Source organism: Culicoides brevitarsis, chromosome 2 (genome assembly GCF_036172545.1).
Source record: "Culicoides brevitarsis isolate CSIRO-B50_1 chromosome 2, AGI_CSIRO_Cbre_v1, whole genome shotgun sequence".
Taxonomy (NCBI): domain Eukaryota; kingdom Metazoa; phylum Arthropoda; class Insecta; order Diptera; family Ceratopogonidae; genus Culicoides; species Culicoides brevitarsis.
Genome location: NC_087086.1, coordinates 15,083,586 through 15,643,171, shown reverse-complemented (window position 1 = coordinate 15,643,171; position 559,586 = coordinate 15,083,586). Strand labels below are relative to the sequence as shown.

At 30.7% G+C, this 559,586-nt stretch overlaps 79 protein-coding genes and 1 long non-coding RNA gene across 104 annotated transcripts; 39 read left to right on the top strand and 41 right to left on the bottom strand.

Annotated features, from left to right (window-relative positions):
• Positions 1–891: 891 nt before the first annotated feature.
• LOC134831350 (uncharacterized) lies at positions 892–1,766 on the bottom strand. The gene is made up of 2 exons (XM_063845066.1): positions 1,431–1,766; positions 892–1,371 (listed from the first exon to the last, which is right to left on the bottom strand). Exons 1-2 carry the CDS (start codon positions 1,764–1,766, stop codon positions 892–894), a joined length of 816 nt encoding a protein of 271 aa, XP_063701136.1.
• A 125-nt stretch (positions 1,767–1,891) lies between these two features.
• LOC134831349 (cysteine desulfurase, mitochondrial) lies at positions 1,892–3,419 on the bottom strand. Its single transcript, XM_063845065.1, has 2 exons — positions 3,266–3,419; positions 1,892–3,201 (listed from the first exon to the last, which is right to left on the bottom strand). The coding sequence occupies exons 1-2, from the start codon at positions 3,375–3,377 to the stop codon at positions 1,958–1,960; spliced, it is 1,356 nt and encodes a 451-aa protein (XP_063701135.1). The 5' UTR covers positions 3,378–3,419; the 3' UTR covers positions 1,892–1,957.
• A 1,017-nt stretch (positions 3,420–4,436) lies between these two features.
• On the top strand, positions 4,437–5,820 carry LOC134830694 (endoplasmic reticulum-Golgi intermediate compartment protein 2). Its single transcript, XM_063844250.1, has one exon. It carries the CDS (start codon positions 4,530–4,532, stop codon positions 5,754–5,756), a length of 1,227 nt encoding a protein of 408 aa, XP_063700320.1. The 5' UTR covers positions 4,437–4,529; the 3' UTR covers positions 5,757–5,820.
• Positions 5,743–7,680, bottom strand: LOC134828574 (caspase-like). The gene is made up of 2 exons (XM_063841551.1): positions 7,598–7,680; positions 5,743–6,614 (listed from the first exon to the last, which is right to left on the bottom strand). Exons 1-2 carry the CDS (start codon positions 7,678–7,680, stop codon positions 5,813–5,815), a joined length of 885 nt encoding a protein of 294 aa, XP_063697621.1. The 3' UTR covers positions 5,743–5,812.
• Positions 7,681–8,028: 348 nt separating this feature from the next.
• Positions 8,029–9,678, bottom strand: LOC134828573 (SET and MYND domain-containing protein 4-like). The gene has a single exon (XM_063841550.1). The coding sequence runs from the start codon at positions 9,676–9,678 to the stop codon at positions 8,029–8,031; it is 1,650 nt and encodes a 549-aa protein (XP_063697620.1).
• Positions 9,679–10,920: 1,242 nt separating this feature from the next.
• On the top strand, positions 10,921–16,015 carry LOC134828572 (glucose dehydrogenase [FAD, quinone]). The gene is made up of 2 exons (XM_063841548.1): positions 10,921–10,959; positions 14,084–16,015. The coding sequence occupies exons 1-2, from the start codon at positions 10,921–10,923 to the stop codon at positions 16,013–16,015; spliced, it is 1,971 nt and encodes a 656-aa protein (XP_063697618.1).
• Positions 16,016–18,456: 2,441 nt separating this feature from the next.
• Positions 18,457–19,933, top strand: LOC134830553 (dolichyl-phosphate beta-glucosyltransferase). The gene is made up of 3 exons (XM_063844070.1): positions 18,457–18,650; positions 18,711–18,885; positions 18,943–19,933. Exons 1-3 carry the CDS (start codon positions 18,579–18,581, stop codon positions 19,674–19,676), a joined length of 981 nt encoding a protein of 326 aa, XP_063700140.1. The 5' UTR covers positions 18,457–18,578; the 3' UTR covers positions 19,677–19,933.
• A 711-nt stretch (positions 19,934–20,644) lies between these two features.
• Positions 20,645–21,291, bottom strand: LOC134829481 (small ribosomal subunit protein uS11). Its single transcript, XM_063842559.1, has one exon. It carries the CDS (start codon positions 21,211–21,213, stop codon positions 20,758–20,760), a length of 456 nt encoding a protein of 151 aa, XP_063698629.1. The 5' UTR covers positions 21,214–21,291; the 3' UTR covers positions 20,645–20,757.
• A 244-nt stretch (positions 21,292–21,535) lies between these two features.
• LOC134832682 (tyrosine-protein kinase Btk) lies at positions 21,536–33,449 on the top strand. Of its 2 annotated transcripts, XM_063846791.1 has the most exons (15): positions 21,536–21,663; positions 22,189–22,468; positions 25,099–25,191; positions 25,249–25,384; positions 26,354–26,497; positions 30,214–30,428; positions 30,488–30,568; positions 31,093–31,223; positions 31,290–31,418; positions 31,486–31,679; positions 32,125–32,296; positions 32,360–32,528; positions 32,598–32,835; positions 32,896–33,029; positions 33,091–33,449. In XM_063846791.1, exons 2-15 carry the CDS (start codon positions 22,238–22,240, stop codon positions 33,187–33,189), a joined length of 2,166 nt encoding a protein of 721 aa, XP_063702861.1. In that variant the 5' UTR covers positions 21,536–21,663; positions 22,189–22,237; the 3' UTR covers positions 33,190–33,449. The 2 variants fall into 2 exon arrangements, with proteins under 2 accessions (XP_063702861.1, XP_063702862.1); XM_063846792.1 differs by lacking the exons at positions 21,536–21,663; positions 22,189–22,468; positions 25,099–25,191; positions 25,249–25,384; positions 26,354–26,497 and adding an exon at positions 29,388–29,584 and having other exon boundaries at positions 33,091–33,444.
• Positions 33,450–34,862: 1,413 nt separating this feature from the next.
• LOC134829518 (tyrosine-protein kinase Btk-like) lies at positions 34,863–36,728 on the top strand. The gene is made up of 6 exons (XM_063842608.1): positions 34,863–35,021; positions 35,191–35,319; positions 35,380–35,754; positions 35,818–35,986; positions 36,055–36,426; positions 36,548–36,728. The coding sequence occupies exons 1-6, from the start codon at positions 34,999–35,001 to the stop codon at positions 36,617–36,619; spliced, it is 1,140 nt and encodes a 379-aa protein (XP_063698678.1). The 5' UTR covers positions 34,863–34,998; the 3' UTR covers positions 36,620–36,728.
• A 368-nt stretch (positions 36,729–37,096) lies between these two features.
• Positions 37,097–38,690, bottom strand: LOC134831076 (uncharacterized). Its single transcript, XM_063844719.1, has one exon. The coding sequence runs from the start codon at positions 38,619–38,621 to the stop codon at positions 37,251–37,253; it is 1,371 nt and encodes a 456-aa protein (XP_063700789.1). The 5' UTR covers positions 38,622–38,690; the 3' UTR covers positions 37,097–37,250.
• Positions 38,691–39,265: 575 nt separating this feature from the next.
• On the top strand, positions 39,266–41,006 carry LOC134830291 (DNA polymerase delta subunit 2). Its single transcript, XM_063843719.1, has 3 exons — positions 39,266–39,787; positions 40,085–40,209; positions 40,266–41,006. The coding sequence occupies exons 1-3, from the start codon at positions 39,364–39,366 to the stop codon at positions 40,986–40,988; spliced, it is 1,272 nt and encodes a 423-aa protein (XP_063699789.1). The 5' UTR covers positions 39,266–39,363; the 3' UTR covers positions 40,989–41,006.
• Positions 41,007–41,291: 285 nt separating this feature from the next.
• LOC134828571 (uncharacterized) lies at positions 41,292–49,510 on the top strand. The gene is made up of 12 exons (XM_063841547.1): positions 41,292–41,768; positions 44,827–44,896; positions 44,953–45,131; positions 45,185–45,400; positions 45,980–46,177; positions 46,261–48,240; positions 48,345–48,608; positions 48,674–48,761; positions 48,892–48,920; positions 48,988–49,113; positions 49,175–49,305; positions 49,370–49,510. The coding sequence occupies exons 2-12, from the start codon at positions 44,847–44,849 to the stop codon at positions 49,454–49,456; spliced, it is 3,348 nt and encodes a 1,115-aa protein (XP_063697617.1). The 5' UTR covers positions 41,292–41,768; positions 44,827–44,846; the 3' UTR covers positions 49,457–49,510.
• A 128-nt stretch (positions 49,511–49,638) lies between these two features.
• LOC134832928 (uncharacterized) lies at positions 49,639–50,610 on the bottom strand. Its single transcript, XM_063847161.1, has 4 exons — positions 50,497–50,610; positions 50,142–50,438; positions 49,839–49,949; positions 49,639–49,778 (listed from the first exon to the last, which is right to left on the bottom strand). Exons 1-4 carry the CDS (start codon positions 50,566–50,568, stop codon positions 49,737–49,739), a joined length of 522 nt encoding a protein of 173 aa, XP_063703231.1. The 5' UTR covers positions 50,569–50,610; the 3' UTR covers positions 49,639–49,736.
• Positions 50,611–59,389: 8,779 nt separating this feature from the next.
• On the top strand, positions 59,390–60,537 carry LOC134830803 (uncharacterized). Its single transcript, XM_063844385.1, has 2 exons — positions 59,390–59,647; positions 59,699–60,537. The coding sequence occupies exons 1-2, from the start codon at positions 59,414–59,416 to the stop codon at positions 60,164–60,166; spliced, it is 702 nt and encodes a 233-aa protein (XP_063700455.1). The 5' UTR covers positions 59,390–59,413; the 3' UTR covers positions 60,167–60,537.
• A 693-nt stretch (positions 60,538–61,230) lies between these two features.
• Positions 61,231–70,395, top strand: LOC134830797 (dnaJ homolog subfamily C member 7). Its single transcript, XM_063844381.1, has 3 exons — positions 61,231–61,550; positions 67,893–69,196; positions 70,258–70,395. The coding sequence occupies exons 1-3, from the start codon at positions 61,405–61,407 to the stop codon at positions 70,368–70,370; spliced, it is 1,563 nt and encodes a 520-aa protein (XP_063700451.1). The 5' UTR covers positions 61,231–61,404; the 3' UTR covers positions 70,371–70,395.
• Positions 63,335–67,830, bottom strand: LOC134830796 (zinc finger protein 569-like). 2 transcript variants are annotated; one of them, XM_063844379.1, is made up of 4 exons: positions 67,751–67,830; positions 66,339–67,396; positions 66,107–66,284; positions 63,335–65,255 (listed from the first exon to the last, which is right to left on the bottom strand). In XM_063844379.1, exons 2-4 carry the CDS (start codon positions 67,347–67,349, stop codon positions 63,415–63,417), a joined length of 3,030 nt encoding a protein of 1,009 aa, XP_063700449.1. In that variant the 5' UTR covers positions 67,350–67,396; positions 67,751–67,830; the 3' UTR covers positions 63,335–63,414. The 2 variants fall into 2 exon arrangements, with proteins under 2 accessions (XP_063700449.1, XP_063700450.1); XM_063844380.1 differs by having other exon boundaries at positions 66,339–67,770.
• Positions 70,396–70,644: 249 nt separating the features above from the next.
• Positions 70,645–72,188, bottom strand: LOC134830801 (probable cytosolic Fe-S cluster assembly factor GJ13047). The gene is made up of 2 exons (XM_063844383.1): positions 71,913–72,188; positions 70,645–71,852 (listed from the first exon to the last, which is right to left on the bottom strand). The coding sequence occupies exons 1-2, from the start codon at positions 72,142–72,144 to the stop codon at positions 70,645–70,647; spliced, it is 1,440 nt and encodes a 479-aa protein (XP_063700453.1). The 5' UTR covers positions 72,145–72,188.
• A 56-nt stretch (positions 72,189–72,244) lies between these two features.
• Positions 72,245–76,154, top strand: LOC134830798 (U4/U6 small nuclear ribonucleoprotein Prp4). The gene is made up of 5 exons (XM_063844382.1): positions 72,245–72,529; positions 72,591–72,770; positions 72,829–73,557; positions 74,199–74,475; positions 75,987–76,154. Exons 1-5 carry the CDS (start codon positions 72,336–72,338, stop codon positions 76,125–76,127), a joined length of 1,521 nt encoding a protein of 506 aa, XP_063700452.1. The 5' UTR covers positions 72,245–72,335; the 3' UTR covers positions 76,128–76,154.
• On the bottom strand, positions 74,477–75,889 carry LOC134830802 (DNA-directed RNA polymerase I subunit RPA43). Its single transcript, XM_063844384.1, has one exon. It carries the CDS (start codon positions 75,805–75,807, stop codon positions 74,524–74,526), a length of 1,284 nt encoding a protein of 427 aa, XP_063700454.1. The 5' UTR covers positions 75,808–75,889; the 3' UTR covers positions 74,477–74,523.
• Positions 76,155–76,166: 12 nt separating the features above from the next.
• LOC134830795 (zinc finger protein 62 homolog) lies at positions 76,167–78,446 on the bottom strand. Its single transcript, XM_063844378.1, has 4 exons — positions 77,653–78,446; positions 77,449–77,590; positions 77,099–77,385; positions 76,167–76,573 (listed from the first exon to the last, which is right to left on the bottom strand). Exons 1-4 carry the CDS (start codon positions 78,255–78,257, stop codon positions 76,168–76,170), a joined length of 1,440 nt encoding a protein of 479 aa, XP_063700448.1. The 5' UTR covers positions 78,258–78,446; the 3' UTR covers position 76,167.
• Positions 78,447–78,702: 256 nt separating this feature from the next.
• LOC134828570 (O-acyltransferase like protein-like) lies at positions 78,703–81,305 on the bottom strand. Its single transcript, XM_063841546.1, has 8 exons — positions 81,185–81,305; positions 80,784–81,115; positions 79,866–80,201; positions 79,613–79,809; positions 79,210–79,553; positions 79,011–79,153; positions 78,839–78,950; positions 78,703–78,779 (listed from the first exon to the last, which is right to left on the bottom strand). The coding sequence occupies exons 1-8, from the start codon at positions 81,303–81,305 to the stop codon at positions 78,703–78,705; spliced, it is 1,662 nt and encodes a 553-aa protein (XP_063697616.1).
• Positions 81,306–81,397: 92 nt separating this feature from the next.
• LOC134828568 (uncharacterized) lies at positions 81,398–85,538 on the bottom strand. Its single transcript, XM_063841545.1, has 7 exons — positions 85,466–85,538; positions 85,117–85,409; positions 84,886–85,054; positions 84,494–84,825; positions 84,110–84,445; positions 82,581–82,692; positions 81,398–81,711 (listed from the first exon to the last, which is right to left on the bottom strand). Exons 1-7 carry the CDS (start codon positions 85,536–85,538, stop codon positions 81,398–81,400), a joined length of 1,629 nt encoding a protein of 542 aa, XP_063697615.1.
• Positions 85,539–99,091: 13,553 nt separating this feature from the next.
• LOC134830138 (elongation factor Ts, mitochondrial) lies at positions 99,092–100,469 on the bottom strand. Its single transcript, XM_063843524.1, has 3 exons — positions 100,359–100,469; positions 99,970–100,138; positions 99,092–99,915 (listed from the first exon to the last, which is right to left on the bottom strand). Exons 2-3 carry the CDS (start codon positions 100,123–100,125, stop codon positions 99,151–99,153), a joined length of 921 nt encoding a protein of 306 aa, XP_063699594.1. The 5' UTR covers positions 100,126–100,138; positions 100,359–100,469; the 3' UTR covers positions 99,092–99,150.
• A 150-nt stretch (positions 100,470–100,619) lies between these two features.
• LOC134828567 (dynein axonemal heavy chain 7) lies at positions 100,620–119,511 on the top strand. Its single transcript, XM_063841544.1, has 13 exons — positions 100,620–102,428; positions 102,490–102,779; positions 102,829–103,123; positions 103,185–103,597; positions 103,653–105,044; positions 105,840–110,031; positions 111,822–112,291; positions 112,352–112,639; positions 112,698–114,663; positions 114,944–115,178; positions 118,599–118,750; positions 118,960–119,241; positions 119,299–119,511. The coding sequence occupies exons 1-13, from the start codon at positions 100,620–100,622 to the stop codon at positions 119,509–119,511; spliced, it is 11,997 nt and encodes a 3,998-aa protein (XP_063697614.1).
• LOC134832286 (cilia- and flagella-associated protein 91-like) lies at positions 115,869–118,576 on the bottom strand. Its single transcript, XM_063846270.1, has 2 exons — positions 117,419–118,576; positions 115,869–117,362 (listed from the first exon to the last, which is right to left on the bottom strand). The coding sequence occupies exons 1-2, from the start codon at positions 118,574–118,576 to the stop codon at positions 115,869–115,871; spliced, it is 2,652 nt and encodes an 883-aa protein (XP_063702340.1).
• A 40,253-nt stretch (positions 119,512–159,764) lies between the features above and the next one.
• Positions 159,765–161,966, bottom strand: LOC134830732 (uncharacterized). The gene is made up of 5 exons (XM_063844300.1): positions 161,781–161,966; positions 160,902–161,727; positions 160,542–160,845; positions 160,303–160,487; positions 159,765–160,243 (listed from the first exon to the last, which is right to left on the bottom strand). The coding sequence occupies exons 1-5, from the start codon at positions 161,873–161,875 to the stop codon at positions 159,863–159,865; spliced, it is 1,791 nt and encodes a 596-aa protein (XP_063700370.1). The 5' UTR covers positions 161,876–161,966; the 3' UTR covers positions 159,765–159,862.
• An 8,786-nt stretch (positions 161,967–170,752) lies between these two features.
• LOC134828566 (class E basic helix-loop-helix protein 22) lies at positions 170,753–172,223 on the top strand. The gene is made up of 2 exons (XM_063841543.1): positions 170,753–170,795; positions 171,585–172,223. Exons 1-2 carry the CDS (start codon positions 170,753–170,755, stop codon positions 172,217–172,219), a joined length of 678 nt encoding a protein of 225 aa, XP_063697613.1. The 3' UTR covers positions 172,220–172,223.
• A 310-nt stretch (positions 172,224–172,533) lies between these two features.
• Positions 172,534–175,264, top strand: LOC134829997 (coiled-coil domain-containing protein 6). The gene is made up of 5 exons (XM_063843325.1): positions 172,534–172,722; positions 172,801–172,891; positions 172,995–173,428; positions 173,697–174,073; positions 174,398–175,264. The coding sequence occupies exons 1-5, from the start codon at positions 172,598–172,600 to the stop codon at positions 174,643–174,645; spliced, it is 1,275 nt and encodes a 424-aa protein (XP_063699395.1). The 5' UTR covers positions 172,534–172,597; the 3' UTR covers positions 174,646–175,264.
• Positions 175,265–177,530: 2,266 nt separating this feature from the next.
• On the bottom strand, positions 177,531–181,023 carry LOC134831762 (uncharacterized). The gene is made up of 8 exons (XM_063845573.1): positions 180,924–181,023; positions 180,770–180,827; positions 180,454–180,688; positions 180,200–180,397; positions 179,747–180,136; positions 179,394–179,682; positions 178,090–178,292; positions 177,531–178,020 (listed from the first exon to the last, which is right to left on the bottom strand). Exons 1-8 carry the CDS (start codon positions 181,012–181,014, stop codon positions 177,826–177,828), a joined length of 1,659 nt encoding a protein of 552 aa, XP_063701643.1. The 5' UTR covers positions 181,015–181,023; the 3' UTR covers positions 177,531–177,825.
• Positions 181,024–182,463: 1,440 nt separating this feature from the next.
• LOC134830574 (phosphorylated adapter RNA export protein) lies at positions 182,464–184,343 on the bottom strand. The gene is made up of 3 exons (XM_063844105.1): positions 184,185–184,343; positions 182,958–184,041; positions 182,464–182,892 (listed from the first exon to the last, which is right to left on the bottom strand). The coding sequence occupies exons 1-3, from the start codon at positions 184,233–184,235 to the stop codon at positions 182,690–182,692; spliced, it is 1,338 nt and encodes a 445-aa protein (XP_063700175.1). The 5' UTR covers positions 184,236–184,343; the 3' UTR covers positions 182,464–182,689.
• A 21,567-nt stretch (positions 184,344–205,910) lies between these two features.
• LOC134831286 (uncharacterized) lies at positions 205,911–207,700 on the top strand. Its single transcript, XM_063844981.1, has 2 exons — positions 205,911–206,023; positions 206,084–207,700. The coding sequence occupies exons 1-2, from the start codon at positions 206,017–206,019 to the stop codon at positions 206,944–206,946; spliced, it is 870 nt and encodes a 289-aa protein (XP_063701051.1). The 5' UTR covers positions 205,911–206,016; the 3' UTR covers positions 206,947–207,700.
• A 970-nt stretch (positions 207,701–208,670) lies between these two features.
• Positions 208,671–210,730, bottom strand: LOC134830407 (uncharacterized). Its single transcript, XM_063843883.1, has 3 exons — positions 210,641–210,730; positions 209,561–210,582; positions 208,671–209,507 (listed from the first exon to the last, which is right to left on the bottom strand). Exons 2-3 carry the CDS (start codon positions 210,240–210,242, stop codon positions 208,897–208,899), a joined length of 1,293 nt encoding a protein of 430 aa, XP_063699953.1. The 5' UTR covers positions 210,243–210,582; positions 210,641–210,730; the 3' UTR covers positions 208,671–208,896.
• A 1,591-nt stretch (positions 210,731–212,321) lies between these two features.
• Positions 212,322–215,083, top strand: LOC134829956 (engulfment and cell motility protein 1). Its single transcript, XM_063843276.1, has 3 exons — positions 212,322–213,747; positions 213,801–213,997; positions 214,054–215,083. The coding sequence occupies exons 1-3, from the start codon at positions 212,505–212,507 to the stop codon at positions 214,795–214,797; spliced, it is 2,184 nt and encodes a 727-aa protein (XP_063699346.1). The 5' UTR covers positions 212,322–212,504; the 3' UTR covers positions 214,798–215,083.
• LOC134829957 (protein sly1 homolog) lies at positions 214,990–220,010 on the bottom strand. Its single transcript, XM_063843277.1, has 6 exons — positions 219,871–220,010; positions 219,618–219,777; positions 218,316–219,563; positions 218,119–218,254; positions 217,847–218,050; positions 214,990–215,308 (listed from the first exon to the last, which is right to left on the bottom strand). Exons 1-6 carry the CDS (start codon positions 219,896–219,898, stop codon positions 215,192–215,194), a joined length of 1,893 nt encoding a protein of 630 aa, XP_063699347.1. The 5' UTR covers positions 219,899–220,010; the 3' UTR covers positions 214,990–215,191.
• A 207-nt stretch (positions 220,011–220,217) lies between these two features.
• On the top strand, positions 220,218–226,479 carry LOC134831772 (titin). Its single transcript, XM_063845586.1, has 5 exons — positions 220,218–221,311; positions 221,373–221,685; positions 221,744–224,970; positions 225,024–226,111; positions 226,171–226,479. Exons 1-5 carry the CDS (start codon positions 220,280–220,282, stop codon positions 226,364–226,366), a joined length of 5,856 nt encoding a protein of 1,951 aa, XP_063701656.1. The 5' UTR covers positions 220,218–220,279; the 3' UTR covers positions 226,367–226,479.
• A 20,446-nt stretch (positions 226,480–246,925) lies between these two features.
• On the bottom strand, positions 246,926–271,668 carry LOC134831289 (protein decapentaplegic). Of its 2 annotated transcripts, none has more exons than XM_063844986.1 (3): positions 271,626–271,668; positions 250,143–250,949; positions 246,926–248,004 (listed from the first exon to the last, which is right to left on the bottom strand). In XM_063844986.1, exons 2-3 carry the CDS (start codon positions 250,924–250,926, stop codon positions 247,118–247,120), a joined length of 1,671 nt encoding a protein of 556 aa, XP_063701056.1. In that variant the 5' UTR covers positions 250,927–250,949; positions 271,626–271,668; the 3' UTR covers positions 246,926–247,117. The 2 variants fall into 2 exon arrangements, with proteins under 2 accessions (XP_063701056.1, XP_063701055.1); XM_063844985.1 differs by lacking the exon at positions 271,626–271,668 and adding an exon at positions 256,484–256,603.
• Positions 271,669–281,679: 10,011 nt separating this feature from the next.
• LOC134830054 (glycerate kinase) lies at positions 281,680–283,306 on the bottom strand. The gene is made up of 2 exons (XM_063843409.1): positions 282,967–283,306; positions 281,680–282,910 (listed from the first exon to the last, which is right to left on the bottom strand). Exons 1-2 carry the CDS (start codon positions 283,289–283,291, stop codon positions 281,781–281,783), a joined length of 1,455 nt encoding a protein of 484 aa, XP_063699479.1. The 5' UTR covers positions 283,292–283,306; the 3' UTR covers positions 281,680–281,780.
• A 512-nt stretch (positions 283,307–283,818) lies between these two features.
• On the bottom strand, positions 283,819–285,514 carry LOC134828565 (pancreatic triacylglycerol lipase-like). Its single transcript, XM_063841541.1, has 2 exons — positions 284,640–285,514; positions 283,819–283,990 (listed from the first exon to the last, which is right to left on the bottom strand). Exons 1-2 carry the CDS (start codon positions 285,512–285,514, stop codon positions 283,819–283,821), a joined length of 1,047 nt encoding a protein of 348 aa, XP_063697611.1.
• A 2,445-nt stretch (positions 285,515–287,959) lies between these two features.
• On the bottom strand, positions 287,960–295,907 carry LOC134828564 (pancreatic lipase-related protein 2). The gene is made up of 6 exons (XM_063841540.1): positions 295,862–295,907; positions 292,878–292,897; positions 288,575–289,143; positions 288,391–288,506; positions 288,156–288,324; positions 287,960–288,095 (listed from the first exon to the last, which is right to left on the bottom strand). The coding sequence occupies exons 1-6, from the start codon at positions 295,905–295,907 to the stop codon at positions 287,960–287,962; spliced, it is 1,056 nt and encodes a 351-aa protein (XP_063697610.1).
• A 3,908-nt stretch (positions 295,908–299,815) lies between these two features.
• LOC134830859 (vesicular glutamate transporter 1) lies at positions 299,816–326,307 on the bottom strand. Of its 2 annotated transcripts, XM_063844461.1 has the most exons (9): positions 326,105–326,307; positions 325,818–325,898; positions 324,979–325,348; positions 303,420–303,708; positions 301,360–301,593; positions 300,657–301,307; positions 300,412–300,597; positions 300,145–300,336; positions 299,816–300,081 (listed from the first exon to the last, which is right to left on the bottom strand). In XM_063844461.1, exons 3-9 carry the CDS (start codon positions 325,026–325,028, stop codon positions 299,911–299,913), a joined length of 1,773 nt encoding a protein of 590 aa, XP_063700531.1. In that variant the 5' UTR covers positions 325,029–325,348; positions 325,818–325,898; positions 326,105–326,307; the 3' UTR covers positions 299,816–299,910. The 2 variants fall into 2 exon arrangements, with proteins under 2 accessions (XP_063700531.1, XP_063700530.1); XM_063844460.1 differs by lacking the exon at positions 326,105–326,307 and having other exon boundaries at positions 325,818–326,072.
• A 7,113-nt stretch (positions 326,308–333,420) lies between these two features.
• Positions 333,421–342,434, bottom strand: LOC134830328 (gremlin-1-like). Its single transcript, XM_063843771.1, has 2 exons — positions 342,417–342,434; positions 333,421–334,374 (listed from the first exon to the last, which is right to left on the bottom strand). The coding sequence occupies exon 2, from the start codon at positions 334,355–334,357 to the stop codon at positions 333,536–333,538; it is 822 nt and encodes a 273-aa protein (XP_063699841.1). The 5' UTR covers positions 334,358–334,374; positions 342,417–342,434; the 3' UTR covers positions 333,421–333,535.
• An 8,116-nt stretch (positions 342,435–350,550) lies between these two features.
• On the bottom strand, positions 350,551–353,380 carry LOC134830327 (menin). Its single transcript, XM_063843770.1, has 5 exons — positions 352,840–353,380; positions 352,507–352,772; positions 352,217–352,450; positions 351,913–352,062; positions 350,551–351,851 (listed from the first exon to the last, which is right to left on the bottom strand). Exons 1-5 carry the CDS (start codon positions 353,338–353,340, stop codon positions 351,173–351,175), a joined length of 1,830 nt encoding a protein of 609 aa, XP_063699840.1. The 5' UTR covers positions 353,341–353,380; the 3' UTR covers positions 350,551–351,172.
• A 103-nt stretch (positions 353,381–353,483) lies between these two features.
• LOC134831869 (WD repeat domain-containing protein 83) lies at positions 353,484–354,845 on the top strand. Its single transcript, XM_063845694.1, has 3 exons — positions 353,484–353,811; positions 353,956–354,237; positions 354,295–354,845. Exons 1-3 carry the CDS (start codon positions 353,742–353,744, stop codon positions 354,831–354,833), a joined length of 891 nt encoding a protein of 296 aa, XP_063701764.1. The 5' UTR covers positions 353,484–353,741; the 3' UTR covers positions 354,834–354,845.
• A 25-nt stretch (positions 354,846–354,870) lies between these two features.
• On the bottom strand, positions 354,871–359,018 carry LOC134829299 (UDP-N-acetylglucosamine--dolichyl-phosphate N-acetylglucosaminephosphotransferase). The gene is made up of 5 exons (XM_063842328.1): positions 358,835–359,018; positions 358,651–358,768; positions 358,380–358,593; positions 358,094–358,328; positions 354,871–355,444 (listed from the first exon to the last, which is right to left on the bottom strand). The coding sequence occupies exons 1-5, from the start codon at positions 358,975–358,977 to the stop codon at positions 354,952–354,954; spliced, it is 1,203 nt and encodes a 400-aa protein (XP_063698398.1). The 5' UTR covers positions 358,978–359,018; the 3' UTR covers positions 354,871–354,951.
• Positions 355,539–357,420, top strand: LOC134830829 (beta-1,4-mannosyl-glycoprotein 4-beta-N-acetylglucosaminyltransferase). The gene has a single exon (XM_063844415.1). The coding sequence runs from the start codon at positions 355,696–355,698 to the stop codon at positions 357,019–357,021; it is 1,326 nt and encodes a 441-aa protein (XP_063700485.1). The 5' UTR covers positions 355,539–355,695; the 3' UTR covers positions 357,022–357,420.
• A 1,606-nt stretch (positions 359,019–360,624) lies between the features above and the next one.
• LOC134829813 (uncharacterized) lies at positions 360,625–363,006 on the bottom strand. The gene is made up of 4 exons (XM_063843083.1): positions 362,895–363,006; positions 362,118–362,833; positions 361,495–362,060; positions 360,625–361,435 (listed from the first exon to the last, which is right to left on the bottom strand). Exons 1-4 carry the CDS (start codon positions 362,905–362,907, stop codon positions 360,766–360,768), a joined length of 1,965 nt encoding a protein of 654 aa, XP_063699153.1. The 5' UTR covers positions 362,908–363,006; the 3' UTR covers positions 360,625–360,765.
• LOC134829814 (uncharacterized) lies at positions 362,980–364,049 on the top strand. 2 transcript variants are annotated; one of them, XR_010161938.1, is made up of 6 exons: positions 362,980–363,012; positions 363,072–363,172; positions 363,236–363,291; positions 363,408–363,484; positions 363,601–363,740; positions 363,892–364,049. It is a non-coding gene; the product is annotated as an uncharacterized LOC134829814 (long non-coding RNA). The 2 variants fall into 2 exon arrangements; XR_010161939.1 differs by having other exon boundaries at positions 363,601–363,768.
• Positions 364,050–364,185: 136 nt separating this feature from the next.
• LOC134830824 (E3 SUMO-protein ligase PIAS2-like) lies at positions 364,186–369,658 on the bottom strand. 2 transcript variants are annotated; one of them, XM_063844408.1, is made up of 7 exons: positions 369,339–369,658; positions 368,068–369,061; positions 366,800–367,198; positions 366,650–366,741; positions 366,484–366,592; positions 364,575–364,743; positions 364,186–364,512 (listed from the first exon to the last, which is right to left on the bottom strand). In XM_063844408.1, exons 1-7 carry the CDS (start codon positions 369,390–369,392, stop codon positions 364,368–364,370), a joined length of 1,962 nt encoding a protein of 653 aa, XP_063700478.1. In that variant the 5' UTR covers positions 369,393–369,658; the 3' UTR covers positions 364,186–364,367. The 2 variants fall into 2 exon arrangements, with proteins under 2 accessions (XP_063700478.1, XP_063700480.1); XM_063844410.1 differs by lacking the exons at positions 364,186–364,512; positions 364,575–364,743 and adding an exon at positions 366,124–366,327.
• A 199-nt stretch (positions 369,659–369,857) lies between these two features.
• Positions 369,858–374,364, bottom strand: LOC134829669 (E3 SUMO-protein ligase PIAS1-like). Of its 2 annotated transcripts, XM_063842874.1 has the most exons (7): positions 373,571–374,364; positions 373,267–373,507; positions 372,814–373,206; positions 372,580–372,752; positions 372,212–372,515; positions 370,332–370,442; positions 369,858–370,270 (listed from the first exon to the last, which is right to left on the bottom strand). In XM_063842874.1, the coding sequence occupies exons 1-7, from the start codon at positions 373,976–373,978 to the stop codon at positions 370,128–370,130; spliced, it is 1,773 nt and encodes a 590-aa protein (XP_063698944.1). In that variant the 5' UTR covers positions 373,979–374,364; the 3' UTR covers positions 369,858–370,127. The 2 variants fall into 2 exon arrangements, with proteins under 2 accessions (XP_063698944.1, XP_063698945.1); XM_063842875.1 differs by lacking the exons at positions 369,858–370,270; positions 370,332–370,442 and adding an exon at positions 370,734–371,134.
• Positions 374,365–374,552: 188 nt separating this feature from the next.
• LOC134831364 (gastrula zinc finger protein XlCGF26.1-like) lies at positions 374,553–376,313 on the top strand. Its single transcript, XM_063845083.1, has one exon. The coding sequence runs from the start codon at positions 374,694–374,696 to the stop codon at positions 376,173–376,175; it is 1,482 nt and encodes a 493-aa protein (XP_063701153.1). The 5' UTR covers positions 374,553–374,693; the 3' UTR covers positions 376,176–376,313.
• Positions 376,314–377,523: 1,210 nt separating this feature from the next.
• On the bottom strand, positions 377,524–379,717 carry LOC134830057 (syntaxin-5). The gene is made up of 2 exons (XM_063843416.1): positions 378,865–379,717; positions 377,524–378,300 (listed from the first exon to the last, which is right to left on the bottom strand). The coding sequence occupies exons 1-2, from the start codon at positions 379,442–379,444 to the stop codon at positions 377,582–377,584; spliced, it is 1,299 nt and encodes a 432-aa protein (XP_063699486.1). The 5' UTR covers positions 379,445–379,717; the 3' UTR covers positions 377,524–377,581.
• A 78-nt stretch (positions 379,718–379,795) lies between these two features.
• Positions 379,796–381,366, top strand: LOC134830235 (26S proteasome non-ATPase regulatory subunit 11). Its single transcript, XM_063843650.1, has one exon. It carries the CDS (start codon positions 379,938–379,940, stop codon positions 381,198–381,200), a length of 1,263 nt encoding a protein of 420 aa, XP_063699720.1. The 5' UTR covers positions 379,796–379,937; the 3' UTR covers positions 381,201–381,366.
• Positions 381,367–382,949: 1,583 nt separating this feature from the next.
• Positions 382,950–384,123, top strand: LOC134831716 (uncharacterized). Of its 2 annotated transcripts, none has more exons than XM_063845523.1 (2): positions 382,950–383,495; positions 383,625–384,123. In XM_063845523.1, the coding sequence occupies exons 1-2, from the start codon at positions 383,006–383,008 to the stop codon at positions 384,014–384,016; spliced, it is 882 nt and encodes a 293-aa protein (XP_063701593.1). In that variant the 5' UTR covers positions 382,950–383,005; the 3' UTR covers positions 384,017–384,123. The 2 variants fall into 2 exon arrangements, with proteins under 2 accessions (XP_063701593.1, XP_063701592.1); XM_063845522.1 differs by having other exon boundaries at positions 383,622–384,123.
• A 4,795-nt stretch (positions 384,124–388,918) lies between these two features.
• LOC134830564 (dyslexia-associated protein KIAA0319-like protein) lies at positions 388,919–393,214 on the top strand. Its single transcript, XM_063844090.1, has 7 exons — positions 388,919–389,269; positions 389,328–390,427; positions 390,908–392,215; positions 392,280–392,418; positions 392,477–392,575; positions 392,641–392,826; positions 392,885–393,214. Exons 1-7 carry the CDS (start codon positions 389,140–389,142, stop codon positions 393,049–393,051), a joined length of 3,129 nt encoding a protein of 1,042 aa, XP_063700160.1. The 5' UTR covers positions 388,919–389,139; the 3' UTR covers positions 393,052–393,214.
• A 78-nt stretch (positions 393,215–393,292) lies between these two features.
• LOC134828563 (protein disks lost) lies at positions 393,293–433,514 on the top strand. Its single transcript, XM_063841539.1, is given in 8 exon segments — positions 393,293–393,464; positions 428,848–428,927; positions 428,983–429,974; positions 429,977–430,319; positions 431,007–431,163; positions 431,222–431,551; positions 431,611–432,450; positions 432,513–433,514. Coding segments are annotated over 8 exon segments (3,825 nt in total). The 5' UTR covers positions 393,293–393,383.
• LOC134830901 (brain tumor protein) lies at positions 393,725–416,573 on the top strand. Of its 2 annotated transcripts, none has more exons than XM_063844512.1 (5): positions 393,725–393,855; positions 410,437–410,901; positions 411,101–411,206; positions 412,309–415,052; positions 415,932–416,573. In XM_063844512.1, exons 3-4 carry the CDS (start codon positions 411,167–411,169, stop codon positions 415,020–415,022), a joined length of 2,754 nt encoding a protein of 917 aa, XP_063700582.1. In that variant the 5' UTR covers positions 393,725–393,855; positions 410,437–410,901; positions 411,101–411,166; the 3' UTR covers positions 415,023–415,052; positions 415,932–416,573. The 2 variants fall into 2 exon arrangements, with proteins under 2 accessions (XP_063700582.1, XP_063700584.1); XM_063844514.1 differs by lacking the exon at positions 393,725–393,855 and adding an exon at positions 394,657–394,728.
• Positions 433,515–436,341: 2,827 nt separating the features above from the next.
• LOC134830314 (uncharacterized) lies at positions 436,342–438,199 on the top strand. Its single transcript, XM_063843751.1, has one exon. It carries the CDS (start codon positions 436,428–436,430, stop codon positions 438,135–438,137), a length of 1,710 nt encoding a protein of 569 aa, XP_063699821.1. The 5' UTR covers positions 436,342–436,427; the 3' UTR covers positions 438,138–438,199.
• On the bottom strand, positions 438,176–438,728 carry LOC134830315 (dolichyl-diphosphooligosaccharide--protein glycosyltransferase subunit DAD1). The gene is made up of 2 exons (XM_063843752.1): positions 438,451–438,728; positions 438,176–438,391 (listed from the first exon to the last, which is right to left on the bottom strand). Exons 1-2 carry the CDS (start codon positions 438,656–438,658, stop codon positions 438,261–438,263), a joined length of 339 nt encoding a protein of 112 aa, XP_063699822.1. The 5' UTR covers positions 438,659–438,728; the 3' UTR covers positions 438,176–438,260.
• A 133-nt stretch (positions 438,729–438,861) lies between these two features.
• On the top strand, positions 438,862–442,375 carry LOC134829688 (V-type proton ATPase subunit H). Of its 3 annotated transcripts, none has more exons than XM_063842903.1 (7): positions 438,862–438,999; positions 439,098–439,179; positions 439,241–439,421; positions 439,477–439,695; positions 440,033–440,275; positions 440,601–441,246; positions 441,801–442,375. In XM_063842903.1, the coding sequence occupies exons 1-7, from the start codon at positions 438,948–438,950 to the stop codon at positions 442,043–442,045; spliced, it is 1,668 nt and encodes a 555-aa protein (XP_063698973.1). In that variant the 5' UTR covers positions 438,862–438,947; the 3' UTR covers positions 442,046–442,375. The 3 variants fall into 3 exon arrangements, with proteins under 3 accessions (XP_063698973.1, XP_063698971.1, XP_063698974.1); XM_063842901.1 differs by having other exon boundaries at positions 440,033–440,305; XM_063842904.1 differs by lacking the exon at positions 440,033–440,275.
• Positions 442,376–445,848: 3,473 nt separating this feature from the next.
• Positions 445,849–447,159, top strand: LOC134831741 (uncharacterized). The gene is made up of 2 exons (XM_063845548.1): positions 445,849–446,004; positions 446,062–447,159. The coding sequence occupies exons 1-2, from the start codon at positions 445,897–445,899 to the stop codon at positions 446,872–446,874; spliced, it is 921 nt and encodes a 306-aa protein (XP_063701618.1). The 5' UTR covers positions 445,849–445,896; the 3' UTR covers positions 446,875–447,159.
• A 1,649-nt stretch (positions 447,160–448,808) lies between these two features.
• Positions 448,809–450,189, top strand: LOC134831895 (uncharacterized). The gene is made up of 2 exons (XM_063845728.1): positions 448,809–448,934; positions 448,996–450,189. The coding sequence occupies exons 1-2, from the start codon at positions 448,875–448,877 to the stop codon at positions 450,130–450,132; spliced, it is 1,197 nt and encodes a 398-aa protein (XP_063701798.1). The 5' UTR covers positions 448,809–448,874; the 3' UTR covers positions 450,133–450,189.
• A 1,720-nt stretch (positions 450,190–451,909) lies between these two features.
• On the bottom strand, positions 451,910–453,309 carry LOC134830965 (uncharacterized). The gene is made up of 2 exons (XM_063844586.1): positions 453,155–453,309; positions 451,910–453,095 (listed from the first exon to the last, which is right to left on the bottom strand). The coding sequence occupies exons 1-2, from the start codon at positions 453,212–453,214 to the stop codon at positions 451,959–451,961; spliced, it is 1,197 nt and encodes a 398-aa protein (XP_063700656.1). The 5' UTR covers positions 453,215–453,309; the 3' UTR covers positions 451,910–451,958.
• Positions 453,310–453,437: 128 nt separating this feature from the next.
• On the bottom strand, positions 453,438–454,777 carry LOC134831719 (uncharacterized). Its single transcript, XM_063845526.1, has 2 exons — positions 454,598–454,777; positions 453,438–454,535 (listed from the first exon to the last, which is right to left on the bottom strand). Exons 1-2 carry the CDS (start codon positions 454,706–454,708, stop codon positions 453,465–453,467), a joined length of 1,182 nt encoding a protein of 393 aa, XP_063701596.1. The 5' UTR covers positions 454,709–454,777; the 3' UTR covers positions 453,438–453,464.
• Positions 454,778–456,361: 1,584 nt separating this feature from the next.
• LOC134832248 (cGMP-dependent 3',5'-cyclic phosphodiesterase-like) lies at positions 456,362–463,446 on the top strand. Of its 2 annotated transcripts, XM_063846226.1 has the most exons (12): positions 456,362–456,874; positions 456,998–457,275; positions 457,386–457,460; positions 459,898–459,939; positions 460,257–460,531; positions 461,244–461,481; positions 461,542–461,652; positions 461,711–461,815; positions 461,881–462,347; positions 462,411–462,689; positions 462,742–462,880; positions 462,937–463,446. In XM_063846226.1, exons 2-12 carry the CDS (start codon positions 457,162–457,164, stop codon positions 463,204–463,206), a joined length of 2,115 nt encoding a protein of 704 aa, XP_063702296.1. In that variant the 5' UTR covers positions 456,362–456,874; positions 456,998–457,161; the 3' UTR covers positions 463,207–463,446. The 2 variants fall into 2 exon arrangements, with proteins under 2 accessions (XP_063702296.1, XP_063702295.1); XM_063846225.1 differs by having other exon boundaries at positions 456,362–457,275.
• A 1,179-nt stretch (positions 463,447–464,625) lies between these two features.
• Positions 464,626–471,636, top strand: LOC134832250 (activating transcription factor of chaperone-like). Its single transcript, XM_063846228.1, has 2 exons — positions 464,626–465,502; positions 470,828–471,636. The coding sequence occupies exons 1-2, from the start codon at positions 465,481–465,483 to the stop codon at positions 471,568–471,570; spliced, it is 765 nt and encodes a 254-aa protein (XP_063702298.1). The 5' UTR covers positions 464,626–465,480; the 3' UTR covers positions 471,571–471,636.
• Positions 471,637–471,871: 235 nt separating this feature from the next.
• Positions 471,872–492,078, bottom strand: LOC134832249 (phosphopentomutase). Its single transcript, XM_063846227.1, has 6 exons — positions 491,799–492,078; positions 475,432–475,609; positions 475,111–475,373; positions 473,125–474,360; positions 472,233–472,436; positions 471,872–472,168 (listed from the first exon to the last, which is right to left on the bottom strand). Exons 2-6 carry the CDS (start codon positions 475,495–475,497, stop codon positions 472,066–472,068), a joined length of 1,872 nt encoding a protein of 623 aa, XP_063702297.1. The 5' UTR covers positions 475,498–475,609; positions 491,799–492,078; the 3' UTR covers positions 471,872–472,065.
• On the top strand, positions 475,752–478,716 carry LOC134831760 (START domain-containing protein 10-like). The gene is made up of 4 exons (XM_063845571.1): positions 475,752–476,474; positions 476,537–476,669; positions 477,444–477,714; positions 477,773–478,716. The coding sequence occupies exons 1-4, from the start codon at positions 476,177–476,179 to the stop codon at positions 477,914–477,916; spliced, it is 846 nt and encodes a 281-aa protein (XP_063701641.1). The 5' UTR covers positions 475,752–476,176; the 3' UTR covers positions 477,917–478,716.
• On the top strand, positions 484,641–487,254 carry LOC134831710 (uncharacterized). The gene is made up of 5 exons (XM_063845516.1): positions 484,641–485,634; positions 485,701–485,894; positions 485,973–486,125; positions 486,393–486,576; positions 486,681–487,254. The coding sequence occupies exons 1-5, from the start codon at positions 485,289–485,291 to the stop codon at positions 487,115–487,117; spliced, it is 1,314 nt and encodes a 437-aa protein (XP_063701586.1). The 5' UTR covers positions 484,641–485,288; the 3' UTR covers positions 487,118–487,254.
• LOC134830573 (acylphosphatase-2) lies at positions 490,660–491,762 on the top strand. Its single transcript, XM_063844104.1, has 3 exons — positions 490,660–491,002; positions 491,124–491,250; positions 491,311–491,762. Exons 1-3 carry the CDS (start codon positions 490,891–490,893, stop codon positions 491,423–491,425), a joined length of 354 nt encoding a protein of 117 aa, XP_063700174.1. The 5' UTR covers positions 490,660–490,890; the 3' UTR covers positions 491,426–491,762.
• Positions 492,075–494,199, bottom strand: LOC134828562 (zinc finger protein 845-like). Its single transcript, XM_063841538.1, has 3 exons — positions 493,487–494,199; positions 492,371–492,880; positions 492,075–492,312 (listed from the first exon to the last, which is right to left on the bottom strand). The coding sequence occupies exons 1-3, from the start codon at positions 494,197–494,199 to the stop codon at positions 492,075–492,077; spliced, it is 1,461 nt and encodes a 486-aa protein (XP_063697608.1).
• A 122-nt stretch (positions 494,200–494,321) lies between these two features.
• On the top strand, positions 494,322–499,555 carry LOC134832706 (DENN domain-containing protein 1A). Of its 10 annotated transcripts, XR_010162075.1 has the most exons (10): positions 494,322–494,496; positions 494,558–494,716; positions 494,772–495,523; positions 496,275–496,549; positions 496,685–496,717; positions 496,799–497,098; positions 497,231–497,611; positions 497,786–498,417; positions 498,533–498,637; positions 499,115–499,419. XR_010162075.1 is itself a non-coding variant. In XM_063846825.1 (9 exons), exons 1-8 carry the CDS (start codon positions 494,483–494,485, stop codon positions 498,188–498,190), a joined length of 2,319 nt encoding a protein of 772 aa, XP_063702895.1. In that variant the 5' UTR covers positions 494,322–494,482; the 3' UTR covers positions 498,191–498,218; positions 499,426–499,555. The 10 variants fall into 10 exon arrangements, 3 of the variants coding, with proteins under 3 accessions (XP_063702895.1, XP_063702894.1, XP_063702896.1); XR_010162076.1 differs by lacking the exons at positions 498,533–498,637; positions 499,115–499,419 and adding an exon at positions 499,426–499,545 and having other exon boundaries at positions 497,786–498,283; XR_010162074.1 differs by having other exon boundaries at positions 498,533–499,419.
• Positions 499,449–501,728, bottom strand: LOC134832708 (small ribosomal subunit protein mS39). Its single transcript, XM_063846827.1, has 2 exons — positions 501,322–501,728; positions 499,449–501,267 (listed from the first exon to the last, which is right to left on the bottom strand). Exons 1-2 carry the CDS (start codon positions 501,649–501,651, stop codon positions 499,633–499,635), a joined length of 1,965 nt encoding a protein of 654 aa, XP_063702897.1. The 5' UTR covers positions 501,652–501,728; the 3' UTR covers positions 499,449–499,632.
• Positions 501,729–501,764: 36 nt separating this feature from the next.
• Positions 501,765–504,365, top strand: LOC134830770 (zinc finger protein 728-like). Its single transcript, XM_063844347.1, has 5 exons — positions 501,765–502,602; positions 502,664–502,870; positions 502,927–503,049; positions 503,103–503,285; positions 504,065–504,365. Exons 1-5 carry the CDS (start codon positions 501,809–501,811, stop codon positions 504,363–504,365), a joined length of 1,608 nt encoding a protein of 535 aa, XP_063700417.1. The 5' UTR covers positions 501,765–501,808.
• A 56-nt stretch (positions 504,366–504,421) lies between these two features.
• LOC134828561 (kinetochore protein NDC80 homolog) lies at positions 504,422–506,449 on the bottom strand. Its single transcript, XM_063841536.1, has 2 exons — positions 506,344–506,449; positions 504,422–506,291 (listed from the first exon to the last, which is right to left on the bottom strand). The coding sequence occupies exons 1-2, from the start codon at positions 506,400–506,402 to the stop codon at positions 504,422–504,424; spliced, it is 1,929 nt and encodes a 642-aa protein (XP_063697606.1). The 5' UTR covers positions 506,403–506,449.
• Positions 506,450–524,894: 18,445 nt separating this feature from the next.
• LOC134829536 (tudor and KH domain-containing protein homolog) lies at positions 524,895–527,195 on the bottom strand. The gene is made up of 3 exons (XM_063842637.1): positions 527,108–527,195; positions 526,208–526,746; positions 524,895–526,150 (listed from the first exon to the last, which is right to left on the bottom strand). Exons 2-3 carry the CDS (start codon positions 526,739–526,741, stop codon positions 525,044–525,046), a joined length of 1,641 nt encoding a protein of 546 aa, XP_063698707.1. The 5' UTR covers positions 526,742–526,746; positions 527,108–527,195; the 3' UTR covers positions 524,895–525,043.
• Positions 527,196–528,614: 1,419 nt separating this feature from the next.
• On the top strand, positions 528,615–532,453 carry LOC134832289 (ras-related protein Rab5-like). The gene is made up of 6 exons (XM_063846274.1): positions 528,615–528,721; positions 530,035–530,312; positions 530,377–530,497; positions 530,573–530,741; positions 531,987–532,109; positions 532,177–532,453. The coding sequence occupies exons 2-5, from the start codon at positions 530,056–530,058 to the stop codon at positions 532,088–532,090; spliced, it is 651 nt and encodes a 216-aa protein (XP_063702344.1). The 5' UTR covers positions 528,615–528,721; positions 530,035–530,055; the 3' UTR covers positions 532,091–532,109; positions 532,177–532,453.
• Positions 532,454–534,853: 2,400 nt separating this feature from the next.
• LOC134831437 (polycomb protein Sfmbt) lies at positions 534,854–540,606 on the bottom strand. Of its 3 annotated transcripts, none has more exons than XM_063845167.1 (10): positions 540,468–540,606; positions 539,847–540,043; positions 539,031–539,613; positions 537,698–538,828; positions 536,776–537,016; positions 536,533–536,722; positions 536,361–536,476; positions 536,241–536,302; positions 536,065–536,178; positions 534,854–536,000 (listed from the first exon to the last, which is right to left on the bottom strand). In XM_063845167.1, exons 2-10 carry the CDS (start codon positions 539,976–539,978, stop codon positions 535,294–535,296), a joined length of 3,276 nt encoding a protein of 1,091 aa, XP_063701237.1. In that variant the 5' UTR covers positions 539,979–540,043; positions 540,468–540,606; the 3' UTR covers positions 534,854–535,293. The 3 variants fall into 3 exon arrangements, with proteins under 3 accessions (XP_063701237.1, XP_063701235.1, XP_063701236.1); XM_063845165.1 differs by having other exon boundaries at positions 539,847–539,998; XM_063845166.1 differs by having other exon boundaries at positions 539,847–539,986; positions 540,468–540,510.
• Positions 540,607–542,102: 1,496 nt separating this feature from the next.
• On the top strand, positions 542,103–549,137 carry LOC134832287 (DDB1- and CUL4-associated factor 11). 2 transcript variants are annotated; one of them, XM_063846272.1, is made up of 5 exons: positions 542,103–542,317; positions 542,385–543,550; positions 543,628–543,669; positions 544,789–544,877; positions 548,601–549,137. In XM_063846272.1, exons 1-5 carry the CDS (start codon positions 542,190–542,192, stop codon positions 548,787–548,789), a joined length of 1,614 nt encoding a protein of 537 aa, XP_063702342.1. In that variant the 5' UTR covers positions 542,103–542,189; the 3' UTR covers positions 548,790–549,137. The 2 variants fall into 2 exon arrangements, with proteins under 2 accessions (XP_063702342.1, XP_063702341.1); XM_063846271.1 differs by having other exon boundaries at positions 542,103–542,320.
• Positions 545,125–547,012, top strand: LOC134832288 (acetylcholine receptor subunit beta-like 1). Its single transcript, XM_063846273.1, has one exon. It carries the CDS (start codon positions 545,241–545,243, stop codon positions 546,816–546,818), a length of 1,578 nt encoding a protein of 525 aa, XP_063702343.1. The 5' UTR covers positions 545,125–545,240; the 3' UTR covers positions 546,819–547,012.
• Positions 549,138–559,586: the final 10,449 nt, after the last annotated feature.

Genomic DNA, 559,586 nt, shown 5'->3' with positions numbered 1-559,586 from the left:
TTCATTCAACATTTGATCCTGTGACATATCGTTCGGCGGTTGCTGTGTTTGGTAAGAAAAAAATGTTTTGATGTCGAATTTGTTTTTATTTTAATAAATGGAATTATTATAAAAATTGCGTGAAAATTAATCTTAAATTCATTATTTTTAATTAAAATTATTTTTGTATTTTTTTTTTTGTTCAAAAATGTTTTGACATTGACTTATAAAAAAATAATCAATTGAATTATATTAAAATTATTAATTAATTAAATGTTAGATTATTTAATTTTTTTCAGAAAATTTTTAAAGATAAAAATAATTAATTTCAAAAAATATTTAAATTTTTAAAATAAAATAATATTAATTTAATAAATTATTTATTTTATTTTTTTTTCTTTTTGTTTAAATATTTTAAATTAATTTTTAATAATTTGAATTAAATTTTTAATTTTTTTAGGAGAATTTTTTAAAATAATTAACTTTTAATAAAGTCAAAAAATAAGTTTATATTTTTTTTAATTTTCAGATTTTTTTTGTGTTTGTTTAAAAACGAAAATTTTCTTGTTTTGTAAAAAATATAATTATTATAGTATTATTTAAAAATAATTATTTATATTAATCTAATTATTATTAACATATTTAATTTAATTGATTATTTTTAAATTTTAAGTTGAATTTTAAAAATTTTCCTAATTTTTAAATTAAATTTCACACTTTTTAAATTTTAATTAATTTTTTCATATTAAACCTTCCATTAAAGAAAAAATAATTAACTAAACAAAAATCATGAAATTATTTTTAATTTTTTTTTAGAAAACTTTTAAAAATAATTAATTTGCCTTCATTCTTTTATAATTAATTCAAAAAATATTCAAACAATTTTTTATTAATTTTTAGATTTTTGTTTATTTAATCAAACAACATCACATCATCGGGAACATCTTCAACTTCTTCCTTAATTTCCGGCTCCAGAGGCTCCAACTTGATAAATTCTGGTTCAATCAACGGCATTTCCGCAACTTCTGAATTCACGATTTCATCAACGGCATCTCTTTCTATTTTATATTTTTCAATGTCTAATTTTCCCTCTTTTATCGCTTGCAACGCCGTTTCCAGACTTTTTTTCAAATAAGCATCATTCTTCCTTGCACTCATCCTGCCCTCATAGATTTGCGTCGTCATTTGTGTTTCGCAACTCTTACACATCATATCGGAAAGTCCATTTTGAGCTGGCACAAAATCCGCGACAATCTTAAAAATGTCGAAAAGTTTCGTGGATTTGTAGGTCGCTTCGTAAATATTGCTCAGGGAATCACTTTCGAGGTAACAGAAACGACAATAAATTTGACTGAAGACTTTTGACTTGAGTTGGGAGACTTTTTCCGCTTTCTACGAGAAAAAAATCATTAAATAATAAAAATTTATGAAAAATTTTAACGAAAAATTACCTCTGGATCACTCGCATCGTCAGTTTCCTCAAAATTTTGGATTTTATTGAGAATGTGATTCAAAAATTCATTCGATTCTCTCACAGCTTTCCGAAAATTGAAGGCTATTATCATCGCGGTTTCGCATTTTGTGCAGCAATAAGGGGATATATCTTGATTATGAACTAATGGAATCCCCGTGTAGTCGAGGTACAATTGGACAAAAGTGACACTCGTTAATTTGTCGTCCTGCTCGTTGCATTTTATGGAAAAATTGAACATATTTTTCAAGTTGCTGACCTTGTCTTCCGTCAAACAAAGGCGACACACACAATAAATATTCTCAGATTCGCTCATAATTCGTAAATTTATTAAAAATTTTTATTTTTTGTTTACTAATAATTTTTGTTTATGTTTCATTTACAGCTAAATTTATGCAGAAAATGGGACACCGGTACTGAACCACGTGAAATTCGGTACGTTTTTTGTCAAAAAAAAATTATTTTTTTATTCAAAGCCCCTCGTATACATACTACGTAACAAAAAATTTAATGTTGAGACCATTTTATGGATTTCAGATCGATGCCCTCTTGCACCATCTCCCACAACGGTGACATTTCTCTCAGTCTTTGCACATGTTTGATGCATTTCTCTGCCGTATAATCCACTTCTTCGACTGTCGTGAATCGTCCGAGCCCGAAACGGATGGAACTATGTGCGAGATCTTCTTCTGTTCCGATAGCCCGAAGTACGTAAGACGGTTCTAACGATGCTGAGGTGCATGCTGAACCACTACTTAAGGCAATATCCTTCAATGCCATCAACAACGACTCTCCCTCGACAAAGGCAAACGACAAATTCACGCAACCCGGATACGATTGTTCGGGATCTCCGTTCCGAATGACCTGCGGAAGGGCTGTCATGATTTTATCAATGAGTCTTTTCGATAAAAATTCCATCCAGGCATGATCGTAAGCCATTTCTTGCTGCGCAATTTCACAAGCGGCACCTAAACCAACGACAAGGGGTGTGGGAACAGTTCCCGAACGAATTCCGCGTTCTTGTCCGCCGCCACTTTGAATTGCTTCGACACGAACGCGGGGGCGACGACGAACAAAAAGTGCCCCCACACCTTTGGGTCCATAAATTTTATGCCCGGAAATCGACATTAAATCGATATTCATCTCATTCACGTTCAAAGGAATTTTTCCGACTGCTTGAGCGGCATCTGTATGAAAAAACACCTTTTTAGCACGACACATCTTCCCAATGTCCGAAAGTGGTTGTTTTACGCCAATTTCGTTGTTGACAGCCATCACAGAGACCAAAGACGTCTTCGGGGTGATCGCTTTCTCCAATTCGTTCAAGTCGACAATTCCATTTTGCTTCACTGGCAAGTAAGTAACGTCAAATCCCTCGCCTTCCAGAGCTCGACATGAATCCAAAACACATTTATGCTCCGTTTGCAGCGTGATAACGTGATTTTTCTTCTCTTTGTAGAACCTAGCAACACCTTTAACCGAAATATTGTTTGATTCCGTGGCACCTGACGTGAAAATAATTTCTTTTGGATCGGCGCCAATGATGCCGGCCACTTGTGATCTTGCTTTTTCCATCGCTTGTTCGGATTCCCAGCCATAGGCGTGTGTTCGGGAATGCGGATTGCCGTAATAACTCGTGAGATAGGGCAACATTGCGTCTAAAACGCGCGGATCCATGGGCGTTGTCGCTTGTGCATCCAAATACAAAGGACGTCCTTCGAATTTTTCATCTTTGATACTGAATTTGTTATCTGCCAAAGATAAAACCGGCATAAAAAATGCATTTTTTCATCGATGACGAAGGAAAAAACTCACCTTTTGAGTACTTTCGTGTTATTAATACGACGCAACTTTGACTTTGTCGTGCAACTGAAGGACTTTTTGCGATTTGGAGACCATTTTTAAGCAATTTCGATATTTTCAACATTTTATTTTTGATTATTTTGATGATTTACAGTCGTGAATGTTGTGAAATGGCAACAAAAACAAAGCAAGACGTCAAATGAGAATTGTCAAATTTAAATAATTCACAGTTAAGTTGATAACGGCATGAAATTAGGGACTGAAATGCATCAAAATCAAAGATTTTTAATTAAAATGGGAATATTTCCCACAGTTTGACCTAAAAACAGTACAATTGAATTCCATTACAGACTGAATTCAAAAATTTTTAATGCCGACATCAAATAATTCCGGTCCAAATAAAAATTTTAATGTATTCAGGAGCACGTTTCAGTCTGATTTGGCGGCTTTCAACATTTACCGTGACTAATTGAAAGATCAACATAAATTTTTTCAACGAAATTAGACATGAGTATGTCAATTCAACATTCAAAAATTTTTAAAAAGGTAAAAATTAATTTAAAAAAATTTTTTTTTTAAAGATTTTCTATGAAATTTATTGAAATTTTAAATATTTCCTTTACTTTTCTGCTCATTTTCGAACACAATGTTAGCCAAAGCCTCATTTCTTTCGAATTTTCTCCGTTTCAGGTGAGGTTGAACGATGTTTTTATTCACAAGCATCATCACCGTCATGCCAATCATTACGCCGAAACATGCTCCGATGGGACTTTTGATCACCGCCTTCAGCATGGCGTACTTGTCTGGCGGCGCAGTATTCATGATTGCTTCGTTTGTTGTGCTGTCGCTGCAATTTTCTCAGCTTCCTCTCTAAGTCTTTTCTGATGAGCCTTTTTTTGCTCTACGAAGTACGGCTGGTAGATGTATGCACCAGAAGCTACTCCAACGACAATTCCCACGGCAATTTGAACAGTTGTGAGATATCTTGGTCGACGAATTCTTATTGGCATTGGGACCCTGGCAACGAGTTTTTAAGGAAATTTTGTGAAAAAATGGATTGTTACGTAAATTTTTGTCCAATTAGAAAATGTGTATCAACAAAAAACATCTGATTTTGACACCCGGCACAAGGAATGGATAAGAAACGGAACGAGAATCCGTCTCCAAAAGGGTTTCAATTTCACCTGTGTTTGCATTCAAGTCTTAAAAATTAATTTTTGACGTCAATTTTTTGCTAAAATTAAGTTTTTTTGTAATTTTAAGGACAAAATCTTCCATGGCGGATACTTTGAGACAGCGGAAGGTTCAACAGGAGCCCGAAAAAACCACAAATAGTGCAATAGAAGCGGTAAAAAAGCTCGATGCATTCCCCAAGATTGCCGAAGATTACGTGGAATACACGACAGTTGGTGGTGGCATCTCCATTCTCAGTCGCATCATCATTCTCATCCTAATTTACACCGAAACGCGATATTATCTCGAGAAAAAGTTGCTTTTCAAGTTCGAACCGGACACGGACTACCTCTCAAAGCTCAAAATTAACATAGATCTGACGGTGGCGATGCCTTGCAAGTCCATCGGCGCCGATATTTTGGACTCTACGAACCAGAATGTCTTCTCGTTTGGCATTTTGGAGGAAGAAGATACCTGGTTCGAGTTGTGTCCGAACCAACAAATGTACTTTGACTACATCCAGCATCTCAATAGTTACCTGCGGGAGGAATATCACTCCATTGCTGACGTTTTGTACAAAGGCGAGCAACAAGAAACGATTTACACGATGCCAAAACGCACCCGAGTGCCTGACAAGCCATTCGATGCGTGTCGCGTTCATGGCTCGCTAACGCTCAACAAGGTTTCCGGGAATTTTCACATCACCGCCGGACGAAGTTTGCACTTCCCGAATGGGCATATTCATTTAAATTTGGTTTTCGACTCTCCGGCGCTGTCGAATTTCTCGCATCGGATTCATAGGTTCTCGTTTGGAACGCATACCTCGGGAATTGTTCATCCGCTGGAAGGAGAGGAAAAAATCTTGACTGATCCGTCGACGATGATGCAATATTACCTGGAAGTCGTACCAACGGATATTCAATCGACTTTTAGCAAAGTCCAGACATTCCAGTATTCCGTGAAGGAAAATGCGCGTGTGGTTGACCATTATGGCGGATCGCATGGCATCCCGGGACTTTATTTTAAATACGATATGTCAGCGCTGAAGGTCATTGTTCACTTGGATCGCGATAATTTGGTGCAATTTAGTGTGAGATTGTGTTCGATCATCGCGGGAATTGTCGTAATTTCGGGTTTAGTCAACAGTTTTATTCAATTTACGTTCCGGAAATTCCTAAAAACGATTTCGCCGCAACTGGTACAACACATCCAAGACGCACAAAGACACAATTTGAAAGTTAATCCCGTCCCACAGCCAAGTATGAAGCCTCAAAGCAATCTCCTGATCGATGTCGGCAATGCAGCTATGAAATCTCCGCTACTGCAATAAATTTTTAAATAATTTTATTAAGATTTTAAGAAAAAAAAAACGTAAAAAATTGATTTTTATTTCTCATTGAAGCGCAAAATTCGCGTCATCATCGTCGTTATGCAGGGAATTTGTTTCTGCTGATGCATTTTTGGTCTATCGGGAGCATTACTCTCAAAGTCGATCGCGACACGACGACAAACAAACGTCAAAATCGTCAATAAATCATATTTTGTGCCATGTTCGTTGAGTTCCTGACACAAAGATTGCATAAACCACGATCCCTTTGTCGTATTTCGCCACGAATAAAATCCCGGAATTGTCGAGTAGGCAATCAAAAAATCCGCGTGATTCGGAATTTTGTAGCTCAAACCGCCCGTGCTGCTGCTATCTGTTTCCGTGCGATCGTTAAGCAACGTAATTCCTCCATCCAATTGGTCTCCTTGGCATGCCTGAATGAAAAAGAGTTTTGGTTTGCCAGCGAGCGTCGGGCAACGATCTGCCGTGAAGTAAGTCCAAATGCTCTCCAACTTGTATTGACCGTCGCGGGCGTAAATGTAGCCAAGTTCACCATGAGACAATATGCAAATGGCAATGCAATCGTTATCGGAGTGATCTAAACGGGAAACTGCTTCGATTTCTCGCAGAATTTCGCGATATTTTAGGTCGTTGAAGACGCAAACCGTGAAATCGAGACGTTGAAAGGATTTTACGAGATTTTCGCAATCGGCGGCGGTGCCTGAACGGGAATTTAATGATGGCAAGTCAAAGTATTCGTGATTAAAGATGAGAGCAAAGCCACGATTACGATGATTCATGTTGTATTCGGAGCCGAAACGCTCGACGGGCATGCGGGCGATTCTGTGAACGCGAGATGGTCTGAAAATAAAAATAATGAGAAAAAATATTTTTTTTATTTATTTCAAACTTTTTTGTTCCTTTAAAAGTCAATTTTAAAAAATTATTAAATATTTAGTACAACTAAAAATTAAAATTTTAACGAATATTTCGAATATGTTTTAATTAATTTTATAATTTTTTAAATTAATTTTAGAAAATAATTATTTGATGAAATAATATTTTTTATGAATTAAAAATTAATTATTTGATGCATTTATTTTTTCAATTTAAATAAAAATTTATTTTCCAAATTTAACTATGCACAAAAAATTTTTTTTTAAGTAATTAATTAATTTATTTACTTTTTTTAATTAATTGAATTAAATTTTTTTTATATTAACTTTTATTAATTTTGTCGAATTTACTAATTTTTAAAAATTATTTTAAATTAATTAATTTTTTTTTAAATTAATTTTTATTAATTTTTGAATGAATTAATTTTATTAAATTAATTATTTGATGCATTTATTTTTTATGTTAAATAAAAATTTATTTTCCTAAATTTAACTAATTATTTTTTTTCCTAATAAATTAAATTAGTAAATTTTATTGATTATTTATTTAATTTATTTAAAAAATTATTTTATTTTAAATTAATAAATGTTTTTTTTTTAATTTATCAATAATTATTTTTTTTTATAAATTTTTATTTTGATGAAACAGAAACTTGAATTTAATTCAGTGTATGTCAATATAAATATTTATTCTGAAATAAATCCTTTAATTCGAATTTTTGTTCTCAAAAATTTTGTAACTTATTATTAAATTTATTAATAATTAATTTTTTTTCATATTTGTTCTGATTTTAAATTTTGTAAAAAGTTATTATTTTTATGAACAAAAATTATTAAAATTTATCTATTATTTAATTTTTTTTTTAAATTTTGTCCAAATTCAATAAAATTATTTTTTTGACAAAAAGTTTGAAATAAATTTACAAAAAATATAAATTGAAAACTTACTTTCCGAGACCCCAAGCATCTCCAACGTCATTTCCTTGACCAGAATCCACAGAATCTGTTAAATTTTTCGAATTTTCCTCCATTATTCACAAACAAAAATCCTACTTTTGTGAAAATTGACTTGATCACAACACGAGAAAAAACACTCTGATCATCGATTTTCGAAAAAGCATCTCAAACAGCAACAAAAATCCCGTTAACATCAAGGGCAACATTACACAAACTGCATTTTATAAAAAAATTGCAATATTCACGCTTGCCCTTGAAAAATCGTCACATAAAAGGGCATTTAATGTTCCAAATTTGGCACGATATGACTTCTAATTGTCATTTTGTTATCAATTTTGTGCATTTTTGCAATTGTTGCGTGTTGCTTGACGAGGAAATAAATAAAAAATCGAATATTTTAAGTCATTTATTTGTCGCAACTTTTACGATTCGTACGAAAATGGTCGGTTTCGGTACAAAAGTAAGATGCAATGATCCAGCAGGAGTTCCACTTGATTCAAATCCAAACACGGATATTGCTTTTCGTACTTTACCAATATTTTTCCGTACATTTTGAGGGCTTTCTTGCACGCTTTTGCCACATTATCCGGTTTATCGTCCAACATTTGAACATTTTCCTTCACAAATTCCTTCTCCTCGTTCGACATGAGGCACATATGTTTCAATTTCGAAGCAACTGCGTAATTATTGACGCATGCCACACACCCACAAACGAACCCAAATTCACTTAAAATCGTTTCGCGACGCTTTTCCAACGGCGTTTCCAGATAATTCATCTCTTTTTGGTACGTGATGAAAATTTGTTTGCCCGCTGCGATCGGTCGATTCACGTAAATCATGAAATTTGTACTGCCCTCGCCCACGAAAAGTGCCTTGACGTTGGAAACGCACGCGTGATTGATCAGTGTCGTGAACGGGAAGATCGCTAAGGCGAATGACTCGTTGCGCATGGCTTCGCTGCGATCCCACCACTCGGGCGTCGATACAAGACTGTAGACATTCGTTAAATTTACGTAGAAAAATCTTATAAGGACACGTGTCATCACTTCTCGATACTTTGAGGAGCTAAAGGTGGCATCGTGGAGCTTGTATTGCCGAATATCCTCGCGAAGGGGTGATTTTTTGGTCAAAACATCGATCATTTTATCACAAAGTTCCGAAATTTCGATGAATTCTTCGTCTATTTGGGGTTTTGTGGTCAGACTGAGGATGTATTCCATGTAATTCTTTTGCACAGAAGTCTCAAAGTTGAAACGTTGGAAGTGAAAATTGCCACTTTCGGCATCGACGAGCAATTTAAGCAAATCCTGGAAGCGCCAATACCACCGAAGAGTCAGCAAAAGTTGTCGCAATGCCATCCACGGAAGCGATCCGTGATCCGTATCACAGAAAACGTTGTAAATGACGCCCATTATCGCACATTCGTACTTGTGGTACGTCTCCGAGTAGTCCAAACACTTTTCCGAACAGAACATCGCCATCGAGCATTTTGTGCAGGGAAACAAATTAAAATGACACGACTTCAAGCAATGCGTGCATTTTTTGTAGATAAATTTCCGATCAAGTACTCGACAATAAGCTGGTTCAATCGATAAAATTTGTCCCGGCACCAAATCCTTGGTTGTCCTCAAATAACGTCCAAAAACCGAACTTTCCGCTACTTCCAAGCAATCCGACGCAAAAGGCACCTTTTTGTGGAAATTATGTGTGATTTGCGGCTCATCCAAGACTCGTCGGAAGGATTTCAGCGCGGAATCATCGCCCAATTTATCGACACATTTTTCCCGTTGTTGGTACAGCTGCACTCGAATCTCCTCGTCATTCGTCTCTGTTTGCATCGCGAACTCTAGACTTCGTAAAGCCTCTTTGTGCAAGCCCAATTTCGTGTAGATTTTGGCACGTTTCATGTAACCAGTTGGCAGTTGCGATGAAAAAGGCAGGGCATAGCAAATGGCAGCGTTATATGACTCGATGGCTTTTACGTAGTCGTAATTGTCGAGAAAACGATCGCCTTTTAGCAGGTAGCTCCGGGAACGGTCGTCGTCTTTGCGGGAATCTAATTTGAATTCCATTTAAGTGAAAATTTGTTAAATAAAAAACTTGTTGCAGGAAAAGTTTCGGCAGTGAATGAACCTTTTGCAATGAAATTTCGATTATTACTGAACAAACAATGAATGAGAAATTGGCAATAAAGACAAGTAATTTTGAGAACAACAAGAGAAAATCTCTCGGTGCGAGTGTCTTGCAAACATAATAAAAAATTATTTTATGAGGATGGGGTGTCTGGCATTTTACGGTGAGTATTAGGAAGAGCATTTATCGAATATTATAAAAAAATAAATTATTTACATATTTAATTAATTAATTATTCAATAAATTAATTAATTAATTAATTTTTTCAAAACATTTTTTTGTTAAAAATTTTAATGTTTTTATTGAAAAATTATTTTTTTTACCATTATTTATTTAAAACTTCTAAAAAATACGAATTTCATATCAAAAACTTTCGAAATATTTTTTTGTAGATTTTATTTTTTTTAATTTTTTTTTTTTCAAAAAAATTGTAGATTTTATTTTTTTTTAAATATAATTTGAAAAAATGAATAAAAATCCAAAAAAATTTTTTCGAAAGTTTTTGATATGAAATTCGTATTTTTTTTAAGAATTTTTGAATAATAACAAAAAAAAAATAAATTTTCAATTTTTGAATGAAAAACAATAAAATTTATTAAAGTATCAAAAAGAAAGTTATATTTGCAAAAATGAAAACTAAATTCGAGTTTTCACATAATTCTCTCAGAAAATTTGAGGGAAAAATAATTAATCATAATTTTCAGTTCTTTTATCAGTTTTCTTTTATTTTTTTTGCTTCTTTTAATTAAATTTATCTCATTAAGTTAAAAAAAAATCTTAAATTTATTATATTTAGGTATAAATTTAAATTTTATAATTTTGATTTTTTTATAAATTATTTTACCTATTTAAAAATAAAATTTATTTTAAATTAAAAATATTTTAAAATTTTTTAATTAAAAAAAATATTTTTATTTAATTGATTTAAATTAATTAGTTAGTATTCAACAACATATTAATTAATTATTTTTTTAAATTTAAAAAAATTAAAATTCTCTTGTAACGATGTCCATCCATCTCACACAGGTACGCAATTACGCCAAAAAAATTATGTTTATCTTTTTTTTTTGCTCTTCACAGATATTTAAATTAAAAACAACAAATTCTACAACTGAGCCGATTACTCACGTCAACGAGAAAAGAGATGTTGTTGAACTATATTGGCATTTTTCCATCGAGTAATGTTTTTGGCTGAACGTCTCTTACACACAAACATAATAGTAAGTATTCGTAATCAAATGGATCTTTTTAAATTTAGCATGAATTTATGAATTGTTTAATACTAACGAAAGTTTTGTGTTATTTTTAGATCGCGCGAGACACAATTGTGTCTAAAATTAAGTCAGGATTTCCTACAAAATAGTTTTTTACGTCATCACTTTGTTGCACGAAAATTGCATTTTTTTTTTGGCTTCGTGAATGGTTTTGCCCTTCGCCTTGTTTTTTTTTTAAAGAAATGTGTGTCAAAACCATTTTCATTTCTTAATTAAATTCTGAACCGTTCTTTCATTCTATAAACACGAAAAAAAAAAACGAAATGTGTGTCACACTCGATTGTCGTAATATAAAAGAAAAAACAATGTCTGCCTGTTTATTAAGTAATTGTTGATCGGTATTTTTTTTTTACATACTTGGTACCTGTATGAAAGAATGTCGGGCGGCGGTTGTAACTGTATCGAAGCTATGCGGCAATGCGCGTGTTACATTAAACCAAAAATAAATAAAAATTTCTATATTCAAATCAAGTTCCTTTGAAAGTGATGACACAAAATGCAAAAATGTTGCAACACTGCCTTATGCGATGAATATTAAAAAAAGAAGTTTGACGAATGGAAGAGTTGACTCAGTTTAGCAAAAATTAAAAAATTTTTAATATGCTGAAAAAAGTAAAAGGCTTTCTTTGTTATTTGATTTAAAAAGTTTAATCACACCAGCAGTACTTTACATCGATTTAACATCAAAATACCTTTTCCTGAACAAATAAAACATAATTAAATGTTGTAATACGGCAAATTTCTCTGTAAAAACATTTACTTTTATATTACAACATTATTAGACAATTACATCGCTTTTTCTAACGTAATGTAATAACCTCTTATCTCAAAATGAGCGATGCAATAATAAATATAAGTGCATTACAAGATAAGTTTATTCATACGGTGATTTCGATGTAATTGGCTGCCAATTGAAAGATGTGTGCGACGTTTAGTTTGAGATGGTGATCAAAGATTTAAAAGTTTATGTCAATGTAAATTTTGTCTAAAGCGCATTTTTAAGATTTAAAAAAAATTATAGGTATAAAATTAAAAAAAAAAGTACTAAAAATAAAAAAAAAACAGGTAAGAATATCTTGAGAAATACTATAAATTTAAATATTTTTTTTTATTTTCAGATTCTTCAAAGTTTGACATCATATATAAGACGAAAAAAAGGTAGCTTGAAATTGAACATTGGCTATTTTTATCTCTGTTACAATTATATAAAGTTAAGGCTAAGAAGCCCATGATATCAAAAAACAATAAATCAAACTGGGAGGAAGAAAAAATCCTATAAAATCGAACACGAGCAATCGAGAAGAAAGTATTCTCAACAAATGAAAAATCAAAGACTTGAAAACCTAAATGCAACGCAAATCATTTTTGAAGAACATATCTCAACATATTGAGCTTTTTATCGAGTCAGAAGAATATCCAGATTTTAAAGAATACTCCAGACAATTTCATATTCACAATCCAACTTAAATGGTACTCTTACTTATATTATCCATTGGACTCTAACCACAGTAAACACATTTCTAATGCTCCGCTCAGCTTTAACTGCAAAATCTATGGAATTACTGTGCAGCCATCCACATCAGCAGCAGAATAGTAATGAATTAATACGAAATATCTGCCTTGAACCATTCTGTCATAAAATCTCCATTGACACACTGCAATTATAAATATTTTTTTGCTTCTTTCGCATTAATGAATTAATTAAACATTGTCGGTCAAAGAGCAAAAAAAAATAAAAACATTTATTTTTAATTAATAGAAACAAGTGAAAGTAAATTTCTTAGTCCTTTCTTCTGTACTAGTTATTAATTGTTTTTGTTTTTACTTTCGAATTCTGACCGACTCTAAACCAGATCAAAAGAGCTAAAATTTCCCAAAACTCATAACTTGTTTCAAATGAACAAGCCGGTTATGTTATGTCAAGTTCAAGGCAAAATCGTTGCTATTTTACTTTTTTCAAGAGATGTGAATTTTCTGATGCACACCGGTAAATTGAAATGTGCACAAAAAGAAAGATTTAAGAGTGCTAAACAGTTATTCATAAGTAAATATTTAACAAAAAACTTTTTCATGCTCAACCACTTTCAGTTTCAATCGATGTTGAAACATTGAATGAAGAATCACATAAAATTGAAAAAAAAAATCAAGTTTTTGTCAACTCTTTCGTGAAAATGTCATAAAAATAAAAGTAATTAATGGCGTACGTGCTGAAGTGCATGTCAAAGTCATTGATGTTCAAAACACGATCGACCAATTTTTCGAAGCACGTAAATATTTTGAACATGAATAAATATCAACAACAAGAGAGAATTTCACTTTGAAATGAGTAAATTTTATTTGATATTAATTTTTTCCGTTGAAGCAGAACATTCTCTTTTAACAATTTAATGGCTTATCAAAATCTACTCTCTTCATTGTGAAATTCTCTTTTCGCACATCAACACTTTCCGCAAAACCAACAAATACCATCAAACAGCACTTTCATTCGTACAGCTGTTTTTGCTGCTTTTTTTCGTCTTTGTGTGTTTAATGAGTAAATATTATTTTTATTTTCGTATGGCGAGTATTTACAATGCCAATGCTAAATACCGTCGTCATACAGTAACATGTGTGAATGAGCAACAACGGTACTCTTGGATATGTTTAAAAATTCTTTCACTTTGACGTCGTGTGTCGATACCGGCTCGGTACTCGCTCGACATGTAATAGAAGACACAAGGCAAGGCAACTGTAATGATAATATCAACAAAAAGAGTTTAAACAACAGCAAAGCTGAGCATTTACTTCAGTCTTGTTAAAGCTGCCGTAATGAGCATACCGAAGAAAGCGCGCATAATTCATTGAATTTAAATTTTTAAAGGAACAAAGCCTCAAAAAAATAATTTGCATAACAAAAAAATTAAATGACATAAAGAATATTATCGAAAAGAAAGTGTTTCAATATGAACATTTCTAGAAATTGCATTTAGAAAGTAACGCATTTTTTTTAATTTATGAAAAAAAATATCATCAAGTGAAGTAATAAACAATTAAAATCGATCAATAGATACAAAAAAAAACAGTTTAAAAGAGTGAAATGGAATCGGCAATTGGGGCTGCTGCTTCGGCAGCCAGTAGCATAGGTTGGTTCGTGCCAATGCTCGTTGCTGCAATCGCGTACTTTCAATACGAAGACATCATCGATGCCGACGCGAAACTCATAAATATCGAATCGGACATGTTATTTGCGGAATATGACTTTATCGTAGTTGGTGCGGGCTCCGCAGGTGCTGTTGTTGCCTCACGTCTCTCTGAAAATGAAAATTGGAAAGTTTTATTGCTCGAAGCGGGCGGCGACGAAACGGAAATTAGCGATGTACCTTTGATGGCGGGATATTTGCAACTCAGCAAGCTGGATTGGAAGTACAAAACGGAACCAACGGGCAAGGCATGTCTCGCCATGAAGGGTGGGCGTTGCAATTGGCCACGAGGAAAAGTCATGGGAGGTAGCAGTGTCTTGAATTACATGTTGTACTTGCGTGGCAACAAGAAGGATTACGATAATTGGGAAGCTTTGGGCAATCCCGGATGGAGTTATCAAGATATTTTGTATTATTTCAAGAAAAGTGAGGATCAGCAGAACCCCTATTTAGCTGAAAGTCCCTATCATGGCACTGGAGGACCCTTAACTGTTGGAGAAGCACCGTACCATACCCCATTAGCAGCTGCTTTCGTCGAAGCTGGTGTCGAATTGGGATACGATAACCGCGATTTAAATGGCGAAAAGCAAACTGGCTTCATGGTAGCTCAGGGAACTGTTCGTAAAGGTAGTCGCTGTAGTACTTCCAAAGCTTTTCTTCGTCCTGCACGATTGAGACCGAATTTACACATCGCCATGCATGCTCACGTAACAAAAGTCTTAATTGATTCTCAAACAAAAACCGCATTTGGTGTCGAATTCGTTCGTGACAAAAGAATTCATTACGTTCGAGCGACAAAAGAAGTTATACTCTCAGGCGGCTCGATAAATTCGCCTCAGCTATTGATGTTATCTGGCGTTGGACCACGTGACGAGCTCGCGAAACACCGAATCCCGGTAATAAGTGACTTGGCTGTCGGTGAAAACCTTCAGGATCACATCGCGTTGGGCGGATTGACGTTTATGGTGAACAAACCGGTGTCTGTTGTTGAAAAACGTTTCCATACGATGTCAACAGTGCTTGAATATGCGATTTTTGGACAAGGACCGCTGACGATAATGGGCGGCGTGGAAGGTTTAGCCTTTGTGAATACGAAATTCGTTAATGCCTCACAAGATTTCCCCGATATTGAGTTTCATTTTGTCTCGGGATCGACAAATTCTGACGGAGGAAATCAATTGAAGAAGGCTCATGGCTTGAAGGAGTCTTTTTATCAAGCAGTTTTCGAGCCAATTAGTAACAAAGACTCTTATTCGATATTTCCCATGTTACTGCGTCCCAAAAGTATTGGATCCATCAAGTTACGAAGCGCAAATCCCTTCGACTATCCATATATCTATCCAAATTACTTCGCCGACGATCACGATATCAAAACTCTGATCGAAGGAACAAAAATCGCAATTGCTCTTTCGCGCACAAAATCCATGCAACGCTTCGGCAGCGAGTTAAATACCAATAAATTCCCCGATTGCGCTCATTTGCCGATGTACAGCGATGCCTATTGGGAATGCATGATTCGTTATTACTCGGCGACGATCTATCATCCGGTCGGAACGTGCAAAATGGGTCCGTATTGGGACCAAAAAGCTGTCGTCGATCCCCAATTACGGGTTTATGGCGTGCATCGTTTGCGTGTCATCGATGCCAGTATCATGCCAGAAATGGTGAGTGCGAACACGAATGCGCCCGTTATCATGATCGCCGAAAAGGGAGCCGACATGATCAAAGAACACTGGAGCGAGAACCGGATAAATCGCTTTAAAAGACTTTATCGAGGACGAAGGAGTTACGAAGAGACACAAAACAGCACTGTTAGCTTGTAATTGAATTTTTGTGATGTAAGATGGGTCGATGTCGCAGTTACCAACTGAAACACTCGCCAAATAGACAAAAAAATTAAAGTTAGTAATTTACGATCGCCCACAAAAAAAAATTGAAAAAAAAGACAAATAACGAAGAAAATTGGTCAAATGAAAGTTTTATCACGATTTTAATTGTTAATAATGTCGTTCGTCGTACACATTTTGTTAAGTTGCACCGATATCGCCGTATGTGCATCGCCGCAAAAAAGCAACAAGTGGAAAATTTCCACATACTTTGTGTGTAAATTGTTCCACTTTGGTTATTATTTTCTTTGGTATTGAACGGTGATTTTTGGCGAATTTTAGTTCACGAAAGAAATTTCTAGAAAAGAATTTCATTCGTGCCCGAAAAAAGTAATGAAGACCGGAAATACCAGATTTGTCAAAAAAAAAGTTCAAAATTGACCTGTTTACTATTATTTATTGTTGTTAAAATAAATATTAACTTAAACATGACTCATAGATTAGAAATTAAGAAAGAGAGTTAGTCACTTTACAAATTTTATGTAATAAGGAATAATTAGTTAGTTTAGTTTTTTTTTTGATATGCGAAATATTGAAAATAAAAATAAAATTGGAAGAAAAAATATAAATATATTTTTTTTATTTAATTTTAAATTTTTATTTTATTTAAAGATTTTCTTTTAAGGCCATTAAATTTAATTATTTCACTTTATGTCGCCCCCCCCTCCGATTTTGCCGAAAAAATTCAGGGGGAAAAATAAAAATAATAAAAAAATAAGGAAAAATTTTGACATTTTTTGGTACTTTTTGATTAAAAAACGATAATAATGTCCAGCAAAAATTAAAATTACATTAGATATGAACTTAACTTGCTTTAAAAATGCATTATCTATCGAAAATTTGATGAAAAAATTTTTTAGTCATGTGACCAATTTTTTTATTTGTTCTAAAATTTTTATTTTGTGAAATTTTATTAAATTTTTGACTTAAAAACTCAAAATAATAAAAGTAAAAATTATTTTAATGTCTTCAATCAACGATTAACGTTCAAAAACGTCAAAAAAGTAGTAAAAAAAATTAATTTTTTTTTAATTTTTTTAATTTTGCGAATAAAGTGAAATAATTAAATTTTTTTAATTTGAAATTTTTTTATTAAAAAAAATAAAATAAAAATTAAATACCTATCTCAATAATTTTTTTCGTTCAAATATTTTTTAATTAAAGTTTTTAGTTTTTTTTTTAATTTTATTTTTTTTTATTTTTTTTTCAATTGAAATATTTTAATTTTAATTTAATTAATTTTTTTAATTTAATTTTTATTTTTTTTATAATGATTTTACATGAAAAAAAAAATGAGAAAAAAATGTTAATTAATTTTAATTTCATAATTAAAAAAATTTAAATTAAGGCAAGTACCTTAAAACCTTAAAAAGTAAGGAGATGGGAGTAATGAATAATGATAATGGAAAACAATAATTTTAATGATTTTTCCATCTTTTTCACTATTTTTAAAGAGTTTTAATATTCAATTGTGTGCTTTAAAGACATTTTAAATCTTTTATTTTAACATTTGGACAATTTTCGAAACAAAAAATTTTTTTTAAATTTTAAAAAAATTTTTAACGACTTTTTTGAAATTTAAAATTTTTTGGCAAATTCCAAATTATAAATTTTTTAATTTTTTTCTGTGAAAATTAGTCTAACCCTTTGAAAAATTGCAAAATATAACAAAATTTATAGATTTCAACCGATTTTTGATGATTTTTCGTATGTTTTGAAGGTTAAAATATTTCAAAACCATTATCATTATTCCATTATTCCCTCCTTATATTTTCGGAAAAAGTTAGGAGGGAAGACATGTGAGACATTTTTTGAAATTGCACTTGCCTAATTGTGAAAAATTGTAAAAATATAATTTTTTCATCAAATTTTTTGTCATAATTTAATAATTTTCAAACTTTTTTTTTACCTTTTCGCTTACGAAAAATTACGTTTTAAAATATTTCTGTTTAGAAATATATTTTGTATTTCTTAAAAGAAAAAAGTATTTTGTATTTCTTTAAAGAAAAAATTTGAATTCGAATAAGCATTTTTAGATTCAAAAATCGTCAAAAATTATTTAAAAAACTTTTAGTTTATGAGCGACTTTGCAATATACGTTCCTTCAGTTTCATTATATATAGTTTGGATGAACGAACATGTTTGATTTTTGATGGCAGTTTATTGAAGATGATGAGTTCTTTATGAAGAAATCCATTTCGAGAAGAATAAAGGCTTTAACACTCAATAACGGCTCAAAAATCCCGTTAAATACTCGAAAATGATTTGCGCCGAAATTTCATTACTTCAAATTTTCACCGCATTTCCGGATCGGAGGTGCTTTAACACCCGGAAATCGAAGTACAGTGCGCCCCCAAACCGGAAATACAGAACTAAAATTCAAAACAAAACACGTATTCCACTGAGTTGGCGATTTGAATTGAATTTCCACGAAAAATCTACATTCCTTCGACGCCGGCTTGGGCTAATTATGAGAAAATAGTGACTGCCACACTCGAAAATGGATCTTTTGGAGTTTCTGCAATTTGCCTTTATTTTTGGTTCCTTATTTTTAGTTTTTGTCTTTATCACAGTAAGATTTTTTTTTTTAATTTTCCTTCACTTGACAATAAAACTCTAAATTTTCTTGCAGTTGGTGATTATTTTGAGACTGGTTTCCGTTCCGTATCCCATCATCAAAAGACACGAAGAGGAAAAGTACTTTACTGATCCCGTAACTGGCACAAAAGAGCCTTTCGCGAAAATCGAAGATGAGCCCACCGTTGATCTGAGTGTCATTGTTCCAGCTTATGACGAGGAAAAAAGATGTAAAAATTTCAATTTTCATTCAGAATTTTTGTTAAAATTTAATTTTTCCTTTTTAGTGCCAGTCATGCTGGTTGAATGTCTCGAATTTCTCGAAGACAGATGCAAAAAAGACACGTCCTTCAAATACGAGATAATTATCGTGAGTGACGGCAGCAAAGACAAAACTGTCGAAGTTGGCTTGAAATACAGCAAAACTTACGGGACACAAAAAGTTCGCGTCTTGAATCTCATCGAAAATCGCGGAAAAGGCGGCGCAGTTCGTCTTGGAATTTTAAGTTCGCGTGGCAAGTACTTACTTTTCGCCGATGCTGATGGCGCTACAAAATTCGCTGATTATACGAAACTCGAGGCCAGCATGAAGGAACTCGTACCTGATTGGCGGAACGATGCTGTCGTAATTGGATCTCGGGCGCATTTAGAGGAAGAAGCAATTGCGACACGAAGTTTCTTTCGGACAATTTTAATGCATGGATTTCACTTGTTGGTATGGATTTTTGCCGTGCGGAAGGTCCGGGATACACAATGCGGGTTTAAATTGCTGACACGGACCGCGGCACGATCAATTTTCTACATTATGCATGTCGAGAGATGGGCTTTTGACGTGGAAATGTTGCATATTGCGCAAACTTATAGAATGCCGTTGGAAGAAGTCGCCGTGAGATGGACCGAAATTGATGGTTCGAAAGTTACGCCGTTTTGGTCGTGGCTTCAAATGGGCAGAGATTTGATTCTGATATGGCTCAAATATACCACGGGCGCGTGGAAAATAGAACTGCCAAAGAATGAGTAGAAAAAATGCAAGAAGAATTGAGAACATACATGCCTAAATAGTAGATTTTTCTATTTTTTTTAGTATTTAGCTTAGCACATTTACACAATTAGGTCGCTCCAAATTTATTTTTATAAAGTTTGTCCCAGTAAAAAGTTCAAAAATCCCATTAAAAAGTTTAAAAATGGGCTAAAATAAAAAAGAAAATGTTAAAAATTTCATCAAAAATTATTATTTTTTTGTCGAATTTTTCAAGATTTTTTTAAAATTAAATTTTAAAATAAAATTTTATTTTTAATGGAATCAAAACATAATTTCAAGCCTTTAAGTTTTTCACAAAATTACTGAAATTTTTTTTTTTTTGCAAATATTTCTCAGTTAAGCTTTAAATTTAATTTAAAATAAAATTTTAGTTAAAAATTATTATTTTTTTTTTAAATTAAAATTTAAAAATTTTTTAATTTAAACTTTTATTGAAAATTAAATTAAAATTTAAAATTAAAATTTAAAAATTTTTTAATTTAAACTTTTATTGAAAATGTTTAAAAATTATTTGAAATTTAATTTTAAATATTTAAAAATTATTAAAACTCAATTTAAAATAATTTTTAAAAATTAATTGAAATTTAAATTGTAGGTATTAATTTTTAAAAAAAATAAATTAAAAATTAAATTAATAATTAAAAAAAAATAAAAAGTTCATTTAAATTAAAATCAACTATTAAAAAAACCATAAACTTTATAAAAAATTAATTAAAAATTTATAAATTAATTTTTAAAAAAATTACTTTTAATTAAAATTTAATTGAACATCAAAGATTTCGATAAAAATTGTTATTTATCAGTAATTTTACGTGAAAAACTATTGCAAAAACTTTCTTTAATTTTGACCCATTTAAAAAAATACATTTTTTGGGACGAAACTTTGTACAAATAAATTCGGAGCGACCTTGAACTGTATTTTTAATAATAAAAATTAATAAACATGATTGAAGTAACTTCCTTTATTTCATTTGCATCCAAAGTAAATTGTTGCAAAATTGAAAATCAGATGACAATGAATTGAATTGAATATCGGAAATTCGCAAATTGTTGTTGTTGTTTACAAACGGCGACCACGACGACCTCCCTTTCTGCGAGTGGAATCCGATGGAATTGGAGTGACATCCTCAATACGTCCAATCTTCATGGATGAACGAGACAATGCACGCAATGCCGACTGAGCTCCTGGTCCGGGGGTCTTGGTTCTATTTCCGCCAGTGGCACGCAATTTGATGTGCAATGCGGTGATTCCGAGCGTTTTGCACTTTTCGGCGACATCTTGGGCAGCCAACATAGCAGCGTAGGGTGAGGCCTCGTCACGATCTGCCTTCACTTTCATGCCACCCGTGACACGGGAAATTGTTTCGCGTCCCGACAAATCAGTGACATGGACAAAAGTGTCATTGAAACTGGCGTAAATGTGTGCGACTCCGAACACTATTTCGCCTTCGCGCACTTGCGGGCCGAGGGAAACTTGAACCTCCTCCTTTTGAACTTTATTCTTACGCGGGGCCATCGTTTAAATGTTTATTTTTTGGCGAAAAACTACAAGCACATGTGCTGTCGTGCAGAAATTCAATTGAAAAAGAAAGATGTCAGAGCTTTGACGTTCAGGCATCAATTTTGGATCACTCCAAAACTGCTGATTTATCATTTCCATTCGTCTCAAAACTAATTTCCGGCTTGAATCAGAAAAATGGCGAAATGTTTTATCACTTTCATACGACTCAATTTAGTTCCAACTTCTGCCGCATCCGCTTTGGTGGCTCCAAACAGGATATTGACATGCTGACTGCAGCGCCACCTGACAGTGATTTTTCTGCGCAAAGTACTTAAGTTCTCGTCGTGTTTTTAGTCTAAAATTCTCCTAAAATCGGCATTTAATTAGTGTTCAAAGGCTTTAAAGGCCAAAAATCATACTCAGTAGTGTCAAAATCCGACGTGAGATGCGAATTTAACGCCAGAGGTAACGCAACTTCGATCAAAATCCAGACACCAACTCGAAGAACAATTGATTTATTTTTGGAATCCAAAGTTTTTTGGTATTTTTTTAGTGTTTATTTACATTAGATGCACATTTTTCCGATTGTAAAGCAAAATTATTTATTAGTTTTTTAAAAATTTCCCGAGCATTGTAAAAATTCCAAAATTTTTTCTGTACTGTGGATTGGTAGTTTGTACATTTTTAGTCAAATTAAGCTATTAAATGTCCCAAAAATGATACACTTGCTGCTCTGCAATGTTATATAAAGCACTCAATATTCGATGATTTCACCTTCTTTTCTTCGCTACCTTCATTTTTTTGTACGTGGAGTATTTTTAAGAAGTACCAAAAATAACAATATGAACGTACAAAAAAAAATAAATAAATAACTGGAAGAAGAGAATAAGAAAAAATTTCAATTCAGTGACTCATATTTCTTCTACACACTTTTCTCGTCGTCTCGCCTCTATTCAAGGCAGCAAAAAAAATTAATTCAATTTATTTCAGTAGAGCAATTCAAAAAAAAAAAAAATTGATATGTAAAGTCTTATCAAAGATGTTGACGCTTAATAGTAGTAACAATAATGACAATAGTAGTAATAGCAATGCAAACGGTGGCGAAAAACGACCGAACGACTACACCAACGATGTAAATAAATTAATAAAATGCGGATTTATGATTAAGCGATCGCAAAATAAAAAGCGATTCACCTCTGTGAATTACAAAAGGCGATGGTTTGAATTGAACCTTGTCTATTTGCACTATTATGATGTTCAAAATGATCAGGTAAGCGAATTATTCTCAATCCGCATGAATGTAACGCCGTGCATGTTTGGTACCTAATAATGCGATGAATAATAACAATTAGTTAATTTTCACACTACTAACAAGATAAATGTAATTAAAAGCGATAATTGGTGAGGTCCGGCCATTGTTTATGTGGCGATTCGTTTTATTTATGTAGATCTATCGATGTAGTTGTTTGTTTGTTTACCATTGTAATTAAGTAATTTGTGTTCTTTGGAGGAGTTATCTGATGAGGAAGTTTTTAAGTGCATAACTTTCGTGAGATGAGAATTTTTTCTTTTGAGAAAATTAGAGATTTTTTTTTAACTTTAACGTTACGAAAGGAGGTTTCAGTGCATTTTGAAGTTAATACTCAATTTAGAAGACAAAAAATTAAGCTTAGTAAAATTTTACGAATTTAATTTAAAAATAGAAAATTTTCATTTATAAAAATAATAATTTAATTTCTATTTAATTTTTAATTTTTTGTAAAATATTTAAGAATTTTATCCAAAATTTAATAATAATTTAATTAATTAATTAATGTTTTATAGCATCGCAGATTTTAAATTAATAAAAAAAATAAACAAAAAATATATAAATTTAAAAATAAATTTAAATAAATAGTTTAAATAAATTTATAAGTAAATAAATTTTTTTATTTTATTTTTTTTTAAATTTCATTTAACGATTAAAATTTCTGTTAAAATGAGTTCAAAATTAAAATTTTTCTTTATTTTTAGAAAAAATTTTCAATTTTATAAAAAAAAATTAATTCTCTAAAAATTTTACTAAATTGATGTACGAAAATATGAAAAATCTAAAGAAATTTTGAAGAAAACTAATAAAAAAATCGCTCAAAAATATTTAAAAAATTAAATTAATTTCTCTGGTTATTATTTTTTTTATTACTTTTCATTAAATCCAGTAAAAATTATTTTAATTTGCTTTAAAACTGTAATTTCTTAGAGCTTTCTACTTTATCTTGAGTATGATTGGATTCTTCGAAAAGTATTCCAAATAAATTTTTAACTTAAATTTTTTTAATAAAAATTTTTTGAATAGAAATTTATAAATTTTCAATTTTTTTTTATAGAAAAATTAATTTCTTAAAATAAAATTCTAATTTTTGAGCAAAAAATCTCCGAATGTATATTACATGCGGAAATATTTTGAGATTTATAAAATATTCTACATTTTAAAAATTTTTTTAAAGCATTCCTCTGTAAACCAGCATTTTAATCTAATTTTTGGTAAAAAAAAAAGTTCAAAATTAAAAATTTTTGCCTATTTTTATTTTTTAAACGAACTCCAAAATGCATTATTCTAAAAATTCAATCAAATTTTGACATTAAAAAATAAATTTCAACGAAAAATCTCAAAAATCTTCATTCAAATCCACCCTCTAACTGCGCAATCGTTCTTTTCCTCCAATTTCCTCTCAAAACTTCTCTCTCAATAAAGTTCTTCGGCCTCTCGATACATTTTCCGTCGTCACCCCCTAAATGAAAATTGCACTGCACGTACGAAACATCTCTTTTCGTATGGCACATAATCCATCTTCCTCACTAAACAAACAACCGAGCCGACCCCATAGGGAAAAACGGCAAGACTGAAATGCATGCAGAGAATCAAAATAGACCGAATTGCATCCAAAAAGTCGTACTGCGAGAGAGTAAGAGAGAGAGGAAAGTTCCCCTCGTTTCACAAATAAATTTTTTCCAAGTCGCGTTTCGTGTTCGTGCAACTTACAATAATATTAGAATTCAGGTGCCACCCTTTTGAACATTGAAAGACTAATCAAATTTATTAAAAACCGATAAAATAAAACAATTTTAAAGAAAAAAAAAATAACAAAAGAACTTCAGCAATTTACAGGTTTATAAAAAAAAAATAATAAAAAAAATATTTTAAGGAGTGAGTGCGAAAAAGGCAAAAAAAGTGCAACGTTACAAGTGAAAAGAACAAAAAAAAATAATAAATCGAAGACTTTTTTGTACATTTTGATATTGATTAGAATAAGGCACGTAAAAAAATAAGGTGTGTATTGTTCTTCAGTTGCTAGTAGAGCTATTTTTTGTATTTTTATTTGTTTTGTTTTTTCGTCGCACGACAAGAAAGTTCAATTTTTTTTCGCTAAAATAGTAGTTTAAAGCGATTTTTAATCAATTCGCGTCCGAAATTAATCAAAAGTTGTGTAGAACGGCAGAAAATATGTTAGCAAAACAAAAGTTAATCAATTTTGCGGCATCTTTGTTAAATTCAATTGTACGTAGTTTGTGAAAAAATCGATAATTTCTTTCATAATAACACACAAATCTAGAGAAGTACTTGTAGATGATGATGATGATGTAGGCAGTACAACACGCAGCACTTTCGCAGTGTTCAATGCAGATGTTATTTCATTTGAACACAAAATTTAGGGCGATATATCATGCTTGCTGGTCGTTGTCGTTGTTGCCGCGTTGTTCTTTTCTTCATTTTTTTATTTAAATGTTAAATAACACTAGATAGCACTAACATTTCTTTGCAAAGTCTAATTTATTCTCGACTTTTTTTTTACTGTGGTACGAGGGAATTGTTGCCGAATAAGCAAATTTTAATTTAATTTTTTTCAATTTTTTTTACAGAAACGCAAGGAACGAGGAAGAATTGATCTGCGAGGAATCCGAGTTGTGGAAGCGGCGATTTTAAACAACGGTGGAGATGTAATTGCTCCTGAAGTAAGTTTTTATTTCAGAAATTTTGATTTTTTTTTTTAATTATTTTTTGAATTTTAGGGATTTCCATTTCAAATAGGATATTGCGAGACAAGTGGATCGATCTCAGGAAATAGTACATTACCTCAATACACGCTTTATGTTCTGGCAACAACAGAAAAAGAGCGCACCGAGTGGATACGGGTCATAAGAAAAGGTGTGTAATGAACTTAACGGCATTGATTGGTGAAGATTTTAAGCGAATCATGAAAAAATTCATAAAATTTTAAAGAAATTATGAAAAAATTTAATTTTTTGAGGGAAAATATTTGAATTTACTTAAAAGTTCTCATTGAAAATGTAAAAATTTGCAATAATTTGTTCAATCATTTGACAAAGGCAACTGAATTTAATTTTTATTTCAATTTTTATCATAATAATATTTGAAATTTTAACTCAAAATTGAAGAAAAATTATTTTCTAAAATAGAAATTTATTTTAAAAATCGATTTTGGTCACGTGATTAAATATTTAATTCATCTAAATAATTTTAATTTTTAAAAAATGTTTTATTTGAGCAAATTTATTTAATTTTTTGTTTTAATTTTATTTTTTTAGCCAAAAATATCAAAATAAATTTTTTTTATATTTTTTTCTTCAGAATTTTTCCAAAAAAATTAACAAAAAAATAATTTGAACTTCTAAATTAAGTTAAAAAGCTCATTCTATAATTTTTAAGTCAAAAATTTCTACAAATGTTAAAAAAATTTATTTAAAAAAAATTGAATTTTTAAAAAAATTAAATTTAGTCGCCTAAAATAAGTTTAAAAAAAATGTAAAAATTAATTTACCGAAACTCCGAGAAAAAAATCTTTCCAACTTCCGATTCCTTGTTGACTTTAAATATTTTAATTCAATAATTTGAACATAACTCAAGGTTTTTGCTCACCGCAACCGCCCTTCACCTTCCGCCTGTTCAATTTTTTTATGTTTAAATTTGAATTCAATTGAATGCACGATGTACAATGGGTTTTGTTGTTAATTTTTTTTTTGTTTACGTAAAGTTGTAAACATCCACCCTTCATCATCATGTAAAGGTCATCATCTCATTTTTAAAATTATTAAAGACGATTTAGCAAAAATTTTTTATTAAAATTCTAATTTTTTCTTTTTAAATTTTTTTCAGCTTGTGAAGAATTCAGTCCAAAATCCTTCCGATTCCATCCTGGCATTTGGCTAATCAAAAAGTGGTCTTGCTGCAAAAGTCTGAGTCGCACTGCACTGGGTTGCCAAGTGACAACAGCATGGCCCGAAACTAACAATAATCCAAGTAAGTTGATTGATAGCAAAAATTCTGATAAAAAAGTGTAGGCACTTTCGAGACAAAAAAGGAAGTCATTAAAAAAAAAACAAAACGATTAAAAAAAACGGTACGATGAAGTGGCGAATTAGTTATAAAATTTAATCTTCAAAAAAAAAGAGAAGAAGAACATTAAAAGGCATTTAAGAACATTTCCGTCAGTTTTCACGTAAAATTTCTGTGTAGACACAGAAATGATAAATATCTATAAAATAAAGGCACACAAGGGTTTTGACCATCGCTCGCTCGCATTATGTTACATGATGTGTGTTTGAATCAGGTTTTTCAACAATTTCTTTTGTGTGTGTGTCTAATTCTTTTTTTTCTGCTTCTTGTAGACATCAAGAGTATCTCTCTCTCTTGTCGCGTTGTGTGATGTATTCATTTAGAGCCGAACATTAATATCTCAATGTGCATATCATGTGTGCGAGAAGAAGTACGAGAAGGAACAACAAACAACATCTTTGAATGAATTTCGTGTCTATGGACGGCAGTTGTGTAGAAAACGCAAGATAGTTGTAGTAAATATCGCTCTTCGACGAAATATTAGTGTTTCTTATAGCGATTCGATGTCTTTGTGTTGAGTTATGTTGTTTATTGCACACTCGACACACCGACTTCTATGCAAAGTGTGTAAGAAAATGTTAAAAGTCGACGTCGTTGTGGGTTTAAAGTGTATTTTAAAGCAATTTTTGGACAAAATTTACAATTTTAGATCATTAAACCCTCTTTGAACGGATGTTTGAACCACAAAAAGATGGAATTTTACTGATAAAATCAACTTGAGATGATACTTGTTTCAACAAGTCTGTTCAGGTCAATGCAATTCTCGATCGATATGTGAATTTTTACACATTTGTGAGAGATCCGGAAGATGTTTTGACTTGCCACAGGTAGATTTTAACGAAAAAATCTTATTGGACACAAGTTTGAACTATTTTAAATGACTTTCAATGTAATTGTCTTGTCTCATGATCGCTTTTAAAAATAATTTTTAATTAAATTTGAGCCTTAGAATATTTTTTGGGGACCAATTTTTTACTTTTATGAATTTTTAAATTTAATTTTCGATAAATTTCATAAGAAATAATTTAATAAAGCTCAAAAAATTAATTTTTTAATTAAATTTGAACAAAAAAAGCATCAATTTTCAAATATTTTGAATTTTATTATTTTTTAAAAATTTTATTTTATTTAATTTCCAGTAATTTTATAAGAAATATGTAGTTCAGTAAAGCTCAAAAAAATTATATTTTTAATTGAACTTGAGCCAAAAAGCACTTTTGAGGTAATTTTTTTGACCATTCTGAATATCATTATATTTTTTAAATTTAATTTAAATTATTTTTCGATTAATTTTCTAAGAAATCAGTTCAATAAAGCACAAAAAAAAATTTTTTTAATTGAATTTGAACCAAAATGATCTTTTGAAGAGCAATTTTTAAATATTTTAGATTATTATAATTTTTTAAAAAATTAATTTATTTTAATTTCCGGTAATTTTTATAAGAAACATTAAAAATTACAACAAATTATACAAAATTTAGCAAAAAAAAATTTATATGCTTTTAAAACATTTTTTGCTCTAAAACTGAAAAAAATTGTCAAAAAATTCACAAAAATAATCAAAAATTCGAAACTTTTTGACCTTTTAAAAAATTTTAAAGTTAAAAATTCACGTCAAAACAACACAAAACGTGTCGAAACGCCCAAACAGAGCCAAATTCCGCATAAAATACAACACAACTTTTAAATAAATAAACAAAAAAAAAGGAAAAGCCGTAGACAGTCGTGAATGGAATACACCGATAGAGAACTAACACATGAAACCCATGAAACGTATGTTGTTGTGACTGTTTGTGGTCCTCATAATTGTAAAACGAACCTCAGTCTTCAGTATTTGAGTGTGTCGTGAATGCATCGTTTCTAATTATTTTGTCGTCTAAGAAGATTTTTAATTTAATTTTTTTTTATTTGTATGAAGCATCCAGCAATGCATGCATATAAAATAATAACATATGTGCAATAAAAAAAAAGTTAAATAAATGTCGACAAGTGTTGGTGTCAAACAAAAGTGTTACAAGAAAAAACATTTCTTATCAGAAAATAATTTTTAATAAAAGACTTGAAGCGTGAAGTTCTCAAGAAAGGTCACTGTCACACACAAAAAAAAGATAATAATAAATAAAAGCCAAGACAGGAAGTCGCTTATTTCTTCACAAGAAATGCATAAATAAATAATTATCACTTTGGTGGACTTTCTCACGGTGCTAAAAAATAAGAATTTTAGTGGAATTTTTGCTTTTTTGGCAAAATGTGGCAAGTTAATGATTGAAACGAAATTGCATGACGACCTAAAAGTAGCAAAAGAACAAAAATGATGAATCTCTTTAATAATAATAAAATGTAAAAAGAGTTCGAAGACATCGAATACATCTTTTATAGACGCACGGAACACATCTTGTGCATACAAATTTGAACAGTGCTTGTTTATTGTTGCATATTATGGTCGTTGTCGTATATTTAAATGAAAAAAAAAAATAAAATAAAAGAGTTTAAAGAAACTTCAATGTAGAGAGAGAGAAGTACCTACCTAAGGTGTGTGGTGTTACTATATACAAACAACACTAAAAGTAAATTAAATAAGAAAAAAAAATACAAAACCAGTTAGCTGCGTTGTTGCTGCCGTACAGTGAATTACATTTGAGGACCAAAAACTGGTTGTTGTTGCCTCTCTATTATTATATATGCGTCAATTGAAGGAAAACACATCAGAGGAGTGCTGTACTTCTAAAAGTGCTTATTAATAGTTACGTCGAGAACTCATCATCATCTCTCTCTCTCTGTGAAAAAACGCAAAGAAAAAAATTTTTCAAATGATTCCGTGTGTCAGTTTGACGGAAACAAGTGTCTTGGGGAACATGAAGGAGCGCGTCAAAGACATGCGGGTGTTTGGATGTCGTCTCAACTTTTGGCACAGCAACGACAAGGACTTGCAGGCGAGCAAACAGCAGCAGCAGCAGGAACAGCAAAAAATCGAGGCAGAACCCGAAACAGGTAAAAACGTCGAAATGTCGGTCGATCGCGATCGTGCACGTTCATTCATGGATGTCGTTGTTCGTGTGTGTCGAGCAAAGTATGTGCAAATATGTTGAAAAGATATATGGAAAAAAAAGAAACAAAAGCCTCAAAACACCAACAACAACAACAAACAAGTGTAAAGACATTCAATCGAGGTTTATCTATACTCGATTGTGCATTTAACGGTGTGTTAGTGAGTGGTTTTTACTCAAAGTGCTGGAAAAGTAAAATGTCGGATCGATTTTTTTTAGTTTATTTATTTATTTTTGCCCAGAAACGACTCGATAAACATTTATTAGGTTAAATATTCATAAGAAAAAAATAAAAAATTATGAAAATGGGACAAAAATAAAGAAAAAGTAAGAATTCGTGAGTAAAGAATGAAATCCGCATCGAAAAAAATATGAAAGTTGATCCATTATGGAAAACAAAAAAAAAGACAAACAACAAAAAAAAAGTGAATTTTAATTATTTTTATTATTATTAAAAAAAAATAATAATAACAACATGAATGTTTTTAAATGAGCACTAATAATCAATTTTTTCTTACGTTCACTTGTCACAATCGAATTTTTTATTAATTTTATTTTTTTTTTGTCTTTCAGGTACAGCTAGTTCTCCCGCACAAACGTCATTGAGAAGCATAAGTCCGAGTTTAAATACAGCCACAAATTTATTCGCACAAAATTCGAGGCAGCAGCATCACAATAGTTCAAGTAGTTTAGGAAATACGACTCCAACAGCTCCTCCACAGCAGTCTGTGTTATTGACAAACATGCCTGGCGGAACGGCACCCGGGACGCCCATCTCGAAGACAAAAGTGAGGAGTTTTTGAGTGATTTTTTTGAGAGATTTTTAATGAAAATTGTTGTTTTGCAGGATGGATTACCGCATATAAAGGTCGTCGTTGCCCTTTATCCCTTTAAAGCAATAGAAAATGGAGATTTATCTTTAGAGAAGGTGAGATTTTTAGCGATTTTTCTTTAAATTTGTGTCATTAAATTAAATTAAATTTAATAAAAAAAATTAAAATTTTTTTATAAAATTAAATTAAATTAAATCCCAAAAAATTTTTAAAAATAAAAAAATAAAATCGTTAATTACCGGGTTCATTAAATTTTTAAATACCTAAATATCATTATTAATTTAATTTTTTTAAAAATTTTTGATAATTTAAAATATTTTTTTTTAAATATAATTAATTTTTCAACAAAAATTTTTCATAAAAAAAAATTAAAAATTTTAATTTTAATTTAATTTAATTTTTAATTTGAAAAATTTTTTAATTTCAATTTAATTTCAAAAAATTTAACTTTTTTTTTATTTTTAATTTTTTTATTTAATTAATTAAGTAAATTTAAAATAAAAAATTAAAATTAAATTAAATTAATTTTTATTTTAAATTTAATTTTTTTTTATTAATTGTTTTAATTTAATTAACAAATTTAATCAAATCATTAAAATAATTTTTTTTTATTTTTTAGAATGCTGAATACGAAGTGATAGACGATTCGCAGGAACATTGGTGGAAAGTTAAGGATCAGCACGGCAATATTGGTTACATTCCAAGTAATTATGTCAAGGAAAAGGAATTATTAGGTTTATCAAAATACGAGTGAGTGTGAAAAAAAAAACAAAAAAAAAGAAAACTTTTTACTAACTTTGTCACTCACATTTTCAGTTGGTATGTTGGAGACATGTCACGACAACGTGCTGAATCCCTATTGAAACAAAATGACAAGGAAGGATGTTTTGTCGTTCGGAAGTCTTCCACAAAAGGACTATACACTTTATCACTCCACACCAAAGTGTAAGTTTTTCTCGTGTTTTTTTTTTATATTTTGTTGTTTGTTCATGTAAACTTTTCCAATTTACAGTCCACAATCTCACGTTAAACATTATCATATAAAGCAAAATGCCAGAGGCGATTTTTATCTGTCGGAAAAACATTGCTGTGAAACAATACCAGATCTTATCAACTATCATAAACATAATTCCGGAGGTCTTGCGTGTCGCTTAAAGGTCTCGCCGTGTGATCGTCCTGTTCCTCCAACTGCGGGCTTGTCGCATGGTAAGATTTCAGACTGAAATAAGAATCAAAAATTTTACGATTTTCAATTTTTTTGAGAAATTCTTGCTAATTTTATCAAATCTGAGTTCAAATATGAGAAAAGTTTAAAATTTTGGAATTTTTATTGAAATTTTTAAACAAAATATTTAATTTTTGACCTAAAATATTTTTAAAAATCCAATAATTTTATTTAAATTAATTCAAAAGTCAATATTTATCAAAATTTTATTGAAAAATTATCAATTTTATAAAGAAAATATTTCAACTTACGGAATTATTTTAAAGATCTAAACTCAATTAGTTCAAAATTTCCTTATTTTTTCAAATTCTTTATGAAATTTGAATGAATTTTTGAAAGAAAAAAAAGAAAATGTATGAAATCGAAACATTTTTGATTTATAAAAATTAATTTTTGACCAAAATCTGATTTATATTCAATTTTTAGACAAATGGGAAATTCATCCATCCGAATTGATGCTTTTGGAAGAATTAGGCTCAGGTCAGTTTGGTGTCGTTCGTCGTGGAAAATGGCGCGGATCAACAGATGTCGCCGTAAAAATGATGAAAGTCGGAACCATGTCTGAGGATGATTTCATTGAAGAAGCAAAAGTTATGACGTAAGAACAAAAAAAAATCATTTTTTCAGAATTTTTATTTAATTTCTTGAATTTTCTTTGCAGTAAATTGCAACATTCAAATTTAGTGCAATTGTACGGTGTCTGTTCCAAGCATCGCCCAATTTATATCGTCACCGAATACATGAAACATGGATCCTTATTGAATTACTTGCGACGCCACGAACAATCCTTAATCGGTAATATGGGATTATTACTCGATATGTGCATACAGGTGCGTTTTTTCAAAGATTTTCATTGAAATTTAAATAAATTAATTGAATTTTTCATGAAAAATGTTCAGGTATGCAAAGGCATGTCCTATTTGGAGCGCCACAACTACATTCATCGTGATCTCGCAGCAAGAAATTGCCTCGTTGGATCTGAAAATACGGTAAAAGTTGCTGATTTCGGTCTCGCTCGTTATGTGCTCGATGACCAATACACAAGTTCCGGTGGCACAAAGTTTCCTATAAAATGGGCACCGCCCGAGGTTCTCAACTACACGAGATTCTCCTCGAAAAGTGATATTTGGGCGTATGGTAAGTCCTTTTTTTAGAAGATTTTTGTCAAATTCCTTAATTTTTTAAATATTTTTTCAGGTGTTTTGATGTGGGAAGTATTCACATGCGGAAAAATGCCATATGGACGCCTTAAAAATACGGAAGTAGTTGAACGGGTACAACGTGGAATTATCTTAGAGAAACCAAAGGCGTGTGCTAAAGAGATATATGATGTAAGTTGACATCAAAAAAAAAAATTTTTTTTAAAATTTCTAATGAAAAATTTCTTTTTAGGTCATGAAAAAATGTTGGTCTCACAGTCCCGAAGACAGACCAGGATTCCGGATACTAAAAGACCAATTAGCATTAGTCGCACAAGGGCTAACAGACTAAAAAAAGCAACTTTTTTTTATATTTGACTAAAAAAATATATTTTAAGACAATGTTGATATTTGTGCAAGTAAGGAATAAACATTTTCATATCTCTAAAAAATTATCCAATACTCATATTACAAGAGAAATTTACCAAGTTTGAAAAAAAAAGAAAAAAAAATCAAAACATTGCCACTTATAAGAGCCATCATTTTTATTTGTTTGTTTTTATGTTAAAAAAAAAATACTGATAATAGTAAGTACAGTGACTGAGATTAACTTTAATGACATGAATGATAAATAATAATAATAAAAAATACAATAAAATGTTTCTTACTATAATCGAATATCGCTTTAGCCATTGAAGCTTAATTGAAAATAAAAACAACAAAATATTAACAAACATTTCTATCTAGATTAAAATTGATATGGTAATTTTTTTATAAGTAACGCAAGTGTAAGGAAAGAAAAAAAATATCATAAATACAATCACACTCACTGTAAATCTAATTCGAATGCAATTTTTAAAACAAAATATATTAGAAAATATTTGAGCCTAAATGAAGCAAAAGGAAACAGGAATAAAAAAAACTTTTTTTTAAATAAAAATAAGTTTTATGGTTGTCGAAAAAAAAAATAATAATAAATAAATTCTAAATTTCCCTTCGTTTTAATGTAATCCAACCAATCAACCAATGAGTCTCGCACACTCGAAATACTCTCAAAAATAAAAATTAATCACCTTAATATGTTGACTTGTTTATAAAAATAAATAAAAAAGTAATTAAACCTACTATCAATATATAGAAGAAAAAAATGTAACATCCAATATCCTCCATAAAAAATATTATTTTAATTTTCCAACTAAAATTAAAAATAATAATTAAAAAATAATTAATTCGTTGAGTCATTTTGTATAACGAATACATACAGTAAGTAGACATAATTATACCTATAGTAACAATTAATATTTGTATTTCGTATACATAATATAGGAAATAAATAAATAAATATGGTACTGATATACCTAATAAAAATTTAAAATTAAATTTCAAGTGTTTTATTAATTGACTAATTTGATTCGAAAAGTGATAAACATTTTTTGTTTCAAATTATTTTTAAAAAAAAAAAGTGTTTAACTGAGAGTTTTGAATATATTTTTATTTAAAATTGTCATTTTAGAAAATCCAATGTGGCAAAATAAAAAAAAAATCAAAATTTCACCAAAAATGACCGTTTTCGGTATATTTTCATATTTTGTTTTTTAAATTAAAAAAAAAATGATTTTTTTAACTTTTGTACTGAAAATAAAAATTTTAGAAAAAAAAACCACAAAAATATTGATTAGAGACCGAAAACTGTAAATATAAATTTTATCATTTTATCTGAAAAATAATTCAAATCTTTTTTTTCCTCTATTTTAAAAAAAGTTTTTGGGACAAAAAGTTCGAATCAAACTTGAAGCGGCTAAAAAAAACAATTTAAATAACAAAAACTTAAAAAGCCTTCTCTTCTCTTCTTATATTTTTCCGTTTCATTTGAATGTCAACGGATTCATCTCGTAGTATTCTTCACAACGGTAATTAAAACGTGCGATTAATGACTTCTGTATAGATTTACAATTTTTACGTGCCTGATCGACTACCCCTTGTAAACTAAGTGGTTGTGAAAAGAAAGCGGTCCACTTACACATTGACAAATTTAGAGTCGTGTGCAATTTAATCTGTTCCTAAATTTAGTTCTAATATTGTACTCGTCTGGTGTGCATTGCGCTTTTTTGGGTTTTTTTAAACTAATTTTCGAGTTGTGTAAATTATTTCTTTAATATTAATGGGTATAATTCAGAGTAACAGGTAAATATTACCCTTTTAAATAAAACAAGAAAAAAATTTCATTAAAAACGTAAAAATTTTGATAAACAATGAATACCACGTGTTTTTTCTTATCAGAAGTTAAATTGAAAAAAGTTTAATTTTATTAAAGTTTTGACCACTTTAATATATGTATTTTTTATTGCTACAGTTGGTTCGTGGGAGACATGTCACCACAACATGCTGAATCTCTTTTATATCAAAATAACCAAGCGGGATGCTTTGTTGTACGGAACTCGAAGACAAAAGGACTGTACTCTTTATCACTCCATACAGGAATGTAAGTTTCTTTCATATTTTTCTTAAGTCGACAGATTAAGTGAATCAAACGACTTTCCAGTTGTGTCAAACATTATCATATAAAGCAAAGTCTGACTAAGCGCAAAGGCTATTATTATTTGTTCGATGGAAATTATCATCAAACTGTGCCCCATCTTATCCACTATCATATGCAGCATGCTGGAGGTCTTCCGTGTCGCTTGAAATCCACATTAAGCACATCGCCTGATAACATTGGTATAAATTTAGGCAATCAAGAAATTTCCAATTGGGAAATTCATGCATCAGAATTAGAAATTTTAGAAAAATTGGGATCCGGTGCCTTTGGTGTCGTTCATCGAGGAAGATGGCGCAAATCAACGATTGTCGCCGTAAAAACAATAAATCCCGGTGCCATGTCTGAGGATGAACTGAGAAAAGAAGCTAAAATTATGACGTAAGTTATTCCAATTTCTTCATTGCATAGGTTTTTATCTCATTTCAATTCATTTTCTCATAGTAAATTGCAACACCCTAATGTAGTGCAGTTGTACGGTGTTTGTTTTACACAACGTCCAATTAAAATAGTCATCGAATTCATGAAGCATGGATCCTTATTGAGTTACTTGTCACGATACAAACAATCATTTCTTGAAAGTACGAGATTATTACTTGATATGTGCATACAGGTAAGTAAAAGGCTTTTTGTTCAAATTAAAAATGTTGAAGTACTTTTTTTCATCTTAAAAATCTTCAGGTTTGCAAAGGCATGTACTACTTGGAAAGCAATAATTTTATTCATCGTGATCTCGCAGCAAGAAATTGTCTGGTTGGATCTGCAAATACGATAAAAGTGGCTGATTTCGGTCTCGCTCGTTTTGTGCTCGACAATGAATATAGAAGTTCGCGTGGCTCCCTGTTTCCCATTAGGTGGTCACCGCCAGAGGTCATAAGAAGTGCAGTATTTTCCTCAAAGAGTGATGTTTGGTCGTTCGGAGTTTTGATGTTTGAAATATTCACCTGTGGTAAAGTGCCATATGAAGGGTACAACAATTCGCAGGTTATGGCAAATGTACAACGGGGAAAAATTCTAGAGAAACCAATGGCTTGTTCTAAAGAAATATATGATGTATGTATGTTTAGGCTGTTCCCATTTTTTTTTAATCAAGTTGGAAATTTAAAAAAATAATCCTATGAAATTATAGTTTACTTTTCACAATTATTAAACATAAACAAACCTTTCTCAACAGATCATGAAACAGTGTTGGTCATACAATCCCGAAGATAGACCAGGATTCGGAAAACTACTGGAGAAATTATGATCTTAATGATTGGCAATTCACCATCTTTTATTATTTTATTTAAAAAAAATAATTAAATTAATTAAATAAATAAATTAAATAAATAAATTAAATAACTATATTAATAATAATTATAATTAATAAAAAAAATAATTAAAACTCTTGTTTTTCTGAATTTTTTTTTTTTGTTTTTTGTATGATTTTAAACAGTAATTTTTCATGATTTTTCAATATAAAATTTCAAAAAAATGTCAAAAATATTTCCATTTTTAATTTAATTTTTGTTTTTCTCCCTAAATTTTTTCGACAAAATCGGAGAAAGGCGACCAAAAATTTTTTCGTCTTACTGAGTGTAAACTACTTATGAGACTTCTTAACTAATTTAATGATATTTTTTATTTTTAACTTGAAACTATTTTTAAATAAGCTCTAAAACGAACTTATAAAAAATAAGTCATATTGATCAAAAATGGTTTAAATTTAAATTTATTACCTATTTACTATTTTTTGCCTATCAAAAATTTAAAATAAACGCTGTTTAGTCTGAATATCATTTAATTACTTTTACAATTACTTTCAATAATAATTAATAGAGAAAAATATTTACAAATCTTACTTTTTGTCAAACGGAAAACTTTTTCAAGGTCATCTCTCAAATTCTAAATCTTTCTAATTCAATTTCTTCTAGAAACGGATTTGTGACGGAATGTTCGAAGAAATCTTCTACAAAACTCTCATCCAAGAACGGATTCGTTTTGTTCGGAAATATTTTCGAGCCCATTTCCGTTTCAGATTCTTCAAAATAGGAACTCATGCTTTTGTTTTGAAATTTTTTCCCATCTTCCGTGTTCGAGTCCGAAGTCCATTCAAACGTTTCAACGTCACTTTCCTCCAAAAAGGGATTTGTGTTTTTACTGAAATGCGGTTTCTCGTCTATTTCTGTTTCAGTCATCGACGCAATCACTTCTTCCAAAGTTTTGCACCGCATCTCGACGATATTTCCCGTTTCAGCAAAGCAATCGTCGAATGGGTTCGAATAAACAGTTCGCCATTTGCGTTTGTAACTTTTGTGACTTTCGCTGTAAAATGCCGCCGTTTTTTCATGTCGCCAGTAAATTTCCGGCTTTGTGGCTTTGACAAGTTGCGTGTACGTTGGAAATTTATGATTTTCGAGCATGTCGAATGTCGGGTAAAGTTCATCGATGCAAGGCCATTCTTCGGAAGTGCTTGTGAAAAGTCGACAATCTGTCGCCAAAGCGAGTTGCTCATTGATACTTGTGTTATCGACACCGCATTCGATGGGTTTCTCATACAAAATCAGGTGAGACACATTTTCATCTTCTTCTTGGGCATACAAAATCGCATATAACTTCTTCGAGAACACCAAATCGATGAATTTTTCCGTGGCGTCGTTTTGATATTCGCGTGCCCAGTGATCCGATCGCGGCGCAACGAGCGCTAAACGTCCTCGCATCAACAAATACGGCATTTTTGCGAATTTTTCTGTCAAAAATTGAATTTCGTCGATGGATGCGGTTGAAATTGTCCCGTAATCCAAATGCATGACTTGAACTTTGTTCTTGATGGGAGCCCGAACGATGATCGCGCGATGCCAGACAAAGTCGAAAAGAGCGACGCAAAGCCTTCCTTCGATTGCGTCCTTTGCTGACATTCGGTACGTGTCGTCTTTGTTTTCTTGCAGTTGCCGGTAGTAAGTGTGCATCTCGTCCATGAAGGCGTTCGATTTTGGGGCATCGTTGGCGTTGATGAACCAAAATTTGGTCGGCGAATGGGCGTCAGTGATGAATATTTGGAACGACGGATGCGTTTGAACGTAACTGACGGTCGGAATGCTCTCGAGATTTGTCACCACATCCATCGGTAAGTTGGTTGGAATTGAATTTGGAGGAAGCGCAAAGTCAGAATCGAGCGGAATATCTTTGAATTTACGCTGAGTTTCTTCTTTTTTCGGTGGTTGAAGCTTCCGTGGAGGAATTTTGTTCGTTTTTCCTTTTTTAAACATTTTGACGACGAATATTCTTACAAAATAAATGAGAAAAATCAACAACAAGAAATTTCTCGTCCCGTTTTATCAATTTTTACCGTTCGTTTTCAAACGTGCTTGAGGCTGATCCAAATTTGTTTCGAAGCATCATTTTAAAAGTAGAGAGTTTAATTATAAATAAGTTAAAATTTCATTAAAATTACCGTACTTTTTATCAATTTTCATAACTTTTTAAGAAATTTTCAAAATAAAAATTTTTGACTTTTCAATTTTGAGTAATTTTTTGTATTGAAATTCTCTGAAAATGCGTTTAAATTCCTTACTAAATTTGATTTTCAAATTATTATTTATTTAATTCTTTTTTTTCTGATTTTCAACTTAAAATGGTATAAAATCAAATTTAAATTTAAAAATTTTAAAATATTTTTTTTTAAATATTGATCAACGGTCAAACATTTTTCAAATTTTGCAAGAAAATTAATAAAATTAAAATTAATAATAATTTAAAATAATTTAATTATTAAATATTTTTTAAATTTTAATTAAAATAATAAAAATAGGGGGTAGAGGTCCCCCATTTTATTTTAAAAAAAATTTTACCTACCTGATTTTTAAATTTAATTTGAAACGGCCTTACTGTCAAATCTGTCACTGAAGGTAAACAAAAACAATTGCCCGCCAATAATTCCGTGAAATCTCAATTAATCGTCTTATTTATTCCCAATTTCTGTTAAAAATCAGCAAAAACCCACAAAAAATCATGGAATCCGTTGACCGCATTATAATTCCGTACGAAAATCGATCGGAAATGTTCCATCACAGCAAAAAAGAGTACAAACAATATGCTCACGTCTATTCCGCTCGATTGAAAATCCTCGGGGATCTCGTAAAAGAGAAGGCGAGCAAAAAATGGAGCTCTCATCCCTTCAAACAACTCTTCGAACTGCGAGAAGAGCAACAGGAGACATGCATTATCATCGGAACTTTGTTCAAACATCAAGCTTTGAAGCCAAATATCTTGAAAGAAGTTGCCGAAGAGGAAGAATTAATTGAACAACCGCTCCTCTCGAACTATGTTGATGAACAGGACAAATTAATTCTGGAGGATGACTTACAAAGAATCCGCTTGACGGGCAAAATTGAGGTTCATAAGGTAGTAACAGGGGTAGTATGTGCCGTTTTAGGTAAGAAATTTAAATTTTTACATAATTTTATGAAAAATTAAAGGCATGAATCGCTTTGGTAAACTGGTGAAGGAATTTTTTAACATTTTATATCTCTTGCATGCTTCAATTTTATCAAATAAACGCCTGAACTGGCTCTTGTTGGCATATGAAGGAATCGACAGTAAGTCTATTGTGTTGATTTTAACCTTCATGATGATTTTTTTAGTACAATTGGGATTTGCTTTCAAAATTTAGTAGGAAAAGTTTTGATTTTTTTCAAATTTTTCATCAAAAAATCGTTTTTGGCATGTTTAGGTTACGTAGAAGGCGATGGAAAATTCATCGTTGAAGATGTCATCTACAATGAATCAGGTCCTCAAGCTCCTCTTAAGACTTTGGAAGATGATTTGTTTGTTATTTTGATCTCTGGGATCAGTTTGGTAAGAAATTTTTCATAAAATTTCTTTTTTAAAGTCTAATTTTTACTTTTTTTTAGTCAAATAACTCTACAATCGCCGAACATTTGGATCTCCTCAAATACTGGCTTTACGGATGCTTCGGCTCATCTGAAGTTATGGACCCAAAATCCATTGTTCGTGTAATTATAGCCGGAAATTCCATCAACGCCATCGAACAAAGTGATCAAAACGACTTTTCCGACACTTTATCGTCCGTTCAACAATTGGACACGTTCATATCGGATTTGACACTTTCCATTCCCGTCGATTTGATGCCCGGCGAAACAGATCCCACGAATTTGATGTTGCCGCAACAACCGTTGCATGCTTGTATGCTCCCCAAATCTCGTGCTCGTGACACTTTTTGCAGCGTTTCCAATCCTTATCGGTTCAAGGGGCACGACAGACTGATTCTTGGTACTTCGGGACAAAATGTTGCAGATATCTTGCGTTTTTCAACGATTTCTGATGAGATAAGTGCCTTGAAAGCCACGCTTGAGTGGAGTCACATCGCTCCAACGGCACCTGATACCCTACCATCGTACCCGTACTACAACGAAGACCCGTTTATCTTGAATGAAATGCCTCATGTCTACTTTGCTGGCAACTGTAAGAAGTTTGAGACACAAGAAGTGGCTTTGGGAGACGGAAAAACACGAATTATTTGTGTGCCAAGCTTCGCGGAGACAAAACAAGTGGTTTTATTGAACCTAAAAAGTCTGGAATGTAAACCGATGTCCATTAATTTCGATGAAAAGTAAAATTTTTGTACAAATTTCGTAAAAAAAATTCTTTAAATGTTAGATTTTTGACCTTATAACAACAAGTTGAGTCATTTTTACTCGAATCTTACGTTTTTTGTGACATTTATGACCGAAAACAACCAATTATCGCTAAAATTTACGCGATTTGTTAAATTTATGATCATTATCTCGCTCATTTACATTTTTATGAGACACCTTTTTTTGCTTGGTCACCTATATTTTTGCTAATTTTTTAAAATTTCTAATCGAAAAAAAATTCTAAATTCGATTTTTTTAATTTTTATTCAAATCCGAGTAATTAATGACGTTAATTAATCACGAACAGCGATGAAAAACTCGATCACCGTTCATTTTGCTGCTTTGTTTATTTATTTATTTACTAAACAAACCAACAAACAACAAAATACCTATTTAAATGCGCCGTACAGCTACAACAAAAGAGCTACACTACCGAACTTCGGCAAGCAACCCGACCAAAAAGCAGTTCATTCATTCAACTTGGCGAGCCATATATAAACGAGTAGCTACCGCGCCATACACAATCATTTTAAATCGAACCGTCAATCGAATAAGTAATAAGTTTTAAGTAGTGCCGAGTTATTTTTTTCCGTTAAACATTCTTTGTTGATCTATTGTGTTAAAAAATTATTCAAGCAATTAAAAAAAATAATAAATAAAAAAATTCTAAACTATCCTGAAAAGAAAAAAAATTAAAAAAAAAGCGAATAAAACGAGAAAAATCCAATCGAAAAAACGAGAAAATATTTATTTAAGAAGGTTTGTTTGACCATAAGGTGGCTAAAATTGAAAAAATTATTATTATTTATTTACCGAATTACACAGACAGCATTCTAGAAATGTAAAATTTTTGTGTCAACTCATAGAAAAAAATAATTTCAGTGTCCTTGTAGAAAAAAAAACGTTTAAAAAAATTATTATTATTAAAATCATTGTCAGTTTTTTGATTCGTGATGTGTGAATCGATGTGTGGGTGGCTTGAGAGACTTCATACGAAAATTTCACACAACAAGTTCGTTCCCAAGGAACATTTATCGATTGAAAAGTGCAAATTTATTGAAATATGGATTACCAGCTGTTTCCTGTTCACTGAAGACATTTTAATTGTTTTCCAATATTTTGCCAAATCCGATGATATAATTAATTAAAACATCAATAACAATAGAAAGAGCTCACGAGCTTCAAGTTTTTGTTCAATAATAAAAAAAAATTATACTTTGATATTTTATATCTTTATATGGTCAGACGTCTCAAACTGCCTACTGACTATATTTAGTATGAATCATTTTTATTTTTTGAAGATTTGACTAAAAAAAAAATATTACTGGATACAAAAAAGTTTTTTTAATTTGATAAAGTGGGTGGAAGAATGAAACATTTGCATTTATAATTATTAAAGAGTCATGCGAAAGTTAAAAACGTTTTGTTTTTTGTTATTTTTTTGGTAAAAACAACGTGAATAGAAATTTTATTTCGTTGGTGTAAAGTTATTTATTTTTCATTCCTCTACTCATATATTTTATTCTACTGTTGTTATGTACAAAATGCAAAGCTATTATAAACAGAAACACATGTAGAACAGAACAATTGTGGAAAAAAAAGTAGGATAATGCGTTATGGAGATACATGGTGTTTTATCGATAAATCACTTTTTTGATAGATTTTTTCTCGAATTTTCCTGTTTTTACGATTTTTATAGTAACAGAGTTACGAATTAACTAGAAAATTCTATTTATTCGCGAACGATGAGCAAAGAACAAAAACGTTTGAAAAAAAATAAAAATAGGATTAGGTCATTGTATGACAAAAGAAAATTTTATAATCCATAAAGCACTTGTCTGTTTCCTTTTTCTTTCAAGCTTTTTTGTTCATATTACTGACCTCACTTTCCTTTTCACCAATAATAATAATAATGACAACTGCGTCTATAAATAGCAACCGCGCTAAAAAAGTAGTAAATATGGGCGTTGCGAATTTTCGTTGCAACTACTTTTTTGTGGGACAGTTTAAAATTATTAGTTGGAAATGGGTTCACAGACATTTTTTTTTGGGGAAATAAATAAATGAAGAGGGTGTTGAAGAAGGAAGTTTTGAATTTCCTAGACAGACATTAATGCGGTATTCGCGTGAAATTTTGTGAATTTAATAATTAGGAAAAAGTTTTGCAATGAAATTATTTCGTTAAAGTTTTACCGAAAATTACTTGGTTGAGGAAATCAAGCCTCACCCCTGACATTAAAGAGATTTGCTAAAAATGGTATTTTGAACTGTCGATAAATTCCGTAAAAAAATAAGATGTTTAGGTTCATTAGCACTTATTCTATTTATGAATAGAAGTTTTTTTTTAATCCCTGACTAAATCTATGACACAATTTTTAGTGATTCTATGTTCGATAGTGGGTTGAATTCACGAAATGTGTCAGTCATGTTTTTTTGCTGTTTTTGGCTTGATTTTACTCGAAAGTCATTTTGTGTTTGGCGAAATCGAATTTCATAGAAATTTGTAGAAAAAAATAAAAACTGATGTTAATCAAAGATCTCATTTCGTTCGAAGTTTCAAGTTCAAGAAATCGATTTTAGGAAATTCAAGATACGTTTTTTTGGTTTTTATAGGCTGTTTTCGGTATTTTTTAACATTTATTGCTATCAATAGCAGATTTACTTACCCTTAAATAGTGAGTTAAGAAGCATTGGCAGATTCTTCATTCAGTGGCTGATTTAAACTCTGGCTGAAGTTTATAAATCCGAGCATTCTTTTGATTTTTTGAAGTTTTTCCATGTTAGTAGATGAATTGAGTGAACTTAACTCAAATCCTTCAGTTGATTTGTCGGCTACTTCAATTTTTTGTCATAATCTTGTTAAAATTTTTGAAAGCTCCAAAATCCATAATGATCCAAACAATAATTTTCTTTATTTTGTAATCATTCCAATTTAGAAAATGCTCTTTCTATTTGTTCAAATCTCTCTTTTGAAAAATGTACTCTGAGCTCATCGATGATGTGATTCGACAAAATTAATTGAACTCGTTGTCCTTCTAAGGCGAATTTGCTATTAAATTGTAGGCAATTATTGTAAAGTAGCATGAATAGTGTTACATCCTTCTTTCTTCGCAAAACGCTTCATTGCCATATTTTAATTGTTTGCGTTTGTTGAACTTTTCATTTGAAACCCACACTTTAACTTTTGACTTCATCGAAAGTTCGTTAAAAACAAAATTTCGCGAAACAAAGTTGCAAATATAATTTGTAACTTTATTACCGGTAGTTGAAACTTTTTATGGAAAATCTAATGAAAAGTTATTACAAATACTTTAATTGTTAATAAAAAGGCAATAAAAGTTGCGGCGAGTTAAAACCTCATGATGTTTTGTTAAATGGCAAAAAAAAACTTTAAAAAATGTTCTGAAGTCATCAATGATGTACACATTGACCAAAATTATACAATTATTGGACAACAACGACATATGGTTAATATTGATTCAGTTTTTTTTTTGTGACTTGCTTTATAATAGGTTATGGCTCGAAATAATTGTACAAGTTGTTACATACATGCGCCACACACACGTGAATGAAATGAATGATATAGTTTAGTTGGCTGCAAAAATAAATGAAGTTTATACTTTATATGGGAAACATTGAAATTGTGAAGGTCGTCTTTTCAGTCGTGTATGCGTATTTTAAATCGGTACAAAAGCTCTTTTTGAACAATCAGGAAATCCTTGGTATTGATGAAAATTTTTGTATGAAAGATGATTGACCTCAGCATAGCAGCGCATAAATTGTCAACCACTTTAATTGTACTTTTTTATGCTTTTAGTAACGAACTAATCAAAAAAGATGAGGAAAGACGCAGGAGGATATATCATTCTTGGTGGCTTTGAACAAAGGTAAGATACTTACTTCCGCTACTTTATTTATCACTAATAACTTGATTTTCTTTCAGACCATGGACGCCCACAAAACGACGAGGACCAATATCTGCAGAATTAGCATCTCCTGGTCCAGCTTGTGTGCAACTGCCACAGCTCTTGGGAACAAAAGTCGTTGATTCGAAACGTCATGCTGCTCCGGCATTCTCTCTGGGTCAAAAGCCAAAAGTTAAAGTTGAAACATTTGGTCCAGGTAAGCTTTTTATAAGTTAAAAGATACATTATTTTAAAATTTTGTATTTAAAGGTCCCGCTGAATACCATATTGGAGGCTTAGGTGCCAAAGGAAAAGATACGCCGCCACAAATTTCCTTAGCTGCCCGTGCTAAGGCAAAACAAATTTGTCCAACTCCAGCTCCGGGCGATTATAACGTCGAAAAGGCGGAAAAGTTGTTGGGAGAAGCTGCACCAAAATTCACGTTTGGTGTCAAAAAAGTCATTGATGGATCCACGGAGACTCCAGGTAAAAATTCGAACAACTCAGAAACCTACGAAAAAAATCTTTTAACAAAATCATGAGAACTTACAGCTTAATGATTAATACATCGGAAGTAATTATTTACTATGTAGAAGTAGAGTAGGTGGTAGATTGTAATTACTGCTTCTGACCAAATTAACTTATTTTTAAATGAATGACTTAATTTCTACATTTAACAGCTCCTAACAGATATAACCCTCATTTCGATTCAAGAACTACGAAAAAGTACAAAATTGGAAAGCGATTTCCGCTTTATCGAAAGAAATTCAAAACGCCAGGTGAGATTCTACAGAAGACATTCCTGTTCACTGGTTTTGTTTTCAATTCAAAATTTTACACACGGAAATTCATTGTTATGACACACTTTGCTTTCAACTAATTTGACTTTTCTCTAAATCAGCTTTTGTGAATAATAAACAGAGCTTGCTGTTTGCTTTACTAAACATAACATAAAATAGGTAAGTATTCATCTGAGTTATTAACACACATATTTTCATGGCACAGAATTTATTTCGTGAAACGTTTAGTAGAAACTGAAATTAATACAACTTTGTTTTACATTAGCGCCATTGGATTATTTCCCTGAAAAATGCAAGCTGGATTCAAGTCCTGCATATACAATGAGTGGCAGACTCAATATTGCGAAAACAGACACTATTCCTGCGCCAAATGCCTATGACGTGGATAAACATAAGATTGTGGATACGCCTGCATACACATTTGCTGGAAAAGGATATCAACCGAAAAAAGATGAGACACCTGGTAAGTGAAATAATGAAATATTTTTGCACAAATTTTTCACACACGATATATTGCATGTTTCACAATAATTTCACACATTACAGCACCGTTTGCTTATCACCCTGAAGATTGCAAATTAGATAGTGCACCTGCTTATACTATGAGACCAAAAACGAACATAGAAAAGCCTAACATGGTCCCAGCTCCCAACGCGTATGAAACAGAAAAAGTCAATCTCGATCATTCTCCAGCTTATACAATGAGACCCAAAACAGGCGTAGAAAAGCCTAACATGGTCCCAGCACCCAACGCGTATGAAACAGAAAAGGTCAATCTCGATCATTCTCCAGCTTATACAATGAGACCCAAAACAGGCGTTGAGAAGCCAAATAACGTTCCCGCTCCAAATGCCTATGCTGTTGATAAGTTAGATCTCAACGATTCTCCGGCGTATACAATGAGACCAAAAACAGGCGTAGAGAAGCCAAACATGGTTCCCGCTCCAAACGCTTATGGAGTTGAAAAAGTTAATCTCGATCATTCTCCAGCTTATACAATGAGACCCAAAACAGGCGTTGAGAAGCCAAATAACGTTCCCGCTCCAAATGCATATGCTGTTGATAAGTTAGATCTTAACGATTCTCCTGCTTACACAATGAGACCCAAAACAGGCGTAGAGAAGCCAAACATGGTTCCCGCTCCAAACGCTTATGGAGTTGAAAAAGTTAATCTCGATCATTCTCCAGCTTACACAATGAGACCCAAAACAGGCGTTGAAAAACCGAACATGGTTCCTGCTCCAAACGCCTATGATGTTGATAAGTTAGATCTCAACGATTCTCCCGCTTACACAATGAGACCCAAGACAGGCGTTGAAAAACCGAACGTGGTACCCGCTCCAAACGCTTATGAAGTTGAAAAAGTTAATCTTGATCACTCTCCAGCTTATACAATGAGACCCAAAACAGGCGTTGAGAAGCCAAATAACGTTCCCGCTCCAAATGCATATGCTGTTGATAAGTTAGATCTTAACGATTCTCCTGCTTACACAATGAGACCCAAAACAGGCGTAGAGAAGCCAAACATGGTTCCCGCTCCAAACGCTTATGGAGTTGAAAAAGTTAATCTCGATCATTCTCCAGCTTATACAATGAGACCCAAAACAGGAGTTGAAAAGCCCAATAACGTTCCCGCTCCAAATGCCTATGCTGTTGATAAATTAGATCTTAACGATTCTCCAGCTTATACAATGAGACCCAAAACGGGAGTTGAAAAACCGAACATGGTTCCTGCTCCAAACGCCTATGATGTTGATAAATTAGATCTCAACGATTCTCCCGCTTACACAATGAGACCCAAGACAGGCATTGAGAAACCAAACATGGTACCCGCTCCAAACGCTTATGAAGTAGAAAAAGTTAATCTTGATCACTCTCCAGCTTATACAATGAGACCCAAAACAGGAGTTGAGAAGCCAAATAACGTTCCCGCTCCAAATGCCTATGCTGTTGATAAGTTAGATCTCAACGATTCTCCGGCTTACACAATGAGACCCAAGACAGGCGTAGAGAAGCCAAACATGGTTCCCGCTCCAAACGCTTATGAAGTAGAAAAAGTTAATCTTGATCACTCTCCAGCTTATACAATGAGACCCAAAACAGGAGTAGAGAAACCGAACATGGTTCCTGCTCCAAACGCATATGAAACAGAAAAGGTTTGTCTTGATCATTCTCCGGCTTACACAATGAGACCCAAAACAGGCGTAGAGAAGCCAAACATGGTACCCGCTCCAAACGCATATGAAACAGAAAAGGTTTGTCTTGATCATTCTCCGGCTTACACAATGAGACCCAAAACAGGAGTTGAGAAACCAAACATGGTACCCGCTCCAAACGCTTATGAAGTTGAAAAAGTTAATCTGGAGCATTCTCCAGCTTACACAATGAGACCCAAAACAGGAGTTGAGAAACCCAACACAGTTCCCGCCCCTAACGCATACGCAGTTGAAAAAGTACAGTTAGATAGTGCGCCTGCCTTCACAATGAGACCTAAGCCTAAAATGGAAAGACCCGTTATTGTTCCAGGTAAGTCAGTTATGAAAAAAGTTAAATATTCACGCACCAAATCACAACTTTCTAACATAAAAACATTTTACGATTGACAAATTAATCAAATCTTTCATTTTCAGCGCCAAATGCTTATCGTCCCGAAATCATCAAGGAAAAAGTTGGACCTGCATGGACTTTTGGTTACAAACCTGAAGATGACAATGCATGGGTCAACCTTAGTCGTCACATCACATTCAACTATCGTGATAACAGACGTGGCAGTAATGCGTCTCAAGGTACTTACGACATTCCAGATGAGCCAGCTCCACAAACTCAAATTGTTACAAATGGTCACTCTAACGGTTACTCAAATTCTACTGAAACAAAATCATCAAGCAGTACAGGTAACTTTTCAACAAAGGTTAAATGAGTTTCTTTTCAATATTTTAATAAAATATTTAATCTTTAGTTAAAACCTCTCAGAAGCAAAGTAGTACAAGTAGTACTTGTGTAGTAACCACGAATATCATTAAAGAACAACAACATCACCTTAGAACGTAAAAAAAGTAAATGGTAGCTGCTTCTATTTTGTCTTCCTTTCCTCTCTGTTTAAAGTATAAGCACTAAAAGTAGTTTCACACATTTTTTGTACAACACTTTCATTTAAAAATATTTAATCCTGTTAATTTGTCGCTTGTACTTCCATCAATTCAACGGTAAGGTTCTCATGATGAATCTGAAAAAAAATGTCACAAGCTCAAAATCTATTCTTTTTCACAATAGCTCCTAATATTTACAAAATCCCAAGCGTTTTGGGGTCCTCACGCGAGGGTCCAATCAGATCAGCGCCAGCATTCTCCATGACATCGCGTGCAAAACAAAAACTTCCAATGTGTGCCCAATTTCCAGGTAAAACTTCAACTTTTAGTTCTAAAAATTTACAGTTTTTGAAATATTTTTTCAAAATTAGGTCCTGGTACGTATGAATCAAACTTTGAGCCGCTTGTTCGAAAACAACCAACATATTCAATGGCAACACGTTTCAAAATACCAACTGATGAGAATCAAAAACCGGGACCTGCTCAACATCATCACGAACGGGTAAGACAAAAAAAGTTCAAACAACAGAAAAAAATATTAATTTTGATAAATTTTTGTTTTTCAGATCAATTTGAGCCATATTCCATGTTATTCGTTCGGTATCAAACACTCGCCATATTTAGGAAGATTCAAAGAAAGTGTTGCCTACTAAATGCCGTAGTTTTTATGTATCGAGGTGCTTGTCTGCAAAACGTCTCTTGCTGATGTTTTTAATTTTTAAGAAATTTTTACTAAATGTTTTACTCATATTAATGTCCTTTACTCATAAATATGATATGACTACTAACGGAAATGAAGTGTTGTAACTTTTAATGTATTCGAGAAAAATCACTTTTCTGAAAAATATACACGTTATTACCATGAACGATAGTTTTTTGCTTGAATTTTATTGACTTCATAAAGTTATCTTTGGTAAAATCTGTCACTTCCGTTTATTTTTTGACAGTTATTTCAGCTTCGAAGCACGATTTTCCCTGAAAATGTACGAAAATTCATCATTTTTTTAATTCAACTGAGATTTTTATCGAGCTTACAGTGTCATGAACAACGTCAGTATGAATTGAAATTTTGCCCATTGCCATCGACAAAAATTGCTTGTTTTTCTTAATGTTGACTTTTTGGCCAGAAGAGCTGCAAAGGTCGGTCTGAAATGATTTTGCAAGAGAAATATCGCATTTATTTTGAATTAATTTAAGAAAAATATTTTTTAAATTTTTTTTTTCAACTTTTTTCGCTAAATTTCTTCATAAAAAAATTATTTTTCGCAAAATGCGGCAATTTTTCTTAAATTTTAGGTTAAAAATCCTTAAGAAATTCGTTTAGAGAACATTTCATACCTTCTCAATGGGACAAGCCGTTGGCAATCCAAACATCTCCAACATGCCTTTTACGTCATCTCCCGATTTTGCCATTTCGCCACACAAATCTGCCTTGCCATTCATCACGGGAATCCCATTTTTCGAAATGCGATAAGTGGCTTGAGCCGTTTTAAAGCCTTCGGACTTGACACAGGCGTTACTTGGAATAACGTCACACTCCTTCGTGAGCTTCAAAGTGGTATTTTCGGAGACTTTCACTACTTGTTTGGCTCCTCCACAGTTTTTGATGCTGTTCAATTTGATCTTGTACCCATCCTAAATAATTAAAAAAAAAAATTAAAAATATTTTTTCCTTTAAAAAAATTTAACTCACACAACACAAGGATAATCCAATGAAGCATGAAAGAAAGAAAATAGCAAGAAAAGCACTTTTTTGAAAATTCATTTTTTAAAGTTTAAAACAATGCGACTTATCGAACGACTATTGGTGAACTAGATACAAAAGAGCTTTTCCCATTTATACTTATCGATTCAGATCGCGCAGTTAATAACAACCGCAATAACATTAAACTTAGTATTACTGCCGAACACCATTGTCATTAGTCTCTTATCATCTCGCGCATCCGTCATCGATATAATTATTACTCGGTAGCCATTTGTTTCGCAAACAGTTTGATCTCACTGAAAAATGGAACAAAAAAAGCTACATGAGCATTAATTAACCAAACGTGATGATCAATAGCAAGGACACGAAGAAGCAATAAAACGAATCGCTTCCATTAAAACAAAATAAATTAAATGAAAATTTTGCATGTCTTTTAGATTAGACGAGTAAAAAGTTGTTTGTTTGATTTTTCTAGATTTTTTTTTGTTATGTAACGATAACGAGATATCAATAAAAGTTTTCCATGTTAACAGAAAAGATAAGAATCTCTGATAAATTACTTATTTACGGTTTTAATAAAAAAAAATCAAATCAGGGGAAAAGGTAAATAGATAACGGAAATCTGAAATAAATATATTAAGCATGTAATTTCCGTCAAGTTGTGTGGTCAATGACTTTTGTTGCTGAAAAATTCAGTCCAGATAAATGAAGTAAATAATATCAATAATAAAGTTATTACGCCTCATATAATATTTAACACATTTTCATTTAACAATTTAAAATATCTTTTTACGTCATTATACTTATTTTTTGAAGCTCGAAAAATATTCTTTCAATTATTTTTTGACAAAAATAAATATGTACTAAAAAAAAATTTAAATAATTTAATGTGATTGTGAATGTTTAAAATAAATCAAAAAGTTTTCTTTTTGTCTAAAAAAAGTCTTAATTTTACGGGGTAAATAAATAAAGCAGCATTATATGGATTAGAAGAAAATCTCACAAATATAAAATTATTTAAAAAAAAATTTTTTTTTTCGTATTCTTAATTTTTTATATAATTTTTATTATTATTATTCAGTAATAAGTTTAGTAATTTTATTTTTTTTTTGTGATTTTCGTTTGCCTAAATATTTAATTTTTAAAACTTGTAATTTTAAACAATTTTTTCTCTATAATATAAATCCCCCTGAAGTTTCAATTATTTTAAATATGAAAAAAAAATAATTATTCAAGCGACTTACGAAAAAATAACAAAAATTTTTTTGAAAAAGCGTTTTTTCAAAAGCTTGTTTTTAGCCTAAATATTTCTCTGTTTTGCAAAAAATATTTTTTAATTTTGCCGCTAATTTTTTTATTAAATTATTAGTAATAAGTTTGTCCAAAATTTTATTTTTTTTTTTGTGATTTTCGTTTGCCCAAATATTTAATTATTTAAAAAGAATAATTGAAATTACATTAGAGCGAAAAATTCTTGTAATTTTTTTTTAATTTTGAAATAAAATAAATTTTAAGAAATTTTTTTTTTATTTTATAATTAGTAAAAAAAATTTTTGATTAAAAAAAAATAGAAAAAAAAATAATTATTAGCTGAGCCTTACTTAAAGAAATTTTATAAAAATTAAATTTAAATAAGTTTAAATCGTAATCGTTTAAAATTTCAACTTAAATCCTTTTTAATAAATTTTATAATATTTTTTTTAACGAGAAACTGTTATTTATTTTAAATCTGTATAGTTACCATAATTAATTTGATCCTCAAAAAAAAAAAGTCAATTTAATTTGAGTTTTATAATTATATTTTATTTCAGGGCTTAAACTAAAGCAAAAGCAAAAAAAAGCAATATAAAAGCACATTATTTTCTAAAAGTTTTTATGGTTTTTTATATAAAAAATGAAAAAAAAAATCTAAAATAATTTACTTTATTCACATTTAAGGATATTAAACAAAAATTGGGCAAAAAATTGGGCAAGCAAAAGCAAAAGTCGAAAGCAGTTTAAGCCCTGGAAAAAACCTTCGTGTCCAAAATATTCCAATTATTGATTTTTTAGCAGATCCAAATAAGTTGTGACGGCACGATAATGATTGATAACATCTTTTAATGGACCCCTTGGAAGCTGCAACTTGTTGACAGATAAGTTATGAAACTGCAGCGAATAAATACTTGCGTAGAAGGAACCCAAAAACGCATGAAAACCTTTGATTAACAACGCAAAATGATGATATAATGCTTTAAACATGTTACTGCCGCTTGAGCCTTGAAAAAACTTGACGATAAGGGAAACACGTTTGATAAGTGTCTGAAGATCATTTTTGAGCATGGAAAACATGCAGTTATGTACTCCATAGTCATTCGTCGGAACTTTGAGGCGAATGGCAAGTGAAACGGAGTGCAACAGTAGTGACTCGTAGTCACGAGTAAATGCCTCGATGAGTTTTTGAACGAGTGTTGACGATTCAAGATCCATTGATATTTGATGTTTCTATTAAAGATAAAAAAAAATTAAATTAATTTAAAAAGAATTAATTTTTATTTAGTTTTGATTTTTAAATTAAATTAAAATGTTTTTCTCAAATTGGGCACTTTTAAAAAAATTCAACTTTTTTTTAAAAAATTTTTAAATGAAGGCCAGTTTTACTAAAGTTTTCAAAAATACTAATTTTCTTTAAAAAAAATTTTTAAAAATTCTTTAAACTTATAAAAAACTTTAAATTTTTGCAGTCTTTTATTTCAGTGTCCTTACTTTAGGCAATTTTACTGTATTAATTGAATTTTGAAAATTTTTTTTTTCACTTTTAATTTTCATTTCGGTCAAATTTTATATTTTCTTAAATATATTTAGTGTTTTAAAAAAATCTTCTTTGCTTAAATTTTATTGAAATTAATATGCTTTAACAAGGACGACTTTTCGTCCCAAAAGTAAGCAACAAACTGAATAAGGAACTCGATTTCTTTTGTTTTTTATGCTTCTTGCACCCTTTGACCTACAAAGTCATCCTTGCAAATATATAATTAATTATTTTCAATATATCCCCTTTTTTTGCAATTATGTTTTAATTTTATTTTTTAACAGCTGTTGTTTTTGTTTCCCACGAAATTCCCACGCATTCAAAAACTACTCATAAAAATTTAAAATAAGAATTTTGTATGAATTTTTTTATGCGGTCTACAGAAATCCTAAAACATTTTAATATTAGTTTATTAACTGTACAGCTTTAAATCTGGATAAACCAATTATTTAAATAAATGAGACATTTTATTCTGCAATTTGTGATTTTTTGAGCGTAATGACAAATAAATTCGCATTCAATTTGAACTAAAACACTTTTTATTGCTTTTTTTAGTTTTTATCGAAGATTTTAGTTTTGATGTTGGTTCAAATCAGTCGAGATGAAAATTTTTTTTTGCTTCTTAATAATTATTGGATTTTATGGAAAATTTTTTGTTGAAGCTGATGTAATTTTTAACTTATTTCAATATTTTTTTTTATTTTTCACATTTTTTTCTTTTTAGATCATAAAAACAATCAAAATCGACAAAGTCAAGGAATGTCCGAGCGAGCAATTGATCGATCAAAGTAACGTTACCGCATTTGTCGATGATCGTTTTCTTCGTTTCAAGGGAAATATGGTCGTTAAAAAGGATTTGCATAAAACGTTTTATGTAAGAATTATTTTTTTTATAAATTTTAAAAAATAAAAATTTTTTTTTTCAGATAAAACTTTTTGCTCGTCGTTGCAAGGACAACAACCAAAACATTTGCGAGACATTTTTGAACATGACCATCACGGATTTCTGTCAACGCATGGAAAAGCCAGACATGATGGGATATCGTTATCTCTCAAAAATCGAGCCGAAATTGAAATGTCCCGTCAAAAATGGCACTTACAACATGGACAAGATGGACATGTTTTTTGGGAGTTTACTCGATATGCCAGTAGAAGGTTATCGTTGGCTTTTTAAATTGTTCCTCATGGGAAAACCACTTTCTTCGACGAAATCTGGCGTCGCGAATATCGGATGTTTTTCCGTGAATGCGAGAATAATTGCATCGTCGACACGGAAAAAGGTCACAAAATCGCAGGATGTTCTATTGACATTGTCGTGAAAGTCATGGAAAGAGCAATAAAGCTTTTAATCAATCAATTTTGAATTGAAAACCGGAAATTTTGTTTTAATCATTTTGGTTTTGCATGAAAATTAAAAAGAACTAAATTTTCAGTGCAAAATGAACTTCAGAAGCATTTGGACGTTGTTTCTATTGTTGACGATTAATTTCAAAGGCTTAAATGGACAAATCAAAAAGTCTTTTCATATCGACAAGTTCTACCAATGCAAGGATCGTGAAGCGTCGAAATATATTTTAGACTTTCGCAACTCTGAGTTGATCTCGAAAAATGCGATTGTTTATATGAGCGGCAATTTTTCCATCAAAGAAGACGTTTCTGGTCCAATTCAGGTAATTTTTTTAATTTTTTGTTAATCATAGGTATGGCTAACTATAAAAGTTAGAGGAAATTAAAGAAAATCGACAGGAATTTCTTGTTTTTGATTTTTTTGTTGGAAAAAAAGTAAATTTTCAAACTTTGACAGTAGGCAATTTATTTTTCGTGCCAAAAGTAAAAAAATAATCAAATAACCCAAAAAATTTGAAAATAAAATTTTTTTATGGCATTTTCAGTCAAGTTTTTCTTACTTTCAAAAATATTGCACATTGCCTTCTGATTTTTATAAAAAAAAAAAAAAAAAAAAAAAAAAATCAATTTTTCGAAAAATCGAAAACTGACTTTAAATACGTGAAAATTTGTAACGTGAAAATAGTAACATTTTGCGGCAAAATTTGATTCAAAAAATTAAAAAATATTTGGTAAAGGATTTTCAAAAAATGTAAAATCTTAAGAAAAATTGTTTAAAAATTAAAAAAAAAAGTTTAAAAATAAAAAAAAAATTATTGTAATAAAAAAATGAAAAAATTATTAAATTTTTTAAAATATAAAAAAAGATTAAATTTTTATCAAACTTTTTTGTTTGAAACCCAAAATAAAATTTTTTTCACTTAAAAAATTTCTTTTTAGCTTTTTTTGTACGTCACTAGATGCTCTTTAACCAACATAAATGACTGTGAAAGCTTCGTAAACCATACAATAAAGAACATTTGTCCAATAATGGTGACTCCCCGAATGCTTGGTCACCGTTGGATATCAAAATTCAAACCAGCACCCACTTGCCCATTGAAACGAGGCTTAATTGACATTTCTGATGCCGACATGATCCTCGACACAATCCTTCAATTACCTTTCGAAGGCTCCCAATGGAAGCTAAAAGGAGTATTTATGGCGAAAAAAGCAAAAAATCCAAAATTCCAAACGATTGGCTGCGTCATGGGTCACTTTCGAGTAACGCGAGTCACTGGACCAAAGCAAGATTTTATACTTCCTTCGTAAAATGCTTTCTAAAATTTTTATTTTATCACAAACTACTCTTAAAATATTTAAAAATTAACTTTCGTTGCGTTCCTTTAGCGCCCTTGCTTCGGCAATGTAACTCGCAACTGTGAAATTCTCCTCGACGTCACTCCGTTTGTTGATTTCCGTTATCGCTTGTTGCAATGCCAGCGGAAAGCATTTACACATTTCAGCCAATTCGATAGTTTCTTCGTGCGAAATTAGTTTCGCTTTTACCTGATTTTTGATATTTTGCACTGCTTCGAGTAACGTGAAGACACTGAGCTCCAAAGCGACCATTTTTCCCTTGAAAACTTGCTGTTGCGACAAGATGATGGTGTGCGGTTTCGAATGTGTGTCAAGCAAAGGTGAGCAAAAAAGTTTAAAATAATGTTCTAAGACATGCGTGGATGCTTCAGTTGGCAACGGGACGTCATCGAACACGATTAACGTCTTGTGATGTGATAATCGGTCGTAAATTTCTTTGGTCAACGCTTCAACAGATGGTTTTTCGTCGGTTTGCGCATCGTCCGTATTAATGATGCCGAGCTTCTCTGCTGTCTTGAAGACATTTTCAGTAAATCTTTTGCCGTTCCGCACGTTAATCCACACTATCGTCTCGTATTTTTCCTGTTTCCGGTATGTGTCGATGTACATGTTGGCGAGTTCAGTCTTTCCAATGCCCTCAGCTCCGATAACGTTGATGATTCCATAGTCTCGTAGTGTATTGTGCATCACTTCTAACTCAGCACAGCGTTCAATTCGGGCATGAGGAGCTGTTTTGGGGACTCGCACGAAGCGACAAGGCTTGTTAAGAGCGATTTCCTCGTCACACCGCTTCACTTCGTCATATTCCGTCGTTTGGTGACTCGAAGTTTTGTCGACAAACATACAGTTTCCCATGATTATCAAAAAATTTTAATGTTTTTATTTATTTTTTTGCTTTTTTTTAGCGATTCTTCCACGTTGCTGATTCACGAAGACGCAGACGAAAGGTGTACCAAATATGTGGATCGTGCGACTTCTCTTTTGAAACTGATCGCGAATGGATGTGTGAAGCAAAACGACGCGTAGGTAGCCGAATTTTGATAGTGTACAGGGAATTAAACGGAGTAGTACGTGCAAGTATGTGAGTGACGACGAAAAAGTGTGTTTACACAAATGTGTGAGAGGACAACATGTTTTTTCGGTGATAACAGAGAAGGTCAATAAAGTAATTCTCTCACATTTTTTGACTAAGAATCGATCAGACGATGGAATGAATGGAGAAAAGAAGTTCTAAGCAAGTTACGTCACATTTCGGCATAAAATATTCAAATTACAAAAACAAACAATTTTTGTATTGTATTTACAGTAGAATTATTTATTTATTATTATTTTTTTTGAAAAATATTTATTAAATTAAATTTTATTTAAATTTATTACGTAATCTAAAAAAAATTATTTTAAAGGTTTTTTTTTACTTATAATTTATTTATTAATTTAAAATAGATTTTTTGTTTTTTTTTTATTCATTTTGAATTGCTGACTTTAAATTAATTAAATTTAAATTCTTCTTTAAACTTTATTCAAAAATTTTACACAATTTTAAATTTAATTTTTTTTTAAAAATTACCGGAAAAGCCCTTGTGAAAAAATTATATTTTTTAATGAAAAATTAAACAAAAAAAAATTGAGTGCTTAAAAAAATGTCCCACAATAAAATTTTTTGAAAAAAATAATTTTTATAATTTTATAATATTTTTTTATAATTTTAATGAAGACTAATTTTTCATGTTTTTATAATCAAAAATTGCAAAAAATATCAAAAATATTCCCATTTTATATTTAAAATTTTGTTTTCTGAATTTTTTCAACAAACTCGGAAACGGGACGACAATAAATTAAAATATTAAATTTTATTTTTTTTTATTATTTTAATAAAATTCATTGTAGATATGAAAATTATTATTTTATTTTTTGAAATTTTAAATAATTCGCAATTATGTAAAGCTATTAAAAATAGACAAAAATTTGCAGTTAAAAAAAAAAAAATGCGCGCTTTTAAGAAGCATTTTTATCAATCATTGACCTGTTAGACTCCTATTTTTGTACTATATAGGTCACACTGCCTATTAACTTTTTTGCAGATAAAGACAGATTGCCGCCATAAAAATGTTATCTTAATCACCGTTTCATTCAATCGTCAACTTTTATTGATTATCAAAAACAAAAAATAAAAATAGGTAGTAGACAGATAAGGAAAAATCTTAGCATCCGCCACCGCAAGAAGATGATCCAAAACGATCGCCTGAAGTGTAAACGGGACGACGATTATCCGAATATGACGAATAAGCAGGACGAGATCCGCCATAGCTTCCATAGTTGTTTGCGATAATAACTGGACGAGATCCGTGACTGTGATGATGATTATCATGCTCGAGATAATAACTTCCAACGCCAGCGAGATGCCCGATTTCTTCTCCCGTTCCTATTACCGAGAAGGGACCATGTCTATCGTGAGGAGAAGCTAAAAACCAGAAATTTGTTAATTTTTTGAAGAATTTTTTTAAATTTTTAGGTACTTACGAGCTGCTTCGATGCCACTTGTGAAATAACAAACGCCTGCAAGAACAAGGATTGCATTAAAAGTCTTCATCGTGAACAGAAAAAAATTAACGGATTATTTCTTGGAATTGAAAAAAAAGTTGATTGTTTGTGAAGCTGATTTACAACTGATGCCCTTTAGAGAGAATTTGGTCGTTTATATAGGAATGAAACACTCCTTTGCGGTGAATTATGAAATTTAACAAGATTTATCTTACTTTTTGGCACTTGCATCAATTAATTATTTAAATTGCATAAAGATGCGACACTTTCTCTTTCATTTGTATTTTTTATTGTAAATTCGCGTTCTTTTGTGCTCAATTTTTATTGTGATTTATTGATGTCTGGATTATGTTTAATTTTTATCAATAACAATTATTTTTTTATTTGATAAGAATTTTCTTTGGAAAAAAGATAATTAAAAAAAAAATTTATTTTTCATTTGAAATCAAAATTCAAAAATTAATAAATTTAATATTTTTCAAAATTAATAAAAAAAAATTAATCGCAAAAATTTTGAAAAATTAAGTCAAAAATGAAAATTATTTAAAAAAAAATAAATTTTATAGAAAATTTCGAAAATTTATTGAAAAATGCCCAAAATGTACAAAATTTTCTAATTATTATAAAAATTAGAAAAAAATCGTGTCTCAAATAATGACAATTTTTTAGAAAAAAATCATGGAAATTTTTGAAAATTTATAAAAGTATGCCCAAAAAATACAAAACTTTTCACCTTTCCATGAAAATTAAAGAAAAATCGCATCTAACGACTTTTCACTTCAATATTTTTCAAATTCAGCCCGCCATTTATGTCGCACATTGTCGCCAATCGAACCAAAACAAAAACAAATTTTCACCAACAGAAGCAGAATGGAACGAAATAAACCGATTTTCCTCGAATTCATCAAAATCTACAAAAATAATCCCTGTTTGTGGGATCCCAAGGACCCAAATTACAAAAGTCGAGAAGGAAAAAAATCGGCATACGAACAACTTTTGGCTGTGATGAAAAAATTCGACCCTACAAATCCCGAAAATAACATTGAAGCAGTTAAACGAAAAATTAACAGCATGAGAGCTTGTTTCAGAAGGGATTATCGAAAGGTAAGAATTGAAAATTTTCTAATCAAAAAATAATTTAAAAAAATTTTTTAGGTTCTCAACTCAGGCAACAAATACAAGCCAAATTTATGGTATTACGACCAACTGCTTTTTGTGAAAAATTACTGCATGAAAGACGATTTTAGGGCACTTTACGCCAAAAGACGAGCTCTTTTAGAGGGAACATCAGATACGGACTGTAGTTACATCGAACAAGACGAAAATTCACAAAGCATGGAAGATGCAGATGACGAAGAGGAAATTTATGAAGTCACCGAAATCGAAGAACATCTCGACGAATCGACTGAAGTTGATACAAAAAATGATAAAAATGAAAATTCGAATGAAAAAGAAGATGATTGCACTACTTTTGGCAAACACATTGGCATCGAATTACAATTAATGACTGAGCGACAACGAATTATCGCAAAAAAGCTCCTTTCTGACGTCGCCTACTACGGCAGACTCGAACGCCTGACTGAATTTACCGAAATTACGAGTACAAAAAAGCCATTAGATTAAAAATTAATTTAATTTATTTTTTTATGAACGTTTTTTATGTGTCGCGATTTGTTTCCTGTGTTCCGGAATTTTTTCTCGCAAAAGTCACAATGATACAAAAAGACTCCAGAATGAGTAGCGAGGTGATTTTTCAAAGAAATTTTTGATGAAAACGATTTTTCGCACGTTGGACACTCGAAAAGTCTTTTAATTTCCGAATGCATTCGTTTCATGTGAATTTCAAGACATTTTTTGTTGGAAATATTTTTATCACAGATGTTGCAAGTTAAATTCAGGCTTCGTTCTTCATGTCTTTGAAGATGGGCTTTCATATCGAAAACGGAAATCCCGCATTGAGGACATTTTTCTTTCAGTCTTTTGTGATTTGAATGATCAGATTTCAGGTGAAAACGCAAATCGCTCCTGTATTTGTACGTTTTTGGGCATTTAGGACAAGAAAATCTCGTATTTAGATGAGAAGCGTTGATATGATGGAGTAAAGTGACTTTTTTGGTGAAACTTTTGGAGCAATGATGGCAAATAAAGCGATTTTTGTGGATGATATCTTCTTCGTTTTCATCTGAAGAGCAATTATTGACGTCATCTAAAGGAATTTCAGCATTTTCCGGTATTTTGGGGGATGAAAGTTGCTCTAACTTTTGTTGGTTATCCAAAACAATCCTTGAAAACGTCCAAAAATCCTCCAATTTGTTGTAGCAGAAGAGACAAATAGCTGTTGGAAGGTCCAAATTTTCAATTATCTACAAGAAATTTTGTCAAAAGGTAAGTTTTCATTCATAAAATTTGAAAAAAATAAAAATTTTTACTTACTTCAACACGAAAAACGTCAAAAATCTTCAATGACAACTGTTTTAATCTTCCATTTTCACCAAAAATCTCAATTAAATCGAATTTTGTTTGTATTTTCAGACATAATCTGCACATTAATTCCATTTTCTTGCCACAAAAGCTCCGGTTCCCAATTTTGATGGAAAATTTCTCAAAGGGTTTGTTATTGTTTTGGTTTTTGGCCAATAAGTGCGACACTTGACTGACATCGGCGACTCCGTTTTCCACTCTGCTGTTTTTCATTTCCATTCTCGTCGTTCGCGAAAAATTGTGCGAAAAAAAGATTTTCGGGTGCAAAGCAAAAAATGCACAAAAATTAATCCACAACGTCAATTCTTCCGTGAAAAATCGAGTAAATTTGCGAATTTATTAGAGACGAAAAGAGTGAATTCAAAGAAAATTTACCGAGAATGGACAGTGGTGAGGTAATTGTGGTCGATTCGGATTCCGAGACTACTTCGACGGAGGAAAAACAAAAAAAGTCGGAGCCCAAAAAGTCGAGTTCAACGGAGAAAATGGATACGGACGAGTTGCTGAACATCAAAAATAACGCAACGTAAGTACCTGACCCAGTAACCTAAAATCCGAAATGATTTCTGGACATCCTCGAAAGGATACCCACAGCAGGTGTATTGTTATGAAAGTACACTTGTCACGTTAATTTTGCTCTACTTGCATATCATTAGCTAACGAATGATCGTGAAATATTTTTTTTTTGTGTGTGAAGGAACTTTGAGCTTGAATATTCTGTTATTCGTGATTAATTGACAAAAAAAAATTCAAGGCGCAGTTTTTTTGGGTCACTTTCACTTGACGCGATTATTGCGTGCAAATAGTTACAAGTCCAGCATCTCTTGTCCTTGAATTTTTCATGTTTTTTCCATGTTTATTTATATTTGCGATGTGTTTGGAAGAAATTTGTGGATAAATTTACTCCCACGTGTCTCTCAAAATATCTCATTTGTCGAAATTTCTATCGTTTGTGTGATTTTGCGACTCTTTTGGGGGGGAAAACAAACTGTAACGACGCTCGTTCGAGCAGTAAATGATGGAATTTTCTATCGAAATAGGGGATAGTTTTTCAAAAAATTCTCCTGCATCGACAAATCGGTTACTAGTCATAAAAATCAATTTCCTCGTTCATGACCTTTGATGCAGTTTTTCTATAAATTATTTGGGAAAAATGCACTTTTGAGCGGTTTTTTGTCTGTTTCATTAACGGTTTTTAATTTTCAAAATAAATTTTTGCAAAATTTTGAAAATTTTTTATTATTTTTTTTAAAATTTGACGAGTTAAAAATAAAAAAAAAGTTTAAAAATTAAAGCAATTTTTTGAAAAAAAAAAGTAATTTTTAACATATTTTTCTAAGTTTTCCAAACTAAAAGTTTGAAATATTTAATGAAATTAAATCAAAATAAAATTAATTAAATTAAAATAAATTAAATTAAGTGAACAATTTAAAAATTTACCGGTACTTTTTCAAAAACTTAAAATATTTTTTGCCAAGAAAAATAAAAAGAAACGCCGCTTCAAATGATTTAATTTAATTTTTTTTATTAAAAAAATTTATAAAATTTTAAAATTTAAAAAATTTTTTTTAAATTTTTGCAAAAAGAAAAAAAAAAAAAATTAAAATGTTAAAATTTTTAACTTGAAAAATTTTCACCTAAAATATTGAAACACCTCTTAAAAATATTTTTTGCCATTTTCGCATTCAACTTTTGTAAAAAAAAAATTTTATTTAATTTTTAAAAATTTTATTTTATTTTAACTTGAAGTTTTTTTTAATATTTAAAAATTTTATTTTAATTTTATTTTTTTTTTTATTTTTTTTTATTTTAATTATTTTAAATTATTTTTGATACAAAAAAAATTTTTTTTTTCGAAAATCTATAAAAAAAATCTTAAAAATTAAAAATGCGCTTTCACAAAAATTTCCCGTTGACTTTTTTCACCTAAAACTTTGATGTAACAGAATTCGTAACAATTTTTCGTGCATTTTTTTGTTTGTTGCTATTTATTAAATAAATAACACTGCCAGCATTGTTTGTTTGTTTTTTCGGTTGATCGTCGCAATGGTTACTCACATTCACGAACTTTTGCCCGGTTTCTGTTCCCACGACGATGTCATTAGTTTGTTGCGCTTCCTTGGGGAAACTTTCAAGAACAACTTTTTTCTCATAAAATTACTTTTTTTTAATTAAAAATGTTGTGCAAATGCAATAACCATCGTTTAGTGCGAAAATGGCAGGAATTCGATTTGCAATATCAGGGAAGCAATATTAAGACAAACAGGTGAATATTTCAAAAGAAAATTTTTTAACTTTATTAAACTCAATTTTCGCGTTGGAAACATAACATTAAACTCTCTCTTATGAACTAATGATTTTTTTTATTTAAAAATATTTTTTTTTTAAATCTACATATGAATTTGGGCATGTGCTAACAACAATCCCTTTGACGGGAAACTATCTCCGCACATTTCGCAGTCGTGTTGCTCGTCTTCCAGATCAACTTCTTGTTTGATTTCTACCTCTTTGCGTGGTTGGATGCGAATGCGACTGCTATAAGACGTGCGAATGGAGGGAGATTCCATTGCTTTTAACGTTGGTTTGATAGAACGACGCGAACGTCTCGTTGTTCCTGGACTTTCTTCCTCTTCTACTTCGACTTTTGGAACTTTCGCGGGCGACTGAAGGATCTCTTTCAAGTCATTGACGACGTCACTGTTGAAATTTTTCGTGGATTTGCCGATTTCTCGCAGAAGTTCTTCATCCACAGTTAATGGCGCATCGACAGTCAAGGGTTTTCCGTCGTCCAGCAAGGGAAACGATTCGTCATCGGGCTTCAATTTCGACGGAGGCGGTGCCAAAGTCAAATAATCCACGTCTTTGGTTGTCTTGCTGATGAACGAACGTGTTTTCCTCTTACTCCCATCATTAGTAGCGACTCGCGTTTTTTCTGTGTGGATCATCTTTGGTCTTGATGTCTTGGAGTTATTGCTAAAAACGGCTTTGGGACGCTCATTTTCCGGCACAAACTGTTCCGGAAGACGGAAATCCTCGAGAATCGGTTTTAATGGCACTAATGTACGAAAACTGTAGGCGGCGTAGTCCTCGATCGACATTTCTTGCGACGTCGTGGTTTCGTCATCCAAGTTGTCGTCGTCGAAATCCATGGAGGAACTTTTGCGAACGGGATTTGCGCGTTTTCCGACGAAAGTTTCCAAATTTCGACGTCTTTTGTATTTGCGGGGACCTTGTAGGGGTTGTCGCTTCGCTTGGGTATTGGCATCGCTGTGTTCAATGAGATGCTTGATGAGGTCTTGCGAATTGGTGAAGGAATCACAACAAACGGGACAGAAATAGGGCGCCACAGAAGTCCCTAGTTTCAGGTCAGGAGCTGAATGATGCGAGCGGATGTGTTCGCGCAAGACAACACGTTGATTAAAGGCACGTGGGCACACGGGACATGCATAGGGTTTCTCGCCCGTGTGAATTCTCTCGTGTTTTCGCAATGTTCCGCCATCCGCAAAGGCCTTTTCGCAATAACGACACCCATAGGGCTTCTCTCCGGTGTGAATTCGCATGTGAATTTGCTGCGAACTGCGACTTCCGAACGTTTTGCCGCATTCCGTGCAGTGAAATTGGTTGCTTTTCGTGTGCAAATGCTTGTGATTCATCAAACTTCGCCCATCTTGCAGCTCCTTGCCGCACGTATCACACATCACGGTTTTGTTTTTATGCGAAGTCATGTGTCGCTTGAGACGGGCTTTGTTGTGAAACGTTTTCGCACATCGAGCACACGAAAAATTCCCGTCGCCCGTTGAATGATCCCACGAATGACGCATCAAGGTTCGACCATCTTTGCATAGCTTTCCGCATAAGCGACACGTGTTTTCAGTCAATTCTGCGCGATGCATCTCGTTTATGTGCATTTTTATTTCGGACTCGACGTTGAATTGCTCGCCGCACAAAAGGCACTTGAGCGGTTGGAATCTCGCGTGAACTTCTGCGTGTGCCAATAAATCCAGGGCTTCTTCGAATTGATCGCCGCAAACGTTGCAAAAGTGACCTTCGCGGGAAACGTCTAACGAAGAGTTGCTAAAGTCGTGAGATTTTTTGATGAGAGCGGAAGTTTCGTGAGCCATCATGTGTTTTTCGAATAAATCGGCGCGATGGAAGGAAATTAGGCACATTTGACATTCGAATAGTGTGTCTTCGTAGTTTCCGCCGACTTCTCGTTCGGATTCAGTTGCTTCTGAAAATTAAAAAAAAAATAAAAAAATTAAAAAAATTTTGAAAAATTATGAGAATAAGTTTGATTTAAGATAAAGTTCTTAATTTTTTATAATTAAAGAAAAAAAAAAATAAATAGAACTGGAAATTTAATTTTTAATTCAAAAATCTTAATTTTTATCATTTTGTTTGTAAAATTGGTTAAATTTTAAAAAAATAATTAAAAAAAATTGATTTAAAATTTAAAAAATTCATAATTTTTTGTAACTAATTTTTTTCAGAAAAAATTCGTATACATCATTGAAAATTTTAATTTTTAGAAAAAAATTTAATTTTGTTCGTTTTGTTGTCAAAATTTTATAAATTATTTTTAAAAATAATAATTTTTTTTTTATTTTTTTTAAAGTCGAAAAATTGATGAGGCGTAACCGAATATTATTTTTCGAAAAAAAAATTGTAGAAAAAATTTAAATTTTTACCAAAAAATTTAAAATTTTAATTTAATTTATTTTTTTTTATTTAGAATATCAGCTTAATTAAAATAATTAAAAAATAAACAAAATTTGCTTTAAAAAAATTTTTGTTTTTTGTGAAAATTGGGATATTTAAAAAAAAATATATTTCACGTGATGAAAATCGAAATTTGATAACAAAATTTCCCATTATGACAAACTTTTCTTTAATTTTGACTTCAAATCTTAAAATAAAATTATTTTATTGTAAAAAAAATCATCAAAAGCCGACGCTCTTAAATTAAAAAAAAAAATAAAAATAAATAAAAATAAAAATTTCTTTAATTAAAATTTGTAAGCATCAAAAACTGAATTAAATTAAATCGAAATAATTGAAAATATAAAAAAAATTTGAACAAACCTTCATCATATTCGTCTTTCACGACAACAGGTTGCTCTTTGAACGTCGATAACGAATCTAGATCCGGCGGATCGATTGTTTCGTCAAAATGCTTCGCATGATGCTTCTGATAAAGCACTTTATCGTAAAATTGTTGCCCACAAACGGTGCATTCGTGCAAAATATCACCTGTATGGAACTAAAAATACTCAATTAGCGCACTTTCTAAAAATAATCAAGCGACTTTACTCACTCTCATATGCGACGTGAGTGCCTTGGATCGCGCAAATGCCACTCCACACTTTTGACAAACGAACGGTTTTGACGGATTTGTAACGGGAAACTTCGTAGGTGCCTCTTCAGCCTCATCGTTACTCACATTCAGCTTTGTTGGCATCCGCATTGTGTGCGTTTTGGGTTTTGGTCTCTTTTTTTGTACTTTTGTACTGTGCAGGGGCAATTGTCTTGCCTTCGTGATCGGACGACTCATGGGTTTTTTCATGCGATTTGCGTTACTGGAGCGCTGTTGGTGCGAAAAAGAGTTGATTGAACTGTTAAAAGTGCCTGGACTAAGCAAAAGTTCTTCCAAATCGATGTTCATCTTGCCGCTATGCGAATTTCTGTTGGCACTGTCGTTCAATTCTTCGTCCAAAAAGTTCACCAGATCCTGATCTTCTTGGTTGTAACCGTCTTCGGTGTAGGCATGGGTCTTCAAGTGGTTCAATAAGTCACTTTTTCGGATATATCGGGCTCCGCACAAGTTACATCCGTGCGGACGATCATTTTGATGGGCAATCATGTGATTCATTAAATTTGCTTTCTTGCGAAAACGACGGGAACAAAAGTCACAGGGGTAAGGGCGTGACGCTGTGTACTCGTCTTGTGCTTCGGGCAAGGGAATTATATCGGAAGCGTTTAAATTCTGCTCTACGGGGTCGATTTGATCGATTACCGTGACTTCTTGGACACAATCGTCGCCTTGAACCCAATCCTGGGTGACTACTTCTTCCGTAATTTCGCATTCCTCTTGCGTATATGTGTCAACGGAAGTGCCATCTTCCTGCGGACTGCCTTGTTCCTCCTCGATAAGGTCATCCATGCCGATCCGTTGCCCGTCTTCCGTCATGTAAATCAAGTGATTCGGGTCAATTTCATTCAAATTTCCCGTTTCCACGATATAACTCCCGGAATTTGCTTGTCCTTCGTGCGGAACTTCCTCCGTGGTCCACTCCAACGTTGTGTAACACTCGATATTTTGTTCCATTTTTGCCTTTTGTCATTTATTTACTCCTTTTTCTGCGTGCCCTGTATCTACGGAAGACACGTACATCAGTATCATCGCATATTTTCACCGCAAAAATAGAATTCGCAAGGCTCCGTTTGCCATTCGAGCTGCTTCAGCAACAATGTCATCGTGCCAAACCCCATGCTAAAGTTTCGCCACAGCGGATTTCTAATTTTGCCAAATGTTACGTATGAAAACGCCATTGTTTGACGTTGAAAAAAAAATTCGTGCGAAAAAATTCCGACTCTTTCACTTTGGCTTGGCACTTTTAGTTGAGGTTAGACGACATTATTTGGGCCCCGAGCTGCGAATGCTATTTTTGTTCGATGACGCATGCCGAATTTTACAGATTTGAACATAATTTACCCGGAAATACTCACCATTTATTGCCAATTTTCAATAAAATATCGCTGTAGCTATCAAAATTCACTAAAATACGCGTCAGAGATGTCGCCAATGGTGTCGCTGACAGGCATTTATGTCGAAATTCAAACTGACCGTTGCGTTTTTTTGTCTTTTCAGAATTGCCGAGGAACGAAAAAACGAAGGAAACAACCAGTACAAGGCGCAAAATTACAAACTTGCGTTAAAATGTTACTCGGATGCCATTCAACTTGCCCCGGAAAATCCGCAATATCTCGGAAATCGTGCCGCTTGTTACATGATGATGTCGGAATACACGGCGGCGCTTCAGGATGCCCGAGAATCCGTGCGTTTGGATCCGAAATTCGAAAAGGGATACATTCGGATGGCAAAATGCTGTCTTGCGATGGGCGATTTGATCGGAACGGAACAAGCGATTAAGAAATTTCTCGAGTTAGATGCCACGAATCAAGCACTCAAGGGGGAAATTCAAGCGTTACGTCAAGTACGCGGGTTACAGGAATCTGCTCAGCAGTGCTATGAGAAGCAAGATTACCGAACTTGCGTTTATCACATGGATGGCGCATTGAAAATTTCACCGGCATGTCGCAAATTTCAGCTACTTAAAGCGGAATGTCTCGCCTTGTTGGGTCGCTTAACGGAAGCTGGGGACATCGCCATTACAATTATGCAGAAGGAAATTTCGAATGCTGATGCGATTTTCGTGCGTGGACTGACTTTGTATTACGGCGACAACTTGGATAAGGGCATCTTGCACTTTGAACGCACTTTGGCTCTCGATCCGGATCACAAAAAAGCCAAAATCTGGCGTCAAAAATCCAAGTCCCTGAAGGAGAAGAAGGAAAAAGGCAATGAATTGTTCAAAAATTTGAAATATGATGAAGCTCTTGCCATGTACAATGAAGCTTTGACCATCGATCCGTTGAACAAGGACACCAACTCGAAACTTTATTACAACCGGGCCCTCGTGAACACCAAATTAGGCAATTTGAATGAAGCAGTAACAGATTGCACAGAAGCCCTCAAGATAAACGACAAATATTTGAAAGCAATTTTGAAACGAGCCAAATGTTATTATGACCTTGAGAATTACGAGGAGTGCGTCAAGGACTACGAAACGGCTTTTAAGATGGAAAAAACGATGGAAATCAAGAATGCGTTGCGTGATGCCAAGTTGCAACTGAAGAAATCAAAGCGAAAGGATTACTACAAGATTCTGGGAATCAGCAAGAATGCAAGTGATATGGAGATAAAGAAGGCTTATCGTAAAAGGGCTTTGGTACATCATCCAGATCGACATGCAAATGCAAGCGAACAGGAAAAGAAGGAACAGGAAATCAAATTTAAGGAAGTTGGGGAGGCTTATGCTATTTTATCGGATCCGACGAAGAAGTCACGTTACGATAGTGGACAAGATTTGGATGATAATGGAATGGGAGAAGGTAAGAAATGTTAATTTTTGTTAAATTTCTTAATTTTTTTGTCCAATTTCCTTTTTTAATCAAAATTTGAATTAATGAGCAAACAAAAAATTATTTTATATGAACTTAAGAATCTTAAGTTAACTTAAGTCGAGTTAAGTGAATAAAATTATCAGATTTTTATACGAAAATTTTCATTCATTAACGGAATTTTAAGCTTTTACAATTTCCATTTTTGATTTTTTGAACAAACTTTAGTAATAAAATCTTAAGTTTCATTAACTTAACATGACTTAAGCTGACTTAAGATTTTTATGTTAATATAAAAAAAGCAAAGTTCACTGAATTATCTATTTTTTAATGAAAATTTTCATTAATTGACCAAATTTTCAGCATTTTAAATTTTCCTTTTAGTTTTTTGAACAAAATTTAGCAAATTTCATTGACTTAACATGACTTAAGCTGACTTAAGATAATTATATTTATAGAAAAAAAATTAAGCTAACTGAATTATTTATTTTTTTATTAAAATGTTTATTATTTGACCAAATATTAAGCTTTTTAAAATTCTATTTTTGATTTTTTGAACAAACTTTAGCAAAAAAATCTTAAGTTTCAATAACTTTACATGATTTCGACATGACTTAAGATTTTTATATTGATAGACAAAAAAGTTAGGTCATAATTTTTTCAATATTTAAGTTGTTTTAAGACTGAAAATAAAAAATTTGCCATTTTTGGAACACTTTAAATAAAATGAAAAAAAAAAATTAATTAAAAAAAAAATATTTATAGTGCTAATTTAAAAATTTGAATCAAAAAAGTAATTTTTTTAATTTTAAAAAAATAAAAAAAAAAAAAAAAATAATTTTGAAATTTTAAAGAAAAATTGTCAAAATATGAAATTATAAAAAATTTAAAAAATTTTTTAATTTTTTTTTGAAAAAATAAGGGAAATGAAAAATTTTTAGTTTTTTGAAAAATTTTTTTTTTTTATTTTAAAAAGGGGGAAAAAGCTCATAAATTTGGAATAAAAATCAATCCAATCGTTCAATTCTTAAATTATTATTTTTTCTTTTCAGGATTCGATCCAACTCAACTCTACCGACAATTCTTCTTCGCCGATGGCGGATCACCCTTCGGAGGCGGAGGCTTTGGCGGCGGCGGAAGTTCATTCACTTTCAACTTTGGTTAAAGCGGAAATCGTAAAAAAAAAATTGGAGATCCTGAAGGATTGCTCATTCGTACTATTTTATTTTTTTGTTCTTTTTTGAAAAAAAGATCACATTATCGCGCCTTATTTATTATAATTGACCAAACAAGTGTTAATTTTGTCTTCTCAAACACTAATTTTAGCATAAAAACTCCAACCAAGTCAACTGTAGTCCCTCTGCAATAACTTGAAATAAATTATTCAGGGTTAAAAATATCCAACATTTATTTTTTCTTTAACTATTTACACCGTTTTTCTACCATTTTATGTTAAGAGCTGTGTTCATTTTCTCCACGGCGTGATAACTCGTGTGCAATAAAGCTTTTGCCTTGTCACTATTCACGCCTCCGAGGAATGTGTTGTAAATTTGTCGTGTTTCGTCGTTATCTGGCGTGGATTTTGGCAGATTTCGGTACAGCTCTTCGAGTGCTTGGACCATTTCACGCGGGGCAATTCCCGTTGTCGGTCGATTTTGTGCGCCGCCATTCAAACAACCCGACGGACATGCCATTACTTCGACAAAATGGTACTGCGATTTGCCTCGTTTGAGTTTTTGCACCAAATTTTGGATGTTTCGGAAGCCATTTGCGATTGCAAAGCGTAACAAAACTTGTCCATCTCGCTCTAAAACTACTTCTTTAAAGTCTGGGTTCCGTAACGGCTTGAAATCTACTTGAACGATGTCTTCATCGAACAATCTCTTTGCCGCATATTTGAAAATGTGTTCAGCATATCCGCCGCTGCCAGATAATTCGTGTCCAAAAACTTGCTTTTCCAAGCGTTTCTCGGACCAGGGCCAATCAAAGGGCGTTTCTTGCATCGTTGTGAGGTCCTGTCCCGCCTTTTCGAGCATTTGTTCGATCTCAATCGCCGTTATCACGCAATCGACATCACGTGACTCAAGGACTTCGTTGAAAAAATCCGCTCGAGATGCCTCCAATTTTTTGTCATAGCACGGCATGATGGTAACGTGATAGATTTTGTTCGATGCCAAGCCTCGACGTTGCGCGAAAAGTTGTTTTACGAGAACTCCCATGATTTGTTGCGGCGAACGGGCTGTCGAGATGTACGGTAACATGAAATTTCCGTGAGTTTTTTCCGCGTAACAGACCCAACCGGGGCACGAAGACGAGAGCATGGGAAGATTTTTGCTGCCTTCGATGGCTTCGGAGTTAAAACGATCAAGAAATTCGTTACGAGCTTCGATTAAAGCGAAATCATCGGCGATTTTGGTGCCAAGTACGACATCAGCTCCGAGACTTTTGAAATAAGCGGATAGTTTGCTGGCACAGGTTTCGACATCGAGTCCGTAGCGATTAGCCAGCGATAGAATCGGCTGTTGGGAGACTGTAAAAACGATGGTTTTGATGTTTTCAACGTCTCCCGAGTCTTTGGCTTTTTGATTTTCGTCTAAAACTCGCAGTAATTCCTCCTGACTTTGTTGTGTGATTAAAACGCCTTCAGCTGTAAAGGAAAAAAATCATTAAAAATCAAAAATAAATTCAAAAAAGGTAAAAAATTAACCTGAAGTAATGCATCCCGAGCATGCCAAGCAGTCAGCAAGTGTAATTTCTACTTTTTCCAACTTTTGTGTTCCTGCCACATAACTCCCGTCTTCCATAATTGTGATTTTTGAGCCGGTACGCGACTTGGGATTCGGCGTTTTTTGCACCTGAACCGGCTTGATGCACTCCTGCGATGGCGTAATGAAGTCATCGAGGTCCGTTAGCTGCAAGGCACCACTAAAATGGGACATTTTTCACTCTTCAAGAGAAATTTCGTGTGTGGAAAAGTACTTTTGTTGTGTCGCACACACTGTCGCCAATAACCTAAAAGTGACGGATTTGTTAGTAAACACTCCGCGAAACTGGCTCGAAACGTTTAAAACAGGATTCGCGTTGTTTGAGGTCCTTGTGCTACGAAAATTGATTTAATTCTGTGAAAAAAATGTCGGATGACGAGGAAATTCAGTACGTGAAGAAACAAAAGACGATTCATTATGGCTCGTTGGAGGCTGCGGAACGAGCGAAACTCGTCAAAAGTGAGTCCGGGACCAATGGATCCGAATCGATTGCTGATATTGTGAAGGAAACGCCGCAAATTCACACATCGAATGACTATTTCGACATTGAAGAGGAAGTGTAAGTGCCTTTTTATGATTTTTTAACATGGAAATCAATTTTTTTCCTTTTTTATTTTTAGTCAAAAAGACAAATTAGCTCTTTTGGAGGAATTTGAGCGGAAAAAGAAAGCGAGACATGTTCAAGTTAGCACAGATGACTCGGAAATTAAGCGAAAATTAAGAGAATTAGGTGAACCGATTTGTCTTTTTGGTGAAGGTCCGTTCGAAAGACGTGTGCGATTGAAGGAACTTTTGTCGGCGTAAGTTTTATTTCCCATTTTCATTGAATTTTCCTCAAAAAAAATATATTTTTTTCAGTATCGGCGAGTCAGGTACAAAACGAACACAGGAAGACGAGCCAAAAAGTCGTTCAGGGCAAGAACAAGAATCAACTTGGTATCACGAAGGTCCCGAAGCTTTACGAATCGCGCGTCTCTGGATCGCCAATTATTCACTGCCTCGCGCCAGAGATCGTCTCAAATACGCTCGCGAACTAAAAGAACTTCCGAGTGCCGTAAAAGCCGGGCGTACAGTCGAATTACAGAAGAAAATTCAATCGCTTCAACTTCAATGCAGTCAAGTTGGCGACACTCGTCCCGTCAATTGTTGTAATTTCAACGAAGATTCGAGTCTCCTTCTTACGGGCAGCTGGACAGGCGTTTCCAAAGTTTGGTCTGTGCCGGATTGTGATCTCGTACAAACGCTCAAGGGGCATTCGCTTAACATTGGAGGTGCGGTTTTTCGGCCTGGCGTTAAAAAAGACGAGGAAAATGTCGTGGCGATGGCTTCGAGTTGTGCGGATGGCATGGTGAAGTTGTGGGCGTTCAAAAATGAGGAATCAATCGCTGATATTACGGGACATTGTCCGCATCGCGTGTCAAAGTTGGCGTTTCATCCGTCGGGGAGATTTTTGGGAACCGCTTGTTACGATGCTTCGTGGAGATTTTGGGATTTGGAACAGAAACAAGAAGTGTTGCATCAAGAGGGGCATGCAAAAGCAGTTCATTGCATCGCTTTTCAGGGAGATGGAAGTGTGTCAGTCACGGGGTATGTTTTTTTTCGAATCAACTTTTAAGTTTTGTGAAAAAAAGTGGAAAAAAATTGATTGAAAATTTTGGTCAAAAAATATTTAAATTTAAAACTTTGATTGAAAAAGTCTTTGATAAAAAAATTTAAAAAAAAATTTAATCCATCAAATGATTTATAAAAAATTGTTAAAAATTATTAAAAATATTGGTACCTAAAAATTAAAAAAAAAAATATTAAAAATATAAATATTTATTTAAAAATTTAATATTAACATTCGACTGAAAATTTTTGAGAAAATTGAGAAAATTTTTTAAAAATTAATTTAATTTTTTTTTCTAAAAAAATTAAATATAGACCAAAATTTTATTATTCTTCATTAAAAAAATCGAAAAAAAAATATAAAAAAATTATAAAAATTTTTTTTTAAATATTTTCATATTTTCTTTAGAAATTTTTCCAAATATTTTTTTTCCAAAAAAATTTTTTTTATAAAAAAAAAATTAAAACGAATTCACGAAATATTTCTACAATTTAATAATTTATGAAATTAAGAAAAAATGGACTAAAAATATTTTTCAAAAATATTTTGGGCATAATTTTGATTTTTTTTTTACTTTTTAAGCATTAAATCAATAAAAAATTGTTTTTTTTTCAAACAGGGGTCTCGACACCTTTGGCAGAGTTTGGGATTTGCGAACAGGTCGTTGCATTATGTTCCTCGAGGGCCACTTGGGAGCTGTCTACGGAACTGATTTCTCGCCCAATGGCTTTCACATTATCACAGGAAGTGCTGACAATACAATTAAAATTTGGGATTTGAGACGAAGACAAGCCGTTTACACAATTCCCGCTCACACAAATATCATTTCCGACGTAAAATATCAGAAAAATGGAGGACAATTTCTCGTGTCGACGAGTTATGATAACACAGCAAAGGTAAGAATTATTAAAATTTTATTTAATTTTTACAATTTGAGCTTTTTCCTAAACTTTTTCTTTCTTAATTTTTGGCACTTTGTGGCGTTTCGCGCGTTTTTGAGTAGAACTGCTGCTGCTACTCACTTCCGCCTCGTCCAAAATCGATTCTAGCGTCGTGTGGAAAGAGTTATTTTTGTGTTTGTCCTTCTTTTTGGACTTTTTAGAGTCTGATTGTGAGCTACTTTCGTCGTCTTTTTCCTTCTTGATGGTAACTCTGGTTGCGGGTTCTTCTTTTATTTTCTTTTTCTTGATAACTTGTGTTTCTTCTACCGCTTCGGCGTCATCTTCGGTATCACGTTTCCTCTTTTTGCTCTTTTTCGTGGGACTTTTTTCCGTTTTTATCGTCACACTTGTGTCTAAGGATCCAATTATCGTGCTTTGCAAGTCTTTTTCGATGAGTTCTTCAAACGCGTTGAATCCCGTTTCATCCAGCTTTGGGGGAGGACTTGGAGATTTGAGTCGTTTATCCTTTTTTTTCTTCGGCGTTTGCTCCTTGTCGACTTCCGTTTTGACAGGTACTTGGGTGTCACTAAAAGAAACGTGTTTTGGCAACGTTGATCTTCGAGACGTTTCGTTATTTACTAAAATTGACCGTCGTTTCTTCAGTTTTGCGAATGATTCAATGTCGTCCTCATCCACGGCGGTACCATTTTTCTTGTTTTTCTTACTTGGACCGGCATCCGAGTCTTTTTCTTGCTTAATTTTTAGTGTTGTGGCGACATCTTCGGTACTTATTCCGCTATCGCCGTCATTTTCTGTCTCCGTTTTGGGATTTGCCACAAGTTCTCCTTGAATTTCGGGTACTCTGTTGTCCAAATCGAAATCTAAAACCCGTATTTTAATCTCTTGATTCACCTTGACGTTCCGCATGCCCGTCGTGAACTTTACTGCCACATTAAAGACACGATAAATGATCACCCCGATATTCGATTGACTAATGTGCTTGACGACGCCCGTCACAATAGCGCCAATTCGTGGCTGGAACACGTAAAAATCCGATTCAATGTCCAAATGCAAGTCGGCGCTGTCATGCCGGATTTGCGATGGCGTATCGAGCACTTTTGTGTTTCGGATGTCCAAGATGATGCCGTTGCGATTTCGATCAAAACGCCCAATTTTGCTATCGAGAATGCGGGAAATGGTTTCCCGGAGATTTTGCAGACCCGCCATCGAGATGCCCAGGTGTTCGCGAGCGTGAATCTTTTGAACGCATGACGACTCGTCTGACGTGTAGCGTTCGAGCTCGGCACGCGTGTATTTTATGTACTTGGCTTTTGTGAGAAATTTCATGATTTTTACCAATTTTTTTGTCTTTGGTAACTTTAAAAATTCCCTTTTGAATCAAAAACTAAAAATTCCAAAGCACATTGTTTTCGTTTTTAAACGTCAAAAGCTCATTGAGTGTCGCCAATAGAAATTTCAAGGATAAAAATTCAAAAAAATTACGTTTTACTTTTAATTTCTTTCAGATTTGGAGCAACAAAACGTGGCAGCCCCTCAAAACCCTCACCATGGATGGAAAAATCATGTCTGTCGATGTTTCCAATGACAATTTGTACATCGCCACAACCTCATACGATCGGACTTTTAAACTTTGGACACCTGAATAAACAATATTTTGCGTTAATTTTTAATAATTTCAACTCCAATTTATTTAAAAACTCTTATACACGCCTTTGAAGCCTCTTCTTTCGTGTAATTCAAGCCATGATCTTCCTCAAAGTGTTGCTGAATGCGCCCAAGATACTCAAAACCTTGCGCACAAATGTGGCAATTGTAGATTTTTCGACCGGCATGTCGCATTTTGTGAATATTGAGATTTTTCTGCAAGTTGCAAGCGTAGTCGCATTGATCACATTTGAAATTTCGAGCATTTACGTGAACTGTTTTGAAGTGCATGTGAATTGAGCTCTTTTTGAGTGTTACTTTGCATAATTGGCAAGAAACGTAATCTCGAGCGACGATAGCCTTATCTAAATGTGTGAGGATTTTGTGTTGCATGAGATCAGCTTTTAAGTCGAACTGCATGTCGCATTCGTCGCAACTTCGGATTGTCCTGAAAATGCAAAAAAATATTTAAAAAATCGAGAAATATTTAATTGTAAGTATGAAAAATTTAACAAAAATGTGTCTATTTTACTGCTTTTAATTATTTTGTGAAATATTCAGGAGGACTTTTTAATCGAGTAGTATAAAAAAGAACAGTTTTTGTTCAGAATGAACAGAATTTCAAAAAAAAAAAAAATATTTTTTTGTACAATATTTTTGAAAATTTAAAGTGTTAAATGTGAAAATTTTTATGTTTTCCTCTCAGAATTGGAAAATTAAAAAAAAAATTAAAATTTTGACACATTTTTTACCATAAATTTTTAGAAAATGATGAAAAACTCAGTTTAAACATGTCAAAAATTTCCAATTTTGTTAAATAAAATATCAAAATTTTTTAAAAATAATATACAAAAAAATCTTATTCTATAGAAATTTAGGAAAATTTAAACAAAAACTGCACTTTTCTATTCAAATCGATGTCAACTTTCCTTTTAATCTCACGAAAATATTTTTTTAGATCAGTTTTTCTTACCTTTTTAATACTTTTGGAACTCCACTCGCGTCAACTATTCTCTTCCTTGGAGTCCTTAATTTCACAGTATTTTTTTCATGCGCTTTCATATGAATTTCCAGATTTTTCTTATTAATACTTTTGTGCGGACAAATTGTGCATTCATAACTTCGGATGTTCTTATGCACAAATCTTATGTGATTTCTTAAATGTGGAGTTCGGACTTTTTTGTGACAAATTTCGCATTCACTATATCCTTTATCTTCGTCCTTCGGATGATAATCTCTTATGTGAAGTTTCAAGTTGTACTAAAAAAATACGAAAAAAAATTATTTTATGAAATTTTGATAAAAATTTATTAAAATTCTCACTTGGAATGCGAATTTTTTGCCACATTCAGCGCATGTGAGACGCTTTTCCATGTGATTTTCCATGAAATGTTGCTTAAAATGAGCCCGAAGTTTGTAAGTTTTGCCACAAGCATCACAAATTAGATGTGGTTGATCTGGAGAGCTGTAAATTTTTTATTAAAAAGTTAAAATTTTTTAATTTTTTGTAAAAAATTTAAAACTTACTGATATAAAGAGATGTGTTTCTGAAGAGCCTGCTTCCATCGTGAGGTATAACCACATTCGTGACAGCAATGTAGCATTTGTTCTTGCTTTTTATTTTGATTTTTGAGCTCTTCTTGTTGCATGTGTTGCTCAAACGCTTCCTGATCAATGAAAACTTGTCGACAATATTTGCACTTTGATGCTCCGAAATGTTTCGTCATCATATGTCGTTGCAACTCCATGGTTTTCACGTAGGAACACTCACATTTATCACAATAATAGCGTTTGTCAGTTGCGTTTCGCATATTTTTACGGATATGTTGCAGTGTGATGCCCAATTTTTTGCATTCTTCTTCGGTTTTGATATCTGTGACTTTTGAAACAACTTTTGGCTCTTCCATTTTCACGATAGGAATGAATTTTGATGCATTTTTCGAGGTACTTGGAGCGTAATCTTCATCATCATAATGGTCTGGCTCATCGAAATGCTCGTATTTTGTGTCTTCGTAGTCAGAATCTATTCGTTCCTCTTTGATAATTACCATTTCTGGACCGATATTGAATTGAAGTTTCAGATTTTCGAGCGATTTGACGCATTGCTGTTGGAATTTCAGAATGTTATTCATACTCTTGAGGCAAATGCTGCAAAAGGGCAGAGTAGCGAATCCAAATTCGTTGATTTCCTCATTTACGAGCGTTTTGTAGAGTTCTTTTGTGGCTGGCCCGACGCTGTGTTGCAATTTGGCATTATTTTCATCTTTTAAGCAAGCCACGCAGCAATTAAGAGGTTTTAATTCAGGATTTTCGTAAGTTTCCATTTTTTTTGCGTTCGCCGATTTGTTTGTTTTGATTTTGCATCGGCGACAACCGGCGACAATATTATTACGGGGTTGCCATTAAATTGAGTTATTTAGAAATTTGATTTTAATTTCGAAAAAAAAAAATCCGCGAAACCAGTTTTTTCATAGATTCTCAGATTTCTTTCATTATCATTAATTTATTTTTCAAGTTTTTTTTAAGAAAATTAAATACAATTAATACTAAAAATTAATTTAAGCATTATCTATTGACTTAAATACGACTTGTGAATTTCTTTAGTTCAGCAGCGTGTCCATTAATTTCGTCTTTAATAAATTTCCGCTCTTTTTCTGAAATTATTTCACCAAAATTTAAAGAAAAACATAAAAATATTCTAATTAATTCTTACTGTTTTTCCGTAATAGAATTTTGCTCAAGGCAGTCAATGGAAATTCAATACAGAGTCCCAATATGAGAGCAGCAAAATTCGAAAGAACGAACAATGCCACGGATTCGGTTAACTAAAATTTAAAAAAAATGTAAAAAAAAATTAATTAAATTATTGGAATCATAAAACTTACGAATGACCATCCCATAAAGTACGAAATGATTGAAGATTGTGCAAATACTATGCTAGCAATTGTCACGTGGACTAAATAAATTCCATATGTCAGTCTCGATAATGGAGTAAATACGGGCCAATTGAAAAAGTTCTTGATTGGAGCTGAAATTTTGCAAAATTTAGTACTTCAAACGTAAATAAAGGCTTAAATTTCTTACATCGGAAACTTGCAATGAATCCTAAAACTAATATAATGCCGAAAATTCCCCAAATTTGTCGTGTAAACATCGAAAGAATCGTCAAACCAATTGAAGGTACTTCAAAATAATTATGGAAAAATGTGTAACCATGCACGACAACTGTGAAAAATCCAATCACTGGAGTAATATACCAAAGTACTATGAACCACTTGTACTTCGACATATCAATTTTGTTTTCTTTGAAGTGAAAGTACGTCATTGCCAAGCAAATACCGATGAGGAAGTTTCCTGCATTCATATGGGATGCAAAATAATCTTTTTCAAGTTCTTTGTTCTCATTGTCATAAAGGAATCTTTTTGTTCTAAAAGGAAAATTAACTGAATGAAATTTGGATTAATCTTAAAGAAACGAAAATCGTACTCTGGACTGAAAACATGTTGACCCCCATCGAATTTGTTCAGATACGTTACAAGGAATTGTGTGACACAGCTCGCCAAAATAGCTAATCCCATTACAATTTTCTTCAGTTTTGGATATTTGAAGATGATTAAAAGGAGACACAGACTGAACAGGAAAAGATGTGTGTCGGCTGATAAGTACCAAGTTGTTGGGATGCACTGAGAAAAGAAGATTCATAAAACTCAAATTCAATAAAACCAAAGAAAGATCTTACCATTTGATTTGAATTCACATAGTTATTAATGTATAGCAGGTTGGTCCACCAATTTCTCCGGCAATAAGTTTGCGACGTCTCTCCAACGAATTTCCAGTATCCCCCAGATCCCGAATGGAAAAGATATGTGGCATGATAAAGTATCAAGTAAGCAAGTGTTGGTGTCAGTCGAATGTATCGGTAAATAAAGGCAGTTGCAGCATTGCCAATATTTAGAACTCCTTCTTTGAAAAATTCATGAATTGATATGTAAAGAAGTACTCCGCTTGCAACAAAGAAAGTTTGGACGATATTTGTCGCACAATTGGCAAAAATATAGATGATACTGTAATAAGACTATAAAAGAAATAATAGAATTTTAATAATAGAACATTAGGCCGCTCCAAATTTTTTTCGAACTTTTTGTCCCAAAAAGTTTTTTTCAAAATGGGGGGGGGGGCAAAATAAAAAAAAAAGTTTTGAAATACTTTTTCATACAAAATGACAACATTTAAACAGTTTTTTCTCAATAATCAATATTTTAGTTGATTTTAAGGTTGAATATTTATGTAAAATTGATTTCAGAGCAATTCAACTAAAAAATTGAAAAAAAAAATTTTTTCATAAAAAAAAATCTCAAAAAAAATTTTGAAAACATAAGTTCAATGATTTTCGAAAAAAATTTTTAGAGAAGAAAATTCTTGTAAAAATATCATTTTCAATACAAAAGTTAAAAAAAATTAATAAAAAAACAAAAATTTCTAAAAATTTCTTCAAAAATTATGAAAATAGACCAAAAAACGGTAATTTTTGATAGAATTTTTAACTTTTTTTTTTATTTTGCCCCATTGGATTTTCGGGGTTTGAAATGGGGCATGGGACAAAAAGTTCAAAAAAAATTTGGAGCGGCCTTATAAGATAAGTTTTTAAAGCACTTACACTTTCAACGAACTCTGTATTTTTGGCGGGTGTCATACTATAAGCAATCCATACATGTCCCATAACTACGATGAGTGTTGTCAAATATCGAATCGTCAAAACAAAACGTAAATCTCTTCCAACTTCAGTTTTTGGCGGAGCAACAAGGCGATACCAATTTCTCACCAAAGAGAAACATAAGAGACATTGCTGACTTTTCGGCAAATCTCGTCTCTCAACTTTGTAATAATCAAGACTATCTTCGTTATTTTGCTTAATATCAAGTGCTGTAGCTATTGTGACGATACCCAAAATAAGGAAAGTGACAATCCAAAATAATGTGTGAAGATAATCTAAAAATATGGAAGTTTGCTGACGTATATTTGGCATGAATCAGCTAAAAAAATATGAAAATATCTAACCTGTTTCATAATAATCGTATTCTTGATTCGTAGTGCACCACAAAATCGTAGAATATCCAGATAAGTTATAGTTCTCGCGTAACCACAAATTTTCGCATTGATTGACTATCTTATCATACATCTTTCGGTACATTGTACCATTTTTGTATGCCGTTATGTCATATGTAAACTAGACAAACAAGAAAAAAAAGGTTAGTCAATGATCAAAAAGATTTACAAAACAACCGTTACTTTTCGTGTGTGTGGGAACTCTTCAACATAAAGTTGTTCGCGTTCTTCATCAGATAATTTGCTGAGGGTTTTTTGACATTCCAATATGCATGAACCACTAAAAAGGACATCGTGTGCAAAGTGAATCTTCGTTTTACTCGAAAACTCTTCAATTTGGTTCCAAATAGCGTTTGATGGATCTGGCTTTATAAGTGTTGAAATTGTGCAAATTGTGGCTAATTCTTTTTTTGACGACCATAAACATCGTTCGAAATCAGAATTTCGATGAAGAGGAGGCATTTTGTAGTATTCCTCATCTAATTAAAAAAAAATTATATTTTTGGTTTCAAATAATTTTTTTATACTTACAGTCTATGTCACATGTTGCATTATCAAAATATCCAAAAAGGATAAAAATTAATATGGTAAGTTTAAACCACATTTTAGATAAAACGATTATTTTTTTTTTTAATTCACTAAGGGAAGATGTTCAACGATCTTTCACCTTCGAAACTTAAAATATGACTAAAGTTAGTGTAATACTATACCAAATTCCTTTATTTTTGTGCGAAATTTGAACAAACTGGTTTAGTCAAATAAACAAAAGTGCGTCATAGAAGACTTCATGTCTTAAAGAGCACATACGTATCTACAGCGAAAATATTTTTTGAACATTTTATTTAGGTTTCCATACGATCTTCTGTGTTTAAAAATATTTTGTTATTTTGATTCAAATTTTTGTTTATGACAATGTTCCTCTTGAAATGACGCGAATTATAATGGTTATCCAAAGGTCATCCACATTAAGTAAAAATATGATAGACACCTTTTTTGATTCGTTTAACTTTACAGTTTGCTTTAATAATTCAGCTTTCAGTTATAATATTTCCGTTAATTTTGAAACACCGGGTATTCAATGTCTAGTTTAATTTTTTTTTGGCTACGTTTGAAGAATTAAAGAATTAATAAACAATTCTTCTAAGATTTGAAAAAATCATTTGCTATTTTAGTTTTTTTTTTTTATTTGTACTTATCCGAAAAAAAATGTATCTTCAAAGGTTGGAAGAAAATCTTGTAAGTTCAGTTGCGTTTCCATTGTGGTCTTGTAGAATTATTTGTTGTTTTTCTGTTCATAAAAAAAATATTTTATTATAAAACAAAAAAAATAATTCAGTATAATTCTTACTTTTAGGACGCAATAAGGTCTTGCTAAGAGCAGTTAATGGAAATTCAATCAAAAGCCCGAGTACAAGAGCAACACAGTTCGACAAAACAAATAGTGCTAAAGATTCTGTCAACTGAAAAAGAAAATTATATTATTGTTGTTTCATGATGGGGTTGAAAAACATACAAATGACCACCCCATGATGTATATATTTTTAGCAGATTGTGCAAAAATTATGCCTGCTATTGATATATGAACCAAATAAACTCCGTATGTCAGTCTTGATAATGGAGTAAAAACGGGCCAATTGAAAAAGTTCTTAATGGGAGCTGAAATATTGAAAAATTTAATACTTAAAACCAATATTTAAATTAAATTAACTTTCTTACATCGGAAACTCGCAAGGAATCCTAAACCCATTATGATACTAAATATTCCCCAAATTTGCCTAGTAAAAATCGAGATTATCGCCAATCCAATTGAGGGTACTTCAAAATAATTATGGAAGAAGGTATATCCATGGGCGCAAACTATACAAAATCCAATCACTGGCATAATATACCAAAGAGTTACAAACGACTTGTATTTTGACATATCGATTTTGTTTTCTTTGAAATGTAAGTAAGTCATTCCTAAGCCGATACCAATGATGAAATTTCCTGCATTCATATGGGATGCAATATAGTCGTTCTCAAATTCTTTGCTTGCATTGTCAAAAAGGAATCGTTTAACTCTAAAAGAAAAAAAAATTAATTTGAATTAAGGCCGCTCCAAATTTTTTTTGAACTTTTTGTCCCATGCCCCATTTCAAAAGTCGAAAATCCAATAGGGCAAAATAAAAAAAAAGTTGAAAAAATCATCAAAATTGACCATTTTTTGGTCTATTTTCATAGTTTTTCAAAAATTTTTTTTTAAATTTTAATTTTTAAGAATTTTTGTATTAAAAAACGAAATTTAACATGAATTTTCTTCTCTAAAATTTTTTTCAAAAAAATTATTTCTCAAAATTTTTGACAGTTTTTTTTATGAAATTTTTTTGATGAAATTTTTAACTTGAAATTAGCTTGAAATACTCTTATATCAATTTTAAATTATCAAATCTCAATATAGACCATAAAAACAACTAAAATATTAATTAATGATCAAAAATTGTTTGAATTTTGTCATTTTGTATGAAAAAGTATTTCAAATTTTTTTTTTATTTTTTTGCCCCCCCCCATTTTGAAAAATAGTTTTTGGGACATAAAGTTCGAAAAAATTTTGGAGCGGCCTAAATGTGAAAAAAACAGAAAAACGTACTCTGGACTAAAAACATGTTGACCACCATCGAATTTGCTGAAATACGTCACAAGAAATTGTGTGACGCAACTTGCACAAAAAGCAAATATCAGAATGACTTTCTTATATTTCGGGTATTTGAACATGAAAAGGAAGAGAAGTAATGCGAACAGGAAAAGATGTGTGTCTGCAGCCAAGTACCAAGATGTAATGACACACTGAAAAAAAAATTTATCAGATAAAATATTTTTAAATTCTTAAAAGGATCTTACCATCTGATTTGCATTGACATAATTGTTGATATACAGAAGATTTGTCCACCAATTTCTTCGACAGTAAGTCTGTTGTGTTTCCGTATAAAACTTCCAATATGCTCCAGATCCCGAATGGAATAAGTAAGTCGCTTGATAAAGTATCAAATATGCATAGGTTGGCGTTAATCGGATGTACCGATAAAGAAATGCGCTTACAGCATAACCGACATTTACAACTCCTTTTTTAAAAACTTCATTGATGGAAATATAAAGAAGTACACCACTTACAACGAAGAATGTTTGAACAATATTCGTCGCACAATTGACAAAAATATAAACGAAGCTGTCATAGGACTAAAGAATTCTTTAATATTGCATGATTTTCAAAAAGGACATACTTACTTTTTCAACAAATTCTGGATTTATTGAAGGCGTAAAACTATATCCGATCCATACATGTCCTATAACTGCCATGAATGTTGTCAAGTATCGAATAGTCATAACAAAACGTAGATCTCTTCCAACTTCAGTTTTTGGCGGAGCAACAAGGCGATACCAATTTCTCACCAAAGAGAAACATAAGAGACATTGCTGACTTTTTGGCAAATCTCGCCTCTCAACTTTGTAATAATTCAAACTGTCTTCGTTATTTTGTATTATATCAAGTCCCGTAGCTGCTGCAACGATAGCCACAATAAAGATAGTGACAACCCAGAATAATGTGTGCAGATAATCTGAAATCAAAATTTTTAGTTTACTGACCTTGTTACCTTGAATCATTTTTATGGTCTAACCTGTCTCATAGTGATCAAATTCTTGATTCGTAGTGCACCACAAAACCGTAGAATAGCCAGTCAAATTCCAGTTTTTGCGAAGCCACAAATTTTCGCATTGATTAAAAATTTTATCGTACATCTTTCGATACAACGTTCCGTTTTTGTACGCCGTTATATCATATGTGAACTGAAAATTTGCATAAACAAAATTTGACCTTGACAAAAATTTTCAAAAATTGTTAAAGCTACCTTACGAGTGTGCGGAAATGCATCAACATAAAGTTCCTCACGTTCATCTTCCGACAATTCACTGAGCATTTTTTGGCATTCTGACAAACATTGACCACTAAAAAGTACATCGTGAGCGAAGTGTATTTTAGTTTTTTTAGAATATTCTTCAATTTGATTCCAAATGGCGTTTGAAGGATCTGGTTTGATGATAGTTGAAACAGTACAATATGTTGAGAGCTCTTCCGTCGACCAAAGACAACGTTCATAATCATCCTGCCGATGTAAAGGCGGCATCTTATAGTACTCAACCACTGCAATTAAGAATAAAGTTATTAAGTTAAATACTTTAAAAAACTAAGGCACTCACTGTTTATATCGGAAGCTACATTTTCAAAAGATCCTATGAGAATGAAACTCAAAATTGTGAGTTTTATCCACATTTTGACTTAAAATTCTAATATATTTTGCGAAGATGCTCCAACACCTGATTCCGTTGAAGTTTAAACCGTAACTAATTTATTTTCGGTGACTAAAAAAGAAATCCTGTTTTAATATTTTTTTGCAAATTTTGAAAACTAGTTTGGAAGAAAAATGACAGTTAATATTCCTTTTATCGTGTCTGCTTCATATACATAGCTAATCAATCAAAAAATGCAAATTTTTCAAATGTTGTAATTTTGTATTTGACATTTTTTAAACAGACAGAAAAATGAATGAACTGAAAGAGACGGATATTCTTTTTATTTAACGATGCAACATAATAAATTTAATATACCGTAATGTAGATAATTCTTATGGAAAAAAATAATCCATTCTTTTAAAAATTAAAAATTCGTTCTATTAACATTTTTACGTTAAACTTTCGAATTTTTAACGAAATTTTGAATTTTTCAATATTTTTAACAAAATTTTTGAGATTTTATAATTTTGATTAATATTAATTAGGCAGCTCTAAATTTTTTTCGAACTTTTTGTCCCAAAAACTTTTTTTCAAAATGGGGGGGGGGGGCAAAAAAATAAAAAAAAAAGTTTTGAAATACTTTTTCATACAAAATGAAAAAAATTAAACAATTTTTGGCCATTAATTAATATTTTAGTTCTTTTTGTGAAATCTACATTGAGATTTTTTAATTTTAAATTGAACTGAAGTAAAAAATGTAAATAAAAAAATTTCATAAAAATAACTGTCAAAAAGTTTTGAAAAATAAGTTTTTTGAAAAAAATTTCAGAGAAGAAAATTCATGTTAAATTGCGTTTTTTAATACAAAAATTCTTAAAAATTGAAATATTTTTAAAAAAATTTTAAAAATTTCTTGAAAAAATATGAAAAAAGTCCAAAAAACGGACAATTTTGATGATATTTTCAACTTTTTTTTTTTATTTTGCCCCATTGGATTTTTGACTTTTGAAATGGGGCATGGGACAAAAAGTTCAAAAAAAATTTGGAGCGGCCTTAATTTATTTTTTAATTTTATGAGAAATGATTTAATTTTTTTCTAAATATTTTTTTAAAAAAATCAAAAAATTTATTTTTCATTGTTGTTGTTCTATCAACTTCAAATTTGATGTTCCATTAATTATTAGCATTTTTTGAATTTGTAACGGATTTTTTCCATAAGAATTATCTACATTACGGTACTTATTAAATAAAAATCAGGGGCGTAACATAACAAGAATATTTGGGGGTTGAAAGAAAATATTTATCATATATGTTCTTAATTTATTTTTTATTTTATTTTTAAAATACATTATTTTTATTAATTGAAAATTACAGAAGTTTTCAGAGATGAGAAGAATGTTTAATCATTTGTGTCACAACTTCAATGTTTTCTGGTTGTTGTCGTTCTTTTTCTGAAATAATTTGAGCAAAATTAAAACTAAAAATACAAATAAAATTAAATCAATTCATACTGTTTTGACGTAATAAAGTCTTGCTTAAAGCAGTTAACGGAAACTCGATTGAAAGTCCTAACACAAGAGCTGCACAGTTTGAAAGGACAAACAATGCCACGGATTCTGTCAACTGAAATAATTATAAGGTAAATAATTTATTTTTGAGTAATTTTAAACTTCATCAAACTCACAAAGGACCATCCCATCATATAAAGATTTTGTGCAGATTGTGCAAATATTACACTAGCTACTGTTACGTGGACCAAATAAATGCCATATGTCAGTCTCGATAATGGAGTAAATACGGGCCAATTGAAAAAGTTCTTGATTGGAGCTGAAATTTTGCAAAATTTAGTACTTCAAACTTAAATAAAGGCTAAAATTTCTTACATCGGAAACTTGCAATGAATCCTAAAACTAATATGATGCCGAATATTCCCCAAATTTGTCGTGTAAAAATCGAAAGTAAGGCCAATCCAATCGAAGGTACTTCAAAATAATTATGGAAGAAAATATAGCCATGTATGCAAATCGTGAAAAAGCCAATCACTGGAGTAATGTACCAAAGTGTTATAAACGACTTGTATTTCGACATATCGATTTTGTTTTCTTTGAAATGTAAGTAAATCATTCCTAAGCCGATACCGATGAGAAAATTTCCTGCATTCATATGGGATGCAATGTAGTCCTTTTCAAATTCCTTGTTATCTGTATCATAGAAGAAACGTTTGACTCTGAAAAATATATAAGTTCATTTATAAATTGATATTTTCAAATGGTGATGAGATTACTCTGGACTCATGATGTGTTGACCACCGTCGAATTCGTTTATATAAGTTACAAGAAATTGTGTGACACAGCTTGCACAAAAAGCTAATATAAGAATGATTTTCTTATATTTCGGGTATCTAAACATAAAAATAAAAAGAAGCAACGCAAACAGGAAAAGATGTGTATCGGCTGATAAGTACCAAGTAGTAGGGATACACTGAGAAAAATAAATTCATGTTATTCAAATTTCCTTAAATCCAAAGAGAGATCTTACCATTCGATTTGAATTGACATAATTGTTGATGTACAGCAGGTTAGTCCACCAATTTCTTCGACAGTAAGACTGTTGTGTTTCCGTGTAAAACTTCCAATATCCTCCAGATCCTGAACGGAAAAAGTATGTAGTGTAAAAGAGTATCAAGTAAGCATACGTGGGCGTTAGACGAATGTATCGATAAAGAATGGCCACTCCAGCGTAAGCGAAATTCATTACTCCTTCTTTGAAAAACTCATGAATTGATATATAGAGAAGTAATCCACTTGCAACAAAGAAAGTTTGAACGATGTTTGTCGCACAATTGACAAAAATATAGATGATGCTATAGTAAGACTATGCAAATTTTGTTAAATTGATGAATGTTCTACAAAAAGTTTAAATTCTCACCTTTTCATTATATTCTGGGTTAAGAGAAGGTGTAAAGCTGTATGCAATCCACACGTGTCCGATGACTATCATGAAAGTTGTTAAATATCGAATAGTTAAAACAAATCGTAGATCTCTTCCAACTTCAGTTTTTGGCGGAGCAACAAGGCGATACCAATTTCTCACCAAAGAGAAACATAAGAGACATTGCTGACTTTTTGGCAAATCTCGTCTCTCAACTTTGTAATAATTCAAACTATCTTCGTTATTTTGCTTTATATCAAGTCCTGTAGCTACTACAACGATAGCTACAATCAGAAAAGTTACAACCCAAAACAAAACATGAAGAAAATCTGGAAAACATGCAATTTTATAGGTTATTAACCTCTTTGTCGTGGAACAACTTATTCTCACCTGTTTCATAGTAATCAAATTCTTGATTTGTCGTACACCACAAAATCGTAGAATAACCAGACAAATTCCAGTTTTTGCGAAGCCACAAATTTTCGCATTGATTCAATATTTTATCGTACATCTTTCGATACAACGTTCCGTTTTTATATGCCGTTATATCATAGGTAAACTAAAAATTAACATAAACAAATTTAACCTTGACAATAACTTTCAAAAAATATAAAATTTTACCTTACGAGTATGCGGAAAAGCATCAACATAAAGTTCCTCACGCTCTTCTTCCGACAATGGACTAAGCATTTTTTCACATTCTGGTAAACAGTGACCGCTAAAAAGCACATCGTGTGCAAAATGAATTTTTGATTTGTTGGAAAATTCTTCAATTTGATTCCAAATGGCGTTAGAAGGATCTGGTTTGATCAAAGTTGAAACAGTACAATATGTTATAGGTTCTTCCGTTGACCAGAGACAACGTTCATATTCATCCTGCCGATGTAAAGGCGGCATCTTATAGTATTCCAACACTAAGGATGTAGATTATGAATTAGACCATTTCAAACTATATATTGCATTTCTTATTCAAAATGCTTGTAAATAATGCACTTACTGTTTATATTGCATGTCACATTTTCAAAATAGAAGATCAAGCTCAAAACTATAAGTTTTAACCACATTTTAATCCAAAGTACTATATTATTTCCGCGAATATGTTCAACGACCTAACACCGCCGAAAATTAAACTTAAACTAATATTTTTTTGGCCTGCCAAAATTCCTGTTTCGATGTTTTTGCGAAATTTGAATAACAGGTTTAGTCAGCTACGTCATTGACATCTTTAATTTATGACGCAGTGTCTGATAACACACATATAAATACATTTTGCATAAAGTTAAAAAGAATAGAAGAATTAAGAAAACCATTTTCGAGTACAAGTAAGTATTTATTTAATTTAAATTTATTATACATTAGAACGAAGATAATTTGGGATGCAGGAATGATAGTTATACCTCCTAGTTAATGCGAATTGTTGTTTACACATTTCCTTTAAGTTTTAAAATATTTATAAAAGATATCCCTGGTCGTGAAAATACTTATTGCCTTATGTTCAAGTTAAGTAACAAGAGCAATCAAGCCTCTGGAAACTCAATGCAAAGACACAGATTTAACGCAGCAACTGTGAAACCATCATGCCAGTGCGTAAAAAGTGTACAAAAAACACACACTTACTTAACAGAAAAAAAAGCAAAAAAGAAAAAAAAAATTTAAGAAGCCTAAAAACTAAAAAGATAAAATAAACAAGGACTTGAGGAGTTCCATTGCTTATATCAAATCCTTAATGGAATAAAAAGGATGTTTTCGATGAATGCACATTATGGCAAAAATTGAATGTGCGGGTTCTCATGAGCAATGATTCCGTTAAAAACTTTAGAGTGAAATTTTCGCAAAAATTAAAATCTTCCATCTCTGTCATTTCGTGTACAGTTGCAAGTATTTATTTAATTTAAATTTATTATACATTAGAACGAAGATATTTTGGGATGCAGGAATGATGATTATACCTCCTTGTTAATGCGAATTGTTGTTTACACGTTTCCTTTAAGTTTTAAAATATTTATAAAGTATATTTGTAGAAAAGAAAACTAAACTTACTGTCTTTGTTCAATAAGTTTTTGCTCAAACCCGTCACTGGAAATTCAATGCAAAGACACAGAACTAAGGCAGCAACGTGTGAAACCACCAGCAGTGCAATGGATTGTGTTACCTAAGGGATAAGTCAATACTCAAATTTTGTCGAATTGGCCAGTATAAGATCGGAAAACTTACATATACCCAAGTAGAAAGGAAGAGACTTTGGGTTTGAGACGCATGCATTACACGAAGCACTGCCACATGACACAAGTAAATGCAGTATGTAAGTCTAGATAATGGAGTAAATACGGGCCAGTGGAAAACGTTCTTAAGAGGAGCTAAAATTTTACAAAAATTAATTTTAAAAGTTCGAAACAGATCGAAAAACTTACATCGGAATCTGGAAAAGAATCCTACTGCTAAAATAATACTCGATATTCCATAACTTTGTCTTGCAATTAGTGAAAATAATGCTATGCTGATAGATGGTTTCTCAATGTTATTGTGAGAAATATATCTTCCGGTTGCGATAATGCCATACATTACAGCCGGAGGTACTAAATGCCAGAAAACTATGAATGACTTGTACTTTGAAAAATCGTATTTGTTCTTTTTGAAACTCATATAAATGATTGCCAAAAATATTCCAATGATGAAATTTACTCCATTTGTGTGCGAAGTAATGTAATCTTTTAAAAACTCTTCGCTTTCGTTATCATTCACAAATCTTTTAACCCTAAAAAAATAGAAATTTATGTTGAAAAAATACGTTTTGTTTTATAGAATACTTACTCTGGAGACATCAAAAACATGGCATCGAATCCGTTCAAATAATTCACTGTAAATTGTGCGGCACAACTAATACCAAACGCAAGCACCAACACTAAATACTTATACTTTGGATACTTCCACATAATCATGAAAAGAAAAAGTGCGAATAGGAAGAGTTGCGTGTCAGCTGATAAATACCAAGATGTGACAATGCACTAAAATAAAAGAAACAAAAAGGTTTTAAATAGAATATTTGTACTTTTTTGTACCAAAATAAAACTACCTCTTGATTAGCATTCACATAGTTGTTGATATACAAAAGGTTCGTCCACCAATTTCGTCGACAATATGTGTACTCAGTTTCTAAATAAAACTTTGAAAATAATCCAGATCCAGAATATAAGAAATATGTTGAATGAAAAAGGATTAAGTAAGCATACGGCGGCGTAAGTCGAATATAGCGATAAATCACTGCAATTCCAAGATACTTCAAATTAAAAGAACCTTCTCTTAAGACATCCCTGAATGAAAAATAGAGTAAGGCTCCACTGATAATGAAGAATGTTTGCACTATATTATATCCGCTGTTGAAAATCCCATAATATACACTGTAATAAGACTATTCTAGTTTTGTATCAGTCAAGAGTAAATTGACCAAGATTAAACGTATGCACTCACATTTTCAATGAAATTTGGATTAATGCTGGGTGTGATGCTACCTGCTATTAACACATGACCAGCAACAATGCATAAAGTTGTCAAATATCGAATAGTTAAAACGAAACGAAGATCTCTCCCAGCTTCAGTTTTTGGCGGAGCAACAAGGCGATACCAATTTCTCACCAAAGAGAAACATAAGAGACATTGCTGACTTTTCGGTAAATCCCGTCTATCAACTTTGTAATATTGTAGACTATCTTTCTTATTTTGTTGAATGTCAAGGCCAGTTGCTGTTGCGACGATAGCCACAATAATAAAAGTGACAACCAGAAATAATGTGTAAAGATAATCTGAAAAAAAAAACAGAAGTTTACTGACCTCACGTTTGTTTTGAATCATCTTTAATGTCTAACCTGTCTCATAGTGATCAAATTCTTGATTCGTAGTGCACCACAAAACCGTAGAATAACCAGATAAATTCCAGTTTTTACGAAGCCACAAATTTTCGCATTGATTAAAAATTTTATCGTACATCTTTCGATACAACGTTCCGTTTTTGTAGGCGGTTATATCATATGTGAACTGAAAATTTACATAAACAAAGTTAACCTTGACAGAAATTTTATTACTTTTACCTTTCGGGTGTGCGGAAATGCTGCAACATAAAGTTCTTCGCGCTCTTCTTCCGACAATTCACTAAGAATTTTTTGACATTCTGATAGACAGAACCCAGTAAAAAGAACATCATGAGCAAAATGAACTTTTGTTTGGTTGGAAAACTCTTCAATTTGATTCCAAATGGCGTTTGAAGGATCTGGTTTGATTAAAGTTGAAACAGTACAATATGTTGAAAGTTCTTCCGTCGACCAAAGACAACGTTCATAATCATCCTGCCGATGCAAAGGCGGCATTTTGTAGTATTCAATCACTACGTCAAAAAAAAATTAATTAAAATTAAAATTTAATTTTGTACAGTATCGAAAACTCACTATCAATTTCACATGTTGCAATTTTAAAGCATCCTAAAAGGATACTAAATAACAGGTAAAAACTAATCCACATGATAATTTTTTACAGCTTTCAGAGATAATAAAAACACAAGTCTTCTTTCCAACCATCTAAACTTCAACTGACGAAATTTTTGGCTAAAGATGGGCCAAAGATTGTTTTACTCATTTGTCAAACTTTTCAGAACAGGCCAAACATGTTTCACTAAACCATTAACTAAAACGATTTTCGAATATCAGAACTTGATCAATTTCTGCAAATATATATAACTTCAAGAGTTCTCAGGTGTATAGAAGAGAGTAGCACGAATGCGTTGTACTAACTGGTTTGATAATTCTGTATCTGGTTTTTTTTATTTCATTAAAAAAATCTTTTTAGAATATATCCCACCGAAGAAAAAAATGGCCTGAAACTTAAAAAAATAGCCGGCTTTTGAGAACATTTGGTGTTTAGAGTTGCTTGTCCTTAATTATAAATTCAAATTGAAATAGAAAGGAAACACCCAAATATTCATTTCTAAATTTTTGTTTATCATTTTGTCTAGTTTTTGATATAAATATGTACATATTTTCATTGATTGAATTAAAATATTCAATCTTTATCCGAATCCAAATCCTTTCATATTTTAGCTTCTTTAAATGTTTCCAATTCTTCCATATTATTGTTCTGTTCATGCTTTATGTTCAACCGTTCAGCATCTATTTGAAGTAAAAATTATTTCAATAATAAATATTTTTTTTTAATTTTAGGAAATAATTACAATTGTTTCTCAGTAAAGTTTTCATAAGAGCCGTCACAGGAAATTCGATGCAGAGACACAATATCAGAGCAACAAAATTTGCAACAACAAAAAGTGATATAAAATGCGTTATCTAAGATGCAAAAAAAAAAATTTACAATTATTTTTAAGTTTTTATTATTTATGACTATAGGAAAAAAACTTACGAAAACCCATCCATTTAGATAGACAAGTTGCACATGACTCCCATATATTAGGGATACAGATGTATGACACAAATAGATACCGTATGTGAGCCTTGATAATGGAGTAAATACGGGCCAATTGAAAAAGTTCTTAATAGGAGCTGAAATTTTTGTGGAAATAAGCATCGAAAAGTATTTATGAATGACCCAGAAACTTACATCGAAATTTCGAAATGAATCCCAGACCAAATATGATACTCAATATTCCCCAAATTTGTCTGAAAAATACTGAAAGCAAGGAAATGCTAATAGATGGTTTCTCAAAGTCGTTATGGAAAATGATGTAACCCATTCCAACAATTAAGAAAAAGGTTGCCACTGGTAGAATGTACCAAACTGCTATAAATGACTTGTATTTGGACAAATCTCTCTTGTTTTTTCTGAAACTTAAGTAAATCATCGCCAAAAATATACCGATGAGGAAATTCCCAGCATTTGTGTGTGTTGCTATATAATCTTTTGACACTTCTTCGTTTTCGTTATCGTATCCAAATCGCTTAACCCTATAAAAATAATATTGAAAAGAATATCAAGCAACTTAAATTAACTTACTCTGGAGACATCAAGAACATGGCATCGAATCCGTTCAAATAAGTCACGAGAAATTGTATTACGCAACTAATACCAAATGCGAATGCCAATACTGCTTTCTTATACTTTGGATACTTCCACATAACCATAAAAAGTAAAAGTGCGAATAGGAAGAGATGCATATCTGCAGCTAGATACCATGAAACCCGCATACACTGAGGATTAAAAATTTTAGTTTAAGGTTGATGGCTAAGTAATTATTTTCATACCCCTTGATTTGAATTCACGTAGTTATTGATGTACAAAAGATTTGTCCACCAATTTCGTCGACAATATGTGTACTCAGTTTCACCATAAAATTTCCAATATACTCCGGATCCCGAAAAAAAGAAGTACGTAGCGTGAAAGAGGATTAAATAGGCATAAGTTGGCGTAAGTCGAATATATCGATAAATCACAGAGATTCCAAAAAACTTCAAGTTAAGAGAATCCTTCTTGAGTACTTCATTAAATGACAAATAAAGTAATGCGCCACTTGCGAGGAAAAACGTTTGTAGAATATTAATGCCGCAGTTTCCGAACATCAAAACCAAATCATAGTAAAACTGTAATTTTAAAATTTAGTTATATAGCAAAGAATAAGATAATTTCTTACCTTTTCAACAAATTGCGGATTGAGAATTGGTGTAAAGGAATAAGCGAATAAAACATGCCCCATGATAATGAGCAATGTTGTCAAATATCGAGTTGTTAAGACAAAACGTAAATCTCTTCCTAACTCAGTTTTTGGCGGTGCAACAAGGCGATACCAATTTCTCATCAAGGAGAAGCATAAAAGACATTGCTGACTTTTTGGCAAATCTCGTCTCTCAACTTTGTAATAATTCAAACTATCTTCGTTATTTTGCTTTATATCAAGTGCTGTAGCTATTGTGACGATACCCAAAATAAGGAAAGTGACAACCCAAAATAATGTGTGAAGATAATCTGAAATCAAAATTTTTAGTTTACTGACCTCGTTACCTTGAATCATTTTTATGATCTAACCTGTCTCGTAATGATCGTATTCTTGATTTGTAGTGCACCATAAAACCGTAGAATAGCCAGACAAATTCCAATTTTTGCGGAGCCATAAATTTTCGCATTGATTAAAAGTTTTATCATACATCTTTCGGTACAACGTTCCGTTTTTGTAGGCCGTTATATCGTATGTAAACTACAAAAATTCACATAAACAAAGTTAACCTTGACCAAAATTTACAAAAATATTAAAATTTTACCTTACGAGTATGCGGAAAGGCATCAACATAAAGTTCCTCGCGCTCATCTTCCGACAATTCACTGAGCATTTTTTGACATTCTGACAAACACTGACCACTAAAAAGTACATCGTGAGCAAAGTGAATTTTTGTTTTGTTGGAATACTCTTCAATTTGATTCCAAACAACATTTGAATGGTCTGGCTTGACTAAAGTTGAGACAGTACAAAATGTTGATAACTCTCTCGTCGACCAAAGACATTTTTCGTAATCATCTTGTCGATGTAGCGGCGGCATTTTGTAGTATTCTACCACTGAATAAGAAATCAGTTTTTTATATCTTTATGACTTTCAGTATTAAGAACTTACTGTCGAATTGACATGATGCGATGTGAAAACATCCTGAAAGGATACTAAAAATTATAAATTTACACCACATCTAACTGACTGAGAAAAATCACTATTCAGAGTATCAAAAATTAAAAAAAAGACAATCTGCGTGAACAACAAAATTAACACTGACCCTAAATTTTGTAAATGGATTAGTTTGCAAAATGTTTTTGAACAACTGGTTTAGCAAACGCACAATATGCAGATGAGAAACATAATAATTTTGAACTCATTGGATGATGTCTTTATGCAAAATTAAACATGGGATACAGAGATTCAGCAGAGTGCAGTGTTTTAAATGGAAGACAACAGAAAAAGTTCTAAATCTTTATCGAGAACAACTCAGTGATGATTAGTTTTGGTATTCTTTTAAATATTGAAAATGCATTTTTATACACAAATCTTGTAATATTCTCTTGAAAAATTTTTTTTCTTGAAATTTTAAGTATCCGGAACTTTGCGACAAGCTCAAACGACATGTACTGACACGTTAACTGAGAAACATGGATTCTTCGAACTTGAATGCCATCAAAGTATGTTTGCTGCCTCAAAAATTTTTAAACAGATTCGCACTGTCGTTCAACAACGTTTTTCACCTTTTTGACGAGAATGATTCTAAGAAAATTTTAAGAATAAAGTAATTTTTGAAGAATAGAATTTTGACGAAAAGATAATTTTATTACAAGCGTTTATATACCCGAAACAGAATTAAGAACTATAAAACTATAAAATTAATTGTAATTTATTTCTCAAACACTCAACAGGCAAGAGCCCTTGGCAGTCACATATTTTTTTGGGGTAAAAAAAGCCATTGTACAACGTTCTCCGGCATAAAAAACCCATCTTTTCAAATAAAATACAATACAATACAATAAATCAATAAATTCTCGGAGTTCAGGAGTTCTGCTTCTTTGGCCCAGTTTGGTGTTGCGATTTGAGTTACAGTTGACATGACATGAATTCAATTTTAATTTTTCAGCATTTAAAGTTTTTATTTTTTGACGTTGCCTTAAAGTTCAAAACTATCTGCTCATTCGAGTTAAAGATAAATTTCGTTCAAATTCAATTATCGTTTTTTTTAAATATTCAAAAATCTTTGAAATTAACCGAAAATCAAAAATATTTTTTTCGATTTAATTTTACGTCAAAAATAAATAAATAAAAAATCTTTAAAATTCAACTTTTCCACAAATATTTCGCACATCTTCCAGCGTGTAATTCAAATCATGTTCCTTTTCAAAATGTTTCCTCAGTTGCTCCGTTTGCCAATGCCCACTCGAGCAAATGTTGCAATTGTACGGTCGTTTGCCTTTATGAATCATCTGATGTTTTCGCAGATTGATGTGTCGATTAAAAGCGAATCCGCATTCGTCACACTTGAAAGGCTTGGCGTTGATGTGAACTAATTTCACGTGCATCTGAATCGAGTTGCGTTTTATCTTGAGAGGACAAAATTTGCATTCGACATAGTCTCGTTCGAGTGTTTCCTTGTCGAGATGAGTGTTGAGATGGTGTTGGGTGAGATCTACTTTCATGTTGAATGTTAAGTTGCATTCGAGGCATTTGTTGATTTTTCTAAAAATATTAGAAAATTAGGAAAATTTATAAGAAATGAGCAAAAATTAACTTACTTTACTGAGTTATTCAAGATTTTTTTCCGTATCTTCGATTCTTTTGTCGATTTTTGTAGTTTTTCTTCGAATTTTTTGTGTGACGCCAAATGTCGCGAAAGAACAGCTTTTGTTTTGAAACTTTTGTAACAAATGGAACAATTATGCGTTCGAATATCCAAATGAACGCTCCTTACATGATATCGCATTGAACGAGCTTTCATTGATTTATCACAAAATTTGCAATTTACAAGAGCTTCAGGACCTTCTGCTTCTCCTTCAATGGAATGTTGACCTTTGATGTGATGTTCCAAGTCAATCTTTGCATAAAAAATGAAAAATTAACATAAAAACTTTAAAAAAATTATTAATTTCTCACTTTAAATGAAAATGTTTTTCCACATTCCGTGCATTGAAATTGCTTTTCCATGTGATTCGCGATGAAATGTTGTTTGAATTGCGCCCTCAGCACGTAACTTTTGCCACAAATATCACAAATTAGCTTTGGTTGATCTGGAGTACTGCAAAAAATCGATCAAATAATGCAAAAAAGTCAAAAAATCTCAAAACTTACTGATACAAAGTGATGTGTTTCCTTAAACCAGCCTTCCATTTCGAAGTGTAGCCACATTCATGACAACAAAACTCCGTTTCAGGTCGTTTTTTGGCTTCTTCTTCCTTCATATGTAGTTCATACTCCGTTTTATCTAAAAATACATGACGGCAATATTTGCATTTCAATCCGCCTTGATGCATTTTCAGAATGTGCCTCCGTAGTTCGATCGGTTTCACGTAAGATGCCTCACATTGATCGCAATAATAGCGTTTATCATCAGGATTTCGTGCATTTTTGCAGATATTTCGTAATTTTTTAATGTTTTTATTCGAGTCAGCTCCCAATTTTTGAAATTTTTCGTCTTCTGAAGTCGATTCTCGTTCATTTTCATAAGTTCGATCAACAATTTCCTCCTTGATGATTACTATTTCGGGGCTGATGATGAGTTTGCTTCTTAGAACATCGAACGAATTTCGGCATTGTTGCTTAAAAGAGTCGATTAGCAACAGATTTTCTTTACATTTCAAACAAATCGCGAGTGGCAAGGACTCTATTTGACTTATTTCATCGTTTATGAGAGTGTTGTAAGTTTCTTTCAAGCCAGCGTCGCAAAAAGGCTCGAGAGTGACCTGATTTTCATCTTTCAAACAAGCAACACAACATGAAAGGTCTTTAATTTTGGGATTTTCTACAACTTTGGTTTGCATAATATTTTGATTTTGAACTAAAATTTAGCTTTTTGCTCATTCAGAGACGAAATTCGGCATGACAGGTATTTAAAAATTATCGTTGAATTTTTTTTGACTCTGAATCAAAAATTTTTTGTTCTATAAAAAATTAAAAAATGAATAATTTTAGTGAAAAAACACGAAAATTGACTAATTTATGAATTTTTTTAATAATTTTTTTTAGATTCTAATCAATTTTCAACATTTACTTTGACGTCTCTTGATTACTTTGACTTGCATCATTCTCTCCGCATGCAAATCTTTGGAAGTCGAGCACCTCAAGTCCATTTTCTTCAAGCAAATCACCCACAACGACATCCGGATCCAGCAAATATTCCTGATAAATGAGACACGTTTCGTCATCTTTGCTGGGATTTGGCTCGTCTTGCTCCTTATTTCCCACTTTTTGTGGATTCATGCCGACAATGTGTTGCAAAATCTTCTTTTGGAGTTCCTGCTTTTCCGCATCGACTGGCGCCTGTGACTTAAATGCTGCAATTGCTCCGTATTTGCCAAAAAGTTGTCCGTCGTCGTTGTTTTGCACTTGTTCGCTCGTAGAGTGCGCATAACCAACGAGATTCACACTTTCCGGCGTTTTGTAGCAAATTGCCCGTTTAAGCGTCGCATTTTCGCCCACAGTGCCGATCAAAAGTGCTAAATGGTCACCGAGAGATTTGTCATCTGTGAATTTGATGTTTTTCAGGGCATCACTGCCAATTCCGATTTTTGTGACATTTTTCGAATCGACTGCCGACATGTAGTTGATGCACGATTGCGACGCTTTTCCGATGAAATTTTGGAATTCTTTGTTGCGCGCGACGAAATCTGTCTCGCAATTCACCTCGACAAGGGCTCCAATGTTGTTTTTGATGAGGACACCGACGAGACCTTGTGCTGTTGTTCGTCCCTCGACCTTTTGCGCTTTGGTCCATCCCATTTTTTGGGCTTCGGCACGCAACCATTTTTCGGCCTACAAAGAAAAATCAGGTAAATCCGAAATTTTGTCATTTTTTTCATTACTTACTTCTTTCACGTCATTATTATGTAACTCCAGTGCTTTTTTACAATTGGCAAACGTGTATCCCGTCGACTTCCGAAGATGAGCTAATGCACTTTTTTCTGCGGAATAACATGCTCGACCAACATGGAGCATCCGAACAGACATCAAAGAGCTCAGCATCCTTCCAACAGACCTGAAAATGATCAAAAAGAGGGGAAAATTAGCAACAAGTCGTCTCAGCTGATGCCAAAAAGGCTTCCGGAGTCAAGGAGATTCGAGAAAATTGTTTAGTCGATATCGCGAACGCTTCAAAAACGAAACTTCTATCGAAATATTCCGAATTAAAATTAAAATTTTAATGAAAAACTGATTTTACGGCGTAAAAAAAGTGTCAAAGATCGAATTTAACTCACTTTTGACAAGAATCACCCCGAAATTCACAGAAAAATTCAAGAAAAAAGGTGAAATTTCACAGAAATTGCTCTGTGAGATTTGAATGGTTATGAAATGAATGTCAAAATTTGAAGGGCATCGGATAACAAATCAACGTGGAATCGTTTTGGAATCACATGTTGCATTCAAAACGTGAATTGAACGACCAACCGTTGATTTTTGTGTCATAAAAGACTGGTTTTTAACAAAAATTTTTATATTTTATACAAAAAACGACCAAAATGAGTGGCGGAAAGCCTCCCACAGCGGGCGGCAATAAAAGAAAACTCGGATTGGATCTTCCGGGACCTTCTCGTTTCATTCGAACTGAATTAAAGAAACGCGCAAACACGGATTTCAACGCGAAAAAGATTTGGGCAGAGCTGAATCGTCCCTTGGGGTGTCAGAACTTCTTAAGCCCGAACGTTTTCTCGTTGCCGGAGAAGGTTTTGCGTCATTCGTCGAAAATGTTGCCAGATTCGGCAGCGAGAGCACGCAAAAAAGCCCTGGCAGACAAGAAAAAGAAGCGAAAATCGTACACGGAGGTCCGAAAAGAGCGCGAAGAGTTCCGAAAACGTCTCATTGACTTGATAATTAGCAAAGATGAGGAATACACGATGGACGATGATACTTTTCCAAATGCTCATGAACGGGAAACGATGCGATATTACTATTATATCAAGCATGGGATTGACACAGCTCATGTGGCGCCCATCGATAAGAAGGTTTTGAACAGAATTTTGACGTTAATCCCAAAAAATCTCCAAAAATACCAAGAAATGTTGAAAAATATCACGGAAGAGATGAAACTCGATTACAATTTAGCGGTCAAAAAAGCCGTTATCGACTTCGTGCTTGGAGACGCTCTCTTCCGTTACGTAAAAAAAGATGAAATGACCCATGCCAGAGTTGAAGTTAAGGATATGACACTCAAATGGAAGCATCGTTACGACGAAAATCGCCGTCAACTCAAACGAAATCTCTTCGCGATCAATCGTTGTCTTGCTCAAATCCTCGAAATTTGGCATACGAGCTTCAAGGGCATCGAATTTGTTGATTTAGAATCGCTAATTAGCAAAGGAGCTGCTTATGATTTGTCTGAATTCACCTCTACGGTCTCTCGAATGATCGAAGATGCGAAAAATATGCTGACTGAAAAGTGGTATGGAGCGATCCAGAGCATTTTGGTCAAAGGAGTGAAGCGAAAAATTGTCCCGGATCAGACAAAACCGCGACTTTTGAAGCGATTTCATAATTCTGTGTCAGCTTTGATGACGCAACAGCTTCAGGACATGTGCATACGGAGCCTTTACACGTACACGGATTATATTTGTGACATTGGGAACAAAAACCAAGGATTTCGTTTGACGATTTTGCTCGAAAATGAAGACACACTGACTTTTATTCCGAGTTTTTCGAAGTTTAGCACCGAAATTATCCGAATGATAGACACAATTGTACGAGCAAGTCGCATTTTTCCGCGAATTGAGACAAAAATGTACCCGGATGGCGTCAATGACCTTGAGAATAACATGCTGAAGCCCGATATTCCTGCACAAATTATCGCGGAATGCAAGGAAAAGATCCATTTGATGCTCGAGGAGCAACGAATTGGACCGGAATTGCGCATGCAGGACTTTGACAAGTACATGTCGTTGATGAATGGCGAAGATATCGAAGTAATTACGAGTTTCATGCGACAAAAAGCGAGTTTTGAGGAATATTGTGACCTCATACAAAAGTATAAAGAGATTGAAAATGAAATTTCACGCGAGGTATATGGCGTGATTTCCATGCAATTTTACGATTTTCACCGTGAAGGACTCATTGAGACGCTGGAAGGCTTGGCAAAGTTCATGCAACAGGAATTACTGCAAAAAATGATCACCGAACAGCAGAATAGTTGCGTAAAATTAGCTCAAGAGTACGAAGGGATCTCCGCAAAAATCTTAAGTATACCAAAAGACACGGCAGAATTGATGGAATTGAAGGCCTATGCGGCAAAAACTGAGGATAAAACAATTCCCGAGATGGAAGAACGACTCAGAGTGGTAAGAATTTTCAAAATTTTTAATAAATGTTTCCAAAATTCTCATAAAAAATATTTTTTAGAACTTAAAACATCTTCTTTATCTAACGGATCATACAATTTTTACCCCGCTTGAGCTAAAACAGAACACAAATACGTTCACTTGGTACCTGAAAATGCCAACTGTGTTCCAAAAACATAAGGAAATCGTCATTGACAAGACTGCGGAGTATCAGGAAGCCCTCAAGAAACGCATTGAAGCCTTTATCCGTGACTTGGAAGTCTTTTGGGATCAAGTTAAGGAGTACGAAGGATGGGGTGACATCAAACTCCTGTCAAGATATCGCAAAAAAGCGACCATTTTGGATAATAAGTGAGAAATTCCTTAAAAATTTAACTTTTTTTCATTAAATTTTCCGTAGATTGGTAGCGGCAATGGAAAAAATCGACCAAATTAACGAAGAAGAAGCCGCTTATGGATGGGAATTGTCCCAATATCCGCTCCGGAAGCAATGTCACGATAAATTAATCCCTTATAAGAAGCTGTATGATGCGGGACAAGAGTTTTTGGACAAGCACAATACTTGGATCAACTCCCAAATTGGTACTCATGACCCCGAAGTTATTGAGGATACAGTAGGAAACCTCTATAGAATCGTTACGAAGCTTGAAAAGCAATTTCAGTTGCAGCCAAATACGTTTCGTTTAACTCAAGATGCAAGTTTTAAACTTTTTTTTTTAATTTTTAATCAAATTTTCTAAAAAAAAAATTTTTTAGATCAAAAATCGTATCGACGACTTCAAGAAACACTCGTTACTCCTCCAAACTCTTGGAAATCCGGGCATGAAAGACCGTCATTGGGAAAAGGTCTCGGAAATTATTGGATTTCCTATTAAAGTTTCCACGGAATTGACTTTGTCGCGCGTCATCGACTACAATCTCGACGAATATCTGCCGAAATTCGTGCCAATTTCGGATAGCGCCACTAAAGAAAATAACTTGGAGAAGCAAATGAACAGCATGATCAACGAATGGAGTGACATGGCATTCACTGTTAACCCCTATCGTGATTCTGGAACGTACATTTTATCAGCAGTCGATGATATTCAGGTGTTACTCGATGATCACATCATAAAAACGCAGACTATGAAGGGATCGCCTTACATCAAACCGTTCGAGGAAGACATTTTGTAAGTTTTTTAATTAATTTTTGGTGAAATTTTTACTAAAACTGATAAATTTCAGGGCTTGGGAGAAAAAACTCATGCTTTTGCAGGAAATTTTGGATGACTGGCTTCGTGTGCAGGCGAATTGGATGTATTTAGAGCCAATTTTCTCCAGTCCTGACATCCAATCTCAAATGCCCGAGGAAGGAAGACGTTTCAGTGCTGTCGATAAAATTTGGCGCGACTTGATGAAAGCCGTTAATTTAGACACGCGCGTCTTAACTGTCATCGAAATCGATAAAATGTCGGAAAAACTCAAAAAATCCTTCAATCTCTTGGAAGTTATTCAAAAAGGACTTAATGAATACCTCGAAAAGAAACGTCTCTTCTTCCCACGCTTCTTTTTCCTCTCAAACGAGGAGCTTTTAGAGATTTTATCGGAAACCAAAGATCCAACTCGGGTCCAGCCACACTTGAAAAAGTGTTTCGAAGGCATTGCGTCGTTATTTTTCACCGAAGCACTCGAAGTTACGATCATGCGTTCGAGCGAAGGCGAGGAAATTGAACTTGTGGACATCATTAACACCGCAAAAGCTCGTGGGCAGGTCGAAAAATGGCTTTTGGAGCTGGAAACTGACATGAAAAAGAGTATTCACAAGAAAATCAAGCAATGTGTCGAGGCTTACGTGACAAATGTGCGACATGAATGGGTGTTGATGTGGCCCGGACAATGCATTCAATCCATTTCCATGACTTATTGGACGACGGAGGTCACGGAATGCTTCTTTTCGGGCAATCCAGTAGCAGCGATGGCGGATTATCTCGAGCAATGTCGAACCCAAATCGGGCATATTGTGGATTTAGTTCGTGGAGCACTTTCAATACAAAATCGAATCACATTGGGAGCTCTTGTCGTGCTGGATGTTCATTCTCGTGACGTTTTAATCGAGTTAATTGACAAACAAACGACCAAAGCGAACGATTTCAACTGGCTCGCACAGTTACGGTACTATTGGGAGAAGGAAAATCTCGCAACTCGCATGATAAATTCAACGCTGATGTATGGATACGAATATCTCGGCAACACACCACGTTTGGTAATCACTCCGTTGACTGATCGTTGTTACCGAACGCTTTTTGGTGCGTTACATTTGCATCTGGGAGGCGCTCCAGAAGGTCCTGCAGGCACAGGAAAAACGGAAACGACAAAGGATTTGGCAAAAGCAGTTGCGAAGCAGTGTGTTGTCTTCAATTGCTCAGATGGATTGGATTATATCGCGCTCGGGAAGTTTTTCAAGGGATTAGCTTCGTGCGGTGCGTGGTCTTGTTTTGATGAGTTTAACAGAATTGACTTGGAAGTGTTATCGGTTGTGGCGCAACAGATTTTGACGATTCAAAGAGGAATAAATTCAGGAAATGACTCGTTGATGTTTGAGGGAACGCAGTTGAAGTTGGATCCAACGTGCGCTGTGTAAGTTTTTTTAACGTATTTTTTTTAAATTTTGACAGATAAAAATATGACAGTTGTCAAATTTTGTTTGGTTGAATTGTCATATTGAGTTTTTTTTTTATTTTTTATTATTGACGACATAAATATCAAAAAAATTATAAAAACCACAAAATTTTAGAAAAATTACATTTGACAGGTGTCAAAATTTTTGATGTATGTCAGTTTTAAAACTTTTTTAGACAAATTTTTTAATCTAAAATGACACAAAATCGATTAAAAATGGAAATTTATTGTAAAAATGGCATTTAATAAAATGACAGCTGTCAAAATTTTTAATAAATTGTTAGTTTTAGAACTTTTTCAATCAAAAATTGAATCTTATATGCCACAAAATTGATTTAAAAAGATTGAAATTTAATAAAAACCAGAAATTTTTAGAAAATTGACATTTGTCAAATAATGACATGTGTCAAATTTGTATCTGAAATTTAATTTTTTTGTACCAAGAATGAAAAAAAGAGACATTAAAAGTACTTTTTGAAGAATGTATTCAACAAAATTCGTGAAAGTTGTCATTTTATTTTTGAAAGATGACAGTTGAAATTATGACAGATGTCAAAAAAATACTTTAAAATTAAATTTAACCAATTTGTTCATTTTTTTTTATCAAATTTTACCTTTTAAGACTTATAAATATCATTCAAAGCTTTATTTTTTTTTTAATTTTTTGACACCTGTCAAAATCTTATCTGTCAAAATTTTCATATTTTTCATCAAAAATCAACTTTTTAACAAATTTTCACCAATTTTTTTTAGTTTCATCACAATGAATCCCGGTTACGCTGGTCGTTCCGAACTTCCTGACAACTTGAAAGCTCTTTTCCGTTCCGTCGCTATGATGGTTCCTGATTACGTGCTCATCTCCGAAATCGAGCTTTATGCCTTTGGATTCCTCGAAGCAAAGCCCTTAGCAGTCAAAATCGTCGCAACTTATCGTTTGTGCTCCGAACAACTTTCGTCGCAGCCTCATTACGATTATGGCATGCGAGCTGTAAAATCTGTGTTGAAAGCTGCGGGCAACTTGAAACTCCGATACCCTCACGAATCTGAAGATATTTTGGTCCTGCGTTCGATAAAAGATGTCAATTTAGCGAAATTCTTGAATCATGACGTCCCGTTATTCCAAGGCATCACTTCCGATCTCTTTCCTGGTATAATAATGCCTGATCCCGATTACGTCGTGTTCAATGAAGCTGTTCGAAAGGCTTGTGAGAACCAGAACAAACAAATGACGCCGTATTTCTTAGAGAAGATTCAACAACTCTACGAAATGATTGTCGTTCGGCATGGCTTGATGATTGTTGGACTTCCGTTTGGCGGCAAGACATCCGCGTATCGTGTTTTAGCCGAAGCCTTGGGCCTTATCGAGGATTTGGGCGAAATGAATGAGCATCGGGTCGAATTTAAAGTTATTAATCCGAAATCTATCACGATGGGGCAACTTTATGGACAATTTGATCCCGTTTCGCACGAATGGAGCGATGGAATTTTAGCTGTTTCGTATCGTCAATTCGCCCAAAGTACCACCACAGACCGGAAATGGCTCATTTTCGATGGGCCCGTTGACGCAATATGGATTGAGAACATGAACACCGTGCTGGATGACAACAAAAAATTGTGTCTCATGTCGGGCGAGATCATTCAACTCGCGCCAACGACAAATTTGGTGTTTGAGCCGATGGATTTGGAAGCTGCTTCGCCAGCGACGGTGTCTCGTTGCGGCATGATCTACATGGAACCCGACACTTTGGGCTGGGAACCGTTGCTGGAGTCGTGGAAGAACACGTTGCCCGAACGATTGAACGAAGTGAACAAACAAAGTATTCATCAAATGTTTTCCCGTTTCTGTCCCGTGCTCCTTTGGTTCATCCGGAAGGGCGGATTGCAAGAAATGGCGTCAACTTTGAATTCAACTCTCGTTGTTTCGATTATGAACTTATTTGACAGCTTCATGGACGACTTTAACGATGAAGAATACGTCAAAGGACTCAGTGACTTGGATGTTCGTGCGCAACTCGAGGGAGTTTTCTTCTTTTCCTGCATCTGGGGTCTCGGAGGACCCTTGAACAACGCATCACGTCTCAAATTTTCCGAACTTTTCCGCGGATTGACGGAAAAAGTGTTCCCGCAAGAGCTTAACGAGAAACTTCGCATCCCGAAAGACTTCCGTCCGGCAAATTTAACGAAGCCTTTCATCTTTCAAATACCGAAACAGGGCTCCGTCTTCGATTATCGCTTCATTAAAGAAGGTAAAGGCAAATGGAAACCCTGGGCAGATGAAATTGCAAGTGCTCCTCCGATCCCGCGTGACATGCCAGTGAACCAAATAATCGTTACAACATCGGAAACGATCAGAATGTGCGCTTTGATGGAACTTTTGGTGCAACATTCGAAGCATGTGATGCTCGTAGGACCAACGGGCACCGGAAAAAGCGTTTATATCATCGATTTTTTGCTCAAAAAGAACGACACGAGCAAATACAAGCCACTTTTGATGAATTTTTCGGCACAAACAACCGCAAATCAGACGCAAGACGTGATAATGTCAAAGCTGGACAAACGTCGAAAGGGTGTTTATGGACCGCCGTTGGGGAAAAAATGCGTTATTTTCATCGACGATGTTTCCATGCCGCTGAAGGAGACTTATGGAGCTCAACCTGCTATTGAAATCCTTCGAATGTGGTTGGACCATGGGATTTGGTACGATAAAAAGGATAACGTCGTGTTGAAACTCATCGATATGCAAATGATGTGTGCGATGGGGCTTCCAACGTCAGGAAATACCGTAACTCCTCGTTTTGCGAGACATTTCAACCTGTTTGCGATCGATGAATTCGACGATCAAGCTCTAATAACGATTTTTAGCAAGATTGTGTTGTGGCATCTCGACACCCGGGGATTTTCCAAAGAGTTTGATCCAAGTATCGATGAAATTGTGCTCTCAACGTTGAATATTTACAACAATTGTCGTCAAAATTTGAGACCAACTCCTGCGAAATGTCATTATTTGTTCAATTTACGGGACTTTTCGCGCGTCGTGCAAGGAGTTTTGATGTCCGTGCCCGAAGGAACTGAAACAATTAACTCGATGAGACGATTATGGGCTCACGAAGTACTTCGTGTGTACGGAGATCGACTCGTAGATGAGCATGACAGGGTCTGGTTGTTCAATGTGCTGCGAGATACGATCAACTCGAAGATGTCTGAACCGGCGGATGTGCTTTTTGAACGTTTAATCGAAAAGGGAAAGCCTTTAACGGAACAAAATTTACGAAATTTGATGTTTTGTGACTTTACCAACCCCAAAGCAGATACAAAGTTGTACCTGGAGGTGCAAGAAATCGAACATTTACGCTTCACAGTTGAAGGATATTTAAGTGAATTTAACAATGTATCGAAAAAACCGATGAATTTGGTGCTTTTTGTCTTCGCCGTTGAGCATCTTTCGAGAATTTGTCGCGTTATTAAGCAACCACGTGGTCATTGCTTGCTCGTGGGTGTCGGAGGATCAGGAAGACAGTCACTTTCGCGATTGGCAAGTCACGTATGCGATTGTGAAATGTTCCAGATCGAGTTAACTCGAACTTATGGGGCAAACGAATGGCATGAGGACCTTAAACAGATCCTGCGGAAAGTGGCGACGAGCGAACAGCATGGCGCGTTTCTCTTTACGGACACTCAAATTAAGGAAGAGGGATTTTTGGAAGACATTAACAACTTGTTGAACTCTGGCGAAGTCCCGAATCTCTTCAATAACGAAGAAAAAGTCGAAATTTTGGAGAAAATGCGGCAAATGGATCGTCAAAAAGATAAAAGTCTTCAAACGGATGGCAGTCCCGTGGCGTTATTCAATCTTTTTGTGACAATTATCAAGGAGCAGCTTCACGTGATACTTTCAATGTCGCCCATTGGTGACGCCTTTCGTAATCGGGTGCGAAAATTCCCTTCAATCGTGAATTGTTGCACTATTGATTGGTTCGCAGCGTGGCCCAAAGACGCTCTATTGGCTGTTGCTACGAAATTCTTGGGAGATATCGAGATGAAAGGCAACGAACGAAGCGTTTGCATTGACATGTGCATGCAATTCCATACTTCGACCCAAAAATTGACGGAAGAGTTCTACACAAGGCTCAACCGCAAAAATTACGTGACCCCGACTTCGTATTTGGAGTTGATCAGCACATTCCAAACGTTGCTCGAGAAGAAAAGAACTGAAACAGCGGGTGCTAAACAGCGTTACCTCACAGGTTTGGACCAACTGAAAATCGCCGCCGAACAAATCGTCGTAATGCAGAAAAATTTGGAGATTTTACAACCTCAACTGAAGGCAATTAACGAAACTGTCGCGATTCAACTTGAAAAAGTCGCTGCCGAAAGTGATGAAGCCGCAAAAACGCGAGAAATAGTGAAGCGGGATGAAGTAAATGCGGAAGCGACAGCAACTGCAGCTCAATCTATCAAGAAGGAATGTGATGAACGACTGGAAGAAGCGATGCCCGCATTGAATGCTGCTCTGGAAGCATTAAATACGATCAACGCGAGCGATATTTCCAACATCAAAAAGATTGGAAGACCTCCGCCGGCGTTAAAATTACTCTTGGAGGCAATTGCAATCTTGAAAGACATCAAACCAGACAAAGTTCCGAATCCAGCAGGTACGGGACAGATCGATGATTGGGATAAACCCATACAAAGGATGTTGGCAGCGACGAATTTCTTGGATAGCTTGAAGAGTTTCGACAAAGACAACATTGATCCGAAGACGATTCAACGACTGCACGAGAGAATTTTGAGTAACGAGATGTTTACGGAGGAAAATGTCGAAAAAAATTTCCAAAAAGCTGTTGGATTGTTCCTGTGGGTGCACGCGATGATCGATTATGAGAAAGTTGCTCGTCAAATTGCTCCGAAAAGAGCTGCATTGAAGGAAGCTGAAGATACGTACAATGTAAGTTTAATTTTTTTTATTAAATACTTGTTTCGTCAAAAATTGACCCAATATGATCAGAAATCATCTTTAGAATGAATATTTATTCAATTTTAGACTTAAAAGTGATCAAAAAATGACTTGCAAAAAAAATCAGAGTTTGAACCTCCAAACTCTGATTTTTTTGTTTCATCAAATATCGACCCAATATGATCAGAAATCATCTGTAGAATGAATATTTATTCAATTTTAGGCTTAAAAGTGATCAAAAACTGACTTGCAAAAAAAATCAGAGTTCGACCCAATATGGACAGAAATCAACTTTAGAATGAATATTTATTCAATTTTAGGCTTAAAAGTGATCAAAAAATGACTTGCAAAAAAAATCAGAGTTTGAACCTCCAAACTCTGATTTTTTTGTTTCATCAAATATCGACCCAATATGATCAGAAATCAACTTTAGAATGAATATTTATTCAATTTTAGGCTTAAAAGTGATCAAAAAATGACTTGCAAAAAAAATCAGAGTTTGAACCTCCAAACTCTGATTTTTTTGTTTCATCAAATATCGACCCAATATGATCAGAAATCAACTTTAGAATGAATATTTATTCAATTTTAGGCTTAAAAGTGATCAAAAAATGACTTGCAAAAAAAATCAGAGTTTGAACCTCCAAACTCTGATTTTTTTGTTTCATGAATATTTAAATATCGACCCAATATGATCAGAAATCTTTAGAATGAATATTTATTCAATTTTAGGCTTAAAAGTGATCAAAAAATGACTTGCAAAAAAAATCAGAGTTTGAACCTCCAAACTCTGATTTTTTTGTTACGTCAAATATCGACCCAATATGAACAGAAATCAGCTTTAGAATGAATATTTATTCAATTTTAGGCTTAAAAGTGATCAAAAAATGACTTGCAAAAAAAATCAGAGTTTGAACCTCCAAACTCTGATTTTTTTGTTTCATCAAATATCGACCCAATATGCATCTCTAGAATGAGTATTTATTCAATTTTAGGCTTAAAAGTGATCAAAAAAACTTATCGACCCAATATGATCAGAAATCATCTTTAGAATGAATATTTATTCAATTTTAGGCTTAAAAGTGATCAAAAAATGACTTGCAAAAAAAATCAGAGTTTGAACCTCCAAACTCTGATTTTTTTGTTTCGTCAAATATCGACCCAATATGATCAGAAATCAACTTTAGAATGAATATTTATTCAATTTTAGGCTTAAAAGTGATCAAAAATGACTTGCAAAAAATCAGAGTTTGAACCTCCAAACTCTGATTTTTTTGTTTCATCAAATATCGACCCAATATGATCAGAAATCAACTTTAGAATGAATATTTATTCAATTTTAGGCTTAAAAGTGATCAAAAAATGACTTGCAAAAAAAATCAGAGTTTGAACCTCCAAACTCTGATTTTTTTGTTTCGTCAAATATCGACCCAATATGAACAAAAATCATCTTTAGAATGAATATTTATTCAATTTTAGGCTTAAAAGTGATCAAAAAATGACTTGCAAAAAAAATCAGCGTTTGAACTTCCAAACGCTGATTTTTTTGTTTCGTCAAATATCGACCCAATATGAACAGAAAATCTTTAGAATGAATATTTATTCAATTTTTGCTTTGAAATCCATCAAAAATTTTGATTTTTTTGTTTCGTCAAATATCGACCCAGTATGAACAAAAATCATCTTTAGAATGAATATTTATTCAATTTTAGGCTTAAAAGTGATCAAAAAATGACTTGCAAAAAAATTTTCTTCTCATTTTTTCTCGTTTCATTTTTTAGACCGCCATGACAGAGTTAAACTACAAAAAATCCGAGCTCCAAAACGTTGAAGACAAATTAGCGGACCTCCAAAAGAAACTCGACGCTCAAATCGCCAATTTCAAGAAGCAAGAAGCCAATATGCAACTTTGTCAGAAGAAACTTGAGCGAGCCACTGAACTCATTAACGGCTTGGGAGGCGAAAAAGATCGTTGGACCGAAGCTGCCGAGCAATTGGGAGAAATTTACGAGACAATTACGGGTGACGTGCTCATCTCATCGGGAATTGTGGCGTATTTGGGTCCCTTTACGACGGAATTTCGCACAAAACAAGTCGCGGAATGGGCTACCATGTGTCGCATGAAAGGCGTTGTGTGTGCTCCAGACTTTCAGCTCATCACAGTACTTGGCGATCCGGTTTCGATACGTGCTTGGAATATTTTTGGATTGCCCAGTGATGCGTTTTCCATCGAAAGTGCGATTATTATAACGTAAGTTTTGATTAAAAATGAAAGTTTTGTCAACATCAATAATTTTTTGATATTTTTAAGGAACGCTCGTCGCTGGCCTTTGATGATTGATCCTCAAGGACAAGCAAATAAATGGATTCGTAACATGGAAAAGGCAAATAGACTGTCAATTATTCGTCTAAATCAACCAGATTACACTCGAGTGTTGGAAAATTCAATCCAATTTGGACTTCCCGTGTTACTGGAGAACGTTGGAGAAGAAATCGAGCCGATTTTGGAGCCGGTATTGCTTAAACAGACATTTAAACAAGGCGGTATTAAGTGTATTAAGCTTGGAGATGCCATTATTGAGTACAATGACTCCTTTAAGTAAGATTTTTATAAAAAAATTTAAGTTTTTATCTCAAAATTTCAATTTTTCTTGTAGACTTTACATCACAACGAAGCTCCGAAACCCTCATTACTTACCAGAAATCGCTGTCAAGGTCACTCTCTTGAACTTTATGATCACCGAAGCTGGTCTACAGGATCAATTACTCGCAATTACCGTCGCCAAAGAACGTCCTGACCTCGAAACGGAACGAAATCAGCTTATCGTGCAAGGAGCCGACAACAAACGTCAACTCAAAGAGATCGAAGACAAAATTTTGCACATTTTATCAACTTCGGAGAATTTATTGGAAGACGAAACCGCGGTAAATGTCTTGAGTTCGTCAAAAACGTTAGCTAACGACATCGTGGAGAAACAAGCGATTGCCGATATCACCGAGAAACAAATTGACGCAGCCCGTTTGGTTTATACGCCAATTGCGGTTCACTCGACTACCTTATTTTTCACCATCATTGACTTGGCTAACATCGATCCCATGTATCAATACAGTTTGGTGTGGTTCGTGAATTTATTTACAGCAGCAATTGATAATACCGAAAAAATTGACGATGTCCCGTTGCGACTTACGGATTTGAAGCAATATTTCACGAAAAGTCTTTATGAAAATATTTGTCGCAGTTTGTTCGAAAAAGACAAACTTTTGTTCTCGTTACTTTTGTGCGTCAATTTGCGGCGTGACGAGCTCGAAGTGACTCCCACGGAATGGATGTTTTTCCTCACGGGCGGTGTGAGTCTCGGGAACCCCATTGCCAAGCCAGCTGATTGGCTTTCGACGAAATGTTGGGACGAGCTATGCCGTCTTTCGGATTTCGACTCTTTCCGGGGATTGCATGAACATGTGAAGGAAAATTTGGATAAATGGCGCGCTTTGTACGAAAGTGAGATGCCTCAAGATGAAAATTTGCCTGAACCGTGGCACACTAAACTCACCTTATTCCGTAAATTGATGATTTTGCGATGCATTCGTGCCGACAAACTCGTTCCGGCGGTGCAAAATTTCGTCGCGACGATCATGGGACAGGAATTTATCGAGCCGCCACCTTTTAACATCGCCGCATCGTACGAAGATTCGAATTGTTGCACCCCACTGATTTTTGTTTTGACGCCGGGAGCTGATCCAACGGTGACTTTGCTGAAATTTGCTGATGATCAAGGTTACGGAGCCCAAAGACTTTTCTCGTTGTCACTTGGGCAAGGTCAAGGCCCCATCGCAGCGCGATTAGTGGATGAGGGCACCAAATTCGGTAACTGGGTCATTTTACAAAATTGTCACTTGGCGAAAAGTTGGATGCCAACCTTGGAGAAAATTTGCGAAAATTTGATGCCGGACTCGACGCACCCTGATTTCCGTTTGTGGTTGACTTCGTACCCGGCAGAGCACTTTCCGACGGTTGTTTTGCAAAATGGCGTCAAAATCACGAATGAACCTCCGAAGGGATTACGTGCGAATATTCAAAGGTCGTACTTGGCAGATCCAATTAACGATCCGGAATGGTTTGAATCGTGCAGTCAGCCGAAAATTTTCAAAAAATTACTTTATTCGTTGTGTTTCTTCCACGCAATTGTGCAAGAAAGACGTCAATTTGGCCCGATCGGATGGAATATACCGTATGAATTTAACGAAACGGATCTCAGTATCTCCTTGACGCAGTTGATGATGTTCCTCAATGAATACGAAGAGGTTCAATTTGTGGCTTTGCGATATCTCACAGGCGAATGTAACTACGGAGGACGAGTTACCGATGATTGGGATCGAAGAACTTTGAATACAATTCTTCGAAAATTTTATACTCCGACACTTTTGAGCGATTCTGGGTACAAATTTGATCCAACAGGCACGTATTACGCCCCGGAAGAGAACGAATACGAAGCTTATATGAACTACACGAAGGAATTGCCGATGTTGACGAAGCCAGCAGTGTTTGGATTGCATGACAACGCGGAAATTATCAAGGATCAGCAGGAAACTAACGTTCTTTTGGCTAATACGTTGCTGACACAGGTGAAAAATTTACTTAAAAATTATTTTTTCTTCATTTTTTTAATATTTTTCTTCCAATTGCCTTCATTTCATGAGTAGGATCGATGGGTAAAGTATAAATTTTTCTCTTTTTCTGCAGTTTTTCACATTTTTCTTGTTCCTTAACATTTTTTGATCTCTTAACGACCATCAACTACAGGATTTATGGGAGCAAAGGGTAAGTTTTTATTAATTTTCATTCTATTTGAGTCAAAATTATTCATGAAATCGATAAAAATTGATAAAAATATTTCGTTTTTAGAACACCCAAGGCACAGGAGATGCCGAAAAAGCAACCGAAGAATTGGTTGTCGGGGTTTCGACTGAAATTTTGAATAAATTGCCGCCGTTGTTTGATAGAGATGAAGCTTTGGACAAATATCCGACGAGTTATCATCAGAGCATGAACACGGTTCTTGTGCAAGAGATGGGAAGATTTAATACTTTGCTTCTGTGTATCAAAAATAGCTTGGAAACTGTCAGAAAAGCTGTTAAAGGTGAGTTTTTTTTATTAATTTTCACATTTCTGAAAGAAATTTTTAACATGTTTGGATGAAATTTCACAAATTGACTCAATTTTTGTGTCAGAACTTGAAAATATCAATCAAAATTTCTCAATTTTTACGAAAATTTTTGTATTTTTTGATAAACTTTCAGAGCTCAAATAATTTTTTTTGTCAAAACTTTTGAAATTTATTCAAATTTTCTCAATTTCGGAATTTTTCTTTGATAATTTTTGGATAAATTTAAAATTTTTGAGTAAGTTTTTATCGGAAAGCTTTAAAATTATATCCAAATCTCTCAATTTTGAGATTTTTTTCGTTAATTTTGGAATTTTCCAAAAAAATTTTAAATTTTATGTCTTTTTTATGTTAAAACTTTTTAATTTTTAATCAATTTTTTTCAGTTTTAGAATTTTTTGAGTAAAATTTTAAAGTCAAACACTTTTGTTATATCGAAAATTCTAAAATTATATCAATTTTTTAATTTTCTCAGATTTTACTTTAAAAATTCGACATCTCAAGTCAAAATTTCTGAATTTATTTTCAAAGTTCTTCAGTTTTTACATTTTTTTGATAAAATTTTGCATTTTTTTGATAAAATTTCAAAGTTTCAGTCAATTTTTGTGTCAAATCTTCTAAATTTTATTCAAATTTTCTAAATTTTCATCAATTTTTTAGGTAAATCTACGTTTCCGCTTCCTCGTCAGTTCCTTCGTCATCACCGCGTTGCAAATAAATGTCAATTGAAGCCCTCGACGACGATCTACGTCTCTTCAAATCCTCCTCTTCCAACTGTTTCTTCAATTTTTCGTTCAAATTATTCACAATTCTATTCAGCAGTTCCTTCTGGAAGTTCAGCTTAGCAGACGACGTTTCACTATCCTGCTCCGATCCCTCTTGCGATTGACTTCCCGAGCATTTCATCACGTGCATCAACGTTTTGCTGATACAATCGTTAATTACATGCATCGATTCATACTGCGCGACATCCGCATTCGATTCCAACGAAGAAACTTGCGATAAAGTTGCTGAATTTCCATCTTTTTCCAAAATTTGATCAACACTTTCAACTTTTTCCTGCGGAATTTCTTCGATACTCTTCCAAATCGCGTCATGCGCTGCCAACAAATGTACCTGGCGTTCGCGTTTTTGTCGATCGCGCGTCATAATCTTCAAAATTTCGGGCGCTATGAACTCTTGGATGAGATCCGAAGCAATTTTCATGTTTTTGGTTTGCGTTTCGTTCCACATGTTGTGATCGGCGGCTTTTTCAATGAGTTCCGGGACAATGCACTCTTGGATGAAAGTAGCGGAGGACTGCAAATCATCGGTTTGCGTTTCAGCAAGGCGTTGAATCAAGTCCGTGTGAGACAGGAAATCGTCTAAAATGTCGCTGATCATGTTGATGTTCGGTTCGGGGACTTTTGACATGATTTCCGGGAAAATTTGCGTTTTCAAGGTCATTCGAAGGTCTTGTTCTTTAGTTCGTTTGATGGGGACATCACGACTTGTCATCGCCGCTTCGTCAATTTTCTTCGCTTTTTCGCGGATATATTGACGCGCCTCTTCCTCCGTCATCTCGGTGATGCCTTCCATCAAGACATTTTCCAAATATGTCGCGACAACGTCATGTTCCGCTTTGAAAATGTTCCGATAAATTTCCTCGCTGTGTTTTTTCTTCTCCGCATCCACTTCGGACTTGGTTTTATTCCATTGTTCACGTCTGTCGCGCTCACGTTCTGCCAGCAAAACCATCGCATGAGCTTTTCTTTCTTCCTGCAGCCGTTCCAGTTCGCTCGAAAGGAATTTCAGCATGAAACCAACATCACCACTGACTTCAGCACGAACTTTTTCCCCGACAACGTCATCTCCTTCAACCGTAACTGACGATTTTTCGGTCTCAATTTCAGGAAAAAGAGCTCGAACCGAATCCAACATCTTTCCGGACTGCAATTCGTCGATCAATTCGCGACATTGTTCCTTTCCGCGATGAATTAAGTTCTGAATGGCGCGTCCTTTGATGTAACGTTGTACCAAAAGTGCATTTTGGTATTCAGCTTCGTCATGTTCCGGCTCCTGAGCGTCAAGGGGAGACGTTTCGTCGCTATCTGTGGGCGAGGAGACATAAACCATGCATTTTGGAAGCGGATGTTTTGCTTCGTTTTGTTGCCGGAATGACTACAAAATTAAAAAAAATATTAAAATTGATTTTTTTGATGATTTTTAGGTCATACCTTCAGCGAATCGTAAAGTTGTCCCAAAAATTTATCAGTCCAAAGTCCTTTTTGGGTCTCTTTTATCTCTTCTTTCGGTTTCCACAGCGGCGTTTTCGGTTTCAAATACTTTTGGATGCTCGTAGTTTTCAATTCAGGTCCCGGTTCGGAGAGATAAGTCGTTTCAAATTGCTTCGTAAATGCGTTGCTTGTGCGTCTCTTGGGCGGCAAAGGTACCGTTATTGTCTCAATGTAATCCGCAAAGTCACTTTCCTTCCGGGGTCTTGCCCGCATGCTCGCTTTGTGTTTTTTATCCAATTTTCTCAAGTTTCGCTGGTATTTTAGTCGTAATTTTTCCAATTTTTCATCTCGTGCCTTCGTCAAACGCTTCATGCTGTTTGCTAATTTCGCATCTGCCACTTGTCGATTGTTTTCTTCGCGCTCATGAAGCATTTGGAGCACCATCTGGTACCGCAGCTGTTGACAACGATCGATTTCCTGCTCTCGCTGTGTCCATTGATCCCATTCAAAGGCTTCCAAAACGACTTTTCGCTCTTCCGGCGTTCGTGTTGGCGGTAATTGTTGCTCCCAATCACGTTTAAAACGAGTTCTTTCGATAATTTCGATTTCTTTGAGTCCCGGATAGTCAAAACCTTCGACCATTTGGGCATATTGCACGATTTCTGGGAGTCCTTCGCTACCATCTCGTACATAGGCATCCGGTAACCAAGGCAAAGTTTGCGCCGATGACTCGCGAAACATCGTTTGACACCCCTGCGAACGAGATTTCTTCGTCGTAATGGGAAACATTTCCTTTGGCACTTCCGCTAACTGCACATTTAACGTCTGAAAGTTCGTCAATGGATGCGAAAAGTACTTTGGACGATCTCTTCCGTCGAAATTTACACAATTCATTTGATTTCGCGCCTCAGCCATGTACAATTCGGGTTCCGGATCGACCGGTAAGTCATTTTGGATGAGGTGAAATTGGTTTCGGGTGTCATACGAGAGCTCCGAGAACATATTTTGATACACGGGATAACATTGAACCGGAGCTGACTTCCGTAGCGCTTCGAAATTCTTCTTCCAAATGTCACGCGGACAGGAAATCGTGTAGATCGGATCGTATAAATGGTCAAAACAGCGCGTTGGAGCAACAACATGACTCTTAAAAGCCATTTTAATTGATTTTTCTTCGTAGGTGAGGTCGTTCTATCGCCTGAAATCGAAGAAGTGGTCAACGCCATCAAGACAGGACGCATTCCCGACATGTGGATGAAAAAATCTTACCCGAGCTTGAAACCGTTGGGCAGTTATGTGAATGATTTCCTTGCGAGACTCGACTTTTTACAGGTAAATTTTGCTTATTTTGCTGCTGCAACGCAATTTTACGTTTTAATGGCTAAAAATTCTTCAACATCGATTGATGTAACAACAACAATGCTCCTTAGCGATCGTTGTCATGTCAATTTTTTGTTGATTTCATGCAACTAGTGTTTGTTGTGTGTTATGGAATCCTATAAAAAAATAACTTTACATATAAAAATTTTTTTTTTTTACAGAAATGGTTTGATAACGGACCTCCAGCTACTTATTGGATCTCCGGATTTTACTTTACCCAAGCTTTTTTGACGGGAGCCCAACAGAATTACGCCCGAAAATACAAAATTCCGATAGATTTACTCTCATTCGACTTTGAAGTGCAAACGGAAAGTATCTTTGGGGAGCCTCCCGATGACGGCGTTTACGTTTACGGACTTTTTGTGGAGGGCGCTCGATGGGATCGAACCAAAAAGTGCTTGGAGGAGATGTATCCACGGATTCTTTTTGATGAAATGCCTCACGTAAAATATTTTTTGAATACTTTTTTGAAAAATTTAAAATTTTTAATTTTTTTTTAGATCTGGTTCCGTCCCATGAAACGTTCCGAAGTCAAAGAACGCCATTCCTACCTGTGCCCCGTGTATAAAACTGCCGAACGACGAGGAATTCTGTCAACTACGGGCCACAGTACGAACTTTGTTGTGTCAATTACTCTTGATTGTGCACCAGAAACCGATCCAGATCATTGGGTGATGCGTGGTTGTGCCTTACTCTGCCAATTGAGCCAATAATTTAAATCACCTAGAACCTATTTTGTAACTTTTTTGCACTTTTTTACTACTGAAATAGAAATTTGCGTGAAAAACGGTTTTTTGTTCCTCGTCAAATTCAAATTTTGAACTTTTTCGATGTTTTTTGCCGTACAAAGAAAAACATCGCACAGTTAATGACTACATTTTCCACGCTTTTTTGGCAATTTTTATTGTTGAATTGCGATATGATTGGATGCTGCGTTAACTTTTGAGCTGCTCCAGCTGCTGTGCCCATAAATTTCAAGCCGTAAACCCACAAATTTTACGACGCCTTTAAATTTTTAATTATTCACACAAAAAAAATTTATGACAATTTTACGATGAATTTTTTTTTGTTCGCAAAAAATGCGTCTCACCCCCTTGGTGGCATGAAAAAAAAATCGGAATCAATGAAAAATAGCCAAAAATAAATCAGAATAATGACACAGTCATTAATAACGTTTAAATATCCATGAAATATGAAATGAAGTGATGTGGAAATATCAAAAGAACATAAAAATCGTTCGATTTTCCTCTTTTTTCCTTTGAATATTTTCCTTTTCTTCGGTTTTGTGCCTGATGCCGCTCTGTTATTGTAATTCAATCTCTTTTCGGTAATTTATTGTTTGTCATTTACGGGCGACCGGCGAACAAAGGGAAGTCAAGGCGTTCAATTCTGGATGAAAATCTAAAATTTCCTTTGATCTGCGGGATTTTTCCTTTTTTTACTCGCTAAAAGGATTTCGGTGTCTCGGATTTTCGAGTCATTTTGAACTTTTCTTCAGAAAAAAAAGATATTATTTCATCCTCCTCGTAAAATAACAGAACACATCGCCTGCCTGTAGTATTTTTTGCCTGGTTTCCTCGCGTTTCCATGGTTACTGTCGCTCGTCGTTGTCGTCGTCGTCGGTGTGCGTCTATGGCAGCATATTTATCATTCAATTCACGGAATGTGCCGTACACCTCCGCAAATATAATCTTTTTGCCGTACACGCAGCAGCAGCAGCATCGGCAACAATGAGAGGGAAGTGAATGTACATGCAAAGAGACAAGAGGGCACAATTTTACTGTGTTATTTTCTCGTTTAATTATTGATCGTGTTTTTCCCTTTTTTTCTCTACGCTACGTACAGCGGCAGGCAGGGATGCTACAAATATATATTTTTAGAGGCTTAAAGCAATCGTGTATCAAATCTTTTTGAAATGCGAATTGCCATTGACGATGATGATGATGATGATGCTTCAAAAAGGTATTTAAATGCATTTTTTGTGCTCTTCTTTACCTTTTTAATCGGATTCAATTTTATTTCTATTTGTATTGGCAATCCGCCGCTGCCGCCGCTCTTAGTCAAATAGAGGTCACACAGCGCGCACAAACGTTGAATTCATGATGATAAATAAACAGCGAATTCAATTTCCAATAAAAGTTGCGAGCAAAGCTACTGCGAGAAGGATCGTGAATACATAATTAAATTGCTACAAATGACTTTTAATGAGATTCGCTTCATCCGTCGTCCTGGCACGGTGCTCTATAAAATGAAAAATAAATTTTTTTTTGAACTTTTTGTCCCATGCCCCATTTTAAAAGTCGAAAATCAAAAAAATAAAATAAAAAAAAATAAAAATTTCATCAAAAATTACCATTTTTAGTCAATTTTCATCATTTTCTAAAAAATATCAAAAATTTTCAATTAATTTAATTTTTTTTATTAAAAACATGAATTTTTATTGTTCAAAATATTTTTTCCAGAAATTACTAAAATATTTTTTTCAGATTTTTTAATATTTTTAAAATGATATTAAAATTTTCAATTTAAAATGCTCTAAAATCAATTTTGAATTAGAAATTCTTAATTTAATTTTTTTTTCTGTACGACAAAAAATTTAAAATAAATTAGGAGTGACCTAAATGACAAAATTCACATTAAAACGACTGAATCTCAACTTCATGTCTTTCGATTTCAATGAAAATTTTAATATTTAACCTTTAAAAATATAAAAATTTACGTTTTTAAGATTTTCCCCTCCTTTCGGGGGCGGGGGTAAATTTTAGTTTCTTCGTTTTACTGCCAAAACTTCTTATGAAAATTTATTAGTTTGGCAGAAAAACGAAAAAAACAAAAATTTCTCCCCATTTTGGAGTCTAAAAACGCAAAAATTGTTATTTTTGTGGGTCTTTCATTAAAATCGGAAGACATGAATTCAAGATTCAGTGGTTTTAATATAAAATTCGTAAATGAAAATCAATACCAATTATTCCAAATCAAGCAAATATTGAATCTTATTCAAAACTAAACTGGTTCTAATATATAAAAGCTCAAAATCGGCATTTTCGTAGAAATTCATCGACTCAACTCGAGCCTACTGTGCCTCGTCGATGACTTTGTGTGTGTTTGTTCCTCCATTTTCTACTTTAATTCAATTTAGAGTGGTATACTATTATCATATATTTTATTTGCCGAGATAGATAGATGATGATGATGCGAAGAGAGGTGCTTCACCGCACACTCCGCACACACCGCACCATCACCATCGCCGAAAAAGCAAAAGAGAGGGAAAAACAAGCAAAAACTTTTACATTCAATTTAAGAGGTTTTGCAATCACATCGTCGTCGTAGTTGTTCGTTGTCGACGACAATGATGAGGAACGTCTACAACAACAGCAGCAGCAGCCACTTTTAAGTGGAACGATGAACATACGAACGAACCACTTACCAACAGAGAAGAAAAAAAAAATTGTAGAAGCAAAACCAATGAACGTAATTATTCTGGAAATTAATTGAAATTTTGTGTTTATTTTATTTTAACTTTAACTTTGTACAGCAAAAGAGCGAATGTGGATGTAAGAGACAGCGAATGTGGAATGTCTTTGCCTCCCGTTTATGGTTGAAGTGGTTCAATTAGGTTAAACAATTGTTTTTCTATCGCAATCCGCTTGAATAGGAAATAGTTCGAATGGAGATGAAACAACTAAAGCGCCTTTTTTGGCCAAAAACAAGCTTTAATTGTAGGTTTAAAAAGTTTTCAAAATAGAAAATTCAATTTTTGGAACTAAAAAGTTTTCTACATTCCAAATTTTTTTCGATGTTTTTGTCCCAAAAGATTTTTTTTCAAAAGGGGGGGAGGGGTAAAATAAAAAAAAAGTTTTGAAATACTTTTTCATACAAAATGACAAAATTTTAACAAATTTGGGCCCTTAATAAATATTTTAGTAGTTTTTGAGGGATTTAAATTGAGATTTTATAATTTTAAATTGATCTCAAAGTATTTCAAGTTAAAAATTTACCAAAAAAAATTTCATGAAAATAACTGTCAAAAAATTTTTAAAAATAATTTTTTTGAAAATATTTTTAGAGAAGAAAATTAATGTTAAATTTCGTTTTTCAATACAAAAATTCTTGAAAATTGAAAATATTTTAAAAAATTTTTGAAAATTTCTTGAAAAAATATGGAAAAAGGCTAAAAAATGGTCAATTTTGATGAAATTTTTAACTTTTTTTTTTATTTTGCCCCATTGGATTTTCGACTTTCAAAATGGGGCAGGGGACAAAAACATAGAAAAAAATTTGGAGCGGCCTAAATGTAATTAAAAAGTTTAAAAAATCATAAAATATGACCTTCAAATATCCTTGAAGACAACTTTTTCGTAAAACATAGGCTAATAATCACTAATTTCTTAAATTTAATAAGAAAAAGTTCTTTAAAACTGCAATTTCAATCATCTTTTAACTCAAACGTACAAAAAGGTCTCAAAAGTGCCCTTAAACACCTTTCACTTAACTGAAAATTAAGACATTTTGAGTGATTTACTGCTATCCAAGTCTAACCGCTCTCAATTCTCTGAGGACACCAAAACTCGTTACGTTACATTCCGCTATCAAACCCTTTTGATCTCCCATTTTTCTTCAGGAAATGCCATTAAAAAGGTAAATATTTGCCCGTATACCAAAAGGGAACCGTTTCTTTCCAACATCTCTGGTTATGCAGAAAATTTTAATCCGATTAAAGTTCAAAAAGTTGGGAGAGAGTTGGGAGGATGGCGTATACGAAGTAAATTGTTGTAAGCAATTTGCATTGTATTTTAATTAGATTTTATGGAAATATTTTACGTACTTTGTGCCTTTTTTTGTGCTGTTGTAAAAGTAAGCAATAATTTGGCCTGCATTCGTTCTTCCCACTTTTCTGTGAGAAATTTTCATCAAACCAACAGTTGAAAATTAAGACTTGATAAATATTTTAAATGAGACGCAAACAACTTGTTTTTGTGGTTTTAATGCTACAATTTTAATTCAAATTTATTGACATCAAACTTTCAGCTCGTTCGTTCGTTCGTTCATTCGAACATTTACAAAAATACATTTTTATCGAGAAAAGCAGCATCATCAGACGAACGCAGAGGAAAAACAAAAATGGAATCGTCCAAAAAAAGAAAGAATAAAAATCGTTCGATAAATTGGCAAAAACTACTCTACTCTGACAGTTAGTTAACACAAGCAGAAATAATTCGCTGTGATTCTCTAAATATTTATTTACCGAGAAAGAAGAAAATTTCTTCGGAACACGGAGTTCTTCTGCAAGACATGACATGATCAAGTTGCCATTCAACAACGGCATCAGGTGATATATTGGATTTAGTTGTTGTTGTTGTTGTTGTGCTTCTGTTTGCAAACTTGTCATTCGGGGCAATATTCGGAGGATATCTCAATTCTACGAATTTTATTAAATATATTTTTGGATTAAGCTCGTGTCGTCCGTGTGTCACGAAAAGCAAACTAACGCAAAAATTGCTGTATGTGTGCGAGATTTTATTGATTTTCATCTCGAAAAACGACGAACAGCGAGCTGACATGACAAAATACTGCATTAATATATCGTGTGAATGAAGTTGATTGAAAGATCCTATTAAATGTTAAATGAATGTCTGACAAGCGACTAAAAGTTTTCATTTTGGGAAATTTACTTTTTTTTTCTCAAATGTTTCCCCGAATGAACGCTGATTATTATTACTTGCTTTGAAGTTAGTCGTTTAGAAATGAAAAAAAAAATACCGAAGAGAAAATCCAAATAAAAAAAAAGTTTTTCCTGCCTTGTAATCAACGAATGTCGTCACACAGTTTGTGCGCTGGATCGGATCTCTGATTAAGCTTTATGTTTTTCCATTCATATTATTTGTTTTTTATTGTGTTTTATGTGTAGATTTTTCCTCCGTTTTTATTGTCATCAAATGAAGGGATTTGCGGGATTTGAGTGAACCGGAAAACGGCAATCAAATGTATGAGTGCGAAGTAAGTGAAAATTCCATTTTCTTTTGTGACATGTCGTAACTTTGATTGGTTCGGAATTTAGTGGAAACTTTTTCCTGTTGAATAAGCCAACCGGTGAGTCGATAAAACCTTTTGTGTTTGCAGCACTCTGTGTCGCAATTTTTACCAAATATTAAAGCTTATGTACGTAACTCTAATGGCAAAGGTACAGGGAGGTCTCGATATGCACGACGACAATTTATGGTTAGATTTCTCACCTTCACTTTTTAATTCTCAGTCAAAACGAGTTATTATGATCTCCAAACATAACTATCAAATTTTTTTTTATAATTTTTGCTATTTATCGAGTTCTATAGATTCTATAGATTTCATAAAAAAATATATTCTGAGTCCAATATTTAGTTTCTTTTAGTCCATGGTCTCAAACTTCGGTTCAATTTAATAACATAATCTTGAATTGATAATTGTACAATGGATGTTATAATAGACACGAAACTTCCTTATTTCTTATAAAAATCTTATTTACCTGGTCTTTCATGGTAGTTAATGCTTTTTATTATAGTGTTATTCATATATTAGCAAAACTTTTTTGAATTAGGTATGTTTTTTAACTTACTTAGAAACATGAGAGTTTTGCAGCAAATTTCTATATAAATTTGAGTTAATTTTTAACATAATTTTTCTTGAAAAAGGGAGGGTATTTCTTTAAAAAAGTAATCGTAAATGTCCAGTTGCGGGTTCTTTGTTTGCTTTTTTATTCATCATTATTTTTTTTAACTTTATGAAAATTTTAGCTGCTCTAGTATGGATCGCCATAAGAAATCTAAATATTTTGAAATTTGTACAATGGATGATATGTATATTAGACACTTCCTTATTTCTTATAAAAATCTTATTCTATAAAGTCTTTCATTGATAAATGTTAAAAGGGTGTTTACAATTTTATTTTACTGTGGCGATTTTTCTTTTAAATCTAGGGAAAATACAAATTCAGTTTTGCCGCATGGATCAGATTATTGAATCTAAGTGCAGAGCGCTTGATATGAGTTGCTCACCCACCAGATCTTATGCAGCATAATTGTTGATATTAACCTTAGGACGAGAATTTGTCTTTTAAAGCTGTAAAAATGATCTAATAATAATGTTGTCCAGTTGCGGGTTCTTTGTTTGCTTTTTTATTTAACTTATTTTGCTTTAATTTTAGCCGGTTAAGTATTTAATCTCAAAGAGAAACCTTTCTAAATATTTTGAATATTTGATCTGACGACATGTACTCATCTTCTTTAAAGCTTGGATTCTATAAAGTTAACTTGGTAAATGTTTAAAGGGCTTGAAATTTTTTCATCGTAAGTAAGGATGTAAGTAACTTATTCTGTTTTCACTGGTTTTAATATAAACAGTTTAGTCAGGTCCAAATTTTTAGCACACTGTTCATTATCGCATCTGTAATTATTCTTAAAATTGAAGGCTTCAATCTCCATTATTAACATTTGAATACCTGAAATTGAAAAAAATTAGATATATCTTACCTGAAATGTTCTTCAAATCTTCATAGACTGACAAGTGCTGCACTTATCGAAATCCACCTGTACTTCAGGGTAATAAAAAGGTTGCTCCTGCTCTTAAATAACAACAACAACAACGCACACGACACAGGGAGAGGAAAAAAAATATACATTTAATATGTTTATATTGTTCTTGTATTTTATTTGGCACACAGCTTATTTTTTCATGTCTAATAATATCCGATATACTGTGTGCCAGAATTTTGCCCTCTTTGTTTCCTCGCATTGTGTGGCATTATGTACGTTTGCAAAAACATAATAAAAACGAAAGGAAACAGAGAAAAATCGAGAAAAAAAAGGTAGCTAATACGACGCACACACATAGATCAATTTTATATTTATTTGCTAAATAAATTCCGAGCACGCTGCTACCTTTTACCTCACCTGACATGAAATGTGTGTGTGCGTTTGAGCTCATTTATGTGAGATCCGGTGTTTGTACAAGAAAGACATAAAAAATAAGTTTCGTTTCGAGAGAGTGCACGAAATAAAGAAAAAAAGGTTTTTGGAACATAATCCTATTTTGGTGCGTTTGTATTTGATGATGAAGCGAAGATGATGATGATGAATAGGATGAACGGATTTACGGGTGACGGAGCTACAAGAGACACACCGAGTTTTCGACAAACCCCAGAAATTAAATTAAACAACACGCAGAAAAAGGTTGCCTCATCATTAAAAAAAAATTTGCTTTGCTGATTAAAAATGTAATAAAAAAAAACACAAGAAAGAAAGAAAAAAGATAAAAGTAGTCTAATCAAGATAATTTGATTTAAAAATTCTCTTTTTTCTTTCATTTGTTTTTCCGTTCGTTTCCTTTTGAGATTTAAATGTGTCGTCATTGCACAAGCCATGCCAAAGGGAAAAATAAAACAGAGAGAGAAAACGAACGGAACCCAGCTGAAACGAGATAAGAGTTTAATACATTTTATTTCACATTATTTATATTAATGTAATCAAGCGTAAATGTTGACGACGACGACGAGAAAAGACAAAGAAAACTCGTTAAATTTGTGAAATGGTCTATTATTCCGCTTTTAATGGCCGCTTTTTATCATTTATTCAACTTCTTCTCCTTAAAAAAAAAAGTTTAATTGTATTGCCTCATACCCCAAATGGGATCTCGAGCGACCAAAAAACGCAAAATCAATTACGGGAATTGATCAGCATCATCATTTACTGAATTCTGACCGACGAAGAACATCGCACCCTTTTTTGTTTGTGATACAAAAGTACATGCCGAGAGTTCAAGAGTATGAAAACGGAGAAAAAATCGATGCTGATGATGCGATTATTATAATACAACAATGGACTCGGTCTCATGCTTCTTTCATTATTCAGAAAAATCTACTACTATTTGTACTACTAGAGCATCCCTCGAGCTGGCACGAGTGAAGCGTCCATTTTTTTCCTGCACGTTTGTTTCGGCATCGAGGAAAAATCAGAAAGCGCAGACTCCCTTTTTTCAGACACGAACGCGGTTGTTGGTTGCTTCTTTCTGCCGCCGTACCGTACCCGCCATACGGGTTATTTGCGTCGTTGTGGCAGTGACTTTTGCTGTACCCTGCACTCCTACAACGCCTTGCTTTTGCTGTGTGTCGACGATATAATTTCCCATTGAAAAGCAAATTTTTCCCATACCTTTATGCGTTCCCTTTACGAATTTTTATATTATTTTTATGATTATTCCGGCATGCTGGAGCATCTCTCTCGTGTGTGTGTACGGGCAAGAAGTGAGTGTTACGTTATTTATTCGCATTCAGAAATGCCGTTGCCTTAATTCAACACTCAGGAACAATAAATAAATTGGATGTTTTGAAGCGTTTGATCAATGAAAATGATTTCCTCCGTGCTCCGCGTTCTTCACTCCGGCTTGCCTTGATGTTGTGATGATGATAATAACTTGTACATTTTTCGGTATACAACAACAAGGTGTCGGCGCAAACTGGAATCCATTTTGAATAATTTCATCGCTGGCGTGTGTTTTGTGCTGAATTTGCCGTAAAAGCGAAGCGAGAACAAAAAATCGGCAGGTGTAAAAGATAATTTTTAATGGTAAGTGGATGGCGAGGGCAAAGTCAGCGGAGATTTTCCGAGGATAACTTTTAACTACACCACTGCGTCAGCCATTATGACTTTATGAGCCCACATAAATATCAGAACAATACCTCAGAGCACAAAAGATAAATTAAATTTTCATTTGTATGCAAATATGATGTGTTGTATGTTTGAGTGAAGAGCGCGTGTTTGAATGCCGTTTTTTCTCGGTGCTGCTGATGTTTTTGTCGCTGTTGAAGAGTGTGAAGAGCGTGTCAGGAAAAATGATATAAGGGCCATTTAATTTTATGTTAAATTTAAAATATCAAAAGATTCTTTAAATTTACACATTTTTAACAGGATTTTCACTTTTTTGAATAAGAAATGTCTAAATTAGGTTTAAAAATGTTATTTGTAACAGAAAAATTAGATTAATTTTTTTTTTAATTAAAAGTGAAAAAATTAAGTGTTTTACTTTGACAAAAGTCATTAAAAATTAAATTTTAATTGATTTTTTTTTTAATTTAATTTTTTTTGAATTTTAATTTGAATTTGAATTTGAATTTTAATTTTAATTTAAATTAATTAATTAATTTTATTTTTAATTTAAATTAATTTTAAAATTTTAATTTTTTTTAATTTTAATTTTAATTTTAAAATTTTTTAATTTTGTAATTTTAATTAATAATTTTAATTTTAATTTTAATTTTAATTTTAATTTTAATTTTAATTTTAATTTTAATTTTAATTTTAATTTTAATTTTAATTTTAATTTTAATTTTAATTTTAATTTTAATTTTAATTTTAATTTTAATTTTAATTTTAATTTTAATTTTAATTTTAATTTTAATTTTAATTTTAATTTTAATTTTAATTTTAATTTTAATTTTAATTTTAATTTTAATTTTAATTTTAATTTTAATTTTAATTTTAATTTTAATTTTAATTTCAACAAAAATACGAGAGACTTAAATAAAATTTCTCATTTTTTTTTATTTCGCTGAAAACATTTTTTTCGTATTATTTGACAATTTTTCCCACTCGGCAAATCATGCCAAACGATTGCTAAAAATGTTCGCGCCGAAAGTGGGTAAAATGGTCAAATAACACGAAAAACATGTTTTCTGCAAAATAAAAAAAAATGTGGCACATTTAGTTGAGTTTTTCGTATTTTCATAATTATGGTTTAAAATTTAAAAGAAGACAAATTTTAAATTAAATTAAATGATATTTAGCAAAAAAAAAAAAAATTAGGTTTAAAAAAGTCAAAAATTTAAATTTTCTTGTTTTTAATAAAAAAAAATAATTTTCGTAACTTTGTGATCATATTTGAAATTTTCATCTAAAAAAAGGCTTCTTTAGAAGAATCCAATTTCGCTCTCATAAAATTTGAAAAAGATAAAACAAGAAATTTCAATTACCATCCCTTGAAAAATCTCAAATTTCCTTCAAATCGTTTGTCTCATTGTCCTTTGATGCGTAAATTTCATCAATTTCCACCATTCAAATTGCATCACCCTGTCATTTTATTCCTTTTTTTTGACAGAAATAAAAAAATAATCCACATTCCATCTACCTCTGCTCGTTTTTCATTCAATATCGACAACGAGCAAAAGGTCGACCTTCCATAAAAAATCACACAAAAGGAATGGGAATTTAATCCAATTTTTTTAGCTGATGTTAGCTTTCGATTTCACTTATCATCGAGCACACATTTTTCTTCCAGCACGTTGAGCTTCTTTTGCCACGACGACACAATCCCCACACAGTCATTTTATTATTTAATCTTTAATCAAAGTGAAGCACAACGAGAGAAATTTTACTTTCAAAATCCATAAAAAACGGTTATAGTCTCTTTGGTCCATAAAGCAGCATTTGGTGTCGTTGTCATCGACGACTTCGTTGTGCAACGCGCGCGACAATAAAAATTTCTCCTTTTTTTATGTGACATTAAAGGCATATGGATCGATAACTTTTAGCTATAAGTACGTGAGTGAGTGTGCAGCAGCAGCAGCAATTTCCGAAGCATCAAACACAGATGAGACAAAGTATTTATTTACTTTTGTGCCTATGACGAGAAACGGGGGGGACGACGACGATGGGGAATCATAAAAGGCATCGTTTTTCGCGCGTGATGAAATCTCTTTTATTTTTTTCACGAGAGGATGTAGTTGTAATTGGTTGAAATAACGAGTCCAAAACTTACATTTATCATGACATGGCAGTTGGAAAGGTGGAAAAAACGCTTTGCATTCATTATGATGATGATGATGACGACACGCACACACAGCATCCATCACAATTCACATACATAACTAGCGTGCATGGAGCAAAAATGAGGCTCAAGCAGGCATAAAACATTTTCATTCCATCATTTTTGTGCTCACATAAAAGATTTTAGAAAGTTTTCATTGGAAGAACAAACATAAAATCGTATTTTGACTTTTTTCATCACTTGACCCAATGCACATTTTGAAAATTCTGCCCAATGAATCTTTAAATTTACAACTCATGTCAAAATTTTTATTCCAATAGGCTTTTGAAATGTTTTATATTGACATTTTTGGCAAATACCTAATGCACATTTTCAATTTTGATCCCAATGCATGTTTTGACTTTTCTTTAACTATTTTTAAAGATTTTCCCAATGCACATTTTTAGTTCTATTATGATTTTTTTTCTGAAATTTATTCATATTCGAATTTGGAATTTTCATCTCAGACTTTTATCTTTGTCCCAATGCAAATTGTATTTTTTTTTTCATCTAAAATTTCTTTCTTTGAAATTTTTCTCTAATTCTAATTCGATTTTCAAAAATAAGAAAATTTTTTTCCCAAAATTTATTTTTGTGTGAAATTTTTGTCCTAATGCACATTTTAATTTTTTATCCCATTAAACATTTTGAATTTTCTCCCGAGAAAAAAATTTACCCAGTGTACATTTTGAGATCTATTTTGATTTTTTTCTCTGATTTTTAGTTTCAGTTTCGAACTTTTGCCCAATAATATATAGAATTTTTGCCCAGAAAAATTAATCCCAGTGTACATTTTGAAAATTTTCAATAAAAAGACGTTACTTTCTGCATAAAACCGCTTTTTTTTCTTCGAAATGCGGTAAAAAAGAAATGAACAAGCATTTTCTTCCTCTGGCTTGCTGCATGTTTGTTGTTGTTGTAAATAGCGCTCGCATAAAAAAATAATGGCCAGTTATAAAAATGTTCGACATAGTTGTGAAGCAGAAAAGTCCCTTTGTGTGTGTGTGTGCAGTTAAATTTTTTATATCCATATTTTTTTCTCGCTTTCTTTGTCTTTTTTTTCTTTCTTCGTTGATGCTGCTGCGAAGGAATTTCGTAATAATAATTGCCACGAACGTTGACGATATTTGCGAAAAAATTTCTTCTTTGTCTTACTGTGTGGCGTAGCAGCAAAAATTTCTTTTATCGTTTTGATGAAGGGTCATTTGGGGAGTCTGTTTATGACGGCAATTCAAACAATTCCTTCTTCGTCGTCGTCTTTCGTTCCTTCTTTCGCAGCAGCAGCAGCTTTTCAGTGAAAGTGTCTGATGTGTGTGTGCAGAAAAATACTTTCGTGAGAGTAATTGTGTGGAAAAATCAGAAATGATAAAAATGAGTGTTTTTGTTCTGATGACGCGATTTTATTTTATTTTATTTTTTTTTTGTTTTTAAGACAAACAAAGAAAAAGGGAAAAGTGGAGAGTGAAAATTAATCCAAAGAAGATTTATTTATAGTTAAGAGTTTTTTCTACTTTGTAAAAGTCTTTTTTTCTTTGGAAAATTGAATTTTTTTCTTTTGAAGCTTATCTTTCTTAATTCCTTCTGTTAAAATATCGGATTTTTAGTTTTAAAAGTTTTCTTTGCTTTCAACAGAATTGTTAGCAGAAGAGAAAAAGTTTGAAATAATGACCAATGAAAGAGTAAAAAATAAAAATTTAAGCGCATTTTATAAAGAAAAAATATTTTTGACAGCTGTCATTGATTTTTGATGGAATTTTGACAGCTGTCATTGAATTTTTATAGATTTTTTGACAGATGTCATTAATTTTGACATTAAAAAGAGACCTCAAATCGCCAAAAGATCTTTTAAAGCCAATTTAAAGCATTTTTAAAGTAAAATGTCAAAAAAGGCAAAATTTTGACAGATGTCAAAAATCTGTCATTGAAAAACTGACAATTTTATAGATTTGATGATTTTTAATGATTAAATAACTAAAAATGCAGAAAAAAACTTTTTTGACTTTCATTAAACCCAAAAAAATCAAGTTAAAAAGTGACAGATGACACTGACATTTATAAAAATTTGACAGCTGTCACTCAAAAATTTTAAAAATTCTTACAATCACTTTTAAAGCTCAAAATCATAAAAAATTGCATAAAATCTGTCATTTTAAATATGACAGTTGACAACCAATTTTTTTTTGACAGTTCTCCCCTAAATTTCATAAAAATTGCAAAAAAATTATTAAAATCGAATAAAATCTAATTTGAAGCTGAAAAAAATACCGACACGTGTCAAAATTCCATCAAATGACTGTCAGTAATGCCACATCTTCTCCTTTCGAAAAAATGCCTTTTCCGCACGTTAATAACGACAAACTTTACAGAAATCTTACAGAAATAATTTTCCTTCTTTTTTCTTTATTTCCACTTCTTTTTGCGTTTTTTTTTTCTGTGTGTGTACTTTACTTTTATCTCCGAGGCAATTTTTACTTACTTTTCCCCGAGAAAAATAATGCAATAAAATAAAATGAAAGACAAGAATTGAATCGAAAAGTTCGTATTTTCGTGATTTTATTTTATTTTTGCCTGCTCTCAAGCACAAAAGTTTCCTCCTTTCTTGTTATAATTCTTCCCCGAATGGATTTCCAAAACAAGCAAAAATCTATTTTTTCGTATTTTTTTTTTTTGCTCGTTGGATATCTTTTTCTCTTCTGGTTCAGTTGTTTCTAGTTGCATACACACAAAAAATTGAAAAACTTTTTATATTTAAAGGAGAAGTTAAGTTGTAATGGATTTATAAATTTTCTGTGTTTCTCCGACTTTTTTTTTTTGTTTTTTCTTCCTCTGGCTTCGTTGCAGCTCGAGCTATAATTGTATTTGTCAAAGTCGATAATAAACAACAGAAGTTTTGTGCCTAGATTCCCAGGGATATGTAAAGGAACTTTTTATGTGCGAGATTTTTTTGCTTGCTGGCTCGGTCATGGAAGGGTCAAATTGATATAAATCACCCAATCTGACGTTTCGAACGCCGCACATGACCGAAAATAATTTATCACAAAACCCTTTTTATTTTACGATTGAGATAATTTGAGCTCGTTTTTTTTCTGTTTTCTCGTTGCTGCTCAAATTCCCTTTGCTCATAATTCCATTTTAAATTTGTTTGCGAAAGCAAAAGCCGCGCACCATCCTCGAGGTCTGTCATTCATCGACCAACGATGAAAATTTGTTTTCCTCTTTTTTGAATATTTTTCCAATGAATTGAATTGGCAATAACAACAACGCACTGCGAGATAACCAGAACGGGTGTGCAACATTAAGCAAACAGAAGCCGGAGCACATAAAACACAATATGTAATTAAGATAAACACACCATCGAATCATCATCGTCAGGGATAATTCCCATTTGGATTTACGTTCGAACGAATTGAATTGTGAACTAACAACAACAACAACGCCAGAGAGAGAATACCGAACAAAAGGAGGAAAATGAGGACAGAAGTGAAATGAAAATGGTTCGATAATAAAAGCAACAACAGCAAAAAAAAATATCAGACAATTAAAGTAAAAGTTTGTGCTGAAGATAAGTTTGTGGTTGAGTGTGTGTGTGTTTTCTGATATGAATGACGCAAATTGCTTGTTTTATGCTATATGATTTTTATGAGACACGTACCGATTAGGTTCGCCCCCCTCAGTTATTATCCTTTTTTAGCAGAGACGGATTTGGATTAACAATCGGCTCCTAATTGTACCAAAAAAATTATTGCTTCTTACTGAATTTAAGAAAACTTATGGGTTATGCAATGAACATTACATTCAATTTTTCGAGATTTTCATGGGTTTCCAATGACTTTTTCTAATTTGTTCAGTACAGAAACCTTCTTATAAGTGATACGAACAATTTATAAAAAATCCTAATGAGATTCTTTAAGAAAAATTTGAGTTATTGCGTTACAAAGTTTGTATGAAAAATTTTAAAATTCGATTCAAAAATTAATACGAATTTTGTAACGCTATAACTACAGTTTAGTTTTACGAATCTCTTTAGAATTTTTTATAAATTCTTCGTATTAGCTATCAGAAGGTTTCTGTACTGAAAAAAATTAAAAAGATCCGTGAAAACCCATGGAAATTGCGAAAAATTGAATGTAATGTTCATTGCATACCCTATAGAAGCTATTAACTTCAATATTCAATTTCATTTTTTTTTGTATTAAAAAATTGTCATATTTTAGATCGAAATTCAATGAAAACATCCGCCACTGTAAACTTTTCTAACTAATTTGTAAAATCGTATCAAATTGCATTCAAACGTCGATTCGGCTCCATCATTTTCTTCGCTCAAAAAGGGGATTCACATCTGAGTGAACAAAAGATTATATTTAGTTTTTGTTTCATCTTTGTTCAATATTTGCCTTTCTTGGTCTCGGCACCGTAGATAGATTTAATAATCAATATTTCCTGAGGCATGCAAATTAAAATTTTGATTTTTATGAGTTCATGCTTTATAAATAAAACATTAGATTAGGGCCGGAGGAGAGACGGTTTTTTGTTTGAACATTTATGGCACGTTTGCTCGTTAATTTGTGTGTGCTTATGCCTAACTAACATTAAGTGCCAAAGGATGAGGAGGAAATGAGAAAATGTGTTTGAAAATGGCTTCAAGAAGAACAGAAGAAGAAGAAGAGAAAGTGGTTAGAAATTTATATGAAAGTTTTTGGAAAAGTTTTTACTTTAATTAAAAGGCTTTTTGAGTGGTTTGAGGATGAATTTTTAATAATTTCTGGGAGAAGTTTCTGAGAGATTTTTGTGGCGATGACAGCTTTATGAAGGAAATTTATCAAGTTTTACTTTCTTAGACGTTTTAATCATAAGTTTTTGATGGGATTTTCGATTAAAATATTTCTGAGAAGTCTTTTATTGTTTTTCCATCCTATAATAAGAATATTTTTTAAACCATAAAAGTGATTTTTTTCTCTGCAAATTATTAAGTTTGCAATAAATTTGAATGGAATTAACAAAATCAAAAGTTTAAAATAAACAAGAAATATTAAATAAATATTTTTTTTTCAAAGATTGTTCTAAACTTCTTCTAAATATTTTTTGAAATTAAAAAAAATATATATAAACTTTTGAAATTTTTTCACTACAATTTTTTTTTACTCAGTAGGAACTTTGTTTCATTTAAAAGACTTGAAATTAAAATATTTTCGACCAATTTTTCATTTTTTTTTTAAATTAAGGCCACTCCAAATAAAACTCAATAGTTTTGTCCGATGCCCCATTTTAAATTCGAAAATTCAATTACCGATTTTTGGTGTATTTCCATAATTTTTCATTAAACTTTCAAGAAAATTTTTCAATTTTTAGTAATTTTTGTCTTAAAAATCGTATTTAAACATAAAATTTTCTTTTCAAAATAATTTTTATAAAAGTTATTGGTTTTTTTTTTTCAAAAAAAATTTTGACAGTTATTTTTCTGATATTCATTTTTTTCAATTTTAATTAAAATGTTTTTAAATCAATTTTTAATACAAAAATATCAATCTAAAGAACTCAAAATAGCAAAAAAAATTGATAAACGATCAAAAGTTTTTAAAAAATTTGGCATTTTGTATGAAAAAAAATATTTCAATTTTTTTTTATTTTTTTTGTCCTCCCCCCATTTTTATTTCAAAAAATTTGGACAAAACTATTGAGTTTCATTTGGAGCGGCCTAATGTAAAAAAAAGATAATTTTCAAAAAAATTTAAAAATTTTTGATTTTAAAGTTTAAAAAAATTTAATTTATTAAATTTAAAAAAAAATAAAAAATCAAATAAAATAAATTTGTTAAACACAAGTCATAAAATTTTTTGAAATTGTAATTTATTTTAATAAAATTTTCTAAAAAAAAAAAAAAAAATCAATATTTAAAAAAACTTATAAAGAAAAAATTTAAGGGTCTTATTTTCAGCTCTTTTAGGCTATAAAAAGAGCAAAAACTCCTATTTGGTACTCACAATATCAAATTTAAATTAAAAATGTTTTTCTCGTGTGCATTTTCAACAAATAATGCAACTTCTTTTCAGACAAAATACCAAAGAAACACTTGAAAATGTCTCAAAATCCCTTCTTAAACTACTTCACTTTCAAATTCCAAACCATATTTCGTGACAATTTATCACCAAGTGTCCTTTTTATCCATTCAAATGTTATTTCAAACACTTTCACATGTAATTTAATACGAAATTCTCAGCCAATTCCTTGAATTACCTCACGTTACTTCCATTTTCTCTGTTGTTTCTTCATTTTTTTTTGTGCTTCATATTTTCCAAATTAATCACGATGACGCACAGATGATCAACAAACCATAAATAATCGCACACAAACAGACAGCCACCGAACAAAAAAAAAACGAGAAAAATATCCAGAAATATCATAGTTTTCCTCTATTTTAAAAATGCATTCGTGTATTCATCTGGATTAAATGGACGTGAGATACATTTTCAATTTTGCCAGCTTCTGTGTTTTTTTTTTCGTCTATTCGGTCGAGCACCGCACACAGATGAGATCATTAAAATCCATATTTATATCCGAGTTAGTTGGAAAGTAGCATTTTTCCGCACACATGTGTCGGCAGCAGGGAAGATGATTAAAACCGAACAACAGCTTCGTGCTGCAACATTTTTGCATGTGCGGCATTCGTGTCGTGAAATATTCAGTTGATGATGAAATTTTATTGATTTTCTCTCATCCGTACGATGTTGAAATGTTTTTGCTCGTCACTCAAAAGCGAAACTTTTAGACAGTTACTTTCAAAGATATTTCAATTTGACTTCCTTTTCGCTCGTTTTTCCTTCATTTTATTATTAACTGACTCGTGTCATCAACATCCACGATGGAGTTCGCTAACAGCCGTTGGGGAATTTTCCGTATTTTTTGCGATGCTGCGATGAAGAAATGAACCCAAAACCCATAAATCAAGCAAATTTCGTGTTTTTTTTTTGTGTGTGCCATGCGAAAATATATTGACACGAGGAACGTACGAGGAAAAAATTCATGTAGGATATTAATAATGTATTGTGGGAAAACCATTTTTCATCTCTGCTCGCATCTCTCGGTGGAACGTTTTTCCCCACATAACACAACAAAGACACGACGACGAACTTTTTTTTTGTGCAAATTCATGCCGGGTCCACATTTATTATTGAAAGATGTTGAACGAGAGACCTTGTCGAGTAATAAGTGCCTTAAAAATCGATTTTTATTCTGTCGTTTTGCACAACTCGCTCGTACGATGTTGAAAAATGAACAAAAAAATTGCCGCGAGAGAAGCCTTTTGTTAAGCATGCATGTAAGTGGGAGGCGGCGTGCTTCTCTTCTCCACAAAACCACATATTTCTAGAACAGAAATGCTTTTTTTTAATAAAAATGAAATAATACGAGCAAAAGTGACGGCAAAGTATGCAGTTACTTTATGGGAGAAAAGTCATTGCAGTGCCACGAGGAGGTTTTTCAAGCCGTGGGGAGTAAAAAAAACTTTTACCTTTTTACTCTTTTTTTGTTGTTTAGCTTTTAGCATGAACTTCCGTTAATTGATTCTTTCACAACTCCCTTGACATTTTAAATAACTTTTAGATTTTATGTGTGTTTTCATATAGTATACTTACTTGCCTGCCTTCTAGCTGCCTCGCTACCACACTTTATGTTGTCATGTTAAGCTATGATGCGGACGATGCTGCAAGTGCTTCTTCTCATGTAAAAGAGTACATATACAAGGCATTATTATTATTATTTGTGTTGTGAAATGTAAGCAACTGAGTTTCTTTCTTCTTTACTTTTCCAATTTAAACAACGTTTTTTATGTTGTGCGTTTGCGGATGGGAAATGGCGCTTCTTGGCGATGAATGACCGTCTTTATTGGAAAAACATTTAACAAAATTTAAATTTTCAAGTAGATTTGTTGACATAATTGAAAATTTCAAAAGCTGAGAAAGTTAGTGGTTATAATTAGAAGTTCATTATTGAGAGCTAACTTTTATAATTTTTAATAAGAAATACAAATTTTGACCTATTATGAGTTCGTAAGAACCTAATTTGATTAAAAATTAAAAATCTAACAGTTTTAGGGAGGAAATTTTAAAAGTTAGCTCTCAAAAATCTGAAATCTATGACTAAATTTCAGATTTTCGATTTTTAAAAAAATATATGTTTAAAATTTTTCAGTAAAATATCTTCTCAGGTCTAAATTTATCTAAGAATTTAAAACCTAACATTTTTGCAATAAAAATTCTAAAAGTTAGCTCTCCAAAATCTTAAAACTGGGAATTAAGCCTAAGCTTATTTAATTAAAAAAAAGTGAGAAATTAAGATTTTTAAGTATTAAGTACTTAATATTTTTCATTAAAATATTTTTTCAGATCTAAATTTTTCTAAAAATTTGAAAACTAACAATTTCGTAATAGATATCTAAAAAGTTAGCTCTAAAAAATTTTAAAATCAGCTGAATTTACCTATAACGTTATGGTTTAAATCCTTATAAATATATGAAAAATTATAAAATAGATGCAAAGTTTAGCTTCTTAATTTTTTGAGCCTTTAATTTGATTTAAAATCAAAAACCTAAGCACTTTTAATGTAGATTTAAAAAGTTAGCTCTTTAAAAAACCTGAAAAAAAGCTCAGAACTCTTCAGTTTTTAAATTTTTTAAAGCTTAAGCTTTTAGTTTAACATAAATTTTAAGAATTTCAAAAAACTAACAAACTTTTAATGAAAATTTTGAAACTTAGCTCTCTTAGGTTTTTAAAATCTAGCGTTAGATGTGAAATTTCTCGACGATTTTTAACAAAAAACTGAATCAAATCAGAAAATAAGTTAAGAGATTTAATTAAAGATAAATTTATGAGATTTTTTTACCAGAAAAATTAAAATCTAAGATTTTCTGAAGAGCTAAAACATAAATCTGAAACTCAAATTTTCAACAAAAGAAGCAAAATACGCTCTCAGCTTTTTCAGCAACCTTAGAAAATTTTCTTACAAACAAACTTTCCACTCACATCTCGTGACAGAAGGACACAAAACTTTACTCTGAAACGGATCTGTCAACACAATACGATAAAAATACTCATTTGATTTGGATTCTCGCAGGACACAACGACGCAGACAGAATCCTCACCTTCCTTTTATATCAATATTTTTCTTCCTTTTACGATAAAAACCATTTCCCTCTTTTCATATTTTTTCCTTTAAATATCGGTCGATGTCCTTTATGCAGTTGGTTCCTTATGGAATTGGATTCGCGTTCACATTCGAGACAACCCACTTGTAACCAACTGACGCGAAGGAAAAGAAGCTGAAAAGTGTTCTGGTAGACATTTGAAAGGCTATTATTATCATTTTTCTTTTCCTTTTTTTTGAAAAATGTCTTTCGAAAAGTAAGTATTGTTCGTGTGTGTGTGTGTCATTGTTGGTTACTTGCCTGCCTCCATTTCATTTCAGAAAAACATGTGCCTCCTGCATCTGTTCTTTATCTGAATTTCTTCATCATCGCACACACTGCAATCCGATTTTCGGTCCGTTATTGCCAACCAGCGAGCTTTGTGCCTGCGAAAAGTCGTCTGCAGTGCAAAATTGAATAAGAAGCGAAAGAGGAAAAAAAATGAATAGATATAAATTGCTTTTCCCGTTTTTCCTCTTGTCCATTATTCTGAAGTGTTGTATGGCGAAAAACATATTTTTTTATTTTATTTTGTTAACAAAAGAGGGAAAATCCAATTGTACAATTTTTTTCACTCAGTTCGTGAATTGTGACGGATTTCAAAGAGGATGATATCGGGCGAGATAGCACGAAAAAAGCAGGCGAAAGGCAGATGGGTCTCGCATGTCACGCGAAAAGGGACCAAAATGCGAGGAAACTGTCAAATTAAGTGTCAATATGTCGAGTCGAGACAACTTTTCAGGCATAATCTCTGCCCTGCTACGACAAAAAGTCGATAAAAATAATGAAAATTTTTCATATTTTTCTTTTTTTTTTCGGTGCAATAATAATTTTATTGTTCGTTGAGTGTCTGAAAACCGACTACGAAACGAGAAAGAAATATCTAATTTATGAAATTCTTCTTCTTTTCTTGATCCTTTCTACACGTTGCTGCTGCAATGTATCAATATAATGCAACTTGATACGTTTTCTTTTCATTTTTATTTTTCAGTTCGTGCATCCAGGCAACGAGACAACACACAACGCCATAATAAATAAAATATAATAATAAGAGAAGAGATTGTTTGAAGAGATGAGTTGCTCGGTCTTCGTCTTGTTCGTCTTCGATACTTCACATGATGAAGGGATTTATTTTCATCTTGCTTTGTGTGTGTTGTGCGCCAAATTGAATTTAAAGTGTTTCACATGATATTTTCGAGTATCCTTTAGAACGAGACGTCATCTTTTTTGACCTTTTTCGTTGAGCGAAACGTGTTCAGGACTGAAAAAAAATTAATTTTAATTTTAAGTCAGATTAAGTTAGACAAAAAAATTGATTATTGAGAGCTAAGTTCTATAATTTAGAAGAAAAATAGAAATTTTGACCTTAAAAAAGTTTGTGAGGTCTAAATTTGACTTAAAATTAAAAATCTAACAATTTTTGGGAGGAAATTTTAAAAGTTAGCTCTCAAAAATATGAAATTTGAAAACTAAAAAACTTAATTATTGAGGGCTAAGTTCCAAAATTTAAAACAAAAATACAAATTTTAATCTGTGAAAGACTCTGAACTCTAAATTTGACTAAAAATTAAAAATCTAACAATTTTTGGGAGGAAATTTTAAAAGTTAGCTTTTAAAATTAAAAATATGTGTTTCCTGAAAATTTCTTCAATTCGCGAACAACTTTTTAAGAAGCTAAGAACTAAATCTAAGATTGATTAACTAAAAATGTAAGAAATTTCGATTTTCCCTTTTTAAATCTTCATAATGTTTATTAAAATGCGCCTTGTGCGCCTTAAATTTGATAAAAAATTATTATTAATAATAAATTTAAATTTTTCAATCAATAAATTTTTAATTAATTTTAAATTAATTATTTTTTTAATTTTAATTATTTTTTTTTAATTTACCTAATTTTTTCTTTAAACTTTAAAATTCACTAAAAGTTGTAAAAAAAAACTAAACTTAACTCAAAATAATTTCAAAACTTAAAAATTTAAAGCCAAATTTCTTTAAATTTAACTTTAAAACAATTTTTTCGTCCCTGCCCGTCATGCCTAATCAAATCAGAGCTCGAGGCAATTATTGCTTGTTTTTATTGCGTCTTTAATTTTCTCGTAATTCGATGGAAACAACGAACGGTACCTAATGACTGTTACTTAATCTACTAAATTGGGTGTGTTTCCTTTTCTTATCTCGAACAATTTTCTTTCATTGCTTTCTTGAGACAATGCAGGATTTTAATATCGTAATTAAAGAAAACAAGTTTTGTAAAAGTTTCTTGTGAAAAGGATTCGACATGAAAAAGGTAAAAAAAAAATGAAATTTATTGAAATTGATAACGAAAAAAAAAAGAATGAAAGCTTGTGTTTTTTTCTGATTGTAATCGAAATTCAATCGAATCGTTGTCAGTAATGATCAAATTTCATTAATGTAACGATATAAAATACGTGAATCACTTTGGGCAATTTATTGTTATAATGAAAAGTTGCAAAAAAGACACGACTTTTGGCGTTTTTAAAGTAATGTAATCGCTTTTTTGCATTTTTTTTTTAATGAAAAATCTTTTGATTCTAGATTTTAATTCAATTAAATTTCAAATTTTTGTATATTTTGAGCTAAAAAACTATTTAGAAAAATATTTTTAAAAATTGAAGGTTTTAAAAATTTAAATTTTTTATAAAAAAAAAAATTAAAGTTTTTTTAAAGATTTTTCATTAAAAATTAATAAATTTTTTAAAATTTCCCTCAAGTTTTGAAGATTTTCTGAATAAAATTTTTACATTTGTTTATTAATAATTTGTTAATTTTTTTTTAATTTATAAATTTTACATATTTTTTTAATTAAAATCCAAAAAAAATGCATTTAAAAATTCTGAAATTAAAAAAAAAACTTTTGTTTTGTAAACAAATTTTTGTCAGATAATAAATTTTAAAAAATAATTTTTATTTATAAAAAATTTAATTTAATTATTAAAAAATAATTAATAATAAAATATTTTATTAAATTAAATTAAATAATAATTAATTGTAATTTAATAATAAATAATTAATTTTCGTCAAAATTTACTATTTTTTTTGCAAAATAAAGCAAAATATAAATTTGTACAAAAAATCTGAAAAACTTGAGAAATTTTTTAAAAATATTTCTTTAAAAACAAAAAAATCATGAAAATTTTCTTCAATTAACGCGGACAAACTTTCACTAAGAAGCAAATTTTTCACTTGAAAACCTCCGAGCAAAGTTTTAATTTATCTCCTTTTGTTCTTATCAACATTTAATAGCCTTCGAACAATTTGATTACCCTTATCTGCCGTGTACCTTTCGCCATAAAAAGGGAAACATAATGACTCACCTTGTTCGCTCCTTGTTTAATAATCCCGTATTTGCTCGCAAATATCCTCATAAAAATCCGGGGATAAAAATTGTTAATTTCACCTTTCCATTACGTACCTTTTCATTTCTTTATTATTACTTTCTCGTGCTCTTAATTCGGAATGAAAAGTGCTTTAATTAAAATCTGTTACCCATCTGTCTTTCTCTCGCCTTTACACAATGCCCGATTTTTTTTTTCAGGGAAAAAAAGTGAAAATAAGAAACATGGCCCATTATCTTGCGCTCGATTTTGACGATGACGACGATGATGATACAATAAAGATTAGTCGTTTATGCGAACGAACGAACGGACAAAACATAAAATGATGATAATAAAAAATTTTCCCGGTACTGCAGGCAAACAACGAGCAAAAAATGAAGCCATTTAATGACAAAAAAGGTAAGGATGTTGCTTTTTTTATGTCGATGTGAGTTATTTGAAGATATTATCATAATTTTACAGGCAAACATGCCGCGTGGGCAAACTCACTCTCGTGCGGTCCTTTTTGTGTATCCGAAAAAGTTTTGTTTTTCTCCGGCACAACATGCTCTCTCGTTAAACATTTTCCGTGAATGGCACCCCGATTCATCATCATATTTGCATTGAAAATTAAATTAAATCTCTTCAAAACCGACATTTTAGCACAAAAAAGTGTTTCGCATTAAAATTCAAGGAGGAGGAGGGAACGAGGGTGTTTTCGGCGTGAAAAACGGAGGTAGGGAAGATTATCGATCAGCATGTGTGACGCTCGCTGTGAGACGATGATACTTAATAATGACATCGAATCGCCTGCCGGCCGACATCAAACGCAACCGAAACACCTTCATTAAGACTAATGCCCTGCTTTAATGTCTCCTAATGTCTTCACTTGTGTCATTAAAACGAATCTTTTCTCCTCCTTCTTAGGTAGATGGATGCCAAGAATAACGTGACACGGTCCTGTGATTGTCTTCGTCGTCTTCGCCAACGAGAAATACGAAAGTTTGTGCACACGAAACTTGAAAAAGGGATAAATGTCTATTAGATACACATTATAGTTACGTGGAATTTTGAAAAGCAAAGTTTTAAAATGTACCTTTTTTGTGAGTGGGTGACAAGGAACGTCTTTTTGCATACAAATTATTGCTTTTGAATCACTCAGAGATAAAATTCACATCGTTTGAAGGTAAATTACGTCTTTTTCCAGCTTTTTTCAAATTTGAGGGACTAAATTTTCATCATTTTTAGGATTTTTTGGACTTTCATGACCTGTAAAACTGAAAAAATTAAAATTTTTATTAAAAAATTGTTCTAAAAACTTACGAATTGGATCTAAAATGAGTCAAAATATGTTAAATTAATTCCTCAAGACACTAATTTAGCTCTTCAAATGATGATTTTAGGCCCTTAAGCAGTTGCAAAGTCATTTTCAGGCTGAAATTTTGAGTCCCGACCCTTTTATGGAACCAATGTCATCAAAACTAGGCCTTCTTAAGCCTAATTTTCTTTAAATTTAATCCAAACCAAGCAAAAAAATTAACTAATTCTTGATTTTCGGATGCCCGATGGACTTAAATTCCAAAAAAATTAAGCTGTTCACTGCCTCAGGATGTAAATTGAGCTCCTAAACTTACTTATTTAGACCTTAAAATGCCAAAATTAATGATCTGAGGAACAAAAATTCAATTCAAGGTACTTCATTTAATGTTAAATTTATAATTTTTTCATTCCAGGTGATGAAAATCTCAAAATTTTCCTTGAAAACACGTTCCTTGTTAACATTTCCATCCATCTCTCTACCGATAGGCAAGAAGTTTTGTGACCCACGTTCTCTTTTTCCTTGCAGGCAGGCAGGCAACGATAAGCTAAAGAAGAAAAATTTACCTTGTTAGATATGATAAGACCATAAGAAGCTTATGTAAGTTACGTACCTATGCATCCCTTTCAGAAAAAAACTTTTTTTTTTCCTTTTAAGATGAAAGTCCGTTTTGTATGCTGCTGTTGCCCGATGATTGATCACTTTTGAGGATAACTAACATGAAAAGATGAAACGTATATCGGTATCGGTGTAAACAGGATATCCCAAAAGGAGAAGATTTTCGGTTAAAGTTAATGAAAATTGATAGGTAAATGGAGGAAGGAAATGAGGTCAGGTCAGGACTTTATCAGTAATTTATTAGATTTAAAGGCAATTTTCAACACGTTTTATTTTTTTTTAGGTGTTGGGGAACTTTGACCTGTTGTTCGTTTGAATTTTGATGAGAAATTTGTTATGAAATTCGCTAATTTGGTATTTTTTGACAACTGAAGGATATTGAATTGCTTTGTAATTGGCTTTGAATCGTAATTTTTCATCTCTTGGAACTAAAAATTGACTTAAATGATTTTTTGGAGCTAAAAATTGAAACTTTTGTGAAAAAAAAATTACGTTTGGATAACCAAAATGACCTAATTTGAGACTTTTTAATGCAATTTTCAATCGATTTTTCATCTATTATTACTAAAAAATGTCATTTCATGAACAGAAATTTAAATGAAAGACAAATTTTCCGGAAATTTTAGTAAAAAAATTTTTGAAATCTGATACAATTTGATCAAATTCTTGGAAAAAAATTAACAATTTAGGCAAGGAATCAACCGTACGTGGTACTTTTGTGAGTATAAGCTTAAAAATCTACTTCAAGTCACAAAATATTTACTTTTTTTCTTCCACAGGACTTTTAAAAATCAATTTTAAGAGCTCGTTCATGGACTTACAGGTTTTATCCAGGCAAGTTAGTGCTTCTAACAAAAAATTTCTTTGATGAAGACGTCTAAAAACTTAATTTTTATTGTTAATAACTTAAGTTTTCAGACATTTCTGCTTCGAACATATCAAAAAATCTTCAAAAACTTGCTGAGAATGAGCTGGAAAGACAAACTTCGTTCAAAATCTCATATTTTTGGAAAAAAAAATCGAATATTTTGGGAAAAAATCGAATATTTTTGATCAAAAATTGAATATTTTGGATGAAAAAAGCCCTAAAATTGAAGATTCAAGCCACTAAAGACCAAAAACTCCAAAAAGAGCTCTTTTTTCAACACAACCAGGTAAGTTACTTCTCCTCTAAAGGGTTCCAATTACTTTCTTGTCTTCTTTATTTCTCTGTCTTGCTGTTAGATTGTTAGTCGTCGTATCCATCATCATTTAAATAGGATTTATTTCCTCTTTTTCTCTCTCTTTGTATCAAAGCTCGAACAACTAACGTCATCATTTTCCGTGTCAAGCCGGAGACCGAACCACGAACCAGTTTTCTTGAAAGGCACACACAGCAAGAAAAGTGCAAAAATAATAAATTCGGTTTACAATCTCATTTATTTATGTGTTGTGTGCCAGTGTGGGCCCGATTTTCGGTGTTTGTTTGACAAAAGGACCTGCATATTATAGTAGCCGGAGAGCAGCAAGCAAAGGAAAAAGGTAAATCATCCCCCCTGTTGATGATGCCTTTTCCGATTGCTGTACTTTGTGTGTGTGTTTGCGGCGTTCGAGAAAAAGGAAAAGCAAAGTACATTCATCAAATTTATGGCGTCAAACAAACGAAACTTCGGTTTCCTCCTCGATTCTCGGAAAAAAGAACGAGAAATAATAATCATAAAAAAGAGATTTTTATGCAATGAAAAGGGTCTCTCGTTCTCTGATGTCGTCATTCCCTTTTTTTGTTGTTGTTTGGGCAAAGAAAGAAAAACATTTTTCTTTTTGAGACACTTTTTTTTTTGAATGTTATTAAAAAATGTTCGCACAGCACGTGCAAGAAGTTGAGTAGTTATGGAGATAAAAATAAGCACAAGGCAAAATAAATGGAAACCACTGCGATGTTTTGCATACATAATTAAGAAAAGGCAGAAGCAGCATCAACAACAGCAGCAGCAGCGGGTACAACAACAACAACAATAAACGCCGAAAGATTAAAATCAAGGCATTCGCGTGTACAGAATGAGCTTATTCAGGATGTAACCCTCGTTGTTTTTATTTGAAAAGTTTTGCTTCCTTTTCTTTTTCTAACGATTTTCTTCCTATTTTTATTATTTTTCAACAAAATTGCCAAAAATATCTTTCGGGCTTGCGATTTTTGCAAAAGCTCGAACTCGAGTAGAGAAATTTTTGCTCAAAATTGAACTTTAATGGAAAATTTTTGATGAAATTTGATAATTTTTAGTACATAAAGAATTCATAAAGAAATTTTTGTTAAAATATTTTGATGAAATCAGGTAATTTTTAATATTTAAAGTTTTTATGAAGCGAATTTTTGACAAAATTTTAATAAATTTTCACAATTTTCAGCACTTTACTTCATCGATAGACGATTTTTTGGAAGAAATTTTGTGAAACACGCTAATTTTTAATTTTTTATATCTTATTGATGTAAATTTTTAGTAAATTTTTGATTAATTTTGGTTATTTTTAGAAATTTCAATTATTTTTAGAATTTCTGAAGAACGAAAAGCAAGTTTCTGGTAAGATTTTTTTAAAAAAAATTATAATCTTTAGTTCTTTAAGCTTTAATGCCGTAAACGTTCAGTAGTTAAAGTCACTTTAATGCAAATTTTTGGTTAATTTAAAATTAATTTTTGTAATTTTTATTGTTTAACACACCGAAAAGCAAATTTTTAGAAAAATTTGATGAAATCCGATAATTTTTTAATAAATTTTCTTATTTTCAGTTCCAAAACTCACCGAAAATCAAAAGCTCGAGACCGAAATCCGACCGTGACATGCCAAACCCCTTCAAAATTGAACGAAAAATCCCCATTAAAGCCATTTAGGAACCAAATTCTGTCATTCCGGTCACACATCACCACTCTAATGATGATTGTATCGCCAGAAATTGGGTCCAAAAACGACCTTTTTTCCGCATTTCCCATCACAAGCCATAACAATTTATCATCCATTCGCAGTGAAAATCATTCTCAATTTAATTAGTTTTTTTTTCTCGCGCGCGCCTTTTCTGAAGTGATGTTGCAAAAAAAAACGTGCAAATAAAGAAAGTTTAATTAGTTTGCAATTAGCTCCATTCACTCTCGCATCATTTTCTTGTTTCGCTGCTTCTTCAAGTAATAATTATGAAAATCACCTTTGCCATGTTTATTACTTTTTTTTATTCGTTATTCGCCGAGCAACATCCGGAATATCCGGAAAGAAAGTTGCTCAAGAGTTGCATTTATTTTAATTTTTTAAATGAAATCCCATCGTGACATCGCAAAGTGTCCCTGAGCGCGAAGAAAGCAAGTGATGCGAGAACATTTTTCTGCATATTTTATTAAACGGGATGAAAATCCGCAAGAAACGAACGAAGACACGGAGAAAAAGGGGGGAAATTATTAATATTATAATTTTAAATGAGGCAGATTTGATAAAGTTTTGCTCTGAAAGGAAAAAAAACTGATAAAAAAAGTTTATTTTTTTTTAGTTTTAATGATGACAGATAAGGTCGCTTCAATTTTTTTTTAAATTTTCATCCGATGCATCATTTCAAAAGTTAAAAATCTAATAATAAAAAAAAATATATAAAAAAAAATAAAATAAAAAAAATTAAAAAAAGTATGAATTTCCTGCTTAAAATTTCCATATAAGTTTTTAAGAAAAAGTTTTTATTTTTTTGAACTTTTTGCCTCAAACTTCATTTCAAAGGTTAAAAATTATAAAAATAAAAAAAATTGAAAAAAAAAAAAATATTTTCAATTTTTTTAAATTTTCGTAATGAAAAAAAAATTTTAGCATGAATTTTCTGCTTAAAATTCCTTAAATATTACCTAATGAATTTTTTTTTCAAAATTTTTTGAGAATTATTTTGTATAAAATTCTTATTTTTTGAATTTTAATTTAAAATGCTTTGAAACAACAAAATTTTTAATTTTTTTTTTAACTTTTTGCCCCAAATTTCATTTCAAGAATCAAAAATTCTAAAAATTAAAACAATTAAAAAAAATTTAATAAATAAAATAAAAGAAAAAAAAATAAAATAAAATTTAAAAAAAATTACCTTCAAAAACTTTTAAAAAAATTTTAATTTTTGTGCTGAAAAAATTTTATTAGCAAAATAATTTAAATTTTATTAAAATAATTTTTAAAAAATTTTTTTTATAAAAATTTTTTTTTTTTTAAATTTTTTACTTTAAATGCTCTGAGATCAATCTTTAATTATAAAATTTCACATTAAAAACAACAAATATATTAATTAATGATTAAAAGTTGTTTAAAATTGTGTCATTTTGTATGAAAAAATCCTAAAAAAAATAAGATACAAAAAGATCGAAATAAATTTGGAGCGTCCTTATCGAAGTTCTAATGATGACAAGTAACTTTGACATTTTTTAACATTTTTTTTGATTTTTAGCTGCGAGTAATTGCTGGCGAGCAAATGAATGGAATTGTCAGACCTTTCAACAATTCATTTTTATTATTCAATAAAGGACAATAAACAATCAAAAATTAGGAAATTTCCAATAATAAAGCGGCGAATGAGCGTTTGTCGTCACTGCGATGCCAAATTCGTTCCCCGATGAACTCTCGAGCAGAGCAAAATTACATTTTTACAACAACAACAAATAATGAGATTTTACAAAAGGGGATGAGTTATGCAATATCATGATCGTCACAACTACACGTTCAATACTAACAACAACAACAGCAGCAGCAGCAGCCAGCACATTTGTACAGGGTGTGTACGTGGAAAAGAAGTAAAATCGAATTGAATAAAGTAAAAGCGATCGTACAGCATCCGTCGAGAGTAGCAGAGCTGCGCGTGTGTAGCAAGGCAAAACGTCGCATAGCGTCGTGCAGCGCGTGAATTTGGGGATAGATGTGCCTATATATGGCAAAAGCAAAAGTATCTGGCATTTGAGGCGTTCCATCCTTGTTCCGTGCACGGCGCTAATGTGCCATTTGGTGTGTTGGTGCGCACAGGATGCCAGATCCATTTGCGGTGCGGCAGCAGGAACGAGACGAACGTATATTTCCACGGCAGGGAATCGCACGAAAGAGATGGCACGAGAATCGACGGCGTCAGCTCGCTAGGACAGGGGTTGCACAGTACCGATGTTGATTCATAGTAGACGTTTAGGCGTCAGCTAGAAAGCTTGAAGCTTTGTGGTGGTGCTAAATATATAAAATACAAGAAAATTTATAATATTAAAGAAAATATCAGAATATTTTATTATAACAGACAAGAGAAAATAGTTGCTAGTTGGAGGACACACACTCGCATCTCGGCGCGCTTCAAGTCTCAGGAAGAAGAAAAAAATAAATAAAATATCAGTTTTAAATAATTTTTCCTCTTTTCACACACTTCTCTATATATATTTCTATATGTTTAAAATTACCAAATAAAAAAGCGAAAAATGTTAAAGTTAAAACTAAAATCAGAACAGAAACAGTTAGTTCATCAATATCACCATCATCATCGTCTCTCTACTTCTAACTACTACTAATACTACTAAGTTCATCAATTCACACATTTTTAGTGACTATCCTATTTTTTTATTTATTTTTTTTTTAACTTAAATTTTTATTTCTCAACAAAAAAAAATATTCGAAGTGCAGGACTCGTTTTAAAAAATAAAAATCAGGTGAGTAAAAATTAATTTTAAAAAAATATAAAAATTAATTTTAAAAAATTAAAAAAAAAATCTAAAAATAATTTTTTGTCATTTTTGACATAAAGTCTTGACAAAAAAGACATGCCATGCCAAAGAAAAGGCGGCGACCCAAAAATAATAATTTTATTATTGAATCAACATAAAGAAAAAAAAAATAAAATAATGGCAAACATTTATTCAAATATTGATATTTTCCTTTCTTCTTTTGTGTCGTCGTTCGTTTTGTCTTTGCGTCGTCTGTGCTATTTAAATAGCTTGTTTTTTCACACAGAACACAGAACGAAGCTTGATTTAAAACGAAACGACAAAGTCAATATTTTTCCCCTAGCTTTCTTCTTTGTAATTTTTCACTTTCATTGTCAAGCAAAAAAAAAAAAAAATCCCGCAGGCGAGTAATTACCTATTGGCTGAAAAATTGCTGCAAAATCATAAAATATTTTTCAAAACAAGTTTGAGCTTATCATGCGAATTTTTGCATAAAATCGATTTAGATAGACTGGTATTGCTTTAAAGTACAGGTGGTTTGCCCTTTTGGATTTTTAAAGCGTCTTTTAATGAAAAACAATTTTCAAAAAAAAAAAAAAAAAAATTAAATTAATAAAAATTGCATACTTTAAGGATAAATTCTTACCGTATTTCGTAGAAAAAATGCGGTAATATTTTTTTTTAATTTTTTTGAGAAGTAATGAAAATTGCATACTTTAAGGATAAATTCTTACCGTATTTCGAAGAAAAAATGCGGTAATATTTTTTTTATAATTTTTTTAAAGAAGTAATGAAAATTGCATACTTTAAGGATAAATTCTTACCGTATTTCGAAGAAAAAATGCGGTAATATTTTTTTAAAATTTTTTTTGAGAAGTAATGAAAATTGCATACTTTAAGGATAAATTCTTACCGTATTTCGTAGAAAAAATGCGGTAATATTTTTTTTTATAATTTTTTTTAAAGAAATAATGAAAATTGCATACTTTAAGGATAAATTCTTACCATATTTCGTAGAAAAAATGCGGTAATATTTATTTTTCGACGTTCAAATCAAACAAAAATATTTCAAAAGGTCCCGTTTTCATGCGAAAATAATTAAAGTTCCTTTTGTTTCCATTTTGTGTCAGTCAGTTTACTATCTTTTTACTTTTACGATACACAAGCTATGTATAGGTACAAAAGGGTTGTAAATCACGGTACTTAAAAATCGTTTACAGAACAAACACGCAAACACCATTTATTTGCCTCACATGACTTGTTTTACCTTACCTGCCATCCTTTTTACTACTCAGCAGCAGTTGTAGTAGTGAATTTGTTCAAAAGTCATTAGATTTTATGGTGTGTGCAATATTACGGCTCGTAAAAGTTCAACGAAGAGAATCCCCTTAAAAGTATGCAATGCACTTCAAAAGAAAAAAATAAAAAAAAATCGCAAGTCATTCCTTGAAGCAAATAAATCGCCAAATCATTCCTTTTTTCTTTCAATAAGCACATCCGACTGGACTTCCGTGTACTTTTTTTCCGATGTTAACGTATCAATAAAATCGAACCCTCGTAAAAAAATTTTTCCCCCGCTGCAAAATGGACCCTCCTCATCTCATCAGTCGACAGCTTAAATCCATGCAGTCTCGTATTTCAAACCAGACAAAGAGGCAGACGCTACGAATTTTTTCTGAATAATGCAACGACGACCACGAACAAAGAATTTTTTTTTTCGATGATGAAAATCGTTGTTCGTTGTCGACACACTCGCACACAAGGAGAGGTCGCGTGTCAAATTACATTTTCATTATTCGGCGAAAATCGGGAGAGAAGGAGAGAGAGTGAAAGAGCGAGAGATTGATGGACAAAAGTGCAAAAAAAAAGTAAATTTGAATAGACGACATCCTTAAAGTATGCAAACACCCGAATTTTATCTCCATAATTGCTGGTTTCATTTCCAGATGACTGGATTTAGTGCGAATGACTTGCAAAAAAACGAAAATCGCTAATGGCAAAACCAGAAATGCTTTTAAAAAAACCCTCAGTTGATGTCGTCGTCGTCTTTGTTGCAAATGTACTTTGTTGCACTTTCGACGAAATAAATCAAAAAAGGGATTTTCGGGCGAGGGATGTTTTTTTTTCTAAAAATAGTTGGAGGGAGAACTATTTTTAATTTAGACATAAATTTGCATAATAATAGTAGAAAAATAGGACTTGGACAGGCATGGTAAAATTACATATACTTTGTGTAACATGAGTGAGTTATGTTTCGAATTCAGTGGAAAATTGATTTTAATGATAAGGAAAGTACAGTTGTTCGGTTGAAAAAAAAACTAAATGCATAAGGGATTAATCGTTATTGCGATATGTGACCCCTTTTGGAAGAGTTTTGTAACGCGGAGAAGTTCAAAGCATGTTGAGCGTGACCCGGGATTAACGATATACCCTTGAAGTTCGGGAGTTTTTAATCCTGTTGACACAATTTTGTTTGATTTTTTAAGGTTTAATCCGGTAACGGGATTTTTTTTTTCAATTATTTTTAATGAAAATAAGTCCTTAAAATAATATTGACAGTTGAATAAATGACAGATGTTCATAAAAAAAATATTTTTTAAAGAAATTTTTGAATTTAAGATTAATTTTTTTATCAAAAATGACGAAATTTAGTTTAAAATTGTAAGAAAAATTAAATTTTAATAATTTTTTTGACATGTGTCAAATTTATAAACTGTCAAAATCTATTTGAAGGCAAATTCTTTGCATAGTTTAAGGCTTTTCAATCAAAAAATTTTCATTTATTTGATAAAATATTCACATTTTTGTATTTAAAATCATGTTTTAAAGATTTTTTTCAAATTAAAATCGTAAAAAAAACTTCAAAATATTTTGACAGTTAAAAAATTTTGACAAATGTCATGAAATTTACTTTAATCTTAATTTAAGCCAGTTTTGATTTTAAATAATTTTTTTTTTATACAAGAAAATAAAATTTTTGTACAATAATTAATTTTTTTATCATTTTTTAATTTTTTAACAGTCAAAATTAGTAATTAGATCAGCTTAGAATAGTACGGTTAAAAAACTAAATTTTTCGAAAATTTTTAATTTATTTTTGACATATAAAAGCTTGAAACCTTCAAAAATTCCCTTTATTCAATAATTTTTTCGCTCAAAAATTATTTTTTTTTTTTATAAATTTTTAGAAAAATAAAATTTTAACGAATAAAAATTAATGAAATATGTCAAAAATCTCATTAAAAAAATTATTTAGAAAAACTTGAATAAAAAATAATTTTCTTGTTCTCAAAAATGATTCAATTTTAAGAAATTTTTTTATAAAAATATAATTTTTGAAAATAAAAATGTCAAAATTTTTTAAAAATAAAATGATTTTTAGCAATTTTTCAAAATTTTTTAATTGTTATTTTAAAAAATTAAATTTTTATATGAAATTCGTTCAAAAAAGACGAATTTATTGCATAACTAAAGGATTTCCCTTCCCCCTATTTAAAAATTGTTTTCGTCTCAAGCAAAAAATCTGGAGCCACGTAATTCATTGATACAATAATCCTTTTTATTTCTTTATTTATTTAATCTTGGCATCACAACATCTCTCTTTCCGCACACACGAAACAATACCCTCAATTCACGTCAAGACGTCGCCAAATTTAATGATTGGTTTTTGTGGCATTTTGTCGTCGTCAGCAGCACAAAACTTTCGTCATAAGTGACACAAAGAGGGGGAACCGAGCTTGTTTACGCTCCACTTTACACATTTAATGGATCGAATGGGCTCCACAAATATTTATCATTTCCACCGAATCTCCTCGTGTTCGTTAATTGTGAGTTTTTTTCATAATTTAATCATCTTTTCATTCATTAAAAACGGCAAAGTTGTAGGTATTTGGCAGACACTGGTACGGAAATTAAGTTGCATGAACATTGTTTTATACTTTGAGCGATTCCGTTGTTTGTTGAGGCGCGCACAAACACACATGCGAGGCGAAAGTGCACGAGTTAAGGGTGAAAAGTGACTCATAAAACCCTTATTTAGACAAGATTTTTATCAATCAGGCATCGATTGCGACGTTCTGTTGCCGAAAAAAAATGGAAAATTGTGACAAAACGATAAATATTTACAACTACCATCGAATCGTCGCAAGTTACGACACATTAAACGACAAAAAAAAAACACAACAACAACAACAAGGAATATTATAACAAAGCAACTAGCAAGAACAAGGGCGATATCGTAATTTTTTTTTGTGTAACCAATACAATGATATAATTTTTTTTTCGTTTTCGTACGCTAGATTAGCACAAAAAGCCGTGTATTGTGCCGTAAGTACGTGGAATGAGAACGGGGGGTATTAAAATACAAAAATTTATTCACCCCATTTTCGTTTCTTGTCTCGTACAGCGATATATGGACACATACACGAGGGTTGCGTACAATATGCACACGTCGCATACGTCGTCGACATTTGCTTTGCTTGGTACTGTTCCTCCGAGCTCCGAGCAACTACTCAACCTTAGTCTATGTCGATACTTTAAACAGTGCGCGCGTATCAATTTTTATCTGTGTCAATTTTATCGTTCTTGTAGATTTTTTTTTGTATTTAATAAAAAAAAGTGTCGAACAGAGGATGAGGATAATACATATCGAGTTACACATATTTAGTTTATTTTTATTAATAAAAAAAAGTGACGACCGAGACAACAGCGATGATAAGTAATAAATAAATGAAGCAAAAAATGAAATAAAAATAGAAGAAAATGAAGAAATTCGGACAAAAAATAAAGGATCCACACCCCTTTTAACTGTGCCCACAAACCGAAAATGTGTCGGAACATTAATTATTACATCATCAGTTGCTTGCCAAAAAATGAAGAAATGTTTTATCAGCACGATAACTGGCTTTGTTGTATTTTTAGCTGAAAATTGTCATTTATTCTACTGTCGTTACGAGTTTTGTCGTTATTTATGACAATTAGTTCAATTTTGACGGTTGATATTTTTTATATTTTTAGTTTTTTGATAAAATTTTGAATTTTTAAGGTTCAAAAGTCAAAAAATCGTATTTTAATTTAACTTTTTTTTAGAAAATCTATTAATTATTTCTAAACATTAATTTAAAATTGAGATTTTGCTCAAGAAACTTAAAAATTTTGAATAAAAGTGACATTCGTCAAATTAAAATTCAATAAATTTGGTCAAAATTGATCCAATAATTTTTAGTAAATTTGAAATTAATTGAAAAAATTCTTTAAAATTGGAATTTTTGTTTAACAACTTTCTTTAAAAGATAAAAAAATTAAGAATCAAGTTGTAAAAACTTAAAATTTTCTATAAAATTTTAATGAAGTGTGACAATTAACAAAATGAAAATTTGTGAATTTAGTAAAAATTGAAAAAAATCCATTAAAATTTTTTTTTTCAATTGAAAAATTTTCTGAAAATAATTTTTTTCTTGTCCTAAAAAGAAAATTTTGTTGAACTTTTGGACAAAAAGTGACAATTTTTAGTCAAAACTGATTCAAAAAAATTTCTAAAAATTTATTTTTTTTTATTGAAATAATTTACAAAAATTTTTTTAAAATTAAAGTTATAGAAAAAATAATTTTTAAAAAAGAATAAATCGAAAAACTTCTTAAAACTGAAAATTGATGTTTAAATGTTGACTTAAAATTATTAAAAATATTTGTCCTTAATAAAAATTTTATTAAATTTTTAAATGAAAAGAAAAAGCTTTTAAAGCTTAATTCAAAATTTAATAAAAATTAGCTCAAAAATACTTAAAATTCACTTTAAATCCAAAAATTTCACAAAAATTTAAAAAAATGATATTTTTTTGAAAATCCTCAAAATCTCTATAAAAAGATTCCTCGCAAAAAAACGTTTAATGCCATAAAAAAAATAATGATTATTATTATAAAAAACCCATCACCAACCACACAAACACAGCATATTAAATGAAGGCAAGCTAGACAGCCGTTCTATGGTTACCTCAAGCTTTATTTTGAGCTAAATAAATGCACGAATGAGTCAACAAACAAACACACACACACACACTCATGCCTTCGTGGAAAATTTTCGTTCGTGCAGTATTTTAGAAAATTTTTTGACGTCACTTTATTTGCTCAATGAATAAAATTTTCATGTTACGTTTACGATGATGTTACGTTGTCGACGTCGTAAAAATAAAATTATGTAGTAGATGGGTCAAGGATGACTAAAACCTTGATTTGTTGACGAATTGTGGGCACGTTTTTTTGGCTCCGAATTTTTTTCAATAAAAACACAAAAAAATCGAAACCCCCATCAAACTTCCTTTAATATTTTTTTTTTAAATAATTTTTATTTGACTCTTAAACACGAACAAAACCGGTTTCACATGAAAAAAAAATTTTTTTTGGCGGGAGTCCTTAAGAATAATTAAAAAAAAATGAAAGAATTTTTTTTGTGTGTCATGCACTTAAAGGTTGTTCACCTCCGACCATCCGTTTATTTTTTTCTATTAAAAATAGTAACTAATAGGTACCTCCGTAACAAAGGAACATATGTTCTTTCATATAAAAATAAATTTCAAGGACTTGAATAACGCATATGGACAGCTTTCGATTAAATATCTGATTAAAATTAAAATTTCTACGCTTTTCTCTCATAATTTGACACTTTTCTGGGCCACTACCCTTTGTCAGTACAAAAAAAAATTTTTTTTTTGATTAATTATATGTTCAAAAAAAATTCCCTTTAATAAAATCAGGACATTGAACGACAACAATAAAAAATAAAATCTGAAATCGGCAGCTGACTAAAATCTCTTTCTCTCCTGTTATTATTATGGACAAGATTCAATCAAAAAAATTTTATTGCAACTGTGATTTTAGTTGCCAGATTGCAATTCCATGTATGCGTCGTCGTACGTTAATGCAATTCAGTGTTATAACAATAAATAATAATAATAAATATTACGGCATACTGTGCTTTCCGTACGTTTTTTGGTACACACAAAGAAAGAGAGACATATATTAGTCATTATTACATTATTATCCACGAGACACTGGAAACTAGTTGGTTCGTACGGCAGAGTGACAGCTGCAACATAAATAAATATATAAATTGTAGTTCCTTTTTTTTTGATAATTTTTTTTTTTTTTTGAAAGAAAAAGGGGAATACCTACAACATAAATTTTTGTCGGTTGTGAGCTTTCATTGTTATATTTTTTTTGTGCATCTTTCATAATCTGTCTGCTGCGATAAAGAAACAAACGTCGTTCGATCATCGATAAGCTGCGCCAGCTGATTGACTTTCAACTTCTGATGTCTTGTGACGTCATCGATCCATCAATTCATCGGAGGAGCATCAAATTTTTTATTATTCGGGAATATCTGTCTGGGGATTAATGCAAAAAAGAACAAAAATATCACTCAGTCATGCGAACATAAAAAAAATTTCAAGTAGGGAACAAAATATGACAAGAATTCCCAGCGAAGGGAATTTAAACGTAGTAGGGAGTTGTGTGGCCTGAAGGCAAATTTATTGTTATTATCCCGTTTTGTACGGTCCTGAACTTTCGGATTAAATTTATTTAATTATTTGATTCGCTTCAGGAGTTTGTGAGTAATGGAAGACGTGATGTAAAAAATTTTTTGTTTCGTTTTAGGTGCCGGAGCAGATTTTTAGACTATTTTTCCCATTTTTTCGAGTGTGGAAAAGTAGACGTTTTTCTCCTGGTGTTCACTGTAGGCCAATATGTTCATTAGAAACCATAAGGCACGCGGTGAATGCCAAGAGCGAACGATATTCATCAGAATTTTAACCGGATTTGGAGATTTTTCGTCAAATTTTGGAGATTTTTCGTCTGATTTGGAGCTGAAAAGAGGATTTTTAGTAAAAATTTATTAGAAATTATAGTTCTAAGACAGAGAATTGATTATTTCTCGTGGATTCAAGGACAATTTTGAAACCAATTCATCAAATTTGGAGCTAAAAAGAAAATATTTGGTCGAAATTTCTTGAAAATCGAGTTTTTGGGGTATTTTATAGCAAAAAAGTTTAGAAGTAAGCAGATAAAATCCAATTCACAGGAAAACTTTGTATGAAAAAATATATTTTTAAATGTTACAGACTCTCATGAGAGCTTCGACGTTGAAATTTTTGTCAATAAAGATTTAATTTATGTTAAAAAAGCAATTTTTTAGTTGATTTTTGTTCAAAAATGTTTAAAAAGGCACTCGAGAAAGGTAAGTTTATCGATTTTTGATGCTTTTTAAGTGTTAATACTTTGTTAAAATTCATATTGAATTATGAAAACTCCTAAAAATCTGAATTTTTTGACTCTTTGACTTCATCAAAAGACAGAAATTAATTGACACCTACCAAAAAATATTAATTTTTCTCAAAAATCGATTTTTTTGGCTACTTGACCCTAACTAAAAATAAAAATTGATCGATTTTTTGACATACTTAACTTAAAAATTTCAATTTTTAATTAAATTTTCGTCAATTTCTTTAAAAATCGATTTTTTCTGATCTAAAACGATCCCTTTAGCATTAAAATCTCTTAAATTCATCAATTTCCTGTAATTTTTTTCACATATCAGTCCATCAGCACATCCCTTTGTTCGAAATTTTCCATTTAAATGTCTGCCATATCACTTACGTCACCCAAATCTCCCTCTAAATCGCATTTAATCTCGCATTCGTTGTCAGGGCAACACAAAAAACTGAAACGAAAATAATCATAATTGAACGAGTCACCTCCAGAGATACTCCAGACAATGAAATACAAACACGAGTACGCTTAATCCTCTTAAAAAAGTAAATAACTACTTAAAAATTGATGGAAAACGAGAGGATTTACTTTATTTTATTATCTCCCATTCCCACACTTGTCTGAATTTCGCAACATTTTCGCTTGGGTGTTTTAATTTCGCTTGTGCACAATGAATAATCTGATAATAAATGGAAAAAGTGGACACTTGAGCAAAGTAAATAAACAAGAATTTGGATTAATTTTCGTTATTATTACTTTTTTGAAGTACTTTTTGTACTTTTTTACTGTCAGAAGTTTCAAACTTTTACCTTAACGCATAATTTTTTGTCAATTTTAAATTTTTCTCTCGCTGGACTTTTCTTTTTTCAGTCCCCCAATTGTCGGCAAGTCATTTAATGTGCGATAAAGCTGCACATATGACGCGGTATTCGACATCATCTTCTCCTTTTGCTTGAAATCTTGTTGCATGAACTTTTCGTAAGTCGCATGGAAGTGAAATCCGTCGAAGCAAGTCTCATCCACCAATTGCGAGAGCCCACAAATGACAAAAGCGCGCTTAATGTGCTCCGAAAGCCGCAAAAACATGAAAGTCAGACGAAAAGCACGATGATTCAACGTTTCGGGCGGCGCCAGTTTCGTGGGAATCTTCTTCATGACAGCTGCGTACGTGGAAAGGGTGAAGATATCGGCCTCATCAACGGTCAAACATTTGTTCTGAAACGAATTCGGCATGAATGATTAATTACCACAGAATTAATTTGATAAAAAATTACCTCGAACATGTAGAAAATGGTTACGGCAGTTGCGAGATACTGTTTTGGGATCGAATCAATCGTTGGTTGAGTCAATTTTTCTGAAATTACGAACTTTAAGAGGTCATAACGTTGCATTTTGTACTCCAAAGATGCCGTTTTGAGGATTAGCGGCATGAAAAGGTCCTTTAATGACGGAACAAGACCTGAAAAATTAAATTTTTTGATGAATTCTGGCAGAAAAATGAGAAAAATCTCACATTCGGGGAAGATCGGGTCCAATTTGACCATGGAAAAGGGCTCTTCGTGCTCTGTTTTGATGACGAACGTTTGTTGATGCTTCCCTCCTGGCTTGTTTTTGACCAAAATGCCCACACATTTGCGCCGGAGGGTCAATGCAAGCTCCGAATACAATGGGATGTCCGTTTTTCGCAAGTCCACAAACTGCAATGAGGTGTAAAGGACCTTTTCATTCAAAACTTGGTAGCTGAAGAGATCGCTTTCGTAATAAAGTTGGTTAATGAGCTTGTTGTCGCTGACTTTTGGTACTTCAAACGTTGGAAGCTGCAAGAAAATCAAAAAATTTCATTAAAAAATTCAATTTTGAGGTTAGTTTTTACCGTTTTGTAATGTTTCAAGCTCTTCCGGATCAAATCCTGATCAAAATCATCCTCAAAAGCGAGTGACATCATGATTTTTGTGTCATCTCCCGTTGGAACAGCATCCGTACTTTGACTTATGATGCTCGCAATTTTCTCCACAAGCACTTCCGACTGAATTATCTCGTGAAATTCCTTCACCGCTTCCTCTGGAATGATGTGATTGCCCATCATCGTTGCAAAAATCGGCATTTGGTCCTCGGTCAAGCCCAAATGTTCTCGCAAGAGACGTTTTTCGACTTGCACCACGTTCATATCGCGCATAAATAGTCTCCCGGCATTCCAGTAGCGCCATTCGCCGCCGTAAATGTTGTAATCCGAGTTATTTCCAAGTACGGCAAAGGCTTTGTTGACATTCGCGTACGTGGCAACAGCTTGCGGCAGATTATGCATCTTGAAAATGCGTCCTTGGTCACGAGCGATCTCGAAAACTGCTTGATTCGTCACTTTTTGCAGGGAAACGTAAATTTTGTTGCTTAAACAAAACTTTGTGACATCTTCCAACGTAGCGCCATGATAAAAATATTCCAAAACAGCAATTTCCTTTTGATAACGTGCCTCGGCTTTTTCAATCCATTGCTCGAAATCCTCATCTTTGGTGTAGGCATTCGCGAAAAAAGCCAAACGAGCACCCAAATTACGCAAACCGACGAAGAATGACTTGACGTTGTGCAGAAAACGATTAGCTCGACCTCCGCAAAGTTGCTCCTCGCGAGAAAGACTCGGGCCGCCACAGAGAAAGTACGTCAAATCAACGACAATTAAGGGTTCCTTGTCACAAGTCAAGCTGAAACAGAGATTTTTGATGAGGTAGCAGTTCGTAAACAAAAAAAAACTTACCAATAATCAACAATTTCCTCTTTGATGGAAATTTCTTTCTTAATTCCCGCAGGAGCAGTTTTGTTAATGTAGAAATCCAATTTATGAACACCCATTTTTCACTTTTTTCGATTAATTTAAGGCAAATTTAGGGAGATTTATTTACAAATTTAACTTTTGGTGGTCCATTTGTTGTCACATGTGAGATCATTGATCATTGGTTAGTCATTGAGGCAAGTGCAATTTCAAAAAATGTCTCATGTTTTTTTCTGAAAATCAAAATAAGGACATCTTAAATAAAATTTTCATTCGTTTTAGATTTTGTTTTACTAATTTTTGTGTAAAAAACATAAAAATTTTGACAAATTTTAATCAAAAAGATTTTAAAAACATTTTAAATTTTAAAATTAAATTGAAAAATTATTTAAATATTTGACTAAATTTGAATTTCAACTGATCGAGATCTATTAAAAACATTTCAAAATTCCGGAAAAAATGACCTAACCTCAAAATTGTGTCAATTTAGAAGTTGAAGATGGATTAAAACCTTTTAAAAATGTCAGAAAAACTGATCTAACCTCAATTTTGAGTAAATTTAGATATTTAAGATCGATTAAAATCTTTTAAAAATGTCAAAATATCTGTTCTAACCTCAAAATTATGTTAAATTAGATGTTTAAGACCTATTGAAAAGTTTTAAAATGTCCTAACCTCAATTTTGTGTCAATGTAATTATTTGTTTTAAAGGAATTTCTCAAAGAAACTCAAAAAATGAGTTAAAACATTGAGATTTGATAATATATTCGCAAATAAAATGATCAATTTTTATAAATTTGAAAGAAAACTTAACTTTCATATGATCTTAGTTTTTTTGAGATCACTTTTTTGCACGTCAAATCGAAATTTAGATCTTGGATAGGACATCTTTACGATCAAATCAGTTGAAAAACATGTTTTATTATCTGTAATTGTGACTTTTCCTGTCTGATTAATAGGCAATAATGAGTACTTGGATGATTTGACTCGATCAATTATTCGCGCGTGTTCGCCATTTTGATCAAAGATAAATTTTCTATTATAAAAGTGCAAAATTTTGCTTTCCACGTCAGAAGTTATTCATCTTTAATCCAATTTTAAACTGAAATCCACTGAAAATTTATAAAAATCAAAAAATTTAATTTTTGAAAATAATGAAAATTTGTTTTGTTTTACTTTTAGTCGCCATCGGATGGATTTCCGTGACCAAATCTGCAATTCCCATCACTCAACTGATCATTAATAGCGTAACTTGTGACAACTCTTTTCCTCTGTTCGTCTGCTACGGTCGTGTTCAGCGCAAAAACAAGACGATTCAAATGATCTCCGGCAATGCAACAATCAAGACAGCATGGACCAACGACGTTTCAATGCATGCGTTCTTATCGTACCAAGACTATTCCGGGAAATGGAAGTTGCTTAACAATCGAGATTTTCCAAATACGTGCGACTTTTTCTTCGGCGAAAAAAGGGTAGCACAAGACCAGGTTGCTAAATATCTTCCGGATCTTACGCCAGCTTGCCCGCTTGAACCAACAACTTCCAAAATTGGACCAGCTTTCGTGCATCGCTACAAGAAGGATTGGGAAGCTGACATCAAGAAATGGATTCCGCCACTTTGGTTGGAGGCAGATAATTGGGCATTGGACTTTGATTTCTTCGATAAGAATTCGAAGGATATTATTGGCAAGTTCCGTGTGGAGTTTCGTTTGATCAACGAACGAATGAGCCAATAATTGACATTTTTTGAAGCCAATAAATGTAAAAGACATAAAATTTCTTATGTCGACCGGAAATTTTTTTATTTAGTTCAATCTCCTAAATGTATGCAATTTGTATCTCAATATTTTTATCATTATACGATAGATGGCGCTGACAACTAATTAAAATTTAAAGCAATTTACAATGGAAAACAGCATTTTTTTCAATCAAATCAACTAAATTTGCATTTTTCCCGAGGAAACTACCATTGCATTAAACACATGTGGTTAGTTTTCACTCATTACGTCATCTCAACTAATTTCATTTAAGTCATTCACTCGTTTCGCAGCATGCGAAGAGAATTTTCCTGCTCGCATAAGCTGTTCATCTCTGCCAATCAAGCGAAATCCGATTATATCCACCACTGCCTTCCAACAAAAAAAAAAAAAGAGGAAAAACTCGGCATCACATACATTCATGCGTGTAATTAAGTGATATAAACTCTCCTCTTTCTCTCTCGCATACGTGCTTCTCTCGAGCTGGCAAAATAATAAAGTACATCATTAGGGACGAAGGGATAAACTTTTACGTGGTTTTACAAGCGAAACGGAAAAAATAAACGCTTTTTCCGTGGATTAATGTCCATCTCTGGCGATTTGTGACGAATTGCATCGATTTGGGTGTCGAATCATGAAAAACGCTTTAGTGCAATTTTCGTTTCGCGAACCAACAGGGATTTAAATGATAATTTAATTTTCTGCCAAATCAAACCAAACCAAACCAAACCAAAAAAAAAATTCAAACAAACAGAATTCATGCCCGCCATCATACCGCACCACCGAATTGCAATAAAAATTAAATTTTACGCTGAATAATTTCTGCTGACCAATTGTTTTTTTTTTTACTTTTTTAAATTATTATCAGAATCATGGTCGGTAGTTGCTGCTGATGATGTTCTGTTACTGCGACTAAAAAAAAAGATATAATTGAGAGAGAGACAAATTTTAATTAATTTTCGCATCCAAATGTCGTCGTGCAGTTGCTGACAACGGCACAATTGTTGCTGCTCATTACCGCCACTAACTTTACGAACTAACGAACAGTTTGGCATTACAAGTACTTTAATTAGTTTTTTTTTATTTTTTTTAAATGCTTTTTATTGGAATTTACGAAAAAGTTTTCGAAAATTGACTTTAACTTTTCAAATTTTCGAAAATCATTCTTTGAAATTCTCAAATTTTCGAAAATATTTCTTTGAATTTCTTAAATTTTCAAAAGTTTTCGTTCATTGAGCTTCTCACATTTTCAAAAATCTATCATTAAATTTCTCAAATTTTCGAAAATATTTCTTTGAACTTTTTAACTTCTCAAAAGTCGTTCATTGAGATTCTCGAATTTTCGAAAATCCTTCATTAAAAATTCAAAATTACGAAAGTTTTTTTTTAAAAATCCTCAAATTTTCGAAAAATCGTTTATAAACCTTCTCAAATTTTCGAAAATCATTCTTTAAACTTCCCAAATTTTCGAGAATCTTTCATTAAACTTCTCAAATTTTCGAAAGTCATTCTTTAAACTTCTCAAATTTTCGAAAATCTTTCATAAAACTTCTCAAATTTTCGTAAGTCATTCTTTAAACTTCTCAAATTTTCGAGAATCTTTCATAAAACTTCTCAAGTTTTCTAAAATCTTTCATGAAACTTCTCAAATTTTCGAAAATCGTTAAAAACTCCTCAAATTTTCGAAAATTGTTCAATAAACATCTCAAATTTTCGAAAAATTTTTCTTTTAGCTTTTCAAATTTTCGAAAATCTTCGAAAAAAATTATAAATTTCTACTTTTTAGTACTTTCAATGTAAAAAAAATATTTTTTTAATAAATTTTTCTTTCCAGTTCAGTAAATTTTCTTGTCTTTCAGCAAAAATTTCTTCTTTTTCTCCTCTTTTCCATCTCTAATAACCCGTATTCGCCTTGCCAGCTAATAACAATATTTATTGCGAATGGTGTGAGGCACGTTATCACAAGTCAAGAAACGACACAAAACGAAAGAAAGGGGGAAATATGATGAGAAATTTTTTAATCTAAATATTTAATTAAATATTATAAAATACATTTTGTAGTCATTCAATTTTTTTTTCTTCTTTCTTTTCTTTAGATGCCTTGCCATCATCATCCATCCTGCTTGCTTACAGATTATCATTTACAACACCCTCCTCGTCCGCCCTCCGTTTTAAATATCCTTATTATTATAATATTATTTTTCATTTCCTCCGTATATCTCGCAATATCTCTTTGTAGAGACGCATTTATCAATTTACATTCTTGATGGTAATAATAAATTTACTTTCATTCAGCAGCTTTGTTTGCGAGTGTTCGAGGGCAACAAAGAAAAAAAAATGAACGGAAAACGAAGAAGAATGGAACGAAAGGCAGGTAAATTGACATTTTTTGCATGAAAAGTTCCATTTTTTGTCGAATGTGAGCCATTTTCGGCAAAAGTCGAGGTAATTTCGTTAAAAGTTGTGGTCGAGGACTTTGACAAAGACACTTCAGTGTGAACGTATGAGAGGTGCTCGTCCAAAATTTATCCGTTTTACCTTTTGGCAAACGGTAAGTAAGAGTAAGTTTGCATCCATGATACGTGAATCGCACCGCAAACGAAGCAGAGAGCACTTACAACACCCTATTTTCACAACCCAACGTTCTCAGATAAAGTAAAATGTAAATGCAATATATGTACAAAGTTCAGACAGGAGGGTTTCGGTAAGTAAAAAATTTCCCTTTTGCCGTCTAGTGTTCACATTTATCGGATTTTCCTGTACTTTTAGCCTCATACCGCTGCCATGCTACAGCGAAAGGCAGACATTCTCCTCCATCCAAGTCGAACAAAAACCCAGATCGTTTCCATGGCAACTAGCCAGGGTAGTGATGTTCCGTACGCCGCCGACAACGACTCGTGCACGAGCAAAATTTTAAATAACATGATGAATATCCCTTCGGAGACAAATCGATCCGGGCGGGTGTGTGTGTGTGTGTTTTTGTTAAATGTGATATATTTAGATGAAATTAATTTTGTAGATGTAGATGATAAATTTGCTTTTGTAACTTGGCAACTTAATCGATTTTGTTGTCCCTTATGTGAATATCAATGATGTTGCTTTATTATCAGCGTTTTCAATATGCATGCGAGTAGCAGCAGCTCTCCTCGATATTTGCATATTATTCTGTGTGTTTTCTGGTTAAATAATGTTCGATGGTAGTGATGGTGACGATGATGATGGGAGTTAAAGTAAAAATGTTTTTAAAAGGGATTATTATCGATCGGGTTTTGCATATTTTTGCACGAGTAAAGTGGTTGGTGAGGTCAATGTTGGGGGAAAACGATAAGCCGAATTTCGTTTTTGTATGTTTCCTGGTGAGATTTTGTGATAAATGTTGCTTGGAGATGAGTTTTAAATGGAAATTTTTTGGAATAAATGGATGAAATGTTATTTTGTATCTTTTGTCGACAAAAATTAATGAAAAATAATTTAAAAAATTGTCAAAAATCGAGTTTTTTCGAAAAATTTTTTTGAATTTTAAATTTTTTTTAAACTCAAATTCATTAAAATTATACTACAGATGGCGCTGTTTTAGATTTTTGGTCAAATTTTCATAGAAAAAGAAAAAATGTACTTCGATTTTGATTTTAAAAGGGTGTTTTTTTGGCTAAAAAATTCAAAATCGAACAACATTTTTAGTTTTTGTTGGAAAATTAGTTCAAAAACCAAAATTTTTCAATTGACAGCGCCATCTATAGTATAAATTTTAATCTGATTTTAATTTTAAGGAATTTAAATATAAAAAAACTTGAAACAATTTTCATCAAAGACTCGATTTTTGACAAATTTATTAATAATTTCCAATAACTTTAGTCGATTTTGAACAAAATGACCTTTAAAACGATTAAAATTTTATTTTTTTTTATTTGATTGTATTTTCTGTTAAAAAATTTCAACCTTAAAATTTATTTTTTAAAGGATGAATAGGGCAAGTGAAAAATTAAATTACCAAATAAAAATTTAAAATAAATTAAAAAAAAAATAAAATAAAATAATTTTTTAAGTGAGAATTTTTAAACAAAAAGGCCCAAAAATTCAAAAATATACAAAGTTTGTCGATTTTTATATTTTTTCTTTATTTTGAATTTTAAAGTGAATTTTATCATTGCATGAAATTTAATTCAATTTTCAGACTTAAAACAATTTAAAATTTTAAAAAACTTAAAAATTCGATTTAAAATTTGAACTAATAAAAATTAAGAAAAACTTTTAAAAATTTTAATTTCAAATTTCTTTCAAAATTTTTCAATCAATAAAAATTAATTAATTAAAAAAAAAAACAAATTTATAAATTTTAAACAATTTTAAATTAATATTCAATAATATTTTTAATTTTAATGAATTAATTCCGTGATTTTCTCTTCAAATTAATATTTTTTTAACATAGATAAATATTTTTCAATAATTTATTTTATTTAATAATATTATTTTTAAATAGATGAAAATAAAAAAAATCCAATAATAAAAAAAAAAATTAAATTTAAATAATTTAGCCAAAAAATATCAAAAAACGTCCTCAAACTAATCAAAATTTGCCCTCCAACCCTTTTTATTTTCCCAGCTCAAACCCACATCCAAAGTTGAAATGACAAAATTGCACGAGAGATGATCATCGAAACGACATCCCATATCATCATAATACGTCAGTGATTGCATTCAAAGCTCAAACCGATGGTCATCAAGCAGATAATTTAAATGTAGATTGAATGAGAATAACACGACCCGTTCCACAAACAAACACACACACATGCCCGACAATAAAACACACAATATAAAATAAGCTGACTCTGCCTTGATATTGATTTGAACAATAGTTTGCATAATTTAGATTTACATAAATTCAATCTCAATTGGGAATTGAACGTATAATAAAATATTGTTCATTCGCTTTTTCTCTCTCTCTGTGTACTTTTATTACTTTTTTTTTTGTTGCCGATTTGTGTCGATGTTCCCATATGTGAACGACGGGGGTTGTACGCCTTCCCACAACAATAACTTTATTTTGTTAAATTAAAGAGAAAATCACAGAAATCCATCCATTCAAATTCAAATTGAGAAAATTGGGATGTTCTGATCAATAACTGGCGGCAATAAAACGACATTTCATTCAAATCAAAGCCTTGCTGATGCTCTTCCATTGAATTGAAAAATTGCAAACGAGAAAAAAATCATCATAAAAACGAGACAATCACTCAGCTTCGCAAAAAAAAAAAGTTAAAAGCGATTCAAAAAGCTTTTACAGAACTGAATGAGGCAACAAACAATCGTTTCAAAGGCAAAAGTCCTCATCATCATCCTCATGATCGTCGTGCAGAGTGAAAAGTTTGTTTGTTCAAACACTAAAATACATCTACAAAGATAAATAAACAAACAAACAGGCCTTTTGATATGCCGTCGTCGCAAGTGAGAAGGGAAAATGTGCAAATTATCATAAAATTTGAACAAACACACATGCACGAGCGACAACAATGTTTGAATTACGCCCGGATTTGCATCATCCAGCATCCGTTCATATGCAGATTTCCAGCATGTGACTAACTTTTCTCACCGAAAGTCACGCATTCACTCTTGCCAAAGCGCAAAAACGCGCGTTAACGAGCAACTCGCTCAATTTTCGTCCAATTTGCACTAAAACACAAAAAAAAAATCGCAATTAAAACAAAGTTTCTCTTGTCACACGTTACACAAAAAAAAACCATAATTATGACGACAGTAATGAATGGTTGTTTGTCGAAAGTTCAGCTCGTTTTTCGCTCTGCGCTTCACGTCCTCGTTAAATGGGAAAAGTTCCGTACAAAAGGCATTAATGGCATGGGAAAATAGTTTCCTCGGATTTTTTTTTGTTCCTTTTGTCTCCCAATTGAAATGCGTTCCATTTGCCATTTTTTATGAAATAATTTTTTTTTTCATCATAAATTGTGCAAAAAGTAAATGGATTTTTTATAGAGAAAAAAAAACTTTGAATTTAGAACAAATAATTGCATTGTATGGAAAAAAGTTTGCGAAAAGTGATGAAAAAAGTAATCTTTTAATGATTTTCTTTGTTCTTTTTGCAGGAAAAATTATGAAAAAGTTGCTACTGACTTAGTTTTTTGTTGCAAAATTTAATTTAATGCATTTGACAGTGAAGTTTTTGTTAGTGTTTGTTCTTTAGAATGTTGAAAACGATCAAAAATAACTAAAAATTGCAAAAATTAAGAAAAAAAAATTTTAACGGTCAATTTTTTTTTAAATTGACATTCACAAATTTTTCGAATTCTCTGTTTTTATGAATATTTTAAAAAATTTTCTCAATTCGAGTCGAATTGAGTCAATTTGAGTCGAAATTGTTATAATTTTGATGTTACTTAATCATTTTTCGACGAAAATTTGTTTTAAAAAAATTTTTGAATTAGCATAAAAGCGATTCTCAAATTTTCAACTGTCATTTTTTGAATTGACATCCACACATTTTTAATTCGAATTTTCTGTTTTTATGAATTTTTCTTAATTTTTTAATTTTAGTAGTTATCATTTTCATGTAATGTTTTGATTTTTTGACAAAAATGTTTAAAAAATATTTTGAATTAGCAAAAAAGTAACTCTCAAATTTTTAACGGCAATTTTTTAAATTGACATTTACAAATTTTTGAAAAAAAAAGATTTTCTCAGCGTTTTGGTCTGTTTTTCATAAAAAAATCTCATAAAAATTTTTTTCTTTAAATTTTTTTGAAAAACTTGTCAAATAATTTTCTCAGAAGCATCAAAATTGGTCACGTGACTTAATTTAATTCATTTTTTAAAAATATTTTCTAAATAAATTTTCTCATTAAAACCGGTTTTCATTTATATTTTCATTTGAAAAACAAACAAAAAACTTGCGAGCTTTTCAATAAATTTCCCATACACAAAATTTTCATCGCCGGTTCATGTCTTCACTCAAACAACCCCTTTTTCAATGAACGTTTAAAACAAATTCCAACTGCATTCCCTGACGAATGTAATATTGCATGCCTATTAAGTCCGTTACGAAATTTGTTGCGGTCGTCAATTTTTCTCTTTCTCGCACACTCGTCACTGCTCTAAATGTATTTAAAATTAAACTTCACACAAAAAAAAAATCTCGTTCATCAAAAAAGGGGACGAATTCTTATTAGGATTGATCCATGCATGCAGAAAATGCACTTTTTCCCTCTCACGGATGACGATCAGGCTGTTTTCGGTATTTTATTTAGATTTAAATGTGAACATATTGTTTGAATTGGTCTGTGATGAATGGAAATACGGCCAACTGTTACGATTTTTGATGCGATCTTCAATTGACGGAGGGTGCATGTTCGAATATTTTTTCCATTGTGTCAAGATCAAAACAAATAAATTTTTGGTTTCGAAAATCCGGTCCCCTGTTCATCGGTTTCCGTACGCAAATCGGTACAAAGGGATGAAAAACAACAAGCAGCATCGATGGAAATGTGTGTGGCTGTGTGGGGTGTGTGCGTGGTGTACGGAAAAACTTTGAGTCAGTGCATCAGTGCCAAAAAATAAATCTGTGATGAACGTCGTGTGTTGGAAAGTGAGCACTAACTGATTGAATTTTGGTAGTTTTGAGGTGCTAAAAGGAAAAAAATAATTAAAAATTGAAAAGTAACAATAAAAATTTAAGGAAAAATTAAAAATTTGATAGAAAAACCGTTCACAGCAAGCAGAATTGAAAGAAAAAATCGCCTAACAAAGTGAGTGTTACTATTTTCAAGTGTTTTCTCCTCAAAAATCTTCAAATCCGTTCAAATTTAGACACAAATTGATGGATTTCGGGATGATTTTACATTCAAAACCATCAAAATCTGGTTTTAATCAAAATTCGCGGCGATTTTTGAGGGAAAACAACTTTTAAAATTACGCATGCAAGAAAGCATATGTTTTTCGTCGATGACTCCATCTATGATTCGTCCTCGGAAACTCTTGAAATCCTTAAAAAATGAAAAAAATAACGATTTTTCTCCCATTTCAGGTCTCATGGATCCTCATCACCAATACAACTTTCAACTTGCAGCTGCTGCTAACATGACGACGACACCGCACGATCAAAGCTCCAGCTCTCCGCAAAATCTCCCCGGACGACGAACTCCCTTAGGTGCCGTCGGTTTGGGCGGTTTTTACGGGCAACCCAGCACATCGCATCACCCACATCCGTCACACGAGAATTCCAACGAAAATCGCCCGGTCGAGCGCATGATGAGACCTTCAGGCGGCGCCGCCCGCCAATCCGCAGCTGGAGCTAATCCCAATGGGGGCAAACACAAAAATCGCCAAGGAAAAGTCGTGAGATTGAATATTAATGCGCGTGAACGACGTCGCATGCACGATTTAAATGACGCCCTGGATGAGCTCCGAAGTGTCATTCCGTACGCACATTCGCCTTCGGTGCGAAAATTATCAAAAATTGCCACTTTATTGCTCGCCAAGAACTATATTTTGATGCAGGCGAATGCGCTGGAGGAGTTACGACGACTTTTGGCGTATGTGCAAACAACGACAGGCGCTACCCCCTTGGATCTCGGTAGTTTTCCGGCAGCTGCCAAGTTGCAACAGCTCCTCAATCAACCGCACGAGGCTCTCAACAGCGGAAATATCTCGTCGTCTTAAGTTTTATCTGGAATTAAAAGTGTTAAGTGAGAAAAATATTTAAGGGAAACATATTAAGCAATACCTATAGTGGAAAAATAACTTTGAATCTAGTCGATGATGATGTATTCTTTAGATTTTACCGTATTTTTAAGTGTAATTTTTAGTATTTATCGAATAAAGATGTCTTTAAAAGTGAAAAACCGCCTTTTTGAAACCAATTTTTGACAATTTCAATCAAAATTTGCATCGGGATGTGTCAAAATTTTTTTGAGACGTTCGAAATTGATGAAAAATTCCCACTTTCATTCGTTGTCGTAGCAGCTGAACATTTTTCCCGTATCAATTGTCGCGAGTCTCGAGCAAAATTTCCCAATTTCCAGCGTGAAAAGTCCCAAAATGGATACGAGTCCGTGCGAAAGCGAGAGTTCATCGTTGGATGGCGCGTCTCAGATGCTTCCGCCGTCACCGGTATCGCAGCAACAACTGCAAAAACGCATCGAAAGTCTTACACAACAGAACAAGTAAGTGCAAGAACTGCTGGCCAATGCAGCGAAATTGCATGTTAATCTTGGTTAATTTTCTCCTTTCGTCCCGCACAGAGTTCTCAAGGTCGAGCTGGAAACGTACAAGATCCGCGTGAAGGTGTTGCAGGAAGAAAATCGAAGTCTTCGACAAGCCTCTGTGATTATCGTGAGTATTTTTCGCGAATTTTCCGCCGTGTTTATGGTTATTTGTGTCATTTGGCGATGATGACTTCATTCTTGTTTTTTTCCTTTGTTTCACACAAAATTAGCAAGCAAAAGCCGAACAGGAGGAAGAATACATCTCAAATACGCTCCTCAAGAAGATCCAGGCGCTGAAAAAGGAGAAGGAATCGCTCGCACATCACTATGAACGCGAAGAAGAGTGTCTTACGAACGATTTGTCGCGCAAATTGGACCAGCTGCGTCAGGAAAAGTGCGAGCTTGAGCAGACGTTGGAGCAGGAACAGGAGTGTCTCGTGAACAAACTCATGCGAAAAATCGAGAAACTCGAGGCAGAAACGTTGGCGAAGCAGACAAATCTGGAGCAGTTGCGTCGCGAAATGGTTGAACTCGAAAACACGTTGGAACAGGAGCAGGAGGCGCTCGTCAATAAGCTGTGGAAACGCATGGACAAGCTGGAAGCGGAAAAACGTTCCTTACAAATTAAGCTGGATCAGCCGATTTCTGATCCAACGACTCCAAAGTAAGATTTTTCCGAAAATTTCCTCAAATTCGAAATTTTTTCAATTTTTTTTTGAAATTTTCTCGAAATTTTTTAAAAAACCTAAAATTCAATTTTTTTTTTAATTTTCTAGATTTTTTAAAAATTTTTATTAATTTTTTTTTAATATCCTCGAAAATTTCTTTTAATTCAATTTTTTTAATTTTTTAGAATATTTTCAAAATTTTTTGGACTTTTTTTTAAATTTCATGGAAATTAATTTTAATTTTTTTTTTTTTTATATTTTCAGAGAAATCCAACAAAACAATGAAAACGGTGATACAGCATCTCAGTTAACGGCCCACGTGGATGTCTTGCGTTCCGAAGTCGAAAAACTCCGTAGTCAACTGGCAAATTCCGAGAAACAGAGTCAACAAAAGTCCCAGCAATTTGCGCAGGAGGAAAAATGCATTCGCGACGAAAATATGCGTTTGCAACGAAAATTGCAAATGGAGGTTGAACGTCGCGAGGCACTTTGTCGTCATCTCAGTGAGTCTGAATCGTCGCTCGAAATGGAAGAAGAACGCTTATTCAACGAGGGAATCTTGACATCTAGTCGTCAACGAACAATCAGCAGTCCAGTGCCACACAGTCCAAACAGTAGTCGTCCATTAAGTCCCGGAGCAGGTTTGTTATTTGCTCTAAGTCACTCTAAAAATTTATTGATATTTTTTTTTTGAAATTTTATGCAAAAAATATAAAAATTTCATGAAAAATTACATTTTTTAAAGGATTTTTTATAATTTTTCAAGAATTTTTTTTTGAATAATATTAAATGTTGATCATTTTTTCTACCGAAATTAGTATTTAAACATAAAATTTCCTTTAAAAATATTTTTAAAAAAATTATTAAAAATTTTTAATTATTTTTTTTAATTTTTTATGATTTTTTTAAGTATTTAAATTTATGATAAAAAATATTTTATTTTGACAAATTTTAATTTTTTTCAGGTGTAACTGGTCGATGTTATGCATGCGGGCAACTCTTCGGTCGTCGTACGAGCGAACGTTTCATCAAGCCTGCAATCCCAATTCCACAACTTAACACGTCAGCTCCCATTGTGCTCAATTCCGGCAGTAGTTCGTCGTCGGGACACCATCACCAACACGTTGCCAATAACGCTGCAACTCCTGCCAATAACTTACTGACTCCCGGCAATCCTCCGTCGCCCATGGACACGTCAATTTACAAAGAATAAGCAGCTCGACTGATGACACTCTTAAAAAAATCCAACTTTCCCGATAATCCTGTTGCGAAAAAAAGGCAAAAAAAAATCGCTTCACGAAAAAAAAAACTTATCTGCTCTTTCAAAAAAATAAGAAAAAAAATTATTTAACACAAATTTATAAGTGTTTACAAATAATTACATTAATGATGGTAAAAATCATGATAAAAATAGAATTTAAGAATTTTTTATATCAACATTGTATGGAATATAAAAATTAACACAAAACATTAATTATAATCTTCACAGCATATTCATTCAAAAAAAATTAAAATAACCCAATTTATGATATTGCAAAAAAAATGTACTAAATATTGTTACGCAAGACAAAGAAAAAAAGAGACAACTAAAGTTGTTGCAAATAATTAATAATAAAAATTAATTATTATAAAATATGGATAAAATTGGTATGAGATGTAAGAATTTATTAAAAAAAAATATTAAATTTGTTTACTGTTTATCGTCTAACGATTATTATTATACCTAAAATTATTACTTTAGAACCTATGCAAAAAAAGGAAAAACTGAATTCGATTTCAAAAATTGTTTAAAAATTATCTCATGCATAAAAAACACAAAACTGATAATGTTGTATTAATTATTATGAATAATATCTATAAAAAAAACTGAAAGTGTATGATTGAAAAAAAAAGAAATAAAAATTCGAAAATTCGCTTCATTAAATAAATTTTTGATTGTTTTTACTTTTTTAACCTTATCTTATAAGAATGGCAAGCTTTTGATTTTTTTATCAATTTTTAATAATTTTACGATTTTTTTTTTTTCGATATTTTTTTTCCAATTTTCTAGATTCTTTTAGAATTTATTTTTTTTTTAAATTTTATCTTAAAAAAATTGTAAAAAGACAATTAAAGGAAAATTTTTAACTTTTTGCCCATTTTGGAAAAAATAATTAAAACTATAAATTTTTAAAAATATTTTAATTCTAGTTTTAACTCATGAATTTTAATTTAAAAAAAAATGAATTTAATTTAAATTTTTTTTAAAATTAAAAAACAATAAATTTATGTTAAGATTTTTTTTTAGTTTTCATATTTTTTAACTTTTCATAACATTTTTATCAATTTTCTTTGAAAAAATTGATAAACAATCGTCATCTTTCACATTTTAGGCCAACTTCTAACCAATTAGTCATTCTCCAGTTATCACCAAAATAAACAATTCTTCACAAATTATCACTTTTTCGATTTGTCATTTGCGTTCGTCGAGCAAAGGTCAAAAAAGACAAAGAAATAAATAAAACTTCATGATATTTCAAGCTTAAAAGTTAGTGTTAAATTTTTATTTAATATTTAAATCGATTTTTTATGCACAGTGCGATTTGATTTTTTATTTTTTTGTTTTAATATAACAAGACTTATAATATATTTTTTTATTATTTAATAATAATTTAAGAATTAATTAATAATGAATAATAATTAATAAATCGGTGTTGACAACAAATTAAACGAGAAAAAAATTTTCAATTAGACAAAATAACAATGATAGAATTATTACAATTAATATAAAATTAGCTATCTATATTCACTTTCACTTTCGTCTAGAGTTTTTTTTTGTCTTTTGATAATAAATAGAAACAAGATTTTTTTTTCATAATTTGTTGTACGTACCTAACAGCTAATTGCATAGACTTTTCAAACTCATCAAGAGTCTTTTTTTAATATTTTTTTTTCTTTTTTAAAAATGGTCATTTTTTATCATTTGTTTAAAATAATAATATTCATATAATAATAACGTGATAACAATTCAAGATATTTTCTCTTAGATTTTTTTTCGTTTCTATTTTAAAATTTTCCTTCTCTCTAAAATAATTTTTATTTTTTTTTATTAATAAATGGTGAACTTTACAAGCGTCTTTTTCTCTGTATTTTTTTTGGATGATGAATATTTTATAAATTTATTTTTCGGCATAATCTGGCAATATTGTAATTTTTTATGTTCACTTTGAGCTAATTTTTTTTTAGTTTTTTTGTTGTTTTTTTTTATTTATTTATTTCTCAAGCTAAGCATTAATTATTATCTTTTATCGCATTACTATTATTATTATTTTTTTAAACAACAATTTTGTAGAAAATATTTCTTATAACTTTTCTGTCTCTTTTTTTTATTTATTGTTACCTAATCAATTATTTTTAAATTATTTTCACTATTTTTGTTTACTATATGCAATAATGATCACTCCAGTGCTCTGAAAAATTTTATTAAGTGTTTTTTATTAGTTTAATTTTTTGCATTAAAAGTTGAAAATATATTTATTACCCAAAAATTCTTTAAAAAAATTATTTATTTAAAAAAAATATTTAAATTTATTTTTTTATTAATTCAAAAAAAAAAAATAATTTAACAACATGCATGTCCGTCAATTGCATGTAAAAAAAATCGTAAAAAAATAAATTTTATTCAAAAATTATTCTCTTTTAAAAATTTCAACTTTTGATGCAAAAAATTTCAAATTTGCAAAGCACTGTAATTTTTTTATATTTTTTTTTAATTTAAAGTTTTTTTAATTTTTTAAAAAAAGTGTACGTGTGTGACAGTTTCTTAGTATTTTTTTAATGTAAAAATTTCAAAATGCGGCGAAAAAATATTTAAAATTGTACAAATGGAATGCTATGAGAATAATGGTGTGAGATCTTAAAATGAATTTTGTTGCGAATATTTTTCATTAATTTGTTTCCTAAATAAATTATTTCAATTTTTTAAATTTTATTTTAGGGTTTTTTTTGTCTCTAATTTGCTTCGTAATGTTAGTTTGTTCGCTATGTAAGTATTAGGTTTATGTTATCAATGCAGTTTTTCATTATCTTATATGTATTGTAGCGATTTAAGGGTGGCCGATGAACTAGAACGAGCTTGCATAATATAAAAATAGGGACCATTTTTGTGTTGTTGCTGCCCGATACTAGAATGTTTCTTATTTTTAATATTATTATTTTTAGTTGTATAATTATTAATGGTATTATTATTATCACTAAGACTTGTTGTATGTCGCTTGTTGTTGTTGTTGTTGTGGGGAAATGGTTGTTGTTGTTGTTCTTCTTGTGCTTGCTCATTATTATAATAAATTAGCATGGACTTTGATTGATTCAATTTATACAAACTACTACAATTCGATCGAGTTGTGGCTAATTTTCAAAGTTGCTCCGCCTCCAGCATCAATTCGTCCTCCTCCTCTTGCTTCGGCGAACACACAAAAAATTCAAAAAGATTTAAAGCAACACCACGTGAAAAAATGTTTGAGTAACGGCCACGTTTATCACGCAAGTACGGGTAACGTTTGTAATTGAACATCTCGTTTGTCGTTAAATTCATGCAGGCATGTAGTATCTACGGCAAAAAGAAGAAGAAAATTTGGTCAAAATTAGGCGTTCCGTGCTCAGAAAGGGAATAACTCACCGAAGTGCATGTTAAAATCCATCCTAGGCCACAGAATACAAAAGCTTCTAGAAGCCCAAGCACATATATGAGAGTAAAACCTTCAATCATTACACAGTAGCAAGCAAAATAAATTGTGAACGAACAATTAACCGCCACGCTTAACACAAATAAGAAGAACCAGACGCGATTTCTTAAACCTACACAATTGTAGATGAATGGGCCTGTGGAAAAAAAGTAAGTTTTCATTAAAATTTTGGATGATTTTAGAAATTTTGAACTAAAATGAAACTTTTTTAATGAAAAAATGTCTTCAAGTTCATTTAAATTATGAAAAATTATTAAAAAAGATAAAAATTTATAAAAAAAAAATTTACGGAAAAATTAATAAAAAAATTATTTATTTAATAATTAATTAAAAGAATTCCAATAAGCTTAAATTAAAATCTAAATTAAAATGTTTATTTTTTTTTTATTTTTCTAGAATATAATTTTTTAATATTTTTGTCAAATTAAATTAAAAAAGTGAAGATAAATTATTTAAAAAATTATAAAATAAATTAATTAAAAAAATTGAAGTTAAATAATTAAATTATACCTATTTAATTAATTAATTTTTTAAAATTTACTTCATAAAATAAAAAAGATAAATTAATTTAAAAAATTAATTTAAATTAGTTAATTAATTTAAATTAATTTTAAGATAATTAAAAAATAAATTTAATTAAAAAAATTATATTGAATTATTTAAAAAAAATTATAAAAATTATTAAATAATTAAATTAATATTAAATAATTTAAAAATTATTATTTTTTACAAAACAATTATTGTATGAGTTCGGATCTCAAACAGCATTTCAATGTAAAAAAATCTATTAAAATTTCTTTATAAAAGTTAAAATCATGAAAAATGTAAAAAAAAATATTTGAAAAAGGGCTCCAAATATTAAAATTCCTCAAATTATTGAAAAAATCTTTAACCATGACTTCATCAAATTGACACTCAAAAAGATTAAGAGTGACTAAAAATAACTAAAAACGTAGGCAGCTATTAAAATTGATTATTTTAATTCATAATTGATTAATTAATTTTCCTCAAAAGTTATTTTTAGAACAAAAAAGTTAAATTTACGTCAAAAAAGGCTTTTCAATGATAATTTTGAATGATTTTTTTATATGAATTTTAATTTAAAAAATATCAAAAAATTAAAATTTCTTCAGATTTGCATTAAAAAAGTTTCATTTCGAGTAAATTTAAGGCTCAAAAATAATTTTTTGTCAAGTTCGAGTAAAATTTTAGTCTAAGAAAGGAAAAAAGTACTTACAGTGATGATCAAAATATGAAACACATCGATTGCAAATTCGACAATGCTTTGCCCTTAGGGGTCTTAAGCAACGACAACTATGACACAAACGTGATAATATGATATTGCGTTTTTTCCATTTATCAAAATAGGGAATTTGTTTGATCGCACGATAATATGTGTCTGAATTGAGGGGAATTCGTCCGGGATCTTTGCGGTTCGCGACGAGCCAACTGATCCACATCACGACATTCCAGTAGATGAACACGTAGTGTGAGCGTCGCAGGAGATTCCATGTGATGGGAATGCACTAAAAAATGGCAAAAAATTAACCAGACGTCTCCACGAGGCACGAAAAAAAAATGAAAACTTACCCTTATGACGTACATGGGATAGCCCCAAAGTAAAACGGAAAAGAAAAACAGGAATAACGGTCCTCGTGAATTACCCGCACCGCCAAACAGCCATCCCCAAAGCTCTGATATGCCAGGCATGAAGCGACTCTTTTTCTTCAAATTATTGTGCAACAATTTAACGACTTCGTTATTTTGGTGTGAGTAAGCAAGCATTATTGGTGTTTTGCCATTTTGGTCTTTGGGCTCGAGATTGAGGCCGCGCTTCTCGCACAGGATCCGTACGCATTGAATGTTACCCGAAAGGCAGGCCAAGTGCAGTGGCGTCGACCCAAAGTTGTCTGTCTTTTGTAAATCCACGCCCGAATACATTAAAAGTCTAATTAGATCGGCGTGACCTTTGTAACTTGCCTAAAAAAAATTTTTTTTGTTATTAAAAAAAGTGAAAAAATTGAGAAAAAACTCAAAACTCACCCAATGTAAAGCTGTATCCCCGTTAATATCTTGAAGACTGTGTTGTGCACCCATGCCGAGTAAGTAGGCAGCTGTCGCTATCCTTCCGTACATGCAGGCAGTCATAAGTGGTGTGAGACCTTTAAAATCTACCGCATTCACAGGTACCCCTGATGATAGTAGGATTTGCACAACTGACGCGTGTCCTTTCCGACAAGCCTAAAAAAATCACTTTTTTACTAAAAATTTCACTTTTTCCACAGGAAACGCCTTACCCAATGGATCGGCCGTGGTCCCTGAGTTCCCAAACATGGTAAATCAACAGGAGCGTTTCGTTCCACTAGATATCGCATAATTTCGACGTTGCCGTCGAGGGCGGCCCAATGTGCTGGCGTATAGCCATGCTTATCACGGGCACTTAGAATTTCTGAACCTAGTTTTTCCACAAGTTTCTCAACTTCGCACAATTCACCCGATTTTATCACATCAAAGATATCAATTTCGATGCCACTGCAAACAAACGACGAAAAAAAAACAACAAAAAAATGTCACGCAAATTATTATCGTTGCACGTAAAATGGTGTCACTTACGCTTCCGAATCTGCCTTTTCATCTGTAGGTGTTTGTTCCTCTTCGTTGTGATGGTCTTCTGCACAAGAAAAAAAAAATAATTAAAAAAAAATAATTTTTTTTTGACATTACGAAAAAGTTTTCAAGGCCCGAAAAATGACAACACTCGACGTACCTGGCAATCCACTGAATGGTCCTGGCAGTGCCCAAACACTCCTCGCAGCGCCAGGACTCGGAAAGGAGATTTTCTTTTGCCAATTTTTCATTATCCTACAACCGATCTTGTGCAAAAGTGTTAACTTTGCAATGATTGTATTTTGTATTGACCTGAAATTGGAGAGCAAAATTTTTCGTTGAACGAAGGCAAGAAAAAGGCAACACGAAAAAATTTTTGGTTTTAGGGAAAATCCAATTGGGCAGCGATGTGACTGCGTTTCGGGTGCCAAATTTACCTTTAAAAGGACAAAACGAACTTTAAAAAACTATTCGACATCGAAATAATATTTTTCTTTTTTTCTTCTGTGTGTGTTTGCACCAAAAATGATGTTTTTAACTTTTCCTTTTTTCTTTTCTCTTACACACACACACACACACTCGCTGCTAGCACACGCAGGTCGTTGCGGGTCTGTAGATGCACGATGTCGTATGGCAAGTGCAGAAGTACGTGAATAACTGAAAGGAAAATGACATTTTTCCTTCCAGAATTATGTTCATCGATTTTCTGGAAAGTCATTATGTCGAAAGGATAACTGCGCAGGGCTGCAAAAAGTGACACTTTGGAATGACGGCAGCCGTTATTTGTCGATTAAATGAAAAATTTCCAAAATTTTGTGATTTTTCTCTTAAAATATTGAAAAAACTTGAAAAATTTACAACCTGGCGTATCCATCAAATTATTTTTGAGATATAAATTTACGAAAAAAGATAAAATTTTGACTAAAAATATCAAATTTCAACCAGTTTTCATGTACTTTTGTTGGAAATTTTGTGTCATTTTTTGTAAAAATATGAAAAATTAATAAAATTTGAATAAAAATGGTAAATTTAGCGAAAATTATGTTATGTCAAATATAAAATTTAGTTTGAAAAATCTAATTTTGTGAGCAAATTTAAAAATTTTGTTGAAACATTACAATTTTTGATACTCAACGGATCAGATTTTCACTAAAAAAGTATCAAAAGTTGAAAATATTAAGAAAAAAATGTTTTTAAATTAATAAAAATTTTGCAATTTAGTTAAAATTTTGTAAGATTATGATAAACTATGAAATTTTCAAATAAAAAAAATAAAATTTATTTAAAATAAAAATATAAATTTCAGTAATTTTTTGAGAAATTTGAGCATTTTTATGAAAAATTATAAATTTTTATTATTCGAAGAATTATACATATTTTTAATTAAAAAGTCTCAAAACTAGAAAAATTATATTTTTTTTAATCATTCAAAAATAATTTTTTCATTGAAAAATTTAAAAAAAGTGGAAAAATCTAAAAAAAATTTCAAAAATTGATAAATGATAAAAAAATAATTCCTGTTAAAAATTCAATAAATAATGAAACTCATAATTGGAGTTTGATTTTAAATCAATTTTTCGACAAAAATAAATTTTTGATGAAAAGTTATGAATTCTTATGAGTAGATAAATAGAAGTCTCCACTAAAAATAAAAAAAAATTAAAAATTAAGAAAAATCATTTTTTATGGAAATACTTCATTAAACGTATTTTTCTTTATTTTAACTTATTTTTTCTTTTGCGTTTCGAAAAGACTTCATGGGTAGGCAAATCTCATGTCTCTCGTTTTTTTGTCTAAATATTTTTTTTCTTAAACTTTATACATGGTATAAATAAATTTAACTAAAATTCTCTAAATCATAAACATTTTTTTTTGTTTTTTAACAATTGACCGCATTTAACAAACATTTTTCTCGGGAATTCTCTGCTAAAAGAGATCCATGTCATCGCACGTCATGTCGAGAAAATCCTCGTCGTAGGCGATGTTTGGTTCAACGGTACTTGTGGCGGCTTGTTTTGGTCTCACGGATGGTGTGGTCTCACTTTTATTTACAATTTTGGTCGACGGTTCGATGTCGTTGCCGTCTTGGCAGTCGTCTGTCACGGGCGATGGAGGAGGGTTGGAAAGAGCTACAAGAAAAAAATTTTTTTTTATTAATTTTTGAGGATTTTTTAAAGAAATTTAAAAGGCTTACATGGATTACTCGACTCTGGATTGAGTAAAGAAAGGCTGTCTTTCCGTTCCCGATCGCCACTCGTCAAGGCGAGACTCTTTTTGAGCTGTTCGACTTTCTGATCGCGCTTCGTTTCGTGCGAATTCTTCCGTTTCTTCTCGAATTTTTTCTTGTCGTCGTAGAAAATGACCTTTTTCTGCTCTTTCGTGATGTCGGAGCAGTGTTTGAGCAAAAAGAGGAAGACTCCGCCCGGCGTTCGGCGTCGATAGCCATCCATCGTCATCATGCCGCCATCTAATTCAATTTTTTGCGTCTCGGCAAACAGTTTTATCGGAATTTCGCTGCCAATCGTGTTGATCGCATGCAACAGCAAGTCGTCCTTTTCCTCGTACAACTTCATGGCGATATCTTGTGCGATTTCCTCGTTCGTGCATTCCGCGTTGACCGACAAATCGAGTACATGTCGCGCTACGGCGGGCATTCCGTCGTCATTGCTATTCTCTTCCGTGGATAATCTTGGTCCCAATCGAAGTTTTGCACTGATTTTCTTTTCTGCGTGATTTTTCGCACGAAATCTCTTCGAGTCTCCATACTGTTGTTGCCTGTTGCTGGTGTCTGAGTCGTCGGAATACGATTGACGTCGTTTAATGCCCGTAATTGGTGCCTCCGAATCGCCGTTCAGGCGATATTTGATCCGATAGTCGTACGATTCGACTTCGCGATCGCGTCTGTGGTTGTTCACGTCGCATCCTCGCATGTTCTCCATGAGATCCTCTTGCAGTGTTGCCGTCCAAACGTTGTATTTTTCCGGACGAACACGCCCCACGGGCTTCACTGGCTTCATGGGACGCACTTTTATCTCGCGACGCTTCTTTTTCTTCCTGCCATCGAGCAATTTGTTCGAAACGTCGCTCTCGTCAGACGAATCGGTCGACGAAAAATTATCTTCTTCGTCTTCGGTGTCGTGCGGATGCGAAGGCGGATGCAACGGAGCAACGACAGGACCTGACGTCGACACAACATTCGTTGCAGACACTTTTGGGGGACTGGAACTCGCGATTCCGGGACGTTGCAAGGGCGTGTAACCATCGTCGCTGTCATCTAGCTGCAAATGCAAAGGAAAAAGAGAGAAATTAACATTTGCGTTTTAGTTTTTTTTTCTTCGTTCGATTGCAACAAAATTTCGCTGCTGGTCAACGTCCTGCGGTGTACGGAGTCGTGTACGACGTAGAACGCACAAAAAATTACCTCGCCCTCTTCCAGCTCCTGCTCATCGTGTTTTATCACTTCTGTTTCCATGACTGCAAAGTTTGCGGGCCGAACTTCCAGATTGCGGCTTTTTTCGGGAGAATTATTGCTAATTTCAAATAAAAAAGTGGCGAAAATGCGCTGCTCATTCACTCTTGTTCCACTGTATGACGGCCTATGGAGCTACGGATCATGTGTAGTGTTGTCAAATTTGAAAATTTATGCAAAATACGTTGAGCTGAATTTTCAAGATTTTTCGTTTTTGACCTAAATTTTTTCAAAATTTGTCTTTAAAAGAACTGAAAATGAAAATTTAGATGAAAAAATTTTAAAAATTACCAAAAAATCATAAAATTGAATTAGTTTCTGACAAGTTGAGTAAGTTTTTGTGCGATGGGCAAGATTTTAAACGTCAAACAGGTAGGTGATCTCTTTCATTCGTCTCAATTGCGTGTTTTTGCAACGTAAAAGCACGCACGTGAAAGGTCCGTTACTGAAATCCTATAGAAGAGTTTCTTAAAATTAAAGAAATTTAGTTTCGAAATTAATTTTCGAGTTTTAATTTTAGTTAAAATATTTCTTTAGAACTTTAATTCAGCTGAGATTTATTAAGAAATGTCATATGTTGAAAAAAAAAATTTTTTGAGCCAAACTAAAATATAAAAAAATTTTTAACATGATATTTGAAAATTAAATAATTAATATAATTATTAATAAAAATTTAAAAAAATTATCAATAAAAATTTAAAAAAAATTATTAAAAAAAAAAATAAATTAATAAAAAAATAAAAAAAATTAATTAAAATTAATAAATTTCAGCAAACTTAAGAATTTTTTTTAAAATTTTTAAATTTTTCTTTAATTTTTTTTTTTTTTTGCAAAAAAAGATAAAAAAATTTAATCTAAATTTTTACATTTTTTTGTCATTTTTAACTTAAGAATTTTTTTTTTTTTTGCAAAATTTTTTTACACTTATTTTCTCCAAGCTCATGCTCAAATATTTGTAAAAAAATTTCCGAAAAAAATATTTTTTTAATAAATTTGTTTTTAATTACTAAAAAAAGCGTTATTATTGCTCTTAATGGGCTTATTGGAGGTGAATTGGCGGTTATGTAATGGGACATATAAAAATCGACGTCGTCTTAAATTGTACGACATTTCGTGATTTTTCGTGATCTTACAAGCACAATGTTGACAGTCGATTATTTTTCTCATCAAGTCAAAGGCAAACATGAAGTTGATGACCATTCTCTTTTTCTCAAATGTTTTCCATATTCAGAAGTTTTAGTCTGATTTCGTATGATGGTATTGTAAAAGTATCATTTCGCCAGCCAAAATTTCTTAAAGTAAATAGCAGAAATTGTTTTTGTGCTGATTCAATTTTTGTGGATTTTTGGTATCGATGATGTTCGTTTCAAGTCCCTTCAAATACCTAAAAAATTACAAAAATGAATTTTCGCCAATTTTTATTAAAATGTTAAGAATAAATACAAAATCTTACCTCAAAAATCCCGTTATTTCTTCTTCAGAATCAAATTTTCGTTTCCCCTTAAAATTCCTTCGTTTATCCAAAAATAATCAAAAAACCAACGAGACACTGCAACGACTTCACTTTTCGTTTCCTCCCCTTGACAAATTCACCCTCAGTCATCGTCATCATCATCATTTACCGTAACGCCGTTCTTCTCCCCTTGAAACAACGATTCACCCTCCAAACAGTCATCACTGACAATCATCGGGAGAGTTGAGCAACTGCTTCAATGATCAACGAACCGACGAATGGGGAAACGAGAATTTAACGTCGGTTATCGCTTGCTCGTACAGCCGTCGGCTTATCCTATTTCGCGACTCGAACAACGACAAAAGTCTCGTTAAATTCGTACAAAAAATAACAGAGGAAAATACTACAATTGTAGATTTTTTTTTGTGGCTGAGACATGCGATACGTACCAAGAGTAAGAAGACAATGTGTGATACCCATGTTGAACAGAAATTTTCGGAATGTTTTCAGATACATGCGGGTTTGCGTGCAAGACCATTGAATGCACTTTCTTGCACTTTGTGGATGCATGGCGTGTTGGTTGCTTCATTTGTCTTCAAGTAATCAACAAATTCATGATTTTCTCGAGAATATGAGAAAAACTTTTCTGTTTCTCTCTTTTGAAGAAATGGTAAAGTGAACAGGAAAATTTCTTTGAATGGCGTTTTGAACCAGTTTTGAAGAGATTATGAAGTAAGAGGCTTTAATATTATTATGAGATTTTCTGATTGATGTTTATAGATCTTTGTGTTATTAGGAAAATTTCAATTATTTTTGATGAATAGTTTGATATGAATAACAAAAAGAGTCCTTGAAAAAAATATTCCTTCATATTATAAAAAATATTAAATTAAATTAACAAATTTTAAAGAATTGTACCTGAAAATAAACGAAAATAGTAAAATTTTATTTTATTATTTTAATTAATTCATTTTAAATATTTTTTTTTATTTTAATTATTTTTAATTTATTTATTATATAATTTAAATATTTTAATTTTTTAAATAATTTTTCTTAAATTATTTTTAATTATTTTAATTAATTTTTAATTAAATTAATTTTATTTAATTAATTAATTTTCTTAAATTAATTCTAATTTATATTATTTTTTTTTATTTATTTTTAGTTTTTTATTAAATAATTTAATATTTTAAAATAAATAAAATTAGTTTAACAAGTTTAAGTGAAAAAAATTTTTAATTTTTTGTTGATCCAGATTTTTTAAATTTTTTTTTTATTTAAAATAATTTTTTATGACCAAAAATCAAATAATCCTTTTTAACATTTTATTTTCTATTGAATGGGTAAATATAAAAATTTGATAAAAGAATGATTTTGGAAATTTAAAGTAGACATTTTAAAAATTTCCATGATCTTAAGATCTCTTATTTGTTCATATTAATTTTTGGCGCGCTTTTTTCCCGCCATTTTCACAAAAACTGAATTTTTCTTCTTCGAACAACTTTAAAATTTATTTGAAAAGAAAAATCTTAAAACCCACAAAAATTTCTTTAAAAACTTTCTCAGAAAATCAATTTAAATCCTTTCCATTCCCACAAATTTTTGGCGCTTAAAAATTCCCACGCAAGCCGCCGCCATGTTTGTTTGTCATTCTCTTAATCAGGTTAAGCCCAAAATCGATGTTTTTTCAAAGAACCAAGTAAAAAAGTTAAACCACAAAAATATAACTGATTGCAAAATTTATCTTACACATTGTAAAACATCAACTACGACGACGACGACGACAAAAAAAAAATAAAATAGGGATATGTCAAACCAAAGCACTAAAGACGTCTTATCAATTTTACTTCGTTCTTACATTATTTGTATGTTTGTTCAATACATCCTCTTTTCTCGTTCGGCATCCAGAGTGACTGTGAGACGAAGAAGAGGAGACACAAGAAGTGCGGTAAGTATCATGAATGTCATGTATATGCTAATGTGAATTATATTGTTCTGATCTTTTTCGACTAGAGTGGAGTTTTCATAGAGAAGCTCTCGTCTTACACCGAAAAAAAAAAACACAAAATTTTTTTTTTTTGAAGATCTTTTTTGTGTCATTTTTTCTGTGAATAGATAGGCAAAAGAAGCATTTTTACGGTTCAGATGCATTGAAAAAGAAAATTTTGTGCTGTTATTACAAATAATGGCTCTGCACATGGAACGAAAGAGAGATTTATTCGAGATGAGGTTGTTGGTGGTATGTCGCTTGAATAACAAGACCTCTCTATCCCTATCTCGTGTTTGTCGCATAGAAAAGATATGTGAAAAAGTTGTTTTTTTCTCTTTGGTGTCTTCTTCATCGACGAAAAATAAAAAACGACGACGTCTGAAGGTAGGTTAGGATAAATATTTAAAATTTGCCGCACGCGTGTGACGTACAAAAGGCAAAAAGGAGAAGTGGCAACACGATGTAAGGTGTCTTAAAAATGGATTTTAAAGACTGTTTTTCGTAAAAAAGTACGTGCCATTAAAATGTGTTCCTCGAATAGAAATTGGGTCAATATATATGAGCTCTACTTCTCATTGAAGAGTAATTTTGTACGGATTTTTGTCATGATAAATAATAAATAATAGTGTGTGTGTCTGTAATATTCTTCTCTCGCACTGTGGAGCAAAAATGTAGTAAATTACCTTTTTAAGGTGCTAATTTAGTCTTAATTGTTTAATTTTTAAGCTACAAAAATGAAAAATTTACTTTAGAAGATACCGTAATGTAGATAACTCTTATGGAAAAAAATCCGTTACAAATTCAAAAAATGCTAAAAATAATGGAACATCAATTTCGAAGTTAATAGAACAACATTTTTCCATCAATTTTTTGATTTTTTAAGCAATTATTTAGAAAAAAATTAAATAAATTCTCATTAAATTTAAAAATAAATTTATAAAAATTCATTTAAAATATTCATTTTCAAGAATTTTGGTTTAAAATATTTATTATCGTTAAAAATTCAAAAAGTTTTACATAAAAACGTTAATAGAACGAATTTTAAAACTTAATTTCGTTAATAGAACGGATTATTTTTTTCTATAAGAATTATCTACATTACGGTATTAAAAAAACATCTCAAAAGATTAAATTAACCTTTTTGACCTTCAATTGACCTTGAAAGATACCTTGACCTTGTTGAAATGACTTCGAAGTAACTCTTGAAATTGTCATTTAGTCTTAATTGTTTGATTTTAAAGCTTCTTCAATATCTAGCACTAGCTAGGGTGTTAAATTAGCATCATAATGTGTTAAAAAAGGTGTAAAAATAACTCTTAAAACATCAAAAAGTGCTTTTTATAATTCATGAAGGATTAAAAATAAACCAAAAAGTTTTAAAATAACATCAAAGTGCTTAAAATTGACTTCTAAGGTGCTAAATTAACATCTTATGGTACAAAATTTACACCCAAAGATTCAAAATACCACCTTAAGATCTTTATATAGGATCTTAAAGATTTAATTTAGCACTTTTAGGCTTAAAATGAGGTTAATGCAAACCATCAAGGTATTAAAAGTTATGACAAGGTGCTATTTTAACACATTTTAAAAATTATTAAGACTTAAATTAACAACTTTTAATTTTTTTAAAAGAGATTTAAATCGAAAAAAATAAAATAACTCACTTTCTTTCCACAGAACGACAATTTCCAGTGTGTGTGGCTATCTTTGCTACTTTGGATGATGGCTTGAAAAACATGAAAGATGTTGTTCCATGCATCGAGCAACGACACCAGCTTCAGTACATTGACGGTAAGTACAATCATTTGTAACATTTTTACTCGCATGGCACATGGACAACTCTCTCTCGTAATAAATGACTCAAAATTTCCATACACATGTCCTTTCACGCCTTGCCTGGTCCACAAACAACGACAACGACGATGGTCGAGACAAGAAAAATGTCTGTCTATTATAATTTATTAATCAACGAGTTCTGGAAAAAACCGACACAGATAATTCCATTAAGCTTTTTCGCATGAAGATAAATCAATAAACGGCATCTATAAATAGGTCTCTGTAGTTGCAACTTGCCTCGTTAGTTATTTACACATGCGAAAAAAAATGGAACCCTCAAAAAAATTTTTTTTTCGGTTACGTAAGGATATGCGAAAGCACACATGGAACGATGACGGTCGAGGCAAAAAGTAAGTAAATTCTGGTTAATAAATTATTTCGTGCTCAATCTAAATTTCAGTCAGTCGTCCTTGCTCTTCAATTACAATCAAAAAGCAACAAAAAAAAGTAAAGAGACTGTATCTCACTTCATGAACGGAGCACGAACGAAGAAAAACAAAACAATATCGAATTATATTGCTTGATCGATTATCCAATTTCGAATGTATTGCTGGCGCGACGACGAGTACGTCGGGTGTGCGGTTTTATTTATTACACAAATTTTGATGTCAAAAAACCATAAAAAATTATTTGATGATGTGTGTCTCTCTGATCGTGTGTGTGTGTGGGTTTTAGTGGAAATTTAAGTAAAGCTCATGCATACACACGAAAAATTATGGCTTTTGATTTCAAACGGTTTTTTATGCGTGGTTCATTCAGATTTTTTTTGAGGATTTTTGCGCTTTTAGCAGTTTTTTAGTCAAAAAAAATATTTTGAAACTTTAGATTATGACTCAAAATGGAGTTTAAGAACAAGTCATTTAGTTTTGGTTTCTCGATCAAATTTCGAGATAAATCTCCCAAATGTATGCAATTTGTATTTCAATATTTTTATCATTATACGATAGATGGCGCTGACAAATAGTTTTAAACTTAAGACCAGGAATACAAAATTATTTTTACTTCAATGTCATTTTTTTTATAAAAATTGTTAATTAAGTCTAATCAGAAAACTTAATTCAAAAGAATGAATATGATATTTTTCCCCAAAATTTCGTAAATATCGTAAATCTCGTAATAAAAATTTTAAAAAATTTAAGAAATAATCTAAAAAATTTAAAATCTAAAATTTTATTGTACTAAATTATAAGTCACTATTGAGATACAAATTGCATACATTTGGGAGATTAAATCAAATAAAAAAAGAAATCCGGTCGACATAAGAAATTTTATGTCTTTTACATTTATTGGCTTCAAAAAAGTTGCTCAAAAATGTCAATTACTGACTCATTCGTTCATCACCACACGAAACTTGCCAATAATATTCTTCGTATTCTTATCGAAGAACTCAAATTCCAAAGCCCAATTATTTGCTTCCATTCACATTGACGGGATCCATTCCTTGATATCAGTTTCCCAATCCTTCTTGTAGCGATGAACGAAACTGGTCCAATTTTAGAAGTCGTGACCTCAAGCGGGCAAGCTGGCGTAAGATCCGGTAATTTTTAGTTTCAGGATCAAAGATGAAGAACTTCTGACGTGGAAAGCAGAATTCTGCACTTTTATAATAGAAAATTTATCTCTAATCAAAATGTCGAACACGCGCGAATGATTGATCGAATTGAATGGTCTAAGTACATATTTAATGAATGTTAATCAGATGACAATTGTCATAATTAAAGGTAATAAAAATGTTTTTGAATTAATTTAATTAAATCTTTTCGTAATCGCAAGCCATTTGATAGGTAATTATAGAGACAAATAAAAAAATTAAAAGTCATGAATGTTTTTCGAACTTAATTTTCGAAAATTTGAAATTTTATTTGAACATCTTGGCTTGGTTTCGAAAAATATTTCAAATTTTCGAAAAAATTGTGTTCGAAAGAATTTTTAAAAATTATTTAAAGATAAATTATTTTAAATTTTCAAAAAACAATTCGATTTTTGAAATTAATAAAAAACAATTCGATTTTCGAAATTAATACGAATTTTCGAAATTAACACGAATTTTCGAAAAAAAATTACAATTTATTTTTGATGCAATCTCGAGTTCTAATAACAAAAATCAATAGAAATTTTTTTTTTAGTAAAAATATTAAGATTTATTAACAAAATATTAATTTAAGGCATTAATTTCTTTCAAATATCTAGCTAGAAGCATACTTTTGAACTTCTTACAAGGTTGCTCTTCCAACTTTTCCTCAGTCAAAGTCATCTCTTTCTTAACTTTTTTCAGGGATCTTCTAGTTGCTGGTTCCTTCTTAACCTTTTCCTTTCCTTGCAGCGCCAAATTTTCACCCAACCAGTTGCGCATTGTCCATGGCGTGATCCCGATGGTGCTGATGAACATCGCTCGACAAACTGTAAAGTCGCAAAATTCTCCCAACTCATCGATGCAATACAAATGATACTCATTCGAGTGTTTCCGGGCATATCTTCCACTCCGTTCTGCATTCACCTGAGAACACAAAACACTTGTCGAGATAAAGTTTCGTTTCTCCTGATAATCCATGTTGGCGAATTTCTGGTTGATTGCGACGCGAATTTCGTCCGTGACACGACGACAAGTTGCATGCGTGAGACATTTCGTTGCTGGATCCACGGGTTTGATGACGATGCCACGACCGGAGCGAGTCGAGCTGGAATTTAGTTCAGTTTCGAAGTCGGAGCCTGAGGAGTCGCAACGACGACGTTTGCGGGAATTGGTACTTAAGCCACTGTCGCTGCTTGTGGTTCCGATGGATGTTGAGAGAAAATCGGCAGAGTCGATTTCTTCTTTTTTGACGAAAGGCATTTTTTATTCAGTACGAGATTAGTACGATTTTTGAATAGTTTTCAAGAATTGTTGTTGTGGTTTCGAATTTCTTCGAGAGAATGATGAAAAGTGCAGATTTGCACGAGATTTTATATGGAAAAGAAGGTCTTTCGATGACTCACTTTTGAGAAGGAATGATTTTTTCGGTAGGTTCACCTTTTGAATCACCTTCGACTTTTGACGTTTTTTCCAATGGTTGCTTGGAAATTTTTGAATAAATGTTTAAAACTTGATTTTTCATGTTAAATATTTTTAAAATTTTTTTTTTATATTTTTAGAGAAAAATTATTAAATTCTACATTTTCAACGAAATGTTGACACTTAAAAGTTTAACAACCAAAATTTTTTGTTTATAAAATTTTAAGTTTTTACCTCCAAAAATGATTTTTTTATTAAAATATTTAATTAAAGTTTATGGAAAATATTTTTAAAAATTTAATAAAAAAATATTTTTAATAGAAAATGCTTAAAAACATAAAAATATTGATCAAAAATTTCAAATTTATTAAAAAAATAAATAATTTTTAATTTTTTGATAAATTTCATTAGATTTTTTTTTATAAAAAATACAATTATTCGAGAAAAAAATCTGAGTTGCAATATTTTTGCCTGAAGAAGTTTTTTTTATATTCAAATTTTATTTAGTCAAACTTAAAAAAAAAAAAATTTTTAAAGCATTTCTTTTAATAAAAATTTTTCTTGATAAATATTTTGATATTTTTTATAGAAAAAAAATAATTTTTAGAAAAACAACTGAATTACAAATTTTTTTGACTTTTGATCAGAAAAAAAATTAAAATTGTTTAGGTCGAACGTCAAAAATTTTAATTTTAAATACATTTCTCGCAATAAAAATTTAAAAAAAATAATTTTTGTTAAAAATTGCAGAAAAAATCATTTTTTTTTAAATCTGAAAATTTAATTTTTTTTCTTGAAATTTTTTTTAAAAACCCGATTCCATCTCCTCAACATCCACATTGCAAACTCTCGCCATAATTTTTATTATCATCAAATCCATTTAACTGCTGATCGTCTGTGCCTGCGACGACGTCGACGACGAGCCAAACTCACCCAATTGCGTCTCCACGTTCACAATTTTATTGGAATATCGCAAGCAGAAAAAAAAGTAAGTATCTCCTTTATGATTATATTCGCTTTACCGCATATGTTTTCCACACGTACGGCAATAATTTTTGGCTTAGACTCTAATTTTCCTTCGTTTTTTGTGTGTTTTTTGCTCGAGATCGACTCGACTCCGTAGCATTCACTGCTAAATCGTATCATATCAATCATATCCATCGATTTTTTATTATCATCAATTTGTGTTTTATTGCTCTGATTTCGGTTTTGCCGTTTTTTTTTGTGTTCGACTCTGAAAGAGAGAAAATCGACTCACATGAAAAAATGCACGAAAAATTGTAAAAAAAAATAACAATCAAACCGAAAAGGCATTTAACCTGATTATTTCATACAATTTGAAGAGAGATGCATGAATTTACCTGCCTCGTGGTTAGTTCGAGGTACTGCGAAAAATAAAAAATAAATATTTTTGTTGATAAATGGTCATAATAGGATAAAATAAAACTAGAATAAATATTTCATGGGCGAGCATACGAGACGCACGCAGACACAAACAAAAGGTATCATCGCCCGGGGCACCTTTTATTGAGATTAAAAAAATATTTGCTTTGTGAAAATTCAAATGATGTTTTTCTTTTGTTTTGCCGCAGACCATGCAGCTTCGTTCGCCAACCAAGGAACAATGGCATGTCGGAGCGTTGCAGTGATGTTCAAGTGTGTGTGAGGACAATGAGGACTCTTGGAAGAAATAAAAAAAATAACGGTAAGTACTTTTGAAAAAAATCTTTAAAATTGTTGTTCCAGTTATTTAATTCAGAATTCAGAATTTAAAATGAGGTCAAGAGCCCTTTCGACGATGAGGACTTCGATGGCGCTGTGTTACTTTACTCACGCGTTATCGTCCTTCTTCGTTGTTTGTTGTTGTGTTGATCTGCGAATGAAAAATTAGACAATTTGTATTCTATTGCATGAGATACAATTTATTTAAATTGACTTTTTTGTGCTTCGCCATTGTCTTAACTATGCGATTACTTGAGAAAATTTACAAAATTTCTACGAAAAATAATTTTTTTACTGAATTTTTTTTTTTGATGTTTTTTTTTGACTCAAAAATAATTAATTTTTTTTTTTGCCGTTTGAAAATTTTTTTGATTTTTTTAAAAAAATTAAATAAAAATGGGGGGGGGGGGGGGTTAAAATAAAAAAAAAGTTTTGAAATCATTATGACAAAATAAATTTTAACAAAAATTTAAATTAAATTAATTTAAAAAAAAGTACTTCAAGTTGAAAAAAATCAAAAATTTCATAAAAATAAATTATTCAAAAATTTTTGAAAAATAATTTTTAGAAAATATTTTTATAGAAGAAAATTCATGTAAAATTTCGATTTTCAACACAAAAAATTTTAAAAATTAACAATATTTTAAAAAATTTTTTGAAAATTCCTTTAAAAAGTAAGGAAAAGGACCAAAAAATGGTCAATTTTGATGAAATTTTTAACTTTTTTTTTATTTTGCCCCATTGGATTTTCGGCCTTAATTTAAAAATTATTATTAACTTTAATTTTTTTTTTGAAAAACCAAAATTTTTATTTTTACAAAAAATATTTATTTGTTGTTATTTGATGAATTTTGAACAAAGTTTTGATGGAAATCTTTTGAAATATTTTTTTTTTTGTCAAAAACTATTGATTATATATTTTTTTTCAAATTAATAATTTATTTAATTTATTGACTGGGTATTTATTAATTTATTATTTTTTTTAAGCGCATTTCAATTTTTTTTTAAATTTATTTATTAATTTTCTCAAAAATGCTTTAAAAATTATCAGTGATTTTTAAATAATTTTTAAAGAATAAAAAAATTAAAATTTTATAAAATATTTTTCTTTGTCAAAAATTATTAATTTTTTAATTTTTTATTAGTTAAAATATCAAATTATTTTTTACCATTTTTTTTAAATTTAATTTTTTATTTTTAATTATTCAGATGCTCAATAATTTTCTTAAATTAAAAAAAAAGTATGCAATAATTTTTAAGAAATAAAAAATAGAAATTTTATAAATTCTCTCAACCACTCGGCGTCAAAAAAAAAAAAACAAAATGTAAAAAAAGCCTAAGGATAGGTCAAAAGTTTTCGCTAAACAAGGCATTAACACTACAAACTCGTCCTGCCTCGCACAAGATCATCACGAAAATTGAACGATTTAAAAAAAATAAATAATAAAAAAACAAGTTGATGATTTATTGGAGATACATGAACTGGATTCTTCTTTTTTTTTTTTGTTTCTCGTTCTTTGCGTGCCGTGTCTCTTGATAGTTCAGAAGGTACGCGCGCTGCCGAAAAACACACACAAGAGAGATATAGACGATAATTTATGCGAACGTGTAATGGATACAAATATATCACTTCCCAATCATGTTTCGTGGTGCGAAAATTCGCCGAGACAAATTTTTTTTCGGACTTGAGTGCATTTTTCGTCTAATTTGGAGGATTTCCGATGGAGACGCCTGGTATTTTTTTCCCTAGAATTATTTGTTTTTGCAACCACGAAAAAATTTAACAAACAAAAAAACCACAGCACGATTCGTTATTGAAACACAAACACGATCACGAACAAAAAAAGAAAAAAAAATCGAGTGAAATAAAAAATTCAAAATGTGTGAATCAATCAAATTCAAATTCAGAAGGATATATGAAGATATTGCACCGTATTGTGTTACAATATGTATATTTTATTATATGGTGTGACGACAGCCGTTCATTTTTCGCATTTTTTTCCATATCGGCAAAAAGGTAAAAGAGAGAGCGGGAGAGACGTGAATGATGATGAACTGATAGTATTATGTTTCGAATACGTGTGAAAACGACACCACTAGCGATATATTTTAGTTTTAGCGTGTGTGCAAATAAATTTCATGACTTTTTCGCAGAAACTTCTTTGGCAGACACATGCAACGAGAAACTCACCGAAAGGAAGAACGTGAATTAAAACGCGACATAATCTCATAATTCGTCGTCGTCAATCATCCCGCAATCACGGTTTATTGAAAAATTACCCAGTTTCGGGCTGTTTTCGAAGAAAATAAATCAAAAGTTAATCATTTTAGCGTAAAATGTTCGCCTTTTGTAATTTTTTATGTTAATGAGCGCAATAAAAACAATAAAAAATTAGCATAATGAGATTTCTTTTCTTTTTCTTACTTTTTTAATTTTTCTTGAACAGATTTTTTTATTTCGCTGTTTAGGGCAGAAATAACGCGACACTTCATTCATTCGTTGCGACAGCGGCGAACAACAGAAAAATAAATGATTTTGCCGCGAGTGAAGTTTTCTTCTGGATTTTTGCGTTTTTCGTTCGCTCGCTTTCCGGACATTCATTAAGTAGCATTAAAAAGAAGTTTGTTATATTTATCACTTTTACGATTTTCCTGGCGGAATAAACGGAGGACATTTGTGTCACATTAAAAAAAATAAAAATAAAATAAAAACGGAACAAATGAAGGGAAAGTGAGAAGATTGTCGATGTAATTCAATCGGATCAGGGAAAAAATGTTGTTGTTTATTGGAGATTTGCGTATTTTTTAATTAAAATTGAATTTTTAACAGTTTGTTGCTTTGTTTTGTAGAGTGACAGACAATTTGAGATAAAATAGTAGAAGTTTAATTGAATTAAATTAATTCTTCATGTTTTTAATTTTTTTTGCAAAAAAAAAAATAAGGCGACTAAATTTTATATTTCCATTTTTTGTCGCCCCCTCCGATTTTGTCGAAAAAAATTCAGGGGGAAAAATAATAATTAAATTAAAAATTGGAATTTTTTTGACATTTTTGGGAATTTTTTTGAATAAAAAATCATAAAGTGTAATTGAATATACCAAAAAATAGGTAAATTTGCTTAAACAAGAGGTTTTCTAAAAATACAAAAAAAAATTTTTGATTTTAATAATGGAAAATTTTTTAAAATTTTTGGGAATAACCTTTTCTTCCTTAATTAATAATTAAAATTTTAAACTTTTTCTATTTAAAATATTAAAATAAACCCAAAATTTTAGATTTTGATTGAAATTCCATAGAAAATCGATGTGCCCTATTAGAGAATATGCCCTAACTTAGAATTGCCCTATGATAGAATTTTCACTGTATTTCCATTTTTTGTCGCCCCCTCCGATTTTGTCGAAAAAAATTCAGGGGGAAAAATAATAATTAAATTAAAAATTAAAAATGACATTTTTAATTAATGAAAAATCATTAGTTAATTAATAAACCAACGAATAGGTAATTTGCTTAAACAAGAGGTTTTAATAAAAATTTTTAAATTTAAAAAATAATTTTTTTTTTCAAAAAATTTAATTTTGTAAGATTTTGTTTAATTTTTCTCTAATTTTGAGTTCAAATTTAAAAAAATAATATGTTAAATTAATAAAATGTTAAAAAGGAACGTTTAACATCTAAAAACGTTATAAAAAATTACAAACAAAAAATTAAAAAAATATTAATTTTTTTAATCCCCCCCCTCTCATGAAAATTATTATGAATTTTAATTGCATGATAAGAGGTTCTAATATTCTGTTGACAATTTTTTTACGATAGCCTGAAATTCAAATCTCTACAGCAAAATTTGCTAATATACAAAGGGGCATTGCTCTTTAATGAAATGGCAAGAAAAGTGAAAACTGATACTGAAATTAGTGAATTTAAGAAAGAGCTAGAAAAATATATAAAAAGTGATATTGATGCATGAAAAACAAAAAAAAAGTGACAAAGTGACTAAGCTAGAAAAATTATCAATTGACTCAAATCATCACAAGATGGAAACCAGCACAACAACAACAACTTTCTTGCATTTTTTATGCTTTTTTACAAAAAAAAAATACACTTATGGCTCTAACTTTTAAGACAATGAGAAAATTTCTTCCTAAAAAATTAAATTAAAATAAAAAAAAATAAAAATTTTTAAAAGTTTAATTTTAAAGAAAAAACATAACACTATGTATTTTCTTTAAAATTAAATTTTTAAAAATTAATAATTAAAAAAATATATTCTCAGCGCGAAAATCTCATTAAAATCGAAAATTAAGTGCAATATTGCGAGTAACAATCTGCTCATCCTGTAATTAAGCGAAATATCAATTTAATGTAAGCGATGCCGGAGCATCATTACAACATCATCATTGCCAAGATGTTTGTCACGCACCAAATTTATATCCTCCCTTTCACTTATTTCGCATTATCCTTTATCACCCGTCGTCGTCGTCGTTGCCTCGCATAAATGTCAAGTCTATCAAATTACAATCCGACACGTTCCCATAGAAAATGATTTATTTATTGATTGGTCAACTACTTAATACAAATTTTATTGTTATAGCGAGTAAGTAAACTTAGATGCCGCTGCCGATAGATAATAATGAACGATAATGCCAATAATGTGTTTCAATCAAAGAGAACAATTTTGAATGCACAATGAGGCTCATCATCATCATCATCGCATATCGACGTTGGAGAGGCATTGTGTGTCAAATAGTTTATGGCAAAAGGAGAGATAATGAGATGTCCTTAAACGCTGCTAGTGACACAAATGGGGTGTGCGGTGTGTGACAGTGTGAAGTATTTATAATCAAATTTTGGTCAAGAGACTGTTTATTTGATATCGCATGAATATTTGATTGAGTGGTGGTTTCCAGTTAATGCCTATGCTTATCCTCTTAATGTGTTTGTGTGTGTGTGTGTGTGACATTGCATATTCGTCACAAGTGCGGGCAGTGGAGTGATTCTCATTTTAATTTTCGACATAAACACTTTCCTTATTTTTTCCCGTTCCTGCGAAATGGTGAGAAAAGCCAGCCAACCATCAACTAATAATAATTGAATCAAGTCTTTAGTATCATTCAGTGGATTTGGCTTATTAAATTTCTGATGTCTCTCTGGCTTTTTTTTCGTTTTCGCTTTAACCGAGTTTTTGCTAAGCGAAAGGAGGGAACGTGCCTCGTATCTGAACGTAAGTAGCTAAAAACTATCTTTTTTGTTCTTTATTTTTATGTTTTCGTTTTATTCTAATAGGTCAAGGGGGAAACATACGCATTTCGTTTTTCTATTTTTTTCTTGTTTTTTTTTTGTCGAAAGGAATTTTTTTCAATTAAATTTTTTTGAGGGAAAAGTTGATGTCTGTCTGTTTAATTTTTTTTAATTTCAGTAATTTTTATTTTTAATTCTTACTTTAATTTTAATGCTCAATTTATTTAATTTTTTAAAATTTTACTTTAAATATTATTAGTTTTGTTTTAACGAAGACTAAAAATACGAGTTTAATATTAATAATAAAAAATAATTATTTAGTTAAAAAAAATAAAACAAAAATTTAAATAATTTTTTTTTAAATTCAAAATCACCTTGAAGTTAATATTTTTATATAAATTAAATTTAATTTTAATTCCTATTTTTATTCAAGTAAATAACTAATAAACTTTTTATTAAATTAAATAATAATTTTTAAAATTCAATTTAAATTTAAATAAAAAAATAAATTTTAAAAAATTATTAATTATTTATTTAAAAAAAAATAATTCAAATAAAATTTAAAATTCTTCAAAAATAGATCGAAAAATAGAAGACAATGTTATTTTCACAAAAAAAAAAATAATATAATAAATATTTTTTTAAAAATTAATTTACATTTTAAAAAATAAAAAAATTAAATAAAAACTAAATTTAAAAAAAATATTAAATATTTATTTATTTGTAAAATTTACATCAAATGTCTTTTAAATCATTGAAATAAAATAAGTTTGAATAAAAAAATAATTTTTCATTAATTGAAATCTTTAATTATCATTTAAAATTAAATAATTTAAATTAAAAATATAATTTTAAAATTTTGAATTAATCTTCTTTGAAATTTTAATTTTGAAGTTAAAAATTGAAAAATTAAAATTTTCAAAAAAAATTGAAAAAAAAAAATTTTTATTTTAATTTTCAAAACAAAAATTATTTATTTTTAAATAATAATTGAAATAAAAAAAATATGAAAATACACAAAAAACGATCAATTTTTTAATTTTTAACTTTTTTTTTATTTTAAAATTATTTTGACTTTTAAAATTATGTTATGATTTTTATTTAGCGGCCTTAGGTTTAATAAATAAAAAAAATCAAAATATACGCTAAGGAAATTTAAAAATAAGTTTTAACAGTAAAATTGTTGAAAAAATTTAATATTTTTATACTTTTATATTAAAAATAATTTTATCTTTAAAAAAATTAATTAATAAAAAAATGCGCTCATCTCACTTTACCGTTTCTCAGAATCAACAAGGTTTCAATATTTTATTTTGTTTCAAGCAGTTTTTCCTCGTATTTTGTACATATTTGCACGTTATTTCTCCTGTGCGCTTATCCGTAACTCGAGTATTAAAGGAAACCCCTTTAATTGGTTTAAAAACCTGGCGAATGTGTGTTGCGTCGTGCTCGATGAAAATAAAGTTGTTTGTTTGCCAAACGGTTTCGAAAAATAAACGTTGTTTAATCTTCTCGTTCATCTCCTGCACACACTGCCTCGGTCGCTTGTTGAAACAATATAAATTCGAATAAAAGTGTTAACACGAGCATTCCTCGTTATTCAATCAATTGACGAGCCAAAGTGCACGTCTGGTTATTTACTCTCGGCAGAAAAAATTGGAACAACACGGAATTTATTGTCTTTTGTCTTTTTAATCAAATAAAGAGCAAAAAACACATAAAAGTCGTCATCCAAAAATTTACTCTTTGAAATATTGCTTTCATAGAGAGAAAACTGTCACAACAACAAATCCGCACCGTAATATGTAAAAAAAGACATTATTTGTGACTATGTGCCGCTCATCATGCAGAAAAGTTTGCAGACGTTATAATGCCCTTGATGGCGACATGATGACTGCTCGAATTTACTGCTGGAGCATCGTTCGCCGACGACGACGACTTGCTTCCTTGTTTATTTTTACGCAGAGCTCCGGCATGTTATTTATATGATAATTGCTCTGCTCGCTCTAAAATATTCAAAAATTTCACATTGCTGCTCTCTAACTCCGTTTGCAAATAAAATAAAATTATCGATTCGTCCTGATTTTGTTCCGCAAAAAGCTTTCTCGTGTAAGCTGTAAACTCTGTGAGATAAACTACAAAAGGTTGTAAGTTAAGTGACGGCCAGAGTAAAAATCAATTACGAGTTTCGTCCATCATAGTTAATAAAATGTGGTTCCATGCCACACAATCCATGCCTTTTATGAAATTGTAGTGCAGTGTGAGTATTTTTTTTTTATTTTGTCCAGAGGAAGGAAGGAGAAAAGGATCTTTGTGAAAAATTGAAATATCGGGTCGTTTTATTGAATTTATTTGCAGAAAAGGAGGTCGGAAGGATGAAATGTGAAGAAACCACAAGAATAATTGAGTACTTTTGTCATCATTTTGCTCTTTAGGTACCTACCTAACTAATTGCTTCGTGGTAGCTTTAATATTTTATTTTTCCTAGAATTAGAAGAATTGAATGGTTTAATTCAATTTATTTTGTAAATTGTTCAATTTGCTCTACAAATTTTCGTCAAAAATTCAAAAAAATCTTATTTTTTTATTTATCATCAAAAATTTTAAAATTTTTCCAAAAATATTCTTAGCTCCTACATAAATTTTCCCAAAAAATTAAAAACAAATTTTTGACTATTTTCTCCTATTTTCTAAAAAATTTCTTAAAATAATCGAAAATTTTTTCAAATATTTTTAAAATTTAAAAAAATTGGTCAAAAATATAATTTAATTAATTTTTAATTAAAAAAAATCATAAGGCACATGAAATTTAACAAATGTTTTACATATATTCTTCTCCAAACATTTTTTGAGAGATTTAAAAAATTAAAAATAATTAAATTTAAAAATTAATCAAAATTATTAAATTAATTTATGAAAATTTATAAAATTTACTGATTTTTACAGAAAAAAGAAATTTTTTAATTATTAATTAAAAATTATTAATTATTAAATTAATTTAATTATTAATTATTGAATATTTTAATTAAATAAAATTAAATAAATTAATTATTTTTTTAAATAAAAAAAATAGGACTTTAGGCACAAAATCAAATTATATAGAGAAAGAAGAAAGAAAGAAGAATTCTCAAATTTACGAAAAAAGTAAAAAAAAAATTAAACCTGAATCAACTTAACTTTTACTTTTAATCTCATCTCATTTCCTTTCACAATTTGACACAATTTTCCTTTTTCTCACCTGAAATTTGTCTCCTTAAAATAAAATACCTTGAAAAATTTACTGCTCCTTGTTCCACTTTTCGTGTCCTGGATTGACATTATCAGTATTTCGCCATCATTTCTTCCTCCGTCGAGCACATTAAAACGTCATTCATCAAGAAATCTTCAAATCTCTTCCCGAACAAGAAGAGGATTCTGCCATGCGACACTATCTGTGACCGCGAGGAGCATATCAACGTCATTTATATAATTTATTTGTCTTTTTTGTCTCACCCACACAAACAACAACTGGATAACAACATTTAATGACATTTCCATAAATTTATAAAAATTGTAAAAAAATCTCGAATATCTGCCGAAAAAAGCACAAAAAATCCTTTCATTTTTTAATAATATTTAACACGTGATCACAATCTGAATTTCCCAATTGGGATACATATTTCTGACATAAATACAATAATCAAGTCGACGTCGTCGTGCCGCCGCTGCATGTCTGTTGAAATGCATTTTTCGCAACACGTGTTCGTATGTTTGGCATGAACGAGCATTGAACAAGCTTAAAAGTACCCTTTTTTGTGTGATTATTATATAAATAAAGTACAGATTGGGATTTTACACGTTTTTTCTCTCTCTCGTCCTTCTTTCTTCTTCCTCTTGCATCCATCGAGTAAATCCATCGACGGCCCGTATTTAGGTGTACACATGTTGATGTTCGCTGTGGGCGAGAAAGGGTTAATTCCGCTAATTTTCCCTTCAATTAACGATCGGAAGGAGATTAAATTAACATCTCAAGGATTAAATTAACATCCCTTTCAGTGCATTGAAAGCAATTATTAAAATGAAGAAAATCAATTAAAACTTTTTTCCTTTGTTCAAGGGATTTTGATTACATTTACCTTTACTTTCAGCCAAGGGATTAAATTAACATCTCGTGCCGCTTAAAAGAATCTCAAGAGGAGAAAAAAAATAAATTTTCAAGGGTTTAATTCAATCTCAAGGGATTAAATTCATCTCACTCATTAATTTTATGGCGAAAGAGTAATTGAAGCGCAATTCTTGTTAGTCATGAAACCTTAAATCTGAAAATAAATCTTGCGAGATTAAACGCACGCACACAAAATTCAATCCGCTTTTCACTAAATCGAATTTAATTTCATATTTGAGCCCTTCAAGAGACTAATCTGACCTCTTTTTCGGCCATTTGGTTGTTGGTGCACCAACAATTTCATTTGTAACAATATTTTTATAACATGATGCCATGATCATAACTTTATTTACTGTATCCTATTTTACGATGCGATTCGTTGCTGCAGGAATTTTATTTCAATTTTTTTCCTCCTCTCTCTCTGTTGCTGGTTGTACCATGCCATTGTTTTCCTCGGTTCATGTCAATTGTGTTATCGAAAACTTTGTTAATTTAGTTACAAAGTGATGGATGGTGCATTCGTTCTCCCCGTTCCGTTTGCTATTTTGCCTCCATCACTTGCTTTGTTTGTTGCTGAAATATGAAATTAAATTCGATTTAGTGAAAAGCGGATTGAATGTTGTGTGCGTGCGTTTCATCTCGCAAGATTTATTTTCAGTATTTCAGGTTTCATGACTAACAAGAATTGCGCTTCAATTACTCTTTCGCCATAAAATTAATGAGTAAAGTTTTGAATTAAACCCGAAAAGGTATTTTTTTTCTCCTCTTTTTCCATTCTTTTAAGCGGCACGAGAGTCGTCGACGTTGGCTGAAAGTAAAGGTAAATGTAATCAAAATTGAACAAAGGAAAAAAGTTTTAATTGATTTTCTTCATTTTAATATTGCTTTCAATGCACTGAAAGGGATTTTTTTCTTCTCGCTCCTTCCGTCGTCGTTGAAGGGAAAATTAGCGGAATTATTGTATCGCTGTACAGAAGTTAAAGAGGAGTAGCTCCGCTCAGGCATTAAGCGAGACAAGCAATTATTTCTCAATTACTATCAACTTTTTCAATGGCAGCAAATAAGGACCATTGTTTTTTACCTTCTCTGCTGTACGTTTTCTAGATGAATGCGAATATAATAGAGTGAAACTTAATTAAGGAAATGTTGAAGTCGTTACCTAGTTTTTGATGCAATTTCGATTTATTTTGACTAAAAGTTGATTTTTGAATTTTTCTATAGCATTTAGAAGAAAATTGCAGGAAATGTCGTTTTTAAATGTGTCATTTGTGGTTCAATTTCTTTTGAAATAAAAAATAAAATACAGCTTTTTATCGCTTTTTTGACGATAAATAAAGCTTGGTTTGAATTAAAAAAATAGATTTTAAGGAAAGTTTTTGACATTATGAGAAAAAAAAATATTTTCGAATAAAAAAAATTTTTTTTGAGAACTGAGAGAATTTTTGTAGTGAAAAATTCATTTTGTTGCACAAAAAATTCATTAAATTTAAAAAAAATATTTTCTTTACAGAAAATTTTATTTTTATCTAAAATTTTTGTTTTCGAAGTCGCTTTCGAAAATCTAAAAAGTAAATTTTGAACAATTTCAATTAATTTTTTAGGTCATTGTGTCACCAGTTTCTCCAAAAACGATTAAAAAAAATTTTTAAATTATTTTGATATTTTAATGGATGTTTGATGAAATTCTTACCGTTATCAAATTTAATAATGAGCCATCATCCTTCAAGAAATGTCGATCATCGAGGGTAATTTCATTGATTTTTATATTTAATGAAGATGTAAAACAACATTTTTTACATTTGGAATTTTTATCAAATTGTACTAAGTCAATTGTTTTGAGCCATTTTTTCCTAAAAAGTTAAGTTGATTCAGGTTTAAAAAAAAAATTATTTTTTTTCGTAAATTTGAGAAGTCTTATATATAATTATTTATTTTTATTATGTAAGAAAATGAGTTAAATAATTAAAAAATTAATTAATTAAATTAAATGATGTTAATTAATTTATTTTTCAAATTATTAAATTAATTTAAAGTCCAATTAATTTTTAAATTAAATTAAATTTTAATTAAAATAAGTAGATTCATTAAAGTAAATTAAATAAAAAAAAAAAAAAAAATTTTTAAATTAATTTTTAAATTATTTATTGAATTATTTTATTCAATTATTAAATTATTTTAATAAAAAATAATTTATTTTACTTTAATTTAATTAATTTTACCTGAAATTTCGAAATTTTTCATACTAAATTTGAAATTGTTTAATTTTCATTCCATTTTCAACTCAAAATAATCAAAACAATAACAAACCAAAAAAATAAAAAAAAAACAAACCGGAATAATTCTCATTTTAAACAAAAAATAAACAAACACAATTGGCAGCATCCACAGAAATCTTCAACACATCCACCATGGAAGGTAAGAAACCCACAAAATTATAAAATTATTTCATAAAAAACTTAATTTTCATATTTTTAGAACCACAAATCGTCTACATCGAAGAACAAATAATCGAAAATGAGAATTTATGTCGTGCAAGTCCCCTGAAAGACCGAAAAAACTCTCTGGAAATAATTTTAAAGCGACTTTTTGAGATGGAGATGAAAATAATGGACAGAATGGATGCACTAGAATCTTGTTTCGTGAAGCAAAATCAACGCATTGACGATATTTTAGTCGGAATTTTCAATTCGGAGCAAAAAGTTGTCGAGGAAGATGTTGTTGAAGATGTCATTTCCGACGAATTGCCACTCGTTGAAGAGATTTCCATGAAGCGACAGTCTGAAAACGAATCTCCTGATGCCGAAATTTTGTGTAAACGACAAAAACCTGAATCACCGCTGGTTGTCGAGTCGTATTACGAAGAAGAAGCTCTTCCAGTTGCGTGTCACGTCGTTTCCGAAGATTGTTTTGCTGCCTTGCCTTTCACCAATTTCGATGACGTGCGAAATTTCAACAAATCTCTCGTCCATCAGGAAGCTTCGAACAACTTTGTCAAGTACCTGCAGCGTCATGTGCGTCTCGATGATCCTCTCATGAGCGTTTCCGAGCAAATTATTCGTCTCGTGTTGTCCGAACAAATTTTAATTGAATCGACTTGGGCGAGTAAAGCCACCGGAAAACTTCGAATTTCGTCTCTCGAAAATTTCCTGAAATGCTGTTTGCGCTTCGGAAACTTGTATTTCGATAATTTTACGTTGAATTTGGTGCGGGAACAAACAATGGCGATGCTTCATGAGCTCCGTGTCGAAAATGGTCTCGCATCTGGGGCCGTAAAAATCGCTCAGCGATCACGTCGCAAATCGTTTGGCACGTCAATCACGAGAAATGACGTCGATTGACGAGTTGGCGCCTGACGAATAGACACAAAGGCAAATATTTTGTCACAATAAATGAGCGATTCGGAAATGTTTACTCGACAAATATTGAAGTAATTGTTCATTTTTGAATTTTAATCAGTGACTATTATTAGTCATGCACAAGAGCAGAGGCAATGCGCATCGATAGCAACGCGCTAATTGGACCGACGTGCCGCAAGCCAAGTATAAATAAATATTTTGGTCGATGCGAGAAATTAATTCAGTTCAATCCAATCAGTTATAACAAAGAGTTCGCACACCAAAACCACAAAAAATGACAAAAATCACTCAAAACTGCTTCCTGATCACGATTTTGATCGTCATCATCTTGACCGTGATAACAAAAATTGTCGCAGCTCGCCATCTCGAACCCTTAGAGAGACAAAAACGAGACAGCAGCATCTTCCCAGCGTTCTATTGGCGCGAAAAAGAGTCCCAAAGACGTCGAGAATTGGCGAAAAAATCAAAATTAACTGAACAAGATATCGAAAAAGTCTACGAAGATGCTCTGGAAAAGGCTTACAAGACATATCTCGCAAGCAGGAAGCAACAAGAAGGACTAAACTCGTAGAAAAAAGACAAAATTTTATGTTTTTCTAAAGCAAGTTTGTAACTAGGTCAAAGCCGTATTTATTTAAATAGTTAATAATTTTAATTGTAATGTAATTTATTTTGATAATATTTAATAATAATATATTTTAGAGTAATGATTATTATAATCATCACTTGTTTAGAATATCAATTTAACGCGTTTTTTGTTTAGACGAGTCGTTCCAAGAAAAGTTCAAAAGTTCGACAAAAAAAAGGATTCGAAAAATTTATGTTTGGCTTTTAAATTTTGATTTTCTACTTTTTTTGATACTAAAAGGCAGTTTTTTTTATCAATGAACAACAATTACTTATATAAAAAATCTTAAAATTTTAGTTTTTGGCTTAAAAATGGCTTTTGAGTGATGAAAATCTCGTAAAATGAAGAAAATTTAATTTTTTTTGATTAATTTTTAGATATGAAAGATCCAAATTGACAAAAATTTTGATTGATTTTAATTTTATAATGTAAAGTTTGAAATTTTTTTCTTATAGTTATTAATATTTTTTTTTTTTTTGAATTAATTCAAGGATTAATTGCTGGATTCTCTCATAAAGATCTTTTTATTCATTTATTTTGACATTTCAAATTATGACATCTGTCAAAATTTTATTTTGATTTAAATTTTTTAATATTTTTAAGGCTAATTTGTATCAATTTTTGTTTAAATTTAACTTTTTAAGCCTGAAAAATGATCAAAAACTGACATTTTTATTAAAATTTTGACAGGTGTCAAAGTTGGAAATGTCAAAAAATCATAAAATTTAGATATTATGAGAAAAATTCAAATTTTTAAATCATATTTTAAGGCTGAGGTGTGCCATTTTGTTAAAATATTACATTTTAAGCCTTAAAATGATCAAAAATTTAAATTTTAATAAAAATTTTGACAGCTGTCATATTCAGAAATGTCAAAAATATTTTAAAATTGATTCTTTAGAGAAAAAATTCAAATTTTGATCATTTTTTGAGATACAACTTGTGTTATTTTTGTTCAAATAATACATTTAAAGTCTTAAAATTGATCAAAAATTGAAATTTTTATAAAAATTTTGACAGGTGTAAAATTTTAAAATGTCAAAATTAGATCAAAAATTAATTCTTATGCGAAAAATAATTCAAAAACTTTGAAAATAATTCGATTTTTGTTAAATTTTTTCTTCATTTTATGAGATTTTCTGCTCAAATTTGTAAAAATTTCAATAAAAAAAACTTTTGAATTCAAAAAAATTTGGAACGACTTTTTATGCTATTGGCATCTAATCACTCACAAGATCTCATCTACTTCTAATAAATGTTTAAAGATTTTTTTTAATATAAATTCCTCGTTGTTTTTTTTTTCTCTACTGCATCAAATACAAATTTAATTCCTTTGAAATAGTGTCAATGTACCGCAAACTATTCTCGTCAATTTTGTGTCGCCAATCAAAAACGTTGGCAGTATCTGTGCAATTCACGTACCGATTAAGGGAAATTCGATTTTCATCTAGTTTAATTGTTTTCACGTCGTTCTTGTCGCTGCCATTGTGCTCGTCGTTCCCGTTCGCATCGTTCTCGTACTGCGGTCGATACAGATAGAACTTTTCGCTGTCCTTCGGCAGCAATTCACTCATATTATTGTCGGCTAAAATTAGTTTGTTGTGTGGCGAAATGCAAATTTGGCGTGTGGGAACTTGAAATTGTGCGGCGCCTCCGTTGCTTTTGTCCTCGTACAGCTCCAGGAACGCGTAAAAATCGGTGTTTGGCTTGAAACGGGCCGCAAATGGATAGAGATACTCGTTAATTCCCGCAACTACGGCAAATTGTGCGACGTTACTGGTACGCAGGAGACAGTCGATCGTGATAATGGCACGGTTTGGTTTCTGCGTGGTCTCGTCAAACGGGAAATTGTACGGAAACACGTTCGGTTGGATGCCATGGCGCAGCAAGTGGTTCTTGAGGAACGTTGTCATGCCTAAAAACGAGGAAATTATCAATTTTGAGTGAAATTTGAGCGAATCAACTCACCTTTTGTGCCATAAACGATGAATTCCGTCGCCCCAAGGATGTGATAATGGTAGAAAAACTGCTGAACGTTGATGACATTCGCAAAACTATCCAAATTTTCGTTGTATCCGCTCAAATCCAAACACACCGTTAACGGAATCTTCTCCCGAATCTGTTTGTTCTGCAAATCGCGAGTCAATAAAGTATGTTCCTGCTTCGTGTCGACATTGGTTAAGGTCACAGCAACTACTTTTCGCATGTTTCCGTCGTACTTACAATAAAACTTGTAAAATTTAAAGTCCTTCGAGAGGTTTTCGTGGATGCGGGCAAAGGAAAAGCGTCCTTTCATCTTGCCTTTGTCGGCAAATCGGACAAAGCACTTGAAATTCACCGCGACATTCGGCATTCCGACAACCAAGGCAGTAATTTCCGACACCGAGCCTTGCTTCCAAAAGGCGGAATATGCGTGAAAATTGTTTCCGATCCACTGCCACGACGCCATCGGATACCCGAGATCGTATACATTTGCCGACTGCACCGTGTCATTTTCCAGCTTGAGAATCGCGTCGGCATCGTTGCGCCCGAAAAAGTTCACCACATCGAGGACGTACTTGAGTTTGGCGTTTTCCCGTTTGTACATCACGAGAATGCTCACGCTCAGCACGGTGAGTAAGAGTAACGTCAATTGCTGATATTTACGCATAATTTAATAAAGAGAGTAACAAGTTTCTAACGATATATTGCTAAAGGTTCTAAATATTAGTTTTTTTTTAGGCAAGGATTTTTTCTTTCTCTTCGTAGAAAGGGTTTTTAGGCAGGGTTCATCTGTATTGGGTCCATCTAAGTTTCGGTTTTTTGCATTAATTTCTAACAATAAGGAGGGGTTTTAGGCCAATAATTTTGTCAAAATGCGAAGAATTTTGTTTTAAAAGCTTCCAGCTTCAGTAACAATAGTCCACAAAAATTCCTCTGCTGCCATTTTCTGACAGAGAAAATTTTTTCCTCAACGTATGTTGCGTTTATTTAGAATAGTTTCACTAAACCTGCAAGAAATTTTGCGTGAAAAAGTGTTGGAAAAGCGATTAAAAGCAGTTTTCTCACCTAAAATTGCTAAATTAATTGATGAATTGGATTTTAAATAATATTTTATTGCTTTTTTTTCCTAAATTCTACGACGACGTTTTGTTATTTGGTGCTGGAATGTTTAGTTGACGTTAGAGGAAGTCATCATGAAAATTTATTAAAGCGCATTTCTGTTTTTTTTGTCAATAAAAATTATTCAAAATTAATTTTAAGTTCATTAAAATAAATTTGAATGTTTTGTCCCATGAATTTTAAAGCAAAATAAAAAAGTTAAATATTTTTGATTTTTTTTTAAATATTTTTATTTAATTTTTTTTAACAAAATATTTAAAAATTCTGATTATTTGAAATTTATTTTAATTTTATTTGATAATTTTTTTTAATTTGAACTTAAAGATGTTTAGAAATTTTTCAAACAAAATTTTTAAAAATTTTGAAAAGGCTTAATTTTGCTCACGTGATCTCAAAAAATTGTTTTTCAAAATTTTTTGAATGGTTTGTGAAGCGAATTTGTGTTTTAATTTTTTAAGCCATTTCAGGCACTTTTAAAAAGTTATTTTTCATGATTTTTCAGATAAAAACATTCAAAAAAATTTTAAAAATATTTTCTATTTTAAATTTTTTCCGATGTTTTTTCCCAAAAAATTTTTTTCAAAATGGGGGGAGCAAAAAAAAAAATTTAGTTTTGCCTAAAATAAATTTGAATGTTGAACTTTAATGCTTTAAACCAAAATTTAAAACTTCGAATTTTCATTTATTAAATAAACTTTTTTGGTTAAACAAATTTCTTGTGACGAATCGCTTAAAAACTTGATTGAAAGTATTTGAAGTATAAAAATTTTAACAAAAAAATTTCAAAAAAAAACCTCAAAACTTTTCTTGAAAAATTATTTTTCATTATTTTTGATAAACATGTACAAATTTCGATTTATCAGCTTAACACAAAGAAATTATAAAAAATGACAGTATCTTACAAAATTTTTGAAAATTCCTTGAAATTCCTAAGCTAACAGAATTAATGTCAGGCAATATAATGTTCAATTTGATGAAATTTTTAACTTATATTTTGCCCCATTGGGTTTTCTTTTGAAATGGGACAGGGGACAAAAACATAGAAAAAAATTTGGAGCGGCCTTAATTAAATAATAAAAATTAAAATAAACGTTTTTTGAAAAGCTTCGAATAATTTATAAAAAATTATCGAAAACAACTCAAATAAAGAAGCATAAATAAGCACATTCTAATTATTTAAAAAATTTGAAAACTTTGACCAGAATGGAGATGCCATGATGAGCAAAATAAACCTTTTTTAAAATTTGAAAACAAAAATTTTTTGAAAAAGAAATTTCTTAAAAATACTTACTTTTCAATCCAATTTTTTTAAATTTAATTATTTCAAGTTTCCTTTAGGTATGTCATTATTATTAAAATCTGAAAAATATAGAAATTAAAAATTTTGACTAAAATAAAGAAGTTTCTTAAAAATTATCAAAAGTAACTACTTTTAAATCCATTATTCTGAAATTTCTTTCTTTTTCTTATTAGATATTCGTATTTTTTTCAACGGACAGACAGAATGCTTTTCAATTTCCAAACAGAATGCATGAATGTGAACTGCGCACCTTTTTGACAGTTCTAAGTTGAAGTCATCATCTGTCCCTCGTTGCATTCTTCACACACACACTTGTCTCAAATCGCAAGAAAATTGATATCAAAGCGTAAATAAATGTAAATTTTTTCCGTGATTTCCGGTCAATACTTATCCATTCCCACCAAAGACGCGTTCAGCTGCTGCTAAATGTGAAGCGAAACACTCGCGGAACTCACCAAGCTACGCGATTACTCATCATTTATTACAATCACGCACAATTCCAGCATATAAATGTTAACAAAGAGCAAGATGCCTGTGCTGACTCAAGACGTTGTAAAAATTGCAGTAAAAACATCCCTCATTTCGGATGCCATTCCGCAACTAATCGAGTTCGATCAGACACAACCGCTCACCGCAATAATCCAAAATTTGTGCAATCGCTGGGCCATTGTGCCGTTCGAGGCGGAAAACTACGCCCTTCAGTTCGACGATACGACACCGCAGTACTTTGTTACGGAGAAAAATCGGAAAGACGTGAAAAATGGCACGGTGCTGCAATTGCGAGCGTCCCCCATGAAAACGAGCAAAGATATTTTGGAGAAACTTCGGGGAAGCAGTGACGAACAAAAAATTGTCGCTTTGAAGGAGCTGGCTGCATTAAGTAGCGACATGACCTTTGCCCTCGAGTACATCAAGGAGAAGGGATTGGCGATGCTTATCGACATAATCGAGACCGGGGACTGGGCAAGCACTTTTTTGCAATATATCATGCCGGCATTTGTGGAGCTGACGGATCATGGGACTGTGAGTTTCGACGTGCTATCCGAACAATTCATCCAGCGCAACATTGAATACATCAAAAATGCCAGCATGTATCAAGAGAAAGAGATTATCATCGCAGCGCTGAACATTTTGGAGAATATTGTGCAAAACGGCAGTAAGCATCACCTGATCGAGAAGGAATTTGTGTACAACAGTCTCGAAAGTTTGCTGAAAATCCTTCAGGAAAGCGGGACTTTGGCAACTTTGCTGCAAAATAACACGCTGGCACTCATCAATGCGCTCTTCGTCAAAGGAAATGACGAAACAAAGAAGAAAATCGCTGAGACTTTCAGCAAAAAGCAATATCGCAGTGTCATTTTGGACAAAGTTATCGGCACAAATATGAGCCAGGAGCTCTCGCACCAACTTTATATCTTCCAAACGCTGACTTTGAGTCTCTTGGAGCATCGAATGCGGACTTCGGTGACGCAGCACGAACAAGAAGTCCTCGAAAATATCACAAAATTGAAGAGAATCGCTTTCGAAGCTGACGGAAATGATGGAAATATGACGTCAGATGCTGCTAGATTGTACAACAAGAAGCTCGGATTCAAGGATAATTTCAATCCGATGAAGGATTTTATGGAAATTCCGCCGGGATTTCTTGCGTTGGATTGTATGTTGTTCTTTGCGATGCGCTACGAGCACAATTACAAGAAGGTAGTGCATGAAAATAGCATTCGACAGGATGATAAAAACGATTGTCCTTTTGGTAAGTTTTGAAATTTGGACCAAAAAATGTTTTTTAATGAATTTTTTTTGTAGCACGCACAAGTATTGAATTGATCAAGGTCCTGCTTGACGTTTTGAAGATCGGGAATGTGCCGAACGAGAGTGGCGGCGACTTTCAACCGATTTTTTTCGCACACGATCAACCTTTTGAAGAGCTCTACTGTGCTTGTGTCATCGTTCTGAACAAAACTTGGAAAGATATGCGTGCCACAGTGGAAGATTTTGCCAAAGTATGTTCGATTTTTTTAAATTTTGGTGAAAAAATTGATTTTTTTTTATTTTTTAGGTCCTCAGTATTGTTCGCGAACAAATAACACGCACACTTGCAATGCATCCGCGCACCATGGACGAGTTTACGACGCAAATCAGTCGATTTTCGTACCAAACTATCACGAAATTGCGGCAACAGGAACGCGAAAGTCGCGAGGAAGTCGAAAGTACGGCGCCTGCCATCGTCAATCTCAAGGAGAAACTCATGCCGGAGATTTTGGCGCTCATCAAGCAACAACGACTGCAATACATGCAAGCCGGATCGAAATTCCAAAAGCAAGTGGGACGTGCCAAGAAAACTTGTTACCTCCGTTTGAGCCCAAACTTCAAATTTTTGCATATTAGCGAAAACGACGACAAATCCAACCAAATCCCGGCACTCGAGGAGATGAAAGAAAAACATCCCGTGAGTGATATTCGTCAACTGCTCACCGGAAAAGATTGTCCCAACGCAAAAGCACGCAAGCAAGCACTTGCCTTCGCCATAAACGTCGATTCCGAAGATTCGTACGACTCGATGAACAATAAAACGTTGGAATTTATCGCGCCCGACGAGCAATGTTACAATTATTTCTGCGACGGATTGAACGCTTTACTCAACCAACCGATGGAAAGTCCCTCGGCGAAGGAAGAACTCGACATTTTGCTATCGATGCGCATCAAAATTCAACTTCTCGATACGGAAGGCATCGATATTTCGAAGGAGCCGCCGCCCGTGCCGCCAGAACCCGACAACTACGACTTTTGTTTCGAGAGTTAAGTGTGTCGTTGCGTGATTTTTCGATGATATTTATGGGAAATGACTTGAAATGTGACTTGAAGCGAGTGTTTGGAGAGTCGTGGGCCATTAAAATTAAGCCAAATATTACAAATGTAAGGTAAATTACAGAAAAAACTGCCAGAAATTAACAATATTTTGTAATTCCGCGAGAAATATTACAAAGAACGAATGTATTCAATCAAAAAGTATATATATAAAGTATATTATATTGCATTTTTTTAAAAATTATAATAAAAATAAAATAATCCAGAAATATTTTTTTTAACAGTAAAGTGCTATGCGATACAAATTTTTTTAATTAAAAGTCGAATGTAACATGAAAACCGATACAAAGTACTTAGAAATGCTAATTTATGATAACAGAAGGCCCGCGTTAGGTGTCCTTGATCTCCTGTCCCAGCAAGGAAAGTTGCTTCAAGAATTGACTCGCATTGTTCAAGGTCGATGCGCCGTAGACTATTCGTTTCGTGCTTGTTTGTGTACTTTTTTGCTAAAAAAAAATAAGAAAATTTTGAATTAGAAAATTATTGATGAGGTAAGGTTTTCAAATATTGAATTGAATTGAATATTCAAAGTATGAATTGTGGAAAAAAATTAAAGTGAAAAATGTTTCAAAAATTATTTAATTAAAAAAAATATTTTTTTTTTTATTTTTCCCTAAATTTCGATTTTTAATTTTTTAAAATTATTTTTTTTTAATAAAATGTTTTGTTTCTTTATTAGATTTTGTTACAATATTTTTTTTAAAAACATTTAAAAAAATGTATTTTATTTTTTTAATTTTTTTTTAATAAATATTTTGTGAGACAAAAAAAATAAAATTAATTTCAAAAAAAAAAACGGATAAAAATTTGTCAGAAGGCTCTAATTTATCATTTTTAATCATTTTATAACTCAAAACTACCAAAAAATTGAAACTGAAAAAAAAATTTATCGACCGTTTTCTGTTTCGCGTTTCCTTTATCTTTATATTTTTATCAAAAATCACCATGGGGGATATAGAAATTTTATATAGATTTTGAAATACTTTTTCATAATAAATGACTAAAGAAATCAAGTTTTTTTTAGCTTTTTTAGCGATATTTAAGCTGTTTTTCAACAAGTTTGACATTTTGCACTATTTAATTTTATTTCGATGAAGAAATCAAGAATTAATTTTTTACAAAAAATAACGATCAAAAACTGTGTCAAAGCCATTTTTGTCAAATCTTGCTCCAAATGGATAAAAATTTGTCAGAGGGCTCTAATTTATAATTTTTAATCATTTTCTAACTCAAAACTACCAAAAAATTGAAACTGAAAAAAAAATTTTTCTTTGACATAGTTTTGTTTTGAAAACTAAATCAAGAGCAAAACTGTGTCAAAAACTGTGTCAAAAACTGTGTCAAAGCCATTTTTGTCAAATCTTGCTCCAAATGGATAAAAATTTGTCAGAGGGCTCTAATTTATAATTTTTAATCATTTTATAACTCAAAACTTCCAAAAAATTGAAACTGAAAAAAAAATTTTTCTCAAAACTTTTCAAGAGCAAAAATATGTCAAAAACTGTGTCAAAGCAATTTTTGTCAAATCTTTGCTCTAATTTATAATTTTTAATCATTTTCTAACTCAAAATATGTCAAAAACTGTGTCAAAGCAATTTTTGTCAAATCTTGCTCCAAACGGATAAAAATTTGTCAGAGGGCTCTAATTTATAATTTTTAATCATTTTCTAACTCAAAACTACCAAAAAATTGAAACTGAAAAAAAATTTTTTCTTTGACATAGTTTTTTTTTGAAAACTAAATCAAGAGCAAAACTGTGTCAAAAACTGTGTCAAAGCAATTTTTGTCAAATCTTGCTCCAAACGGATAAAAATTTGTCAGAGGGCTCTAATTTATAATTTTTAATCATTTTCTAACTCAAAACTGCCAAAAAATTGAAACTGAAAAAAAAATTTTCTTTGACATAGTTTTGTTTTGAAAACTAAATCAAGAGCAAAACTGTGTCAAAAACTATGTCAAAAACTGTGTCAAAGCAATTTTTGTCAAATCTTGCTCCAAACGGATAAAAATTTGTCAGAGGGCTCTAATTTATAATTTTTAATCATTTTCTAACTCAAAAATCCTAAAAATTCTAACTCAAAAATCTTTTTCTAACTAAAAAAAAAATTTTTCTTTGACATAGTTTTGTTTTGAAAACTAAATCAAGAGCAAAACTGTGTCAAAAACTATGTCAAAAACTGTGTCAAAGCAATTTTTGTCAAATCTTGCTCCAAACGGATAAAAATTTGTCAGAGGGCTCTAATTTATAATTTTTAATCATTTTCTAACTCAAAACTGCCAAAAAATTGAAACTGAAAAAAAAATTTTTCTTTGACATAGTTTTGTTTTGAAAACTAAATCAAGAGCAAAACTGTGTCAAAAACTATGTCAAAAACTGTGTCAAAGCAATTTTTGTCAAATCTTGCTCCAAACGGATAAAAATTTGTCAGAGGGCTCTAATTTATCATTTTTAATCATTTTATAACTCAAAACTGCCAAAAAATTGAAACTGAAAAAAAAATTTTTCTTTGACATAGTTTTGTTTTGAAAACTAAATCAAGAGCAAAACTGTGTCAAAGCCATTTTGATAACTTTTTTAGATTAGATTATTTTTTTAGAAAAATTTTTCAAAATAGTTTTTGGAAAGGAAAAATTAAGTCAAAACGCTAATTTTATAACAATATCATAGAAAATAACTCAAAATTGAACAATTTTATTACTTTTCCATACTAAATAGTAATAAAAACGAAAATCTATATAAAATTTCTATATCCCCCTTCCCCCATGGATTTTTTTTCAAGCATGTAACGCGAAACAGAAAACGGTTTTGGAACACCCTTATTTTAATTTTATAATATTTTTTATAAATTTAATAAATAAAATTTAATTAAATACATATATTAAAAAAAAATAAATTAAATTTATTTTAATTCAATTTTCAAAATATTTTAAATAAAATTTAAATCAATTTTATTAAAGTTTAATTTAAAAAAATAAATTCTTACCTTCGTAAAGTCAACTAAATTCTGATATTCGATATAATTGCCACCGCCCACGACAAAAACGACAGCATCTTGGAATGGAGGACGATTTTTGGGAGCGACATCGCCGCCTTTTAATAACTTTGGATCGATATACAAGTAGTCGTCGGTGTCTCCGCCACTTTTGCATTCCATAAGTTGTTCCGTGATTTTTGTAACAGGCAAGTTCTAAAAAAAGAATTAATTTTTTAAAATAATTTTTCACGAATTTCTGTTAAAAAAACTGAAAAACTCACATGTCTCTTAACAACTAAATTTTTGACACCTTCCATGACGAAAGAGGAACCTTGAGAGACTAATTTTGAGAACATATTAACGGTTTTCGTGCCACTTCCTTCATATTGGTTCACGTTCATTGACCGATGAATGCTCCTAAAAATGAATTTCGATTAAAAAAAAATATTTTTAAATAAAATTTTGATGAAAAACTCACTTCCATCGTTGAATGTAAGGAAGCGGAGACAAGTCACATCCTGCTTCTGTCAAAATTTTCTCAAATTTCCGATATTCCGAGTCCGAAACTGCCGTGCAAATGTAATAAATGATGAAAAGTCTCATTTTATCTTCCGGTCCGCCGAATTCCTGATCCTGAAGGAGGTCTTGCAACGCCCTGTCAAGCACACTTTTCGACATAATCTTCTCCTCCATCTCGAAAAATGAATCTAATCGACGTGCCTTGATGAAATTCAAGATGTTTGTGGCGACTTTTGTGTGCATATCGATGAGACGTTTCATTTCCATGAGTTGCGGCAACGAGTGAACCGCGTTTGTGAGACGTGCCGTGTTGTCATTCACCATCGAAAAGGCAGCTGTTTCATTGTCACCATCCCCGATGCCCATCGAGGTCTTCAACTTTTTAATTTCTTCCTCGGAATTTCGATAAGTTTCGAGTTCCTCTTGAATTGCCTCTGCGACAGTCGGAAAAGGGCTTCCTTTGTGTGAACTCCAGAACCTGTCACGCGAATCCAAGTCACAAATTTTGGATTTTGCCTTTGCGCCTCCTTTGGCGTCGTCATCCTCGACAACTACGCGGTTCAGCGAAAGGTTTAAGACGTCATGGGCGAGTGCTTGGTATGTCCATGTGTGATGCAGTGGCGTTGCCATGTCGATATTTCGGTCCAAAATGATCAAACAAGCTCGTTGGAAGCTAAAAGCGCCCGTTTGTGTGGCTTCCAGATGGAATAAATTGTTCCTGGCATCCCATAAATTCTCGCGAATTTTCTTTTCGAGCTTGCGAGCGACCATTTCCGCCGCCGTGTTCTTCGGACAACGAATTATCGGGACATTTCCGAGCGTAACAAAGACCGAAAATAAACTATTGACGATCGAGTCCATGATTCGTTCCATTTCCTCGTCTCGGGTGTTGGCACGATTGATCGAATAGTACGACAAGTCGTCGCTATTTTGATGTTTCAGGATAAACATGTCGTCCTCCAACGTGATAAAGTTCACATATTGGTCGTAAACTTTGTGAATGTTGGCAACGCAGTTCGCTTGGAGTGCCGCCGCCGCAAGTTCTTCCAATTTTTGACGCGAAATCGGCGAAATGAAGTTCAAATGGTACTCGTCGTACAAGCCATTTTGGAAATCTTGCGCGATTCGACCCAAATTCTCTTCCGTCGGGGCGCAAAAGTAAATTGCAGGCACATCCGGGATTGCATCGCGATCAGAATGGAGTTGACTAAAAAGAATTTCATTAAAAAAAATCAATTTTTATGAAAAAATCAAATCTTACATATGCAAGGTGATGCCCATTTCCCGTAAATCACGAATAGGCAAGATGGGCGAGATGATATCCTGTCCGACACGATCATAAATGAGGATTTTCCACACAGGCTCGGCAGCAAGTCCCTTTGTTATGGGCTGATTCAGGTTCAACATCTGCTTAATTGCATCTAAAAATGAAAATTTCATTAGAATTAGAGCCACGTATCTCTAAAAAAGTTCTAAATCCGGAAAATAATGTTCCCGAAAAGCGTGACACTCACTTATCTGTCGCTCCTTTAGAGTTGCCATCGTGAAAGGAGGTCCTTCGGGTTTTTTCAGCAAATTTTACGGATTTTCACGGCAATTTAATCGCGAAAATCGGTGAATTTTCTCGTTTGTTGATGTTCAATTTATGAAAATTCGGTGTGACAGGTATTGGCGACACCTTTTTGAGACGAATGAAAGTGATAATTAACCTCCGGCGGAAGTTCGTGGTCAATTTTGGTACTAATAAAAAGCGCCATCTGCAATTTATCACTTTTATTCGTCTCACAAAACAGGTGAGATTGTCGCCAATGAGTGTCACGTCGAAAAGGTAAACAAACACGTCGTCATTTTCCAACACAAGACAACAATTTCGCAGTTTTTCCACGAAAATTTCCCGATATTAACGACAAAACACACGTAAAAATGCTCAGTAACACATCGTCGAGTGGCGAAGGAGCTGCCGAATCCACAAAATCGAGCGGCGTACGGAAATTAGTGAAACGCAGCACCAACAAAGACGGAGTGCAGAGTCATCAAAAGCCTCGGATGTCGAAGTTGGGCATGAAAAGTGGCGACGAAAGTGATTCAAAGCTCACGAAACGCGGCGTGAGACGTCTGGGAGGCGAACACAAGACCCCCGAATCGTCAAATGTGTCGTCGGTGGCGGGGGGAAGTGATAGCGAATGGAGTGATAAGAATAGTTCGGTGACGAAACGCTTCGATGCGAGTGTGGCAGACGAATGGAATCGAAAAAGTGCAACGACGGACATGAGTTGGGATGATAATGCGACGACAGACGATACGTGGGACGATCTGAAAGACTTTGAACCGGTTTGTGTGAAGAAAAAAATGTACAAATGTGGACCTGTGGAGGATGAAGCGCAAGTTTTTCCGCGATTACAGGCTCCGGGGACATTCCAAACGCCGAAAAAGGACGAGGAACGACGTTTCAAGAACCCAGAAATGAATTTTATGAAGCAAGAAATCGAAGAAAAGTTCGAAAGTCCCACGAATTTCAAGCAGCAAGAGGCAAAACCTTCATTTTTGGACCAAGAACGGTTTGCGCAACAGCAACAACAAACGTCTCCGCAACCACAAACGAGCTGGCTTCGAAGCAGTTGGCTGGGAAATGTCTCAAAAAGTGTCGCTTCTCTCACAGCAGTTGTGTCGCAAAATTTATCCGCAGCTTTAGATACGTCAGATTCGTCGTTCCAACCACAAACTGAGGATCTGAGACAACTAGTCGCGGAACGTTTAAACCAATCTGCCGGAGATCCCGAAGAAAGTCCCCGAAAAGGTGGAAGAAAGTACTTACACAAAGTCGGAATTGACGATGACATTCGACCCGTTTACGCTTTCCAACAAAAAACTCATGACACAAATCGACAAACGGAAGTGCCTTCAACAGTTGCTAAACCACAAAAACTGGAAACTGCCGATTTCTCAAGGAAACAAGTGAGTTTCAAGCAAATTTTTCTAAAATTTTCAAAATTTCATTAAATTTCGCTCATTTTAGGGTACAAATCAATCAATATCAGCGAAAAAAGAATCAAAATCAACCACAGACGATTGGAACGAGAGTTGGGATCAAGATAATTTCGAGCCTATTGTGACAAAACCTCAAGCAATTCGGAAAGTTGCGAAGAAAGTCGACCAAAAAACGGCTACTCAAGGATTTTTGCAGCAAGAAGTGACGAGACAAGAAGCCCCCGTGATGCGAAAAGAACAGAAAAAAGTAGAAAGTGCTCCGAAAGTTATTGAAAGTCGCAAGGAAGAGGTGAAAAAAGATATTTTAGACAAAGAAAAAGATATTATTCCTGTAAAAAGAGGTAAATTTTCATATTTTCTTTAAAGTTTTGAAAAAATTTTAATAATTTTTTATTTTAGATGTCGTTTTAGAAGAATTAACTAGTCAAATAATGCCGAAAGAGGAAGTAACGGAACAAAAAATATCAAAAACAGAAGAAAAATTACCAAACCTGTTAGAAGTTTCTCCAAAAGAGATTGAATCAGAGTCATGGGATGCATGGAATGACGATGATGAGGAAATTTCTGAACCGAAAGTTGAGGAAAAACTTCATACGGAACCAAAAAAAGTCGAAATCGTACAAGAAACACCCGAAATTCACAAGAAAACAGCCGAAACTGAAGTAAAAGATGTTGAAGCTGATTCATGGGATGCTTGGAATGAAGACGACGAACCTATTGTTGAACCAGTTTCTGTTCCAAAAGAAGAAAAAGTTGAAGAAATGCCTAAAATTGAACCGAAAGTCGTTCTGGAAGAACAAAAATTAGTTCAAGAAACAGAAAATTTTGTTCAGGAAGGCGAATCTTGGAACGATTGGGCTGAAGAAGAACCTGTTTTGGAAGACATTCAACCAAAAATCTCTGAAAATGTCGTTTTATCAACAGAAAATGTTCCAGAAGTTGAAACTAAAGATTCATGGGATGCATGGAATGACGAAGACGACCCTGAAATTGAGGAGAAACCTGTTAAAAGTGAAGAAAAATTCGTTTCTGAAGTTCATCCCTTACAAAAAATAGAAGTTACTGACGTCAAATCATCAGAAATTGAACTTTCTTCTGTCGAAAGTCAAGAAAAATTAATTTCTGAAGTTTATTCTTTACCAAAATCGGAAGTTACAGATGAAAAATCATCAGAAATTGAAGTTTCTCCTGTCAAAAGTGAAGAAAAAGTCGAAAAACCATCAGAAATGCCGGAAAATCAAGAGATCCCTCCTCCTGAAAATGATTCATGGAACGAATGGGGCAACGACGATGAACCAAAAGTCGAAATTCCATCAATTCAAGAAATTCCTCCGACTCCATCGACGCCTGCTGATGACTGGAATACATGGGACGACAATGAAAAAGTGCCCGAAGTCTCTCAAGACGTAACAAAAGTACAAAATGACGTCCCTGAAGTTGTTGAAACTGAACTTCCTCCCATTATCGAACCAGAAATCACGAAAAAGGACATGTACAAATGCGGTCATGAGCTCGAAGATGCCCCTGAATCGCCCAAAATCCCCCTTGATACGCCACTAAAGATCGCTATCAACGAAGAGGAGCAAGAATGGAACGACTGGGACCAAGAAATGATCGTTGAGACACCCGTCGAAGAAGATCCAATTGTCACTTTGCACACTCCCGTCACCGAAATGCATCTTTCGAGCAGCGTAAAACCGAGTCATTTGCATTCCCCGCCGTACACAATCGATAATGAACGTGTTCGCGGAGGACGAGGCAGCATCTGTGAGTTCGAGGAATACATTCCGCCGCTGGGAGATATGACAAAACAAGAAATGGAGGCACGAATAAAAGCCTCGTTGAGTGTCGAGATGAATAAATTCTTCGAACAAACCTCGGATAACGAATGGAATGAGAGTGAAAGTGAAATGGTGTTCGAGGAAGAGAACGAATTACCAACTTTGCCTGTAATTAGGGAAGGAATCGTCTCGAATGATTGGCTAATGGAGGAAAAACCGGCGCAGAAACAAGTTTCAAGCTTATTAAAGGCCGAAAATGACCCAATTCCGGTAGAAGAAGCACCAAAAATGGAAGAAACGGACAAAAAATCGAAAGAAACTGACACAAACTTGCCAAAAAATGACAAATTCAGCACTGACGATGCAGTAATTGACCTTCCAGAAATCGATATTGAACCAGAAGTCGTCAAAAAGGACATGTACAAATGCGGCAGTGAAGAGGAAACACAATCTGAGGGCCCATTGTTACTCTCTTCCGCCACAACTCACATCGAAATACCTCCAATACAGGAAATTGTCGAAGAAACTGTCGAATACACGACTGTCAAGGACCAATGTTTCTCTGTTCCCGTACCTTCTGTCATCCCATCCATGTCTGAAAGTCTTGAAAGTGCCCCGAAAGAGTCGAATTTGGAACAAAAACCTGTTGAATCATCAAAATTATTGACAACCGCATGGAATGAAGACGATTGGGGAAGCAATATTTCAGATCCAGGCACTTCCGAACAAGTTAGCGACAGTGAAAGTGACGAAAATGACGAAGAAGAGGCTTTAGATGAGAGCCATCCTGATGTTCGACAGTCAACGAAGCAAAAAACCGTCGAAGAATGCATAAATTTGTTGAAACAAAATCGTGAAAGGCTGGAAGAGAAGCAACGCGAACAAGAACGTCTCAAGGAACAAACCGTCGTTGAATGCGGATTCGAAGAAGAATACATGGAAGAACAAAAAATGATGAATTTAGAGGAAAATCGAGCCTCTGAAGAGAAACCTCGTGAAATTGAACCCGATTTAGAGTCCCAAATAATCCCTCATCGTTCAGCTTTTTCGCCGGAGCCTCCGCAACAAACTTCCGTTTCATGGGAAGATGACGAAGAAGACCTCAGTTTAGTTGTTTCCAATTCCGGACCACGTCCTGAAGCGCCTACGGGACAAGATTCACCAAAACCTCAAGTTTTATCGGCTTCCATGGAAGACGACGAGGAAAATCCCGGAGTTGAGGAGCCAATTGTCGTTAGTCGTGACATGTACAAATGCGGAACGCCCGAAATTGAGGAAGCAAACGCCTTTGATGAGGATCCCATTGAAACATTTGAGTCCCGAAAAGTAGAAGGCTCGGAAAATAAACGCCCTGAACCAATAGGAGCCAGTTTGGAACAAGAAATTGTCTCGGCATCACCTTTGCCGGAAGAGATTGAACCAGAAATTCATCAAGAAAAGGTCGTTTCTGATGATTTTGAGGTTAAAAATGAAGTTTTTCACGAAGAAACGACAGAAGATGCTGGATGGGATGATTGGAATGACGATGAAGAGCCTCAAGAAGTTGAAAAAATCGAATCTAAACAAGAAATTCAACAAGAGTTACCGAAAAATGAGTCAGCAGATGCAGATGACGATGATTGGGGAGACAATTGGGGCGACGAGGAAGAAGAAAACGTGAAACCACAAGAGGAAAGAAAGGAAAGTAACGACAAGGAAGTGACTGATGTGTCGGCAGCTGAAGCAGAAACCTCTAACGACAACGATTGGGATGATTTTGACGCCTGGGGTGAAGAAGATCCTGCTGTTGAAGACAATTTCCAAGCTTCTGACAGGGAAATTGTTCAAGAAACGCCCGTTTTTAAGGTAAATCTCCTAAAAAAAATATTAAAAATTTTCTTTAAAATTATTTTTTTTAGGTACCTGACGCTCCAACTCACACAAATTACGAAACTCAAGAAGAAAAAGCAATCGAAAACGTCTTTTCCAAGTTAGAAAACAAAAATCAATGGAACTGGAAAACGAATTGGGGCGTATCTCTTCTCGCGAATGCCTCTAAAAACGTCGCCAATCTCACAGCACAAGTTTCGCAGAATCTTACGAGTGCCCTCGATACCGGACTCATTCCACAACCGGAGGAAATGGCAAAAATCATTCAAAAAGACGAGACCCGTAAACGTACCGCAAGCGAATCTAGTCAAAAATCCCGACAATCGAAGGAATCAAGTGTTGAACCCACGAGCGATCACAACCAAGAATCAGATCGATCTCGAAAATCATCCGTTGAAAGTTTACCGGAATCCCGTCGAAACCCATCTTCATTCATTCCCTTGACGAATCTCGTAACGGGCGTCACGCAAATTAGTAGTAAAGTCATCACAGGAGGTTTGGACACGCTCGAAGGTATTGGCAAGAAAACTTTCACCATGATTCAGGAAAATGTCAAAGACGTCGATCGAAAGGGTTTGAGCGACTTACTGAACGAAGCGAAGTTGGAAAATACTCCAGAAGCACCGAAAGCAAAACTTCCCGAATTTGAAATTATGTTCGACGACTATAAAGGTCTCGTTCATTTGGAAGCTCTTGAGATCCTGGCAACACAAGCAACTCTCAAAATTGAAAGAGCTTTGGAAGAATTATCTGGCGATGAGTTAAAAAAGATGGAAGAAACGTTGCAAGAAGTCGAAGAACTTTCGGCAGTTCCAGATTCATCGGAAATCGAAGATACCGAAGGCAGTTTGGAGCAAGTTGAGGATCGTTTACTGTTCGCAGTGCGAGATCTCGATGTGGAAATCACGTTCGAAGACATTCATCAAGCCTCGAAACGGATCAACAAATATCTCATGAGAAACGCACCGAAAGCTGATGCGAAAGAGCTTTACGAGAAAGCACTTGACGCATTAGCGGAATTTACGGGGCTTGCAATGGGCAGATACCAAAAGCTGGCGGAACTTTTGTCAGTTGCTGAATATCATAGTACTGCGAGTGAAATTGATGCCCTTACAAGGTAAAAACTTATTTCTCTTAAAAAATTCATTTTTTTAACAAAATTTCTGATTTTAATAGTTTAACAAGTATCTTCTACTGGCAAATCAACAATATCGCAAATCGTTTCAACAAACACCTAAACAACCTCGAAAAATCCGAGGAAAACCAACAATTCATCACGAACATTTTCCTGGAGGCTTCCAACGCGAATTCGTATGTCGCGCAGGCCTTCAAACAATTCACGCCAATTTTGAAAGTTGGTGCCACACGGTAACTTTTTATTTTATGAGAAAGTCTATATTGTTATCACTTATGAATTTATTACAAGAGTAAGGCGTAATTTTTTGTTGTTTTTGTAAAAGAATAAATCGAAACATATGAAATGCACTTTTTTATGCAAATTACAGAAAAAAAGTGTAGAGGGCTTCATTCAAGAAGAAGAAGAAGAAGTGACAATTTTTCAAAACGAAATTGTAAATCGATGAGTCATCGAGAGTTGCGTGGAGGGTCTCTTTTGAAAAAAAAAACACAACGAATTCTGAACAATTAATACTTAAGAGACCGTTGTTACACTTTATCTTATCGTCAAAAAGCTGTTCCTTTTTAAATTTCTTCACTTCTTCTTACAACAAAACATACACCTTTTGATAAGTGCGTTCTTGCAATGGAGTTGAATGGGAATAACAGCGACCACCGTAAAACAATTTCATTTATCTTTTCAATGGATTGTCAGGTAATTTTTTTAAAATTCATGTGAGCGCATTTTGTTTTAAGATTTTTTTTCTTTTAAGGTAAAACTATATTTTTTTTATTTATTTATTTTTTTTTGTTTTAAATCATCAATTTTTCATAGGCATCAAACTCAGAAATTTTTAATCTACCTGTTTCAAAAGTTATACAATATTGGAAAACAGGCGAAAAAATCAATTATAAAATGGTTAACATCTACGCACTTGAGTCATCGCCATATATCTCACATAAATAGAAAAATAATACCATCCTGAAGAACATGGAAGACTTTTGTTGCACTTTTGGATCATCTGGCAGTCTTGAAGAAATTATGCATATTTTTGTCCTTGTCTTGCGGGCTGAAATCGTATGAATTCTTATGAAATGAACAGATAAAACCGAAAACTCACCTCTTCCCTTAGAAGCGACATTGAAAAGTTAGTGACTTCTTCATCGAGAGAAAGCTTAAACAAATAATCTGGCTACTAATCTGGTTGGGCTTAATTCTAACTATCATAGTACATTCGAGAAAGACAAAACGAACGAAAATATTTTAATTCACTGAGTATTTTCATCGACAATAATTTATTGTGACCAGAGCGAAATTGTCTACATAAAAATGGCATCCACAATTTGCTCAACCTATTGACAAAAACCTAGATTTCAACAACTACTTAGACAGAGTTTAAAGTATAAATATCCGACCTTATGCAACAGAATAAAGATTCATAAATTTTCAGAATTTCGACTGAAAATAAATTACTGAACATTTAAAACAGCTTTAATCCATTAAACGGACAGACATCTTAACATATTAAAACAAAAAAATTTCGATAATGCATCTTCAGTAAAAATGACTAAAACAAAAAACCAATAAAACATACATACGATCGTACGACAATACAACAACAACATTGTAATGTATCATCTTCATTCACTTAAAAACTTCTTTTTTTTACTAATTTTTTTCTAATGTTACCTACTGCTGTGAATCGCTCCTTATCTAACATTCCATCATCAAATTATATTGTACCCTATTTAAAAAGCAATAACTCGACAATGTAACAAGACACAAAATAGAATGCATCAAGTGTGTTGTTCACAAAAAAAGTAAAACAACAGTAAAACAGAACAAATTCCTTTCAAGGGAAAATTTGTTCAAATATAATTATTATTATCTTTTTTGACTGGGCACAAGTAACCATCGTAACCATTGACAAGTGTCTGAACCATTGACGAATATTTAGGTAAAAAATCGAAGGAATGTGTGTGTTATATTTGTTCTGTGTTTGATATGAGCGCCAGATAAGGAACATGATTCATCCATTTTTTCCTTACAATTGTTGGGTTTTTTTTTGCCTTTTTCGGCAAACACGAGTGATCATCTTGAGACAATTACCCTTATAATAAAAGGAGATCTAAAACGTGATAGGAACATAGATATAATTGGTTGGCAGTTGAGTGACTTTGTGTGTAACTTCAAAAGTTAAAATTTTCTGCCTCGTCAATATTTGTTTTAAACCCCCCGAAAAATGTTTCGTATATCAGATAACGGAAGAATTAATTGCATTTTTGCCTCTTTTTTTTGTTGTTTTTTATTATTATTGTTTTAACTTTATTTATCCTCCACATCCTTACCCTCCTCATCATCCGATTTCATTCAGAGTGTGAGGTAGAAAAAAAAAGAGATATTTGACACGTCATCGATTCCCGGATCAATGAAGATATATAATTTTTATCTTTACAACATTTTTTTTACTGACTTTATGACGAAAAATAACTTATAATGGACTCAAAGTGCTTCCTTATCACAAAAAAGGGAACGTTTAATGCATTTAAGTAAATTATTATTCCATTAAGTTTCCATCCGCATTTTTTGTTTTATATGTACAAATGGAAAAATATGAAAGACCTCAACGACGACGTTAAAAAGCAACGAACCCTATTTCAAGGCGCATTTTTCGGGCAGGAAGTAAATGGTTATTGGTTACCATTCAACTAAAAAGACAAAAAAACATATAAGAGCTGAATGATTTTTAATTATCTTATAATAAGTTTAACGAGGCATCCATAATTGCCACACACATGCTCCCTTTTCCGTCGTTCGTCGATCATAAATCATCTCTCTGTTTAAAATAAAATAAAGAAATGTATAATTTTCTGTTTCAAATATTATATTAATAATTATTTATTAGTCCAATATGTTTGCTGGAGAAGGTTCTGCGTCGCGTAGGTCCCATTCAAAGTTTCAAGGAGAGAAAGAGAGAGAGAAAAGAAACGCAGGTTGCTTATATGATTTTTTAATTATCATTTCTAAATGTTACATTTTTTCGTGTGGAATTGCAGGGATGGGAAAATGTTGAATAATTAAATTTTTAAAGTACGAATTTATCTAAATTTTGCTGAGAATAAATTTTAAACCTAAAAAAATTAAAATTTTGCCAAATATTAAATTTTTTAAAGAACTAAAACTTTCTAAAAAAAACTTTTCTGATTTCAAAAAGACATTGATTTTTCTACCCTTAATTTTTTTTGAGAAAAAGGACATGACTCACCTTCAAAAATAAAAATCTTCCTAAAAGTTCATGTAATCCTTGATATAAATCAAATGGTTTATCTGACAAAACAACTTCAATGCCCTTTTATCTCATTGTTCACCCATCCACACACCTGATTTGGACAAAAGTAAAATATCATCACCATCACTCCATCATATATTATTATGTTGTTCAAATATTTGTTCCTCCGCTCTATATCTTTACAACATTTTATTCCAATAATTATTTTGTTCGACATATCACGTCGTTATTATGATTATTATTAGAAAATAGTTTATTTTAATCATTATCATTAATGGAATTCATTGTACAACGAGAATCATTCATTTTTCGTTCTTTCATTTCTTTCCTTCCTCCTCCTTTCTTCTTCTCCCAAATACACTGCTGATGGTTGTTTTTAACCTCTTAAACACACATAATTATCCACTAACCATAAGAATGGGACCAGAATGTGTACCGAAAAACATGTAAAACCCACCTAATAAATACATAAATAATACTGACTGACTCATGTTATTTTTTTTTTTTCATTTTTGAAAAATATTGAACGAGCTAATGTAGATTTCAACAGTTGAAGCCACCCAAGTTGCGGTAAAATTTGCCTCATTTTTTTTTACAGATTGAATAAGGTTCTGTGAAACATCTTCTTAAACGAGGAAAAATTTAATAAACGTCATATTTTATGTTTTGTTGCTTGTTTGCTGAGTGAAGCCACGAGACGATCCATAAATTATTCCCCAAACGATGCGAGAAAAATGTTTCTGGAATTCAATGACGAATCGAAAGTGACTCAATTTGTGAGTAATAAAAAAGCATGATAAGATTTTTTTGATTCGTTCCTCTCTAATTAGGAACACTCAAGGCAATATACACAAAATGATCGTCTTAAGTACTTTTAAGTAGGAAATAAATATGATGATGAAGAGAGGTAGAACAATCAAAGATTCAGAGAAATATAATGAGTGGTAATCAATTATCGCTCTAACTAATGTGTGTGTGTTTTGTGGTGAGGCGCATTTTCATTTCATTCACAGCAATTTCGGAGGTGTTTAGGGTCAAGAGGTCATTTCAGCATTTCATTCATAATTGGCTCTAATGACGGACCACTTCCGATGACTTTGATGGATGGCTCTTCGTATGCGGCGAAAAAAGTGGTCTAGACTTGTTTGAAAAAAAAAACAAAAAATCCCGCTCAGAGACACTCCTTTTTCGAAATAATTTCGCATCGCATCTGTGTGGCGAAATACAACGACGACGACATTATTTATGATAAACAGGTGAAACTTTTTAGACTTTTTGTCACCAAAAATCAACACCTGACACCTTTATTTGCCATTCAAATAATCTCGCATTTGTCCGATAAATTTTGCGTCTCTAATAAATTCATAATCAATAAAATAATGAATTCAGTGATATATCACTTATTTGTTTGCTTGTATTGTTTTGCTGAAGATTTCAGCTGCGCACGCGGTTAAATAAATAAAAACTCGCATAAATCTTGTGAAAAATAACATTCAATGTTTGTCGTAGCGCTCTTTATTGTTGCTTGAGCAAATATACGATGGGATTTACTTTGGCTTAATAAAAATAGCTGGCGAGCAGCAACAACAACGACGACGTTTCGATGAGAGATGAAAATTTAAATTTATGCAAATTTGTTTTAAGGTTTTGCATGATAAAAGAAGAAGAAGCTTTTTGCAAAGTGAAGAAAAGTCTAAAGGGCATTCCGTAGGAAATATTGATTTTGGAGTACATGAAGTCTGTCTGTATCTTTTCGGATCTTCAAAATGAGATTTTTTAAGACTGACTTTTTTTTATCTTAGTTAAGAAGATTTCATTTCTCAATTAATTTGTAGCTTTTTAGAGCTAATCAAATGTAAGTCTTTACAGACCTTGGAGGAAATTTTGTCTAGGTAGAATTTGTGGCTCATGTTTTTTTGGCAAAGGTCCGACTAACCTTCATGATGTAAAATTAGTTGTTATTCTTGTAAAAGTTCTTGTTTCTAGTCAAACTTATTTGAATTTTGATGATGGATCTTTAGGCTAAACGTAGTTTATTCGTTTTTTGACGTAACTTGTTGTTCAGATCTATAAATTTTCAATTCTCTTATTATCCCCGTAAGTGAAGTGAAATTCAGCTTGAAAAAATTATATTCAGCAATAAAAATTTCAAGTTCAGCTTACAAAAATTTGAATTCAGCAATAAAAATTTCAAATTCAGCAATAAAAATTTAAAATTCAGCAACTAAAATTTCAACTTTAACCCAAAATATTTCTTATTCAGCTTTAAAACTTTCAAGTTTACTTCAAACTTATCAATTTTCACACAAAATGATGGTGATGCACAATGGATCTGATTATTGAATCTAAGTGCCGAGCGCTTGAAATGAGTGGCTCACCCGCAAAATCTGATCTGATTTGATATTATCCCCGTAATTCTTTCTTCGATCATTTCTATCAATATACGTTTTTTTATTTCAATTTTCAAGCTTTAGAACTATCTATCGTTCTATCGTTTACAGAGTAATCTTCAAAAATTCATAAACGAAAATGACAAATATTTTAATGAATATCTGCTCTATCTTCTCCAATGTCCTGAAATATTACGTTTCTTTGAAGGGCTGACGTCTGATTTCTGAATTGAATTTTGTCACATCGCTTTTCGATTATTGATTCTCTTGACTGATGGATCAATAAAAGGCTCAAAAAACAAAAAAAAAATATTTTTTAGAAACAGATTTAGTTAAAAATACATAATTTAGGACTAACCTTGAGAGAGTCTATTCAATCGTTTTATTTTAAATTATTCTGTTTAGTACTGTCAAAATTTCAAATGTCACAAAATACGCTCAAATCCACTCCTTTCGATCATCAAGAACTCATCAGCTTATGGTGAAGGATTACTTGACAATCCACAAGAGCAAAGAATTTGCACGAAAATCTTGTTATTAGTGGAAATACCATCGATGTTCTTATCTCCTTATTCTTCATGATTGTCGTTATTACACAGCAAACAATTTTCAAGCTGACTTTTCTCCGCAACATATTTCCCTCGTTGCTTATTTGATCGTGAAATCTGTATCGCCACGACAAACAAATAAAAGTACGACAACGAGATAATCCGTGGCAAGAGAATATTATTGGCAACACAATGTCTGCTAATGCAAGCAATTTTTATCATCATCATTTTGCCTCGTCCTACACACAGAAATACTGAGAGAGAGAGAACGGCGCGGCGTAGTCTTCCCATTCATACACACCGCGCGCTGTTTTGTGAATTCCTTCGTGTCTGTATTTTACTTTATGAGAAATGAAAAATTTCAATGCTAATGCCGTGCGTTGCAGAGTGTATTGAATTGGCCACACATCATGATCCGAAAACACAACACAAAAAATAAGAATTGCTGCAAGGCATTTATTTTTCGTTTCGTTGTGCTTCTCTTTCAAATTGTGCCTTTAAATTTATTTATTACTTATTATTCTCTAACCGATTCTTCTCTCTTTTCCCCTTTATGTTATTATTATTATATTATAAACGAAACGAACTAAAAAAATGTAGCTCATTTAAAAAAATGCACCTTTATTATGCTGCATGTCGAAAAAGGAGGAGTTTTTCCCGTCGTCCGTAAAACAACAACCACGGCATGATGATGACGACGGAACATCAAATTAGCTCGTAACTCGTTCGTTCTTCTAATAAATATTCGCGTTTCAAATATCTAAGAAAGACACGAGAGAACACACAAAAAATAAGCTAAATAAATACATTAAAAATTAACCCGAAAAAAAAAACAATGCAATGCCCATCAGCAAACATAAAAATAAAATCATATAACAAGATAATCAGGGCAATCATTATATTATTGTGCGGTCTTTTATGATGATATGATATGCTGACGATATATGCGGATGATGATATGTATTTAGGAAAAAAGGAACGAAAAAAAAACGGGAACCAATTTCATGGAATCGAGAAATTTTAAACATATACGCGAGCGAACAGCGAAGAAAAAAATCAATGAGATGATTAAGTTGTTATGTGCAAATCGGTTAAAAGATTATATTCTACGTCGTTCTTCCACGCAAACAACACTTTTTGGTGGTCTTTCGTTCCTTTCTCAATATTATTATTATCAAAAATCCATTTCAGATACGTATCTCCTTTGCAAACAATTCGCTTTATGTCAAATATTTTATTGTTAGATTTTTTTTCCTTCTTTATTCTTTAAAACATTTTTTCGCGATGCAACGATGAGAAGCAATCCCGGCAATTCACGAGAAAAATGTCTCTAAACCGCAAAATAAAAAAAAAATGCTAATTAGTACAAACGAGGACCCTCCGGAGTTAGTGAGAGAACAAAAAATTGATTTTCACACCCAATTGAGCAATATCCGGTGGATGAATAGAACATGCATTCCATCACTTGAGAAAAAAAAACGGCAAAAAAGGTGGATAACCGATGTCAAGGATCATCAAACTTCGTTACAAATCAATTAATTAAGAAATTGGAATGGAGCTACTTGACTCATGCCACGAGCACAAAACAGAACATTAATTGTCTGTATCGAATTTGAATTAACAATCCGTGAAAATGGACTTTTGAATAAAATTTTATTGGAAAAAAACTCATAAAAAAGCAGGCAGGAATTTAATAATCATTAATTTTAATATTGTTAAAGAATTTTGAAGTGAATGAAGAGCTGGAGATTTGTCGTGTCGAAGGTAAGTTTTGAAATCATTTGAGCGTATTTTTTTAAATTTACCTAACTTTAAAATAATTTTTAACAAGTTCTTAAATTTTAGTATTTTGTTCAAGCAAAGTAAAGGCAAATCCGGACAAATCATTTAAAAAGTGAACATAAAATAAATTTAATGGTTTAAACTCCTTAATGATTTTACGGACTTGGATCACTATTGAAACTAGAACATTTAAATCGTAAAGAACAGAGGTATTCATAATTGTGGCAAAATTTAAAAAGCCAAAGAGAAGAGTTCCATTGATACATTTAGTCAAGAAACTCGTAAAAACAAGTAAGCAGTATGAAAATTATTACAGAGATTTTCAGATCAAAACCGAACTATGTAAAAGGACCCATAAATAAGACATCAAATCAAGGTTTCCATTGGTAGACTCTGCTTGTGACTTGTTTCAAAGGTAAAACCCTTTCATTTGGTATACAAGCATCTCTTTGATTTAATCAAAAGTCAGGAGGATGACATCTCAAATGATATCAACATACACTAGGCCTATTCGGACCCAGGTACACATGCTTGAGTATATGCATTGGAAAGCTTCTTAGAGTCTCTACTTTCCAACGGTATGGCAAATTTTGACTTTTTAATGTAAAACCAGATAGATATTGTGATTTTAGTGCAAAAAGTCATTCTACGCCCTTTCTGACGGGTTTCAAAACTAAATCCATCGATCGCTATGCAGTCTTTTGAGATAGAGCTATATGGAAGAGTAATTTTCTTCATTATTTTGCACGAGAAACACGAATCTTAAATCTTTAAAAAAAATTTTTTGTGCATAGGCCTAACATACACTCATTTCTGAGTTTGAAAATACAAGTACATGAAAAGGCAGCCAATTGAAAAAGTTAGAAAAATAATTTTTAAAGACAAAAACCTTCGAGATGAAAAACAAAATTATTAGTAATTAGTTCATGTTATAAAAAACCATTTTTTTTTACAACTTTAGTTAATTTGTCATTTTTTATAAAGAACGAATAACTGACAGACACTCTCAAAACCCACATTTTCTCAAGAAACGCATTTCAAGAAATACTCAAAAGAACCTCTTTAAAAGCTTATTTTAAGTCAATAAATAATAAACTCTTCTAAAAAACCCAAACACAATAACAATCATATAATAATAACTCCATACCAACAAAAAATGATACAAATTCAAAGTTGGTGGCTGTACGCCTCATTAAAATATCATCAACACACAATACAATGCAGGCCGGCAGCAGCGCCGAGATCAACAGCAGCAACATTCAGCGTGTAAATGCTTGTTTTACAGTTGATTCTTTTCTTTTTTTTCACTTCGTTATTTATTATATTATTATAATTTGATCCGTGTCGTTCATAATAATGCTCAATAACAATAAAAGGACGGCGGAAAAAAATTAATTTAAATAAAAAAAAAGTCAAACGTTCAACAAAAGAGAGAGATATTTACAAGTAGATTTGAATTTGGATCATTTATTATTTCACATAGTAGGCAGTCAATAAAGTTTGATGTCATGTTTTATGGATGTAATTTGATTGTTTTATCAGAATGACTCGATCTCGCGCGGTGTGAACGACGAACGACTTTTTCTCATGTACTACTGATGTGCATTGATTTGATTAATTTGTCCCGTTTATTTTAAATTAGTTTTTTTTTTTGACTGATGGTGATTCAGATTCTACCTAATTTTTTTTTTGGTAGAAAACTTTTTGTTTTTTGTGATTCATCGTTTCTTTCTTGCACAGTTGTGTCAAAAGACCCTTTTCATACTTTTTTGATCAGATAAGGAATTTTTTAATTCTTTTTTTTTTGTAGAACAGAAACCTTGAGAGTTAATAACTTGAAGTAAAAGAGAAAGATAATTAACGAAAAAAAAACATCAAAGACAAAAAGGAAACTTTACTGTGTTTGTGTGTAATATATCAATAAAAAAAAAGTAAAAAAGGAACGAAACGATTTCTCTTGCATATTTTTTCCTTCCTTTCCTTTTATTTCCTTTGATCTGATATATCTGCACGGTACGATCAAGCAAGGCATGGCGGTTAGCTTTTTTGTTAGTTTTAGTTTTTTTTTGTGCTGTTGTTCAAGGGATATCAGTTCGAGTAATCTAAATGATTCGGACAATTTTTAAATAGGGATGCATTTAATTACACCTTAGGGTTCGTTCAAAGTTATTTCTTGTTCAAACAAGTTTGCTTCATGGGTGTCCCTTATGCTGCTGCAGAGGAATTTGGCGTTTTCCATAACGAGCATAAAGTGTTGTGCAGCCCAAAAAGGCGATCGCACTTGTTCTCGCTGATAATGACTCAATTACATCACATTATACGTTACCATATATGTCTAAAGTAAATGCACGTCCCAGACATCTGATTCATCACTTTTGATTGCTCTTTTAATGATTTGTTTGGACGAAATGAAAACGTGAGGAATTGATTAAAAATGTGACGGCGGCAACATTACCTGTTAATCATTGTCATCATATCTAAAGTCCCTGTGGGATCATTTCGTGCCATGCCATTCCAATCGTTATCGCGTCTTATTACTCTCTCATACATTTTTGATGAGGCGGCTCTTGTTGATTGGTCCCCATCAATATTCGGATAATTTATTTATTTAATATTTTTTTTTTCGAAATCGATCAAAATTCCCTTATGCCCTGTGGTATTTAGTGGCTTACAGAGTAGGTACGCGATGATCGTTTAAAAGCATCATCAAAAAAAAAAAGAACAGAAAAAATGTTTGTGGATGCGGATTCTCGATAACGTGAGAATGTGATTTAAAAAAGAAAAAATCTTTTCTGGGTGGTATCGCCTGTTTCGAATGTGTGTAGCAAGCGAATGCACGTCGAGAACACAAAAAATTCTTGAACAATCGACACACAGCTGAATATTCCTATAAAGTAACAACGAAAAAAAAAGTAAAGCAATTCGTGGCTTTCGTTCATTCAGCCATATTATCAGATACCACACTGACAGCAAACATGAAAATAATAACAAAAAAAAAAGAAAAATGAAAAAGAAAACAAGAGTATCTTCTTCGTTTTAGGTTCTTTCTTGAAATTCAAGGGGGAGGGACTTGTTTCAGCTTTTTTTTACTTCACTTCTTTCACAACTTATTTCTTCGTATTTCACGACGATGATGACTAGAATGCAGCTCAAGTATGTAAAAATCTTACAATTTTTATGAAGGAGGATAGTCTTTGGGCTTTTTACAAAGAGTGGTTTGTATACATTTACTACTATTAAGTATTGTTAATATTATGTATTATTTGTCCATAAAAATGAGCTGCATCATGGTTGTAATATAAATTTTTAAAAAGATACAGAGTGTCTTTTACGTACGAACTTACATAAAATAAAAAGAAGAAGAAGGGAAATGTAAACGTGAAATATACGTTGTAAAAATTAATGTTCAGAAAAATATCCGTAAAAATTATTATTATTGGAGGTGTACTAAATTGCTGTGAGTTGGAAGGGAAACGCTTGGATGTCAGGTAACTATTACATTTTTTAAAATAAATTTTGACTTAAAATCGAAAAATTAAATTTTAAAGATTCCCAGTGTGACAAAATAACCTTATTTTAAGGCCCTGGGGTCTTGAAAACAAGGCCCTTAAACTTTTACATGGAGAAATTCCGAAATTTTTATTTTTTTGAAAAAAAAATTTTTTTTTCATTTTTTTATTTTTTCAAAAAAATAAAAATTTCAGAATTTCTCCATGTAAAAGTTTGAGGGCCTTATTTTCAAGACCCCAGGGCCTTAAAAAAAGGATATTTCGTCCCACTGGGTTTATAAGACCTAAACTTTGAGCTGTTATGCTTCAATAGAATTTTAAAAAATATTGATGTAAAAGTACTTAAGGTTAAGAATAAGTTCTGTATAGCATTCTGTATAATTTTTTGATTTTTGACCATAATTTAGAAAAAAAATAAATTTTTTTTAAACTTTTAAAAATTTAAAATAAGAAAATTTCTCTTATTTCACTAAATGTGACTAAAATTATTTTAATTCAAGATTTAAGAATTTTTTTTTAATTTTCAAAAAATATAAAATTAATTATTTTAGGTTTATCTGGTTTCTTTGATTTATATAAACTTTGAATTTAATTTTTTTTTATTTTTTTCATCATTTTTTGATCTAAATTAATTAAATTTCATTTTTCAAAAAAAAATTTTCTCAAAAAACCAACAAAAAGTTTGAGGGTCTGTTAAGGAGGGTCTAAAAAAAGGTCGAAATTTCCCACTGGGATTGAATGTATCCAAAAATATATAAATTTTCAATGAAGCTTTAAAAAATTTGAAAAATAAAAATCTTTGGAAATTATTTCAATTTTTAACAACTTTTAAGCACAAAATTAAGACTTTTACTCATTCTGTTAAATCGAAGCCCTAACTAAAAAAAATTTACAAGCACAAAGTACATAAAAATTATTATTATAGAACATCCTCACAACTCTATCGCTCTGTATACCACATAAGCATGCATTCCGGCAACGCAACGTAGATTATAAATTCATTAACGTAAAAAAGAAGGAATTCAATTTTAAATGCTTACTTGCTTTTATTTTAAACATGTAGGTAGGTCTCTACGCTCGCTTGCTATTCTTTTTATCTCTCTCGACAACGCTTCTCGTTGTTGTTGCTTTTTTTTTTGGTATGCGATGCTAAATTATTATTATTGTCCGTTGTTGTTAAATAACTTTTTAAAATGAGAATTAATGGTAGTCTGGCATGTAGATTCAAAGAGACGAATGGACGCCAAATAATAAAATTTATACATGTGTGTGGTGTGGAGAGATGGAACAGAACATAAAAAACAGCAAATAACAGCCACAGGCGTATTAAAATGATTATCATTCTCTTTCTCTACTTGCCTCTACTCAGCAACATCGTTTTTCGTCGTACGTAATAATAATTATTATAATGATAATAATAATGCTTAAAACGAACTGCAAAGTAAATGATCGACGAAAATTGTTCAAGAGTTAAGTAAATATATTGAAATTTAAATGAACTAATTTACTCCGCTTGATTTTTTTTTTTGTAGGTTACGCACAAAAATTCGACTTTCCAGACGCTTTGGAAGCAAATTGAAGCAGAGTTACTTGATAATGGAGACACCTGGTATTTCGTGACAGATTTGATAGTAAAATGCGGGTAATTAAAGAAATTGTCAACATCAGTTGAAACATGCCGCCAATCAACATCCAATCATTAACAAACAAACAAAAAAGCAACGGAGATAAATCATAAAAATAATAAAGTTAAATTAAAACAAACATGCAGCGTAACAGGTAATTAAAATTGAGTAGTTAGCTAATAAATCATAAAATTATTATTATTATTTTATTTTTTTTCAACAAATCGTGAGCCAAGTCTCGTAGAAGTGACGTGCTGAAAATTATGATAAAAAAGATCAAACTGTGGGAAATTCATGTTTCGCCGCCAAGCGAATCTTTGGATTGGCGAATATGACAATTACCTGGCTGTGAATATTGAGAAAGTGGGCGACCTACAGCCATATAATTTAAGAAATAATGCACATTTGAGACCAAGACAAGAAATTTCGTTCAATGAACAACATTCAGTGTGGTACAACGGTGTCAGACTTTTTAATGAAATGTCGAAACAATGTAAAACAGACTGTGATAGTATTCAAGAATTTAAAAGAAACGCTCTGGATTACGTGAAAAGTGCAATAAATGTGAACGTTTAAAAGTATACCTTTCCAAATCATCGCAAGATGGACCTGACATCAACAACAACAACAACGAAGAACAAAGAAAATTAGATGTTAAGTGTGAAAATAAATTTGTTTAGTTAATTAAGTGAAATTATCGTTAAACGAAAAAAGAGATGGGAAAGGGGTTTGAAAATAGATTCCAAAAGTAGACTAAGTTGAGTAGATCAAGTTGAATGCTGAGAATATTGTTAACTTGTTGCGAAACACAAATTTTTCACAATGCAAGAGAGTGAGTTTGGATACAAAAAAAAATATTTAGAGCTAACAAACATGCAAACGTTCGCAGATAACAACATAAAATCCATAAAATAATAACAGAGTCATAAATAATAATTGTAAATCATGTGCCGCGTGTTTATTTTATAATTTTTTTCGACTCTTAATCCAATTTTTGTAATTGATTCAGTTCATTGATGTGGTTGTGTAACAACTTTTTTTTTGTGTAAATGAAACTTTCCTAAATATATCGTGAAGTAACTCAATTTTAACGTCAAGTGCCTGTCATCGTGCACTTTTACCTGTCTGTCGTCCACGAAAACTCTACCTACCACAAGAAAAAACCAAACAACCAAAAAAAAAATGCATAACCACATAATAATTCGTTAAACCTTTAAACAAACATCTTAATTGGATTAAATCATTCTAGACGAGTTGGTACCACACAACACTTATAATCAAATATAACTTTTTTTTTCGTTTTGATCATGCTCACACACATACATGCATTTATTATTAATGCTATCGAGAGCGAAAAAAATGTGGCAAACATCAACAAGATTGGCATCATAAAACCCACATCAAAAAATTATTAAGGTTTTAAAGACGGAATCCAGCAAAAAATATAAAAAACAAGCGATAAATAAACGTGAAACAGAAATTCTAAATAAAAATGAGTAAATTAGTGTGCAGCACGTACGCCACAGACATACGTGGGTACGTACACGATGCAAAACAAAAGGAAAAAAGTTGTAATTTCTTAATTTGTTCCACTTTATTAAACAAAATGAAACGCAAATTGACGCGGTCGGTTCCACAACGGCTAGTTCTTAAGCGTTTTTTTGTGTAATAAATAATGAAAAATGATCATAATCGCTCTATTAGAAGGAGTAAGAACTTGCAACGCGGTGTTCCATCAATCGAGTTTCCGTAAAAGGAAGTTGCATTCCTCACTCTTTACAATTTGACACTTGAACATAAACACCCAGAAGTAACATGCTTTCATTTATTTTTGTTGTACGCGAAGACAATGCCTTTCCAACGTGTGTGAGAAACATTTTTTCCTCTTCTCTGGCATCAAAGTCTTGCGGATCATTACATTTTTTTTTTCGTTTTGTATTTTTAGGATCCACCGCATCGCGCAAACACAAAATTCTTCGAGTCTTTATAATAATAAAATGTATTCTTTATTATTATCATTATTATTATTTTTCATTGTTTCCCCCGTTTTGTAGAGAGTTGGCTTGCAGTAAAGCGAGCGAACGACGCAGAGACTTCAAAAACATGTCGTTCTTGCGAGCCGATAAACTTATAATGAAATGAGAAACAATAATTAGCTAAGAAAAGTACATGACTATTGTTCTCTTGCACACACATTTAAAAGGCAGACGAGAAGATTAACGAGGAGTCATGATGACACGATCCTGATGTAATATTTTTCCTTTGTGAAATTTTTTCTTGCGATGCGGTGTGTGGTGTTGACAATAAAAATTCCATTGCCGCCTCATTCATTATTTCATTCATTGTTCTCTTCTGTATATTATTTACTTTTAATTTTCGTTATAAACAAATATTTTAATAGTATTGTTTCCGCGCACTGTTCTGCAACTGCGGTGATAATACACACGAATGCAAACGGGAGCGTGAGAAAAATTCGATTAAAATATTCAAAGATTTTTTTTTTCATTCCATTTCAGAACTTCTGGGATTGTGGCTAACTCCTTTGCGACATTTCCGGCCCAAAACCACTGTAATTATTCACAATGATTTTTCAGAATACAAAATTCTGTAAAGCACTTCATCATCATCATCATCATCGCATCTGTTTATCTGGCTTGTGAATGACAGGAACAAAATAAATCATCTCGCAGACAATTCACTTCATCACATCCTACTTTGTATTTACAAAAATCGCTGCGAGAAAGAGAGACCATATCATGGTCCGTAATTACTTGATTGAATCGTGAAAAAGGATACCGACGATGCCCATAGAGATGAATTGATGGACAAAACTGCTAGCTATATGTTAACAAATGGCACGGCAAAAGACAAGAGAAGACAAGACAAAATAATAATCAGAATCATTATATTTATTTACTTTTATATTTAATTGAATTCATTTTGTGTTAAGTTGTAAGACATTTTGTCAAGGTAATTTGCTTTTATATGGTGTCTGTCTGTTACTAATTACATTTTTCATTGCAGAGTGCATGTTGAATGTGGAATCAATTTTTTATATTTTTTGAAACATTTTAACAATAATTTGAAGGAAATTGTAAATAACGAAAAAGAAGTGTGATAGGCTTTTCTGGATGTCTTTTTGACGACTTGAGCTCATATATTGTTAAATACTTTATACCAACATAAGAACATTAAGAACATTTAATCAAATTTCAGAGCCGTTTAATTTTGACCAAAATAGAGCGGAGTTTTGTGCTGCAATTCAAGAGCAAATCACATGAGAGACAACATTTTACTGTGAGGTAATTTGAAGGGCTGAAAGGATAAATCGCACATACGCACTTTTTGACAAAATTGAGTTAAGAATGAGAAAATATGCTGAAAGACGAGTACTTTCAGATACTTTAAGAAAATTTCAAAAATTTTTTGAAAATGTGTGTTTTATTGCAATATGCCAGATCGCACATATGCAAAGTGAAAGGATAAATCGCACATAGCCATACAAACGGGTAAAAAGTCAAATTTTCAAAATGCTTCAAATTAATTTTTTTCAACTTTTTTGCGTTCTTTATACTTATTTTAGGCATAAAAAGTCATTTTGAAACAAACATCTGAAGAAAACATTGAAATTAGAAGACCTTAAAAATCTCATTTTTTGCTTCATATGTGCGATTTATCCTTTTTTTCGACAAAAATTGCCCAAAACGCCACCTTATTGTTGAAATAGGGAATTTTTCGGCATGAAAATCGTTTTTATTTATATTATTTTAATTAGTAAATATAAGCTCAAATGATTATTTGAAAACATTTTATGAATAATATGTTCTTTTGAAAATATGTGCGATTTATCCTTTCAGCCCTTCATTTGAACCTGTATATGTTTTGTCGAAGCCCTGATGTTGCTCTTTGTTAATTTTGTGTATTTATGTTTACGGGGGCCGTCGTAAGACGGATGCAGGACCTTTACTCTGAGAGGGATGACGAAACACTATGCAATGGCTTTTTCGCCCTAAATGAAAATTAGTTTTTATGTAGCCAAGGGTTTTAAACCTGTTGTTGCAATAAATAAAATGAAAAATGAAATGAAAATGTACCAAGCTCTTATTACAATGTCAAAGTAGGAAGAACGCTTGACTTTCTTGAAGACGCAATTGTTGAGCCCGAAGATCTTTTGTTCGTCTTCCCGATAGCTATGGAGATTGGATTGTGTACACCGAGAAAATATTGAGAAAGTGATGAATTGTCTCTATAAGCAAAAGGCTAGTATCGATAAAAGCCAATTCGAAATTCGAATGAACTTTGAAAGCTTATTTTATTCATTTTTTTCTCAATGGATTTCATTTGTTAAAGTTAACTTCACAATCTTTTGAGTATTGGTATCCATCAAGTGTCCAAACCGTAAATTTTGAACATTTTCTAAAGTCATTAAGTAGGTATAACAAAATGCGCTCAAGTACATTCGTTCAACGTAAAGTTTCATTTCAAAATTTATCACAAGTTGTTCATCAAAACAATTTCGAAAAAACTTTGTTGTTGTTGTTATAATTTTGCGGTTCAAATTAAACAAGCAAAGCATTGGACAACGCAACGGGAAATGTAGGTTGATGAAGATAGTTGATAAATTTGCATTGTCAGAATGATTTTCACAAAGAAGAGCACCGAGAAAAAATTAAGGAGGTAATAAAAATCAATAAAAATATAAAATAAATGCTCAAAACTTATTATCATTATTAATGTTTGTGTTTCAAAAGAAATTTTTGTGTGTTTATTTGTTTGTCTTCTCTTTTAGTTTTTTTGTGTGCATTTTATTTAAAAACAAAAACGCCGCTGATCATTTCAGGGAATGACTAGTTAAAATTCTGTACCTTTTCATCTTCATTGAAAAATTAGTTCTTCATTTGTTTCATCTCTTAATCTAGGAAGAAACACATGAGGAATGTCAATCTTTCCTTCTCTTTCGAAGCAAGAATAAGACGAAAAAAGTTCTCATCGAATCGCCAAACTTCGAGACCACCCATAATTTTATTTTTACGGTATTTTAAAAAGCAAAGCATGGCACATCAAAAATTCACCAATAAAATATTGCCATAAATAATAAACAGTTTTTTTCATCGCTCTTTGTCGATTTTTTTTTGTGTGTGCGATTTTTCCTAATAAATAAAAAGGATGATGATGATACGTTGATGTGAAGCCACATAATTTGCATCCAATAAAAATAAAAGAGAATCTCATCATCAAACAGCACAACAACTCATTATTATTATTATTTTTATCATCATCGTCAGAGAGGCATAAAGCGAACGAAATAAAGCAACAACTGCAAATAATCCCATAAATTTTAGGCTCTTTTAATATTTTTATGCGCATAATACGTAAATGCGAACAAACAGCCGGCCGACATCAACGCGGGACATAATTTTACTGTTTTGTTTGTCTTGTTACACATTTTTTTTTGTGTGTGCCTTTCATTCATCCTCCTGCCTCTCGACATGATTGAGGCAACGCAATGGCAAGAATCAAGGTTTCTTTCTTGGAGCAAGAAGAAAAAAAAAAGAGCAACATTAAATATTCAACAATAATAAAAATATTTACATAAAGAATTTTTTCTGCATTCTCGGCTGCAACTGAAGAAGCACATTGTTTGGCGCATTGCTCTTTGTAGCTTTGGTGGTATTTTTTCCTCTTTTCTTTCATTCAATCGCAGGCAGCAAGTAAGTATGCAAAATAATATAACAACAACGCCAATAAAAAAAAATTATAAATTATGTTGCAGGTCATTTTCGAGCAAAAAATTCCTCTGCAACCTTGTAAAATTTCTGAATTCGTTAAGTACAACACAACTTTTTAATACGAATATCATAATCCTCATCGAGAGCGGCAATAAAAGCATGAAAAATATGTTCATTCACAGTGCGCCACCCAATTGAACGCACGTAATTTTTATTGTTGTTATTATTTGCGTTTCCCTCGAAAAAAGGCGGCGGCGCGCAAAACAAACGGAAAAATGTTGGTAAGGGAAAAAAGATTAAAGATGCGAGGAGATTTTGTTCAAAAGTAACAACAGAATCATGCGCGAAACAATACGCTGCGACTCGTGAAAGAGAGGAAGAATAAAAAAATCTTCATAATAAAAAAATGACAAAAAATATAAATTATTAAGTAGGTGCGCATAATAAGGAGCTTAATGGGTGGCCTAAATGCTACTTATTGACTTTTTATAGCTGCGAAAAGAATTTTGAACACGGTTGAAATGTCCTTTAGCAGTAAATGGAATGGCGATGTTAATCTTGTTAAGACTTGTTAGGATAAAAAAAAGGTAAAAAATTGTATCTTAAGGCATTTTCCAAATTTTTAAGCAATTTTTAACGAAATTGGTTGAATTCAGGTAATTTTGTAATTTTTAATATTTTTTTAAAGGCATTAATTTTTATATATTTTTTTTAGCAAAATAGGCTGATTTTCATTTATTTTAATAGAAAAAAAATTTTTTAGTAAAATTTAATTTTTTATTCTAAATTTTAAAAATTTTGAATTAAAATTTCATTCAATGCTCCTTATTATTTTTTTTAAGAAAAAAAAATAAATTTTAAAAAATAATTTTTTTTTAAGATCAAAATATTTTGAACTCATTTTTGAAATTTTAATTTTAATTTTAAAACAAACTAAAAATTTTCTTACCTTTTCATTAATATTTTCTTTTAAAATCTAAAAAATTTCAATAGGAAACCATTTTCTCATAGTAACCTCTTAATACTTTTCTATTCATTTTAATTCTTACTTACCTTCATGATCAACAAAAAAAAGAAATAATACAAATCTTTCCCACCAATAATAATGGAACAACCTTCCTCAATGTCAGCCATTTTAAACGCAAGAACAATCAATAAAAGAATTTCAATGCACAATTAATCATAAAAACATTCTTATATTTTATTTTTCTTTCGTTTTTTTTATCATCATCATTATAAATAAATACTTTTTTCTCTTAACATTTATTCTACACAAAAAAAAATCATTACAATTTTTTTATTTTTCATTATTTTTAAAAACTTACTTTTTATAATTGCTCTTTTTTATAGGTAGGTACAATAAAAGCCTCGAAAAGTTATTTACACTGAAAAAAATTGACACACTGGGCGAATGGAGAAATTAATTGAAAGAAATAAAAAATAATCTTTTCATATTTTTTTATTATTATTTTTAAATAAAAGTTAAAAACTAGCAAAACTTAGATCTAACAATAATAATAATAACAATCAATTGGCACAGATCACATTATACACTTAAAATAATATATATTACTATGAAATAATATTTTTGTGTGTTCGATATTTCTTTTGTTCGTTTGATATTTTTCATTTTGGATTGTTATAACGCGCGCCTGAATAATTTTCTCGCATGTCGTCAGCTGTTTTTGTCGTTTGTTTAAATTACACTGGTTCATGAAAACGATGATTAACTGTTGCCGAGAGGTCTCGTGATTACTGAAGAAGACAAAAAATAGTTCAAAGACCTCAAACGAACGAGTTAGAGTACGTTTTGTTTAAAATTAAATACAATTTCTCCTTTTTTTATACGATACTTTTTTTTTGTTGGAAATTTTTTTTTACAATAGTTACTTGCTACAGAAGAGTTTCATTAATCTAGGAGTAGACAAAAAGTAGAGCTGTACAAAATAATTCGGCCCGGCCGGACTGTTGGGTAAGAAATTGGCGTGCTTGTGCTCGCCGCGCTGTTAGTTAAATATTTAATTATTACAAAAAAAAAAATTAAATTGATAAAAAATATCTCTTGGAGTATTTTAAAGTCTCTTCGATAAAAAAAATGTATAAGTGTTCAATATAATACAAAAAGTGCCGTGTTCTATCGACAACCGCATCCCACCACTGTCATATCCTGATAATTTTTTAGCACAACTTTATTGCTGTCGTCGAGATACAGCATGCAGATGGACGAGAGATGCGTCGGCACGCAACACGCTTTTGGCACTAAACTAGGACTAATTGAGTTGACGAGCGTCTGCACGATCGCGTGATTTGTCGTATTCAAGTGATCCGCAATCGGAAATTGGCATTCGCCGGCGCAATAGTACGCCTCGTAGCCGGGCGGCGCGACAATCCAATCGCTCCAACCGACATCCGCGAAATCCACGTACAACGGCCATCGTTGACACGAATTTCGCATCGAGGGTTTTCTCCGTCGCCCGCCTGGCGTACGGCGATTCCTATTTGGTTGCGTGCCCTTTTCGTGCGTCGCATCGCGTGCCGGCCTCTTTTGGTGTCGCGCATCATCCGAATACGCCATCAAGAGGGGTTGCTTGTGATGCCATTGCTCGTGCGTTTCGTCGTCGATGCTGCGTCGCAGTCGGATGTGTTTGTGCTCGGGCACGGAACTGCCATCCTCGTGCGATGATGTAACGTGCACCAGGATGCCGTGATTGTGTTTGGGGACTTTGAGCCATCGCTCGACCGCGGATGTGATGTCGATTTGCAGCGTGCCATTGCCGCTGATTTTGACGGATTTGGAGTTGATGAGCAGCAAGATGGGCTCACGTTTCCCACGGATGCCGGGCCGAACAATGTCGTAGACGAGAACTTGGTGTCGCAAATCGCGATCTGCCTCGCTTGTGTAGGCATTCCGATGCAACGTCAGTTCCGCCACGCGTAATTTATCCGATTTTGGGATCGAAGATACGTTGAAATACAAACGAAATCGATGATGATTCTTGAATCGATTGTCTATTTCACTTTCTGAAAAGAGAAAAAAAAATTTTATTAGCAAAAATTCACACGGATGAAAGAGACTTCAATGCTGGCATAGAAGAGAAAGAACACCTGATCCGCCCACACATTTACCTTGATACACGAGGGGATTTATGATCACAATAAAATACATTCAAATGTTGTTTATTGCTGATTGCACACAATTACGCGACTACAATCTGTCTAACTAAGCTCTTTGTTCAAATGGACGACAATAAAATACAAGTAAGTGCTTAATGATTTTATTCGTGTATAATTTAATGTGACATTATTAGCGTTATTTTATTATATTTCCAACCAAAGTACGTTAGAATAAAACATAAAACTCGACAATAAAATATATCGGTTTTGATAAAAATTTAACGCAGCGCGTTTTGTCATAAATAAAGTCATTAGATTTGTAATTCGTTGTAAATTCTCACTCGACTTTAATTTCCTGCTCACATTTTTTTCCTCATTTTTAGCTTTTGAAAGCCCTTTGAGCGCCTTTCCTATCTAAACCTTGGACAAAAATCTCTTGAAAACGAGTTTCAAGCAAAAATCAACAATAAAAAAATATGAACGTGAATATATTTAATTATGACATTAATAAAATTGTGTGAAACTTCGAGGGAATGAATCACTCAGGTAAGTACTCTAACTCTTTTAATTTTTTTTAACAAAAGTGTTTTTGGTAACGTGAATGAAGAGCTTCAAAATCTAATCCATCACCGAACAAAAATTTTCCATAACCGATATGTGAAGATACTACATAACTGACGCGTGACTCACACTTATTAATAAATTTAAATAATTAAGCTTCCCACAAAAAAAAAACAAAACTCTTTTCTCATATCACTCACATAGAGTAGAGCTAAAAATAAACACAACCATAAATAATAAGATTAAAGTTTTTTTTTATTTTTGAAAAAAATCTCCATAAATGGCCTGCATCATCGCTGCGAGTACGAGGATGATAACATACATTATTTATAACAAATCCGCTATCCGCGCATTTGTATCATCACATTATCGGTTATGGAATTCCATGCCATATACAACTTCAGCAGCAGCAACAACAACAACAACAACAACACGAAAAAATACAGAAAAAATAATACTTATAATAAATAAATAACTTATCGTCCGAGACATAATGTCTGCAAAGTATGCCGCGTATAAATAAATAAATATATGTAAAGAAAAAAAAAGTATATATAAAATAGCCGCACGATTTAGTTGATGGAAAAAGATGAACCGCGCGTTAAATATTTTTTTTTGTCTTGTATTTTTTTTTAAATAAATGATAATGTAAAACAAATATTTCTTCGACTTAAATGTCAAATAATAATATACCGAATGCAAATACTGATTGAGGAAATTAAGTAAGGTGTGAAATTTCAATTGACAACAAGCTACTTTTTAGGTGTTCAAAAACACGTGGCATAAATTTATTTTTTTTTTATTTTACAACTCGCAAATTTATTCGTCATCTTTTTCTCTCAACTAATTGATATCTTCGACTTTTTGAAAAAAAAAATATTTTGTGACTAAATCAACATGAATAATAATTAATTTATTGGATTCTTTGTGATATGAATCACTTTTAACGACATTTGTCTCTAAATAAAGCGTATATATAGGTCGTTGCAATGTTAAAGTTTTGCGCAATTTTCATCTGTTACGTGTCTCTGTTTAGTGTTGTGTTTACATCATGGAAAATAAGTAAACATTCGACAATCGATATAACGAAAATAAACAACGCGTTTCTAATAATTTTGTAATATTTTCCAGATATCTTTTTTTTTTGAGTTAGGCCACAATGAAAATTAAAAATGTTTTCGATTTCTTTAATTTTTTAGAAAGTTTAATAACTCTTTTAACTTAATTTGAATTAAGAAAGGAAAATTTCCTTTAAATAAGTTTAAAATTTATTTATTTTATTTATCATGTTTTTAGTGAAAAATTATGCAAAATATTATAGAAATTTTATAGAAAACTGTACTTTTAAATTATTAATAAAAAAAGTTTTAAAGGTTCAGTAAAAATCGAAAATGTTTGTTGTATCGGCCTTTAAAAATTGATCTCGATAAAAAGTAAATAAATGTCCAGCAGAGATTAAAAAAGAAGAAATAAAAGTAACGTACCTTCGTGTGTAAAGCTCCTCACGGTGTTTGCATTTTTGAGATGAAGATCGCCATTCGCTCCACGCTTTGGTAAATTTAATTCAGCATCTAAATTGTGCCCGGTAATTTGTTGGTATAGTTGTCGCATGGCATCGGGAATCACAATTTTGGATCTATCAATTTTTGGTCGCTTACTGAACCCGAACAATGACAGGAGATTCTTTTCAATTTCGACTAGTTGCTCAGCACTTGGCCTTTGTCGTTGCTCTGTTTCTGTGTCTTCTTCTTCTTCTTCGTCGTCGGCTTCCATTTCTTCGTAGTCATCGATATCTACTTCGTTATCATCGTCGTTTTCTTCTTCATTATTATTATTATTATTACTTTTTAAGTTACTATTTACACTATTTTCACTATTATTTGTCGTTGTCGTCGTCGGCGTGTTTGTTGTAGTAGATTCTCGTGTTGATTGGTTGTGTTCACTAGTTGTGGACTTTTGTTCACTTATTATTCTAGTATTACTATCATTATTTGTTGTGTGGCTATTATTTGTTATTATATCACTACTATCTCTATTTATATTATTATTACTATTACTACTAATGCTGCTATCAATTATAAATGTATTTCTTCTACTTCTATCTAGTGACGCTGCTGTGGATGTTATGGATGATGAATAGGAATCTGTGAGATGTTCGCTTTTTGTTGTTTGGTGTGATGATGACGACGACACTTGTTCGGTGCTAGCAACTTCTGTTACTTTGTGAAATGTTGCCAGCACCGCGAGGACCAAAAGCCACGCGCGCATTTTCTTATTTTGTCTGTGTAACCCTGCAACGAAAAAAAGAGAAAAATTATTAATAATCATAAAATTTTTTTTTTCGAGTGATGACAAAAAAAATTTAAAATTTTACATCACCCGAATTCATCATTTCATCGAAAAAAAATATGGCATGAGATTTTTTGGTGGTTTTGTGTTAGTTAGGCCTAAAGTAATCGAAAAAGCCTAAATTCAAAATACTGGAGTGAGCTTCAGTGTTTATAGGTATGCCAAAGAGGTACTTGAAAACCTCAAATCCACTAAAAAATGTCTAAAATCTTAAAAGCTCATCTCAGAATTTTAAATTTTGGGTTTTTCGATTATTTTAGGCATAATTTACACGAAAAATCTCATACCATATTTTTTTTGATGAAATCGAGTGATGTGATTCAAATTAATATTTTAAAAAATTTTTAAACAAATTTTTAAAGAAAAAAATTAAAAACTTTCAGAAATGGCAAAAATTCGCTGAAAATGATTTATTTTTTTTACAAACAATTGGAACAAAGAGCATTAACATATTCAGACATTTTCACACTTCAAACTCCCACACGCACGTCACATTAACAACTACTGAATATTTGTGTCTCTTTGTTGCAAAACTCGTGTCTCTTAATTTATTTATTATTAAATGATTGTTGTTTTATGACACTTTCAATAAGTGCGTGGGTCTTTTCACTACAAATTTAATTATTATCTAGGACAACTATTTTTTTTTACGTAACGAGTAAAAAAACGAGAGAAACCGAAATTCGACAAAAAAAAATACCTGATAAGTTTTGCACTTGTTCCCATTATTTATTAAAATTCCTTGATCCTCTCTAGGAAAAAGGTACCACAACCAAGAAACGCACAACAACAACAACAAGTGCAGTGCAGGCAGTGTGAGAATGTGTGCGTGCCTTTAAACCCACTTGAAACAAAACAATGGGAGAAAAAGGTCCTGGCATAGTCAGGTGTTTTTACAACAATTTTTTGTTATTTTATTTATTTTTACAAGTCTTTAACATAAGGAGGCATATTACTGGCCTGGCAATTTATTACTTTGTACCTTAAAGCTATTGTTTTAAAGGATAAAGATTAAAAATTGTACAAAATAACAGAGTTTTATGAGTAGCATGCGTCTCTTTCACTCTTCTACGTTTTTTTTTCTAAAAATTTATCAAAAAAGGAAAAATTGAATGAAGGTAGGCACTTTATGAATCACTTTGGAATCGATTTTAATAAATCCAGAATGAATTTCTTTCACACTCGCTCACTTTTTGTTGGAAACTATTGTCTGACAACCCATTTTCGAGTAGAGGTCAAACGTTTCAACACGTACTTTTATTTACTTCATCATTATTTTCATTTAAAATTTAGAAACTGCGAAAATCTAATGTAAACACAAAAGTTTTTCAAGGAACTGACCTACAAAGTCTCGAAACGTTTTGAAAAGAAACACACTTTCAAAAAATTTTGAAACGCAATTAATGTCGACTTTGTATCCGGGAAAATGTGCTAAAACATAGAATTCGCGCGCCATCAAATGAAATAAAAATAAAACAATACCCGGATCTTAATTTGAATTTGATTACTTGCTAATTTTCTTAGCTCTTCTATGATGAACTCGAAATTCTTCGTGCAATTAACATTTGATTTTTTTTTCGCTTTAGAAGAAGAGTGATAATTATGGCATGATGAGCAAAATTTTAGCGTCATTCGAGTGTCTTTATAATTTTTTTTTTCAAAGGATTGTCAATCAATGAAATTTTATTATTCTCACTTTCGGGAGTTTTTTTATGAAATAAATTTTCTGGAATTACCGTAAATCGTAAATATTCTGTGAAACAGTAGAAAAATATTGTAAATCCAAAGACAAACATAGGTCTTCTGGCGCCAGTAATTCAGGTTAAAAACATAAGACATAAAGAAACAAATTTGCACTCTCAACGTGTGTTTGTTTGCCATAGTGTGTCGGTTCCTCTCTCAACGCAACACACAAAGTGGAATGAATGAAAACTTTAATTGTTGACAAGTGATGAGAGATGGGATTTGGATAGTTTGTGTGTCTGTCAGTGACGAAAAATATTGAGTTTTTATGAAATTAGAGGAGAAAAATTAAAATCGAACGCAAATTTGGAAAAAATTTGTGAAGGAAAAGTTTAAAAAATGACTTTTTTCGATAAAAAAAAATTAATTAATGTTAAAAAATTTACATTTTAAAGTTTTGGTTTTTAAAGAAGAAATTTCAGTACATTTTTTTTTTTTGCAAAAAAGTTTAAAATATTTACCTAAAATTGAATTGAAACAAAAAAAATCAAAATTAACTAAAAAAAAAATTAACAAACAAATTATTTTGAATTTTTTTTAAATTTGTTTTAATTTTAATTTAAATAAAAAATAATTTTTTCAACTATTTTAATGGTTTTTCGTTCAATTCTGATGAAAAATTAATTAAAAATTAAAAAAATTTGTTTGTTAATTTTTTCAATTATTAAAAAAATATTTTAAACTTAAAAAAAAGTAAAAAAAAATGTTAAAATTAAAAATTTAAATTTTTTAATAAAAAAAAATATTTTTGTTTTTTGATAAAAAATTTAAATTTTTCAATATTTTTTTTTTTTTTTTTTTTGATTTAAAAAATTAAAATTTGATGAAAATTTTGTAAAAAAATTAATTCAAATGATGAATCCTTTTTTCAGCTAAAAACTCATAAAATTATCTTATTTGACAATTTTTGTAAGAAATTTCTCATTTTAGGTCAAAAAATCCAACTTTTTCTCTCAACACCTTCAGTTAACGACGATTTTCTCCCCATTCCAGTCCTTCTCGGGCAAAACAGTAAGTACAAACCGGGCGATATCTTACAAGAAATCATCATCATAAAAACCTTACTTTTTTGTTTTATGAATATTATTTCTCTCTCTCTCTCCGTCCTCTTCATTTATTTTTTTTATAATTTTTATTAATAAGACACTTTTATGTTTTATTTTAGCATCATATTTGCCTACATTAAGAGCAAACATCATCACATCGCCATAAAAGAGTCAACACAGCGAAGACGGAGGAGATATCTTGATAAAAAATCGTGTTAAAAAGTGTCAAGTACTTGATGAATGTCGTGTCTGCTTGCCTCGCTTGATAATAGTGTGTGCGATGGTGAGCCCGCAGGTAAGAGAACAAATTTCATACGCACGTTTTTTTATCTAACGTTGTAAATCTGCACTCTCTAATTGGATTGTAATGAGCCGCTGCCGCCGTCAAGTTGCTAAGAGGGGCGCGCGCAACTTGGAAACTTCTTGCCCGACACTCGATCGTGTCACAAGAGAATATTTTTGTCATGCAAATGAATTACAAATCAACAAGTCTTGATCTTAATAAATCGCAGCAGCTGTGCCTCGTTTGGCAGCTACTGTTGGAATTATCAAGAAATTGCATGATATGTCAATCATAAAATGCATAAATTACGTATTTTGTTTATTTTAATTTTGCTCTCTCGTATTTATTATTTACGTGTTGTATTTTTTTTTTGCTGCAAGTGAGATAAACAAAATGCAACTGCATGCAATTAATTCCCTTTCATTTCTGCGTTTGCATGCAGTTTATTTGTTGTTTTATTCCATTTTTTATTATTATTTGCGAAATAATATGGCGCCTAAAAAAATGACATTTTCGAGAGTTTCACACAGGCACAGATTTTGGTCGAGTTTATCAGATTCTCATCTAGCTCATGGATGGAATGAAATGAGGTAGATCGACGTCAGGCACACACAAAATAATAAACAACATTATATTATGCAAATGATATGCGGGACAAGTATCGATAAATCATGTTATGTGTCTCTTTTCCCTTAGATTCGAGCTCTTACTAGCTTTAGAGCTAAGCTAAGTTACACGAGAGTAGTTTTTTTCAGTTATAAAAAAAATACTTAATAATATTGTTTATTACAAAAAATACTGATTGAATATGAGAAATAGTTGTTGTTGTTTTAAGAGCAGAGTTGGTTTCCTTGACAACATTAAAATTTATATTTATCATGAGAAAAATTGCCTTTATGAGTGATATCGTTCGTGGTTGGATGAAAAGTTAAAGGTAAGAGATTTTTTGTCAGTTTTAACGTTATTTTGTGTAGTTTTTAGTCAAAAATAAATTAAAATTTTAAAAAATTAAAATTTAATGGAAAAAACTAAAGTTAGGGCTAAGTTTGAAAGAGCTGAAAATTCAGTTTTTAAGAAAAAAATTGTTTTTTAATTTTTTTAAATTATTTTTTGGATAAAAAAAATATATTAAAAAATTTTAAATTGTTAAAAAATTGAGTTTTAATTAAAAATTAATTATTTTTAGAAAATTTAAAGTCCTAAATTTTTTTTTTCAGCTCCCAATTTAAGTTTTGTTTAACAAATTTCAAATAAAAATCATTCGAGATTTTTTCAACCGACCCACAAGTAATTACCAAGCAAGCAAGAAACGTGGATCGCACTGGCAAAAACTGGATTTTATGTTGCAAGTAGGTATTGGAAATTGAGGCAGACACATTGGCAGCATTATCTTAGCCGTAGTATATGCGAGATGTGAAGCGATGACTTTTCGTGCAGATTCGCTAGACTTCCTGGAGTTGTTGTTGGAATATTTTTCTCGCGCAACAAGTGACACACAAAGTTGAAACGACTATCAAAGTAATTGGACACCTGTTATTTGCATGGAAATGTGAATTTTTATGTAAATTTCAAACAGCCTGTAGCGAAGAATGTCGCTTCATGTCAGGAACACGTGAACGTGAATTATGGAATTTCTGTCCTGAGGTGATAATGGGTTAATTTTTTTTTTTTTTTGACAGTTTCTCTCTAGGTCATATTGATTCTCAATTGTGAAATATCTTCCGCTCTCACGTAGATTCAACGAAAAAAAAATTGTTTGCACAAGTGTTTCTATTCCATTAAAAATTGAACCCGAAATTGTCGTTTTTTGTCAGTATTTCCATGTCTCTCACGAAATTCACTTCATTTTAAGCAAAAAATTACAAAAAATGCAATTTCCTGAAATTCGTTTGAACCTCTTTGCCATCCTTTGGATTGGCATGTGGGCAGCTCTTGCATGGACTTGGATGCGTTTCCAACTGCGAATTGCCAACTTTTTCCTCAACAAAGTAACCAGCAACCACTAACAGATGATGATGTGTCAAGTAAGTCATCAAAATAATTTTTTTAATTCGATCGCAGCCGTCGATCGAATAAAATTGATCACCTCAAAAATATTTCTCTTCAACGGGACCTTCGTCAAAAATTCCTCATTCATCAAAAACAAAATTTTTTTTTGTTGTTTTAACCGAATTTTAAAAATAATTTCTCTGAGATATTTTTTAATTGATCGAGTTTACGAGAAACGAAGGTAAAAATTCCCGCAAAACAAAAAATTGTTTATCTTTCACAAAAACGATTGTTCGTTAAATAAACAAACTGATAAATAAATGAAAGGTCCAAAGTTCGTAGTTGATTAGTGTGCGGGAAAAAAAATTCCCCGATCTTGAAAAAAAAATAAATAATAATTTTTTCAGGAACTTACCAAAATGAATGAATTTTGAGGTAAATTTTTGTAATCCGTTAGCAATTTTGATCCTGATTGATAAAATTTTTGTTGAAATTTTTTTTTAGTTGGAGGGTTTCGTAATCCTTATAGTTTAATTATATCCCTCGTAGTTTATTTTTTTTTGTTTTAAAATTTTTTTATTTTATTTTTTTTATGGAATCACGCTTTTGTTTATTTTTTTAATTTTATATAATTTTTCGTATTTTAATATTTTTATTAAATTTTTGTAAAAAATATCCATCGTCGGCACACTTTAATTATTTTTTATTAAAAATATTTTTTTTTTATTTTTAGAATTTTTTTCCTTTTTGTTTTTTAAAGGCACTCGATTTAATTTAATTAAATTAAATATTTTTTTTTATTTTTTTTTTCAGAAGGAGTTCCTTCCTCTTCCGAGTCGCTTTGCTCAATATTTCTCCAATTTTTATGTAATTAAATATTTCTATTGTTCACCAATATTTTTTTATTTGTTAAATCAAACACACAAATAAAAGAAATAAAAAATTAATTGAAAATTTTTCTGTTATAAAATGGACGCTGTCTATCGCATCGAACGTCTTTAGGTAAACTAAGAATAATACTGGGACCCAAAAGCAAGTAACCCGGCTTTTTTCTCTATAGATGCTCGTACGACGCACTAACACTAACAAGTTTTCTACCTGACTCCTCCTTGACTTAAAAAACTGCTGTCAATCTGCTTTCAAAACTGCTTACGATTGGCTTACAAAACTGCTTGGAGGAAAAGGGTGCAAAAGTAATCAGAAAGCGCTTTTTCAGTCTGATTCGTCTCATTGGTGATGAAAATCTTAATTTTTCGACAATTTTCCGATATTTTACGCAATTTTCATCTGAATAATGTTAAAAGAGTGGATCGAGATCTACATTTCATGGAAAAAAAATTTTTGATTTTTTTTTAAAGTTTCCAAGATGCGACAAAAAAGCTTCATCTTATGATCGTTTGAAGCTTTTTTGGTTCGAATATGAATGAAATAATTTTTTAAAAAGGTTCAGGTCAATTTTTTGATCTTTTTTTGTTGTCAGGGAAAAGGAAAGAATTTCTATGGAAAAATACGGAAGTAGAAAATTGACCTGAATTAACCTTGATCGGTGAACTTTTGAGCACAAATACATTAAAATCAAATAAAAATCCATCATAAAAAATCAACAAAAAATAAAATTAAAAAGGATGGACCTTTTATTCATCACTTAATCCAATAAAATCATTCTCCGTGCGTGCGTTGCATTAAATACTGTAAAAAAAGAACCAAATAAAGAACATAATCTTCTTTCATTCTCTCCACATCTCTACAACATATTCCCTTCCATATAGCATGCATTTATTGTTCTTTTGTACTGGATTTGGAGAATATGAGAAGAAAAAACGACGTCGACGATAGAACCAATCACGATCAACAGAGATTTTTTATTCCCATTCTTTCAACATTTTTTTTTGTGTGCTTCAATATTTTTATATTGCTCTCTTAATATCGCAAGAAAAAGAAGAATCATTTTGAATTTTTTACGTGATCTTTTTATAAACATACTTTTTCTGCTGCACGTACAAGGAGTTTAATGTCGTTATTTTTTGTTCTTGAGCAGACAGTAATGAACGAACAAAAAGTGAAGGAAGGAAGGGCTAGCGAACTATTTATTATTTTTTTTTTAGATGAAACTGCCATTTCTGATGTTCTTGAGTGGTTGAAACGATTTGCTACTAAGGTTCATAAGATTACTCATTCAAGGTTCGGGAGAGAAAAGATGAGATTTTTTTTAAAGATATCGTCAGTGGTGCATTATTAGTCAACCTTTTTTTGAAGGAATTGTCATCGATTTTACTAACATTTTTCAAAATTATCAAAAATATATTTTTTTTTTTACAAAAATCTGTAAGATTTTAAACTTTTAGTAATTTTTTTTATTTTTAAATTTTTTTATTACGCAAAAAAGTCATATTAAAAATTAAAATAATTTTTTTTCTTTAAAAAAAAAATTAAAAAAAATTGTTAGGCTTAAAAATTCAGTTTAAATTTATTTTTTTTCTTCAGCATTGATCAATTTTCAATCGAATTCATCTTATCTTAGAAATTTTTATATTTTGCAAACTTTAGTAACATGTTTTAGTTCAAAAAATTATGATGAAACACTTTAATAAAACATAATATGAAATTATTCGGAAATCATTCATTAAAATCAATTTTGATTTGTTTTTTTTTTTCATGATTTTTAACTTTAAAAAAACTATTAAAAAATAAATTTAAACTGAATTTTTAAGCCTATTAAATTTTTTCTAATTTAAACGAAATTTAGAAGAAATTTTAAAGAAAAAAAAATTATTTTAATTTTTAATATGACTTTTTTGCGTAATAAAAAAATTTAAATTTAAAAAAAATTACTAAAAGTTTAAAATCTTACAGATTTTTGTATAAAAAAAAATTAAAAATATTTTTATAATAAAATTCTTTAAAAAAATCTTTGACATTTTTTGACCTATAATTAAAAAAATTATTAAAAATTTTAATACTTTTTGTCATTTACCAACAAAAAAAATTCTTTCAAAAATTAAAATTAATTATTTAATAAAAAAGCTTCTTAAGAACTTTTAAAAATATTTCAAACAAATTTTAACATAAAATTTAATTAAACGAAAAAAAATTATTAATCATCATAAATTTATGTCATAATTCTAAATACCTTCCAAATTCCATGCACTTCACAAACCATATGACGTTAACAAGACCGTTAAATGCATCGAAGCACATTCACGACAAATGTTCATCCAAATTACCGGTGATTTTATTACAACTATCTACTAAACTAACAAACAAACAAATAATTAAGTCAAACACGAAAACAAGATAAACACACACGTAGGTTAATGTTCCCTCGTTGATCTGATCCCTTTTTTGTACTTTTTAACATATTTTTGAATGAATAAATAAATAAAAATATCATAAAAATGCAGCAAACACACATTTTAATTGCTACTTTTATGATGTTAATTTACAATTTTTACGACAATGTTGCGCCGGACGGTCTCAATTTCTTCTTCTCCATCTAAGCTTAAAATTCCTCGATTGTTAACCGAAAAAAAAAGTTAAACAATCAAAATATTCACTTCAAAAATGCATGGTAAGAACCAGCAAAGCAGAGCAGCAACACAACAGAAAAAATATATCAGAAGAGAAACTGAGCAGAACATTTGCTTGTTCTGTTTTCACGGTGTTTATGTTCCAAGCTGCTTGTGTGGAAGCGAATAAAAAAACATAAATAAATAAATATCATTTTGTTTTAGTTTTTTCTCAAAAGAAAAGAAAAATGTTTGTTAATGTTATATAAAACTGAGAATGAATTAATTAAAATATTACATGCTGCTGCAAACTAACACAGAACACACGATGGAATTTTTTCCCTCTTACTTATTATTATTATTATATTATTACTTACTTTACCTTTTTATACTCTTTATTCGGAACACATAGTTGTTACATTAGTATATTTATCTCTTCCTCGCTCGCTCGTTGCTGCTGCTGCTGCCTTTTTTATGTTTAATTTTATGCGCGCACGATCACTTGAATGTTGTATGTTTTTTTTTTGTGAACAAACACAAAATTAATAAAAATAAACGGAATGCATCAGAACAGAAACACAAAGAGCGAAGAGAGCATTTAATGATGATGATGAACATTGAACACCTGTGCGTTATTACATGGAAAAATGTCGAACGCAAGAAAAGTGGCTAAACGACTGATCTCGTGCATTTATCGACGAGCGACATGCCTTTCATAAATTATCATATTTTTAGTGTGTGATATTCGAGCGAATTCCTCAGCGAGAGCAAAGCTCCGAAGCTAATTTCACGAGAGTTCTGTAGTAGTAGACATCAAGACACCACGAAACATGAAATGACTGATTGACAAAAATTTGAATTTTATTCTCATAAATTAAAGCCATTTATTTGTGTGGAACGGTAATCCAAACAAATGACTCTCGCCTTAAATTTATTCAAACCGAAAAAAAAAATTTTTTTTTTGGTTCCTCAATCGTCGTGTGTCTTATCTCGACACAAAAATTCTTCTTTATATCGCAAGAAACGAATAAATCTTGAGAGTTCAGCAACAATGTATGCGTATGGCAGAGCAGAGAGAAGATGACACAAGCGCGACAAGACGAAAAGATCGCAATTTGTTGTGGTGACTTACTGTCTGTTGAAGTCAAGAGTCATCGTCGTGATTTGCGACCTTCAAATATTTTTCAATTCACGAGTGGCTGTTTGTTTTCAAGTTTTTTATTTTTATTATTTTAATACTTATTTATGACTCTCAAATCAATGATAAAAGCAAATATTTTTCTGGATTTTTTCATTCATTGAAATTTTTGTGATATCAAAAAATATTTTAAAAAAATCGCACACACAAAAAAAATATTATGTGAATGACTTCATTCACAGCAGAGTCACGAAAAAAAAATCAAGAGTTTTGATTAAAAAATATTTTATAATAAAAAAAAGTTCGACAGCTGTTGATCTTTTCTTTTCTCGTTTGAATTAATTGAAACCACGTGCTTCCTCAATAAAAAAAAAGTTCGTATCATTCTTCTTTAAGGGACCATGTGGATATATTTATTCACTTGCCTTATTTATGATTAGTTGTTACAATAGCATTGGATTCGGCTTGTTAAAAGTTTCGATTTTTCGAGTGTGTTGTGTTCAAACATGTTTTATTACATTGTCATTATTGTTATGAAGTAAAAAAGGATCCTTTTGTTACTTTTGTTTGAATTAAGTGGATCAAGATCGGAATTCGCAAGGGTGTAAGGTGTAATTTTGATTTTTTTGTTAACTTGGAATTTTATGGATGATCATTTCAAATTATAAAAATATTTAGAGCAAGCTGTTTTGAAAAAAACATCTTTTTTGGAATAAATATTGGAAAAGTTAAAGTTAAATTCATTCCAATAAATTCTGTAAGCTTTTATCTTAATTTTTCTTTCTCAAATATGAATATTTTTCCCTGGTTTTGGATTTCATCTGGTTTGGATTAAGACTACTTTTACATAAGTCTAGTTATAAATAAGTTATGTTTTATAGTAGCTGTGGTCTGCTGGAAAGTGTTGATAAGAACTTTTAACAAATATTTACAATTAGAGTAGGTACCATGCAGTTTCTCTGTTTTTTTCTTCCATTACCAGTACTGAGTCTTGTTTCCATTGCAGAAAGGGTAGAAGTAGTATGGCAGAACTGACAAACAGCTCTTTGCTTTTTTTCTTCAGCTCAGACTTTTTTGTTCCTCTTCATTATACCTAAATTGTTTTGTTCATTTTTGTTTTTGCTCCAGAGTTAAGTTTAGATAAAAATGCCAGTTTGATGTGAAGACTTTTGTAAATATTCTACAAAAATGATTTTTTTATTATCAATTACATTTTTAGCAAACATGTATTACTTTTTTTTAACACTTTAAGTCAATCATCATTAGAAGTTCTCTCATGTTCAGCTTTTGAATCTTGGCTTATTCAAAAGTTGCACATGGGAAGAGCTTTTAAATTTTTTCAACTAGTTCTTTTCTCGTACTTGTGACCTGACACCGCAGCGAATCACAATAAAAATTTTTTATCACAAATTTATACTAACACGGGTCACTTGCTCTCCCAAACAACAGCTAACTTTATGATATGTTTGATCGTCATAAATTCCCGAATAAATAATAACATTAACAGTTCTCTCGTTTTCCGTTTGTTTAACATTTTTTTCACTTCCACATTCGAGAAGAACAGCAGGACGAACTAAATAGCTTGAATAAACCCCAAATAAAGCTGCTAAAAAATAAAAAAGAAAATAATTATTATCAAACAATAAATATTTTCGTTCTTCAGTCAAAAGGAAGAAGAAGCATGTGGCCCGAAAACAAAGACAGGTGGCGCTTAGCAGTTTCACGTTGTCGTCCCATAAATTGCCCCAAAAAGTCATCTATCATCTCGATTTTTGTGTCTTTTTCTCTCCCGTCGATGCATTCTTCAACCTAATAATTAATTTCTTCAACTTTTTTGTCTATCTAACTCTCGGTGCTTTGGTCTCTCGGTGTGTTACACAGAAATAAAAAAGGAACGAGATAAAACAAAAAAAAAGTTAAAATTAGTTAAAAAGAGTATCAGATCAGCAAAAAAATATGAAATAAAGAAAGAAAGCACACAAGAAAGGAGAACAAAAAAAGTCAGGATTAGAGTTCAGTAAATTATAAAGATGAAAAGAGGCCACTTGAAAACACAGCATGATATCCAATTGTGTGGTCTTTTGTGTGCATAAGTGCATTTTATACGGTGCATTATAAAGAGGCAAAAGGAATTTTTGATGATTGTGAATCGATATGTTTTTTTTTGTGTTTTCCTTTTTTTTCTCTATATGTTGCTCAAGTAAATCGGTTTATAATCGACAAAATGATGTCTATATTATGTTTTTTGTTGTTTTTTTTTCGGAAATAGTCTCGTCTCGGAACTCAACTCTCATTAAGGACTCATTGGCGAACGATGGCGGCACGACAATGGCAAATCATCATCGTTAAAAAACAATTCAATTAACTCACATTACACTTTTTGCGATAATATTTATGTACTATTTGATACTTACCATGTCGTTCACCGTTCACTCGATGATTTGTGTCTCAATTTTCAAAAGCACAAAATCAATTTTAAATTTCTCTCTTTGTACGTCGCCGTCGTCGCCTCATAAATCAAGATTTGGTTTCAAAATATTTAGCAAACTTCGGGATTGAATGGATCTAATTGTTTTTTTTTTCATGTTCCTTTGTGTTCATTAAAAATTGAATCTCGAAGTTCAATGTCACTATTTGAATTTAAACAACGAGAAAACAAAACAACTTTGATGATGACCGAATATTTTGTGTTGAAGATTCTTGACCCAAATTTCCGTTTCTTCTGAAATTACGTCAGCTTCGAGTTTTGGGATGAACTTGAGCCTCAGACATTTGAAAGATGAAAGAGATGAGAGTCGTTAAAGTGTCCGATGAACTGAGATTAGTGTCTAGTTTAGCATTTTTATTATTGGTGTCATCTTCTGTCTATAAAATTTATTCCTTTGCTTTTTTTACTAGTTCATCAACCTTTTTTTTATTATTTTTATATTATTATTATTATTATTTCTATTGACCAAACAACGTTAAATACGAAAAAAAAGCAAGAGCAAAAAAATTCCTGTCTCTTCTAGACTGAACGAAGACTGTTATGTTACACAAATATTTTTTTCGCATCGATATGTTATTATTACTATATTATTACGACAACAGCGATGTGAAAAAGTGGCTCGAATCTGCACATCATCATCATCATCATCGCAGCAACAAACAAACATAGAGAAGAGGAGAGAAACAAATATTTGTTCGCTACTCTTCTTTGCTGGAAATGTGAATGAAACAGTTTTCTGCTAGCTAGAGTTTTGTCGTTGAAATATTTCTTCAGGGAACTTGTATTTATTATTATTATTATTACCGACCAACAGACCAGTTACTTTGCCTGTTTTATAGAGTTTTAGCAAAAAAAAAAAAACGAAGACGAATATAAAAAAAATTTACAACAACAAAAAATCTTAACATGTCTTGAATCTTGTACACACGAGCGATTAAATCAAATATACGCTCCTCTACCTACAAGAGATACAAACATTCTCTCCGTTTAAATGTCTTTTTTTTTCGTCGATCGTCTTGTTGTGTCTTTTAACTAGTTTTATGCTGGTGGTGGCATGACATAGCTTGGCATAGCAGAAGTTGCATATTATCTGATGTTATTTTTGCACAAGCACTGTTCTTGTATCTCGCTTTTTTTTATTATTATTATATTATTTTACCTGATAAACAATTTTCATTCTTTTACAATCTCTCTCTTTCTCTCTCGCTTTATTTCCTTTCATTAATATATTTATTTATTTATTTATATGATGATCTTCTTTTTTTTGCTGTGGACAACGACGTGCAGCGAATGAGCATTCCAGAGTTGCTAAACTGCATAAATTAAAACAGTCAAGACAACGAGGCAACAGATGAGTAACAAGGATTTTTGCTAGTTAAAAACTTTTTCATACAAAAATTTTGGTAAGTTTTTAAGTTTTGAATTTTTTTGAACAAAAGTCCTTAAATCATATAAATTTTAATTTTAAAACATTTTTGGGCAGTTTTAGAAATCTTGAAAAAATTTCTATTCTAATAAAAATATCAATATAAAATTCTTAAATAAGTTTCTGAAGTCAAACTAATTTTTTTTATCGATTTAAAATTTTCAAAAAGTCGATAAAAAATTAATTAAATTTCTTAATAATTTAAAATAATTTAATTAATTTAATTTGAATTTAATTTAATTTTAAATTTTATATAACTTTTATTCAATTTTAATTTAAATTTAGTTAAATTTATTTTAAATTAATTTCATTAAAATTTCATAAAAATTAATAAAAACTAATGTATTATTTTTCTTTTCATATTTTAAAATTTTATTTGAAATTATTTTGAATTTCTGTATTTTTCGATAAAAAATATTCAAAATTAAAATTAAATTTATTTTTAAAAATTAAAAAAAAATGAAATATTCAAAATTTTGTTAAATTTTTGGATTAATTCAAGCTCAAGCTTTTATACAGTTATACAGAATAATTACTTTTTCTCAATTTTTTTTTTAATTTTTCACATAGTTTGATCGAAAATATTGAATTGAAATCAAAAATAAAAATATTTAAAAGATTTTGAAGCAAATTTGTGAAAATTGGAAAATAATTTAAATTGAAATTTTGAAAAGTTTGTTGAAAAATTATTTTAAAAAATTTTGATTTTCGAAGAATTAACCATAAGAAAAAAATTTAAATATTTTTTTTTTTTTGAGTAATTAATCACTTGAAAATTTTAAAAAATTTAGTTAGATATCGAAAATAATTTTAATGAAATTAATTAAAAATTATTAAAATAGTTTAATTAAAAGTATTTGCTTCTAAAAATATACATTAATTCAATAAATTTATAACTATTTTTAACAATTTTACAATTAAAAACTCTTGTTTCTCTAAAAAAATTGAAGGCAAATCAAAAATTTCAAAAGCTTCAAGCAACAGTCAAGCTTTGGATAAGGTTCAAAAATCAATGAACGATCAAAAATTTCAAGTACACACTCCTTAAACACTTGAAAACATTTCCTTGGTAATATTCTTCACGCAAACAACCACCGTCGCATCGCATCGTTCGCATCATCGCAGACCACAAGGCACCAAATAAAATGTTTCAATCCCATTAACCCTTTTTTCTGACGAAACATTTAATTTTGTGTTTGTACGATGGTGTTAAAATTGTCATTTCTGAAACTTGTAACTTGTTAGAAAAATGTGATTTTTGTGTTTTGTCTGCGTTTATCTCCGTATACAACTTCTTCTTCTTTAATTATAAAGTGTTGGACAGAAGTGTTGTTTATGTTAATGTTTTTTTTTTCATATGTCTGTGTTCAGTTGTTGTTGCTGCTGTGGTGAAGGTTAGAGTTAATTAGTATCTTGTTTCAATTCTGCTCTTACCACCGCAGCGTCGAATGCATGAAGGACGATTTAGTGTCGATAAGAATCTCTTACATGTTCGAAAAAAGGGTTTCTTATCGCATCGAAATTGAATTTTTTCTAACATTTAACGCAAACATTGTTAAGTTGTTTGATTTTTTTCAACCAAATAATTGAAAAAATAAATAAAATTTATTTTAAACACGATTTTTTTGGGACACGTGAGACTAAGATATGAACTGAACTATTTTAGAGTGATTTTAGATGATGTTGATAATTATAATAAAACTGTGTTTTACACAACCACAATAATAATCTCGAGTGTGCGAGCACCTACAAATGTCATAAGCGCGGCATGCATTGGGAACCTGTTCGACAACATTCTTCTCGTGACGTCAATTATTTGAAAAATATCGATAGAAAAAGTGCGATTTTTATCAAAATTTAAAAAAATATTTTTATAAAAAAAATTTCAAAGAAAATTGATCAAAAAAGTTAAAAATTTGAAGAATTTTTGTTTTCAAATGATTTCTATTGAATTAAAGATTTATAAAAATAAAAGAATAAATTAGCTAAAAATTAATTAAAACTCGTTTCTACGTCGTTCGCATCACATCAATGGAAGATCAATGAGGTAACAGAGGAAAAATTCCACAACTGAAGACCAGTAGCTGCATTCGATGCCATCAGAACTATAATAATAAAATTATTTTTGTTTTAAATACAAAAACAACAAGCAAATGCTTAATCAATGCACGAGAGATACAAAACACATCGCAGTTATTTTGCAATTGAATTGCGATTGTAAGACATTAAGACAAGGTATCAAATTATACTTCTACATATATTTAAATACAACAAAATCTTTAGATTATCTCTCCCCTGTGAGCGTAGTAGAAGTGCATGTAAATAAACACAGAAGCTCGTTGTCGGTCTCGAAATTGAAATAAAATAAAAAAGTAAATAAAAAATAAAATACTTGCTTAAGTAGCTTCTGTTTAATCTGTTAAACATCTCTTTTTTTTTGTTCGTTGCTCGGTCGTGTGTATGTTAAATTATATAAAAAGTATGTGAAATTAAATTGCTTGACGTGTGTATGCGTTGGATTGGATACTACTACCACACAACCCACATTACTCAAAAAGTACATATTTGCTTTGAAGAGTGTGTTGTCTGATGCGATATTCTTTAGGCCGTTTATTTCATATGCACACACATTTCTTTTCCTTTCCTTTTAAGTGATTATCGAGCCTCGTTGTTGTTGTTGTGGTTAACTTTTGTCGATTAACGTGATTTTATGATAGTTAAACAAAAATCAAGTTGTTCAGTGAATGACATCGGAGCGACGTGAAACGAGACTATCTGGAGTGAAATTTCGTGAAAATTTATCAGGTAAGCTTTAATTGTTTTTCTTTGTTGATTTAAAGCTTAAAAAGAGTTCAAGTAGTTGATAAAATATAGCATTTTTAAATTTTCCTCATATTGCAAATTATTAAACACTTTACTCCAATTACGTTTTTCATCAAAAAGAATGTTCCAGCCTAAATGGTATCGTTGGAAGTAAACGCCGCATTCTAATTGAATAAAGGAATGGGTTTTAAATTTTTACCTGTCATCCAAGAGTTATGGTCAAAAATGTCGAATTTTCAAAATTTTAAGAATTTCCTCAGAACTTCCAGAAATGTTTGTAAAAATCTCAAAATTTTGATGCACCGTTGAAAAGCGAGAAAATTTCATATAAAAATTCGGAAGCTCACTTTGAGTTTTGGTCAAAATAAGAAATATGATATTTTGTATGGAGTTTTCAGTGAAAAAACGAACCTTTCGGTGTTTGAACTTTGGATTTTTCATCTTTGAATTTGAGTAAAACTTATAATCGCAGTGCATATCAAGGTTGAAGTTGCTCAAAAACATCGACATTCTAATTGAATATATTCACAAGTATATCCCAAAATCTAAAGTAATTTAATTTGAAAAACCTCAATTCATCTTTTTTTTTTAAAAAAATTCAAAATTCAGTCCATTTCTTTTTTGTTCAGAGGGTTAGTAAGACCGTGCATTGAGAGGGTTTTATAAAACATCTAGCAGCCAAAATGTCTTCTAACCATTTTAGACTTTTTTGTGTATTTTTATGTTCAAAATGCGTGCTTTTTTCCTTTTCTTGATAATATGTGCAACAGATCAGCTCCAACTCATGCACTTTGTGCAACAGACCCATACTTGTTATCATCAAGAAATTTTTCAATATATTTCAGAATAGCAAAAAGGTTCGTTTTGTGTGTTTCTGATCCTTTTAAAAATTCTAAAGTTTTCTTATAATTCCAATTTAACTTGAATTTAACCTAAAAAGAGTTCAAGTTAAAATTTGCAAAGCCTTTCAAAACACACTTCAATGTATCCATCTGCCATTAAAGCGAAAAACAAAACCAGCAAGTCATAATGTTGCACAAATTTCTTACCTAAGAGACGTGCTTGCGTACATTCACATCTTCCTCTTCATCTTTCCACATCTTGTAAATAAATAAGTTGTTGCTACAAAGATTTTTATTATTATTATTGTAAAGATAATAAATTGTAATAACAGACAACTGGGAGATGCAGAGAGAGAGAGAACGAAACAGAAGATGAAGAAGGTGTTGCACTTTTCTACATCCTTTTGTTCGTCTCCATTCACTACTTTCGACCATTCAATGTTTGTTTATTAGAACTTTTTCCCCCTTTTTTCTTTTGTTTCTTTTTTTTTCGTTTCTCTAAGAAAACCGGAAATTTACTTATTTTCGCACACAACATCCATGAATGGATGTTATTGTTCTTCAAAAAAAAAGTTACGGGAAATCCATGTTCTTCGGAACAAGATTCGAAAATAAATGAATCATCGTTGATGCTCTCGATGCATCTTACGGTGCAGATGAAGAAAAAGAAGAAGGAAGGAATGCAACGAACAACCACAACTGCATAAAATGTTCCGTTTTGTTTGCATACTAGAGTAAATTCCATCGAATGTGTCGCTTTCCAAAAATACCAATGCTAATGCTGCGTGTCGAATTGAATCGACGACGTGTCGAGGGACCAATGTCTATTTGAATTTGATTTATCTCTTGATTTTTTGTTTTTGTCATTTTTCGTTTCTTTACAGCTCGTAGTAACGGAATTATTTAATTGAATGTATGAAAAAAAATGACAAAAAAAAAGAAATGTGAAACGAGTTTCGATTGAGATTAACATAAATGTGGTTACGAACCTGCGATGAAGAACTCTCTTCTTGCCTTATCAGTCAGTTGTTGTCTGCATGATATGAATCTCTAATTGAAACGCCATGCCATAAAAGGTTCTCGATGTGCATGTTGTTCACTTGCGACGCACAAGAATGTACATTACGCCGAAAATGGCATGGCGCTAGAAAGTACACGTGCCATACCCATAAAGAGTGGCGTTCTAACAGATACGGCGCAAATTATGACTTTTTCGCGAGACGCCATGCCACGACAGCGACACATCACAAAAAAGGAACCAGTTCAGGTTTTTTTTCTCGCTACTTCTTAATATTTGCGTTCAATTTTTTGATATCGTCGATGATGATGATGATGATGAAGTTCATGGCAGTTCGATCCAAAATTAGATGTCTGATCACTTTTGTTTGATTAGGGGATCGACGAGCCAGACAAGCATTTGCAAGCATGACATGAAAGAGCAAAAAAAGTTGTTCGAGATTTTTAATAGTGTGCCCGTCTTATTATAAAAAGTTGTTTAATAAAATATTTACGACAAGCGAGCTGAAACTGATATGTGCACACACACACACACACACACACACGGAGAGATAGTAGAGTAGAGTGATAGTGGCACAACTCATATCGCTCTTACTCGTTGTTGCTGATACGAAACTTGAACCGGTTTCATAAATTCTTCTCTTCTGTATTTCTGTGTTTTGACAAAAAAAAAACTGAGTAAACGATGTTATTAGAAATTTTGATCGTCGAAGTCGTCCAAGTTCTTAGAAACGTCAATTACGCAGAAGTCATTTCCAATTCCAATACATCGTTTAAAATGTGAAACAATTCGAAAAGTGTGCGGACAAAAAGTTGTCATCAATTTCCTGTTGATCATTAATATTCAAGAACGCAGCAGCAACAGCAGCAGCTTGCAGTTTATCAATCAAGCTGCAAACAGCAGAGAAGAAATAAAAGAAAGAAAAATCTTGTTCAGATGTTTCGAATATAATTACAACAATCCTGTACTTGTCTTGTAAATTATTATTATTATGTGTGCGCGAAGGAAAAAAATCAATTTGTCGTGCGTCGTTTACGATGCAAGTAGAATTCTAAATGAAAACAGTTACAGTTTCATCAATTAAACACATATTCTCATTTATTTATTTATATTTTATTATGATGGAATTCTTTTGCGCACCTTTGCACCATACAAGGAAAGTAAAGCCTGAGGCGCAAAATGATCAAATGTAATTCACTTGGAGAGATTTTTTACTTGACTCGCTTCGTCGCAGAATATATTACAGGGTAAGTTGTTTTGTGAACGAAATTAATGTAAAGCTTTGATAGTTATTTTTCTAAATTATACAAGAACTTTAACATATTTTGATTTATTTTAGAATCATTCCTTTAGATGAAAAGGGTTGATACTTGAACCTCATGGAACTTAAATTGTCATAGGCTTAATAAATACCGTTGAGACCTGAGCTGTTTCAGATTGTTAAGTTTTCTTCTATAAATCCATTTGGATAAAGTTCTTAATACTATATTTCATAGACCTGAAAAAGGCATTTGATACTTTTCTTTGTCATTTTAGATTGCCAAATATTGATTTTGAAAGAGCTGCCAAATATCTTTTAGAAAAAAACCTTCGCCAGAGCCGTCCTGTTCAAAGACGTTCAAGTTCGAAGCAAATTAATGGCTTTTAGAATAAAACTTGCATGGCAATAGCAAATAAATTCATTACAGAAACCAGCAACATAACGTTAGACTTGAAATTTTCATCAAAATATTTACGACATATTATCTACTACTACAAACTATTTCAAACATTGCTCAATGATCGCATTTAACAGCCAGTATATCATTAGGATGTTCCCGTAAAATTTAAGAATGCCTCTAGGAGTTTAAAAGGTTGTACATATTTTTTTGGTAATTACCCTATGGTTACCATATTTAATAGATAGATCGTAAACTCATAAGTAAGAACAGATAAGTAAGAAAAATAATCTAATAATAATTCTAATTAACTGGACAAGAAACAGGAAAAGTTGGAAATACTTTTACAACTTTTTTTCATGAAAACTCTTTTTGTATATGTCAAAATTATAAATTTGCATCATGAAATCTTATAGTACAACTCAAATCATCAACATTTCGTCACAAAAATCATTCACAGTGTATTTTCACCTTGCTCATGTACTAAACACTCGAATCAATGAATGATATTCTTGCACATAATAAATTCTTTTATGTAATTTATGTATGTGAGATGAATTCTTAAAACATTTTTCAATATAAATAAATGGAATAACGATTTTCATTTTTTTTTATCTCATCAAACATTTAATAAAATAGAAAATTCTGATTTCCTTACCTTCTGATGTAGTTACGAAAATGTTGAATTTCGTTCTTTGATCCTTTTTCGATGAAATTTTTCTCAGCACTTTAATTGACTGATAACTTAATATTTTTTATCAAAACTTTAAAAGTTGCTTTAGTAACTTTTTCAATTAAACACTGTATTTTTGATGTATTTTTCGCCTCGTTAGCAAAAACTTATATTTGTAATAATCAATTTTTGTGGAGCTTTTTATATAAAATAACAACTTTTGTCTGGTCATTACCACTTTTTCAACTATTTTAAACTTTATTAATTATTTTCTTTCATTAGATAAATTTACTTGGAGCACCTTGTAATATTTTTATTGATCCTTGTTTTGTATCTGAAAAAAAGAAAAGATAAATAATTTTAGAAAGAAAGTTTCAAGATTTAGGTAAAGTTACAAATAGAAAGGAAAACCTTTCTGCGCAAATATCTTATTTTATATCGAGATGATGATGATGATGGATAAAAAATAATAAAACTTGTTACACCTTGCACACCACGTTGTTATTTTTTTTTATTATTAATGTTGTAGAGTATATTGGAACGCACCTTTCTTATTGCTTTGATACAGCTTTCGATTATATATTAAACACACTCTTCTTATACGACGACTTTGACGACGCGATATACAAAACGATTATCAAGTTTTTTTTGTTGTTGTTGTATTTTATTATCTCTCAAGTCAAGTGGCACACTTGTATCCACCACTCTTTAATATTATTTTTTTTCTTTTTGCGTGTGTGATATTTGTTGAGAGTTACATATCACTACGACGACGGTCGTCCGCTGGTTTGCCGTTTTTTCTCGTCGTCTCAGGTGTACAGTTATATAGGACTGAAATATTTCTTCTTGTTGATTGATCTTTCTTGTATATTATATATATGTTAACTTTTTGTTGTTGTTGTTGTTAAAATTAATATATATCTTAAAAGACACACTGTTATATTATTTTTCTCAGGACTCCTTTCACTTTTTACAAAACAATTTCATTCTCTTTCGTTATTATTATTTTTTTTCTTTCTTTTTATTAATAAATAATTATTTTTATCGATCGCGATCGATTCTCTCGTCGAAAATTTTTGTAATCGTTTAAAAATTGTGTTTAGTAGGCGGCCATTTTGAAAATATTATACTACTATATATATGAATATATAATAAAAAAAAATCATCTTTAAAAACTTTTTATTTAATTTATATATTTTACATTGCGACAACAACCAACCCGATACACAAAACACGGACTGGAATTGATATGACACGCACAGAGTATAAGGCACACGTTGAAACTTGTTAAGCTTGATTTTGTTTTAAGTTATTTTATTATTATTCACATTTTTGTGCTGCTGCCTGCTTGCTTTTCATACGATGACGACGACGACGACGTTTGGCGTTTCGGTCGTTCAACGGTCACTTTTTTCGAAAATCTCGAGGATTTTTGCTTACACACTTTTTTTTAGTTGCTTTTACTGTTCAAAAGTACAACAATAATTTCCGAATATTACGAAAAAGGAAAAAATAATTATTGTTAATTAACACCACGGATAAAAACTTTTTTTAATAATTTTAAATAATAAATGAGATGCTGTTATGTCTACGACGATCAACTCTTTACTGATCTTTGTATATGTATCTTGTGTGTATTTTATTTATTAATCTGTGATATGTGTGTTGTTTTTTAAACTTGTACCGTGGTCGTCGTGGTTTTTGTAGAGCTCGCTCAGCAGTCTCTCTCACATCTATCTATCTACTACTACTTGCGTTGTCGTCGTACAAAAGTGCTGAAAAATATTTAAAATACACTGTTCGAGAGTGCCATGCCGCATGCTTTGCTTTGCTAGAGTCTCTTGTAGCTAGGAGTAGAGTAGAGTATTAATAATAAAAATAATAATAAGTATAATAAAGAAACAACAACATCAATGAAAATGTATATCGCGCAGAGTTTTAACATCAACTCACACTCTCGATCCGATCAGCAAACACTAAAAAAAAAGCTACACACACGAATGAAATGCGGTTTTGGAAATGGTTGAGATGATTTTTGTGCAAAAAAATATTTTTCCATCAATTTTGTGAACTCTAAAGTTCAAAGAATCCTACAAAATTCACCTAAATTTTAATCTAAACAAAAAAATATATTTAAAAACATTGAAATCCAGTAAATTCCAGAAATAACCTAACTGACTTTGTTTATCTCTGCTAATTCAATGACAAGATTCATCAAAAAATAGCAAAGATCATGAAATAAACATACGAAAAAAAATCAATCTAAAGAATTAAAACATTATAAAACAAGTTTGTCCCACTATTATAACTACTATACAGCTGCTTCAACACATAACTCGACACTATAGCGACATCGATAATCATAAAAATGTTAAAGAGCAATTCATTTTCATACATTTTATTATGAATGTAATTATATTTAAATCATTACCATTATTATATTGTGTCTAAATTGGCAATTTAGCGCTGTTGTAAGCGTTAAATTTTGTAGGTAGGTTTTTAATTTTTGTCTAACTGTGCAAGCAATATATTTAGTAACAATTTTAATGAATCTATATCTTGATCGATAAAAAATTTTATATTAAAAATAAACTTTGAAATTTGATACTATCGAAGGTCTTTTTAAATATTTATTATTAAACTATGTATCAAGAACTCATTTTTATTTATACATTATTTTTTTTTTTGTAATATTATTAATTTAGCACTCTGATATACATTTTAAAAAAGTCGAGTAATTAGAATATTCATTGAAGAGATAAAAATACATTTGTGGAGCTCGTTTCGGACTTTGATCCGTGCGGAGTGAAGCACAAAAAGTTCAACTAGTTACCTAATTCTTGCTTGACTCCTTCATTATACATTCGTCGTCGTCGTCGTCGTCTCTATGGGTACAACAAGATAAGCCTGAATATATAACTGATATTGACTTGTTGCAAATTGCAGAAAATAATAATTTATTTGTGCATTCGTGTTTCGTCTATAACTCTATTCGAGCGACGAACGTGGTTCAAGTTATTTTTTTTTTATTTTTGTAGTTTAGAGTTAGTTAGGTTATGAATGTTTATTAGGAAAAATGATTAACAATTTTATTTTTATAACAAGTTTATTTTTATTCGTTGTTGTTGTTTGTATTTGAAGTGAGCGCAGTGATTATGTAAGGTTGCGCCTAAAGAGCTATTAATAAATTTTTATATCGCGTGTATTTTAATGCAAGTCAAATGAGAGCAGGTACGCGCGGAAAATAACTTCAAATTGTACTTACCTGTCATGTCAAGTCGCACAGTGAGTCTGAATTTTAATCCTCGAGTTTCTATAAAAAAAAAATTGGAAAAATCATAAATGACTCTAATTAAGAGTCAAAAAATTTCGCTTGGGTTGAAAAATTAGAAAATTTTTTTTTTTTAATTTCGGACCACCGTGCCTGGTCTTAGAATCCAGTTTCAGCTGGATTTTATTGCATTTCCCACAATGACTCTCGCTTTGATCTCTATGTCAAATCGGTACTTAAACATTGTTGTAATCGTTCTTGCATACAAGGATTTGCACAAAACATTAAGTATGAAAGATCTCCTTGTGTTGATAGTAAAATTAACAACAGGTTAATAACAAGCGATTAAGTCACGATTTCAAAATTATTATAATATATGAGAGATATAATGAAAATTAAATAAGACAACACACAGAATATCGCTTTGTTATTGCAAAATAAATTTACAAGTCGCAGAAATAAACAAATAAACTCGAAATATTTTTCAGGTGCGAGAACTCTTGAAAGCGACTGTTTGTCTAACACACCTCGGAGTCTTCATGTCTAATCGAGCTAAATTGTTTTGCGCAGCATCTTAACACGCACTTGAGATCTTTCAAACTTTGTACCTTCAGTATTGATCAGTCGTGGTAATAATAATGAATTTTAATGTAAATGCAATAAAAAAATTACAAGGAAGAAAAACGGATTTCTTGGAAATTTTCGACTCGTTTTTGTAAACGTTTATTTACAAATGTAACGAGATAAAGTGAATGTGCGCATTTATTTAAATCTGGCATTTATATTTATTATTATCAAGTGAATTATAGATTTAATTAGTGCTAAATGGTGTATTAATCTATACGAAAGAATTTCAATGTCAGGAGATGCAAATTTGTTGTTGTAGGTAAGAATGTTTTTATTTTGTTTTTCAAGAAGACACTCGAGAATCTTATGGAATTTGAATTGCGTCATGAGATACTAGACACTTTGGTGCCATAATGATAATATTTTGTGTGATTTATGGAAGTGAGATGAAATATTTTTTTGGTAAGTTTTTTTTCTTGTATTTGTAAATATTTATTCATACAAAAGGATGAGAATATTTTTTTTGTTTGGTGATATTTAATACCAAACGACGATTTTTATCATTTTTTGTAACCTTTAATATTTATTTTTTTTTCTTTTTTAGGGTTTTCAATTAAGAATTACTTGTTCTTGGATTCGTTTGGAAGCATTCCAGAAAAAGAAATGCTCTTTGTGGGATTTGGCAATGACTGTCCGTGATTCTATTGAAGTTAAGTATGAATGTTATTTGAAATCAAAACTAATAAAAATAATTATGAGAACTTTATTTTTCCACAGAATGGTTATCAGAACAAATAGGACCATATTCTGTATAAAATTTTATATTAACAATTATTTACTATCAATCCTAAGCGAACAGCGAATTCACAGGAGCATTTTTAATTCCATGGAACAATTAAATATTACTGCAATGAACATATCGAAAGTTATGAACTATCCTTAATGAACTAATTTGAACAATCCATATTTCGGATCCAATGGAAAGTCTTGCAGAATTTATCAGTACTTTTATCAATGTGGATCATGATGTTGGGGTACATTTACTATGGAGTTTAATCTTTTGACTGCTCAAGTAAATTTTACATTGGATATGTCCAAAGATCGGCATTCGATTTTGTCAACCATGAAATTTTGTTAAACCAATTATGTCGCAGTAACATTCGAGGTGGAAAATCGGATGTTAAAAAATTTTTAAGTATAAATAGTGTAAATATCGATAAATATAAATTTGCCAAGATAGAATTCTTCAATTGTTTCTTTCTATGAAAATATTCTCTGAAATAAAAAATCAAGAAAAACAATAAATATTAAAAAAAGGTAAAATAACATAAAATTGATAAGAATAAGTAACTGAATTCTATATTTTTTAACATAATCTGGGCCCGTCATGATCAATAAGAGATTTGAACTCAAAACGCGCTCTCGTCTTCACCTCTTTTCTGCACACACAAAAATTTTCATGTCTTTTTGTTCTCATACAAATCATTTGATACGATAATAAATATTCAATGTTTGCTTGTTTCGCTTACCGTTTACTTGTTAACCTCATAAAATGTGCATAGTTGTCCTTGTTCACAAAACATACGAAAAATATCATTTTTTGATTTTCAACAGATTACAAAACTCATGTTAGCTGAAATAAATAAATAAATAAAAATATTGATGTTTGCATTTTAATATTGTTCTAATAAAAAAAACTGATTTTGCAACAAATTTATTCAAATCGCGCAAAACTATTTGCAACAACAACAACGACGACGTCAAAAAGTAACAACATTTCAACAATCTCTGTGAGATCTGAAATAAATAAACAAGACATCGACTAAGTATACGAAAAATGTGCCACAAATGTGTGAGAATCAATAAAATGATTTGCATAATACATCTTTTGAGAGATTTATCTCACAACAAAGTTTCCGTACACATTTTCGGGGGATTTTTTTTTACAAAAATCCTTCATGGCAGTTATTCAACTCTTCAGATCTGTTTTGATCTAAATCAATTTTTATATTTTTATTTTTACTTGTACAACATTCCAACTGGAAATTTTTATTTCTCAATCAAAGTTCAATCATCCGCAAGAGATATTCTGTTATCTTGTACTGTAATCAGATTAACATGCGAGAGAGACGATAAAATTTTAGTATAAAAATGATAAGAATGTTGTCAAATATTTAAAAGTAACGTCGTCTCCCCTGCTGATTCTTCGCTGCTTATAATAACTTTTTCTCTCGAAATTAGTTATTCACGTATTTTTATGTTGGACAAGTAAGCAAGCAAGCCACGGCAGAGAGAGAGGAGATATGAAGAAGAAAAAAAACAGGTGTTTGTATTTTTCTACGTTGTCGGTCGGTCGTCGTCGACGAGATGAGCTAAAATGAGACATAAAATATTTTTGCCTTTCAATGTTTTTCAATCGCAACGACGACGACGACGAAGCGCATTCATTCATCACTTATTAGCGAGATACTGTTCGTCGATGGCGAGTTGAATGAACAAAGATGGACAACGTTTTGTGCGTGGAGAGTCCTTTGTCGGTCAGGAAATGTAACCTGATCTAATTTCAAAAAATTAAACGCACAAACTTTTTTTTGTCTTTCTTTCTGTTTTTTCTTTAATGAAAAGGAGAAGATAATAATAAAACATGGAAAATTTACACAAAACAAGCGTACGAAGAGTAAAAACAAACAACAACCGCACATCAAATAACAACAACAACAACACACAGCTACTTATAACCTTTTAAAGACAAAACATGAATGTTTTTAGTACTTGATAAGTTTTTTTCTCCTCTCTTCAATAATACAATACCTTTAAGCGGACTTAAACTTTTTGATATTTATTAAATCAAACATGTGAGCTTTGCCTGGGCAGGCATTCAAGTGACATATTTTTTTTCGTTCTTTCTCTCTTTTTATTATTAAATCGAATCTTTAACATTAACATAACCGAAAACGCATGTAAAGCAGACCACAAGCGTTATGAGAATATTATATTTTAATATCTTGTTTTTTTTTAATAAGAACGAGAAAAGAAACGAGAGACGATTATCGAGAAGATCAAACAACAAATTTTTTTGCGGCATTTGCTCAGTGATTTATCTCTAAATTTGCGCAAATTTTAGGTGGTCAATGCGTATCGGGTTTCCGGTTAAAAAAAAATTAAACTAGATTCGACCGGAATTGCACTCAGGACGATAATTCGCATTCAATGGACAAAGTACAAAAGAAATCGGCGGATTAAAAAAGTGTTGAATTTCTATAAATAGAAAAAAAATCAGAACACCTGAAAACAATGAAGATCTATTAGCATAAAAATGGGGCATGGCAAAAAATGTGAGAAGAGGAGAAAAAATGTGATGCCAGACAATGTGACTCCGGTGATGGAGAAGATCTATTTTTTTAGGAAGATGCAAGGATAAGCGATATTAAGAATGAAAATTGGAAATCAAGAAAAGTGAAGTAAGTATTTTTTAACGAATTTTAAGTTTTTTTTTATATTTACAAAAGAAAATTATCTAAAATGTCATAAAAAAAAACCTGAATTAAAAAACACTCAAAATTTTGATAAATTCAAAGGAAAAATAAAATTATATAATTTTTCAAAGAAAATTGATATTTTTGGAATTTTTCGAAAAAAATATGAAATAATTTGCTATGATTTATCAAAAATTAAACAAAAACTGCTCATTAAATAAAAATTTTCTTAAAAAATCGATATTTCTATAATCTTTAATGTGCAAATATTTTTTTAAAAAATTATTTGAATTTTGAGAGCTCAGTTTTGGAGATTTCAGCATGATTCGACATTTTATTATTCAAAAAAAAAAAACAATTAAGGCCCCTCCGATCAATATTTTCATTGTTTTTAATGTATCTTCATTGATAATTTCTTATTGAAAATTGATTTCAGAGCAATTCAACTAAAAAATTGAAAAATAATTTTTCACATCAGTTCACTAATTTTTGAAAAAATATTTTTAGAGAAAAACACTCTTGATAAAATATCACGTTCAATACAAAAAGGTTAAAAAATTCAAATATTTATTTGAAAATTTCTTGTAAAATCATAAAAATATGCCAAAAAACGGTCATTTTTGATGAAATTTTTAATTTTTTTTTTATTTTGCCTCATTGGATTTTCGGCTTTTGAAAAGAGGCCTAAATTTAAATTTAAAAAAAATAGGAAAATTCAAAGAGATGAGTTTCTATGAATTTTAAAAAAAAAATTAATTTTTTTTTAGTTTTTCTTCCTTAGGCCATTAAATTTAATTATTTCACTTTATGTCGCCCCCCCCCCCTCCGATTTTGCCGAAAAAATTCAGGGGGAAAAATAAAAATAATTAAAAAAAAGGAAAATTTTTGACATTTTTTGGTACTTTTTGATTGAAAAAAGATAATAGATATGAACTTAACTTGCTTTAAAAACGCATTATCTATGGAAAATTTGATGAAAAAATTTTTGAGTCACGAGACCAAATTTTTTATTTTTCTTAAATTTTTATTTTGCGAAATTTTATTAAAATTATGACTTAAAAATTCAAAATAATAAAACTAAAAATTATTTTAATGTGTTTAATCAACGATTAACGTTCAAAAACGTCAAAAAAGTAGTAAAAAAAATTAATTTAAAAAAATTTTTTTTGTGAATTTTTATTTAATTAAAAATTCAAAATTTTTTGCTTATAAATTATTATAAATTTCAAGACAAAGTTTAAATTTTAATTTTTTTTGTTCAATCGTGAATCTAGTTTTCATCAAAATTCACGTCAAAAAACATTTATTCCACATATTTCACAATAATTCCCATGAAATTCATTCACATTTCTTAATTGAAAATGTTCTTCAACATCATTACCCGCGCGCGTCGTATACCTATTAAAAACCTTAATGATCTCGTACACTGGCAAAACTCACACCGGATACAATTAAATCTCTTGTACGTTAAAACAATTAACGAACTCTCACACACATCAACGAGAAATTTTATGATAAGAGATGCATTCTTATCTAAATGTGTCAGCTAACGACATTCTATCATTAAATTCATCGAGCAGACAAATAAGAGACAACTTTCTCGTATATTTCTCAAAGACGCAAAAAAAACAGGAACTTTTGTTTTTTGGCTTAATTCAATTTAAAAATCAGCCCACAAAAGTTTCGGAAGCAGATCCATTCGAGAGATTCAGAATTTATGAGTTAGTCACGTTTTGATTGTTTTTTTTTGCAGCGTTTGTTGTTAATTTTCAGCAGAGATAATTTACGATCAATTACAAAAAAAAAAGATGCTTTATTGCCCATTGTCGAGCGGATTCGATTTTCAGCGTAGGTTGAGCGGGTGACGACCGTGACATTTAACATAATCAACTTCGTGGCATGGGAAAAATAGCGTCAAATTTCAGCAAATTATGTTCTAAGCACGTCTGGCACGCAGAAAAAATCAATAAATTTAGTTAAATGTCACCTCTAATGATCGTTAAAGTGGCTCCAAGGAGGTGTGAGACAGCGATTTAACATAATTTTGCATAAAATTAATAAAATTTTCGATTTCTCTAAAAAATTTTTTTCAGCATCGGAGGTCTGACAGATGATTAGATCATTTTTGCGACGAGAGAAAAGATACCACGAAAACGTCATAAACTGGATTTTATCACTTGATTCTTCGCCATATCGTTCGTTTCGTGTAGTTTTCTAAAAAAGCGCGTCTTTATTAAGTAATTTCTATTTTTAGACATCCTTCCGTCCTGCTGTTTGTTGTGTATGTGGAATTCTAATCGAAAATTCGTAAACACAGAAACACGTTGAGTGAGAAATTATCAACAACGGGTCAATTTTCGGTGATGTTCGATTAATTTTGTTCTCGTTAATTGTTTTTCAGATACGACGCGTTATCAGTCTGGCGCAAGAAACAAGCGAAAAATTAGCCGCTGATAAGAGAAATATGTAAATATGTAATTAGTCACTCATCATTTTGCGTCGGAGATGGTTCGGATCGTGCTTTCTGTCATCATTTTGTTTGGGTTTGCGGTTTATTGTGCCGATTTGCGGGAATTTCCTGATGAAAAACGACTAAAAAGATCTTCGTTGCAGGCAATTGAGTTCAGATTTGCTTGTGAAAGGGGATTTTTGTATGATTATCGACTACAGAAATGCATGAAAAAACGAAAATCGTGGAAACAAAGGCAATTAACGACAATAAAAAGCGATTTTTAATTATTTTAAGAAATTTCAAAACGCGATTTTATAGAAAATAAATGTTTATACCCAAAAATTTTATAAGAAAATCCCATAAAATGTAAAAATTTACAACTTTGAATTAGAATTTTGGTCTTTAACGACGACTAAGACATGTAAATCCATGACATTTGTTCCTGTGTGCCCTGTAACGACATGAAATCCGGGACAATGCCCCTTATAAAAGTTGTAAGAGTCGTTGTTGTTGATAAATTTCTCAATTAAATCGTTCGTGATGGCGTCATAAGTTGTTCCAATTGCTCCAGCGGCATCATTTGAAGGCCCATCGATACCATCAGTGCCCGCGGAGAGCAAAAATACGTTGGAAAATTGATTTTTGGTACAAAAATTAGCAAATCGCAAGGCAAGTTCCTGATTTCTGCCGCCAATTCCGTCGCCGGAGACAGTAACAACTGGTTCTCCGCCAGAAATTATGCAAATTCCCTTCGATTTTGACTCAGAAGCTTCTTTTAAGGATTTTTGGAGGCTTGGATATGAAGCTGAAATTTCTTCAGGAAGCTTTTCGGAACTTAAAATGTGCTTTGTGATCGATTCGTACAAGGAACAAACATTTTTCACATCGCCCGTGATGGATTTTGACAAGAAAATCGTTGAATATCCTAATTTTTTTGCAGTTTCCATGGAATTTTTGATCGCGATTTCGTTACTGGCTATTATGTAGTTCTTCACGTTCGGGATTTCATCATTTGTGACAGGCTTATGAGCTTTAATTACGTCCAAAATGTGCGATTCTGGTTCGATTTTGAACTTTTTTAACACTTCCAAGGGAGTTTTTCCAAGTTTTTGGTCAGGAGCAACCGTTGGTCCACTCGCAATGAGGTCTAAAGGATCATTAACGATGTCCGACATGATCAAACTGATGACTTTTCTTGCATTTTTTGCTGCCAATGCTAATTTTCCGCCCTTAACCTCCGACATGGCAATCCTTACGACGTTCATTTCATCGATACTTGCCCCATTTTTCGATAAACTTCGAATAATTTTTGCTTTTTCTTGTAGTGTTATCGGATTTTTCGGATAAGGAAGCAGCGCGGATCCCCCGCCAGAGATGAGACACAACAAAATATCGTTCGAACCCATGGCTTGACATCTTTTAAGGATCTCTCGACTCGCAGCGAATGAATTTTCATCCGGGAAATTGTCTTTGGCGCCTTCGAAAATCTCAAATCCTGAAGATTCTGTGAGGAAAATCAAAGAAAAAAATTATTACTCCTCGATAAAATTGAATTTTTACCTTTTAGTACGCCTCCTTGTGGAACACTGATGACCCCAGACACCAACCGCGATTTTAGTACAGCTTCAACTTCGGTAGCAAGTCCATGCACCGCCTTGCCGAAACCAACTAAATGGATTTTACCAATGTCAAATTCATCATCGAGCACTTTTAGCTTATTTTCCACGATTTTGAGGCATTGATTTGTCCGGAAAATGGTTGCAGGTTTGACGGAATCGAGTCCTGCGTCGAAAATTGCCCGTAAATCCGATAAAACTCCCGTGCGAGACGACATTTGACGAGAAACCGGCAGCGATAAGAACTGAAGTGAGCGATAAAAAGTCATAACTGCGTTTAGAGTGTTGATGAAATGGAAAGTAAACAACGTTAGGGTGACTAAAATTTCAAATTTGACTTATAAAAAGAATTTTACGAAACAAAAATTAACAAAATTTTGAAGAAATTGGTAAAAATCGAGAAAATTTAGTGAAATTCTAAATGGAAACCCTAATTTTTAGTACTAAAAAGTCAAAATTTATCACTTTCATTCGTCTCAAATGAAAATAACGGCAAAATCCATACGAATCAACTTCAATTCCAAACTAATACACTAAATTTAGTTAACTTTTCTCATTTTCTTGCCGATATTGACCTTCCAAAAACTCAAAAAGACACGTCAACGAATGTCTTGCCACGCATGAGTTCACACACGATCGCCATTTCTGGGTCAAGGACATCCACTTGCATTCTGCGGTGCATTTATTTTAATTGACAAGTACCGTTGCGGTCCAAAACATGCAAAAAAAAATATTTTTTTCGTCATTTATTCTCGTTCAAAACAAAAAAAAAGTCAATAAATTAAAACAATTAAACCTAAAAAATGCCATTTTGCTCAGCTTTCGGGATCTCCTCCGGCAAATTTCCAGCTAAACCTTCGACAGAATGATCTGGCTCGGCATCCACGAAATGCATGTTGGTCGTAAAATTGCTGCCTCTCGCATACGGTGACTCGGAATTTGTCGCGAGGAAATACAAACCACGAGAACTGCGAAAAAAATTGAAAAAATGTCATGACATCGGATGAATGACTTGAGAAACGACAAAAAATCGAAGAGTAATCATGCAACGGAAGTTCAAGGTCGATTGATGGTTTGACAAAACACATAAAAAAGCACTTAATGAGCATCGATCACTTGAAAAATTGAAGTTTTTGTGCCAAAAAAGAGTCAAGAGGTGAGTGAGTGTGCGAAAAAATTTAATAAAAACTAGTTTTGTGGGGAAAAAGGTAAATAAAAATTATAAATTTACTTCATTAATGAAAAAAATTGATTTTAAATGATTTTTTCTTGTAGGTAAATGACAATTTATTGGCAGTTTTGGGGATTTTTGGTCACTTGAAGGCATTTTTCAAGGATTTTTATGCAAAATTTCTCTTTTGACCTTCGAAAGATACCCAAATGAACGTCTCAAAAGTACTTTTAAGCATAAAAAACGAAGAAAAAAATTAATTTATGCATTCAAAATGAACAATGAGCCCACATTTTTCGCAGCGCGACAATGTAACTGTCAACAATTTGTCTAATTGCCGTTGCACGTTCTGCACCGCTCTCGTTATCGCTCGCATAATAGCAAGTGAAAGTACTTCAACATGCAAAAATCGACTTTGTGTCACGCAAAAAAAGCAAAAAACTCACCTCCGATTCACGTGCATGCCCATCAACGCCACTGCATCGGTCTCCTCTTCGCGACACATGCCCAACGCATACAAATACCAATGGGCGCATCGGAATCCCCAAAACCCAATTTTGGTATTTATCGACTCTGCGTAGTATTCGGGAGCTCTGGCATGATTACACGATCCCGGATCCATCGCTTTTTGGACTTGGCATCCACGTTGCTCGACGCCGCCGTTCACGTAAAAGTCGATATGACCACTGGGAGCGAGAATTCCGCGCTGGAAGACGTCTGTGTGGATGACATCGACAAACTGGGCGTCATTTATATCCAGTTTGTACTCCTTGGGGGCGAAGATGAACAAGGGTTTCGCGGGATCCAGCCCCGTTATGCGATAAAGAGGCCCATTTTTGATGTAAGTAGCGATCATTCCGGCAGTTTGCCCCCCGAGACTGAAGCCAATGACGTGAATATCCTCCACGCCGAACGTTTTCGAGGTCATTAGGTTGTCCAAAAGTTGCGCGGTGCAGTTCGCCACAGTCCTCAAGTTCTTCACGCCCGATATGTAACACGGTTCTGGTGCGAGTTTTTGATAATCCACGGTAATTATGTTATATTCCCCGTGTTCAAAGTACGCAGGACGAATTTCCGTGTTGGGAGAAAAGTCGCGATGACCCGTGTAGCCATGAATTAGCACGATTAAAGGACGTCCCCGGATGAAATGTTCCGTTTCGGGTTTGTCACTGTGAATTTCGCGCGGATTATCCTGCGTTTTTTGCGTGTAAAGCCAAAAATGGACATCGGGATTCGGACAAATGGGTTCCGTGTAGAAGCATTTGCTGTTGAAAAGTTGCGCACGCACGATCGACACGAAAAATAAAACGAAAAATTTCATTTCCAAAGGGGTAAAAATGAGTCCGGTGCGCGATAGTTACTGCATTTCACTGCGAAAAGAGTCCGCTGGTGCCGAATGCAAGTCTTTATAAATAAATTATGTCCTCTTATCGCAAAGAATATTCATAAACTAGCGGCCGAGTCGCGGTGACAAGCCATTTGATGTAAATTTCTTTTGATTTTTTGTCGTTTTATGAAGTCAAGCGTGCGATAATGCAAACAATTTTTTGTTGTTTTACATTTTTTTTTCGTTATGACAATTGAATCGCATTCTTGCTGTTTTGATAGATGTAACTTTTTAATGGAAAATTTTTAGAAAAAAATTCTTTAATAAAATTAAAATTCGAAAAATAATTTTTTTTTCATGAAATTTTTTTGAAAAAATTAAAAATTATGATAATTTTTAATCAATATTTTTTTTTCTAGGGAACGCAATGTGAAGTCAAGTGACGAAAAAACGCTCAAAGTTAGATAATGGCATAAAAAGTGTTGTTATGCTCATTGCTTATCGTCGGCTTCAAGTCAAGTGCTGTCATAATCGTTTATGTTTAGTCGTAAAAATAATTGTTTATGACAGTTGAAGGAAAATTTATGGAGTTCAAAGGTTCTTATCTTGTTCCTTTTAGCAGGCAAGTCCATAAATTATTCAAATTTTCTTTTCTTTTAGGCTGAAATTTGTATTATTGAAGTATTTTATGCATATTTGACGAATTTTGAAGAAAAAATTTTCAAAATGTGCATTGGGGCAAAAATTTAAAATGTTAATTGGGTCAGAATTTCTAATTGTGCAATGGGACAAAACTCCAAATTTGTAGTTTGGGGATGATTCTGATTGAGTTTCAGGCAAAAATTTCAAAATTTGTAACCGACAGACATTTTAAAATGCGCACTGGGCTACGTCACGTGGTTAAAAAATCAAAATTTTGTTGAAACTTGTTCAATTTTTGCAAAAATAATACAAAAATTCACCCACTTTCATCGAATCTCGGAAGTAAATTCAACAACTCAATAACAAAAGCAACAAATTTTCGTCACGCCGCTATTTTTTGCACAGACAACTGCATGCAAATTGCTCGAATACAGCCGAGAGACAGACACAAACAAAGCCATAACGAAATTCTCTTCAAAATTTTAATAAACATTTTGCGTTAAGTGAATGGCTTCAGTGCTTTTACTCGCGCATTCAGCTCAACTATATGGCGTTGCGCTAATAAAAAGTTACGTAATTCTAATGCATTTGTCTGCTTGGAAGGTACAAGTTGGACAAGTTTAGCACATGTTTCGAGTGAATGTTTCGCCAGGTAGTTAATTTACTGGACGGTTCGTTTGTAGGTAACAATGAAGTTGTATTTCCTTTTGTTTATTTTTTGAGTTGTGAGAGATTTTCGTGGTTTGATAAAAAAATTATTTTGATGAAAGTTTTTTACAATTTGATGAAAATTTCTTGAAGAATTTAAGGAAATTTTATTCAAAAGTCATAATTATGAAAAAATTTATAAAAAAAATGTCAAAAATAGTCTAAGAATCATCTAAAATTTGAAAAATTTCGCAAATGTCAATTCAAAAAATGACCGTTAAAAATTTGAAAATCGCTTTTTTGCTAATTCAGGCTAAAATAAAATCGGAAAATATTTTTAAAAATTAAAAAAATATGTTATATCATTAAATTGCTAAAAATATTTTAATTTTTCTTAAAGATTTCAATAAATTTATTTTTAAATAAAAATTAAAATTTTAATAAAAATAAAATATTTTAAATAAAAATCAAATTTTTAATTAAAATAATTAATTAAATTTAATTTAAAAATTCGAAAAACATTTTAAATAATTTTTTATTAATTTTTTTAAAATTAAAAAAAATATTTTATGAAAATTAGAAATTACCTTGAACATCTTTACTAAAAAATTTAATTTTCATAATAAAAAAAACTAAATTATCTTAAATTTGTTAAAATATTTTATTAAAATCGAATTGAGCTAACTAATATTTTACATTATTTTTACAAATTTGCTACATTTACATGTTTATGATTAATGACAAAACCTATAAATAACTAAATTTACGCTAAAACATGAAAAATATCTTAAAAAGAAACGTTTTAACCGATAAATTTGTGTTAAGCTACGCAATTTTTTCTATACAAAAACCTAACTTTGCCGCAAAATAAACATGCTTTCTATTTTTTTCGTCTTTATCTCACACCTGTTTGTCCACTACATCTTTACATTCACTAAATATATATCGAACGGTCGTCTTCTCGTTAAAAACTAATAATTAAAGCTAATTTTACTTTCTAGTTCGCGTTCCTACAGTTTATTTACTCCTATCACAACCTTACCGCTTTTGATGAATTTTGAGCAATTTTTCAAGATTTTGGGTAGAGAGGAGTTGATAAGTTAATTGGGAATTGAAGTTATTTACAAAGAACGAAGAAAAATGGATTTATCATCGTCGAACGCCGTCATACTCGTAAGAAAGTGCTCGTTGATCGCCATTCCGACTTTTACTCTTGCTTTTTCCGGGAAATCCGCGTGCGAAGGGAGGTTTGGCGTTCGTTGTTACGTAATAAACTCCTCGTGCGCTACAAGAAAAATTAAATTTTATAATTTTTTAGGCAAAATTCAAGGAAAAAAGGACTCACTTCCATGAAATATGTTCACCCATGAGCACATAATCCGAGTCCTTTGGCTCGCACCATCCAAGGAGGTAGGAAAATAACGTTGGACACGGACCCGCCCAGAAGCCTTCTTTGCTGTTGATGGATTCGATGAAGTATGGCGTGACTTTTGTGTGATCACAAGCGAGAGTTTCTAGTTTTTTGGGTAAAAAATTAATGAAATTCATTAAAATTTATTATTTTTCAGGCGAAATCTTACGGAAAATTGATAGAGATCCACATCCAGGTTGACTTGTGCCGCCGTTGATGTAAAAATCTGCATGCCCACTCGTGCTCCAATGGCCTAAGATGCCCGCGTTGGTATGAAGAACGTCACTAAAAATTATTTTTATCAAAATTTTAATTAAAAATTTAATTTTTTCAGAAAAATCATCAAAACTCACACAAAATGCGCGTCACTGGGATCCAAATCGCGACTTTTATTGTTCGTGTTGTAATAAAAAATTGTCGGATCCAATCCAGTAATTCTTCCAATCTTTCCCTCTTCAGGTTTTATGTAGTTCGCTACCAGTCCAGCAATATGGGCACCAACGCTGTACCCAATAAAGTGCATATAATCAGGCGGGACGCCTCTCGGATGGTTTGCGATGTATTTGACGAGTTGTGCCACACACATCGCCCCAAATCGTGGAGACCATTCCATTTGACTCAAACAAGGCTCTTTGACGGCACTCGAATAATCCACAATAAAGATGTTGTAATTCCCCAACGTGAAATACGCTTTTCTGATGTCGGGACTCGGAGATAAATCTCGACCGCCCCCGAAACCGTGAATGACAATTTTCGTTGGATGCTGCGGATTGAAGTGCGTGTGATACAGCATTTCGGGATCAAGGACGTCAATTTGCTCGCCCAGCTCTTGGGTTCGACGAGTGTAGAGGAAAAAATTGATTTTTGGATGTGGGCAGCGATATGGCTTCTCGAGGCATGACGACGAGTTGAAAGCATTTTTCTCAGCGGCGGAGGTTTTTTGTGCAGCAACTAAATTTTTTTAATGAAAAAAAAGGAGCAAATTCCATTAAAGGTATGTTAACTCAGGTCAGTGTGTCAATTTTTTTTTGTTTTGAATGCAATTGAACTAATTTTTAACATTTTTAGCAATATAGAAAGTCAACTAGTGATAAAAAAAATCCGAATTTGTCGAATGATTGCATAACTGAACTTTCAATTTAACCAAATAAAAATCGTAAGTTGTTTAGATCTTTCTCGAATTCACATTTAATTTACATTTTTTTTTAGGGATTGATGCCATACATGATAAATTTTTGGTTGATTTCAAGGCCAAGTGTAGAGAAATTTTTTAAATTTCAATCGTCACACCTACAAAAGTGCATTTTTATGGTAAACAGGGGCTAACAGCTGATATTAGGAGACAAAAATAGAGATTTATGATGAAAGCTGATGTAATTTTATTATGTGACCTCGATTTAGATGAGACAATGGTCTGTAAATCTTCGAGCAATTTGCGAATTTGAGTGAATTTGTATAAAAAGTGCCAAAATTTGCATGACAATGAAGTTATAGGTAAATTTATTGGGTGTAATCGCAAACAAAAAGTTATTGTTGTTCGTGTGAATTATGTTTTGGGAGGATTGATTAGCGGATTAAAGCTCAAAGGAATATCTTAATTGAAATAATGATATGAGGTTTTGGTAAAAAAGGAAAAAATTTGAATAATTTCGTAATAAGTGCAAGAGGTTGGAGTTCAAAAGAGTAAAAAATGGTGAGTTTTAATACAATTTCATGAAATTTCTTTAAAAATTGTTTTATTTTAGAACATTTTTGAGTAAAAATGACTCAAATTTGTTATTTTTGAAGAAAAATTATGAAACTTTGGCATTTCTGAAGGAAATTTTAAACTAATTTGAATTGATTCAAGATATAATTTGAAGAAATTAAATTTTTAATCTCGGCTTTTGGGATTTTTCATGCAAGAAAATTAAATTTTAATCCCTTTTCACACAATTTTAAGTCAAATGACGTGATTTGAATTAATTTTTCAGAAGAAAGAATGAACAATATTCTTCTTTAAACCCAATAAACTGAAAAATTTACTTGAAAATAAAAAAAATCTTCATGCACAACACAAACTTTGGACTTTTTGATGCAAAAATAACAATTATACTTAAAATTCGCAGTGAAATGCCAAAATGACCTTCTGAGTTCTTGAAAAAACAAGTGAATGTCTCATTAAAATAAGTTTAAAAATTCCTTAATGAAGCGATTGTTCAAAAAAATGCAAATTTTCTTTTAAAAAATTGCGTTTTAAGGCATTTTAAATTCTTTTGACCACCTTTGAGACGATTTTATTTAAAAAACTTCAATTAAAAATATTGAAAAATGTGTCTTCAAGTATCAACAACCGGATTTCTGCCCTCTTCTAAATAAACAAAACCATTGTTCAAAAATTACAACATCTCGAAAGTAACAAATTTTAACATAAATTTCTAAACAAATGTAATAAAAGTAAAAATCACGCCTCGTCGTTACAAAAAAATAACGCATCCAATAAATCTTCCACTTTATTTCAGTTTTACAACCGAATTCCGAGGCGTAGATGATTTCTAAGCATCAAAACGGCTCACGTCGTCTCCGTGACCCGTCAAATCGATTAAAACAACTCAAATGCCAGCTAAACAAATGTTTGGAATGCGTTTCTTGGTGTCTCAACTTAGAGTTCAGTTTGTTATTAACCCCGTTTTTATGCAGAAAAATGCTTATTTTTAGTGGTTTTTTTCGTAAGCAACGTCGAACTTTAATGAAAATAATCATAATATTTAATAATAATAATGTTGGATTGCATAACGAGTTAAACACATGCTTTATAATGCTCGTGAGCTGCGACAAAGTACTTGCTGTCGAGAATGCGCCGAAGCGGATAATGGTTAAAAACATTTTTTTATGATGATTACTGTAGTTTGGTTTTATTTTTTTTTAGAAAATATTCAATAATGATCGATATATTAGAAAATTATTGCATATTTTATGCAGGAAGTCAAGGGCAGTGAAATATACCAGGCGTTTACATTTAAATAATTTTTGAAAAATTAATAGAAAATATTAAAGTATTGGAAAATTTTATAATTTTTTTTTCAATAGAAAATATTTATTTAAAATTAAATTAAATTATTTAAATTAAAATTATTTAAATTAAAAACTTTTAATTTTAAAAATAAATTAATTTTATTTAATTTTTAATTTTAAAATAAAAATATTGTGAAAATTGTAAATTAATTTAAGGTTTAAGATCAATGTCAAAAATTAATGTTCAGTAAATTAAAATAAATATTTTTAGTAAATTGATTGATAAATTGCAAGATAAAAACTTTAATAAGTCCTATTTTTTTCATTTATTTTTTATTTTAATAAATTAAAAAAAAAATATTGCAGAATATTAACATATTAAATTAAAAGAATTTTCGCCTGATAAAAAAATTTAAAAAAAATTTATTAACTAATTTTTTTTATCAAAAATATAAATATAATTCAAAAAATAATTAAAAATTAATAAAATAAAAAATAAGTTTAGCTAATTTAATTAAATTAATTAATTAATTTTGAATTAAAAAATAAAATAAAAAAAAATTAACGGAAAAAATTAAATATTAATTGAAAAAAATAAATATTAAAAAAAAAATTTGGTACACTTTCTCAAACAATTGCATTAAAAAAATTCCAATATTAAAATGCATTATATATAAAATTGATACGTTACCTTCTGACGTACTGAATACAAAATATCCAACGAGTAATCCAATTGAAATTTTAATCCACATTTTTGTGTCTTTTTCTTTGTATTTCATTTTTTTAATATTTATTTTATTTATTTATTTTTTTTATTCACTAACAAATTTCTCAATACTTGTTTTGTATTTTTATCTCTCTATTTTTATTTTATTTGAATTAATATTATTAACGTGCCTTTGTCGTCTTTTGTAATACACTAAGCCAATGCGCGACAAATTGTCACATTACAACTTTATATTTTTATAATTTTTTTTCATGTAACTTTGATCAAGGTCTGAAAATTTTTTTTAGATAAATTTCTGTTTAATCACTTTCTATGTAAAAAAAAAATCATTTAACATGTAACGAAGGTCAAATATTTAGAAGAAACCTTCAAAAGTACAAATTTCAATTAATTAACTTCTGGTAAGTAGTTCAATAGCAGCTAACCGTCGCGCGACATAAAAGGGACTGATTTCCCTTCGAACCGCACAAAATACGTAACTTGCGCGAATTATTGTAACTTTTTATTTTTTTTTTATCATCAATGTCATAATTTTATTGGAACGAGTTTTTTCTCTCAAAAACTTGAAATATTTTTAATTATTTGGTATTTTTTACACACGCAAACGCGTTTTCACTTTCAATATCTTGTGCCGTCGTCTGCGTCGCTACCGCAATGTACAAACGAGGCAGACAACGCGCGCCGTACACAAGATTGGATCAGATCGAGTTTATTGTTGTTGTTTCGCTTATTGCACTTATTTTTTATATTTTTTTTATAAAGTACGAGAAGTACTTAACTTTAAAAATAATAAGTACAGAAGTCGGTAAGTAATGAGTGTTGATGACGTTTTACGATGCATTTTTCTCGCAAAAATACAAAAAAAAAGTTAATGCATTGTTGTTGTTGTTGACAACTGCTGCTGCGAATTTATGTCTGCCTGGTAGTTTGGTTGCACTATTTTGCCTATTTTTTGCTTTTTTTGACGTCAATGGGTGGTTTTTATTTTTTTTTAAATTAGTTATCTAGGTAAAGCCTTTTTTATTGAAGAAAAATTAAATTTTAACTTTTCCGCGATTTTTTATTTTTTTTTGTTTAAAAAAAATTATTTTTTAATAGAAAAATTAAATAATTATAGAAATTAATGAAAAGGTGCCCAATAATTAGTAATTTTAATGCATAATTTTTTTTTGTTTCCACACTGCATAATATTTAATGTCTGGGCGCGCGTCACTTCACCGTAACACAAAAAAAAAGTTGTTACATATATTATACAAAAATTGAATTGTACATGAAGGAAATGTTGTTGATTGTCTCAAACTGGTATTTTATAAATAAATACAAAAAAAACGGCACTTAGCAATTATTGCCATTATTTTATATCTTTATGGCATGGATGACAATCGAGACATGTAGAGATCAATATTACGATTTTGTGATATAATCGGGACAGTTAATTTAAGGTTTTTTGTTACACGATTTTTTTTATTAAAAATGTTTTTAAAAAATTATTTTAATACTTTTCAAATATTATAAAAAAAAATTCAATTAATTTTGAATAAAATATTTTTTTTTTACTAAAAATGTTTTTAAAAAATTATTTTAATAATTTTCAAATATATAAAAAATTTTTTTTTTTAATTATTATTAATTTAATTTTTTTTTCATCAAAAATATTTTTAAAAAATATTTTAATTTTATAAAAATTAATTTTAATATTTTTAAAATATTTTATCGGCAAATTTAATTTTTTTTTTATCAATTTTTTTTTTATTTTTAACATTTTTTTTAAATTTTTAAACAGAAAATTCTCAATTTTTTAGCAATTAAAAAATTTTAATTTAATTTAATTTATTATTTTTCATGTATATTTTTTAAATATTAAATTTGCAGCCGGCAATTCACAAAAACTTGCACTAGAAATTTCTTTATTACATAAAAAAAATCATGATTCATGCTCAACATTTCCTTTCGAATCACGAAATTTTTCCATTAACTGCCCCAAAGTGTTTCGATCGCCGCGTTTTATTGTTATAACGAAATTTTTAACATAAACTTCCGCATTAACTCCGAAAACTTGGCTTATAAAGTTACATTCCCATAACAAAAAAAAAATCGTCTCGCATTTTTTTGATGCAACACTTGATGATGACGACTTGTTAGCTGTTATTTTTCATTTTTTTTTTAAATAATTTGTCAATATTTAATTTGCACTTTTGAATGAATTTCTTTCACACAAAAAAAATTTACTTGTATCATTTTACCGGTTTAACTTTTATATTTATTTAAATCCGCCGAAATTTCTTCGTCATTTCTAACTCATGAATAATTTATTGCATTTTTTTATCATTAATTTTTTTTTTTTGCATCAAAAATGCAAATTTGTATCATTGAATTTTGAGTTGATTAATTCACGAATAAATTTTTTTATTTATTTTTTTTTTAATTAGACGTCTTGAGAGCTTAACAGGCGGCAGAAAACTGAATGGTGAGACGAAAAATTTGTGTGAAGCTAAAAAATATACAACAATTTGCTACAAATGATGCCGTTAATGCAACACAATCCCCTCCAACGAGCATTTTTTGGTGTCTTGGTGAATGAAGGTGGGTTAAAAATTGGAATTTTATTATTTCTTGAACATTTTTTGGTGAAATTTTGAACCACTCTTGTGAACATAGTAAATTTATCGTTATTTTTGTATGTTTTAATGTGTATAACTAACATATATGTTGTTTGTAGATAACTAACTTACAGCACGAGCCCAATAATTTTAACGGAGAGTGAGAGAGAAAGTATGACGTCATTAACGAACGAAAGACTTTGCAGTACAAAAGACAGGAAACCCGGCAAATATTTGATAACATCGAAGAATTGGACAATAAAACACACGAAAAATTTTTTCAACAGTATAATTATTATTATATATTGTCTTTTTTATTATTTTTCATCATTTATTGTTTTAATTTTCGTTTAATTTAATTTTAAATATGTTTAATTTGTTTGTATATATTATTCCTCAATTAACTCTTTAATGTTTTTTATTATTTATTTTATTTCTGTTGGATTTCCTTAAAGTCTAAGCATTAAATTTTCCACATTTTAGGTAACTTTTTAACTTTTTTCCACATATTTTTCATCAATTTTTATTAATTTATTTTTATATATTATTTTGAAACTAGATAAGATTGTTTTTTTTTTCATTAATTTAATATATTTTTATAATTTTGACGATTTTTCGATAAATATTATTTAATTATTTATTTTTATTAATTAATTATAATTAATATTAATATTAGTACAATGATACAGGCCAAGATAAATTTTTTATTATATATGATTTAATTTTTTATGCGATATTTATTTTTAGATATTATTTATTTGTTACAGATTGATTTTTTTTATTATTTTTTAAAATTAATTTTAAATTTTCAATTAATAGTTTATTAAATTAAAATAATTTTTAAAATATTTTAAACAATTAAAACTCATCTTTTACCAATTTTTTTTACAATAATGTGCGTTTTTCTTATTTTATTTTATTCTAAAGCAATTTTACTGTCACAAAATAATTTTAATTAATTTAATTTTGATTTTTTTAATTATTTAATTTTTTTAAATTATTTTTCAATAAATAAACTTTTTTTTTATTTAAATTTAGTAACTTTTTTTCTCGAATTAATTTGTTTATTTATTTATTTACAATTTTTTCTTTATTTTTTCGGTTCAGTTGACGTCTTAAAATTAATCTTTTTAGGAAACAAACGAAAAAAAATACAAAAATTGGTGAATTGTACAAAGAGAAAGGGTGAACCCCAAAATAAATATTGTTATTGTTTTAAGAAACTTTGATTTTGATCACATTATGATAAAAAATTATTATTTAACGTGCATTAAAACTATACATTAAACAAAAAAATAGCGACAAAATTCAATTTTAACCCAAATTTAGGTCCGCATGTTCAAACGGCATGACATTGTCTATCATCTTGTTACTTTTTTGAACATATTTTTTTAGATAATCAACATTATTAGATAACATTTATTTACTTTTTGGCCATCCGATGAAGTTAACTGATGATGACGGGATGGAGAATGGAGGAGAATGTCGGAATTTTGATCGATTCATGCGAAATAATGAGGAAAGGAAGTGCGAAAGTGATGGAAATGAGACAAAAAATAGACGTGACGTGACACGATCGACCGATTTTATTTACACTACAAGCAGATAATTGGGTTGCAAGTTGTTTTAATGGGCATTTAATGTTTTTTCTTTGGTATACTTGTACGAAGTTTACGCAATAATTATTAAATTATTAACAAATTATGTACAAAGATACTTTTTCACTGTGTTACCTTTACAAGGTCAGTGTTAGATTAGATAATAATGTTGTGAAAATTAAGTTATTATGCGTTTTAAACAACATTTAAGGGTATGAATTTGCTCTCACGTGGCTCAAGTCACTTGATATGTTAAAAGTGATATTCTAGATTGTGACGTAAAATGATAAATTATTAAAATTTTATTAAAATAATAAATTTTTCGCAATATATGATGTTGAATTTCTGATTTTTCGTATTTTTTATTAAAAATTTTTAATATTTTTTTAAAAATATTAATATAAACATATATTTTAATAACAAAATTTAATTTAAAATTTATAATTAATTATTCATTTAATTAATAATTAAATAAAATCTTATTTTTTTATTTAAAAATTATTTTATATTATTTTTAAATTAATACTTTTTAATAAATTAATTAAATTAATATTTTTATTTAATTATAATAATTATTATTAAAATTATAACTTTTTTAATATATTTTTATATTATTTTAAAATTTATTTAATTATTTTTAAAAATTTTATTGTTTTTTTATAATAAAATGTATGTTTAATATAAATTTTTAATTATTTAAAATAAAAAAATCAGAATTTTGCGATTTTTTGTTCTTTCGAACGATCTCTAGACGATTAACGTTTTGTGTGACTTGAAGTGAGGCAAACTATAACATTAATAAAATTTAACAATATAAACTAACAAAAATTTTAATAATAATTCTGTACAAAACAAAAACAACATTTTAAACCATTTTTCAGGTTTTTTTACCTTAAAACTATTAAATAGTTCCTCTTTGTTTTTATTTTTTTCTAATAATGTGCATTTTTAGTTATCTACGTGCTATTTGGTGCTACATGCTACATGCTTGTGCTTTGTGCTTAAATATCTATTTACAAAGAAAAAGGTGCGCTTACTAATAATTTTATGTGCTTTTCATGCAAAAAAGTGAACATTTATACAAAATTTACAAGAGAAAAAATTTTTTTTAAATAAAAAGTGCAAAAATGTGTTTTTAGTGCAATTTGGTGCAAGTTTGGTGCATTTCTAAAATTACTTTTTACAACTTATAAATGTAAGTGGTGCAATGGTGCAATTTTTGAGTGCAATGAAGATTCTAAAGACTTGCGTGTCTTACCGTGTTTTTGTGATACAAACTGAAAAAAGTGTAAGCAGCTTTTGCCTTTAGAACCATAAGTACTTGATCCTTATATGACTAGTGCGATTTTTTCATGTCGCATGTTTCGAGCCCATTTTAATTGTACAAGAAATTCCGGGCTTGAGTTTTTTTTTGGGTTTTAATGGAACGAAAAATTATCAAAAAAATTAATTTTTATTTATTTTTCATAATTTTTCGTTTCATCAAAAATAATTATTTAAAACTAAACTTATAGCTAAAGACTTAATTCTAAGGTTTTTTATTGTTTTGTGTCACAGTGCAACTTTTTCTTAATTCTAATTTATTGTAGCATTTACTCCTTTAGTTTCCTTTTTTTCTAATCTACAACTTATGAACTAATGAAAATATAATTTTTTTATAAAAAAAAATTATTATGATCAATGTTAACGAATGAAAACTTTAAATTTCATAATACATAAATAAAATTTGTATTGGGAAATTTAAATATCATGCAGAATGTTTATTGGGTATTTCGAAAAATATAAAGCGTTGCTTTAAACTGAAAACTTTTGCTATAAATTTTCTTTTTTTTATATGAAATGTTAAATAATATTAAATAAATTTAACTTTTCTATATGTTAAAATTAAAATTAGCTTAAAATTATTTATTTTAATATTATTTTAATTATTCCTTACATGCTAAAGTTTTATTGTTTTGCGTCACCGCAGTATTTTTTTTGCCTTAATTTCTATTAAAAAAATATTTTTTATTAAATTTTAATAAAATTATTAACAAAAATTAATTTATTTTAATTTTTAAATTATTTTAATTTTTTTATTAATTATTATTTTTTTTTAATAATAAGCATAGGAAGAAGATGGATTAAAATAATTATAATTTTTAAATATTTTTTTTAACAAAAATTATAAAAAATCATTAAAACAAAACATTTTTTAATTTTTCTAACTTCTAGCACAGCCTTTAAGAGTGAGTACTCCATATTATCATTGGGTACTAATTTTTTTATTAATTATTATATTTTTTTTTATTATTTATCTAAACATTATTCACACCATTCTCAACAATCAAACATATTTTTTATTACTTTTAATTTGCCTAAAAGACATCACATTTACGTTCCACCCTCGTTGCATTCAATTTAATGCTCATTGACCGAATTTCTTAAATTTATCCTAAATTTTTCTTAAATTTCATATTTATTTTAATTATTTTTATTACACTTTGCCCGACCACCCAATTATTTTAATATAATTTTTATCTCAGAATAATTTACAGATTTAATTTTTTAATAACATTAATATTGACGAGAGATATTTTTTGGGAAATAATGTACAAATTTATATATTTACTTTTTTTTACACACATCAAAAACTAAGCCCATTGAATAGATATAGATTTTTAAACATTTACATCCGTGTTTTAAAAATTACCACACACAATTTAATTAAGTTTAATCCAAAAATTGACGCTTTTGAGTTTGAGACAGTTTTGTTTTTACAGAAAATTTAATATATTTTTTTGTATTGTTTGTTTTTAATGTTTAATATAATATAATATACTGTTGTTTTATTGTTTGTTTATAAGCTTAAGCCTTTCTTTTTTATTTTTTCTTTACACATGTATTTAATACGTATATTTTTTATTGTTATTTAGCAGGTAACTTTCTTTAATAATATTAATTAAAACTTGTATATATTTTTTTTCTTTGGCAATTCATCGACAATTGTTAGATTTTATTTATTTTTTATGTGTTGAGTATTTTTTCCACATGGTTTTCATAATTTATTATTACTTTTTTGTTGTTTAACCGATTTTTTAATTATTTATTTACAAGATATATATTTTTAAAATAATTTTTAAAAATTAATTTAAATTAATTTTAAAACAATTAACATATAAATTTATATTTTAACAATTTTTATTTAATAAAAAAAATATTTTTATTATTTTTTTAGTAAAAATATTAATTAATTAATTAATAATAATTTTTAATTCAATAAAATAATTAAATTTTTAATAATAATTAATATAATTTAATATTTCGCTATCTAATGTTGTAATTGCTTTAAGCAGGGGTATCCATTAATTATATCATCGTTTAATAATTTTTTTTTCGTGATATTTTTTGATCCATCTCGTTACGAATGAATGATTTTTCGTTTTTTCCATCTAATACTGTTATCGGTTGTTCGTCGCTTTTAATTTGATTTTTCTCAATTGTACAAGTTTTTAATGTTAATATGATGAGGAATAATATATTTTGTTTTATAAGTCTTCTTTTTATAAGTTGTTGAGTTATTTTTCTTTCTACCTTTGTAAATATTTGATTTTTTTTTTAATTCAACATAGATTCTCAGGTTACTTTTTTTTAATTTTATAATTTTAATTAATTTTTTTTTTCAGTAAGGACGAGGATATATTTTTTTTGTCTAAATTTTCAACATAATTAACGCATTTTTATATATTTTTTATTTTTTTAGGAAGAAATTTCGCTTACCCGTGATTTTTTTAATACGTTCTGTCTTGCGCTGATCCATGCATGTAACTATCGGTCGCATAAGGTTGAACGGGCTCCTCGACAATTGTGGCGGGATTCACGAAGGGATTGTTGCTCACGTGTTCTGTGGCGCCGTAACTCGCTGCTGGAGCGTTGTTGATCTGGGTGAATTGATTGCCGTCCTATTTAACGAAAATTTATTTAAAAAATTATTTTTTTAGGAAAAATTTAATGAAAAAACTCACAAATGCAGTCTCTTGAATTTTGGGTGACATGGGTTTCTTCATGCTCGCAGTTCGGTTCCAACTTTCCTGCTCTTCCGTCGTCGGTTCAGCCCACGGTTGCAATTCTCCAGACGCGAAAACCGCATAGAAAGTACATCCGCACAAGTGAACAATGGCAGCCATCATGAAAACTGTGTGCCAGCATTCCTTCGGCTGTGAAAAATTATTTTTGGGTGAAGTCGTGCGTGAGATTTTTCTTAAAAAATTCATTTAAAACGTTTCGCTTACCTGATTTTTCGTTATGTGATCAATTACGATGGGACATATGATGCCGGCAATGGTCCCGATGCCATTTGAAAGACCCATGAGGATACTGGCGTAACGCGGAGCAATGTCCAAATGATTGACGTTGTAGCCAGAAATAGCGAAACCGCTGAAGGCAACACCGAGTGTGAGGGCAGTGACAGCTGTTCCCTAAAAAATTACCAAAATTCATTAATTTTCTCTCGATTTTAGGTTAAAAAGTGACTTACCGAAGTCGAGGCATGCGCTACAACTAAAAAGAAGAAGCCTTCGAGGCCGAATCCGCCGCAGTTGAAGATTTTTCGCACCATTGTCGTCGATAAAATATTATTTTTTCGCAAATAATCCGCCAACATGCCGCCGAATGGCACAATTATCGTCATAATAATGTGCGGCAAAGCACCCACAAGTCCCGCTTCTTCGATTTTGTAGTCAAACGACCGATTCAGATACGCACTTTGATACAACACTAACATGTAAAAGTTCCAGGAACGACAAAAATTCGCCACAATAATGGCGTAAACGGGCAACGATCGGAAAATCTCCCGGAAGGGCGTCGTTGCGATTGTTGGCATCGCAATTTGGACACTTTCACCCAACGATTTTTCGATGTATTTCAGCTCTTGGATCGTAATTGCCGGATGATCGCGTGGCTTTTCGAACGTCAGCCATAACCAAGCAGCGTACCAGATGACGCCACAGACGCCGTAGAAGTAAAAAGGCGCCTGCCAACCCACCATGCCCGACAAAAAGCCAGACATGGGCATCCCGATGACGACGCCAGCATAAGAACCACTGAACGCCATCGTCGCAAGTCGCGAACGTTCCATCGGCGGAGACCAAAATCGCCAAATTCCGTGGCAAGCGGGATATGTGACGCCCTGAAAAGGTAAATTTTAGTCTAAAAAATTAAAAAAAAAGAAAAATTCTTACCTCAACTAATCCTTGCAGCACTCTCACTAATATCACAAAAGTTGGATGAAGCATAATTGCCCCGGGCACGAGCAAATTCAGGAAGGCCGATGTCGCAATCGCCGTGCCAAATATCCGATTTGCCGGATACATTGACGCCAAAAAGCCACCGGGCACTTGCGTCACTAAATATCCCCAAAAGAAGGACGAATCGATGGCACTTTCTGTCGCCACTGACCAATTGTAACCATCTGTCTGTTATTAAAAAGAGAATGAATGGAATTATAATGAGAATCGAAGGGATTTTCATTCAAAAAAGGATATTAAGTTATATAAGAAGACGAGCGACGATGACGGATAAAATTGGAAATCTTTATGAATTTCTCATGCATGAAAGGAGATTTACAGATAAAAATAGTGAGGGAACTGTCTTTTCATATTTATGAAAAAAAAATATATGACAAAAAATGCGATATGAATACAATTCGAGGAAATGAAATAATATCAAAAACTCGAGACGAAAATATCCTTTTATTAAAGAATTTTTTGTGCAAAAATAGCCCGGAGATATTAAATAAGGGAAATGATATGGCAGAAAATTCATGATTTTTCGTAATTTTGCAACTTTAAGAGGCTTTGTTAAAGAGACTAGTGTTTTAGGAAAAAATTTCAAGAACAAAAGTTTAATTTTTTTGCTGACATGGAAGATTTTTACAATTTTCGTTAAAAATAGAAAATTTGACATATTTTTATTTTTTTGAATAAAAAAATAATTTTTCAAAAAAAAAAAATATTTAATATCTTATTTTTTAAGATTTAAATTTTTTCTAAATTTGAAAAATAATTTCAAAAAACCTAATTTTGTTTAAAATTAAAATATTTTAAGAAAATAAAAATTAAATTTAAATTTTAACTTTAATTAAATTTTTCAAAATAAAATTAAAAAAAATCAAGATTAAAATTAAATTAAAAGATTAAAAAAAATTTTTAATTAATAAATTAATTTCAAAATTTAAATAAATAAATTGAAATAAATAATTAAGTTGATTTTAAGCGATTTTTCGAAGATTTTTAACAAATATAATAAAAATCATCCAAATTTAATGAGATTTCTATCAATTTACAAAAAAAAAAATATAAAAAAAAATAAATGAATAATAATTAAATTATAAAAAAATAAATGATGAAGTTGAACAATAAAAAATTAATTTAAAATTTAATAAAAATAAAATTAAATTAAAAATTAAATTAAAATACAAAATTTTTAATTTAATAAAAATAATTAATTTAAATTAATAATTACGAAAAAAAAATACATATTAAAAAATTAAAATTTAAAAAAATAAAAAAATAAAATAATTAATTTAAAATAAATTCAAGCTCATTTTCTAAAGATTTTGGGCAAAATTTGAAAAATTCTTAAAAGTTAGATATTCATTTTATAATTTTTTTTTTTCAAAAAATATTAAGCTCTAGAATTGATTTTTCATTTAATATTTTTATAAAAAAAATCACAAATAAACATTTATTGTCCCGACTCGCATTAATGGGGAGCATTTTCTGATTACTATTCTCATTCTCTCTCTTTTCATGCCGAACGATGATGATTATGATTATTATTGTCATTCGTGCACGAAACCCATCATATCGACCAACAAACCTTTTAAAGTCAGATTATAATCATCATCGACAAATCATAAAAGGCATATTTTGCATAAATTACTGCGACTGTATCACATCACAGTCTTTTGTCTGTTGAATTAATATCCGGTGCCGATAGGGTGACTTTTTGCTTTTTCCTTTATTTTCCGTTGAAATATTCGAAAATTGTCACCCTAAAGTCATATTTTCATTTTTTATTGAGACTCCCTTGATTTTCCTGTGTGTCATTGTCGCACGTCATCATTAATGTACGATAATCTTTTGTTCACGGTTCACCACCTTCCTCGTTATTTACGTATTCATTACATGGCCATTTTTTTTTTTTAAATAAAAGCTTTTCGAGGGTGGTTTTCCGATTTAATGTATCAATCGTGACGTCGCTCATCGATTAAAGTTAGTAATTTTTCATGTTTTTTTACCTTATTTTCAAATTGTAACTTTGCCATTCCCATGTTACATCGCATGCCAAACGATACAATAAACCCCAAACAGGCCATCAAGGCAACTGTGTATCGTATCGTGTTCAAGCACGGGCATTGTGCCTTCACGTATTTGTCGACGTGCCGCAGCGGAGGTCGTTCCAGCTCCTCAAACGAGCACGGCGAGTCCGGAGCGTCGTTCAGTGTCGGCTTAAAACCATCGCCGCCATCCATTTGATCGTAACCGCCATGTGGTTGAGCGACTTTGAACTTCTCAAACTGGCCAATTCTGCAAAGAAAAACAGAAAAAAATCATTAAAAATATTTTTTTTGGTGACAAAATGTCTCGATTTTCTCGAAGAAACGACCCTGAATAAATTTCCAATAAATCGTCTCTTGAATTAATTTTTGAAATGTTTGCTTTTTGTCTGTTTCGTATACTGAAATTGACACATCACACACAATCCCATCTCGTTTTCGCCTTCTTAAGTATCAATTTCCACAACTCATTTAATAAGCAGTAGACGAAATGTCGCCGCCGCCGCAAGTTGAGTCGTTGCCAAAAAAAGAAACTTTCTTTCATAAAAAAATTCAGTAAACAAGACAAAAAACAACTTTTTTAAGGGATAAAGATAAATTGGAGTAATAAATTTTATTAACTGGACGACGAATGTTGACGATTTTTGCTGTTTTTTATCGCATGATGAGGAAAAAATAAGAAAAACAACGAAAGAAGGAAGAAATGTTTATGAAGAAAAAGTAAAAGAATAATTTTTCAATAAATAAGGCGATGGTCAATGGAAGCAAGACATAAAATGAGGTAATTTAAGGTAACTTTAAGGATTTACTTGAAAATTTTTGTTCAGGTAATTTTTTTTTAAATCTTATATTTTAATTTTAGCCAATTTAGGTTGTTTTAGATAATTTTCAGAATAGTAACTACTGAAATTGTAAATTTATTTAAAAATTTAATTTATTTACAAAAATTTAAAAAAAAAATATTAAATTTTTTATACATAAAAATTAATTTTTTTAAATCAAAATTGAATTTTATGAATAAATATGAATTTTAAATAAACAACAATTTTTTTATGTAAGAAAATTTTAAAAATTTGGCATGAAAAGGTTAAAAAAATATTTTAACGGAATTTTTATCCAAAAAAAATTTTCAAAAATTGTTTAAATATTCAATTGTCGATATATTAAAATTTTAAGACTGAAAATATTTCTAAAACATTTAAGGATGTTACAAAAAAAATATTAAATTTTATTACAAAAATTACCTTTTTGTATAAATTTTTGACTCAATTTTGAAGTAAAATCAATTTTTAAAAAATATTTTTATAAAAATTGAGAAAAATTAGATGTCAAAAGAATTTTTTATCTATTTACGAGAATTCTCAATTTTTCATGATTTTTTTCGCATTAATTTCGATTAAATACAGAAAAACAATAATTCTCAATCTAATTTCCCGAAATTAGACAAAACTCAAACATCAAAACTCCATTTCGCCCGTAAATCCCGTTAATCGTCATACTTTTATCTAGTTGACCAGTCACTGACATTTACTTAACGCTCTCACACTGCCCATAAAGGTTGACGTTAAAGAAACATTTCCTTTTGATAGATTTGATCATTAATCAAACTCGGCATATTTTTCCTTATTTTTCTTTTTTTTTCGGGCAAACACTTCGAATAAAAGAAAAAAGGGGAAAAAGTGTGAATGAATGGATTTATTCTGTAAATGTGTGTCATCACATGGCAATAAAAGAAGGATTTGGTACGGATTTTGTTCTGGTATTTAATGATAAAAGGTTTAAATACTCCTAAACTAAATTACGTCATCATCGAAAAATTTCCATCTGATGACAAGAAGAGAAAATTTGCCGCATAAAAATATCAAATTTCAGAATTTTGTTGGAAAATTTTTAATTAATCCCCACAAAGGGGGACTTTGAAGTCTTCTCCTGTTTTTCAAAATTTTTCTCTTATTTTTTTTTCTTCTGACGGACATTTACGAGCGAGTCACAAGTTTTGTTGTAAGGATGCCTCCTTTTTATTGACGTCAGAGAAATCCCGTTTAAATGACTCAAACAATAGAAAATTTAATTAACTTTTCTCTGTTTTGAGTGTTTTTGTACGATTTTCCTATTCCGTTTATCGTATTAACAGCAAAACGGCAAAAACCACTGATTCTGTGTGCTCCTTACCGCAAATGTAAGAACATGATAATAATCATCATGGAAACATCAAAAACATGAGAAAATGTGAAGTTGATATTTGTATTCATGAGGTTCGTTGAGAAAATTAAATTGAATTTTGATGGGTTTTGGCGTTAAAATCACAACTTGACCTTCAAATGAAGTGAAATTTGTGAAAAAAAAAATTTTTTAACTGAAAAAAATTATCAAGATTTACTCGAATTTTTTTGGTAAGTGAAAACAAAAATTTCCTTTTTTTTTGAAGTTATAAAAAATAATTTCTTTCAATTTAAATAATTAAAAAAAAATAAAAATTATTTTTTAAAAGATTAAAAAATATAATTTAAATTTAAAAATTAAATTAAAAGCGATTTAAAATAAAAATTAAAAATTTTTGAGAAAAACTTACAAATAAAATAATAAAAATTTTCAAAAAAAAGTTTAAAAATTTTACATGATTTTGTTAAAAAAATTTTAAAAAAAAAAAATCAAAAATTACCGGTTATTTTTAGATTTTTTTATAAAAAAATATTTAAATAATAAATTAATTTTAATCAAATTATATAAATAAGAAATTTGTTTTTATTTTCATTTTTTTTTGGAACGGCCTAAATAATTAAAAAAAAAAATTTTTTTTAAAAATTTTTTTTTCTTTTTCAATTAAAAATTTTTAAAAAATTTTTAATTTTAAAAAATTTAATGACAGTAGTTTAAAAAAATTAAAAAAATTTTGATATTTTTATTCGAATTTTTTAAAAAAAAAAAAATTTTTGAGGAAAACTTACAAATAAAATAATAAAAATTTTCAATAATAATTTATTAGAGAAAATTTAAATTTTTTATTAAAGAAAACTCAAAATCGAAGAATAAAATTCAAATTATATAAAATTTTTAGCAAGCATATCAAAATTCTTTTGAAAAATATTTTTTGTTGAAAATTCAAACAAAAACAAGTTTTTTCCGATATTTTTCGAATTTGATACAAAATCAAAGCCAAATCATGCACAAAAATCGTGTTTACTTTCAACCGAAGCACAAAAGCAAAATCGAACGGAAAAAACAAACAAACACATTTTTATCTTGACGCGAAGTGATCTGAAGAGGAAAACTTATTTTTTGTTTTGCAATATTTGTTTTTCTCTTCTCTCCATTCCATGCGTGCTGTTTGTTTGTGTTACTTGAGAAGCTTGTGAACGATTTGCGGATGATAAGCCAAGAAATGTATTCCGCCACGAATTTCACAGAAAAAAAGGGGGAACGATATTGAAACTTAATCTCCCGTTCCTCCGAATCCGAGCGAAAATAGTTGAGGTCAAGAGAAGTTGTTGTAAACACTTATTACGGCAATTATTGACTGGATTATTGGAAAACTTTTCGAAGATACGTGATGTTTGACACAAAAAAAGAGCAAGAAGTGGCGCCAGTCAAACAATTTTCACGGAGGGGTTGAAAGTTGATGATTCAACAAAAAATAACCTGCTGTGCCTCGTACTTCGCACAATTATGATTTGATTAATTTCATGTGTTTGTTAACATGATAGCTCCTTGTTTCCATTAATTTCTGGGAAAGACAAAAAAGGGGACTATGCAAATTTATGAAAATTGTCATAATTTTAATGAACGTTTTGTTCCATCAGCTGCTGCTCGTTGATGTCCAATTTGTTAAATGTTGTGAAAATTAAGATTAATCTACTCACACAGTCGTTATGTGGGAGCATTTATATCAATTTAACGGTCATCCATCAATGACTTGGAGATCTTTAGTTTTCATATTTGCTGCGGTATTTCATAACTAAGCCATAAAAGTTGCTCGATGACGATTTTTATTAAAGAAAAATAGGAAGGGAAAAATTTTTTCTTCTTCTTTTGTGCATGATATCATCTTATTTCGGCAGATTCACGATAAAAACCAAAAAAAAAAAAAAAACTATGACAGTAGTTTCGCTTATACAGACTTGATGGCTAGACGTGCGCGTCTCGTTGGCGACATTCGATTTTTATATCAGTCTGGCGAATAAATGGGAAAATTTTTTTTCGTTATGGAAAAATTATTGTGCGCCTTTTATATTGTTTGGTGCCAACGGAATTGTGTCAGGGCAGACAGAGACAATTAAAATCAGTTTTTGGGGAAGTTTTAATGGATTTTATCGTTTTATGAATGAACGTAAATGGGTTTCAATGATGACTTTTTTGTGGATGGAAATCGATAAATTTGATGTTCGGAAGATGTTTCATGAGGAAAGTTTTACATAAATGGTAAGTATTTTGCATTTTTATTTAATTTTTATTTTTGGACAAATTTTATGGCGATTTTGTGAGATTTTTAGTTTAAATGACTCAAAAAAAATTATTAAAAATTAATCAAAATTTTTAACAAAAAAAAAATTAAATTAATTAATTAAAATTAATTTTAAAAAATTATTTAATTTAAATAAATTTATTTTAATTTAATTTGTTTAAAATTAGTTTAATAAATGTAAAAAAATTAATTTATTATTTTTTAATTTTGTTTTTTTTTAAAGTCATGAATAATTTTTTTTATTTTAAACTAAAAACCATACAAATTTGCCTTAAAATTATCAAAAAATTAGAATAAAAAAATTATTTTTAATTTTTAAAATCTTAATTTTGGAGGACTTTGGAACTCTAAAAATAATTTTATATGAGTCACTGTGCCAAATCCTTTCTTTTTCCATTCCTCTCTTTTCATTCAATTTTCGCATTTATATTCAAATGACGAAAAAAAAGAGGAATAAAAAAGCATTGAAAGTGATCTGAAGTGGGTGATGGAGTGGTTTTTCCTTTTATATTCGGAAAATTGCTTTTCCCACTCAAACTGCATCTCATCCGAACTGATTCACGGTTAGAAATTGCCTTTTTTTGTTGAGCTCCGCAGCAAAACAAATTCATTCCATTAGCATTGATGTTCGTCGTTGCGTGATTGTGTGATTTAAATGTGAATGATATCGCTTTTAAACACACAAACAAAACACACACGAACACTCATTTACGAATGGCATGAATATTTTATGTGGGAATTTGTCTTTTATCGCTGCGGAAAAGGGTGATTTTAATCAAAAAAGTTGTTTTTAATGAAAAATTTTGTAATAATAACGACAACGGAGGATTAACAAGGAACTGAAAAAGAGACAATTATTGGAAATTTTTATAGACAGTCGTTTCGTAAAATGATGATGCGACGATGACAAAACGGTGCAAATCCCTCATCGTGAGACACAGAGACAAAAGAAGAGGCGAACACGATTCAGGGATTTGTTTTGTCGCAAATAAAAATGTAAATAAATCACTTGAGATTTTCTTCGTTTCTTCTTCTTACTCAAGACGTCTCTTGAAAAAATATACGAAAAAAAATTTAATTTTAAAAATTGCTTCACCTTTTTTCTTTCAGAAAGACGATGTCGTCAAACGCAGCGGGAATATCGGTTTAAACAACATTTAGTCAGGTAATAAAATGAAATCGCGGATCAAGTTACTCTAAGCTTCAAGTAATCGCATATAATTTTATCGGTGCGGATTTTATTGTTTTTTTGAAGGAGATACAAATGGATTTTGTGCTGTATAAAGAAGACACAAATGAAATGTAATTACCGCTTAAAACTCATCTCCATTAAAAGATTTTGTTCAAATATTGACAGAATCCTCGAGCGTGCCATATGCAAATAGATTTACATTTTAATAACAGTTTCCGAAAATTTAAATATTCCCAAATTGAAATATTAATTATGTCAAACAAGTTACCCCATAAATGATGTTTTTTATGCAAATATATTTATTTGCTGGTAGAAGCGAAATTTTTAATATACTCGTCGATGTTGCGTTTTACACAAAAATAAAACAACCTGTTACAAATAATGGTAAATTAATTCAAGGAATCACTTTCAGCATTAAAACCTATCATTATTAGTTGGGGTTGCATCCTGTCTACTGTTCGACGAATGTGAATATATGAGGAAGTAGTAGCAGAAAGATACATTTGATTTGATTAAGTAAATAAAATCAAAACGGAGGGAAATTGAGGAGGTTCGACAAAAGGGGTCACGGTTTAATATTATGTACGAACATGCAGTTGTGTAATAAAGATAAGAAGAGTATAAAGACTCGTCGTTCAGTGGAAGGGAGAAATCATGTAAGCGCATTTTCTATTTAATTTTTTTTAATTTTATTTTAGTGAAAATAAATACAGAAAAGATGTAAAAAATAAAAAAATTCGTAAGACCAAAAATACGAATAAAACCTGAAGGACGACAAAAAGAACTAACAAATGTAGCCCTGTTCGCAATTATTTACAACTATAAACCTGGCCAAAGAAGTAATCGATTAATCGTCAAGAAAAGAAGTGTCAAACTTCTTGGACATTTTCTCTTTGGACTTTGGGAAAATTTAAAATTCGTCGAAGTACCAAAAATGACAAAAGAGCAAAACGAATGTCTGAAGTAGAAAAGCATTTCTAACTAAGAAACTTCCGTTTTTTGTGTTGTTCCTACTTAAGAGTGTCTGAATGTTGTCTGTGCATTTTTTGAACGATTGAGTTGAAAGTTTGAAAGCTGTGGTTGTCTTTGTTGTAAACGTTGATAAAGTAAAAATGACGAATGAGTTAAGAATATCTGTAAAAAGAGAAAATCTTTTTAAAACCGATAACTTCAAGCAGTTGATATCACGGAAGGTGGGCGAGCATCATATAGCTAACAACTATTATTTGAGCACAAATACTATGGACACAGACAGAAGATCAGCTGAGGATTGTTTTCAACGAAGTGTCGAAATTTAAAACACCCTCATCCGAGAAAGACGCTCAAAACGTACTAAACGACTTGATGTTTGGCATTCATCAATGAGAATTAAAACTTTAATACTCTGAAGTTGATAAAAGCGAAGGAAATGTATTAAAAATTATAAATTAATCAGTTTTTTAAGGAAGTCTTTTTACAAATAGCAAAATTTATCTTCTTATAATCTAACAGACATACAACCCAAATGGAGCAACTTTATCACATAACGAAACCCCTTTTCTAAAAAACTACCTAAGTCGAGTAAAAATATATTAAACTTTTTTATTGTTTTTTCCTCGGAGCTATTCATCTCGATTAGAGAGTGTATTGAGGGTTTATCTACTGAAAATCCCGATAAAATAACAAATATTGTCTCTCTCTTCGCTGCAACTTATTTATGTTTGTTTATGCTGTAGGGGACTTCTTTACTAAAGGAAATTGAAATTGTCCATCCTCGCTCTCTGCATATTAAGTAGCTGTGGCAATAAATTTTCGAGAGATTGTCATGATAAGTCGTTAAAAATGACTTTATTTTTGAAAAAGCGAAATGAAGTTTTAATTAAATGAGTTGAGATTAATTGGGTGATAATACAGATGAAGAGAAATTAAATTTTATTGCTTCTTTTATAGTTTAGGGAGATGCAGTTTCAATTTTTCTTTGGGAAGCCTTCCAAAGAAATTTTTTATTAAGTAGTAGAAAAAAGAAGATGTCAAACGTTGAAGAATAACATTTTGATTCGATAACAAACAGGAAGTAATTTATTTGACATTGTTGTGTGATTTTATGTTAAAAGCATTGGCTTCCCTTTTTTCTTCGTGATTTTCTATGCCTCTACATTTCTTTTCCTCGACAGTAAAAAAAACGTAAGAAACCATTCATTTGCAGTCTATTGTAAGAAAAATGCTTTTAAATTGATGGTTTCACATACACTTTGATTGTAGATCGATTCAACCTTGACAACAATTTAATCAAATTTATTGAGTACTGACTTTTTCTTTAAAGAAAAAGGTACGAAAAAAGGGAATATAATAGAGATGCTTTTGTTGTTATTGTATGCGATCATAACAATCACTTAACGGAATTGGGGTAAAAAAAAAATCATCGCTCGACAGGCGTCTTTAGAAACTTTTTAAAGGATTGAAATCAATAAATCATGAAACGTCACTGAGCTCCGAGACTTCAACAAAAATTTCCCCCTTCTCGTCATTTTATTAATCCTCATAATCACCACCGACAAATAACCATGCGAATAATTAGACAAAACACTGTTCCATCCCTCTTTTATAAATAAGTGCTATGAAGTAGTATCAAATCTCTCTCTGTCTCTTTACGACATGTGAAAACATTAAACGCTCATTAACGTTCGTATCTTTTGTCAAGCAGAGACAAAACCATTCAAACTCAGTACTTTTTGAAAAAAAAATGTAACTTTAAAAAGCGTCATTTTTAATCAACAAAGTAAATTTCTATTGTCTTTTGTCTTTTTGTCTCTTCCAACTTCCACACAAAGATAGTCTAGAGACAAAGCAAAAAGGGTGTTTGTTAAAAAAAAGCTGGATAATTAAATTAACATCGTCTAAAAATAAATCAAGAAGATGATTAACGACGTCATTAAAGGCGAAAAATTGTCAACTGTCTTAATCAATATTTCGCGTTATCAGGTTGCTTTTAATCAACAAGGGAATATCACTGAGACTTTTGTTCAGTCAAATGGAAACCAGAGTGATAACATTTTGTGTCTTTTCATCCCTTCCTTCACCGAACGATGAAGAGAGAATATCCGATAAGAAAAGGATGTTAATACCAGGAAATTGAATGAACGTTCAATACGAGACAGATTTCATCAATCAAGGTTCTGTTGTAATCGAGACTTTTCCTTTCATTTCGTTCGAGCATGAAAGTTCACATTAGGATTACGATTCAATCCTTTTCCGTGAAATGCAATAATAATATTAGACGAAAAATTGTGAAAGGATCAAAATCACATGTTTGGTAGAAAAAAAAAACATAACAACCACAAAACATCTCCAGGGAAATCATTTAAGCCGCATTTAATGATGACGATGACTCTTTTATCTCTTGAACATTTCAAGAGACTCAACGAGGATGGAAAAATATTGAGGTATGTTAGAAATTCTAAGCTAGACGATCAAAAAATCGCCTTTAAACAAGGCAACTCTAGACAAAAAGTTGATTAAAGTTCCATGGGGTGGACAAATTATGATTTATTTTGTCTTTTTTGTCTCTAATTACGAACGTTAAGCCAAAAAGTTGATTATCGCAGGACACGTGCTGATGTACATTTCAAACATTAGCAGCAAAAAACCATTTCCCTGCAAAATTTATTGCCAACTTTGAATGAATAAAAGTCATAAGGCAGAACGGACATGAAAATATTGCGACTTATGAAATTTATAATGCGTGAAATTGAATCCGTGGAGTGATGAAAAAAAGTTTCTTTTCGTTTTGAGCGATTTTTATCCTTGATAATATTAAATATTTATCAATTTCGTGGATACAAGTCGTCATGATCCCAATCCTTGCCAACACAAGCTCTCATACACTCCTCATAGCTTCGAAACCCGTCATATTGACTGTCTTTGTAGATATCACAGTATGTGTTATGGATGAAGAACCAACCTTTGTGAGGACCTTTATCATCGGGAATTATGTAACAACGCTCATCTAAGCGACTAAGAGTTAAATGGTGAGTAAAATTTACTTAAAAACCTCTTTTTTAGGAAAATTTGAGGATTTAACTTACAATTCCGTCAAGTTTAAGTCAACTTCTGAATCTGTAGTTGTTGGTATTGAATCAGAATCCTCATCTGAATCATCTTCTTCACCACAACATTGTTTCATACAAAAATCATATGATGGAAATCCTCTATATCGATTATCCCTATTTAAGAAACAATCGCTTCCATTTTCTTGCATCATGAAAAACCATCCTTCGAATTTGCCATGACCAACCGGGACTACATCACACATCTTATCTATATGCGCTTTCGTAAAACTTACTAAAACTACTAAAATCAACAAAAATTTAAACATTTCCATCAAAACTTCAAACCAAAACTAAAACTTTAAAATCTCACATCAATAAATCAGCAAATCGATTCTCTCCGCCTTTTAAAGTTTTTGCAAATTTGAACGAAATTTAATATCAGAAATGGATTCAAAACTCATCTTTTCGCTTCACTGCGTCTTTTTTGCTGATATCAACATAAAATATCCGGATCGCAGTCGCTAAAAGCAAGAAAACTTTTGTTTCACATTTTTAATGCTTTTCAAGTAAAATGAATGAAAAATATTACAAAATGTTACAATGGTATTCGAAACTTCAGGGGGAGAAAAATGTTTTTTATGACGTTGATGTGTGATGTACATTTTCATTGTTATAAATGAACAATATTGTCGTCATCATCATCATCATCGTTGTCGTCATTTGTTTGTAAAATATTTTTGTACTGTGAAGGGTTTTTTTTTCGTTCGGCGTTAGATTTGAGCAAAAAGCAGAACATTAAGGCTTTTAATTTTGTGACAGTGAATAAAATTGAATTTATCCTCCTACGAGAGAATTTGTGGAGCGAGGCAGTGATAGCAGCGGAAGAGATGCAGGGTAAAATTATATGAAAAAAGATTTTATGATGCATAAATAATTCAATAAATTTCACTAGAGTAACGTGGGTGTCATGGAAATCGCTCAATTTATGATTTTTTTTACCGATTTTTTATTTATTTATTTTTGGTCACGTTAATGACTTTATTTTTATTTTAGGAGATGATTTGATGGAAAAAAAGACAAAGCCGAACTGAAGGAAAAATCTTGATTAATTTACTTTCCTTGGAAGATCGTAAGATACTTGCTGAAGTTCTTCATAAAAAATTGAAGAAAATTATTAACATTTGTCATGAAAATTTGACATTTTTGAAAATAATTTTTCAGTAAGCTGGCTGAAAAATTTTAAAATTAGGTTTTTTTTCAAATTTTTAGAGCCATTAACGAAATCATTGGAGCACGTCCTAAATGAATTGAGTTATTTGTATTAATATGAGGTCTCAAAAACATCTTTGTTAAAATTAAGAAAAAATCAAACTAGTGAAATCATTAAAACTAAACCTGAAGAAGGTTATCGAGTTCTTTAACAATATCCATGACTTGACAGAAGAATGAGGAGCTACCAAAGGCCCGTTGTGAGCACAATAGATCCATTTAGCGTCGAATTGCAAGAAATGGAGCAAACTTAACCTAAGATTGACAATCTGTAGTTGGATTGCGCATGTAAATATTATGGACTGCACTTACATTAAATAGAAATGGTTAGACGGGCATTGTTGGCTTCGGCTAGATGTGTATAAAACCCTCTGAACGAGACTTATGAAAAAAGACTGACTGAACTTTGTACTTGTAAAAGAAATAAATATCTGTTTATAAAAAAGGCTTAACCTAAGATGGATGTTCAAAAAATCTCAAATGAATGAGAATCTTGGAGAATTTGTGACCCCATTACGCTACATGCCTGCCTCTGGAAAAGCATCCAAACGTTAAAATCCCATTTAATACCAACAATTAATGCATTGTCTCTCCACACACTCAACCGACTGAGTCAGCAGAATGGATGAAAATGAATGGAAATCAAATTATTTTATATCAATAACCGTAGACAACTTAATTATATGCAAAAAACAGGGGGACATCACTCTACTCCTTCCATCATTCCAAACACAGTAGAGACGCCAAGCTAAGCATATCTCATCACAAAACGGTATCAGATATCCTTTTATGCGAAAGGATCTTTTGAATACGGCGCTTTTGTGCACATTTATCTCATTTTAATGCCATTATTAATCATATTACGAAATCTCTTTATGGTTTTATAAACGCTTATTATGTGAAAGTCTTTAAAAAAAACGTAAGTTGTCAAAATATAAGAAGAACATCAAACAGTCCGAATCAATTGTCGCAACGGAAGTCGCTCGAAGGTAAATTTAATTATTTACGAAACTAACTTCATTAAAGCGAGCAATTTTAATTTTTTTACTGAAAAATGCATTCGAAGTTCAGTATAAAAAATTATTAAAAATGGGAATGTTAAAAGCAATTTTAGCTCTCTGTGGATTTTTTACATTGGTTGCTGCAAAAAATTATCTTTGCGATGTGAGACATGATGGGTTCGGCCCGCATAAAGGATGGTACTTTAATGGGCTAGCATCTTGTGTTGAAGGAAGAGATTCGATTTTTGATGGATTTCCAACTAAAAGAGAATGTTGGGAAACGTGTGTCATTGGAGATGTTAAAGAAAATTCGGAAAATTACTCGGATTATGATGAAGAATAATTAAAAATTTTATGAAAAATAAAAAAAATAAATAATTATTTTTGTTTCATTTTCTTGAATCTCTTTAAGAAATTATTTATCAGAAAATTTTCACAAGATTTTTTTTATAAAAATTAAAAAAATTATTTTTAAAATAAAATTTAATAGAATATGATTTGATTCTTCATATTTTGATATTCACTAGAAAAAAGCGAGGAAATTTATGAAAATTGAAGCGTGAAATTTTAATTTTTTCAGATTTTTTTTTCAAGCTTAGAATTAATTCTGTTTGATTTTTATAAATTCAGTACAAAAACTGACTTGACAAGAAAATGTTCAAAACAATTTTAGCTCTTTGCGGATTTTTAGCTTTTGTAGCTGCCAAAAATTTTCTCTGTGATGTTAGACCTGATGGATTCAAACCTAAGCATGGATGGTACCACAATGGGCGCGGAGAATGTATTGAAGGAAGGGATTCAATTTTCAATGGATTTCCAACTAAAGAAGAATGTGTCTTTGAATGTATCACTAAAGAAATAGAAGAATTAAAAGATTCAGAATATGATGAAGAAGAATAATAACTAAAAATGCAAAAATAAAAAAAAATATTTTTGACATTTTTTGGTACTTTTTGATTAAAAAACGATAATAATGTCCAGTAAAAATTAAAATTATATTAAATATGAACTTTACTTGCTTTAAAAACGCATTATCTATCGAAAATTTGATGAATAAATTTTTGAGTCACGTGACCAAATTTTTTATTTTTTCTTAAATTTTCATTTTTTTAAAATTTTTCTTAAATAACATCAAAAACCAAAAAATTAGTAAAAAAAAAAATTATTTGTCAGAAAATTATTTAAAAAATCTTGCTAAAAATTATTTGTCAGAAAATTTAAAAAAAAAAATCTTGCAATCTTTAATTTAAAGAAAATTTATAAATTTTAAAAAATTATTTACGTGGTTCACAAAACGAGGATAATTATGAACATTTAGGCATGAAATTTTAATTTTTCGGATTTTTCTCAATCTCAACTCAAATTTCGTTTAATATTCATAAATTTAGTAAGAAAACTGACTTGGCAAGAAAATGTTAAAAATAATTTTTGCTCTTTATGGATTTTTAAGCTTAGTTTCGACAAAAAACTATCTTTGCGATATTAGACCTGATGGACAAGGATCTCATACAGGATGGTACTTCAATGGGCACGAAGCTTGTTTCGAAGGAAGAGACTCAATTTTCAATGGATTTCCAAATGCGGACAAATGTTGGATCGAATGCATCGAATATCCGGGTGAAAAGACCTCGAGTTTGAGTGAAGAAGAATAAAAAGCCAGAAAAATGTTTCGTGGATTGTTTTCTCGTCTCCCATTAATGCCAATAAATCCCACACACGAAGTTAATTCAATTTTAATTTCATTTATTTTCATTAAAAGTACGCGTTGACAACCAATTTTGCATGAAAAGCCCCCTCAACAAACACCCACTTCACTCAATTATGAATATTTTCCTGCTCGGCAGCAACGACGACGACAACATGATGACTCTCAAATACACATTGACTGATCTAATTAAAAAATACGAGGAAAAGTTTCAGAAAATATAGGGGAAAATGTCTTTAAATGACATTTATAAGTCGTCTCTAATTATAGAAATGTCTTTGAAGAAAGAAGCTCTTTAGAAATTTCGCTTTAAAATGGTAAATTAATTCAATTTTGGGTGTAAACAAGGAGAAAACAATGCATGGTAAGTAAATTAAAAGCAGGAAAAATACAACTGAGGTCGATGATTTTTTAAATATGAAGATTTTTGGTCATTTTAGATTTAGAAAGAATAAAAAGTACTTTTTATTGGTAAATTTAAATTATTTTGTGAAAAAAATCAAGCTTTTATAGAACTAAAATAATTTTTTTATTAAACTTATAAAAAATACATCAAAAATTAAATTTAATTAAAATTTTAAATAAAAAAAAATAATTAAAAATAAGGCAAGTGCAATTTCAAAAAATGTTTCACATGTCCTCCCTCCTAACTTTTTCCGAAAATCCAAGGAGGGAATAATGGAATAATGATGATGGTTTTGAAATATTTTAACCTTCAAAACATACGAAAAATGACTAAAAATCATCAATTTTGGTAAGAGCGAACAATTTTTTTCAAAATTGCTAAGAATCTTAAATTTTTGTTTTATTTTGCAATTTTTCAAAGAATTAGACTAATTTTCACAGAAAAAAATTAAAAAATTTATTTATAAAAATTTATATTTTTAGTTTGAAATATGACAAAAATTTAGGTTAAAAAATTATTTTGGATGGTTCATAACGATATTTTTTGCACAAAAATTGCGTTTAGGCCAATTATTAACTTTTTGCGCTTGAAAATGAAAAAGCGTTATGAAATAAATTTTTACAAAAAAATGTAAAAAACTTTAAATCGATTTTTCCAGCTAAAAATTTAGTTGTGCAAATTTATCCTTTAGAAAATTTATTTTTTTTTACAAAAATTTTAATTTTTATAAAAATTATGTGTAAAAGAAATTTTGAAAAAAATTAAGACAAAAATTTTGAAATTTGACAAAAATTTTTAAATTTCAAAAAGTCGTTAAAAAAATTTTTGAATATTTTTTTATTTCGAAAATTTGTCCAAATGATTTTCGAATTTAAAATGGGGCATCGGACAAAACTGAGTTTCGTTTGGAGCGGCCTTATTTTGTGAAAAAATTTCAAGCTTTTATAGAACTAAAATTATTTTTTTTATTAAACTTATCACTTTTTGCAGGTCAAAAATTAAAAAATGTTTTAAAATTTTAAATAAAAAAAATTAATTAAAAATAATTTTAAAAAATAAATAAATTAAATTTAATTAATTTAAAAAAAAATAAATTAAATAATTAAAAAAAATATGAAAAAAAAAATCAATTAAATTATTTATTTATTAAATTATCTAATTATTAATTTTTTTATTAATTTTTAAAATAAATAAATTTAATTAAAAAAAAATAAGAATTTTAAAACAATTTCTGAAAATTTGACTCTTAATAAAAATTTGCAAATAAAAAAATCACTTTTCCGCAAGCTTTAATTTCTCACATGAACAAAACTGCAAACTTTCCGCAAAAATAAAATTTCACACCATCACCGCAACCGAGTGGACAATGTAATGGTCAAGCAATTAAGATAATAGTCGTGTTTTCATTTAGTTAATTGAAAATTTCCATCTGTGAACAAAACCATGCAGATTGAATTTAATTTTTTTAGAGACCGATAAAAATCAATAACCTAAGAGTTTTTTTGTTCTATTGTTTTTTATCCTCATCTGTTGTTCATTAAAGTCTAATAAGTTGTTTACTCGGCAAAACGGGATAATATAATGACGAAAATGATGATCGGATCATGATAAACGTGATTAAATCTCAAAAAGTGAAAAATAGGAAAATAAATATTAAGTACTCAACTGCCGAGAAACGCAAGATAGGCACAACGAGGGGAGCAAAATATGATAATTTACACAAAAAGAGCAGAAAATGTAATGATATCAAATACAAAACGTCGTCCTTTTTAAAAAAAATCCCCATGAAAAAATCTCTTTTTGGGGAGATTTCGTAATAAAATGCAGTTAAGTGTCGTTTTTTCTTTGACAGGGACGAAAAATTTATGAGGGGATGACGAGAACAATAGATGACAGTGGACATGAATCAACATAATGAGCGTCATCGTATTTTATTTTTCACTTTTCCTTGAAAATCTAACGGCAAAAAGGGGAAGTCGAAGATGAAGTGATAATTTTTTCATTAAAAAATTGAGCAATCACGCCGGAAAATCTTAAAAAAAATAAAACAAAAAGACTTTTGAGCTCAGTCCATTAAAAAAACATTCGAAAATAAGTCAAGAATAAATATGCAAAAAAAGGAGGAAAAAATGATGTTTCGCAGTAATCGACAAGACACTAACAAGGAACGAATGTTTTAATGTCACGGACGTGACAAAAATATTTTTTGCGAAATTAACGCTGCTCGTCACATAATTTTTATTATTATTTAACAGACGCCACACGCATGCAAGGCACGAGCTGGATGACATAACAACGGAACACGAAGAAAATTCCGAGACAACATTTTTGTGGGAAATTTTACTTTCTACGTGTCACGAAGATCATTGCTCCACTTCGCCGCATGCTAATGTCGTCTTAAGTGAGGTATTAATGCGAAGAAAAAAATCATTCGTAATCGATTTCGTATCAATTTCGTCACGTGTCGATTTCTGTCTATTGAACTTCGCAAGGAATTTCATAATTCTCGACGACAATTCTTCTCAGAGAAGACGGAAAAATGAGGAATTTGTCTGCATTTTATTCATAAATCGAGTGGAATTCTGCAACGGAAGATGCAAACTGGAGTAAATATTGATTTTTCTCGGAGACATAAATGACGGAAAAGTTAACACATTAAAAAAATCGGACGTAAAATGCATGAAAGAGACAAAAAGGAAAAGTTTTTGTTCTAGTTTTGCCATAAAAATTAAGTTAATAAGGCAGTTATTGGACTAAATTGGGTGCCGAGACAGGTTTTTGTCGTCTGGTTCATGACCTTTTACGTGTTTTCCGTACTTTATTGTTGCTTCAAGTCGATAACTGTGAAGAAAATCTGTGGCAAAGAGGATTTTCTTGTGGATTTGTGAGACTTATCTTGGACAAAGTTGGAAAATAGGCGAAAAAATGTTGAATTTATGTTGTTTTTATTTAATTTTTGTCGGTCTTATGTTTTAAAGCAAAATATTTTTTCATGAAATAATATTTATATAAAAAGATTAATTAAAAAATTATTTAAAATAATGATAAAAAAAATAAATTATTAAAAATATTTAAAAAAAATAATTTAAATTTTTTTCGCATAAATATTTAATTTTTATTTTTTAAAGAAAAAGAATTAAAATTTGTTTAAATTTTTTTTAAGAAATTCTAAAACTATTAAATATTTTTTTTTTCATGAATTATTTTCTTTTTTAATTATTTAAATTTTAAAATTTTATTTAATTTTCATAATTTAAATAAATTAAATTAAAAATTTTCTAATAAAATTTGTTATTTTAAAAAATAATTACATCCAAAAATTAAAAAAATTTTTAAGAAAATAATAAAAAATAATAAAATAATAAAAATAATTTTAAAAATGATCGAAATTAATAAAAAATACCTAAGAACTTCAAGAACAATGAAAATTCGATATTTTTTGTCTCCTCAGTCATTAATTTGAACAAAAAAATAAAATAAAATAAAAAAAGGGAAACGCGACGATAAGCCAATTTACGCGCGATAGTGTTGAATTGTAACTGATCCACTTATTTTTCAAAGAAAAACGGAAAACTGACACTACGACGAACGACAAATAATAATAAAAAATAATATTATTGAAGCAATTGAAAAATACAAAAAAGATAAAAGAAAAGAAAAAAATCTATTTGAAATTCAAGATGCAAAGTCGTTTATCAAGCTAATTTTGCACGTCCTCTTGCGCGTTTTTTTATTTTATTTACATTTTTTTTTCTTATCTGATGTCTTTTGCAATTGAGACCCAATTGAGACGCGGAAAAAAAAGAAAATTAAATTCGTTGATTGATGAGCGAACAAAAAAATTCTTTAAAGGAGAAGTTTATGACAAAAATTTTAAAACTTTTTTTTTATGAAGTCATAAAAATCATAAATTTTATTCTTATCCAGGATATCATCATTTGAAACTGCTTACGTCTTCAACTATGTTGTGATGAAATTTGAAGTAAGGGAGATTCAGAGTAAGTGGAGTACGGTTATAATCCGGATTATTTTTTGATAAGGTTGCAGTTTTGTTGCTTGTAAAATATTTTGTTCAGCTCAATTTTGTAACAAGGGAGTTTTATTGAGGAATTTTGCTCCTTTTTAGAGCAGTGTTTGTCCGTGAAATTTTTTTTAGAGTAATTTTAATTGAACAAATTTAAGCTTGTTAAAGCTCTATTGGAAGTCAATTGGAAGTAAAAATAAAAAAAAATTAAAAATTTTGCGAAATTGAAGAAATTTTGATATTTTCTTAATAAAAATTTGCTCTTTTATGTCTAAATATAAATATTTTACTTTGACTTTTTGATATTCATTGGGTTTAAATTTATATTAAGTGCTCTAATTCTGACTATTAGCCTTAAACAAAAACAATAAAAAAAATTTTATTAAATTTTTAGTCAAAAAATGCATTTTAAAAGTTTAAAAAACTCATTAAAAATGACTTAGAGCTCAAAATTTTATCAAAAATTTAATTTTTAACCGAAACTCGAGATCTTTCGACAGAAAAATTGAAAAACATTTATGAGATTTTTGTGTTTTAAACTCAAATTTTTAAGTTTTATTAAAAAAATGAAATAACGCCCAAAAATTAAGTAAAATTATCTTCAAGGAGAAAAATTGAGTGATTTCAGAAAACAAATTTTAAAAAAAATTAATTTTTGAGCTTTTGAACTAATTTGAAGACCTTTTTCTTGCAAAAATGCGCTCTGATCTAACTTTTCACCCACTCGCCAAGCCTTTCATTAATTTTCTCCACAATTTTTGGCAAACTGAGATAACGAAAACCTTCAACAAATCATTTTTCTGTCTGTTTGCGCAAAAAAAAAACATGTAAAATCCTCAACCGAGACGCAATCACTCGAGAATGTTTTTTAATGCTTTTCCATGGTTTCCGACAACAAACAACAACTAAATACAAAACAATTTATAAATAGTCTGATTTTCTGTAAATGATCCGATTATCAGCATTCGAGTGGAGGAGAAACATTTCCTCGTTGTTCATTAAATCCGCTTCATTTTTTCCGATCCCGAACAAAAAAGGGAACCTAATCAACTGAACGCGGATTCTTTACGGTTCTTATCAAGATTTCAGTTCGAATTCAGTCAGGTTATTAAAAATATTGCCGATGATACTTCAAATAAAAAAAAAACATCATTTTGGGCGATTTGTAGAAATATTATTAATATTGCCATAGAGTCGTAATGTTTTATCGTCGAAAAATCCCCCTTTTTGCGAGTCGACTTGTGAGATGAGGAGGAAAAGTTATTATGTTTTGTTTGTTGTCGGAGATGAAGACGAGATTCAGCGACGTTGACGCACAACAAATGAATAGCTTAATGGATTTCAAGTGTATTTGCTTCCTGTTTTTCGTCGTTCTTCAGATATTTTTGAGTGATGACGCCGAAAAATGTCTTTTTGTTTGCGAAAATCATGATGGATTGATGAGTTTTCGTCGCAAAATTGACTTTTTCTGAGAAATCTGAAACAAAAGTCAATAAAAATTGCGATAAAATAAATCAAATCAATAACAAACGAGACCGTAAACAATAACAAGCAGTAACAAATCGCTCCCTGGGGTGCAAATTAAAGCGGGGTAAGTGAATTTTATTTGAGGTTTTGGTTCACGAGCTTAGTTGAAAAGATAAAAATTCAAATTTATCTCGTTTTAAACAAATATTTACTGCTTACCACGCATTTTCGCTGTTTTCCGTTTGCTTTTGTCGTCACTCAGGGAATACATTTACACCCACTTTTATGCAAATTTTATGCTTTTATGTTCCGTTTCCCTTTTTTTCTCTTCTTTTCATCTCAATGCGTTTTTATTTCAAGATTTTTCTAACAATTTTCTCAAAAAGAGACAATTTCCAGCTGTGACAGTCTCACAGCGAGCTTCCAACGAGGACATTTCCAAGAAAAAAAATGTTTTTTAGTAAACAACCAATTAAATCAAGGCAAAAATCTTCAACTTCGTCTTCTTAATAAATTATTCAATATTTTCCCACGTTACCTGCCCTCCTTTCGTGAGGGATTGGCGGAACTTTGCGACGGTGTTTGTTTTCAAAACACGCACGTAATAAAAATAATAATACAGGAGCAAATTTGTACACGCAAAAAGCAACAAGAGACGTAAGTGGTTGGTTTTGATACAATTCCCTGTGGACAAATAAAATTTTCATGTAACTCTCACACATTTAACGTTCATGAAAATTGAAGAGAGAGTCATCATCACACCGTTAAATTATTCAGTTTTGTGGGGTTTGTGACGGCATTTTGATTGATCGAAGAGATTTTTTTGTTGGTTGGTCAAATAATTCGAGGAATTTTTTGTTAAAATTGATTTTTGGAAATATTTTCTTGAACATTTTTAATTTTTGGAACATTCTTTTGGCGAAAATTCGTATAAATTCTTTTTTAATTTCAATTTGAATTTTATGCTGATTTTAAAAAAATTAAATAAATCATCAAAATTGAAAAATTTTTTCATTTTTTTAAATTTTCAAAAAAATTTTTTATTTTCATATCATTTTTTTTTTGAAAATTTTTTTTTAAATTTAGGCCGCTCCAAATTTTTTTCAATAAATTTTTGTCCAAAATTTTTGAAAAAAAAATGAGGGGGGGGGCAAAAAAAAATTTTTTTTTTAATTTCATACAAACTTGACAAATTTTTTTTGATTTTTTCATAAATTTCAATGAAATTACTTTTATTAAAAATTGATTTTCGAATTTTTAATTAAAATTTTTTTTGAAAAAATAATTTTTCAAAAATTTTTTTTATTTATTTTGAAAAAAAAATTTTCAAAAATTTTTGGGACAAAAACATTTTTTAAAGAAAATTTTATTTTACTTGAAAATTTTTATTTTTTGACGAAAATTCGGAGAAAAAATTTTAAATTATCAAAAAAATTTTATGAAAATTCAAAAAATCAAAAAATTTTTGTTAAATTTTTAATTTTTTTTTTTTTAATTTAAATGTTCTCAAAACATTTTGAATCAAATAATTTTTTTTTCATTAACTATTTCATTTAATTTTTTATTAAACATTTTTTATTGTAATAAATTTTAAAAAAAATATTGTTCCAAGTCTTGAAAAATTTTAAGAAATTTTATTTTAAATCAATTAAAAGAAATTTCTTAATTAATTAAAGGTTTTATTAAATCTAATTTTTTTTTTATTTATTTTTTTTATTTTAATTTTAATTTATTATTTATTTATTTTTTTTTTTTTAAAAAAAAAAATATTTTTTAATTTTTTTTTTCAATTAATTTAGTTCAATTTATTTGAAAATTTGAATTAAATATGAGAAATTATTTAAACTTTTATCATAAGTTACGTAACGGAGTATAAAAAACTTTTAAAATCAATCCTTTAAAAAAACTACCAGAAAATCGAGAGAAAAAAATGTATCGAAAATTTGAAAAAAAAATTAAAACTTACCCAGCAAACACGCCAGACGCCTTTTCTTTTAAAACATCAAATGACGGCATTTTTCTCGTTTTGATTTAAATTTTCTTCCTAAATATTTCTTTATTTTTATTAATTTTAATAAATAAATTTATTATTTTAACACTAACAACGATTTTCCACTTTTTATCTCCAACTTTCTTAGAAGTTAACAACTAGATAAATTATTTAACTTTTTTTTTCCATTTATTTAATTTTATTTTCAAAGCACATTTATTTTCCACGTTATTCTTTCTACATTAATTTTTCCACTTCTAGGTTGATTAATTAAGTTATTTTTTTAAATAATTTACATTTTTTAATTTTTTTCTAATGTTGTAGTTTTTAATTATTATTTCAGAAGCTGTAAAAATAAAAAATAATTTTTTTATTAATAAAATTTTTCTTTTTTTCAGTTAAAGATGCCTTCAAAGCATGCTTGAAAATGGCTGATAACGTAACTGAACTGAATATAACTGAAAAAGAGCCCAAAAATGATACGCGAACACGCATGTGCCGTAAGATTTTGGATTTTGGTCAGGCTTTTGTTTTATCTCGGAATGAGATCAATTAAGGAAAAATGTCACGATTTCTTTTATTTTCTCTGATTTTTTTTTATTAATTTTTTTTTGTTGGAGAAATTTTATTCCATTAAAAAAAAATTAATAAAAAAAATTATGTTAATTTTTTTTTGCATTTACGTCACGCGCGCATTTTTTTTTTTTTTCAATTTCTTGAATAATAATTTTGCTGACCTAATTTTATTTTTTATATTTGTCGTTAATTAAAGAAAAAAATTATGCAAATTTTCAACACTTGAAAAAGATACTCACTTTTTTACGTTGATCGTCAAATCCTTTCGTCCGTTCTCTCAATTTTTTTCAGTTGCGTAATCGTCAAAAAAAAATAAAAATCTATCGCGAAGAAAAAATTAAAAAAAATTTCAGACACCAAAAATTTTCTTGGATTTGATCAAATTTGGTGTCTGGCTAAACAGACAGAGACAGGAAATTTCTCTTAATTTTTCAAGAATTTTTTTTCACTTTTTAATTTTTTTTTCTTCTTGTATCTTGATGCGAGAGCTGACTCTGTCTGTCTGGCACCGATTTAAAGCACCTACAATGAATTATGTTAGGTGGGCAAGAGAGTGCTTTGGAGGCATGCACAAGCCACACAACTCACACTCTCTCCTCTGCACAAAAACAACAACAACAACAAAATGTAGCAAAATTTACACAAAACTGACAATTTTCTGTTTCCTTTCCTGCCTTTGCTTTGGAGTTTGGAGCGATTTAAGTAGAGTGCGCGCCGACTACTGTAACGCGAGAGAGTATGTTCAACGGCTGACGAGAAACTTCTGAATAAGATTTTGTGTTCTTGCTGCTTTTGTGATGCTATTTCCACGCATCCGTGCACGCTACGGCAGATTTTGTCTCCCTCGCACTCGTCCACGGCACTGCGGAAAACGGAAAATTATTTCATAGCTGGGAGCGACTCGAAGCGCACGCGTCTCATACTCTGTCCCATGTGCGGTACGGAGCAACGTGTTCGTGTAGTCGCAACAGTAACGAGATAACAAAATAACACATTTTCACCTCCACATTGCACCCCCAAATCGGGGAGGAGTCTCGCGGCAAACATTTTCTTCGCAGGTAGAACGAGGTAAAAATCCGGGCAAACATCGACACAGGAACGCATGCAGCAGCAAAAATAACATTCAGATGACTTAATTCAGCCATTTTGAATCAGTTTCTCGCATAATAATTCTGATTATTCGAACGAAAAGTGACTCGGAACGAGGAATTTATAAGCAGCTTATAGTCATTTATCGACATTTTTGTTGTTGTTGTTGCTGCTGCTGCTGTGGAACGTGTGTGTGATTTTTCCGTTCAATGCCAAATTAAATATGGAAATTTTAGGCAAAATGGACAAAAATGGTTTTTTTAGGCAGACGGAGGCAGGAGTGGAGGGAAATTTTGTTTGGCAATGAAAATATTGATTTTTGGGATGTTTTTAGACAAAAGAGTTATTAATAGGCATGTGAATTGTTTTTTAAGCTGACGAGAGAAAATTTTACCATTTAATGATGAATTTGATAAAATCAGGTCATTAAATGGATTTTAAAAGAGATTATCGCTAATTAATGATAAGCTGGTTTAACGTTGTTGTTGAGATTTTTGAGATAATTTTGTTTTTTATGATATGGAAAGTTTTTTTTCTTTAAAAAATTTCGAAATTTTTATTCAATAAAGAATATTAATATTTTTCTTTAAACCTCTTTTTAAAAGAAGTTTTGAAAAATTTTTAGTTATAAAATTGAAAAAAATCGTACATGAAATTGAATTTTTCTTGAATTTTTCAATTCATAAAAAAAATTTGGAGTAATATATCCAATACCCTTTTTAATGATGTTATCTTATATCAAAATTTTTATGAAAATTCTTTAAATTTTTGTGAAAAAACTTCAATTTTATGAAATTTAATTTTTAAGGCAAAAAAAACACAAATTAAAATTGGTTAAAATTATGATAGATTCAAGTCAAGAATTTTAAAAATCATTTAAAATGTTTGTAATTTATTTACCAAATTGTATTAAATTTTATTTAAATTAATTCCAATTAGTTTTTGAAAACTTTAAAAAATTTTTCTTTAATTATTTATCACATTTAATAATTCATGATAATCAGTGGCGTAGCGTCATAGGGGCATTATGGGGGCAATGCCCCCCCAAAAATTTTAAGTTTTCAAAGAAATTTTTCAGAATTTGGGGATAAAAAATTTTATTTTTTGTTTACCTTAAAGGGCCCCCCCAAAAATTTTCAAAATTATGCCCCTGATAATTTTTTTAATTTTAAACTTAATTTTTTTTAAAATTTAGAACTTTTTTTTTTTATATTTATCAGATTTAATATTTTTTCTGAATGATAATGCTAAACTGAATTTTCAATAAAATATCAGAAGTTTTTTTTTTTGAAGAAAATTTGAGAAAAACAATTTTATTTTATTTTATGATTGATTTAATTGGAAAAGTTTTATATTTATTCCAATGTTTCGATAAAATTTATTTTATCATCTTCGGGGATTTTGTTTTTATTCCGAAAAAATTTTTGTGAGAATGTGAAATTTTTATTTTGAAATTTTAATTTATAACTTTTGAAAAATCATAATTTTGAGCATTTGAAAAAATAAAATTTTAGTAAATAAATTAATAAACTTAAAAAATTAATTTAATTAATTCATAATTTCATAAACTAATTGAGTACAAAATATTTTTTTTACTTTAAATTGACTCGTAAATAATATTTTTCCATCGAGCCAAATTAAGTCTTTTGAAAGCGAATTTATTCGAAAAATAGTTTGAGAGTAATTTCCTATTACTCACAAGAAACTCATCTTAATCAAAACTTTCCAAACAAGTTATCAAGAATTTCCTTTTTCTGCAATAAAATCTACTAGAAATCAAGAATTTTGTTCACATCAACACAAATTAAGTACTCGAAAACACACAAATTCCTCTAATTCAAGGGGAATGTCAAGTCGACAAATATCGATACCGCTCGATTAACTTCCTCATTGTGAAGCAATAAATAAATAAATAATAATAAAATTCACCTTGGTGATATCATCATCATCTTCTTTTCCGTATTTTCGTCTCTTTTCTCCTGTAAACGTTCAAATAAAACGGAAGAATTTCTGTAAACAAGGTGTTCAATAATAGAACGTGATCTCGAATATTTTTGCGATGTTTTATGACGTGAAAATATTTGCAAAGTTGAATTTTTGGCATGAATTAACAATTTTCCACTATTTTTTATGGAAATTTATGAGAGAATTCACCTCGTGGCAACGCGAGGAAAAAAAAGTGAAAAACAAGGGAAGCGGATATTAAAACGATGACACGTGCGCGATATTTGCCAAGGATACTTCACACAAACGCACTTGACAGACACAATTTTAATATAAATCCAGGAATTTCTTGCAAGTTAATTTATTTTTGGTTCACTTGATTTGCGGAATTTTTCATAAATTATCAATTAAGTGACGTGAAATTTTTCTTTTTCATCTGAAATTCAAAAAAAGGGAACCCAAAAAAAAATTTTCAGCAAATTTTCATACACTCCATTACTACTGGCATTGTCGAGAATCAGTCATCCTTTCATGCAAAAGTGTTACTTTTCATAAAAAATATTTATTCTCGCATGAGAAAAAGGCACAAAAGCAGCAAAATAGTCACATTTGTGGGTGGTAAAAGGGTGACTTTTGCATTGTTCACGTTGTTCCGTGCGTGAAAATTGTAACAAAAAGCGATTTTGTGTGAAGGTGAGGGAGGCGAAGGAGGAGCTTTGGCACGTGAACGATTCGGAGGAGGGATTATCGGAAAATTTTAAAGTTTTTTTTTCTTTAATTTGAGTTTTTAACGATGGATAAACGAGTTTTCAAAGTAATCTTAAAGTTTTATGTCGATATTTTTCTGTGGATATTGCTTATTAGTTGTTTGCCTTTCGAGACAGTTTTAAATTAACTTGAGAATGAACAAAGTTGTAAATGTAAAACGGAAGATGGTAAAAAAAAGAGTAAAAGACGGAAGCTAATGAAAAGAGTAAATTAGCTCTTTTTATGAAGAACTGAGCGTGTTTTTCATAAAATTTATTTTTTTTATTTTTTTTTTTTTATTTTAATTTTTTTTAAATTGTGATAAATGTTGATTATTAAAAAAAATCTCCAAAATTTGATGTTCTTTCTGATTTTTTCTTATCGAAATTTTATTCTTTTTTTTTTGTGTATTTTATTTATTTATTTTTTTTTTATTTTTTTTTTTTTTTTGATAAAATTCAATTTTTTATCTTCAAAAATTTTTCATGAAGTTCATCGACTTGAAAATTTGTAACTTTTTACATTTTTTTGATTTTTTCCTCATAAAAAATTCTTAATGAATTGATAAAAAAATTTTTTCATAAAATAAACTAAATTTCAGACAGAAAAATTCTTGAAAAGGCAAATTTCTTTTATTTTAAAATAAATGCATGACTTTTTTAAAGAATTTGATAAAGAGGTGAAAATGAAGGAAACGAAAGGAAATAATGGCTAATTAAAAAAATGGACAAATTGTAAAGAGAATTTTTAATGAAAAAAGGTAAATAGCTAATTAAATGATCAAATGAAAGTTTCTTTGTAATTTTTTTTCAAAGAAAATGTTCATAGCAAAATATTTCGTTTTTTTTCTAAAAAGGATAATTTTTTAAAAAAAATTTTCAAAATACTTCACAAATTTGACATAAATTGAATAAAAAGGTATTTTTATAGAATTTTTATGAAAAAAAAAATTGACAAAAATTATTTAATTTATTCATTAATTTTATAGAAAAAAAATTCTTGAGTTGAGTTTATCCTTCATAAATATGAATTTTAAAAAATAAAACGCACTTGGCCTGAAATTAATTGAAAATATTCATTTATCAGATGCTATAAAAACTTACCGATTTTCCATAAAAAGCTTAATTTTCGAAAATCTCCGCTTTTCCTGTTCCGCACATGCGCAATTTTCAAATAAAATTTGAATTTTCATCCAACTTTTTTCTGTTACATCATTTTTCCCTTGCTTTTTATGTCAATTTGCATCAAAAAATTATTTAACGAATTTTTTCTTCAAAATTAAAAAAAAATGTCAGATAAAAACGAATGTGGACTCTTTCGATATGTTTTTGCTGCAAGACCTGAGGAACCAATCATCGCCTTAATTGACCTCATTTATTCCTGGCTTCTTCCGTTTTTCGAGAACAAACGAGTGCCCAACGTTACTTTTGCCGCAGCAGAAGAAGAAACGCCTTCTGCTCCTCCATTAGACGAAACTTTTATTGCTCCCGAGACGCAAAATCAAGAAAATGAGCAAAGAAATCTCGACCAAACGCGTTACGAAACCGCAACCGATGAAACGTTCAACATGGAAGGAATTGATTTTTTGTCGTCGACGCCTGTAGGTGAGCTCATGTAACACCTCGAACAAAAAAAAAATGATGTTGACAAAAAATTATACGCAGACAAGGTAATTTTGGTGTCGAAAAAGAATTCCTCAAAAAACGTCAATTCCGAGAAAAATTCAATGCAACGTCCTTCAGTTCAAAAATCCGTTAAAACTTCAATTCCAAGAGATTCTTACCAAAAACGTCTCGATTCAAAGCTCCAAAAACTTTCGTCAACCTTCCACGAGCCAAAATCCAGTCACAAGTTCCCCAAAAAACGCGTTTCTCTCCACAAATCGCCATCGAACAACGTTTTGAACACAAAATACGCCGTCCTGAAACACGTCAAATACAAAGACGACACCGAAGTTTTCCAAATTATGCGTTACCTGAAGCGCTACGAACCAAAAACTGATGATTTTATTCAGGCCGGTCTCAAATCCTTCGTGCAAACGCCCAACGGAGTCATTGTCCCGATGGAAACAAAACTCTACAAACGCAAAAACTGACATTTAATTAACAGTAAATTGTGTATCTCGCCTCCGGATCAACGATAAAAAAGCAAAACTTACGATTTTGTTTTTATTTTTCTCCTTTTTTTGTCACACGTGAGCTATTTACGAGGAAAATTTCTTGATAGTATTTTTTTTTGCGTTTCAAGCAAGTATTTTTCCATCGATACCCGGAAAAAAAGTTGCTTGGTTGCCAATAAGACGATAAAAATGATGATAAATCGGTAAACAAAGTGTCTGGCATAATGTCTCGCAGCAGCAGCGTAGATCAACAAATAATCGAGTCGTCGTCATCTATCATTTTGTGCCAAGAATTACTCCGCACGAAGAAAACCTTGAGACTGGCAAAGTTGAGCGGCACAAAAATAAACAGAAAACGGATATTACGACAACTTTGCTTGACCTTTTCCGTCATATATTCGTTTAGCTGCAACTTTTTTTTTTTTTTGTTTATTTTCGTTGAAAAGGATTTCACGTCAATTTTTTTTTTGCTTTTCTATAATGAAAGTTAATGTTGCTGGTGTTTGTTTGTTTGTTTGCGCTTCTTTCGTTTTTTTAACGTCAAATACAAAAAATTTCCTTATTAATTCAATTTGGATCAAACAAAACTTTTCTTATGCTTCCTTTTCCTGTTTTCCTTCCGCTTTGGTTGATAAAAAAATATGAATAGAAAAAAATAACTTTTTTATTAATTTAATGTGTATTTAGTGAAGTTTATTTTTTTATCTTATTTTTTTCGGTTTATCATTTATTTATTGGATTACACTACACACAAAAATATGACAATAATTCATTTTCATCATTCAGTTAAATTTATCAGAACTCACATCAATTTTTGACCGTTTTTAGTAATTTTTGTCCTTTTAAAGCTAAATTAGTAGAAATTTACAAGGCAAACGCGTTTTGCAGGCTCAATAGACATTTATCGTAAAAATTATTATAATTTTTTTAATTAATTAAATTAGTCAATTTTAAATTAAATTTAATTTAATTAAATAAAATATTAAAATTAATTAAAATTTAAATTATTTTAATTTGATTTAAATTTTAATTTAAATTAATTAATAAAAATTAAATTTAATTTTTTTAATAAAAATAATTTAATTTAAAATTATTTTTTTATTTAATTTAATTAAGTTTTTATTTAAAATTAATTAATTCTTTTAATCAAATTAATTTTTTTCTTTTAATTATATTTTATTTTAAAATAAAATTTTATTTAATTAATTTAATTATTTATTAAATATTAAAAATTAAAATTTCAATTTAAATTATAATTAAAATAAAATTTAAATAAATAATAATTAAATAATTTAAATTAATTTAATTTAATTTAAATTATTTTAATTTGATTTAAATTAATTAATAAAAATTAAATTAATTTTTTTTAATAAAAATAATTTAATTTTAAATTAGATTTTTTATTTTATTTAATTTAACCAAATTTTAATTTAAAATTAATTAATTTAGTCAATTAAAATTTATTTAAATCAAATTTTTTAAAAAAATTTTAGTAATTTTTACGATAAATGTCTACTGGATAAAAAAAAAACGCGTTTTTACCTTCTTTAGAAAAAAAAATCCTCTTTGTGAACGGAGAACTTTGATTAAAAATACATTTATTTAATAAATTAATAATACTCTCTGCGATGCTTAAAGATACGTAAGAAGAAAAACTTATAGTTAAATTTTTTTAATAGTAATCCCTAAAATACAAACAAATTCACACAATTTTACAAAGTTTAACATAAATTTAACAACTATAATCCTTCGGTATATATGTAGAATAAAAATAACTTTATAATATAAAAGGATATAACAATTCTCTTTTCTTATAAAAAAAAAAGCTTTAACGACAAAATATCACGTAGATTTCGCATTAATTATCATTATTTACATCTCCTTCATTTCACTTTTTTTTTCTTTTGTATTTATTGCAGTTTTTGTTCACTTTTGTGAAATTTTAACGGTTATTTTTGAATTAGAAACGAGACTTAAAACATGTCACGTTTTACAAATTTTTGGATTTTCAGTCCATCCAGGGAGTGAAAAACGTTTAAAATTAAACTAATGTTTTTTTTAGTCGACAGGTTCCGCCATACATCGACATTGTTTGATCCTTTGGATGCGTTTCCTTCGTAGCTGTGGCACCATTGAAGGACATCTCAAGGTCACACTGATCCACGCGAACTTTTTGGGTTTGCAAAAGGCGCAGGATTTGAACATGGCACCTGTTAGATCTTCGTCTTCGAAGTCTCCGTTGGATTTGAAACGACGTGCATTATTGCGACGTCTCCTACTTGGTCCCTTGGGGATATAGAATGAGTTGCATTGGCCATAGCAAAAACGATTGATGATTGTTCGGGTGAGACATCCTTCTTCTTTTATCCTCTGGATCAAAGGTTCTGTTTTGCACCAATCTTTTTTCAGATATTCCTTGCGTGTGATGTACAAAGCGTTTTTGCTGCTTTTCAAGATCTTATCTCCGCGATACGCTTGCAAGTCGTTCAAGAGATCCGCGTTTTCTTGGCCAGTATTGTAAGTTGGCATCGAATCGTTGTAAGTAACAATTTCACCGCGAATTGGTAAGCCAGCATGACGATCGTTGAAGTCGAAGTTTATAACTTCCGGAGCATACATGGTACTTTCGTCGTCGAATTGATCATCCATTGGAGCTCGATTTTGCTGCTGCTGTTGCTCAAGTCGCATGTTGTTCTGGATGAGAAACCGTTTGCTTTGACGCGATTCATTGGCACGACGTTCTGCTAAAATTCGTTGAACGTTACGCGTGTCGATGATATCCAGAATGGAGTCTGATGAGACGCGACGTGCGTGAGCGAGAGACGAAGACGGCAGAAGCACCGTACTCAAAAATATCAAAAACATACTGATGATGTCCATTTTGTGGTGAGTGTGAACTGAAAATAAAAAAAAGAGAAAAAAATTGAGAGATTAGAGACCTCATTGGTTGATAAACGAACCATTCAATACGAACGAATGTGAGTCACTATCTTAATTGAATTAACATTTTTTTCTTATATTTATAGGTTTTTGTGTAGTGATATAAAAAAGACAGAAATAATGCCAGCTTGTTTTAATTTACAAGGGTAGAGTTAATGAAAAAGGCGCCAAACATTCACTTTAACTTAAAAAAAATTCTGAGATATAAATCTTTTTAGGCATTTGATATTTTTTATGACATTTTTTTATTTATTTTAATTATTTTTTTAATAGTTTTTCAGGGAACTTTAGATGACAAGGAAACTATTTCAATTCGATTTGAGATCAATTGTAGTAGTAAATACAAAACCAAAACACGTTAATTGATCAAATATATCATTATGATGAAAACGTAACTACAGTGCGTTCAACACGAATTGTTCGGTAAGTTCTTCTAATTCTTCAAATTATTTATGTATATTAAAATATAACCAGAAACTAGATTTTATTTGAGATTAGTTTCTTCAACTTAGTTGTTTCTCAACATCAATTTGAGACAATGCCTCATTCGACATTAGACTGCATTTGAATATCAATAAATGAAGGAGCTTTCAAAAGAAATTTAAAAGAAACTATTTTCTTGTTTAAAAAACGATACATTTTAATTCTTCTTTAAGAAAATTAACACAAACCGAGAAGACTACACAGAAGCTGCTAAAATGTTATCGATGGAAAAGAGAAGCTGGTTGGAAATCCCGAAAACTTGTTTTTGACTAAAGTAATTTGCAAGTAGAACAGAAGGTGCTTATTACCCACAAAAAACATGTTTTAGAACCGAGTAGAATCATACACTGTTATATGGGAAGCAGATCACCTTTTCGTGCGAGTATTTATTCTAACTATCCTTTAAATTACGTGCATACGCTGATTAAAAAAAGAAAAAGCTCCAACTACCGATATACAATTCACAACTCGTATTAAATGTATCCCATACCGAGGAAAATTGTTGCTTTTTTAACTTGTTTCAATGTATGTCAGAAATATTTAAGCACTTCAAACTTTTTTGACGCGAGTTTCTTAACTTACTGAGTAAAAATTAAAATTTTTACAAATTTTTTTTTCATATAAATTTGTTAGCTAATTTTTAACAATTTTTCTGCAAATTTCGCTTTTTTTTGATATTTTACTTTTTTTACGTCGTAAAATTAAATTTTACGTTAAAAAACAAAAATAGTGATGAAATCCGACGGTTTACGAGCTCTTATAGGGGGGGTGGGGGTCAAAAATTGTCCCTTTTTATCCGACGCAGTAAATGGATGGCGCCTAAAGTAATTTGCAAGTAGAATAGAAGGTGCTTATTACTACTACACAATGAAAAATTTTAAACCAATTACGAATCATTTCACTGTTATTTTTGGGAAGCGGAAACCTTTTCGTGCGAGTATTTATTCTAACTATCCTTTAAATTACGTGCATACGCTGATTAAAAAAGAAAAGGCTCCAACTACCGTGTTTTGTATTTAATTTCATAAAATGAAACTACGTGATTTGGCCTTCAAATAATATTTATTTCACGACTTACTCTGAAGACACTCGGATGACGACTAACTTTCTATCTGCCTTCCTTGCTCAGTCAAAAAGAGACTTTCTTCCTTCTTACTAACTTCTACTAACATCTTTCTACTACTACTAAGAACATTCTTCCTTTCCTTCTACTACATTCCTACTCTACATACCGATATACAATTCGCTACTCGTATTAAATTTATCCCATGCCGAGGAAAATTATTGCTTTTTAAAATAACTTCTTTTGGTATAATTAGCTAAGAAAAAGCTCTTATAAGAAGCTTGATGATCAATGTAAATATGAAAATACTTTACTCTTTATCGATATGAAATTTTAGGATATTCTCAATTGTTCAAAAGATTTATGTTTTTTTCTTTTGACGTTTTTTGCTTTCGAAATGTCTCAAAATAAACAATTTTTAAATAAGAGAATTGCCCAAAGATACAAAATCAAAAGAAGGGTTAAAACGCGAATATTACGTTGAACGCCCTGTCCTCTCATCTAACTCCGCAAAACCTAAACAAACAATTAATGCAGTGTCAAATTGCACTTTTTCATTGCCTGCGTTGGCGTTGAGTGCTGTTATAAAACTGATCACACGAACGAAAAAAAAAATATCCCACAACTTTTTTTATTGGCTTATTAAACGCAATTACTTGTGTGCGTACAAAAATGGCATCAACTGAAACCTGTGCGCCTGTAAAATGCAATCGTTGCGCACTTTATTTAAATATTTTTCAACAAGGCACAAATTAATTAAACGCAGCCGTGAATCGGCGAGAAGAAGAGAAAGAGAGATTCCAATCAATAAAAAGTGATCATCATCATCATCATCAGGTAGTTAGTTAGTTCAAGTAAAACAGTAAACTTCAAACAAAAATATTTCTCAATTAACATTCGCAAACAGATGTCTGCCACATCATTGTTTGTTCGTCGTCTCTCGTCTCGCTACATTTTTCACGATGACGACTCGTTGATGATGATTTTATAATAATAATCTTCTTTATGTTTCCAACAAGCCACATCTGTGCATCTCTCTCTCGCGTGTACGAACAGGCAAATGAAAAAGCGCGTCTCCAAATTGTTTATACTGCATGCACATAAGACAATAATGATACTTTTTAAGCGCCATCCCATGATAATCGGATACAAATGAGACGTATAATAAAGAATAAATGTAGACAACATTGTAAACTTTTTATGTTTGCTTGTTGTTTATTTTGTTTTTTGTTTTTTTGAAAAGAAACGACAGAATATTAAGATAAACTGCCTTTTGCTTGAGGCGCGTATTAACAATCTCTCATGATCTCGCGGGTTTTTGAATGCATCTCGAAGCGACCTTGAGCCATCTTTCATTACTTTCTGAGAAAATTTTGATTAAACCACCTGTTTTCGTGTGCATGGAGACAGACCCTGAAGCGCTCATGGGAGCCGCAAAGACACGAAAGGAAAGATGATAAATATGAAATTAGATGCTCTTTAATTGTTTATCGTACTTTTGTTGTTCTGATTTCTCGTATGGATGGCGACACACTGGTTAATTGAGGTCCTTGGTAGCATAGTGGGCACCTTTTTATCAAAAAATTAACCTCAAAATTAAGAATAAAAACTTGTTAACTTTAAAAAAGGTTTAACTTTTTCAACTTTTAAAATTAAGCTTGAATCCCCTTGTGAATGAACATCAAAAAATGAAAGCCGAGTTGTCGTGAGCGATCGAATGTCAAGAATATTAAGTCACTTTCAAATTGTAGATGTAAAATCAGATGTAAAGAAATCATTTTATTATATGTTGGAAATCGTTGTAAAAAAGTGTTAAAACTTTAAAAAAATTTAAACTTGAAATTTCAAATAATTTGGACAAATTTGATTGAAAAAGCGGTGACAGTCCATCTCAAAAGAACAAAAATCAAAAGCAAACCTCTTAACTGTTTTCTTGTGTTTTTATTTTCGTCTCGCAATCCGTTTTTTTTTGTACATGTGGTTGCTACAGATGTTCCTTATTACAGAACGTGTACGATCAACATATTTTTTTTTGTTTCGTTTTTTCATCATCATCTCTTTTTTTTTTTTGAACAACAAGTGGAATGATTTGTGTATTGTGTGAAATTTAGGCGCCATCCACGGCTGTTCATGAATGAAATACTAACAAAAGTGTGTGCAATACATGATCAGTGAGCGATCATAGAATCCTTTCGCGTATGTCAATCGCAACTGAGTGAATAATATGCTAAATAAGTGAATTTGTGGCCAAACACAGGTAAGCGTCGTCGTCGTCGTCATGTTGTTGTTGTCGCCGTTAAATGTACGACGGACTTGAAGAAGACGATGTCGACCGATAGACGGATGGAAATACAAAACAGATCGTTGAATGACCGAAATATAATTATTATTAAAGTTGAAGTAAACTGAAGAAGCAGACAGGCGCCCCAACCAGCCCACCTTTGGCCTATGCGTTATTTATCTCGTGTTCTGTCTCTTTCTCTCTCTCTCGCTCGTCTCGTGTGTGCCTTTTTTAGTGGTTTGTTTGTTTGTTTGTTTGGATTTGTTGTTGTAAGTAGCGCGCGACCGTTCACTAATGATGACGAACAAATCAAAGCAAATAAAAAGCGGATTACCGAGAACGAGACGAGCATGTGATATATTGGAGCCACGATAATCTCATTAAGTGATGCTTGAGCGCGAAACTCCAGACTCACGGAACACTCCTAAGAAATACTTTTCATAGCAGATCAAGTTGTTTTGCATTAATTGAGATATTTTTGCGACAAATGTTTACCTGGCAATCCCTAAAAGGTTCGCTAACATTCGGAACAAAGTCGCAATAAAGAACCATTAATCAAAAAGTGACGAATGAACTGAACTGACATCAACAGACGTAAATTGCATTTTATTAACATATCCAATTGCAATTCTTACATCAATATTATTTTTTTCATGAATTCACTTTAATTTATGTATCTTTCGCTTTTTATTCCAGGCACGATTTGGATTAGATACTAAATCGTTTGTTGATCTTTTTTCGAGTGTTTGACAGGAATGAGGCAATGAATTTGGTAAGATTTTGATTTTCTTCAATTTTTCTTCGCCTGAAGATAGAAAATTTTTGAAAAATAATTTATCCTTCGAATTTATATTTTTATTTTTTTTTTATTTCTTCAAATTTTTTTAAAAATTAATTTAAAACTAATAAGTATTTAAAATTTTACCTCTTTTAAAATAAATTTTTATTTTTTTTTAAATTAAAAATAATTTTATCAAACTAAATTCAAATATTGATTTTAAAATGAATATTAATTTTTTATTCATTAAAATTTTAAAAATTAATTAAAAGTACATACCTTTTTTTATATATTTTAATTTTATAATTTTTTTCATTCAAAATTTTGTAATTTGTAGAAAAATTTTCTTAAAATTTTAAAAGTTAATTTAAAATTAATAAATATTTAAATTTTTCCCGTTTTTAAATTAAATTTTATGTAAAATTAACAAATTATTTTTTTTTACTTTAAAAATGGATAATTAAAAAATAAGTAATTGATTTAAAAATGAATAATAAATATTAATTAAACTAATTTTTGATGAAAAATTTTAAAATAAAAAACGAAAAATGGAAATTTAATAAAAATCTTTATTTTGAAAAATTTTTTAAATTTTAATTTTGTAAAATTAAAAAATTAAACTTTATAAAGTTTAAAAATTTTTTCAAGAATTAGACTCTTATAAAATTTCCATTTTTGTTTTTCTTCTAAAATTTTTCATCAAGAAAAAATTTTTAATTAATTTTGAAAAATTTAAATCAAATTAGGTATAATTTTTTTTTTGAAAAATAAATTATTTTAAAAATATTTAAAATTTATTTTAATCTATTCAAATTTTTTTATCATTAAAAAAATGACTTTTTTAACTTATTTTTTTTAATTTTTAAAAAATAATTCAGTTTTCAATTGAACTTTAGGTGAATTTATTTTTAGATCGACTCGATATAACAAAGAATGTGAAATTCTTATCTGTCAATGATTTATTTTTAAACATTTTTTACAATAAACGATGATCTCAAACTAAAAATATTGATTAATTCGCCTAACAAACCATATCTAATCGATTAATTGCCAAAAAAATGAATGTCACTCATATTTAAAGAAAAAAATTCACAAGAGAAAAAAATTAATTATTAAATTTTTGTCAATCAACGATTTTTCTTTTGATTTTTCACGCGATATTTGGACACAACGAATGATCGCGACGACGTGACGAAAGCTACGCGATAAATTACATAATTTTCATCGTCATCCAATTAAAATCTTTCTCATCAAATAAATGTTAAAACACATGTTCGACATTCGCTACTGTTTGTTTAACTTCGTACGCGATGTAAAGTAAAGATCAAGGTTGAATTCACACCTCGTTGAATTTTGCTGTGATTCTAAGAGACTTTTAGCTTCTCAGGGGATTGAACAGACTTTGCACTTTTTGCAATAAAATATCTCATTATTCAATTTGACTGCAATTTGCTTCAATTTCACTCACTTTTGGTGCTAAATGAATGTTAATCGCGCGATTTGTTCTTTTTTTTACAGCTAGATTCACGACGAAAAGGAAATATTAAATCTTTGCAGTGGGCGTTCTCACGTTCGATGTCGGAGGAATGGTGCTAAAGACACGAATGAAGATAAGACAAGTTGCAACGGAAGTATTTTGAGGAACTTGTCAGAAAAGTCTCGACAAGAAAATTCTCGTAAAAATGAAAAATTTCACAAAAAAAATCATGACAGATTAATTAAAAAAGCAAAAAGTAGCCAAAAAAATGATCGAAACTGCCTTGTCGTGTCACTGCAACGAAAAACTGATCGGCGGCTGCCACATGGTTGTCTCAGCAACGTTCAGATCGTGAATGTGTGGCACACAAAAAGCAACGAAAACGAAAAAAAATTCATCGCGATATGAAATGAATGTACGAGCCGGCATTAGCGGCCGGCGCCAATAATTGAATGTAGACGTGAATATGATTGCGATTTATCGACTTTAAAATTGTGTATTCTGTAAATTGTTTGTGTATCGGAGAATTATTAAAATATTAGAGTAGTATTATCATAATATTTTTACATTTGCAGCACGTCGAGCGCGCGCGACTCAAATTTTTTTGATGGAAACCGAGTTTGTCTGTTTTTTTTTGTGTTCATGAGTCAAATTTACTCCGAAATGAAATTCCTGCCCTCTTTTGCGATGACCTTCAAGCCATTATCAGGAAATCATTCGTACCTCCCAGAAGTGCGAGCGACATAAATCAATTAACTGCGCCAGAAAAACTATTTAAATTAATAAAATAATAACATTAGTCACCTAACACGACACACAATCACGTATCGGTTCGTAAATCAAAGACACGACACAACAAATTTTTCATGAGATCGACGTGCGCGACTAAAAATATCGTCGCCATCGACCGCCAGAGAGCCGCTCTCATGATCTTGAGTCATTATCTGCTAATTTTTTCGTCTTCTGCACAAAAAAATGATGAAAATCTGGACCATCTGGCGTTTCCAGCTAGAAGATTTTCGTTGAAATTTTCTTTTTTTCTTCATCGTCGAGAAAGAAAAAAAAGATAATAGCCGAAAATTAGCTTGGCACACACTCACGACGGATTAAATCAAGCAATTTTATGATTTTTCTTCAGCATTTGAGGTTTCCATCAAACAAAAAAAAAATTGCGCGCCGCATGGTTTGGGTGAAAATAAACAGAACTTAGTCACTGGCGTTCTTCTACACACACGAAGATAGATGATGGAGATTAAAAATTTATGCGAATGACCACTTCTTTCGATTTTTTTTTTCTTTTGGGATGCATGGATGATGCCTAGACTAGACGGATGGCGTTTTATTGCCGCGCGCCACAGACAAGAGATTTCAAGAAGATGAATTTTTTGTTCGGTAATTATTATTGAAGATTTCGTCGTGTTTGTGCGCGCGTCTCCGACCAATTAAACGCCTCCTCCGAGATTCGTAGATTTACAAATAACAAAAATAATAATTATTGTAAGTAAATTATTATGGTTTAACATTACAACTGACATCATCATTTTAATAATATTTATTGAGATTTTTTTCCGTAGTTTTTTGTTTGTGTATTTTTTCGATCACAATCTTTCTCTCCCTCATCATTGTGCCTTGTTTAGAACTTATATCCGGTTGTTACCTGATGATGATGATTATTATTATTTTTTTTTTAATTGGAACCATTTTTGAATAACTTGAATTAATTTTATTTTATTTACTTTTTTGTGTTGAACTTAATTTTTTTTTTTTTTGAACAAAAATTGAAAAAAATTAAGTTTTTTATTTGCAATTTTTTTTAACATTTTTATTTATTTCTTTTTTTCGAAAGTTTAATTTTAATTTAAAAATTTTTTAAAATTATTTTTTTAAACAATTAATTAAAAAATATTTAAAACTTACCAATGATATTTAAATTTTTATTATCCAATTAAGATAGTTGTTCCAATATTTTTTTTTAAATAATAATTTTTTTTATTTTTTTTAATTATTTATTTAAATAACTTATTTTCTGTTTAATTATTTTTTTTAAATAATTTAAAATATTTTTTTAGTTATTTTATTTTTTTTTTTTAAATAATTGTTTAATTATTTTTAATTTTTTTCACTGTTTGTTTTATTTTTAATATTTTTATTAATTATTTATTTTTCACTTAATTTTTTTTCCTTTTTTTACTATGTCTTGTCTCGGCGATTGCTCGTAAGCAAATGTTCTTCAAAAGGCACACATTACACTAAAATTTCAAAGTAGCAGCGTACGTTCATCGTCTCAGTACCACAACAACAACAACAAACGGTACAACTCATGAATACAGCTGTTCTTCTCTACTGAATGTTGCTCCTACTTTGGATAGATACTTGTAATATTCTTTACGGCTATGTGGATCAGTGTGTGGAGAAAAATCAAAAAATCACGAACAACGCACGTTTGCGGGATGCCCGGTGCCATGTCTGTAGTAAAAATCTTTCATTGCTCACTATTGTTCTGTGTTTTATGAGAGGATGAGATTTTTTGAGGATTTTTTTTTTCGGGAAGGAAGTAATTGGTTGTTCGTGATTAAAACAAAGAAACTCGTTTCGATTCCTGGTAGTGCCAAAAATCCAATCGATAACTTTAATAAAGTTTTTAACATTCGTGACGAGGAATACTAATTTTGGGACTTTCAAAGTTCTTTGTCCAGTTTTATGGGTTTTTAAAACTCTTTTATTAGAATTGCATTACAGAACTTGCTGAAAAAAATTATTTGATCGCATTTTGGACAAAAGAGATAAAAATTGGACAGAAACGTTGTTACTAAAAATCTAAGTTAAAGAAAAAAATATTTTTTTTTTAGTTAAAGATCCAATGCCAAAAAGACTTTTCAAACTTTTTTGTTTTCAATGCTGTCCGATTTTTGTTGTCGGTTTTATCATCTTATTTATTATTGAACAAATTTTTACTTCTCTTTGCTTTTTTTTGTTTCACTCAATTTTAAAAAACTTTTTCCAAAGATAAGAGACGACGAAATTGACAATGGTGACACTTTACTTTGTCTTTCGTCTTGTCGAAGCTACTTACGAAATTAAAAGTTTTCCTTTTCCAGTCGGTTGATTTCGACTCGGAACTTTAATTTAAAATAACAAATAAAAAGACTAAAATAAAAAAGCAAAACAGGTGCAAGTTGTTATAAATCATTGCCTGCACTTAAAATTGAATTAGATCAAGCCTTTTATGCGAAACTTCAAAAAAAAAACTCCCAAACATATACTTGAAAGTAAAAAAATAATAAATAAATGAAAAGAAAACATAATAATAAAAAGTGGTAATAATAAAGATTGCAGTTCTCCAACTTCAAAAAAAAAAGTAAAAAATAATAATGAATGAAAATGCTCAAAATGATTTATTTAATTAATAATTTGTTATTTTTAGTGCATTTTTGAAAGAAAATTCTACAAAGTGGTTGTTGATGTCTGTCGGTAAGTATTCATTTTATATTTTCATAAAAAGTTCAAAAACCTTGCTAATTTAAGTTATAATTTATTTTTCAGAGAGTTTTTGAGCATTAAGAAAGAAACTTCAGAAGATTTCCGAAAAATCAAAAACATCTTCAAAATTATGCAACAATTGGAATCAGCATACTAAATAACTACTTGGATTATCTTTTTTCATAGTATTTTGTGAAACGAATAGCATCAGGAAAGAATATAAGGAGTATTTAAAATATTCAACAATATTATACTTTTTTAGGACATGCAGTCAAACATAATTACAAGAAGGAATGCTTCCTAATATGAATTTAACTGATTAATACAAAGGCACCACAAACACGGGAGGAATGGCATCTGTCCAAACCAATTCGGAAATACGTAACAAATGTGCAGTCGAACACAAAGGTTTAAACTTAATGAGGAGCAAGGATCATTTATATCATCTTACCCTTTTGGTCTTTAAGATTAAGAATAAGTATTCCACGATCAACTATTAAATAAGGGGATGAAATAAAATGGTAAAAACAAAGAATTCAGTGGAAGGTGTCTAAGTAATTGTTTATGTGAAACTAAATGAAACTATGCCCAATTTTTAAAGCAATCTATTATTTCCCAAATCACTTAACAGAATTTGAAAAAACTGCTTATTTGAGAATTTTAAACTAAAAGAAGAAATTTTTGATCTTCAAATGAAGTTCAGAAAAAATAAATGAAAAAACACATAGAAGCCATTCGAAAACCGAAATGCGCTTTCATCATATTAACAGACGAACTGTTGACTAATATGAACTTCTTTCTAATTTATATGTATTTGCTAAATTATTTTTAATCGCCACTTCATCACAATTGCAAACCTACGAATAATTTGTGTTCCATACAAATTTTGATACAAAAGAACATGCATTTTGTGTACTTGGCAATGCATCGGTCCATGTCAAAAGTGACTGCATCTGTAATTTTTTTATTCGAAAGAAAATCCTTTTAAAAATTCTTGAAAGCAAGAAAAATCAGAAAAAAAATTTTTGGTAATTTTCCATTGAGATTGAACCAGAATTTGCTCTCATATCACTAAAAAAAGACAAAAAAACTATTACAAAAGAAATAATAATAAATAAATAGACGTGGTCTCAGCAATAAAATCAAATAACAAATTGGCGTTAAATTATCGTTTATTATATTGTTCTCTCTGTCTGTACCGTGTCTCCACAACTCATGTATCCTCGTTTTTTTTTTACACTCTCGTTACTACTACCATTCGAATTTATGAATGAAACCCATTTTTGCGCTGATTGTGATGATTGTGTGTGTCTCAATTATTATACATTTGCGTTGCTTACGCTATTTAAGGTTTTTTTCTTATTGCACATGGATTAAAAAAAAAAGTTACGTGTCTGTCGTCGTCGTTTTCAATTGCTTTGTAGTACAAACAGCGATTCCACGCACTTTTCGACAAATTTACTTGACTTCTTGCTGCTTTGTTGTACTGCGAGATTAGGGTGTCAGGCAATTAATTATCTCGTCAAAATAGGTTTTTGCATGCAAAATCAACTGGTGATGCGCTCTAACGTCGCCTGTTACGTGTGTTTATCTTTTCAGCAAAATCGCACGCAGATGACTTGTAATACATGGAACGGAAAACGTGGGTGGATTGATTCATAAGTAGGTATTTTATTACTATTATTAGCATGTGCCTCAAAGGTATGAAACATTATTTACTGATTAACTGACTCTTATGTTTACTGCATCGCGCGCCGTGTATGGAAATAACTTTTTATTTTTTTTTGTCGAAAGAAGAAATTTTAATTTTTTCCTCTGCATGTTTGTTTTATTGCATGTCTTTGTGTGTTTTGGTGGCAAATGCAAATGAGCCTCTCGTTAATTTAATTAACTTTTCTTTTAGTTTTTGACTTCGACAACTTTGATGGCGACGAGGAAACGACTTAATTTGCAAGTCACGTGGGTAAAATTATTGACGAAGAAAAATAGATTATTTTAAGGAATTTGATGAGTAACTGATGATAACTGAAACTCTTAAATTAAACAAATAAATAAGTGTGTCAGATGATGTGAATTTATCTAAGATTCAGACAGAAACGAGATATGATAAGAAAAACTTAAGGAATGTATTATTTCAATATTTATCGAAATAGCGCAAACAAAATTTTATGAAAATTATATTAAAGGCCTCTTATTTATCATTTTTAATCATTTTGTAACTCAAAACTGCTAAAAAAATGAAACTGAAAAAAAAATTATCTTTGACACAGTTTTGATTTGAAAACTAAATCAAGAGAAAAACCAAATCAAAAACTATGTCAAAAACTGTGTCAAAGCAATTTTTGTCAAATCTTGCTCCAAATGGATAAAAATTTGTCAGAGGGCTCTAATTTATCATTTTTAATCATTTTATAACTCAAAACTGCTAAAAAATTGAAACTGAAAAAATTTTTTTTCTTTGACATAGTTTTGTTTTGAAAACTAAATCAAGAGAAAAACTATGTCAAAAACTGTGTCAAAGCAATTTTTGTCAAATCTTGCTTCAAATGGATAAAAATTTGTCAGAGGGCTCTAATTTATCATTTTTAATCATTTTATAACTCAAAACTGCTAAAAAATTGAAACTGAAAAAAAAATTATCTTTGACACAGTTTTGATTTGAAGGGCTCTAATTTATCATTTTTAATCATTTTATAACTCAAAACTGCTAAAAAATTGAAACTGAAAAAAAAATTATCTTTGACACAGTTTTGATTTGAAAACTAAATCAAGAGAAAAACTAAATCAAAAACTATGTCAAAAACTGTGTCAAAGCAATTTTTGTCAAATCTTGCTCCAAATGGATAAAAATTTGTCAGAGGGCTCTAATTTATCATTTTTAATCATTTTATAACTCAAAACTGCTAAAAAATTGAAACTGAAAAAATTTTTTTTCTTTGACATAGTTTTGTTTTGAAAACTGAATCAAAAACTATGTCAAAAACTGTGTAAAAGCCATTTTTGTCAAATCTTGCTTCAAATGGATAAAAATTTGTCAGAGGGCTCTAATTTATCATTTTTAATCATTTTATAACTCAAAACTGCTAAAAAATTGAAACTGAAAAAAAAATTTTCTTTGACATAGTTTTGTTTTGAAAACTAAATCAAGAGAAAAACTATGTCAAAAACTATGTCAAAAACTGTGTCAAAGCAATTTTTGTCAAATCTTGCTCCAAATGGATAAAAATTTGTCCGAAGGCTCTAATTTATCATTTTTAATCATTTTATAACTCAAAACTGCCAAAAAATTGAAACTGAAAAAAATTTTTTTCTTTGACATAGTTTTCTTTGACATAGTTTTGTTTTGAAAACTAAATCAAGAGAAAAACTAGTTTTGTTTTCAAAAACTATGTCAAAAACTGTGTCAAAGCAATTTTTGTCAAATCTTGCTCCAAATGGATAAAAATTTGTCAGAGGGCTCTAATTTATCATTTTTAATCATTTTATAACTCAAAACTGCCAAAAAATTGAAACTGAAAAAAATTTTTTTCTTTGACATAGTTTTGTTTTGAAAACTAAATCAAGAGCAAAACTGTGTCAAAAACTATGTCAAAAACTGTGTCAAAGCAATTTTTGTCAAATCTTGCTCCAAATGGATAAAAATTTGTCAGAGGGCTTTAATTTATCATTTTTAATCATTTTATAACTCAAAACTGCCAAAAAATTGAAACTGAAAAATTTTTTTTCTTTGACATAGTTTTGTTTTAAAAACTAAATCAAGAGCAAAACTGTGTCAAAAACTATGTCAAAAACTGTGTCAAAGCAAGTTTTGTCAAATCTTGCTCCGAATGGATAAAAATTTGTCAGAGGGCTTTAATTTATCATTTTTAATCATTTTATAACTCAAAACTGCCAAAAAAATTGAACTGAAAAAAAATTTTTCTTTGACATAGTTTTGTTTTGAAAACTAAATCAAGAGCAAAACTGTGTCAAAAACTATGTCAAAAACTGTGTCAAAGCAATTTTTGTCAAATCTTGCTCCAAATGGATAAAAATTTGTCAGAGGGCTTTAATTTATCATTTTTAATCATTTTATAACTCAAAACTGCCAAAAAATTGAAACTGAAAAAAATTTTTTTCTTTGACATAGTTTTGTTTTAAAAACTAAATCAAGAGCAAAACTGTGTCAAAAACTATGTCAAAAACTGTGTCAAAGCAATTTTTGTCAAATCTTGCTCCAAATGGATAAAAATTTGTCAGAGGGCTCTAATTTATCATTTTTAATCATTTTATAACTAAAAACTGCCAAAAAATTGAAACTAAAAAAAAAATTTCTTTGACATAGTTTTGAAAGAAAACGGTTTTGGAACACTCTTAGTTTCTTTAAATAAAAAATTATTTAAAATAAAAATTTTTTAATCAAAAAAAAATAATGATTTTTTTTTTAATTAAAAAAATAATGAAAATTATTTAATTTTATTTTATTTAAATAATTTTCATATAATTTCGTTTCATCAAAAAATAAAATAATTTTTATTTTTTTTAATTTAAAAAATTAATAGGAAAATCTGAAAAAAAATATTAATAAAATTTTTCAAAAAGTGGAAAAATAAAACATCATTTTTTGTTTTGCTTTGCTTTGACCAGTTTAAGTTTCTTATGCATTCTTTATTTAAACAACTATTTTTTGTAAATTATCTCCTGTCTTTTACAATGTTTCTCCATATTTTTTATATCTCCATGCTCAATCAACTTTAACATTTTTTTGATTTATTTTTTTATTAATTAATATTTTAATTTATATATGATTATTAATTATTACTTTTTTTTTGTTGTTGTATATATTTTGTCTACTCTAAAAATGTTTTTCTTTACTTTTGATATTTTATAATATAATTTAATTGTAAATTGTTTCATTTTTAATTGAAATTGAATTTGAAACTGAATTCAGTTAAAAAAAACTTGAAATTTTTTTTTTATTTAGGAAACAATTTTACACAAAACATCAACTTTAATATTTAATGAACAGGATGAAATAATTATTAATATTTATTTATTAATTTTAACAATTACTTTTCTAACATACTATTTAATTTTTTTAGTCAATTCTATAGAAAAATATATTTTTTATCTGTCATTTTTTACAATTTTTTTTACTAATTGCTAGAAAAATACTTTTTTTTTCTCAGGAATGGGTTTTTATTATTTTTTAAAGCGGGATAAATTAATTATTTATTAAATATTTATTTTTAATTAAATAAATAATTAGAGAAATTTTAAACAATGTTAGTAAATATTAGTTGTGCAATAAATAGAACAAAAAAAAAATAGTAAATAAATAAGAAAATATTAACAGGAAAAATTTTTACACATTTTTCTTAAATATTTTTAAGACGTACGGATTTTTTCTCAATCAAGAAAGGCAAATGTTGAAATCATTTTTAAAATCACAGATAAATAGTTTTAAGATATCCTTCACTAGTAGAGTTTATATTATTAATTATTATTTTTTTTTAATTATTTATTTATGAATATAGATAATAATATAATAAAAGTTTATGTATTAGTTGGAATTTAATTAAATTTGAATGAAATTAATTATTTTTTTTCTGTTTTTGAGTATCTGTTTAGTTTACTGCTATTCTATTACTGGTTGTGTGATTATTTTTTAGTTTGAGTAACTATTTGATTATTATTTTGAATTGCAACTGTGTTAAGATATATTTTATGTTTGTGTGTTTGCGAACATTTTCTGAACTCTAAATTTTTTTTTAAAACATTTAATTATGTGTATTTTAAGTTTTTATCTGAAACAACTATTTTTTTATCTGTTTGATATTTTTTTTAATAATTTTAGTGGGAAACACTTACTAAAGAAACCGCAATGCAACTTCTAATATGTGCTCAGCTATTTTTTTTCTATTTAATTTATGTCTTGAACATTTAAATTATTATTTTATATATTTTTTTTAATAAGTTTGTACTTTAAGGTTCACGTGTACACACGATTGTTTGCTTGTCTTGATTTTCAAATTTATTGTTTAAATTATAAGATTTGTTGTTTGGTTTGCTTTCCATTGCGAAAAATTTGTAAACTTTATTTTTTGTATAATTTTTAGCAAAATTTGTGATTTTTATTGAATTTAGAAATTTTTTTAGGGGAAAAATTAATTTTTTTTGCAGTCAATTATTTTTTTTTTATTTTAGTAGAATTTTTTTAAGGACTCAAATCTACCCGTTATTTTTTGCTAATTTTATTGAAATTTTGTATAAAATGTTGCCAAAATATTTTCCAATTTTTTTTTTATTTTTTTTTTCAAGCCAACGTGTCTTTTATTAATTGAACCTTTTCTGTGTCGATTTCAAGCCAAAACATTTTTTCAATATTTATTTAATTAATTTTTTGAACCCAAATTTAATTTTTTAAAAATATTTTTCGATAGATGTAGAAAGAGACCCAACACCAAAAATGAATTGCATAAAAATATTTTTTAAAAAATCGTGCGAATTATTTTTTTTAAACCTAAATGATTAAATATGTTTCATAATTTTAATAATTTTGGATAAAAATATTTTTTTTTTATAAATAAGAGCTTCTCATGCCAAAAATAATTTAAAAAAAAACGAAACAACAACAATAACAATTCAAAATTCTGTACGAACAAACAAACAATCTATTCGAATCAACACATTTTCTCAACAATCTCATTATTTACTCGTCATTTGATTAGTTTTTTCTCATTAATTCATCCTTAAATCCTACAAAAAAGCGCCTTTTAGTTTCACTTATCATCGCAGCCAAGCATAACTAACTTTTCCGTGACATCAAAAGTGACATCTGACATAGCACCACATTCCGTTTTCCTTACTTTTTAGCTCTGCTTGTTTTTTTTTTAATTTTTTTTTTGTCTTATAATTATTAGTACTTAATTTTCTTGTTTTAAATCGCAGCCCTATTGCATACGATTATGCGATTACAGCCTTTTTACTTCTTAACTTCTGTGATGTATCTCCTTATAATTTAAATATTTAGAGTTTTTAATGTCTATTGATCCTTAAAAGTTATTTTTTCTACGTACGAAGCTCCAAGTAAGCCTCGTCTCCAACATTATTCGAATAATAATTTAAAAATTGAATAAAGACGACAAAGAATAATAAATAATTCCTTACGCTACTAGAAAAAAAATTAAAGTTTTGATTGATTTGCGAGATTTTTAGTCTCGTCGCGCCCTTTTTGGTCGACTCGTCAAGTCGAATTCGCTGCCGTAGCAACCACTGCCGCGCGGTTTCTTCGCACTTACCTGACTTTGTGCCGTTATTTGCAGCGAAATTGCGTTTGTGTTTAATTTTTCCGCCAAAAATATCTCCCGCAGTCCCTTCATCTTCTGACTAAAGAGACAAACTTCCGGTTCGAGAGGCTTCATGGGCTCCGTTTCCTTTTGAATTACTTCTTTCGCTTCATCTTTCACTGCGGTTGTCGTTTTTTCATCGCCATTTTTCTTCGCCTCGTTTTTTACGTTGTTCACACTTTCGTCTCCCTTGCCATCGGTGAAGAGTTTTCCGCCGCCTTGCAACAAAAACTCGGGATTTAGTATTTTTTCGCCGCATGCCGCTACAATACTGCTCAATTTATCGTCTTTTGCATCTTTTGTAGTCGTGGCATCATGATCAGCTTTGACGATGTTGTTGTTGTTGTTGTTATTGTTGTTCTCGCTACGTGGACTGACACCTCCTTCGAGCTTTTGTTCGTCGAAATCGGCCACTTTGATCGTTAGCTGCGATCGAACGTCGTACTCGAACTTGGAAATGTTGTTCACGAGAGGCTTGGCCCAACCAATGTGAAGGATGGGCGTTAAACTTCCCTCTTCCCATTGACAGATGCCGTCGTAGAACCTGATTTTTTGATGAAAAATTTAATTTTTTTGATTTTTTGAAAGGAAATTTTGGATGTTACCTCAATAAATCACCAAAAGACTGTGCTGATCTGAGAATACTGTGCGCTGAATGCCCCGAACTTTCCTGTTTCATGATGTATGGAATGTGCTCATTCGCGATTTCCAAGAATTCCTTATAAATTTCCTCATCGTCACGATGGTAGTTGTAACTAAAATGAATTTTAAAGTAAAAATCTGTCGTAAAATGGTAAAAATTTGTCAAAAATTGTCAATTTTGGTAAAAAATTGGTCAAAAAATAGTAAAAGTTCGTCATTTTTTAGAAAAAACTCATCGTAAAATAGGAAAAAATTAAAAATTCTTACAATCGAATCACTTCCGCAGCATCCGCCCACGACTTAAGAGCCATTTTGAAGTTTGACTGGCGGAAATAGTAGCTGCCCGCATAGCAATAGGGATACACATGATGATTTTTGTACATTTTTCGAGCAGTTGCGATAGATTCATGGTACAGCTCTTCGCACGTTTGACGTCCCGGCGTCGGCGAAACTTCTTCCAGCTCACCCAGACATCCTAAGCCACTTGGATAGTACTTTAATCTACAAAAAAATGACCTTGAAAATCGGATTTTTGCGAAAAAAATAAATTTTCTTACACATTCTGATCGTACAACAGCCACAAAAGTCTTTGTTGCAAGTCGGCAAGCTCGACACACATCGTCGACGCACTCAAACTCGGATTTATGCTCGACACAATCGCTGCCACTTCCATTTTTCTATCACATATCACGGCATTCCCATTCACATATTTCCATGTTTGCATCTCGATCCCGGGCCCGACGCTGCTTCCGCGTTTATCTTCGAAAACTTTGCCGTGCCACGTAACTTCGATCGTTTCCTCGCCCGTTTTGCCAAACACCACCTGCGTAAACAAAGCAAAGAAAAAAAATGGAATTTTGATGCGTAAATACAAAAAATGACGCATTTACCCAAACATGGTCCTCACTGATGGCCAAATGAACATCTTTGTACCCGAGCATTTGGCATCCCGCGACAACGGCGAACGCCGTCCCGAAACAATCGAGCTTGTTGCCGTTCAGAAATGTATACAAACTTTGTAAATGAGCGCGATCGCTTTTCTTGTTCCATCGTACGAGACTGTTCCAGATGATATCGCTGACTTTTTTGATGATTTCGCGCGTCGCAAAGGCATTTTTGGTCGTGCCCCGTGCCGCGGGCTCGACTGACGACAAAATTTGCTGGAATTTCTTGTAGAGCGAGGCAATGTCGCCGTAATTTATGATGGGAAATTCCTCGATTTTCTGGTCTGTGGCGAGATAATTTTCGATGAAACCCGCCACGAGCGACAACAGCGTCAAATCTGGCTCATCTTGGTCGCTTTCCAGCTGGTGCCTGAACAAATTTACGACATTTTCGATTGTTTTTAGCGGAAAATAACTTTGTTCTATCACTTTTTTATTCTGCGTCATATTTCGACATTTTTATTTTAGGATTTTTTTTATTGTGTACGACGTTCTGTTTGCGAAGACAGCTGGCTTGGTATTGAATGCGTGTCCCACAAATGAAAGGTCGTCAAGCGTAACAGCGACTTTTATACCCGCGAAGTTCGTTGAACGCTTCTGCGTTGTCGGCAGTTGGTGAAAAAATCATAAAAATTCCCTAAAAATCCCGAATGTCATGGGAAATCCCGGAATTTTCAGTGATAAATTGAATTTTTTCACGGAAATTCGCAAATAAGGGGAGCTTCGTCTAGTAATTTTCGCAAAACTCTTCGAAAACTAACGAATGACGTCAAAGCAAAAATAAATAATTGGTCCGGCATTTGAATTCACTCCATTTTTCGCTGGAAATCTCTAAAAGTACACAAAAAATGGGCGATTTGACGCACCTGAAGACCATCGATTGCATGCAAGGCGCTGTGAGAGCTGTCAGATTCAACGGTAAGTCCCGTTTTTCATCAAATTTCCCTAAAATATGTTGCTTGTTTTGCTTTTTCCTATGAGTCATTTCGATTTTCGAATTTTTTTATGCAGCGGAATTTCGCATGACTCTCCAATGAACTTTATTTTTTGAATTTTTTTCAGTTGATGGATCGTATGCGTTGACCTGCGGCAGTGACAAAAAACTCAAATTATGGAATCCGAAGACTGGATTGCTGCTGAAAACGTATTTTGGGCACGGAGATGAGGTCTTGGATGCGCAGGGAAGTTGCGATTCGTGTCATGTGGTGTCAGCGAGTAAGGATAAAAGCATCATTTATTGGGATGTGAGTACGGGACAACCTCTGAGGAGGCTTCGAGTGCATGCGGGAACCGTAAATTGCGTGAGATTCAACGAAGATAGTTCGATTGCGGTATCAGGATCAAGTAAATTCATGATTTTTACGCAAAAAATTGATTTTTTAACAATTTTTTCACTTTTAGCTGATAATACGGTCATGTGTTGGGACATTCGAACGCGCAAAAATGAGCCAATTCAAGTTATGAAAGACGCCAAAGACGCAGTTCGTTCGTTAATTGTCACAGAAGCGAAAATTATCACCTCCAGTCTTGATGGGGCGATCAGAACTTATGACATTCGAAGCGGGGAACTCACTACAGACACAATCGGGGAGCCAATAACTCACATTACGATCACCAAAGACCAGCAATGTGTCTTAGCGGCGTGTTCTGACAGTACAATTCGTCTAATTGACACCGATTCGGGCGATTTGCTTCAAGAATTTCGCGGACATGAAACGGATTCGTTCCATATTGAATGCGGCGTCATCGAAAATGACACAAAAATCATCTCAGGCTCTTGTAAGGGGTACGTTCACGTCTGGGATTTGCTTCAAGGGAAGGAAATCAATAAAATTCCCATTGGAACGCACGTGATTCACTCGCTGGCAACACATCCAACTGGCAAAGAAATACTTTTCGCGCGAAAAAATGAGATTCAACTATGGGGACCTCCAGAATAACTTCGATTTTCTGTAAAAAAATAAAATTTTTGTAAATATTTCAACTTTTATTTAGCTGCAAACTACCGAAAACGGTAAAAACTTTGGTACAAAAACAAAAAATCATCAAAAATCAGTACTATTTATACTCGTAGAAGAATTTCGCCAGCGGATATCTGATCGTAAAAGCCACCAAAGTACAAGCGACTTGAAATCCGATGAGCAAATAGTTCAATTTTCGCTCGTGAATGGGTCCGGTAAGGATAATAGCGAAATTAATGATCGTTAAATTATTCGAAATCACTGTGCCGTCACTTTTTTCTTCAACTTGGATCAATTTTAGGGCTTTAAATACGTAATAACACAATTTTCCCAGCGGTTTGAGGTCTTTTAACACAAAAGTTGTCTTGCTCGTGCTCAATAAATCCGTCTTTTCATCATATTTCGGCAATCGATGTCTCGGACACGGAATAAAATGGAACAATTGTGGCACGGAATAGATGAAATTAATGACTTGCGGAATGAAAAACAGCAAAATTGTCTTGCTAAAATGTCCTAAGATCCCAACGACGGCAAATGTCATGCCCGAGAGGTAGTTGAAGGTATCGCCAACGAACACTTGGGAGGGGTATCTGCAAAAAAAAATAAAAATTTCATTAGACCTATTTTCGAAGATGATTCATGTCAATTCGAAATTGTCATTTTATGTCAAAAATTTTGCAAAAGGTGTGTGAAAAATCATTAAAATTCAGAAAAATCCTGGAATCGAGCTTATTTTCTCATCTCTTCCCATCAAAAATGAATAATTTTTGTAGAAATCTGTCGTCTTAGGATAGAATTCCTGCGCGAAAGGCCTAATTTCGGGTCTAAACTACGTAGAATTATGTTATATTTGTTCAAGTACAAAAAATTTGTGGTCCTGCTCGTCATCCAGTTGTGCTTAATTACACTTTTTCTGGTTGCCAGCTCGATATGGGTGCATTCCAACTCCAGCGGAGCACTGTTTGGCGTCAAATTTATCAATGAAAATGAGATTTTGGGACTTCGTCATCGGCATCACAGACCGTCGGAGGATGCAAATCGCTTTGAAACGCTTCAAAATGTCGGAAATTTCACGAGAAATTTTGCTCTGATCAAATTAAATGACGGCTATGCGAATCACGAGAAGGTTTGTTTCCGCGAAGGGACGAGAAATGACACGCGCGACGTCAACGGGGTGTTTAATCCGGTATGTTCATGCACTGCCGAGTGGCATGGAAAGGATTGCGGACAACCAGAAGTGGTTTGGCGAGCTCTTATGACGTCTTCGAATGCGCGACATTTGAATCTCAGTGCTGCGGCGCCACGAAAAGTTCCTCACAATGTCTTCTATTTGATAGAAACGAACGCCTTTCACATGGAAACGCTCGAAATTCAGATGCTAGAGTTGCAATATGTCGTAGATTTGTTCGTTTTATGCGACTTGGAGGTCGAAACGAATGAATTTTTGCCAGCGACACCCTCTTTGAGACATCATTCGACCACGGGATTTCTCAAAGAGCATCGCGAAAAGATCCTTTTGGTGTCTGACGCGACTTGCGCTCCACGAAATGTCTACCGAAAACTCCGAAAATCCCTGCCAGAGAGCAATTTTAAGCGAGATGACGTCATAATTTACTCGCAAGCGGATGAAATTCTCAACCACCGAGCCATCAATTACTTCAAATGGTACGATAATTGGCCGCAACCCGTGAAATTTCGACTGAAACATGTCGTTTATGGGTTTTTCTGGCAACATCCGGACAACACGAGAGTTTCGGAAGCCGCCGCAGCCACAATTGCCATGCTCGAAGACTCATTCCAAGCGGATCCAGCAAGGCTTTCGCAAAAATCCGCCATGATGATTGGCGATTTGAACCATTTTGGCGGATGGTATTGCGAATTTTGTGCCCAAGCCATGGACATTGTGCGACAAATCCAGTACAAAGCACGGACTGAGCGGAATTCCAATGAAATTTTCGACGTGACGAAGCAAAAAACGATCGATGCCGAGTTTGTGCAGAACCTAATCGTGAACGGACGATACACCGACGGCAAATTGGAGTTGCAGCAACTGCGACGCTACCAAGAAAAGTACTACTGTCCTGACTACGTCAACAACCAAAGTTGGAAATTCGATAATTTAGTGATAAATATTTTTGCGAAATGGGAAGAAGACTACGAAAACTGAGTAGAATTAGTAGGATAGGAAAATTACGCTTCATTTTTTCAAATTTTTTGCCAATTTTTGTCAATTTTTTGCACTTTTTTCCACGTACGAGAAATTTAATGAGTAGAATTTATACTTTTATAAGAAGCGCTAAGAAATTATAAGAAGTGACACAAAAGCAACACACATTTCATAAGAAAAAAAAGTAAAATCGTTAACTTAAGAATTAGTTTTAAATTAAGAATCTGTGATAAGAAAAACGTTAAAAATTAGTTTTTAAGTCTCATGATCACAAAAATTGTTTTTAAGAGAAAAAATTAGCAACTTTTCGGGATTTTTATATTTTTGACGTTAAAAAAATATCAATATCATGACAAAAAATTAATGAAATTATTAAGAAAATACTCATAGGTTATAAGAAAATATTGAAAATTGGACTGATATGGACTGTAAAATGCTTAATTTGTGGAAGCTTGTCAAAATTTAAGGAATAAAATAAAGAAATAAGGAATGAAAATCTTGAGAACTTTTTTTTAAATCATCGGAAAATGTCAAAAATTTAAATTTTCATATAAATTTTGGCGAGGTTGGTTCGAAAACTTAAGTAAAATCATCGAAAAATTATCAAAAGGACAAAATTTTGCAGATAAAGTATCAAAAATTCACTGAATTTGGAGAAAAATTAATAATTTTAAAGATTTTTTTAACAAAAGATGTGAGATTTGGGCTTTTAAGTTCAATTTCAGGCCTTCAACTTGAAGGTTTTAATTTTTTTTTATAAAAATTTTGAGAAAAATCTTCAAAGAGGAATATTTTTCTCTAAAATTTTAATTTTGGAGACCTAAATTATTTTCAGAATCCCTAAATTTTGAGAAAAATTGATGATTTGAACGAGTTTTGATAGAAAGTTGTTCTTTTCGACCTGATAATTTCTAAAAATTTTTCAAAAAAAGGACATGAGAATAGCTAAAAATGGTTAAAATTTGACCCTAAATTCAATTTTTCAACCAAAAAAGCTGAGAAAAGCTCAAAAATTTACAAAATCTGATATAATTTGACTCCCAAATCAACAATTTCGGTCAAAATTACTCACCTATTGAACTTCCACAGAGCAAAAGTCGTCGCGAAATAAGGCATCATGAAGTACAACGAGAATCGATGAGCATCTGACACGATTGGATTCTGAATTTCGATGAAATTAAACACAATAATGGAAGCTGCAATCACCAACGACTGCCCAACTTCGAGTCCGTTGATGCCGGCAAGAATATTTATGGCATTTGTGCAAAAAACAGCAAGCATTCCCATGAAAATGTAGTACAAGAACCCTAAAAAGTGAAAATTGAACTCAAATTCTCTTAAAAAATTGAAAAAATTACCAATATCAAGCGAAAATCCAATATACTTCCTCACAAAATTCGGCATAATAACCGTAGTTGAGCCAAAATTCACGTAATAAACCATCAAAAGTGGCAACGAAGCAACAGTTGGCAGTAAAAGTTTGTGTCTCCAGCGCAAATCTAACACGTCATCGGCGAATCCGAGCAAGATCATGCAACAAATTGACAGTAAAGCGGCGATTAATTCCACAAACTACAAAGAAAAATCATCAATTCAGCAAAATCGATCGAAAATTTGATAAAAAATTACCTCGTGATGTGGAAATTCTCCCTCGCGAGACACAAGAGCGCCACTAAAAGGCACCGGAATGAACAAAAATAAGGAAATGAGGAAGATACAGCCGGTAACTACTCCCATCGCTTCGGGCCTGAAACATTTTTACGATTAAAAAGTGTTGCTAAGGACACGTAGTACGAAATTATGAAACACTTACACCTTGCCCGAGCTCTTTTTGTTCATGTCGATGCCATAGAGATTGGCTTTCAGGAACATCGGCTGCAAACTTGGGATCAAATTCACCGTCAACAGGTACGAACCGATGGAAATGACAAAATTTATCAGCAAATAATAGTCCATTTTTGCAGGAGCTGATTTGTTTTTGTTTTGATTCGTCGGTGTTGAAGTGTCAAATGTTCGAAAAAAGCGATTCATACAAGTTTTTGATACAATTTCGAATTATTTTGGCTCAAAAATCATCCTTGAAGCCTCTGAAGTTGCCAAAAAATTATCTAAAAACGTAATTTTATTAATTTAATTTGAACTTTTTATATGGGAGACCATTTTAATGAGATTTTCTTGAGCATTTCGGAGTCCTCCATCATTATTTCTCCCATAGACAGCTTCGATATCGAGTATCGCTTCATTCAGATGTGGCAAAAATCGATCCACGATGTTCACATTTATCTTCAAGATCCTTTGAAGGAGTCTAAAATGAAAATTTTATCAATATCTGGCTAAAAATTGTTAAAAAAAGAACTTACTGAAAAAATTGGCTTTTATTTTGCATTAATTTTCGTTTTTCCGTCATCTTTTTCAAGGATTGAACCACGGATGTCCTGAAAAAAATCGAATTTCATCAAAATTTTATGCAAAAAATGACTTTAAAAATTATTTACTCGATTTTTGGATTCACAGCGGTCCGTTCAACGCTCAAAAAGTCCTTTAAAATCTCAAATAACGTCCTTTTGTTGCTAATTTTCTCATCAAAAGTCAAAATTTGTTCCAAAAGTTCATCAATACTGCCGCTCAAAACTGCCCCGACCTTGTTTTCGTCTAATTTTATCACCTCATTGTACACAGTTTTGTAGATTTGAACTCCAATCTGCAGAATTTCCGGCGTTTTTGTCACTTGCAAGAAATTTTCCGCGAAAATTTTTACCGTTTGTCTCAAAGTTTCGTCATCTCCGGTCTTGCAAAGCAAAGCGAACGTTTTTCGGGCAAAATTCATGTCGGAATCCGCTTTCGCCAGCAAAAAAGTCCATTTTGTCACTAAATTCGTGAACTTTTCTTCCAAATTTTTGTCTTGCTGAAAATTCATTTTGGTCAGAGTGATGCAAAAATCCGGAAAGGACATTGCCATGTTCTTGCAAAAGGCGTGAGAAGGTTGCTTCGACATCATCACATCATGCGTGAGAACGAGTTTATCGAAAATTTGGTTGAAAAAACAGGAGTGATTCATCTTGCTGTACAACATGGGAGCGCAATATTTGAGCAAAGAGGCACTAAAACGGAAGACATTTGAGGTTTCAACGTACGAAACTGCCCATTTTGTGAAGTTATTCAGGTAACGTTCGACCGTTTTCACTAAATTCATCTTCGTATTGTAGTTCTAAAAGAAAAAAAATTAAAATTTTATAAAATTTTTGATTAAAAATGAAAAATTTTAAACTTACATCCATCCGATAGTACTTTTCGAACATCGCCTTGAAGAACAAAAGCGGCGCTGGACCTCCAAACCCGATTTTTTTGATGTTGTCAATACTTTCGCCAGCAAATTCGCTGATTTCAGGCACCATCAGAACTATAAGTCGCAATGTTTCGAGCTCCTCATTCGGTAAATAACTCGATAAAATCTCAAATTTGATCCAATTTTGCATCAAAAGCTCTGGAGACACCTTCAAAATGTCTTCGTCACTCAAATTTGTGTAAAATTCGAGACAATTTTTGATATTAGGTCGCATCGTGTCACCAAAAAAGTTGATTAACGACTCAAACGTGGGCAATCCATCGTGAGTTTTAGAATTTCCAGCGATCGAAGTGAATTTTGTCGCGATTTGAGGCACAAATAATCCATCAACGTCGGTTTTTTTCAAGTAATTTTGCCGAATTACCGGTAAAAAGTTCTCAAAAAGAGCTTTGATGACTTTAGTCACCTCTGAAGTTCGATCTTTCGTTAAAATATAACCCGAGAATGTCATTGACTGCGATGAAAAATTCCCGTTTTTCTGTTTCTTTGGTCCCATTGATGTACGGACGGATCCAATTTCCAACCAGCAAACTTGTTCCCTCCTCAAAACATCGTTTTTCGCCTAAAATTACTCGAAAACTCGTGGAAAGGAGCTCCCATAACGATGCCTGGTCAGCTACATTTTCCTTTAATTGGTTCACGATACGTTCAATATGCTTTCCGAAACTTAATTTACGATCAACGAAGAGGATGAGGAGTGATAAATGTCCTTTTACGAGCACTTTTTGACGATCAGGCAGGAGTTTGTTGTATTGGATCTGCAGTAAAATGTCAAATAAGCGATTTCCGAACTCGCTGAGCTCACAACTGCAAGCCAAAGTGACAATTAGGAGCACAAAATTATGTAAGCCACGCTCACTGAGAGCAATTATCTTGGAAATACTGAATTTGGAGAAGATTCTGCCCAAAAGTTTGTTTGAAACGGATTTTTGTCCCATTAGGCGTTGCTTCGTGAGGGATTTTCCGATGATGTGAACCAAAATATTGAAACTTGTTGACTGATAATTCAGAATTTTATCGTTTTCCAAGGATTTTTTTACTTCTGCGAGGAAATTTTGAGGTGTCGATCTAAAAAATTTCAAGAAAAATCAGTAAAATTTGAGTTTTTACGGAAAATTGAAACTTACTCCATAATAGTCAAGGAATCAACTCTGGAATTCGGCATGAAAAACGGCGAATTGATCCTTTTATAGATGCAATCGAAGAAAATTGAAATTAAATCACATTTTGTGTCCCAATTTCCGGCGAAACTCTCAGCCATCAACAGTAACATCGCTCGAAGTTGCTCTTCATTGGGTTCTGCCTTCACAAAAGTCACGAGACTCGAACGAATTCCTTCAATAATTTCCGTTTCGATGACTGGATCAACTTTTAAAATCCTCAAAAGACAATTTATCTTGAAAATATTCAGTTGTTCGGGCTTAAACTTGGGAATTTCTTGTGGAACGAGACGCGCGAAGAATTTTCTCGCTTCCAGACGATCACACAACGATTGAATGTACGCCAAAAATCGATCTTCTTCGATGGCGTTCATTATTTCATCGAAATAATCCGAAAATTGACCAAAATGATGCACGGGACGAAGGAAGTCAGTCAAAGAAACCATCGCGTAAAGCACATCCAGGAAGCAAACACACGGAAAAATTGATTTTTGTTCAAAAATCTCGAAAATTGTGTGACGATCTTGAAGGGACTGTAAGTAAAAATTAATTAAAACTTAATTTTTATATTTTTTTAAAAGAAATTTTACCTTCGAGTAGGTCAACAGACAAATTGTGACGATATCTGCTACAAATAACTTGAATTCCGCTTCAAACTCCGTGTCAATTAGCGATATTTTTGTCATTTTTTCACTATCACTCTCGGAATTCACCACTGTTTTCTTCAACAAATACTCCAAATAGAACCATCTGCCTTCCAAAAAGCCGTGAATGTTGTGAAATTTCGCAGAACTTGCAATCAACTGTCCTTTCACATACTCCGTGCTGCCACAATCGTAACACGAGACAAAAACTTCCTTCAAATTCGGTGTCAACAAGACCGGATGCCACAAAGGCCTTATCAGATTCACGTATTTTTCGATAATTTTCGTGTCGTTGCATTGATCTATCGCTGTTAAGACGGCACGAAATAAGTTACAGACGTTGGAACGAACTGTCGAGTACTCGACTGCGTCAAAAAGATTCCTGCGTGCCCCATTTTCGAGTTTTTGAACTCCCATCCGTGCTGTTTGAAGCAAAATTGGCAGTCTACGAACGTCGGTGTACTCTAAAAAGCTTAAATTTTGATTGTTAAAGTTAAAATCCAAGAAATTTTTCTGTTCGTGAGAGAAAATTTGACGAAAATTCTCTTTTTGGCTGAGGAAACTACTGAATTTTCCGGTTTTGAGTGGACTGACATCTTTTACGCAGTGATGTAATTTCGATAAATGAGGAATTTGTGCGGGAATTACAGATTTGGGACTCACTAAAATAAAATTCAGGTAAAATTTAGACAGAAAATCATTAAATCTATGAAAAATATTTACCATCGACCTCCATTTCGCGCGATTTTTGATGAATTTCGAATCTGTCAAAGTCATCTGGACCCTTTCGAACTTCATTTTATTCGAAATTTCAAAGAAGTTGGACGACAAAAAAAGCCGGGTGAGTAATTTTTAATGAAATTTATTGAAATTTCAGATAAAAACTCGTAAAATTTAAAGTCAGGAATGTCCTTGAAGGCTTGGAACAACAGAGAGCGCTTCAAAAAGCCAAAAAATGAGGGTTTTCAGTAAAAAATCTTCAAAAGATGTCGTTTTATTGTGTAAGTGTGTGTCTTTTTTTGTTAAAAATGCATTTTATTGCCTCATTGTCCAATTTTTTGTAGATTATTGTAAGTGGCTAATCGCATGGCTGCCAAAATTTTATCAATATTGGAGCTGAGTAAGTTTTTTTTCTGAAGAAATTCATTGTTTTTGTCCTTTTAAGTGTCCTTAGTGCGTCCTGTGCTAATTTTTGATGATTTTACGAGAAATTTTTAATGATTTCTTTTATTTTAGATAAAAATTTGAGTCCTACGTACATCTATGTTCAACGTCGATTGATGGGCAAAAATCGAAAAAAGTCAAATCCATTCGTAAGTAGCTAAAAGCATGAATTTTGTGACGTTTTTCGTAGATTTTTTGTAATGTTTTGTATAAAAAATTATTTTATAAATTTTCATGATGAATTTTAATTTTTTTCTCTTTTCAGATGAAACATTGAGACATCAAGACACTCCACAGCACCCATCTTTCCTTAATTTAATTAAAAAATTTGTTAAATATTTTCCAAAAAATTGATGTTTGTTAATTTTTATCCCTAAAAGTTACAATTTTTAATAATTTTTAAAGGTAATTTTGTCCAAAAATAATAATGTTCGTAAGTAAGCATGTCATAAATTATATTTTTTTGTAATTTTTTGATGTTTTGTAGTCGTTTTAGTCTTGTGAAGTCCTGATTTTCACAAATTTTCAAATAATTAACGAATCTTTTTATTTTCAGGTAACGCTGAGTTGCTCCGAAAGTACCATCGATTGAGGTCACATTACAGCTCTCGTTAATTTTGCATGATTTTCTAAAAATTTATCAAAGGATCGATTCCTATATTTGTTGTTAATTTAATAAAATTGTAATTTTTTCAATAATTTTTCTTCAATTAATTTTAAGAATAATTTTTTTTTAATTCAAAAAATTGAGAAATGGGTAAAAATATGAAGTTGAAAAACCAAAACTGACAAAAATTGTAAAAAAAAACATTTTTTTGGAATAATTTTATTTCTTAAAATACCTTAAAAAACTAACTTAACGTCAAATTACAAAGAAAATATTCAAAAAAAAAATAATGAAAAATATTTAACATAATAATATAAATAATATATTGTTCGCTATCCGAAAGGGAAATACTTAAAAAAATTAATACTCTAGACATTTAGCGACTAATTTATGTTACAATTGAATTTTTTATTCGAGATTTCGTCTCAATCTTCATCCGAAGAACTGCTCGAGGAGCTTCCTCTATGAGGAATTATCTGTGGAATTTTTTGTGGCGCGAGAAATTTCTCGAAATCCACGTTCATGTGATTTCCGTTGTACGGACCGCCAAGAGGATCGTCATCGAACATTCTAAAAAAAAAATTAAAAATTAATTAAAATAATTTTTTTAAAGAGCAAAAAAAATTTCTTACCCATTTTCCGAGTCAGCAACTTGATCGGGCAGCTCAGAGGGAAATAATACGTTATCGACTTCGTCACTTTTGCGGCTCGAAGAAACAGTTTCAAAATCAGTCGATGAGGAGATGGGCTCGTTGGAGCGTGCTGACATGATAACGGATGCCTGGCCATTGGTTCGGGAGTCTGAAAAAGTTGGAAATTTTTGCTTAGAAATAATTTTTGAAGGAAAAGTAATGAAAAAACGTTTAACGTTGATGTAAGGATTTGTGTAATGTTTTGTTTGACCTCGGAATTTCTGATGTAATTGAATGGCTTCCTTCAGTAGGTGATGTTCATGCGGAATGAAAGTTTGGCGAAAAGCGGGTTTTAGTCACAATGGATGAATTTTTGAGCAAATTTAGTGGTTTTGAACAAATTTTAAATTTTTTTATGTGAGTTTTTTTTCGATTTTTAAGATATTTCCCTAATTGGAGTAACTTTTGAAGTAATTTTTTATTTTTTTGTGAAAGTTTGGACTTTTTTTTAATTTAAAAAGAGTTTTTAAAGCCTTTTGAGCAAATTTTATATTTTTTATGTAAGTTTTTAATTTTTTTAAAGATTTTTTTAAAAAATTTTCTAAATTTTATCCCCATTTTAGCAAATTTATTAAAAATTATTATTTTTTTCGCGTAAAAATCTTCATGATTCAAAAATTTTTAGTCATATTTAAAGAAAAAAAAAAATTTTTTTTCGTGATTTTTGAGCTATTTTGTACTTTTAAAATCATTTTTTGCCTGAAAAATTCTTCAAATTTAAATTTTGAATCACTCAACTACAACTTCTAATTCATTTCGACACCACGAACACTCTTCTACCTTCGCTAAATGCCTGTCTCGGCAGTATCGACATTCATTTATCTGGCATTACTTGAACGACATCCATCATTTTTTGCCATTTCACGTTGATTTCTAGAGACAAAAGTATCGATTGACCTTGTCTCGCGTCACCGTTTATCGAAAAAATGTCGATGGATCTCGGGGAAAACGCAAACGGCGGCGATAAAATACGAAAATTCTACATTTGCATGACGAGCATCTTGGGCTCTGTGATTTTATTGGTCGTTCTTGCTCTTTGCTGCTATCGATATTGTTCCAAGTAAGAATTTTCTTTGATTTTATCAGAATTTCAAAATAAAATTTTATTTTTTTTAGGGAATTTGGAAGCACAGACGAGGAAAAACGAATGGTGACGCGAGAAATGAATGGCGGAAGTCACCATAAAGTGAGCAGCTCGCGACGGAAATCGAACACGGATCGAAAATTAATGGATTTGAAATAAGATTTTACCAAATTTTTCAATTTTTCGCTAGTTTTTAATAAAAATTTATAAAAAAGTTACCGTTAAGTGTCGTCGAGGAGACCGGAGAGTTGGGTGTTGATGGCGAGGAAGGCGTATCAAGTACGATTGTTGAAACAACAGCCGTGTTTTCTGCAAAAATCGACATTTTTTTAGCCGATCGTTAGGTTAGTACAACAGAAATTAAGCAACCAAAGCAGATGAAAATGATAAATGAATGAATTTAAAAACAAAAATCGTTAATTTTATTCAATAGAACGTCCATTTAACAAAAAATATCACGTGCGGTTTAAAAATTCCCATCAAAAAGTCATTTTCTGATGTTATTATTCGTCTCTTTTGGCTTTGGCCCGAAAAAGTGCGCTAAACTCGGTTGTTTTAGCTTTTTGACGTAGCTACTAAAGTCGTAAGACTTGAAAACTTCAGACATGACTAGAAAAAAAGTGCCAAAATTAAGGAAAAAAATGAAAAATTTTGAACATAAAACACAAAGTTACGCCCGTAACCGTCTAAAAACCAACGAAAAACAAAACAAAAACCACAAAAATCATGCAAAACACATAAAAAGTGATGGAAAATTGAGCCTACCTGTACTTTTGTCATCAAAAAGTTGACGTGCTGTCTCAGGCTCCTTCGTCATGAGACGTTTTAATGGAATGTCGTCGTCTTCTTCGCTATCACTGAGGGTTAAATCGACCTAAGGACGAAATTTTTGTTAATTTTCATTGACTTTCGTTCCTAAAAAGTGACTTACAGTTGTTTCATTTGCTCGTTTTCGACTTTGATCAGCTTTTCCGCTGCTGAAAATCTTTATTCCTGTCTTTGGTGGTTCCATGGCAATCACTTCTATTAATTTAAAATAAATTTTCAGTACAAAATTTAATTTAAAAAAATTTTTTTTTACCTAAGTCATCATTAATGACCTCAATTTTCGACGGTTTCATGGGCGTATCGAGAGTCAAAGTGTCACAAGTTCCTTTATGGGTGCTCCAAGACCCGTCGCTGTGCAATTGGATCTCCGAGTCTTCAAGCGAGAGGAAACTCGACTCCAAAACTTGCTGGAAATATCCGTCAATCACGAGATTTTCGTAAAATGCCTTCTTGTCGCACACCGGGCAATTCCACGTGGGCTTTTTCTCGTTCATGAGCAAGTAGAGAGAGGCGTCGAAGCATTGTAAGTGGCTGCAGGTTGATGCGCGACACGGCGTTGTCATCCGCATTTTGCCCAAAGGACAGATCAGAGAGACTTTCAAGAGGGTTGTGGCAATTTCGCAGTCAGCATCTTCCTTTAATTTTTCTTTGACTGAAAAAAAAGGAAAATTTTTAGATTTTTTATTATGAAATTAGGATAAATTCGATTTAAAAAATTTATTTTGCTAAAAAGAATTTTTCTTTCGTGTTATTTGATCAATTTTTTCACTTTTTGTACTAAATTTTTGAAAAAATCTGAAAATGATGAGAATTCTATTGACAAAATTTGAAGATTTAAAGAAATTCATGAGGCATTTCGATGTCAAAAATTCAATTTTGATACAAAATTTACTAAATTGCTGAAAAAATTTAAAATTTCAGACAAAATTAAACCATTTTAGATAAATTATAATAATATTTTTGAGTTTTATACCTGAAAAAATCAAATTTTTGGCGATTTTTAAATATTTTTTAAAACTTTTTTTCAAAATTCTATAAAAAAAACTAAAAAAAAAAACTGAAGAAAATGAATCATTTTTTCTATTTGATGAATCAATTTTTTAAAATTTTTGTGTCAAATTTTTAATAAATTTTTTTTAACGTAATTTTCTTTTCAGTTTTCAAAAATTTAAAACATTTGTCACCAAAAATGATAAAAAATCGTCAAAAATAGATGTTTTTGGGTATAAAACCTCAAGAAAATGATCAAAGAATATTAAAAATTTAAGAAAAATTATTTCATTTCGTCAGAAATTTTGTAAAAATTAAATTTTGAACGATTTTTGACTTGATTTTATCTCAAATCTTCAAATTTAGAAGCTTCATATCCCTCAATAGTTTATTTTTTTTTTAATTTTGTTGTCAAACGTCATAAAAATGATAAAATAACACAAACAATTTTTTTTTAGCAAAATCAAAATTTTTTTGTGACATTTTCAGTCAAATTTTTGAACCAGAAATCAAAAAAATTCAAAAACTTACTAAGTCCCCGCGTATAATCCGACGGCTTTGGTCCCTTAACCTTGAGACGACTCAGCAAATCTGACGAAGTGAGTTTCCTCACGAGATAACAAGCCGCCACAAATCCCCGATTGTATTCCGTGCACCACTGAATGTGAATCGTGTTCGTGACTGTTGCCGAAAGTCGCACATATTGCGTGATGTTGACGGGTCTCGGAGGTCTTTTTGGCTCGACGCCTGGCTTATTTGTCGGAATTGGGTTTGGCAGTGTCACCGGTTTGTTGTTCACACGAACATTGATGCCGGGCGGAAAATAATCTTCTTGTTCGCAACTCGTTTCCATGAGACAAAATCGCAATTGGACCTGGATAAGTGTCTCGTTGTCGTTCCGATAATCGCGATTACTCAAAATTTCCGTGATTTGTGATGGTGTCAAGTGAAGCGGGAAGGAAATCTCCTGACTGCGCAACGATGACGACGGCAACAACGTCGAGGGACGCAAAAGAGTGCCAAGCACATCGTAAAAAGCCAAATTTTTTAATCGCACATCGGGACAATTGGGGTACCCGGAAAAGTTTCGCGGATACATGATTGCCGGAGCAGGATGAGCCATTTGGCGACCGTAGTGTTCGGCGATTGTGGGAGCGACGACGGCGGTATTTTGTTGTCTCGAAGGTGCCACAGATTGAGAGACGACGGGAGCCGAGGGTTGAGCAGCTACTGTCGCTGTTGGAGCGCTATTTCGCGTCGAACGACTGCTCGTGTGAGTTGCGGTCGTTGTGGGAGGCGTTGGAGATGGCGATGTGAGAGGAGGTAAGCATGGTTCGGCCGAGACTAGAGCTCCGGTCTTTGCTGCTTCGTAAATTTCGCGCACCTTGTCTTTGACGTCGTTCATGCGGGTCTTCAGCAAGTCCAAAGCTCGGCTCTGGAGATCGATTTTTTTGCCGACACGATTGATGTTTGCATACTGGAGCAGGATTTGGAGCTCCTGAACGCGAAAATACAACACAAAGTTCTGAAAAAACAAGAAAATTGTTAATTTTTATGTCGGAATTTGCTCTTGCGGCGTTTCAGTATTACGATCGTCAAGCAAAACATTTTTTATAAAAACCAGTTTTTTTGGAAAAAAAAATTAAATGAATTAATTTTATCAGAAATTTTCTTAAAAATTCAATTTAATGAAAAAAAATCATCAAAAAATCTCATTTTGAGCGAAAAAATCAAACAAGTCAATTATAGGTTTGGAGCTCACTCACAAAAAAAATATTTAACATCCGAAAAAATAAAATTACCTTTAATTCCAGAAATTCAGGACTCTGGTTTTGTTGCCCACGAGTCCGTCGCATCCTGAAGCATTAATCAAGCTCGCCGGAAAAAACAAACAAATTTTCAGTCCTCAACAAGAAATCGTTCCTCTCTAACAAAACATTTGATGCGCTACAATTTTTGGCGATATTTATGCGAATTTAACACAATTTACGAGGAATTTTTTTGGTTTATCGATGGTCCAGGCCTTCACTAACTCTAATATCAAGCAATTTAAAATAATTCTGCGAAATTTCACGCGGTTTTTATGTTATTAAATTTCAATAGGAGCCTCGATAAAATGTCGGGTTTTGTTTAACAGAGATGTGAGGTGAGATGGGCACATGGGGCACAAATGTCAAAAAATAATATGGCGCGAACAGGGTTCGAAAAAATATTTTTTTATAGAGATTCAGAATTTTTGGAGCCTATGAAGTAAAAGTCAAAAGTAATTTTTTTGTATAAACTTATTTATTTTATTTTTTCTTATTTTCTAAGTAATTTTATGATATTTTTATATTTATTATTTTATTTTATTTTATTTAGTCTCTAGTGTCATCCAATAAATAATATAATTATAAAAAAAAACTTTTGATCTTCATTTTACCTAAAAAATAAAATATTTAACAAAAAAATGGTACATAAATAGTCGTATAAGAAATGTGTTTTTTTCTTCGATCTCTGATCGCGCTCTGAAACCGCGTTGAAATTTTCACAATAAATTCCAAAAAGAGTTTTATTTATACAAAAATTGCCATTGAAACAACAGTCTGTTGTTACATGTCCGGCGGATGATCATATCTTCGCAACGGATTTAGAGTAAATTGATCTAGCGAGTAGTTTGGTGAGCGATCTTGTTGTTGTTGTTGCGCAGCTGCCGCTTGTTGTTGCGCAGCTAAGGCATACCAGTAATATTCCCCTGCAAAATTTTTGTGAAATTTACTGAAAATTATCTCAAAATATTTTGTTTTTTCACTTACATTGCGGATCGGCAACTAGAGGCGTTACCGATGGAACACGTTGCGGAGGCGAAGGTGAATCCAGTACGATAGACCAGTTTCGCGAAGCGATTGGAGAACCAAATGGATATTCTAAAAGATATAAAATATCAGAAAAATGATCTCTTACAAATTTTGGGATTTACTCAAATTATAATGAAATGAAATGAAAATTTAGTTAAATGAAAAATTAATAAAAAAAAAGCAAAAATCACACAAAATAATTATTTTGAAAATTCTAAATTTCTAAGAAAAATGTTAGTAGTGTAATTGAAATGAATATTACTTAGCTGACGAGCAATCTACGTAAGATGGGCAGAAAAGAAGGGACTCACAATTAAAAAAACGACATTTTTGTTTTGATAACGTCTCACATTTATTGGAAATCATAAATAATTTTTTTTTATAAACAATTGTCCATTTTTTGAGCGGTCTACTTCTTTTTTGATAATAATTGAATATATAATAAGTTTTTAATACAGAATTTGTTCTTACAAAAATATCATTTTTCTAACATTGAGAGAAAAAATGAGAATTTTTTAATTTGTTCTAATTATTATTTCTAAAATATGTATTTAGTTAATTAATTATTTACTACTATTAGAATAGTATCAAAAATTTTAAATATTTACAAGTATACTTCAAATTTATCTACTTTTTTTTTTGTTTGTCTTTGTTTTAGTATGTTTTTTATTTTTTGTTTTATGTGAAGGAACATGTTTTGAATTATTTTCTAGCTTTTTTGCTAGGATTTTCGTACGTTTTGTGCGACGACGATTGGTTTCCTGTTAACAAATTTGTAGAGAAATTTAGAATTTAAATTTCATTCGCAAGTAAAACATACAAGCCTTTACCATGAGGAAACATTTTTTTGGCAGTTTTGCGAACCCTGCACAGTTGACAATGAACATTTTTTTTAAAGGGGGAGAGGATTTTTGTACGGATTTTAAGAGAAAGGGGTTGTTTTTTTATAAATTTATCAAAGATTCAAAAGTTTTTAAAAAATTTTCAGTTAAAATTATTATTTTTAGAATAAAATTAATTTAAAATTTTAAAAACTTTTGAATCTTTGTTAAATTATGAATCAACATTTTTAGTTAATTTTAAGAATTTTTGAAAATTAGTTAATTATAAAAAGCACCATTTAGGAACAATTTTAGTTAATTAAGTTATTTTCCACAATTTTTAAAACATTTTTTTAGTACGAAGCAAAAGTAGTTAAATTTCCACGTGGAATGTTTTTTGCCCATTTTTGGTATACGGCACTGTCCCATGTAACGCAGTACAGTAAATTCTCGCTTAAACTTAGAAAGGACAGTCGGTTCTCTTTATTTTTTCTCAATTTTCAATTTAATAGAATTTTAGGTCGAAATTTAATCCATTGGTCGTGAATCATTTGGAGTGGCAGTATTTTGGGAATCTGCTTGTGCATTCAATTGCAATTCGTTCAACCGTTCTTGATTTTCTTGCTCAGTTGAGGACGCGTCGACATTTGACGTTGGAGCTGTTTCCGCATCTGAATTATGCATTAATCAACATTTTAATCAAAAGAATTTTGTGCATTTCGGAAGCAGCATGAAAAAATGTGGGAGACAAAAAGAGAGAAAAAAAGGGAAGCTCGTCAGTTTTTAAAAAGTTGCAATTATGAGAATTTTGCGGAAAAAATAAATGATTGCCGAATGTGAATGCTTGAGTGATTTGAATGGCGGGGAGCGAACGGGACATAATTAAATCAAAAAATAATTGAATCTAACACATAAAAAGTACGACAAACAAAACAAAAAAATGAACACAAACACACAAAAAAAAAATGAGCAAAAATGACTATGATTCATAATATTGACGCATCATTTGGAACATACCGTTTGGTTTTCCGCCACCCACGGAGGCTGGGCGTGAGCTTGCTGCACTGAGGGAGGGCGAGGTGCCATTTGAATCGAGCACGGGCATCGATTGTTGCCGGAAGTAAGAATTGCTCGCCGCAGCGGGACTCATTTGGGGAATCGGTTGATGGATTTGGTGTGATTGTGCGTGCGCCGGTGTTGGCGTTGTTGTTGCTGCTGCTGTTGCCGATGCCGCAGCCTGCGGTTGTGTCGTTTGGGGCGTTCTTTGACGCTGCGCTGCACTTGGTTGGTCGTCATCCGAGTCACTGAGAGTGAGATCAACCTGAAATTATTCAAAAAATTATTAAAAAATGATTTTTTTCGATGAAAAAACGGAAATTTCTTACAGTAACGTTATTTGCTGCGGTAGTTGTTGCACTTGATAAAGCACTGGAAGGCGAGGAAAATGCTGGGGGAACACGCGAAGCTGGAGACGCTTGTCCAAACGACGCTTTTGGCTGACTAATCGATGGAGCAGGCGGCGCTGAGGGCATGTCGTCATCGTCATCGTCAAGAATTACTAAAAAAATTCAAAAAATTGAATTTTTTCAACAAAAAATTTGGAAAAAATCACAACTTACGAATATCTTCCGCCGCTACTTCCGCCACACGTTTCTTTTCCTTAACCTTTTCCTCTTTCTTCTCCTCGTTATGCACGGCCCACGACCCGTCCTCCAACAATTCAATTTCATTTTTGTCGCTTGGCAGTTCTTGCGACACCAAAACTTGCTGAAAGTACCCGTCGATCACCAAATTATCGTAAATAGCAGATTTATCGCACACGGGACAATTCCACGTGGGCTTCCGTTCGTTCATCTGAAGGTAAAGCGACGCATCGAAGCACTGCAAATGCCCGCACGTGGTTGCGCGACACGGATTTGTCATTCGCATCTTGCCAAGAGGGCAGCAAAGTGACACGCGAAGCATTGTGGTAGCGATATCGCTGTCAGCATCTGCTCGTAATTTGTCACGAACTGCAAAAAAAAATTAAATTAATTGATTTTTTGCTGGATTTTGCGATAAAAATCACTCACTTAGTCCTCTTGTGTGTTCCGCTGGCTTGATACCCTTTATCCGAAGACGTTCCAGTAGCTGGTTTGAGCTAAGTTTCCGCACGAGATATGCCGCAACGCAAAAAGTCTTGTTATAATCGACGCTCCAACTCACGGAAATCGCATTCGAGACGGTCGGCGAGAGTTTCACGTGCATCGTGATGTTCACAGGTCTCGGGGGTCTTTTTGCCTCCACGTTTGGCTTGTTTGTTGGAATTGGATTCTATGGAAAAATAATTAAAATTTTAATTTTTCTTTAACAAAATTAAGAAAATTTAAGACTTACTGGTAATTGACATGGTTTATTGTTGACTTTAACGATGACATTCGGTGGAAAACAGTCTTCTTGCTCTTCCGTCGTGTTCAGCTGACAAAATCGCAGTTGCACCTGAATGACGTGCTCAATTTTGTTCGGATTCCGAATGTCGCGATTCATTGCCAGTTCTGTCGCCTGCTGCGGACTCAGGAGGAACGTAAAAGTTTTTTCCTGGATGCGTTGATGGCTGTTTGACGGAATGAGCGTCGAGGGTTTCACGAGTTCGCCGAGCACGTCGTAGAACGCGAGCTTCTTGAGACGCACGGGCGGATAAATCGGAAACGACGGATTCGTTTGGGGATACGCGTCATAGTTTACGACCATATTTGTGTGCGGAATTCGATTGTGTTCGAGATTAAAAGCAGACTGATGGTACATTATAGACTGCTGGTAGCCGACACACACAGTGAAAAGTCCAAATTTTGTTCGCTTTCGATATTTTTTCCCGTTTCGCACTAACTAGAATTTTTTTCTTCTAAGAAATTATGAGGAAGGAACTTTGATTCCGTTACTTTGACTTGGTTTTTTGTTCACGCACACACTTTGCACTTCATCTTCTTCTTCTGTTCTCTAATCCAGCCAAGACGCGACATTTTCATGGCCAATTTGGAATTTTGCTTTTTTGACGAAAAGTTGCGCAATTTTCCACGGAATTTTGCTGTAACGAGTTAACTCGACACCGAATCTCGGGAATTTTTGTATTTTCCGCTTTTTATTCGACGATTTTTCCTGTTTAATTCAGTGAAAATCGGATGTTTTGATTTTCAGTGATAATTTTTTTGAATCAACAAGAGGCAATTTCGTTAAACAGCGCCCTCATGAGGAAAAATTTCGCACTAATTTTGGGTCGGCTGAAATTGATAAGACAACAGATGGCGCTACAGGCACCAGGTCCACATCCTGTTTGGAGCCACCAAAGCGGAAGTGTGACGGGAAATGGAACTAATTTTGTTTTGATTCACTTTTCCGCCCATCATCATCTCCAAATTTTGCTGTTTTTCCACCCTCATGGCTATTTTTCCTACTGCCAACACCCCCATGAACGGACTTTAGTGCACTAAAAACCACAAAAAGCAATAATCTGCCTCAAAAAATGCTCAAGAAGCTGTTTATCGTGCTCGATGTCGACGAGCACGGTCAAATTTTGGACTACAACATCGACGAAACCCTCACAAATGCCGTGCACACCAACTTTGATCTCAGAACAAATCTCATTAAGCGCACCAAATGTCCTCATTGCACCGGCGACCTTGAATATTCGATGCTGTTACCCAGTTTAGATGTGAAACCTGACATCAAATTAGACGAGGATGAGAAATGTTTGTTGGAAGAAGTCGAAGACGCGGAATTTCAGGAAGAAATTTACGAAATTATCGAGGAAGAAGTGCAAGACGAAGAGCATTTTCGGAATGTAACGCTCGAAAATGAAGAAAATATCGCGACAGTCAATCTGAAAATTGAACCGGTAGGAGATTCAATCAAAAAAAACACAAAACCAAAGAACGTCAGGTCAAAAATTTGTAAAAAAGAAGTTTTGGATGATGAAGAGGATGAAAATTTTGAAGAAAAATCGGGAGTTTTGCCTCCGAAGAATGTTTGTCCCGATTGTCCCAAAGCTTTTCGACTTGCCAGCACGCTTCGTGTTCACATTCAACGCTGCCATACCCCGAAATCGTTCTGTTGTCACGTTTGCGGTGCAGCTTTTGCGCGAAATAAGGAGCTGCAGGAACATTTATTGCGTCACGAGAACCCCAAACCGTACGAATGTGCTCTTTGCTCCGAGCGATATGCCGTGAAAAATAGTTTGCGAGATCATATGCGAGCAGCTCACTTGCGATCCGCTTCAGAAGGAATTTTTTGCGAATTTTGCGACAATTCCAAGAAATATCCGACGGAAGCAAAGTTATTGGATCATCATGCCCGCGTTCACAGTGGCAACGATCGATATCCGTGCAAAGAGTGTCCGCGCGCCTTTAAATATCCCGAATCGCTCCGAAATCACCTCACGCGGTATCACACGCCGCCCGAACTCATGAAGTGGTTCTCGTGCAACGAATGCAATTTTCGCGGCACTTCCGCAAAAGCCCTCGAAAAACACAAACTCGTGCATCTCGACAACTCGGAGAAACCCTTCAAGTGTTCCTACTGCGACAAAGGCTTCGGACGTCGTTACGAATGGAATCGGCACGAGATGATTCATCGCTCGGAGAAGAATTTCATCTGCGGCATTTGCAAACATAGCGTTCGCACGAATTATTTGCTGCAAAAACACATGCGGGTACATCAGGAGGGCAGACCATATGCTTGCTCGTTGTGCGATAAAAAATATCGGGATCGAGATACGTTCAAGAAACACGTGAAAGCGCATGCAGTGCAGATGGAGGCACAAGGTGAGACCCTGAATCTCGAAGAGGCGATGCAGAATCTGGCAAATGTGCATAAAACGGTGCCGATTAAGGCGAAATCGTTCCCCGTGATGGTATCGCCGTCGGAGGAAGCTCTGCTAGTGACGGAAGTGCAAGATGATATCGTTATTGAAACTGCTGGGAATGTAGTTGTAGCAAAGTTTGCGTAATTTTAAGTGAAAATTTTCATCGAATCGTAGTGTCTTTCAGGAATTTTTTGCAATTATAAGGTGCTTTAATTTTTTTTTTAACTTTTTGTCTCATAATTTATTTTTTTAAATAAAGGTCAAAATAAAATTTAAAATAAATAAAATATATCATAAAAAAATTAAATTAGGTAATTTAAAAAAAATATTAAAAAATTTCAATAAAATTATAAATAAATTTTTAAAGTATTAAATGCAAAAATTGAAATTTAATTAAATATTTTTTTTTTTATATAAAGAATAGAATAAAAAAAATAAAAAAAAAAAATAAATAAAATTTTTAAAGAAAGTATTAAAATATATTATTAAAAAATTCTAAAAATATGGAAATAAATTAAATAGGTACTTTAAAAGGAAAATATTTCAAAAATAAAAAAAAAATTATATAAATATTAAAAGCATGTTGTAAATTAAATAAAATTAAAAATTTAATGAAAAAAAAAATTTAAAATATATGATCTACGATTTTGGAAAAATTAATATGAAATTTAAAAAATTTAATTATTTTTGTAATTTTTTAAATTATCCAAAATTTATAAAAAATCTCATGTGAAAAATTTAAAAAAAAAATTAATTTCAATTTATAAATATCTAAAGAAAAATAGGCCGCTCTAAATGAAAATCAAAAATAAAGTCCGATGCCCCATTTTAAAGTCAAAAATCCAATGGGGCAAAATAAAAAAAAAATTAAAAATTGATCGTTTTTTGGCGTATTTTCATAATTTTTCAAGACATTTTCAAAAAAAAATTTCAATTATTTTAATTTTTGTTTTGAAAACTCTAAAAATATTTTTCATAAAATTACTGAATTTTTTTTTTCAAATTTTTTTGACAGTTATTTTTTATGAAATTTTGATTTTTCAATTTTTAACTTTAAATGATCTAAAATCAATTTTTCATTTGAAAATTTAAAAGAAGATTATTAAAAAACAACAAAAATGTTAATCAACGGTCAAAAATTGCTAAAATTCTGTCATTTTGTATGAAATTAAGTATTTCAAATTTTTTTTATTTTGCCGCCCCCATTTATTTTTCAAAAATTTTGGACTTTTTTTTTATTTTCATTTGGAGCGGCCTTATTTGAAAAAAAAATCTCAAAAAATTAAAATTAAATATTAAAAAAATCAAAATTTGAAAAAAATTTATTTTTTTAATATCTTGCCTTTAAATTTTTTAATAATTCAAATAGATTGAGAGACAAAAAGTTGAAAAGAAAAATTAAGTAGACTTTTTTTTTAGAAATTTAGTCATTTAAGGTGTGAAAAAGTAAAAAATAAAAATTCTTTCTAATAAAAATAAAAAGCTTCTAACGTTCCAATAGTAAATATTTTATTAAATTTTTATCCAACAGCTATAAATATACATTTTTATTACCGCATAAAAATAATGAAAAAGATAAAGAAGAAAATCAGGACGCCGAAAATCTTAATCATCAACGAGCGATTTCTCGATACCGTCCTGAAATATTTGAGGATTTCATTGTGAGCCATATCGACATTCAGTCCAACATCCAGAATATTCGTGTCAATTCTCTCAACCATCTCTTCCTGCTCCTTCACCATATGCGCCAATTGTTGAAAAATCCCGCCCAGCTCGACAATTGTGCTCTCGATGTTTTGCATCGTTTCGGCACGTTGCTGCAAATAACTGTCGTTCTCGTCGTACATCATCATCTGCTGACTGCGTGGAATGAGAGGTGCATTTTCCGCCGTTTGTCCTTCGTCGTATTCGGATTCCATGAGCAACGACGGTTGATGTGAGTTTCCGGCACGCGTTGGCGGCGCACTCGCAATGCCTCCTTGGCTGAATTGATCGCGTCGCGTTTTTTGTTGCTTCAAGTTTTCCGTGCGCACCTCGAGAATCTGCTTGAAGTCCGTACTCATGTTGGCAAGCTTCGCTTGTAAGGCCACTACCATGTTGGAAGAGTGTGAGAGCAAGTGTTTGCCGCTGGTTTGCTTGCGTTGCGACTTGGAAACTTCTTGCAGACGAGCAATTTGCTGATTTAACGAGTTGAGGTCACCTTTGATGATGTACGTCAACTCTTGGATTTCCGTTGGTCTGTCATCGAAAAGAGATTTCTTCTTTGCCACTAAAATTAAATATGTGAAAAATTAGTTTTTTAAATGATTTTTAAAAAAATAAAAACAATATCTTTCCAATTTGAGTATTCAAAATTCGAGGAGGGCAAAAATAAAATTTTAAAAAGTTCCTGAATTTGAACTAAAAATTTAAATTTTAAGGTGAAAGAAAAAAATTTAAAAAAAAAATAGAAAAAAAAAATTTATTTTATTTTTTTAAATTTAAAAATTTTTAAGAAATTCATTGGATTTTTAAATAAATATTTTTTTTTGAAGAATCTTAAAAAATTAAGAAATTTTAATTTAAAAATTATAATTATCAAAAATCTTAATTTTTTTCAAAGAGTTTTGGAATAGATTTTTCAAATTTTTTAAATAATTTTTTTTTTAAATATTTTTTTAATTTTTATTTAAAAAAAATTAAGAAAATAATCAACCGTTAATGAAAAAAAAAAATTTTTATCAAAATTCCTACTTAAAAAATTATTTTTGCCTTCTCCAATTTTTTTTTTAATTTTCGACAAACTTAAATATTAAAACGCCCTTTATTAAATAAACAAACAAAAAAAACTTACGTAAAGTTAATTTTTCCAACTTGGCATACGTGCTTGCAATATTTTTGCCCACCGTTTTCGCAATCATCATGAATTCCGCATAACTTTGCATCTGTTTGACCCTTTTTGGATCCCGTATATTGACTGCTCGCTGAATATTGCGACTTTGCAACGATCTAATTGCATTCCCAAACTCCCCACTTCTGTCTCTGGCAGTCATGATGAATTCAATTTCTGGCTCGGGATCGCTGTCAGGCTCTTCAAATCGCGGTTTTTGTTGATATTCTGTCGGCTGATTGATTGGCACGGAGGATTGAGGCGGCAAAGGCGGTTGATATGCTCCCGTTGGCGGCGCAATGAAGGAATTTTTCGCTGTCGGATTGATAAATGCTGTCGTACTCGATGAAACTTGGGCAACTTTACTCGTGAACGTTTGAAATAATTGCTGACCCGTTTGCTGAAAGTGACCTGTCCACGAATTTGCGGGAGGAGTTGTGTGATTTTTGACTTCGGGACCGTAAACTGGCGCCGACGAATCGTCTACAACAATGGTAAAGGTGTCGTCCGACTCTAAGCCGGCTACTCGACGTCTTGCTGGCATCGCATTACCAGCAAACAGGAAAAATTGAGCATTTGTTGCTGCACTTCCGAAAGACTTTCCTTTATTTGATTAAATCAAACGAAAAAAAATCTACCACGTAATCGTGAAATTTTAATCTGCTTGAATTTGACTTGAGATTTTACGGATAGCGATGATTTCTTGTTATTTAATTGCTTTTTCTTCCGTGAAACAAAAAATTTCAATTAATTTGGGATTTTTGAGCAGAATCCGGATTAATTTGGAATTTAAAATTTCAAAAATTCATATTTTGGATGAAATTCGACTCGAATTTTCGAACAAACCTCAAGTCAAACCAACTCAACCCAAATTGCCTTTCGAACGAATCTCATGCCAAACTGTCATGACATTGCAAAACTCACAAAATAAAAGTTCAGCAGTGCTATTTGTTTGGAAAATTCTGGAAAAATTACTGTAAAAAAATCGCAAAACTCTTGAAAATCGCGTTCACCGAAGAAAAATCCACAAAAATACGATGGCGGGTGCTATGTTATTGGAGCGAGCAGTCAACATTTCGTCGATAAACAAAGGCGAGTCGATTTCTTTGTTGCAGAAAATCGTCCGTGACATCGAGGTCGCCGACACAGATGAGGAGCAGATCCGCATCAAGGAGCAGGGCATCTTGCAGCTCGGCGAGTTGTACAAACAGGAGAAGAAAGCAAAGGAATTGGCGGATTTGATCAAAACAACGCGTCCCTTCCTCAGTTTGATCAGTAAAGCGAAGGCAGCGAAGCTCGTTCGTACGCTCGTCGATTACTTCCTCGATTTGGAAGCAGGCACCGGAATCGAAGTCTCTTTGTGCCAAGAGTGCATCGACTGGGCCAAGCATGAGAAACGAACATTTTTGCGTCAAAGCTTGGAAGCACGTCTCATCGCTCTGTACTACGACACGGCGATGTATAGTGAGGCCTTGACGCTCGGCAGTCAGTTATTGCGCGAATTGAAAAAGTTGGATGACAAAAATTTGCTCGTCGAGGTTCAGTTGTTGGAAAGTAAGACGTATCACGCTTTGAGCAATCTCCCACGAGCCCGTGCCGCTCTCACGAGTGCTCGGACAACGGCAAATGCCATTTATTGTCCGCCCAAAGTGCAAGCGTCACTCGATTTGCAGTCCGGCATTTTGCATGCAGCTGACGAACGTGACTTCAAAACAGCTTTTTCGTACTTTTACGAGGCTTTCGAGGGTTACGACACCGCGGAGAGCACCAAGGCACTGACTGCCCTCAAATATATGTTGCTTTGCAAGATCATGTTGGGCCAGAGTGAGGATGTAAATCAGATTATTAGCGGCAAATTGGCGATTACGTATTCGGGTCGCGATATCGATGCCATGAAAGCCATCGCCGAGGCGTCGCACAAACGTTCGTTGGCCCAATTCCAGGAAGCGCTCAAGACCTACAGCAAAGAACTCAAGGAAGACATGATTGTCAAAGCCCATCTTGGCACGTTGTATGACACGATGCTCGAACAGAATTTGTGTCGCATCATTGAGCCGTATTCGCGCGTGCAAGTTGCCTACGTCGCCGAGCAAATCAACTTGCCCATCCATCAGGTCGAGAAGAAATTGTCGCAGATGATTCTCGACAAGAAGATTACGGGCATCCTCGATCAGGGCGAAGGTGTTTTAATTGTTTTCGAAGAGACTGTTGTAGATAAGACGTACGAGGCAACGCTTGAAACTATCTCGAGCATGGGCAAGGTCGTGGATACATTATACCAGAAGGCAAAGAAACTCTAAAATTTCCTCCAATTTATCAATATTATTACAATTTTTATTTCGGAAAAGATAATTAGACGTCTACTAATCCGCATCTCCGGTCTATATCCCCATAATTTTGATTATTTTTTTTTAACTACCATTCTTAGAAATTTGATGAGAAATAAAAAATGAATAAAAAAAAAAATATTTGAAATGTTCTTTTAATGAATCTTCATAGTAAAATTAAAGGTAAGAATGGCAAAAATTAATAATTTATTAAAATTAGAGAAAATAAATATTTTTTTATATTTTTTAAAAATTTTTTAAAATATTTTTTAAATATTTTTTTAAATTTTTTTTTTTAAATTAAATTTTGTATTTTTTTTTTAAATTTTTTTAAATTTTTTTTTTTTTAAATATTTTTTTTAAATATTTTTTTAATACAATTTTTTAAATATTTTTTTTAAATTTTTTTTGAATTTATTTTTAAAATATTTTTTAATAATTTTTTAAAATAATTTTTGAATATTTCCAGATAAACAATGAGTCATTAAAAAATTATTTTTTTTTGTTTGAATTATTTTAAAAATTTCTAAATATGGATTTTTTTATTTAAGAATAAAAAAATATTTATTTAATTAATTTTTTTATAAAATTTTTTGAAGTCGATGTTTTTTAAACTTTAATTTAAAAAAAATTAGAGGGTTAATAATAATATTAATAATCTTCTGTTTCAAAAAAAACAAAAAAAATGGAAATAGGTAATAGTAAATGGTGAAGAAATGTCATCGTATTTTTTCTTTGTAAAAATGTCATCGTAATTCTTTGTTTCGATGGGTTTTGATATTTTCTTTGTTGTGAATGAAATTGTCGCAACACAATAAAGAAAAAAAAAGTAATAAAAATCAGTTGTTAAAAATATACTAATTAAAAATATTAAAATAATAAATCAAACTAAACAAGATAAAAAAAAATAATATCACGTGACTAAAATCAAATTGCTCAAAAATGTTTATTTTAACGGATTTAAATTTAAAGTTAACTAAAAAATAAGAATAATCAATTTAATTAAACAACTTTCGCTTCAAGTCGAAAAACATTGAAATATGCAAAAAAAATAAATAAAAACAATTTTTTAAACTTATTAAAATTCTTAACATTCATTTTAATAATTAGGTAAAATTTTTTGTCTTAACAAAATTTAAATATATTAATTTCTAAAAAGAAATTGATAAAAAATTAAATTGATTTTTTTAATTTTTTCTAAAATTACTCAAAATAAAATAATCAAAGTAAAGTACAAAAGTATGTAAAGTACAAAATACTCCAAATTCTGATTTATATAATTGTTTTCAGGATAAAAAGACAAAAAAAAAAAGAAAAGTGGAAAAAAGTTTGCCAGCCTTAACGATGAGGAACGCCTGGCATCTGACAGCTTCTAGAACTGATAATGTTCCATGATCAAAAGTATAATTATAAAAATTATAAATTTTATCATCGGAAACATCACAACCACGACAGACAACAGACAATATAAAATGTTACAACCGAACGAAAAATCTCTGTACAGAGTCCGAGCACTAACTAATCTCTTCAATCATTTTTGTTTCATTAACATTTTTATAATAATCGTCTCTCTTCTTGTGCGTAGTACTACTAACTACGATACGGACCAATACTTCTCGTCGCAAACGTAGCTGACCTGTACGTTCGCGCTGCCGATGAAAAAGAACGAACATGCATCGCGATATTCAGTTTACTTCAGTTATTCGTTGAACTTGAACTAGAAAGCATCGTCAGTTAAATTCTCTTTGAGAAAAAAAAATTAAAATAATTAAATAATAATGTTTCGGTTTGCTTTGTTGTTAGCGTGCCTGTTTGTGGCAACGAGCAGTGCTTTACCCGCGGGCAAGCACGATTCGAAGGATGAAGTTGCTGGCGCAACATCGTCTCCATCTCCCGTTTCACCTGCCAAGCCGGTTGAGGAAAATGCGAAACAACCGCCCAAAACAACAATCACTTTTGACCAACGGCAAGAGGGAAAATTCAACGTTCGCGCCGACTTGGAGAACTTTGTGATTGTTTTTGTGCCATCGTCTCCCTCGCAAGGCATGAGTTTGTTGGAGATGTTGGCTTCGATGCGTCGAACTCAGTCGAAAAATGGCAACAAACGGATCTCGAGTGAGAAAGATGTCAAGGGAAAATACTCGAAGAAGGTCGAAACGAACCCCAAAGAGACTCCCGTTGTCGATTCCTTCATCGAGGGACGCACGCCCTACAAAGTCGACATCTCGAGCACCTTGACAGACGCCAATTTGCAAGAAACTTCCTCAGGTAAATCATAACTGCTACTTGAATTTAATAACGAAGTAACTCTACTTCTTCTTATTATTACTTCTCCCCTTCTAAATAAACATACGTATGAAAAATGAAATAAATTGTAAAATATATATATTGCAGTAGTAGAAGGTAACAATAACAACCGTAAAGTGATTGTAGTCGAGAGCAGACAAAAACGCGTACCTAAACATCTTGGCCTCTATAACAATGTTTTAAAATCAAATTCTGTCGTAGCATTAATCAATCCTAGTAGTACTTCTAGTTATGACGGTGAAGGGCTCGACGAGCTTTATCGCGATACCGACTTTGCGCCACGGCATGCTGCCGCAAGCATCTCCTCCTCTGCTTATCTCAAAGAATTAACCGATTCAATTCCTTCTATTGATAGCTTAAAGTTAGAATCTGCGGACAACGACTGGAAATTACTTGGTGCAACAGAGCCTGGATGTGGTCCCGATCGAAATATGCGACGAGACTCTTACGGAATTTGCAGATTTTATCCCATAGATGTTTAAGTTTTTATATTTTTTTTTTATCGAGATTAATTAAGACTTTTTTAGACATAAGACAAGCATTTAAAAATACAAAAAAAAAGAAAAGGCAATTAATAAAGAATACATTAACACACATTTTAATGGAAATGAAGACTTTTTTCGAATGACCCACTTTTAGGTTCTTTTTACCGGTTTCTACACATTTACGAGCTTTAAATGATTTTGCAACGTAATTAACTCTCCAACTTTAAACACGGGATCTTTTTTTATGAATATGCGTCGTTCACTTAATTATACTATTAGCTACATGAGATTTGCTTTGTAGCTAACACAGAAGTACACTGACCTTTGAGAATCATGAAAAATAACATGTCGATATGAATTTTTAATGTAAACATGTGATCTTGAACGAGGAGAACGATAGTTATTAGATTTCAAGTGCAATGTCACGAAAAAATATATGGGATTTGTCTAACGGTACTTGTCTGTCTGTCTCATAATAAATTTTTTGAACGGTGAATTTTTAATGAACTTAGCTTTTAGAAATTTTTTTATACGATTCGTTGATAAATTTATCATGGGGTTCTTCATAGTCTCCTTCAAATATCTAGTTAAGTAGCTACTTTAACATATCTCCATGAGTTTAAACGATCGTCTAACAATGATTTTATATATATATTTTTTTAATATATTTTTTTTTTAATATTTTTTTTAATATATTTTTTTTAATTTATTTTTTTTTTATATATTTTTTATAATATATTTTTTAATACATATTAGTATCAAGACTTAATATAGTATTCCAATTTAAAAAAAAAATAGTATCATAATTTGTTCTTGATTTATAGAGATGTTTTCTTGATTTTTTTCAGTTTTGACTCAATGTGTACCAAAGATGTTATAGGGTTTTAATAATTTTGAACCTTGTAATCCAATTAGAAACTAGTTGTAGTTGTAGCATTGTAATGTTAATCTTGTATTAAAACAACCCATATTTGAAAATTTCTCATGTAGCTTTGCATAGAAATGATTTGGATGATTTCAGAAGGAACTTATCCTGCAATGACAAATGATCTAACTTCTATTTGAGGTTTTTTATCTATTGATGGTGAAAGAATTACCTCAAGTAAAGATAATTCATGAATGAATCTCAAACTTTGTCTTATTTTTACAATTTTCATTTATAATACGATCTAAAATAAAAAAAATATTAAATATCAACTAAAGTATCGTAATCAGCACAAAAACTCACGAATTAATCTAATTATTTCAATTAATCATCGTTTTTCTTTGAGAAATTGAAGAGGTAAATATTTCGAGCACGTTCGTTTCTGACACTTGTTCACGTCATTGTAGGGACGTCTTGCGTAGTTAAACAGATGGCAAAAATCAAAGTTTCCAGTATTTTATCAATCTCAGCTCAGTTCCAATTTTGTTTCTTTTTTTGTTTATTTTAAGTTCTGGTTGAGGAATCGTAACATATTTTGTTATCAAAAAACGGATGAAAAATGATCTGACTTCTATATGAGGAACCTTATCGATTTGTGATAAACTTGTAACTCTTATTTTCATCGTGTGTCAGATTTAATTTTTCTTGCTCTGAAAATTGTAGAGAAAATTAATAAATTTTCAAATATTTGTATTATACTTACAAGGTTTATCTCTTTCCTCCTATTTATTGCTATGCACTTAGCTTCTTCTTAATTCCTAAAATACATAAATATTAATGAAATTTCAAAATGCGCTCAAGTTGAAACTTCTCTCCACTAATCCATTATCAACCAACCTTTCTATTTTGCGAAAAAAATATCTTCAATGAAGCAAGTTGCTGAAAAAAAATTAAAAGATCATGTTTTAGTTGTTAGAACGGCTCTTCATCATGTACACAAGATCATCGACACCGCACAAGTTCAAGCAATGATATAACATATTTATCATTAATATAGTATAATAAAACTGATATTACAAAATATAAAACTGTAAAATGCTAACTGTACTTTTTCATATTCAAAACTGGACTTTCCAGCTCGCGTTCTTTCTTTGTTTACTGCTGTTGCTCAGGATTGTTTTTATTCGTACGATACGCATCTAATTTATTATTTAAATACTTTCTATCTGCGTCGTCGTTGACCATTCTGTAGTAAAGTTTTGCATTTCTTATTTTGACCTAAAACAACTTTTTTTTATTTCAACGAGAAGAAGAAGAAAACGACGAAGAAGCAGAACGAATTAAAGTGCGTTTCGTATTGCTTTTCAGTATCGTCGATCACTTCAGAAACGCAACATGTTCAGAATAATTACCTTCGGGATCTTGGTGAGTTTTGCACTTGCTGCTCCTCCATCATCTTCTTCTTCGGCGAAAAAGAAGGGAATTTTTGACGATCTTTACGATGAATTCGATTTGCTGGATGAGGTCCCGTTGAACACGGATAACAGAGATTACGAGATAATTTATGATACGCGACAAAAAGGCGAGGAAAATTACAGATTGCATGTCGATGGTGTTCAAGTGCTGTTTGGCGAAGAGCCTCAAGTGAACTCGGATCTGTTGGGGGCTTTGGAAGCAATGTACGGAATGGGAATGGGCGGGGGCGGAATGAACGAAGAAACTTTGTTCACAATTGGAGGAGGACCACTGGCAAGTACAACGAAGAAGGAAGAAAATGAAAAAACTACAACTTCAAAACCGTTAACTGTGGAAGAAATTAACGACAAAAAAGAAACTACGGAAAAACCTTTGACTGAAACTTCAACGACTAAAAAAGCGGAAGAAACTACAAAAATGCCTTCAAAGACTGATATCTCAAGTTTGAAACGAAATTCAGATTTTGTCAAAAGAAGGTAAATTTTTTAAAAATTTCTTCTAAAAAAAAATTTTAAATTTTTTTTTTGTAGATTTAAATTATCTGATGTCGTTCGCTCATTTTTCCACAACAAACGATTCGCTGAACATCAAAATTAATTAATTTTATGACGAAATAAAATTATTATTTATTAAAAAAAAAACAAAAAAACAAAAAAAATTAAAGCATCACTTGAACTGGGATAAAAATTTCATGAGTATTGCTTCCAGCTGGCGGTAATTTTTGCACTACATGAACTTCGCTATTTGTGTTCGTATTAATTCTATAAGTTGTACTTTCGATAATATCGATCACTTTGTTGGTATCTTCACTTTTCTTTGTCGTTGTCTCAATTTTGGTCGTTTCAATTTTCGTCGAATCTTCTTTTTTCTCATCTTCGTCGGTTTCTGGCTCAACAGTTGGCGTCACTTCAGTACTTTCCTTTTCCGGCTTTTCGTAAGTGATGTCCGTTAAATCTGAGCAATAAGGTCCTTTGCATTCAGAATCTTCGTCATAAGAGGGACTCACTGAAAATGTGACATGTTCGCCAATATTTTGAAAAAGTTTCGTGAGATCCGGCAAAGCGATGTAAACATTTTTGATGTGAACGAAGTAGTTTTCTTCTCCGGTTTGGGTTTGGTTGAAGATGACTTTTTCGCTGCCAGATTCGTGTTTGTTGTTTCTGCCAATGGTGAATGCTGTGATACTGTATGAATGGACGAGAACAAGCAGCAACGGGAAAAATTTCATTTTATTTGTTTTTTTTTTTGAGTAAAAAGTTGTTGATACACGTTCGAACAAGAACAAGGCACAGAATTAACTGTTTTGTATTTTTTAAAAAATTATTCAGATTAGTCGCGACGTTGTTGTTGTGCTAGTGGTTGGTTAGAAAGAGAGAAAGAGGTTCATTCAACTTTTTTATTGTGTTTGTTGAGATGGATGTGTGAGGAAAGAAAGTAATGAAGAATAACGCGAAAAAAATGCGATTGAAGGTTGATTAAAGGAGATTAAATTTTTAATGTGATTTGAGGAAAAAATAAATAAAATTACAAAAATAATGAGAAATATATAAGGAAAATGTTACTAAATAAATTAAAATTATTTTTATAAATATAGTTTATTTTTTAAATTAAATTTTTAAAATTATTTATATTAAATTTAAAATTATTTTACAAAATTAAAAAAAATACCAATTTAATTTAAATAAATAATTTTAATAAAAATTATTAAAATAATAATTTTTGATTTATTTTTTAGAATAAATTAATTTAAATTTTTTTGAATTAAATTTTTTAAGAAAAATAATTATTTTTAAATTATATAAAAATATTTAATCGAATTAAATTTTTTTAATTTAAAAAAAAAAAAATTTTAAAGGAATTTATAAAAATTACCTCAACTAGGTATATTATTTTTTATAAATTATTTTTTAAATTAATTTTTTACTTTTCTTAAATTTTGAGATTTTTTTTTTTAAATATATCCAAAAACTTTTTTCAAAATAAAATAAAAATGGTTTTTAAAAATTTACGTTTTTTTTAGTTTTTCAAGAACAAAAATTTTTTTAAAAAAAAATAAAAATTTTTTAAAAAAAAAAAAAAAAAATCTCTAAAAAAAAAAAAATTTTTAAAAAATTTTTAAAAAATGAAATAAAAATTACTTGAAAACTCTTAAAATTTTTTTCAAATATCAATTATTTTTTAAAAATTTGAATTTAGAAATTAATTTTTTACTTTTTTTAAATTTTGAGATTTTTTTAAAATATTTATTTGATGAAAAAATTGCAATTAGGTAATTTTTCTTATTTTATTTTTCTAAACATTTAAGAAATATTTTTCTCCAAAATAATAAAATTTTAGTCATTTTAACACAAATTCAACAAAATTAATTAAAAAATCAATTTTTATTTAAAAAAGTGAAATGAATCCCGCCTTTTGCCTTCACTTTCTACCGTTATTGGTGCCCTTATTTTAAAAAATCCGCATTTCCATCACTGTGGATGTCCCCTTTGCTGTTTCCCCATGTAATTTTCAGTCCGCTCCCTCAATATTTACGAAAACAATGTCAAACCACGGAAAAATTTTGTAGTTTTCCATGTTTTTCTCGCACGAAAAAATGGAATTAAGCCACTAAACATTCCAAAAAATGACTTTTAGCGACCTAAGTTACTGTAAATCGACTAATAGAAACATTGTTAACATGTAAAAAATTGTTAAACGCAGTGATAAACGGCACAAAACGTACTTAAAAGTAAATTCCTAAGTAAATTTAGTAGATGAAAAAAATTAAAAGAGACGAAAAATGAAGGAAATCCCGACATTCAACATTTTCCTGTACTTGTTGACGATTTTGGCGTTCACATCATCCGTGGATTTAGACAACATTTGTCCCGAGCGGTTTCCTGAGGTCTTTCAAAAGGCAGCTCCGATCGGTGAGTCATGCGATTTCAATGCCATACGGAATTTTTTTGACTTTTTTCTTGTTTTTAGGGAACAATTCTGCCGGAAAAATCACGGGACTGAATCAAACGACTGTAAATACGCTCGATTTGTGCGTCGAAAGTTGCTGCAAGAGCGTCGAAGAGTGCAATGTTGTATTTTTTTACAATAAAACTTGTTACCACGTCATGTGCCAGACGAACGAAATTTGTCTCCCGCTGAAACGGAACAACATTAAGCAGGATTTATCGATGGTGCTCATCAAGCCAGTCACGGGAAGCGATCCATGGGAACTTTCCTTGCGAAAATTCAAGTTGCAGCAAGAACTGGAGTTGCAAGAGGCCCAAAATGAGGCGGCTTTGTCGCGAAAACGCATCAACGACGTGTTATCGGGCTACGGGCAGTTTGTGGATCCCGACACGGAACTGCTGGAGCGAAAATTGAAAGATATTTACAAGAATTACGAGACAAATTTCCCGGGAGAACTGCAATATGGGGATTTAGAGGGCGAGGAAAGTCGTCGCATCACGGAAGTCGATGCTGTGAAGCCGTGCACAATTGGCGGAAAAAATATCTGTTCGCGTTTTGAAGTTTGTCGCCGATTTCGGGAGGAACAAGGACGCGGATATTGCGAATGTATTCTCGGATATCAGCGAGATCAAAATAACCGATGTGTCAAAGTCAAACATTTGCTGGGCGAGGCAATTGCTGAACGACTAATGATGAAAAGTGACCTCGACGAAGCCGGAAATGACGCTGAAAGTAACGTCGAAGACTCGAAAGAGCAAGTTCCGATCCCGAATGACAAGAAAAAAATCCTTACGGTGTCAGTTGCGTCGAAATTACTGAAGTTGCCGGAAAATGAGGTGACTTTGGCAGCTTTTGTCATTCCAAATGAGAAAACAAGCAACGATAAGTATTCCTATTTGTGGACTTTGATCTCACAACCGAAGCCAAATTCGAATGGAACGATAGAGGATGCTTCGACGGATCAAATTCGACTCACAAATCTCTCGGAGGGCACGTATCAGTTCAAATGTCAGGTCACGGGAACCTATTATTATGGAGAAGCATTGGCAAATGTGACAGTTTTGCCAGCAAATCGCATCAATAAGGCGCCGCAAGTCATGATAACGCCTTCTTATCAAACCGTAAGTACCTTGTAATTTTTATAAAAGTCATTAAAAAATTATTTTGAGATTTTATTAAATTGAATCGCATTTAAAAAGAAAAAAAATTATTGATAAAATTGAAAAAATTATAAAAAAATTTCAATTTAAAAAAAAATATTTTAATAATTTAATTTAATTTAATATTTTTTTTTATTAATTAATTTTTTTATTTATATTTTAATTTAATTATTTTTGACTGGATAAAATTGTAAAAATTCAGTAATTTTCATGAAAATAAATTAATAGAAAATTAAAAATAATAAAAAAAAAATTAAAAAATATTTTAAAAATTTTGGAGGAATATATGCTAAAATTATTCGAAAATTATTTATAATTAATTAATTTTATTATTTTTTTTTAATTTTTTAATTTTTTTTAATCAAAAAATGATAAAAATTAAAATAATTTTAATTCTCCTCTAATTTAAAAATTTTTAAATAATTTTAAAAATATTTTTAGGTAAAATTACCAAATCATCGTGGAATTTTGGATGGCAGCGGAAGCACTGACGACGGAAAAATCGAATCCTACACTTGGGAAATCATCTCTGCCCCCATCGGATATCAATCCACGCAGCTCGCCACGAACATGTTACATTCCTCGATGCTCCAAATCGACAATTTAGAGCTCCCTGGCAACTATACGTTCAAACTAACGGTCGAAGATAGCGAACAAAAGTCCAATTCAACCACAGCAACGATCGAGGTGCTCAAAGAAATCGATTACCCACCAAATGCCAATGCAGGCACCGACATAATTGTCTACTACCCCCAAACAAATGTCACGTTAAACGGCAGTCTCAGCACCGACGATCACGAAATCACGGCATGGGAATGGACCAAAGACTCTTCCACGGATCAATCGAAGCCTGTTGACATGACACTCACTCGCAGCCCATATTTGCAGCTATCCAACCTCGAAGTTGGCGTCTATACGTTCCTGCTAAAAGTCATGGATGCCAAAAATCAAAGCTCGACATCAAAAGTTCGTGTTTTTGTGAAACCTGCGCTGACGAATGAACCAAATGCTGTCACCGGATCCAACCAAACGATCATTTTACCGCAAAATTGGGCCCTTTTGAATGGCACCGAGTCAACGGATGACGTCAAAATCGAACGTTTCGAGTGGAAACAACTTGCTGGTCCAAGTGAATCGAATATCGTGAACGCATCCATGCCTTTTGCCAATGCCACGGGTCTCAAAGTGGGGCGTTACATGTTCCAATTGACCGTTTTTGATAATTTGAACAACAATGCGAGTGCAATAACGAACGTCACGGTCAAACAGGAGCAAAATACGCCGCCAATCGCCAATGGAGGAGGCGATCAAACCGTAACTTTACCAATTTCCGTGGTAATTTTGAACGGAAGTCGCTCCTCGGACGACTTGGAGATCACAAAATGGCTGTGGGAGCGTGACGGAACCTCATTAGCGATGGGAACAATCATCGGAAATACCAGCAACGAGCCGGTATTGATGCTAACGAACGTCGTTCCCGGCAGATATGTCTTCAAACTGACTGTTAGTGACGAACAGGGACTCACAAATTCCGATACAGTGTCGATTTTCGTAAATCCCGACCCATTGGCTTTGAATTTAGTAGAACTGACCCTCACAATGGAAGCAAATTTCTTGCGACAATCGGAATTGGACTTTATTTTGCAGAAAGTCATGTTGTTGCTGGGTGACGACATCAAAGTTACTGTCCGAGACTTGAAGGTAGACCAAAAAACGGGGAAACTTATTTGTATTTTTTATGCAACGAAGGTAATTTTAAGTGAAATTATTAGTTTTTTACCGTTTTTTGACTAATTTTGTGATTTTATTTCAGGGCAATGAACAAAAATCCATCATTATGCCTGCTATTGACGTGGAAAGAATTCTAAAAGAAAAATTATTACGTGATTTTACGATTATTGGACCATCTGTGTTGGAAGTTCGAACATCTATTTGTCAAAATAACTGTTCCGGTAAGAGATTTTCGTTCAATTTCCACGTGAAAAAGTTAAAAATTTAATTTTTTCGTAGGTCATGGAGTTTGTAACAGCCAAACGCGCGTTTGCATGTGCGATTCCTTTTGGTTGCCGGATCTTTGGTACTTTTTAGGTGTCGAGGAAGCCAATTGCAGTAAGTTTTTTTCAAAAAATCTATTGAAAAGTGTAAATTTTATAAAATTTTCATTAATTTTTTAGATTGGTCCATCTTGTACGTCGTCGTTGGTGTCGCCTTTACCTTCGTTCTGATATCCGGAGTCTGTTTTGCCATCACCTACTTCTGTCGGAGACGTTCTTCCGTTCGAAAATCATCTTCTAGGTCACGTCGTGCCCCGCAAAAGTACACGCCGCTCGATACGCATGAAGAAGATACAGCAAATAATTGTAATTTTTTGAATTTTTCTTAATTTCAAGTCAAAATTTGAACTTTTTTCCTTTGTAGACTTGCGAAATAGCGTTAATACCTTTTCGGAAGAGTCAGATGAGTCCGAATCCGACATCTTGTTTGAGACCCGAAGTCGCAACGGGATCCTAAAATCCAATGGAGACACGAGTAAATCCAACGGGAAGTACTCGATGACCCGTTTGGGACGCAAAATTAAGACATAATGTGATTTTTTTAGTTTAATTTTTTTTTTACCACAACACAATATTCCAAAGAGAACAAATTTCTTTATAATTTGCCATTGTCGTACATTTTACGTTCCTGGTTCGTAGAACATAAGAATTTTTAGTCGTAAGGAAGTTTATAAAAAGGAAAATAAACAAAATCAGCCATTCATCAAGTTGTTTTTGAAAAAAAAAAGTCAGCTGTTCCAACTGTCAACTGTCAAAAACCAAAACAAATCGTGCCGTGTTGTCCCGTGAATTTCATGAATTTCCCTGAATTTCGGTCTTTTTGTAGTGAAAAGTGGTGAAAAAACGCGTAAAAACCCCGAAAAATGGCCGACGAAGTGCTCCGCGAACTGCTGGAAGTCGAAATTTCCGGCAATTTCAGGGATTTCTTTGTGCAAAACTTCCAGGTAAGTACAAAACTTTCATTTTTTTACATCCCGGATTTGATGTTTTTCTACTTTTCACAACTTGGATTGAGGTAACTGATGTCTTCGGAAGTGGTCCTTTCACATTTTCCTGTGAAAAATGAAGAAATTTAAGTGAAAATACGGAAATTTTCGTAAAATCAACCGTTTTTTCGGAAAATCCCGGTGCGAAATTGAAAATTCGAAAAGTGCAATGGGATTTTGGCTGAATTAGCAGTGACAAATCCACAAACAAAGCCGCAAAATTTGTCGTCGCGCGTAATTTTCCGGTTAAATTCAAGTGAAAACCAAATTTTTTTGTGATAAATTAGTGTAAAGTGTTAAGATAAATCAAGTGTGGCTGCGAATTCGTCAAAATTCATCCGCTAAACTGGTAATTTCACACTTAAATCAAGGAAAATCTGGAATCCAGCCGTTTTTTTTCTCGTGTGTATGTGTGTGTGTGTTTGTATGTAAAAGCGCCGTCTGGTTTTTCAGCGAGGAATTATTCGTCACTCAAACCACTACATTCCCCAGCTCACAGAAAAAAATTTTAAAGCGTAGCCTTAAGTTCCAACCTCACGCCTTAAGTTCCAACTTTTCCAAGGCGTCGCTTTAAGTTCCGGAGGTTGAGACGAATTGAATTGATAAAACAGCTGATCTGCACCAGCATGCAAAAAAATAATCCTGCCCGCCCCAGAGCACATGGGCAGGAATTTTTTTTTGCATGCTGGTGCAGATCAGGTGTTTATCAATTTAATTCGTCTCAATTTTGGACATCGCCATAGTGCTAATTCATACATAATTTGGATTTCCAGAAATTTGCCAAAAGTTAATTCAATATTAATCACTTTTATTCGTCTCACCTGGGATTCCCGTACACGCGCCTACAGAAACGCGTATAATACAAACACTATGCTGACATACGGGTTTCTGTAGCGACCAATCACGTCACGACATCACCGTACAGACGTGATATTGGAAATCGTTGGAAACGTTGGAAATTATTTTTTTGATTTTCCTCCAGCAGTCCGCTTTGTTTGCTTCAGTCAATAACGTCGCAGTTAAGGAAAAAGTCGAGTATTTTATATTATTATTTGTTTAAAAAAAATATTTTACCAAAATAAAAATATACACAAAAAATATCAATTATTTACAAACAAAAAAAAAATTGTGAAAATTGTGAATTCCTCTTAAAAAAATTTAAAAATTAAAAAAAAAAATAATAGAAAAAATCAAACAAACAACAAAAATTCTAGTGAAAAATGTAAAGTATCCTACACACGAGAAAAAAAAATAATATCCCGACAATATGGATTCCAGAATCCTTTTTTTATCTTTAAAAAAAATTAAAATTATATTTTTGAATGAAAAAGGCCATTAAAAAAAATTGAAAAAAAAAATCTAAGAATGAAAGAAATAAAGTGAAGTTAGAGAAAAGCTATAAATACTATGGATATACAGCTGTAGATTGTTGCATTTTTTGTTCTTGGAGAAGAGAGAGAGAAGAAAACTTCTGAAAAAAAAAAATAAATTAATAGCGGAAAGTGAGTCTCGTCGATGTGTGAAGAAGATCTGATCAGAAGAAGAAAAAATTAAATTTAAGGAGTTTTTTTTGTTTATTTGAAAGACAGATGATACTTTTTCGTTCTTTTTCATTAATATCCAGTCCGGGTCTTCACATATGTGACTAACATGTCTCTAACCAATACATAGAGAAATGTCGGCTGGAGGTAATTTTTAGAACTTTCTTTGTTCTTTAAGTGATTTTTTTTAAATAAAAGAAAAGACAAAGAATTTTCGATAAATTATTAAAAAAACAATGAAGACCTTGAAAAAAAAAGTGGGAAATCAAAAAATTTACAAATAAAATATTCCAAGCGCGTTTTTTATTTGTCATTCTTCAGAAGAGAAGTCTGTATTTTCCGTGTACGAGGCAGGCAGACCAGGCAGGCGAGGAGAGAAATATACACAACAAAATAAAAAGAAACAATCAAACCGTCACACTCACACATTCACATCTCTTTTTTTTCATATTTTTGTTACATATTCGGTTCGTCGTTGTTAATTTCCTGGAGGTACCTTCTATCGAAACAGTCGACGTCGTTCGTTCTTTCTACAAATTCTCGCCTCTATATACCCGAGCAACACATGCAAAGCAGCGGCAGCAGCAGCAGCAGACGCATACTCATTCCAACCATTCAACAAATTTCATATCCGGGGTTACTATTCTACGGCGTTCGTTCGTCGTGTTGGACGACAGAAACAGCCGTCTGTTTACCGTATGTGTGATTGTTGCTGCTGTTGGAGGGATATGAATTTTAAAATTTGGTTAAAAAAAAATTAAACATTAAACTTGTCTGGGGTAGGTACGGCAAAAATAAAAAAATCAACGACGACGAGGACTTATAAGGTTATCAAAACTTGAAAAAAAATTGGTTGTTGTGAAATAGTTGGTGGATTCACGTGAATAGTTGATTTCAATGATTTTTTTTAAAATTTCTAATTATTTGACAATTTTTTTTGCTCAGAAGTCATATAAAAAATTGCAGAATTAAAAAAATAAATAAAATTAAATGGAATAACAATTTAAAAATTATTAGAATTTTATTTAATTTAAATTTTAATTAATTAAAAATAATTATTAAATTAATATTTAAAATAATTGATTAAATAAATGTTAAATTAATTTTTTTAGTAAATTTATTTTGAAATAATTAATTAATTTTTTTTTTATTTTTTTTAACAGATAATTTATTGTTTCGTCTTAAAAAACATTTTTAAATTTTTAAAAAATTTTTTAAATAATTATTAAAATTAATTTTATTTTTTTTAAATTAATTTTAAATAAATTTAATGAAATTCTAATTATTTTTACATTCTTATTTATTTAATTTTATTAATAAAAAAATAAAGAAAAATTAAATAAATTTAATTTTGAAACAAATAATTAAATAAATGTTAAATTAATTGTCTTAATTAATTTATTTTAAAATAATTAAATTTAATTCTAATTTTTTTTACATTTTAATGAGAAAATTTTAAATTAATTCAAAAAAAATAATTTAATTTAATCAAGTTTTAAAATAATTAATTAAATAAATAATTAATTAATTACTTTTTTTAATTTTTTTTTTTATTTTAATTAATTTAAAATTATTTTTCCATTATTTTCTTTAAATAATAAATTGATTATTGATTTTATTAAAAATTTAAATTAATTTTTTTCAAGTTTTGATAAAATAAAATTTGACCCGTAAACTTTTTTCTTTGAGAAAAAATTAAAAGCCTTTAAAATTAATTACCCAAATGCTTGATATTTTTGCCGATAAAACTGTAGTTAAAAATCAGCAGCAGGTCAAGTAGTTTATGCAGGAAATCAAATCAAATTCAAACGGAATGAATTTTTTAACAGTTTTGGAGAGCGTTGAACAAACAATAGAGTTGTCTTAATTTATTTCAAGGATGATTTCTTGTTTTGTCTCTCGTTTTATATATTATTAGATCACTGCTACTAATCCATTTTTTATAACTGATTGTCTAGACTGACCAGTTATTTTTTGCTGCTTCGAAGACTTATTTTTTGCTTTGGAACTATTTTCCAGGAAATGTAGCTGCACCTAAAAAATACTTTGAACTTTTTGTTTTGAATTTAATTAGACGTCCTTTCTAATTTTTTCTTGTATCAATCTATCTATCAAGATTTATTTATCAAGTCACTAACAAGGTGTGGTAAATTCAATTTTTTTCAAGAAAAAAAAGTCACACAGATGTGACAAAAAAAATTTAAATGCGAGGATGATACGCGTCTTCCGCCTTTCTAGGAAGAATTTTTATCGTTTTTTTTTCGTAAAGTCGCTTCCTACTCGATATGTCACAAAACGATATAATATTCAAAGCACCTGTTTCTAATCTAGCGTTGACCTTATATGCGAAAACAGAAACAACTTGATTGTAAGCTATCTCAATCAATATTTAAACATGAATTTATCTATTACAGTGCGTGCTGTTAGCTCGCTGCCCAATATGACATGACTCATCTTTTGAGTCATCATCATCATTTCATGCGATAAACTTCGATAGCTTAATACCTAAAGAAGAAGAGAAGGTGTAGTGACACGATTATTCAATCTAATGCCGAATTAGTCAAAGAAGTGATTGTAGAATTTTTTTTTTTTGCTTAAAAGTGATAAATTACTGAGATTTTTGTTAATTTTATGCAGAGATTTCTATGGAAAATTATTAAAAAACCGCAGAAATTTTTAGAATTTATTCTTAGATGATTTTTATTTGTTAATAAAAAAAATTGTTTGTTGCTAAAATTAAAGGTCATCGACCGCATTCAGGAAATGCTTTAAGCTAAACATGAAATTTAATGAAAAATTTCTTGAATTTGATCCATTTTTGAGAAAATCTTATAAACAAATTTTTTTTTGATAATTTCCGTTTGATATTATGTTATTGAAAGTAATAGTGGATGTTACAAAAGAAGAAAAAATTAATTTTTATCGTTTTTTACAGATTTTGAGCCAGATTTTTATTTTTTAAAAATTTATTAATATTTTTTTAATAAAAATTAGCAAAAATAATATTTTAATTATATATTTTTTAGCGTAAAATGATTAAAAATCTATTAAAAATTATATTATTTGAAAAAAATTGGACAAAATTTTCAATTATTTATAAGTTTATTCAAGAATTTCTGAAAAGAAAATAAACTATTTTGCTTAAAATATCTCAAGTTTGATAATTTAACTCGAAAAAATTACTTAAAAAAATGTAAAAAAAATATTTTTCTTGTTTTAGATCAAAAAATGAATTTTTTAATGTGAGAAAATGAAAATTTTTATTTTTTCACCGATAACAATTTAATAACTTTTCATCAAAAACCAAATTTTCTTCATTTTACTGATTTTTGGATTGACTCCTTTGTTCAACAGAACACTTTTTACGTGACTTATCCAAAAAATTAACAAAAAATGACCTCTAGAATCCTTCAAACTTGTGTTAAAATTTCAAACTTGGCTCGAACTTGGCAAAAAATAGCACCCAGCTGTCATTTTTTTCCTACAAAAAAATAATTTTTTAACCAACTTAATTTAAAAAAGTACTTCAGACGAAAAAATATTAAAATTCGTTGAAAAATTTCAAGTATCCTTGATTGAATCTGCCTGCCAGATGCTCGCAAAGTGATAGATTTAAAAGCTCTTTGTCGACATATTTTGCTGTAAAATTGATTTACTTCGTTGCCATCTACTTTGGCAAGGAACAAAGAGAATGCACTCTCTACGTGCTTTATTGCTAAATACATTTATTTACAACAACTACTAGATTGAATTTCGTCTTTCGTAGAGAGAGGAAGTGTATTTAGTTTAGTAGAACTACTTCCTACGCTTGCATTCGAAGTTTTATCAAACAAAAAGTGTATTCATTACAAAGAATGCATCAAATTTTGATAAAGAACTGTGTTTCTTTCATGCGAGCCAGTAATCGTAACAAGTTAATGAAGGTTGTCTAAAAAAAATACTGTACAGGTTATGGGGCCCACCAAGCGAACCATATAGGAAGCGAAGATTTGCATATCCAGTTTTATACGTTTTTCGAGGCTATTTCAAAGTTTTTAATCGTGTGCAAGAAACTCCAATCGCTAGAAGTGGAAAATAAACGGAAAAACGTTAGGATGTGTCATAGGAGATTTTTGTTACCGATCAAACATTTTGCAATTCATAAACAAATATGTAGCATAAAATTTCATGTTTGGAACACAAGCACACACACACATAGAAGAGTCACAGGTTGGAGTAGATAATGGAACGGAATAAAATTTACTCAGACATAGAGATTGTAACTGCGCAACCCTCACTTTATTTATATCGAAAAGCGACCCTCGCACATAATATTATTTTCCTGTACACCATATAGGACTGTTTGATATGCGCGTCGTCGTCGTCGTCCTCCCCCTTCATTTAATTTCATGCTTTTGGTCTTACTCTCCTCGTGCACGTATCAAATTTAACCATCATCGCCGTACATTTTGCCGTACAACGAGTTTGTTGTCTGCTGCACATTTATATTTTTCATGAACAAAGGTCCTTGTACTTATAAAATAGAGACCGTATTCGTATATCAACTTGCTTCTCTTCTTGCTTCCACACGTGTCTCTACTAATCCATCCATTCATACGACGACGACGACGAAAAACTTGAAATTGTCCGTACATGACAAACTAGTAAATTGTGTATTTTTAATATAATCTAGGAAAGGAAAAAAATTCTTGCTTCTAACTACTTCTCTACTAAGCACTAACAACGCAACAACAACAACAACATGTTTCATGAAAAAATTCTCTTTTTTTTTGTTCTCCCCCTTTGTAGCTCGACTCGGTTCGAAAATTTGTTAGGAGACTCCTGCGAGTCATGCAAATTGTCGCGAGACAGACACTTTTTGATTTTTTATTTTAATTTGATGGCTGTTAGGGTGCTTCAAATATTTTCTTTTAAATAATAAAAAGTTAACATTTTTAAAATAATTTTTATTTTTTTAAATTTTAACATTCAAACTATCTCAAAGATAAATTTTAAAAATATCGAAAAATTAATTTCAAATTTAAAAAGTAGAGTTTTTTACCGTATTTTTTCTTCGAAATGCGGTAAAAAATTAATTCTTTGAAATAAATAAAAAATATTATAAATTTACAAATTAAAAAATTTAAAAAAATTAATATTAATTAATTAATAAAAAATTAAAAATTTTTAATTAATTTAAAATAAAATAAATAATAATTTAAAAAAAAATTAATTATCATAATTATAAAGGTCAATTTAATTTTAAAAAAAATTGCACAACCTATATTTTTAAAAAAAGTTAAAAAAAATCATGGACCTGTAAACTTCGTTCTACCTCAGGAATTTTTTTTATTAATTTTTTTTAATTTAATTTAATTTAATTTAAAAGCTCAAATTAATACAATTTTTAAATAAATTTTAATTTTTAAGCTCCTTGTGGTATGCAATCAACATCAAACATCATTTTCTCAATTTCCCACGAATTTTCTCATACTTTTTAAATTTTTCTTGTGCCAAATCCTAAAGAAAACTCATTAAAACACTTTACAAAAAACCCCAAAGAAATTCGTAAAATAAAACTTGAGTTATTGCATTTCAAAATTTGTACAGATTTTCAAGTTCAATTTCATTTCAATTTAAAACGCTCCATAAATAAACATTCTTGTAACACCCTTGTTTGTCAGTCATTATAGCCTTCGCGGGTCATTGCACCTTTTCCGCTCGTTTCCGACAAGTCTAAGATTTTCGGACTTCATTAAACAACAAAATTTCAATCGTTCGGGAGAACTTTTTCATGACTAACACATTGAAACCGTCACTCATGTGTAAAATATGTACTTTCCCAAAAAAAACACACAACATATGCCTGCCTCGCTGTTAGCACTTTTTTGTTCTTGTTACATGTACAATGCAGCAGAGTACAACGACACACACAAATACGGTGAATCATAAAATTTATTTCTGATTTTACTCTCAATATGTCTGGATTCGTATTTTTATTTTATTTTTTCGTCGTTCGAATTATTGAACGGTTAGTCGGCATGCAGAGAGCGACAATGATGCGGGAATTGAACAGTTCATATTTTCAACTACTTTGAAAATAATTATTAAACTAGAATTTATTATTTACGAAGAAAATCTCGTCTTTTGTTTCGTCTTGCGCTTTTTGCTTTACTTTTGTAACTTTATTATTTATTTAGAGTTAAAATGTAAATTTAAACATTCATTTGTTTTGTTTTTGAAAACGTACATGTTGCAGACAGAGTGAATTCGTAAGAAATGTATGCAAGAAGACGACTCGACACATTATTATATATTGTTATTATTATTTTGAAAACGAATCAAATTATGTTTGAACAATACAATAATATAATGATGATGATGATGATGGTGTTCTAATAACAATAACATTTTGTTTGTATGGAAATAAACATAACTACGTGATCCAAACATAAATGTGTAGATGTTGGAGATTTTTAAAGAGAATTCATTTCTTTCTTGTATGAATTGGTATAATTTAAGCCTTTTCAATTCTAGATTTTTTTTTTATTTTAAAATCTTAAAAAGTAATATAGTAAATATTAATTTACTAAATATTTTTTAATTAAAAAAAATCATTAAGTCAAAAAAATATTTTAACGTTTATTTTATATTAATTAATTAATAAAATAATGAAAATCATTTATTAAATTAATATTAAAATAAATTTAAATAATTTATTTAAAAAAAAATAAAAAATGTAAAACATTTAATATTAAATTATCATTTATATATTAACTATTTATAAAATATTTTATACAATAATATAAAATAAACAAAAATTAATTTTAAATTAAATAAAATAAAAATAAAAATTATTTAATTTTGTTTAAAAAAAGGATAATATTTATATTTGGTAATAAAGAATTTATTTATTTTAATAGATTTTTATTTAAAATTTTTAAAGAATTAAAAAAATAATTAAAAATTAATTTTATTTTTTTTTAAATATTTTATATTATTAATATATATTATTAATTATTTTTTTTTAATAATTAATAACATCAATATAATATTAATAATTAAATTTATTTTATAATATATATTTTTTTAAAATTAATTTTGAAGATTTTAAAATTAATAAAAAAAATTGAAATGGCCTAAAAAACCAAAACAAAAAATAAATTCTTCGTCTTATTTTGATAAATTCCGAGAAAAGTTTTGTATGGCGTAAAATTCATAATAATAATCAGAACCTTTTTCGAGAGAAGCGACGATTTTTATTAAACAAAGAAATAATTAAATAATTTATTCACAACTCTTGATCTCAGTTTGATCTCTCCCTCTCGTTACATGTATACAAAATGCATATGTTTGTGTTAATTTAGGAAGTGACTTGAACAATGATATAAAACATCCATAATTTTGTCTAAATGAAGTAGTGTAACCTACAAAGCGTCATCATTTGTTTATATTTTAATGAAAATAGGTTTCTGTAAATAAATATTGAATAACATTACGTTTTGTTTAACAAAATATTCAAAACAAATATATTTTATTTATTTATAATCAAAAAATATAGGTTTCAGCTAAAAATTTTCCATACAATATAAATAACTTTGAACTTCAAAATGCAACTCGAGCATCATTTGAAATGATAAAAAAGGGCAGAATAGACGGAAAAAAGAAGAAACATAAACAAATAATGTCATGTCGTGATCAAGTTATAATGGTCTGGCATGGCACTGAACTTTTAAACGCTATTTGTGTGTTGCACTCGGCGAGTAGCAGCATACAACACAGCACCACCAGGAAGGTCAATATACACAACAAATATTAATGTTGTTGTTTTTTTTTTATATATTTTATACTTTTTTTTTACTCTTACTCTAGAATAAGTGAAGCATTTATTTTATTACACACACATACATGCAACATATATATTTTATATATAATGTGTGTAAGTGTAATAATAATATAATGTGAACGCCCGTATATAATGTTCTAGATAAATTTTAATGTTTAAATAATGTTTGACGCGCATTCAGATAAAAAATTAAAATTTTTTAATAAACTTCCATCTCCCTAACTAAAAAAATTATAATAAATAAAGGAAATGGCAATAAAAAAATAAAATAAAAAATCAATTAATTTTACGATTTTTGAATATATTTCAAGTCAGTCACATTCAAAACGAGTATATATCGAAAACAAATTACACCAGGAAGCGTTAGTATATTATTATTATTATTATTACAGACACATTTTATGTGAAACGCGCGCCTACTAGAACAAATTCGAAAATGTACAAATTTGTATATATATTTATACACGTTTTGTGTACGTTAAAAATCTGTTTGTTTTAGATTTGTTTGGATAGGAGAGCACCCAACACGGAAAACGAGAGATTTTAAAGCACGTTATACGAATGTTTATAAAATTCTCTTCTAAGATATACTTTATAAATATATTTATCAACGAATTTTTGTAAGAATTTGCCACAAATTTTTTTTTTTCGTTGAAATATGTTGATTTGACAATTTTTCCTTCAAGCCATAAAAAATTTGGAATAATTTCAGCAGATTGATGTATAGACAAGGATTAAAGTTTGAAATTTTTATTTAATTTTCTAGGGTCAACCCTTGGCTATCTACTAAAATTCTTCCGAAATTTTTGATGAGCTGAAGGAAAAATTGCCAAATCATATATATTTTCAACGAAAACAAATTTTGTATCAAAAAAAAATATAAATTCTTACAAAAACTCGTTGCTATGTATGAAAAATTGTTTATTTGGAGAAGAAGTTTTGTGGTATATATATTCCGTATTCGTACATCCATTAAAAAAGCAACAGTCGAGAAAATTTTCCTTTTATCTTCTTTCCAATGGTTCCCCGAGAAGATTTCCATTTATTATGATTATTTTGTGTGATTCATCCATTTTTCCCCGTGCGCTTCGTTGGGGCTTTGTAACTTGCTGCGCTAGAAATTGAACTTGTTGCGTATTTCCGTACACTTGTACCTACCGTACAAAAGTGGCTTTGTCTAATAACAAAAAACTGAAAGAAGGAGATTCCATTAAGACGAAGCAAAAACAGATGAAATGAAGAAATAAGAAGAGGGAGTTTGTTGTTGGTAGAGGGGTGATTTTTCCGATTTGTCTGCAAAATTTACTCCCTATCTTTTTGTTTTGTTCTACAAAAGTACGTGCCTGCATGAAAGTATGTGTGTGCAACAGACACGATGACTACCATTATATTACGGCTCGAGTGCAAAACGTTTTGTAAATACTGCAGTCAACATTTTTTCTCTACTGCATTTCGAAGAAAAATGTGATGCTCCGAGTTTGTGTCCAAAAATATTTTCATTTTATCATAAATGTGACTCGAAATCTAGCTTTTGAGTCATGAGGAGTACGAGATTGTGAACTGAGGAGTACAGAAATGTGAAAATTTGTAAGTTTTTCTCATTTCTGTACTCCTCACTTCACAATTTTATACTCCTCATTACTCAAAAAGATAGATTTCGAGTCCCTTTCATTGAGAAAATCATTTTTGAGTCATGAGGAGTACGAAATTGCGAAATGAGGAGTACCATAATGTGAAATATTAACAATAAATCACATTTTTGTACTCCTCACTTTACAATTTCGTACTCCTCATGACTCAAAAGACAGTTTCAAGTCCCATTAATACAACTTTTGACCTCATGAGGAGTACAAAAATGTAAAATTCGTAAAAAATTGAGGTTATAACATTAAAATGCAGTTTAGTTAGTCATTCCAAAAGAACGAAAACTTTTTCATTTCATTTAATTTGTATTTTTTTCAAGGAAATTGCAAGTAAAGTATTTGAAAAAAGTTCCTTAATTGCTTGTATCATCTTTCATGATGCAGTCTGTCGTCTCGGACTTTGTAAATAACGCCGTTTCATTTCAAGGGTATGACCATATTTGAACTTTTTCTTTCCTCGTCGCCAAGTTGATGCATGCGACTCCATTTTATAATAATTAAAAAAAAAAGTTTTTTTTTTTGCATTTTTTAATTAATTCGGAGATGAAATTCATAACGACACAATGCAAGTTACAAATTTAAATTCTCCGCACACACATATTTTAATGATGACGATGGTGCGACGAAAAAAAAATAATACAACAAAGAATAAAAATGCCTGGGGTGCAAGATCGATAACGCACCACAACTATAATACTGCAATATCATTCTTTCATTTTCAACTCTTCGCCATTTTTTCATGCGTTTGTATTATTTACAATTTTTACGAGGGGGAAGTTTTCAATATATTTATTATTAGAAAATCCTAGGTTACTGTACTCTTTAATATTATTATGTTATTTTTATTAGTAGAGGGTTGAGCGCCATATTAAACATCTGTGTCGATGTCCTCCTCCCCAGATCCGTAAAATTCAATGGTCGTGTGCGTAACTTTTTTTTCCAGATCTATTTTTGAATCAAAAAATCGAGATCAAGCACACAAAATTTTATCATATAGAACACTTTTATGTTGTTTATTTATCTTATCGATAAAATAAACATAACAAGGCAATTACAAGATATTTTTTTCGAAGAAATAAAAAAAAATGTAATAATGTCAATAAAACATTTTTTAAAAAAAAATCAATTTTTCTTCAATAATTTTTTTTTCATTACTTAACCGACATTTCCTATCAAAAAAAAATTTTTTTCTATCTTTGATCGTATCCAAACCATTGTTATGGTATATTTGAATAAACTGATAAAAAATTACCATTTAAAAACTTGTCTACTAATGCTTTAATAATAAAAGAGTCACGAGGAAATATTTTTTAAATATATAATTTTTTTTTTGTTAAAAATATAGAAGAAAAAAGTTACGGGCGATATGAACAACTTTTTCGAGTCAGGCCAGTGTATTGAGCAATATCTGTTAAAAATACTATGAAATTGGTCAAGCATAACAATTCAAGCAGTTTTAAACTGGTTTCTTATTGTTATTTAGTAACGTTCAATCCTGGCTTAGGTTTTTGGACTTGCATTAATTTATTTAATGGACAAGTAATTCTTTTTTTTTTTTGTTCAATTAATAATAATAATAAAATAAAAATAATTAAAAAATGAAACAAATCATGAAAAAGTTTATTATTTGCTTTACTTGTGGCAATTTGTTGTGTAAGAGTTACCTAAAACTACTTAAAAAATAGTTGGAGGGTGGACTACTTTTCAAATAATGGCTAAACTGGACAAGTTACTTGAATGTGTACTTAATGAATTTATAACAAATGGATTTATTGTTAACATTTTCTAAAAAAAAATAATAAACTTAATTTTTGTTGAATTTTTAACTTTATTTAAATTTATAAAAAAAATTATTAATTATAACTAAAAATATTTTTTTATTAAAAAAAATGCTTTAAAAAATAACAAAAATAAGATTTTATAAAGAATATTTATAAAATTTAGCAGTATTGATATATATTAATGAATAAAATTAATTTTAAGAATTATTCAAAATTAATGGAATAATTATTATACATTATAATAAAATATTTTATTAAACAAAATATTAATTTTTCAAGCAATCTTAGGCTAAAAAATCAATAATTTTGAAAATAAATATAATTTTTTTAGTCAAAATATTTTTTTTTAATTTAATTTAAAAAAAAATAAAAAAAAATAAATTTATTTAAATATTTTTTAAATAAAAATATTAAATACTTAATTAATAAAATAAATAATTAAATTTAAAAAAAAAATTAAATTTAATTAAATTCAATCTAATTAATAAAATAAATAATTAAATTAAAAAAATAAATAAAAAAAAAATTTTTTAAATAAAAATTAAAAAAAAATCACTAAACTTGCTTTAAAAACAAGATTTTTCTCACGAAACCTCTCAACATTTTTCAACTGTCAAAATTCTTCTAGTATTGACATACCCGATTTACCGATTTAGGTAGCAACAGATATCGGCAATGACCAGACGAGCTACTTGTCATTGATTTATAATGCGTAGATTTATCAAAATACACTGACCTTTTGCAAACACTACCACACACATGTTTCGCCAAGTGTCTTCTTCCGTGCCGCAGCTACGCACATTTTTCATTGTTAATGCCGATATTTTTTGTCACACGAGTCGCTTATTAGTTAGACGAAAACAAACGATATGTAAATCGATCACTAATTTATGCAAATGTTTGTCTACTTCTATCATTATTTCATTCGAGTGACAAAAATTCGACGGAAATTTTATGGCTCTAATGTCTGTCGGTTCGAAGGTTTTTTCGGATTTGAGACTGAAATGCGTGCCTAACAACTTTCTTTGAATGAAAAGTTACTAAAAAAAATAATTCACGCACATTCAGACGTCTTTGGGCCAACAACAACAACAACGGCGAATAACTTGATTTGTATGTCAATGTCACACACAACTAGTTAAATGGTCAAAGATGTGCGTATATGTAATATTTATAAAATAAAATAATATTTTTGTCCATGCCGCGTGTTTGTGTGTGTCTTTTATTTACTTTAATGAATGAAAGGAAAATTTTTTAAAATTAAATTTTTTAATAATAAATATTCATTTGCATCGAAAAAGTGACAGAAGAGACATGGGTGGGTGTGTTGCACTTTGGAAGATGCGGGAAATTTTAAAATGAAACAAAAAAAATTAAACAAAACTTATTGATATACATATATTTTTATTAATTTAATTAATAAATTTATATATTATTAATTTTTTAAAAATTAATTTATTTAATTATTTTTTTTTAAATTTTTATCAAAATAATTCAATTTATTTAATTTTTATTAATTTAATTCTAGTTTTTAAAAATATTATTAATTTATTTTGAATTAATAATAAATTAAATAAATAAATAAATATTTAATAGGTTATTATTATTTAAGTAAATAAAATTTATAATAAATTAATAAAAACATTTTATTAATTTCCTTTGGATTAACAAATTAAAGTTAAAATAAAAATTTTTTAAAAAAAAAATAAAAAAAAATTTAAATTAAATTTATTAAAATTAAAATTTTTTAAAATTTGAATTTTTTTGAAGAAAACAATTTTTTACCTTCTTATGAATATCACTCAAAAAAAATATTTAATATTTTTAAATCAAATAAAAGTAAAACTTATATTAAGATTTTCAACTTTGGTCAAAATTCATGCAACTTTCATGGATTTCTAATTTAAAATAAAAATTTTTTTTTTTTTTTAAAAAATATAATTTTTAGTAATTTTAAAATTAAAATATTAAAAATAATAAAAATTATTTAATTAATTAATTTTAAAAAAATAATTAAATTTTTTTTAAATTAAACAAAAATTTTTGAAAAAAATTTTTTTTTAATAATTTTTTTTTAATTTTGATGACATTTTTACCTAAATATTTTTATTATTATTTATTTAACAAAAAACTCAAAACAAAAACTTCCCGCACTTTACTGCATCTTCTGCATTAAATAAAAAATTACTTTGTTTATCATCAATGTCACCGAAGTTTAGCAACATGAAATGGGCATGGTTCTGAATATGAAAAAAAAATATTACTTTAAAATTTCAATGTCGCATACTTTTCAAGTGATATCACGTTTTTTTTTTATTTGGACTATTTTCGAAGGTAGTTCATTAGCACCGATTCCGCAGCTAAAGTTTTTCTTGTTTAACCAGTTGGTTGTTGTGTGTTGTTGTCGTTGGTCGGCCTTGACCCTGCGCTTTGAACGCAATGCGAGATGTGTCGTTCACGCGAAACGAAAAAAAAAATTGAAGCTTCATGGGATTATTCCTGTTTTCAGCCACAAAAAGTCATCTAAAGAGAAGAAAATGTACAAAAGACAATGAAAATAATAAAAAAGAGTTTTTTTTTGTGTGAGACAGCATGATATAAGCATATCGCAGCAACGAGAACCGAAGAGAAGAATTATCTATTTTGTTTATTTCTTTATATTTCTCGTCGTCTACTTTTGCTCCTTTTATTCTAAACTTCGTTGGCGCGTACATACGACGAAAAAAAAAGTTCATTTTTTGTTGTTTAAATGTTTTGTTCTCGACTATAATTGGCAAATAAAGTACAATGTACTTTGAGAATAGTTCGATGAACTGCGATACACGGCGGCGTACTGCGTCGTGCTGCAAGCTACAGATGATGGCAATGATGGTAACTAAAACAGCAATGCGAAAAAAACTTGATATTTTTTTATGTTTGTCATAGTTGAGCTGGTCACGGTTCACATGATTCTGCGAAATAAGAAAAAAAAAGTGTACATTAGGAAGTAATTCTAAGCGCGAGTCGTTTATTAGGGGTCAAGGCCCTGAAATCACTCGGCGTCGAATGAATCATTTTTTTTTACTTTTTTGCCCTTCAAAGGAGATGTGTGAAATCATTTTCTCATTTAAATTAATATTTATTATTATTTTTTTACATTTTTGGGCTTTCGTGACACAAATATAATCGATATCGCACACACTCAATGCAATAATAATCATAATAAAAATAAAAATAAAACAATGATAAATTAATGCCAACAGTAACAATGTAGCAATAAATATCGGCAAAAAAATTAAATTTCGCTGAATATTCTTTTTTATTGTGCTAAAATGAAGTAAAAGTTATGTAATAATTGATCAATGATCATATAAAGTGGGTTATTAAAGGTGTGAGGTGTCTGTCGTCAGCATCGAGAAGGTTAATCTTGGACAGTGTCGACATATCAGTGCGATCTTGATGGAATTTTATTGTTTATTGTGAGTTACTGGGCGAGGATGTTAAATTAAATTTAACGAAAGTAAAGTGATTTAAGATAATTTCTTTAAAAAATGAATTTAAATCGAAATATTTTTATTTATTTTAAATAAAATAATATAAATTTTATAATAAAGTAGAATTAAAAATTTAAATAAAATAAATTTATTTTATTTATTCAATAAAATATTTTTTATTTTAATTATAATTATTAATTTAATTTAAAAAAAATATTTAAAATTATTTAATAAATCTATTTAAAAAATACCATCAATTTGCTATTTAAGAAATTTATTAAAATATCAAATATTTTTTTTTAATTTTAATATAATTAAATTAAAAATAAATAATTAAAATAAAAAAATTAAAAATAATAATTTTTAAAATTTATTTATTTATTTTATTTTTAATTTATTTTATTTTAATTATTTATTTTAAAATTAAAGTTTATTTTTAAAATAAAATATTTTATTGAATAAAAATTTAAACATTTAATAATTAATTAATTAAAATAAATGAATTTATTTATTTGTTTTAAATAATTTTTTAAAAATAAAATATAAACAAATAATTTTAAAATTTGAAAAAAAAATTAATAATAATTTTAAAAAATGGCCTTCTTCATTCAAAAATATATAAAAAATCAAACTTCTTAACTAAATATTTTTTTCATTTATTTTTTAGTTGAACGCAAAAATTCCTAAAACATAAGTAGTCAAATGTTATTTAACACAAAAAAAAAATAAACGACAGTGATCTGGCATCTAAATAAAAATAAATTAAAAGTTGTTAAAGTGATTAACGAATTCCAAATAAAAAAGGACAAAAAAGAGACTGATTAGAACAGAATTTTTAAAATAAACGTAGACTTTTATCGAAGCAGTTAGAACAAAAAAAAATATTAAAATTATTATTATTATTATTAAAACGCAAAAGAAAAAAATAGTGCTGCTGATAAGTAATCAAGACTCTTGGAAGTGTGATATAATAAAAAGTTATATTTTTGCCACACGCACTACACAACTTTTTTTTCGTAATAATTTATACACAAAAAAAATGAATAAATGGAATTGAAAAGACATCCACAATAGAGTATGAAGAAAAATATAAATCTGTATCATAAACAATTGATTACGTGCTGTTTGTTAAGTAAGTATCACATTATTATGACATTAATTATCATTCCATTTTTTTAAACTTTTTTTTAAAAATTATTATTTTTACTTGTTTGCTTGTCCATGAAATCGTTTTTTTTTGTTTTAATTGCAAATCCTGTTGCTCTTGGCCAAGCAAGCAAAAAAGTGGAGAAGCGTAAATTGATTTTTTTTTGTTTTTATTTATTTTTCAGAGTCAACTACTGTCTTCTTTATGTTATTTGTCGTCAACTTTAATTCCGGTTGTGGATTAAAATAATATGGCAGCTTCTCCAACTCCTTCATTAGATTCATTACCAGGTGAGTAGTGTTCAATCCCCTAATAGGGATTTGAAAGTTTACGGTCTTAACAAAAACAATAATATACAAAGTTATTTGCTCGCAGGGCCGAAAATTGAGTTAAAAGTTAAAAATGATGATTTTTTCTTTGTTTCAATGATTTTTTTGAATAATTCGAAATTTATTTAAAAATATTTTTTCATTTATTTTTATTTAAGAATTAAGAAATTGATAATAATTAATTAATAATTAGGGAAGTAAAAAAAAAATAATTCAGCCGCCAAATTAAAAGAAATTATTTTTTTATTAAATAAAAATAATTTAATTTAATATTTTTTTTATATTAATTAATTTATTTGTAAATAAATTTAATTAATAAATTAAATAAAAAAGTAAAAAAAAATTAAATTATTTTTGGAGAAGAAAATCGATTTTTACTAGATTATTAAAATTAAAAAAAAAATAAAAATTTCTTACAAAATGATGAAAATGTGTAAAAATAAAAGTCTTAATAACTTTTTAAATGGAACAAAGAAAAAAACATTAATTTAAATTAATTAATTTAAATAAAATAAAATTTAAATTAAATAAAAACATTAAATGAGAGTAAAAGTTAAATAAAAAATTACTATGCAAACATATTTCTAAAAAATTCTAAAAAATTTTCTAAAAAAATACGTTTTATAAAAAAAAAATATATAAAAATTATGTTTATTAATTATTATTAAAATAAATAAATAAAATAAAATAAAAAAAAATAATTTTTCAAAAAAAAAAAAATATCTAAAAGCTAAAAAATTAATTTTTGACAATTATTATCTTAAATTTTATTTTACAAAAGAACTTTTGAAAGATTTTTCTCAAGTTTATGATCAAATCTCATAAGGCTTTAAGCCAAAAAGTAAAAGTCAAAACGATTTTCGGCCCTGATTTCCCTCAAGAATTGACTCGTAAAAAGGGTACGTCACCCATTTAGTGTCTTTCGCAAGGAAAATATGATGTTAAAGCCCCTCAGTCAACCCAAAACAAAACCTAAATAAATAAACGTCTCTCCCTTTGTTATCATTAAGTGTGCCTGTGTGTGACGTGTGTTTTAAAGAAGACATTTCATTTTTCGTTGCAGGTGCTAACTCAATTGGATCATTTGGAGAACCGACAGACTATTTATCCGATTCTCCGTCGACAGTCAGCGGCAGCGGATCATCTCCCCCAATCAGTGACTCAGCGATTTGCGATGATTTTGTCCTCACGGGCAACAGCAGTAGCGTAGAAAGTCAAAATCTCAAGAATACCAACAACTCCCAAACAATCACCCAATCGTCAAACGTCGTCGTTGGCGGCACCCAAATCGGTAGCCAGCAATTTACCGAGGCCCTAGAGAATTTCGGGCAGCTCACGGACTCCATCGAGAGCGAATTACTGCCCCGCTGCACCGGGTGTCGTGGCAAACAGTCAATTGCCGTTGCCAAGTGTGCGGACTGCGTAAATTGGTTGTGCGCCAATTGCGAGCAAGCGCACGAGTTTATGCACTGTTTCGACGGTCACAAAGTCTTCCGGCTACCCACATCGAACACGCCACCCACAATTACGACCGCCAACAGCAAAAACATCATCACGGAAGATTTCACCAGCAAACTCATCATGAACGGCTTCGAGTCGCAACGTCTCTCGCTGAACTTGAACTTGAAGGATGACCCGAGCAACTTGATGAAATCCATCATGAATAGCGTAATTACGCCTCCGAACCCGAATCCCGCGTCGCAATCCATCACCGCGACGGCAGATGCGCTCTTTTCGTCGCTCAATACGACCGTGTTGTCGGGAAAACAACCCTCCGCCACCTCCTACTTCTGCCAAAGACACAAAAGTGAATTACTAAAGTTCTTTTGTCGCACGTGCAACACGTTGGTGTGCAAGGACTGCATGATGTGCGACCATACGGGACCGACGCACGAGTGCGAACACAACAGTGACCCCGTGCCAAAGCAAATCGAGGCACTTTTACAAACGATCCAAGATATCCGATCAAAATCCAGCGAAATGCGTCAAATTATCAAAGGCGCCGAACACACTACGATGCTCCTGCAAACGCAATATCACACCGCACAGAACGAAATTAACGAAACGTTCCAATTTTACCGTTCGATGCTCGACGAACGCAAAGCGGAGCTGCTCAAGGAGCTCGAAAGTGTCTACAGTGCCAAAAGTATGGCACAAACGATGCTAATTAACAAGTCGCAAGATCACCTCGACAAAATGCTGCAATCGTGCGAACTCGTAGATCGACTACTGGCAAAATGCTCGGCCTTGCCCGAAACCAACATGTTCCGCAAAATACTGGAAAACAAGAAACAACAGTTCCTCACGTACTTGCAAGACTTGCAAAATCCCACAGAACTCGATTTTTGCAGCAATTATCAGGCCATTCAAGTTGGGATTCGCAACACCTTCGGCTATATCCGTTCGAGTGGCGAAATGACGTCGGCAAATAAGCAACCGCCCATCGCTAGACCGACAGCGAACAATCAAAACTGCGGCATTGGCGGCATGAGCAACATGACAAATGGCAGTTCGCCCACCAGTAGTACCAGTAGCTTGAACATGATGCAAGGACAGTTGATCAACACGAATCCCGTAGCCATTGAACGTCCTTTTTCGAATGGCGGCATGCAAAGTGGCACCGGATTATCGACGTCACCCATCCAACAAGGCCATCTCGCATTTGACACAAATCTCTTGTCGAAGCGTTTTAACAGCGCCAACAGCTTGGGACCCTTTATCGGGGACATGGCACTCCAAAATTCCGTCAATCCTTACGAGAAATGGAGTAATGGCGGTAATGACATCTTCAATAACATCAACGATCAATATTGCATGTTGGGAAATACGACTTCCGGAAGTGCTGTGAATGGCGGCGGAAGTGTCGGGCAACCCGATACAATGATGGATTTGACGAACAAATTAATGCAAAGTAGCATGTTCCCGCTAAAGTCGCAAATTAAGCGTCAAAAGATGATCTATCACTGCAAATTCGGCGAATTTGGGGTCATGGAGGGACAATTTACGGAACCAAGTGGCGTTGCGGTAAATGCCCAAAATGACATCATCGTCGCCGACACAAACAATCATCGGATTCAGATTTTCGACAAGGAAGGACGTTTCAAATTCCAGTTCGGGGAGTGTGGCAAACGTGATGGGCAACTTTTGTATCCGAATCGCGTTGCGGTCGTCAAAACGTCGGGCGATATTATCGTGACGGAACGCTCGCCCACACACCAAATACAGATTTACAACCAGTACGGGCAGTTTGTGCGGAAATTTGGCGCGAATATTTTGCAGCATCCGCGTGGTGTGACAGTTGACAACAAAGGACGAATCATCGTGGTTGAGTGCAAAGTCATGCGTGTCATTATCTTCGATCAGAACGGAAATGTGCTGCAAAAGTTTGGATGCAGCAAGCACTTGGAATTCCCGAATGGCGTTGTCGTCAATGAGAAACAGGAGATTTTTATCAGTGATAATCGGGCGCATTGCGTGAAAGTTTTCAACTATGAGGGCGTTTATTTGCGGCAAATTGGCGGCGAAGGCATCACCAATTACCCCATTGGGGTCGGCATTAATCCAGCGGGCGAAATTTTAATTGCAGACAATCACAACAACTTCAATTTGACCATTTTTACGCAGGATAACCAGATTGTGTCGGCGTTGGAGAGTAAGGTGAAGCACGCGCAATGCTTCGATGTTGCTTTGATGGATGACGGAAGCGTAGTTCTCGCCAGCAAGGATTACCGCTTGTACATTTACCGATATGTTCAAGTACCACCAATTGGATTGTAAATCTTTTTAACCGAGTTTTTTCATGACTTTGTGAGTATTTTTACGCATTTTAGGTCGAAAAATGATAAAAAAATTTTCGATTTCATTTTTATTTAAAATTTATGAAATTTTTAGGAAAATATTTTATTTCGAACATCAACAAAATTCAAAATTTGTCAAATTTTGGTACATTTTGGAACAAATTTTTCAAAGACAGATCAAAATTTCCTTTCAAATCGGTTCAAAAATCAAAATTTAATTAGTTTTCATTTTTTTTTTTGAGAAAATTTTCAGAAAAAATATTTTAAAATTGATTAAAATTTAAAATTGAAATTTTTTAGACCAATTTTTCTTAAATTTTATCATTTTTAGTGGTTTTCGATTGAATTCCATGTAAAAACTTGTACAATTTAAATTAATTTTGAAATTTTTACTAAAAATAAACTTTTGATTTTTTAAGACTAAAAAAATTTAAGTAAAATTTTCAAAAAATTCTTTAACTTAAAATTATTCAAGTTTGTGACAAAATTCAGTCGAAAATCACTAAAAATTATTTTAAAAAATTATTTAAAAAAAAATTATAAAAAATTTAAACAAAAATTTTGGCGACTCTAAAAAAAAATTTCGTAAATTTTTGACAACAAATATCACAAAATTGCAATTTTTATCATTTATTTTTCAATCTTAAACTTAGGAAAAAAAATTAAAAATAAGAACTTATCAATTTTTAACTTAAATTTCTGCTTTGAAAAACAAAATTTTAAAAATATACCGAAATTCGAACATTTTCATACAAATTAAATATTTTTGATATCTTTCCTGAAAAATTTCATAAAAAATTAGATAGTTAAAAATGAAATTATTTATAATAAATATTAAAATATCTTCATAAAAACTAAAAATTAATTTATAAAATTTTCCTTTTTTCAGACTTAACAAACTACTTCTGTTTGGACAAGACAAAATTTGATGATAAGTAATAATATGCCAAATTAAAAAATTCTTTCAATTTTATTTTTACGAATATTTACAAAATTGAACGACATTTATTCTTGTTATTGATTATTAATATTATAAACTTTTTTTTAAAAATGTTTTTTTCGAAATAGCATCAAAATTCAGTCATATTATTATTTTTTGTTGTTTTTTTTATAATTATTATAACATTAAAATATATAATAATGTAAAAAAATCCTGCTGAAAATGGAACAAAATTGCCAACTATTTACTGGTTGATCCTTTGTTTGTTTTTTTTTTATATATTTTTTATAATATAAATGTAAAATATTTAAGTAATCGTAAACGATGATGAAATAACTGATAAAATATGGAAACATGATGCATTTCAAAATAAGAATTCTTTTTATATAAAATATTATATTAGACTTAAGGTTTGTTTTTTTTTGTTTGTTTGCATTGACACACACATACGAAAATAAAGAGTATGATGATTGATAAAAAAAAAGAATTTAAATGTTTTAGACATGTCACATGTGTATATCATACATTCGCGCGAACATTTATTAATATTATTATTAGTTTTTAAGGAAAATAACCGATACTTATTAGTAATATTATTACGTAAATTATGAAGACTAAATATTTGTTATTTTTTGTTTATTCGTAATAATGCAGAAAAAAATGATGATGATTAGAAAATAAGTCACTTATTTGTCTTTTTGCACAAAAATTAATTTGTTTTAATTTTTTTTTATAAAAAAATAATATTTATACACCTCAAGTCAAGTGTATAAAATAATTAAATTCTAATCATTTTTTTTTAAATTTAATAAACAAAAAAAAAGAAACATTCTCCAGACAAACAAATATGTATTTCAGTCAAAGTTAGTAAGATAAAATATTTGTTTTAAACTATTATTATTATTAATTATTATGTGAGTGCATGATGTTGTGTACTGTACTACTGCTATATACTTCTAAAAAAAATGTTTGATGACAGGCTTGTTTGTAGTTAATTTTTTTCGCGTCCTTTTTCATACACAATGTATTAAAGTAGTTTTTTTATATCATATATTTATTATTATTATAAAAAATTAATAATGTATTACACAAAAGAAAAAATGTCAAGAAAAAGATACGAAAAAGATCTCATACAAAGAACAATTCTGTCCTATACTTGTCCAGGACACGCATGTTTTTCTTCTTTTAGACAAATGACCTACTTATTTTGGTAGAAAAATGTTTTTTGAGGAACTGTACTTAACATATATAATATATATGATGACAAAAAAAAACAACTTTTTCCTCATCTACCATCTTCAGCAACATATAAATATGAGAAAACACTTTTTTTTACCTATTTTACTGACGATTAAAAGTATTCCAGGTAAACCGTACAATTACTATATAATTCTATGTATGATGTTGCTTACTATTTATATACATATGTGAAGAATAATAATGATAACCGTTTAGATCCGTTTTTAAAACAATTGAAAAAAAAAACTATTAAGTCGTTAAAATAATAAAAAAATAAATATTTATGTACATTATACAAGAAAAAACGACGATTCTGCATACTACTACATAACAAACATATATTACTTACCTTACAACATATATCTTTAATCTCCAATATACATGAAATTAAAAAGAAAAAAAATGAATGAAGAACTGTAACTTAAGAACAATGTTTTATCTAGTATTTAAGAGTGTTGTTTAATTAATTAATAATTTTTTTGTGAATCTTGATTATTATTATTATTATAAATGATGAATATTGTTGTTGGAATTTTTGCTTTGTTTTATTTTTATTATTTTTTTTTTGTAGTTTGTAGTTTAGTTATTATTATTATTACTATACTTTATATTTATTTTTTGTACTTTTTTATTAATTTTTTACGTATTATATACCCCCGTCAATTATCAGTGTAATAAAATGTCATTTTTACAGAAATCCTTTGTGTGTTTTTTTTAATTTATTTATTATTTTGTATGATTTTTTATTTTATTATTTTAGCTAGATAAAACTTGCTTGGAAATTTTGGGAATGTATGTAGGTAAAAATATTGTGAAATGATCTCAAATATACATAATTTTGTATATTTTGTAAAAAAAATACTAAAATTTGTCACTCAATTGATAAATTTAAACTATAAAATGTAAGTGTAACGTTAATGGACCATAACAATTTAAAAAATGAAAGCAACGTGTGTTATTTGATTGAAGTTTTTATACATATTATTATTATTATATATATTAAACTAATCTTATTATTAAAAAAAATAAAAAATAAATAAAAAAGCAGTTATTCTTATGCAACAAAAAACTTTAAATAAATATTAAATTTATTACTAGCTGATATATATTAGAGCTTTTTCTACAAAAAAAAACCAACCAATATTATTAAAATAAAATAAAATAATAAAAAAAAACGTTTCTACATATTATCACATAAAAGTTTTCTACCCTATTTTGTTATAATTATATAATATAACAATACATGCACTCTTATGTAGTAGCTCGTACATATATAGTGAAAATAATCATGAACAAATCATACGTTATATGATCAAATGCTGAAACTTTAATAGACTGTCGTTTTTTATAATTTCTATTTTGCTATGAAATTTATTAACAAAAAAGTTATTATTACTAACTTTACATGGTTTTCCAGGAAAAAAAGAAAAAAAAAAATGATTCTAAAAGTTATTTGAATCATATCAGTCAGTCTTCTTCCCGTTTTTTATTATTAATTATCTTTTTATCATCATTATATATATCACATTGATGATGACTACAAATATATATATAATAATAATAAACATTTAAGCTTGTGGTTTATTCAATTAATATCGATGTAATATATATATATTTGTCAAAGGCTAAACAAGACTTGGATAACCAAAACCAAAAATTGGTTTTTTGTTTGTTGTGTGCGTTAAAAACATATTTTGTATAACATAATAAAGTAAAATTAATAAATGATGAAAAATTTAAAAAATCAACGAAAATTGAACGTCTTTTAAAATACGCCGCACGTTAGAAAAATCTTTAAACGTGTCTGTTATAGAACAACAAACTATACGTATACTCTTTCAATGTTGAACATGCAAGTTGAAATTCCTTGCTATATAGTTATCTATTTTATTATTATATCAATCAGCATGTAAAAAAAATAATAATAATAAAATAATAACTTTTAAAAACTAAAAACAATCATAAAATGCTCTTTAATTTTTATATATGATAAAAATAATAAAAAAAAAACACATTTTAGGGAATCTATATGCATTATAATAATAGTGACATAATATTGATTAGTAAATATATTAAAAAAAAACATTGTTGTTTAAATACATAATAATTATTAATTAATATTAAAAGATGATGACCCCATGACATTTTTTCTTTTTTATTAACAAAAAGAAACATTTTTACATCACTTTAAAAAAATTCTTATCTATTGAAAAGATATGAAAACAATGATAGACTGAAAAGTAACACATGCGGAAATGGATTTAACATCTTAAAATTTTCATTTCAACACGAACAAACGACACAAAATAGGGAATATCATAATAATTAAAAAAAATAAAATACGAAAAAAAAACAAGAAGACGTGCTTTTTAAGAGTGTGTGCTAAAAAAAATTGTTCGATGAACATTTAAACTTAAAATTATAATTAAAAAGTTCTTCTGCAATACAATTAATAAAAAAAATGATGATGAAAGAAAAATGAATATCCGTCATGATATGTTATATGAACAACTCTTCTATATATTAAAATTATTACATTTTAGCGTTTAAGAAGTTATGAAAATTAAAGATAAAAAAAACCAAAAAAAAAAAATTGAAATGTTGTATTTTTCTATTTGATGCGCAAAATAATAAACAAAAGTTTTTAAATAATAATAATAATGATAGTAGTTATTGTTGCTAAAAAAAAATATTTCATATTTATGGGAAACAAGTTTTGAATAAAAAAGGCGTTGCGACGTTGCAAAAAGTGTGCTAAAAAAAGGTGTTTAGGGTGTTTTTAGATTTTATCGCGCGCGCAGTGAAATTAAAAGAATGACCAAATTGACAGCATTATTATTGGATTGTTTAATTATATTATATATAAAACATAAATATATATATATTTATTATCATCATCGTATATGTAAATGGACCACGTTTTTGCAAATTATACAATACAATATTATATTAATAATAATTAAGAATTTCGAAAATAATAAATAATAACTGGGACAATTCAAAATAAAAATTGAAAAGTGAAGCATATGAAACGGTTTTACAATAATTATAATTAATAATATAATGTAATAATAATAAAAAATAATGATAAAGACCAAATGGTTTTACACAATGTTAAAGTTTATATACATATTAAATTATTATATATATATATATATGAAAAAAAAAATACAAAAAATATATGTCTTATTGAACAATTATTATAAATTAATTATTATACATATGATTCGTATCATAAAACTAATTAATTAATAATAATAATTATGTAACGCAATTCAATTACATTATTATGTATTCTCTTCTTGGCACGTCTCCGGGAGTAGTTGGAGATGTTTATGACATGCTTTTAATGTATTATATATACACACACACGATACGCACGTACCACACTTATACTTTCGTCGAGAACTCTTACTTTCTTCCGCGTGTGAATTAAAATATGTATAATGTTATTTTATCATGAAATATCGCATATCCGTACAAGTTGACAGTTGTTAAGAAATTCAATACCACCAACACACTCCAAAATGCATTGTTACTATAGCGCAAAAAAAGTGTAACGTAATGTGCAAATCAAAATCTAAAACAAAACAAAAAGTTAGTTAACTTGAGCCGAACATACATTTTCTATAGAAATTGTGAAAAAAAAGTGCTCTCTCTCTTTCTCTGTAAAGTATAATGTTATTATTACACTATTATAGATGTAATATTCATTATATTATTTACTTATTATTATGTTATACTTACACTGTATAAACTGTTACATGATCATTGCTGACGACACTTGACATTTGACACAGAACTAATACTAACTAATACTAAGATAACACTGTCGTGCATCAATAGAAGTGATGCACGAGTGTGCGTCAATACTGTCAAATAGTATTACTATTATGATGTAATACATAATCTTATTATTATGTTATACTACAGGTTACTATCACACAATAACCTACATTTTAACAATTATTATTATATATTACCGCATACACACAAAATAATAATAATAATTGTGGTAGGTTTTTCGTGATTTTTGCGGAAATTTCTTCACTTCACTTTACGTGCTAATCATAATTAAAAAAAAATATTAAACAATTATTATTGTATTAAACAAAATAGATACAGAAAAGTAAAACATCCTGCCAAAAAAATGTTAATTAACATTTGTCAAATTTTTTAAAGCTTATCCTGTAGAAAACACTCAAGCACTAGTTACACACATTTTTTACCTTATCCTTTTTATAAATAAAAAAAAATATCAAATTTGATAATATAAATTTTTACCAGTTGAGTACAACTAAAACGTTGTTATTATTATTATTATGTATTATTACTACTGGGTCAACTTCATAAAATTTATTTTTTTGACAATAAAAAATAATATGACTCTTTGTCATTTATTTAATTGTCAAAAAAAATACTCTATGGACTTGACCCTTATTAAATAAAAAATAAAAACATTCCATGAAATTTACTCGAGTAAAGTCTCAAATTACTCGAGCGATGAAAATTTTTGAAAAAAAAAGATCAACTATAATATCTCAATGTCAATTATATAAAACATTAATAGTTTGTAATGATGATAAAATTTAACATACATTTAAAATATTGAGAGAGTGATAAAAGCAGAAAAAGTCTTTCCATTTTTTTGTCAGACAATTGAATAATAAATATTAACATTTGTTGTTGAAAGGCTTGTAGAGTAGCAATATATAGAAAAAAATATTTTTTCATCAAAAAAAAAAACATGAAACACTAACATGAACGGAAAGCTTTTATCATTGATGATTGTCAAACTGCAAGTTTAATGTTAGGATTGAAATATGGATTATTTGTCACTTTTTCGATTTTAAAAGGTTTAACGTGTAGTTTTAAACTGTTAACTTAAACATTTGTATTGAAAAAAATGTGCACTGGGTTTAAAATAACGAACAGTAGAAATTTATACTGGTCATTCAGAAAAACTTCCAGAACAGCTAAGAAATCTTTTTTTTACATCGTTAACCCCAGTGCACATTTTCCGAGAACATTCTTCAGTTCTTCATAATGAGATCAATTTCGCATAGAAGAGCCTTGACGCTTTCTATGAGATTAAGGATTTGCTTTTGAAAAAATGTGCATTGGGTTTAAATCATTTTTTAACGAACAGAAGAAATTGATATCTCAACTGTTCCTTGAAAAATGAATTAAACCCAATGCACATTTTAAAAAAACTATCCTTAAACTCATAGAAGAAAGCGTTTGAACTCTTCTAAAAGACAGACAAGCTTTTTGAAGTCAAACTCTTGAACCTTGAAGATTTGTCTTGAAAAATGTGCACTGGGTACAAATATTGAGATCAATTTCGCATAGAAGAGCCTTGACGCTTTCTGTGAGGTTAAGGATTTATCTTTAAAAATGTGCATTGGGCTCTAATCATTTTTCAATGAACAAAAGAAATTGATCAACTGTTCATTGAAAAATGAATAAAACCCAATGCACATTTTAAAAGATAAATCTTTAATCTTTCACAAAGCGTCAAAGCTATTCTATGAGAGAAGCTTTTTGAAGTCAAACGTGTAATTGTACTCTTGAAACTTAAAGATTTGTCTTGAAAAATGTGCACTGGGATCTTTTCAAACGTAAACGATCAACAGAAATTCTCATAATGTTAATTTCTGTCGTTCGTTTAAAAAAATTATCCTTTCCCAGTGCACATTTTTCAAGACCAATCTTCAGTTTCAAGAGTACAAAATTACACGTTTGACCCTTCCATGAGACACTTACACGGTTTCATTCGTATTTTCCGTTTCCTTTTTGATTTGTCATCCAAAAAATATGCGACAAAATTCCAAACAAAATAAAATCATATAACATCGCATTATATGGTTCACAGGGTTCTCATATCCTATCATTAAATTTGCAAACAACCACTTCTCCAATACGTAGCGAAACTAGTGCATTGAATCGTGTTAAATATATACATTACATATAAAACTAACACATGACGTGAACCTGTACTTATGAGTGTGCTATATTTAAAAAAAAGACAACAAACAAACAACATATTTATATTATGGAAGCAGCACCAACTAGTCGTTAAAACATTTGTTCTTTCTACTTACATCGATTAACGAAAATTTTTAATCACATTTACAGACCTACTTGACATAAACACACACAAACACACAAGAAACACAAAACAAGACACAAATCGATGATTCGTAGTTTCATTAATAAAAAAAAAATAATAATTAACTAGTAACTTTTTGATAATGTTTTTTGTAGTAAAATAGAAAACTAATAATAATTATTAATTAATAATAATAACTTGTTGAAACAACGTTTTTATTAAAAATTCATATATATTTGACAACATCTAGAACATAGTATTAATAAAAAATTTTAATAAACCAAAAAAAAAACAGTTAAAAATGTGGTAGTGGAACATTTTTCAGATAAAAACTAGTAGTTGCTTCGCAAAATTTTTGTATGCTTATATAATATTATTATTAATATGATATATGAAAAAATGACACACAAAACATGTACACAAACATAACATGAAAAATCATTACTAACTATGATAAATAATAAATAACTTAAACATAACTAACCTGGAACAGTTGATTATTGAATATTATTGTAGCTTTTAAAGTAAAAAAAAAACTAAGATAAAAAAACACAGAAATCAATATTTTTGATACTTTCTAGGAAATAAGTTTACAAAATATCAAAAAAAAAACAAGTTGAGTATACAACATACATAAAACACTTACACTTTTTACAACATTTTTTTAACATATATTTTTTTTTGTCAAAAGAACAAACTCTTTACAAAAAATAAAAAAAAAACTCAAAAAATAAATGTTTGTTCGTTCGTTGGTCCAAATAATAGCTGTAAAATTTTTCATCATTAACGTAATAAAATAAATATATAGAAATTATTTTTAAATGTTTTTCCCGCAATGTTATTAATTATTAATAATAATATATATGAAAAAAAAGCTGGGATGAAATTGACTGTCTTAGCATAAAATAAATCATGTGAAAAATTATTTTGGTTTGCAAATTTTTTGCTTTCAATTAAAATTTTAAATAAATAAAAAAAAAGTTGTTACTCGAAAAAAAAATGTTTAGTGAAATTTTTTATTACAAACCTAACAATATATAGATTTTTTACACTATTTACTATACTAAACTATTACTACTAACAATATTTGTATTATTATATCAATTTATAATAATACGCGAAAAAAATATATATTTAACAAAAATAAAACAATCAAAATTTGACAAGGATCTTTCATACATACACGAAAAATTAAAAAAAAAATATTATTGGTGCCAGTGCAGTCAAAAAAACTTAAGAAAAAAGCAATCATTATTATACTAAAAAAAAATAAAATAAAAAACTCGACTGATAAGCATTTTCGTTGAAAACTTGATGATGATAATTAATAAAAAAAAACTTTTCCATTTTCCGCATTTTTTAAGATATATATTCTTATAAATATTGAAAAAAATAAACATAATGATATTTTGTAATTGATCCAATGAATTTTACGAATTTCGCTGACAGTCCCAAAAAATGATAATGGAAAAAAATGAAGAAAATCAATCCCATCTGCTTTGTTTATTCGCTTTATAGGTGTGGCCTGTTAACATTTTTAAAACAAAACATATTTATAACAATTAAAAAAAAAACAAAAATATATATAATAAACATGTATATTAAACAAAAAAAAAACATAATAAGAAGAGAGATGTAGCTCATATTCAAAAGCATGAATAACCGTCGTGTTTTACGTGTTCTATATATTTATTATGTGTTCTGCTGCTTATTTTCTCTCAATTACTAATTTTTTCCTCTATTTTCCTTCTGTATAGTATGAGACTGTCTTTCACACGCAATAAATATAAAACTTTTTAAATAAAAAAAAATAAATAAAAGATTCATGAGCTTTCATTCCTTGTACTTAACTTAATTATGTAATTGATATCATTGATAAAAAATAATAAATAAATAAATAAAAAAATGAGGAAAAAAATTGTCAAATGCCAGTATTAAAGATATAAATATTTTCTAAATTCAAACAAGTTGTTAACTAATAATAAATAACTCCTATTTGATGATAATCGTTATGATGACGATATCCTAACAATAAATAATAATCCAAAAAAAATCTTGTTGTCATATGTTATTTAATTAAAAAAAAAACGCATTCCCAGTTAAAAATTTAATAAAAAAAAATAATAAAGGAAAGGACCAGAATTTTTAATAAACAAAAAAAAATTAATTAAAAGACATAAAAAAAAAGTCTTTTAACGACTCGATGGAAATGATATCTTATGCACATCATTTTATTATAATATTATTAATTATTATTATTAATTATTATTAAAAAAAATAGAACATAACTTTGTAGGATAAATGAACTTGTTGTAATAAGTCAATATGTTTGGTGTGTGTTGAATAGTGATTCTATTTGTTAATTAAATAAGTTTACAAATAAAAAAAAAATTCAGCCCAGACGTTTTCAATACGAACAATTTATATATGATAATTTTTTATACATGAAAAAAATTCAAGGCCTAGTTTTTTTTTTAATTTTGCATAATTTTAATACAAAATTCTAGTGCTATTTAAATTAATTAAATTATGTGCTTCAATTTCACGAAATTTAATTTCCCCGTACAATTTTAAATTGTGTTTAAATTAAATTTTATTAAAATAATAATAACAATTCGATGTTTAATTAGTATGAATTCCTAAATAAATATAACTTTTATAACATTTGGTTGTTATAAAATATTAAGGATTTATTTTTTTTGCCATGAAAATGGGTCATTCTAAGCCCCTTTTCATTAATTTAATGTTGCTTTAAGTATACAATATATATTATATTATAATTGTCTATTAAAGTGTTTGGTTGCCGAATAACATCAACAATATTTAAAATAACATAATAATATTAAGATCGTAAAAAAAAAATTAAAAGTAATAAAGAGAAACGTAAACTAGTCCGAAACATGTCCTTTGAAGATTACAAGTTTTTTGTACTTTGTAGGCGTGTACAATGTTTGTTTGTTTTTATTTGTTTTTTAATACAAAAAATATTCTATATATTATAAAATATGTTTTTCTTTGATAAAAATGTTTCTTTATTATTATTAATAATATTTATATATATTAAGGTTTTAAAACATTATTTATAAAAAAATATTAAGATACACATCACAGAATTTCAAAAACATTTCCCGCATATAATGTTGCAATAAAATTACAAACTTTTCGTTACAACATACATTTTCTTATAACATTAATGAAAATTAATTGGCTTGAGATTGAAACAAAAGAATGTTTGAAAAAAATAAGAATTAAAAAATCATAGCAGGAATTAATACAAAAAAAAAACAAACAAAAACTTATTATTATTTTATAATTTAAACGTGTATTTAATGAATATGAATAGTCATCTCTATTTTCTTATATATGCATGATTGAGAAAAATAAAGAAAAACACAAAAAAAAACAAAAAACTTGTTTCATTTCTTTCTTTCCACAACAATAAAAACAACAGAAATCCTTGAAATCCTTTGGCAAGTCAACAAGCGAGCACCTATATGGCAGCGCAGCAGTGGCATAATGAATGTTTTATCACAAAAGGCGCATTTAAACGATTAAAGAACATTCAAATGATGAGAAAAAGAAAAGAAAAAAACATCAAGAGGGAGAAGGAATTGACATTACTTTGTCTCACACCGTGTCGTTAATTCACTTTTTCTGCTGCTGCTTTTTTCCCCATTCAAGTACGTCGCAGATTCATTCACTAAACCAGACTATATACCATTATAACCACATTTTTCGCATATAAAATTCGCTCTCTGTACGACGAAGGAAGACGACAACCATTAAATATATAATCAAGAGCAAAATTTCTATTGTTGCTCCTGTGTGTGTGTCTTTGTGTATTTTATGTATATTTGAAGGTACATAGCTAGCTGTTGAATGTTGCGCATGTTTTGACGCAAAGTTCTATATCACGACCGACCTCTGTAGATTTCCACTTCCAGTTTTATGGCGTTTATGGTGTATATAAAATAAAACAACAACAAGTGTAACTTGCCGCTTTTCATGGGAAAATTTTATTACGAGGGCGTATTTTGATTTTTACTGCGTAGAAAATAATATTGAATTATTATCAAATTTTTATATTAATTAAATAAAATTCTTTATTTTTAATTTATTTCTCTGAAAAATTATCTGATTTTGAATTTATTGTTATTTATTTTTTTTTAAGTTAAAAATTTATTTAAAAAAAAATAATTTTAAAATATTTGTTTATATTAAATTAAATTAAATAATTATATTAAATTAAAATTAAATAAACGAATAAATATTCGTAAAATAAATAAAATTAATATTATATTTAAATTAAATTAATTTAATTGATTTCTTATTAAATTAATTTTTTTTTTTAAATTTTTATACAATTTAATATTTTTTATAACTTTTAATCATTTTAAAATTAAAGATTAAATTTATAATTAATCTTACTTAATTATTTTAGTTTAAAATTTTATTTTTAAAAAAGATACATTTTAAATAATTTTAATTGATTAAATAATGTTCATTTATTTTATTTAAAATTGAATTTAATTTAATTTATTTTTTAATTTAATTTTTTAATTTAATTTAGTTTAATTTAATTTAATTTAATTTAGTTTATTTTTTCAATTAATAAAAAAAAATTTCAAAAGTACAAAATTTTATCAAAATATTTAAATTATAATTTTTAAACAAATAAATAAAGTAAATTTGAAATAAAAAATATTTCATTTAAAAAATTATTTAGCTCTAAATTTTTAAATAATTTTAATAATTATTTTTTTTAAATATTTTATAAAAAATATAATACAAAATAAGTACATATTAAAAAGTATAACTTAAATTTTTTTTTTAAATGAAATTCATTTAATAATTTTTAAATTTCTTAAAATCATAAATTTAAAAAGAAAGTAATAAAATATTTTAACAAATCATTTGAAGTAAATTAATAACAAATAAAAATAATTAAATCAACTTTTTTAAATTTTTTTTCTTAAAATTTTTATTTTATTTTAAAAAGTTAAAAAAAGTTTAAAAAAAAAATAATAGAAATTTAAAATAAAAAAAAAGAAATCTTATTGCAAACCATTTGAGCGAATTTCCGCAATGTAATGTCCAAGTGATAAGTGTACAGACATAACAACAGGTACTCTAAATAAATTAACTTTGTAAGAGAAAATTCAGGGAAAAAGAGAATCGTTGTCATATATTACCACGCGCAAGTACAGCAAATTGCGCCAAGACCATTTCCAGGCTACTCTCAATTTTCCCTTGTACATAAGCAACGTCCTCGTACGTATGTGAACAGATTTCATTGAAAATTACTAGATTTACCAAATTTCCTCCTTGTTTTCACTTCCTTCGCTTTGTTTCGCTGCCATACGTATCAAGGTTTGTCGTCGTCGTCGTCGCAAATTTTACGACTTTTATGCATGATATCAGTCCTCAAATCCAATTGTGAATGTTATGCTAATGCGTCATGTTTTTTTTCCACCCTTGAAACTTATTTTCCTTGATTTTTTTTTGTTTTTGCAGAGTTATGCGGCAAAAAATAATTGCAGCGTGGAAAGGTTTGCGTTGCACTTTTGGGAGGTCATAAAATCGCAAACGGAGGAGTAAGTCGGATTTTTCGCCGTGATTGATTTATTTCTATTTCTGCGTCATTTTCAGTTTTACGAAAAGCAGCTCGTCAGCATGCAACACACCGAAAAAGCCTGGATTAGTGTCAACGCCAGGCAGTAATGTACGTCAACAGCCCGCATCCGCATCATCATCATCGTCGCACGTGTCTGAATCCCGTTTGCGACAACAAACGACAATTTCACGGGAACTCTTTACACCGTCGTTGCCGCAAAAAAACGTGTTTGACGATGACAGTCCTCGCGAAGTTAAAAATAGCGGCAAGAAAGGCAGTAGTTTCCACGAACAAACCTCCGATGACAAATGGAGTGATTTTGATTTGCGTACTCGAGGACGTCGTAGCATGGAAAGTGGCAAAAAAACGAGTGCCGTTGTGGCATTTGGCGAACGAGAGACAAATGTAATGACAAGTACGCCAGTGGGGGGTAAGCAACGCAATACGACGCAGCGGAAAAGTACCGGCAGCGGTAGTCCCATGTGCTTGGGTGACTTTATCATGGGTCCCATGAAGACCAAGCAACGAAAATCGCTCGGAAATGAACCTTCCCCGACGACACTGGAGACAAAAATCAACGAAAATCGCTCACATTCGAAGCCGAAAAAACGCGTTGCCCCAATAACGCTCAGTAAAAGTGTCTCCATGATCCCCACAGATGCTAATAATGCATTTGCCACGTCAGATTCCTTCATCAAAAGCGCCGAGACGCCTCAAACGCCCGAACGAGCGCTCCTAAAAACGCACAAAGAAGCCATAACGAACGATTTTTTGCAACAAACGCAGGATCAACACGTCCGAAGCTTACATGCCGCCTTCAAAGACAAAATAATCGAATCCTCTCAACCACCGCCGCTCGAAATTGACTTGACCAAAGTCACGCACAAGCAAATAATCACTCGTTTATCGGATATTTTTGTAATTTTATTGGACTGCAATTTAGCGATAAATATTTTGACTGAAATTTCGTACCTGGTTAACTTGATAAACACTGAAACGGATCCTTTTTCGCGCGAAACGACGCCAGATGAGGCGCCACGAGCGTTTTGAGGAATTTAAATAATTGTATATTTTTTGCCTTGACGACACTGGCACGCCTCAAGCACTTGCTCGTCATGTTGGATGCGAAAACGATAAATGTTCTCATGAAAAATGAGCGGATTTCCGCTAATGACGCGGAATTAACGAAATTCCTCAAAGACATTTTTCAGTACAAGTCGAATTTGGCGTCAAAATTAACCGATAGCAATAATTTACCGGGATATAGTTACGTTTTTTATCAGCAAGAAAATGATTCGAAGGGAAATTTTCCGACGGAACGAGAGTTTGGAGCTTTTAAGAAGCAGAGGGATATGTTTTATGCCATTTTGAAGTGAGTTGTGCCTTGATTTTTAATTATTTTCTTTGATTTTTGTTTTAAAATTTTTTCAAATGAAATATTTTATTTATTTATATTGAATTTTGATAGTTATCATCAATAATTTTTTTATTCTTATTTTTTTAACAAAATTTTTATAATTATTTTTTAAATAATAATTATAAAATTATATTTTAATATTATAATTATAAAATTAATTATTTTTTAATAATTTTAATTATTAAAAATTAATTATTATTAAAAATTAATTATTATTTATTTAGATAATTTTAAATTAAAAAAAAATATTTATTTTTCTTTTTTTAAATTTTTTAAAGGTTAAATATGAACTAAAGCTTTTACAATTATTAATTTAAATTTCATTTTTTATTAAGAAAAAAATCTGAATTTTAATATTTAGTTAAAAATTATAAATTTTTTTAAATTTTATATTTAATAAAATTGTTATTCATTATTATTATTTTTAGACAAAAAATTATTTGTTTTAATAATTTAAAAAAATATTAAATTTATTTTTCTTTAAAAAAAATATTTTTAATTAATTTTTTCATCAAAATATTTATTTTTAAACATTAAAATTTTTTATTTTTTTTTTTTAATTTGAAAATTTTTTAATTTTTAATATTTTAAACACTTTTTCAATTTTTTTTATTAAAAATAATTTTTTATAACTTTTTTTAGATCATGGGAACAAAAGCACTTCAACCCATCCTTCAATTTCTCATCAGAATACGGATCAAAGGTAAAAGCTCTTTTAGGGATCATCGATCATCCAATAAATATGGCTCATTTGGCAAAATTATTCACTGCCCAACTAATAATTTCATGTAATTTCGACGTAAGTTTCGATTTTCAAAGCAAAAAATCAAAAATTAACATTTTTCTACTTTTTTCAGCAATCCGCAAGTGAACTTCAATTAGCACTTCCCAGCATAGATTTAACAAAATTATCAAAATTACGACAACGACTTGTAGCCCCGAGCCAATTTAGCACCCAATTTCTCTTTCCGGGCAACCAGGCGTTCTTCCAGGACTTTATAATAGCTTCGGACAACAATTCCATGTTCTTGGAGCAACTAAAACTCGCGCTAATTGCCGAATTAATGGAGATGAATGACGCTTCGTATTGCACACACGTCGATATCGAATGCAGCATCGACACGTTATTGGATGTGAGTAACCGATCGGCAATTATGGCACGTGCGAATAGCGAAACCGACCAAATTGTAAGTGAATTTTGGGATTTTAACATTTTTGGTGTTAATTTCGGGACTTTCTATTGCAGATTCAACCGTCGACAATCATCACAATGCGTGTCCTTGCCAAATTTATCGGTTTTGTCACGTCCCGTCCCTACATGTATGACGTATCGAACCGAAATTTCGTGGTTGACGAACGTCAGATTCAGTTGAGGAACATGATTTTGCCCACGTTTGACATCAAAAGCATCATTTTGAGAAGTGCGACGGAGAAAAAGCTTGTTGTGACAATTCCGTGGATCGTTCAGTACCTCTACATGCTGGATTATGTCTCGCTTTGCTTGGATTACTACAAAGGAGTGTTCCGGTTGCTGTATAAGCTCTACATAAGCTATGCCAGTGAGAGTTTGGCGGAGAAATTTGTCATCCGGGCATGTCTGGGATGGCTTTTTGAGCATTGCAGCTTGAGCGACGACTATTTTTCGTATCACGCCGAGATCCAAAGTCAATTAGAGACGCTTGACACTTCAAAATCGCTCATTTTGCATGAAAAAGATTTGGCCGAGAGATGTTTGAGTCCCCATTTGGAACACATAATTGTCGCAGCATGTCCTTTTTTGGCTGATTTACGAGTTTCCATCATGCCATCGCGTTTTGAGAAGCAAGTTTCGCGTACGGGACGCTTCCGACATATCACAACGACCCAAACGACAACGGGAAATGGAAAATTGCAAGCTGCGCAAGATGGACAAACAAAACTCACGGAAGCGTTTTTGCAGTCGCAGAGTTTATCGGTACGAAGGATCGTGGAATTCATCGTAGAACGTGTGACATCGGCTGTGGTGAAGGATTTCCAGTACAAACATATGATTCCAGTGAAAAATGAGGCAGTTGAGGGACTGAAATTGATCAAAAGTAACGATGCGGTAAGAAATTTCCTTAAAAATTTTCAATTTTAGTCTAAAAAATTTTTTTTTTATATTTTTAGAAAGTTGTAGCTAAAGAAATGACCGAATTGTACCTGAAATCGTTCGCTTTGCTCATCAAATTGTGGGACGAGACGGTTTTCGTAGCGGTTGAACGTCGCACAAAGGCTGCCTTTGATGCTTTGCTCCCATTAGAGACGATTGAAAATGTGAAAAAGACCTGCATCCATCTCGCAACCGATAAAATAATTCGTAAAGTCAACGATTGGCGCGTTTCTCACATGCGCGGCACCGAAATCTTCTCAAAAACCATAAGAGCCGATGCAGATCGTCTCGTAAAAGCGAATATCACGGAGCATCAAACGAACTTCCAGATCAACATTCATCACGAGTTGCCATCCGAATTTTTCAACGCTTGTCAGGAAATTCAGCACAAAGCCTCCTTGCACCCGCAAAAAGTCACAAAAGAACTTTTGATGAAATTCTTGAAAATGTTTCACGATATTTTGGTGCATCAGCAGTTCACGACGAATCTTTATCGCACCTGCGGCAGTATTTTGTTGGTTCTCGTGCAAACCCTAATTGTGACGAAACCCGAATTGATAACTGACGACGATGTTCTTGAGGCATCGAATCAAATTTGGAAATCTGAAAAAATGATTGGATTTATCAAGAAATCTAGACAGGACGAGTCCCCTGAGAGAGAAGAAGGAACTCCGACGAAAAAACAGAACAAAAATTTATTCGCACATTTGATTAGTGCGCGCTTTATTTTGCAGCTGGATGAGGCAACGGAGAAAGATGCGACGATTAAGTGCCTCCTCAAGTGGCTCAAAAGTCTGATTGAAAGTCAATTAGTGACGATTAGTGAGTTGAGTGAGATGTTTGTTAGTTTATTTCAGTATGAGTGGGAGAGGGAACATTTAGAGACAATTCGTTTTTTGAGTAAAAGTTTATCAGAGTTTAAGTCTGTTGGATATTTAGAAGAAGAAGATGACGACGACGGAAAATCTAATTTATTTCTAGATTTAGTTGCAGATTTTGCAGTCGACTTAGAATGTTAAGTTTAATTTTTTTGTTTTATTTTTCTAATAAAATTGATTGAACCAAAAATAATGGATTTTTTTTTCTTTTGAACTTATGAATAATAATCCTCAAATTAAAAAAAAAAATAAATTATTTTTTTAAATTTTGCAAAAGTTTTTTTTATTAAATATTTAAGGTAAATACAGGAGTTTAGAAAAAAAATCTCGCAAAAAGTTTAAAAACTATAAACTTATAGTTTAGTTTAATTTTTTTATTGAAATTTTAAATTATGACTCAAAATTTAAAAAAAATAAATTGTTTTAAATAGTCAGTTTAAATTTTTTGAATAATTTTTCCTCAAATATCAATAATTTTGTTGTTCCTACAGATTTTAAAATAAATTAAACTTCTATTGAGAATTATATTTTTTTAATTTAAAAAAATTTGTATAAAAATAACTTAAAAATTTTTAAAGGTAGGTTTTACTATTTAAAAAAAAATAATAATAAATACTCTATATTATTTTTTGTTATTATTTTATAATTATTTTTTTTATTAATAATTTTAATTAATATATTTTTTTTTGAATAAAATTTAAAAAAACATTCATATATTTTATAATTTCTTTAAATAAACCTAGATATGTATTAAATTTATTTATTAATTTATGTTTTTCAATATTTTAGGTATAGGTATGTATTTCATAAATATTCATTCAATTCTCTAATAAAGTAAGTTTATTTTTTTAAGTTTTTCAATAAAGAATAAATATTTTTTTGAAAAAAAAATAATATTTATTTATATCAATTATTTTAAGTGAAAAAAAAAAATTTTAATTATTATTTAATTAATTAGGTATAATTAAAAATTTATTATTTCAAAAAAAACTGTATACCTAAAATTTTGAATTTATTTTTAATTTTCTAAAAAATTTAATTTTTGTAATTTAAGGTGAGAAAAGGGTAAACAAAAAATTGAAGTACTGTAAGTATATTATTTAAATTAAATTTTACTTGTTTCTTTAATTAAAATAAAAAATACTTAATTAATATAATAATTAATTTTAATTTAAGAATTAATTTTTAATGAATTTAAATTGATTTTTTATTTGAATTTTATGTATTTAAAAAAAATAATTTAAAAATTAGCTTAATATTTTTATAAAATACTTGAACTTTTAATGTTTTATAAATTCTTTTCCCAATAAAAAAACGGAAAATAATGGAGTAAAATAATTTTTAAATTTCATATTATTCTTTATTCATTTTTAATTAAATTATCTTTAATTTTCAATAAATAATTTTTTATTATTTAAATAAAACATTTTTTCACACACCACAATTAAATTTGCCTGCTTCTCCATTCATATTTCTTTAGGGTGTTCCAATAACGTATATTGTTTCGCGTTTCCTCCCCCATCATTTTTATGAAAAATTGCCATGGGGGATATAGAAATTTTATATAGATTTTGAAATACTTTTTCATAATTTTTCATAATTAATGGAGAAATTAAGTTTTACTAGCATTTTAGCGATATTTTAGCTGTTTTTCAATAATTTTGACATTTTATCACTAACAAAACTGCCAAAAATTTGAAACTGAAAAAAAAATCTTTGACATAGTTTTGTTTTAAAACTAAATCAAGAGAAAAACTAAATCAAAAACTGTGTCAAAGAATTTTTGTCAAATCTTGCTCCAAATGGATAAAAAATTGTCAAAGGGCTCTAATTTATCATTTTTAATCATTTTTTAACTCAAAACTGCCAAAAAATTGAAACTGAAAAAATTTTTTTTCTTTGACATAGTTTTGTTTTGAAAACTAAATCAAGAGAAAAACTAAATCAAAGCAATTTTTGTGAAATCTTGCTCCAAATGGATAAAAATTTGTCAGAGGGCTCTAATTTATCATTTTTAATCATTTTATAACTCAAAACTGCCGAAAAATTGAAACTGAAAAAAAAATTTTTCTTTGACATAGTTTTGTTTTGAAAACTAAATCAAAAGCAAAAAAACTGTGTCAAAAACTGTGTCAAAGCCATTTTTGTCAAATCTTGCTCCAAATGGATAAAAATTTGTCAGAGGACTCTAGTTTATCATTTTTAATCATTTTATAACTCAAAACTGCCAAAAAATTGAAACTGAAAAAAAAATTTTCTTTGACATAGTTTTGTTTTAAAAACTAAATCAAGAGCAAAAAAACTGTGTCAAAGCTATTTTGTCAAATCTTGCTCCAAATGGATAAAAATTTATAAGAGGGCTCTAATTTATCATTTTTAATCATTTTATAACTCAAAACTGCCAAAAAATTGAAACTGAAAAAAAAATTTTTCTTTGACATAGTTTTGTCTTAAAAACTAAATCAAGAGAAAAACTAAATCAAAAAACTGTGTCAAAAACTGTGTCAAAGCAATTTTTGTCAAATCTTGCTCCAAATGGATAAAAATTTGTCAGAGGGCTCTAATTTATCATTTTTAATCATTTTATAACTCAAAACTGCCAAAAAATTGAAACTGAAAAAAAAAAATTTCTTTGACATAGTTTTGTTTTAAAAACTAAATCAAGAGCAAAAAAACTGTGTCAAAGCCATTTTGAAAACTTTTTTAGATTAGATTATTTTTTTAGAAAAATTTTTCAAAATAGTTTTTGGAAAGGAAAAATTAAGTCAAAACGCTAATTTTATAATAATATCATAGAAAATAACTGAAAATTGAACACTTTTATTACTTTTTCATACAAAATAGTACTAAAAACGAAAATCTATATAAAATTTCTATATCCCCCATGGATGGATTTTTTTTCAAACATGTAACGTGAAACAGAAAACGGTCTTGGAACACCCTTAAGGTAACCTATCTGTCAAAGTGAACCAAACAAAGCAAAAGTCTCGTGTGTTATGAAATCATAGAAAAATCGAATTTTTCCTTAATTAAAACGACAAAAACACACAAAAAATGTTAAGAGCAGTATTGAGCCGCCTCGGCACCCAAACAAACGACAGAAATTCCAAAATCATCTTGGAAAACGCCCGATTATTCGCCTCATTCCGCAATCGTGACTTCCAATTGGACGGAACAGATGTCGAATCATCCGGGAGTCTCATCACACGTTTCGCTCGGCACGTTGCCATCCAAAATGCCTCGAACAAGGACCCGATCAAGTACACAATCCGGTATGCGGACTACTTCCCGGTGGCAGATATGCGACGATTCATCCGGGATATTCGGGAAATTGACGCAGAGCAACTGCCACAAATGATTGTCTATACGAGCGTCTACAAGGGCCGAACCGATATTCCGACAATTGTTGAAGTCGTGAACCGACTGGACAACGAATGTGCCGCCAAGATAGAGGAAATGTCGCAACAACGAATAATTGAGGTGCTGAATGCTTTGATGTACTTCCTGCCGGACCGAATTCATCAATTGGATTTTTTTAAACGTGCGATGCCGACACTCGTGAATGGATTTGGCAAGGAACAGAACGCAAGGACGTTCGTGGAAGTGTGTTTTTACCTCGGAATGGGTAAAAAAAGCGAATTTTGTCGAAATTTGATGCAACAATTCCTGAAAAATTATCTGGATGATTACGCGGATGAGCTAGAAACGATGGATTTGGCGATTGTGGCGAATGCTGCCTTCAAAACGAGCACTCAGCTGAAAAGTCAAACATTTTTGAGACGTGTAAAGGAAGCAGTTTTGTCGATGGAAGAGATTGATATGGCTTTGATGATCACATTCCTCAAATGCTTGCGTCACAATCAAGTACGTTCCCCCGAAACACTTGCAAAAGTCATCGGCTGGCTCGAAAATGGACAAATTACCGAAGAAAATTCCGATATTCGATCAATTGGACATCTTTTAGCGTTTTTGGCGGAAAATCGCGTTGCCCACAACGAAATTGTGTCAGATCTGTTCATCCGAGGCATTCAACTGGTCAATTCCGGAACACTTCCGCGATATATTTCGACCCTCTTATGGAGTGCATCGCAACTGGGACTCACATTCACCGACGAAGTTGCCATAAATCGCGTCGTTCAAATAATTTTCAACAAATTAGACAACGGCGAATATCGGTATGCCTCAGATGAGCTGATAGTTACTTCGCTATCTCTCTGGTTGCTGGGCTACAAATACACAGATCTCGCCAAAGATGCGTTAGCAGACACCGACACGAATTTCCAGAAGATGGCTCATCGAGTGCGACAGGATTCACGAAGGATTTTGCTGCAGAATTTGCTGGATTTGGAACGAAAACCCCTGAAAATCAACAGAAAACCATCAGAATATTTAATTAATGATCGCCCGGCACTCCAAATGACCTTCGAAACGTTGAAGAAATGTGCGAAAGAGTTCAATTTCAGCTCTGTCGAGTACGTGCAACAAATTCCTGAATTAAATATCGCTGGAATTTGCGCCAAAATTGGTCCCAAAGATCTTCATGTCGAAGTTTTTGACAACACAAACACTTTGAACGACAATAAAACGCCCATTGGACTGATGAGACTCAAAAAACGCATCTTGGAGGACAAAAAATGCGCCGTTTTGATCGTGAATGCAGCTGGCCTCGTTGAAAAAGAACAAATTGAAGAACTAGTTAAAACAGAAATCCGCGATTTTTTAGACGATCACAGTGATGACGAGAAAATTTCAATAGAAACTTAATTTTTTTAGCACTTTAGGCAGTAGAAAATTCAATAAAATCGATTGATGTAATGCAAAATTTATTGAATTAGTACTTTTAATTGTGAGACGGAGCTTAAATCTAGTCTTTAGGAATGCGCGAGATTAACCGATAAAGTTCATGACGACCAAATGGAGGATGATGTGTCCGAAAATAAAGTCGGCGAATCCACGTTCCGGCGAAATTCCCATGAAAATTTGTTTATTTTCCGGATTTGATTGCAAACGAAGGCAAACTAAAATTGGAAAATTTCATTAAAATCAAAATTATTGAAGAAATTGATTTTTTACTGACCTCCGAGGATAAAAGAGCTCACGGTAGAGATGAATCCCGAAAGAAAAGAGTTGAAGGGAAAAGTGCCAACCAAGACACAATACACAAATTGAATGATTCCGGTGAGCAGGATGTAGAATAGATACGCGTCGATGAGCTTGAGTTTCTTGGACGTCTTATTTTGGTATTCTTCGTAGAATTTCTGCAGGACTTGCGTGAATTTTGCCATTTTTTTGAGGATTTTCCGGCTGTTTATTACGTGGATTCAATAAATTTAGTTCTAAAAGTCTCCGCTGAATGAAGATGGCGCTGTTTTATCACTTTCAGCCGACTCACCATCGTACCGTACAAGTTTTTTGTACAAGTCGAGTTAGTATGGGACCCATTTTCGATCCGAGTTTCAATTTTCTTGTACAAGTCGAGTATTGAAAATCGAGTCTTGTGATTGAGAAAATTTCGTCAAAATAGTTGAAAAATTTTAAAATTAAGCCTTCGAGAGCCTTTGATATTCGGGAAAAATGACTGCTCACGTGCAAGAGTTGATGTCGTCGCTGCCCGACGAGAAGATTGGTACGAATTATCAAGATTTCCATTAAATTTCCTTCAAAATTGACATTTTCCATTTGAGAAAAATAACTTTTCATGAATTTTCCTTTATTCCTTTGTAGATATGATTGCAGCGACGAGCGTTTTGCAGCAACAAGCCTCCGAAATCCGTCAAAACAAGATCAACTGGCAATCCTATATGCAGTAAGTTCGGGTCAAATAGGCTGTTTTCGGTATTTTAAAGTGATATTTTTCCTTTTTTCAGATCGCAAATGATCAATAGCGAGGATTATGCAGCAATTAGTGCGTTGGACAGTGACAAGCGTGGGCAATATTTGCAAACGAATGCTCCACAAAGTGCAAAAACCTTCCTCAACTTGTTGTCACACGTCTCCAAGGACCAGACAATCCAATATATTTTGGTCATGATTGATGATTTGTTGCAGGTTTGTCGTGGTTTTGCTGAAATTCGAACATTTTTTCATGAAAATCCCTTTTTAGGAGGACCGTACTCGCGTCGAAATCTTCTACGAACATGCAGCACGGAAAAAGGAAAGCATTTATGCTCCCTTCCTCACTTTGCTGAATCGCTCGGATGGCTTTATCGTGAATATGGCAGCTCGCATCCTCGCGAAATTGGCATGTTGGGGTCGCGAAACGATGCCCAAGTCCGATTTGAACTTTTATTTGCAGTGGTTGAAGGAACAGCTGACCAATAATGTGAGTTTTTATCGCAAAAAAGTGTTTTTCATGCCTCTTTCTTTCACCAAGGACGTCGTTACTATCATCAAAGGTCTCTTTTTCTCTCTCAGTTGTGAAAGTTTTTGTTCTTTTTTTGTGAAAATGTCTGTTTTTTCATGTGTGTGCTCCTAAAACAAACGCAAAAAAGCCAAAAAAGGTCACGTGACTAACAAAATCGTCATCAACATGGAACTAACATGCACAAGTTGTTGATTCTACTTACCCCTAAAAGTGTGGTTTAAATGTTGGAAGTGTAAAAAAAGCAAATTTTTTAATAATTTTCAAAAATTCCCCCAACGAAACGCGTAAAAACAAGGCGAAATTGTACGAAAAAGAAGTTGCCGAAGCGTATGAGAAGCGAGCTGCGGAAATTGCAGCTTTGCACCATAGTCATCATCATCATCACGGGCACCATGGACTCCATTTGGGTCTCGGGCACAGCAAAAATGAGTTCCATCCGCATCAGCAGGGCGCCGCGCCGCATCACCATCAAAAGTATCGCGAAATTGACAGCGAAACGACGGGACATCGTCATCCGCCGAGTGTCGAGGCACATCATGTAATGGATTTTCAATATTTAACAATTATGGTACAATACGGGAGACACGTAACTCGAGTGTTTGTGTGTGAGAAATGTCGCCAAATAGTGTAGACTCCCCCATTTTCCCCCGAATTTGACGTGTTTGCGAGTGTGTGTTCCCTGAAATTGGAAAAAAATCTGTTTCCTTAATGAAATTTCGGATAATTAACGATAATTAATGGTCAAACATCCCAAAATTGAACTAATTTGAACCCCTTTTAAGTGAAAAGGAGGTCGCATGTGACTAATTTTCAAATATTTTTCCGATTTTAGGGCATTTTTTAATGATTTTTTGATCTTCCAGAGTAACGAGTACATGCAATCCGTGGGCCGTTGCCTCCAAATGATGCTCCGTAACGACGATTATCGTTTCGCATTTGTCTCCGTCGACGGCATCAGTACACTTATCAGTATTTTGTCGTCGCACGTCAACTTCCAAGTGCAATATCAACTGGTTTTCTGCTTGTGGGTACTTACGTTCAATCCCTTGCTTGCCGAGAAGATGAACAAATTCAACGTGATTCCCATTTTGGCGGATATTTTGAGTGATTGTGCCAAGGAGAAGGTCACTCGTATCATTTTGGCGGTTTTCCGTAACTTAATTGAGAAGCCGGAGGATGCCCAAGTGTCGAAGGAACATTGCATCGCCATGGTACAGTGCAAAGTTTTGAAACAGCTGTCCATTTTGGAGCAACGTCGCTTCGATGATGAGGATATCACGGGAGATGTTGAATTTTTGACGGAGAAATTGCAGAATTCTGTCCAGGATTTGAGCTCGTTCGACGAATATGCGACAGAAGTGAAGAGTGCTCGCTTGGAATGGTCTCCCGTACACAAATCCGCCAAATTCTGGCGTGAAAATGCACAACGCTTGAACGAGAAGAACTACGAATTGTTGCGTATTTTGGTCCATTTGCTTGAGACATCCAATGACCCGCTTGTTTTGGCTGGTAAGTTTTGAAATTTAAAATTATTTTTTAATTTTTTGTTTTTTCTTTGTTTGAAAAGTCGAAATTTCGATGGAAAATATTTTTAAAAAATTTAAATTTCTTATAATTTTCAACAATTTTTCAAAAAAAATTTTTTTGATTTCTCAATTTTCTTAAATTTTTTTGAAAATTTCAAATTTTTAATAAAATTTTTAATTCAATTTTTTTCCAAATTTTTTTTGTTTTTGACAATTTTTCAATGAATTTTTTTAATATTTTCTATTTTTTTTTTAATTTTAAAAATTTTTAACCATTTTTTTAAATCAAGATGAAATTTCTTTACCAAAAAATTTTTTGAATTTTTTTTTATTTTAAAATATTTTGAAATCAAATTTTAATTTTGTAAAACGATCAAAAATTGTTGAAATTTAATAATTTTTTATGAAAAAAAATTCAAAAAATTATTTTTACTTTGTCTCATTAAATTTTCGACTTTTCAAATGGGACAAAAAAAAATATAATTTTTAACTTATTTACCAAAAATCACTAAAAATCAAATTTTTTCTTCAAAACAGTTGCCAGTTTCGACATTGGAGAATACGTTCGTCACTATCCACGCGGCAAAAATGTCATCGAACAACTCGGTGGCAAGCAACTCGTCATGCAATTGTTGTCGCACGAAGATCCGAATGTCCGTTACGAGGCTTTGCTTGCCGTGCAAAAGTTAATGGTGCACAACTGGGAGTACTTGGGCAAACAATTGGAGAAGGAAACCGAAACGAAACCCTCTGGACCAGCAGCGATCAGCGGAAAAGCCTAAAATGGACCTGCAAAAGTTGTTAAAAAATCAAATTATATAGTTATATTGTACATATTTTCGTTTTGAGTCGCTTAAAGAAAAATTTATTAAGAACAAAAAAAAATGTTGAGACGATTTAAATTGGAAAAGGCATTCCTGTAGATGTTATTCGAAATATGGTTGGTGTTAATCTTATAATTGAAGCATGAAGTTTATTGTATTCGATATCTTATCCAAACTTATTTAGATTCTCTAGACCGTATTACTACAAAATATTATAAATAATAAAGAAAATGATGATGAAACAAAAAACAATAAATTAATGTGAGTCTAATAAAATATATCACGTAAACACAAAGTTTTATTTTTACTGAATTTTCATCTAAAATCTTTAGTTTTGGCTTCAAATGGATTTTACAGAAAAGAATTTCAAAATTATAAATTTTAAAATTAATTTCGGCCGTTCAAATTTTTTCATGTTTTCGTTCTAAAAGATTTTTTTCAAAATTTTTCAAAATTAAAAAAAAAAATAGACAAAGTAGTCGTCTAAAGAACGACATAACTTCATAAAATTTTTTAAAATTTTTTGTTACATACTACCTTCATTTCAATGTCACATTTTTCATTTCAAATTTCATTCCTCTTGAAATTTACAATTTTTGTACTCCTTTTTTCAAGACGGAAAAGACATAACCTCACAACCCAAGAGACTCAAATTGAAGGTTTTCACATTTTGCGTTTTTGTACTCCTCAAAAAAAATTGATCAAAAAAAATTAAAAATTAGGCTCATTACCAATTTTTGAAAATTGAGCTTTTGTAGATCACCGTTCTATCTCAAATTGAAGGTTTTGGCATTAGAAACAACTTTTGTTTTGGACTTTTTCCAAATTTTGCGTTTTCGATGTACAGGAGCTTTTTAAAGATGTTAGCAAAAAAAATTGATCAAAAAAAATTTCTGCCAAAATCCTCTTATTATGAGGGCTCACATACCAATTTTTCAAAATTAAGCTAGATCACGGTTCTCCAGCTCAAATTGAAGGTTTTGGCATTAGAAACAACTTTTGTTTTGGACTTTTTCCAAATTTTGCGTTTTCGATGTACAGGAGCTTTTTAAAGATGTTAGCAAAAAAAATTTCAGCAAAAATCCTCTTATTATGAGGGCTCACATACCGATTTTTCAAAATTTTTTCAACTTTTGTAGATCACGGTTCTACAGCTCAAATTGAAGGTTTTGGCATTAGAAACAACTTTTGTTTTGGACTTTTTCCAAATTTTGCGTTTTCGATGTACAGGAGCCTTTTAAAGATGTAAGCAAAAAAAATTGATGAAAAAAAATCCTTTTATTATGAGGGCTCACATACCGATTTTTCAAAATTTTTTCAACTTTTGTAGATCACGGTTCTTCAGTCTCAAATTGAAGGTTTTGGCATTAGAAACAACTTTTGTTTTGGACTTTTTCCAAATTTTGCGTTTTCGATGTACAGGAGCTTTTTAAAGATGTTAGCAAAAAAAATTGATGAAAAAAAAAAAAAAGTCAAAATTCTCTTATTATGAGGGAAAATAAAATTTGCAAAATTTATAAAATTTCATATATATTTCAAATTAATTAGAAACAACTTTTGTTTTGGACTTTTTCCAAATTACAGGAGCTTTTTAAAATGGCAAAAAAAATTTAGCAAAAAAAACACACACGACAAAAAAAATCAGCCAAAATCCTTTATTATGAGGGCTCAATACCGATTTTTCAAAATTTTTTCAACTTTTGTAGATCACGGTTCTCCAGCTCAAATTGAAGGTTTTGGCATTAGAAACAACTTTTGTTTTGGACTTTTTCCAAATTTTGCGTTTTCGATGTACAGGAGCTTTTTAAAGATGTTAGCAAAAAAAAATTGATGAAAAAAAATTTCAGCCAAAATCCTTTTATTATGAGGGCTCACATACCGATTTTTCAAAATTTTTTCAACTTTTGTAGATCACGGTTCTCCAGCTCAAATTGAAGGTTTTGGCATTAGAAACAACTTTTGTTTTGGACTTTTTCCAAATTTTGCGTTTTCGATGTACAGGAGCTTTTTAAAGATGTTAGCAAAAAAAATTGATCAAAAAAAATTTCAGCCAAAATCCTCTTATTATGAGGGCTCACATCAACTTTTGTAAAAAGGTTTTGGATTAGAAAAAACTTTTGCCAAACTTTTTCCAAATTTTGCGTTTTCGATGAGGGCTCTTTTAAACATTTTTTTTATTGGCATTAGAAAAAAATTTTGCGTTTTCGAACATAACAAAAAATTGATCAAAAATTTTAAGTCAAAATCCTCTTATTATGAGGGCTCACAAACCGATTTTTCAAAATTTTTTCAACTTTTGTAGATCACGGTTCTCCAGCTCAAATTGAAGGTTTTAGCATTAGAAACAACTTTTGTTTTGGACTTTTTCTAAATTTTGCGTTTCCGATGTACAGGAGCCATTTATAGATGTTAGCAAAAAAAATTGATCAAAAAAATTTCAGCCGAAATCCTCCTATTATGAGGGCTCACGTACCTACTAATAAAAATTTTGGGGCACAGTGTTACTGACACACACACACACACACACACGACAAGTCGAGTTTAATACCGCATTTTTTCTTCGAAATGCGGTAAAAATGAAAATCTTACAAAATGAAAAAAATTAAACTTTTTTTGGTCATTAATGAATATTTTGTTGTTTTTAAGGTATTTATCTACATTGAGGTTAAAGATTTAAACAAAAAAAAAAAATCATAAAAATACCTACCTGTCATAAAATTTTTAAAAATAATTTTTTGAAAATATTTTTAGATTAGAGAAAAAAAATCATATTAATAAATCTCATTTTTCGACACAAAAATTCTAGAAAATTGAAAATATTTTTAAAATTTCATGAAGAAATAAGGAAAAAGACCAAAAGTGGTCAAATTTAGATGAATTTTTATTTTTTTGTCCTATTGGATTTTTGACTTTTAAAATAGCGCACCTTATACTAAAAAAAAAATAATATTAACATTCAAAAAAATATTAATTATTTCTTAATATTTATTTAGGCCGCTCCAAATTTTTTTCTATGTTTTTGTCCCCTGCCCCATTTCAAAAGCCGAAAATCCAATGGGGCAAAATAAAAAAAAAAGTTAAAAATTTCATCAAAATTGACCATTTTTTGGTCCTTTTCCTTACTTTTTCAAGGAATTTTCAAAATTTTTTTTTAAATATTTCCAATTTAATTTTAAAAAGTGTTGAAAATCGAAATTTTACATGAATTTTCTTCTATAAAAATATTTCCTAAAAATTATTTTTCAAAAATTTTTGACGGTTATTTTTATGAATTTTTTTTTGTTAAAATTTTTAACTTGAATTACTTTCAGATCAATTTTAAATCATCAAATCTCAATGTAGATACCATAAAAACATCTAAAATCTAAAAACTTTTTTTTTTATTTTGCCCCCCCCCCCATTTTAAAAAAAATGTTTTGGGACGAAAACATCGGAAAAAATTTGGAACGGCCTTAGTAATAAAGTTTAATTTAATAATTATTTAAAATTTAGAAAATAAATTCAAAAAATTTAATAAAAAAATGAAAATTAAATGAAATTTTAAAAAATTAGGAAAAATTTAGAAAGTGTTGAAATATTTGAAATTTCAAAAGAAAGACGTCAATTTTTATTTTGTAAAATATTTTTGATCAAAAAAAATGCCTTTTGTCCTCGAAATCAGGAATAACTATTGATTATTGCTTTTGCCTTCCCAGCGAGATTTTCCTTTAAAAATTTAATTTTTTTACCGACGTCACTGGATTTCTAGTCAATCATAAAGAAACGCACGTTTAAAATTTGAGAAAAAATCCTCAAATAAATCAACAAAAATGAACCACGAAACAGTAAGAGAATTGATGGAACAGGGCTTTCACCCAAACTTTCTTGAACCATACATTATAGCTGCAGTAAGAGCACAAAATATCCAAGATTTACAGGTAGGCAGTCATTTTTATTCATCAAAGCTTCTTTTACACTCGATGTTTTTTTTTCAGGAATTGCTAGCTTCGAATCGCCATCCCCTGCCTTTTGTACTTTTTGATGCCTTTGAAGTCGGAAATTTGGAAATAATCAAATTGATCTTCGAAAGTGGCTTTGTTTGCTTAAGACCTCGTGATTGTACGGCACTTTTGGGTGTTTTTAAGGACAAAAATGACCCAAGCGAGGCCGAACAATTGAAAATCTTCAAATATGCTCTTCCGCATTTCATTGAAAACTACAATCTTAAGATGGACTTGGAGATTTTTCGCTTGATTGCCAATTTTCATGACAACGAAAAGCATGGTATGGTCCAGTATTTGATGGAAATATTTTATTCGGAAGAGAAAAACAAGCTTTTTCCGCTGATGAAGAGATTAGGAGCAGCTGTTGAGGATTCCCATGCACTTTTGATTATTTTGCACAGCGAAATTGAGTATTTTGAAGACTCAACACTTTACATATTTACAAATTTGGTGGAAATTTTCATGATTTTTGTGAAATTGCTCCTTAAAGATACTCCAGAAACGATGCAGCTCGCTATCGAGACTTTTCGACTGCTCTTGGACAAACGAATAGAAAATATTGTTGCTAATTTCGTAGATATTCCGTGGAATTTTTCACATGATGAGTCGAATTCTGTCGCCTTCAAGTCACCATTGCTGCAAAAACGCTTGTTCCAGATGGTTTTTCATTTGTTCGGATCCGAAAATGACTGGATGATTTGGTCTTTGATCACAAGTTGCTTTGAGCTGTGTTGCAGAGAATTTCGAAAAGACTTACCAATTTTGTCGGTTTATGCTCCCATTCGTCATCAAACCAACTTTTAAATGGGAACTAAGTCGAATAATTGAAAAAGAAGGCGGCTTTGAGGAACTTGAACGGATGTTGAGCGATGATTCGGACTCCTTGAAAGGAATTTGTCGAGACGTGATCATAGCTAAAACGGCGGAAGTTGTTCTCTATGAGCCTAGAAAATTTTTTGATGGCATATGGGCATTGAATATTCCTGAGAAATTGAAATGTTACTTGCTTCGCATTCCTGATCCAAGTTGGATGAATGATTTAAATTTCTGATCTGAAAAAGAAATTATTGATTTTTTACTTTTTTTGCTCTTTTGACTTGGCATTAATAAAATTTAATTAAAAATACTCACGATTTCCTTATTTTATACTTTTTAGTTCGCTTTTTTCATCAAAATCCCAGCGATCGTCAAAAAATTCAGAATTTCTACGCCACTGACTTTACCGCCATTCAAAAAGTAAACAAACCACAGAAATTAAATTCTGAAATAATTTTTAAGAAATTCAAGGAATTTAATAGTAAAAAGAACGAAAACTTGTGAAATTTGTTAAAATGAGCGAAAATGAAGATCTAATTGCTGCCATACGCGCAAAAGACATTGAAAAAATTAAGGTTTGTTAAATTTTAAGAGACTTTTGATCAAAAATTCTTAAAGGATTTTTTTCAGGAACTTGCTCAAGCTGATACTGTAGAGAATGCTGAATTAAAGCAATATTGGCCCAATTCATTTCCCTTCAAAACTGCGATATGGAGCAAAAATTTAAATGTTATTAAAACTTTGGTAGATATCTGGACAACTGAATCGAACGATACGAAGGCAGGCGGATTATGTGCGTTACATGACTTACCGCTCCAAAAATTTTCATCTGATGAGGAAAAAATGTCTGTGCTTGAGTATTTGTTGCCTCATCTTTTTTGGGAAGACCCAAAGCGACCTGGATTTTTCGAAGTTGACATGTTATTTAGTTTTATTCCAGAATGTTGGCAGTTTTGTTCTTTGTACACAAATTACTTCCTTCAAAACTACTATTACTCGGAGGAACATAACAGCTTGTATCCGCTCATCAAGAAGCTCCAAGAACTAAAAGTCGATGAAAGGCATGTGATCTCGATCCTTTTGCACAGTGACATTGAACATTTTGGTGACATTGGTATTGATACCATATTAGAGGAGATTGTCGCAGTATTTTTGAAACTGATTCTCGGAACACCTGAAATGATGAAATTGGCGATTGAAATACTGAAAATTCTGATTGGAAAAAGAAGTAAATGAAGCGGTTGAAATGGTATCGAGAAATTCGTGGGACGATGAGTATGAAGATTTTGACGAAGATGATGCCGACCCAGTGTCGCCTATCTTGCTAAAACGCTCATTTCAATTGATCTACAGCAGTATGAATTCACAAAACTCTTGGAAGGTTATATCTCTCATAAAGGGTTGGTTCTACCTGTGCTGCAAGAGAAAGGAAATATCTTTTTTTTCATGCCAAGCTTTCATTCCGTTCGTTGTCAGCATCCCAAAATTTGATGTAAACATTCGTAAAATGATTTTGGAAGACGGTTTTGAGAAATTTTTAGAATTATTTCCGCAACGTCACGAAGGATGTCAAACTTTGAAGCAATTGTGTCAATTAATTGTCCGGAACATCATTGCCAAAGCATCGAAATCGCAGCCACATGAAGCTATCAAACGCGTTTGGTCATTGCCGTTGCCCGAGACTGTCAAGTGCGAAATGTTGCACCTTCCAGATGCCAGTTGGATGAATGATTTGCCTGATTTTGATTAATTAAGGAATTAATTTTGTACTTTTTTTGAATTATTTAATAAATAATCACAAACCTTATTTAACGCTTTTTAATTCAAGTCTCCAAAATCTACCCAGCGAACATCAAGATCCTTAAAAATTGACACGCCACTGCTTTCAATTCAACCATAAACAAAAGGACGCTCCTAAAAATTTTGAAAAATTTTCAAATTTAAGAAATTTAATAGAATCTCACCCAAAATTGTTGATTTTACGAGTGATGGCTTCGATCAAAACCTTATCCGATGCTGTAAAAGCAGAAAATATTGAAAAAGTGAAGGTTTGTAAAAATTTCTTTGTCAAAAGTTCAATTAGAAAATCTCAAAATTCTCTTTTTTTAGGAATTTTTGGAAATCGATCCTAACGAGCCAAAACGCCCGAAACGCTCAACGTGCCTCTTCTATGAGTTTCATGAAGCAATAAGATCGGGAAACTTGGAAATCACAAAAATTTTTGTGGAATGTTGGACTTCGGGCTTATATGAACCAAACTACTTGGGCTTTGACACGTTGACGGGTTTATTGGATCAAAATTACGCTGAAACCAAAAAATTGGAGTTTCTTCAGTACTTATTGCCTCAAGTTCTTGCAAAATATCCAAATAGCGATCATTTCAAGGATATTTTGGATGTCGTTTTGCGTTATTGCGTTCAAGAACACTATCTCTTGGTCGATTATTTGATGAATCTCTACTACTCGGAAGAGCAAAATACTTTGTTTCCGCTTTTGAAGGAACTTCAGAACGCCATTGATGACTGTCAGCCACTCAGTATCTTCCTTCATAGCAAAATCCGCTGTTTGATTCACTTTTTTGCGTATTATTACAACAACGACATGTGCCTTTTTTGGTTTTTTTACGAGATGGGCAAGACTTTTGCCAAGTTGTTGCGAAAAAACACGCCAGAAACCACAAAACTTGCTGCTAAAATCATGAAAGTGCTTTTAGACAAGAATTTCAGCAAAGTTTTCAAAACACTCATGGATGCATGTGATTCAAAAATGCTTGATAATGGAGAAACAGATACGATCATGATGCTTCAGAAGCGAATTTTTCAAGCAATTTACTACTTGGATGACGATCCCGCGACTGAGACAAAGATTTTTGATATCTCACACACCTGGTTTCAATTTTTATTCGGCGCCAAAGAAAATGACAAATTATTTTCGGAGACATTTAAATGCTTGGTTCCGTTTCTGATCAAACAGGAACATTTATTCGAAATGGCAATTCTTTTGCTTTTCTGCAATAAACGGGAAGTTTGTGATTTGGACGAGTTGGTGAATTATAATAATGCACGGGAACGAAAAACGTTGCAAGAAAAGTGTCGTGACTTGATTAGACAACAGATTTCATCGAATGTCGAGACTGGCAAGGACTTTGTGAATCAAGTTTGGGCTTTGCCGTTGCCAAAAATACTCAAATGCAGCTTGTTGGGCATTCCGAATGCTGATTGGATGAGTGACTTGGAAATGAATTGATCTCTTTTGACACTTTTTTGTACTTGAATTTTAATTTTTGAATAAAATTTTCTTACTTTTTACAAAAATTTGCGATTTTATAAGGAAATATCATAAAGAAAATTTTAAAAATTTGGCATTTTATTTTATTTGAGTCATTTAAGCTCTTGTTCAACACACTAAAAATCAAAATTTCGTGAAAAAAGTATATTTTTGACGAGTAGCGAGGACTTTTTGCACAAATTAGGTCTTGTTTTTACTAAAAAGCACTGCTTAAGACAATTTTTAATAATTTTTGGAAGAATTTCTAAAGAAAATTTTAGATTTTTTTACAGATTTTTAAAAAATTTATTTAAAAATCATAATTTAATCACAAAAAAAAGTTTTTCCATCAAATAATTTCCAATTCACGTAACCAATCAGCATCTTGAATGCCCAACAAGCTGCATTTGAGCACTTCCGGCAACCGTGGAGCCCAAACTCGGTCGACTAAATCCATAAAAGTCTCCACATTCGGAGTCATTTTCTTCCAAATCAAATAGCGACACTTCTCTTTCAACGTTTTTACTGTCTCCAACTCGTCCATGTCATCGAATTTTCGTTTTTTAGGACAAGTCAAAAGATTTTCTATTGCAATTAACTTATTCTGCTTCAAGATAAACGGACTTAAACTTTTCAACGACAGCGAAAAGAGCTCTTTCTCTTCATGTTTAGAGCAAAATTTTAACCAAGTTAATGCCATATCAAAAAAATCATCTTCAATCGTGCGATCTTCCAACAAAAAGTAAATTGCTTGAAAAATTCGTTTTTGGTGCTCGGTGATCAATTTCTCCTCGAAGTAACCATAAGATAATATTTCGGCTTTCTCCATGATTTTAGCGAAAATTTTGCTAAAATCCTGTTTTAAAAGCACTTTTGAGATTGTTGCAATAAGTTTGGCGGCATCTAGCGAGTCTTTTCTAAGAATTTTTCTGAAATTTTCATACAATTCTTCAAAAAAGAAATATTCGTCTGAAAGATGTTCCTCGTAATAATCAATCAGAGACGGAATTTCGCTGTGAAGAAAGATACAAAGTGGTTGACATTCGCCAATGGTGCTCTGAAGTTCCTTCAATATTGGGGAAAAAGTGTTTTGTTCCATTGTGTAATATTCTTTCATAATAAAATCAATTATGAGATGATCTCCTTCAGCGTAAAACTTCAAAATTACACCAAAAAGCTTCTTAAATGGACTGCTACTTGAACTTTTGGACGAGTATTGAGCATAAACACGAGGCCATAAGTATTTTAAGACTTCGAGCTTCTCAATTTCAGTATAATTGTATTGTTGGTTGGCTAAATGTATTAAACTATCATAAGTCAAAAACTTGGAAGCATTGTCAATATTCTTTTCCACAAAAGCCTCTATGATTTCCAAGTTTCCGTCATAAATCGCATTTTTGAAGCCAAGTTTGAGTTCATTATCTTTACTACAGCTCTCGAACCATTCCAAGTATTCCTAAAAGTAAAAGAATTAGTGTCTTTTATCGAAGTTTTGACAACTTTTTTATTAATTTTTTACTTTATCATCATCGTCAAAGGATTCGCTGGAAGACATCTTCGTAAAATTAACAAATTTGGGGAAGATTCTTTTAAATTACTTGAATTTATAGATAAATTTAAAGATTTTTCAAAATTTTTAAGGAGCGTCCTTTTGTTTATGATTGAATTGGAAGCAGTGGCGTGTTATATTTTAAGGAGTTAGATGTTCGCTGGGAAGATTTTTGAGACTTGAACTAAAAAGCGTTAAATAAGGTTAGTCATAATTTATTAAATAATTCCAAAAAAGTACAAAATTAATTCCTTAATTAATCAAAATCAGGCAAATCATTCATCCAACTGGCATCTGGAAGGTGCAACATTTCGCACTTGACAGTTTCGGGCAACGGCAATGACCACACGCGTTTGATGACTTCATGTGGTTGATGATTCGCTGCTTCAACAACGATTTCTTTAACCATGTTTTGACAAATGCGGCTCAAAGTTTGGAATCCTTCGTGACGTTGTGGAAATAATCGTAAAATTTTCTCGAAACCGTGTTCCAAGATCAATTCACGAATGTCTAGTTCAAGACTTGGGATGCTGATAACGAACGGAATGAAAGCTTGGCATGTTAGATAAGACACTTTCCTATTTTTACAACACAATTCGAACCAACCTTTCATGAGAGAATTCAACTTCCAAAAATTTTGTGAATTAAAAGTGCAGTAGACGAATTGAAATGCGCGTTGTAGCAAGAAAGGCGACACCGGATCGGTTTCTTCTTCAATCTCTTCATCCGGGATGTACCACAAATCATCTGTGATCGTTTCAAACGCTTCATAGATATCCTTTTCCAACAGGACTTTCAAAATTTCAATCGCCAATTTCATCATTTCATTAGTTCCGAGAATTAATTTTACAAAAACCTTAAAAGCCAACTCCATTAAACTGGCGTAAAAGTATATTCCATCCAAATAAATAATGTCACTGTGCAAGAGAATCGAAACAGCATGATTTTCATCGACATTGAGGTCTTGCAACGCCTTGATGAGTGGATACAAGCTGTTGCGTTCTTCCGAAAAATAGTATTTTTGCAGGAAGTAATTTTCGAATAGAGGACAAAACAACCAGCACTGACAAATAAAATCAAACATCAAATCAACACTGAGATTTTTGCGCTTTTGCGGACTTTTCGCATAAAAATGAGGCAACAAGTATTCAAGAACTGATACTTTTTCCTCGTCAGATGCAAATTCCGTCTTAAGTAAGCAAACTAATGCTTCGTCCGAATACGATTCACAACAACTTCTGAACTGGGAGTTCCAATATTCCGATTCCGAGGTCCAGATATCCACTAAAGTTTTGATAACTTTCACATTGGCTGTCTTTATGGCAGCAGAGATCTCATGTGAATGAAGCCACGTACGTTTTAACATAGAATTTTCTTCAGCTTGAGCAAGTTTCTAAAAAAATATAAAAAAAAATAATAATTTTGCTCAAAAGTTCAGAAAACTTATAAAACCTTAATTTTTTCAATGTCTTGTGCCTCAATTGCTGCAATTAAATCATTGTTCTCGCTCATTTTAACTGATTTCACAATTTTTCCTTCTTTTTACGATTAAATTCCTTAAATTTCTGAAAATTAATTTCAGAATTTATTTTCTGTGGTTTGTTTACTTTTTGAATGGCGGTTAAAGTCAGTGGCGTAGAAATTCGAAATTTTGTGACGCTCGAACTAAAAAGTATAAAATAATAAAAAAAATAATTTTTTTTTTTCAATTTTTATTAAATAATTGTAAATCAAAAGTACAAAAAATCATTTTTTTTTCAGATCAAAAATTCAAGTCATTCATCCAACTCGGATCGGGAATGCGAAGCAAGTAACATTTCAAATCTGCATGCAAATTTAATGCCCACAATCCTACCAAAACTCTCTTAGCATCAAAACCTTGAACTTGAGCCGATTTTGTTAAAATCACATTGCGGCAAATTCCTTTCAGAGGCACTACATTGCCTTTGTCACTATCCAGCAATCGTTCAAGCTCTTTGAATCCACGATAATCCACGTTTATTATTTTAATCATATCCCATCGATCAATTGGTTTCATTATGAACGGAATCATGCAAAGACTTAATCGATAATATTTTCTGTATTTCCAGCAACACAACTCAAACCAATAGAAAATTGAGTTGAGAATCGTACCTTTTCGTTGCAGATTGTATAAAATGTAAATTACATGAAAAAAACGTTTCAACAAGACCGGAGAAATAACCTCAAAATGTGTTTCCTTAAAAATAGGATCATCGAACTCTCTTTGTGACACGAACGCCAGAAGCACGAGATCCACTTCTTTCTCTAACAAAACCTGAAAAATATCAATTGTGAGTTGAATCGTCTCCGGAGTGTCTGTAAGCAGCAATTCTTTGAAAATCCGGACAAATTCGGAAAAATGTTGCTCTACGTATTCGTCGATGCCATCAAAAGTGTTGATTTTCTCGTGCAATAATATCAAAAGTACATGAGGATTTTGAACAGCAACTTCCAATTTCTTCATCAGCGGAAATAATTTGTTTTTTTCCTCGGAATAGAAGTTTTCAAGCAAATATTCGAATAAATTATGCGTTTTGTCAGCAAGTAAACCATCAATCACTTCTAAATGTTCTCTGGATAATCGAACTGGAAAATTCAAAAAATAACGAGTAAGCAAAAATTTCACAATTTCCACTTTTTCTAATGAATTGGGGTCAAGTTCCCTGATGACAGTTACAAATTGCTCTTCATCCACAGGTCTCAAGTAAACACATCCACTTTCGAAGAGTAACTTGACGATTTCCAGATTTCCAACTTGCAGAGCTTTGTATAACACGGAGATCAGAGGATAGCGATTGATTGCAAGTAATTCCTAAAAAAAAACGAATTAAAACGTAAGTTTTTTCCGAGTTTTTGTGCTAAAATTTTGTTTACCTTTATCTTTTCCGGATTTTGTGCAACTACTGCAGCTCTCAAATGCCTTTCGATTGGATTAAATAAATCTGCTTCCAAAAAAAAACTCTCCTCGTCCATGTAGTCTTCCATATTTTTCCGACAAATTTGTGATTTCTTGATTTATTTTCGGAAAATATTCAATTTTTAAACTAGCGTCTCTTCGTTATCAAAACAAAAATGCAGTGGCTTAGTCGAGAAGGTTCTTGAAAGGGCTCGTCGTCGAAGCGAATTTACAAGCTGGGAATATTTATGACTGAAAAGCGAACTAAAAAGTGAAAAATAAGGAAAATTTTAGTATTTTTTAATAAATTTTAATGATTTTCTCACAAATGAAAAATTTTTTTTTCGTTCTTAAATTTTTTTACTTCTAAACATTTTTTTGCTTTAAATTTTTAAAACCTAATTTGTGTTAATATTACGTTTTTAATTTAAAAAAAAAATAAAAAAAAAATTACCTTAATTTTTAAATGAATTCATTATGTGACATCATTTATAATTTAAATCATTTATTATTTTAAAAAAATTTGCGAAAAATAATTAAATACCTAATATTGAAAAATCATTTTAAAAAATTAAAATATTGAATTTAATTTTTATTAATATTATTTTATTTTTATAAATAATAAAAAATCAATCGAATAATAAAATTTATTCAATTTAATAAATTAATTTAATAATTAAAATTTTTTTGTAAATTTTTTTAAATTTAATTAAATTTAATTTAAAATTTAATTAAGTTTTATTCCAAATTAAATTTTTTGAAATTAATTTATAATGCCCCATTTTAAATACGAAAATCCAATGGGGCAAAATGCAAAAAAAATAGTTTAAAAATTTGAAATAAAAATGACCGGGGAAAAAAAAATTTTATATTTTTTATAAAGGAATTTCAAAAATTTTTAAAAAATTCAATTTTTGAATTTTGATAAAAATATTTTTAACATTAATTTTTCCTTTAATTTTTTTTTTTTGCGTAATAAAAAATTTTCAAAATTTTTTTAAGTTAAAATTGAAAAACGAAATTTTTTCGTTTAAATAACTTTTATCTTGAAATTTTTTTTAATTTTCACTTAAAATTCAATAATTTTTATAAAAATTCAACAAAAATTTAAAAAATTAAACAGAAAACTGTTAAATTTTTAATTTTTAAGACAAAAATTTTTAAAAATTGAAAAATTTTTTAAAATTTTTCATGAAAAATTATGGAAATAAAAAGTTTTTGGGATAAATTTTTTAAATTTAAAATTTAATTAATTTATTTAAAAAATAATTATTTTCTAAGTTTTATTCAATAAAATTTTTAAATTAATTTATAATATTTTTTTAATGATCCATTATGAGTTAAATTAAAGAAAAAAAAATTTAAATTTAAAAAAAAATTAAAACTCAAATAAAAATCCTCATATGACCTTGATCTTGATCGATAAAATTGCTTCATCAAATACTGAACTGCATTCTTTCTCAAAAATAAAAAAATGCAAAAAATCATCAAACCGTAAAAACGAAGGTTTTTCCTTCCTTCCCACAATCGAAACTAACGGTTTTCCTCAATTCGCTTCATTCAAAATGTTATCATCTGTTTTTCCGTACGTGCCGTATGTAATCTCTTGAATGAATTGCCACTACTACCACATGCTCCCTACAATCATCATCATCATCCGCAATACACAGAAATTTTTTTTATATTTTATTTACTGAATGCTCATCTTCCGTCGACTCAGTTTTGCTCGGGTTTTCGTCCAGACGAGATGTGTAACGATAAAGCACTCCATAAAAAATAATAAATAAAAAAAAGAATTTCTTACAAAGAAAAAAATTAATACAGAACGACAATAAATCATCGTAAAAAAAAATAAATTATTTTAATTTGAACGTGAACTACGCAAAATGATAGTATAATTCGATAATCATTAGTGTCATTAGTTCGTCATTCACGTAATATTTTGGAGTGTTTTTGTTGTAATCGCGTTATTTTATTTACGACGGACAGCGAGCGAAAAAAAAAAAAGAAAAATAGCGGTCGTGCAATTTTTTACATAAATTTTAATGTTTATCTTCCATCACGTCGTTCGTGTGCGTCGCGTTGTGACGGTTGTTGACGTGCTATTACGCGAAGCGGCATGAGCGATGACGAATTTTTGGACAAGGAATTTGTCGAACGGCAACAAAATGTACAAATTGACGTGAAATAAAACAAAAATCATCATGCTTTAATTAAATTGATCGTAAAAAGCAAAAGAGAGAGAAGAGTTTCGTGTACGCCACTACGACACATTAATTTTATTCTAATATTTATTTATTTATTATTATATACTACCAACAATTTGCGTTACGTGTGAGTGTTTGCGCGTACAATACGTCATAATATCAGTCTATCAGTGAATAAAGTGCGGCGACGTTGTGTACCGACGACGAGCGAAGAAGAGAACATAATAAAAGTGTAAAATAAATAACTAAATGAATTAAATTGATAAGAGAGCAGCAACGCGACGAGCTATTGTCACACTGAAGAGATATTGTGTAACAAAAAAAAATAAAAAAAAATGAGTGTCTCCAATCAGCAGCTGACTAGCGATGCAGGCAAAATATTGCAACTGATTGAAAAATTGTCCGCGACAACGGATTCGATTGAATTGCAAATTATCATCAATAATCACGTAAGTAAATATAAACAAATATAATTTTTTTCTTGTAATGGAATTTATGCAGCCTTATTAAATTTCAATTTTTCTAATGGAAAATCCTCCGTCGTTGCACAAAAAAACAGCTCAAGACACTCACAAATGCGTCCTACGTGTTCCTGGTGCCGCTTTTGCCTCCCAACAACGAAGGACTAATACAAGTAATTATGTTGATCCTTTTATAAAACGTCAATTTATTTATATAAATTAATAACGTGCCCGCTCGCTGTGAAGTTTGCGTCAAAAGAAATTTTTCAGTGATGGAAAAAAGGATTTTTTTATCGGGATCGGGATTCAATTTTTAAGCCTGAAATTGGTTAAAAATAATTAAAATATTGAAAAATTATATGGAGTATTTTACAATGGCTATTTAAAGTGAAAAACAAAAAATTTTAAGGATAATTCAAGGAATAAAAAAAATATTGTGGCAAAAAAAATCTAAAATTATCGATTTTAAAGATATTTTTTTAATAAAATTTAAAAAATTATCAAATTTAAATTTTAAAATTATTTTTAAATTTTTTTTACAATAAATAACCGTTTCTATAGTTACGAAAAAATAGAAAATATTTTTTTTAAATTTTGCTTTATTTTAATTTTTTTAAAAAAAAATATTTATAATTTTTTTATTTTTTTTTTAATTAATTAATTAACTATTTTAATATAATTTAATTTTAATTTTTTATTTATTATTTTTAAATTAAATTTTATTTGATTTTTTGTTGTATTTTTTAAAAATTAAATTGTATGAATTTTATTTTTTCAATTTTATGAATTTTTTCGAATTTATTTTAACTAATTTTGGTTTACCTAATGTTAAAAAATTTATAATTTGTCTCCATTAAATTCATTAAATTTTTTAAGATTTTTTTTTTAAATTTTAAGTTCATAAATTTTATTTTTTTCCTGAAATATTTTATTTTTTTTTCATAATATTTTTTTCAAATTAAAGAAAAATCAAGTTAACGGCTCTTTGCACTTTTCCCACCACCGCAGAAAATCCATCAAATAAAATTTCCTTTTCAAAAGGAAAAATAAAAAGTTGTCGTTCTGGGAAAGACTGAAGTAGAACGAATTAATGATAAAATATTCAGGAAATAGATAATAAATTCCCTTGATAGAGTTGTTGTGAATATTACATGAAATCACTTTTCAATACTCTCTAAAGTTCAATAAACTTTTTTTTTCACGTAGCGATATTCGGTGTTGTGCGAGAATCGATAAAAAGTGCGGCAAATTTTACAGACTCGGTGTCTGCAATGCGATTTTGTGTAATTTTCGGTCCTTTATTTTAGTGCCATGTGGGAATTTTATTGAAAATGTGTGTTTTTTTTTTAATTTTTTGATGTTTGAATCGTGTTATTAACCAAACTCTACTAATTACAAGTCAAATATTCTGCTTAATGTAAATAAATGAATAGAAATTAGTGAACCAGAACCACATGTGTTGAATAGTAGTTGATGATGATGTGAATAGGTTGAAAATTTTTGAACATGTTTTAATTTTAAAATGATGCAAAGTTGATTAAAGAGAATTTTTTAATGATATTTTAATTTATATTTGGGGAAAAAATTAATTTTTTTTTATTAAAATTTTTTTGAACCAAATATTAATCAATTTTCGACCAAAAAATTTACTATTTTAGCAATGAAATTTTTTTTTCATTTTTTTTATTAATAAATTTCATTTAATGAATTTAATTTAATTCAATTTATTCTTTTTCTCAATTTCTTTAAATTTTTTAAAATTCATTTTTAACCAATTTTTTGATAAATTTTCCATAATTTTTTTATTTCATGTAAAAAACTCAAGAAATTAATTAATTTTTTGTACAAATTCTTGTTGAAATTTTTATGACAATTACAACCATATCAATAACAACCATTAAAAGTTTGCGTGATAATGAAGTTAAAAGTATCATTTTCTTATTATTTTAAATTTTTAAAGAGGATTTGAAGAAAAGAAAAAAAAAAAATTTAATAAGAAAAAAAGGAATTTTTCTTTATTTTCAAAATTTAAACGAAAAACTATAAAAAAAACTTAAGAAAATTCGTTTTTTTAAAAACTTATCGAAAATTCGTTTTTAAATTCGAAAATATACAATTTTTTAAAAAATAGTTCAATGGGTTTAAAAGTTAAAGGGACTTAAATTTTTTATTGTAAAAAAATGATTTTTTTTTGCCAAAAATGTTTACTTTTTAACTGATTTTAACGAAAATTTATTAAAAAAAATATCTTTCAATTCCTTAAAATTATTTTTTTTTCATAAATTTTAATTTTTTATAAATAAAAAGTTCAAAATAAACAAGAAACGGTCAAATTTATAATTTTTTGTTAAAAATTTTACCAATTTTGAGCAAAAACAAGTCAGAAAATGGAAAAATCTGTGAAATCTGATGATCTTGTGACACAAACTTCACACGCACGCACTCAACATTATCTAATGACATCAAAATATAATTAAATTACCTCCCATTAAATATTAATTGCCATACCTTTCATTCAATATTTACCCCACATGTACATTGTCACTCTATTTACTCGAGTTTTACTGCAGTTCTTATCTCAAATGTCGTCTCTCTTAATTTTCTACGCAGGTAATAAACGACAAAATCTTGGAAAAAGAAGTCAGATTTCTAGTAAGTACCAACTTTTTTCCGTCATAATTGTCTAAAAATAACGCCATTAAGACACTATTGTTAATAAATTTTTTACATACGAAAAAAAAAAATATCTTGAATGGTCGGTAAACAATCAAAAATATTCCAATTCATGTCAGATTTTGAGTCAAAACTCTCGACAAAAAGCAGAAAAAAATTAGTACAATGCCGCAATAGATTTTTTTTGTGTGTGCATTCATTATCTTATCTCTTCTCACCTTTACAACTACAAGCAAAACGCAAAATAAACCGTAATTTACAAGCGAGATTGTTTACTTTTTCACATTCTATTCTAGGTGAGTTCGTCGGATATCCATAAAATTACACTGAAGAATGCAAATCTGAACAATGGCGATTGTGATATCGGCGAGCTGGAGAAGCATTTTTGTCCCGTTGTCGAAGAGGTGGTCGAACGTTACGACAATACGTTGATCTATTGCATACGGAATCCGCAGTTGGTTGTTAGTCGGAGCAAATCTAAAAATACGTCAAATACGGCGTTGCTCGTTTGCATCGCTGGCACCGAAGAACAAAGGAAACCCTTTGAATTGTTGGTACAGGAAACGTGCAAGTGAGTTTTTTTTGTGGTTATTATTTTTTTCGGGGAATTTTTTTTAATTAAATCTTTTTTTATGGGATTTTTTGTTGAAATTTAGATTTTTGATGACTTTTATTCTGTTTTGGCTTTTTTTTCACGAATCCTTTGATAAAAAATTTGAAAATATGCTCTGGGACAAAAGTTCAAAATTTGCATTGGGACAAAAATTTATTTAAAAAAAATTTTTGAAAGTTTTCTTCAAGACGAAATTTTTATGAGTGAAGAATTCGAAATTTTCATCGGTACAAAATCTTAATTTTAAATGTAAATTAGGACAAAATTTCGAAAAATGCATTGGGACGAAGTTTTTAAAATTTCATAAATTTGGGGCTAATGGAGAATTTTGTCTAGAAAAAATTCAAAATGTTGGGCATATTGGGGCAAAAATTTTTAATTTTTTAGTTAAAATGGGTATTCGAAAATTAAGAAAAAGTCAAAATTTTTGTGCAAAACCTTTCAAAAATGTGACTTTGGTTTAAAATTCTGTTGTGCAAAAACTAAAAATTTGCATTAGGACAAAATTTTAAAATGCGTATTGGGACATAATTTTATTGAACAAAAAGATAAAATGTGCATTGGGCTATTTTGTTTTTGAGAAAAGTGTTCAAAATTCACATTAAGAGCTTAAATTTTCTTAAAAGAAACATTTTTAAAAATATTTTTCATGTAAAAAATTTTATTTTAGATATTCTGTCGGTCATTTATTGACCGCTGTGGAGCTATACGAAGAAAAACGCGTAAGAGGTCAATGCCAAAATCTACTGAGAGTAGCGAAACACATGTTAGGCAAGATTGGTGACTTAGGGGAGCTTCTAAAAGGTGTCATGCAAGAAGCGAAAAATCTTACAAATGCCGAAAGGTGTTCGCTGTTCCTAATAGACGACAACGGAGAGCTCGTTTCAAAGGTTTTTGATGGAAATGATGTAAGTTTTACTTGAAAAATTCAATTTCTGGGCTGAAATTTAAATTTTTTTATGAAATAGAGCTCAGAAGAAATCAAAATCGAAATGGGAAAAGGAATTGCAGGATATGTCGCACAAACAGGCAAGCTACTGAACATCAGAAATGCTTACAATCATCCACTTTTTTATAAGGTAAGTTAAAAATTTCTGATTTTTAGCTGGATTCAATGCATTTTTGGTTTTTTTAAAGGGAGTCGATGAAGCCACAGGATTCAAAACGAAAAATTTGCTTTGTTTCCCAATCTGTGGCGGCGAGGAAGAAGGTGTCATCGGAGTAGCTCAACTTTGTAACAAGGTATTTAACGAAAAAAGTCCCAAAAATCAATAAATTTTATCATTTTTTGTCTTTTTCATCCTCAGTTGGATGGTTACCACTTCGACAAATGCGATGAGGAGACAGCAACAGCTTTTAGTGTCTATTGTGGCATCTCAATCATGCACGCGCTCGTTCATCGTCAAGTCCAAAAGGCGGAAGCACGTTACAAATTATCACAAGAGCTGCTGTTGTACCACATGAAAGTACCTGACGTCGATATCCAAAGTCTCCTGAGTGACACGACGCCCCTTCCGGACTTTTCCTCCTTCAATTTTTGTCCACGCAGCGTAAACGACCACACATCGATCCGGATCAGCCTAAAAATGTTTGAAAATTTAAATTTTTGTAAAAAGTTCCACATTCGACGCAACAAACTCGCAAGATTTATTCTCACCGTGCAGAAGGGATATCGGGACACGCCTTATCACAATTGGGATCACGCTTTTTCCGTTGCTCACTTTGCCTATTGCCTTTTGTACAACCTCAAATTAACGGAACGAGGATTTTTGTCGTAAGTTTTTCATTAAAAAAATTTTTTAAAGCTGAAAAATTGATGAAAATTGATTTTTTTTAGTCCATTGCAAGGCCTTTCATTCCTCATTGCGGGTTTTTGTCACGATTTGGACCATCGTGGCATGAGTAACTCGTATATGGCACAAACGGGAAGCCCTTTGGCGCGATTGTACAGCAGCGAGGGATCTGTCAACGAGAGACATCATTTATCACAAGCGATTTGCATCTTGAACGACTCCAGCAGTAAAATTCTGGATGGATTGACGACGGAAGAGTTTAAGGAATGCATCGATTACTTGCGAAATTTGATTCTTGACACCGATTTGGCGAATCATTTTCGGTAAAAAAATATTTTTTCCTCCGAAATTTAGTCTAAATTAATTTTTTTTTAGAAAATTGAACGATATTAAGACCTTAACATCGGAAAACATCACCACCGAAGAGAATCGAGCTCTGTTAATGTCACTCTTGATCACGAGTTGCGATTTGAATGATCAAGTAAAGACTTGGGAGACGGTCCATACAGTCGCTGTAAGTCTTTTTTTCACAATTTTCGAAAAAAAAAATAAAAAAAACATTTTTTTCAGGAACTTGTTTACGCTGAATTCTTCGCACAAGGCGATCTCGAGAAGCAAATGGGACTAAGACCCGACATCATGAACGATCGGCAAAAAGCCTGCATCCCACGACTTCAAATTGAGTTCCTTGATTCCGTGATTTTTCCCACATTTCAAATACTGGCGCAAATTTTTCCCGAAACCAGTGCATTTCTAAGTCAAATTACGCTAAATCGGAATCAGTGGGCACAACTTGTGACCAAAGAACACAAAGAGCACAACAGATTGGAAGATTACTGAAAATGAAAAAACAAACAAAAAAAAATTGAAAATTATGTTAAAAAATTAGCATTTACTTAGCAAAGAAATTAGCAAGTATGTAGTAGAAAATGTTAGGAGTGATTGATTTGCTGGCAAAACAATCAGTGCTGTAGCTAAATATTAAATAATATAATGTACTATATGTTTAGTAGGATTTTGTGTCGCTCTGAAAGTAGAGGAAAATGTGAAATGAATGAAGAAAATAATTTTTAAAAATTTATTTTTCATATAAAAAAAAATAAATAAATTGTAAAAATCATAAAAAAAATTAAAAAAATATTCTTCAAGTGTTAATTAAAAAAATCAATATTTTACAATTAAAAAAAAATAAAAAACAAATTTTCTCAATTATTTAAAGAATTAAAAAAAAAATCAAAAAATAATTTTATAATTTTTAATTTTTTAAAAAAATAAAAAAAAAAATTTTAATTAATTTAATTAAAAAAAATTAAATATAATTTAAAATTTCAAAATTTAAATTAAAAATTATTAAATATAATTTATTTGATTACCATTGATTAAATTTTTAATTATAGTAAATTTAATTAATATAAAATATTAATTTTTAAATTTTTTAAAAGTTTTTTAAAAATTTTAGAAAATTTTTTTTCGAAGAAAATAACAAAATAATTTCAGAATATAAATTAATTTATTAATTAAATAATTTTTTAAAAATTAAATAATAAATTTCAGAAATAAATTTTCATGATTTTTACAATTTATTTATTATTTTTTTTTTAATAAAAAAAATGTTAAAATTAAAAATTTAATTTCTTTTGTTTCATTTCACGTTTTTCACAACTTTCTGAGCAAAAATATTAGTAGTAGGTAGATTATTTTAAACAAAATGATAATAAAAAACGGTTGTTGCACGTAAATTTAACCAAAAAAATAAATTTATTGAAGCCCACATTGAATGAAGGCACCGAAAATCCCGTTAACATGAAACAACGTTGCACATAAATTCAAAAAATGCGCGCTTTATATAAAATTTTTAATACTTTCATAATTTTTTCTCGTTATTTTTGTTTAAAATTTTATTTTCTGATAAAAAATTGTAAAATTTTTAAATAAAAATTAATTTTTATTGAATTTTAATTAAAATTTCTCAAAAATTTCGAATAAAAAAATATTTTTTTGCAACACAATTGCTCCATAAAAACTTCACAAAACAGGTATTCGAGCAATAACGTGCGATTATGGAACGACAACCACTTATATAAAACACAAGTTTCTCAAAAGTTCGACGCGTCTACGTACAAACGTGATCGAGCCAAGCTAGTATCCATCCCTCGTGTCTTCGGGAATTTTCGTCGTCGTCGTCGTCGCCGTTTAGTAATTAACACACGAAAACAACGAGCTTTGTGTTTTTTCGAGTCAGTCGTAGCTTTCGTGTCTTACGAAAAGGACTTAAATTTCGAAAGAAAAAAAAATCACCTGCAAATTTATTCAAACTTTGAATATTTTTCGCATAGACAAATCGGAGCTTATAAATAATTGATGATTGAATAAAAAAAAAATTAAAATAAATAAAGCGGAAAAAAAATCCCATTTGTGGAGAAACTGAACCACTGACAGCTTCTTGATGTAAATTTTGTGGCCAACGGAGAAAATTCTAAAAATTAGTGATAAGAAATTGCAAACCGTGATCATGAACTTAAGTTGCGTATATCTGTTTACGTGGAATTGTGAAATTGTGTTCAATTCACAGAAATTGGTGAAAAGACGTTAAATCCGAAAATCGTATCGCTTCCTCTTTCCTTGGACATTTTCAACATTACGCTGGAAAAAGGCAAACTCTCAAAGGACTAAGACTTGAAAAACTTACCAATCTAACGAAAAAAGTGCTTTAAAGTACTGTGATTTAAGCTGTGTTCAAAAAAAAAACTATTTCTTAAAAAAATTCGAAAAAAGCAAAGCAACTTGCCCGACAGATCTTTCATTTATTCGTTCAAACTACGAAAAAAATAAAAAAAAAATTCCAATAAAATTGATATTAAAACAAAATAAATTAATAAACAAATATATAGAGAAACACACACAAAGGCGATACAGAGAAAGAAACACGATTATCACCAATACCAACGACGACAACGACGACGACGCATCGAAAGACGAGCAGACGAGTGAAGTGTCGACGACGATAACAAACAAAAGTTTTATTTTGTTCGAACGTCGGATCTTTGAACCTTCAACGCTTCTGTTTTGCTTTTTTTTTGCTGCTGAAACTAGGACACAATCCCATTTCCCGGCATGAATATGACAGCGACTTATGGTTAGTATTTTTCAGCCTTTACTGGATTTTTTGTTGTTTTTTGTGTTGAATTACGTAAAATGATATTTGAGACATTTTTATTGCTAAGCGACAGTTTTTTTTAAAGTTTCCGTTCTCTTTCTTGAGAAAATTCTTATGATTTTTTTTTTTATTTTTGATCTAATTTCTTGTCATTTTTCGAACATTTTTTTTTTACAAAATTTTATTTATGAATTTTAAAAATTAAATAAAATCTTTAAATTTAAGGATTTATTTTATTTATTTTTATCTAAGAATTTTTTTTCTGAATAATGACTAAAAAAATAATATTTTGATAAAATTTTCATAATTTCTTTCACAAATATTCTCAAATATTTTCAAAAATTTGTTCTGATACTCAAAAATTTATATTTTTGTTGAAATCTCAGTTTTTTAAAACTTGATTTAAAAATAAATTAAATAAATATTTAATTAAAATATTAAAATTATTTAACTTTTAATGATTTAGATCTCGTTTTTTATTTTTCTTTAAATTTATTAAATAAAAATTTTATTTTATTATTTATTTTTTAAAACTAAAAATTAATGAAATTTTCAATAATATTTTTTCAATAAAAAATATTTCAATATTTTTTCAATAAATATTTTTTTAAATTTAAAATTTTTTTAAAAATTTAATTTATTTATTTATATTTTTTTTTAAATTTATTTTAATAAATTTATTCTATTTATTAAAATTATTAATGTCAGGTTTGACATTTTTTCTTAATTAATTTAATTATTTTTAAAATAAAATTTTATATTAAACTTTTTGTATTAAAAATCTTCTACCAATTAATTCACTTTAAAAATTTACTTAAAATTTATTTAAAAAAGGTCAAAAAAATCACTTCCTCAAAAATACAAAAAAAAAAAATCAAAATCAATTTCAAGGATTTTAACATTTTTTCTTAACAACCTTAGCTCAAATTTGAGAATTTTTTTATAAAAAATTAAAAAAAAAATCCACAATCACCTCCGATAAACAAGTCCACGTTGTAAAGCCGTGATCTTGAAGTGACGCGTCATGACGTAACAAAAAATTTTGCTGCACTTTTATCGAGAATGGAAAGGGCTCTTGCTTTAATTAACCGTTTTATTTTGTATCGTAAAACAGAATTCGAAAAAAAAAATCAACTTTCATTTAAACGAAAACTGTAAACAGTTTTATTTATTTATATCATTTCTTTATGATTGACCATTCATTCATTCACTTTTTTTTAAACCAATTTTAATTGCCAACATTTTATTTTTTCAAATCAGTTGCAGTAACCTTTACCGAAATTATTTTATTTTATTTCATTTTATTAAAAAAAGGCATTCACATTTATTTTTTTTTTATTTATTTAAAAAAAAAATATTATTTTATTATTATTATCGACTCTTTGTTACGATTTCAAAAAATAAAAAAAAATCGAACGTCGTACGGCAATTAAGTTAAAATTAACTTGACCAGACGAGTTTTGTTGATTAAAAAGTTTATTTTCGGACACAGATTTTAATTCGATGGACTTTGCACAGACAGTCGCATGATAAATGAGGAAGATCCTAATTTTTTATTTATTTTTTTTTCAATATTTTTTTGATAAGCTGTGATTAGAGAGATTTGAAAGCAGGTCGTCTTTTAATTTTTTTGCAACGTAATTTTAGCAAAAGATAAGCTTTTACGTGCGATTTTTTAAGTAAAAAGTGACAAGATCTGTCTGCGTTTAATTAAAATTAATGAGAATTAATCTACCGGAGTCATAAACAAGTCAGAATGGGGCCTCGAGACTTGCGGCAACTCCACCTAGTTTGAATTCTCACCTCCTTACGTGCATTTCCTGACGTATAAATCAACTGACAAGCACAAATTTTATTTATTTGAAAAAAATTAGCATTAACGCAAATGCATTCAAAACCACATTCATGTGTGAGAATTTCTGCATAATTAAAATATTAATTTGCTTTATTGCCTTTTTTTCGATTCAAACTATTTTATTTTATAAATAACTTTATTTTAACTGATAAACGCACGAATATTGAGTACAGTAAGACCTTGATAAAAATCTCGCGTCAAAGTTTACTTTGTAAGAGCTCGAACACGTGTCCCGGGTAGAAGTGGCGTCATTTTGACCGCTGATTGATTGAATCAATTGAAGTTTCAATTTACCGCGATTTTATATCGAGTTACTTTCCAGCGGCGCGTCAAAAAAGTAAAGGAGGCTTACTGTACTTATTTACAACAAAAACACCCTTTAAATGTTCTTCAGGCGTTCTGTAGCTATCTATGGCACCTGTTGCGCTGTAAGAATTGTAAAAATATTGCTACAAGTTTTTTTTTTGTTCTGAGACATCAACCAACGGCGGCGTTACTCACATAGTTAGAGGTGTGGATTACATTGAGCAAAACCGGTATAAATTACGATTTTTATTCATATTTGTTATTGATTTTATTTGTCACGGGTTGAAATGTTATCTGGCGAAGGGACTTTTTTTTTAGTGAAAACCAGAATTTACATGAATCAAAATTTTCAATTAAGTTTTGCTTTTAAAGGGTTTAAAATAGTATTTAGAGCTTTTAGAGTATTTAGAGAAATTTTTAAAAAATTAATTCAAAAATTATTAAATTTTTAAAAATTACTTCACTTTGATTATTTGCTTATTTAGATAAAAAAAAAAGGATTTGAAAACTTCGTTTTACCTTAGAAATTAATTTTTTGTCATTTCCACACCTAAAAGTATGCAATTAATAGCATTTTTAATTAAAATATCAATTTTGGCCCCTTTTGATATGCAATGAGCATTTCATTTGATTTTCTTAATTTTCTACGAATTTTCCAATACTTTTCTAAAATTTTCTTGAACAAAAACCTTCTCTTAGTCCATAAGAAAATATTACAAAAAATCTTGAAGTAATTCGTAAAGTAGAACTTGAGTTATTGCGTTACAAAAATTGTATGGATTTTCAAATTTTATTTTCTTTTATTATTTATTTCAATTAAAAATCTCATTTTAATTTAAATTCAATTAATTTATTATTATAAATTGTGGATTTTTTTTTAAAGTGAGGTTTCAAGATATTTTTGTTGGCAAAAGATCAATTTTTTTTATCAATTTTTGATTAAATTTGAATTTTTAAATGGTTGAAAATAGCCTAACAATTCGAAAAAGGCAGAAATTTGTACAAATTTTCTTTAAAAAAAAGTATTAAATGGTTTAAAAATGTCATTTTTAACCCGAATCTGACAAATTCGAGTTTTTTTTAATCATCTTGCGTTTTTTGAAAAAAAAATTTTTTTTTTAAGTTCTATTCATTTAATGTCAATGAATCAAGTTCATATTTTTTTAAACTCCTTAACCTTCAATTTAATTTTTTTTTCAATTCTGCTCCAAAAACCTAAAAAAAAATCAACAACCCTTTAAAAAAAAACAATCAAAAACTTATGGAATTTAATTTAAATTTTTATTGTATCACAGCAGCTGTTAAGTAGATATCTTGTTTATTCATAACTCGACTACTTGCGATGTGTGGAGCCCATTATTACCTACTTACCAGCTCAAATATAAAAAATAAAAATATTTTAATAGTCTTGATTAATACACAGTTGTATCTACATTATACATAAGCAAGAGTGACAAAGTGAGCGCGTCACGTCGACGAGCGCTTTATCAAATGAGGACAACCTTGAAAAATTTTATTCTTAATTCAAGTGACAATATATAATAATAAAATTTGTTGTTTTCCAAGATATTGATTACGTTTGAAACGCAAATTGGCGTTCTAAATTAAATTTTTTCGTTTTGTTTGAAGTGTCTCTTAAATTTCGGTTGATGAGATGATGAAAGTTGAAGAGACTTTTACTCAGACAATTTTTTGAGGACTTTATCAATAGACAAACACTGAAAATTGTCAATTGAGGTCAATACAATAATTAAAAATGTTTTCGATTTTACAAACTTTAATAATATTAAAAATTAGGTTTTTCGAATCTAAAATAGTAAAATTAAATTAAATACATAAATAATGCAAAATTTTATTATTATTATAATTTAAAAAAAAAAAAAAAAATAAATAAAAAATTAAAAAAAAAAAATTAAAAAAAAAAATAAAATAAAAATAGATATTTAAGTAAAAATAAAATTAAAAATTATTTTTCAAAAATAATAAATAAATAATTAATAAAATAAATAAATAAATAAAATAAAAATTTGGTAAAAAAAAAAATTTAAAAAAAAATGAAAAAAATAATTAATTATTACTGAAAACGAGAATTTTGTTCACTATTTATTAAAAAATTATTTTTTTAAATTTAATTTTTTTTTGTAACAAATTCGTAAATTCTTGCAATTTTTCTTATTTTTCTCAAAATTTAAATATTTTTTTTTTCAAATTATTTTTCTTACTTTTAAATATTTTTTTTATGTTTTAAATTTTTATATATTTCTTTAAAAAATTATGCAGTAGATAATTGAAAATTTTCCATTAATTTAATCAGCGTAACTCACTTTAATACTGACCTAGAGAATAATTATTTTAGCACAGATCAAACGTTTTTGATAAAATTTCATTCTTAAATTAAATATTTTATTCAAAAATTCTTTAAAATCACTTCAAAATTTAATTTTAATTTAAAATTCATTTAATTTTCGCTCTTCAGACACCTTATATTTTTATTTTTTTTGTCATCATGACGCATTACGATAAAAATCTAATCAAGTAGAGTACACTTACAAAGTATTTATTATCGACTAGACTAGATAACACATTTTTTTTTTGATCGATTTGAATATCAAACTCGTCTATTCATGTGACGTCTACTGATATTCGATGACTCGTTTGATTAAAAATTCTGAGATTAAAATCGATCTGAAGCGCAATTACAATTTTTTGGGTTTTTCTCAGCATCATTTGTTGACAAAAAGCAGAAGTTTAGCTGAAAACGTGATTTCCCTAAATTTTAATGAATTTCTGAATTTTAATCATTTTTGACGTCAAAAATACTCGCAGCGCAAAAGTCTGCCCTACTTTACCTCAAAATCATCACTTTTCTTGTTCCACTAACGTTCTTCATCTTTGCTCCTCGTATATTTTCGAAATAACTGATAACGGGAATTTTTTTTCCTTTTTTTTCTATTTCGCATTCTTTGCATTTATAACGATTGTCTGTGGCACTGAACTGTCGTGACATTTATTTCAATGCGATTGCGGGACACAAAGTAAGAAATCGCGACTGATAACGAACGCATCTCAAGATTTTTTTTTATATTTTTATTTTTCGACCTTGTTTTACAAAGAAATTAATTTTTTTCTTCGATTTTTTCCAGAAACACCTTGGCTTAACTCCTACTTGGTCGATGAAACGATCCCGCCCGCAGGTCCCATCAACCTTCAACCGATCGAAAATACGCAGGAATTGTTGCAGGAGTTCAACAACGTCTACAATGCCGTGCATTACACGAATCTGGTGCGTCCCCCATGCACCAATAACGCGGCAAATTTCAATCAGGGCGAGTTCATTGACAATTCCGGTCAATATCCGACCTACAATTTCGAGCAACAACTTCCCGTGCCCGTGATCCAGCACAATAACGCGACTTTTTACAACAACAACAACGACCTGCAGTTCATGGACGAGATCCTTCGTGCACGTTGCGACCAATGGATCACCAACGAGTTTGATAATTCTTCGTCCTGCGCATCTTCGGCTTATTCTTCGGCACTTTCGCCAGCTGCAAGTGACTTGGAATCGTCTTATAATGGCTCCACGGGGTCCAATGACGAGGATTTTGAGTATTTTGGAAGTCGTCGCATGAAACCTTATGACCGTGAAAGCAGCGACGGCGGCGAAGGAGGCAAACATTTTCGCAAAAAGGACCAAAATAAGAACGCGGCACGCAAATATCGCCAGAAAAAGAAGCAAGAAGTCGAGGAAATTCTCGTGGAGGAGAAACAATTGACGGAAATTCATGACAAATTGGCAAAGGAATATGGAGAAATTAAACGCGAAGTCAAATACTTGAAAGGCTTGATGCGGGATTTGTTCAAGTCGAAAGGCGTCATTGAGTAGAAAAATTAAAAATCCCCAAAAACTCTCGAAATTTTTTTCAATTCTCATAAAAAAAAAAGATTTTTTTATAAAATAGTCATAATTTCAATTTTTTGTGTCATTAAATCCATTCCCTTGAAGCTAACAACATTCCATTTTAATCATATTTTAACCCAAATATTATTAAGAAATTTTTTTGACAGATTTTAAATAAATAAATTTCAAGACAACTTTTTCTTACATAGAGCTTAAGTCATAAAAAATAATAGAATTTAAGTAAAAAAATGATTTTTTGTACAATTTTATTGAAATAATTGTAGCTAAAAGGGGTAGAAATAATTTTTTTGTAATCAGTTTTGGTAAATTTGTGTCAAATTTGTGTAAAAATTATATTTTTAATAAAAAAATGTGTTTTAATTTTAAATTTTTTCAACGAAGGAGGCTTTAATTCGTCAAAAACTGCTGAAAATTACGTATTTCTGGTCAAAGTTGAAGTCAAAGCATAAAAAATAATTTTTAATCGGATTTGGGTTTTAAATTATTTTCCGTTGGTTGCAGGAATTCGTTGCAAACGCAAGAGATGACGTCATCCAAGGTCTCTCGAAGGGCTCCAAAGTTACTAAAATAGATTAAATTTCAAGAATTAGGCAAAATATTAATAAAATTCGATAAAAAATTTTTACCTGTCTCCTGGTTTGGCGCACATTTCAGCGTAATATTTAATTTTAGGCTCCGTGCCACTGGTTCGTAATGTTATGACGACCCCGTTTTCGAAAGTAAAGATGATCATCTGGGACGAAGTGACAGTTGGAGTAACAGGTTTCGCTGAGGGACTTAAATCAACGCCGTAAATGACCTTGGCAGGAGCTCCATTGTCGTTGGAATATCTTAAATAAATTTTTTTAGTTAGTTTCTTAGGTTGATTAAATTTTATTAATTTTTTAAAATTTTTTTTTTTTATTTTTTTTTTTTTAAATTTTTTTTTTAAATTTTATTTTTATTTTTTTTTTTTTTTAAGAAATTTTCTATTTTTTTTTAATTTTAAATTTTTTAATTTTAAAAATTTTTAAATTTTTTATCAAGCCAATAAGGTTTTTTATAAAAAAAAATTGTGGGAAATAATTTAATTAAATGAAAAAAAAATTTTAATTAACATGACAAAATTTTAATTAATTAAAAAAAAAATAAATTAACTTTATTTAATTGATTAATTTATTTTTTATTTAATTTAATTTTTTAAATTATTATATTAATTATATTTTTAAACTTTTATTTAATTTTTAAATATTTATTTAAAAAAAATTATTTTTAATTATTTTTTTAATTTTTTAAATTTATTTTTAAATTTAATTCATAAATATTTACCAAATAAAAACAAAAAAAAATTATTTTTAATTTAATTAATTAATTAAAATTATAACAAATTAGTTTAAAAATCTCTTTAAAATAAATTTAAAAAATTTTCTAATTATTTAAAATTAAATTTCTTAAATATTTCATTAAAATTTTTAAAATATTTTTTGACCAGTGCAAAAAAAACATTTTTATAATAATTTGCCTAATTAAATAACTTACCTAACAACTTTTTTCGTGGTTATGTCATGAATTTCAGCAATCTTGTATTTGCCATTCGAGACACTTTCGGGATATTTTCCGTCATTTTTGATATTTCTAATCCTTTGGAACATTTTAAAGGTAATATTCGGGTCATAGCAGAAATAATACGACGTTTTCGTGCAATGAAATCCATAATTTTTGTAAATTTCGTCAAGTTGCTCGGATAAATTTCGATTAAATTTCTGTTTCAAGTAGGAAGCCATCGTTGCGAGATGCGCCGCGGCACTTACGCCGTCTTTATCCAACACAGTTGAGGAAAACATGAAGCCAATCGCTTCTTCAAAGGCAAACAACACCGTTTTGCCTTCTTTGATCAACTCAATCGCTCGATTTCCCATGAATTTGAATCCCGTGAGTGTTTCTTCAAAGTGACAACCTTCAACTTTGGCAATTGCGTTTAATATTTTCGAGCTTACGGTGCTTGCGAGCAAGTAGCAATTATCCAAACTTTTATCTGGATTCAATTCCTTAAAGTTTTGGATGGCCCACCAACCGAGCAACGCTCCAAGTTCGTTTCCAGTGAACACTCGCCATTCATTTTTGTTATTTTTTTCCGCAACAGCAAGTCGATCAGCATCAGGATCGTTCGCTAAAATGATGGAACACTCATTTTTGTCTGCCAACGCGATCGACAAGTTCAAACAAGATTTTCCTTCTTCGGGATTTGGGAATTTAACCGTTGGAAATTCCGGATCTGGGTCACGTTGCTCGAGAACTGGCAGAACTTCTGATAATCCAGCAGCTTTAAATGCTTCCACGACGTAAGGATAGCCGACGCCATGCATTGCGGTATAAACGAACTTGAGAGACGACTTGGAATTGCAGTCAAAATAGGTTTTTGGGATATTTTGACGGAGTTTCGAGCAATAACTGGATAAAATTTCGTCGTAAGGATTTTTTACCAAAGGAGATGTCAAGCGTGTGAGATCCCATGAGCTTTCGAGTGGTACTAAATTGTTCAAAATTGATTTTTGGATGTCTTTGTCGTGCGGCGACATGATTTGAGCGCCATTACTCCAATAAACTTTGTAGCCGTTGTCTTCTTTGGGGTTGTGCGAGGCAGTTACCATGATGCCGGCAACGCAGCGTTTTTCGAGAACCGTAAATGGGACGAAGGGCGTTGGAACGGTTGTGTGGAACAAGTAAACGGGCGTCTTTTCAGCCAAGAAGATTGTTGCAGATAATTCAGCGAATCTAAAAAAAATGATAAAAAAAATATTAGCAAGCTGCTTTAAAAAAAAATAATATAACAAAATATTATAAAAATTTTGTAAAAAAAAATAAATAATAATTTTTTAAAATAATATTTTAAAATATATTTAAAATAAATATTAATTAAAATATTTAAAAAAATTAATTTAATTATTTTTTTTTTTAATTTTAAAAAAAAAAATTAAAATATTTTTCAATTTTTAAAACTAAGTAATTTTGATTTTTTTGAAAAAAAAAATTTAATTTTTTAAATTAAATTAAATTCAATTATTTTATTATTAAAAAAAAAAACAATTTATTTTTTTTTTTTTAAAAATTATTAATTTAATATTTAAAAAAAATTAAATATATTTTAATCATTTTTTTAAATTTAAAAAAAAATAATATTTTTATTAATAATTTTTTTTAAATATTTTTTTAAATTTAAATTATTTTAATTAATTAATTTAATTTTTTTAATTAATTATGTATAAATTTCAATAAAATAAACAAAAAATAATTAAAAATTCAAATAGGAAAAAAAAATAAAAATTTAATTTTTTGAATTTTTTCAACGATTTCATGTAAAAAAATGTAAAAAAAATTAAGTAGAATATTCAAATAATTCAAAAAATCAAACATTTTTGAGCTATTTTCTCAATTTTTAAAAATTCTTGAGAATCCAATAAAATTTTTCAATTTAATTTTCCTACATTTCAGTCATTTTTTTCATAAAAACCAACAAAAACTCACCTCTTACTATTATGACGACCATCAAATCCAATAACAACTCCCCTTTCACGCACCTCTTCATGCGGAAACTTCTCGAACAAGCACTTGACAAGCCCCTGTGCCGTCTGAACAATCACCAAATCATTCATCCCATTGAACCCGGCTTGCATCTTGCCACGTAATCCAGCAGTGCCGAATGCCAAACGTTCATTTAGTCGCGATTTCAGTTCGTCCCAAGCTTTTTCATTGACCAAATCTTGAATTTCCTTGCGAGTTTTGTCATTCTACAAGAAAAAAATCAATATTTAATTAGAAAAATTGCAAAAAATTAATATTTCTTACTTTATCCCATTTTAGCCACTCATCAACACGCTGATCCAGCATCTGACATCCTGAGTTACACGTCATCCTGCGACTGGTTTCCTTGAATTTTGGCGAGAAAACGAAAAAATCGAGTCTGTAGTATCGAGCGAGCACTCCAACACTGCCAAAAATCCTCTCACACGACCAAATTGTTGCTCTACAAAAGACAGAAACACATACAAAAATGTAAATTAAGCATTTTTTCTGTCATAATAGCGTTGATAACGTTCTTTCTATGTATTCTAGTAGCGAAGAGCACTTATGTACAGCGTAAATTTATTTTTAAGAGAATTGATGACGAAATATCAATAAAATTGACAAGTGTTAGTGCGGTTACGTTTCAGTAGTAAAAAAATCTTATCGTCGTATTTTAATTATTCCGATTGATTTCTGAGTCACTCACAATGGGCCTTAAAGGAATTTCTGGATTTTTCCTTTTTTTCCGGTTTGTTTGTAAATAATACCGTAACCGAAAGGACTCAATGTCAAAATCATGCCTTTCGAAGTCACAACAAATTATTCATGAACGGTACGCCACGGACATGCGCGTTCCTTTTCTTCCAACGCATCAAAATTTCGTCAAAATAAGTTCCAGAAGGCATCGCAACAGCTTCAGGACGGCAAAATCCGCGGGTCAGTAACACTCTGAATGTCTTTTTGGTGGCTCTGTGTTCCCCTTTTCCGTTAAATTGTCAAGAATTTGAGTGTTTAGTGTTTTTTTGCGATGAAAATGGCTCGCATCGCCGACGACGAAGACTTTTATCGGCTGAAACAGTTCATTGAGGAGCACAAAAATTGGACCTTGGAGGTCTCGAAGGGCGACACGAAGGTTTGGACGAAGCCCGTTGACGCGTGCAACTTTAAAATGGTTAAAATTCACTCGCTTTTCGAGGATTGCGAGCCAGATGTGCTGTTCGATGTCTTGCATGATCCGGATTATCGTAAGGTGTGGGACTCGCATATGTTAGATTCCTTTGAAATTGGCGTTTTTAATGTTAATAATGATGTTGGGTATTATGCAAGTACGTGTTTCATGTCGTTTTTGGGGATTTTTGTTACATTTTTTTGAATTTTAATGTTTTAGTGTCATGTCCGCCGCCGCTCAAACCGCGAGATTTCATCTTGCAACGCTCATGGCTCGATACGGGAGAGGAACAAATGCTCATTTCGCGTTCGGTGCCGCACAAGGACTTTCCTCCGAAGAAAGGATATGTCAGGTGAGCAAAATTTTTAATTAAAATTACCTTGAAATAGTGAGAAAATTTGATTTTTGTGTTGTAAAAAGGTTCTTACGAATTAAAAAAAAAATATCGAAAAAATTTTGAAAAATTGCAAAAATAATTTTTAATAAAATAAAATTAAAATAAATTAATTAATTAATAATTAATAAATTAATTAATTAATAATTAAAATAATTAATTTAAAATAAAAAATAATTAATTAAATAATTTTTTTCAAAAATAATTTAAAAATTAAATTTTACTTTAAATTGTAATTTTTAAAAATTTAATTATATTAAAAAATTAAAAAAAAAAAAATAAATTTATAAAAATTTAAATTTAAAATTTAAAAAAAATTAAAATATTTAATTTAATTTAATTAATAAAATTAATTATTCGCCTAATTTAAAAATTTATAATATAATTTTGAAAAAATAATTTAAAATTATAATAATTGTTTTTAAAAATTTTTAAAAAATAATTAATTAAATAATTTTTTTAATTTTTTTGAAAATTTAATTTTTTTTTTTTTAAAAAATTTTATTTTTAAAAAATTAATTAAAATAATTCTTTTTAAAAATTAAAAAAATACAAAAGGTTCTCTTCTAAAAAAAATTTTTGGAAAAAGTTTAAATTAAAATTTAATTAAAAAAAATAGAATAAAATAGGTAATTTCGAAATTATAAAAAAATGTTAAATTAAAAAATAAATCTTGCCTGTGTAAAAAAATTACATTTTCACCAAAATTTTACTTTTTTCATTTAATTTCAGGGCAACTTCCTACATCACTGGTTTCGTAATTCGCCCCCATCCGAGGAACCCAAAAGGATGTTCATTGGGCTACGTTGCGCACTGCGATCCGCAAGGAAAACTTCCTTCATGGCTCGTCAACAAAGTCACTCATACCCTTGGGCCACGCATGATCAGCGACTTGAAGAAGGCAGCGCAAGGATATCCCGCATGGAAGAGCCAACAATCGAATAATCGCAAGCCTTGGAGGTTTCCCGACCAAATTACCGCACAAAGGGTTTCAGTTTTTGATGTAAAAAAAATTATTTTACCAAAAAAATCAAATTTTTCATTAAATTCTTATCTTTTAGCATTGTTTCCAGTCACAAGTGCTTCCAGAAAATCTGAATGGCAGTTCAAACAATCTCGACATCATCACGGGTCGTGGAAGAAAACGCGAAAAATTGGCATTTAAAGCATTGGAGTCGCGCAGTAAGAGTTACACGACGCTGTAAATTCTTGAAAAAAATATTAAAATTTAGAAAAAAAGACAAGGCGTCTCCATCGATGCTTGAAAAAAAGTTTCAGAGTGATATTTTTGAGTAGACTGTCGTTTAATCTTCTTTCAAAGTATCAAACAAAAATTAACTCAAAGTCAAAGCTCTATTCCTTCCCCTTTTGAAAAAAAAATGTTAAAAATAACACCAAGAGCTTTGACCGGTCAAATACAGGGGTATCTGATAAAAGTGTGCCTCAGAAAGAAAATTCTGTGAAAAAAGTTAAATTTTAAAAAAAAATCTCCTAAACTAGCATTTAAGAAGCACTTATCAAAAAACTCTTCCAAAAATTATCAAATCAATCAATTGCCTACAAAAAAATCTTTAAAATAATAAAAACTAGCTACCAGGCGTCTCCCCCAGTTACTTAGCTTAGCGATTTTAGTCTTTTGATAACCAAACTTTTTGATATCTGCTCGATTTCTACAACTTTTTGATGTTCTTAGCTTCCTGAATTACGATTTTTATTAAATAGATGTGTAAAAAAAAGGTTTTTAAATTGCCTTTTTGTGTGTTTTAGAGATTTTTAATGTTACCGTTGAAGTTATTAATTGCGCTTAGCAAACGAATTTGGCACCGTAGTTAGTTGTAAAGGTGCCAACCAAACATTTAAAGACTTATTAACAAATAATTCAATATTTATAAAAGTTTGATGAGTTTTGATGACGAACGGAACTAGAATTGTTAGAAATTTGGTAGAGGAGTTTTTTTTTAGAGAAAATTAAGTCTTGAAGGCGAAAAAAAGACAAGACAGAAATTTCCATTAATATTTTATATAACAAAAATATAATATTTTATCGTGTTTTATTCAACAAATTTATTCAGAAATAAAAATGAATTATCCTTAAAAAAATGTATTTTTCTTTGGAATGACGCGATGACGACGACGCAGATAAAAAAAAGGTAATCAATCATCGTTAATTCGATACGCAATTGAGAAAAAAGTAGCATTTTTCTTAATTTTGGTTAATCGTTTTGTTGACAAAAACAAAAAAAAATGTGCAAATTTTTTTTTTCTTTTTTTTATGAAGAAAACATTTAACATAATTTTACCAAAATTTTATCATTTATGTTGCTTTTGAGATTTCCACGAATATTTTTAGATTTTCTACAAATTAATTGATTTTTTTTTACAAAAATTTAATTAATTTTAAAATTTTATTTTAAATTAATTATTTTTTATAACGTTTCATATTGGTCTCGCATTTCAATTGAAACTCGTAAAATATTGAGAGAAGCAAAAACTTAAAAAATAGAATAAACTTCGATGTACATATGAAAATTTCATAAAAATGTTTTTTAAATGATCTCCGGTTTGTATGAACTTTTTTATAATTTTTTGTAAATTTTAATAGAAATTGAAAAAAAAATTAAAAAATATAAATTAAATAAATAATTAATATAATAAATAAATTACTAAATAGAAACTAATAATTTTTTCAGAAAGCATATTTTTTTTAAATTAAAAATTTAATTATTTTTTTTAAATTAATAGAGTTTTACTAAGAGATTTTTTTTCTCTATTAATTTTTTTAAATTTAGGCCGCTCCAAATTTTTTTTTATGTTTTTGTCCCCTGTCCCATTTCAAAAGCCCAAAATCCAATGGGGCAAAAAAAAAATTAAAAATTTCATCAAAATTGACCATTTTTTGGTCTTTTTCCTTACTTTTTCAATAAATTTTCAAAAATTTTTTAAAATATTTTCAATTTTCAAAATTTTTTGTGTTGAAAAACGAAATTTTACATGAAATTCCTTCTCTAAAAATATTTTCAAAAAAATTATTTTTCAAAATTTTTGGACAGTTATTTTTATGAAATTTTTTTGTTTAAATTTTTAACTTGAAATACTCTGAGATCAATTTGAATCATCAAATATCAATGTAAATACCACAAAAATTACTAAAATATTCATTAAGGGCCCAAATTTGTTAAAAATTTTGTTATTTATTTTTATGAAATTTTTTTTTTTGTAATTTTACTCCCCCCTCCGAAATTTTAAAAAATTGTTTTGGGTCCAAAATAATCGGAAAAATTTTTTTGGATTTTTAACTTAAAATTTAAAAAAATTTAAAATTTTAAAATAAAAAAGTAAAAAATCCAAATTTTTGATTTTTTTTTTAAATTTCATCGATGAAATAAAATTTTATTATTTATAATGAAATATTTATTTTTACAATTTTTTTTTTGTTAAAAATATGGTAGGTACTTCTTTTTTATACTTTTTAATTTTTATACAATGTTCTGCTTTCTGACTCTTTAAAAAATTATTAGTTTCTATTTAGTAATTTATTTATAATTTATCAATTCAATTTATATTTTTTAATTTATTTTTTTTTCAATCTCTATAGTTTTTTTTGGATTTCTTTTTAATTCAATTTTAATTAAAATATTAATTAATAATTTGATAAAACGCAAAAAATTTACAAAATATTTTTTTTACAACTTTTTCGTCTTATGAAATTTCATTTAAATTTATACAAACAATTTTAAATTACCAAGATTTAATTTTTTTTCATGCTACAAGCTTAAAAATTCTATTCAAAGTATTTGTTTGGCACCAATTAAAAAAATTAAAAAAAATCAAATTTCTTTAATTTATTTAAAAGAAATAATCTCATCTAAAGAAAAATCAACAATTTACAAGTTCATTGGATCAACAAAAAATTTTATTTCCCTCTCCAATCGCACACACTATAAAACTAAAGTACATGCAAACTACTAAGAACCCATAATTTCTGTTGATATTTGAGATTCATTCACAAAAACGAGCGTAAAAAGTGTGACCTTGCGCATCACCCGAACGTGTTGAATTTCATTTAAATGTACACAGGATTAATGTTGTTGTTGTTTGGTTTGCTACTTTTTACGACTTTTTTAAGGTCAAGGGATGCGTAACAATTGTTAGTTTTTCAATTATTGACCGTTGACCTGCGATGACGATCCTTGTTCCACAAGAAAAAAAAAATTTTTTTTGCCATAAAAAGGGATCAAAAACCGATCAAACCTCATCCCAAGAAATAAAAAAGAATAAAAATAGAACACGATTTTGGGGATTCCACTTAATTAATTTTTTTATAGCCAAGATTTTTCTTCGCATTTTTTTTTTGTTTCGTTGTCTTGACATCTGCGTTCAAATTTTCTGCGCATAGTTTGTCGAAAGAGACAAATTAGGAGGAAAAACGAATATTTCATGCAAGTAACGTGCGTCGACGAATGCGAAGTACGAGTGGCGGCGTCGTGTGTTTGGTCATCAAATTACACCGTTTTTCTTGCTCCATCACTCACTTATCGCATTAAGACATTTAGTTTTTTTCTGGTAATCGTCACGGCAACAAGTTACCCACAACTCGTGTGAATTTCGCTCCATATGGAATTTATTTGTCCAGAAATCCGATATATCTAATTGCCTGATTAAATATTGACGCGACTTCGACACATTCCTAATTGGTATTGAGCGAGAAAAAAATATGAAAAACTAAAGTGAAACGACGAAAAAAGTGACAAAAATGCCGGAAATAATTATTTTTAACAGGAGCACGGATCTCCTTTCACATTCCCTTAGTGCGGATATTTTATTTTTCGCGTATCCCGAGAGACCTTCCAAGTGCACGAAGCGTCTTTTGCACATTTTTGACACCATGATGTCCCTTTTTGTCATCAGTCCCTTGGTAATTGCTCATTGGCGTGGCACTTGGAACATTTTGACCTCGGATTACTTTGCGCCGTCTTATTGTTTCATCATCGGATCGGGGTTGCATGTCGTTTTTACCTTGTTACGGGAGATTTTGCACGCGGAATTTGCCGTTCTCGAGTGTGAAAAGGAGAAAAAATGTTGGAAACGAAAGTTGCGAAGATTTTTAGTGACCAAAATCTATACTTATTGCTTCAGTATTGGATGCATTATGCAATGGCGAGGCGGATGGGATGCGTTTGAGGAGTATTTTGGTATGAGTTTTTATTTTTATTGCTTGATTAGCAGAGAAATTAATTTTTTTTTATGTCTTTAGGCAAGAAATTGTGTCCTGCTGTTTTTACATCGGTCATTTGTCTCATTCCCTTGATAGGGTTGAGAGGAATGAGGAATTTGTTGGCGGCACCAATGATTATAATTACGGATAGAAAGGAGTTTACTTTTAGTTTTCCAACGAGATTTAGAACGGAGGTAAGTTTTTTTTTATTTTAACGAAAATTATCAGAAAAAGTCACTTGAACAAGCTTTTTTGAAGAAAAAATACAAGCCGTCTCCATTTTTTCAAAAAAAAATTAGATTTAGAACAAAATTCGTTAAAATAAAATTTTATTAACCGATAAAATTTGAGAACCGATTCATAACCGATAAAAATTTGAATTTTAATGAAAAATTGTGAGAAATTTTCACTTTATGTGGCCTTGATTAGTTTTTTGAGGTCCATAATCCTTGATTTTGGACCAAAATCCTTTTCCAAATGAAATTTCTGTTTTATACGAAATCATAAAATTACCGTTAAAATTTGAAAACCGATTCATAACCGATTAAATTTAATTAAAATTGTGGGAAATTTTGATTTCATGTAATTTTAATTAATTTTTCTGAGGTCTGGAATCCCCAATATTGAACTGAATTTGTTTTTAAAATAAAATTTCCGTTATATGTAAAAATTATAAAATAACCGATTAAAATTTGAGAACCGATATTTATTGGAAATAAATAAAAATTATTGAAAAATGCTCATTAAGAGTATGTTTTTTTAATAAAATTCCTTAAAAATTTAATATTTTGATAATTTTTCTACAAAATTTAGTTTATAAAAAAATTACCGTAAAAATTTGAGAACCGATTGGTTTCCTGAAACGAATTTTAATTGAAAAATTAAATGAAAAAAATGTATTTTTGTAAAACTTTTATCTCTAATTATTTATTTTAAAAACTCAAATTATTGAATTTTGAAAGTTCACCTTTGACTTTTAGCTTCAAAATTAAATTGAATAGATAACCGATTGAAATTTGAAAACCGACAATTTTTGAATGTTTTTATTCTTAAAAAAATTTTCTTCACGAATATTTCATTGACCTTCTCATAATCTTCGCTAGACAAACAAATAAACGCCATTACACGAAGGACACAATAGATGATAAACAAACATCTAAAATTCACACTTCGATTAATGATGATGATGAACTCTTCTTCTTCTTACTGTCTGTAAGATACAGCGCACATATTTTATGATTTTTTCCGCCGTCATTGTCATAAATTCACTTGGCCATAATAATCATAAGATTAAACAAGATTTTTTTTCCTTCGCACGAAAATCGGTTTATTTGCAATTCATTCACGAAAACTGTTATTTATTGACTTTGTGGCAAAAATTTCATGCGGAAATTCAGTTGTCGCTGTTTTTTTTTTTTGGGAACAAACAAAAACGAAACTCTTTGATGGATAAATTCAATCAGACTCAAGTGTTTCTTCGTTACGTTGATGTTGTTGATATGAGACTAAAAAATCAACGACGAGAGCAATTTTTAGATAAAATTTCATGAATGATAAGCGCTCGTGTACGGAACGCATCGATAACGAAATGAGAACAAAAATTGTGAGTAAAGAAGACAGAGATGATGATGATTATCTTAGTTTGCGCGGAGTTAATCTGGAAAAAGTTACATATGGACAGGTCAGTACTGAGCGTCATCTGAGCGGGTTTGCGACTCGACCTGCCCGTTTTTTTTTTCGTGTATCTCTCGAAAATATATATTTTTGTTTAAAATAGAAATAATTGCACTTCATTCATAAATCGTGCGGTACTTGTACAAAATAACGTGGGCCCGAACGTCAGAACAAAGGAAGAAATTATGGATTGACAATGGATGCATTTTTGCTTAAATGTTTAAATACTAAATGAATTAATGAGTTCTTCCTCCTTTTCGATACAAAGTCTTTTTTTTTTCACGTAAAATTGCACACCACAACACATGAGGAGATTTCGCAAATGCAAATGCAATCAGTGTAATAATAAAATTACAATGAAATAGAATGTAGTACTGGACAAGCTTTTTTCAAGTGTGCAGTTTAGTGATAACGCGCATCACAGTCAGAGCTTTGTCCTAATTATAATCGAACAGAATTATTTTTAGTTAGAATATTTGCGAAAAGACAAAAAAAATGATAAAATAATATTTATAGTGGAACGAAACGAGAACGAATTGTAAGACAAAGAGAACTGAAATGATTAAGATGTTTCAGTAAATAAAGCGCGAGAATTCGCGCTCGTTCGACTAAAGTGAATTTTATAAGTTTCGTGAAGAAAATTAATTTTTTTATAAAAAATAACCGATTCATCAATTTGAAAACCGATTGGATTTAAAAAAATCTTCGCAAAAAAAATTGATATACGTAAAAAAGTGAAATTTTATCAAAAATCTGATAAAAATTGAGTACTTGACAAAAAATAACCGATTCGTAAATTTGAGAACCGATTTTTGAAAAAAAAACTTTTGTGGAAATCGGTTATGTGAATTCTTAAAAAAATTTTCATAATCAAAAATAAAATAAAATATAAAAATACAGTGTTAAAAATTTGTTAAATTTGTTTAAAAAATTGTTAAAAATCCGGCTTTTAACAAAAAATAACCGATTCATAAATTTGAAAATCAATTATTGACAAAAAAAACTCTTGAAATCGGTTTAAAAAGCTCAAAAATATTTAAAAGAATAATTTTTTTCAAAAAAATGTGATTTGATAAAAAAAAAATATTTAATTTGAGCGAATAATAAGATTAACCGGTTCATAAATTTGAAAACCGATTGTTAAAAAAATTACCAAAGAAAAAACGTCTCCATAAAAAAATTATTTTGCCAAAAAAAGTGCCTTGACAAAAATAAAATAAAAACGGCTTCTGTGCAAATAAATATTAAATAAAACATAAACAAAACGAAAAGAGAAGCTCTCGTGATGATTTAACTTTAACGATGATGATGTTGATAAAAAGATAAAAAAGATTCTGTTTCCATACGAAAAAATTTACAAGATCAAATTAAATCTGTGCCCATTGTTTCTCTTTGATAAATAGCCGTTCAGGCAGGCAGTCAAATAGTTCACATTTTTTCGTTTTTTTTTTTGACAACAAACAAGCGACCCACCAGACTCTTCTATCTTATCGCATTACAAATAAATATAAAATGAGACAAAAGAAGAAAAGTTGAGGAGATCGAGAGTGTGCGTTATTAGTGATTTAGTGCCGTAAATGACAAGTTCATAAAACTAAACTTCATCCTCATCCATTTATTATCATCTCAAATGCTAATTAAGTAAATAACCGATTCGACGTACGACAAAAATAAATCATTTTGAAAAAATGCGTGGGAGTACTGCTGGTCTCGCTGACGGCGTTTTAAATCCACGCATCAGTTTTTACGCCATTTTTCTGCAGATTCTTGACATTTGTTACGTGACATTTGTCCTTGCGACTGTCATTGTGACGTATTGGCGCGGAACCTGGAATCTCGTAGCACTTTATCTGTATCCCGATAATCCAACGTACAGTGCCTTGGCATCGCTGGCCATCGGAATTAACGGGCATCTGATCTTTACGGGATTTCAGTATCACTTTCAACGGTATTTGGATCCTGATAAGCATCGGTTGCTGTATTACGTGGGATCGCGCCTTTATACGTACGTCTATGGGTTTGTGTGTGTCAATGGTAATGATGATAACAAATTTGGGAATGGAAAATTTTCTAAAATTTCTAAAAAAAATATTTAATTAGGTTGGAGGGGTGGATGGGCCTTACTTGACCTCTATACGCCACACAATTGGTGGTTCATACTAACGACGGTAGGGGTCAGTGTAGTTATTTTAGCCTTATTTAAGGGCTTACGAAACATTTCGGCGGCTCCTTTTGTGTGCATTATCGACGATTCGAAGGAATATTTTACGGTTCCGACAATGTTCAAAAAGCGGGTAAATCAAGTGACTTTTTAAAACAAAGCGCCATCTAGCGGCAAAAAAATTTTTCACATGGAAATTTGTAATTTTTAGGGTTCCCGCGATCCTGGCTTGTACGTGTTGGACTGCATTTTCTCTGTACTTGTGATAGGAACGTTGGTAGTTTTTGTCTGGCGAGGCTTGTGGGTTTTCTTGGATTTGGAACTTTTTCCCGATAACCCGATTTACTCTTCATGGGGTTCAGTGGTAAGTTGTTAAAAAAAAAAAAAATTTTTTTGTTGAGATTTTTTTTCTCAAGTAATCTAAGTGCGTCACATACCTACTTATTTTTTTTTTCGTGTACACAAATATTTAACCGTAATTTATATAGATTAGAGAATGCTCCTCTAAGATGATGAATTTTATTCTTTTTGATGAGTTTACAATAGAAGCATTGACCTTGCGTGTCGTTCACAAAAGTTAATTTCATCATAAAAATTAATTTTTTCCTCTTTTTTCAATCAATTCCGAAAGTTGATTGGATATTCGGTGGTTGCGATCACGTTCGCCTTGCAACCGGTGATGAAATGGGCCTGCGATCGTTTGGAAGGATGGCAACGAGTGGCTGCGGCGGATGTATTTTTGTTTTTCAGCTTCATTGGGACGATTAATGTTTGGCGTGGGGTCTGGCATGTGCTTGATAATTATTTTTTAACAGGTAATTTTTGTGAAATTTTAATTTTTTTTAGCGATTTTTGGCTTAAAATGTAAAAAATTGCTTAAAAAATTAAAATTTTTCACTTTTTTCTTAAATTTCAACAGACAACAAGGAATTAGGCGACTGGATTACACACGGCGTTTCAATAATTCTCCTCATCCTCCTCAATTGTTCAAACTCGGTGCTCGTACGTGGCGTTTACATCGACGCAGAAGAGCCCGCTGGCCAATGTGTCATCTTTCCCGTTTACTACATCCGACTTTTCTTCCAAAAAGAACGCACGAAAAAGCAAAAACGTCTTTTGGAAACGCTCGAACGTCAAGAACAAAACAACATTAGTCTCTTGGAGAACAACATTAACGCCACAATTGTCAAAAATCGCATCATTAACACAAATACTCATGATAACAACTTGATATCGCTGGAACAACAAGAGCTTCTCACAAAAATCACCGTTGCCGAAGTCGATGCCAACGAGAATAACAATAAGAAAAATAACGAGCTAAACACGCTTTCCAAGGAATCCTTCCAACGCGAATGACTAATATAAAAAAAAAACCGGGAAGAGACGGTTTTAAAAACATTCCTCTTTTTTTTGAGTACTAAAGGTGTCAAATATCACAAAATTAAAAAAAAAATACAGTAATTATTAATTAAATGTTAGCTACTCCCAATTATATTTTAGTTTTCTTAAAGAGAAACCCGAATTTATCGTATAGTAAATTAGATCTTAAGAGAAAAAAATGTTAAAATTTTATAAAGTTGTTGTTTTAATAGGAAGCTTGAATTCGTGTAGCACTCGATTTTTTTTTATCGAATATGTTCAAAAAATAATTTTGATATGCTAAAATATGCCAAAACTTTCATGAATATTTAATTTTTTATTATAAGTTTTTTTTTAAATAAAAAATTAATTAATTAAAAATTTAATTTAATTTAATTTAAATTTTTAATTTAAAATCCGAATTATTTTTCGAATTAAAAAAATTGAATTAAAAAAATAAATTAAAATAAAAAAAAAATTTCAAAAAATAATTTTGATATGCTAAAATATGCCAAAACTTTCATTCCAATTGTTGTTAATTTAAAATCAGTCCAAATTTAATTTTTATTTTAAAATTTTAATTCAAATAATTAAAAAATATTTTTTATTTTAAAAAACATAAAAAAAAATTAAATAATAAAAAAATAATTAAAAATTAAAAAAAAATAAATTTATTTTTTAACATTTTTTTTAATTTAATTATTTTTTAAATTTTTTATGTTTTTTAAATAAAAAAAAAACTTTTTCATTAAAAGATAGGTATTTTCTTGTGAAAATTATTTTTTTAACTGCAAAATCGATTAAGAAAAAAAAATTTTGAGTGCGCAGATTTAAAAGACCAAATATTGCTAATTATTTTTAGTTTTAAACGTAGAAAAATAAAAATTAAATATTTGACTGTAAATAGAATAAAATAAAAAAAATATATTTTTCTTGTAAATAACGATAAATACAAAAATAATAAAAAAATAAATAAAAATCATGTCAAAAAAAATTTTTTTCTAATTTTCTGCCCGTCTTTTGCATCACCTGACATTCCGCAACGAACGATGCAAATCTAATCGTAAATTGCAATAAAACTCATTTACTTTTTAATAACCGCATGCTGTTCGACATTTGCTCTAATTTAGCATTAAATGACGACTTCCGACAACGACCCAATTCAAAATTGTCACAAATAGACAAAAGACTGACCTTAGACCACTTTTACCTCCCTCCCTAATGAAATTTTGATGCACATCGAAGGTTGACTCATTTTTCAAAAAAATCTCAATTAAATAATTAATTAATTAATCGTCATGCAGCAAAAAAGTGACTGACATTCGTTGATGTCGTAAAATAAAAATGCAACGTCGCGATTCATTGATAATTTTTTTTTATTTTTATCGCACGTGCGATGTCTCATCTTCCTTTTCTTTTGTTTATTTTTTCTTTTCAAGTCAAGGTGGTTTGTTTATCGACGACGACAACACAATTTCCCATGATTGCCAAAAAAGAGAAAATAATTTGTATGAAAATTAACCTTGAACTTAAAAGCATCATAAAAATAATATCAACACTTTCACTACGAGTTGTGGTTGTCTTAAGACACAAAAAAAAATAAACGCGACGAAAAATGTGAGAACAAAAGGAATTTCTTGGCACTCTGTGAAATTGCATAGAAAATTCACCTAAATTTGATCAACAAGAAAAAAAAAATGGGAAAAAGTATGTCGACAATTAAATTAATAAATCAAATTTAATAACATAGAAGATTAATTTGCACAGTCCATTTGTCAACAACTCGAAAAGTGTCTGTGGAAGTGAATCAGGGACAAATCTATGTTTTTCCACCCATTTCACTAACATGACATCGCACGAAGAGAGAAGAAGAAGTGAAAGAGAGCAAAGTTGTTGTTATATTTAGTTCTTTTAGAATTTTCACATGTCGGCCTAACTGACGCACTTTAATGTTTTTTATTTCCTTTTTGCATATTATCATGTGCGGGGCGCTGTTAAAATGTTTGGACGATTAAAATTAAATTTGGCATTCAAGGGATTTTTATTGGGAAATTAGCTCGATTTCGGTAAGTTTTTTGTCTTTGATGTTTTCAAATTATTTTTTTTAGGTAAAGAAAAATTTACGGGATTTTCAATAAAAAACATTTTTAAAAATATTAAAGAATTTACAAAAATAAAAAAAAATAAAATAAATGAAATAAAAAAAAAATAAAGAAAATTATAAAAAAAATATTTTTTATTAAAAAATTGTAAAAATAATAAACTTTTCGAATTAAATTTAGGTAAATGTTTATTTTATATTTTCTCATTTTTTTATTATTTTTTTTTAATTTTTAAATTCATTCCAACATTTTGATAAAAAAAATATTTAATTAAAAAAATTAAGATTTAATGAAATATTTTTCAAAAAATTATTTTCTCTAATATTTGAAAAAAATAATTAAATTTAAAATAAATTATTTATTTTTTATATTTTTTTTTTAAATATAGGTAAAATAATTTTTGAGTAAAAAGTGTGTATAAATTATTTTCTACTATGAAAAATTTTTTATTTATTTTTTTTATAATTTTTTTTAAATTTTTATTTATTAAAAAAAATTTTTTGAATATTGTAAATAATTTAAATGAAATTTTGAAGAAAAAATTAAATTAAAATTAAATTAAATTAATAAATTAATTGATAAGGCCGCTCCAAATTTTTTTCGAACTTTTTGTCCCAAAAACTATTTTTCGAAATGGGGGGGGCAACAAAATAAAAAAAAAATTTGAAATACTTTTTCATACAAAATGACAAAATTTTAACAATTTTTGATCAATAATGAATAATTTAGTTATTTTTATGGTATTTCCATTGAAATTTGATAATTTAAAATTAATCTCAGAATATTTCAAGGTAAAAATTTAAACCAAAAAAATTCATAAAAATAACGGTCAAAAAATTTTGAAAAGTAATTTTTTTGAAAAAAATTTTAAAGAAGAAAATTTATGTTAAAATACAATTTTCAGCACAAAAAAAATTAAAAATTGAAAATATCTTAAAAAATTTTTGAAAATTCCTTGAAAAAGTAAGGAAAAGGACCAAAAAATGGTCAATTTTGATGAAATTTTTAACTTTTTTTTTTGCCCTATTGGATTTTCGGCTTTTGAAATGGGGCATGGGACAAAAAGTTCAAAAAAAATTTGGAGCGGCCTAAATTACAATTTTACACAATTATAAGTCCGAAAATTTTTATTTAAAATACAAAATTAATTATTTTTATTAAATTTTAATTAATTTGAATTCTTCTTTTATTCCATAGAAAACAAATCGATACAAAAAAATAAATTCTTGTTAATTCTTTAGACCCTTTTGATGCAATTAACAATCAAAAATGCACTGAAACTCAAAATAAATCACCACAACGACTTTTAAACCTTTTTTCTATTTTTCACTTTCTTTCGCGTCGATACAAATTGTAAATAAATCAAGATAAGTAGAGACACAGAGACACGAATTTCTCTCGCCACATGCAACAAAACCTTTGATCAAGTGCCTACAATGTTGAATTTTATATAAAGGTAGTTGCAGTCGATGAAAATTCAATTAATGTTCATTGAGCGTTCATGCGATTAAGATTAACGGCGGAAAAGTACGCGAGTCGGAAATAAACAGAGAAACTGCGAGAAATTTCGATTACGTGAAGTTCAAGGAATTTCTTTAAATAAATTCCCCCAAAAAAAAAAGTTAAAAATTCAATTTCAAGTTGAAATTCAACAAAAACAGAGGAAAAATGGAAACCGAGACAGAAAACGTTGTGACGGAACGCGTCGAAAGCCCAATCATGGATGAGCCCGATGATGTGCTCGTGGAATGCGATTTTGAAGTTTTTGGTCATGTTCAAGGTGAGTTTTGACGAAAAATCCCATTTTGTTATCCGGAAGTCCAAATTTTTTGACCTCATTCAATGAAATTCTTCAAGTGTTGCATAACAACTTCTCATGTTGACAAAATTTTCTTGCACAGGAGTCAGTTTTACGAAATATTGCAAAGACATCGCCTTGTCAAATGGCATCCGGGGCTGGGTGAAAAACTCAAAAAAGGGCACAATTATCGGAAAAATGCAAGGAATAAAGGTCGAAATGGATAAAATGTAAGAAAAATATTTTTTTTTTCACCGGAAATATTTTAAAATTTGATTTTTTGCTCGAAGGGTCCACTGGCTATCGAAAGTCGGATCACCTGGATGCGAAATTGAACGATGCGACTTCACAAATTGGGAAACAATTTACAAATATGACTACAAGGACTTCCAAATTAGGTTCTAAAGTCGTATTTTGCTGAAGCTGCTCCAATCCTGTCAATTGCCAGATCGCAATTTTTACTTTGCGACACTTTTATTTATTTTAATTTTAATTTATTATTTATTTTATGTCTAGATTTCTCGCGTTAATTTGTAAGTGGGTTAGGAATGTGTCGAATTTTGATGTATTTTTTCTCGTGAATGTCGATCGATCGTTAAATGTGATTTTTTTCTCGCGATTTTTTGGGTGTCTTTGAAAATTACGTTCAAGGTTACAAAGAAAATTTCTCGAAATTTTGTTTTTTCGTGTCAATTAATGAAAATTTAATGAATAAAAATGAACTTTAACTGCATTAAATGATGATTTTTTATGTTTTTCACTTCGTTTTTGGACTCACCTTGAAAAAATTTTTACTTTTAATTGTTAACCGGTCTGAATTTCCTTTGATTTTATCAATTTTTTACGTTAAAAAGTGTCTGTTTACCTTTTTTTATTGTTTTCTTTTATTTATTTATAAATTCTACGGGTCGGCGTAATCAGATGAGGCACACGCACATGCAACATATGGACACATATGTAACATATGGACACACATGTAACATATGGGCACATTCGACGAAGGTCCGTTACTCTATGCTGTGTTTTTTTAAGCCTAAAAAAATAAAAATGTTCGTTAATTCACCGCGCTTTCATTAAATTTCATTTCTTTTTGCAATCTTTGATTCTCGAGTCGCTGTCGTTGCTCTTCGGCGTGCATTAGTTTGATGTGTTTCGCTTTGTTGCCGGAATTATTGAAGGTTCTATCACAAAAATGGCAAAAATGTCTCGGGCGCCCTCCATGTTGACTCATGTGGTCCATCAAGGCAGCTTTTAGGCGGAAGGATTTTTCGCAAACGGTGCAATTAAAGCGTCTAAAAAATATTTTTTGTTAAAAAAAATTAATTTTTATCGAAATTTAAGATTTTTTACTTTTGTTCATGCACTTTCATATGAGATTTCAATGCCTGTGTCGTTGGAACTTTTTTTCCACACACTTCGCAATTAATTTCTTGCTCCATTTCCTTGTGCATCTGCATGTGACGTCTCATACATTTGATGACAATGCCACAAATCGGGCATTTTTGACGATTATCGGTGTGTTTGAAGCTGATATGGGAATGCAAGTCCTGCTTCGTGAAGAAACTTTTGCCGCAACTTTCGCAAATCCACGTTTTGTAGTCGCCTCCAAGGTGAAATCGTCTCATGTGTTGCTCCAGAACCCATCGAGTGCTGTAGGATTTGTTACATTCGACGCAAGTGTGTTTCTCTTCGCGTTCCTTTTTGTGCACTTGTCGCGTGTGGTAAATTAAGTGATATTCGCGGTAAAAACGTTTCTCGCAAATGTCACAAACGTAATTTTTCTCTTCGTCGGGACGATGGCGATCCATGTGATCTTTTAGAGTAGCTTTGTTGGGCATCATTTTGTTGCAAATTGAACACCTGAAATTAAAATTTTGAAAAAAAATTAATTAAAATTGAATTTTAAAAGCTCTGAAGAGGCAAAAAATTGAAAAAAATAATTATTAAAAATTACAATTTTTCTCCAAATTGTGCTTTGCATTTTATTATTATAATTTTTTATTATTATTATTATTTTATTTTATTTTTTTTTTGTAAAAAAATAATATTTTTTTTTAATTTTTTTAAATTTGTAAAAATTGAAGATTTTTTAATTTAATTTTTTTTTCAAAAATAATAAAATTAATGAAAATAAATATTTAATACAATTTTTAAAAAATTTTTATAAAAAATTTTTTTAAATTAGATGAATTTTTTTTTTTAAAAATTTAAAATATTTTTTAAAATTAATTTACTCTTCAAATATTTTTCAAATTAAAAAATTAAAAAAAATATATTTTTTTAATGAAAAATTTTTTTTTAAACTAAAAATTAGAATTTTTAAATAAAATTTATCGAGAATACAATTAAAATAATTTTTTAAAATATTTTTTAGGAAAAAATAAATCTCTCTCGAAAATTTTTAAATAAAAAAACTGAATTTTTTCACTAAAAATGTTCAAAAAATAATTTTAAAAAAATCCTTACATATAATCCGTTGGCGCCAAATGCCGATCAGCATGAGTAACAACACTTCGTTTCGTATAAAAAACAGATCCACAGCACTTGACGTACCCCCGACAGTCATGCTGCGTCGAATAATGCTCACACATCAGCTCAAAAGTCTCAAAGGCAGGCTTGTCATCACATAATTCACATAAAAGGTACTGCGAGATATCAATTAATTTATTAAAAAACCTTGCCACTGATCCCGTAGTCTCGACTCTTGTTGTTTCCAGTGGCAAATGAGATCGTCTCATGTGTCTCACTAACGAGGATTTTGTACAAAAAGCCGTTTCACAGTCGTCACAATAATATTTTTCCGTAAATTTCTCCGTCACAACAATTTCCTGGGAATTTCCTTCAGCATCTTCTTCGATAATTTCTTCTTTTTGATCGTAATTCTGAATTTCGTCGTCAAAAGCAACAACTTCTTCGACAGGTTCTTCTTTGATATTCGCATTTCTCAAGGTCTCTTGGTTCTGCTGGACTTTTTCGATGAAATCCGCAATTTCCGAGACTCGATCGTGGCACGAAACACAAATAAAGTGAGAGAAATCCGCCTCATCTACATCGAAATTGAAGAGTTTCGTAATTTTTTCTATGAGTTGTTGATCATTTTCGGTAATTTCGATGAAATTTCCATCATTGTTCAAACAAAGACGACAATAAATCGCCTCAGAAACCGTGAAATTTTCCATTTTTGGAGGATTTTCCAAGAGCCCTCCAATTTCCCTGTTGTTTACATCGAATTAGCATGAAGGCAAATCACTTAAATTGTCAAAATATACAATTTTGAGACGAATGAAAGTGATTTCTGACATTGAATGGCACAGTGAAAGTGTCGTTCGCCACTAATTTTCGCTTTAATTATTAATTTCCTTGCAATATGGTCCCGAATTCGCTCGTAATTAAGTAAACCAGTCACGACGCCATGCAAAGCAACAATCAAATCCAGAGAAATTCAACAAATTAGTCGTCAAAATGAGTAGAATCAAGTAAGGCCTTCCCATATCGATTCAAGTTCAGGAATTTAATCGCCAAAAACTTCAATTTTAGCAAATCAGCAACGCGCTTATTCGAGGTTTGGTGCGAAGTTGAGCCAGCAACGTCGGGATCGGCAGCTGCTAATGTCCTGCGTTGTTTTCCGGACACGTTCCGCGACGACAGAATACTGCTGGAATTCGGGGAATTTGCGTATCCATGCGAATTTGAGAAGTAAGTTGTTTGTTTTTGGGTGGAAATTGATAATTTTTGATTTTTTCCATCGTAGAACGCAAGTTCAGATATATTCGTTCGTTTTGACGGACACAAATTCACAATGGAGATTCGGATTTTGTCGTCACGACACGAAAAGTGATAAGGCGATGATATTGGTGACTCATCTGCCGTGGCACAACCAATTCATCAAGTATTTGAACGTGTTGAGCGAAGTGCGGCTCAATAGTTCGCAGGATTTTCAGCGATTTTTGTCGGAAACTTACGCCGTCGGGATTCCCGAGCCCGGAACAAGTGTCAAAATTTTCTCCAATCACGATCGATACAGCTTCGAATTCAAGTCGCCATGGCACAACTATCTCCCAAGTATCCCGGAAAATCACAATTTAAGCGTTTACTACAACTTTGTGGAGCCCGAAGTGATGATCGAGGTCTTTTGCGCGATGCTCAATGAACGACGAATCATTTTCACGTCGCAACACCTCCACATTTTGTCTTCCTGCGTTCTCGCTGCCGGCGATTTGATTTATCCCATGACATGGCAGCACATTTACATTCCCGTTTTGCCGATCAAGATGAAGGAATACGTGAGTGCGCCGATGCCGTATCTCATTGGCGTGGCGAAAACCATTTTGCAGGCGATTCGACCGGAGGAGGTGGGCGATGCTGTTGTGCTCGACTGTGATAACGGAACATTTAAGAGTCAATTTGATGATAAGAAGGCGTTGCCAAAGGAGATATTGGACTTTTTGCGGAAACATTTGAATAATCCGGGCACGGGAGATGGTGTGGCACGAACTTTTTTACGTAAGTTTCTTAATTTTTTCGGTTTATTTCAAATATAATTTAATATTTTGGTCAAAATTTTTAAAATCTAATGAAAAAAAAATTCAAGGAGAAATTTTTGGTAAAATATGAATTTTTTAAATTTTCATCTACCTATTTTTATTAATTTTTTTATTTATTTTTTTTTTTTTTATTTTTTTTTTTTTTTTTTTTTTTTTTTTTTTTTTAATTTTCTACATCTTATAAAAAAAATCAGACCAACACAAGCTAACAGAATTTTTTAAAATTATTTTATTTTATTTTTTTTAAAGAAAATTAAATTTTACGATTTTCAATAGAAAAATTTTAAAATTTTAATTTATTTTTATAAAAATTTATTTTATGATGAAATTTTTAATTTTTTTAATTAAAAATATTTTTTTAATTAAAAATAATTTTCGGATTAAAAAAATATTTTTTTAAAATTAAAATAAAAATTTTTAATTAAAAATTTAAATAAAATTATTCAATTAAAATTTAAAAAAAAAATCAAATTGAAAAAATTGTCTAATACGATTTTTTTACATTTTTAAAAATAAACAAAATATTTAATTAAATGTGAAAAATATTTTTTGGAAAAAATCTAAAATTCGGTAATTTTCGACAAAAAATCAACTTTTTTAATCAAAAATTTATCTCTTTTTCAATTTTTTAAAAATTTATAGACAAAAATAGTCAATTCGAAAAATTTTTTTGAAAATTTCAATCAACTTTTAAAAATTTTTAATTGTAGGAGCCATTGTCCAACTAATTGGCGGATACCGTGACGGTCTCAAATTCGGCGAAGTCATCACTTTCGACGACCAACGATTCCTCGAAGCTCGATCGCAAAAGCTCCGACCCTTTTTAAACAAAATTTTAGATCTTCAAATCTTTCGGCAGTTCATCGATGAGCGACTAAAATCAATTAAAGACGGATTTTCCGATGAATTTGAGAAGGAAATCTGCTTATATTCCGAACGCGTCTCGAAACGAAAGTTCAAACTTTTGCAAAATATTAAAGATAAGGTAAGACACTTCTTTGATTTTTTTAAATTTGAGCTTTTCCGCACTAAAATGTCACTAAAACCACAACTTGACATAGTTTATAGCAAGATTTTTGTTCTAATCCCGTTTTTTGTTACTCATTTTCATGCCATTTAGACTAATCCAGCACTGAATTCGGCAGTGCAATCGGTGAGTATTGTTTTGAGCTTTTTTATAAAATTAATTTTTAATCAAATTTGACACAAAAAATAATTCAAAAAATTTTTTTAGGCAAAGGAAAGTGGTCGAAACGTAAAATTCGTGTACAAGACGGCAAGTAAGGCGGTAAAATCGAAAATAAAAAATGCTCGAAGCAGTACAACGCAGGGAAATGTGATGACAACATCAGGAATCGAGATCGGGATGAGTTGCGAGCCGGATTTTGTGTCGCGGCGACGTCATTCACAAGATTCCAATAACAATTCAAGCGGATCGTCAAGTCCATCGCACTCGTTTTCGTCATCAGACATGAATATCCTGCAAGAAATGGAAGACGAAGGATATTTGAACAAGCCCGAGATTAATCGTAGTGTAAGAAAATTTCCTCAAACTTAATTTTTCGTTCGTTTCATTATGATTTTTTATGATTTCATGTTATTTTCTGTTCATGTTCAATGTTGCGCACTATAATTTTACATTAAAATCCCGCCTCTGCCTGCTTAGTTAAAGCCAAAAAAGTCACATTACGTTGGCAATTCGCTGTCGCCCACGCCGCCGATGCGTCGTCAAACCAAAAATAATCCCGTAGTTCCTCCGCGTGTCGCAAAAACACCGAACAACAACAATAATTCTCATCCAAATGGGAATTTGAACTTGCTTGAACACTCAAGTACGGCTCCTGTGATTTCTCAGGGGGCGGGCATCACGTTGCCATCGGTGGCGTATGATCCGTTTCAGGCCCCCATCGTTCCGCCGCGACGAATTCAGTCGCAAACGAAATTTCAAGGGGAAATTTTCAATAGCAGTTACGAGCAGTGGGCGATCAAGCTGAAAACCGACCAGAAGGATGGAGATCTCAAAGGGAAAAAAACGGAAGAGGAAAAGGTGACACATAAAAACGGTCTTGCACGCTTCAATGACTAACATAAGCTTAAATTTTCTTTTTAATTTTTATTATTTTGACTAATTTTCTCTTGGTTTCGGCCTTTTTTCATTCAAAATTTAATTTTTTTCACAAAAAAATCCTTGAAAATTTGCTAATTTTAATTTTTTTCAAAGATCCCCATTAAAGCGCCATCCGTAGATGACCTCATCAAGCTCGACGACAGCCTAACGCTCGACGATTTTGATCCCCTGAATGCCAAACTTTCGTTACCAGCACAACCTTCAGCCTCTTCGTCAAATAATAGCATCACAAGCAGCAACGTCATCGGTTTCTCAAATCCGGTTTATACGTTTCATGAACCCACAAAGAATTTATTGGTACCGCAGTGCAATAATACGTCGTCGTCCTCGTTCGCCAATAGCGTGCCGGCGAAAAATAACTCCGTGGAGTTGTTGCGAGATTACGGAATTCTCGACCAGTATACGAGTCTCGTGAATGGCCAGGCGTCGACATCGACGTCAAATGGCACAGCCATCGACAAGAAAACGCAACAAAACAATTGGATGACCTTCGATTGATATTTACAAGAAGAGACTGTTTTTACGAGTTAGAGAAAAAAATCCTTTTTCGATTGAATTTGTCATAAAATTAAACAAAAAATTAACAATTAGGTCGATATTTTAGGTGAAAATGTTTTGGGTTTCATGAATTTTTTAATAGTTTGATGTCAAATTAAACTAAAAATTAAGATTTTCTACAGAAATAATTATTTTTAGTTCATTCCAAAAATTAATTTTTTTAGAGAGTTCATTTCGAGGTCTTAGGGTTCATTTTAAGATCTAAATTGTTCATTTTGAGGTCTTTAGGGTTCATTTCAGGATCTAAATTGTTCATTTTGAGGTCTTAAAGTTCATTTCAAGATCTAAATTGTTCATTTTGAGGTCTTTAAAGTTCATTTCAGGATCTAAATTGTTCATTTTGAGGTCTTTAAAGTTCATTTCAAGATCTAAATTGTTCATTTTGAGGTCTTGAAGTTCATTTTAAGATCTAAATTGTTCATTTTGAGGTCTATGAAGTTCATTTTAAGATCTAAATTGTTCATTTGAGGTCTTTAGGGTTCATTTCAGGATCTAAATTGTTCATTTTGAGGTCTTTAAAATTCGTTTTAAGATCTAATTTGTTCATTTCAAGGTCTATGAAGTTCATTTTAAGATCTAAATTGTTCATTTTGAGGATTTAAAGTTCATTTTAAGATCTAAATTGTTCATTTTGAGGTCTTAGGGTTCATTTCAGGATCTAAATTGTTCATTTCAGGATCTAAATTGTTCATTTCGAGGTCTATGAAGTTCATTTTAAGATCTAAATTGTTCATTTTGAGGTCTTAGGGTTCATTTCAGGATCTAAATTGTTCATTTTGAGGTCTTAGGGTTCATTTCAGGATCTAAATTGTTCATTTTGAGGTCTTTGAAGTTCATTTCAGGATCTAAATTGTTCATTTTGAGGTCTTTAAAGTTCATTTCAGGATCTAAATTGTTCATTTTGAGGTCTTAGGGTTCATTTCAGGATCTAAATTGTTCATTTTGAGGTCTCTGAAGTTCATTTTAAGATCTAAATTGTTCATTTTGAGGTCTTAGGGTTCATTTCAGGATCTAAATTGTTCATTTTTTAGAAATAAAAATTTAATTTAACTTTTTTGGTCTAAAAATTATCGAAAATATTCAAAAATTTAATTTTCGAAGAAATCCAAAACATTTTCAACTCTTTTTATCGAGAATTAATAAATACTAGAAATGCACAAAATTTATATTTATAGCACAAAAGTAAATAAACGCCTAGAAGTAGTTTGTATATTTATGAATTTTCAAAATTTATACTCACAAGTCAAAATTTCTAATATATTTTATAACTAAATATGACTAAACTATAAACGTAGAATAATAAAATAAAAACGAGAGTTTGTAACCTAATTTTATTTTTTTTTTTCCTATTAAAAACTCAAAATTCTACCTAAAAAAGCCGTTTACTGAGGCACACTTTGTCCCAGAAGACTTCGAACTTTGATACCTTGCATCTCATCCAGCGTCAAATTTTTCGTCAAGTTCTCCGCGAGCTTCTTTCCTTCGGGATATCCGTTCTCCACGCAGAATTGCAAGACACTAATCGCCAACGACGGTTGTTTCTCCGCGATACAATAGTTTCCAAAGCTTTCCAAGGCATCCGGTCTCGGTTCGCCAATCATCTCGTTCTCGCATTTGTTGATTTTTTTAAAAACTTTTTCCGCGTTTTCGAAATTTTTGCCGCGACAGAAGAGGAAAAGTAAATCTCCGAGTACGGGACCTGACCAACGGAAGTGATCTGGTCGTTTTTCACTCAAATCGATTAATTTTTCCCAAATTTCCGAGGCAACACGGTTAAACTGCTCCGGGAGATTGGCATGATGAAGGACTTCTGGATGGGGGGCGTTGTCAACCATAATTTGGACTAATTTGCTGACCATTTGATCGCGACTAGCGTAATCGAAGATGACCATATGGGACCAGAGAAGCGGAATATGTTCGATAGCAGCAGCGCGTTCGACGGCTTTTAACACTTCTTGCATAATTCCGGGTTCGGGCGTGTAGATATTGGGCACTAAACGATTGTAGGTCTCCATAAAGTCCTCAATTGGCTCCGTATCTGCCATTAAACCGACGTAGTTGCGATAATAGACACTTTCTTTGTACGCATCGCCTATTAAATTGTAATTATTTGCCGTGTGGAGTAGCTTATCGACGCGTTTCGCGATGTCTTTGTCGTTCAAATGGTTTCGACAAATATCCATGGCTGTTACGAAGAAGAAAATATCCTTTTGATCACGGATTTCGAAGGATTTTCCGCTGATTTCGTTCAAGATGTCGACCAAAACGTGACTTACGGGACCCCGTTCCTTGCAAAAAGTGATGAGAACGTAATACCACGACGCCAGCGACGGTTCAATGCCGATATTTTTGAATTCCGCAAGTGTTCTTAGGGCACTTTGCTGAGCGATTTTTGAATTTTTTAACGAACTACAGATTTGCAGGACCGCATTTAGTGTTCCGAGGTTCGGGGCGACATTTTGTTGCTTCATTGTCTTCAGAAATTCCATGCACATGTCTAATTGGAGCTCCGGACTTTCCTTCATCAAGCTCGAAATGCCGATTAAATAGTTATAAGTCGTTGTATCAAGCTCGATATTTTTCTCCAAAGCCTCCTGGTACAAAGCGAAGGCCTTTTGAGTCTGATAGAATTTCGTCATGCCTCGAATTATCGCGCAATAAGCTTCCGAAGTCTTCGTTTCCAAGCTGTTGAAGATATTTTCGGCTAAATCTCCATCTTTCCACGTTCGCCGACGACGATCTTGCGACTGCATGCCTTGCCGGAACCAACGTTCCTCGAGCCATTCTTCGTCCAAAGTGTCTTCAGCGTTAAAGAAGCAAATTAACTGCAGGAAATCCATTTTTGTCTTTTCCGATAACTCAATTTTGTTCTTTTCCAGGAGATTGTAGACGAGAATGGCATCAGCTACTTGCACATTTTCGATGGTTTGTTTCAAATTTTCTTCGGTAACTTGGCTGTTTTCGTCGTAGACGATTTGAGGTAAAAATGCTTCGACTGGAGGATCGGCAACGATGTGCTAAAAAGAGAAATTTTTATTTTTTTGATGAAAAAATGAAGAAAATCAGCTTACATTGAACCACTGTCGGTCCGTTTGCCGGATCCAACGTGCAGCTTTCCTTCCGGATTCTTGGGCCATGGCAAAAGAACGTTTTCCGATGTTCGATCCCGGAATTAAAAACGGGTCATCGTGATATTTGTAATGAGCTGCTGTCGGATCACGTCCTACTGTGGCGGCTAATGCCTTTAAAATATCCGTGGGACCTCTGTGGATTCTCTTCGGGACGACAATTTCCTCTTCCGCACTCGCTTGAGCCGAGAAAGCTCGAATGTTGTGTGAAATTTTTGCAACCACGCCTCGTGGAAGCCTTTGAACCTGCCTTAAATTCAAGAAATTATTCATTTTCTTTCTTTTTTTACAGGAAATTCACGAAAAAGAAGAAAATTTTCCGAAAAAAACATGCAGCACGAGCTGTCAAAGTGAAATGTCAGTTCAGAATTGAATGTAAACAAAGCTCTTCAGTTGATTTTCCCCGAAAAATTTATAAAATTACAAAAAAATGGGGGAAGTTTGGATTTCTGAGACGATTTATTGTCGTCTCTGCTTGAATGAGGACCAAAATTCAACGAATTTCATCGAAGTCAACGATAAAAGCTACAAAATCAACGAAAAAATCCAAAAATTATTCAATTTTGTGTGGGATGAAGTCGAATTTTCTACTTTCATTTGCATCGAATGCTGCCAAAAAATCACCGACATCGTCGATTACGTGCAAAAAGTCGAACGGAACCAAGAAAAGCTCAAAAGGAAGCACATCAAGAAGGAAGACGTCAAGTCCGAGACCTACAACGACGAAGAAGACATCGAATTTGTGGCTGAAAGTGCAGATTACTTCCCCGAAGTCAAATTTGAGGATCATGAAAGTGACGAAAAGAAAGTCCCCGTTGCGAAAAAGCTCAAAAAATCCCCGCTCGAGGACTATTTGTGTGATATTTGCTCCAAATCGTTCAGCAAAAAGACGTATTTAGTGAGGCACATGCAGAAACATCTCGCGGGCGACGCAGCAAAAGACAAAAATTTCGATTGTGAGTTGTGTAGCAGATCGTTTCCGACGTTGACGGGCTTGTCGGTGCACAAGGCGCAAGGACACGAGGTTTCTGTCGACATTTCCGAGTACCTGTTTTGCGAATTGTGTCCCAAAACGCCGACTTTTGGGACTTTTAACGACATGCATGAGCATTACATGGCCGTGCATCACGTGAGAGGCTATGCGAGATGCTGCACGAAGAAATTTCTGACGAAACGGAGTGTGGTTTATCATGCTCAAGTGCATTCGAGACCCATGGATTTCTTGTAAGTGCAATTTTTTTGCGAGATTTAGCTCGAAATTAATTATTTTTTAATTTTTTTTTAGATGTCCCGTGTGTAAAAAAATGTTCCCGAACAAGTATTCCTTGACAAATCACATGGCGCGACACAAACCTGAGGAAGAAAAGCAGTTTGAATGTGAAATTTGTGGAAAAAGGTTCGCTCTGGAGTACGATAAAAAGGTTCATCTTAAAAATGTGCATGAAAGAGACTCCGAAGTTGAAAAAGCTACATGTACCGAATGTAACAAAACGTAAGTTTTTCATTACAAATTCCTTTAAAATCCAATTTTAACGAGATTTTTTGTAGATTTGCGTCGAAACTCTCTCTGTACCTCCATAATCGACGATTTCATATGAATCTCGCGCTGCCAATGTGTGAAACTTGCGGCAAACAGTGTCGATCGAAGGCAGATTTGCGTTCCCATATAAGGTAAAATTTTAATTTTATTGATTGAATGTTACTTTAAATTGGATTTTTTACAGATCTCGCCACACAGACATCCCAAAAACGAAATGTGACATCTGTGGCAATATGGTAAAGAACATGAAAAAGCACTTGCAGATCCATGAAGAGTCAAAACTCAACATAAAATGTGATATTTGTGATCATAAGACGACAACTTTTAAATATCTGAAGCTTCATATGAAAATTCACAACGATGAAAAGTAAGAAAATTTTTTTTAGCGTAGAAAAATGTTTTTTTTTTTGACCGCTTCGAATGTTTTTTTTATAAAATTATTATTAATTTTTTTTTTTTATTTTTTTTCCTAAGACTTTGATTTTATATACAAAGAATTTACGTATTTTTTCTTAATTTTTTAAAGAAAATTTTTTAATTTTTAAAATTAATTATTTTTTTTAGATTTTTATAAAATAATAAAAAAATTAATTTTATTATTGGTAAAATAATTTTTAAAAAATATTTTAAATTTTAGTTTTAAATTTTCTTATTAATCTTAGTTAAATTAAATTTATTTTAAAATTTTTTATTATTTTTAAAAATTAATTATTAAATGACGGATAAATTTTTATTTTTTTAAAATTTTATTAATTAAATTAAATGAATTAATTTTAATTTAATTTTTTTTTTTTTTTAAATAATTATTTTAAATAATTATTTAATAATAATTTTGATTAATTTAAATTATTATAAAGTAAAATTAATAAGAAACTTTTAAATTTAAATTTAAAATATTTTTTTTTAAATTACATATTTTGTCAGTAAAAAATTTAAATTTTTTATTATTTTATAAAAATCTAAAATTATAATTAATTAATTTCACAATTAAAAAAGTTTTTTTTTAAAATTAAGAAAAAAAATACGTAAAAATTGATTCTTTTGGACATAATTTTTAACTTCAATTTCTTCTTCGAAAAAATATAAAAAAAAATAATTTAATAAAAAAATTGATTTTTACAATTTTTTTTTGGTTTTTCATTTCAGACCGTACGTTTGCTCAACATGTGGCCTCTCCTTCAAACGCAAAAAAGCTCTTAACGACCACATGAGTCTCCACAGTGGCATCCCGCGTCATTTTTGCAATTATTGCGATCGAACATTCAACAATTCCGGCAACAAATTCAAACATATCAAGCAAGCGCATCCCGTGGAAGCGGAAAAAAATCGACGAAATCGAGGTCTGAAGGCTATTGGACAACAACCAACGAACACGTCTGAAGTAGAACTCACCGAACCGATTATTATTGCTTACGAAGTGAATCTGGATTCAACTCAAACAAGCTAAAAATTTAAAGAAAAAATTAAATTTTAATTTATTTACAACGAAAAATTGAATTAAAATCACTCTGAAAATCCAAATTTTTCAATTTTTTCCAATAATTCCTTTTCTTTTTGCGAAACTTTTTGCGTCGATTCATCGCGAATTTTTTTGTAGTGCGAAACTTTTTCCTTGGCAACTTTTAATTTTTCTCGCAAGTCTTCCAGCATCGCGTTCTGCTCCTCCACGAAGCGTTTCATGATGATTTGTGTTTCTTCCGCGACTTTTTCTCTCGCTAGTCGTTCTGTTTCGATGTCTGCTTTGAGTTGGGCGAGTTCTTTTTTCAAAATTTCCTGTTCCTGCTTCTCTTTTGCGTATTTTTCGTCGATTTCCGTGTATTTTTTGTCCAAACTTGCGAAAAGTTGGTTCAAATTTTGCATTTCCGTGGCGATTTTCTCGACAGCTTCTTTGAGTTTCCTCTGATTTTCCGCAAAATCGACGGAAACTTGCTCAATGCGGGCTTTTCGCTCGATTTGATCTTTTGTGAAGACGTCGCTCATGTCAGACATCCATTTTTTCAAGGTCAAAATTGAAGGTTTGAGCTCCGCGAGTTGCTGGAGAATTTCTGGGGAATTTGCGTTCAACTCGTGATCCGAAGGTTGGAAGTCGGGCAGAGATTTTTCGAAATTTTTCGCCAACGCGTACATTGCTTCGTTGAGTTGATTGATTTTTTGGACCTTTTGTCGGATGAGTTGCGAGACCTCGACGGGTTCTTTGTCGTGTTCTTGCAAAAGACGTTTGTAGCTGTTTTGTTCGGCTTCAAGAGTGTGTCTCAACAAATAAATTTCCTCGATTAATTGTTTGATTTCAGATTTTGACATAATTTGCGTGGAAATTTGTTTTCTCAAGGAATCTATTTGTTTTTCTCGCTGTTTCAGGATTTTTTGCTCATCTTCGTACATTTTTCGTTCGGCGGCGATACTTTGCGTCAATTGATTCGCAATTTCTTGTTTTCCCTCCAAAACGCGTCGCAAATCTTTGACTTCTTTTTCAATTTCGAGGTATTTTTGTTGATCTGTCGAAGGTTTCGCCTTTGTTGCCAGCACTTTTTGCTCTTTTTCGAGCGCAATGACGTCATCGTCGAGCTTTTTGATCGTTTTTATGACGCCGCTTGTGGATTGCGACACGACTTCGTTCGCCAGTTCCTCATTTAATTGCTCAAAATCGTCGTCTTGTTGCAAATTCCACATCTTAAAGCCATCTTTCGCCTTTTCCATGAAGATTTTCTGGTACATGACTGTCGGAAATTCCGGATTGTGAACCAAATTCGAGATGCATTCAAAGTCATCCAACTCCGTTTCGCCCTCGGGCATCAATGGAGGGTCAACGAGGTTCAGCAACCATCCGAGCATGATGACAACGTGATTGAAAGCGTGTCCCGCAGTCGGAGTTTTCAACCAAGACTTGTTAATTGTGAACGGATAATCCAACGCATGCAAGGCTTTGACAATGTTATCGATGCCTTGCAGTGGAAATCGATTTCCAACTAACTTTTCGAGCATCAGTTCGACCAATCCCGTGAATTGTTTGAACGAAACATTCCGCAATTTTGTGTCTTTTCCGAACCCGGGGACATTTTGACAAATGGCGAAGTTGGTAATTCGAGCAGCTTCTTGCAAAATAAACAGTTTGTCTTCGACCATGCCTCGTTTGTCGGCGGATTGCAAGTATTCATGACTTAGTGGGGTCCGATTCCCGGGCGTTGTTGGCGTTTGAAATGTTGAACGAGGTGTTTGACTGCTGGAACGACCTTTTTTCACAGTTGATGGTTGCGGCAGAAGGGAATGTTGTCGTTGCGAATGACGATCGACGGATTGTGGGCGCTTGTGAAGACTTGAGGGAACTGCATTTTGGGTCGTTCGGCGAGATGTTGGCACAGCAAGACGACTTTTTCTGTAAAATATTGAATTAAAAGGGTTTTTTATGAGGAAAATTTAATTTTTACCGTTCTGTGGGTCTGTGGGAAGAGCCCATTAACTCAGTTGTGCGTCGCGGATTATACATTTTCCTGATTTTTATGAGGATTTTGTAGATGAAATCACTTTCAACTATCAAAACATTGAAATAACCGCCATTTATGTCAGTACGTACGGCGTAAGTCTATAGATGCTGAATGAATGTTTGATGGGAAAGATCGCACAAATGAAGTTTTTTTTTTAAATAAATAAATAATTTTTTTTAATTTTTTTTAGTTCTAAAAAATGATTTTTAAACTTATTTTTATTTTTAAACTTTTTTTATTGTTAAACTTGTTTTATGTTGAAAAATTTAGAGATCATTTTTGCGTATTTGAGGTCGATATGTCGTTTTATTTCTAAGTTTTGAATTTTAAATAAATGTGAAAATTGTTTTAGAAATTCTATTTTTTTTTCAATTTAAAAGCTAAATATTTTATTCAAAATTATCATAAATTATCAAAATTATTAAAAATGATAAATTAGAGCCCCTCTGACAAATTTTTATCCATTTGGAGCAATATTTGACAAAAATGGGTTTGACACAGTTTTTGACACAGTTTTTTTGCTCTTGATTTAGTTTTTAAAACAAAACTATGTCAAAGAAAAATTTTTTTTTCAGTTTCAATTTTTTGGCAGTTTTGAGTTATAAAATGATTAAAAATGATAAATTAGAGTCCTCTGGCAAATTTTTATCCATTTGGAGCAAGATTTGACAAAAATGGGTTTGACACAGTTTTTGACACAGTTTTTTTGCTCTTGATTTAGTTTTTAAAACAAAACTATGTCAAAGAAAAATTTTTTTTTCAGTTTCAATTTTTTGGCAGTTTTGAGTTATAAAATGATTAAAAATGATAAATTAGAGTCCTCTGGCAAATTTTTATCCATTTGGAGCAAGATTTGACAAAAATGGGTTTGACACAGTTTTTGACATAGTTTTGCTCTTGATTTAGTTTTCAAAACAAAACTGTGTCAAAGAAAATTTTTTTTTCAGTTTCAATTTTTTGGCAGTTTTGAGTTATAAAATGATTAAAAATGATAAATTAGAGTCCTCTGACAAATTTTTATCCATTTGGAGCAATATTTGACAAAAATGGCTTTGACACAGTTTTTTTGCTCTTGATTTAGTTTTTAAAACAAAACTATGTCAAAGAAAAATTTTTTTTTCAGTTTCAATTTTTTGGCAGTTTTGAGTTATAAAATGATTAAAAATGATAAATTAGAGTCCTCTGACAAATTTTTATCCATTTGGAGCAAGATTTGACAAAAATGTTTGACACAGTTTTTGACACAGTTTTTTTGCTCTTGATTTAGTTTTTAAAACAAAACTATGTCAAAGAAAAATTTTTTTTTCAGTTTCAATTTTTTGGCAGTTTTGAGTTATAAAATGATTAAAAATGATAAATTAGAGTCCTCTGACAAATTTTTATCGATTTGGAGCAAGATTTGACAAAAATGGGTTTGACACAGTTTTTGACACAGTTTTTTTGCTCTTGATTTAGTTTTTAAAACAAAACTATGTCAAAGAAAAAATTTTTTTTTCAGTTTCAATTTTTTGGCAGTTTTGAGTTATAAAATGATTAAAAATGATAAATTAGAGTCCTCTGACAAATTTTTATCGATTTGGAGCAAGATTTGACAAAAATGGGTTTGACACAGTTTTTGACACAGTTTTTTTGCTCTTGATTTAGTTTTTAAAACAAAACTATGTCAAAGAAAAATTTTTTTTTCAGTTTCAATTTTTTGGCAGTTTTGAGTTATAAAATGATTAAAAATGATAAATTAGAGTCCTCTGACAAATTTTTATCGATTTGGAGCAAGATTTGACAAAAATGGGTTTGACACAGTTTTTGACACAGTTTTTTTGCTCTTGATTTAGTTTTTAAAACAAAACTATGTCAAAGAAAAATTTTTTTTTCAGTTTCAATTTTTTGGCAGTTTTGAGTTATAAAATGATTAAAAATGATAAATTAGAGTCCTCTGACAAATTTTTATCCATTTGGAGCAAGATTTGACAAAAATGGGTTTGACACAGTTTTTGACACAGTTTTTTTGCTCTTGATTTAGTTTTTAAAACAAAACTATGTCAAAGAAAAAAATTTTTTTCAGTTTCAATTTTTTGGCAGTTTTGAGTTATAAAATGATTAAAAATGATAAATTAGAGTCCTCTGACAAATTTTTATCCATTTGGAGCAATATTTGACAAAAATGGCTTTGACACAGTTTTTTTGCTCTTGATTTATTTTTTAAAACAAAACTATGTCAAAGAAAAATTTTTTTTTCAGTTTCAATTTTTTGGCAGTTTTGAGTTATAAAATGATTAAAAATGATAAATTAGAGTCCTCTGACAAATTTTTATCGATTTGGAGCAAGATTTGACAAAAATGGGTTTGACACAGTTTTTGACACAGTTTTTTTGCTCTTGATTTAGTTTTTAAAACAAAACTATGTCAAAGAAAAATTTTTTTTTCAGTTTCAATTTTTTGGCAGTTTTGAGTTATAAAATGATTAAAAATGATAAATTAGAGTCCTCTGACAAATTTTTATCGATTTGGAGCAAGATTTGACAAAAATGGGTTTGACACAGTTTTTGACACAGTTTTTTTGCTCTTGATTTAGTTTTTAAAACAAAACTATGTCAAAGAAAAAATTTTTTTTTCAGTTTCAATTTTTTGGCAGTTTTGAGTTATAAAATGATTAAAAATGATAAATTAGAGTCCTCTGACAAATTTTTATCCATTTGGAGCAAGATTCGACAAAAATTGCTTTGACACAATTTTTGACACAGTTTTTTTGCTCTTGATTTAGTTTTCAAAACAAAACTATGTCAAAGAAAAATTTTTTTTTCAGTTTCAATTTTTTGGCAGTTTTGAGTTATAAAATGATTAAAAATGATAAATTAGAGTCCTCTGACAAATTTTTATCGATTTGGAGCAAGATTTGACAAAAATGGGTTTGACACAGTTTTTGACACAGTTTTTTTGCTCTTGATTTAGTTTTTAAAACAAAACTATGTCAAAGAAAAATTTTTTTTTCAGTTTCAATTTTTTGGCAGTTTTGAGTTATAAAATGATTAAAAATGATAAATTAGAGTCCTCTGACAAATTTTTATCGATTTGGAGCAAGATTTGACAAAAATGGGTTTGACACAGTTTTTGACACAGTTTTTTTGCTCTTGATTTAGTTTTTAAAACAAAACTATGTCAAAGAAAAAAATTTTTTTCAGTTTCAATTTTTTGGCAGTTTTGAGTTATAAAATGATTAAAAATGATAAATTAGAGTCCTCTGACAAATTTTTATCGATTTGGAGCAAGATTTGACAAAAATGGGTTTGACACAGTTTTTGACACAGTTTTTTTGCTCTTGATTTAGTTTTTAAAACAAAACTATGTCAAAGAAAAAAATTTTTTTCAGTTTCAATTTTTTGGCAGTTTTGAGTTATAAAATGATTAAAAATGATAAATTAGAGTCCTCTGACAAATTTTTATCGATTTGGAGCAAGATTTGACAAAAATGGGTTTGACACAGTTTTTGACACAGTTTTTTTGCTCTTGATTTAGTTTTTAAAACAAAACTATGTCAAAGAAAAAATTTTTTTTTCAGTTTCAATTTTTTGGCAGTTTTGAGTTATAAAATGATTAAAAATGATAAATTAGAGTCCTCTGACAAATTTTTATCGATTTGGAGCAAGATTTGACAAAAATGGGTTTGACACAGTTTTTGACACAGTTTTTTTGCTCTTGATTTAGTTTTTAAAACAAAACTATGTCAAAGAAAAATTTTTTTTTCAGTTTCAATTTTTTGGCAGTTTTGAGTTATAAAATGATTAAAAATGATAAATTAGAGTCCTCTGACAAATTTTTATCGATTTGGAGCAAGATTTGACAAAAATGGGTTTGACACAGTTTTTGACACAGTTTTTTTGCTCTTGATTTAGTTTTTAAAACAAAACTATGTCAAAGAAAAAAATTTTTTTCAGTTTCAATTTTTTGGCAGTTTTGAGTTATAAAATGATTAAAAATGATAAATTAGAGTCCTCTGACAAATTTTTATCCATTTGGAGCAAGATTTGACAAAATTTGCTTTGACACAGTTTTTTTGCTCTTGATTTATTTTTTAAAACAAAACTATGTCAAAGAAAAATTTTTTTTTCAGTTTCAATTTTTTGGCAGTTTTGAGTTATAAAATGATTAAAAATGATAAATTAGAGTCCTCTGACAAATTTTTATCGATTTGGAGCAAGATTTGACAAAAATGGGTTTGACACAGTTTTTGACACAGTTTTTTTGCTCTTGATTTAGTTTTTAAAACAAAACTATGTCAAAGAAAAAAATTTTTTTCAGTTTCAATTTTTTGGCAGTTTTGAGTTATAAAATGATTAAAAATGATAAATTAGAGTCCTCTGACAAATTTTTATCGATTTGGAGCAAGATTTGACAAAAATGGGTTTGACACAGTTTTTGACACAGTTTTTTTGCTCTTGATTTAGTTTTTAAAACAAAACTATGTCAAAGAAAAAAATTTTTTTCAGTTTCAATTTTTTGGCAGTTTTGAGTTATAAAATGATTAAAAATGATAAATTAGAGTCCTCTGACAAATTTTTATCCATTTGGAGCAATATTTGACAAAAATTGCTTTGACACAGTTTTTGACACAGTTTTTTGCTCTTGATTTATTTTTTAAAACAAAACTATGTCAAAGAAAAATTTTTTTTTCAGTTTCAATTTTTTGGCAGTTTTGAGTTATAAAATGATTAAAAATGATAAATTAGAGTCCTCTGACAAATTTTTATCGATTTGGAGCAAGATTTGACAAAAATGTGTTTGACACAGTTTTTTTGCTCTTGATTTAGTTTTTAAAACAAAACTATGTCAAAGAAAAATTTTTTTTTCAGTTTCAATTTTTTGGCAGTTTTGAGTTATAAAATGATTAAAAATGATAAATTAGAGTCCTCTGACAAATTTTTATCGATTTGGAGCAAGATTTGACAAAAATGGGTTTGACACAGTTTTTGACACAGTTTTTTTGCTCTTGATTTAGTTTTTAAAACAAAACTATGTCAAAGAAAAAAATTTTTTTCAGTTTCAATTTTTTGGCAGTTTTGAGTTATAAAATGATTAAAAATGATAAATTAGAGTCCTCTGACAAATTTTTATCGATTTGGAGCAAGATTTGACAAAAATGGGTTTGACACAGTTTTTGACACAGTTTTTTTGCTCTTGATTTAGTTTTTAAAACAAAACTATGTCAAAGAAAAAAATTTTTTTCAGTTTCAATTTTTTGGCAGTTTTGAGTTATAAAATGATTAAAAATGATAAATTAGAGCCCTCTGCCAAATTTTTATCCATTTGGAGCAAAATTTGACACAGTTTTTTTGCTCTTGATTTAGTTTTTAAAACAAAACTATGTCAAAGAAAAAAATTTTTTTCAGTTTCAATTTTTTAGCAGTTTTGAGTTATAAAATGATTAAAAATGATAAATTAGAGTCCTCTGACAAATTTTTATCCATTTGGAGCAATATTTGACAAAAATGGCTTTGACACAGTTTTTTTGCTCTTGATTTATTTTTTAAAACAAAACTATGTCAAAGAAAAATTTTTTTTTCAGTTTCAATTTTTTGGCAGTTTTGAGTTGTAAAATGATTAAAAATGATAAATTAGAGTCCTCTGACAAATTTTTATCGATTTGGAGCAAGATTTGACAAAAATGGGTTTGACACAGTTTTTGACACAGTTTTTTTGCTCTTGATTTAGTTTTTAAAACAAAACTATGTCAAAGAAAAAAATTTTTTTCAGTTTCAATTTTTTGGCAGTTTTGAGTTATAAAATGATTAAAAATGATAAATTAGAGTCCTCTGACAAATTTTTATCGATTTGGAGCAAGATTTGACAAAAATGGGTTTGACACAGTTTTTGACACAGTTTTTTTGCTCTTGATTTAGTTTTTAAAACAAAACTATGTCAAAGAAAAAAATTTTTTTCAGTTTCAATTTTTTGGCAGTTTTGAGTTATAAAATGATTAAAAATGATAAATTAGAGTCCTCTGACAAATTTTTATCCATTTGGAGCAATATTTGACAAAAATGGCTTTGACACAGTTTTTGACACTGACAAATTTTTATCCATTTGGAGCAATATTTGACAAAAATGGCTTTGACACTTTTGCTCTTGATTTATTTTTTAAAACAAAACTATGTCAAAGAAAAATTTTTTTTTCAGTTTCAATTTTTTGGCAGTTTTGAGTTATAAAATGATTAAAAATGATAAATTAGAGTCCTCTGACAAATTTTTATCGATTTGGAGCAAGATTTGACAAAAATGGGTTTGACACAGTTTTTGACACAGTTTTTTTGCTCTTGATTTAGTTTTTAAAACAAAACTATGTCAAAGAAAAATTTTTTTTTCAGTTTCAATTTTTTGGCAGTTTTGAGTTATAAAATGATTAAAAATGATAAATTAGAGCCCTCTGCCAAATTTTTATCGATTTGGAGCAAGATTTGACAAAAATGGGTTTGACACAGTTTTTGACACAGTTTTTTTGCTCTTGATTTAGTTTTTAAAACAAAACTATGTCAAAGAAAAAAATTTTTTTCAGTTTCAATTTTTTGGCAGTTTTGAGTTGTAAAATGATTAAAAATGATAAATTAGAGTCCTCTGACAAATTTTTATCGATTTGGAGCAAGATTTGACAAAAATGGGTTTGACACAGTTTTTGACACAGTTTTTTTGCTCTTGATTTAGTTTTTAAAACAAAACTATGTCAAAGAAAAATTTTTTTTTCAGTTTCAATTTTTTGGCAGTTTTGAGTTATAAAATGATTAAAAATGATAAATTAGAGCCCTCTGATAAATTTTTATCCATTTGGAGATTTGACAAAAAAAATTTGACACAGTTTTTTTGCTCTTGATTTAGTTTTTAAAACAAAACTATGTCAAAGAAAAAAATTTTTTTCAGTTTCAATTTTTTGGCAGTTTTGAGTTATAAAATGATTAAAAATGATAAATTAGAGTCCTCTGACAAATTTTTATCGATTTGGAGCAAGATTTGACAAAAATGGGTTTGACACAGTTTTTGACACAGTTTTTTTGCTCTTGATTTAGTTTTTAAAACAAAACTATGTCAAAGAAAAATTTTTTTTTCAGTTTCAATTTTTTGGCAGTTTTGAGTTATAAAATGATTAAAAATGATAAATTAGAGTCCTCTGACAAATTTTTATCGATTTGGAGCAAGATTTGACAAAAATGGGTTTGACACAGTTTTTGACACAGTTTTTTTGCTCTTGATTTAGTTTTTAAAACAAAACTATGTCAAAGAAAATTTTTTTTTCAGTTTCAATTTTTTGGCAGTTTTGAGTTATAAAATGATTAAAAATGATAAATTAGAGCCCTTGCCAAATTTTTATCCATTTGGAGCAAAATTTGACACAGTTTTTTTGCTCTTGATTTAGTTTTTAAAACAAAACTATGTCAAAGAAAAAAATTTTTTTCAGTTTCAATTTTTTGGCAGTTTTGAGTTATAAAATGATTAAAAATGATAAATTAGAGTCCTCTGACAAATTTTTATCGATTTGGAGCAAGATTTGACAAAAATGGGTTTGACACAGTTTTTGACACAGTTTTTTTGCTCTTGATTTAGTTTTTAAAACAAAACTATGTCAAAGAAAAAAATTTTTTTCAGTTTCAATTTTTTGGCAGTTTTGAGTTATAAAATGATTAAAAATGATAAATTAGAGTCCTCTGACAAATTTTTATCCATTTGGAGCAATATTTGACAAAAATGGCTTTGACACAGTTTTTTTGCTCTTGATTTATTTTTTAAAACAAAACTATGTCAAAGAAAAATTTTTTTTTCAGTTTCAATTTTTTGGCAGTTTTGAGTTATAAAATGATTAAAAATGATAAATTAGAGTCCTCTGACAAATTTTTATCGATTTGGAGCAAGATTTGACAAAAATGGGTTTGACACAGTTTTTGACACAGTTTTTTTGCTCTTGATTTAGTTTTTAAAACAAAACTATGTCAAAGAAAAATTTTTTTTTCAGTTTCAATTTTTTGGCAGTTTTGAGTTATAAAATGATTAAAAATGATAAATTAGAGCCCTCGGCCAAATTTTTATCGATTTGGAGCAAGATTTGACAAAAATGGGTTTGACACAGTTTTTGACACAGTTTTTTTGCTCTTGATTTAGTTTTTAAAACAAAACTATGTCAAAGAAAAAAATTTTTTTCAGTTTCAATTTTTTGGCAGTTTTGAGTTATAAAATGATTAAAAATGATAAATTAGAGTCCTCTGACAAATTTTTATCGATTTGGAGCAAGATTTGACAAAAATGGGTTTGACACAGTTTTTGACACAGTTTTTTTGCTCTTGATTTAGTTTTTAAAACAAAACTATGTCAAAGAAAATTTTTTTTTCAGTTTCAATTTTTTGGCAGTTTTGAGTTATAAAATGATTAAAAATGATAAATTAGAGCCCTCTGCCAAATTTTTATCCATTTGGAGCAAAATTTGACACAGTTTTTTTGCTCTTGATTTAGTTTTTAAAACAAAACTATGTCAAAGAAAAAAATTTTTTTCAGTTTCAATTTTTTAGCAGTTTTGAGTTATAAAATGATTAAAAATGATAAATTAGAGTCCTCTGACAAATTTTTATCCATTTGGAGCAATATTTGACAAAAATGGCTTTGACACAGTTTTTTTGCTCTTGATTTATTTTTTAAAACAAAACTATGTCAAAGAAAAATTTTTTTTTCAGTTTCAATTTTTTGGCAGTTTTGAGTTATAAAATGATTAAAAATGATAAATTAGAGTCCTCTGACAAATTTTTATCGATTTGGAGCAAGATTTGACAAAAATGGGTTTGACACAGTTTTTGACACAGTTTTTTTGCTCTTGATTTAGTTTTTAAAACAAAACTATGTCAAAGAAAAATTTTTTTTTCAGTTTCAATTTTTTGGCAGTTTTGAGTTATAAAATGATTAAAAATGATAAATTAGAGTCCTCTGACAAATTTTTATCCGATTTGGAGCAAGATTTGACAAAAATGGGTTTGACACAGTTTTTGACACAGTTTTTTTGCTCTTGATTTAGTTTTTAAAACAAAACTATGTCAAAGAAAATTTTTTTTTCAGTTTCAATTTTTTGGCAGTTTTGAGTTATAAAATGATTAAAAATGATAAATTAGAGCCCTCTGCCAAATTTTTATCCATTTGGAGCAAGATTTGACAAAAATGGGTTTGACACAGTTTTTTTGCTCTTGATTTAGTTTTTAAAACAAAACTATGTCAAAGAAAAAAATTTTTTTCAGTTTCAATTTTTTAGCAGTTTTGAGTTATAAAATGATTAAAAATGATAAATTAGAGTCCTCTGACAAATTTTTATCCATTTGGAGCAATATTTGACAAAAATGGCTTTGACACAGTTTTTTTGCTCTTGATTTATTTTTTAAAACAAAACTATGTCAAAGAAAAATTTTTTTTTCAGTTTCAATTTTTTGGCAGTTTTGAGTTATAAAATGATTAAAAATGATAAATTAGAGTCCTCTGACAAATTTTTATCGATTTGGAGCAAGATTTGACAAAAATGGGTTTGACACAGTTTTTGACACAGTTTTTTTGCTCTTGATTTAGTTTTTAAAACAAAACTATGTCAAAGAAAAAATTTTTTTTTCAGTTTCAATTTTTTGGCAGTTTTGAGTTATAAAATGATTAAAAATGATAAATTAGAGCCCTCGGCCAAATTTTTATCCATTTGGAGCAAGATTTGACAAAAATGGGTTTGACACAGTTTTTGACACAGTTTTTTTGCTCTTGATTTAGTTTTTAAAACAAAACTATGTCAAAGAAAAAAATTTTTTTCAGTTTCAATTTTTTGGCAGTTTTGAGTTATAAAATGATTAAAAATGATAAATTAGAGTCCTCTGACAAATTTTTATCGATTTGGAGCAAGATTTGACAAAAATGGGTTTGACACAGTTTTTTTGCTCTTGATTTAGTTTTTAAAACAAAACTATGTCAAAGAAAAAAATTTTTTTCAGTTTCAATTTTTTAGCAGTTTTGAGTTATAAAATGATTAAAAATGATAAATTAGAGTCCTCTGACAAATTTTTATCGATTTGGAGCAAGATTTGACAAAAATGGGTTTGACACAGTTTTTGACACAGTTTTTTTGCTCTTGATTTATTTTTTAAAACAAAACTATGTCAAAGAAAAATTTTTTTTTCAGTTTCAATTTTTTGGCAGTTTTGAGTTATAAAATGATTAAAAATGATAAATTAGAGTCCTCTGACAAATTTTTATCGATTTGGAGCAAGATTTGACAAAAATGGGTTTGACACAGTTTTTGACACAGTTTTTTTGCTCTTGATTTAGTTTTTAAAACAAAACTATGTCAAAGAAAAATTTTTTTTTCAGTTTCAATTTTTTGGCAGTTTTGAGTTATAAAATGATTAAAAATGATAAATTAGAGCCCTCTGCCAAATTTTTATCCATTTGGAGCAAGATTTGACAAAAATGGGTTTGACACAGTTTTTGACACAGTTTTTTTGCTCTTGATTTAGTTTTTAAAACAAAACTATGTCAAAGAAAAAAATTTTTTTCAGTTTCAATTTTTTGGCAGTTTTGAGTTATAAAATGATTAAAAATGTAAATTAGAGCCCTCTGCCAAATTTTTATCCATTTGGAGCAAGATTTGACAAAAATGGGTTTGACACAGTTTTTGACACAGTTTTTTTGCTCTTGATTTAGTTTTTAAAACAAAACTATGTCAAAGAAAAAAATTTTTTTCAGTTTCAATTTTTTGGCAGTTTTGAGTTATAAAATGATTAAAAATGATAAATTAGAGTCCTCTGACAAATTTTTATCGATTTGGAGCAAGATTTGACAAAAATGGGTTTGACACAGTTTTTGACACAGTTTTTTTGCTCTTGATTTAGTTTTTAAAACAAAACTATGTCAAAGAAAAATTTTTTTTTCAGTTTCAATTTTTTGGCAGTTTTGAGTTATAAAATGATTAAAAATGATAAATTAGAGTCCTCTGACAAATTTTTATCGATTTGGAGCAAGATTTGACAAAAATGGGTTTGACACAGTTTTTGACACAGTTTTTTTGCTCTTGATTTAGTTTTTAAAACAAAACTATGTCAAAGAAAAATTTTTTTTTCAGTTTCAATTTTTTGGCAGTTTTGAGTTATAAAATGATTAAAAATGATAAATTAGAGTCCTCTCCAAATTTTTATCAACCAATCAGAGTTGAGCTCAATTTGGAGCAAGATTTGACAAAAATGGGTTTGACAAATTTGAGTTTTTGACACAGTTTTTTTGCTCTTGATTTAGTTTTCAAAACAAAACTATGTCAAAGAAAAATTTTTTTTTCAGTTTCAATTTTTTGGCAGTTTTGAGTTATAAAATGATTAAAAATGATAAATTAGAGTCCTCTGACAAATTTTTATCGATTTGGAGCAAGATTTGACAAAAATGGGTTTGACACAGTTTTTGACACAGTTTTTTTGCTCTTGATTTAGTTTTTAAAACAAAACTATGTCAAAGAAAAATTTTTTTTTCAGTTTCAATTTTTTGGCAGTTTTGAGTTATAAAATGATTAAAAATGATAAATTAGAGTCCTCTGACAAATTTTTATCGATTTGGAGCAAGATTTGACAAAAATGGGTTTGACACAGTTTTTGACACAGTTTTTTTGCTCTTGATTTAGTTTTTAAAACAAAACTATGTCAAAGAAAAAAATTTTTTTCAGTTTCAATTTTTTGGCAGTTTTGAGTTATAAAATGATTAAAAATGATAAATTAGAGTCCTCTGACAAATTTTTATCCATTTGGAGCAAGATTTGACAAAAATGGGTTTGACACAGTTTTTGACACAGTTTTTTTGCTCTTGATTTAGTTTTTAAAACAAAACTATGTCAAAGAAAAAAATTTTTTTCAGTTTCAATTTTTTAGCAGTTTTGAGTTATAAAATGATTAAAAATGATAAATTAGAGTCCTCTGACAAATTTTTATCCATTTGGAGCAATATTTGACAAAAATGGCTTTGACACAGTTTTTTTGCTCTTGATTTAGTTTTTAAAACAAAACTATGTCAAAGAAAAAAATTTTTTTCAGTTTCAATTTTTTGGCAGTTTTGAGTTATAAAATGATTAAAAATGATAAATTAGAGTCCTCTGACAAATTTTTATCGATTTGGAGCAAGATTTGACAAAAATGGGTTTGACACAGTTTTTGACACAGTTTTTTTGCTCTTGATTTAGTTTTTAAAACAAAACTATGTCAAAGAAAAAAATTTTTTTCAGTTTCAATTTTTTGGCAGTTTTGAGTTGTAAAATGATTAAAAATGATAAATTAGAGTCCTCTGACAAATTTTTATCGATTTGGAGCAAGATTTGACAAAAATGGGTTTGACACAGTTTTTGACACAGTTTTTTTGCTCTTGATTTAGTTTTTAAAACAAAACTATGTCAAAGAAAATTTTTTTTTCAGTTTCAATTTTTTGGCAGTTTTGAGTTATAAAATGATTAAAAATGATAAATTAGAGCCCTCTGCCAAATTTTTATCCATTTGGAGCAAAATTTGACACAGTTTTTTTGCTCTTGATTTAGTTTTTAAAACAAAACTATGTCAAAGAAAAAAATTTTTTTCAGTTTCAATTTTTTAGCAGTTTTGAGTTATAAAATGATTAAAAATGATAAATTAGAGTCCTCTGACAAATTTTTATCCATTTGGAGCAATATTTGACAAAAATGGCTTTGACACAGTTTTTTTGCTCTTGATTTATTTTTTAAAACAAAACTATGTCAAAGAAAAATTTTTTTTTCAGTTTCAATTTTTTGGCAGTTTTGAGTTATAAAATGATTAAAAATGATAAATTAGAGTCCTCTGACAAATTTTTATCGATTTGGAGCAAGATTTGACAAAAATGGGTTTGACACAGTTTTTGACACAGTTTTTTTGCTCTTGATTTAGTTTTTAAAACAAAACTATGTCAAAGAAAAATTTTTTTTTCAGTTTCAATTTTTTGGCAGTTTTGAGTTATAAAATGATTAAAAATGATAAATTAGAGCCCTCTGCCAAATTTTTATCCATTTGGAGCAAGATTTGACAAAAATGGGTTTGACACAGTTTTTGACACAGTTTTTTTGCTCTTGATTTAGTTTTTAAAACAAAACTATGTCAAAGAAAAATTTTTTTTTCAGTTTCAATTTTTTGGCAGTTTTGAGTTATAAAATGATTAAAAATGATAAATTAGAGTCCTCTGACAAATTTTTATCGATTTGGAGCAAGATTTGACAAAAATGGACAAATTTTTTTGACACAGTTTTTGACACAGTTTTTTTGCTCTTGATTTAGTTTTTAAAACAAAACTATGTCAAAGAAAAATTTTTTTTTCAGTTTCAATTTTTTGGCAGTTTTGAGTTATAAAATGATTAAAAATGATAAATTAGAGCCCTCTGACAAATTTTTATCCATTTGGAGCAAGATTTGACAAAAATGGGTTTGACACAGTTTTTGACACAGTTTTTTTGCTCTTGATTTAGTTTTTAAAACAAAACTATGTCAAAGAAAAAAATTTTTTTCAGTTTCAATTTTTTGGCAGTTTTGAGTTATAAAATGATTAAAAATGATAAATTAGAGTCCTCTGACAAATTTTTATCGATTTGGAGCAAGATTTGACAAAAATGGGTTTGACACAGTTTTTGACACAGTTTTTTTGCTCTTGATTTAGTTTTTAAAACAAAACTATGTCAAAGAAAAAAATTTTTTTCAGTTTCAATTTTTTGGCAGTTTTGAGTTATAAAATGATTAAAAATGATAAATTAGAGTCCTCTGACAAATTTTTATCCATTTGGAGCAAGATTTGACAAAAATGGGTTTGACACAGTTTTTGACACAGTTTTTTTGCTCTTGATTTAGTTTTTAAAACAAAACTATGTCAAAGAAAAATTTTTTTTTAGTTTCAATTTTTTGGCAGTTTTGAGTTATAAAATGATTAAAAATGATAAATTAGAGTCCTCTGACAAATTTTTATCCATTTGGAGCAAGATTTGACAAAAATGGGTTTGACTTTGACACAGTTTTTTTGCTCTTGATTTAGTTTTTAAAACAAAACTATGTCAAAGAAAAATTTTTTTTTCAGTTTCAATTTTTTGGCAGTTTTGAGTTATAAAATGATTAAAAATGATAAATTAGAGTCCTCTGACAAATTTTTATCGATTTGGAGCAAGATTTGACAAAAATGGGTTTGACACAGTTTTTGACACAGTTTTTTTGCTCTTGATTTAGTTTTTAAAACAAAACTATGTCAAAGAAAAATTTTTTTTTCAGTTTCAATTTTTTGGCAGTTTTGAGTTATAAAATGATTAAAAATGATAAATTAGAGCCCTCTGCCAAATTTTTATCCATTTGGAGCAAGATTTGACAAAAATGGGTTTGACACAGTTTTTTTGCTCTTGATTTAGTTTTTAAAACAAAACTATGTCAAAGAAAAATTTTTTTTTCAGTTTCAATTTTTTGGCAGTTTTGAGTTATAAAATGATTAAAAATGATAAATTAGAGTCCTCTGACAAATTTTTATCCATTTGGAGCAAGATTTGACAAAAATGGCTTTGACACAGTTTTTTTGCTCTTGATTTAGTTTTTAAAACAAAACTATGTCAAAGAAAAATTTTTTTTTCAGTTTCAATTTTTTGGCAGTTTTGAGTTATAAAATGATTAAAAATGATAAATTAGAGTCCTCTGACAAATTTTTATCGATTTGGAGCAAGATTTGACAAAAATGGGTTTGACACAGTTTTTGACACAGTTTTTTTGCTCTTGATTTAGTTTTTAAAACAAAACTATGTCAAAGAAAAATTTTTTTTTAGTTTCAATTTTTTGGCAGTTTTGAGTTATAAAATGATTAAAAATGATAAATTAGAGTCCTCTGACAAATTTTTATCCATTTGGAGCAATATTTGACAAAAATGGGTTTGACACAGTTTTTGACACAGTTTTTTTGCTCTTGATTTAGTTTTTAAAACAAAACTATGTCAAAGAAAAAATTTTTTTTCAGTTTCAATTTTTTGGCAGTTTTGAGTTATAAAATGATTAAAAATGATAAATTAGAGTCCTCTGACAAATTTTTATCGATTTGGAGCAAGATTTGACAAAAATGGGTTTGACACAGTTTTTTTGCTCTTGATTTAGTTTTTAAAACAAAACTATGTCAAAGAAAAAAATTTTTTTCAGTTTCAATTTTTTGGCAGTTTTGAGTTATAAAATGATTAAAAATGATAAATTAGAGTCCTCTGACAAATTTTTATCGATTTGGAGCAAGATTTGACAAAAATGGGTTTGACACAGTTTTTGACACAGTTTTTTTGCTCTTGATTTAGTTTTTAAAACAAAACTATGTCAAAGAAAAATTTTTTTTCAGTTTCAATTTTTTGGCAGTTTTGAGTTATAAAATGATTAAAAATGATAAATTAGAGTCCTCTGACAAATTTTTATCGATTTGGAGCAAGATTTGACAAAAATGGGTTTGACACAGTTTTTGACACAGTTTTTTTGCTCTTGATTTAGTTTTTAAAACAAAACTATGTCAAAGAAAAAAATTTTTTTCAGTTTCAATTTTTTGGCAGTTTTGAGTTATAAAATGATTAAAAATGATAAATTAGAGTCCTCTGACAAATTTTTATCCATTTGGAGCAATATTTGACAAAAATGGGTTTGACACAGTTTTTGACACAGTTTTTTTGCTCTTGATTTATTTTTTAAAACAAAACTATGTCAAAGAAAAAAATTTTTTTCAGTTTCAATTTTTTAGCAGTTTTGAGTTATAAAATGATTAAAAATGATAAATTAGAGTCCTCTGACAAATTTTTATCCATTTGGAGCAATATTTGACAAAAATGGCTTTGACACAGTTTTTTTGCTCTTGATTTAGTTTTTAAAACAAAACTATGTCAAAGAAAAAAATTTTTTTCAGTTTCAATTTTTTGGCAGTTTTGAGTTATAAAATGATTAAAAATGATAAATTAGAGTCCTCTGACAAATTTTTATCGATTTGAAGCAAGATTTGACAAAAATGGGTTTGACACAGTTTTTGATACAGTTTTTTTGCTCTTGATTTAGTTTTTAAAACAAAACTATGTCAAAGAAAAAAATTTTTTTCAGTTTCAATTTTTTGGCAGTTTTGAGTTGTAAAATGATTAAAAATGATAAATTAGAGTCCTCTGACAAATTTTTATCGATTTGGAGCAAGATTTGACAAAAATGGGTTTGACACAGTTTTTGACACAGTTTTTTTGCTCTTGATTTAGTTTTTAAAACAAAACTATGTCAAAGAAAATTTTTTTTTCAGTTTCAATTTTTTGGCAGTTTTGAGTTATAAAATGATTAAAAATGATAAATTAGAGCCCTCTGCCAAATTTTTATCCATTTGGAGCAAAATTTGACACAGTTTTTTTGCTCTTGATTTAGTTTTTAAAACAAAACTATGTCAAAGAAAAAAATTTTTTTCAGTTTCAATTTTTTAGCAGTTTTGAGTTATAAAATGATTAAAAATGATAAATTAGAGTCCTCTGACAAATTTTTATCCATTTGGAGCAATATTTGACAAAAATGGCTTTGACACAGTTTTTTTGCTCTTGATTTATTTTTTAAAACAAAACTATGTCAAAGAAAAATTTTTTTTTCAGTTTCAATTTTTTGGCAGTTTTGAGTTATAAAATGATTAAAAATGATAAATTAGAGTCCTCTGACAAATTTTTATCGATTTGGAGCAAGATTTGACAAAAATGGGTTTGACACAGTTTTTGACACAGTTTTTTTGCTCTTGATTTAGTTTTTAAAACAAAACTATGTCAAAGAAAAATTTTTTTTTCAGTTTCAATTTTTTGGCAGTTTTGAGTTATAAAATGATTAAAAATGATAAATTAGAGCCCTCGGCCAAATTTTTATCCATTTGGAGCAAGATTTGACAAAAATGGGTTTGACACAGTTTTTGACACAGTTTTTTTGCTCTTGATTTAGTTTTTAAAACAAAACTATGTCAAAGAAAATTTTTTTTTCAGTTTCAATTTTTTGGCAGTTTTGAGTTATAAAATGATTAAAAATGATAAATTAGAGCCCTCTGCCAAATTTTTATCCATTTGGAGCAAGATTTGACAAAAATGGGTTTGACACAGTTTTTTTGCTCTTGATTTAGTTTTTAAAACAAAACTATGTCAAAGAAAAAAATTTTTTTCAGTTTCAATTTTTTAGCAGTTTTGAGTTATAAAATGATTAAAAATGATAAATTAGAGTCCTCTGACAAATTTTTATCCATTTGGAGCAATATTTGACAAAAATGGCTTTGACACAGTTTTTTTGCTCTTGATTTATTTTTTAAAACAAAACTATGTCAAAGAAAAATTTTTTTTTCAGTTTCAATTTTTTGGCAGTTTTGAGTTATAAAATGATTAAAAATGATAAATTAGAGTCCTCTGACAAATTTTTATCGATTTGGAGCAAGATTTGACAAAAATGGGTTTGACACAGTTTTTGACACAGTTTTTTTGCTCTTGATTTAGTTTTTAAAACAAAACTATGTCAAAGAAAAATTTTTTTTCAGTTTCAATTTTTTGGCAGTTTTGAGTTATAAAATGATTAAAAATGATAAATTAGAGCCCTCGGCCAAATTTTTATCCATTTGGAGCAAGATTTGACAAAAATGGGTTTGACACAGTTTTTGACACAGTTTTTTTGCTCTTGATTTAGTTTTTAAAACAAAACTATGTCAAAGAAAAAAATTTTTTTCAGTTTCAATTTTTTGGCAGTTTTGAGTTGTAAAATGATTAAAAATGATAAATTAGAGTCCTCTGACAAATTTTTATCGATTTGGAGCAAGATTTGACAAAAATGGGTTTGACACAGTTTTTTTGCTCTTGATTTAGTTTTTAAAACAAAACTATGTCAAAGAAAAAAATTTTTTTCAGTTTCAATTTTTTAGCAGTTTTGAGTTATAAAATGATTAAAAATGATAAATTAGAGTCCTCTGACAAATTTTTAAACATTTGGACCAAGATTTGACAAAAATGGCTTTGACACAGTTTTTGATCGTTATTTTTTGTAAAAAATGAATTCTTGATTTCTTAATCGAAATAACCTCTTAATAACCTCTTAAATAGTGCAAAATGCCAAAGTTGTTGAAAAACAGCTAAAATATCGCTAAAAAAGCTAGAAAAACTTGATTTCTTAAGTCATTTAGTATAAAAAAGTATTTCAAAATCTATATAAAATTTCTATATCCCCCATGGTGATTTTTGATAAAAATGATGGGGGAGGAAATGCGAAACAGAAAACGGTGTTGGAACACCCTAAGCTTAAGTCAAAATTCAAATTTTTAAGTCAACAATTAATTTTTTACGTTATAAATTAAGTTTCATGTTGAAATTTGCCTTATTGAACAACGAAAAAATTAATAAATTAAGAAACTTAAAATTTTTTGAGATTTGATAAATTTTGTAGAAAATATTCGAAAAGAAAAAATTGAGAAAAATGAAAATTTTTGTGATTTTCAAATTTTATTGCTTATCAGAAGTGTTAGTGTTAACAAAAGTGAAGAGATTAACAGGAAAAAAGGCAAAAATTATCTACAATCTAGATTTTCGGTGTAATACAAAGAAAAAAAGCATCGAGGTTGATATGTACGAATAGTTGAGTCTTTAATCGTCCTTCAAGAGATCACTCCACTGCTTAACTTCCTTCCGTGGATCGTCTTCTGGCTTGTTGCCGTTCGTTTGCATCTGCCGTTCGCCTGACAAAAAGTCAAGAGAGGCAGCTTGCGGGTCCTTTTTGGGCTCCTTCGTGACATTATTGTTCGAAAAGTTGTCAACGGGCTTCGGTTTGGGAGTTTCTTTGTGAACGGTGGCTTCTTCGGCATTATTGCCGTTTGCAGCATCGACTGCTGAGGTGTCTTTCGTATCTTTCGTTTCCGTTTTTGTCGCATCTGGCTCCAACTTAAGTACGGAACTCTTTACCAAATCCCCGAAATATCCCGTGGTCGATGGCAAAGCGAGTCCTTCGGCGATCATTTGTTGTCCGAGATTGATATCACGCCCGTCTTCGACGTCAAACAGCTCAACGCCGGGAATTTGATTGCCCTTAGCGACGCCAGGACGATAAGTAACGATATTGAGCAACAATTTCTTCCACGAAGCCACTGCTGTTAGTTCATCGAAACGATCATTCGCACGTTGAGGCCACGAATTCGGCGAATCGGGGTTATTTGGCTTGACGTAAGCCAAGAAACATTCCATCGCTTGGTACTTTAAACCGAGGAAATCGTGTTTTAGCGCGAAAACATCCTTCGGGAAGACATATTGGTTGTCGCCGTAGTCAACGTAGAACAAGTCACAGACTTGCCCATCGCCAAAGGCATTTTCTTGGATCGCAACGATTTCAGCCCGGTACCATTTTTCGTCTTCAACAAATTTAGCGGCTACCATTTGACCAACTTGGGGTTGCGAGATGATGTGTTGCTCGCGATTTGCGGGATCGTTGTAATATTCCGACATGGCATCGATCAGTAAATCGAGTTCGACACTTTGGGAACCCACCATTTGGACGAAAAATTTGCTTGGATGAGCCACAGCTGAGACATAAACTTCCAACTGACCTAAGGCATTGTTCGTGGTAAGAGTTTCCGCTTTTGGTTTGTGAACTTCGCGCGGTTCTGGCGTTTCTGTGATGCGAGCTGGCGAGACTTTTGGTGGAGCGGCGGGAGTTACTTCGATTTTTTTGTTCTTTTTGAGCTCTTCTTCTTCTTTGACCTAAAAAAAATGAGGTAAGTTTAAAAAATTTCTTCATAAAATTCAAAATTGACTCACTTTTTGTTCGATTTTCAAGCGAGCTGCATTAATTTCAGCTTTGGTGCCTTCAATTTTAACCGTATCCATGCCGCCATCATCTTTGGAGCGTTCAACCCACACTTTGGCTTTCGTTGTGTTACATAATTCCTCAAGAGCTTCGCCACAAAGCCCGATAATGCGATTTGCAACGCTACTCGGAACCGTCATCGTTTCCGTTTGTTTCGGTGGGTTATCAGCTTTTTCCTTTACCATTGATTGGGCACGTTGTAATGCCGCGATATCGTCTCCGCTGATGCTGCAAAGTTGATTTTTTGCATCTTGTTCCTTGAAAGTGATGCGAGTTCCGGTGGCTTGTTCGATGCTTCGAAGCGTTTCTTCATTCTTGCCAACGATGAAAGGCACGGCGGTATTTGGTACGGTAAATTCTAGTTTTGGCGACTCTTTGGGGGCTTTTCCTCCTTTCTTCTTGCGCAAAACCGCGAAAAAGAGCAGGAATCCAGCGAGTGACAAGGCAGCGACACCGAGGGCGATTTGTGATTGTCGCGCTGACATTTTGTCTACAAAGGAAAAAATGAGAAAGAAAATTGAAAAAGAACAAAATATTGCACAGTCCAGATCTATTTTTAAATTGGTCAAGAATGAAATGCAAACAAAACAGACGAACGAATGACATCACACCTGATGTGTATATAATTTTGTGCGTGAAAGCTCTTATATAATGACGAATTTAGATGACTAATTTTTGATCGCCAAATTTGCAATTAATTATCATGCAATTGCGACTACTGCTACTAAGATTAGATAAAAATGCGAAATTCCTCAAATTTTTGTTCAAATAATTTTTGATGGAAATTCTTTAAAAGTTGAGGAATTTTTTATTTTTTTGTGAAAAGCCTGAAAGTTATTGGCAATAATTACCTGAAATTTCAACAGCAACAAGTACTGCAACAACCTTTTCCGAAATTTATTTTCTTAATATTTTTCCGCCGGTATGAATTTTTGTTCGAGGTAAGGTGACTAGATATACGAAAGCTCCCTTTTATTTTTTTTTCAAAATTTTATATTTTTAAATTTAGTATTTATTTTTTTCTAAATTTTGGATATTTTTCTTATGATTTTTATAATTTTTTTTTTCAGAAAATTTAGTGAAAGAATTTGATTCAAAAATAATTGAAAAAGTCAATGAGAGATCGAGAAGGAATTTTTCTGTTAGAGCTCTTTATTTTAAGGAAGGCAGATAAAATAATGAATTTTTTGAGCGTACTAATTGAGCCTTTTAAGGTAGAAGATGCTATAAGGAAAGTCAATTTTTTTAACATTCCTGCATTTTTTTGTATTTAGATCAATGAAAGCAATGTAAACATTTTTTGAAGACTTAAGTCTGGAGTGATTACTAATCATCGAAGGATAAAGACAACTCCAACATGTGTCTTTCAAAATGATATTGAACTTATAAAGAAAAAAGTAGGACGATGTCGAGATATTTTTTTATCTTCTGTTAGTATTGAAAAAAAAAAACAAAAAAGTGAAAAAATGAAATAGATGAATCAACTATCTAAGATACAAAAAAAAAGGAAAACATCGATACCGCTAAAACTATTAAAACGTTACATAAGCAAAAGATTAAAAGTCTTCTGAAAGTTATAAGATTTGGCAACACAGAATTTTTTCAAAGAATTCCGAGCAGATTAAAAAATACGTAATATGAATTATTGTGGAAAATTTCATGACGATCTAAGGTTTTATAAAAAAAAATAGCTACTGATCATTATCTGTATTATTATTAGAATAAGAGATCGAGTCACCGCCAGATACCTTGAAGATACCTACATACTCTCCTTAAAGTTCAAGCAGTTACATCACATCTAAGAAAAGAATATGTAAACTAATATGATCCATTAAAACTGAATGGCCTATGCCGCTGCCCCGTGAAGCCACCTCTGAAGACCTGAATGCAGACTGTGATATTAGTTTAAGTTATTTTTAAGTTTTTTTCTTCTCTAAATTTCTCTAAAAATCTCTCATTAATTTATGTCGTTATTTATTGTAATAAGAAATCCCAACAAGAGTTGAAGTAGTTAGTGAACTAGAGCACTCAAAAATTCATTCCATGTTGTAAATTTATCGTTTCATGAATAAAAAGTTTAAAAAAGTATTTTAAAAAAATGAAGCAATATTGAAGATTCTATGACAATTTTTTTTCAAATCTAGAAAAATCCTTAAAATTTTAAAATCAAAAACAAAAATGGGCGAAAATAGAAGAAAATTTTTTTAAAACTTAACATGCCAAAGCTTCAGCTTTCCGTAATTTTTAAGAACTTTTTCAAATGAAACTCCCCAGTTTAATCTTCCAACACTTCGTCATCCAAAAAAAATCTCGTAGTTTCTTTTCACAGCAACACCATTCGATGTGCGACACGTGGTTTGTATTCTGCGTAAATTTTTGTAGTCGACAAAAGTATATTGGACAGAGTTGATTCTTTTGTTTAAAATTCAATTAACATCTCACACTTCAAACTGCGTAAAAATCTGGTAAATCTTTCGTTCTTTAGCTCGTGCACGTCCCAAAGTCTCACAAAACGCCCAAACTTTCCGGAAAAGTGCGCAGAAAATGTGTGAAAAAATTCATTGTTTCTGCTGCTTATTATCGTACGTCGAGAGAATACGTCGTCGCCCATATTATTTGCATGTAATTGTGATTAATTGAACAAAAAATCACGGTACGGACGACGTTTCATCGGAATTCCGTGCCATAGTGAACCGAAAGCAAAAAACAATAAAACAGAGAAGTTTTCGCGTGAGTGCCAAAAAAAAACAACATTTCAAGAAAACATTGAGAAAAAAAATGGTAAACGGAGAAAGTCCGTAAAATTTCATGATTTGATTTTCAATTAGTCGTCGTCGTCGTTGTTGCGACGTCACACTACCGCGATAAAAATGCTAATCAATGGAATCGAGACATTTGAAAAAAAAAATCCGAAGAAATAAGGAAGAGATCTCTTTGGAGAAAACAAAGGAAACTGCAATATAGCTCCATAGTGCTCCACACACACACAGAACTGGATGAATTTCGTACAAATATGGAAGCCTTTCTACGTCTCTTTGCGTTGTTTCGACTTTATTTCCATTAAAATCGTACGTCCGATGACTCATGGCATTAACTTACATCGAAATTTCTTCGCTAATTTGTGTCTACGGACCTTGACGAACATCTGTCTGATAACCCGTTCGCGTAAATAACGAAGAAAGATGAAAATTCGGGTCATAAATTACGCCCCTTTGTTTGTTGTTTTGGCGACAACAGTGGAAATTTCTTCGAAAAACGTCGAAAAAATCACAACAAAGTGACGAGTCATTCATATTTGAAGAGTGTTGCATTCGAATTATCGATTAACTATATTTTCCGAACGACACAATGCGATTCTCTATGTCAAGGACGAGTCATATTAAGTTAATAAGTAGGCAAGGCGAACATATGTGTGGAATTATTTTTCCATTGATTAATTATTTGATAAGAAATTTTCGAAAATTTTTAAGGTCAAAAAATTATTTTTTGTAAAATTGACGAAAAAAATCACGAAAACAATAGAAATTTGGTAAAAAAATTCGTCAAATCCCGAACGACTGATAAGAGAAAACGAAACAAGTGTGAAACGAGTGTCTGTGATATCGCAAGATATGTACGTGTACATTTAAATCACATTCAATTTTCTTGAGTAAATAATACAACGTTGAGGAATGCTAATTGTAATAACTAACTACGTCTCGGTTGTTTTCGTTTTGCGATTTTGTGAGACAAAGTGCAGTAAAAGGCCGTTTCACTTACATTTTTTTCGCATTTTCAGATCCATTTGAAGTAAATTATCATGGCAACATCTCCCCGAGGAAGCACGGCAACGGCACAACGGCCTAACGGAGCGACACAGAACAAAGCATGCCAGTTCAAGTTGGTACTGTTAGGCGAATCAGCTGTTGGCAAGTCGTCTCTCGTCATTCGCTTCGTCAAGGGGCAGTTTCACGAGTACCAGGAAAGTACGATTGGTGCCGCTTTCTTGGCGCAATCCGTCAGCGTAGGCGAAACCATAGTTAAATTCGAAATTTGGGATACAGCTGGACAAGAAAGGTACGTTTTTTAACAAATTTCTTTAAAAAAAATCGAAAAATTAAATATTTTCTTGTGTCAACAGATATCATAGTTTAGCGCCAATGTACTATCGTGGTGCCCAAGCAGCGATAGTCGTGTACGATATTACGAAGACGGATAGCTTTGAACGTGCAAAGACCTGGGTGAAGGAGTTGCAGCGACAAGTACGTCATAATTTTCACTTTTTTTCCGTAATTTTCTTTTTGACCTAATTAAATTATATTTTTTTTGTTATGTAGGCTCCGCAAAATATTGTTATCGCATTAGCAGGCAATAAATGTGATTTAGCCGATAGTCGGGCAGTTGATTACGAGGACGCCAAACAATATGCGGAGGAAAATGGATTATTGTTTGTAGAGACGTCAGCTAAGACGGCTTTTAATGTTAATGACTTATTTTTGGCAATCGGTGAGTTTTTATTATTTTCAGTAATTTTGAATTTTTGGCGCTTTAAATTTATTTTAAAAGCCTTTGTTTTATTTTTGAGCAAAAGTTTGCATTTTTTTTAAATTTAGTTCAAATTTTTGATTTAAAAAAAATTTTAGAATCGAAAAACCGCTTAGAAAATTGTTTAAAAATTTAATTTTTAAGAAAATCTTGCACATTTTCAAAAATAAAAAATTTCATATGGATTTAAAGTTATAATTTAAAAAGTTTCTAATTTATTTTATTTTTTTTTCAAATTTTTTTTTTCTTTAAAAATTTTAAATATTTTCTTAATCTAAAAAGCTTATTTTTAAATTTGTTTAAAAATAGCGAAATATTTATAAAATAATTTTTTTATTTTTGCTTAAATTTGTATAATTTCTAAATAAGATATGAAATTTATATGAAATAGATGTGGAATAGATATGAAAAATTCTTTTTTTTTTAAATTTCAAACAAATTTAAGCAAAAATTATGTGAATTTAAACACAAATAAGGCGAATAAATTTAATATATCCATTTTTTGTCACCCCCCCCTCTGATTTTGTCGAAAAAATTCAGGGGGAAAAATAAAAATTAAATACAAAATACAAATATTTTTGACATATTTTGGAATTTTTATATTAAAAAATCATGAAAAATTAATGTTTATGGTAAAATCATACAAAAAACCAAAGAAATTCGCTTAATTAAGACATTTTCTATTGAAATCTTGAAAAACATTTTTTTGAAAGTCACGTGACCAAATTTACTTTTTTCAAAAAATTTTATTTTGTGGAGATTTTGTTTGATTTTTCTTTACTTTTAAGTTTAAATTTTAAAATTATATTATCTAAAATTATATAAATGTTAAGAATCATCGTTTAACGTCTAAAAACGTTAAAAATTACAAACAAAAAATTCAAAAATATTTATTTTTTTATTTCCCCCCCCCCCTCGTAAAAATCCTCATGGGACAAAAAATGAAAATATTAAATTTATTCGCCTAAATAATTTAAATATTTTTATTCCAATCTTTAATTTTCTGCAAAAATATTTAGAAATTAATTTAAAAATATTTTTGTCTATTGAACTTGCCAACTAAACTCAACTTATAATTTATTTAAATTTTAACACGAAAAATTCAAAATTCATTTGAAAAAATATTTTTTTTAATTTTAAATAATAATTTTTGAGTAAAAAAAAAGAAATAATAAATACTAATCGATTTTTATTGCAATTTTACAGCTAAGAAGCTACCTAAGAACGAAACGCAAGGCACGCAACACAACATCAGACTTCAACAAGGTGACCAAGGCGAAAAGAAAAAATTATGGTGTCAATTTTGGTGATGTCATTTATTTAATGCAGGTTCGTGTCTCTTACAAATTTAAGTTTTTTTTCAATATTTTTTTTATTATTTGACGTAATTTTGCAGGTAATACATTTGATAAGTTGAACTTCGACGATATGTCATCAGAACATATGCTTAATAATAAAAGTGAATCATTATTAAAAATAATATCATTGTTGTACATGAGAGAAATTGTATTTTATTAAACAAATTCTTTTTTTTTTATAAAACTTTAAATTTAAAAACACAAAGATTCATATATATTTTTCAAGTTAAAAAATTTCTTACTTTTTTCTGTTGCTAAAATACGTAACATAAGCTTTTTTCATGAAATTTAAGGAGATAAAATTTAAGAAAAATTCTGTACAATTAAATAAATTCATCAAAAAATATCTATTTGGCTGCTTATCAATTTTATTATTGAAAAAAAATAAATAAATTATTAGATAGGTGCAAACATTATACTTATGCGTCCTCTCTCTCTGTAGATTTTTCTTCTATTAATATTTTAATCACTACACACCAACAACCTTTTTCTTCTCCAAAAAAAAAAAAGGACAAACAAGGAAATTCAATTTATAGGTGTATAAACAAGAAACCTTGAAAATGTTTTAAAAAATAAAAAAAATGTATAACATATTTGAAGAGAATTTGGTAAAGAAAAAAAATAATAATCTTAAGTCAGAATAAGAGAAACATAATTGTTATAATTAAAAATAAAACTACTTGTATGGGCGGCAAAAGGCAACCCAATATATTTAAATTAAAAACAGAAAAAACACAACAAAGAAAAAAATATATAATTTACTATCCTGCTATTAAAAATTGTAAAAAAAATTAAAATATGTTATCATTAACTAAAAAAAAGCAAAAATGGAGTAGAAAAAAATATCTGTCATGAATATCCTTAAAAATATCCTTAAACTATAAAAAAGTAAATGAACACCGTGTTAATAAATATATAAAAAATAAAATAAATTTTTGTAAAATCAAGAAAAAAATAACGTTAAGTCACGTACGTCAAGATCGTGGGAAATTTTCCTTGGGGTTTTTTTTAAGAATTCCTTTTTCTCAATAAATAAATTAATTAAAAAAAATTATATAATTTTCGCGGAATTAGAATTTTCAATAAGAATTTTTTAATCTTAAAATGGGAAGAAGAGCATTGAATTATCACATTCCAACAACTACTACTCACTTTTTATTAAAGTTATTGTGTCACAAAAAATAAATAAATAAAATTAAAACATGAAAAAGAAGTCCCGCTCTTATTGAAAGTTCGTATTTTATTAATAAATAATACATATAAAAAAAAATATGCAACTCATTAAATACCTAAAAGAACAGAAAAAAAAAAAATAAATTTCATAAATCTACATAATATTAAGAAATATTAAATAAATAAAAAAATGAAGTATAGCTATATTAAAAAAAAACAAAAAATGTAATAATTAATTGATAAAAAAAATAAAGAAAAATATTGCAATGATAAAAATTTCAGAAAAAAATAAATAAGAAATATTATTTAAATAAAATGAAACGTATAAACTTAGAAGGAGAACAAAAGAAATAAACGAGAAAAGTTTCACAAGATTGATGATTTTTCATTCGATGGAGGATTTTTTGGGGTAATGATAATTTTAAAGGTAAATTTATTTAAATATTTTGGTTCCAAAATTTATTGAAACATAACAAACTTGAATTGAAATAAAAAAAATAAATAAAATTTAAATTTTTTGTCAGAATATTTTTTTTTTCAAACAGAAAATGACCAATTTTTTTAGTTTTTTTTTAATTAAATGAAAAATTTATTCAGCAATTTAATTTGTAAAATAAATTAATTAATTATTTTAAAATAAATTTAATAAATTTTTAATTAAATTAATTAATTATTTTAATTATTAAGGCCGCTCCAAATTTTTTTCTATGTTTTTGTCCCCTGCCCCATTTCAAAAGCCAAAAATCCAATAGGGAAAATAAAAAAAAAAGTTAAAAATGTCATCAAAATTGACCATTTTTTGGCCTTTTTCCATATTTTTTCAAAGAATTTTCAAATTTTTTTAAAGTATTTTCAATTTTTAAGAATCTTTGAATGGAAAAACGAAATTTAACATGAATTTTCTTCTCTAAAAATATTTTCAAAAAATTATTTTTCAAAATTTTTTGACAGTTATTTTTATGAATTTTTTTTTTAATTTTTAACTTGAAATACTCAGATCAATTTTAAATCATCAAATCTCAATGTCAAATCAAAACTACTAAAATATTCATTAAGGGCCCAAATTTGTATGAAAAAGTATTTAAAAACTTTTTTTTATTTTACTTCCTCATTTTGAAAAAAATCTTTTGATACAAAAACATCGAAAAAACTTTGGAACGGCCTTAATTAATTAATTTATCAATTTAAATTAACTATTTAAAATTTTTGTTTGAAAAATAGTAATTTTTGGATTGTTTTTTTTTCTTTTCTCAATCAAGTTTACAAATAATAATCGAACAATTTTTTTCAATAAATTCAGAACATTGTAAAAAATAATAAAATTAGCTAAAAAATTATTTTTTGAAAAAAGTATAGGGCTCAATAGGGGTCAAATTTCTTGAAAAAAAAAATTGAAAAACGGAAATTGGCTTCAGAAATTAAAAAAATCCAAGAACATTGAAACAGAAGAAAAAATTTGTATTTCAAAAAAAAAAAAAAAAACGTAAGAAAAAAAACACTTTCATTCATTAAACTTCACATAATTTTATTTTGTGGCTCTTATATCTTACAAATTTAACGTCTATTGCTTACATGCCTATCTTTTCTTAACTTTAAAATTAACCGTATCTCTAATATATTTTTATCATATACTTTTTCTCGTTATTTCTATTTTTATTTAATATTTATATCAAACCTGTTTCAAATCAATTTTTTGAAGAAATCTTTTTATTTTTTTGAAAATCACAATTTGTTCAATATATTTTTGCTTCATCAAATAAATCTTCAAAACGTTAACTCTGTTTAAAAAAAATCGTATGGCAACCAAAATTTGGAGAGAGTTTCTAAGTAACGAAACGTTTTTCATAAGTTTCTGTTTAAATTTCTTAACATTAAAAAATTTTCCTTAAAACTTGTATTTTACAAATCCTTACTTTGCTACTTTTTGCTGATTGAGACTTTTTAAACTTTTAGATGAATACGGTTATCACCGCCGTAATTAACTATAAGAATTTCTTGTTCATGCTTCCCTTGAGGAGTTTCGGGTTGACGCGACACTTGAGTTGCTGAATTAAGTCGTAGATTTTGAGTGCGGGCCCGACTTTCATGCCGAGCATGCCAATGATGTCGTCTTTTGTGAGTTCAAGCAAGCGTTTTCCATCGACACCCGCTTGAGAGAAGGATTCGCGATGTGCCGCACAGTCGTTTACCGTGAGGAATTGCAAGACGTCGTCGTTGCTCCACGTATCGGGACAGATTAGTGATGAATTTTCGGCTTTTTCGGGCGAACTCGTGCTACTTGCTCCATTCAATTTTGGAATGTATTTGGAGGAAGGTTCATTTTCTTCCGTTTCTTCGTCTTCTTCGGGTTCTGGGGGGTCTTGCGGTGCCTGCATGGCACTCATTTGCGGCAATTCGTGATGATCGACGCTGAAATCGAGATCAGTTAATTCGTCATTTTTGGATGTCGTGGAAGCATCAAAGCTCTGATTGAGCGAACTCTCGTAGTCGTCGTCTTCTTCTTCGTCCATCATCATTTGGGCGGGAGGAAGGTCCATGCGTGACTCGAGAGGCTCCATTTTTGGCTCTACTTTGACGGAAAGGTGGTTCGATGAACGTTTGGCGGTTTTTGATTGTTGTTTTTGGTGCTCGAACTCTTCTTGTTCCTTCTTGATTTGCGCCGTTCGAGTGAAGGGAGCGACTTTTTGATCTATTTAAAAGAAAAAAATCGTAAAAAAAATATTTTTTTTAAAAGAAAATTTAAATTTTCTTACCATCGATGGTATTTTTGACACCTTTTTTCCTGCCACGCTTCTTCCTGCTGAGCTTAGGAGAAATTTTTGGCGGAAGCTTTGGTAGAACTCGGGGACCTTCTAGTTTGTGACCCACTAAAAAGACGAAATTTAATTAAAATTTAAGGTTTTTAGATCAAAAACTAGTGAAATCTTACCCAAAAATGCCCATCCGACGGGATAAATGTCGGAACTGTTGCAATGTAGCCATTGATCGTACCTGTTAATAAAAAATTTTGAATTATTTTGATCAATCATGTAAAAATTTGAACACTTACTCATCCTCCCATCCATCAAAATGTATTTTTAGGAGATTTCCGACGACGCGAGAGATGCTGGCGACACAAACTAATCTTGGATCCATCAAATCAGCACATTCTACTTTCATTCCAACCTAAAAAAATATAAAATTTTAATTTTTTTTTCTCGTTATAAAATTTTAGGACTCACTTTGAATCGTTGTCTGTGTCTATCTGTCGGGAAAAGATCAACGGGCGCCGCAACGCTTGAGGTATCGATCAAATATTGGTCCCATGAGAAGGATTCCGAATCGTATCCCTTCGGTGGTGTCAAATTTATGCCGTTTCTCGCACAAAATCCAGCTGGGAAAATACTTGGAGATTTTTCGTGGTAGCAGAACCTGTAAATTTATCGTTAGAAATTGATTTTCAAGCAGAATTTTTGTCAACTTACCAGTCTGCTCCTGTCGCATCTGGCTCGTACGAGTCGATCCGAATCATGATGTAACCAAAGTTAAGGACATTCATGACTGTCGCGACGCAAATTGATGAAAGATTCAGTGGGTCTATGGCTTCGAGTTTCATTCCTTTGAGGAATCGCGGTGTTTGCTCCTCCAAATAGTAATCTTCGAAGGAGAAATTTGTCTTGAACAGATCAACTGTTGAATCGTTCTCTTGTGGTTGGAAAATTTCATCTGAAAAAATAAAATTAAATTAATTAAAAATTTATCTTAAAAAAAAATGAACTCATTTTTAGCTGTTTTCGACCAAATTTTACAAAAAAAAAAATTAGAACAATATTTTTATTTAAATTTAAATTTTTTAATGAATTTTAAAAATAATAAATTAAATTTGTATTAAAAAAAAATAAATTAAAAACTTTTTAGTAGGAATCATACACAGTTAAAAAATATAAGAAATATGGAAATTTTTGGAAATCCTTAAAACGGAACCTTTTTTAAAAAATTTAATTAAATATAATTTTCAGATAGAATCAATTTTTTTTTAATTTTAAAAAAATTATGGTAAAAATTATTAATAAGTTTACAGTTTAATTTTAAAAATATAAAAAAAATTGTTTTAAATATTAAATTTTTCTTTTGTATTTTAAAATTAATTTTAAGATTAATTTTAATGTTAAGCTAAAAAAAAATAATTTTTAAAAAAAAATTAACAAAACTTTAAACAAAAACGGTTTTAAAAGAAAAAAAAGTTTATTTTTTAATTTTTTTGAAAAATTAAATTTTTTCAGCTCAATATTAAAATTAATATCAAAATTATTTAAAAAATGCAAAAAAAAATTTTGTTTGAAATATTTTTAAACAAAATTTCTTCTAAAAATTGAAAATTATTATTAAAATGGCAAAAATTCTTACCATTCATTCGTTCCATGTACTCTGGAGGCGCATCAAGCGGATGCCCAACACTACTGGACCACGAAACGTGATGAATTAAAGACGAATCTTCATGGCACCAAAATCCATCTTCCGGTCCGCTATCCCAATATCTCACAAATAATCGTTTCCCAACGATTTTACACACTGTCGCGACTTTCATCTGTGAGATCCTATTTTTATCGACAACTTCCAGCAGCAAACCGCATCGGAAGCGCGATCGCAAGCTATCATTAATCTTATTGTAGAACGTTGACGGCAGCGTTCTCGCTCCCGACAAGTGCTGCACCAAATATTCCTTCCAGTCGCTGTATTTATTCTCAATTGATCGCGGATGGATCAACGGCTTGCCTTTCGTCGCACACCATCCCACGGGATGCACTTCGCTCGAACACAAATTCACCCAAAAGTCGTGCGACGCATCATCATCAAATCCCTCGTACCGCAAAAGCGCCTTGTATCCATGGATTTTCAGCACTGTCGCCACCCAAAAGGAATGCGGCGTATTTCCCGTCAAAAATGTCTGATCACAATCCGTATTTTCTACCTCGACTTTCATGCCGGTCACGATATTTGGCCACATTTCATAGCCCGGCGCGTGTCTAAAGCACGTCACGGGCGCCGCAAAAAAATCCGGATGCGAAAGTTGCGGTGTCCAGTCATAAGAATTCGGAAATTCGTTTGGCCTCCGCCGAATCGTTTGGATTTTGTCGTCTTGCGGGCACGGCGAGGGCAAACGAGTCACCTTTGGTATCTGAGGTAAGTCTTCCTGAGGTAATATGTCACGATATAACATTGAAGCGGATGACGCGGCATTCGCGGAACTGCCATTTTCGGCATTTTGCGCGTACATTTGTTCGTCGCCACTACTGACGCCGCCTCCCGCACCATTCCCATTGCCATTGGAAAATTTAAATCTAAATGTGTTTTGTACTTGTTGCATGTTGTTGCTGGTTTTGGACGCTTTTTCGTCCATTTTTACGTTACCACTTGTCGACGGTTGCAAATGTGAGGTCAATTCAAAGCCACGGGCGCAGGTCATACTACAAAAACGTCGCTGTTTCGTGTAGAAGGAGTGCTTTACTCCGATCGCACCGCATTTTTCGCAAACAGCTGAAAGGAAAAAACGGCAAAAATTAATAAAATCCCTTAAAAAAGCCAGTTAGACACATGAAACATTAAATTTTATGTACAAGGTGCTGATGAAAAAGCCAGAAATGAACAAATAACAAAAAAAAACATGATGTGTTAGTATCTGGGGTGGGTAGAAAGAGTGTCTTGAAGCAAAAAAAAGTGTTTTTCATCAATTTCTTACCCATTCCGTCTCTTTGAATTGGAATGACAGCGGGATCGATGTTGCCCTGATACGCAATCGGTGTTTTCAGCACGAGCCCCGGCCTCTTAACGGGCTTTATTTTCTTGAAAGACTCTTTGGATCGCGTCCCAAAGGTTTGTTGGAACGATTGTTGCATCGCCGCCGCATCGACGCTTCCCTGTTTTCCGCTATTGAGCATATTGAACATTTGCTGCTGCTGACTGAGCATAAAATTGCCCGAGCTGCTATTGCTACTGTTGTAATCTTCGTTTAAAATGGCGTTTTCTTGATCATCTGAGTTCTCGATGTATTGATAATTTCCCGTGTATTGCGCTTGTTCCTCGAGTTCTTCGTCGGCATCGCCTTCCACGTCGTCGTCATCCTTCATTAAAAGCCCGCCGTTCAAATTACTCATCGCCAAGGCGTAATTTTGCATGTCAATTTGTTGTTGTTGTTGTTGTTGCTGCTGTTGCTGCTGTGCCTGTTGCTGTTGCATGAGTTGAAAATTGAACAAATCCACGGCACTTATGGGTAATCCTGCCATTTGACTTGCTCCGAGGAAGTCACCTTGTATGGGTGCCTCCTGATTTTTTGTGTTTTTTAATTTTTTTTAATGTGAAGAGTGCGTGTTTTGTGTGTTTTTGGATTGTTTTATGTACATAAGAAAAAGAAACGAAATAAAAAAAAAATAAAATAAATTTTTTGAATGAAAAAAATCATAAAAAGGAGGAAGTTTTCCAATTAAAATCATATTTTTTTTAAGGAAAATGCGAGTGCGGTCATGCAAAAAAATGCGGAAAATGCCGAGAAACTCACCATTAATGCGGATTGTTGCGTCAATTCGTCCAAACTCGGCAATTGTTGTTGTGCTTGATAGAAACCCTCGATCGATGTTGGAGCCGACATCCAAATCATGTTCATATCTTGCGCTGGATTAACAGGATTCATGCCGGAAACTTTCAAATTCACTGCGAAAAATTAATTTAGTTCGTTTTTGGTCGATCGTGCGCTGCCTTCAAACGAAAAAAATTGTGGTTTTGTTGTTGTTGTTGTCGTAATAATTAAATATCGAGAGCAGCAGACGGAGAAGAGAAGAAAGAAGGATGATTAATTGGTCTAAATGTGCCTTTGTGTGTGTGTGTTTGTGTACCGTACACACACATACACACGCACGCACAGGATAATTGTTAGGATTTGCTTGGGAGGCGTGATAAAGGACGTTTTTCAGGCACAAAGCACTATTTTTTTTACATTTTCAGGTCTGTCACCAAATGCAGTTAGTGTTTACAAGGAAAACAAATTTGCGGGTTAATTGAGTTGCGGGGATGGAAACATGACCAATGCCAATGCGTATGATGAAAGGAAGCCAGGTGTTTAATAGCAAATTAATGTGCATTGTTTTGAAATGCAATTTTATCCACTTTTTTTCTCACTTACCGTTCATTCTCGGCTAATACATGCTCGGCTGTGGGTCCTTGAGTGAAAATTCGGGTAACTTTTGCGCGGAATTGCCTGAAATTTTGTGGTTTTTTGTCTTTTTTTGCAATATTTTTGGACTGTAAAGACTGAATTTTGAAGTTGCGGAGTTGAGTTTTGTGGTTGCGGTGTTGTTTGCGCAAAAGGGTCGAATCAGGAGGCGAAAACAAGGGCGTTGTTCATTGATGATGTCGGAGAATTTTTTTCAAACAGACTTTGAGGGGTAGGGTAACATGGCAAAAATGTTATAAATATGTTTAGAATTTGTTCAATATCTTCTTCAAAATTTTATACTTGAGTTTCTTTTTGATTTTTTTATTTAAAAAAAAATTAGACAAATTTTTGTATCTTAAGAATTGTTTAATTTCAAATACAAATACTTTTAATACTTTTCAATTTTTATTGAACAAAAATTAAACATTTCTCTATTTTTTTCAAAATTATGATAAAATTAAAGAGTTAATAAGTCCATGGAAAATTCTTTTTTTTTTTACATAAAGTTCTGATTTTTTTTAAATTTAAAAAAAATTACCCTAAATAAAAAAATAAGTTGACGCATGTTATAAATGTACTGAATTTATTACGGTTTGCAGTGCATGTTCCAGTATAAAGTGATGCCATTTGCATCGTACAAGGTACCGACGACCCAATGCCGTCTGATGGACAACGTTATGGGATATGAGCTTTACATAAATATGTTCATTTACGTAGATGACATGCTAATTGTGTCGTCAACCGTAGGAGACATGATGAGCTTCATACGGGAGGTTGGAAAAAGGCTGGTTTGTCAAAAGTTTGACAAAAACGTATAGAAGTCAATATTCTTTTCCGGAGCCGTACGGTTAGTGGGGTTAAAAAAAGGAACAGAAGAAGGAACGGTAAGAGGTAAGAGGAACAAAAAATATTCTAACCAACTCTGTTAGTTTTCAACAAAGTTATAAAAAATACGAGAAGTCCTTAAAAAATTTTGATGTATAAAACCAAAAATATTAAAAAATTGACTCTGAATTTATTTTTTTTTTAAATTCACGTGGATCCTATGCATTTCAGAAGCTTAAAGATTTATAAAATTAATTATGACAATAAATTCAAAAATTTGGGTAAGGTTAAAACTTTTTAAAATAATTTTATAAATGTGAGTTAATGAGATCTGCGTAATCTCTAAAAACAAATTGGGCGCAAAATGTATAAACGCGATTGAAAATCATTTTATTACAACTTTCAATTTTTTTCGAGGTTTTTCTTGTTTTTTTACGAGTCTTTTAGATATTTGAAGCTTTCGAAATTTTCCATTTCTTCGGGTTTCCGCGGCTTTAACATTGAGAGTCATCAACTCATCTAAATTTTTAAATTTTAAATGTTTTCAAGTCTTACTGAAGTTTGTTTTTCTAAAAATCTTTCTAAGCCTCCAAAAATGTAAAGGAGGGGGTTAAATTTCATCCAAAGCCATTAATGAACGACGCCATTTCAAAAACAAAACATTCCCAATGCACAATTCAAAACTAACTGCGCAATCCCAAAACGCAATTGAAGTTTTTCCGTGAATTAACGGATGCAACTTATCACTTTAATTCGTCTCAATTAAAACCAGCAAAGGAGCAAAACAAAAAAGAAGTTGCGAAATCCATTGCCATTTAAATCGTGTCTAAGGAGATATTCTGCGACGAAAAAACGGCCAACTAAATGGGAAACATGTCGGGATCACAACAGGACGATAGTGGCGACTCGGATGTCTTCGATTTGGACGGTCTGAGTGGCGAAATGCTCAGCGAAAACTACTTGTTCTTCATCTTCAGGCAGCTAGTGAATAGGTAGTAAGTATTTGAGGGCTTGCTTGTGACACGATTTCAATTTTATTAACTTTTCGCAATTTCGCAGCGGGGACTTGCACGGCTTGAGCACAGACGAGGAGGAACAAATCCACTACCAAAACCCAAAGTTGCCAGTGATCAAGAAGAAACCCAATCTCGAGGTTTTACAGAGAAGCGAAATTTATCAGAGTGTTCGCGAGGCATCGGGTTTGAAAATGAATGAAAAAAACGAGGAGGTGAAAAATTCGTTGATGCACATGCTGGCACATCGCCAAAGCTGCGGACCCTTCAAACGGAGCGCAAAAGTGAATATCGGGAACTTGTTTCTGCCATCGTCATCTAAACATCTCAAAAAATTGGCAGCCAAAGTGTTTTGTGGCGTGTATTCGCGCGACGGGCAATACTTTGTGACTGCCTCGCAAGACTCCTCGATCCGAGTTTATGACGCTTCGACACCAAAATACCGACCAATGAACCACATTCAGGGCAAGCACGTGAACTGGTGCCTGCTCGACCTCAATTTTAGTCACGACAACGAGTGGTACGTGTACTCGACGTGGAGCGATTGTCTCCATATCAATCGTCTCGAGGGCAACGACACCGATGTCACATGCCTTCATCTGAATCCCGACTTACAGAGGTTCGCGACGTTCTCGGCGACCTTTTCCAACTGCGGCAAAGAAATTATCGCGGGTTGCAACGATTCCTGCGTTTATGTCTATGACGTCGCGGGCGACACTCGAAGCATGCGAGTTCGCGTAACAGATGGCGCTGACGTAAATTGCGTCGGATTCCTCAATGACACGTCGGAAATTTTCTTCAGCGGCACAGACGACGGAATTATCAAGATTTGGGACAAACGGTGCTTGAACGAGACAGATCCGCAACCAGCTGGCGTCTTGGTTGGGCATTATGACGGCATCACGTTCATCGATTCACGAAATGACGGAAGATATTTGATCAGCAACTCAAAAGATCAAAGTATAAAGTTGTGGGATTTGCGAGTTTTTTCGCCAAAGGAAGCGGAAGAAAATGCCGTGCAACGGAACACGAACGGATCGATATTGTGGGACTACAGATGGGACAAAATTCCGAAGAATTATTACAATGTAACAAGGTGCTTGGATGGAGATACGAGTATTATCACGTACCGGGGGCATCGGGTACAAAAAACACTTATAAGGGCTCGATTCTCGCCGCAAGCAACCACAGGGCAGCGATACATCTACACAGGTAAGACTTTGTTATCTTAAGAATTTACTCAGCAATATCATTATTTACCATCAATTGCTTTTTTCTTATCAAAAAAGGTTGCGGAACTGGACGTTTAGTGATATATGACATGTTAACAGGTATGTTTCATTGCATTTAAAAATTTATTTTGTGATATTTTTGACATTTCTAAATTGACAGCTGTCAAAATTTTAATTGAAAATGTCATTAAAAGTCAATTTTTGAAAAGAAAACTTTTTGAAATATTAAAATAAATCAAAAATTCTGACAAATGTCAAAATTGACAGTTAAAATTTTACATTTTTTTATAAATTGACATTTGACAGCTGTCAAAATTTTAAATGAAATTTCTCTTAAAATCAAATTTTTTAAGAGAATTCATTTGAAAATATTAAAAATTTTCAAGAAATTTGTTAAATTTTAAATAATAAAAATTAAATTTTGACGTTTGTCATAAAATTACAATTGACATCTGTCAAAAAATGAATTATTTAAAATCTATTAAAAAGTTAAAGTTATAAAAAAAACCTTTCGAAATTATTAAAATATTGCAAAAATATGTCAGATACTAAAGATGACAATTAAAATTTGACATTTAATTTAACTTGATATTTGACAGCTGTCAAAAATTTAATTTAAAATTTCATTAGAAGTCAATTTCCCGAGAGAAAACTTTAATAAATATTAAAAATTTAAAAACAATCCAACAAATGTCAAAAGTGACAGATAAAATTTGACATTCATCATTAATTGACATTTGACAGCTGTCAAAAATTGAGTGAAAAATGTTTTAGAAATTCAATTTTTACAGAGAATTTTAAATATTTTTTAAAAATATAACAAAAAAAATTAAATTTTGACAGCTGTCATTTAAAAAAATGTCAAAAATTGCCCAGCTGTCAAAAATTTTATTAAAGAACCCTTCAAAAGATAATTTTTGAATAGAAATTTCTTTAAAAAACATCAAAATTATCAAAAAATCTGACAAATGTTGAAAGTGATATTAAAATTTTGACAGCTGTCAATTTGAAAAGATGTAAAAAAAATGTCCAACTGTCAAAAACTTTTTTTAAAAATACTTCAGAAGTTAATTTTTGAATCGAAAATTTTTGAAAAAATATATTTTTTTTAAATCTGACAAACGTCAAAAATGACATTTAAATTTTGACAGCTGTCATTTTCTTCAAAAGTCAAAAAAATCACAAAATTTGAAATTTTTATAATTTTTTTTTCTACAGGAAAAATCGTGAAAGCAATCAAGTCGCACAATGAAATCGTCCGAGACGTTGCATGGTCCCAAAATCGCCCCGAGATCCTCACCAGTTCTGTAAGTATCCTTCATTCTCTTTTTAATTTACTTTACATTCCGGTCCTCTCATCATTTGCAACTTTCTCTGTTTACAACTGTCTTCAACACATTCGCAAGTGCATTTTCCGCATGCGCGAGAATCAGTTGTATCCTTTTTCTTCATGCATCTCATCTCACACACGAAATTTTATCGAGTTAATCGATTTTAAAGTCGTCTTTTTTCGCAAGGCGCTCCTCTTTTTGCTAATTTTCCGTGCAAAAATCGCCAAAATCACGTGAAATTTTGTGCAAAAACGTAAAATTCGCGATGCGCGTTTAGAATTCGCGCAAAATTCGGTGTTACACGTGAAAAATCTCCATAAATTTGGGAAAAAGTGAAAAATGGGTGTAACTTCAGTGTGGAGGAAAAATTTTCCTCAAATATTTTTGGTCTTGACACTTTTCATCTCGTTCGGGATTCATGAAATTTCGGCGTCGGAGGATGAGGAACGTCTCGTGCGCGATTTATTTCGCGGATACAACAAATTAATTCGACCCGTGCAAAATATGACACAAAAAGTGGATGTTCGATTTGGCCTGGCCTTCGTGCAATTGATCAACGTGAATGAGAAAAATCAAATTATGAAGTCGAATGTGTGGTTGCGTCTCGTCTGGAGCGATTACCAGTTGCAATGGGACGAAGCTGATTACGGAGGCATCGGGGTGTTGCGTTTGCCGCCCGACAAGGTGTGGAAACCCGATATTGTCTTGTTCAACAATGCTGACGGCAACTACGAGGTGCGTTACAAGAGTAACGTCTTAATTTACCCAAACGGCGAAGTTTTGTGGGTTCCTCCGGCAATTTATCAAAGCTCCTGTACGATTGACGTCACGTATTTCCCGTTCGATCAACAAACGTGCATCATGAAATTCGGTTCGTGGACCTTCAATGGCGATCAGGTCTCGCTGGCGCTTTATAACAACAAGAATTTTGTCGATTTATCGGATTATTGGAAGTCGGGAACGTGGGATATCATCGAGGTGCCCGCTTATTTGAACGTTTACGAAGGAAATCATCCCACGGAAACGGATATTACCTTTTATATCATCATTCGACGCAAAACTTTGTTCTACACTGTCAACTTGATCCTTCCCACGGTGCTCATTTCGTTCCTTTGCGTGCTCGTTTTCTACTTGCCCGCCGAGGCAGGCGAGAAAGTCACACTTGGCATCAGTATTTTGCTGTCACTGGTTGTGTTCCTGTTGCTGGTGTCGAAAATTCTGCCGCCGACGTCGCTCGTGTTGCCCCTCATTGCCAAATATCTGCTCTTTACCTTCATCATGAACACCGTTTCCATTCTCGTGACTGTCGTTATCATCAATTGGAACTTCAGGGGTCCGCGAACGCATCGCATGCCGATGTGGATTCGTACCGTTTTCCTGCATTACCTGCCAGCGATGCTTCTGATGAAACGCCCCCGTAAAACCCGTTTACGTTGGATGATGGAAATGCCCGGCATGAGTGTTCCGCCGCACCCCAACTCTTCGTACGGGTCTCCCAGTGAAATCCCCAAACACATTGGCGGCATGGGCGCCAAACAATCCAAAATGGAAGTCATGGAATTGTCGGATTTGCATCATCCGAATTGCCGGATGAGCAAGAAATTGACGCCGGGTGGCGAGTTGGGCGTTGATCCGTGTCGCCGCGAAAGTGAGTCTTCGGATTCGATTTTGTTGTCGCCCGAAGCGAGTAAAGCCACGGAAGCGGTTGAATTTATTGCCGAGCATTTGCGTAACGAGGATTTGTATATTCAGACGCGTGAGGACTGGAAATATGTCGCCATGGTGATCGATCGTTTGCAACTCTACATTTTCTTTATCGTGACGACCGCAGGCACAGTTGGAATTTTAATGGATGCCCCGCATATCTTCGAGTACGTCGATCAGGACAGAATCATCGAAATCTATCGCGGAAAGTAAAATGGCTCGACGTTTATTGAGATATTTTTTCTAAGTTTAACGGTTTCGAAAAATTGGCAATTTAAGAGTGCATCACGGCACGCAACTATATCCTACAAGAAAAAAAAATAATTAAATTTAAGTTCCCGATAAAAAAAAATAATTAAATATTTATACGAAAAACGGGAATTACATGCACAATAATTGTTATGAAAACCCCCAAAAAAATTAAGGCATTTAAGGCAAGTGTAATTTTTTTGAAAAATTTTTCACATTTTATCTTAATTATTTTTTAAAAAAAAAAAAAAAAAAAAAATAATTAATTAAGAAATTTTTAAAAGTTTGAAAAATTCAAGAAACTTTTAAAAAAACATTAGAAAAAAATAATGAAAATTCAAAATATTTCTTGAATTTTATTGATAAAAATTGAAAAAAAAATTATTAATTTTTAATTCATTAATTTATTTAAAAAATAATTTAATTTAATGATAATTTAACATATGAACTCATTTATTTCAATTTTAATTATAATTTTAAAAAATATAAATTAATTAATGTTGAATTAAAAAAAAAATAAATTAGTTAAAAAAATATTTAAAATTTCATTAATTAAAATCTAAAATTAAATTAATGAAAAATTTTAAATTTAAAAAAAAATCTTAAAAAATATTGAATTTCTTTTGAAAAAAATTTTAAAATTCTAAAAATAAATAAAATTTAAAATTAAAATTAAATTTTATATAAAATTTTAATTTTTTTTTAAATTAATTAAAATGTGAAACATTTTTTCAAATATTCCTTGCCAAACATATGAATATCCCCATGAAAAAGCATCGCAAAATAAAATTAAATGTTAAAATTAAACAAAAAATGAATGATAATAAGGTAAATTTAGTAAAAAAAATATCCATTTTAGATAAAAAAAAAAGTAATTAACGTTCGTTTATAAAAATATAGATTTAATAGCAAAAAGTCCTGTACTCAAGTTTTATTTGACAAAGGTGACTGTTACCTTGCAACAGCGCATCTCTAAATAATGTTTTTACATATAAAATATATAATAGCACCAATACTAAGAGCTCCTTATTACTAAATAATGAACTATATTATAAAATAACGATAAAAAAAAACTAAATTATATTAGACAAGAATGATAACACCAAAGTTTGAATTTTATATAAGAAAAATAGAATTTTTATCTTTACCGATTTTTTTAATTAAATCATATATTAAAATAGCTTTTTATTAAAAAAAAAATAAAACTTTCCACTAAAATAGTAATTTTTTATCGGTAAAGAAATTTTTATAGGCCTAGAAAATATTTTTCTTCCAATTTTTATTGGTTTGATGCGCTTCCAACAAGAAATCTCCTCTTTTTAATTTTTAAGCATTTATAAAATAAATAATACAACAAAAAATAAAACGCTAAAAAAGAGTTTGTCTCTTTTACTGAAATGAAAAGGTTAACATTCAGAGCAAAAGTCGGTAGTAGAGCAACAGATGAATTTTATTAAATTTATGTTTATATGGAAATAAAAGATATACGTTTATAAAATTTAAGAGAAACTTACCGCAGCAGTATCACTAAATAAAATAAAATAAAAAAATAATAAATAAAATTAACAAAAAAATATTTTTAATTTATTTAAATATTTAAAAAAAATGGCAACTAAAATTAATATCCCACTAAAAATAATGATGAAAAAAAAATACTAATAAAAAAAATAAAAAATATTCTAAATTTTACTAAAAAAAACATATATATCTAAAGAAAATAACGAAAAAAAATTTATCATTTTGTAGTGGGATGGCTACGTAAACATTGTGAGCCCTTCGAGAGAGACAGACACGACGCGCGAAAGTCGCAACAGCAAAAGATTCCGGTCCGAGAATCGAGATGACGACAGCGACGATGACGTGCCCGAGCCACAACCGCCTCTAAGACGATCCAAACGTATTGCACAACGCGTGGCGCAATCCGAAATACTCTAAAATGCGGTGTTCGATACTTATTCGCGCTTATCTCTTGATATTACGAGGAAGGGTTTCATTCCGAAAACTGACTTACTTTTTAATTTTATAGTCTCCTTATCTAAATTTTTTAGTTTTTTATGTATGATAGTCAAACGTTGCCTCAAAAAAACAAAAAAAAAATATTTTGGAATGATTTTTTAATTAGAACAAAAAATAACATGAAACATCGCATAAATATGAAGAGAAAAAAAAATGTTTTAAAGACATTCAATTTCTTATGTTGGATTTTGATTGAATCTATATGAAATATATATTGTATAAGAAATTGATTGAAATTAAGGGTTATATTGAATATTTAATAAATAAAAAAAATAATTAATACTTGCCTAATTTTTATTTTTTTAAAAGGCTTCAATTGTTGGTTAAAAAAATCTTTATTTAATTCTCCGTTAAAAAATAATTCAATTCCATTTTTGATTCAAAAATTGGTCACAAAAATGTCTAAAATTAAACTTAATTCTATGGATAATATTTAAGACGCCCAAAAGTCATGAGCTTGAGTCGACAGGCACGAAATAGTATCTTTTCAGTAGTAAAACCGGTATTTCTGGCAAGAGGAATGCCACTAAATACAGCAAAGGGCTGAAGAAGAGACATAAGGACACGGAAAGGAGGAACAGCCACAGGAAAGATGTGTCCAAGTAATTGCAGGAAAAATCCAGGATTAGTTACAATCGCCACCTGTAATGAGAAAATAAAGGGTAAATTTGTTAATTTGAGTCTCTTTGAGTAATTTTTATTTCTTTTTTAATTTTTTTTAATTAATTTGCAATTTTTTATCAAAGTTTAATCAATTAAAATATTTCTTTTTTAAAGATTAAATTTATACTTAATTTATATTTAATAATTTTAAATTTTGGTCTTCAGAATATCAATTGAATTATTAAAATAAAAAAATTAATTTTTTTTAAGAAGAAAAAATAAATTTTTAAAGAAAAATAAATTTAAAAATATATTTAATTAATTAATAATAAATTAATAAATAAATTAAATTAGTAAAAATTATTTTTTTTTTAATTTTAATATAAGGTAAATTAATAATTAAAGTTTTAAAAAAAATATTAAAATATAGAAAAATTTATTTTATTTAATTTAAAATTATTTTGAATGAATTTAAAAATTTTAATTAATTATTTTAAAGTTGTTATTTTTTTATTCTTTTTCTTTATTTAATTTATTTTATTTTTAAATTTAATTTTATTTTGATTTTATATATTTTTTTTAATTCTAAAATCACAAAACCTTAAATTTTGTCACAAAAAAATAATAAAGTTTTTTTTTTCTTTAACTTGACCACAAAAATATTAGATTTTTTTTCAAGTTATATCACGAGAACATGATCACAAGAACAACAATCGATAAAAAAAAACATTTTTCTTGTTCGATTCTCATGTCAGACAGAACATTTAGAATCATTAAAAGACACATAGTTCTTATTCGTGAACAAAAACAGGTTCCGCAAACGTGACTTTCAATTAATTTTTATTATTTTAGTCTCAAATCGAGATCCGGATAGAACTTTTTTTTAACACTTACTAATTTTAATTAAAAAAAAAAAAAAATAATAAAAATTATTTAAAGACAGATTTTTTTTTTGTTCTTGCTAGAACAAAATATAAGCAACAACTGCGGTGACGCGTAACGCTCAGAATTAAAGTACTTACGCACAATACCCCACTTTGTTTTGTTTATGGCTTCGCTTCGTAAGTATATCTCTATTCAACTCGAGTACCTATGATTTCAATGCAAAAAATTCTTACATTTATTTTTTTTTATTTTTTCGTAGCTACGATGACTAGACATTGCTTGCGTAGTGAAAATTCAAGTAATTCTGTACTCATAAAAGGGGAGTTATGTAGAATTGTAGGTATTAGTGTGAAGGTCAGAAATTTGTTTACAGCCGACCTAACTGGCTTTGGTTTTATTTATAATCAAGTCACTCATAATAATCATTACCGAAGTATGATTAAAATATCATTTTTTGTTTGAGTTCTCTTGAGAATGACGTGCAACAATTACCGATGATTAATGTTCTAACGCGCGAATGTTGGGTCGTGTAATGAATTTTAAGTAGCTGAAAGGGTAATTTTTTGCCATTAGAGGGAGGAGTGTTGGTAAGTGAATTGGGTCAATGATCGCTCTTTAGTGCATTTCAATTTCAGTTCAACAAAGTCACGTTGAAATCGCATTTGGATTGCTAAAAATATCGCACTGCATTTATGTATGTATATTTTTGTGTGCTTTTTAATGAAGTTGACTATTTTTTTTAGTTAATTACGGAGCAACTAGATGGCGCTTTAATTTTGTAATTTTTAGTAAAATGAACCCGTAGATTTTGTTCTACCATGAAAATGTTTTTTTTAAGAAGAAATTAAAAAAAAAATTAACAATTTAAATTTAAAAAATAAGCAAAAAATTATTTTTTTTATTGAAAATTGCATTTTGCGACTTTGTGAGTATGCAATGAATATTACATTTCATTTTTTCAAATTTTCATTAGTTTTTCTATAATTTTTCTTATTTTTTTGAATTAGAAATTATTTTTTGAGTCCACATTTCAAAAAAAAAAAAAAAAAATTATCAGAAATTATTTTTTTTATTGAAAATTGTATTTTGCGACTTTGTAAGTATGCAATGAATATTACATTTCATTTTTTCAAATTTTCATTAGTTTTTCTATAATTTTTCTTATTTTTTTGAATTAGAAATTATTTTTTGAGTCCACATTTCAAAAAAAAAAAAATTATCAGAAATTATTTTTTTTTTATTAAAATTTAAATTCATATTTTATTTTAGTAAAAATATAAGAAAAAATAAATTAATTAATAAAATTTAATTAAAATTAAAAAAAAAATAAGGAAATTTTTCAAAATTGTTTAAAAATAAATTTTTAAATTTTAAAATATTTTTTTATAAAAAAAAACATTTTAAAAATATTTTTTATTAACAAGATTACATTACATTGACTATTTATTACACTCCATTCGAATTGCGATTATATTTATTATTACTATCATAAAATAAATGCATTCTCGTAGATGGGTTCGATGTCGTTCAAAGTCCATATCTGCCGTTCGTTTGTAAATTTACAACCGAGCATCAATGAATTTATTTTTATAATTGAGAAGTAAATTAAAAATGATAATTTTCTGAACTTCTCTCAGTTTGTATTTATCAGCAATAAATAATAATGAACTAAAATAGAGTAAGTTATTCAAATATTGTTCGATATTTACAACAAACATTGGTGCGAAAGAGACGGAACGAAAACATTCGTTTATCAATGACGTCGTTGCTTAAACAAGTTTGATTTCACTCCAGAGTTGTTTAGACAAGAAGAGTGGATTTCGACCCGTTCTTGATGACGATAAAGGGTGTGAGAATGCAAAAAAAAAAGTAACTGTAGGAAGTCAGATTGTTTTAGATTGAAAGACGATCGAGGTCAGTTCAGATTTATATTCATGTAAAGTTAGTTTTACATGTAAAGCGTCACGTTCGCGGAGACGATCAAAGTCCAAAAAGTCCATTTTTGGTAGTTGCGTCAATAAGTTTTTTTTTAGTACAAATAGTTAGCTTTTTTTAAATGAAAAATAAACTAGCAGAAAAAACTGAAGAATTTTAAGCATAAACTTTAAACAGATTTTAAAAAAACGATTGAGATGATTGAAGAGCGCTTAATTTTACACTAATCAAATGAGAAAAAAGTCAATTAAAATTTTAAACATTTTTTAAAAGGAATTCCATTAGTTTTTGTAACAAAATTTAATATTTTTTGTATTAAAAAAATAAAAATATCTTAATAAAAATAAAATAAAATAAAAAAAAATAAAAAAAAAATAAAATAAAATAAAATTGATTTCAACGTTAATTACGTTTATTTATTTTTTTGAAATTTATTTTTTTCAAGAAATAATTTTTAATTTAAATAAAACTGTCAAAAATTGAAAAATTGTATTAAAAGTTAAAAAGAATTTAATAAAAAATGTATCAAAAATTAAAATTTTGAACAAACTAAATTATGTAATTTAATTTAATTTAATTATTTGTAATTTAGAATATAAAAAAAATTAATGACAACTAAAATTAAATAAGAAGAAATTAATAGAATCTTAATCATTATTAACCGTTTTAATAATTAAAAAAAAAATTAAAAATATTTTAATTATTTTAATTAAATTTATTTAAATAAATTACAATTTTTTAAACTTAGTTTTAAAATATTTTTTCAAAAATAATAATTTAAAAAATTTATTATAATGAAAAAAAAATTATAAAATCTCTTATAATTGCCAAGATTTAAATTGTTGAACTAAAAATTTCTTAAAATGATGAAAACACTTACTTCTTAATGCGTTTTTCAACCTTTTAATATTATTTCATTGAATAATTTACCATTTAATTGACACCAAATTGAATAAAATAAGTAACATGTGGTGCATTTCAATCAATTTAAATTACAATTTTTCCATTTCAATCATTTTCATAGTAAACACACGACATAAAAATTGCGCATCAGACATTTTATTGAATAAAATTTTATTGAAAATCACTTTAAGGAGACAACTTTTAAAATTTATAAATTTATTTACCTTTTTTTCGAGACAATGACAAAAATTCAAAACGATGGAAAATTTCCACTTGAATTTTTTTCTTAAAAATCACCTGACTTGTCTTGAAATTCTTTTTACGTACTATTTAATTCAATGATACTTTGTCTCTTTATCACCTTTTTCGACACAAACTTTCTTGTATTGATCATCATCATCTCATACGACACGCGACAAAAAATATAAAATAAAAAATTACACGACGATAAGAGGTTGTTCCGAAACATTTCTCTGTAGTGCTTATGTACTGATAATGGCTTAATAGAATTCTCTTATCAGTAAAAAAATGGAAAATTTATAAAAAAAAAAATGTTATTGAGTAATTTTAACGTCGTACATGACAGAAATCGATCGATTACTGAAAAAAGGTCAATTTTTTACGTCTTAAAGAATTTTCTGGATTTTTTTTTCGTTTTATTGAACGAAATTCAGTCATAAAGAAAGATAAAAAAAATAATCTTCTTCCCTTTTCTTTGTTGATGGACTTTTGAAAGTCATTTCCATATCGTTTAATAAAGCGACAGAAAGTTTTTTGACTTTTCGCACGTTTTATTAAATTTTTTTTTTGTTTATTTATCAATTTAACGCTATTTATAGGCGACTCGTGCAGACATTTGCAATAAAAAAATGTAATAAAAAAAAATAAAAAAAATAAGTCGCAAAAAAAACTCACATCATATAAAAATATCCATCCTTATCGGGCGTTTTTGCAGTTGTCGAAGTATTTGACTGATTCGAGTTTTGACGCGTGAAATTCTTGCTTGGAGAGGTCTTCGGCTTGAGAAACGTCGCTACCTGAGGTGCTCTTACTCCGGAATCCTTTGCGCAATTTGACTTGATTGACTCGCAAACTTTTCTGATGTTTTCCATTTTTTAAAAAAAATATTTTTTTTGTCGAAATTCGTTAATTTTTTCAAAAAAATTTATAAAATCAATAAAACTGTTTAGCAACAAAGCAAAATAAATATCAAGCAGAATTTAAATAAAATATTTTTTGTTAAAAAAACCGGCAACTTTTTTGTGTTATGACTGCTCAGTAATAACGACCTACGATAACTACATCGAAATCTTGTTTTTGTTTGGAAATTTTTGTGTGTGTCTTGCGTTCGATGGCTGTATTTGTAGTAAATTTATGATTATTACGGCTGTAGTTGTATTTAAAATATAAAATGAAAACAAAGAGACACGCAGGTAAGAAGTAACGAAAAGTTGAACAAAGAATAATATTTCTAGAATTTTTTAAAAATTTGTTTAGGGATGTAACAAGTAACTTTTTTTTAGTTTTCACAATTTCAATAAAAATTAAAAAAAAAACAAAGAAACATTTCTCTTAAAAAAAATTAATAAAAAATTGAAAAAATAATTTTTACGTAATTTAATTAATTAAAAATAATTTAAAATTTTTTTGAAAAATTATTTATTCGAAATTGAATTAAAAATTTTAAAAATTTATAAATAAAATTAGGTACATACCTAAATAATGAAAATTAATTAAATAAATTTTATTTAATATTATTTATAAAATTTTATAAAAAAATACAATTGATTCTAGTTGTTAATTTTTTTTTTGTCAAAATTCTTGAGTTAGAAAATTTTTTGTGATATTGCACAATTTTTTTAATTTTTTTTTTATAATTTCTAATACTTTTGGAATAAAAATTTAAATTAATTTTATAAAAAATAAATTTATATTTAAAATTTAAATTTTTTGATAAAACGTATTTTAATATTTTGCATCAAAAATTTATTAAAAAAAAAATTAAAATAATTAAATTAATTTTACTTTTAATTTTTAATATTTTTTTTTATTAATATTATGCGAAAATATATTTTATTAATTTTCAACAAAATAAACCATTTTTTTTTAAATATTTTTAATTTTTTACCCCTTGCAAATTTTTTAAAATAATAATTCATGAAAAAAAAAATTAAGAAAAAAATTTGTTCTGATTTTCTTAAATCTATTCGTAAAATTTAAAATTGCCCTGAAATTTTATAAATAAATTAAAAAAAAAGATAAAAAATATCTGATTATCGCTTATTTTGAGACGAATATTTTTGATAATTCAAGAAAAATTAGTGTTCAATGCAAAAAGTATTCATTGATGATTTTAAAATAAAATAGAAGTTTTTTTTAAAGTACAAAATTTTTATTCATTTATTTTTTCTTAAAATTAATTTACATTTTTTTTTGTTAATTTTTGATTAGAATTCACTGGCTTTGACTCTGCATTGACTATTTTTTTTTTTTTTTGCAAATTTATGAGACAAAAAATGATTTTTCAAACAAAAAAAGTACAAGAAACTACGAATTTTCTTTAAAAGCTGGACTAGTACAGTTAGTTATTAACTTATTGGTGATTTTACTGGTAAAGGAATTTTTGTTGACTATTTTTTCAAATTAAAGCTTCTTACTTGAACCCGCAGGAGGCTCGAATTTCCCTCAACTTGTCCATGTCGAAGTTTCGTGCGAGCAATTTGCCTTCCAAGTCGCCAATTATCTCGTTGAGCCACTTTTCCTGCAGATACAAGTCGCGATTTTCGTCTTTGTCAAAGGCCAAACTGAGATTCATGAGTTGCGTTTGGACCTTTTTCTTGTAGCGCGAACGACGTGACGCCAAATTATTTTTTGCGCGTCCTGCTGCCTCTTCGGCATTTGCATATTCCTTGCGAAGACGCGATTTTTTGGGATTGTATTCCGTGTCGATGGGGAATTCGGTGGTTTTACGTTTGACAAATTCCTCCTTGACGAAGCTGCTGTCACGAACGATACGGTCAAACTCGAAGAGAACTGCTGGCGGAAGATTTTCACGAGGATCGCCGTTGGTCCATTGTGGCAAGGAAGGTGTCGAGAGTTTGTTGGATGCCGGAATGACGGTCGAGTTGAAGTTATTGAGCGAGATTGATTCCTCGTTGGAGTTTAAGAAACTATTTGTGGCGTAATTGTGTTCGTAGAGCGTTTCCATTGGCTCGGGCTTCGGAATTTGTTGAGGTGCCGCATAATGAGAGGTGAAAGGCTCCGTCTTAAATTGTGAATATTCGCCCGTGTTGAAGGTTTGCGGCTTCAAAATCTCGTTATTTGTGTGGAAATTTGATGGTTGCAAGAAACGTTTGCCAGAATTCGATTGGAAAAGTTCCCGTTTGGCTTTGCTGAGGTCCTCGGGAATGTTTTCTTTGTCATCTTCGTAAAAATTAAAATTACTGGAGGCATGTTGACGAATTTGTTGCGGGTAAACTTGGTCTTGCATGCCTTGCGACAGCATCAAAAGGGCAGAAACTGCATCGAAATCAGACATTTTTCGATCTGGAAGGAGATTAAAAGGAAAATTTTGATTAAAAATTTGTTCGAAAAATATTTTTTAATTTTTTTTATTAAAAAATTTATTTTTTTTTGATGATTTTCAAGACACTTCCGTAGAGTTCTAGCCGTACTACAAATATTTTAATTGAATGTAAGACGACCAAAACCCCGCGAAAGTATGCTCGATCCTTGAATCTTCTTGATTGGTAAGTTTTTAATTTTTTCGTTGATTTTTAAAAGTTTTCCTCCCCATATCTATTCCGTACTACAAGATTTTAATTGACTGTAGGTCAGAATTAACATGGGAAAAATTACTTTTTGACTTATTTTTGATCCTCTTCTGAAATATTTTTATTCAAATTAATTAAAAATTGATTCTTACCTTTTTATTTTCTTTTTTTAGTTTTAAAATTTTTAATTAATTTTTCAACTTTTCTTTTTATTTGAATTATTTTCTCATAATTTTCTCTTTTTCAGTTTTTTTTGACTTCTTTACTCCTTGAAGTTGTGAGTTGGACTATGCTGTTATCACCCTTTGCCCTTCTTTTTATACGAAATTTTGTCTCGTTGACCGTTACTCATCACGAGGACCTTTTAGAAGGATCTACAGAGCAACAGGTACGAAGAGTCAGGTGCGTCATCGTGGTCATTTCGTATAGAGAACGTACTTCTGTACGAGGATCGATGGCAAAATGCACGGGAAACCCCAACGAAGGCATGTCATCGATCGTATTAGGTAGAAAAAATTATGCGAATGATAAGAAGGAAAGAGAAAAAGTAAATTTTTGGAAAGATGGAGAAAGGGATGGAATAATTTCGAATAAATTAGAATTTTTTCTGGATGGATTTCAGGGAAAATTTGACATGTTTGATCGTGATTTTAATTTTTTTTTGTTATTCTTAAAATTATGACGAAATAAAAACGTAAATTAAAGTCAAGAGTTTTAAACCACAAAAAAAATTATTTTACCATTATTGATTTTTTAAAAATATTTTTTTTGAAAATAAAGCCCTTTTTTTTTCAATTTAAAAGGCCCTAATTTTTTGAAAATAAAGCCCTCAATTTTTTTTTTTAAATTTTAAAATATAAAAAAAAAAAAAAAAAAAAATAAATAAAAAAAAAATTTAATTTTTGGATAAATTTTCTCAGAATTACATTTATTTTTAAAAAATAATGAAAGTAGGAAAAATTTTTTAGAAAGAACTTTAAAGGGACTTATTTTTTTTTAAGCTAATGAGTCTCTAAAAAAATAAAAAAAAACCCCTGGGTACAAATTTAAAAAAATCGATGAATTAACGTAAAACTGCTATAAATTTAACTGAAATTTCAATTTTTGAACACAAAAATGCTTTTTAATAAATTTTCAGTAAAAATAATTTATTAAGCTTTTAATATTAATTAAAATTTAAATATCCTCCTCATAATCTTCTTCTTCTTCCTCATATTCTGCATCTGGATCCAATGTCGTACTTGTTCCTGATCGTCCCAGAACTCGATCGATGAAGGCTCCAGCATCCAAAATTGTGTTATTATTCGTATTAACCAACAAAGCTTGTCTTAACCGCTTGAAATCTGCTGCGTTGAGAGAAAATTGGGCAGAAATAAAATTAATTAACGTCATTAGAACTAAAAACGCGGAGAAAATTGAAATTTTCATATTTTTAGGAGAATTAAATTTTAAGGAGTTTATCACGGAAAGTTTGGCGAAACAATGAAATCAAAAAGAATTGAATAATATTTATCAATTTTTATTTTGTAGAACAAAAGAGAACCTTTCCGAGTCTAAGGAGTTGATTTTTATTGACTATAAAAATTGTAAATACAAAAATTGAAGCTCTTTTTGATCGGATTGTTACAAATTTTCAAAGTCATGATGAAACAATGTCTAGTTCAAGGTTTTTAATTCAATTTTCTGTGCATTGTTTGACTTTTTTTGATGAAATTGTTCAAAAATAATGATTTTCAATCGAAAAATCTAGTCTGTCAGAAGCTCTCAATAATAACATTTAAATAATATTAATTTAATTTAATCGAAATTTTTGTATTTTTTTGCATTAGGACTGAAAATTTTAATTTTCTTCGGCTTTAAGTCAATTTTTTATTGAAAAAAAATAAATTTTTGAGTAAAAATAATTTTTTCTCAAATTTTAAAGGATTTTATTTATTGAAATTTTTATAAAAAAAACTTGTGGGGGATCAAAATAAAAATTAGATAATGAAGAAAATAATTAAAGAAAAATTAAATTTCAAATAAAATAAATTAAGAAATTAAAAAAAAAATTATAAAAATCATTTATTTCTCAAAAATCGGATTTTTATCAATTTTTTCAAAATTTTTATTTTTAAATTTTTTAAATTTGACTAAAAACCTTCTTGGTAAAAAGTTAATTTTTAGTTAATGGTTAATTTTGCAGAAAAAATACCAAAAATTCGCTCAACAATAATTGCAATCAAAAACTTTTGCCCATAATGCTCTCCTTTCCTTTTTACAGAAAAAAATCTTCTCATTCCATAATTGCATAACGATTGTCACACTGCTCCATAAAAATTGTGAAATATTTTTCAAAATCAACAAAAAAAAAACTTTCTCAGAAGATCTTAATTGTTCCGCAAATGATTTATGTCGTCTTGTACAAACATTGCTCCGAACAGCAAAAAATTTGCATAAAAATCTCACAAAAGTACAAACAGTAACGAAAAAGAAAAAAGATTTATTGTTTAAATCGATTAGAGTAAATATAATTAAGACAAAAGGGTGTGCTTAAGGGCAATTTGTCACCACAAAATTGTACAAAAAAAGACAACAGACGCCAAAATTCTTGCAATTTGCATAGATTTCGTTTCTA

Bases quoted from the DNA above. Each gene is read 5' to 3' on its own strand.
- LOC134830315 (XM_063843752.1), bottom strand. From the start codon at position 438,658: ATGGCAAAATTCACGCAAGTCCTGCAGAAATTCTACGAAGAATACCAA. The intron at 438,392-438,450 runs GTCAGTAAAAAA...TTCCAATTTTAG, and splicing joins GAGCTCTTTTATCCTCGGAG to TTTGCCTTCGTTTGCAATCA.
- LOC134832286 (XM_063846270.1), bottom strand. From the start codon at position 118,576: ATGGCTTTTAAGAGTCATGTTGTTGCTCCAACGCGCTGTTTTGACCAT. The intron at 117,363-117,418 runs GTATGACCTAAA...TTAATTTTGTAG, and splicing joins AACTTTACGATTCGCTGAAG to TCATTCCGGCAACAAAACGA.
- LOC134829518 (XM_063842608.1), top strand. From the start codon at position 34,999: ATGGGTATAATTCAGAGTAACAG. The intron at 35,022-35,190 runs GTAAATATTACC...TTATTGCTACAG, and splicing joins GGTATAATTCAGAGTAACAG to TTGGTTCGTGGGAGACATGT. The intron at 35,320-35,379 runs GTAAGTTTCTTT...ACGACTTTCCAG, and splicing joins TTATCACTCCATACAGGAAT to TTGTGTCAAACATTATCATA.
- LOC134829669 (XM_063842874.1), bottom strand. From the start codon at position 373,978: ATGTACCATCAGTCTGCTTTTAATCTCGAACACAATCGAATTCCGCAC. The intron at 373,508-373,570 runs GTAAGTCTTAAA...ATTTTTCCATAG, and splicing joins ATAAACCATGTCAATTACCA to AATCCAATTCCAACAAACAA. The intron at 370,271-370,331 runs GTAAGTGAAAAA...AAAATTTTGCAG, and splicing joins TCTAGTTGCCGATCCGCAAT to GGGAATATTACTGGTATGCC.
- LOC134829957 (XM_063843277.1), bottom strand. From the start codon at position 219,898: ATGGCAACTCTAAAGGAGCGACAGATAA. The intron at 218,255-218,315 runs GTGAGTTTTTCA...ATTCATTTTTAG, and splicing joins CCTTACATTCAACGATGGAA to GAGCATTCATCGGTCAATGA. The intron at 215,309-217,846 runs GTAAGAATTTAT...ATTTTTTTTTAG, and splicing joins ATTTAGTTGACTTTACGAAG to CAAAAAAGTACACAAACAAG.
- LOC134831349 (XM_063845065.1), bottom strand. From the start codon at position 3,377: ATGTTGAAAATATCGAAATTGCTTAAAAATGGTCTCCAAATCGCAAAA. The intron at 3,202-3,265 runs GTGAGTTTTTTC...TATCTTTGGCAG, and splicing joins AACACGAAAGTACTCAAAAG to ATAACAAATTCAGTATCAAA.
- LOC134830824 (XM_063844408.1), bottom strand. From the start codon at position 369,392: ATGCGACGGACTCGTGGGCAACAAAACCAGAGTCCTGAATTTCTGGAA. The intron at 369,062-369,338 runs GTAATTTTATTT...TTGTTTTTTCAG, and splicing joins CTGAATTTCTGGAATTAAAG to AACTTTGTGTTGTATTTTCG. The intron at 364,744-366,483 runs GTAGGCTCAATT...CAACTTTTTCAG, and splicing joins TTTTGATGACAAAAGTACAG to ACTCCCGAACCAATGGCCAG.
- LOC134830328 (XM_063843771.1), bottom strand. From the start codon at position 334,357: ATGGACATCATCAGTATGTTTTTGATATTTTTGAGTACGGTGCTTCTG.
- LOC134830573 (XM_063844104.1), top strand. From the start codon at position 490,891: ATGGAAACCGAGACAGAAAACGTTGTGACGGAACGCGTCGAAAGCCCA. The intron at 491,003-491,123 runs GTGAGTTTTGAC...TTTCTTGCACAG, and splicing joins AGTTTTTGGTCATGTTCAAG to GAGTCAGTTTTACGAAATAT. The intron at 491,251-491,310 runs GTAAGAAAAATA...TTTTGCTCGAAG, and splicing joins AAGGTCGAAATGGATAAAAT to GGTCCACTGGCTATCGAAAG.
- LOC134830564 (XM_063844090.1), top strand. From the start codon at position 389,140: ATGAAGGAAATCCCGACATTCAACATTTTCCTGTACTTGTTGACGATT. The intron at 390,428-390,907 runs GTAAGTACCTTG...AAATATTTTTAG, and splicing joins TAACGCCTTCTTATCAAACC to GTAAAATTACCAAATCATCG. The intron at 392,419-392,476 runs GTAAGAGATTTT...ATTTTTTCGTAG, and splicing joins TTGTCAAAATAACTGTTCCG to GTCATGGAGTTTGTAACAGC.
- LOC134828562 (XM_063841538.1), bottom strand. From the start codon at position 494,199: ATGGAAAATTTCACGGTTTCTGAGGCGATTTATTGTCGTCTTTGTTTG. The intron at 492,881-493,486 runs GTAAGGATTTTT...TTTTAATTTCAG, and splicing joins TTGGCGCCAACGGATTATAT to GTGTTCAATTTGCAACAAAA. The intron at 492,313-492,370 runs GTAAAAAATCTT...AATATTTTTTAG, and splicing joins ATGAAAGTGCATGAACAAAA to ACGCTTTAATTGCACCGTTT.
- LOC134828571 (XM_063841547.1), top strand. From the start codon at position 44,847: ATGAGGAAAGACGCAGGAGGATATATCATTCTTGGTGGCTTTGAACAA. The intron at 46,178-46,260 runs GTAAGTGAAATA...CACACATTACAG, and splicing joins GAAAAAAGATGAGACACCTG to CACCGTTTGCTTATCACCCT. The intron at 49,306-49,369 runs GTAAGACAAAAA...TTTGTTTTTCAG, and splicing joins CTCAACATCATCACGAACGG to ATCAATTTGAGCCATATTCC.
- LOC134829688 (XM_063842901.1), top strand. From the start codon at position 438,948: ATGACTGCTCACGTGCAAGAGTTGATGTCGTCGCTGCCCGACGAGAAG. The intron at 439,180-439,240 runs GTAAGTTCGGGT...TCCTTTTTTCAG, and splicing joins AACTGGCAATCCTATATGCA to ATCGCAAATGATCAATAGCG. The intron at 440,306-440,600 runs GTACAATACGGG...TTGATCTTCCAG, and splicing joins TTCAATATTTAACAATTATG to AGTAACGAGTACATGCAATC.
- LOC134828567 (XM_063841544.1), top strand. From the start codon at position 100,620: ATGAGTGGCGGAAAGCCTCCCACAGCGGGCGGCAATAAAAGAAAACTC. The intron at 102,429-102,489 runs GTAAGAATTTTC...AATATTTTTTAG, and splicing joins TGGAAGAACGACTCAGAGTG to AACTTAAAACATCTTCTTTA. The intron at 102,780-102,828 runs GTGAGAAATTCC...AATTTTCCGTAG, and splicing joins GCGACCATTTTGGATAATAA to ATTGGTAGCGGCAATGGAAA.
- LOC134830795 (XM_063844378.1), bottom strand. From the start codon at position 78,257: ATGAATAACATTCTGAAATTCCAACAGCAATGCGTCAAATCGCTCGAA. The intron at 77,591-77,652 runs GTAAGTTTTAAA...AAAAATTTACAG, and splicing joins AAACACATCTCTTTATATCA to CTCTCCAGATCAACCACATC. The intron at 77,386-77,448 runs GTGAGAATTTTA...GTATTTTTTTAG, and splicing joins GCAAAAAATTCGCATTCCAA to TACAACTTGAAACTTCACAT.
- LOC134828574 (XM_063841551.1), bottom strand. From the start codon at position 7,680: ATGGAGGAAAATTCGAAAAATTTAACAGATTCTGTGGATTCTGGTCAA. The intron at 6,615-7,597 runs GTAAGTTTTCAA...TTTTATTTTCAG, and splicing joins GATGCTTGGGGTCTCGGAAA to ACCATCTCGCGTTCACAGAA.
- LOC134831895 (XM_063845728.1), top strand. From the start codon at position 448,875: ATGGCTTCGATCAAAACCTTATCCGATGCTGTAAAAGCAGAAAATATT. The intron at 448,935-448,995 runs GTTTGTAAAAAT...CTCTTTTTTTAG, and splicing joins AAAATATTGAAAAAGTGAAG to GAATTTTTGGAAATCGATCC.
- LOC134830291 (XM_063843719.1), top strand. From the start codon at position 39,364: ATGGAATCCGTTGACCGCATTATAATTCCGTACGAAAATCGATCGGAA. The intron at 39,788-40,084 runs GTAAGAAATTTA...TGGCATGTTTAG, and splicing joins GGTAGTATGTGCCGTTTTAG to GTTACGTAGAAGGCGATGGA. The intron at 40,210-40,265 runs GTAAGAAATTTT...ACTTTTTTTTAG, and splicing joins TGATCTCTGGGATCAGTTTG to TCAAATAACTCTACAATCGC.
- LOC134832708 (XM_063846827.1), bottom strand. From the start codon at position 501,651: ATGAATAATTTCTTGAATTTAAGGCAGGTTCAAAGGCTTCCACGAGGC. The intron at 501,268-501,321 runs GTAAGCTGATTT...TTCTCTTTTTAG, and splicing joins CGGACCGACAGTGGTTCAAT to CACATCGTTGCCGATCCTCC.
- LOC134828565 (XM_063841541.1), bottom strand. From the start codon at position 285,514: ATGAAATTTTTCGTTTTATTTTTCGTGTCGATCGTGCGTGCGCAACTT. The intron at 283,991-284,639 runs GTGAGTTTTTTG...TTTTTTTCGCAG, and splicing joins GGCATGCACGTGAATCGGAG to TTCTCGTGGTTTGTATTTCC.
- LOC134829813 (XM_063843083.1), bottom strand. The intron at 362,061-362,117 runs GTAAAATTTCTT...TTTTACTTACAG, and splicing joins GTCTGTTGACCTACTCGAAG to TCCCTTCAAGATCGTCACAC. The intron at 361,436-361,494 runs GTAAGTTTCAAT...GAAATTTTTTAG, and splicing joins GATTCCTTGACTATTATGGA to ATCGACACCTCAAAATTTCC.
- LOC134830802 (XM_063844384.1), bottom strand. From the start codon at position 75,807: ATGAAATTTCTCACAAAAGCCAAGTACATAAAATACACGCGTGCCGAG.
- LOC134831076 (XM_063844719.1), bottom strand. From the start codon at position 38,621: ATGTTTAAAAAAGGAAAAACGAACAAAATTCCTCCACGGAAGCTTCAA.
- LOC134830553 (XM_063844070.1), top strand. From the start codon at position 18,579: ATGGATCTTTTGGAGTTTCTGCAATTTGCCTTTATTTTTGGTTCCTTA. The intron at 18,651-18,710 runs GTAAGATTTTTT...ATTTTCTTGCAG, and splicing joins TAGTTTTTGTCTTTATCACA to TTGGTGATTATTTTGAGACT. The intron at 18,886-18,942 runs GTAAAAATTTCA...TTTCCTTTTTAG, and splicing joins TTATGACGAGGAAAAAAGAT to TGCCAGTCATGCTGGTTGAA.
- LOC134830138 (XM_063843524.1), bottom strand. From the start codon at position 100,125: ATGCTGAGCTCTTTGATGTCTGTTCGGATGCTCCATGTTGGTCGAGCA. The intron at 99,916-99,969 runs GTAAGTAATGAA...TTTTCTTTGTAG, and splicing joins ATAATAATGACGTGAAAGAA to GCCGAAAAATGGTTGCGTGC.
- LOC134832287 (XM_063846271.1), top strand. From the start codon at position 542,190: ATGGGAAACATGTCGGGATCACAACAGGACGATAGTGGCGACTCGGAT. The intron at 542,321-542,384 runs GTAAGTATTTGA...GCAATTTCGCAG, and splicing joins AGGCAGCTAGTGAATAGGTA to CGGGGACTTGCACGGCTTGA. The intron at 544,878-548,600 runs GTAAGTATCCTT...ATCATTTTGTAG, and splicing joins CCGAGATCCTCACCAGTTCT to TGGGATGGCTACGTAAACAT.
- LOC134830314 (XM_063843751.1), top strand. From the start codon at position 436,428: ATGTTAAGAGCAGTATTGAGCCGCCTCGGCACCCAAACAAACGACAGA.
- LOC134829481 (XM_063842559.1), bottom strand. From the start codon at position 21,213: ATGGCCCCGCGTAAGAATAAAGTTCAAAAGGAGGAGGTTCAAGTTTCC.
- LOC134831716 (XM_063845522.1), top strand. From the start codon at position 383,006: ATGTTTCGGTTTGCTTTGTTGTTAGCGTGCCTGTTTGTGGCAACGAGC. The intron at 383,496-383,621 runs GTAAATCATAAC...TATATATTGCAG, and splicing joins TTTGCAAGAAACTTCCTCAG to TAGTAGAAGGTAACAATAAC.
- LOC134831289 (XM_063844986.1), bottom strand. From the start codon at position 250,926: ATGCGCGCGTGGCTTTTGGTCCTCGCGGTGCTGGCAACATTTCACAAA. The intron at 248,005-250,142 runs GTACGTTACTTT...TTCTCTTTTCAG, and splicing joins GAGGAGCTTTACACACGAAG to AAAGTGAAATAGACAATCGA.
- LOC134830803 (XM_063844385.1), top strand. From the start codon at position 59,414: ATGGAACGAAATAAACCGATTTTCCTCGAATTCATCAAAATCTACAAA. The intron at 59,648-59,698 runs GTAAGAATTGAA...AAAATTTTTTAG, and splicing joins TCAGAAGGGATTATCGAAAG to GTTCTCAACTCAGGCAACAA.
- LOC134830407 (XM_063843883.1), bottom strand. From the start codon at position 210,242: ATGCGTAAATATCAGCAATTGACGTTACTCTTACTCACCGTGCTGAGC. The intron at 209,508-209,560 runs GTGAGTTGATTC...CCTCGTTTTTAG, and splicing joins CATCGTTTATGGCACAAAAG to GCATGACAACGTTCCTCAAG.
- LOC134831719 (XM_063845526.1), bottom strand. From the start codon at position 454,708: ATGGAAGACTACATGGACGAGGAGAGTTTTTTTTTGGAAGCAGATTTA. The intron at 454,536-454,597 runs GTAAACAAAATT...GTTTTTTTTTAG, and splicing joins AAAATCCGGAAAAGATAAAG to GAATTACTTGCAATCAATCG.
- LOC134830732 (XM_063844300.1), bottom strand. From the start codon at position 161,875: ATGGGTGTTCATAAATTGGATTTCTACATTAACAAAACTGCTCCTGCG. The intron at 161,728-161,780 runs GTAAGTTTTTTT...TCTCTGTTTCAG, and splicing joins GAGGAAATTGTTGATTATTG to CTTGACTTGTGACAAGGAAC. The intron at 160,488-160,541 runs GTGAGATTTTTC...TTAATTTTTCAG, and splicing joins GGACCCGATCTTCCCCGAAT to GTCTTGTTCCGTCATTAAAG.
- LOC134831350 (XM_063845066.1), bottom strand. From the start codon at position 1,766: ATGAGCGAATCTGAGAATATTTATTGTGTGTGTCGCCTTTGTTTGACG. The intron at 1,372-1,430 runs GTAATTTTTCGT...TTTTTCTCGTAG, and splicing joins ACGATGCGAGTGATCCAGAG to AAAGCGGAAAAAGTCTCCCA.
- LOC134829997 (XM_063843325.1), top strand. From the start codon at position 172,598: ATGGATACGAGTCCGTGCGAAAGCGAGAGTTCATCGTTGGATGGCGCG. The intron at 173,429-173,696 runs GTAAGATTTTTC...TTATATTTTCAG, and splicing joins TCTGATCCAACGACTCCAAA to AGAAATCCAACAAAACAATG. The intron at 174,074-174,397 runs GTTTGTTATTTG...AATTTTTTTCAG, and splicing joins TCCATTAAGTCCCGGAGCAG to GTGTAACTGGTCGATGTTAT.
- LOC134830770 (XM_063844347.1), top strand. From the start codon at position 501,809: ATGGGGGAAGTTTGGATTTCTGAGACGATTTATTGTCGTCTCTGCTTG. The intron at 502,871-502,926 runs GTAAGTTTTTCA...GATTTTTTGTAG, and splicing joins TGTACCGAATGTAACAAAAC to ATTTGCGTCGAAACTCTCTC. The intron at 503,050-503,102 runs GTAAAATTTTAA...GATTTTTTACAG, and splicing joins GATTTGCGTTCCCATATAAG to ATCTCGCCACACAGACATCC.
- LOC134828568 (XM_063841545.1), bottom strand. From the start codon at position 85,538: ATGTGGATAAAACTCACAATTTTGAGTTTCATTCTCATAGGATCTTTT. The intron at 85,055-85,116 runs GTAGCTTTAACA...GCAAATTTTCAG, and splicing joins CATTTCCGCACACTCGTAAG to TTCACATATGATATAACGGC. The intron at 81,712-82,580 runs GTAAGAATTATA...TTTTTTAATTAG, and splicing joins GACCTTATTGCGTCCTAAAA to ATGAGGAATACTACAAAATG.
- LOC134831710 (XM_063845516.1), top strand. From the start codon at position 485,289: ATGCGTGGGAGTACTGCTGGTCTCGCTGACGGCGTTTTAAATCCACGC. The intron at 485,635-485,700 runs GTAATGATGATA...ATATTTAATTAG, and splicing joins TGGGTTTGTGTGTGTCAATG to GTTGGAGGGGTGGATGGGCC. The intron at 486,126-486,392 runs GTAAGTTGTTAA...CAATTCCGAAAG, and splicing joins ACTCTTCATGGGGTTCAGTG to TTGATTGGATATTCGGTGGT.
- LOC134831760 (XM_063845571.1), top strand. From the start codon at position 476,177: ATGAAAATGGCTCGCATCGCCGACGACGAAGACTTTTATCGGCTGAAA. The intron at 476,475-476,536 runs GTACGTGTTTCA...TTAATGTTTTAG, and splicing joins TGATGTTGGGTATTATGCAA to TGTCATGTCCGCCGCCGCTC. The intron at 476,670-477,443 runs GTGAGCAAAATT...ATTTAATTTCAG, and splicing joins CCGAAGAAAGGATATGTCAG to GGCAACTTCCTACATCACTG.
- LOC134828561 (XM_063841536.1), bottom strand. From the start codon at position 506,402: ATGTATAATCCGCGACGCACAACTGAGTTAATGGGCTCTTCCCACAGA. The intron at 506,292-506,343 runs GTAAAAATTAAA...AATATTTTACAG, and splicing joins TCCCACAGACCCACAGAACG to AAAAAGTCGTCTTGCTGTGC.
- LOC134832250 (XM_063846228.1), top strand. From the start codon at position 465,481: ATGAATATGACAGCGACTTATG. The intron at 465,503-470,827 runs GTTAGTATTTTT...GATTTTTTCCAG, and splicing joins GAATATGACAGCGACTTATG to AAACACCTTGGCTTAACTCC.
- LOC134830829 (XM_063844415.1), top strand. From the start codon at position 355,696: ATGTTATATTTGTTCAAGTACAAAAAATTTGTGGTCCTGCTCGTCATC.
- LOC134831762 (XM_063845573.1), bottom strand. From the start codon at position 181,014: ATGAAAAATTGGCAAAAGAAAATCTCCTTTCCGAGTCCTGGCGCTGCG. The intron at 178,293-179,393 runs GTAAGTACTTTT...TTTTTTCCACAG, and splicing joins TTCATATTTTGATCATCACT to GCCCATTCATCTACAATTGT. The intron at 178,021-178,089 runs GTGAGTTATTCC...TTTTTGCCGTAG, and splicing joins GGATTTTAACATGCACTTCG to ATACTACATGCCTGCATGAA.
- LOC134830235 (XM_063843650.1), top strand. From the start codon at position 379,938: ATGGCGGGTGCTATGTTATTGGAGCGAGCAGTCAACATTTCGTCGATA.
- LOC134831741 (XM_063845548.1), top strand. From the start codon at position 445,897: ATGAACCACGAAACAGTAAGAGAATTGATGGAACAGGGCTTTCACCCA. The intron at 446,005-446,061 runs GTAGGCAGTCAT...TTTTTTTTTCAG, and splicing joins AAAATATCCAAGATTTACAG to GAATTGCTAGCTTCGAATCG.
- LOC134829956 (XM_063843276.1), top strand. From the start codon at position 212,505: ATGTTAACAAAGAGCAAGATGCCTGTGCTGACTCAAGACGTTGTAAAA. The intron at 213,748-213,800 runs GTAAGTTTTGAA...TTTTTTTTGTAG, and splicing joins TAAAAACGATTGTCCTTTTG to CACGCACAAGTATTGAATTG. The intron at 213,998-214,053 runs GTATGTTCGATT...TTTATTTTTTAG, and splicing joins CAGTGGAAGATTTTGCCAAA to GTCCTCAGTATTGTTCGCGA.
- LOC134831364 (XM_063845083.1), top strand. From the start codon at position 374,694: ATGCTCAAGAAGCTGTTTATCGTGCTCGATGTCGACGAGCACGGTCAA.
- LOC134830327 (XM_063843770.1), bottom strand. From the start codon at position 353,340: ATGACGCAGAATAAAAAAGTGATAGAACAAAGTTATTTTCCGCTAAAA. The intron at 352,773-352,839 runs GTAAATGCGTCA...TTGTTTACGCAG, and splicing joins TCAGTGAGGACCATGTTTGG to GTGGTGTTTGGCAAAACGGG. The intron at 351,852-351,912 runs GTAACATCCAAA...TCAAAAAATCAG, and splicing joins TCTTTTGGTGATTTATTGAG to GTTCTACGACGGCATCTGTC.
- LOC134829536 (XM_063842637.1), bottom strand. From the start codon at position 526,741: ATGTCAGCGCGACAATCACAAATCGCCCTCGGTGTCGCTGCCTTGTCA. The intron at 526,151-526,207 runs GTGAGTCAATTT...CATTTTTTTTAG, and splicing joins GCTTGAAAATCGAACAAAAA to GTCAAAGAAGAAGAAGAGCT.
- LOC134832249 (XM_063846227.1), bottom strand. From the start codon at position 475,497: ATGACGTGTAACTCAGGATGTCAGATGCTGGATCAGCGTGTTGATGAG. The intron at 472,437-473,124 runs GTAAGTTATTTA...AATTTATTTAAG, and splicing joins ACCACGAAAAAAGTTGTTAG to ATATTCCAACGACAATGGAG. The intron at 472,169-472,232 runs GTAAAAATTTTT...AATCTATTTTAG, and splicing joins TGCGCCAAACCAGGAGACAG to TAACTTTGGAGCCCTTCGAG.
- LOC134828573 (XM_063841550.1), bottom strand. From the start codon at position 9,678: ATGGAATTCAAATTAGATTCCCGCAAAGACGACGACCGTTCCCGGAGC.
- LOC134830057 (XM_063843416.1), bottom strand. From the start codon at position 379,444: ATGCCAGCAAGACGTCGAGTAGCCGGCTTAGAGTCGGACGACACCTTT. The intron at 378,301-378,864 runs GTAAGTTTTTTT...ATTTAATTTTAG, and splicing joins GTTGGAAAAATTAACTTTAC to TGGCAAAGAAGAAATCTCTT.
- LOC134828564 (XM_063841540.1), bottom strand. From the start codon at position 295,907: ATGATAGACAATGTCATGCCGTTTGAACATGCGGACCTAAATTTGG. The intron at 288,507-288,574 runs GTGAGTTTTGAT...AATAATTTTTAG, and splicing joins CCCAGTGACGCGCATTTTGT to TGACGTTCTTCATACCAACG. The intron at 288,096-288,155 runs GTGAGTCCTTTT...TTTTTCTTGTAG, and splicing joins GGTGAACATATTTCATGGAA to CGCACGAGGAGTTTATTACG.
- LOC134830797 (XM_063844381.1), top strand. From the start codon at position 61,405: ATGGACAGTGGTGAGGTAATTGTGGTCGATTCGGATTCCGAGACTACT. The intron at 61,551-67,892 runs GTAAGTACCTGA...TTGTCTTTTCAG, and splicing joins AACATCAAAAATAACGCAAC to AATTGCCGAGGAACGAAAAA. The intron at 69,197-70,257 runs GTAAGAAATGTT...TTTTCTTTTCAG, and splicing joins TGATAATGGAATGGGAGAAG to GATTCGATCCAACTCAACTC.
- LOC134831869 (XM_063845694.1), top strand. From the start codon at position 353,742: ATGGGCGATTTGACGCACCTGAAGACCATCGATTGCATGCAAGGCGCT. The intron at 353,812-353,955 runs GTAAGTCCCGTT...AATTTTTTTCAG, and splicing joins GAGAGCTGTCAGATTCAACG to TTGATGGATCGTATGCGTTG. The intron at 354,238-354,294 runs GTAAATTCATGA...TTTCACTTTTAG, and splicing joins GATTGCGGTATCAGGATCAA to CTGATAATACGGTCATGTGT.
- LOC134828570 (XM_063841546.1), bottom strand. From the start codon at position 81,305: ATGTATGATAAGATAGTCAATCAATGCGAAAATTTGTGGTTACGCGAG. The intron at 80,202-80,783 runs GTAAGTGCTTTA...TTTCTTTTATAG, and splicing joins ATACAGAGTTCGTTGAAAGT to TCTTATTACAGTATCATCTA. The intron at 79,810-79,865 runs GTAAGATCTTTC...TTCTTTTCTCAG, and splicing joins ATGTGAATTCAAATCAAATG to TGCATCCCAACAACTTGGTA.
- LOC134831437 (XM_063845165.1), bottom strand. The intron at 536,723-536,775 runs GTAAGTTGACAA...ATAAATTTACAG, and splicing joins GATGCGACAGGAGCAGACTG to GTTCTGCTACCACGAAAAAT. The intron at 536,001-536,064 runs GTAAGAAAATTT...TCTTTTAAATAG, and splicing joins TGTCAAAAATACCATCGATG to ATCAAAAAGTCGCTCCCTTC.
- LOC134832248 (XM_063846226.1), top strand. From the start codon at position 457,162: ATGAGTGTCTCCAATCAGCAGCTGACTAGCGATGCAGGCAAAATATTG. The intron at 457,276-457,385 runs GTAAGTAAATAT...ACAAAAAAACAG, and splicing joins AAATTATCATCAATAATCAC to CTCAAGACACTCACAAATGC. The intron at 462,881-462,936 runs GTAAGTCTTTTT...CATTTTTTTCAG, and splicing joins AGACGGTCCATACAGTCGCT to GAACTTGTTTACGCTGAATT.
- LOC134830801 (XM_063844383.1), bottom strand. From the start codon at position 72,144: ATGTCCCATTTTAGTGGTGCCTTGCAGCTAACGGACCTCGATGACTTC. The intron at 71,853-71,912 runs GTTAATTTTTTA...TTTCCTTTACAG, and splicing joins CTCGGGATGCATTACTTCAG to CTGAAGGCGTTTTAATCACA.
- LOC134828572 (XM_063841548.1), top strand. From the start codon at position 10,921: ATGTTTTTGGCTGAACGTCTCTTACACACAAACATAATA. The intron at 10,960-14,083 runs GTAAGTATTCGT...ACAGTTTAAAAG, and splicing joins TCTTACACACAAACATAATA to AGTGAAATGGAATCGGCAAT.
- LOC134830965 (XM_063844586.1), bottom strand. From the start codon at position 453,214: ATGAGCGAGAACAATGATTTAATTGCAGCAATTGAGGCACAAGACATT. The intron at 453,096-453,154 runs GTTTTATAAGTT...ATATTTTTTTAG, and splicing joins AAGACATTGAAAAAATTAAG to AAACTTGCTCAAGCTGAAGA.
- LOC134832288 (XM_063846273.1), top strand. From the start codon at position 545,241: ATGGGTGTAACTTCAGTGTGGAGGAAAAATTTTCCTCAAATATTTTTG.
- LOC134830054 (XM_063843409.1), bottom strand. From the start codon at position 283,291: ATGACTTTTTATCGCTCACTTCAGTTCTTATCGCTGCCGGTTTCTCGT. The intron at 282,911-282,966 runs GTAAAAATTCAA...TTTTCCTCACAG, and splicing joins ACAAGGAGGCGTACTAAAAG to AATCTTCAGGATTTGAGATT.
- LOC134832928 (XM_063847161.1), bottom strand. From the start codon at position 50,568: ATGAATTTTCAAAAAAGTGCTTTTCTTGCTATTTTCTTTCTTTCATGC. The intron at 50,439-50,496 runs GTGAGTTAAATT...TTAATTATTTAG, and splicing joins TTGGATTATCCTTGTGTTGT to GATGGGTACAAGATCAAATT. The intron at 49,950-50,141 runs GTATGAAATGTT...AAATCATTTCAG, and splicing joins CGGCTTGTCCCATTGAGAAG to ACCGACCTTTGCAGCTCTTC.
- LOC134830859 (XM_063844461.1), bottom strand. From the start codon at position 325,028: ATGCCGTCATTTGATGTTTTAAAAGAAAAGGCGTCTGGCGTGTTTGCT. The intron at 301,594-303,419 runs GTAAAAAAACAT...TTTTAATAACAG, and splicing joins AGTTACAATTTGAAAATAAG to ACAGATGGTTACAATTGGTC. The intron at 301,308-301,359 runs GTAAGAATTTTT...TTACCTTTTCAG, and splicing joins TGCTGCAAGGATTAGTTGAG to GGCGTCACATATCCCGCTTG.
- LOC134832706 (XM_063846825.1), top strand. The intron at 496,550-496,684 runs GTAAGACACTTC...CATGCCATTTAG, and splicing joins TGCAAAATATTAAAGATAAG to ACTAATCCAGCACTGAATTC. The intron at 497,612-497,785 runs GTGACACATAAA...TTTTTTTCAAAG, and splicing joins AAAAAACGGAAGAGGAAAAG to ATCCCCATTAAAGCGCCATC.
- LOC134830796 (XM_063844379.1), bottom strand. From the start codon at position 67,349: ATGGAACAAAATATCGAGTGTTACACAACGTTGGAGTGGACCACGGAG. The intron at 66,285-66,338 runs GTGAGTAAAGTC...GAGTATTTTTAG, and splicing joins CACTCACGTCGCATATGAGA to TTCCATACAGGTGATATTTT. The intron at 65,256-66,106 runs GTTTGTTCAAAT...TTTAATTTTCAG, and splicing joins GAAAGACGAATATGATGAAG to AAGCAACTGAATCCGAACGA.
- LOC134829299 (XM_063842328.1), bottom strand. From the start codon at position 358,977: ATGGACTATTATTTGCTGATAAATTTTGTCATTTCCATCGGTTCGTAC. The intron at 358,769-358,834 runs GTAAGTGTTTCA...AAAATGTTTCAG, and splicing joins AAAAAGAGCTCGGGCAAGGT to GCCCGAAGCGATGGGAGTAG. The intron at 358,594-358,650 runs GTAATTTTTTAT...TTTTCTTTGTAG, and splicing joins GAGAATTTCCACATCACGAG to TTTGTGGAATTAATCGCCGC.
- LOC134832289 (XM_063846274.1), top strand. From the start codon at position 530,056: ATGGCAACATCTCCCCGAGGAAGCACGGCAACGGCACAACGGCCTAAC. The intron at 530,498-530,572 runs GTACGTCATAAT...TTTGTTATGTAG, and splicing joins TGAAGGAGTTGCAGCGACAA to GCTCCGCAAAATATTGTTAT. The intron at 530,742-531,986 runs GTGAGTTTTTAT...GCAATTTTACAG, and splicing joins TGACTTATTTTTGGCAATCG to CTAAGAAGCTACCTAAGAAC.
- LOC134830901 (XM_063844512.1), top strand. From the start codon at position 411,167: ATGGCAGCTTCTCCAACTCCTTCATTAGATTCATTACCAG. The intron at 411,207-412,308 runs GTGAGTAGTGTT...TTTTCGTTGCAG, and splicing joins TTCATTAGATTCATTACCAG to GTGCTAACTCAATTGGATCA.
- LOC134830694 (XM_063844250.1), top strand. From the start codon at position 4,530: ATGGCGGATACTTTGAGACAGCGGAAGGTTCAACAGGAGCCCGAAAAA.
- LOC134828566 (XM_063841543.1), top strand. From the start codon at position 170,753: ATGCACTTTTTCCCTCTCACGGATGACGATCAGGCTGTTTTCG. The intron at 170,796-171,584 runs GTATTTTATTTA...CTCCCATTTCAG, and splicing joins TGACGATCAGGCTGTTTTCG to GTCTCATGGATCCTCATCAC.
- LOC134830574 (XM_063844105.1), bottom strand. From the start codon at position 184,235: ATGGAAACAGAAGTGATAAAACACGATGAGCAGGAGCTGGAAGAGGGC. The intron at 184,042-184,184 runs GTAATTTTTTGT...TTGCATTTGCAG, and splicing joins AGGAGCTGGAAGAGGGCGAG to CTAGATGACAGCGACGATGG. The intron at 182,893-182,957 runs GTAAGCCTTTTA...TTTTTCTTGTAG, and splicing joins TCCAGAGTCGAGTAATCCAT to CTCTTTCCAACCCTCCTCCA.
- LOC134831772 (XM_063845586.1), top strand. From the start codon at position 220,280: ATGCTCAGTAACACATCGTCGAGTGGCGAAGGAGCTGCCGAATCCACA. The intron at 221,312-221,372 runs GTGAGTTTCAAG...CGCTCATTTTAG, and splicing joins CCGATTTCTCAAGGAAACAA to GGTACAAATCAATCAATATC. The intron at 226,112-226,170 runs GTAAAAACTTAT...TGATTTTAATAG, and splicing joins GAAATTGATGCCCTTACAAG to TTTAACAAGTATCTTCTACT.
- LOC134832682 (XM_063846791.1), top strand. From the start codon at position 22,238: ATGTTGACGCTTAATAGTAGTAACAATAATGACAATAGTAGTAATAGC. The intron at 30,429-30,487 runs GTGAGGAGTTTT...GTTGTTTTGCAG, and splicing joins CGCCCATCTCGAAGACAAAA to GATGGATTACCGCATATAAA. The intron at 30,569-31,092 runs GTGAGATTTTTA...TTTATTTTTTAG, and splicing joins GAGATTTATCTTTAGAGAAG to AATGCTGAATACGAAGTGAT.
- LOC134830798 (XM_063844382.1), top strand. From the start codon at position 72,336: ATGTCGGATGACGAGGAAATTCAGTACGTGAAGAAACAAAAGACGATT. The intron at 72,771-72,828 runs GTAAGTTTTATT...TATTTTTTTCAG, and splicing joins TTGAAGGAACTTTTGTCGGC to TATCGGCGAGTCAGGTACAA. The intron at 73,558-74,198 runs GTATGTTTTTTT...TTTTTCAAACAG, and splicing joins GGAAGTGTGTCAGTCACGGG to GGGTCTCGACACCTTTGGCA.